The following is a 576,716-nucleotide window of genomic DNA, read 5'->3' on the forward strand; positions in this document are numbered from 1 at the left end:
CGAATATATGTCCTTATGTCCCAACTTTCATTATCCCCTTCCCTTTGTTCTGTTAATAATCCCGTTATCTCTATCGGTGAGCTGTTCCTGGGGTGATTTGTTGTTTCTTCTCCTAGTGTCCCCAAAGACGCTGATGTTTCTGTTTCTGTCATTTCTAGTACTTCCTGCGATATTTGTAATGTATGTCCTATATGTGATGTTTGTTGGGGAGATTGAGATTGAGGTTGAGATTGACCCTGTATCTCTTTCTGTGAATGCATTTGCTGAAAAAACTCCTTAATATCAGTGGTTTGAGTGGCTTGGGCCTCTGTGGTACCTTTAATTCCTTCTTTTTTATCCTTTTTATTTTTTTGGCTTTGTGGTGTTTTGCTACCCTTTTTTGGTGCCATATTTTATCCTTCAGTATTTCTATGGAGCTTTTCTGTAGGGGTATCGGCCTTTTTCTAAACACCGTTTTTTTTTCCTTCTCCCTTCCTTCCCTTTCTCTGCACTGTTTATCAGCAGTAGTCTTAAATAATTTATCGACCGTCCAGTATACCATCCAGCATATCACAATAGTACTTTAGATATAATCCTCTTGTATGTATATCTGGTTAACCAATCCGTTATGGGTCATTCCTAACTTATACCAAGTCCTTTCATTTTGAACTTTTTTTTTTTTTTTTGGTTTAGTTGGCTTACGATTAAACTCCCATAACTAGAGCATTAGACCCAACAACAAACATCCGTCTAAGATTTAAACACTTTTATGTTTATGTTTAAGTAAACTCCTCCCTTTTACTTTTTTTTTTTTTTTTTTTTTCCCAGGGTCTTTTCTCTTCTTCTTTCTTTCTTTGTAATTTTAAATAATATTCATACAATTCATTTATCTTTATCTTATCTTTAGAGCCAAAACAACAGGAAAGGTAGATAGGGAAAAAAAAAATTTTTTTTTACTGTGTCTTGCTGTGTCCACGCTGTGTCTTTGAATCCCTCTGGAGCTTTAATCCCTCATCTGGGGCTCCTCTGAGGATCTGCGGTTTCTGCTCTCCCCCTCCACCATGGGCACCTCCGCTGTTCCCCCTGGGGTCTCTCCTGGTCCCCGCTGGTTCCTCCGGGACCGCCCTGCCGCGTGGATGGTCAAACAGCTATCGGCATCGGACGCCGGCTTCCACCCGCGCACCGATGCCCTCGCCGGACCTCCTCCACCTCTTCGGCTCAACTCGGCTCAACTCGGCTCGACTCGGCTCAGCTCGGCTCGCGCCGTTCCGCGGTGCTCTGCACGCTGGCGTGTTCCACACGCTGGCTCCACGAGTCTCACAAGCAGGCTCCGGTCCTCTCGGCTCACTTCTCCAGAGTCCGCACAGCCCCCCGAAGGAAGATACAGACAGCCGCTGTTGGTCCACAGGTATGCTAGGGTTTGAGGGTCTTTTTCTCTCATCAAGGCATATTAGGGTAATGTCCTCATCGTCCAGCCATATACACCAGGCTTAAACAGCAGCAGCAGCAGCAATGGGTTCACTCTACGGAACAGCCATCTCCCCCAGCAGCTCCGCCCCCTCCTGTCAGAGCATTGCACTTGGAGGCCATCCAGGTGTATTAGAAAAGCAAATGAATATTTGCTTTTTTAACACTGAACCGGCTTTCCACCAATCAGGATAGTGCAGGTCTAATTATCATCACCTGATTGGCTGGAAGGTCAGGCACTCCTATTGGACATCTAGCGGGAGGAAGCATGGAGGACACGGGAGCCACTGCCTGACCCACAGCTCACCCCCGTCATCTGCTGTCTGACCCGCCACCAAGATGCGGTAAGTGCCAGTCAGACAGCGAGCGGGCAGGGGGTGTGCTGGTTAAATGCTGCTGGGGGGGTCGCTGTGGCTGCATTTGATGGGCACAGCGAGGCTGCATTTGATGGGCACAGTGTGGTTGCATTTGATGGGCACAGTGAGGCTGCATTTGATGGGCACAATGAGGCTGCAATTGATGGGCACAATGAGGCTGCAATTGATGGGCACAATGTGGCTGAAATTGATGGGCACAATGAGGCTGCATTTGGGCACAGTGTGGATGCATTTGGTGGGCACAGTGAGGTTCCATTTGGTGGGCACAGTGAGGTTGCATTTGGTGAGCACAGTGAGGTTGCATTTTATGGGCACAGTGAGGTTGCATTTTATGGGCACAGTGTGGTTGCAATTGATGGGCACAGTGAGGCCGCAATTGATGGGCACAGTGAGGCCGCAATTGATGGGCACAATGTGGCTGCAATTGATGGGCAGAATGAGCCTGCAATTGATGGGCACAATGAGGCTGCATTTGGGCACAGGGTGGATGCATTTGATGGGCACAGTGTGGCTGCATTTGATGGGCACAGTGAGGTTGCATTTGTTGGGCAAAGTGAGGCTGCATTTGATGGGCACAGTGAGGCTGCAATTGATGGGCACAATGAGGCTGCAATTGATGGGCACAATGAGGCTGCAATTGATGGGCACAATGTGGCTGAAATTGATGGGCACAATGAGGCTGCATTTGGGCACAGTGTGGCTGCATTTGGTGGGCACAGTGAGGTTCCATTTGGTGGGCACAGTGAGGTTGCATTTGGTGGGCACAGTGAGGTTGCATTTGGTGAGCACAGTGAGGTTGCATTTTATGGGCACAGTGAGGTTGCATTTTATGGGCACAGTGTGGTTGCAATTGATGGGCACAGTGAGGCCGCAATTGATGGGCACAGTGAGGCCGCAATTGATGGGCACAATGTGGCTGCAATTGATGGGCAGAATGAGCCTGCAATTGATGGGCACAATGAGGCTGCATTTGGGCACAGGGTGGATGCATTTGATGGGCACAGTGAGGTTGCATTTGTTGGGCAAAGTGAGGTTGCATTTGGTGGGCATAATAAGGTTGCATTTGGTGGACACAGTGAGGCTGAATTTGATGGGTACAGTGTGGTTGCATTTGATGGGCACAGTGAGGCTGCAATTGATGGGCACAATGTGGCTGCATTTGATGGGCACAGCGAGGCTGCATTTGATGGGCACATTGAGGCTGCATTTGATGGGCACAATGAGGCTGCATTTGATGGGCACATTGAGGCTGCATTTGATGGGCACAGTGAGGCTGCAATTGATGGGCACAATGAGGCTGCAATTGATGGGCACAATGAGGCTGCAATTGATGGGCACAGTGAGGCTGCATTTGGTGGGCACAGTGAGGTTACATTTGGTGGGCACAGTGAGGTTACATGTTTGGGCACAGTGAGGTGCATTTGGTGAGCACAGTGAGGCTGCGATTGATTGGCACAGTGAGGCTGCGATTGATTGGCACAGTGAGGCTGCGATTGATGGGCACAATGTGCCTGCAATTGATGGGCAGAATGAGCCTGCAATTGATGGGCACAATGAGGCTGCATTTGGACACAGGGTGGATGCATTTGATGGACACAGTGTGGCTGCATTTGATTGGCACAGTGAGGTTGCATTTGTTGGGCAAAGTGAGGTTGCATTTGGTGGGCACAATAAGGTTGCATTTGGTGGACACAGTGGGGCTGAATTTGATGGGCACAGTGTGGCTGCATTTGATGGGCACAGTGAGGTTGCATTTGTTGGGCAAAGTGAGGTTGCATTTGGTGGGCACAATAAGGTTGCATTTGGTGGACACAGTGAGGCTGAATTTGATGGGCACAGTGTGGCTGCATTTGATGGGCACAGCGAGGCTGCATTTGATGGGCACATTGAGGCTGCATTTGATGGGCACATTGAGGCTGCATTTGATGGGCACATTGAGGCTGCATTTGATGGGCACAGTGAGGCTGCAATTGATGGGCACAATGAGGCTGCAATTGATGGGCACAGAGAGGCTGCAATTGATGGGCACAGAGAGGCTGCATTTGGTGGGCACAGTGAGGTTGCATTTGGTGGGCACAGTGAGGTTGCATTAGGTGGGCACAGTGAGGTTGCATTAGGTGGGCACAGTGAGGTTACATGTTTGGGCACAGTGAGGTGCATTTGGTGAGCACAGTGTGGTTGCAATTGATGGGCACAGTGAGGCTGCAATTGATGGGCACAGTGAGGCTGCGATTGATGGGCACAATGTGCCTGCAATTGATGGGCAGAATGAGCCTGCAATTGATGAGCACAATGAGGCTGCATTTGGGCACAGGGTGGATGCATTTGATGGACACAGTGTGGCTGCATTTGATGGGCACAGTGAGGTTGCATTTGTTGGGCAAAGTGAGGTTGCATTTAGTGGGCACAAGAAGGTTGCATTTGGTGGACACAGTGAGGCTGAATTTGATGGGCACAGTGTGGCTGCATTTGATGGGCACAGTGAGGTTGCATTTGTTGGGCAAAGTGAGGTTGCATTTGGTGGGCACAATAAGGTTGCATTTGGTGGACACAGTGAGGCTGAATTTGATGGGCACAGTGTGGCTGCATTTGATGGGCACAGCGATGCTGCATTTGATGGGCACATTGAGGCTGCATTTGATGGGCACATTGAGGCTGCATTTGATGGGCACAGTGAGGCTGCAATTGATGGGCACAATGAGGCTGCAATTGATGGGCACAGTGAGGCTGCATTTGGTGGGCACAGTGAGGTTACATTTGGTGGGCACAGTGAGGTTGCATTTGGTGGGCACAGTGAGGTTGCATTAGGTGGGCACAGTGAGGTTACATGTGTTGGCACAGTGAGGTGCATTTGGTGAGCACAGTGCGGTTGCATTTGGTGGGCACAATGAGGTTGCATTTGGTGGGCACAGTGCGGTTGCATTTGGTGGGCACAGTGAAGTTGCATTTGGTGGGCACAGTAAAGCTGCATTTGGTGGGCACAGTGAGGTTACATTTGGTGGGCACAGTGAGGTTACATTTGTGGGCACAGTGAGGTTGCATTTGATGGGCACAGTGTGGCTGCATTTGGTGGGCACAGTGAGGTTACATTTGGTGGGCACAGTGAGGTTGCATTTGATGGGCACAGTGTGGCTGCATTTGGTGGGCACGGTGAGGTTACATTTGGTGGGCACAGTGAGGTTACATTGATGGGCACAGTGCGGTTGCATTTGGTGGGCACAGTGAGGTTGCATTTGGTGGGCACAGTGAGGTTGCATTTGATGGGCACAGTGAGGTTGCATTTGGTGGGCACAGTGAGGTTGCATTTGGTGGGCACAGTGAGGTTACATTTGGTGGGCACAGTGAGGTTACATTTGGTGGGCACAGTGAGGTTCATTTGGTGGGCACAGTGCGGTTGCATTTGGTGGGCACAGTGTGGCTGCATTTGATGGGCACAGTGTGGCTGCATTTGGTGGGCACAGTGAGGTTGCATTTGGTGGGCACAGTGAGGTTGCATTTGGTGGGCACAGTGAGGTGGCATTTGGTGGGCACAGTGCGGTTGCATTTGGTGGGCACAGGGTAGCTGCATTTGATGGGCACAGTGTGGCTGCATGTGACTGGGGGGGGGGGGGGGGGGACATGCAGGAAGACAGTGAGATCAGCAACACTGCAGCACACCAGTGTGAGCCCATATCATAGGACCATCTACTGCACATGCTGCTGAAAGAAACGTCCTTATCTGCAGAGAGGGGGAGAGACAGGCCACAGCTCACTTACTTGGAAGGAAGGACCCAGCATGAGGCTCAGTCATCACAGCTTCCCATACAAGACATTGTCTGCGCTGTTTAAAAGTTCAAATTCAGACACAGCTCACAGGCTGCTCAGAGTGTGGGCGGGCACAGTGAGAGAGGGGGCTGGAGGAGGCGGAGCGGATCCACCCTCTTCCATTCGGCTGTGCTCGGCTCGCAATGGACACAGACTGTCAGCTCAGAAGCCAGGGACAGCACTGTGACAGGACAGATGTCCGCTCACAGCACAAACGTTCCTGCACTTCTGGGCTGTTATCCAGCGCTGTCAGCCTCCCTCCGGACCGAGTGTAGGGTGCTGAGTGATCTCCCCATGTCATTGCAGTGACACCCTCCTCCCCGCACACCGCCCGCCAGGAGAGTGTGCCCGGCTCAGCCTCCCTCTCCTCCCCCTCCCGGCTCCCTCCTCCCCCCTCCCTCCTGTGCTGGGAGACGGTCCCCGGGATCATCCGCAGCCAGACCGGTCCCCTCCGCATCTCCCCGGGAGAGAGAGAGAGACATGTCCGCCAAAGGTAAGCGGGCGGCGTGTGAGCGGTGTGCAGAGGTGACAGCGGGGAATGGTGCAGTGTCTGCCCGCTGCCCCCCCCCCCCCTCCATCTCCTCCTCACCCGACTCTCCGCATTCTACAGAGCGCCGGATTGCTGCATTTCTCCGCACGTGACTGGGGGGATGGAAGGCCGAGAATGGCAACCTATACCCCGAGATGGGCACACAGGTGTGCTTCTAATACAGAGAGAACACCTCTAATACACAGGACAGGTGTTCTTATATGGAGATCACACATTCCTAATACACAGGACAGGTGTTCTTATATAGAGATCACACATTCCTAATACACAGGACAGGTGTTCTTATATGGAGATCACACATTTCTAATACACAGGACAGGTGTTCTTATATGGAGATCACACATTTCTAATACACAGGACAGGTGTTCTTATATGGAGATCACACATTTCTAATACACAGGACAGGTGTTCTTATATGGAGATCACACATTTCTAATACACAGGACAGGTGTTCTTATATGGAGATCACACATTCCCAATACACAGGACAGGTGTTCCTATATAGAGATCACACATTTCTAATACACAGGACAGGTGTTCTTATATAGAGATCACACATTTCTAATACACAGGACAGGTGTGCTTCTAATACCCAGAGAACATTTCTAATACACAGGCCAGATGTTCTTATACAGAGATCACACATCTCTAATACACAGGACAGGTGTTCTTATACAGAGATCACACATTTCTAATACACAGGACAGGTGTTCTTATACAGAGATCACACATCTCTAATACACAGGACAGGTGTGCTTCTAATACCCAGAGAACATTTCTAATACACAGGCCAGATGTTCTTATACAGAGATCACACATCTCTAATACACAGGACAGGTGTTCTTATACAGAGATCACACATTTCTAATACACAGGACAGGTGTTCTTATATAGAGATCACACACCTTTAATACACAGGACAGGTGTTCTTATACAGAGATCACACATCTCTAATACACAGGACAGGTGTTCTTATACAGAGATCACACATTTCTAATACACAGGACAGGTGTTCTTATATAGAGATCACACACCTTTAATACACAGGACAGGTGTTCTTATATAGAGATCACACATTTCTAATACACAGGACAGGTGTTCTTATATAGAGATCACACATTTCTAATACACAGGACAAGTGTTCTTATATAGAGATCACACATTTCTAATACACAGGACAAGTGTTCTTATATAGAGATCACACACCGCTAATACACAGGACAGATGTGCTGTTAATACATACACGGGAAAAACCGCTAATACGCAGGACAGGTGCTCATATATACAGATTACACCTCTGATACACAAGACAGATGTTCTTATAGAGAAATCACACCTCTAATGCACAGGACAGACATACTTATACAGAGATTACATGCCTAGTACACAGGATAGGTACTCTTAAGGAGAGCCCATACCTCTAGTACACGGGACAGGTGTGCTTCTAATACACAGAGAACGCCTGTAATGCACAGGACTGGTGTTCTTATATGCAGATCACATGTCTTTAATACACAGGACAGGTGTGCTTCTAATACACAGGCCAGATGTTCTTATATAGAGATCACAGACCTCTAATACACAGGACAGGTGTTCTTATATAGAGATCACACACCTCTAATACACAGGACAGGTGTTCTTATATAGAGATCACAGACCTCTAATACACGGGACAGGTGTTCTTATATAGAGATCACACACCTCTAATACACAGGACAGGTGTTCTTATATAGAGATCACACACCTCCAATACACAGGATAGGTGTTCTTATATAGAGATCACACACCTCTAATACACAGGATAGGTGTTCTTATATAGAGATCACAGACCTCTAATACACGGGACAGGTGTTCTTATATAGAGATCACACACCTCTAATACACAGGATAGGTGTTCTTATATAGAGATCACACACCTCTAATACACAGGATAGGTGTTCTTATATAGAGATCACACACCTCTAGTACACAGGACAATTTGGGAGAATTGTATGAAGTACTGTATATAGTGACACCGGCATGCCTCTGCTCTGTGTATAGTAACACCATCAACTATATGTCTCTGCTCTGTGTATAGTAACACCATCTGTGTCTCTGTCCTGTGTATAGTAACACTGTAGGAAACTGAGCCCCTCTCCCTTCATATTGAGTTGCTGTCCACCAGCTGAAAGTTGAAATTAGGCTTTCGTGTTTGATAGGTGAACTAGCTGGTGGGAGGAGCAATGATTCAGGAGGACTTTGAGATCTAAAAAATGAGTCAAAGAGAACTGTGGTAGTTGTCACCAACAACCAGTCAGGTTCTCCCACTCCCTCTGTATATGAGCCTCCAGTTGGGGTTGCGCTGTGAACGTTCTCACAATGGTGATCTTGTAAACGGTTTTCTGTTCTATGATTATTTCCCAGCTGTGTGCTGGAGGTCTGTGTGAGAATATTGGTCATCACATAAAAACTGTCTGTACCCCCTCCAGTACCCAATCACATTCAACCTTGACTCTCCAGTGCCCAGCCCCCTCCTGGCTGATCCTATGAAGTGTGACATTTCTTGTAGAGAATGTGAGTGACTTTGGCCTATATTAGAGGGGACGTCCCCCAAAAAAAAGAGAAAAAAAAATCTGGTTCTGCTGCTTCTGTGTTTAACTTCTGCTCTCTGTAGACAATTCTTCCTGGAGGGGGAGAGGCTGGGTGGTGCGCAAGGGGCGACTTTATCACTACATTGTAGCACCTGTCATGTATCAGCCATGAGGAGGAACGTTTGTTTGTTTCTGATTGTTTATTATTGATAACTTCCTCCTGGAAATGGAAATAATTAAAAACAAATATTCAGACATCATGCACACCAGTGCACTGCACCTTTGTAGACTCGCTGTGGCCATATTAATTTTTAATGGTGCCCCACCCATCTTGCAAACGCACGGCAAAATCGCATTGGTGAAGTGTTTTGGCGCAGTGCGAATTTTAAAAAGGTGCAGGCATTTTTTTTGCGTGTTTCTCACACTTACATCATCTCAATTATTTCAACAAAACACGCAGAATTGTGCAGAAAAAAAAGCATGCTCTCAGTTGCATCTCCTGGTGTGATCGTAGCGTGGTATGCGCGGTATTGGTGGTGCACTAGCTGGGGGAACAAAATTGTTTGCATCTTGCCATAGTATCAGCAACATCACCATATCTCAGGAGTCTGTGGGCAGTCCTGATGTCATTCTTGCCTAGGCGAGAAATGCAACAGTAAGGCCTCCTTAGGGACGTAATTAAAATGTTACTAAACCCAGGACCCAGCGTTCACTATATCTGGCTTCCCACAGTACACAGAACATGGAAATGCATCAGCAGTCTTGTGACTTCTAACAGTGTCTGGTTAAAGCTCAAAGGAGGAGTTTTAATTCTCCTCTGACTTTCCTATGAGGGTTCAGGACCCCTGACCCTCTGTCTGGACAGTGCTGATCACATGCATCATTCCCTCAAAAAAAATAAAAATAAAAAAACCTCTCTAGCAATAGACACCAAACATGTGCAGAGTGCCTCCTAGAGCTCTGTACTATCAGCAGTTGGATTGGGGACAGTGGAAGAAGGGGAGGATAAAACAGCCTTTTTACACAATGCACAAGGATTAACCCCTTAGTTTCCACAGTGAGTATAACAAGCATGCTTTACTGCATATACAGACTGTTATTACTGTTGAAGGTTTAACAACACTGTAAAGCAGAACTCTGTAAGAAATAGTGAGCAGGCTCTCATTGCAGAGGAGATATATCCTGTCTCTTCTGCAAAAAAATGCCCCTACCTGCCTACCCGCTGTTTACCCCGTATGTTCAGCTCAGCTTAAAGTGTCAGGCTGGTCTCTGAGTGCTGGGATGATGAGCTGCTCAAGAGTACTGTCATCCCCCGACGGCCAATGAAAAGGCCCAAAGACTGACACTTATAAGAAGATGACGGTGAGGAACCATTGGACAGGTGAGTATGTAATACCTTGAGCCCCCCATTTACACTGAATGCGGCTTTGAAATCGTGGGACTTCACCTGAAATCGCACAATTTCAAAGCCGCATGTCAGTGCCACTTCGGGTGCCACTTGGCTGACATGCTGTGAACAAGGTTCTTCGCTGAAACATGTTAGCAGTTACTTAGTACTTGGTGATTATCAAATAAAGAATTTGGATGGATTCCAGAGTGCGAGTTCTTTCCATATATCCATTGGTTGATCTCTGTGCAATTTCATGCACAGATGTCTATGCAAGTCGCAGCTGAAATCGACAAAAGCAGTGCAGGAAATACTTTTTCAACTCGGTGTGGCACTGCAAAGTCACACTGGTCTGAACAGTTCCATTGCTGACAATAGGGTGCGACTTGTCAAGCAATTTGAACTTGTCAGCCAGCACCCGATAACCGATTGAAGAATCGGTTTGGGTGAGGACATGGCGGGCTCCCCGGACAGGTAAGTGTCCTAATATTAAAAGTCAACAGCTACAGTATTTGTAGCTGCTGACTTTTAATTTTTGGGGGGAGATCGGAGCTCCTCTTTAACAATTGGTATAGTGCCATCATATGCCATGACACTGCAAAAACTAGTCAAATAGACTGTACACTTTGGAAGTGCAGTTGCTCAAGAGCTTAGTAAATGAGGGGGAGTTCTGCTGACTTCCATCATCCAATCAGAAATATCTGCATGCAGGGCACTGGGCAGAACACTAGGGACAAAGGAGATGTGAAATAATTACATACAGCAATGTAATCGGTAAGATTACATTATACCGTATGTAATGTGTGTGTTTCACTTTTTCAATTTGGCGCCGTTCTCCGTCCCCGTGCGTCGCAACACTCGCAGGGAATGGCGATCGGCTCCGTGATACATTGAGCAGAGCGCAGCTCGCTCGTACAGCAGGGGGACATCGCTGGATCCAGGGGAGAAGGTAAGTGAACTGCATTCAGCGATGTGGTCCCGAGTCTGGCTCGGGGTTACCGCTTTTGGTATAAAATCTCCACCCCAAGTCAGACTCAGGAATACCGCCAGGGAGGTTAAGCTTTGGCAATAAAATCTGGAAGCTCATTGGTTTCTATGCAGAAGTGATCCTGATTTAGCATTTTCCAGCTTTAGTAAATTAACCCCATTGTGTATGTAGCACTGATCCCTGAAGGAGCTACTGGTTTTATTGGGCTTACTGTTACCTTCTTGACCTCGTCTCCATCTAGGGTTTCCTGTGGTAGATGGCCCAAAGTAATGTAGAAAATGACACACTGAATCTTCTTCGGAGATATTTATTTAAAAGATAACACAGTCTCTCAAATTTAGGGTAGAGGGTTAGGAGGAAAGTTCAGGTACTTTTGGACTGCAAGAATAGAAAGTCTTACAACCACTGTAAGATTACAGTACTGTGTGTGTTTTGTGTCTTTTTACTTTTTTGAATTTGGCGCAGATCTCCGCTCCCGTGCGCCGTAACGTCGCAGGGAGCGGTGCTCGGCGGCATTCGGCACTGTGTGAATCGAGCGGAGGACAGCTCGATCACACCCCATCCATGCGTCCTGCCCCCTAATCTACATTCGGGGCATCGGACGCATGGATTCCAATGGGGGGGGGGTTTGAAGCACATGATTAGGGCCAGAGACTCTAATAGGCTTCAAAAAAGGGTGGGCTTGGGGCACAGAGCACTGCGCTCCGAGCCCACCCTGTTGTGTGACAATAGGGAATTAATATCTTCCCGCTTCTCTTCCCAGCCAATCAGGAAGCCTGTCCTGAGACCCGATTTGGACCCGATTTGGCCGGGAGTCCTGAGACCCAATTTGGCCGGGAGTTTTGGGACTCGATTTGGCCTGGAGTTGAAGCTGCGGTGCCATTTTCCCTTAGCCAGGATGGCAGTGCTAGGCACCTGATAGCCAGTTGAAGAATCGGCTCAGGTGTGGGCATTGCTTAATGTTCTGCCGATTTCCATCATCCAATCATTGGCAAGCAAAAATGCTGTTTTTTTAAATATTTTCCTTGCATGTAATTGGGTCATGTAAACTGAAGCTACACCTCATTTACTAAGCTCTAGAGCAACTGCACTTGCAAAGAGCATAGTCGTTTTGCCTTTGAGAAATTCATCCCAAGCTGTCAGGCAATGGAGAAGGAAACAGTACTGGATTAGTAAACTGTATATAAGGTGACAGTGTGTGCCTTGTCAGATAGTGCTGGATCAGTAATTTGTATATAAGGTGACGCATTAAGGTTGATTTACTAAAGGCAATTAGACTGTGTACTCTGGAAGTGCAGTTGTTGCAGAGCTTAGTGTCAGTTAGTGTCCGATTGTCCACCACAAAATCGCAGTCTTGCTATAAGTCACTGATCGCTGCCATTACTAGTATAAAAAAAAATTCCATAAATATATCCCATAGTTTGTAGACGCTATAACGTTTTGTGTAAACCAATCAATATATGCTTATTGGGATTTTTTTTACCAAAAATATGTAGCTATACTGCTATAAAACAAATCCAATAAAACATTTTTTTAAATCCTAATTTCGCAATCAATTTAGGCCATTTTTTTATTGGATTTGTTTTATAGCAGAAAGTTAGAAAAATATATATATAAATATATTTTGTTTTTAAATTGTTGGTCTTTTTTTGTTTATGAAGCAAAAAATAACAAACTCAGAGGTGATCAAATAACACAAAAAAAACCTCTATTTGTGGGGGAAAAAAAGGATTTTATTTGGGTACAGCGCGGCACGACTGCGCAGTTGTCAGTTAAAATAACACAGTGCCCTATCGCAAAAAATTACCTGGTCCTAAAGGGGGGGGGGGGGCGTTGGTTGTCAATCTTTCAGAAGTCAAGTCTGCTTATATTTTGCCTTCCCTGGTTCCTCATTTCCCTCCTTATAAGCTTGCTGATGATATAAAAAGTATGTATATATATATATATATATATATATATATATATATATATATATATATATATATATATATATAGACAGGCAGATTGTGGCTAGATGGAGGGGTCAGCAGGGTGCTGTACACATTGCCTCCCAGAGTCGTTTTGATATTGCTTACTCTGATATGACCGCACACTGTGAGCATTATCAGATGCAGCAAGTGCAGATGGAGCCCGTCTCATTTCTTAGCTGGAGGACATCCCGCATCATTTAGGCCTTTCCTCCCCAGCCTGACTGACCCTGTCCCACTCCTTTCACTCATTAGATTTCAGTTTTTTGAGTTATGCAAAACATGAAGGCATTACCTAGGGCAACATGTATGCAAATGCAGCCGGTCTAGAAATGCAAATTTCTCCCCATTGACATCCAACCATAAAGGCCTAGTTATATTTGCATAAAGCCAGCCCACTGCTTGCATTGGAGAGGTGCACTGATGCTGTTAGGTTTTCAGGAAGCCACGTTTCGTACCTTCCAGCCACGAATTGCCTAGAGAAGCACAGAGACCCAGTAATTACATAAGATATGTAATAAAACAGAAAAGATTTATTTAAAAATATCATTAGCATGTTTATGTAAGTGGAGGGAAGAACCGGCAAAACATCAGAAGATTAAAATTCAGCTTTGAATGCCGTTTGGCACAAGCAAGAGAATTTAGCGTGCAGAGTCATTAAAAGCTCGGCGTATCCCCACCAGCCTTTCATAGAGCCCCAGAACACCTGACTGCTTTCCTCCTGCAGCAAGAGCCAAATTAGCAAGTCACTGCTGAGCTTGTCAAGGAACCAAGCAATTATTATGTTAAAGTAAACGGAAAGCCTAACATTTTGTTTGCGCTGTACTAGCAGATTTAGATACACAAACTAATTGAAGCCAAACTCCAGCTGCTCACATTTTATAATCAGTTACAGAAAACAATGGTCATTGGTGTAATTGGGTCCCACTGGAAGGAATTGTACCCCATCGTTGGGTCCGATTGTTGGTTTAATTGAGAAGAATTTTGCCTCATCATTGGTGTCATTGGAAGCCATTGTTGGTTTCACTGGGAGGAATTGTGCCCCATCATTGGGTCCCATTGTTGGTTTCATTAGGCGGAATTGTGCCCATCATTGGTGTCACTGGACCCCATTGTTGGTGTCATTAGGAGGAATTTTGCCCCATTGTTGGTTTCATTAGGCGGAATTGTGCCCATCATTGGTCTCACTGGGCCCCATTGTTGGTGTCATTAGGAGGAATTTTGCCCCATTGTTGGTTTCATTAGGAGGAACTGTCCCTCATCATTGGTTTCATTGGGAGAAATTGGGCCCTGTCATTGGTAAAATCGGGCCCAGTTGTTGGTGTCATTGGGAGGTACTGTGCCCCATCATTCATTGGTGTCATTGGGCATCATTGTTGGTGTCTTTGGGAGGTATTGTGCTCCATTGTTGGTGCCATTTGGCCCCATTGTTGGTGTCTTTGGGTCCCATTGTTTGTTTTATTGGGAGGAAATTTGTCCCATCATTGGTGTCAATGTGCCCCATTGGGAGGAACTGTGACCTTCATTGGTGTCAGTGAATAATAGCACCCCAAGGGCCTGATAAAAGCAAGCAAAGGGCCGCATCTAGCCCCCTGCCACAGTTTGGATACCTAGAATTTAGATAAGGGACTTTGAAAATTTCAAGGCCAGAGGCATTTGGCATTTTCAGAAGGAGGCCAACAATGGGAGCCTCCTTATTTTTCTCAGTACTGGGTTCCTTTAAGAAGTTGACAGGCGAGTGTGGAAGCGATCCTCTCATGGTAGGCTGTTTGTAGGATGTGTACAAACTCTTCTGTTTGCTCAGCTTTTATTTGTGGATTTCTTTTTTTCCTGGAAACTCCACATTCCCCCCCGCCATCAATGAACTGAGGAGTGACTCACCAAGAAAATGCTTCTCATCTGATCCCTGAAAACCTTTCTCTTTCTAATTGTAAGTGGAAATGGTCTGACCGCAGGCTTCTTATTATGTATTTTATTAGTGTGAGAGGTCTGAACTTCTCAACCTGTCATAAGAAAAAAAACACCCTCCTATCATCCTCCATTGGGACTTGTAGTATTTGTTGTATTGTTACTTTTTCTGTTTGTTGTATTTGTTGCTTCTTTGTATCCCAGTCATTATGTGAAATAGCGCAGATCTATAGAAAGCGCGGCACAGCAAAAGAAAACAACCCAACCTTTACAAATTCCAAGAATGTCTTTATATTGTTATTCATTTCTACAGCAAGTAAAAGACGAGACTAAGGCTGTCCATAGATTTAGTCTTTTTTTTTATTCGTTCAACCAGCGGGTTGATTTCCCCATCCACAAATTCAAGGGGGATGGGGGAATACTCCCCACTGAACCTTTGTATTCTGACAGTGGGGAGACTCCCCCACTAATAGAATACACAGATCAGCATTGCCGGATATAGTCAGCGGAGCTGATCTAGTGAGGGAAAACCTGACAGCATGAATGTAGAGAAGTCGATCGATTTTCTTTTCTACAACCTCCCTGCCCATACATGGACTACACATGGCCGGCTTAAACCATTCACCTCCATAACTGCATCAAGAGCTTACACTCTAATGTCCCCACAACAGTCACGCACTATTATTATTATTATACCTTTATATAGCTCTGACATATACTGCAGTGCTGTACAGAAAAGACTGAACCAGTCACATGTCTCTGGGCTAGAGGAGCTTACACTCTAATGTCCCCACAACAATCACCCACTCCTATTATTATTATTATTATTAGTATATATTTATATACTGTAGCTCTGGCATAAAGCATACTCCAGTGCTGTACAGAGAAGACTAAGCCAGTCACATGTCTCTGGGTCAGAGGAACTTACACTCTAATGCCCCCACAACAGTCACCCACTATCATTATTATTATTATACATTTATATACAGTAGGTATAGAAAAGAATCACCCCATTTTAAAATAATCATATTTTGTTCATTTGCAGCCTGAAATGAAGACAGGCACAGTTTTTGTTTTATCCAGCTGTATTTACTCAATGCAACTTATAACATCATAACAAGTGAAAGATATAACACCAACATGCAGGGTGGCTATAAATCGATGATTTTTTTTAATTTAAATTGATAAAATGCTTTTGGAGTAAAAATCTAAACAGTTTTCTATCTAAGATACATTAATAATTGAGTTTATTTAGCATGAGACAGAGCTTAGTTATGTAGCATGCGGCTGTATATTCTGCAATATTTACATTTGGGTAAACTCATTCAATGAATCCAAGCTCTGCAAGCTGAGATAACATGCATTACATTGATGCATGCACACAATTTCACAGTAACAATGAGATAAAAAAAAGTTCAGGAATATTCCTTGATTCCATTGTTTTGCAAATCTATGTACACTACAAACTTTGATTGAATTGGTCCTGATATTGCTGTTTTACTAACCTGACAGCTTATTATTCTAAATAGGAAACCTTCTAATAATAAAGATTCTAAGTACCAGCAATAGGTCCTTACATTTAAAGAGCGCCTGTCATTTCAGATCCATCGTGACAGCACCTGTTAGCGGGCATCCACTCACCTGCTGTCGCCACGTCCTTCACCTTGTTGCATCACTGCTGTATCACCAGCCGTCCCATTAAAGTGGATGGGACTGTCGGTGAGTCAACAGCGGGTCAGAGGAGAAGCCGCTGCAGGACAGAGATAACTGTTGCTCTTTAAAAATTATGATTTCAATTAAGCCTAGTGATTTAAATTGTGTAGCCCCCCCCCATGTCAGATTTTGTTGGACCACATTTTGCTTTAACCTCCCTGGCGGTATAATTATTTCGGATTTTAAGTGCTAAAAGCGGTACAATTATTTTGCATGAAAATTTGGCGTTTTATATTGTAGTCCTGTAATTCTTAGGAATAACTCACTTACAGTGCCTTGCGAAAGTATTCGGCCCCCTTGAACTTTTCAACCTTTTGCCACATTTCAGGCTTCAAACATAAAGATATAAATTTTTTATTTTTTTGAAGAATCACCAACAAGTGGGACACAATTGTGAAGTGGAACGAAATTTATTGCATATTTTAAAAATTTTTAGCGAATAAAAAACTGAAAAGTGGTGCGTGCAAAATTATTCGGCCCCTTTACTTTCAGTGCAGCAAACTCACTCCAGAAGTTCAGCGAGGATCTCTGAATGATCCAATGTTGTCCTAAATGACTGATGGTGATAAATAGAATCCACCTGTGTGTAATCAAGTCTCTGTATAAATGCACCTGCTCTGTGATAGTCTCAGGGTTCTGTTGAAAGCGCAGAGAGCATCATGAAGACCAAGCAACACACCAGGCAGGTCCGTAATACTGTTGTGGAGAAGTTTAAAGCCGGATTTGGATCCAAAAAGATTTCCCAAGCTTTAAACATCCCAAGGAGCACTGTGCAAGCGATCATTTTGAAATGGAATGAGTATCAGACCACTGCAAATCTACCAAGACCTGGCCGTCCCTCTAAACTTTCAGCTCAGACAAGGAGAAGACTGATCAGAGATGCAGCCAAGAGGCCCATGATCACTCTGGATGAACTGCAGAGAACTACAGCTGAGGTGGGAGAGTCTGTCCATAGGACAACAATCAGTCGTACACTGCACAAATCTGGCCTTTATGGAAGAGTGGCAAGAAGAAAGACATTTCTCAAAGATATCCATAAAAAGTCTCATCTAAAGTTTGCCACAAGCCACCTGGGAGACACACCAAACATGTGGAAGAAGGTGCTCTGGTCAGATGAAACCAAAATCAAACTTTTTGCCCACAATGCAAAACGATATGTTTGGCGTAAAAGCAACACAGCTCATCACCCTCAACACCCCATCCCCACTGTCAAACATGGTGGTGGCAGCATCATGGTTTGGGCCTGCTTTTCTTCAGCAGGGACAGGGAAGATGGTTAAAATTGAGGGGAAGATGGATGCAGCCAAATACAGGACCATTCTGGATGAAAACCTGTTGGAGTCTGCAAACGACCTGAAACTGGGACAGAGATTTATCTTCCAACAAGACAATGATCCCAAACATATAGCAAAATCTACAAAGGAATGGTTCACAAATAAACGTATCCAAGTGTTAGAATGGCCAAGTCAAAGTCCAGACCTGAATCCAATCGAGAATCTGTGGAAAGAGCTGAAAACTGCTGTTCACAAACGCTCTCCATCCAACCTCACTGAGCTCGAGCTGTTTTGCAAGGAAGAATGGGCAAGAATTTCAGTCTCTCGATGTGCAAAACTGATAGAGACATACCCCTAGCGACTTGCAGCTGTAATCGCAGCAAAGGGTGGCTCTACAAAGTGTTAACGCAAGGGGGCCGAATAATTTTGCACGCCCCACTTTTCATTTTTTTATTAGTTAAAAAAGTTTCAAAAATCCAATAGATTTCGTTCCACTTCACAATTGTGTCCCACTTGTTGGTGATTCTTCACAAAAAATAAAAATTTTATATCTTTATGTTTGAAGCCTGAAATGTGGCAAAAGGTTGAAAAGTTCAAGGGGGCCGAATACCTTCGCAAAGGCACTGTAAATCTGTCCAAACCAGAGTCTAGCAGACATCCCGGGTATGATAAAGTTTGAAAAATGAAATCATAAATTATAATATAATAAATAATTATAAATAATTATACCAAATAATAATATAACAATAATAAAAATTATTCAATAATGTAATCAAATCAAAAACACTGAAATTTGCTCAGTTGCAGAATTGTTACTGTCATTACTTTTGAATATTTGATAACGGATCTCCCCACAAATCGCTATCAATTCTGCAAGTCATTCCAATTTATTATCGCTGTATTCTAGCTGGTCTAAAATAATTTTTGATGTAAGGGGACAGTTTTGGTTGCTATGGACAACCTCCAGTTTCCAGGCATAAAGAACAGTTTTTATTATATAAAACTGCATGCAGGGCACTGGGCAGACCACTAGGGACAAAGGGGATGTGAAATAATTACATACAGCAATGTAATCTGTAAGATTACATTATACTGTATGGATAGTGAGTTTTTCACTTTTTGAATTTGGCGCCGATCTCCGTCCCCGTGCGTCGCAACGCTCGCAGGGCACGGAGATCGGCGATGTGATAGATCGAGCGAGACATGGCTCGCTCGTACAGTGCGGGGACATCACTGAATCCAAGGGAGAAGGTAAGTAAACCTCTCCCTGCATATATCGATGCGGCCCCGAGTCTGGCTCGGAGTTACCGCTTTTGGTATAAAAATTCCACCCCGAGCCAGACTCGGGAATACCGCCAGGGGGGTTAATTACAGCCTTTGTCTGTTCAGGTAAATGTGATGGGGACTGTTTGTGGACTGCAGTCTTCAAGTCATTCCAAAGATTTTCAATGGGGTTTAAAGGGGTTGTGAACCTTTGCATTTTTTTCACCTTACGCATTAAGGTGAAAAAACACCTGGCAGTGAACGCACGTCTATGGACGCAAATGCTGGACTCGGGAGCGTGCCCGCAAGTTAATCCCCTCGGGAGAGTGCTTCTCCTAGGGGGTTATCTGATGTGGGGAGGCCTCAGAAGAGGAGGATTTGGGGCCACTCTGTGCAAAACGAACTGCACAGTGGAGGTAAGTATGATATGTTTGTTATTTAGAAGAATTTGATGGTACTTTTCCCCATTCATTTTTCCTTATATCCTGACAAGTACTCCAGTCCCTGCTGCAGAGAAACTTACCCATAACAGGATATTACCACCTACATACTTTACTGTAGGAATGGTGTTATTTGGATGTTGAGCCTTATTGGATTTCCACCAGACGTATTGTTTGGTGTTGAGGCCAAATAATTCAATTTTAGTCTCATCTGACCACCTTAAATGCATCTTGAAGATTCTGAGCCTCAACACCAAACAATATGTCTGGTGGAAATCCAATGCAGCTCACCATCCAATTAACACCATTCCTACAGTAAAGTATGGGGTGATAATATCGTGTCTAAATCTTCCCTTCCCCTTAAGCCTGATTCGCACCCAGGAGGCTATGGACAGGCAGGAGGAAGCAATGTGACGCCTCCTCACCGCCTGTTTTAACCCCATTTTTACTGACACGTTCATTGCAAGCAATTGCGGGGTGTTTCCGGTGCTTCTCCATTTACCTAAATGTGTAATGTTCGGTGGGCGGTAAACTTCGTCAGGCAGTGTTTGGTGAGCAGTTAGCTTGCTACAAGTCGGGGGAACTTTGCCAAAGCCCGCTGGACTCCCCTGCCAGTACACAACTGGTCAGCGCTCTCAGCCATTGGCTGTGTACAGCCTTTAAAGTAAAACTATAGGTAAAACATATTTTTCCCATTTTAGATATAGTAAGGGAAGGTCATGACCGCTGTCAGTTTATTTGTTGGCCTCTGTGTACCATTAGGGAGATTGCTCTTCACATACAGGAAGTGAAAGGAAATCCCTACAAATTAAGAGAATCATTAGAGGACCCCCAGGTCACCAGAACTAGTGTCCCCATGGGAAGATTTCCTCTCTATTAATTTTCTGGGGACAACCCAAAATTGGGGATTTTCTTTTACTTTGACTTTCAGTTAGGGTAAACAGGAAAAATAGAGACGGTGACTCTCCTTAGAGAGGGGAACAGACAGCAATAAAAACTGACCGATGTTCTAATCCATCTCCATTCTATCCAAAACAAAATGTTTTGCCTTTAGTTATCCTTTAAGACTCAGAAATTTGACAACAGGATCTCTATTTTTTTCACATGGCAGGTTGCTTTGTGTTTTTATAATTAGGACTTTAGTGATTTTGATCTACTTTGTTGTCTATGTTTAAAAAGTTTGCAGTTCTGAGACAGAAGGGTTAATGCTGACCTCGGCAGATCAGTTCCTTATATTGTAGCAAGATTTGGAAGCATGGCTGCGATAAACTCCTTACAATGGCACTAACAATGGCAGGAACTCGGGACAGGAAATTCAATTGGTGCCCAATCTTCTGCACAGGTCAAAGGCAGAGCAACTTCCGGGAACCACAAGTTCCAGCATACCTGGCAGTATTTCAATTATGCAAGGTAGGTTTCCATATGTGGATGTTGGGAGGGGGTCATACTCTGGTCTTGTTAGGGGATTGCATTGCATACCTCCCTACTTTAGAACAGGACAAGGGACATTTTATGGAGATAAGGACCTGTCTAGGGTTAAAGCTGACTCTGGCACATTCACCTGTTGTCGGCTGTGCCCTGCATTCTTAAGGAGGCTCTGAGTCAGCTTCTCTCTGTTCACACTCCAGACACCAAGCACCAACCTGCTGATCTGTCAAGTTACAGCTCCTCGGAGAACAGACCTGGGCCACCAAAACGGATGCAGTGCCATCTTGCCCCAACCTTCAGCAGCTCCACAATACACGCTGATTGGCTGCAGTGTGATAGTTCAAAGTGCTGATTAGTGGCTTACTGGGAGGCGGGCATGTTACCTAATATAGATGCCAGTCACCGCCTTTTGATAGTTCCAATAGTGTAGCTTGAACAGTGCTTTTAGTGCACACAGTCCCTGTGTTGCTCTGATGAAGAGGGCGGACCCTTGAAATGCACTAGCGTCTCTAGGACTGTGTAATATCTATTCCATCTTGAGGCATGCCCATTGGTTCTGGTCGTTGTTTTAGAGATTTGTGGTGGGCATGTTGTATCCTGCCATTTGTGAATACCTACTATTATCTTTGGAAATAAATGGTGTCTCAATTAATGCACAAGGCTGGGGCCTCCTCTTTAGTTTTTTTACATATAGTTCCAGTATGGAACCTGCAGTGCCCACCTATGTCACATGCAGTAATAGTTCATATTCCCATCGCACGTGTTCCTGAATAAGCTCTCAAAGTTTGGGTGCCGCAGCAACAACCAGCTGGATACTGGTTCAAGCCACAAAGTAGATATTTGCCAGCACATCATGGATCAACAAAAGTGGCGTCCAAACTGATTATTTATTGGATGATCACAAAACAAGGAGAGTGCAATGTTTCAGAGTCACGCAGGACCCCTTCGTCAGGCATGTGCCTGACGAAGGGGCTCTGCGTGACTCGTAAATGTTGCACTCTCCTTGTGTTGTGATCATGCAATAAATAATACATTTGGAGGCCACTTTTGTTGATCCATGATGTGCTGGCAAATATCTACTTTATGTCACATGCAGTGACACTCAGCAGTAGTGCAGAACATAGCCCGGATCCACGGGACGCTGGGATTTTGTACAAATTCCAGGACAGTCCCGCAGAATCTGGGACAGTTGCATTATATTGTTATATTATGCTGTATGGGATCCTTCACCCATGACACCTAACTTTCTGATATGGCAAAGTGGGACATCTTTCAGCACACAGCATGCAGACAAATGACGCCATGCTCCCGGTATGCAGACCATGACCGACTGTAAGCAAACATTTTTGTTTACACCCACAGGTGCTTTTTCTTTCCACTATTATTTACTAGCTTTTCAAAATAACGAAAGCAGCAATTAATAGTTTGGATGAAAGGTTTGGTGTTTTTGGTAGGTAAAGACATAGTCCCTACACCTGCAAAATTTTTGTAAATACACCTACATTAAAAAAGTACAAAAAGTGCACTTTTTGCATTGAGGCATAAAGAACATTGCAACAGCGATTAGTGTTTGGTACCATAGGTGCAGTGTACAGGCTCTTGCATTGTTTTCCCCTATCCTCAGGTATGTAAGGAGGTATAAACCTTCTGCTATGGGGCTGGAGGAAGTTCTCTCAATCTACAATTGCTGTGATGTCACCGGCCCAGTGCCCTCTCCTGAGTCCCTCTGCCATGGTAGTGGTGATTTATTTATTTATTCATTCATAGGTGTTGCGCAGGCTATTTCAATAGTGCACTCCAAACCTGAAACACGCATGTCTTTTTCTGCTGCCTCTGCTGTACAGGGCAGTAAACGGGCAGTGAATGCTCTATGCTGAGTGGCTTCCTGTTCGTTCACAAACAGAAGCATAGTAAACACAGTTTACTATGCTTCAGTAATAAATGGACACAGTGAGCGAGTGTAATGTTCATTTAGAAAAGGAAAGGGCCAATAAATTACATTACAAATTTTTATGGCGTTCTATACATGTGTAGAGCAATAGGGGCTGAGGGATTTTGGAGAGGGACAGCCCCCCCCCCCCCAAAAAAAGAAGGGACAGTCAATACCTATGCTCCCTTGCCTGTTATATTTGCAAGGTTTATAGTTTGGACGGTGTGCACTGTTTGGAATTCGCTTGGTGTAGAGGTTGGCAGGATCCACCCAGCCCTCTAACACACCCTGAGACTGCAATAAATGTTCTTCCTATGGAAAAACACCTACAAGACAGGCTGAGTCCTGCTCAGTGCAGAATGAAACGTTACAGCCATTGTAGAGAAAATGCTGGAAGCGATCGTTACCCGCTGACATCTCCTAGGAAGCCTCACTTCCTTTCTTGTGTCAGCAAATGATTATCCCAAAATTACAGGGGAATTACAATTGTGTTTTATCTCCGCACACCTCCCCAGCATGAACTTCATTTTGTGAATATCTGTATATATTAACCCTGGCAATCCTGGAGCCAAGAGATCTAATATGTGGGAACCCAAACAGGCAGCGTGCTAGTAAAGGGGTACTGCTACTGACTGTGGTATATGTCAAAGTTAAAAGCAGGGGTGTTGCTAGGTCTGCAAAAGATCTGGGGCTAGAGCCCATAGCAGCGGTCATTTGAAGATTGTCACTTGCCATGTCACCTGCCACCATTTGCAGTTTGCCATGTCACCTGCCACCATTTGCAGATTGTCACTTGCCACATCTCCTGCCACCATTTGCTGCACCTTGCTCCCACAATGAAGAGGCCCGGCTGAGAAGAGTGCTGATGTGGAGCGGGCAGAGAGAGATGTCATCTCTGCTTGTCCATCCACTCACTTCTCTCATCTCCTCCGCCTGCCTCATGCAGCCAGCCCACCCGCCACAGCAGCTGCGGCCATGACCCGCTGGTTAGGCAGGGACTCTGCAGCAAGAGACTTGGGGCTATGAGCCCCAGATCTGGGGTATAGCCACAGTAGCCACCCCCTAGCGAAGCCCCTGGTTAAAAGTATAATAATAATATTGTGTAACTGTATTGAGGACATTAGAGTGTAAGCTGCTCTGGTGCACAGACTGATCGGAAAGGCTCAGTGTTCTTTGTACAGCACTCCTAAATATGTCAGAGATATATAAATCTATAAAAATAAAAGTGTATTATTGTAGTGGGGGCATTGGAGTGTAAATGACAAATAAAGTATAAATTAAAATACAAACTTACAGCTTATTAATAAAAACATTTTTACATAAAAATAAATAATAACTAAGCAATAATAACAACTAAACAAAAACAATCACGCTTACATCAGCAGCTTTCTGACAAAATAACATAGAAAGAAACGTATTTTAATGACAACAAAAAAGAGATGACCAACCCCAGACCTCATTTTAAACACAATCCAGGCTAAAAAAATATTTTTAGATTTAACTGCCATCAGGATGCTTTAGATACACACTTAGCTTGCTCACCCCTCTCCCTACCCGGAGACCCTACATGTTTTATTGTCTGCTATTCTTCCTCCCTAGAAGTCACCGACTTCTCAGCAGATGAACCCTCACCTTCCATCTCAGAAAACACCTCAAAAGGTATTTGATATCTCCACCCATCACTGATACATTACATTACATTAATTTCATTTTCATTTCATTACAGTGTAAGCTCTTCTAGTGCAGAGATTGATGTGACTGCCTCATTGTTTTCTGTACAGCACTATGGAATAAGTCAGATATATATAATGGCTTTTTTTGCCAGAAAAAGCAAACACAAAATAGACTAAATATACAAACCGTATTGCGGTCATGAAGTGTGTCACTGTGGTGGGACATTAGAGTGTAAGCTCCTCTGGCACAGAGACTGATGTGAATGGCTCAGTGTTCTCTGTACAGCACTGTCGCATAAGTCAGAGGTGTATATATATGTATAAAAATAACAATAAAAATAGCGTGTGACTCTAGTGTGATAATAGAGTGTAAGCTTCTTTGGTGCAGAGACTGATGTGAATGGTTCAGTGTTCTTTGTACAGCACTGCAGCACGTCATATCTATATAACTATAATAATAATAGTATGTGACTGTGGTATGTCATTAGAATGTAAGCTCCTCTGGTAAAGCGACTGATGTTAATAGTTATTATATTATAGAATTGTTTTTTTTTTGCTGAAACAGAGTGAGAGATTGTGATTCCTTCTGTATGTTGCAACCCTGTTATAAAATGATTCCTGCTCTTCTCTTTTCTGTCAGTTAGGGGGCGCTGGTGTCACTTTCAGTCCAATGAGCCCCCACAGAGAATTGTTAGGATAAGGATGACGCTATCTAGTGTGGTTTTATCAAGCTATCTGACAGTGGAATACACTTTTGTTCAGGATCAGAATATGTCATGCATGAAGGATATTTGTCGCACCCAGAGGTCGGATTTGCTCTGTCGCAGGATGTCGCTCATTTGGTGAAATGCTGCAAATGACAAATTCATGTTTAGGGCCCCTAAACACTTGAGCACCTAAACATGCAAGCAGTCGTCAGATATGCTTGTGGAATTTCAAAGAAAACTTTGTTAAGGTTTTTATGACATTTATTTTTACAGTATATAGTATCTTATTGTAAAGTGTTGAACATTGATCTCTATATATTTAAATAAAATAATTACATTAATAATAAGAGTAAATAATAATTAAATTCATTAAATTAATAATTAAAATGTATACATTAAAATGAAAGTTTTTCTGACATTTATAGAATAAAGACATACATCTTTACAGTATACGGTATATGTTGAACGTTTATCTCTGTTCATTGGCCATTTTTGCCATCATGGTTTTCGAATCTGCGATACTCAATAGTCACAGCTGGGCTCCCAGGGTAATTTTCCTTGTCGAAGTTTGTGGTATTTTTAGCGTACACATATAAATGAAGAGATTGTCGCACTTGTGGCTGCCGTACGACGCCTGGGATGTGACTTAGAATAGTAACAGCTGGGTGTTTCCGGAGCCTAATAAAGGGGATCGTGGTAAGATTGTTTAGCAGGGAGATGATACATTGTAACAAGCAGAGATAATTTAAAGATCAAGGTAACCCGTAGCAACCAGATTTCAGTTTCCTAATATCAAATCAGTGGAATATTAAAGTGGCTGTAAACCTCAGACATGAACAAAGCACATCCCTCTATAGTGTGCACGAGTCTCAGTCCAGAGCACTAATGTCACTTTCGCGCAGACACCTCCGTTCTGCAGGATCCGCTTGCTCCGCTGATCCCTGCTGAGCAGGCGGATGACAGGTCCGTGTCCTCTCACTGTGCAGAATGGATACACGCAGAGCCCCACTCCCCTCTATGGGGCAATCGAATTAAAATGGACCACGTATCTGTTTTCATCCCATCCAATCTGATCCACCAGATGGATGGAAAATAGGAATTTCCCCAGAGAAGATCTAATTGGATAGCAACAGGTGTCCGCGGATATATCAGCGCTGACATCTGCCGCTCCTGTATCCGATCAGGTCCGTCTTAAAAACTGACAGTGAAAGGGGCATATGTATAATTTCTGTCTGCTTCTTACTTCATCTGCTATTAGTATGAGTCACTTCTGACAAGTTTTCCTGAAACCAAGAGAAAATAAATTGAGAGGGAGAGATCTCCAGCACACAGCCTGTGATTGACACCCTCAGCTCTGTTCCTGAGTGAAGGGGGGGGGTGTATATGCTCTCTATGCAGTGTGTATTCCAGCTCTCTGCCCCATTTTCTGACAGCTCAGACAAGCTGTATAAATTTCCGGTCTTTGAACAGGTGTAGAGAAGAGAAGACTAGATAAACAGGTACAACTTATGTAAGAGGATTTGTTTCATCTCTTATCACCTGAGGCCAGTCACTTCACTGGATTTACAACCACTTTAATTTGGTTTAGATACTTGAGGTAATGTGCTCCCTGGCCATTACTGAATTAAGTATCGATATCCAAATGTCACAGCAAATGTTGCAAATACCAAAAATCGGCTTGATCTTTCATATGATTTTTATGTATGTTATGTAGTGATCAAGGGCTTATTCACACCACTGCGTACATGGAAAACGAACATGTGTTGACGATGTGTTCTACTGCGTGTTTAACTGCCTTTTTCAAAAGCTTTGTAATGCGTTTTTTTTTTTTTTCACTATTTCCTCCTACATCACTTCCAAAGGTGTTAGTGCAAAAAAATAAAAATAATGCAGCATGCCTATATTTTTCCCCAATGCACACCAGTGCGGTGCTTTGATGTGACCTGGGCACATAGACCATAGACAGCAATAGCATTTGTCCTGCCTGCCCTGCTCAACAAACAATCAACATACTAGGTGTGAATGTGCCTATAGGGTGGAGTGAAACTGGCCATATATAGTTAGATATACATCTGAACGTAATACAAAATTCTGAAAAATCCTTCGTCATCATGGAGTCAACAAATTTAGTTTGAAAAGTCCTTCAAAATCTTGTTTGATTGCCATGCAATGCATAGAACTTTAAAGAGTAACTTCACTTTGTTTGCGAAAAAACATTCCTTCTCTAGGTGATCTCTGTACATTGCAGGGATTTTAACAAATATTGTTGCAGATTCCGACCTTTTTGTTATTATGAAGAAATAGCTGTTTGTCTGTGGCCATGTGCATCTGTGAATCTCTGTGGGAGTGGTTTTATAATTATTAATCAGCTGCGGCACTTGCAGGGCTCTAATGAGGAAAGTGGCAGGGTCTGCATCCCTTTGGTTGTGATTCTCTATTGGGAATATGTCACCAAAAATTTTGTTTTTGTTGCAGGGGATGCAAAAAATCTGTCTTGTATTGTAGTGCAGACGTCTGGGAGTGAGCCAATCACACAAGCAGGAAATTATGTTTCTGAGGGGACGTTCTGTATGTCATCTGTGTACAGAACACCTCCAGGTTTCCATATTGCATTTTACAGAAAATTACAGAGCTGCAGATTGAAAAGGAAAGGTCATTTTTAGTGATGCAAGGATACTGGATTTTTATTGATGAGTAACGGTATTTTCGGTCAAGTACTCACCGAATACGAGTACAGATACTTTGTGGTGCGATTTGCATCCATAGAAAATGAATGAGCGCAAATCGCACTGCAAAGAAACATGCAATTTGAACAGGAATGTGGTGCGATTCCTGTGTGAATCGCATAGGGTTTCCCCACCACTCCTGTGTGAACCCAGGCTTGTCCTAGTGATTTCAGCCAACAGCATGCAATTCGGACAGGAATCACACCGCATTGCTGTTCAAATTGCATGCAATTTTTTTGCAGTGCAATTTGCACCCATTTATTTTGTATGGACGCAAATTGCACTGCAAAGTATCGATTTCGGTATTGGGAGCATTTTCACAAGTACTCGTGAAAATACTCAGTATCGGTATCAGTGCATCCCTAGTCATTTTTAATAACATTAAATTACAATACGCCTTGTGTTGCAATTATATACACTATATTATTTTTTATTTTTTGCAATTTTTATTCCCATGAAAGTTGAGTCACCCATTAACATTAGATTTTTGGTTGTTACAATAATATACTAATACAATACAAACGATTTTTCCTGACTTAGCACCACATTAACAGTTAGAACTTTGTTCTGTCAGATAAGAAAAAATAAAAATAAGAAAAATATCCCATTCTGAGCCTTTGATTTTTCTTGTCCATGTGGTTGATAACGACCAACAATTTATCCTTGTTCAGCATTAGAAGATGAATGAAGGAACAAAATGAATTTTGTCTAGCAATGTATTTCTAGGTTAAGGGAGGTGATGATAGAGAGGGTGGAGCTGGGACCCGAGAACACAACGGCTGCATTTTCAGGTCCAGGTCAAAGATAAGGCTACAGGAAGCCATAGGTGTGTGTCATACACTATAAGAAAATCCGACCAACATTTTCGTCTGAGGAAAGATCATAAGATTTTCTGATAGTGTGTATCCCATCTTTGACAGCCGATTCCGACCTTTCAAACTAACATTTTTAAAGGGAAAAATGCCAAAATTTTACTTGTAAGGGACCAAACGAACGATTTCCGTTTAATGTTTACTGTTTTCGTTTGATTATCGCACAAGAAAAAAAATCTGAAACAAAAGACTGCACATTATCAGAAACACTAAACGGCAAGAAAAAAGCCTTTGTCATATGCAAATTTTCATACGGTATTTCCTTCCTCGGTTCAAACTTGCTGTGAAACAACGAGAAAGAAATTGGATCGTTCGCCCAATTTTCTTATAGTGTGTACCCCACTTTAGATCCAGATATGCTCAGCACATAGACTGTCTCCTCTAGGGGAGTAAAAATTGTTAGTTTCATATTCACATGGAGCTTCCTTTAAAGCGGGAGTAAACCGCTGCAATAAAAATAAAAAACGTTCCCTTGCAAAATAATAATATAATGTGCTAGTATGCATTGCTTCGCATACTAGCACATTATGAAATACTTCCCTTAAAATGAAGCTCTCCAGTGGCATAGTGCCACTGCTGAGAGGGCTACCATCTTCCCCCAGTCTTCCTTCTGGGTTCACAAACTCCAGCTGTGTGAGCGGTCAGAGCCACGATGATGTCACTCCCACGCATGTGCGCAGGAGCCCTCAGTTATAGTCCATTAAGGGTGTACGGGCGCCACCCCCTCTATCCACACCACCCCCTATATCAGTGATGGCGAACTTTGGCACCCCATATGTTTCGGAACTACATTTGCCATGATGCTCATGCACTCTGCCGTATAGTTGAACATCATGAGAAATGTAGGTCCACAACATCTGGGGTGCCAAGGTTCACCATCACTGCCCTATATGGTTAATAGATAGATTCCTGCATGGCAGGAATCTATCCATGGTCACCATGGCCACCCCCTATTCAGGCATCCGGCCCCTTTAGGATGCCGGGCGCCGGAATTACAGCGATGTGGGTGTTTTTTGAAGCACTTGATTAGAGCTTCAAAATAGGGTGGACTCGGATCGCAGAGCATTGCGCTCGAAACCAACCTAGGTGTGTTAGAAAAGCAAATTAATTTTGCATTGCTAACACTGAATTGTCTCTTCGTCAGTCAGGAAGCACGGGTCTGATACCCCTTTCCCGATTGGCTGAAAGGTCAGGCGATCCACACCACAGGAGAATGAAGAAAGCCGCTGAAAGCGCTGCTCACCCGCTTCCTAGATGGGGTAAGTGCGGGGCTTTGATGTCCCGGCTGTCCTCCCGGGGAAGGGCGTTGCTGCCATCCCCAACCCACTTCAGGGGGGGGGGGTGGCTGTTTGCCGCCCCCAAAAGAAAAAAACACCAGTCGCCACTGCAGCACAGTGCTCTGGAGGTCTGGAATGGTATGCCAGTGTTCGCAAAGGCGCATTCCGGTCACGTCACTTCCGGTTTACTGTACTACGGTGGTGGAACGCACGCCGGACCACGAGAGCAGTACAGAGTGGCTGTGCAATCCTGCCAATAGTACTACATGCCAGTGTCCGCAGTGCCAGGAAAGGGCACTTTTGAAAGTAAGCAGCCTATTGGCATTTTGCTATGTATGATATTTTAAAATAAATGGTTTAATGCTATGGAACGCTCGCTCTCGATCTTATTTTTAATGGACTAACCTGGTGGAGAGGAGGTTGTTATTTGGAAAGATATCACGATTCATCTCCAGTTACTACTCAAGCAAGCAAGTTTAAAGCTTATTCTGACCTTCTTTTTAGTTAAAGAGGTCATTTCTGGTGAGCAGGAAAGTCAACCACACACATCGGTTGCAACGTTACAGTATCAAGCTTATGGTGATGTCGAGTGTTGGAAAATATCACAGAAGAACATATGGACTTTTAACTGAATTGATTTAATTATGTTTTCAATATGTGTGTTTATGGAATGCAAAATATCACTTATTTAACACAGAGCACTTTATCATGCTATATACGTGTCAATGTTGAATACTAATTGATTGTTATCTGAACAAATTAACCCGTTATTGCCCCCTACCACTGTCACAGATTTTTCAAGTCTAAACATGAGGGGAGCAACTTATATATACCTAAGGATTTTTTTTTCACTCAAAGTGATACTAAAGGATCGGTTTTTATTTTTTTTAAATAACAAACATATCGCACTTACGGTACCTCCACTGTGCAGCTCGTTTAGCACAGAGTGACCCCAGACATCCATTTCTGGGGTCCCTCGTCGGCTCTTTCAGCTCCTCCCTGTATTAGATTACCCCCTTGGAGAAGCACTCTCCCTAGGGAGTTACTTTGTGGGGGCACTCCTTATTCCAGCATTTGGCACCCATAGAGGCTGAATGCCGGACTCGGCCCCGTCCCCCCAGTGCCTGCACCATTGGATTTGATTGACAGCAGCGGGAGCCAATGGCTGTGCTGCTATCAATCTATCCAATCAAGAGCCAGGAACCCGTGGAGAGAGGGACCTGCTGACGGAAATTTGGGGCTCAGTTAAGTAAAACCGGGGGGGGGGGGGGGGGGGGTTAGGGGGCCGGTGACTGCCAGGTGTTTTTACAACCACTTTAAACATTATCTTTCACTTAAATATTTTTTTTCATCACTTATTCATAGTGCAAGGTTCACTGTACACAAAACACATAAATAAATAAGGGACCAAATATCTTCCCTGTAAAAACAGTAAAGTGTACAGTAGGTACACTATATACAAGCAGTCAAAGCCGACATGTTTTGCAGTAATATTGGTACATCCACTTCTTCAAGGCTGAATTGCTTCATACTTTAGTCAAAATCTATATACAAACAACATTTATATATATATATATATATACACACACAAACAGGTCTGTACATAATACATGAAGAGAAAAAAAAAGGGGGGGGGGAGAAGGAAAAGGGGGGAGGGGAAGGAAAGCGAAAAATGTACCTCAAGGCCATCCTGGCCGTCTGAACTGAGGGGAGACCAAGAAGGAACACGTCAAGCATGAACTCTGCACATCAATGGACAACAATCTTGATGTATATGACTATTGTAGTCATCACTTAAAGGAGAACTTTGCATACCCAGTGAGTAATGAATCTGTGAACATATACAAGCCCATTAGTGTAACACATGCCGGGCTTAATTAACAATTACAAAACGTCATACACAGACGAAAGAGAAAAGAAAGAAAAAATGTATAACAATGATATACAATGCCAAAAGGCATCACATCATGAGCCAGGATGCCAAAAATCGGTGCTGACCTTAAATAGAGAAGGCTATCATTGTAGATGTTTCTGCATCCAAAATAATTTACTATCAACAGATGACCATAAGGTCCAACAACTTTAAAAAGATTTAAAGCGTTTGTTAACCCCAACCCCCCCCCCCCCCCCCCCCCCACCGATTCTGTTCCTTTAAAGCAGGGATATGCAATTAGCAGACCTCCACCTGTTCCAGAACTACAAGTCCCATGTGGCATAGCAAGACTCTGACAGCCGCAAGCATGACACCCAGAGGCAGAGGAATGATGGTACTTGAAGTTTCGCAACAGCTGGGGGTCCGCTAATTGCATATCCCTGCTTTAAAGCATTTTATACAGCACAGTGCTTGTGCTGTGTAATTTGGCACCCTGTAACACCTGTAATACCTGGCTGAGCCTGCCTGGCTATACCCTCTCCCCTGCAAACAGACCACGATAATCATGGCTGCTGAGCACCTGATACCGTGGTCTGTTTGCATGCCTCTGTCATCCGCAGCCTGCTCTTCTGTGTGAAGGAGAGAACAAACATCACCCTACGTTGCTTGCACAAGATTTGATCTATGAATGATTTCTGCAAAAGTCTCTTTCATTATTTATTATGATTATTTTGTACATGAGACTTTTTTCTATTTTGACTATTTTTGCTGATATATATATATTCAATTATCTTCTAGATTGTAAGCTCTAACGAGCAGGGCCCTCTAGTCCCTCCTGTATTGATTTGTATTGTAAGTGTACTGTCTGCCCTCATGTTGTAAAGCGCTGCGCAAACTGTTGGTGCTATATAAATCCTAAATAATAATAATAATAATATTTATTCATGCACCTTTGGATGCACGTGTAGCGATCCAGCACATCCTATGAATGGGAGTACATCATGTGGCCCAGCAGGAGCTCAGCTGTTATTACAAGCAACGGGAGTCCCCCCCCCACTGCCTTCCGCTGCTTGCCCGGTGTCTCCGGTCCCACTGGGAGACCCGAGCCACCAGCTGGCACATCCGGTGGCTGGCCGAACATGACATCACTTCCGGGTTACTGGGATCTTAAAATGCGCCAGTTTTAAAAAATAGAATAAATTCAAAAACACAAACGTTTTGAATACTTTCAAGTGCAGCAGAGGGGTTTGGAGGCTTATAGGCCCCTGATCCCTCCATAAAGAGTACCTGTCACTGCCTATTACTGTCACAAGGATGTTTACATTTCTTGTGACAGCAATAAAAGTGATATTATTTTATTTTTTTACCCACTTGAGGACCAACCGCCCGCAGTTATACTGCAGCAGGTTGGCTCCCCTAAGAGAGCCGTCATAGCTGTAGGCAAGCGCACGTGCCGCATGACGATGGGGGCGGAGTGCGTGCACCGATGGGCATCCGCATCCCTCCTTAGAGAGACTGAACAAAGGTCTGTCAATGTAAACAGACAGGTGATCTCCGTTCTGTCAGGGGTGAGCAGACTAATCTGTTGTTCCTACTGCTTAGGAACAGCGATCTCTCTCCTCCTCCAGTCAGCCCAGCCCCCATATTGTTAGAAACACTCCCTAGGACACACGTTTAACCCCTTGAGCGCCACCTATTGTTAATACCTTCCCTGTCAGTGACGTTTATACAGTAATCAGTGGCTATTTTTAGCAGTGATCGCTGTATAAATGTCAGTGGTCCCAAAAAAGTGTCAAAAGTGTCCGATCTGTCCGTCGCAATATTGTAGTCCCGATAAAAATAGGTTATCACTGCCATCACTAGTAAAAAAAAAAAAATATATATATATATATATACACACATATATATATATATATATATGCAAAAAATCTATCCCCTATTTTGTAGACGCTATAAATTTTGCGCAAACCAATCAATATACACTTATTGCGCTTTTTTTAACACAAATATGTAGAAGAATATATATCGGCCTAAACTGAGGAAGACATTTTTTTTATATAGCAATAAGTAAAAAATATCGTTGTCTTTTCAAAATTGTCGTTTTTTTTTGTTTATAGCGCTAAAAATAAAAACCGCAGATGTGATGAAATACCATTTAAAAAAAAAACTATATTTGTGGGGAAAGAAGGATGTCAATTTTGTTTGGGTACAGCGTCGCACAACTGCGCAATTGTCAAAGTGACACAGTGCCGTATCGCACAAAATGGCCTGGTCATCAGGGGGCAAATCTTGCGGGGCTGAAGTGTCAGTGTAAAAATAAACAATTTAAATGTACAGAGTATACGCACCTAATATTGGCTTGAAAGGCAGCCAAAAAATCGTTATCGTATCAGCCCTGAAAAAATTATATCGGACAACGATCCCTACTTGAAATTGTACCTGAACTGGACTGAAAATTGTACAGCACTCTTTTTAAAAAGCACTGTGACCAGCCCACAGATATGTGAGCCGGCTCCATAAAAAGCCGGTTTGGTTCACATGTCATGTGAATCAGATGCGGTTTCAAATGCATCCAATTGGCCTATATCTGAAACTGGGTTTAAAAAAATTATAAGAATAAAAAATTTATATTTTTAAAAACAATTGACATAAGTAGCTGAATTTGTCTTCATTGTAGCTTCCTGTAAATCCTCTGCACAGCAGCAGCAGAGGGGGTTGACTTACTAAAACTGGAGAAAAATCTGGTGCAGATCTGCGTAGGGACCAATCAGCTGCCAGGTTTTATTCTCAAAGCTTAATTGAACAGGCTGAAGCTAGAAGCTGATTGGCTACCATGCACAGCTGCAGCAGAGTTTGCCCCCTTCAGTATTTGTATATCAACCCCAGAGTATCAGGTGACCCCACTGTACACCTCAAATGTCAGAGAGAAGTGGTGTCACCCTCTTGTCTTCTGTGCTTCCTGGAAGGCAGGGGCAACCTGAGCATTGTGGCGCACAGGCGCCACCCCCCCATCCATGCGCCCGACCCCTTTAAGGACGCCGGATGCATGGATTCCTATGTTGGAGGCGGGAGGGGGTGGTAATTTTTGAAGCACCTGATTAGAGCCAGAAGCTTTAAAAGGCTTCAAAATAGGGTGGGCTCGGGCGCAGAGAGTGCTCCCTGATCCCACCCAATTGTGTGACGATAACAAATACATTTTCGCTATTTTCACACAAACGCTCCTCCCTGCCAATCAGGGAGGCAGGTTGTCAGACCTGTTTGCCGATTGGCCAAAGCGCTAAGGCATCCTATTGGATGCCTGGAGCTTAGGAAGAGGTGGCACAGAGGAGACACGAGGACACGAGCCGCGAGTGGGAGGGGCCGACAGACCCGTGAGCAGGGGGGGCGTCAGAGCCGCGAGGTGGTCGTGTGCACTAGTGGCTGCACATACTGGGCACAGAATGTGATGAACTTACAGTTCAATTCTAACCCAAACAAACATCAAAGTGAGCTTTATCAACAAATTGTGCCACCACCTTAAGAAAGAAGATGGCTTTAGCCCAGCCAAGGCCTTTGCACTTACATATCCCTTTCATGACTAAGCCCTTGTACACATGGTCGGACATTCTGACAACCAAATCCGTTGGATTTTGTCCGAAACTGTTGCATACACACGGTTGGACAAAGTTGTCGGAAAATCAGATTGTACATAACGTGATGACGTGATTTCATTATGACTGGACCGCGTTCAGGCTAGTAGCCAATAGCTTTGGTCTAGGAATTTGATCTGAGCATGTGTGTCACTTTGTCCGTCAGAGTAGGCTACACATAATCGGAGTATGTCCGATCGGAGCATTTTGTCTGAAAATTTTACGGACAAGTTGGAAAACTTGGTCCGTCGGATACTCCGATGGAAACAGTCCGATGGAGACCACACACAGTCGGATTATCCGACAAAACGGTCCGACCGACTGAATCTCCAACCGTGTGTACAAGGGCTAAGCCTATTTTTGACATTTAGTGTTTACAAGTTAAAATCCATATTTTTTGCTAGAAAATTACTTGGAACCCCCAAACATTATATATATTTTTTTACCAGAGACTCTAGAGAACAAAACGACGATTGTTGCAATATTTTATGTCACGTGGTATTTGTGCAGCGGTATTTTAAACGCAATTTTTTGGGAAAAGGGACACTTTCATGAATTTTAAAAAAACAAAACAGTAACATTAGCCCAATTTTTTTGTATAATGTGAAAGATAATGTTATGCCGAGTAAATAGATACCAAACATGTCACACTTTATAATTGCACGCACTCGTGGAATGACGACAAACTACGATACCTAAAAATCTCAATAGGCGACGCTTTAAAATAAAATTCCGGTTACCATATTAGAGTTTCAGAGGAGGTCTAGTGCTAGAATTATTGCTCTCGCTCTGACAATCGCGGCGATACCTCACATGTATAATTTGAACACCGTTTACATATGCGGGCACGACTTCCGTATGCGTTTTCTTTGCTGCGCAAGCTCATGGCGACGGGGGGCACTTTCAATTTTTTTTTTATTTTCTTATTTATTTTAAAATTAATAAATTGTTTAAAAAAAAAAAAAAACATTTGATCACTTTTTTGTCACAATGAATTTAAACATCCCTTGTGACAGTAATAGGTGATGACAGGTACTCTTTATGGAGGGATCGGGGGTCTAAAAGACCCCTCCTTTACACTTCAAAGTATTCAAAACGCAGTTTTTTGCAATTTTGGATACTGTATATATTTTTAAATCCGGCGCCATTGGCAGCCGAGTAAACGGGAATGATTTTGCTTCCGTGTTTACAATTAGGAGACTGGAATGAAGCCGCTGACGGCTTCATTCCAGTCCCTCCCTAGCCGCTGGAAGCGCTGGATTGTTTATCGGTAAGAGTGGCGGGAGGCGGCAGGAGGGGGGACGTCCCCTCCCGCTCCTCCAGCATAACAGCCGAGCGGCTTTTAGCCGTATCGGTTGTTATTGCTGGAAAGCCGATCACCGGCTCTGAAAATCAGTAACGGGATGATGCCTGTAGCTGCGGGCATCATGCCGGTATAACCCCCCGGAAGCCGAGTACGCACATCTGTGTACGCTCGGTGGGAAGAGGTTAAAAAAGTTAAAATCGCGATTTTTACTTTTTTAAATGTAAGTGCAATACCTAATTTTATAATATATACTGTTTGAGGCAATATTATGCTATGGTTGGTCTTCTCTCCATGGCTGAGGCACTGAACATTTAACTTGGACATATGCCAGTTGGTACAGCACCAGGTATTGTGCCTGCCCTGCCCCATGTCTGAGGGATACGGCTAGCAGCACAACTATAAACACTACTATTGTGTAACAGTGTACCAAACACATTGCACAACCCCATGCATAGCTTAAAGGGGGAGTAAACCCAAAAGCAAACTTTTATTATATTACAATTTACTAATTCTTAGATGTGATGGGTGCATTGTTTTTTTATTTTAAGGCTTTCTTTCATTTCATTTCATCTGATAATCCTGCCAGTAAGTCTGTTGTTTTTCAACAGAACAAGCTCTCCTGCAAATGTAGCAATTATAGGCTGTGTTCCCACTAGTGTGACTGCAAGGTCGTGCAGTTATGAGTGCACTCAAGTCGCATCAAAGTAGTGCAGGGCTTTGTTGCATTGATTGGAATGAGTGCCATTGAAATCAATGAGCTACGACTGGTTATGCAGCGTTATAGGGTTGATTTACTAAAAGGAGTGTGTACTTTGCAGGTGAAAGTGCTCCAGAGCTTAGTAAATGAGGGGAAGCATCACTTTGTAAAGAACACCCAATCGCGTGAAAGGAAAACAAAAAAACAGCACTTGCACGTGATTGGATGATGGAAGTCAGCAGAGCTTCACCATATTCACTAAGCTCTGGAGAAAATGCCCCTTGCAGACTGAATTGCACAGTCTATTTGCCTCTCAGTGAATCAACCCCAATGTATTAGTGTTTTAGGTATCTGTATATAATGTAACTTTTGTTCTGCCATTGAGAGTCCAGGTAAGGCTATTTCTGTTTTTCATAAGATCACAAAAATAACCCAGAAAGTTTCAACGCCTGAGTGACTCCGCCTTCCGAAGTCCCACAATTTAGGTAAATGGCTCGGAAAGCGCTCTACGTCCGGGCTAAATAGGATTAAAAAGAAAAGACGGCTGATGAAAGTAAGCCAAATGTAATCTTCTTCCAATAATAAGCAGTTTCACAACATTAATCTTCGCGCTGCACCACCTGCTACCTGAATTTTTAGTCATCTTGTGTAACCAGACATTGACAATGGATCTGCCTGCTTGTGCCGCAACCAACGCAAATCGAATGCCAAATAGATGACGCACATCGATTTAAAATGGAAGAGATGCGACAGCGTGTGCATTTGGCGAAGAGAACATTACACACAATGGGGGGAAATTATCGAAAATGGAGTGGACAGAATCTGAAGTAGCTGTGCGTTGTAACCAAACAGATTCTATCTTTAGTAAGGCTAGGGTCACATTAATGCGTTGTGGGAATGCACACAAAAATCGTAAACTTGATATTTTGTTTTGTATAGAGTAAGGGAGGGTTATAACCCCTGTAAGATTTTTTTTTTTAGCCATCTGTGTCCCATTGCAGAGATTTCCCTCTACTTCCTGTCCTATGGTCAAACAGGAAGTGAGGGGAAATCCCTGCAAATTAAGGTAATTCACCAGAACCAGTGTCCTCATTGGGGGATTTCCCTTCTATTACTTTTCTGGGGACATTCCAACATTTGTAATTTTCTTTTATTTTCACTCTTAATGATAATGGAAAATAGGAGAAATAGGGAGGGGGGATCTCCTTAACGGGAGTACAGATAGTTATAAAAACTGACAGGGATTCTAATCCCTCTCCACTTCAAAAGTTTTGCCTTTTAGATACACTTTAAGCTTTAAAATGTTTACATTTCAGAACTACGAGTTGATTGGTTGCCATGCACAGCCGCCCCAATTTGAAAAAATTACCCTCAATGTATTACTGGAATTTATATAGCACTGACAATTTACTCAGCACATCAGTCTCATTAGTCCCTGTCTCCAAGAGCTTACAATCTAAGCTCTCTCTCTCACATGCAAACATGCTAGGGCCAATTAATTAGGAGAATTCAATGCAAGCACAGGGGGAACATACAAACTCCATGCCAAGGTCTTGGCGGGCTGAGGCTCCTTTTTGGGTGACAAGTTTCACGCAATTTATAAGGCGTGTTTTCCCACGATTGCAGCTCGATTCTGTCAATTATGTTTTTTATGTCAATTCAAGATTTTTCCAAACGGCTGATGTGTTTCGAGGGGGGGGACCCCCCTCTTCTTCAGATTGGCTCTGATGATGGGCTCTGCTGATTTTCCAAACTGACGCATTTCAAGGGGGAATCCCCTCTTTTTCAGATTGGCTCTGAAAAAGGGATCCCCCATTGAAACGCATCAGCGTTTGGAAAATCATCTCACATTTGGGACTTGCCCAGTGGACCAGGCTGTTTGGAGTACTTTTGGACTTTGATACGTCTATTTAATGTTACCGTTTGTGAGCATACATCAGATTTTTTTATATTTAATAAAGCTATCACAAAGGGTAATGCGCTGGTGCACCCTCTGTTTTTTGTTTTTGCAGTTACGCCATTTTAAAGAATGACATGTTTACTATCTGTTTACTCATCCTAACATCATCTTTGATATTTAACCTAAAAATTGGGTGTTTTATTGTGTTTTTGTGCATTAAAATTAATGAAAGTGTATTTAAAAAAAAAAAAGAATCGTGTTTGAAAAATCGCTGTGCAAATATCGTGTGATATAAAAACATGCAACACCCACCGTTTTATTCTCTATGGCCTCTGCCTCAAAAATATATAATGTTTGGGGGGGGGGGGGGGGGGTGGTTTTTACATGTAGAAGAGGAATATCAGACTTGGCCCAGGCTGGATGGTGTTAAAGTCACAGAAGTTCCGCTTTAGTGGACATAAGTCAGAGCAAATATAATTACCAGAAACCTGCAGAGATCCCTGCGCTGAATGTTACAACACTGTTGTCTGAGGTTGGGGGCATGTCCCTATTATTAGAACAGCTATTTGCTAATGGCTACTTTGTTGTTGCAAGAGGCATTTTTTCCCCCCAAAAAAGCATAGTTTTTTTTAAACTAAAATGCTGAATTTAAGTCACCATGACGGTTTTGTTCACAATGAGTTCACATGTCCCGGGTTATTATAGACATCAGTCACTTCTACAGTACTGGACGTTCCCAGGATGAATCCCTTCCCTGACATCACATTGCATTAGCCAGAAGAGATGCAAAAACAACGGGACGTCTCGTAGGATCAGTGTTCTGATAGTGGCAGGCATTTTCCATCCATTCCCAGGAAATGTATTGTGACTTATGAAGGACATACATTATATTGTCAAAAGTATTGGGGCGCCTGCCTTTACACGCACATTAACTATAATGGCATCCCAGTCTTAGTCCATAGGGTTCAATATTGCGTCGGCCCACTCTTTGCAGCTATAACAGCTTCAACTCTTCTGGAAAGGCTGTCCACAAGGTTTAGGAGTGTGTCTATGGGAAGGTTTGACAATTCTTCCAGAAGCGCATTTGTGAGGTCAGAAACTGATGTTGGTTGAGAAGTCCTGGCTCGCAGTCTCCGCTCTAATTCATCTTAAAGATGTTCTGTCGGGTTGAGGCCAGGACTCTGTGCAGGCCAGTCAAGTTCCTCCACCCCAAACTCTCTCATCCATGTCTTTATGGACCTTGCTTTGTGCACTGGTGCGTAGTCATGTTGGAACAGGAAGGGGCCATCCCCAAACTGTTCCCACAAAGTTAGGAGCATGAAATTGTCCAAAATGTCTTGGTATGCCGATGCCTTTACACCCCTTTCACACCACGGCGTTTTGCAGGCGCTATAGCGTTAGAAATAGCGCCTGCAATCCGCCCTAAAGAAGCTGCACCATTGTGTGTAGTGTGAAAGCCCAGAGGGTGCGCTGGCAGGATGTCAGAAAAAAGTCCTGCCAGCAGCTTCTTTGGAGCGGTGAATAACCGGTGTGTTTACCGCTCCTCCACCGCTGCTCCCCATTGAAATCAATGGGGCAGCGCTGTAATACCGCCGGCAAAACGCCGCTATTGTGGCGTATTGCCGGCGGTTTTAACCCTTTCGTGGCCGCTAGCGGGGGGTAAAGCCGAAATGCGCTGCAAATGGGGGGTGTGGTGTGAAAGGGGTCTAAGAGTTCCCTTCATTAACTAAGGGGAACTAAGGGGCCAAGACCAACCCCTGAAAAACAACCCCAACCCATAATCCCCCCTCCAAATGATTTGGACCAGTGCGCACAGCAAGGTCCACAAAGACATAGATGAGTGAGTTTGGGGTGGAGGAACTTGACTGGCCTGCACCGAGTCCTGACCTCAACTTGATTGAACACCTTTGGGATGAATTAGAGTGGAGACTGCAAGCCAGGCCTTCTTGTCCAACATCAATGCCTGACTTCACAAATGCGCTTCTGGAAGAATGGTCAAACACACACTCCTAAACCTTGTGGACAGCCTTCCCAGAAGAGTTGAAGCTGTTATAGCTGCAAAGGGTGGGCCAACTCAATATTGAACCCTACAGACTAATGCCACGTACACACAGTCGGATTTTCCGACGGTAAATATTAAATGGGAGCCTTTGTCGGAAATTCTGACCGTATGTAGGCTCCATATGACATTTTCGACACACAAAATTTGAGATCCGGATCTCAAATTTTCCAACAACAAAATCCGATCGTGTGTACACAATTCCGAAGCACAAGGTTCTATGCATGCTTGGAATCAAGCAGAAGAGCCGCACTGGCTATTGAACTTCAATTTTCTCAGCTCGTCATACATCACCGCGTTCTTGACGTTCGGAATTTCCGACAACATTTTGTGACCGTGTGTATGCAAGACAAGTTTGAGCCAACATCCGTTGGAAAAAATCCCATGGATTTTGTTGTCGTAATGTCTGATCGTGTGTACGCGGCATAAGACAGGGATGCCATTAGAGTTTGTGTGTGTGTGTGTGTGTGTGTGTGTGTGTGTGTGTATAAAGGCAGGTGTCCCAATACTTTTGGCAATATAGCGTATGTGTGCGGCACATGTTGGGCGGCCAAACCAGACTGAAGAGAAACTTCTCATTTACCAACTGTATCTCAACCATATTCAGCATTGATAGCCTCTGATTGGTGTTCACAGGTCTGATTACTATCTCTGATGGTTCCCCACAAGCAGATCCCCAGTAGGAATAAGCACTTTTGGATATATTGATTTTCCCGCAAAATGATTGATTTCACCATCCGCAGAATTTTTAAGAAACTGAAACTCTCAACTTCAGCCATTGTGCTGCTTAGGCAAATTTTTTTTTTTTTTACAAATTATCCACTTTTCTTCTTCGGTTTAGAGCCCTGGTGCCCAACACACAGCCCACAGGCCCTCTATATGCAGACTACCTTGTGTTGGGCTGGGTCTGCTACCTGTTGGGCAGCAGGGTGCCAGGTGCTAAAACGCTTCTGCATTCTGGTACCCCCCCAATCTGGGACAGAGAGGAGGATGATCTCTGTCCGGCAGTACAAGGAAAGACATAGGGAGCATATGATCAAGTAAGTAACCCCCCTGCTATAGGAGTAGGTTTACTGTCACTGACCACCAATGTTGAGGGGGGGGGGGGGGCTTAGTAGTATTGCCACTAGCATCAGTCATTGAGGGTTAGTATTTTTAGTATTGTGAGTTTGTATTGTGAGCACCCTGATTGGCTAATGGTTTTATGTCTATAACTTTCCTGCACATGTGATTGGATAGTCTTATTTGTCCCTCCCCTCCAGACTCTTAACATAAACTATTGATTGAGCTGAATGTTTATATTTGAGTCCACCCTTGGGGAAAGGGCTGGTTCACAATAGAGTGCACATGGCAGCGCATATGTCTTGACGGATGTATTGGTGCATTTTTGCTTGCCCTGTGTCCTTGTAAGCACCCCTATCAGTGGTAAAAGGTTTGTATCAACACTCTAAAGCCTGGTACACACTAGAAGGTTTTTTTTTCATTCAGTCCAATGGGCTGAATGGAAAAAAACTGAAGAGCTCAGAAGGATATCCTGTACTAACTATGCGATGCTAGTACAGCGATCCCCTCACTGACTATTGTGTTCTGAAAGGGGGACAACCCCCCCACCAGAACACAGCGGTCAGCAATCTCAGCCATTGGCTGAGAGCACTCATTGGATGCTGATTGGCAGATCTTTTTCGGTCATGCCCCTTCGACAGGCACTGGTAGATGGCATTAATAGGCAGCACTGGTGATGAGGCACTTTGATGGTGACTTTTATAGGTGGCACTGTGGGCACTGATAGATGACACTGTGGGCACTGGTAGGTGGCGCTGCTTGGCACTGGTAGGTGGCGCTGGTGGGCACTGGTAGGTGGCGCTGGTGGGCACTGGTAGGTGGCACAGAGCCTCTGCAGAGGCTCTCCATGATCGGGACTGATGTCCCTATCACACCTGCCAGTGATCGCCTTTTTTTTCTCTCAGCGTGAGGAGAAGAAATAGCCGATTACGGGCTCTGTTTACATCACATGATTGACCCTTTACTCCGATCTGTGATCAGCCGAGTCTCATAGACTCGCTGATCACAGAGCGCGCCGCACATGCCCTGCAGGGGGCGCGCAGGCCGCTTGAGCATGGAAGGACATCCATGGACGCCCTCCTGGGTAATTAGGTCCGCTGCAGCCATCTTTCGGGTATAGCGCGGATGGGAGGTGGTTAAAACAGTCAGACAGATTTCTAAATACTGTATGTCACTATATAAGCTCACTTAATGCAAGACTCTGGTGGGTGTAAAAAGATGTCCACTTGCCGTCTTCTCACTGTATCCTTACTGTGGCCGCCTGTGGGGTGAACTAAGATGGCGGCAACAGAACGTCACTTCTTTTACAACATTTGACGGGTTGCCTAATCTGATGGAACACCTGCATTGCATAGAGAGGCCCAGCAACGATGTAATTGTGGCTAAAATAAGGTATGTAATGAAAATGGAAAGGTTGTCGTTGCAAAAGTCATTAGCATGTTGATGAGCTCAGTGTGCGGAATGAACTCTCGCAAGCATTTGCAGAGTTGGGACTGTTTGCCCGCACCCTGGACAGTCATTGCTTCTCGCCAACTGTTATTGCATACGCATGAAAGATGCTCTAGACTGTCAGCTGTTGGGCTCAGTTCTGTACGGTGCCTTATTATGTAACTGATACCTCTTTATATGTATGTATTCGGTGCAATCCTGGCACCTGAGCAGCTTACAGGCTGGAGCAGAGGATTCTGGGACTTGTCACTCTGGCCCCATATTTTGTTGGACGGCGGTGTTTGTCAGACTCCAGAATTTCTCTTCTAGATGACTAAACGTTGGCTCGGGGGCTGCTGTGCCGGCTGTTCATTGCTCACGTTGTTTTTTGTGGCAGCTCAGTGTCCTGTGCTATAATTTATCCCCTCGCTGTATTGTGCTAATCCAGGAAAATGATGAGCCCACAAAATGCCATTGTGGGGGACGTTGCGGGCATAATCTCTGCCCGCTGCCCCCTCTGCTGTCATCTAGTCATTATCCACCTAATTAGAGGACAAGGAGGCTTACACTCTATTTTGGTGACTTCTATTCACAACCCCTTGTGACGTCTTCAATATGTCCACACCAGCTGCAAATTAGCCTCCTTCGATAAATTCGGTCTTTAACCACTTCAGTACAGGGCGATTTTACCCTGTTCCTGCCCAGGACAATTTTCAGCTTTCAGCGCTGTCAAGATTTGAATGACAATTGCGTGGTCTTGCATTGCTTTACACAAACAAACTTTTTACCATTTTTTTGAGACAGATAGAGCTTTCTTTTGGTGGTAATTAATCACCACTAGGTTTTTTATTTTTTGTGGAAAAAATTAAAAAAGACCGAAATTTTTTTGGTAAAAAAAAGTTTTTCTTAGTTTCTGGTTCAAAATTTTGTAAATAAGTAATTTTTCTTCTTCGCTGATGAGCACTGATGAGGTGTCAATGATGTGGAGGCACTGATATGCAGCATTGATGAGCACTGATAGGTGGCACTGTTGGGCACTGATAGATTATGCTCACTAATGTCTGACACAGATCAGCCCCTGCTGCAACCGTCTCACCTTGAGAATTGCTACAAAGTTAAAAGAGAAGTATGGGAATGTTTTTTTATTTTAGAATTGTACTTAACACTGATGCTGCATCTGCCCCCCGCTGGCTCTAAGGCTGATAACGAAGCGATCAAACTCCGCTGATCGCTCGGGACTCAGAGCTCCCTGAGCAGAGAGCTGGTGACTGTCAATCACTGCTGTCTGCTTTGTCCCCCCTTGCTCACTGGAGTGCCGGACGGTAGTGGGGTATAACATTGTGAGGGGTATAACATTTGATCATACTGTTCTACTGTTCTACTTATGTTTTGTTGTCTTTTATAGAGTTGCATGCATCTGCCCCTGTAGAGTATTATCCACGAAACGCATAGGGCTTATAGGATGCATTCTCCTGCCTACTGATAGGAACCTACTTACACTCAATATCTACAACCCAATGATTATACTGTGTTTCTTACCATTGATTACACTGCATAGTGCCATTTAGATGACATGTGCACATATGAATTTTCATTAATTCATTCTATCCATATTAAATCTTTTGTCAATTTTATATGCTGTCCCTTTGATATGTATATGTAATGTATTTATGAGGTTAACACCATGTGTGTGTGTGTGTGTGTATACATACTAAACCTTTTCTACTATGTGCATCATTGTTATCATTGTTATATATTGTCAGACCCAATATGCCTATTAACCACTTAAGGACCAGGCCTCTTTTTCAGACTTGGTGTTTACACGTTCAAAACATTTTTTTTTTTGCTAGAAAATTACTTAGAACAAACATTATATATTGTTTTTATCTAACACCCTAGAGAATAAAATGGCGGTCATTGCAATACTTTTTTTCACACTATTGTGAAAGATAATGCTGAGTAAATTGATACCCCAACATGTCATGCTTAAAAATTGCGCCCACTCGTGGAATGGCGTCAAACTTTTGCCCTCATCAATCTCCATAATCGACATTTAAAAAAAAGTTGCATGTTTTGCATTATAGAGGAGGTCTATGGCTAGAATTATTGTTCTCTACCGATCGCGGCGATACCTCACATGTGTGGCTTGACTACTGTTTTCATATGTGGGCGCTACTCACGTATGCGTACACTTCTGCGCGCAGGCTCGTCGGGACAGGGTGTTTTTTTTATTTATTTTTACACTGTTTAAAAAAAAAAATGGATCACATTTATATCTGTTACAAGGAATGTAAACATCCCTTCTAATAGAAAAATGCATGACAGGTCCTCTTAAATATGAGATCTGGGGTCAAAAAGTCCTCAGATCTCATATTTGGACTTATATGCAATAAAAAAAAAAACAAAGAAAAAAAACGATAACAGTGATTTTGCGGCGAACCCGAGATATCCCTCTTCAAAGTACCGACATATATGTACAGAAGGCGGTCCTTAAGTGGTTAAATATATTTTCTAATTATCTCACCCCACAAATCAATAGCCTCATTTAAAGTTCCACCTTCCTTTTTCTTATACCTGAACCAGGGATGGAGGCACATACCGTATGCTTCATTTAAAGTCCCAAACTCCCCCCTATTATCTTACGGGGGGGGGGGGAGGAATGGATTTTGTGTTCCTGCAAAGCAGGGGATACAATCCATCACTTCCCTTAGCAAAAGGACCTAACACAGTACACAAAAACACTGGCTAGGCACACATTTAACCCTTTGATCGCCCTAGATGTTTAAAGTGATTGTAAAGTCTTGTTTTTTTCCTGTTATACTTACCTGCCCTGTTGCAGTGGATTTTCATAGAGCAGTCTGGATCCTCCTCTTCTTGAGTCCCTCTTCTGTGATCCTGGCCCCTCCCTCCTGTTGAGTCCCCACAGCAAGCAGCTTGGGGGCACCCATGCCAAGTCACAGCTCCTCCTGTCCATTCAGACATGGAGCCCCGACCTGGCCCCACCCCCCCTCCGGTGATTGGCTAGCGGACTTTAATTGATTGACAGCATTAATGCATTAAGATTAAAAAAACTGCCTTTACAACCACTTTAACTCCCAGGTAGGGTTATTAGTACTGTGACAGTGCATATTTCTAGCACTGATCACTGCATTAGTGTCTCTGGTTCCCACAAAGTGTCAAAGGTGTCAGTTAGCATCCAATTGTCACTGCAATGTCGCAGTTTCAATATAAGTCGCTGATTGCCGCCATTACTAGTGTAAAAAAAAAAAATCCATAAATATATACCATAGTTTGTAGATGCTATAACGTTCGCATAAACCAATCAATATATGGTATTGTTTTTTAGTTTTTGTTTACCAAAAATATGTAGCAGAATGCATGTTGGCCTAAATTCATGACCAAATTAGATTTTTTTTTATTGGACATGTTTTATAGCGGAAAGTAAAAAATATTTTTTTTTTGTTTTTTTTTTCAAAGTTGTCTGTCTTTTTTTGTTTATAGTGCAAAAAATAAAAAATGCAGAGGTGAACAAATGCCACCAAAAGAAAGCTCTATTTGTGGGAAAAAGTTGACATTTTATTGAAAGTACAGCATGGAATGACTGTGCAATTGTCAGTTAAAGTACACAGTGCCGTATCGCAAATAAATGGCCTGATCCTGAAGAGGGGTAAATCTTCCAGAGGTCAAGTGCTTAATAAACACTGAAATAATAACTCAAATAGTACTTTGCCTTTTATTGCACCATATGACAATCTGATGGATGACATAAGATGATGTAATGATTGTGAGTTCATAAATTGAGTGAATGAAACGGGTTCTCACTGCCATCCCCTGTACTCACAGGAGTGCCCCATTATGTTTCTGTGGCCCCCCTCCTGCCCAGGTTGCCGTTTCTCTGCTGAGCCCCCGGCAGATCATTAATGAAGCCCCCGCTAACTAATGAAGCTGAATGTGACGGTGGCAGACGTCAGCCCGCCGTGCTGGCGCAGACACCGAGTGACTCACTACTTACTCACCGCGTGTGATGCACAAATTAACCCAAGCCACACATCAGAGGCCTCGGTTCAGGGACATTGTCCTTGTCACACAGGCGAGGGATGCCGGGAGTGACATGTGTCACTCTATATATATTATACTTAGTATTCAAAGATGCAGAGATTTGTCTGCTGGGGAACTAATAGTCCCAGTATGCAAGGATCAGGGTGACCCAACTTTTAAGCACATCTTCCCCCAGCTGTGTTGTAGCAGAGCTATGCCAGCAGGCCTGTGGCCCTTCAGGGCCCATTACTGCCCATCATTCCAGTTGGCCTGTCTTTTCTTGCAGCAGGGGAATCCTGGGGCTTTTTATGATCACGGCTCTGTCATATTGTGAGAGACAGCTGTGTGGAGGGGGGGTGTCGATGATAACATTTTGCACCAGGGGACAAAGGAATAGAGGAATGTCCTGATCCCAGCCTTGTCTGCCGACCCACCGTCCCAAAGGAGCCCAAAGACATTACAGAATATTCACTCCATCCAGAAACTGATAGCAGGATTGATCAGGAAACATTAGTATGATTAAGCCATTCATGTCAGTCATCCCACCAGAAAAGCTCACATTCTAAAGTCCCACTACAATCACACACTATTATTATAATACATATATACACATAACTCCCGACTGTCCCTGATTTGGAACGATGTCCCTCTGTCCCTCTTTCCTCCTCATTTGTCCATCATTTTAGTCTGATCTATATGTAGCGCCAGCTCCTGAACAGCACGCGCTATATGTTTTGAAAGTTAATGTTACACCTGAAATGCAGTTTGGTTTGGGTATGATTGTTCCAAATTTGGATCTCAGCATCAGTCTGACTGGACTACAGGATGTTCAGCCTGGCCATAGGGGGCACTGTCTCTTTTGGCAGGCATTGAACCACAGTCTGGTTGGGTGCTTTAAGGTTACCTTCTCTCGGAGCCCGCACAGTGGGAGTGTCACTCTTGCTGTGCTTTCTGGGAGGGGGTACTTAAGATGCAGATGTCACGTGGTTTGGGTTTACGGTCCAGAAGTATGTTCTGACTCCTTGGTCCTGGTCCTCCTGATCAGCCCCCAGGAAGGCTATGGCTTGGGGTGCGGATCCACCTGACTTTATGTCTCGGAGCTGACTAGCCAGAGGCAGGGAAACTGAAGAAAGGATTCTGAGGTGGTCCGGTGCCGTCTCCGGTCAAGGAGAGGCCCAGTAGTTTTGTAACTATCCAGGGGAGGATTCTTCAGAAGAAGGCCACGTACGGGTTGGCTTCTTAGCAAGAGCCTGGTGGGGCTGAAGTACCTAAGTGAATCCAGTCTCTAGGGTATCGCCAAACTGGCTGAAAGATCCAGGTATCACACGAGTGTTCTGCAAGTTTTACTTTCCTACATGTCTGTAGCAGAGACGCATTCCTACATGTTCTACAACAATGTCTGTGGCAGAGACTTGTTCCTGAGTTAAGCACCTTGTTGGCTGCTAGGCCTTGTGAGAGAAGGACTGTCCAACTTGAGTGAACATCCAGCTGTGAATGGCTATTCTCTGGATTTAATCAAAGTAAGAAAGTTCTTCATTATTGACTTTGACAACAAGAGTACCTGAACTTTCCTCCTAACCCTCTGATCCTGTTTTAAGAGACTGTTCGTTGACTAATTTTTCGCAAATAAAAATCCCTTTAACCCCCCTGGCGGTATTCCCGAGGCTGGCTTGGGGTGGAGATTTTGTATCAAAAGTAGTAACCCCGAGCCAGACTCTGGCACGCAGCGCTGAATGCAGGGAGATGTTACTTACCTTCTCCCCTGGATCCAGCGATGTCCCCCCGCTGTGCGAGTGAGCCGTGCTCAGCTCGATGTATCACGGAGCCGATCTCTGTTCCCTGAGAGCATTGCAACCGGCGCCAAATTCAAAAAGTGAAACACACACATTACATACAGTATAATGTAATCTTACACATTACATTGCTGTATGTAATTATTTCACATCCTCTTTGTCCCTAGTGGTTTGTCCAGTGTCCTGCATGCAGTTTTATATTATGAAAACTGTTCTTTATGCCTGGAAACTGGAGATTGTCCATAGCAACCAAAACTGTCCCTTTACATCAAAAATTATTTTAGACCAGCTAGAAAACAGCGATAATAAATTAGAATCACTCGCAGAATTGAGGGATAGCGATTTGTGAGGTGATCCATCATCAAATACTGAAAAGTAATGACAGTGACAATTCTGCAACTGAGCACATTTCAGTGTTTTTGATTTGATTACATTATTGAATAATTTTTATTATTGTTATATTATTATTTGGTATAATTATTTATAGTTATTTATTATATTATAATTTATGATTTCATTTTTCAAACTGTATCATACCCAGGATGTCTGCTAGACTCTGGTTTGGACAGATTTAAGTGAGTTATTCCTAAGAATTACAGGACTACAATAGGGATGAGCCGAACACCCCCCGGTTCTGTTCGCACCAGAACTTTCGAACGGACCCCAAATTCGTACGAACGTTAGAACCCCATTGAAGTCTATGGGACTCGAACGTTCGAAATTAAAAGTGCTAATTTTAACGGCTAATATGCAAGATACTGTCCTAAAAAGGGTTTGGGGACCTGGCTCCTGCCCCAGGGGACATGGGTCAATGCAAAAAAAAGTTTTAAAAATGGCCGTTTTGGCGGAAACACTGATTTTAATGACGATTAAAGTGAAAAAAAAGTGAACTATTCCTTTAAATATCGTGCCTGGGGGGTGTCTATAGTATGCCTGTGAAGTGCCACATGTTTCCCATGTTTAGAACAGTCCCTGCACAAAATGACATTTAACGGAAATAACGTCATTTCAAACTGCTTGCGGTTTTAATGTTATATCTGGTTCCTGCAATATGGTTGAAAATCATTGAGAAAAAAGGCATGGGTAGCCCTCCCTGCCCATTACCAGCGCCTTTGGGTCTTGTACGGATATTAAGGGGAACCCCGTACCCATATTAAAAAAAGGAAATACGTGTGGCCCCCAGGCCCTATATACTCAGAACAGCAGTATACAGGCAAACAAGACAGGGACTATGGTTGTATACTCTTTTTTTTTTACTTTTACCTACAGGAAAGCCTATAATAAGGCTTACCTATAGGTAAAAAAAATATCTCCTAAACCTGTACGGTTTAGGAGATATTCCCCTCGGTATGCGCCGCTGACTGCAGCGACGCATGCGCACAAGGGGACTCTCGGCTGAAAGTCCGGCAGCGGCTGACCGGCCGGGATAAAATCTCCCGCGCACATGCGCGGGAGTTTACGATATCGCGGCTCCGGCCACTCACAGCGCCGGAGCCGTGATACCCAGAAGAAACGCTGAGGGAGCATGGCAGCTCCCTCGGCGTGGATCGGGCCAGATGTTCTGGCCTCGTTCTAAGGTAAGTATTTCATAATGAGCTAGTATGCCGTGCATACTAGCTCATTATGCCTTTTGCTTTGCAGGTGGTAAAAAAAAAAAAAAAAACATTAGCGGGTTTACTACCGCTTTAAGCTTTTTGGAAAACATAGGGAAGGGTTATCACCCCTGTATAATTTGTTTTGCCTCTCACTTGCTGTTGTCTCCTTCCGTTTGCAGTAGGAGATGTTTGTAAGTTGGATGTTTGAAAGTAGGGGCCTGCCCTATATGCTCTGCAGAAATGGCGGAACAAGGTGTTGGTTTTGCCACAACATTGTAAGCCCTCAAAGTGACTCTTGGTGGGCGCTGGAGCGCCCTGCTGTGAACGATTATATCAAGAATTGTAATTACATGCCATTGTTGAACAGTGGTAGAAAAATTGACCTTTGGTGGTTGTGGTGCTGGTGCTACAACACTATAAGTCCTCACAGTTACTCTGGGTGGGCACAGGAACTGACCCTCCTGTGAAATATTATATCAAGAATTGTAATTACATGTCCCTGTTAAACAGGGGCAGAAAAATTGGGCCTTAGGCACTGGTGCTGGTGCCACGACACTGCAACCTCTCCCATATATTCTAGTTGTAGTGCAGGAATGAGCCCTGCTGCAAAGCATTGCATCAAAACTTGTAATTAAATGCCCCTGTTAAACAGGGGCAGAAAAATTGGGCCTTAGGCACTGGTGCTGGTGCCACGACACTGCAACCTCTCCCATATACTCTAGTTTTAGTGCAGGAATTAGCCCTGCTGCAAAGCATTGCATCAAAAATTGTAATTAAACGCCCCTGTTAAACAGGGGCAGAAAAATTGGGCTGATGGCATCACCCAGAACCAAAAATGTTCTTCCAACATATCAGCGGAGGAGGAAGAGGATAGACAATCAACATAACAGGACAGTCATTCAGCATCAGCATAGGCAGTCTTGAAGGGATGTGATATTTCAAAAAAAATTATTCGGTTACATCAGCTTCAGGTGTTTGGTAGCTGTGGGTGATCCAATACTGATTCATCTTGATGAAGGTCAGTCGATCAACTGATTCGGGTGGACAGGCGCACCCTGTGATCGGTAACAAAGCCACCAGCAGCACTGTAGGTGCTTTCCGAAAGAACGCTGGATGCAGGACAGGCCAGTAACTCAATTGCATACTGTGCAAGCTCTGGCCAGTGATCCATCCTCAAGACCCAGTAAGCCAGAGGATTTTCGGTGGGAAAGGTGCCCAAGTCTGACCTTGCCTCTAGGTATTCCTGCACCATGTAAATCAGACGCTGGCGATGGTTGCTGGAACGGATCATACCTTGGGGCTGTGGACTAAAAAATTGCCTGAAAGCATCGGTCAGACGGGCACCTTCTCCACCGCTCCTTCTGACCGATGCCTCAGCAACACGTTGTCCAGGACCAGGAGTTTGTAACCTCCCAGTCTCTGGAAACGCGTTGCACAGACCTTTCTGCAAGGCCTCCCGGAGATGTCTCATCCTCTGCTCCCTCTGCGACGGCAAGATAAGGTCGGCAACCTTACCCTTGTACCGTGGATCAAGGAGAGTGGCCAGCCAGTAATGGTCCCTCTCCTTGATCCGAAGAATACGAGGATCCTTCTGCAGGCTTTGCAGGATCAGGGAGGCCATGCAGCGTAGGTTAGCTGAGTCACTAAGGACAACATGATCCGCAGCTACCTCCTCCCAGCCACGTACAAGTCCACGGGTTTCTTGGGACTGTAAATCATCCCTACAAGACTGCTGCTGCTGCTGATGCTGAGTGCCAGCCTCCACCTCCATGCTGACACAACCATCCTCCTCCTCCTCCTCCTCCTCATCCTCTTCCTGTGTGATGGGTGGCACAGCAGGAACACTGTCTGGATAAAGGGGGCCTTGAGAGGCAAGGAAGTCCTCCTCTTCCTGCCTCTGTTCTGCCTCAAGTGCCCTGTCCATTATTCCACGCAGCGTATGCTCCAAGAAGTGGACAAGAGGTACAGTGTCACTGATGCATGCACTGTCACTGCTCACCATCCTTGTGGCCTCCTCAAACGGTGACAGGACAGTGCATGCATACCTGATCATGCCCCACTGGCCTGGTGAGAAAAAACCGAGCTCCCCTGACCCTGTCCTGGTGCCGTAGTCGCACAGGTACTCATTGATGGCCCTCTGCTGCGTGTGCAGCCGCTGCAGCATGGTCAACGTTGAGTTCCACCTAGTGGACATGTCACATATAAGGCGGTTCTTGGGCAGGTTCAACTCCTTTTGGAGCTCAGCCAGCCGAGCACAGGCATTAAATGATCGGCAGAAATGCACACAGACTTTCCTGGCCTGCTTCAGGACATCCTGTAAGCCCGGGTACCTGCCCAAGAACCGCTGCACCCCCAGGTTAAGGACATGAGCCACACAGGGCACATGGGTCAGTTGTCCCTGTCGGAGGGCGGAGAGGAGGTTGGTGCCATTGTTGCAAACCACCATTCCTGGCTTAAGCTGGCGTGGCGTCAACCACCTCTTGGCCTGCCCCTGCAGAGCTGACAAAACATCCGCCCCAGTGTGGCTCCTGTCCCCCAAACAAACCAGCGCAAGCACGGCATGGCATTGTTTTGCCTGCGTACTTGCGTAGCCCCTGGAACGCCTACGGAGCACCGCTGGTTCTGAGGACAGAGCACTGGAAGAGGCCATGGAGGAAGAAGAGGAGGGGGTGGAGGAGAGAGGTGTGTCACAACCAATAGTAGCATTTTGGAGGCGTGGTGGCGTAACAACCTCCAACACTACTGCACCTTGTCCTGCATCCTTCCCAGCTGCCAGAAGAGTGACCCAATGGGCCGTGAAAGACAGGTAATGTCCCTGTCCATGCCTGCTGGACCATGAGTCAGCGGTAATATGCACCTTACCGCTGACCGCCCTGTCCAGCAAGGCAAGGACATTGCCTTCCACATGCTGGTAGAGAGCCGGAATCGCCTTCCGTGAGAAAAAGTGGCGTTTGGGGACCTGCCACTGAGGAACCGCACATTGTACAAACTCACGGAAGGGGGCTGAGTCTACCAACTGAAAAGGCAGCAGTTGAAGTGCTAGCAATTTAGCCAAGCTAGCATTCAACCACTGGGCATGTGGATGGCTGGGAGTGATCTTCTTTCGACGGTCCAGCAGCTGGGGCAGGGACATTTGCCTGCTATAATTGGACGTGGGTGTACTGCTAGCAGAGTGCCCGGAAGCACTTGACTGTGACACACCTAATTGTACACCTTCATTCCTCTCAGAGCAGGTTTCAGAGAGGACTGAAGGTCTAGTGGGGTTGGAGATCCCAGCTGATGAGGAGCAAGGAGAGGTCCGCTTTGTTCTTTGGTGTGGGTCTTTGAGGTACGCTTGCCAACGAGCTGCATGGCAGGTCAACATATGTCTGGTCAAGCATGTGGTGCCCAAGCGGCTAATGTTTTGGCCACGCAAGATACACTTGAGACATATGTTGCAAATAGCAGCAGTGCGATCTGATGCACTCGTCTCAAAAAAGGCCCACACCAAAAAACTTTTAGAATAACGCGCAGAGGCAGCGCCCTGCACAGGCGGAGCTCTGTGGTGTGATTCAGTCGGTGTGCTGCCCCTAAGCTGGCCCCCGGAGGGCATCCTGCCTCGTTGGACATGTGCCTCCTCCTCCTCCTCCTCCTCCTCTCTCCTACCAGGCACCCACGTGGAGTCAGTGCCCTCATCATCCCCTCCCTCTTCATCGCTGTAGCAAACCTGGCAGTATGCTGCAGCTTGTGGAACATGACTGCCAGATTGCTGTCCTTCTTGAGCATCCCCTCTCTCTGCATTCACGCTACTGCCTTCCTCTAGCTGAGTATCATCATCAGAGCCTACAAAACACTGGGCATCCTCCTGGAGCATGTACCCAACACTGTGCTCAAAGAGTTCAGGAGACTCCTCAGGAGGACGTGGTGGGTCTAAGGAAGGAGTCACTGATGACATTGAGAGGAGGGAAGACGATGCGTTGGCAGCTGCTTTGCTAGTACCCTGAGCCTGGGTGAAAGAGGATGAGGAGGATGAAGAGGGCTTGGTCATCCACTCTACCAAGTCGTTGGCATGTTGCGGCTCAACATGTCCAGCTGCTGAAAAGAAGGACAAGCGTGTCCCATGGCCACGTGCTGATGATGACGATGCACCGCGTCCACGACCAGCACTGTTGTCTCTAGACACAGAGCCTGCTTGCCCTCTTTTATCGGCTCGCGCCTGTCTGCCTCTCCTTGCTGGCCTTCCAGACATGGTAATGGCCTGAAGGGAGTTGGGAAAACCAGCAATTGGGTAGTGTATATTGTGCTGGAGGCACACACAACTTCCACTAACTCCTGCAGATGGCTCAAATAGATAAGAGCTATGTAGGTGGCTATAGCAGTGTATACTGGGTTCAAAGCACGCAGACAGCACGCACAATCTCCTACCACTGACTGCAAGCTTTATTTAAAACGAGCAAGATAGCTAGCTATATAGGTGGATATAGCGGTGTATACTGGGTTCAGAGCACGCAGACAGCACGGACAATCTCCTACCACTGACTGCAAGCTCTATTTAAAATGAGCAAGATAGCTAGCTATATAGGTGGATATAGCGGTGTATACTGGGTTCAGAGCACGCAGACAGCATGCACAATCTCCTACCACTGACTGCAAGCTCTATTTAAAACGAGCAAGATAGTTAGCTATATAGGTGGATATAGCGGTGTATACTGGGTTCAGAGCACGCAGACAGCACGCACAATCTCCTACCACTGACTGCAAGCTCTATTTAAAACGAGCAAGATAGTTAGCTATATAGGTGGATATAGCGGTGTATACTGGGTTCAGAGCACGCAGACAGCATGCACAATCTCCTACCACTGACTGCAAGCTCTATTTAAAACGAGCAAGATAGTTAGCTATATAGGTGTATATAGCGGTGTATACTGGGTTCAGAGCACGCAGACAGCACGCACAATCTCCTACCACTGACTGCAAGCTCTATTTAAAACGAGCAAGATAGTTAGCTATATAGGTGGATATAGCGGTGTATACTGGGTTCAGAGCACGCAGACAGCACGCACAATCTCCTACCACTGACTGCAAGCTCTATTTAAAACGAGCAAGATAGTTAGCTATATAGGTGGATATAGCGGTGTATACTGGGTTCAGAGCGCGCAGACAGCACGCACAATCTCCTACCACTGACTGCAAGCTCTATTAAAAAAGAGAAATATAGCTAGCTATATAGGTGAATATAGCGATGTATACTGTGGTCAGGGCACGCAGACAAAAACCACTACAGAAGAGCAAGAACGAAAAATCGGCCGATAACGATCGGTGTATACTGTGTTGAAGGTACACAGAACACCCACTAACTCCTACAGACGCCAACACACTACACAAGGCCGCCGCGCTGGCGGCCTTATATAGTGTGGGGCGTGTACTACACAGCCTGAGCTATGATTGGCCACAGGCATCCTGCCTGTGGCCAATCATGGCTCTCCTCGCTGCCGGCGCTGTGATTGGCCAAGCATGTGGGGTCACAGTGCATGCTTGGCCAATCATGAGCCAGTAATGCACTGCGATGGCGCAGTGCATTGTGGGCCGTGAGCGCCACACAAATTTGGCATGAACGGCCCATAACGTTCGGAATTCGCCGAACGGGCGAACAGCGGATGTTCGACTCGAACACGAAGCTCATCCCTAGACTACAATATAAAACGCCAAATTTTCATGCAAAATAATTGTACCACTTTCAGCACCTAAAATCTGAAATAATCGCACCGCCAGGGAGGTTAAGCGGAGCTGTCGTCAGTCTCTAAAGTTACTGGGCCATCTACCACGGGAAACCACTAGACATAAATCGAGGAGAAGGTGGCAACGCTAAGCCCAATTAAACCAGCAGCTTCTTCGGGGGTAAGTGCTACATATATAGATGTATATAAAATACACGTTTTATCTTTCAAAAAGTGTTTCCCAGTGCTAAACCTTTCATCCAAATTCTAAATTGCTGCATTTGTAAATTTAAAAGCCAATATAAAAGGAATTATAGTGGTAAAAAAAAAGCCCTTGTGGATTTAAAGCGGGAGTCTGCCGGGACTCCGCGTTTTTTTTTTTTTGTTAAAAGCCAGCAGCTACAAATACTGCAGCTGCTGACTTTTAAAATAGTGACACTTACCTGTCCAGCATGCCCGCGATGTCGGCACCAGAAGCCGATCTCTAGATCGACTCTCGGGTGCTGCCGCCGCCATCTTGGGTATGGGAATCAGGAAATGGAGCCTTTCGGCTTCATTTCCCGGTTCCCTACTGCGCATGCGCGAATCGTGCTGCGCAATAAGGACGGTCCCCGCTGCCTCTGGGATCTGTGTGTTTCCCAGCAGGCAGTGGGGCACTTGCGGAAAGGGGCGGGCACTTGCGGAAAGGGGCTTAATCTACGCCCCTTTCCGCAGAGAGCTATCCCGGAAGTGGGTGCAGATACCTGTATTGTACAGGTATCTGCACCCCCCTCCCCCCTGAAAGGTGCCAATTGTGGCGCCGGAGGGGGGGAGGGTTCCGATGAGCGGAAGGTCCACTTTAGGGTGGACCTCCGCTTTAATTAACCTTTTTTTTCCAGTTAGTTCTCCTTTAAGGGGGCGTGTCCTAGACCTACATATGTTCGCTAGTAGGTGTCCCTCATGCCCATCTCACAATGTTGGGAGGTATGTATGTGTATATATATATATATATATATATATATATATATATATATAGTCATAACATATTCTGCAGTGCTGTACAAAGAACACTGAGCCATTCCCATCAGTCTCTGCTGTACAAAAGCTTACACTATAATGTCATACCTCCACAACTTTCTGAGTTTGGAACAAGGGACACCCAATAGCAAAAGTATGCAGGCATAGGCCACGCCCCCTTAAAAGGAGAATTGTACAAAAAAATTATTCGTTAATCCCACAAGTTTGTTTTTACCACTACTATTCCTTTATATTGGCTTTTGGAATTTACAAATGCAGCAGTTTAGAAATTGGATGAAGTTAAGCACTGGGAAACACACATTTTGAAAGATAAAAAGTGCATTTTATATACAACTATATAAATCAGACCAAAATAAGGAACAAATGAGGAGGAATGAGGGACAGAGACATTGCTCCAAATCAGGGACAGTCCCTTGAAATCAGGGACAGTTGGGAGCTATGCACTGTCCCCACTTAAGTCACACGCTATTATTATTATTATATTTTTGTATAGCTCTGACATACTCTGCAGTTCTGTACAGAGAACACTCAACCAGTCGCATCATGTCTCTGCAGCAGAGGAGCTTACACTTTAATGTCCCCCCCACAATGTTATTATTACTATTATTATTATTACATGTACTGTTTATATCTCTGACGTATTCTGCAGTGCTGTACAGAGAACACTGAATCATTCACATAAGTCTTTACACCAGAGGAGCTTGCACTCTAATTTATATACACTTATACAATATAGCTCTGACATATTCTGCAGTGCTGTACAGAGAACACTGAGACAGTCACATCAGTGTCTGCACCAGGGGAACTTGCACTCTAATGTCCCCCCACAGTTACACACCATTATTATTATACATTTATATAGCTCTGAAATATTTTTCAGCGCAATATAGAGAACACTGAGCCAGTCATATTAATCTTTGCACCAGAGGAGCTTACACTCTAATGCTCCTCCACACTTACACACTATTATTATTATACATTTACTGTATATATCTCTGACATTCTCTGCAGTGCTGTACAGAGAACATTCAGTCATTAACAGAAGTGTCTGCAACAGAGGAGCTTACACTGTGATTTATATACCCTTATACAATATATCTCTGACATATTCCACAGTGCTGTACAGAGATCACTGAGCCAGTCACATCAGTCTCTCACAAAAGAGGCTTACAGCCTATTGTCTAAGTCACACGTTATAAATATTATATATGAATATAGCTCTTGCATATTCTGCAGTGCTGTACAGAGAACACCGAGCCAGTCATATTAATCTTTGCACCAGAGGAGCTTGCATTCTAATGTCTCCACCACAGTAACTCACTATTATTATTATACATTTTTATATTGGTTTAGGGTATCCCCGCGCTATCGTCAAGGGCCTAAACTATTTAAAAGGGTAGGTTGCAGCAAACTACCGACAGGGGTATGAACCCTAACCCCCAGATAATAAAAGTGAAAATCAAACAGATGGTGTTGCGCTACCTGAACTAGATATAAATATAAATATAAAGAGCCTAGTACTGGAAAAGTTAAAATCTAACTATAAATCAACTAACCTAAAATAAAAGTTAAGGTGTCTTGTGCTAGTGTATTCTAAAACTTGGATTCCAGAAATCATATGTTTATATATCAACATAAGTAACTAAGCAAAAGGAAAAAAATATTCCATAAAGTGCAAATGTTAAAACGTGCAATTCGTAATGCATGAACAAATGATAAAATACAGTCTATAGTGAAATTAGATAAAGTGCCAGTGATAATTAGTTCCGTAATCTTCTTGAAAATAAAACAGTTATTAAATATATATATAAGACAGTCTATATAAAAGCTGCAATAGGTGCTCAGTGACTTGTTCAGTGCTTCTCAAAAAAGGAAAATAGGTGCCAGCAATCGTGTTGTAATTTCTGTGTCTCCAGTATACACGGCACACTAGGTGAAATGGCCCCTTACCTTACTGCTGTAAGGTAAACAGCAAATCAAGCAGCAAAAACAGGGGTGCAGGGATTCTATCCCAATTCCTAGCAGGTGGATCTTGGTCCCCTCAGGTAGGTATTTTTCCTCTCAGATAGTTTCCATATAGGTCTTTAGCTTCAGTATAGCTCCCAGAGGTCTCATAGGAAAGATAGAGGTACACTCGGATGGTGAAGTACGTTCGTAAAATTTATTGTAACGAAATATAAAAAGAGGTACTCACAGACATACGATAAAATACAGCATTAAAAACGGACGAGCAATCCGCTCGTGTATGCGAACGTCACTTCCGGTATCCTCGTTCCGACGCGTATCGTCACTGGTCACGTGACTTCATCAGGGAATGGGATACTCTAGTACGGAAGTGTCTTTTATATGCACGTGTATGGCGGCCATTTTACTGAAGTCTCCCATAAGATAACATTGGCACCGCCATCTTTTTAGAGTCTTCCATAGGCTAACATGGTGCAGCCATCTTTTAGGAGTCAGTCTCCACCCAGCATCATTTTCCACATATCTAAGCTACACCCGCGGCCATTTTTCGTTGGTCCAGGTTAGCAGCTATTTCTATACAAGGGTTATTTATCAAATGTCATAGGTCACGTTAGTATTATAGCCCCATATTTTACACTAACAATTATCTAAAACCGTTCTTTAAAATAGTATATATAGATTTATAAAACAAATGGTAAGGTAACATTTTATCTCATGGTTAGTATATATTAGCACTATATTGCCCCTCGATATAATGCCCCTTTTTGTCAGGAACCGGAAATGGCGTTCAAAGTGGACCCAGAGTGGTTCATTTATACTATCACAATACATAAAATAGTTTTACAGACATGTGAGTTAAATATAATATAAAATGAGTATTGCAAGATCATTACATTAAAACAAGTATCAAATCTAAAACCAAGTTAAGAGATATAAAAATAAGTAAAAATATGTGTTTTTTTAAAAGTCGCTGATAAAGCAGTTTAAGTCAAAATCAATGTTCAAGCCTTGGGGGGTAAATGTGTCCAGAATAAAAATCCACTTAGATTCTGCTTGACTGAGTGTCCTAACTTTGTGGCCCCCCCTCCAGTGTTTCTTATATGGTTCTATACCCCAAAAGGTCAAATGAGTGGGGTCTTTATTATGGTGGGTACTAAAGTGTCTGGATACACTATGCTTATCAAAGCCGCTAATAATGTTCTTTACATGTTCTTTTATTCTTACTCTCAGCGGTCTTTTGGTTCGCCCAACATATTGTAAGCCGCAACTACACTGTAAAGCATAAACAGCTCCCTTGGTGTTGCAGCATATGAAATCCTTAATGTTATACGTGTTTCCCGTACTTGTAGAGGTGAAATTGAATTTCTTTTCGACCGGCTTTTTTACTCTTGTGCACGCATAACAGCGTCTACAGGGAAAAAATCCCTTGCCTGTAAAGAACGTTAAGCCATTATAGGGAGGGTCGGGGATGTTTTTTACTATCTTATCCCTTAAGGTTGGTGCTCTTTTATAAATGAATCGTGGATGTTGCGGTAGGATTTCCTGCAGGTGTATGTCTGACCTTAGTATGTGCCAATGCTTTTTAATCATTTTCTCGATCTTCTTATGTTGCATATTATAATTCAATATTATTGGTACTCCATCACTTTTGTTCATAGTGGGTGGTTTATCCTTTACTAGTGTTGCTCTATCCATATTTTCAACTTCTGTGATGTTTGTCTTGATGTCTTCACTCTTGTAGCCTTTATGGATAAATCTATTTCCAATTTTCTCTGCTTGTGTCACAAAGTCTCTTGGGTGGGAGCAGTTCCTTCGTAGCCGGATCATTTGTCCTTTCGGGATATTGCTCAACCAATTCCAATGGTGGCAACTATCAGTGGGCAAATAGCTGTTCCTGTCCACATTTTTGAAATGAGTTTTAGTATACAATGATTTCTCTTCTTGTCTTATTTCTAAGTCCAGGAACGTAATGGTCTCGTCACTTATCTCCCACATTAAATTAATGTTCCTGTCATTTTTATTTAATCCTTCTAGGAAGGAGATTAGTTTGTTTTTTTCCCCTTTCCACAGTATTAGTATGTCATCTATATACCTTTTGTAGGTCACCAGTTCTTCGGGGGGGTTCTTAAAAATCGTCTCCTCCTCCCATTGTGACATGAAGAGACATGCCACACTGGGCGCGAATTTTGCGCCCATCGCTACACCCACTTTTTGGTGGTAGTAATTTCGGTCATACCAAAAATAGCTGCTTTTTAAACAGAAATCTAAACTTTTAATTAAAAATTTCCTTTGGAAGCATGGCAAGGTCGAGAATTTTCTTAGACCCCATTTTGTGGCTTCACATGCCTGATGGTGTTGGATAATTGTGTACAAGGAAGCCACATCGGCAGTTGCCAGTAGACGTCTCAGATGGGATGTACCACCTAATGATGGACTCCTAGACCAGGACTCCATGGATGAATGGTTCAAGTTCTTCAATGAGAAGGGATTGGAACTCCTGGAATTCCTATTGAAAAGAAAGCAAAGGAAGATGTGTAGGATTGAGGGGACAATAGAAGAAATCAAAGGAGAACTTGAGAACCATAAGGAGAAACCGGAATTCATATCCTTAACCACGCAACTAAATAAGGATTTAAATAGGAAAGATAAGGAGGTGAAAACTAGGAAGAGCAAGAAGTACACTAGAGACATTAATGATTTTAAAAAAGAGGAGGTATTCAAATGGCAGAGTAAATTAGGCTACTCTGACCCCATCTCTACTTTCTCGACACCAGAAAAAATCCCACAACAGACTGGAACCCAAATAAGACCATACCCGAATGAGCAACAAAGACACTCCCCAGGACATCATAGAAATAATGAACCACAAAATGACCATAATTACTCCACCCCGCATAGCCATGATCAAAGACCATACTATCCGTACAATACCCCACAAAACAAAGGGAAAAAACCTTATTGGAAATATAACAATAAGAAACAATATAATGGTAACGGTAACAATAACAGAACCACCTATGATCAGAGAGATCAGAGAGATAATAGGGGCCAATATGGACCACGAGAAAAAAGCCCCCCACACAACCATGGAAACGGACAAAGAGACAATTGGAGACCCCCACAAAGGGATAATCGGATGAATGATGGAAATGGGTATAGGGACAATTGGCGCCCCCCACAAAGAGACAATGGCACAAATGATCAGAATCCGATAGCATTGTACAACCATTTTGCCCCACTAAGAGATTATTATGATGATGAAAGAGACGGAGGAATGCAAAACTATTATCAAGACCCACACCAGAGGAGGGCTTTTTTAGAGAGAGGGATGGAGAACCATCCCCCAAAATGGGCATTGGAACCAAGAGACCCACGGAGAAGCCCAGGAAGAAGAGAGGAAAGAGAGCCGGAAAGAGATCGCAGGCCAAGAAGAAATTAAAAGGTGAAGGTATTTTTAATATAAGTGGTAAATCCCTATCCCACGAAGAAATTGGAGTACTGGATAAGGGTCTGAAATATGCACCGATAAAAAATTTAGACAAATTTGAGACCTACATACAGATCCAAAAATACATCAGAACCTTAAACATCAAAAAATACATAGCTAGTAATCCTTCTAAAAGACGACCGCCTGAAGAAAACCAAGAAATAGTCCATAGTGAACTAAGAAATAAATCTGTTTTTAATCCAGTTTTAAATAATAATAAACATATAGATGTTTTTAAAAAAGTAGTATTGCAAGATCTAAAGGAAATGAAAGTCAAAAAACTAGAAGGACCGAAATTCATAAAAAAATGGCATAAGTAAACTGATAAAGAGAAAGGACATTGTCATCCGCCCGGCAGATAAAGGGGGAGGAATTGTAGTCCAATCTAAAACACAATACAAAGAGACCATGAAGAAACTACTGGAAGATAAAGATACATACAAAGTACTGCCGAGCAATCCGATATTTAGATGCAGAAAGGAATTAGAGCAGATTGTACATCTAGGCCTAAAGAGAAATATTCTTAACAAAAAGGAAGCCAAGTTCTTGATTCCTGAGTCGTGCAGGACCCCTGTGATTTATTCAGTACCTAAGATACATAAAGATAGCATAAACCCTCCACCGAGACCCATAGTCAATGGAATCGATTCCTTGACCTCAAGAATAGGACAATATCTGGATAATTACTTACAACCAGTGGTCAAACAAACTAGAGCCTACTTGAGAGACACTAAACAAGTACTGCAACTAATAGAGGAGACCCCTAAAGGAGAAACGCCGTGGATACTGGCAACTGCCGATGTGGCTTCCTTGTACACAATTATCCAACACCATCAGGCATGTGAAGCCACAAAATGGGGTCTAAGAAAATTCTCGACCTTGCCATGCTTCCAAAGGAAATTTTTAATTAAAAGTTTAGATTTCTGTTTAAAAAGCAGCTATTTTTGGTATGACCGAAATTACTACCACCAAAAAGTGGGTGTAGCGATGGGCGCAAAATTCGCGCCCAGTGTGGCATGTCTCTTCATGTCACAATGGGAGGAGGAGACGATTTTTAAGAACCCCCCCGAAGAACTGGTGACCTACAAAAGGTATATAGATGACATACTAATACTGTGGAAAGGGGAAAAAAACAAACTAATCTCCTTCCTAGAAGGATTAAATAAAAATGACAGGAACATTAATTTAATGTGGGAGATAAGTGACGAGACCATTACGTTCCTGGACTTAGAAATAAGACAAGAAGAGAAATCATTGTATACTAAAACTCATTTCAAAAATGTGGACAGGAACAGCTATTTGCCCACTGATAGTTGCCACCATTGGAATTGGTTGAGCAATATCCCGAAAGGACAAATGATCCGGCTACGAAGGAACTGCTCCCACCCAAGAGACTTTGTGACACAAGCAGAGAAAATTGGAAATAGATTTATCCATAAAGGCTACAAGAGTGAAGACATCAAGACAAACATCACAGAAGTTGAAAATATGGATAGAGCAACACTAGTAAAGGATAAACCACCCACTATGAACAAAAGTGATGGAGTACCAATAATATTGAATTATAATATGCAACATAAGAAGATCGAGAAAATGATTAAAAAGCATTGGCACATACTAAGGTCAGACATACACCTGCAGGAAATCCTACCGCAACATCCACGATTCATTTATAAAAGAGCACCAACCTTAAGGGATAAGATAGTAAAAAACATCCCCGACCCTCCCTATAATGGCTTAACGTTCTTTACAGGCAAGGGATTTTTTCCCTGTAGACGCTGTTATGCGTGCACAAGAGTAAAAAAGCCGGTCGAAAAGAAATTCAATTTCACCTCTACAAGTACGGGAAACACGTATAACATTAAGGATTTCATATGCTGCAACACCAAGGGAGCTGTTTATGCTTTACAGTGTAGTTGCGGCTTACAATATGTTGGGCGAACCAAAAGACCGCTGAGAGTAAGAATAAAAGAACATGTAAAGAACATTATTAGCGGCTTTGATAAGCATAGTGTATCCAGACACTTTAGTACCCACCATAATAAAGACCCCACTCATTTGACCTTTTGGGGTATAGAACCATATAAGAAACACTGGAGGGGGGGCCACAAAGTTAGGACACTCAGTCAAGCAGAATCTAAGTGGATTTTTATTCTGGACACATTTACCCCCCAAGGCTTGAACATTGATTTTGACTTAAACTGCTTTATCAGCGACTTTTAAAAAAACACATATTTTTACTTATTTTTATATCTCTTAACTTGGTTTTAGATTTGATACTTGTTTTAATGTAATGATCTTGCAATACTCATTTTATATTATATTTAACTCACATGTCTGTAAAACTATTTTATGTATTGTGATAGTATAAATGAACCACTCTGGGTCCACTTTGAACGCCATTTCCGGTTCCTGACAAAAAGGGGCATTATATCGAGGGGCAATATAGTGCTAATATATACTAACCATGAGATAAAATGTTACCTTACCATTTGTTTTATAAATCTATATATACTATTTTAAAGAACGGTTTTAGATAATTGTTAGTGTAAAATATGGGGCTATAATACTAACGTGACCTATGACATTTGATAAATAACCCTTGTATAGAAATAGCTGCTAACCTGGACCAACGAAAAATGGCCGCGGGTGTAGCTTAGATATGTGGAAAATGATGCTGGGTGGAGACTGACTCCTAAAAGATGGCTGCACCATGTTAGCCTATGGAAGACTCTAAAAAGATGGCGGTGCCAATGTTATCTTATGGGAGACTTCAGTAAAATGGCCGCCATACACGTGCATATAAAAGACACTTCCGTACTAGAGTATCCCATTCCCTGATGAAGTCACGTGACCAGTGACGATACGCGTCGGAACGAGGATACCGGAAGTGACGTTCGCATACACGAGCGGATTGCTCGTCCGTTTTTAATGCTGTATTTTATCGTATGTCTGTGAGTACCTCTTTTTATATTTCGTTACAATAAATTTTACGAACGTACTTCACCATCCGAGTGTACCTCTATCTTTCCTATGAGACCTCTGGGAGCTATACTGAAGCTAAAGACCTATATGGAAACTATCTGAGAGGAAAAATACCTACCTGAGGGGACCAAGATCCACCTGCTAGGAATTGGGATAGAATCCCTGCACCCCTGTTTTTGCTGCTTGATTTGCTGTTTACCTTACAGCAGTAAGGTAAGGGGCCATTTCACCTAGTGTGCCGTGTATACTGGAGACACAGAAATTACAACACGATTGCTGGCACCTATTTTCCTTTTTTGAGAAGCACTGAACAAGTCACTGAGCACCTATTGCAGCTTTTATATAGACTGTCTTATATATATATTTAATAACTGTTTTATTTTCAAGAAGATTACGGAACTAATTATCACTGGCACTTTATCTAATTTCACTATAGACTGTATTTTATCATTTGTTCATGCATTACGAATTGCACGTTTTAACATTTGCACTTTATGGAATATTTTTTTCCTTTTGCTTAGTTACTTATGTTGATATATAAACATATGATTTCTGGAATCCAAGTTTTAGAATACACTAGCACAAGACACCTTAACTTTTATTTTAGGTTAGTTGATTTATAGTTAGATTTTAACTTTTCCAGTACTAGGCTCTTTATATTTATATTTATATCTAGTTCAGGTAGCGCAACACCATCTGTTTGATTTTCACTTTTATTATCTGGGGGTTAGGGTTCATACCCCTGTCGGTAGTTTGCTGCAACCTACCCTTTTAAATAGTTTAGGCCCTTGACGATAGCGCGGGGATACCCTAAACCAATTTACTCTATTAAATATCCCACATATCCCTGCTGCAGTCATGGAAGTATTTTCCTTTATGGAAAAAAGAAAAGTTAACTTAGAGGAAGTTTTTAATAGCACTGATTCTAATTCCCAAAAAAATGTTGACCTAGAAAGTTTGATGCGGAAACTAAGTCATAATATGGAGAAAAAGGTGAGCCTATGGTGGGATATAGCCACCTTTGAACAATACATAAAAGATAAAATAGTACCCAGACGTCTCAGATGGGATGTACCACCTAATGATGGACTCCTAGACCAGGACTCCATGGATGAATGGTTCAAGTTCTTCAATGAGAAGGGATTGGAACTCCTGGAATTCCTATTGAAAAGAAAGCAAAGGAAGATGTGTAGGATTGAGGGGACAATAGAAGAAATCAAAGGAGAACTTGAGAACCATAAGGAGAAACCGGAATTCATATCCTTAACCACGCAACTAAATAAGGATTTAAATAGGAAAGATAAGGAGGTGAAAACTAGGAAGAGCAAGAAGTACACTAGAGACATTAATGATTTTAAAAAAGAGGAGGTATTCAAATGGCAGAGTAAATTAGGCTACTCTGACCCCATCTCTACTTTCTCGACACCAGAAAAAATCCCACAACAGACTGGAACCCAAATAAGACCATACCCGAATGAGCAACAAAGACACTCCCCAGGACATCATAGAAATAATGAACCACAAAATGACCATAATTACTCCACCCCGCATAGCCATGATCAAAGACCATACTATCCGTACAATACCCCACAAAACAAAGGGAAAAAACCTTATTGGAAATATAACAATAAGAAACAATATAATGGTAACGGTAACAATAACAGAACCACCTATGATCAGAGAGATCAGAGAGATAATAGGGGCCAATATGGACCACGAGAAAAAAGCCCCCCACACAACCATGGAAACGGACAAAGAGACAATTGGAGACCCCCACAAAGGGATAATCGGATGAATGATGGAAATGGGTATAGGGACAATTGGCGCCCCCCACAAAGAGACAATGGCACAAATGATCAGAATCCGATAGCATTGTACAACCATTTTGCCCCACTAAGAGATTATTATGATGATGAAAGAGACGGAGGAATGCAAAACTATTATCAAGACCCACACCAGAGGAGGGCTTTTTTAGAGAGAGGGATGGAGAACCATCCCCCAAAATGGGCATTGGAACCAAGAGACCCACGGAGAAGCCCAGGAAGAAGAGAGGAAAGAGAGCCGGAAAGAGATCGCAGGCCAAGAAGAAATTAAAAGGTGAAGGTATTTTTAATATAAGTGGTAAATCCCTATCCCACGAAGAAATTGGAGTACTGGATAAGGGTCTGAAATATGCACCGATAAAAAATTTAGACAAATTTGAGACCTACATACAGATCCAAAAATACATCAGAACCTTAAACATCAAAAAATACATAGCTAGTAATCCTTCTAAAAGACGACCGCCTGAAGAAAACCAAGAAATAGTCCATAGTGAACTAAGAAATAAATCTGTTTTTAATCCAGTTTTAAATAATAATAAACATATAGATGTTTTTAAAAAAGTAGTATTGCAAGATCTAAAGGAAATGAAAGTCAAAAAACTAGAAGGACCGAAATTCATAAAAAATGGCATAAGTAAACTGATAAAGAGAAAGGACATTGTCATCCGCCCGGCAGATAAAGGGGGAGGAATTGTAGTCCAATCTAAAACACAATACAAAGAGACCATGAAGAAACTACTGGAAGATAAAGATACATACAAAGTACTGCCGAGCAATCCGATATTTAGATGCAGAAAGGAATTAGAGCAGATTGTACATCTAGGCCTAAAGAGAAATATTCTTAACAAAAAGGAAGCCAAGTTCTTGATTCCTGAGTCGTGCAGGACCCCTGTGATTTATTCAGTACCTAAGATACATAAAGATAGCATAAACCCTCCACCGAGACCCATAGTCAATGGAATCGATTCCTTGACCTCAAGAATAGGACAATATCTGGATAATTACTTACAACCAGTGGTCAAACAAACTAGAGCCTACTTGAGAGACACTAAACAAGTACTGCAACTAATAGAGGAGACCCCTAAAGGAGAAACGCCGTGGATACTGGCAACTGCCGATGTGGCTTCCTTGTACACAATTATCCAACACCATCAGGCATGTGAAGCCACAAAATGGGGTCTAAGAAAATTCTCGACCTTGCCATGCTTCCAAAGGAAATTTTTAATTAAAAGTTTAGATTTCTGTTTAAAAAGCAGCTATTTTTGGTATGACCGAAATTACTACCACCAAAAAGTGGGTGTAGCGATGGGCGCAAAATTCGCGCCCAGTGTGGCATGTCTCTTCATGTCACAATGGGAGGAGGAGACGATTTTTAAGAACCCCCCCGAAGAACTGGTGACCTACAAAAGGTATATAGATGACATACTAATACTGTGGAAAGGGGAAAAAAACAAACTAATCTCCTTCCTAGAAGGATTAAATAAAAATGACAGGAACATTAATTTAATGTGGGAGATAAGTGACGAGACCATTACGTTCCTGGACTTAGAAATAAGACAAGAAGAGAAATCATTGTATACTAAAACTCATTTCAAAAATGTGGACAGGAACAGCTATTTGCCCACTGATAGTTGCCACCATTGGAATTGGTTGAGCAATATCCCGAAAGGACAAATGATCCGGCTACGAAGGAACTGCTCCCACCCAAGAGACTTTGTGACACAAGCAGAGAAAATTGGAAATAGATTTATCCATAAAGGCTACAAGAGTGAAGACATCAAGACAAACATCACAGAAGTTGAAAATATGGATAGAGCAACACTAGTAAAGGATAAACCACCCACTATGAACAAAAGTGATGGAGTACCAATAATATTGAATTATAATATGCAACATAAGAAGATCGAGAAAATGATTAAAAAGCATTGGCACATACTAAGGTCAGACATACACCTGCAGGAAATCCTACCGCAACATCCACGATTCATTTATAAAAGAGCACCAACCTTAAGGGATAAGATAGTAAAAAACATCCCCGACCCTCCCTATAATGGCTTAACGTTCTTTACAGGCAAGGGATTTTTTCCCTGTAGACGCTGTTATGCGTGCACAAGAGTAAAAAAGCCGGTCGAAAAGAAATTCAATTTCACCTCTACAAGTACGGGAAACACGTATAACATTAAGGATTTCATATGCTGCAACACCAAGGGAGCTGTTTATGCTTTACAGTGTAGTTGCGGCTTACAATATGTTGGGCGAACCAAAAGACCGCTGAGAGTAAGAATAAAAGAACATGTAAAGAACATTATTAGCGGCTTTGATAAGCATAGTGTATCCAGACACTTTAGTACCCACCATAATAAAGACCCCACTCATTTGACCTTTTGGGGTATAGAACCATATAAGAAACACTGGAGGGGGGGCCACAAAGTTAGGACACTCAGTCAAGCAGAATCTAAGTGGATTTTTATTCTGGACACATTTACCCCCCAAGGCTTGAACATTGATTTTGACTTAAACTGCTTTATCAGCGACTTTTAAAAAAACACATATTTTTACTTATTTTTATATCTCTTAACTTGGTTTTAGATTTGATACTTGTTTTAATGTAATGATCTTGCAATACTCATTTTATATTATATTTAACTCACATGTCTGTAAAACTATTTTATGTATTGTGATAGTATAAATGAACCACTCTGGGTCCACTTTGAACGCCATTTCCGGTTCCTGACAAAAAGGGGCATTATATCGAGGGGCAATATAGTGCTAATATATACTAACCATGAGATAAAATGTTACCTTACCATTTGTTTTATAAATCTATATATACTATTTTAAAGAACGGTTTTAGATAATTGTTAGTGTAAAATATGGGGCTATAATACTAACGTGACCTATGACATTTGATAAATAACCCTTGTATAGAAATAGCTGCTAACCTGGACCAACGAAAAATGGCCGCGGGTGTAGCTTAGATATGTGGAAAATGATGCTGGGTGGAGACTGACTCCTAAAAGATGGCTGCACCATGTTAGCCTATGGAAGACTCTAAAAAGATGGCGGTGCCAATGTTATCTTATGGGAGACTTCAGTAAAATGGCCGCCATACACGTGCATATAAAAGACACTTCCGTACTAGAGTATCCCATTCCCTGATGAAGTCACGTGACCAGTGACGATACGCGTCGGAACGAGGATACCGGAAGTGACGTTCGCATACACGAGCGGATTGCTCGTCCGTTTTTAATGCTGTATTTTATCGTATGTCTGTGAGTACCTCTTTTTATATTTCGTTACAATAAATTTTACGAACGTACTTCACCATCCGAGTGTACCTCTATCTTTCCTATGAGACCTCTGGGAGCTATACTGAAGCTAAAGACCTATATGGAAACTATCTGAGAGGAAAAATACCTACCTGAGGGGACCAAGATCCACCTGCTAGGAATTGGGATAGAATCCCTGCACCCCTGTTTTTGCTGCTTGATTTGCTGTTTACCTTACAGCAGTAAGGTAAGGGGCCATTTCACCTAGTGTGCCGTGTATACTGGAGACACAGAAATTACAACACGATTGCTGGCACCTATTTTCCTTTTTTGAGAAGCACTGAACAAGTCACTGAGCACCTATTGCAGCTTTTATATAGACTGTCTTATATATATATTTAATAACTGTTTTATTTTCAAGAAGATTACGGAACTAATTATCACTGGCACTTTATCTAATTTCACTATAGACTGTATTTTATCATTTGTTCATGCATTACGAATTGCACGTTTTAACATTTGCACTTTATGGAATATTTTTTTCCTTTTGCTTAGTTACTTATGTTGATATATAAACATATGATTTCTGGAATCCAAGTTTTAGATTATACATTTTTATAGCTCTGACATATTCTGCAGTGCTGAACAGAGAACATTGAGCAATTCACATAAGTGTCTGCACCAGAGGAGCATACACTCGAATTTCTTTTCTGTTATTTGCTGATGTAAGCTTGTTTGTTTATGTATATATTAATTATATTTTTATTTTTTGTATATATGTAAATATGTTTTTTAACCACTTGCTTACTGGGCACTTAAACACCCTTCCTGACCAGACCAATTTTCAGCTTTTGGTACTCTCACACTTTGAATGACAATTACTCAGTCATGCAACACTGTACCCAAATGAATTTTCTTTCAAAGATTTTTATTGGTTTTGACAAACATGAGAATTTAAACAGAACAATACAAAACAAGTGGACATACATACATGATACAGGTAACAGACATTGAAAAAAAAAAAAAAAAAACGTTTCAGGGGTGACCTAGTATACCGTCTAGGATGTAAAGCATAGACACACTACTTAGGAGACTTTTACTTGCTAGCTTAAGGAAAAGCGAGGTCTAATCTGGAAAACACCAACTAACCCTCCCCCGCACCCCGAGTGGGAGCACACTGTGCGGTGGAGGGGATTCTCGGTAGCCATCGCTATCCCCCAAAAAGGAGGAGGTCTCCTGGATCCAGGTGGAGAGGTATCATATAAGTGGTGTGAGAGCCTTGCCCGCACCTCGGTTCAACAGTGGCATATAACATTAAAGGGAAAACATAGGAGAGCCGAGCAAGTCTTTGAGATTGAAGCAACCCACTGAAACCCAACTAAACCAAAAACAACAGGCTTCTGTACCTGTGGACAGGGGGTGAGAGGGGTGAGGAACAGGAAAAAAAAAAAAAAAAAAAAGGGGGGGGGGGGAGGCGTGTCCGCAGTTGAGCGTCCTTCACTATCGAGGGTAATCCAGGGAGCTAGGGTGGGACACCCGGAATTAGCGAAATGCCCACATGGTGAGCCCAAGGCTCCCACGTAGCTTCAAACTGAGCCGTAGTGTCTAGTAGGATTCCGGAAAGTTTCTCTTGCACCATAATCCAAGAGATTTTTTTGACTGCGGCTGCAAAGGAAACTTTAGGGAGTTTCCAAGCTTTGGCTATTGTCATTTTGGCTCCCAGTAATATAAAGTGAATTAGTTTACGAGAGTATTTCGGAATCCCAGGGAGATTAGCATTGAGTAGTGCAATGGCAGGACTTCTCGGGATAACATGGTTAGTGACAGTCTTTATTAAGGTTAGGACTTTGGTCCAGAAAGGCCTAATTCTGGGGCATTCCCACCAAATGTGGGCCATGGTCCCCGTCAGAAGACACCCCCGGAAGCAGCAGGGGTCAGCTGAGGGAAACATCAAGGAGAGTCTTGAGGGGGTTAGATACCACCTGGTGAGGACCTTAACGTCAGCCTCGATTAGTGAAACATTTTTAATGCCTTTAAAGGCTCTGGAGAAGGAAGTCTGCCACTGCTCTACCGTCATGCCAAATGCCAGTTCAGTCTCCCAAGCCGTCATGTACGAGGATCTATTAGGTTGATGGGCCAGGGCCTTGTAAACCACTGAGACTGCCCCTCTCTGTTCTGAGGCTTGTCCGCACCATGATTCGTACGGAGTGCAGCTTGGGGAGGTTTGCTTACCCGACCAAAGCTGTAGGAGGAAATGGCGGATTTGGTAGAACCTGAAGCGTTCTGAGGGAGGCATCTCTAGTTGGTTCACACAATGTCCCAGGGTAATAGGGCCCCGAGCGTCCATAAAGTGACCTATGCGATATAGACCCTTATCTCTCCACCATTTAAAAGCCGTGGAGTCCAGGCCCGGAGGGAAATCTGGGTTGTTGAATATTTGAGCTAGTGGTTTTATATGAGAGATGAGGTGGGGGGATTTTTTCAACCTGTCCCACAGGAGGAGCGATTGTGAGAGGGTCGGGGAAAGAATGGGGGGCCGAAGCCTTGGGGGGGACCAGAGTAGCGACTCAATGGTGTAGTCTGGGGCAGCTTGATTTTCAATGGATACCCAGTCAGGTTTTTCCGGGCTATTATAGATTCCTGAGAGCTGAGCTATTCTGGCCGCCTGAAAATACCAGAGCAATCTTGGCAACCCCAAACCACCTTGTGATTTGAGGACGTACAGAGTTTGCTGGGGGATCCTATAGCCTCTACCCCCCCAAATGAATTTGTTTATTTTAGCTTGGAAGGACCTTAGATGATCCAATTTGATATTGATGGGTATAGCCCTGAAAAGGTATAACAATCTTGGCAGTAAAGTCATTTTAATTGAATGTATTCTACCCAACCATGATAACCCTCCCTTCTCCCATTGTCTCAGATCTTCCTCGAGTTTTCGATAAATGGGGGGGAAGTTTGCGTCGTACAACTGTTCTATCTTGGCCGTTAGGTTGATGCCCAGGTATTCTATAGAGGAGTCATTCCATTTAAAATTGAATGAGCTCTGTAGAGCTAATCTGGTTTCGTGTCTAAGAGAGATATTCAGGGCATGTGATTTAGTGTAATTTACCTTGAGACCCGAGACGTTTGAGAAATCCTGGAGGAGTTTGCATAGATTGGGTAGGGAGATTGTCGGTGAAGTCAGGAAGAGGAGTAAGTCATCTGCAAAGAGGCCGCATTTGTGAACCCTTGTCCCGTCTGAGACACCTTGAATATCTGGATTTGAGCGGATTGCAATAGCCAAGGTCTCGATCGCCATAGCAAAAATTAGGGGGGAGAGCGGACATCCCTGCCGAGTGCCCCTCGCTATTTTTAGTGGTTCCGAGTGTTGACCCTGAATTCGAATCATGGCAGTAGGAGTCGAGTACAACGAGCCCAGGATTCCTTTGAAGCGGGGACCAAATCCCCATTTGTCTAGAAGAAGGAAGATATACGACCAGTCTATTGCATCAAAGGCCTTGTGTAGGTCTAGGGATAGAATCATCCCTTCCTGAGCCCGTTTACCGTTCCAGCCAGATTGGAGTAAAGAGACAATGTCAACTGCTCTTCTAATCTGGTCAGGTCCCTGTCTTCCCGGTATGAAGCCTACTTGGTCTTTGTGGATGTAGTATTTAATGAAAGAAGAGAGGCGATTGGCTAAAATTTTGGTTAGAATTTTGAGGTCGTTGTTAATAAGGGAAATAGGGCGATAATTTTCAACTTCTTCATGGTTTTTGTTGGGCTTAGGGATTACCGTAATAAAAGCGGTGTTGAGGTGTGGGTCTAAGGGGGATCCTTCCGTTTTAGAGTTAAAGAATTTTGCCATGTGTGGAGCTAAGATGTCTCCGAAGGTCTTATAGTATGGGGTAGATAGTCCGTCAGGGCCGGGGGCTGAGCCAGTTTTCAAGGCCTTAATGACTGCCAAGACCTCTTCCTCCGAGAAGGAATCTTCCATAATGTCTTTATGTGCTGAAGACAAAGATGGCAGGCTAAAGCCCTGAAAGAAGGCAGACATATTTGGGGCCTTCCCTGTGGTATCTTGGCTATATAGTTTAGCGTAATACTCCTGGAAAGCCTTCAGGATCTTAGTTGGATTAGAAGTAGGGGGTTGGCCGTTCACTCTAAGTTTGGGGAACGCAAGCGAATGGACTTTAGGGGTGAGTTTACGTGCAAGCATGGTTCCTATTTTGTCTTTATGTATGTAGTATTTGGCCCCGCTCCATCTAATATGTTTCTCTGCTGATGCGGTTAATTTTAAGTTAAGTTCTAATCTAACCTTATCTAGTTGGTCCGCCGATGCCTTAGAGGGATGTTGCTTATGTGCCCTTTTTAGGTTCGCAAATGTGGATTCTAGAGCGCGTATCTCTACGACCCGTTCTTTCTTGAGACGAGAGGATAGTTTAATCAGTTCACCTCTGATAGTAACTTTATGGGCCGCCCAGATAGTTTCTGGGGAGATACCTTCTGTAGTGTTGATGGAAAAGTATTCCTTAATGGAATCGGCTATGCATTTGGCGTGTATAGGGTTACTGAGGATAGACTCGTTTAGGCGCCAGTGGGTTCCTCCTTTGGTGGAAAAGACATTGCGGATGGACAGAAAGACCAGCGAGTGGTCCGACCATGAAGAATCAATAATGGATGCTTTCAGGGCCAGAGGAACTAGCGTCGGGGGGATCAAAATATGATCGATCCTGGCGTAGGATTGATGCGGGGGAGAGTAATGCGTGTAGTCCTTACTCTTAGGGTTTAATTCCCTCCAGATATCTACTAGGCTTTTAGAGTGGAGGAATTTTGCAATTTTACTGCTCATTTTTGAGGGTCTGATCGCTTGATCTTTAAAGGGTTTAGTCTTGTCGAGACCCTGGTCGAAGGCTACGTTGGAGTCCCCACCCATAATGATTTTGCCTTCCAACATTGGCCCCAATGTTGAATAGAGCGAATTGAAAAATTTGGCTTGACCCTTATTGGGGGCATAGTATGAGACTATAGAATATAGTATTCCTTCAAGCGTACCCTTCACTAGAATGAATCTGCCTTCTGGATCCCTATATTCTGAAATATGTGTATAGTTGCAGTGTCTAGAGAAGAGGATTGCGACCCCCTTAGTTTTTGTAGTGGCATTTGCCAGGAAGAACGTGGGATAGGAGGAGTGGATAAAGTTAGGTCTATATCGCGTAGGGAAGTGCGTTTCCTGTAGCAGGACGATATCAATTTTAAGGGCTCTATACCGGTCAAATGCTATTCTCCTCTTCTTGGGGGAGTTAAGCCCCTGTACATTGTGTGAGACCAATCTCAGTTCCCTGTTGGGATTAGGTGTATCAGCCATGAGAACAGAGAGGGGAGATGATCAACCAAATACATCCACTAACCTTTTGGGTGATGACCCTCCGAATCGAAGTCCCCAGATCGATTCCGAAAACACGGATGACCCAAGAGCCAGTCACTTTATTTGTCTGCGGACACGCTTGGGGGAAGAAAAGGAGAGAACATGAGGGTTGGGAGGGAAGGGAAACACAAAACACAGAAACATGTCTTCTACGAAGACTGGTGTAGGGTCGGTGCGACAGAACCCACCGACCCCCAACAAAAATGCTTTGAGCGATCCCACGGATCGTCCAAAGGCCCATGTCAGAGAGGAGAAATCTACCTCTATGATATGGGTGAGAGCACATTGGGCCCACCCCGGACCCTAACATAAAACTATATAAAACAATAGAAAACATGACTACTGAACGATAAGAAGTTAAGAGCATCAGTATCCTGCCAGCCGTTGGACCCCGACTGAATCTGGAGAGTAACTGTCGTGGGAGGAGAAGGTCCGACCTGGTCTAGCTAGGTCCAAGCCTAAGGTGCGGAAGTCTAGGGCTGTGGTGAGGAGACATTGAAATAATGGGACAGGCTACCGCCCATCCCCGAGCCCCTGGTCCTATTAAACTATTTCCACCTCCTGCCCCCAAACTTAGAAACTAAGAAGCTACAGGGTGTCGAGTAGGAGGAGGGGGAGCCTGTGGATCTGAGGAGCCATCAACCCAAACCTACCATGTAGACTTATGAGTCACAGAGACCTTCAATTGCAAAGTGGGTCCGTTCCGACCCAGAGGGACAGGACCGGGTTAGGCCTGGGCCCCCAGGCGGGTAGACGGACTCGTCCTAAGAGAACCAGCAGCTACCAGTAAGGTGTTCCTAGAGCCCATCCACGACCCAACCGTAGAGGGGCTAAAGGGGGATAAACCCACGTAATCGCCCGGATGCCAACCCTATGAGCAAAAGTTAACATGTAAAAAATACTTATGTAAACAAAACCAAAACCAAGTGCCTTAAAAGAACAATCGGGAACAAGGATGAAAAGGTCAATTCAACCGTGAGGTTGGAGGATATCCCTCCGGCCAGCGAGTGGGCTAGTGCCCGAGGAAGTCCACTCGAGGTTAGGAAAAGAGATGGAAAGGTCAGCTTCGCAGTAGGCATCCGTCAAGGGGGACCACCATCCTTGCTCTTCTTGTTGCGACCGTTAAGCCAGAGTGGAAAAACTGGGCTAGATGGAGGGGGTCTCTTGGCTGACCCGGCTGAAGACGCAGAGAAATCCATGGGGAGCTCCTGAGAAATCAGCTTCAGGTGTAGAAAGAGTTTTTCACCATCCGTCAGATTGGAGAAAGAGAAAGATTTACCGTTGAAGGAAAACTTCGCTGCAAACGGGAAAGTCCATCGGTATTTAATGTCGTGCTGGTTGAGCACCCCCAGAAGTGGTTTAAGTGCCCTTCTCTTTTGTATGGTGGAGGGAGCCAGGTCAGCAAAAATCTGTAAACGATGGCCCTGGAATTGGAGATCTGACTGCAATCTAGATTGACGCATCACTTCCTCTTTAGTGGAATAGTAATGTGGTTTCACGATAACATCCCTGGGGGAGCCATCTTTCCTGGGGGGTCCCAAGGAACGGTGCGCCCTGTCTAGGTCCAGGCGTTGTGGAGGGATTTGTGGGGCCAATTGGGAGATGATGTCCCGGACTGTAAGGGGGATGTCCTCAAAGGACTCTGGAAGGCCACGGATTCGGAAGTTATACCTCCTAGACCTGTTCTCAAGGTCATCGATTCTTGCCATGGCAAGGTCAAGTTGGTCCTGGATAGTTTGGATATGTGCCTCGTTTTGGTTGGTCCTGGCGACCGTAGTGTCCATTTTGTTTTCTATGGCCTCAATTCTGGAGCCCAGATTGGCAAAGTCAGATTTGATGTTGTTTGTGATCTGAGTAGCAGTGTTAGCAAGTCCCCTGTCCAAAAGCTCAGAGAATTTGGAGAACAGGTTAGCTTGGAGAGTGGAAATGTCCGTCATGGAAATGTGCTGAGGTGCAGGCCCCAGTGGCTGCGGAGTGCCTGGGCTTTCTGGAGAAGGGGGGAAGTCCTCCATGTGGTGGCCTATAAGGGATTCGGTGGAAGCAGGTGACGGTACCTGAGGGGAGCAGGGATCCTCAGGTGGGTGATGCTTGCGTTGGGAGCCGCTCCTTGCCACCTGAGAGTAGGACAGTGTGGCTGGGGTTAAGACTTGCCTGGTTTCTGGCGGTTTGTCCGTGTAGGCCGCGAGAGACTGTGTGGCTGAGGCGCCGGCGGCCATCTTGGTACACCCTTTTCCCGTTGAACGGCTGAAATGCGGTCCGAGATCGCGTCGGGCGGGGGGACCAGGCATCCGTCGATGTGCTCCGTTCTTTCCCACGTTCGGGGGAGTATCTGGGGCGATGCTCAGTGCGCTGTGAGCGGCGTTAGGCTGATCGGCGGTCCGGGGTGGTGCGGAGCTCGTGGCTTAAGCGGCCATGTCGGAGCTCTCGCGCATGCGCACTCACCCAAATGAATTTTGTGTCCTTTTTTTCCCACAAATAGAGCTTTCTTTTGGTGGTATTTGATCACCTCTGGGGTTTTTATTTTTTGCGCTATAAATGAAAAAAGACCGAAAATTTTGAAAAAAAACGCATATTTCTTTGTTTCTGTGATAAAATTTTGCAAATTATAATTTTTTTTCATAAATTTTGGTCACAATTTATACTGCTACATATCTTTGGTAAAAATAACCTAAATTAGTGGATATTATTTGGTCTTTGTGAAAGTTAGAGAGTCTACAAGCTGTGGTGCGAATCACACAAAATTGATCACACCTGATGTACTGGTGGCCTATCTCATTTCTTGCGACCCGAACAAGTCAGGAAAGTACAAATACCCCCCAAATGACCCCTTTTTTGAAAGTAGACATTCCAAGGTATTTACTAAGATGCATGGTGAGGTTTTTGATGTTGTCATCTTTTTCCCACAATTCTTTGCAAAATGAAGATTTTTTTATTTTTTTTTTCTCACAAAATTTTCAATGTAATAGGTTATTTCTCTCACATGGCATGTGTATACCACAAATGACACCCCAAAATACGTTCTGCTACTCCTTCTGAGTATTACAATACCAAATGTGTGAGACTTTTACACAGCCTGGCCACATACAGAGGCCCAATATTGAAATAGCACCATCAGGCATTCTAGGAGCATAAATTACACATTTCATTTCTCAACCACCTATTAAATTTTTGAAGGCCCTGGAGCACCAGGACAATGGAAATGCCCACAAAGTGACCCCATTTTGGAAAGCTAACACCCCAACGTATAATCTATGAGGCATAATGAGTCGTTTGAATGGTTAATTTTTTTTCCAGAAGTTTTGGGAAAATGTGGAAAAAAAATGAAAACGCATTTTTTTTACGCAAAGTTGTCAATTTATAAGATATTTCCAACACATAGCATGTACATAGCAAAAATGACACCCCAAAATACATTCTACTACTCCTCCTGAGTATAACAATACCAAATGTGTGAGACTTTTACACAGCCTGGCCACATACAGAGGCCCAATATTGAAATAGCACCATCAGGCGTTCTAGAAGCATAAATTACACATCTTATTTCTCAACCACCTATTACAGTTTTGAAGGCCCTGGAGCACCAGGACAATGGAAATGCCCACAAAGTGACCCCACATGGCACTGACAACATGTGGCACTGACGACACGTGGCACTGACAGATGGCACTGGAGGCAGATGGCACTGGAGGCAGATGGCACCGGAGGCAGATGGGGCTGACAGATGGGGCTGACAGATGTCGCTGGCAGATTTTGCTGACAGATGGCACTGGGGCTGGCACTGGCAGATGGCACTGGCACTGGCAGATGGTGCTGGCTATTTGCTCTGGCTAATTGCTCTGGCAAATGGGGCTGACAGATGGCACTGCGGCTGGCAGGTGGCACTGGCGCTGGCAGGTGGCGCTGGCAGGTGGCACTGTCACTGGCGGCACTGGCGCTGACGGCACTGGGGCTGACGGATGGCGCTGGCAGGTGGCACTGGTGCTGGCAGGTGGCACTGGCAGGTGGCACTGGCACTGGCACGTGGCACTGGCACTGGCACGTGGCACTGGGGCTGACAGCACTGGGGCTGACGGATGGCACTGGCGCTGGCAGGTGGCACTGGCAGGTGGCACTGGCGGCACTGGCACTGGCGGCACTGGGGCTGACGGCACTGGCGGCACTGGGGCTGACGGCACTGGGGCTGACGGATGGCACTGGCGCTGGCAGGTGGCACTGGCAGGTGGCACTGGCGGCACTGACGGCACTGGGGCTGACGGATGGCACTGGCGCTGGCAGGTGGCACTGGCGCTGGCAGGTGGCACTGGTGCTGGCAGGTGGCACTGGCAGGTGGCACTGGCGGCACTGGGGCTGACGGCACTGGCGGCTGATGGCACTGGGGCTGACGGATGGCACTGGCGCTGGCAGGTGGCACTGGTGCTGGCAGGTGGCACTGGTGCTGGCAGGTGGCACTGGCGCTGGCAGGTGGCACTGGCACTGGCGGCACTGGGGCTGACGGCACTGGGGCTGACCGCACTGGGGCTGACGGCAGGCACTGGCGCTGGCAGGTGGCACTGGCGGCACTGGCACTACTGGCAGATGGCACTGGGCTGACAGATGGCACTGGGCTGACAGATGGCACTGGGGCTGACAGATGGCACTGGGGCTGACAGTTGGCACTGGGGCTGACTTACAGATCCTCGCTCTCCTCACACGCTGTCTCTGTGTGAGGAGGGAGAGACACGGCAATGGGAGATGATCTCATATGTTTACATTTGAGATCATCTCCCATTGGCAGCTGCGATCGCGCTGTGAACGGCTGCTTTGATTGGCCGTTCTCGGCGATCTGTGTTTGCCTGTCTCCGGGAGACACGGCGAATACAAAACTTCCGCGATGCGCGCCCCCGGCGGCGCGCATTGCGGAAGTAAACACAAGGCCGTCCAGGGACGGCCAGGCGAAGGAACCCGCCTGCTCTACGGCCGTCATTCGGCTATAGGGCGGGTGGGAGGTGGTTAATAATAATAATAATATTGTACATTTATATAGCTCTGACATATTCTGTAGTGCTGTACAGAGAACACAGAGCCAGACACATCAGTCTCTGCACCAGAGAAGCTTACACTCTAATGTCTATACCATTTTTTTACCAAGGGAAAATCTACACAAAAATGTAAAATGTACAAACTTCATGCATAGAGCACCCTGCTGGAAACTGGAACCTTTACCCCAGCGCTGCAAGACTGCAGTGGTTTCTTGAGTGTGTTTACCTAGAGATACTTTTTACACGATCAAAGCAAAACAATTATCTTTATCGTCTCTATATAAAGTTATGTATGATGTAATACATTTCGGATGTTTGCATCTAGCCGCAATCAGGATAATTGTAGGGCTTTATACGGTATAAAGCAGGATGCATAAAAGGAAAAATGGAAGCTGATGCAAAATGAATGAGTAACAAGATTGATGTGAAGGTTTACCATATCACTGGGGAATAGATAAGGAGAATACTCAGCAGAGGATTTTACTGTATATAACAGAAGTGTATGTAAAATCAAAACTTTTTTGTATTTCATTTTAGTGGATGGAAGGGTTAGAACCCCTGTCTGGTTTCTTGCCTGGGTCCCGTTGGGGAGACTTATCTTCTTCTTTTTTGTCCCAGTCATCATTGTCACTGAGAGAGAAAGTGAAGGAATATCCTACGTTTTACAGTTGTCAAAGCAAGAAAAGAATTTTCACACATAGACACCTGTTCTGTTGTTTTAAAGGGAATATCCCTATTAAGGGGCCTAAGGTCCCTTTCACACTGACGATCCGTTCAGGCCCGCCTGTCAGTTTTTCAGGCGGACCTGAACGGATGCTCCATAGACCTCTATGGAGCGTCGGATGTCAGCGGTGACATGTCCGCTGACATCCGAGGGAGGGAGGAAAAAGCTATTTTTCCATCCGTCTGCGGATCGGATCGGGTGACGACGGACACTGCGGCCCCGTCGTCATCCGATCTCCCATAGGGGAGAGCGGCGCTGTGACAGGTCTGTCCCTGCGCAGTGTGCAGAGACGGACCTGTCATCTCCCTGCTCAGCGGGGATTGACGGAGCGATCCCCGCTGAGCAAACGGATATCCACAGGGCGAATCAGCACTGATCCGCCCCGTGTGAAAGGACCCTTATATATTTTTAATAAAGGCTGAGGCTTTATCAAACCTGTCATTCAAAATATTTGTAGGATGCCACTGTAGATCTTCTTTTAAATATAGTGGATACCGGGTAGGGCCACTGCAACAAGAATGCAGACCAGGAGTTCTCATTTACATAGCTAGCTTGCTAGTGCAGTAGTTTGTGTCTCTGCCTCTTCCACATTGGTGAGATATCCTGCAGTAGATTGTGTCTCTGCCCCTCCCACAATGGTGAGAGTCCCTGCAGTAGTTTGTGTCTCTGCCCCTCCCACAATGGTGAGATATCCTGTAGTAGTTTGCATGTCTGCCCCTCCCATAATGGGGAGATTTCCTGCAGTAGTTGTGTCTCTGCACCGCCCACAATAGTGAGATTTTTCCTGCAGTAGTTTGTGTCTCTGCCCCTCCCACAATGGTGAAATATCCTGTAGTAGTTTGCATGTCTGCCCCTCCCATAATGGGGAGATATTCTGCAGTAGTTTGTGTTTCTGCTCCTCCCACAATGGTGAGATTCCCTTCAGTAAATTGTCTTTGCCTCTCCCACAATGGGGATATGTCCTGCAGTAGTTTGTGTCTCTGCCCCTCCCACAATGGGGAGATTTCCTGCAGTAGTTTGTGTCTCTGCCCCTCCCACAATGGGGAGATTTCCTGCAGTAGTTTATGTCTCTGCCCCTCCCACAACAGTGAGATTTTCTCTATATAAAGCCATTATTAAGGTGACAACTGTATATCCCTATTATTTGCTTCTTTATAGATTGTGATGATGTAATTATGTAGTTTTACAATGGAACTTGGAATTCAGCTAAAGGGAGGTATAAGAATTAATTATAAGAAGTGGTCATGTGATTTAACTTTAAATCAACCATACAGAAATATCAGGTGTGGGTAGACTGTCCCTTTAAGTTTAAACAACCCTCACCTGCAGGAAATTTGGGGAACTAAGGGCAAGAGAACTTTTCCCAATTGAAAAATTTAAAGAAAAATTCTGTACGGGTGAGAATGTGTAGCTCAGCTCACTCTGGTGCTGGGAGACAGCAGTGTAGAGAGTTATATTATTGGTAATGCTGATGTTGAATTAATTAGTAACATATTGGATAATTATCATTTCTTGTGTTCTCCAGTTACCTGGTGGTCATTAATCTGGTGGGAGAGGTCAGATCTCTAACCATCGGTACGAGGATTCCAGGAGGGGAATGAAGCGAATAATTGTGAGCAGCCAATATCAAATGTCAGATCACATTCCGCCTTTCTGCAGTTTTGGTTCCATTAGTTGGTTATTCTTTGCAGATATTAGATACATGATAAAACCAGCCAGCATTGGGTCGGGATAGGATAAAACTTGCCACTCGGGGGCGCTCATTCACAGGCCACCAATACTTCAACAATTCTACATACTTTCATTTCAATTTAAAGTGGTTGTAAACCCTTACAACACACTTTGACCTACAGATAAGCCTAGATTAAGGCTTACCTGTAGGTCCAAGAAATATCTCCTAAACCTAGGAGTGACGTCATCGCGGCTTTCCCGAATGACAGCGGCGGAGCAGTGAGACCCACCGAGAAGATGGATGGCCCGGACTACAGGGGACAGCGGTGACATCGCTGGCTCCTCTGTCAGGTAAGTGACACATAATGGACTACTATGCGATGCATAGTAGTCCATTATGCTTTACAATTGCACGGAAAGAAAGAGGACATAAACTCATCAGGGTTTACTTCCTCTTTAACTAGTTGCTGACCGCCGGCCGTCAAATGACGGCCAGGCGGCGCAGCTATTGTGGCGGGAGGCCGTCATATGACGGCCTCCCGTTTAAACAGGGATGCGCGCGATCGTGCACGCGCATCCCTGTTTCTTCGGTGGCGGCGTGTCACGGAGACACCGCTCGCCACCGAAGGGGGTGAACAGCCATTCGTTATGGCTGTTTACCACGTGATCGGCCGTGATGAAGTCACGGCCGATCACAGATGGTCACACCCCCTACGTGCATGGCGCATGCGCGCGATCGCGAGCGCGCTGCGCGTGCACGTCGGTGGCGGCGTGTTCCCCGGGAACACTGCTCGTCACCGACACTGGTAAACAGCCATTGGCTGGCTGTTTACCCACGTGATCGGCTGTGATCCTTTCACAGCCGATCACTAAAATGTAAATAAACCGCGGTAACGGGATGTTACCGGGTTCTCCTCCTCACACACTGATCGTGTGTGAGGAGGAGATTGCGGTAACATCTCGTTACCGCATACAGTGTACACCAAACATACTGATTGCCCCCCCCCCCAATAAAGAGGACCTGTCACCACCCCTCATAGTACCTGTCAATCACAGTCCATCAGAGTACCTGTCACAGTCCATCAGAGTATTTGAGTACCTGTCCCAGCCCATCAGAGTACCCGAGTACCTGTCCCAGCCCATCAGAGTACCCGAGTACCTGTCTCAACCCATCAGAGTACCCGAGTACCTGTCCCAGCCCATCAGAGTACCTGTCCCAGCCCATCAGAGTACCCGAGTACCTGTCCCAGCCCATCAGAGTACCCGAGTACCTGTCCCAGCCCATCAGAGTACCCGAGTACCTGTCCCAGCCCATCAGAGTACCCGAGTACCTGTCCCAGCCCATCTGAGTACCCGAGTACCTGTCCCAGCCCATCTGAGTACCCGAGTACCTGTCACAGTTCATCTGAGTACCCGAGTACCTGTCCCGGCCCATCAGAGTACCCGAGTACCTGTCCCGGCCCATCAGAGTACCCGAGTACCTGTCCCGGCCCATCAGAGTACCCGAGTACCTGTCACGGCACATCAGAGTACCCGAGTACCTGTCACGGCACATCAGAGTACCCGAGTACCTGTCACGGCACATCAGAGTACCCGAGTACTTGTCACGGCACATCAGAGTACCCGAGTACCTGTCACGGCCCATCAGGGTACCCGAGTACCTGTCACGGCCCATCAGGGTACCCGAGTACCTGTCACGGCCCATCAGGGTACCCGAGTACCTGTCACAGTCCATTAGAGTACCGAGTACCTGTCACAGTCCATTAGAGTACCGAGTACCTGTCACAGTCCATTCGAGTACCGAGTACCTGTCACAGTCCATTAGAGTACCGAGTACCTGTCACAGCCCATCTGAGTACCCGAGTACCTGTCACAGTTCATCTGAGTACCTGTCACCGCCCTTCAGAGTACCCAAATACCAGTCACCAAACCATCAGAGTACCTGTCACCAGGCCATCAGAGTACCTGAGTACTTGTCACCAGGCCATCAGAGTACCCGAGTACCTGTCACCAGGCCATCAGAGTACCCGAGTACCTGTCACCAGGCCATCAGAGTACCCGAGTACCTGTCACCAGGCCATCAGAGTACCCGAGTACCTGTCACCAGGCCATCAGAGTACCCGAGTACCTGTCACCAGGCCATCAGAGTACTCGAGTACCTGTCACCAGGCCATCAGAGTACCCGAGTACCTGTCACCAGGCAATCAGAGTACCCGAGTACCTGTTCCAGTCCATCTGAGTACCCGAGTACCTGTCACAGTCCATCTGAGTACCCGAGTACCTATCTCCAGCCCATCAGAGTACCCGAGTACCTATTTGCAGCCCATGTCTCATAGAATATACGTTGGGGTGTTTACTTTCCAAAATGGGGTCATTTTGTGGGTAATTTCACTGTCCTGGTGGTCCAGGACCTTCAAAAGTGTGATGGGTAGGAATGAAATAAGATGTGTCATTTATGCTCCTAGAAGGCCTGAACGTACTACTTCAATGTTCGGCCTCTCTATGTGGCCAGGCTGTGTAAAAGTCCTACACATGTGGTATCGCCATAGTCGGGAGGAGTAGCAGAATGTATTTTGGGGTGTAATTTTTGCTATATACATGTTATGTGTTAGAAATATCTTATAAATTGACAATTTTGTGTAAAAAAAAAATGCGTTTTAATTTTTTCCACATATTCCAAAAACTTCTGGAAAAAAATGAACCGTTCAAAAGACTCATTATGCCTCACAGATTATACGTTGGGGTGTTTGCTTTCCAAAATGGGGTAATTTTATGGGAAATTCCATTGTCCTGGTACTCCAGGGCCTTCAAAAGTGTAATGGGTGGTTGAGAAATGAGATGCGTAATTTTTGCTCATAGAACGTCTGAAGGTACTACATCAATGTTAGTGCTCTGTATGTGGCCAGGCTGTGTAAAAGTCTCACACACGTGGTATCGCCGTACTCGGGAAGAGTAGCAGAATGTATTTTGGGGTGTAATTTTTGCTATATACATGCTATGTGTTAGAAATATCTTATAAATTGACAATTTTGTGTAAAAAAAAATGCGTTTTAATTTTTTTCCACATATTCCAAAAACTTCTGGAAAAAAATTAACCATTCAAAAGACTCATTATGCCTCACAGATTATACGTTGGGGTGTTAGCTTTCCAAAATGGGGTGATTTTATGGGAAATTCCATTGTCCTGGTACTCCAGGGCCTTCAAAAGTGTAATAGGTGGTTGAGAAATGAGATGCGTCATTTTTGCTCGTAGAACGTCTGAAGGTACTACATCAATGTTGGTGCTCTGTATGTGGCCAGGCTGTGTAAAAGTCTCACACATGTGGTATCGCCGTACTCGGGAAGAGTAGCAGAATGTATTTTGGGGGGTAATTTGTTGTATACATATGCTGTGTGTGAGAAATAACCTGATAATATGACAATTTAGTAAAAAAAAATAAAAAAAAAATTAAAAATCTTCATTTTGCAAAGAATTGTGGGAAAAAATGACAACTTAAAAAAACTCACCATGCTACTTACTTAATACCTTGAGATGTCTACTTTGTAAAAAGGGGTCATTTGGGGGGTATTTGTACTTTCCTGACTAGTTAGAGTCTCAAGAAATGAGGTACACCTGATGTACTGAAGGCCTGATCAGAAGTGATGAATTTTTAGTGATTGGCACCATAGATTGTAGACTCTATAACTTTCACAAAGACCAAATAATATATACTAATGTGGGTTATTTTTACCAAAGATATGTAGCAGTATAAATTTTGGCCAAAATTTATGAAGAAAAATTACTAATTAGCAAAAATTTATGACAGAAACAAAGAAAAAGGCATTTTTTTCACAAAATTTACGTTTTATTTTATTTATAGCACAAAAAATAAAAAACCCACTAGTGATTAAATACCACTAAAAGAAAGCTCTATTTGTGTGGAAAAAAGGACGCAAGTTTCATATGGATACTGTGTTGGATGACTGAGTAATTGTCATTCAAAGCGTGAGAGCGCTGAAAGCTGAAAATTGGTCTGGTCAGGAAGGGGGTGTAACTGCACTGTACTGAGGTGGTTAAATATCACAGCATCAATAGCTTATACCAGGGGTCTCCAAACTGCGGCCCGGGGGCCAGAGGTGGCCCTTTGCTTGCCTTTATATGGCCCCTGGGGCACTATTCCTCTCGATGACACAAACAATGGGGCATAATTCCTGTCACTGATACCAACAATAGTACACTGTTTCTCCCACTGACACCAATGATGGGCACTATTCCTCCCACTGACAACAATGATGGATGAACCTTCACCTAACACACAGACACATCTTCTGCTAGAAGCTCCCTCTGTCTCTACTACCCCCCCCCCCCCCCCAAGGTTTTACTTTTGCAATTGTTCTATTCGCTAGCTTTTAATAATATATTTCTGTTTGTTAGTTTTTAATAACCACCCCTTTCTTATCTATGTATAACATAACATGTAATAATTGATTTTGGCATGGGACGGACATTTTAAACACAGTGATTAAACCTGTGAATCTGTTCCTGCAGCTGCAGGTTTAACTTCTGTTTTTAGAGTCCCAATCAGAAATAATTCCATAACAACACCAATGATGGGGCACTATTCCTCCACTGACACCAATGATAGGGAACTATTCCTCCTACTGACACCAATGATGTGGCACTATTCCTCCTACTGACACCAATGATGGGGCACTATTCCTCCCACTGACACCAATGATGGAGCAAATGGTGGGGCACTATTCCTCCTACTGACACCAATGATGGGGCACTATTCCTCCCTCTGACACCAATAATGGGGCACTATTCCTCCTACTGACACCAATGATGGGGCACTATTCCTCCTACTGACACCAATGATGGGGCACTATTCCTCCCTCTGACACCAATGATGGGGCACTATTACTCCTTCAGACACCAACCAATGATGTGGTACTATTCCTCCTACTGACACCAATGATGGGGCTCTATTGCTCCCACTGACACTGATGGTGGGCACTTTTCCTCCCACTGACACCAATGATGGGGCACTATTCCTCCCACTGACACCAATGATGGGGTATTGTTTACTCCCGTTGATGCTGGGGAATTTTCTAATCACACTGGCCCTAGTCTGGCCTCCTCACTGTCTGAAAGACAGTAAACTGGCCTTTTGTTTAGAATGTTTGGAGACTCCTGACCTATACTATATGAGATGTTTTTGAATCATTTTCTGGTGTTCTTAGCCAATGCAGGTTGGACATGGCTGTCTTCTGTGTTATTCACTGCATTTATTACACTTTTTTTTTTTATCCCTGACAGTTTCTTTAAATATCTTCAGTTCTATAATGTGGAGCAATACTTCAAGATGAAGATAAGCAAATGTTGTCTAAATTCCTTGCTCATGTGTATTTTTCCTGGCATCTCGGTGTGCTTTGTGTATTTCTTCCAGATCTGTGCAGTAATCCAGTGTGAGACTTTTCCTGTAATAAGGACCACTCACTGCTGTGCCCTCTCCTTGTGCAGGGTGACTGGTCTTGTCTCCGCCCCTTCCTGTAGCTTTGTGCAGGCAGCCTGTAGTGGGTGGAGTCTGCTGGGCCCCTCCCACAGCTCTGCTCTCTCTGCACAGGCTATGTACAGCACAGCTACTTTTTTAAGGTAATATCTAAACACATCACAGAACCCTGCCTTAGTACTCCCCTCAAGGACCCTCAGCTATGATGAAAGCAGTGGGCTGGCTCGCAGGCAAGTTGTGTGAATATCAGAATGCTTTGATGGCTGTGTGTCAGTCTGGAGGAGTAGGCATACTCTGACAGACTTCATTTGCATGCAGAGCACCACAATTCCCACATGTGCAAAGGGCTAGAAGATGCTGGACGTCTCCCAGCCAGGAAATGAGGCAGGCTCCATCTGACGTGCTGCAGCTTCTAATGCACATTGTGAGATGCTCGCAGTTTGCAGTGAAATCAGAGTAAGTCATTTCAGTATAACTGTGCAAGACTGAGTTCTGCTTTAAAGTTGGGTGAGCACACTCACACTGTACAATTTAGGTAATTTACATATAATCAGCTCAGAGACCAAATAGTTTTATCCAGAGAACAAAACAATTCCACTTTAAGGCCCTGTTCACACCTGAGCAGCCCTGCTGTGTCGCATTTTTTCCGCTTTTTTGTTTTGAATGGATCTCCCTCCACTCCGGAAACGCACCAAAGAAGCTCATTTACCAAATCTGGCACTGAACCAGGCAGGTTTGGTGTTAGGTGTTTTGCTGTGATTTTCGTGTGTTTTGACGCACAATAATCGTGGCAAAATCGCACCGTGTTTGGGATGCTGTTAAGAAATAATGGCACCACAAGCATCTTGCATATTTCGCGTAATGCTGCCCATGATTCCAATATGCACCCTGTGTGAACATGGCCCGTCAACCTTAGTAAGATCAGAGTTTCTTTAAGGGTTGGTCCAACCTGCTACGACCCCGAAGTTGTGCGACTTCCTGTGTGACTTTGACTTGTGACTTGCTTGTGACTGTGATGTTTTGCAACTTTGGCTTTTGTAAATTATAACAGTTAGGCCTCTTGTACACTGCAGCTTGAAAAAGCTCAGTACAGCTTATTTTATTTTTTTACTGGGCTAAAATACAACCCATTAATTGTAATGTGCCTATATACACAGATGCGTAAACAAGCGATGTGCGTTCTTCAGTAAAAAAAAAAAAATAATAGAAAAATTTAAATTTTTGGTCAGTAATTTGCAAAAATGCATGCAAATGTCCATTTGCATATTGTACAGAAAGAGAACACCATAATAAATTTGCACCAAAATGCGCAAGCGCAAGCATAAATACGTACAAAAAAGACGCCTGAAATTACATCAGAAAAAGTAGATGCTGAAACAGCGCGAGGAGAACCCCCCCATCACCAGCTGCTGTCAGAGGGATATTGGTCCCTCACGCAGAGAACCACCACCACCTAATCTGTGCCCATCAGTGCCACTTACCAGTGCACAACAGTGCTGCCGATCAGTGCTCACCAGGGCCACCTATCAATGCCCAACAGTGCCACCTATCAGTGCCAATCAGTGCCTCATCATCAGTGCTGTCTATTAGGGTTACCTACCAGTGCCTATCAGTGCCCATCAGTGCCACCTATCAATGCTGCCTCATTAGTGCCCATCAGTGTTGCCTTATCAGTGCCTATCAGTGCAGCCTCATCAGTGCACATCAGTGAAGGAGAAAAAGTACCCGTTTGCAAAATTTTATAAGAAACTATGAAAACTGTTTTGTTTTTTTTCAAAATTTTCAACCTATTTTTGTTTAGCAAAACATAGAAACTCAGTGGTGATTAAATACCACCAAACTAAAGCTCTATTTGTGTGAACAATGTGATAAAAATTTAGTTTGGGTACAGTATTGCACGACTGCACAATTGTCATTCAAAGTGCCACAGCGTTAAAAGCCAAAAATTGGCCTGGACAAGAAAGGGGTTTAAGTGCCCAATAGGCAAGTGGTTAATATTAGGACACTTACCTGTCCATCTTTTCCAATCGGCTCTTGGGTGCTGCCACCATCATTTGTGGTAAGGGAAACAGACAGTGAAGCCTCGGCTTTACAGCCAGTTCCATACTGCGCATGCACGAAACACGCTGCGCTTACTAACTGGCCAGGCAGTGGAGGAAGGAGGTGGTGGCAGAGGTTGCCGCGGCGCAGTCTGCCAAAAGTGGGGGGTGAGTACCTGTCAAAAACAGGTACCCACTTCCACCCCCCATCCCCCTCCCCAAAAGGTGACAAATGTGGCACCGGAGGGGGGGGGGGGGAGGAGGCAGATAAGTGGAGCTTCCACTTTTGGGTGGAACTCCGATTTAATTGAACAAGCTGAATTTAGAAGCTGATTGGCTACCATGCAGAGCTTGCACCATATTCCGAGTGATCCCATTTTAGTAAATCTCCCCCGTTGCATCAATGTTGTGTTGTTTTTATACATTTGTTCTTTTGTGTAATCGGGGTCCTTCAGTGAAATGTGTTGTTCGGGAAATTGAATGTAATGAGTTTGGCGTCTGATCCCGCAGAGGGACAATTTGTTGAAACGTTAATGATTTCCGAAGCCTTCACCTTGAGGAGCCCTCTTTGTAGCTGGCTTGTAGCAGGTGTAACTGGTACCAGCCGAACAGCAGCACGCGGCTCGGTAATTGGGCACCGAGGGGCCACACTACCATCTGCTGGTAGCGCCAGGTCAGCTTGTTAGAGACCCAGCGCCGGGGACACCTGTTCTCAGACAGCTGGAGCTCAGCGTGCGGTGACCTTGGATGGGGAAATCTGTGCCGGGATATGTCATTTCCATTCAATGCCTGGCTGCCTGAAAGTTATGTGTACCGGGTATGGAGGGCGTTCCGGTGTCACCACCACTCCGGGAGACACTGAAGGCTTTTGTCAACACAGGGGAACCCCCCCCTAATAAGAGAGGGGGGTAACAATTCCAGGTGGTATCATTTGCTGCATTTCTTTTAAAGGGAATCTTGCACACGGTCCTGATGTATGAACATTGGATATTCCTGGCAACAGTTCCTGCATACAAAACTGGAGGATGGGCTGTATAGTGGGCTGTATAGTACATTCATAAATGCACATTAAAAATTCTTCTAGCTTTTTTTTTCAATCAAGGGGTTGTGGCATACGCAAATACACGTGCGCAAAATACTGACTAGCAACTCAGACTTTTTGTATAACTACTGATCTATACGCAATGCAAGTTTACCTGTGTGTACAGGTTTATTAAAAACAATGGGCTGCACATTGTCAGGAAAAAAAAAGTCTGAATGCCTAAGGCCTGTTTACGTCATTTTGACATCGCAATTTTAATGCGATTCTGCGTGTAACATTTGGCAGCCTATTCACTTGAAAAAAAAAAAAGGCAATAGAGGGTGCCAACTAAGTGTAGCATGTATAAAAATGTTCTTATATAAAAAAAAAATAGCAACCCACTTGATAAAAATGGAAAAAAATAATAATAAAAGCATATCTCTTTCCATAATCATATAGATTGGCGGTCTTACTCCTGGTGGACTGACAGTGGTAGTGATCCACAGTTGCGTCCGCCCGCTGCATAGAAAAGCACTGGAAGCAGATCCAGGAAGTGCCGGTTCCACTGTGGACCTCACTGAGGTGGCAGGACCAAAAATCATAACTACGCCACCCCGTCTTTCAGTTCTTCCATGTGTGACGCCATCTATGGTCTTGCACCCTCCATGGATCAGCTTTTTTTGCTTTTCTATGATGCAATCTATGGTCCTGCTATGGCTCCAGCACTTCCTGAATCGGCTTCTTCTTTTTTTAATGTCATCTACGGTCCTGCACACCCCCCGTGAGTTCCACCATGGCTCCAGCACTTTCAGGATCGGCTTCTTGTGTTTTTCTATTATGTCATCTACGACCCTGCTCCCTTTTGTGCTTTTCTACGCAGCAGACAACCGCAACTGCAGACTGTTACCATCAACAGCCCACCGGGAGGAACACTGCCAATCCATATAATTATGGAAAGAGATAAACCTTTATTAGTTTTTATCAAATGAGTTTCTACTTGTTTTTCTATACTATTTTTTCATACCGGCTACACTTAGTTGGCGCCCTCTGCTGTCTTTTTTTCCCCCGGGCCCTCTAGTGGCAGCCAGCATTATTGCAGCCTGTGATAACCACATCACAGCAGTTTTAGCTGTCTCCTTATTCCTTCTCCACCAAACAAGGATTGTTTCCGGTTAGTAAGTCGCTGTGGGTGTGATTCCTTAACATCTTGTGGCAGTGGTAGGATATTAGAGCGTGCATGTTGTTTTATGGTTGTTACCTGTGTCCAGATTGGGGATTTTTTTGGCAAGAATCTGCCAGCAGGCTGGCTTATTTCCGAGAACGCAGCACCTGCAAGCTTTGTTTCTGAAGCAAGTGTGCTACAACGCACAGCATTTACATCTTGTTCATCTATTGTAGTACACTGTACATGTGCCGTGGGGTGCCAATCAAAAGAAAAGGCAACAAGGCAATGTGCCTAGACCTGTGCATTAACATTCAGTGCATGTTAATTTGCTTTCCTGCAGCCCATATGTGCGAATCTGCAAGGGGGCTAAGGCTGGTCATACATACTTTGATTTCTCTCATTCATTCCCACAGACTGAACAAGAGAAATCAATAGATTCTTTCTTTCGTTGTAGTTCTTTGGGTGGTTGGGGACAGTAAAACTATGGTTCAACCACCTGTTTTTATCGGCCCTCGTCTGCATGTGTGAACAAGGCTAAAGAGTGACTGATTTAGATATGAGGCAGTCATTGTTTGGCCGACACCTGGCTTCTTTGATTTTTGAGTCAAGCCGGGTGATAACAGCAGGGCCAGGCACAGCACAAATGTTGCCCGATTAGGGACTATTCTTTGTTCTGCCCCACTTTTATGTAATTTTTCAGTGTTTAATTGGACTGCATTAGATTATAATTGTATTGTCGCATGCTGACATCTAGTGGCGGTTTTGGGCCACTACAACTTGTTTACTATGTGATCTTGGTTTCTCCCTCTGCCTGCCCCTCTTGTTTAAAGATAGGTAGTTCAGTCTTAGGTAGATCCTCCCCTTCCTTCTTCTATGTTCATTGTCCTCCTACACTACAAAAGACTAGACTAACATCTTTTGTTCTGCAGTTATCAGATGAAAATTTCACTGGATTCGACTTCTTTGTTGTATTGAAGAGTTAAGCTGCCTGTGGATGGTGCCAAGTCAGCAGGTGACTATATTGGCTGGATAGACTGGGTCTATGGAGATATCTCAATGTATAAAGCGGCATTTAAAATAGACCAGTCCAGATCTCCATTCCACCAGGAATAAGAGTGCAAGTAACTGGCATGACACTTCAGCGGTCTTAGGGCCTTTCACATTGCAGCACATGTATTTTTTACATTGCATCACTTTAAAAGAAAAAAAGCATTGCATGTTTTTAATAGGGATGCACCGAAATTTCGGCCGCCGAAACATATCGGATGAAAATGGTCCTTTCGGCAATTTGCCGAAAGAGAAATCTTGCCAATAATTGAGCCGAAAGTGGTCCGCCCATTACGGGGGTATCCTTCTGGCACAGCGCGCCGCAGTCATCTCCTCTCCTCCAATGTCACACTGTCAGCTCTGTGCACCTTGTCTTATCCTCCCTCCCTCCCACACATTCGTCATTCCTGCGCTCTCTCCGGAGGTCACATGGTACCACAACGTCGGCTCTCACCCTGGTCACATGGCTGCGGTTCCTCCTATCCCCCCTAGCGGGTCACCCAGAGTCGGGTGTCATTGGGCAGCATTCTGTCCCTGCAGCTCCTCCTCTACAGCTTGTCCCGGTAGGTCTGGGGGGCAACCGGGCATCGCTCTGTCAATACAGGCTGGGCTCCTGTCAGTGACGCTTTCAATGTGATGCAACAGAGGAGGCTGGATGTTTTCGGGAAGAGGACGGTGAGAGGCTCCTTAAAAGAATAGTTCATCTTTACAAAAAACCTGCCTATGCAGATAAGGGATGTTTGTAGATTAAAAACAAACTGTGCAGTTCTGACTAAAGTTGAATAAAGCCCTTGGTATAGGTTTAGGCCATTTATATACCTTATGAAGCCTGACTGGAATACCCCCAGGACGTTGCTAAGTGAGGCCTAGTCATCACTGCTGACCTCCACCATGACAGGAGTGAGCTCTTTCTCTAATTCGCACCCCTCACATACTCTTTCTCTCCCCTGATGTAGTAGCTCTGAGCTCAGCATTTCAGAGTTCACTCCTGTGATGGTGGAGGTGAGCAGTGATGACTAGGCCTCACTTAAGAATGTCCTGTCAGTATTCCAGTCAGGCTTCATAAGGTATGTAAATGGCCTACACCTATAGCAAGGGTATTATTCATCCTTAGTCAGAGGGGCATAGTTTGTTTGTATCTATAAATGCCCCCTATTTGCATAGATCAGTTTTGTGGTAAAGGCGAACTATCCCTTTAACAATCAGCAAAAACGCACGCTGGGTGCGCTTTTTATGCTTTTTTGTTTTATGGTTCCCATTGACTTCAATCAAAGGTGCATCTTTGGTGCGCTTTTTAAAAGCGCACCAAAGATGCTGAATGTAATACTTTTCAAACTGCTGCGCAAACGCAGCACATCGACGTGAAAAGGCTCATAGGCTTTAAAGGCAAATCATTTTTTCAATGCGCTTTTATCCTGCTGGAAAGGTGCGTTCCAGGGGAAAAAAAAGGGCACTTCATGATGCCTGAGTAGCTCACACCATAGGGAGTCATGGTTAAATTTGTGTAACAATGGATCATCACTCTCTGGCTCTACTCACATCTGAGCATTTTGTAAACAGGCACAAAATAATGCGTGTTGTGTTTGCAGTACGGTGGAAAAATGTGCAACAATTGTGTAAAAATGTGCAAAACTCAACCTGGCAAAAGACTACATAAGCTACTTTGCCGCATGTAAGGCATCCCATTAAATTAATGGGCTGCCCTATGTATAGAACGTAAGAATGTGCACAAACGCGGCACAATTTTGTGCGTATTCTTAACACACATAGGTGGGAGTGCAACCTCAGCGATTTCATTAGTGTGATCGAGCGCCTAAGAATTGTCAGTATCATGAGTGTCTCGGGCAATGAATAGAAGTTCTTTGTGTTTATGGGTACAGATCCTTTGAAAACGGGGACACTGTTGATCGCTCCTGCATGTCGCTGCTTTTTTTTACCGTCTTCTCTGCGGTTTACAGGAAATATTGGCAAGTTGGGTTCCAATTAATATTCTTGCCTTTAGGTCCATGAGATCTAATTTCGCTATTTTATGGCTCCTCGCCCCTCCCACCATTGTCCTAGACACGTTGGATCAATATGGAGAGTCTTTTAATGTCGCTACCCGGAAGCCCCAAGCGCAGGCGTTCTGCGTCTTATCGTCTGTGGTCCCTCAGGATTTATTCACTGCCAGGAGGATGATACGAGGAGATGAGAGGAAAGATTCTTCATGGTGGAACACTTATGAATTTAAAGGAGAGCAAAAATGGATTGGTGACAAGGTTACATGGTCCTGGGGGATCAGTGGAAAGGTTTATGGTAGCACAGCCAAAGTTTAATCTTTCTGTGGGGGTGATGGGAAGAAGGGTACCAGCTGTGGCCATGATGGATCAGAATCTTTATCCTGCTGCAGGAAAGTGATGTGGCTTTTGTGATGTGCACAGATGAGGGTCACTTCACCCAAACATGAAGTGTCAATGTATGGCAGATACTGGAGTCATAAACTTGTTTGTCTCTTGAGGACCCAGTTGGTGAGTTCCCGGGTCTGCACTCTTGCTATGTCCATTATGAGGGGTTCCCACCATCCCTGGGCTGAGCTCCTAGGTCTGCACACCTGCTATGTCCATTATGAGGGGTTCCCACCATCCCTGGGCTGAGCTCCTAGGTCTGCACACCTGCTGTGCCCATTATGAGAGGTTCACACCATCCCTGTGCTGAGTTACCAGGTCTGCACCCCTGCTGTGCTCATTATGAGGGGTTCTCACATCCCTGTGCTGAGTTCCCGATTCCGTACACCTACTGTGCCCATTATGAGGGGTTGCCACCATCCCTGTGCTGAGTTCCTAGGTCTGCACACCTGCTGTGCTCATTATGAGGAGTTCCCACCATCCCCGTGCTGAGTTCCCGATTCCGTACACCTACTGTGCCCATTATGAGGGGTTGCCACCATCCCTGTGCTGAGTTCTTAGGTCTGTACACCTGCTATGCCCATTATGAGGGGTTTCCACCATTCCTGTGCTGTGCTCACAGGTCTGCACTCCAATTGTGCTCATTGTGAGAGGTCCCACCATCCCTATTGTTTAACCTTTATTTAAAGCACAACTATGACCTCCCATTTATAAAAATGTATTAATCCTGCCATTGAGGTCCACCTAATGCAGCTTCCTGTGATGGGGTGGCAACGATGCTGCACTGCTACTGAAATCGGAGCAGAATTGCCACTCCCATGTAGGCGGTGCCTGCTTGCATTTGAGTGGGATGAGAAGATGTTGTGAGGGCATGGCTATCAGTATTTTCACTGCGGATTCACAAGCCCATAGCCCGTCAATCAGCGCCCTGGCCACACCTAGCTCTGCCCACTACTTTCTGAATTGGCAGCACTGCCTCTGTTGCTGCAACCCTCCCACTGTGAGCTGCAGTAACTGGGAGGGAGAGTGTGTGAGATATAAATGAAGGAGGATTAGGCTCAGCAAGGGAATGTAAAGATCATATTGTGTTTGCTTTATGAGGCTTGTGCATCAGATAGTAACTGGATTCAATTTAGACTTTCATACAGGAGCCTTTAGTAGTACTAAAACTTCTAAGTGGACCGGGACATAGAATCATGGAAGAAAAGGGCAGAGAATCACAGAAGGGAGGGGCAGAGAACCACGAAAGGGAGGGGCAGAGAATCACTGAAGGGAGGGGTAGAGAACCACGAAAGGGAGGGGCAGAGAATCACTGAAGGGAGGGGCAGAGAATCACTGAAGGGAGGGGCAGAGAATCACTGAAGGGAGGGGCAGAGAATCAAGAAAGAGAGGGGCAGAGAATCATGAAAGGGAGGAGCAGAGAATCACGATGGGGGTGGGGCGGAGGCAGGCAGAGAATCATGAAAGGGAGGAGCAGAGAATAATGAAAGGGAGGAGCATAGAATCACGAATGAGAGGGGCCAAGTATCATGAAAGGGAGGAGCAGAGAATCATGAAAGGGAGAAGCAGGGAATCACAAAAGTGAGGGGCAGAGAATCATGAAAGGGAGGAGCATAGGATCATGAAAGAGAGGGGCCAAGAATCATGAAAGGGAGGAGCAGAGAATCACAGAAGGGAGGGGCAGAGAATCATGAAAGTGAGGGGCAGAGAATCACAAAAGGGTGGGTCAGAGAATCATGAAAGGAAGGAGCAGGGAATCACGAAAGTGAGGGGCAGAGAATCATGAAAGGGAGGAGCAGAGAATCATGAAAGAGAGGGGCCAAAAATCATGAAAGGGAGGAGCAGAGAATCACAGAAGGGAGGGTCAGAGATTCACTGAAGGGAGGAGCAGAGAATCGCAAAAGGGAGGGGCAGAAAATCATGAAAGGGAGGAGCAGAGAATCATGAAAGGGAGGGGCAGAGAATCATGAAAGGGAGGAGCAGAGAATCACAAAAGGGTGGGGCAGAGAATCATGAAAGGGAGGATCAGAGAATTATGAAAGGGTGGGGCAGAGAATCTTGAAAGGGAGGAGCAGAGAATCATGATGGGGGGGGGCATAGAATCACAGAAGGGAGGGGCAGAGAATCACAAAAGGGTGGGGCAGAGAATCATGAAAGGGAGGATCAGAGAATCATAAAAGGGTGGAGCAGAGAATCTTGAAAGGGGAGGAGCAGAGAATCATGATGGGGGGGCATAGAATCATGAAAGGGAGGACCAGGGAATCATGAAAGGGAGGATCAGAGAATCATGATGGGGGGGGGGGGGGCATAGAGTCATGAAAGGGAGGACCAGGGAATCACTGAAGTGAGTGGCAGAGAATCATGAAAGAGAGGAGCAGAGAATCACAGAAGGGAGGGGCAGAGAATCACGGAAGGGAGATCTTGGTGCATCCAATACATACAAAAAATAAAAGACCACCTTTAACTGAGGCATCACTTTTAGATGGACTGACCCTTTACCTTATTAGCATTCACTGATAATGAAAATATCGGTTCTGGGTAGTGTGGCCCTTGAAGCAGTCTGGTTCAGCAGTAAAGTCTATAATGCTATGTAAGGTATATTGGGTTAACTTCTCAGCAGTGTGTAAAAAGTAATCGACTCAGATACAAAGCAAAAGGAAATACATTAAGTTTATGACTTTCATGAGAGTCACTTATTTGTGGTTAAATCAATTCTCTTAAAGCTGAACTCCGGCCTTCCCTTCAGTCTTGCACAGTTGAACACGCTCTTCTCCTCTCTTGTACTGAAATGGCTAACTCTGTCACTGTACACTGCGAGCTTCTGACAATGTGCATGAAAAACTATAGAAAGTCAGAAAGTGCTTGCCTCATTTCCTGGCTGGAGGACATCCAACATCATCTAGCTCTTTCCTCACCAGCCTGATTGTAACCCGTCCCCCAGCCCCCTTTCATTTATTGGATTTCAGTTCTTTCAACCATGGAGGCTCAGCATCACATGGGGGCGTTACCCAGGGTGATCCGCATGCAAATGCAGCCTTCCTAGGAACGCCCTCCTCCAGACTGGCACCCATCAAGGCATTTTGGCCCCCATTAGGACTGAGGACTGTGATATTTTCAGTAAACTATTTAAAGAACTCTGCTAGCCCCTACCACAAGCCTTGAGCTGCCTGCATTGCATAGGAACTACAGAAACCCTTTTTTATTTAAACATTTAATTAGCATGTTGATGAAAGGGAACGGGGATGGGGGGAACCAGGGAAGGCAACCATATAAGCAGATTAAATGCCAGCTTTAAAAGCAACCAATGCAGGGAAGCCTATCTATGTGAAAATATAATGCATTTTTATTTTTTAGCGTATGTGCTCATAGCAAAATTTGGTTAGTTTTAATAGGTAAAACGCATTTACAATTCACTGGAATGCATCAAATACGCACCAGCACCCAGTACAGTGAAAAAAAAAACAGGAAAAAAAGAAATGAAAAAGCATTTGGAATGCATCAAAAATGCAATAGAACACGTTAAAAATGCGCATGCAGAAATGCATCTGGAACAGATGTGGAGTGGATTTTTGTGGTGTGAAGCAGCCCTTAAACGACAGTGCGCGGTTGGCAACTGGAATATTCACCTAAATTTCAGTGATTTTCCATGAAGTACTTTTTCCTGCCACTAGATGTCCTCTGTCGTATAGCCAGCATAATTCAACCCATTTCCTCTAAGCCCAGGTTGTCCTGGACCCTCCCCCAGCCTATGACTAGACAGTGAAAAGAGAGGCAGCACAGTGATGAGCTCATCTCTCTGTCACTCTGCTTTCTCCTCCTATCAGGATTCTTCTTGTCAGAACAGATGAACTGATTGGCTCCTTGTGCTGCATCTTCCTCTCACACACCAGACCAGTTGTAGAGGGGCTGCAGGAGACAGATACCAGGTTGAATTTAAGCATTGCTTGTATTAAAGTAGAAGTTCACCCAAAACCTAACTTTAACCACTTCAGCCCTGGAAGATTTGGCTGCTGAATGACTAGGCCATTTTTTGCAATTCGGCACTGAGTCACTTTAACTGACAATTACATGGTCATGCGACACAGCACCCAAACAAAATTGGCGTCCTTTTTTTCCCACAAATAGAGTTTTCTTTTGGTGCTATTTGATCGCCTCTGCGTTTTTTATTTTTTGCACTATAAACAAAAAAGGAGCAACAATTTTAAGAAAAACAATATTTTGTACTTTTGGCTATAATAAATATCCCCATTTTTTTTTTTTTTTTTAAAAAGCTAATTTTTTTCTCAGTTTACGCCAATATGTATTCTTTTACATGTTTGCGGTAAAAAAATTGCAATAAGCTTATATTGATTGGTTTGCGCAAAAGTTATAGCATCTACAAAATAAGGGATATATTTGACATTTTTTTTTTTTTTTTTTTTAATAGTAATGGCGGTGACATATCAGACACTTTTGACACATTTTTGGGACCATTGGCATTTATACAGCGATCAGTGCTATAAAATTGCACTGATTACTGTAAAAATGTCACCGTCAGGGAAGGGGTTAACACTAGGGGGTGATCAAGGGATTAACTGTGTTCCTAAGAGCCGGTTCACACAGCGGGCGATGCGAGGCGACACGACTCGCCTCGCCTCGCTCTCGCAAGTCGCCCCCGTTCTGTACAATGGAACCGTTCTGAGAGGAGCGACTCGAGTCGCTCCGACTCAGAAAAAAGGTTCCTGTACTACTTTTGGGCGACCTCGGGGCGACTTGCATTGACTTCTATACAGAAGTCATTTGCAAGTCGCCGCTGAGGCCGCGGCAGGTCGCGGCGAGGCAAGTCGGAGTCGCCTCGCCTCGCCTGCAGTGTGAACCGGCCCTTAGTGTTCTAACTGTAGGGGGAGGGGACTGACCTGGAGGAAATGACGGATCGTGGTTCCTAGCTATTAGGAACTCACGATCTGTCACTCCTAACAGAACAGGGATTTGTGTGTTTACACACACACGTCCCTGTTCTACCTCTTGTGCTTGCTCGTGGCCAGCGGTCATCGCGACTGTTGACGACGAGCATCAGTACCCCCGCAGTTCAGCTATCCCCCAATCCCGCAAGCCGTTGTTGCTATATGTTGGCTTGCGGGATCGTGCCGACCTGCCGCAGCATAATGACGACGGCTGGTCAGCAAGCGATTAAACCTACTTGAAGGCACATTCTAAAACGAATCTGTCTAGCCCTGTAAATATAAATTTGCTATACTTGCCTGTTCTGCAGCCAATCTGGTCCGGGCTCCAGCAGCAGATGCTGTGTGCAGGAGCCAGCCAACAACTTCTACTTTAACCACTTTATCCCTGGACCATTTGGCTGGCCAAAGACCAAAGCACTTTTTGCGATTCGACACTGTGTCACTTTAACTGACAATTGTGCGGGAGTGTAATGTGGCTCCCAAACAAAATTGACATCCTTTTTTTCCACCAAATAGAGCTTTCTTTTGGTGGTATTTGATCACCTCTACGATTTAGATTTTTTGCGCTATAAACAAAAAAGCGTCAATTTTGAAAAAAAACACAATATTTTTTACTTTTTGCTATAATAAATATCCCCCAAAAATATCTAAAAAAAAACACTTTTTTTCCTCAGTTTAGGCCGATATGTATTCTTCATATTTTTTTGATTGGTTTGTGCAAAATTTATAGCGTTTACAAAATAGGGGATAGTTTTATGGAATTTTTATTAATTTTTTTATTAGTAATGGCGGCGATCAGCGATTTGTATCGTGACTGCGACATTATGGCCGACAGATCGGACACTTTTGGCGCGATTTTGGGACCATTCACATTTATACAGCAATCAGTGCAATTAAAAATGCATTGATTATAGTGTAAATGTGACTAGCAGTGAAGGTGTTAACCACTAGGTGGTGCTGTAGGGGTTAAGTGTGTCCTAGGGAGTGATTCTACCTGTGGGGAGGAGGGGCTGTGTGTGACACAACACTGATCACCGCTCCCGATTACAGGGAGCGGTGATCAGTGACAGTGTAATTAGGCAGAACGGGGAAATGCTTGTTTACATTAGCATCTCCCCGTTTTTCCTCTCCGTGAGATGATCGTGGGTATCCCCACGGACATTGAGCCCGCGGGACCCGCGATCACGCTCACAAAGCTCCCGGCAGGCGTGCCCACAAGCTGCCTCTTAAAGGGCAATGTACAGGTACGTGAATCTGCCAGTACGTGCCCTTCTGCCGCAGTATATCTGTGTGAGGCAGTCAGGAAGCGATTCAAATAAAAAAATATTTTAGGGCCCATTTACAATTGGGTGGGATGTTACCTGCATTATGTCACTCGTTAACGTACATTGCATTAGGACAGCCCAAATAAATCAGTGGGCTTCCGATGCACTAAAAGTCCCCATATTGTGACGTGTTCAGATACTATAATGCACACGTGTGTTGCTAAAGTACATTGGGGTGCTATTCAAGATGAATATCATCAGCACATGTAGCACGTGTTGTCGTACGTATTTGTCTGCATTCATGTACAAGCATACATTTCTTGCATGTTTTCGTGCTACACTGCATTTTTAGGTTGAAATGAATAGCATCTGAAATTCCCATTCAGCGATTTGTCATTTTAGCAGAGTGTTTTCGAAATCGCTGGAAGAATCGTACCAATTCTGCCCACAATTAAAAACACCCAGGAGTGACCAGAGCCTTAGGCTTTCTGTCTTCTATTTTCGTCTGGTGATCTGGCTAATAAGTCTGTTGTTTTTCAAAAGAACAAGCACTCCCGCCAAATGTATCAGTTACAGGGATGAGACAAACACTGACATGGGTGCTTATAATGATCAATTTTATTTATTTATATAAAACCTTTATCCCAAAAGGAAAAACAACTGCTTATAAAGCGTTAGTGGAAAATTGGCTTCAGCTAGTATATCCTGTTCTGTTTCATCCAGAGTAGGGACACGCTAAGGCTGGATTCACACCTATGCATTTTTAGTGCTTTTTGCATTTTGCAGATTTGCACTACAGAACGTGTTCCATAGGAAACCATGTTAAATGGACTGTAATGCAAATCTGCAAAATGCAAAAACCACTAAAACTGCATAGGTGTGAATCCAGCCTGATACAGGAGGTGTGTTACCGGTAAGATATCCAGGTACAAATCAGGCTGGATTCACACCAATGCATTTATTGTGCTTTTTGCATTTTGCAGATTTGCTCTACAGAACGTGTTCCATGGGAAACCATATTCAATGGACTGTAGTGCAAATCTGCAAAATGCAAAAAAAGCACTAAAACTGCATAGGTGTGAATCCAGCCTCAGAGTGAAAAAGGCAAAAAAAAAAAAAACGGATGCAGCCGCCACATCTAAGCTGCAATGCATTACATTTTTTAAGGCTTCGTTCACGCCTATGCATGTTGATTTTCAGTGTTTCTGCTCTGCGGTGCTTTTGTGATTTTTTTTTTTAACATTATTTGTGTTTTGCGTTTTTTATGCTTTTTTTTTTTTTTTTTTTTTTTTTTTTTTTAGAGCCAAATTTGTTGTTGGGCAGATTTAAAACTGCAAATTGAGGCAAAATCAGGGTAAAACACAGTAAAAATGCACTACATACTTTTTTGGAGCTTCCCCATTGAAGTCTATTGAACCAAAAAAGCAAATAAAAACACAATTTTGCGTTAAAAAAAGTCCCTGACCCTTTTCAAAAACACAGAGGCACAAAAATGCATAGATGTGAATGTGTTCCATAGAAACCCATGTTAAATATAATGTTCTGCGTTTCTGCAAAAAAGCATGAAAAAAGCCCTTTGGTGTGAATGAAGCCTTAAAGAGGAAGTAAACCCTGATGAGTTTACTTCCTCTTTCATTCCCTGCAAAGGCAAAGCATAATGGACTACTATGCATCGCATAGTAGTCCATTATGTGTCACTTACCTGATACAGGAGCCAGCGATGTCACCGCTGTCCCCTGTAGTCCGGAGCATCCATCTTCTCGGTGGGGTCTCGCAGCTCCGCCGCTGTCATTCGGCGAAGCCGCGATGACGTCACTCCTGCGCATGCGCACAGGAGCATCTTCGTCATTGACGATGCCGCGCTCAGTGCACCTGCGCGCCGCTGTCTTCGGGCAAATATCTCCTAAACCGTATAGGTTTAGGAGATATTTCTTGGACCTACAGGTAAGCCTTAATCTAGGTTTACCTGTAGGTCAAAGGGGTTTGTAAGGGTTTACAACCACTTTAAGCTCGGTTAACATCTATGCAGTTTGCTTTTGATAGTTTCTGCAGTGCTTTTTGTGGTGCATTTTGCGTTTTTGCACACACATTTTTTATGCCTTTTATGTTTTGTATAATTTATGCTTTTTTTTTTTTTTTTTTAACAATTTGTTGTTAGACAGATTAAAAACGCAAATTGTAGCAAAAATGCACTACATGCTTTTTTGTAGCTTCTCCATTGAAGTCTATTGAGACAAAAAAAAGAACTGTTTGACATTTAAAAAAATCCCTGACCCTTTCCAAAACTGCGGTGGCTGAAAAAAGCATAGAAATCACCGTGTCCCATAGGAAACCATGTTAAATGAACTGTAGTGCGTTTCTGCAAAAAGCACCAAGAAATGCATAGGTGTGACCCAGGCCTAATACCACTTTCAGCTTTAACCACTCGTCGTGTACCTGTACATCATTGGCTTCAAGTGGTTGTACCAGGTGATGCCTGCAGCTGCAGTCATTACCCCGGTACCATTTTTTAAGTTACCTTATGTCGCTTCTCCTTTTGGCCACTAGGGGCGCGCATGACTGCAGCGCTCCCGCGATCGCTTGTGACAGAGCGAGAACGAGGATCTGTGTGTTTAAACACACAGATCCCAGTTCTGTCAGGAGAGAGGAGACAGATCGTGTGTTCCTACTGTGTACAGTCCCATACCCCCTACAGTTAGAACACACCAGTGGCGGCTGGTGCTCAAAATTTTTGGGAGGGGGGGCACAAACTAACTGAAAAAAAAAAACATCAATTGCAGCCTCACTGTGCCCATCAATTGCAGCCTCACTGTGCCCATCAAATGCAGCTACTGTGCCCATCAATTGCCGCCACTGTGCCCATCAATTGCCGCCACTGTGCCATCAATCGCAGCCACTGTGCCATCAAATGCAGCCACTGTGCCATCAAATGCAGCCACTGTGCCCATCAAACGCAGCCACTGTGCTCATCAAATGCAGCCACTATACCCATAAATTGCCACCACTGTGCCCATCAAGCACAGCCACTGTGTCCTTCAAACGCAGCCACTGTGCCCATCAAGCGCAGCCACTGTACCCATCATTTTCCACCACTGTGCCATCAAACGCAGCTACTGTAACCATCAATTGCTGCCAGTGTGCCCCATCAATTGCCGCCAGTGTGCCCCATCAATTGCTGCCAGTGTGCGCCATCAATTGCTGCCAGTGTGCGCCATCAATTGCCGCCAGTGTGCCCCATCAATTGCCGCCAGTGTGCCCCATCAATTGCCGCCAGTGTGCCCCATCAATTGCCGCCAGTGTATACCCCATCAATTGCCGCCAGTGTGCTTATCAGTTGCCACCAGTTTTCCCCATCAATTGCCACCAGTTTGTCCCATTAAATGCTGCCAGTGTACCTCCCCACCCGGCACTTACCTGTCTTAGGTCAGCGCTGGCCTCCACGCTCCCTCCCAGTCCTCAATGTCTGCTCCCGTCCTCTTCTGCTATGATTGGACACCTGATAAGCGTCCAATCACAGCACCTGCCGCTTCAGCCAATCAGGTGACAGGTAACCAGACCCAGTGCATCTGATTGGCTGAGAGGCGGGTCAGTGTTAGGGAAGTGATTTATTTGATTCCGTAACACAAGACTGTGTGAACAGCGAACGCACAGCAGTGTGCCACTGTTTACCAATTTTGAGCCCATGGCTCTAATCAGGACACCTATTAGAGTCAACGGCTCTAATCAGATACTTCCAAAAACACCCCTGCCACTGTAATTCAGATGCCTGGCGCTAGACAAGCGCCCGACACCTGAATAGGGGGCAGCAGCGGCGACAATAGATAGATTCGTGCCATGCATCTATTGGAGATTGACGGGTGCAGGAGAGAGGGGGCGGCGCTCCTGAGCTCTCTATGGATGCACCGCCACTGGAACACACCTAGGGAACACAGTTAACCCCTTGATCACCCCCTAGTGTAAACCCCTTCCCTGCTAGTGACATTTATACAGTGTCTGATAGAGGTCGACCGATATATCGGCCGATATTTGCCGTTTTTTAAATAATCGGCATCGGCCGATTGTGTTAATAAAAAGCCGATTCTACAGCGGGACTTTGAAATGACTTCTGTAAGAAGTCAGTGTGAGTTGTCTGAGTCGTCATAGCAACACTTTCCTCCTCTCTGGGCAGACTGCCAAGAAAAGAACTAAATGATACAATGTTTACACTTCTGAATGAATGAAGTCATCTCAGCAGGCATGTACTGGCCATTGGGACTACAGGGAGTTTCCCGGTGGGCCGATGGCTCAGTGGGCCGGTTTCAGTGACAAAGTAATGGCTGTGCGGCTTGCCCTCAACTTCACGCAGTGATGTGAGAAAGATGAGAAAAATACAGGAGGAGAATAAGTGAAATAATAAAAGAGGTTAGTGAGGACTTCTTATGTTATGCTACTTATGTTTTTTTGCACAATTACGTATAGTTTTATATACTGTTTTTGTGCTTGTTTGCAAAATTAAAGTGGGCTGGTCTGGATGAAGTCCAGGGCCAAATTTTTGTCCCAGTCCAGCCCTGCATCTCAGTGTGTAGAAGTTCTCAGTTTAACCATTTAAAGACTAAATCTTTTCTGACACTTGTTGCTTACAAGTAAAAATCCTGTATTTTCTGCCAGAAAATCACTTAGACCCCCCAAAAAATATATATATTTTTTTAGCAGAGATCCTAGGGAATAAAATAGCGGTTGTTGCAATATTTTATGTCACACGGCATTTGCACAGAGGTCTTTCAAATGCATTTTTTTGGGAAAAAAATACACCATTTAAAAAATAAAAATAAAATAAAAACAGTAAAGTTAGCCCATTTTTTTTTTTTTTTGTCCAAAAGTTTTGACTACCTGTTTTTATTTAATATATAGGTTTTTTGTTTTTTTTAATCTAGATCATACATACAAGTAAACTGATTGGAGGTTTGTTTTGTTTAATAAATGTTTAAAGCGGGAGTCCGCCGGGACTCCGCGTTTTTTTTATTTTTTATTTAAAAGCCAGCAGCTACAAATACTGCAGCTGCTGACTTTTAAAATAATGACACTTACCTGTCCAGCGCGCCCGCGATGTCGGCACCCGAAGCCGATCTCTAGATCGACACTCGAGTGCTGCCGCCGCCGCCATCTTGGGTATGGGAATCAGGAAATTGAGCCTTTCGGCTTAATTTCCCGGTTCCCTACTGCGCATGCGTGAGCCGCGCTGCGCAATGAGGACGGTCCCCGCTGCCTCTGGGATCTGTGTGTTTCCCAGCAGGCAGCGGGGCACTTGCGGAAGGGGGCGGGCACTTGCGGAAAGGGGCGTAATGTACGCCCCTTTCCGCAGAGAGCTAGCCCGGAAGTGGGTGCAGTTACCTGGATTATCCAGGTAACTGCACCCCCCTCCCCCCTGAAAGGTGCCAATTGTGGCGCCGGAGGGGGGGAGGGTTCCGATGAGTGGAAGGTCCATTTTAGGGTGGACCTCCGCTTTAAGTGTAAGAAATTTTCTGTATCACTTATGAAGACTGCTTTCACACTGGAGTGGGTAGACGTTGATGGTAAAACGCAAGTTTTAGCGGCTCTTTACCATCATTTTAGCGGTGCTATTTGGCTGCTAGTGGGGCACATATAACCCAGCTAGCGGCCAAGGAAGAGGTTAAATGCGCCCATGAAGCACCGCTGCCAAATCGCATTGCATGCGCTTCGGCAGTGGTGCCCATTCATATCAATGGGCAGGAGTGGTGGAGGAGCGGTATACACCACTCCAAACGTGCTGCTTGCAGGACTTTTTTTTTTAAGATCCTGCCAGCGCATCGCCTCAGTGTGAAAGCACTCTGTCTTTCACACAGACTGCAGGGGAGCCATTTTGCAGGCACTTTACAGGCGCTATTTTTAGCCCAAAAGCGCCTTAAAAAACACCCCAGTGGGAAAGGTGTGTTGGATCAAGGGGGATTAAAAATAAATAAATAAAATAAAATCGGCCTAACATATCGGCCCAAAAAAATCGGCATCATATATCGGCTATCGGCCGCCATGATTTCTAAATATCGGCATCGGCCAGAGAAAAACCCATATCGGTCGACCTCTAGTGTCTGATCTGTCCCCCGCAATATTGCAGTCCCAATAAAAATTTGCAGATCGCCGCCAGTAAAAAAAAAAAAAAAATGCCATAAATCTATCCCCTATTTTGTAGACGCTATAACTTTTGCGCAAACCAATCAATATACGCTTATTGCGATTTATTTTTTTTTTTTTTTTACCAAAAATATACAGAAGAATACATATCGCCCTAAACTGCGGGGAAAAATTTTTTTTTGGGATAAAAAATGTGGGATATTTATTATAGCAAAAAGTTAAAGATTTTTTTCAAGGTTTTTTCAAAATTGTCGCTCTTCTTCTGTTTATAGCGCAAAAAATAAAAAACGCTAAGGAAAACAAATTCCACCAAAAGAAAGCTCTATTTGTGGGAAAAAAGGGACGTCAATTTTGTTTGGGTACAGCGTCGCATGACCACGCAATTGTGAGTTAAAGCGACGCAGTGCCGTATCACAAAAAATGGCCTGGTCATTGAGCAGCCAAATCTTCCGGGGGGCTAAAGTCCGGGTTTTGGCTGTTTTGTACTAAAGTATGTAAAAGGATTGCTGGATCTCAGACAGTTTAGCCAGACATTGACTTCAGACCTTCATTATTCTGACCGAAGAGCAATTCAGCACTAAAATTTGAGGATTTGGATACTTTTCATGTTCCATTAACGAATCAGCCAATAAAAGAACCAGCAACGAACTGCCCATTGCAGGAAGCCTATGACGCAGAATGGCTCGGCAGAGTCCATTTGTTGTGCCGACTTTGACCCCCGTGTCATATAATTTATAACAATAGCCACGGCCCTTTTCCGAGACGTCTTGGGAAGTGCATTCTATCGGACTCGTCCATTTGACTTATTGCCTCCCTCTAAGTGAGCCATCTCCCCGGAGCTGGGCGTGATGTAATTAAGACCGCATCGTCCTCTTTACATTAAGCACCCTCGCCCCGCCGGCGACTCCACCGCAGCTTGCCCGGCCGCCGGATGAGACGGACACCCCCACCTGGTTCCCCAGCCTTGTGAAGCCCCCCAGCTGTAGCCACACAAAAATGATTGCCGCTCGTGGAATGCGCCCCTCTTTGCCACGGCTGGGGGCCACCCTGGCTTAGGACACAGGATCCCTGTCCTAGGATCGAAACTCTCTCCTTTCTGATCCCATAGAGTGGCTCAGCCAGGCTGACGACTCAGCAAGTTTAATTCTGCTTTTGAAATATTAATGACTTCATATCAGAGGCCAGAAAGAGGAGACTGGGCTCATTCTGACAGAGGACAAGTGCCTGTCCAGGCCGCTCTGAGTCTCAGCGGGATGGCGGAGTACTGCCAGGTGGAAGAGGTGCAGCAGTATGACGGCTTGTGCCAGTACGCCCAGAAAATCACCTCTTGCTTCGGAGTTAACGGTAAGAACGATGAGGTGCTAGGATCACCTTTATTCATCTAAAAATGACTTGAGTATATTTTTTACCTGGCATGCTGGTACTTGTAGTTCAGGGGTCTACAAACTATGGCCACATTTGGCACACTACAAGAATTTATCTGGCCAACAGCTACGTTTAGTGTCATATCCTCAATGTGCACCGACTGAAGCTTTAGGTCAGCAGATGGACTCTGCTCCTAATATAAGGGAAATTATGATGAGGACGCCAATGTAAGGGACAACCTTGATGTAAGATGGACTGTTATGGGGACTCTGATGAAAGGGTGGCTCTGAAGGGGACCCTAATGTAAGAGGAGATTCTAGTTGGATCCTGATGTAAGGGGTAACCCTGATGTAAGAGGAACTTTGTGGACTCTGATGAAAGGGGGGCTTTGAAGGGTATCCTATTGTAAAGGGAGACTCTATTTGGATCCTGATGTAAGGGGTAACACTAATGTAAGGGGGGCTCTGATTGGGACCCTGATGTAAGGGGGCTCTGATAGAGACCCTGTTTTAAGGGGGGATACTGATGGGGACCCTGATGTAAGGGGGGACTCTGATGGGGACCCAGATGTAAGGGGATTCTGATGAGGATCCAAAAGCAAGGGGACTTTTATGGGGACCCTAATGCAAGTGAGGACTCTTATTGGGATTGGATGCCCTGCTGTCGGGGGGGGGGGGACTCTAATGGGGGCCTTGATGTGGGGGGGACTCTGATGGAGATCCTGATGTCAGGGGGGACTCTAATGGGGGCCCTGCTGTCAGGGGGGACTCTAATGGGGGCCTTGCTGTCAGGGGGGACTCTCATTGGGGTCCTGGTGTCAGGGAGGACTCTAATGGGGGCCCTGCTGTCAGGGGGGACTCTCATAGGGACCTTGATAAGGGGGAACTTTGCTGTTACCCTAGATATAGATGAGGACTCTGTAGGGGAACCAGATGTAAGGGGCACTCTGTTTTTTTTGGCCCACGATTATTTGTAAAATATACAATGCGCCCCTTGTACTGAAAATCTTGGAGACTCCTGTTGTAGTTCCTCCCACCGGTGCAGCACTGCACAGAACCCATGGAACAGCAAATTCCAGAGGTCCGGCTATACTCAGCATAGAGACCAAAGTGATCATACACCTTGCAATGTGATTGTACAATCTCCTTTAGATCTGCCAACGACTATATATATATATATATATATATATATATATATATATATATAGATATATATATATATATATATATATATATAGTGAGAGCCTGCATGACATCTCCATATCCTGATTTTATTCTCCTGTGCTGGGTGTGTCCACCATACACTGCTCCTCAGATCATTGCAGCTTTAAGCGCAGTTCACGCTTCTTCTGTTTATTTAAGCCTTTTGCACGTGTCTGTTGCTCTGCATATTTAAAAAAATATAATAAATTACGTTTGCAGATTTGGCTGGAACAGACAGGGATGAGTCAGTCTGTCTGTTGTCATCGGCGCCTTTAATGTCTGGAGCGCCTGAGTGATAAATGCAAAATTTCACTTTTCATACTCCGGCAAGGTGAAAGGCTTACAAGACAAGACAAGAATGCAGAAGCGTGCGATACTGGGCGCAGGGAAGGCCTGCGGTCTTTATGGTCGGCCTGGTTATTTTGTATGTTCATAAAATTTGGCGTTGCCGATCTAATTGCGGATAGTTGTCGTCAGTTCTAATTTTCTTTAAAAAACAAACAAGCGAAAAAAAGTCAAAAGGCATCTCTGAAAAATGCCATTTGCCTGGCTGTTTTGTAGATTTTGGTGCACTACAATTCTCTGACTTCAAAATGTCAGGAATTAGGAGCCCTTAACATTATAGACATGCGTTCTGTGCGTCGGGGTGCACTGTGGTAAGCTGGGCAGGTAATGCACAGTAAGCGCACAGAAAATCCTGCCTGACTCATTTGTTTAAGGCGGTCCACTGTGACGGGTGGTACATGTATTGTGGTGCCCCACTGTGCGGGAGCATGCCCGCTACATTTACAGTGCCTTCAAAAATTAGCAAGGCACGCGTGTTATTGTGCATTGCACAGTCCTTGACTTTCGGAACTGACCACCAATTACGTTAAGGTGCGGTTCACACCAGCACTTGTGATCTGTAGTGGGTGTCAGTGTTAACTTAATGACACCCCAAACGTAGGTCGCAAACACAGTGCCTTTGCCTGCATCGGATTGCAGTGCGTTTTTAAAGTAGTACATGCAATACTTTTGGTTTAGTTCAAAATAAAGGGGCTGAAATCATGCTGCACCTGGATCAATGTGAATCGCACAGGAACGCATGGCGCGTTCCTGTGCAATTCATCATGTGAACCGGGCCTAAATGCTTTTCTTCCTATTTTTATTGATAAGCAATGGACAAAATTGTTATATTTGGAGTATTTCCTTCGACCCTTAGGGCCGGTTCACCCCAAAACGCAGTGCAGGAAAGGTGCATTCCGTGCAGGAAAGGTGCATTCCGTGTAGGTTTCCTGCACCGCATTCAAAACTCACTTCTTTTGCAATCTGCTGCGGTATTCTTAATGACACTCCTAACACAGATCACAAACACTGTGCACTTGTACTTTTTATTCTGCATTCTGGTGCGATTTGCAGCCCATTTAAATGAAAAGGCTGCAAAGTTTCACTGCCTTGAATTGCACAGGAATGCATTCCACGTTCCTATGCTATGCCGGTGTGAACCAGCCCTTAAAGCGATGGTAAAGCTTTGTTTTTGTTTTTTTAAATAACAAACATGCTATACTTACCTGCTGGTAGCCTGGAACCTCCTCTTTTCAGGTCCCACGCTGGCGCTCCTAGCTCCTCCCTCCTGCTGGGTGCCCCCAGAGCAAGCCCCCATTCACACACACACAGACCTGCTTCTTAGCCAAGACCCCTTAGTCTCCTGATTGGCTTCCTGGCTGTGATTGACAGCGGTGGGAGCCATTGGCTTCTGCTGCCTATAGCCAGTCAGTAGTGCGAGTCCCTGGAGAGGCCAGGCTCTCGTGGACATTGCAGGATCGAGAGGGGGCTCAGGTAAGTATTAGGGGGGCTGCTGCACATAAGGTTTTTTTATGTTCATGCATATAATGCATGAAGGTAAAAACCCTTTTGCTTTTACAACCAATTTAAAGAATCCACTGATAAGTCCCTGCATATTATTTTATATCTGCTCATCCTTGGTCCACAGTTATAACCTTTTGTACCACTTGCCCCTCCCTATTAGATTGTAAGCTTTTATGAGCAGGGCCCTCTTTACCCTCTTGTATTTTATTGTATTGTAACTGTACTGTCTCCCTTTATTGTAAAGTGCTGCGCAAACTGTTGACTCTATATAAATCCTGTATAATGATAATAATAATTTGTGGACAGTTGCATTGGTAAAATCCCTGTGTATGGAGAGCTGTCATTGGCTGTAACTTACATCAGCTGATAAAAGCCGGTTGTGGCTTTGGGATTCTGCACTTATTTTGGCAATACCTACTTAATAATCCTTTTTATATTTAAGAATTGTAATGATATGAGCACTTATTGCAGTGAATTTAATGTTGTTTTGCACATTAGATTGTAAGCTCCTACGTCCCCGGGCCCTTCCTGCCTATAAGTCTATGTTGCTTTCAGTGGTTTGCAAAAAAGGTGAATTCCAGCTGAGATTTAATAAATGACAGGTGGCTGAACATGAGCATTCCTTATCCTGTGATAAAGCTTTGTGAATTCTGTGTAGCCATTTTATTGTAACATTGAATTATATTTGTTATTGTATCCAGCGCTCCCTTTCTGAGAGCTCCTACCAAAGTACAGGCGTAGTGGTACTGGTCCTCCCTGGACATATTGGGAGATAAGCTACTTGTGTATAAAATATAATCTGCATTTGTGATGGAATTAAACTATGATAATGAATTAGTAAGCCGTGTCCTTATCAGTTGGACAACCTCTGTCCCAGCCAGTGCTATTAGGAAAATGTGACGGGCAGTGCGGAGGGCAGCGCCTTTACCAATGAATTATATCCCAGATATGAAGTTGCTAAATTAAATCTCATTTTTCTCTGCACCCTGCATTGCAGAGTTCTCTGCCGCCTGTGGGTTGGGGGGGATTTATTTTTATCCTGCCCCTCCCATGAGTTGCTGCAATTAGGTCTCCGCCGTGCATGTTAGAGGGAGTGGCTGCAACTGGCATTTGCACAAATGCAGAGAGATAAACTTCTGCAATTAATGGACCAGCAGACGGCACAAACTTCAGCTGATATTAGAAAGGCTTCACTGCACTAAACTGTGATTGTAGATAGATTCTGCTGGTTTGACGCTCCCCATCGGTTATTTTCCTTTAGGCAGATTACCTTTGTGAAGTTCCTAACTCTGCCCAGACCTGAGCAGTGAGACCCTTCACATTGATTGCAGCAGCAGGTGGACAAAATGAAGAACTCCAGTGCCCACCAAGGTTGTCTGTGTATGTCCAGCACCAAACTAAAGCCCCATACATACCATTAGATTTTCTGCTGCTTTTTGTCTTCAGATTTACCAAAACCATGTAGTACAAGGACCTGCCTGATTGCATTCAAATTGAAACTCCTAAGGTTTGACCTCCATATTATATGGTTTTGGTAAATCTGAAGGAAAAAAATCAGCAGAAAATCTGATAGTGTGTTCTTGGGCTTCATACTGCGGGCTGCGTGACCTCAACCAAAATTAGACCCACCCAATAGCGAAGTTTCTAAGCTGAAACCTGAGGTTTCTACAGGCTGCCAACATAGGACAAGAACCCCTGAAAACTGAAACTGAGGTTGTAGTTGTGGATGGATTTTGCTGGTTTGAAGTGCCCCATTTGGTTATTTTCCTTTAGGCAGATTACCTTTGTGAAGTTCCTAACTCTGTCCAGATCTGAGCAGTGATATGCTTCACATTGATGGCAGCAGCAGGTGGGCGAAATTAGGAACTCCAGTGCCCACCAAGGTGGTCTGTGTATGTCCAGGAACCACCCAATAGCAGAGTTGGTAAACTGAAACCTGCTGTTCCTAGAGGTTGTCAACATAGGACAAGGACCCATGGAAAGCACAGTTACAAAGAAATTAATAGTCAACATTAAATGTAATTTACGTAAATTGAATATATATAGCGATTATTTTCTGTCTGTATATTATAACCAGGACTACATATTTTTTTTTGGTCAGATATATAAACAATTTTATGTTATGCAGTTTTCTATCCAGGTAGTAGATGGAGCTCTGGCCTCCCATTTGCATTCTAAACATATGCTCTTCAGCTGTGCTGTTATAAGTTTTGTGATTATAGAACTCAAATGATCGATCACAGCAGTGACTCCTCTGTTATTCATCTAAAGCTCCATATACTGTGCGGCCTGATTGTACAATCTCTGTACAATCGCCTTTAGATTTTCCAAAGCTATGTCTGTGTGTATATGTATGTGTATACTGTGTGTGTGTGTGTGTGTATATGTATGTATATATGTATGTGTATACCATGTGTATGTATGTATGTATGTATGTGTATATGTATCTGTATACTGTGTCACATGCCTGATGAAGAGGTCCTGCGTGGCTCTGAAACATTGTCTTTTTTTTGTAACTATATGATCATTGATTACAATTTTGGACTCAGTTTAGGAGATTCTGGTGTGCTGGTGACATTCTCTTTCTATGACTATATGTGGTTCCAGACGATGGTCACTTCAGCACCCATCTGAAAATACAGCCATTTTTGCAGGAATGCGTGCATTGGTGTCAGAAACCATGAAATCAGGCCGAGACAGAAGTACAGTTAAATCACACTTGTATAATAATAAAAGTAAAAAGAACAAACGTAGTCAAAAAATAGCCAAAAGTTTAGTAACTGGAACGGATAGTCAACCAAGCCAGAAGTCAGGGATCAATGTAGTGGAACAGCAATCAGGATCTGGAGCCAGAAGGGATGTCAGCAAAGCAAGTCTTGAACAGGATTGCAGGTGATCATTTCTGTGATGTTGACCAAGGCGAAGGCAGAGCTCCTCTGGACTGGACTGCTTAAGGCCCCTTTCACACATGCGGACAGTATGTCTGTATTTCATCCATCCGTTTGCGGATGAAATACGGACATACATGCATTCCTATGGGATAGCGGGTGTCTGCAGATGAACATCCGCAGACACCCGCTATTGTCCGATTCTGCAGATGGAGGAAAGTCCTATATTTCTATCCGTCTGCAGACCGGATCGGATGAACAGGGACAGACGGTCCGTGCTCATCCGATCCCCATAGAGGAGAGTGGAGATCTGACAGGGCGGTCCCTGCACAGTGTGCGGAGACCGCCCTGTCCGCCGCCGGCTCAGCGGGGACAACGGAGCGATCCCCGCTGAGCAAGCGGATCATCACGGGGCGGATCATTACTGATCCGTCCCGTGTGAAAGGGGCCTAAGAAGGCACGACTGATGAGCAGGATATCATCAACAGCTGAGTAACTGTTGAGAGAAAGATGGGAGCTGCCAATTAGCTGATAGCTGAGGGGCCAGCTCAGAGAAGTAAGGGCTGAGCCCAGCCCTGACAATTTTACATTATGTGTATACTGTGTGCATGTCCGTTTATACTGTGCGTGTGTTTGTGTGTATATACTGTGTGTGTGTACTGTATTTATATGTATGTGTATATGTATGTGTATACTGTGTGTATATGTATGTGTATACTGTGTGTATATGTATGTGTACACTGTGTGTGTGTACTGTGTGTGTATACTGTGATTGTATATTGTGTGTGTGTGTATACTATAGGTCGACCAATATGGGTTTTTCTCTGGCCGATGACGATATTTAGAAATCACGGCGGCCGATGGGTGATATATGATGCCGATTTTTTTTTTTTTTTTTTTTCCCTTCATCTCATAAAATCTAACAGACACCTTTCCCACTGGGCGTTATTCAGGCGCTTTTGGGCTAAAAATAGCGCCTGTAAAGCGCCTGCAAAACGGTTCCCCTGCAGTCTGTGTGAAAGACAGAGTGCTTTCACACTGAGGCGATGCGCTGGCAGGATGCTAAAAAAAGTCCTGCAAGCAGCATTTTTGGAGTGGTGTATACCGCTCCTCTACCACTCCTGCCCATTGAAATGAATGGGCACCACTGCCGTAGCGCATGCAATGTGATTTGGCAGCGCCACTTCACGGGCGCATTTAACCTCTTCCTCGACCGCTAGCAGAGTTATATGCGCCCCACTAGCAGCCGAATAGCGCAGCTAAAATGACAGCAAAGCGCCGCTAAAACTAGCAGCATAAACCGTCAATGCCTGCCCGCTCCAGTGTTAAAGCAGCCTTAATAAGTGATACAGAAAATTTCTTACATTTAAACATTTATTAAACAAAACAAACCTCCAATCAGTTTACTTGTATCTAGAATTTAGATTTAAAAAAAAAAAACAATATATTAAATAAAAACAGGTAATCAAAACTTTTGGACGAAAAAAAAAATGGGCTAACTTTACTGTTTTATTTTTTTTAAATCATTTGTGTATTTTTTTCCCAAAAAGATTACGTTTGAAAGACCTCTGCACAAATACCGTGTGACAATAAATATTGCAACAACTACTATTTTATTCCCTAGCATCTCTGCTAAAAAAATATATATATTTTTTGGGGGTTTCAATTGACTTTCTGTCAGAAAATACAGGATTTTTACTTGTAAGCAACAAGTGTCAGAAAAGATTTAGTCTTTAGTCTTTAAATGGTTAAACTGAGAACTCCTACACACAGAGTGCACTTCATTCAGAAGTGTAAACATTGTATCTCTTTGCTCTTTTCTTGGCAGACTGCCCAGAGAGGAGGAAAGTCGCTTCACTGAAGACTCAACTTGCATTGACTTCTATTACTGAAGTCATTTGCAAGTCACCCTGAAGTTATAATCGGCCTTTTTATCAGCACAATCGGCCGATGCCGAATAATAAAAAAACGGCAAATATCACTCGACCTCTAGTGTATACTGTATGTGTCTGTATGTGTATGTGTGTGTGTGTGTATATATATATATATATGTGTGTGTGTGTGTGTGTGTGTGTGTGTGTGTATATATATATATATATATATATATATATATATATATATATATATATATATATATATATATATATATATATATATATTGTATAGAGAGAAAGGTAGAGAGAGATTAGACAACAGACAAAGGTAACCTAAAGCTTTGATGTGTGGTCTCTTTAGATCAACCATAGTTCTTTGGGAATTCTTAGTCATGTATTAATTGTTTATGTTTAACAAGAGGATTTTAGGTTCACACTTGCTCAAAATACTGACGCTTATCAAACATGCCTATAGCCTCAATAGGTGCAGTGGATAAGCACTTAATGAGCATTAAAAACTTCCCCCTAAACTCCCTATGCGCGTTTGGGGTGTGGTTGACAAGCGTTTTTGGCCTGTTAAAACCACACCACAAATGCCTACAATAGCTGGTTGTTAAGGAGCGGGCCAGGAGGCCGGCTGCTGTGTCCTTAACAACAGATGAGTCATCAGCTGTCAGCAAGCTACCCCGTTGCATGTAAAAAAGAAAACTGGCGGCAATAAAAAAAATGGAGTCGCCCCCCCCCAAAATATATACCAGACCCTAATCCGTGCATGAAGCCCAGTAGGTCAGGAAAGGGCAGGGATGAGCAAGTGCCTCCCTCCTGAACTTTTGCATGCACTGGTCGATGACATCACACCAGGTGACTTCACTGGATGGCCCTGCCCTTTAGCTATTTAAGAAATTCCAGGCGGCGGAGCAGGCAGAAGGGCAGGAGCCTTCGGTGCAAGCGAAGCAGGTTTTTTTTTCGGCTCGGCGGTGGGTGTGGGCGTCATGGTCACAATAGAATTGGCCGCTTATTTCATTAATATAACCCCTGATAACAGGAAGTTCAATCAGCGCTTTGTTTCAAATTTTGATTCTTAAAGGGTTCTACCAGATTCGATAAGCCCCCTGCTTGCAGACCTCCACAACCAGCCAGGGTTGTTCGGAAGAGGCCTATGTCCTCATTAACATCGACAAGCTCCTTTGGGGCCCCAAATCTCCCACCCATGTGAGTGCATGCAGCCTGGTATGGTTCAGAAGGGGAGAAGTGGGGGTCGCTTTCTCGTCCCCTGCCTTTCCCCTGACCTGACGGGCTGCATGCTCAGATAAGGGTCTGGTATGGATTTTGGGGGGAATCCCATGCCATTTTAAAAAAAAAATTCTGGCATGGGGTTCCCCTCAAAATTCATGCCATATTTCCCCCTGTTTTTTTTATTGCCGGCAATAATTTTTTTTACATTCAGCTGTCAGTGGGGAAGCCCGCTGACAGTGGATGACGCATCTCGGCTCACTTCTTAACAACCAGCAAAAATTCACATTGTACTAACATGCTAAAAACCGCATGCCAGTGCGGTTACAGCACGTTACCATAGACTTGAATGGGAGGCGTTGAAAGGCTTCAAACACCTTCTGATGCAACATGAGGCTTCAGTTTTGAAGCAAAGTGACGCAACGCTAATGCTTTTGTTTTCATAGTGTGAACAGCACTGTGTGCTGTCCTTTGTATCTTGTATCATTTGCATAGGAGTCTGAGGGGCGTTTTTAACCCCCTCTGAAATGCCTGCTTTTAGTGCCAGTGTGAACTTAAACATCAGTTTAAAAAGTTCTGAAACAAACAAAAATAAAATGTTCTTCAAATATAAGATTTTCACTTTAAGACTATGAATTTTGTAGTATCTGATTAAAATGTTATGACATAGGAGGTAAAACTGCCTTTTGTCTAATCATAGGGTGCATCTGTTTTACTGTTTCATAAAAAATGATTTGACTATCTAAATTAAAAGAAAAGAAAATAATGTTTAAACAGTGGATTGTGTGTATGTAAATCAATTGACTACTGTGTGGTACTTCCATTGGTCCTTAAATGAGACCGGTGTCGTTGGTATTAATGCAGACATAGGCAGGATACCCGTGGCAGTAGCCACTTGATGTAGCAAAACGTGTGTATCAGAGATCCAATTGCTGAATCTAGAATCCATGTTCCCCGTGGGAAGTAATTATGTCCAGTTAGGTTCATGAGTGGAGAGTTATAAGGCCATTTCTGCATTTTGCACAGCGAATCCCACAGTGCCAGGGATGATTTAGTGAGCAGCGAAACTGTTGAGTCCAGCCTGCGGAATCTACTAGGTATCCATATTAGGGAGAAAGATCTACTCCGCCCAAATCCATTTCCAGCTGCACCCACAGTTTGGAGTTCTTGTGGTATTTCCCATCAGAGATCCGGTTCATTGTAATTGCAATAAAGTAGCGTTTAAAGTTTGGGATCGCTAAGCCTCCTCCATGTTTTGGTTTATATATATTTCTAAGCAATTCTGGGTCATCTACAGTTCCAAACATATCTGCATATTATAGATTACACTCGTTTAAAGAACCCAGGGGGAATCTTGTAGGGGACCATTTGGAATAGAAAGAGCAGTCTGATTCGGCCTAGCCATGAGTGTGCCAACTGGGTCTATTTTTGTAAATCTGTTCTAATTGAGTTCAGCAAAGGAATATAGTTCTTACGGAACAAGGAGGCTGGGTTAGAAGTGAGGTATATTCCTAAATATTTCAGTGAGTGTGGTTGCCAATTAAAGGGGAAAGATGATTTCAATAGTGCGGTCGTGTTGTGGGGGATCGATATATTCAAGATTTCTGATTTGGCAAGATTAATTTTGAAATTAGACAGAGTTCCAAATTTAGTGAAGGCCAACATAAGGTTAGGGAGGGTGATAAGGGGCTGCATATAAAAGAGGATGTCATCTGCTTACGCCGCATATTTATGCTCTGATGTTCCTATTTTAATACCGTGAATGTTGGGGTCGTTCCGTACTGTCGCTAAGAAGGGCTCCAAGGAGAGGGCAAAGAGGATAGGGGACAGCCCTGCCGGGTTCCATTGTATAGGGAGAAAGGTTCACTCAGTACACCATTGATTTTGAACTGCGCTGGAGGGGATTGGTACAGTGCTGAATTTCTTGTTAGCATGTCCGGGCCCATTCCCAAGTGCAACACGTGCCAGTATTGCATATACACATAGATGGAATGTGGCATATATTATATCTATTAATGTACTGGCAGGCTTTTTCAATGAAACTTCAGCTCCTTAAAGGGGTTGTAAAGGTTTGTGTTTTTTCACCTTAAAGCGGAGCTCCACCCGAATTCCTAGTCCTATGCCTATGTGATCATCTGCTTCCCTATCCCCCTTACCTTGCTGATGTCTTCTTCTCTTTTTTTCTTATTTCAAATCTCCTGCTCCTGGAGATTCCGGAAAGGGGCGGTGCTGCTGCGGATATGGGCGGGGCTTCAGCGGCAGGTCCGCTCTTCCTGTCGGCCGCACGGGCTCCTGGGATCGTTTTTTTTATTTCCCAGGAGTCTGTGCGGCGCCCTGAGTTGTTGTCAGCGCTCTTTTTTTTCAATACGGAAAAACGGCAGCAGGACACTTAGAAAAAAGCAAAAGTAAGTTAAACAATTATAAAACGTACTCCTTGGCATTTCCCCCCCCAACAAAAAAAAAAAAACGGTGGTGGAACCCCGCTTTAATGCATCCTATACATTAAGGTAAAAAAACACCTGCCAGTCACCGGCCCCCTAGCCCTCGCGTTTTACTTACCTGAACCCCTTTACCCAGTCTCTCCCAGCTCTTGATTGGATAGATTGATAGCAGCGCAGCCATTGGCTTCCACTGTGTCAATCAAATCCGATAATGCGGGCACCGGTGGGCGGGGCCAAGTCCTGCATTCCGCTTCTATGGATGCTGAATGCTGGACTCGGGAGCGTGCCCACAAGGTAACCCCCCGGGAGAGCGCTTCTCCAAGGGGGTTATAAGATGTGGGGAGGAGCTTTAAGAGCCACCGGGGAACCCAGAAGAGGATGTTCGGGGCCACTCTGGGCAAAACGAGGTAAGTATGAAATGTTTGTTATTTAAAAAGAATTACCCTTACAATCACTTTAAGCCCCCGTTCACATTGATGACGACTTTGAAATCGTATGACTTCATCTGAAATCTCATGCTTTCCAAGCCTCATCTCAGTGCGAATTCGGGTGCAACTTTGAAGACATCTCTGGGGCTTCATGCACAGATTTCTATTCAAGTAGCCCCTGAAATCGCCAAAACTAGTGCATGTACTTCTTTTTCAAATCGGTGCAGCACCGCAAAGTCGGCATTGCACCGATTTGAACAGCACGATTGCCGGCAATAGGATGCAACTTGTCATGACATGTCAAGTCGCAAGACAAGTCGCTCCAATCACTGTTAATTTCCTCTACTAAAATATTTTCGTCTACCTAAATTAATACTATTTTAGTCGACTAAAATATGACTAAAACAATTCAGATGACTAAAATATGACTAAAACTAAAATGGCATTTTAGTCAAAAGACTATGACTAAAACAAATTGAATATATATATATCACAACAGCTAAATCTGTGTCTGTAGTGCATGTTCCAACCTTAATACCATAAATAATAAACATCTTATTAGATTTTTACTAGTATATAATATTTGACAATTCTAAAGAAATAATGCATAAAAATTTTAACTAAGCCCATCAGGTTTTAGACGAATAAAATGTACCGTATATACTCGAGTATAGGCCGACCCGAATATAAGCCGAGGCCCCCAATTTACCCCCAAAAAACTGGAAAACTTATTGACTCGTGTATAAGCCGAGGGTGAGACATGGCTGTCCATCCCTGTGTGTCCGTCCATCCCTGTGTGTGTGTCCGTCCATCCATCCCTGTGTGTGTGTCCATCCATCCATCCATCCATCCCTGTGTGTGTGTCCGTCCATCCATCCCTGTGTGTGTATCCATCCATCCATCCATCCCTGTGTGTGTGTGTGTGTGTGTGTGTATCCATCCATCCATCCATCCCTGTGTGTGTGTGTGTGTGTGTGTGTGTATCCATCCATCCATCCATCCATCCCTGTGTGTGTGTGTGTGTGTGTGTGTGTGTGTATCCATCCATCCATCCATCCATCCATCCCTGTGTGTGTGTGTGTGTGTGTGTCCATCCATCCATCCATCCCTGTGTGTGTGTCCGTGCAGCCTTGTGTGTGTGTCCAGCCTACCTGTGTCCCGAGCCTCCGTCCCGAGCCGCCGTCGTCCCGAGCCTCCTCCGTCCCGTGCCTCCTCCGTCCCGTGCCTCCTCCGTCCCGTGCCTCCTCCGTCCCGTGCCTCCTCCGTCCCGTGTCGTGCCGATGGATCGCCGCTCCAGGATCGCCGCTCTTCTCGGCGGCCATTCTACAATTCAAAAGCCGCGCCTCCGCCTGTGATAGGCGGAACACTCAATTTCCCAGCAGCCTGTGTTCCGCCTATCACGGACATCCTCTCATCCTCGTCCGTAGTATGAGAATGAGCGGATGTCCGTGATAGGCGGAACACTGACTGCTGGGAAATTCAGTGTTCCGCCTATCACAGGCGGAGGCGGAGAAGGAGGCGCGGCTTTTGAATTTTAATGTCCGCCGTCTGTCTGCTCGATACGCTGATCGAGCAGTCAGACAGCGGTGACTCGAGTATAAGCCGAGGGGGGCACTTTCAGCCTCAAAAAAGAGGCTGAAAATCTCGGCTTATACTCGAGTATATACGGTACTGGGGATTTTAGTAGACTAAAATACGACTAAAACTAAAATGGTTTTTAGTAAAAAGAGTACTTGTCACTGCCCATGCTATCACAGGGGATGTTGTTTGTCCTTTGTGATAGCAATAAAGTTAAAGAGACTGACTAAAAATAAATATATAAAATAAATCATAATAAAATAAAGAAATGTAAAGGGCCCCTGTCCCCTCGTGCTCATGTGCAAATGCAAAGTTACACCACTTATGTGAGGTATCGCCACGAACGTCAGAGTGAGAGCAATAATTCTGGCAGATTTTCTATTTAGCTCTAAGCTGGTAACTGTAAAGGCTGTTAAAGCGTTGCCTATGAAGCTTTCTGGGTACTGTAGTTTGTTGCCATTCCAGGGGCATGATCAATTTTAAAGCGTGACATTTTAGGGTATCCATTTACTTGGCTTAACATCCTCTTTGATATTTTACAAAAATAAACCGGTATTTTATTGTGTTTGTGTAAAATTCATAAGTCTATTCTTTTCCAAAAAAATTGATAAACTGCTGTGACCTAAAAAATTCCAACCACTGTTTCTCTGGGGCCTTTCCTTTCAGAAAATATGGAATGTTTGTGGGTTCTAAGTAATTATCTAGTAAAAAAAAGCAGATTTTTACATGTATGTGAGAAGTGTCAGAATTGGCAGCAAATGGTTTAGTAATTTCCGCCTTATTCATTGTTTTATTTTATTACAAGTATTTATTCTTATCTATCTATCTATCTATCTATCTATCTATCTATCTATCTATCTATCTATCTATCTATCTATCTATCTATCTATCTATCTATCTTATCTATCTTATCTATCTTACCAACAGTATTGGCGCCTTCCTTGACATGCCCATGAACTTTAAACCCCTTTCTTACTGAGGCAGTTTTCAGGCATTTTGACGCTAGAAATAGCCTCTAAAAAGCGCCTCAAAACTCCCTCCCATTCATTTCAATGGGTGCTTTCACACTCGGGGGGTGCGGTTGCAGGACGTTAGAAAAAGTCCCGTAAGCAGCATCTTTAGGGCGGGTTGGGAGTGCTGGAAATAGCACTCCCAAAACACCCCTGCCCATTGAAATGATTTGAAAGTGCCGCAAAACGAGTCTTTATTTCCCTTTGTCATGTGGCCTTAAAAAAAATGTCCAGCTAGCACCCAAAAAGCGCCACAAAGGCACCATCTAAAGCACTGCAAAAAACGACCGGTGCTTTAGCGCTGTTTTAGCGTGTTCAGTGTGAAAGGGGTCTTAATGGCATCTCAGTCTTAGTCCGTAGGGTTCAATATTGAGTTGGCCCACCCTTTGCAGCTATTGCACTAGTGCACAAAGCAAGGTCCATAAAGACATGGATGAGCAAGTTTGGGGTGGAGGAACTTGACTGGCCTGCACAGAGTCCTGACCTCAAAGGGTGGACCAAATTAATATTGAACCTTACAGACTAAGACTGGGATGCCATTAAAGTTCACATACTTGTAAAAGCAGGTATACCAATACTTTTGTTTTTTTATATATACAAGCCGGCCAGCTGTTTCTTTTGATTGTTACAATAACACTTCTGTAAGTGCAATTTTAATAGTTTTAATAAACCTTTGGTACGTTTTACACTATGGAGAGTCTTCTTGCTTTTCTGGGTAATGCCTGACCCATCCCCCCGTTTGATGCTCGAGTCTCCCTAATCGCTTGGTGCATATTTTCAGTTGCCCTTCTTGTGGACATTCAACATGCCCCCCGGATAGAGGCCCTGGTTGGGTATTTTAGCCGTATGGCTCACTAAAGCTTGCCTTTTGGTAAGTGCGCATTCTATGTGGTGCCAAAAAATAAACAAGTGAACACTGCGCTATCCAAAAAATAATAAACAATGTGTATCCAAAAAGTGTGTGCCAAAAAAAAAACAAGTGAACACTGCGCTATCCAAAAAATAATAAACAAAAAATAAACAAGTGAACACTGCGCTATCCAAAAAATAATAAACAATGTGTATCCAAAAAGTGTGTGCCAAAAAAAAAACAAGTGAACACTGCGCTGTCCAAAAAATAATAAACAAAAAATAAACAAGTGAACACTGCGCTGTCCAAAAAATAATAAACTACGCTATCCATTCTATGTGGTGGAGGTGCACTTTCTTTGAGAGGTGCATATCACAAGAATCTACACTGATGTGTTTTTTTTTTATGGACTGTTTATCAATTTTCATAATTTTACACGTTTCTGTGTGTTGTAGTTCACATATATTCACTGTTTGGATTAGTTCTTTTTTTTTGTTTTTATAGTTCTGCTACATTGAATTTCTTATCTGTACATGGGTGTATCTCACAGTTTTAGCAGCTGCTTTATTTTATTTTTCTACTTATTGTGTTTTTTTCGTTTTTTTGTTTTCAGCGCAGTAATTTCCATTTTTACATTTCTGCGTGCATTGCCGTAGTGTCATTCATTTTATTCTTGCGTGAGTTGCTGTCCATTACCGCAACACAAAAATGTAAATGGGCCCTTATTCAGGGTTGTCTTTGAACTGTGTGAAAGTGTCCTGGCACGAGCCAGGAACTCCGCTTTAACATAAAACTCCAGAACTCTTCTCTGTCCACAGGATTTGAACTTTATTAGCTTATTGCAATTATTTTTTTTATTTGAATGCATTTGTAGCTGGAAGGTTTTAATCCGCTGGCGATCAGATTTTTTTTTTCTTTCCCCTTGTTCCGTGAAATGGATTATGCATTTGGCCTGCTGTATTAATCCCTTTTCTTGACGGATACTGTTTTTAAGATGTTTCTCAATAATCTTGTTATGTAATGTCATCAATATCCAGACTTTCCCCATCAGATTCTGGGACCAGACTGGGGGGGGGGTATCTATCAGGATGTGGTTGGATGGGTGTGTTTGAGGGGGCTCAGCTGACCCGGGCTCCGATGGTAATCTTCTCTTGTTAATCTCAGTAAATATATCTCGCCTTAATCTCCCTGGTCCAGCAGAAACGATATATAGCTCCTTCGCTGCCTGCAGTCCGGGTTGTTGCTGCCACGGGGACGGCAGCCCTTTCTGCAGCTAATTTCTGCTTCTGGGTTATTTTATCGCACCTCCTATACCATAGCGGTGATACCATGCTTATATTCTTCCGTTGCCTGTGGGGTAATTGGCCACCAACCATTGTGTTTAGAGGAGACTTCCTCTCCTGAGGCCTAACGACCAGCCATGCCATCCTTCCCCCGCAGTCTGAACGCCTTGGGACGGCTCTGCTCGTCCGGCCGCAGCAAGGATGCTCAACCCTGTAAGAACAAGCCGGGAAACGTGGTGAAGAGGATGTCCATCATTGAGGATGGGGAGATCGCTGAGGTTTTGTATCTCATCCCAAAGCAGACTATGCTGCAGCACGTGCCCTTCCTAAACCCGGACGATTACTACCTGTGTGAGGAGCTGTCCAGCCTACCCTCCGGCCTGGGTGAGTCGCGAGTGGCTGCAGTCATGGATGAGGGTTGCTTCAGCTAAAAGCTATGTTTCAGTTTCAAGTGGACTCTTTTAGAGATGAGTTAGGCTACATGTACACTGGAACTCCCCTAGATGTTAACTTTCCCGGGAGCAGAAAAACGCTAAACGGTGCCGTGTTTACCCACGTTTTACCATTGAAAGCTTATTCATTTTATTGGCCAGAGTACTGGTCATAGAAATTAATAAACACCTAAGAGCTAAACACGGCTAGCACTTAGCCATGTTTACACATGTTTTTGCCGTATTCGCTTTTCTTTGGAAAAGCGTTCCTCACCTCTGCGTGATTCTAATGTGTTCAGGCGAGGGACATTTAACTACCCGTAAACTCTGCTGCTACTAAACTCTGGTAAAAGCTTAGTTTACATGGACACATAGCATAGCATTGAGGTTGTGAGTCCATCATAATGAGCACTGCAGGTTTACAGAGCCAGGAACTCAATACAGTGATGGCAATAACCCTTCAAGTTCAACTCTGGACACCGTTTGTGTGCAGAGCCCAGAATGCAGCTCAGGGATGGTGGGAGCATGTCATAATGGGCACAGCAGTTGTACAGAGCCTGGGGCTCAGCACAGGGATAGAGGAGGAACCATGATGCACACAACATAAGGGCAGGCCCAGGTGCTCCGCGCAGGGTTGGTTGGAACCCCTCTTAATGGACACATCAGGTGTGCAGACCAAGGAACTAAACACAGGGAAGGTGGGCGCCCCTCAAAATTGGTACAGCATATGTGTAGATCCAGGAACTCAGAGACAGCATTGTGGGAACCCCTCATAATGGATACAACAGATGTGTAAGTGCAGGGATGATGGGAGCCTCTCGTAATAGGGACAGGTGTTGTCCAGACATGGGAACTAAGCACAGAGATGGTGGGAAACCCCCATAATTGGCACAACAAGTGTTCAGACCCAAGAACTAAATGCAAGATTGATGAGGTTCCTTCATAATGAGTATGGCAGGTGATCGAAAGCTGGGAGCCATAATGGTGTTATGGTGGTAACCCTCATAATGGGTACAATAAGTGTACAGATCCAGAAACTCAGTAGGAACCCTTCCTAATGGTCAAGGCAGATTTGCAGCGCTGGGAACGCAATCCAATGATGGTGGGATCCCCTCATAATGGGCACAGCAGGTGTGAGACCCAGGAACCAAGTGCAGGGATGGTGGGAGCCCCTCATAATGGGCACAGAAGGTGTGTAGACCCAGGAACACAGTGCAGGGATGGTGAGAGCCCCTCGTAATAAACCCAAAAAGTATGCAGTTAAGTAAGAGAGATGGTGGGAGTTCCTTATGATGGACACAGAACATGATCAGATCCAGCAATTCAGCACAAGGAGGATGGGAACCCATTTATAATGAACAAAACAGGTGTGGAGAGTGAGGAACTTAGCGACGGGATGCTGGAAATGCCCTGATTATGGGCACAGCAGGTTTGTAGAGCCAGGCTCTCAGTGCACACATGGTGGGAACCCCCCCCCCATAATAGGTAGAATAAGTGCTCAGACAAAGAAGCTCAGCACAGAGATAGTGGGTACTCCTGATACAAGCAGGTGAACAGCAGGTGTGCAGAGATGGGCAGCTCAGAGCGTGGATGGAGGGAACCCCCTATAACTGGTCCATTAGGTATCCCCAGATGGGGAACCCACAGTAGGGATGGTGAGAATCCCTCATAATGGGCCTGATATGCAGACTCAGGAACTCAGTACAGGGGTCTCAACAAAAGAGCCCCCGAAAGACGGAAAAGAGGTTATCTCTCTAGCATCCAGCAAGCACTTTTTTCAGTTTTTGGTGGACTGATATGAGCAGCCCTCTAAAATGTCAGAAAAAAACAAAGTGGACTTTTATAATGCCATTAACTTATCTTTCATAGGAAATCTAAATTGTGTCAGCGCTGTCTCTCTGTAAAATTTCTCAGGTCATTTGCACATTTTCAGCATTCTTGTCTACAGTAAACCTAATTAGATAAGCTGAAAAAAAGACCAAGTGTAACCAACCAAAGTAAGCCGGGGAAAATTGATTTTGACCTTCTATTTTTAACTAAAACTTTTTGTTAGATTTTTTTTTCATTTTTTTTTTCTTTTTTTGGTGTTTTCATTTTTTTTCTATACTTTATTTGGTGTATTTTTCAATCTTTCTAGTTTGTTTTTTGTTGTTTTTGCCTCCATTTCTACTTTTCATTGTTTTGCCCTGAAGCCTCAACTTTATATTTAGAACTTTTAGAATGTAGTGTGCTATGATGTGGTGACAGGAGAAATGATTACTTTGTAAATTTTTAGAAGCTGGCCTCGTGTATGAATGGTTGGCGAGTCTTCCTCATTTCCATCCACCATCCTATTATTGTCCCTCAGCCTTTATCCAGCCCTCCAAAATCTGCAAACCCACCCTGGCCACTATTCCTGCCACGTGTACATTCCCTAAGGAAGTGTGATGTGAATTCTTCCAAATGTCATTCAATGAATGAATGACATTGTTTAGTCTTAAAGCTGAACTCTGCGTAGATATAAAAGATGCAAATTAATGCAGCTCTGTAATAAATCATACATCCTTAAATTATTCTTTACATGCAAGCAGTATAAGAACCAGATCATGACTTAGCATCAGCCTCTTCAGTTTCTGTACAGCAGGGCTGGCGTATAACAGGAATTCGCAGCACAAGGAGCCAAACAGTTTATGTGCTGACAAGGAGCACGCTGATAGGAGGTGAGAGCAGAGTGACAGAATGATGAGCTCATCACTGTGCTGGGTTTCTTTTCACTGTCCAATCACAGGCTGGGGGTGTGTCTGGCACAACCTTGGTTTAGAGGAAGTGGATTTGCTGGTCTGCAGAATGAGGTCATCTGACAGCAAACAATGAGTACTGCAGAAGACATCTTTATGTTAAAGCTGAATATTGTAGCAAAAGCTGGCTTGTTGTTCTATCTTTTAATGATCCATTCATTGTTACATTGTTAGTTTTGTCTGGAGCTGTGATGTGGTGGTCTAATTTACTAGTCTATTGTCTAGAAAGTGGCTGTCAAACTCTTACAGTAGTAGCAATAGGCTTCTATGTTGTAAGAGGTCCTCAGTGCATATGGCAGTGATAGCGAACCTTGGCACCCTAGATGTTTTGGAACTACATTTCCCATCATGCTCATACGCTCTACGGTGTGGTTGAGCATGATGGGAAATGTAGTTCCAAAACATCTGGGGTGCCAAGGTTCGCCATCACTGGCATATGGTAACATAAATCATGTCTCTCCAACACTCTCCAGCTCCAGGTATCCGAAAATGGCCCCCAATCTTTCCCAATATAAGTCTCAATGTAACCACCATAAAAAGAGAACAAAAACAAGCCACTCTGTGTATTAGAGCCGGTTCACACAGGGGCGACTCAGATCCGACTTCAAGTCGCCCCAAGTCACCTCAGGTCGGACAACATGTAGAAATCAATGTAAGTGAATGAGAGCCGTCTTAATGCACACTACTGAAGTCGCTCCGACTTCAGAAAAGGTTCCTGTACTACTTCAATCCGACTTGTAGGTGACTGGTACCCATTGATTTCAATGGAGGTTGCCTCCAAGTCGGATCTCCGTCTATACAGAGGCGACTCTCAGAGAATTATCAGCTCTCAAAAGGAGTTCCCCCCTGAGAGCTCATTCTCTGATTGGCCATGGCAAGTCGCCTGGCCTGGGGCGACTTAAAGTAGTGTTATAAGTCACGTCCAAGTCGCGTCCAAGTTGCCTCCAAAAGTCGTGTTGCCCCTGTGTGAACCGAGCCTAACTGCCAATATAAAACAGTTTTTTCACAGTACTCACGATGTATAAGTACAGAGACAAACACATCAGCACTGCCACCCTTGAGGCGGTGAGCGTGATGACGTCACAGCTAGGCTCACCACTCCTGTCCCCTGAAGATATTCTCTTGTGATGAAATGTGTCGGACGGAGCCTAGCCATGACATCATCACACTTGCCACCTTGAGCGTGGCGATGCTGTTGTGTTTGTCTCTATACATATACATTGTGAGTATCCTTCTGTGAATAAACTGTGTTTTATATTGGTGATAATACATAGTTTATTTACAGTAGGGTACTCACAATGTATAAGTATGGAGGCAAACTCAACAGCATCACCATGCAGGAAATGGCAAGCATGATGATGTCACAGCGAGGCTCCTTCCGACGTGTTTTGTAGGAGAACCTCTTCAGGGGACAGAAATGGGTAGGCTAGCTGTGACGTCATCACACTCGCGACCTTGAGCGCAATGGTGCTGTTGTGTTTGTCACTATACTTAGATATTGTTAGTACCCTACTGTGAAAAAATGTGTTATATACTAGAGGTAATACACAATGTGACTTGTTTTTGTTCTCTCCTTTTGGCGCTTCCATTGAGATTTATATTGCAAAGGATTGGGGTTTATTTTTGGATAATGAGCTGGAGAGTGTTGGAGAGTGGTAATTTAAGTTACAATATGCACTGGGGACCTCCAATAACATATATGTCTATTACTTCTGGGAAGACCCTTGTGTACTTGATAGCAGGGTGGATTTGATTTAAATTACTAGTAAAAAAGCTTAATTTAAATCATAATTTTTAAAGAGTAACTGTTATCTCTGTCTCTGACCCGCTGTTCACTCACTGACAGTCCTATTCACTTTAATGGGATGGTGCTTGATGTGGCAGTGACACAACAAGACGAGGAACGTGGCGGCAGCAGGTGAGTGGCCGCTAACAGGCACTGCCATGATGGATCTGAACTGACAGGTGCTCTTTAAATGTTAGGACTTATTCTTGCTGGTAGTTGGAATCTTTAATATTTGCAAACAAAATTAAGGTTTCCTATTTAGGATAATAAGCTGTCAGGTTAGTAAAACAGCGATATCCGAACTGATTCAATCATACAATTTGTAGTGCATATACATTTGATTTAAAAAAACAATGGGATAAAGGAATATTCCTGGACTTTGTTTTATCTCATGATTACTGTGAAATTGTGTGAATGCATCAATGCAGTGCATGTTATCTCAGCTTGCAGCACTTGGATTCATTGAATGAGTTTACCAAAAATGTAAATATTGCAGAATATACAGCCTCATGCTACATAACTAAGCTCCATTTCATGCTAAATAAACTCAATTATTAATGTATCTTAAATAGAAAACTATCTTTAGATAGATTTTTACTCCAAAAGCATTTTATTAAAATAAATGTAATAAAAAAAAAATCTGATTTAAATAAAACAAAATCAGATTTTTTTTTTTTTTTATCCACTCCGCTTAATGGTGAGGGAGCACCCGGATGAACAGCAGAGTGTAATGGATTGGTCACAGCACCTTTTTCTTTACCATTTTCTTTGGTATGAACGTTTGGCATGGATTTTCACTATGTAGATAGTATTTACAGTAATTGTAAAGGCTCGTTAAAAAAAAAAGAAAGCAAACATGTTATTCTTACCTCCTCCGTGTAGTTTATTTTTCACACAGCATCCCGTATCCTCCTCTTCTCGGACCCCTCTTTGCTGCTCCTGGCCCCTCCCTCCTATCAAGTGCCCCCACAGTCAGCAGCTTCCTATGTCCGGTGGGACGAAACTTGTTGGGTAACGCTCATGGCAAACGCTCTATACCTCTTATGAGACAAGCTTGTTTTTATCTGATTTCTTGTAAGTGTAAACCCCCCTTTTTTTTTATAAAAAGGTGGATTTATTTATCTTTCATGTCCAATGTCATGGGATAATCTAACATCTGAGATATACTTGCCGTTCCCCTCGGAGTCTATCCATCTGAGGCTAGATCACCTGTTCCATACTGGAGTCCATCTTCCATTCATTGTTTTCCGTATGGATTATTTTTCACTGAGGTAATTTCCTCACCAATGCCTGCTTTACCCACGTGCTATACAGTACATGTGTCCACCTTGTCTGGTAAGCGTGCCGACCTTCCTTTTATTCGCTTGCACTTTATGATCAAGTATCTTTCAAGATTCGTCACTGTATTTGATTCCCCATTCATGGACTTCCTTCTACACCAATATATTTCATGTGGTCTACTCAAGATAAACTAATATGATTTATTTATTTATTTTGACCATTTCACCCAAGAAAACCTCATCACAATAGTTACAGTGTTATTATGGTAACATATTATTGATCTGGTCACATTGTGTAAAAAAACAAAAACATTTTTTTTTTTACCGTACTGTCACAAGTGTCCCTAATCACTGCCACACCAGTTATATGATAACGCTGTACTGCACTGGTGACAACATGTAAGAAATAAATTGTGACTTTTTTTTTTTTTATTAATTTCTTCATTTTCCAAACAATTATGGCAAAAAATGACAACCTCAAAAAACTCACCATGCCTCTTAGTGAATACCTTGGACTGTCTTTTTTCCCAAAAGGGGGTCATTCGGGGGGTATTTGTACTGTCCTGGCGTTTTCAGATCCTCAAGAATTGAGCTCAGCCTTCAATACATCAGGACTGATCAATTTTCAGATATATACCATAGTTTGTGGACTCTATAACTTTCACACAAACAAAATAATATACACTGATTTAGGCTATTGAAACCAAAGAAGTGTAACAGAATACACTTCGACCTAAATGTATGAAGAACAATTATTTATTTGCACAATTTTATAACAGAAACTGAGAAAAACTTTTTTTGTTTATTTAGCAAAAAGTGAAAAAACAGTGGTGATTAAATGATTAAATACCACCAAAAGCAAACTCTAGTTGTGTGAACAAAATGATAAAAATGTAGTTGGGTACAGTGTTGCTTGACTATGCAAGTGTCATTCAAAGTGCGACAGTGCTGAAAGCTGAAAATTGGCCTTGGCTTGGAGGTGGTAAAAGTAGCCGGTATTGAAGTTGTTAAATCAAACAGATTCAGCTGTAGGAGGAATGAAGCTGGGCGAGGAAAAGCCTTACAGTTGACAAGTGTTGTGATATCTAAGCTCTTCTGCAGAAGCACATAGAAACAGATAACGTTGAGGACCAAAAACGTAGTACTGACCAAGAAAACTTAGTGCAGCAGCTGAAAGATGCATCATGTTGGCTTCCTTTTGCATTTGGAAGATATCCAGTGGCACCATCAGCTCAGAAATGGCAATAACCAGTGAGACCCAGGTACACCAGTCTGCAGAAATCTGGTAAGAAGTGGTCTTCATAGAAGACTTATGGCTAAAAGCCATACCTCCGATGTGGAAACAAGGCCAAAAAAATCATCAGTGTAAAAAAACAACAACAAAAAAAACAACACAAGAAATGATGTTCACAAAGATGGCAGCAGGTGCTCCAAACTGGTGAATCCAAATTTGAAATATTTGGCTGTAGTAGAAGGCAGTTTGTTTGCCAAATGCCTAGAGAGCGGTACAAGCATGATTGTCTGCAGGCAACAGTAAAGCATTGTTGAGGTTCCCTGCAGGTTTTGACTGCATTTTTGCACATGGTGTTGTGGATTTGTTTAGCATTAATGGTCTCCTCAATTCTGAACAGTATAGTCAGATACTTATCCATGGATCAGTACCATCAGGGAGGCATTGATCAGTCTCGATTTCTTTGTGCAGCAGGATAATAACTCTGAATGTACCTCCAAAAACATAAAAAGCTATCTTTAGCACAAAGAAGAACAAGGAGTCCTGGAAGTGATGGTTTGACCCCCACAGAGCCCTGATCTCATCATCGTGAAGAAGTCTGTCTTGGGATTACATGAAGAGAGTGAAACAACTGAGACAGCCTAGACAATGGAAGAACTAAATGTTTGGGACAACCTGCCTTGCCAGATTCCTTTAAAAAAAAAAAAAAAACCTGTTAAAGTGAGAATTGATGCTGTTTAAAAGCAAATTATGGACACAATAAATATACATTTGATTTTTTTCTAATTTTAGGGTTAATTACGTTATTTTTTAAAGCATCTTCACTTTAGAACATTTTACTCCAAATCATAAAAGGTTTGATTTATAAAAAAGCATTTGCACAGTCATCATGAATAATCAAACTTTACTTCCCTAATATCTTTATTTCTGTTTCAATATTTTTATTTGAAGGTTTTTCACAAAGTGTAGAAAAATAACAATGAAGATATTTAAGTAATACACAGTTTACACAATCTGAAGTGCTCATATATCAACCAAAGAAAGGGCTTCCATCATCAATTAAAGAAAAAACAGAAGAGAAGGTGCCCTCCTCCATGGAGGGGACCCCTATTTTCCGTTAGTAGAATTGCATATTTAAAACCTTTCAAGCACACAATTCAGAAAAGAGGGAGAAAAACGAGGAGGAGAAGGGAAAGAAAAGGGTGTAGGGGGATGGGGAGACCCTGCGTCAGGTATAGTCCAGTAGTCTTTTTATAGTCTTTTTTTAAACACATCTTGTCATTTAAAACTACAGAGAATCTATCATTGACCATGAGCCAGAAAAGCTTGTGCTTAAGCTGGCCAAATGGAATGGCAGCTGACTTCCAATTTCTAGCTATGGTGATTAAAATCTTTATTTCTTATGATCATTAGCTCCCTCTAGTGGCCTATAATACAGTATTTACCCAAAAAATTACTCAATCAGAAAAATAACATATTATGGTCACTAGGTGGAGCAGATGGCCACAGGAAATAAACATATTAGGACAATTACATATACTGTATGTGATGGCTTTTGCCCAGTGCTGTATTTATATTCCCATGATCTTTGCATAATTCTTTTTGTGTACCTATATACTATCTATATGGTGTTAAAGTGATTGTAAACCTTTGTTTAAATTAGAATAAAAAGATGCTATACTAATGGTTTTGCATAGAGTGGTCCCTTATCTCCTCTTCTGGAGTCCCCCACCAGCTCTCTCCACTCCTCTTCTCCTGCATATGCCCCCTCAGCAAACCATGTGATAAGCTGTTAAGGTTCCTGCTCTCAGAATATCCTGTGAGAGTAGGAAAAGGGGTGAGAAGAACTGCAGATGGGCACAGCACTGGAAAACCAAAAATCTAAACACAAAGGCACTGATGAGGTGGCACTGATGAGAGGCACTACTATGCAGCACTGATGGGCACTGATAGGCGGCACTGATGGACACTGATAGACGGCACTAACTGATGAGCAAGCATTGATGGGCACTGAAAGGCAGCACTGATTGGCATCACCGCTGGGCACTGATTGCCATCACTGCTGGGCACTGTTGGGGCTGCACTGATAATCTATACAGGTCTCCCCTGTGAGGAAATGCCCCTGATCGCCTCATCTCACATGGTGTCAGTGTGAAGAAAACTGCATTTTCTTGTTTACATGTGATCAGCTGTGATTGGGCACAGTGCTCATCTTTGGAAGAGGCTTCCTTCTGTGACGACAGCCATGCAGACCAGTTTGTGGCATGTGATCTGAGCACTGACAGGTTGACCCCCCCACCCCTTCAACCTCTGCAGCAATGCTGGCAGCATTCGTACATCTATTTCCCAAAGACAACCTCTGGAGGCCTGTTCTGAGTGTAGCCTGTGCCTAATAAACCACTATATGGTCTTGGCCACCATGCTGCAGCTCAGTTTCAGGGTCTTGGCATTCTTCTTATAGCCTAGGCCATCTTTATGTAGAGCAATAATCCTTTTTTTTTAGATCCTCAGAGAGTTCTTTGCCATGAGGTGTCATGTTAACCAATTAAGCCCCGGACTAATTGTCAGCCTGAGGACCAGAGGTCTTTTTACAATTTGCAATGTTGTATCCAAATGAAATTTGCGTCCTTTTCTTCCCACAAATAGAGCTTTCTTTTGATGGTATTTGATTGCCTCTGCGATTTCTATTTTTTATGATATAAAAGGAAAAAGACAGAAAATTTTGAAAAAAAAAGTATATAGATTAATAAGAATGCGGCGCTACCTAAAAGTGCTAAAACTTATAAATGAATAATAATCCCAAAATCAATGTAAATCAAATAATATCCACTAAATGAAACATGGATACAATAAGAAATGAATCAATATAAATAATCCAAATTAAGATACGCGTGCACGCAATAAATGTGCAACAATTAGTGAATGAAAGTCCGTGAAAAAATCAATCCAGTGATTAAATAGAAATAATCTGCATAGATGATCCAAATGTAAACAAGCGTATAAAAAAATATATATATATAAAAATATATAAAAATATATAAAGTGAAAATTCGTGAAAAAAACAAATGTAGTGACTATTTAAATAATCAATATACACACGTGATTGTCCATAAATAAAGTGCACTGATGACTGATAAAATTGCAAAAAATATATAAATAAAGTTCATGCAAAAAAGTGTGAAGAATCAATTCCCAAGAGTGGCAAATCACTGCAAACTTCAGTGCTTAATGGGTGCACCAACTATTTTCCCCAGCCTCTCACCTCCAATAGCTGGTAAATAGGCACTGTGTAAAAGGATAACTGCTGGCTTCTTATTCATTCAGTCACACTGCTCCACCGCTGTTTGTATTTCACTGTAAGGTTATGTATTATATGCCCTCCCAATAGCTCCAGGATATCCAAGCCATATAGAATGGAAAAACACAGAGGGCTTTCATGTGTAGTATCTTCGCTATTTTATTGAAATAAAAGGTAAAATCCACACTTACATTCACAAATACAGCAGAGTGTGCAGCAACCGCGGACTTCCGGTTTCGGCCGTAAACCGGAAGTGATAGGTCCGACACCAAATTCCTTCCCTGACGCGTTGCGTTACAGAACGTAACTTTTTCACCCTTTGAAAAAGTTACGTTCTGTAACGCAACGCGTCAGGGAAGGAATTTGGTGTCGGACCTATCACTTCCGGTTTACGGCCGAAACCGGAAGTCCGCGGTTGCTGCACACTCTGCTGTATTTGTGAATGTAAGTGTGGATTTTACCTTTTATTTCAATAAAATAGCGAAGATACTACACATGAAAGCCCTCTGTGTTTTTCCATTCTATATGGCTTGGATATCCTGGAGCTATTGGGAGGGCATATAATACATAACCTTACAGTGAAATACAAACAGCGGTGGAGCAGTGTGACTGAATGAATAAGAAGCCAGCAGTTATCCTTTTACACAGTGCCTATTTACCAGCTATTGGAGGTGAGAGGCTGGGGAAAATAGTTGGTGCACCCATTAAGCACTGAAGTTTGCAGTGATTTGCCACTCTTGGGAATTGATTCTTCACACTTTTTTGCATGAACTTTATTTATATATTTTTTGCAATTTTATCAGTCATCAGTGCACTTTATTTATGGACAATCACGTGTGTATATTGATTATTTAAATAGTCACTACATTTGTTTTTTTCACGAATTTTCACTTTATATATTTTTATATATTTTTATATATATATATTTTTTTATACGCTTGTTTACATTTGGATCATCTATGCAGATTATTTCTATTTAATCACTGGATTGATTTTTTCACGGACTTTCATTCACTAATTGTTGCACATTTATTGCGTGCACGCGTATCTTAATTTGGATTATTTATATTGATTCATTTCTTATTATATCCATGTTTCATTTAGTGGATATTATTTGATTTACATTGATTTTGGGATTATTATTCATTTATAAGTTTTAGCACTTTTAGGTAGCGCCGCATTCTTATTAATCTATATACTTATTTTTTAGTGCAGAGATCACTGTTTTTATGCTGGCTGCTTCCTATGCGCATCAATTTTGTATTTTCCTATGACATATTAGGTGGAGCGCACTAGTTTACTCTTTACACATTAGAAAAAAAAAGATTTTCTACTTTTTGTTATAAGAAAAATCGAATAAACTCAATTTTAGTCATACATTTAGGCCAAAATGTATTCAGCCACATGTCTTTAGTAAAAAAAATGTCAATGAGCGTATATTTATTGGTTTGCGTAAAAAGTTATAGCGTCTAGAAACTAGAGTACATTTTCTGGAATTTACACAGCTTTTAATTTATGGCTGCCTATCTCATTTCTTGAGGTGCTAAAATGGCAGGGCAGTACAACCCCCCCCCCAAATGACCCCATTTTGGAAAGTAGACACCCCAAGGAAATTGCTGAGAGGCATGTTGAGCCCATTGAATATTTTTTTTTGTCCCAAGTGATTGAATAATGACACACAAAAAAAAAGTTTACAAAAAGTTGTCACTAAATGATATATTGCTCACACATGCCATAGTTATATGTGGAATTGCACCCCAAAATATATTCTGCTGCTTCTCCTGAGTACGGGGATACCACATATGTGGGACTTTTTGGGAGCCTAGCTGCGTATGACACCCTGAAATCCAATCACTGCCTTCAGGATTTCTAAGGGTGCAAATTTTTGATTTCACTCTTCACTACCTATCACAGTTTCGAAGGCCATAAAATGCCAAAATAGCACAAAACCCCCCCAAATGACCCCATTTTGGAAAGTAGACACCCCAAGCTATTTACTGAGAGGCATGTTGAGTCCATGAAATATTTTATATTTTGCCACAAGTTGCGGGAATATTACAAACTTTTTTTTTTTTTTGCACAAAGTTGTCACTTAATGATATATTGCTCACACATGCTATGGGCATATGTGAAATTACACCCCAAAATAAATTTTGCTGCTTCTCCCGAGTACGGGGATACCACATGTGGGGGACTTTTTGGGAGCCTAGCCACGTACGGGACCCCGAAAACCAAGAACCGCCTTTAGGATTTAAATATAAAATGCTACAAAAAAAAAACTGTTAGCAATCGCAGGGATCAGGCCTGACTCTGGGAATGCTGCAGTTATGTGTTTAGTGTTTTGTAAGTGACAGTGATCGTTCGATACTGCACCTGGGTGGGCAGGGCGGAGGGGCAAAACGCAGGTGCTAGCAGGTATCTGGGCTGATCCTGCTAACAATGCATTTTTTTGGAACCCTAAGCTGCTGGGGATGCTAGTATAGATCTGATCAGATCAGATATTGATCTGTTCAGATTCTATACCACTAAGGGAGGTGTATGCTTTGTGCGTGGGTGTTGGCGGTACTGGCACTAACCTAGCGCTGCCTGGGGTGACGCAGACACTATCTGACCCTAAAACCTAATTGATATCACCCGCCGGGTGATCAGGGGGTTAAACCTTTATTGGGTAATAAATGGTGGGTGCCCTGATGCTATAAAAAGCAAACTAACTAACCAGAGTCACCCGTAACACTTATATGGTGATCACTGGTGAAAGTGTTAACTAGGGGCAATCAGGGGGTTAAAATCTTTATTAGGTAGTATATGGGGGTCCCTGACGCTATATAAAAACCTGACAGGGAACCTAAATAACTAACTGGCTAACCAGGGTCACCAGTGACACTTATACGCTGATCGCTGGTGAAAGGGTTAACTCTAGGGGTAATCAGGGGGTTAAAATCTTTATTGGGTAGTATATGGGGGGTACCTAACGCTATAAAAACCTGGCAGGGAACCTAAAAAATAACTAGCTACCTAGTGGCACCAGTGACACTAATGCAACGATCAGAAAAACTATTGCTTAGTGACACTGGCAAAAGGGGGTGAAAGGGTTACCTGGGGGCAATCAGGGGTTTAAAACCTTTATTAGGTAGTATATGGGGGTCCCGGACGCTATATAAAAACCTGACAGGGAACCTAAATAACGAAATAACTAACTGGCTATCCAGTGTCACCAGTGACACTTATGTGGGGATCGCTGGTGAAAGGGTTAACTCTAGGGGCAATCAGGGGGTTAAAACCTTTATTGGGTAGTATATGGGGGTACCTAATGCTATAAAAACCTGGCGGTGAACCTTAAAAAATAACTAGCTACCTAGCGGCATCAGTGACACTAATGCAGCCATCAGAAAAACGATCACTGGCAAAAGGGGGTGAAAGGGTTAACTCTAGGGGCAATCAGAGGGTTAAACCTTTATGGGGGGGGGGGTAGGGGGCTACCCTGGACTTAACACTAACTGCCCTGACACTTTTTACTGTCACAACTGACACTAAATGCAGTGATCAGTAAATAAATGATCACTGCAATCAGTGACACTGTGACTGGGGGGGGGGGGGGGGGTGATCAGGGGGTTATTTGTGTGCCTATGTGTACCTACGTATCAGTGTAGTGTTGGTGCACACTTACTATGTCCTCTCCTTGCATTCCGGTCAAAAAGACCACCTCTAGGAGAGTGACATCACTTCCTCCCTGCCTGTGTTTACACTACACAGGCAGGGGAAGCTTCTCATTCGCCAGGAATGATTGAGAGGGGATGGCCAGAAACCAACGGCCATTCCCTCATCCCGGATCGCTCCTGAAGCAAAACGGACCGCCGCAGCCAGCGGGAGGGGGTCCGATCGGGTACGTGCTTGTGCTCGTACATGCCATTCTACCGATGTATATCTACATGCGGCGGTCCTTAAGTGGGTAAACTTCCAAAGACCAATATGAGAGAGTGAGAGCGATGACACCAAATTTAACACACCTCTTCCCCATTCACGCCTGAGACCTTGTAACACTAATGAGTCACATGACGCCAGGGAAGGAAAATGACTAATTGTGCCCAATTTGGAAATTTTCACTTAGGGGTGTACTCACTTTTGTTGCCAGCATTTTAGACATTAATGGCTGTGTGTTGAGAAAATATAAATGAAACACTCCTATGGCCACGTTCGTATAAAGGATTGTTAGAGAAACAATTGGGCATGTAAATAGCCCAAGGTCAGACTTTAGTGGCACAATGCACAGTAATGAATATAAAAAAGTATATTTTATTTATAACAATACATAGTACAGAAAAGCAAAAAAGGATAAAGAATTCAAAGCATTGTTGAAAGAGAAAATGGGTCTCATTATCTTGCAAGGGAGTCCAAAAAGGCTAATCTTGCCCCTTAAGCCTCAAATGTCACCATATACAGTATCTCAGGTGCTTGGGTGTTCACCACACTGAGCCAATGGTGCCAAATAGCACCTATGTTGAAAAAATTGACAGGTGACAAATCTCCACGGAACAGGAGGGAGAAAAGGGGGGGGTGGTGATAATATAGACTTGGACAATGAAAACCAAAACGCCTTAGAAGTAGAAATATATATAAGAGGATAGCCCCATATACATGAATATGAATACTCAATTAAGAGCCCAGGCTGCAATCAGCAAAGCAGAAACCAAATTAGCTCAGGGTTAGATAGTCACTCAGTCATCATAGCTCATGATCTATCCTGCATACACCCAGGAAACGAATTGCACATTTATGGAGTATATGGTGACATTTGAGGCTTAAGGGGTGAGATTAGCCTTTTTGGACTCCCTTGCACGGTAGTGAGACCCGTTTTCCCCTTCAACAACTCCTGAGTGTCCTGATGAAGCTAGACAGCAAAATGTGTTGATGCTCAGGGGCTCACTACCATGTATACCATGCATCCTTGCCATGTATTGTGTATCATATGCTTTTAATTCTTTATCTTTTTTTTGCTTTTCTGTACCATGTATTGTTATAAATAAAATGTACTTTTTTATATATTCATTACTGTCTATTGTGCCTACAAAGTCTGACTTTTGGCAATTTACATGCCCAATTTTTTCTCTAACAATCCCTTACACGAAAGCGGCCATGGGAGTGTTTCACTTATATTTTCTCAACACACATCCATTGATGTCTAAACCGCTGGCAAAAAAAAGTGAGTACACCCCTAAGTGAAAATGTCCACATTGGGCCCAATTAGTCATTTTCAATTCCCGATGTCATGTGACTAGTTAGCATTACAAGGTCTCAGGTGTGAATGGGGAGCAGGTGTGTTAAATTTGGTGTTATCACTCTCACTCACTCATACTGGTCGCTGAAAGTGTGTTGAGTTATTTTGAGGGGGCAGCAAATTTACACTGTTATACAAGCTGTACACTCACTACTTTACATTGTAACAAAGTGTAATTTCTTCAGTGTTGTCACATGAAAAGATATAATAAAATATTTACAAAAATGTGAGGGGTGTACTCACTTTTGTGAGATACTATAGATGTCATGAGAACATTCAGCTCTTCTGGAGGTCTAATGTGGATAAAAGGTCTGTGCTCTCCAGATCTACAGAAATATCTTCCTTTCATAGTGGATTTAAAATATTTAAAATCGTATTTAAAAGTCTATCACAGATCTTGTTATACCGTGGATGCCTCCTATACAGGTTCTCTTTGGTCCAATATCTATACAGTGTCCTTCTTTAACACAGCGGGCAGTGCCAACACCCGAGTCCTGGTGCTGAATGGAGTTGCTGAGTGTTTACTAGTGAGAGTGATATGACGTGGCACAGGAATAGAAGACATGGCAGAACTATCTTTAGATCATTGAGGAATTATCCGAGGTGACACAGGTCATCGTTGGGTAAGAGGATAAAGGCAGTGGTACAGGGAGACAGGGGCACGCTGTCACATTTCACGTGTAGAAAGGGTGATCTCACTTGACTGATGCTCTGAATTCTTTGGGGGGGAGGAGAAGAAATGGCTGAGTCATTGAACATTTAAAGTGAATAGGTCCTTTAATTAAAGTGGTTGTAAACCTCAAACATGAAATGTGAATAACGCATATCCCTCTATAGTGTGTACTTGTTTCAATTAAGAGTACTAAGTGGCGCAGCGCTGTACACTTCTGACGTTGCCATCACAACGGGCGCCGACGTCGGAAGTGCCTGCCCCCGTTGTGATGGCAGCGAAGCTCTCGGCGCTGCCCTCTGAATCCTGGAAATGATGACAAGTATCTCCCAGGAGTACTAGCTCCATGGAGAGGAAGAGGCAGATTACAAGGGACCCCCTAGTAACAGACATGAAAAGGTGAGTAAGAAAAAATTTTTTATTTTTTTTTACAAATGTTGTTAATTGTATTTAAGGCAGCTGAATAATGCAAAATGTATTTTGTGAGTGGAACTCCGTTTTAAGCCCTGCAGAAAGGGGAGATTTTCTTTCCTCTGAAACATGTTGGCTGGATTTAATGCTCCTAATCATTAAATATTTTAAAAAGTCCTTTGAGGCTGGTTTCACATTAGTGTGTTATGCGACATCGCATGTGATTCACACCTCACTACTGCGCGACATCTGTGCGATGTGAATACAGCCAAAGAGATTGTATGGCTGAATTTGCATCGCATTCAGACCAAAGTCGTGCAGAACCCTTTTCGAGGTCCGCACCAGAATCGGATTGCATAGGTGTTCACACCCATGCAATCCGATTCATGTCCAAATTGACAGTTCGCACTGCGATATGCCAACCGATCTGGGGGTCATTAACTTTGTATTGACGCTCCCAGAGGTTCGCCTGTGACAGTGTGAACTGCCTGCAAGTCGGGTGCGATGCGGGAACCTGCAGTGGATTTGCAGGGCTTCCCACATCGCACCAATGTGAACCGAGCCTAAGTGAGATGAACTTTTGTACCAGGCTATCCTACTTACACATCCAAGAATTTCAAATCCTCGTAGACACTCTGCTACAACCAAGGCTCACACCACCCCTCCACCGACCGAAGGAATTAGGTTCTGAAGCTGTCCATGCTCCACTCACAATAGTAGCAGGAAAAAAACAGCCACTCAACTTTCAGAAGTCCAGAATACATTTATTCATATAATCCAGTACAGGGAAAGTCCACCTGCTCCTCTTATGCATTTCACTCCACCAGTTCCTTTGGTTCAGAGAATGATGTGACTGGCTTAAAGGAGAAGTTTAGCCAAATCTCGTTTGGCTGGACTTCTCGTATGGGTGCAAAGTTTGTTTTGCACTCCTGTGTCCCGTTTTCAGCAGAGAGAGGTCTGACGCCCGCTCTCTGCTGATGTTACCAATGTCAGTCCAGGTGCCATGTCATCCCACCCATGGAGTCTGGATCCACCAGGTGCCTGGGCTGACACCCAGCTCAGCCTCTCAGCCAGCCGCTGAGAGCCTGAGACAGCCGCTCCGCCCCCTCCAAAACCCAGCGCTCCAATGAGCGAGGAGGGAGAAGAGCAGAGAGCTGTGACTGACAGTCTACGGCTTTCTGTTCACGGAGCTCTGAAAACCGAGCGATCAGCGGTGTTCGATCGCTTGGTTCTCAGTGTAGAGGGTGCCGGGGGACACATCCACCTAGGTATAGATGAATGTGCAAAAAAAAAACTATTTACGTCTCTTTTAGGGCCGGTTCACACTGGTGCAATGTCTGAGATCGGATGTGATTCACACTGCACTGCAGTGTCTCTGTACGATGTGATTTCAGCCATACAGATAGTATGGCTGAATTTGCATCACATTCACAACTCGCACAGGACCCTTGTTTTGGTCCGCAGCAGAATCAGATCACATGAGTTTTCACAACTTCACACCCATGCGATCCGATTCCGATATCCAAATTTGCTATTCGCACTGCGATATGCAAACTGATTTGGGGGTGTCATCAACTGTTAACTCACGGGAGACATGCGATGTGGAAACCCTGCGAATCCAGTTCCCACATCACATACAACTCGCAGGCAGTTCACATTGCCATATGCAAACTGCTGAGAGTGTCAATAGAAAGCTAATGACACCTCAAATCAGTTCGCATATCGCAGAGCGAACTGCAAATTCAGACAGGAATCGGATCTCATGGAGGTGAACACCCATGCGATCCGATTCTGCTGCGGACCAAAAAAAGAGTCCTGTGCGAGTTTGGTCCGGATGCGTTGCGAATTCAGCCATATAATCTGTATGACTTGAGTTCGCATCGCACAGCCATTGCATGTGATTTGCACTGCAGTGCGGTGCGAATCACTTCCGATGTCGGACATCGCACCAGTGGGAAATGGCCCTTAATGTTCTCTGTACAGCACTGCAGAATATGTCAGAACTATATAAATGTATAATATTAAATGTGTGTGACTGTGGTGGGACTTTAGAGTGATAGCTCTTATGGTGCAGAGACTGGCTCCGTGTTCTCTTTACAGCCCTGCAGAATATGTCAGAGCTATATAAATGTATAATATTAAAGCGGGAGTCCACCGGGACTCCGCGTTTTTTTTTTTTTTTTAAAGCCAGCAGCTACAAATACTGCAGCTGCTGACTTTTAAAATAGTGACACTTACCTGTCCAGCGCGCCCGCGATGTCGGCACCCGAAGCCGATCACTAGGTCGTCTGTCGGGTCCTGCCGCCGCCATCTTGGGTATGGGAATCAGGAAATGGAGCCTTTCGGCTTCATTTCCCGGTTCCCTACTGCGCATGCGCGAATTGCGCTGCGCAATAAGGACGTTCCCCGCTGCCTCTGGGAGCTGTGTGTTTCCCAGCAGGCAGCGGGGCACTTGCGGGAAGGGGCGGGCACTTGCGGAAAGGGGCGTAAGTTACGCCCCTTTCCGCAGAGAGCTGTCCCGGAAGTGGGTGCAGTTACCTGGATTATCCAGGTAACTGCACCCCCCTCCCCCCTGAAAGGTGCCGATTGTGGCACCGGAGGGGGGGAGGGTTCCGATGAGCGGAAGGTCCACTTTAGTGTGGACCTCCGCTTTAAGTGTGCGACTGTGTTAGGGACATTAGAATGTAAGCTTATTTGGTGTAGAAAAATATGAATCGCTCTGTGTTCTCTGCACAGCACTGTGGAATATGTCAGAGCTATATAAATAGATAGATAATAGTGTGTGACTGTGGTGGGACTTTAGAGTGTAAGCTCTTATGGCGCAGAGACTGGCTCCGTGTTCTCTGTACAGCCCTGCAGAATATGTAGAGTGCAAGCTCTGGTGCAGACTGATATGACTGGTTTAATGTTTCTCTGTACAGCACCGCAGAATATGTCAGAGCTATATACATGTAGAATAATAACAGTACGTGACTTTGGTGGGACTTTAGAGTGATAGCTTTTGTGGTATAGAGACTGGCTCCGTGTTCTCTGTACAGCCCTGCAGAATATGTCGGAGCTATATAAAAACATAATAATAGTGTGTGACTGTGGTCGGACATTAGAGTATAAGCTCCTCTGGCTCAGTGATGTATGTATATGGCTCTGTGAAATCCACAGTAATCCATTGGGGATTATATCACTGGTGTAAATACATAATAATCCTATAAGATGGACAGATATCCTCTAATAATTCTCCATGCATGTCTCCTTGGCGATGGCTCATCCTATAAGATGGTCAGACATATAGACATACAGACAGACAGATATCCTCCAATAATTCTCCATGCATGTCTCCTGGGCGATGGCTCATCCTGCAATGCAGTCATTGTGATTCCTCTTTATAGCGTTCCAATCAATTGCAGATTTATTCCTTTAATTCCTCCAGCACTCCCTGCACTGCCTGGTGTCATTTCTCAGAAGAAGCTGCACTTTAAATAATGTATCAATCCAAATTCCTCTCTTGAATTCTCCCTCTGTAACCCCTCCTGATCTCTTTGTACCGTGTCCCCGCTGCCTCCCAGACATTCTCTACATTTCCCAAAGTCGTGTTTTGCGCTGCGTGATACAGGGATCACTCGGGGGGGATACAGGAATAGAAACAGCAAAATTAAATTTTTATTTATATTACTGTATATTTGAGAATGGAATAGTGGAAAGATACGTGAACCTGTGCTGGGAATGTGGTACCTGGCCTTCCCCGCCTATCTGGATAAACTATCCAATTATAAGGCAGACCTCAGAATAAAGCTGCCTATACACTGATAGATTTCTGAATAAACATTCATACAAACATTCTCTGTACGTTCGATGGATTGATGATGAACATCATTCAAAAGTACTTCAGCATTTGATTTCGGAATGAATGCCATTTCTCAAAAACCACATACATAGTAAGGACTCATTCACTTGTGCAGTTCCCTCTGAAGAGCAATCTGTGTTGGATCGCTCTTCAGAGAGCAGTTGACAGGCAGTGATGAGGCATTATTTTGCTGATGCGAGGCAGTCGCAGCGTGGTCCCATCGACTTGCATTGGTCACATATGGCAACCGTGCCATATGCAACATGCTGTTTAATTTTTGTTGCGGGAGGGGTAGAGTCCTCAGCAGCTGCATGCCCAAATTCAACAACAATTGTCCGATGGAGTGTACAAACGGTCGGATTTTCCGCCAACAGCCTATCATCACACAATTTCCTTCGGAAAATCCGATTGTGTGTACAAGGCTTTAGTGTTACAGAAGGATATGCAATACGTTGCAGGGAGGGTTAGTGTTACAGAGGGTTATTGTAATGCCCTGTACACACGGTCAGAAATTCTGACGGAAAAGGTCCGATTGGATTGTATTGTCGGAAAATCCGATTGTGTGTGGGCTCTATTGGACTTTTTCCATCGGAAATAATTTGAGAGCAGCATCTAAAATTTTCAGACAAAAAAATCAGATCTGACTTTTTCCGATCGTTTGTAGAGAATTCCAAAGTGCCACGCATGCTCAGATCAAATTACGAGACCAAAGCTATTGGCTACTGGCCTCTACATAGTCCCGTCATATGCAACGAACGTCACCACGTTCCAAACTACCGGATTTTCAGACAACTTTGTTTGACCGTGTGTATGCAACACAAGTTTCGGACAAAATTTGTCAGAAAAATCCCATGGATTTTGTGGTCGGAATGTCCGACCGTGTGTACAGGGCATTGGGTTACAGAGGGTTAGTGTTAGGTTTACAGAGGGTTAGTGTTAGGGTTACAGAGGGTTAGTGTTAGGGTTACAGAGGGTTAGTGTTAGCCCTTGTACACACAGTCGGACATTGCGACAACAAAATCTGTTGGATTTTTTCCGACGGATTTTGTCTGAAACTGGTGTTGCACACACATGGTCGGACAAAGTTGTCGGAAAATCAGATCGTTCATAACATGATGACGTTTGTTCGTTGCGACGGGACTACATTGTGGCTAGTAGCCAATAGCTTTGGTCTCGTAATTTGATCTGAGCATACGTGGCACTTTGTCCGATCGGAATGCTCTACAAACGATCCAACAAAGTCCAATCGGATCATGTTGTCGGAAAATTTTATATCCAGCTCTCAAACTTTGTTAGTTGGACATTCCGACGGAAAAAGTCCGATGTAGCCCACACACAGTCGGATTATCCAACAACATGGTCCGATCGGATCTTTTCCATCAGAATTTCCGACCGTGTGTACAGGGGCTTAGGGTTACAGAGGGTTAATGTAAGCCCCTGTACACACGGTCGGAGATTTCAACAACCAAATCCGTCGGATTTTGTCCGTCGGATCTTGTCCGAAACTGTTGCATACACAAAGTCGGACTAAGTTGTCAAAAAATCCGATCATTCAGAACGTGATGACGTAATTTCGTTACGATGGGACTACGTTCAGGCTAGTAGCCAATAGCTTTGATGTAGGAATTTGATCTGAGCATGCGTGGCACTTGGTCCGATCAAAATTCTCTACACATGATCGGAGTATGTCCGATCGAACCAGTTGGTCGGGAAATATTTCCAACATGTTGGAAAATTGGGTCCGACGGAATCAGTCCGATGTATACCACACACAGTCGGATTATCCGGCGACACGGTCCGATAGGACACATTCCGACGGATTCTCCGACCGTGTGTACAAGGGCTTAGGGTTTCAGTGAAGATTACTGTTATGCCCCGTACATGCGGTCGGATTTTCAGACAGACCGTGTGTAGGCTCCATCGGACATTTTCCATCGGAATTTCCGACACACAAAATTTGAGATTTGGATTCCGATCATGTGTACACAATTCCGACGCACAAAGTTCTATGCATGCTCAAAATCAAGCAGAAGAGCTGCACTGAACTTACATTTTCTCGGCTCGTCGTACGTCACCACGTTCTTGACATTCGCAATTTCCAACAACATTGTGTGACCGTGTGTATGCAAGACAAGTTTGAACCAACATCCGTCAGATGCCTTTAGTAAATCATCCCCATTGTGACTTGCCATGCAGATGGGGGCAGTGAAAGTGGGGGTTCAGGGGTGGGATGCAGTCTTGGAGATGGGGGAGGGTGAGATTATGTGCACAATGGAGGATTCGCAGTTATGCGTTCGCTTGCTGTTTGGGGGGGGGTGGGGGTATCTTTGTGTCTCTGTAGCCAGGGAATTGCGGTGCTTCCATTGCAGAGGCTGATCTATTATTAGATTGAATTCCTCCGTTTCATCCTCCAGAGAGACTAAAAATAACCAGGTGTCCTTATAACCTGGGCCCAGTGTCTGCGCTGGATGCTGTGTGTGATGTATTCTGTAATGTGCAGGTATGCATAGATTCTATGCAAAAGTACAAAATCAGCAGGGGACCAAATACTTTTTCCCCTCACTGTATATACATCTTTCTTATGCAGGTTTTTCAGCATAGGTGTTAGGAAGGTGGAGGGAGCATTTTTAAGCCGGAATTCTACTTTAAGTTGTCTTGGCTGGTGCATTTTGGGTGCCATTAACTGCTTCCCGACCGCCTCACACAGATATACTGCGGCAGAAGGGCACTACAGACAGATAACGTACCTGTACATTGCCCTTTAAGAGGCAGCTCACAGGCGCACGTGTGCGCGATCTCAGGCCCCGCGGACTCGATATCCGCGGGGATACCTGCGATTGTCTCACTGAGAGGAAGAACGGGGTGATGCTGATGTAAACAAGCATTTCCCCTTTCTACCTAATGACACTGTCACTGATCACCACTCCTTGTAATCGGAAGAGGTGATCAGAGACATGTCACACACAGCCCCCCCACAGTTAGAATCACTCCCTAGGACACACTTAACCCCCACAGTGCCACCTAGTGGTTAATCCCTTCACTGCCAGTGACATTTTTACAGTAATCAATGCAATTTTTTAGCATTGATGGCTCTATTGGTCCCAAAAATCTGTCAAAATTGTTCGATGTGTCCGCCATATTGTTGCAGCCATGATAAAAATCGCTGATCACCGCTGTTACTAGTAGAAAAAAAAAATCAATAAAAATGGCATAAAACTAACCCTTATTTTGTAGACGCTATAACGTTTGCGCAAACCAATCAACAAAAGCTTATTGCGATTTTTTTTTTTTTACCAAAAATATGTAGAAGAATACTTATCGGCCTAAACTGAGGAAAAAAAAAAAATTTTATACATTTTTTGGGGGATATTATAGCAAAAGGTAAAAAAAAATGCGTTTTTTTCAATATTGTTGCTATTTTTTGTTTATAGCGCAAAAAATTAAAAACGCAGAGGTGATCAAATACCACCAAAAGAAAGCTCTATTTGTGGGCAAAAAAAGGACGTCAATTTTGTTTGGGAGCCAGGTCGCACGAGTGCGCAATTGTCAGTTAAAGCGACGCAGTGCCGAATTGCAAAAAGTGCTCTGGTCAGGAAGGGGGTAAAGTGGTTAAGAATCAATGTGCACATTCCTACTTGTTATAAGTGTCTAAATGCTGAGAGTCCAATTCATTTGTTTGTGACTTTGTATATGATCATATCCACACATGCTAGTATAAAACAATATAAAAAATTGTCGTATCTCAGAAAAAATTCATCCCAGAACAAACACAGCTTGTAAGATAAGCCAATATGATGGCCGCCTCGGGGTGGGGGGGGGGGGGGAGACGACTCACGGAGGAATGCTGAGGGGTGACACAGGGGCTCTTCAGCCTCAGTGCATGCCCTATGTATGTTGAGCCTTGGGGACGCACAAAGTCATTGGTCAGTGTGGTCCGCTGCCGGCTGTCTGTGCTATAGCAAGTAATCACGCTATGCCAAGAGGCCGCCAGCAGCCTTGGGGGGGGCGGGGGGGGTGGACACCTTAGGCAGCAGCCACCCTGGGCAAAGGTCTAGTTTCTTCAGAGCACATTGCTTGGTGTATAGAAGAGTATATGGAGTTTATAGGGATTATACACACCCACACTAGGTAGAAGTATTCATCAACCAAAGGTGATATTCCGAGGTGCTGCCATTGGGCATATACACTGTACAGTTCTTGTTTAGGAAGGTGATGCTGTACTGTGATGTCCATAATGCAGTAAATGTTCATAAGGAATCCTGTGTAGACTGAACCAGTGTATGCAAAGTATAATCGAAGGTCTGTTTTAGTGGTTCAGGGGGGGAATGATCAAAATGGGCGAATGAGCTGATTTTTTACTGCCCCTTCTTACAGTGGTATTAAAGTGGTCGTAAAGGCTGAAGGTTTTTTACCTTCTTCATGCATTCTATGCATGAAGGTAAAAAACCTTCAGTATGTAACCCCCATCCCCAAATACTTACCTAAGCCCAATCTCGATCCAGCGATATGCATGAGACCTGAGGCTCTCCTAGGTCTCTCCCTCCTGATTGGCTGAGATACAGCACCAGGAGCCATTGGCTCGTGCTGCTGTCAATCACAGCCAGAGAGGCAGGGCTGAGCCATGCTTTTTGTCTCTTATGGACTTAGAGAGCTGGCTCAGGAACGAGCACACATGAGTGCCCCCACAGCATGCTGCTTGCTATGGGGATAGCAAGGGGGAGGGGCCCAGAACGCCAGCAGAGGGACCCAAGAAGCGGAGGATCGGGGCTGCTCTGTGCAAAACCACTGCATAAACATGACATGTTTGTTACTTTTTTTAAATAACATTTTTTTCTTTACAATCACTTTAAACCTAAAAGCAAACATTTATTATATTGCAGCTTACCAATTCATAGATGTGATGGCTGCATTTGTTTTGTTTTTTGAGACTTTCTTTCTTCTATTTCATCTGGTGATCCAGCCAGCAAGTGTGTTGTTTTTCAAAAGCACTAGCTCTCCAGCAAAATGTATCAGTTTACATGGATGAGACACAGCACTTAACACTGGCAGGGGTGATTAAAATGATCAGATTTTATTTATTTATGTAAAGCCTTTTATCCCAAAAGAAAAAAAAAACAGTTTTGTTTGCTGTAACTGATTATAAAGTGTGAGCTGGAGTTTAGCATCAATTTGTTAGTGTATCTAAATCTGCTTTTACATTTAACACTCCCCCCCACTGACAATGCTGCTATCCAAAGGTGCCCCCATACTCCTTCATCCAGAGCGGGGGTAGTCTAATATAGAAGGTTTGTTAGATCACTAGGTGAAAACAGAGGGGGAAAAGCCTAAGAAAAGAAAACGAATACAGCCACCACATCTGATGATTGGTACGCTGCAATTTATTACATTTTTGGTTTTAATATTGCTTTAAGGTGCGATGGAAGGATGAAGAAGTGCCACAAATGCCCCGCAACCTTATGCAATGCATGTGTTGGTGAATTCACAGGGTTAAAACAGGTGGTGAGGGGGCATCACATCACCTTCTCAGCACAGGTCAGTCACCTCTGAAAAACATTCCAAGTACTGGTCGCTTTTAGGAGGAGTGGCGGTTTTAGACACATGCCTAAACCTAGCCTTAAGGTAGCACATTCTATTTCTGTATATTTACATACAGATTATATCTATCTAGAGGTAGAAGACTGATCGTGTGTAAATACTGAGCTGCTCACAAATGTGTTTATTCTATACACAAACTCTCTATACACACAGTACACACACTCTGTACACACACAGTACACACACTCTGTACACACACTCTGTACACATATAGTATACACACTTTGCACACTATACACCTCCCCACCCTCACTAATCCCTGGTGAAGGGTGATCTGATGACTGGTGGGGTAATGACAGAGATGGAGGAAGCACAGATCCACAGAAGCAGGGAGATCCTTGTACTGCAGGTCCTCAGTACAGCTTCCTCTCCAGCAAGGAGAACAGTGAGCAAATCTGGTGAGACTAGCAGTCAGAGTGTTTTAGATGATCTCACACTGTGGATATACAGTTGTAACGATACAGAACAGCAGCGCACGGTATATGCACTGATATTTTCTTGGAGGAATTCAAAAGAAAAGGTATACTTTTTGAGAGCATTGCTTAGGCACAGTAACATTTCCATAAGTTCCCTAGCACAGCGGTCACCAACTTTTCAGACCTCACGGACCACTAAACTCACAATTTTGAATCCCGTAGACCACTAACATGAATTTACATGCCTTACACACAATGCTCCAATTCCGATCACACTGCTGTCTTATACACACAATGCTCCAGCTCTCTGCCCCCCTCCCCCTGGACCACACTGCTGGCTTATACACACAGTGCTCCCACTCTCTGCCCCCCCCTGGATCATACTCCAACTTATACACACAATTCTCCATCTCTCTGACCCCTACCCCTGGACCACACTGCTGCCTTATACACACAATGCTCTGGCACTCTACTCCCTCCCCCTGGACCACACTGCTGCCTTATACACACAATGCTCTGGCACTCTACTCCCTCCCCCTGGACCACACTGCTGCCTTATACACACAATGCTCTGGCACTCTACTCCCTCCCCCTGGATCACACTGCTGCCTTATACACACAATGCTCTGGCTCTTTGCCCCCCTCCCCCTGGATCACACTGCTGCCTTATACACACAATGCTTCGCCTCTCAGCCCCCTACCCCTAGACCACACTGCTGCTTTATACACACAATGCTTTGGCTCTCTGCTCCCCTCCATCTGGATCAAATAGCTGACTTATACACACAAGTCTCCATCTCTCTGCCCCCTCCCCCCGGCTCAAACTGCTGTCTTATACACACAATGCCCCAGCGCACTGCCCCCCTCCCCCTGGATCACACTGCTGCCTTAGACACACAAGGCTCTGGCTCTCTGCCCCCTCACACTGCTGCCTTATACACACAATGCTTCAGATTTCTGCTGCTCCCCTACCCCTGGATCACACTGCTTCTTGATACACACAATGCTCTCTGCCCCCCTCCGTGGTTTGCACTGCTTCCTTATACACACAATACTCTGGCTCTCTGCCCCCCCCCCCCCCCCCCTGCACTCTGCATCACACTGCTTCCTTACGCAGACTCATCATTGGATCCCACCTCCTTATCCAACCATGTACTTGAGCTTTGTGCTCCCTCCTACCGTTTGTGATTAGCGCTGCCATTGGAAGTCCCCTTCTTCTTCACCTCCCATTCTCTTCACTACTCCTGGTGCCTCCCTCTGAGTTCACAGGATCCAGAACTAAAGAAGAGGCATTGGGTATCAATGTGCTGTCTGTCAGATGAGTATTGGCTGTCAGCTGAGAACATCACTGGAAACAACATTGGGCAGTATACAGCCGCCATAATGTTTATTTGTAGCAGGAACCCTGGGGACCACCTACATTTTCTCGACCATCATCATCCACAGACCACTATTTGGTAACCGCTGCCCTATATTATACCATTATCATATATCCACTATTTGACTTCAGGTCCAGTTTGATACCCAAGTGATCCTTCAGTTTAACCTATCTAACATTCCAGGTGCATCAAAAAGAAAGCAAGTAAAGGGTGTATTTATAATAAAAAAATACAGCTTTTTCCTCCTCTGGATGAATGTTCTTCAAAAATGACCGTAGTAAAGGCAGGTTCATCCATACCGAACATAGCTAATCAGGAAAATGATTAGTTATGGTGAAACTGAGATTTCAGGATGCACTTGGACAAAACCGAAAATGACGGTTTTAAAATATATATATATTTTAATAAATAATTGTATTATATTTGACTTTTTAATTAATATTATGAATTTAAACGAATATGAATTTATTGTCGGCCGTTATCGGCACCTTTTGAAGGGGTGTGAACAATTCCGCCTGCTGCATTTTTGGTGCATATTTGGCAAACCGCACCAAAAAGGCACCTCCCCATTTAAATGCATTCAAAACGCAGCATGAACGCATCAAAAATGCACCCGTGTTGTGTTTTTGTTTTTTTTAAATACATTTTTAATGCATTTTTTGAGTCACATGACCTACGTAAAACATGCCATAAGCAAGGCAAAATCACCGCTATTGGCACTTTTTTTTTCCACCACAACGCTGAAAACTTCTCCAATAATTTTCGGAGGCTGAAATTTTAGTGCATCACTAAAAATACTGCATTATGGCCACTAGATGGAGCTGAGGATTATAGGAAATATATACATTTTATTTAGAACAACTACAGTGGAACAATTCTAGAGAACACTGGAGGGGAATTAGCAAACAAGGCTCAGTTCACACAACTGCAATGCGACTTTGATGGGATTTTACAGTTCAACTTTGCATATTCTATGAGGCCTAATCGCACTGTATATCACACCAGTTTAGTGCAGGAACCTTTTCCAAAATCGCACCGAGTCACATTGATTAGAACAAGCACAGTTGAAAACAATGAGATGTTCAACGTCGTGTGATTCTGTGCAACTCAAGTCGCATCTGAAGTCAAACTAGTGTGAAATGGGACTAAATAGTGATCATTTAGTAGCGATTGATACATTTTATTTACTAATTCCCTTCAGCATTTTTTGGAATTGTTATATTGTGTTTCTTCTTACTGAGAGCTATTTTTTTCCTATGATCACCAGCTCCATCTACTGGCCATAATGCAGTATTTTATGGATTCACACTATGTTTGTGTATTATCCTATCTTTACTACTGCCCATAATATTTGGAGAATATTCACCCAGAAGAAGAAACAGCGTAAAAACATCTAGTTTGCCTGATTCTCACAACAGCTAGTTAGTGTGCATAGAACAAATGTACAGGCATTGTTTCAATAACAATCTTTTTTTTTTTTTTTTTATAAAACCAACTCTAGTGGGTCTATTTCTTTAGAAAGCACTTATGGCTTGAGAAGAAAAGCCTGACCCCTGCCTTCATAGTGCAGAAGAGGACCCTCACTCTGTCTGGAAGCAGTGGTCTCTCTGCGACATCTGACACTGCCCCGTTCTCCAATCAGTAGGGAACATGAACTTTGCTGATTGCACAGCTATAGGGTCTTTTGTTTTGATAGACCTGATATGGATTTAGCTGATTAAAGAGAACATGCGATTGGGCTTTGAGTAGAAGGCTCCAAAAACACAGATTTTCCACTGCTGATCACCCAGCAATGGCAACTGGAATGTAGTAAAGATAAAAGCTGGTTCTTCCTTGTTTGACTCTTCCATGGACTTTTGATGGATAAACTTTATGACATTTTTACAAGAGGTGTGACCTTGTCATCAGGAAAGAGTAAAGGTGAAGTCACATTTTACAACCATTCAGTGTAATCCTGTTTTCCCTGTGAAGGTAATACAGGAAGTGTCATGTACATCTATAACACCTGTTCCCATCCTTTTTTATCTTCCTGGGGCTAGAATGCTGAAAAGGAGATCTAAATCTAATCATCCAAATCTCACATGAGACTTAACATGTTCCTGTTCACACCGGTGCGGCTTTGAAAACACGCTACTTCAATGCGATTTCAAAGCTGCACCTAAGTGCGATTTGCACTGCGGATTTCATTGCAACTTAATTTAACAGAAATCTATGCAAGTCGCTAATAAATTGGTAAAAAGTAGTACAGGAACCTTTTTTATAATCGCTGCGACAAGAGTTGCGGCAATATTTATGGGTCTATTGCCGGTAATGGGGTGCGACTTGTCATGGGATTCGGAACTGTCAAGTTGCACTGGTGTGAACGGGGGCTGAATCTCATTTCAAAAACCGTTTAATATTTTACATTAAGTACAGATTCACACTATAACCCAGTGCGGATCGCACAGGAGCGCTGTGCGTCCCTGTTCCCAATATCAGGGCCGATTCTATGCCTGAATTAGCCCCTGAAACGGAGCCAAAGCCGCACAGCGTTTTTGTGCAGTGCGCTCCACAGCCACAATGGAGATATCTGAACCGGCTCCATAGGGAGCCAGTCACCTTCTCCTGCTATGTGAATTGGAGAATTGGATGCGGGGAAACCCGCATCTAATTCGCATAGGTGTGAACTCGGCCTCACAATTTTCTTTAACCACTTTTACCTCTCCTTCATGACCAGGTGATACAGCACTGCGATATGGTATTTTTTGCAATATGGCACTGCTTTACTTTAACTGACAATGGCGCGGTCGTGTGTACCCAAATAAAATTGATGTAATTTTTTTACCCACAAATAGAGCTTTCTTTTGGTGGTGTTTGATGACCGCTGTGCTTTTTATATTTGTGTTATAAACAAAAAAGACTGACAATTTTGAGAAAAAAAAAAAAGCAGAAAAATATTTTTTTACTTTCTGCTATAAAAAATATCCAATAAAAAAAATGTAAAAAATAGAAATTCTTCATAAATTTAAGCCAATATGTATTATGTTACATGTTCTTGGTTAAAAAAAAAAGAAAAAAGCACAATAAGCGTACATTTAACGGTTTGCTCAAAAGTTATAGCGTCTACCAGCTATGGGATATTTTTATTTATTTATTTTACTAGTAATGGCATGGACCAGTGACTGTGAAATTGCGTCCAATATTCTGACACTAACTGACAATTTTTGAGGACCAGTGACACTAATACAGTAATCAGTGCTAAAATAAATATGCACTGTCACTGTACTAATAACATTGGCTGGGAAGGGGTTAACATCGGGAGTGATCAAAGGGTTAACTGTGTGCCTAGCCAGTGTTTTTGTTTATAGTGGGGGGGAGGTGCTTTTACTAGGAAAATACATGGATCCATGTCCCTGCTTTGCAGGAACACAAAATCCATGGCTTCCCTCCTGACAGAATGGCAATCTCTGTACAAAACAATTGGCGGGTGCTGACGGACATCAAGTCCGCGGTGCCCCCTGATCAGCTCCCACTGGGTATAATGACAGTGGAGGGCGAGCCGGTGGCGACGCGTATTCATGTAGGCGCAGAGGTGCCACGATGTAGCAGTAAAACTGCTATATGGCAGACTTTAAGGCTCTCTGCACACTGGAGCTCATAACGACCATTTTTTGGAGTTCTGGCATTTAGTTTTTTTAACAGCCCATAAACTCCCCTCTTAGGTTATCCTATGTGTCCATGCACACAATGATATTTTTGAACTTTTATGGGCTGTTTTCTGAATGCCATAAAATCCCGTCCAGGAGTTTTTCTGACCACAAAAATCGCTAGACGCTGATAAATGTTGATAAACACTCAAAAACTTGGCTCACCAGCGTTTTTTAAAGTTTTTGATCCATTGAAAAAATTTTTTTTTTAAAATGCTAAAAAACGCTAACATGGAAAAACGCTGTTAAACGCTATTGCAAAAACTTTAAAAAACGTTGAAAGACTCACTGCAAAGCTACTGCCATTTTTATAACGTTATTTTAATGTCCAGTGTGCGTGGAGCCTTAGTGGTTAAAGGGAGTTTTGTTTTCCCTCTCCGCTGTGCTCTTCTCTCACTGTAAGGCCTCGGCACACATATATTTCCAGGTATAAAAAATGGCTAGCGTAAAAAAAAAACTGCGTTTTTTTGGGGAGCTGCAGATGAGACCATAGAAGTGGACGTCCCTGTTCTCCTGTAAACTGCTCACTTTTGTATTATTCCGTTTCTAAATGGAAGCGATCCGTTGGCGGCGTGGCTGCAGCCGTCCCGTCTTCCTGGCAGGGATGGAGTTTGCCCCCCCAGTGATCGGTCAGCAGTTGGGCTGATGGGAGCGGAGGGTTGGAATGCACAGCGTTAGGTGGGGTGGAATCCTTGCATGTGTTCTCAGCAGCAGCTGCGGTCGCCTCTCACACAGAGCAGAGTCCACTACACAAGGCAGCCTGTCCCTGCCGGCAGCAGACAGGATTTACCCACACCTCCTCGTCTCACAGCCATTTACGCCAAGGCACCCACTCCCATTGTCACCTTCTCGCCACCCATCCGGTGATCTGCGCCAAGAGGAGCGAGCCGGCTGAGTAATTGAGGATTGAAGGAACGCTGAGCGAGTGTCGGGGTCATGGTGAAAGACGAAGCAGGTAACTGGTTTCTTCTGTTCTGTAAGGGCTCATTCCTGATAGAAAAAGTGAAAGATCGAAAGATCGCATGGCTTTCTAACATTGTTTTCAGGGGTACGGATGTGTTTTTTTTTTTATTCTGCATGCTGCAATTTCTCGAAAAGTGGCATTCATTTGGGATTAACGGAGCAAGAGAAATGCAAATATAGCAGGTGATAAAGTAGATCCAGACCCCAACTAGATGATGTGTAGTTTTCTCTATGAACTGTTTATTGTAAACATTTGTCATATATATATAATACTATTGAAAACCCCTTTTGAATGGGCATCCACATGCTAACGTATAGGATTTGAATGTAAGTCTGAACTTCAAAAAAGGCTATACTTGTAGTAGGGTTCCCACACTGCAAGGCTCATTTATGCCTAGGATACCCATAAACACTTTTACTTCCCTTATCACTCCCTCCCCTGACTGGCGCTTGCCTGGCACTATACTTGCTATCTTTGGTAAAATTGTTGATTTATTATGAATGGGACAGCCATACTTGTACAATGTAGTACATTGTACTGTATATGCAGCTCTAGTGATATTAGTGATGCACAGTGACTGTGCTTTACTGTTCTTTTCTCTCACTCCACTCTCTGAGATCAATGCACTTTCTATGTCACATGGCCTGTACTTTTATCTCTTCAGGTGTTAACCAGAACCATTGATAAACATCTACTGGTTAGGAGTGTAAAGATTTGGTAATGACATAGGTTGTGTGTGTGATCCTTGCTAATATCAAGTTTATTATATAATTTAATCTGTTGAAATCCCCTAATTTTGAGGCTATATTATTGACACCTGGGGGATCCAAGCAATGACACACTGACACTTGAAGTTTCATAACAGTTACACAATGAAACCTTGGGGGTTCTAGAACAATGACACACTTACACTTGGGGGTCCAAACAATGACACGCTGATGTATGGGGATCCATAACAATGACACACTGATGAATGGGGGTCCATAACAATGACACACTGATGTATGAGGGTCCATAACAATGACACACTGATGTATGGGGGTCCAGAACAATGACACACTGACACTTGAGGTTCTAGAACAGATGCAATGAAACTCTAGGGTTCTAGAACAATGACACACTAATATTGGGGGTCCAAAACAATGACACATAGGGGGTTCCAGAACACTGACACTTGGGGATCCAGAACAATGACACACTGACACTCGGGGTTCTAGAGCAATGGAACACTGACACTTGGGGGTCCCGGGACAATAACACCCCGACACTTGGGATTTCTGAACAATGACATGCTGACACTTGGGGTTCTCAAACAAAGACTCGCTGACACTTGGGGTTCCCAGAACAATGACACGCTGACACTTGGGGTTCCCAGAACAATGATACACTGGTACTTGGGGGTCCAGAACAATGACACACTGACACTTGGGTTTCCCAGAACAATGTCACACTGACACTTGGGGGTCCAGAACAAGGACACTCTGACACTTGGGATTTCTGAACAATGACATGCTGACACTTGGGGTTCTTGAACAAAGACTCGCTGACACTTGGGGTTCCCAGAACAATGACACACTGACACTTGAGGTTCTAGAACAGATGCAATGAAACTCTAGGGTTCTAGAACAATGACACACTAATATTGAGGGTCCAAAACAATGACACATAGGGGTTCCAGAACAATGACACACTGACACTCGGGGTTCTAGAGCAATGGAACACTGACACTTGGGGGTCCCGGGACAATAACACCCCAACACTTGGGATTTCTGAACAATGACATGCTGACACTTGGGGTTCTCAAACAAAGACTCGCTGACACTTGGGGTTCCCAGAACAATGACATGCTGACACTTGGGGTTCCCAGAACAATGATACACTGGTACTTGGGGGTCCAGAACAATGACACACTGACACTTGGGTTTCCCAGAACAATATCACACTGACACTTGGGGGTCCAGAACAATGACACCCTGACACTTGGAGTTCCCAGAACAATGACACGCTGACACTTTGGGTTCCCAGAACAATAATACAGTGACACTTTTGGTCCAGAACAATGATACAGTGACACTTGGGGGTCCAGAACAATGTCACACTGACCCTTGGGGGTCCAGAACAATGGTACAATGACACTTGGGGGTTCAGAACAATGATACACTGACACTTGGGGGTCCAGAACAACGCTACAGTGAAACTTGGGGTTCCAATTCACAGCAATAGGCGGCCCTGTGTTCTTCACTTAAAAGCTTCTGCTGCTCCTTTTTGGACAACAAGCTTAGTGTAATTTTTAACCACTTGCTGCCCAGCCGCCACAGTTCTACTGTGGCAACATGGCTTGGGTGCGCGAATTGCCATCATGTTACATCGCTTCTATTTGTGGCCACTAGGTGCCCACTGTTCGACCCCGGAAACAATGCGAGTGCCAGGGCAAAAACCGGGTTCTCTGTGTGTAAACAAGACTCTGAGGGGAGAAGAGACTGATAGGGTGTTATGAACACCGATCCATCTCTTCCCCTAGCAAGTCCCCTCCCCCTTCAGTTAGAACACGTAACAGGGAACCCCTTCACTGCCAGTGAAATGTTTACAGTAATCAGTGCATTTTCATAGCACTGATCGCTGTATAAATGCCAATGATCCCAAAAATGTGTCAAAATTGTCTGATATGTCCGCCATAATGTCACAGTTCGCCGCCATTGCTAGTAAAAATAATAATAATAAAAATGCTATAAATCTATCCCCTATTTGGTAGATGCTATAACTTTTGTGCAAACCAATCAATATACGCTTATTGTGATATTTATTACCAAAAATATGTAGAAGAATACATATCGGCCTAAACTGAGGAAAAATTTGCTTTTTAAAAAAAGGGGATATTTATTATTGCAAAAAGTACAAAATATTGTGTTTTTTTTTTTTTAATTGTCACTCTTTTTTTGTTTATAGCGCAAAAAATAAAAACCGCAGAGATGATCAGATACCACCAAAAGAAAGCTCTATTTATAGGGAAGAAAAGGCGTTAATATTGTTTGGGTACAACATCGCACGGCCGCGCAATTATCCATTAAAGCGACACAGTGCTGAATTGCAAAAAATGGCCTGGTCATTCAGTAGCCAAATCTTCTGGGGCTGAAGTGGTTAATTGCACGTTTTTCAGTGATTTCCGAGATTCTGACACATGACAATTGAGAATTAAGATTAAGAATAATGGCACCCAAACGCACCGTGCATTTTGCGACAGGCAGAATGGCATCTATTCCAAATCACCTAACCTCAACAAGGCTTAATGCTGAATTCACACTTGCCGATTTGGAATCACTGGCAGAATTGCTGGTGATGTGCATTTAGGTGCCGTTATTCGTTAATGGCACCCCAAATGTGGTACGATTCTGCTGCGATTGTCACACAGTAGTATTAAAGGCCCATCTTGCTAAAAAAGCACAGTTAAAAATCACGCTAAGCATGATGCCCAAAAAAGAGCAAGAGCTTCTTTTGGGTGACAAGCGTGCATAGTACATAGCACTTCATAGTGCCCATTGAAGTGAAGGGCTGCCCTATGCGCCACATGCGTTTACACGTGCAAATCATACTTTAACCACTTGAGCACCAGAAGGTTTTGCCCTCTTCATGAACAGAGCATGTTTTGCAATTTGGCACTGAGCTACTTTAACTGCTAATTGCGCGGTCATGCAACGCTGCGCCCAAGCAAGATTTATAGAATTTTTCACACAAATAGAGCTTTATTTTGCTGATATAAAAGTAAAAGGATGGAAAATTTTAAAAAGAAATATTATTTTACTTTCTGTTATAAGAAATATCCAATAAAAAAAAATTGAATTTCTTCATAAATTGAGGCCCGAATATATTCTTCTACATGACTTTGGTAAAAAAAATAAAAAATCCCAGTGTATATTAACTGGTTTGTGTGAAAGTTACAGCATCTACAAACTATGGGATATATACTGGGATTTTTTAAATTTTTTTATTTTTTATACTAGTAATGGAGGTGATCAGCGACTTATAATGGGACTGTGATAACGAGGTGGACAATCTGACACTAAATGACACCTGGTGGGAACTGACTGACACTGAGATTACCAGTGACACTAATACAGTGATCAGTGATAATACTGTACACTGTTATTGTACTAATGACACTGGCTGGGAAGGGGTTGGCCTCTAGGGGCAATGAAAGGGTTAACTGTGTGCCTAACAATGTGTAATGTGTGTTACTAAAGCTGCCCAGCTGCCCATACATTATGCAGTTGTCTTATTAAAATTTCTTTAGATTTGCCTTTAACTATGTAGTGTAAGGGCCTAGCTGATTGCATACAAATTGAAAGTGTTTAGGTCTGACCTCATATTATATGGTTTTGGTAAATCTAAAGGAAAATTGTACAAGAAGATTGTATAATGTATGGCCAGCCTACGAGATGTGGCTGATTTTTCTGCCTAATTTGCTGTGAGAAGAGAACAGACACATCACTGCTCTGTACAGAGCCCTGCATTGTTAGTTGCACCGATACCTTTTTTTTCAATTGGTAAATATGAGTACCGATACGTTAAGTGCTTGTTGATACCGAGTACCGATACTTTGCGGTGCAATTTGAGCCAATATAAAATGAATGTTCTCAAATCACGCTGCAAAGAATTGCATGCGATTTTAACAGGAATGTGTTGCGATTCCTATCCAAATCACATGCGGTTTCCCACACTCCTCCTGTGTGAGCTCAGGCTTGTCATAGTGATTTTAGCCTGGGTTTACACAGGAACAAGGCAGGAAACTGCATGCGTTTTGGACAGGAATCGCACCTCATTCCTGTTCAAATTGCATGTGATTCTTTGCATTGCCATTTGAGCGCATTCACTTTGTATGGGCACAGATTGCACTGCAAAGTATCAGTTTCAGGTATTGGGACATTTTCATGAGTACTTGTAAAAATACTTGGTAAGTACATCCCTTGTCAGGATCAGCAGGTCCTCACCGTAAATCATTGGCTGGGACCTGCTGACCGACTTCGGCACAGACCTGAAAATGGCAGATCATGTATATGTACGTGATCCGGCACAAGGGAATCACCAGTCCGCAGGATATATATTGTGGGCGGGCCTTAGGGCCAGTTCACACCATAGAAATGGAGTCTGGATGGGTTCCACATGCTTTTCTGCATGTGTTTTTTGATGTGTTTTGATGCATTCTACTGCGTTTTTAAATGTGTTTTTGTTGCAGTCCAGTGCATTGCCCCCCCCCCCTCTTTTTTCTTAACTTTAAGGGCTAGCTCACACCACAAAAACGCAATCCAGATACGTTCCAGATGCATGCAAGTTTTTGGCACATTTTTGATGCAGTCCAGTTTTTTCCCCCCCTTTTTTCTTAACCTTAAATGAGGACATGTGTGTTCCAGTGCAATTTTGTTTCCATTAGGTGCGTTCCGGTGCTTTCCAGTGCATTTTTGATGCATTTTACAGCGTTCCAGTACAGTTCAGTGCAGGTAAAATGCAGCATGTTCTACTTTTGTTCTGGAACTGGAACTACACAAACTGGTATGAACTATGCCATTGAGATCCATATAACCTACTTTCCATGCATTTCTGATGCAGATAAAAAAAACACACTGGACTGCATGTGGTGTGAACTGGTCCTCAATAAGGACATGTGTGTTCCAGTGCGTTTTTGATGCGTTTTACAGCGTTCCATTACAGTCCAGTGCAGGAAAGATGCAGCATGTTCTACTTTTTTTCCCTGGAACTGGACCGCACTACAACTGCAGGCACTGGTGTTATTGAGAACCATATAAACTACTTTCCATGCGTTTTTGATTCAGAAAAAAACACACGAGACTGCATGTGGTGTGAACTGGCCTTTAAGCAGTTAAAAATGGTAAGCAGGAATGCTTGTTCCTGCTACGCGAGGTCTGAACAGCGCCTATAAGTGATCAGCTGCCAGCATTGTTTATACAAGAAAGCCGATCGCCGGGTGAGAAAAGAGGAGCAGGATCCCGGTATTACCACTTGCTGATTGGATGATTTAATACATCCATTGATCAACAATTGTTTAAACAATATAAAAATAGATGGCACATAAATGTGATAAAGTTTATAGATTATATTTGGGGTACAAACATTGCACACCGAGGTTTATATACAGTGATATGGTGAACATATACCATGAATAATGACATCACTGATAATAATAATAAATGATAATAATCATGATGTGAATGTAGAATAATGAAATCCTGCCCGATGGGGGCGCTCCGTATGACAGGCAGACGACTCTGGGGGAACTCATGTTACCACCAGCTGGGATCACACATGTGGGGGCGGGGCCCCGCTCTCTGTGGTCACCTCCATGTGTTACACATGCTGCACATACATGAGATGGATTGTGTGTCCAGTATGTCTGGAATGTCTCTATCTCACTCCGGGGGCCCCGGTGTCACACATCACAGGCCGGCCAATGGCAGCGATGACAGCTATGCCAGAACACGACTCTGCACATTGTATTTTGGGATGGTCCCTCTTTATTCTCATCCATTGTTATTTTTTTATATCCTCTTTTTTTCTAATTCTTCTTTTATAGATGGTTTTGATGACTGTGGCTACTGTTGGTGTGAGTCTATGGGGCAGATTTCCAGCTACTTCCTGTGTAGTCACCAGGACAGGAAACCAGGGGAAGAGCCCCAACAGGGACACAAATAACAATAAAAACTTGTCAGCAGTTTTATCTGTTCTCTACACCGTCTAAAAATAAATAAAGGGTTTTATGAAAATATACAGAGTGTTACAAATCTAAACTTCGGCCTTCTCTTCAGTCTTACAGTCTTACTCCACAGTTATGCAGGCTCCTTTCCTGATCCTGAAATGACTTAGTTTGATTTCACTGCACACTGTCAGTTTCTCACAATGTGCATTAGAACCTGCAGCAAGGCAGAAAGAGCCTGCGTCATTTCCTGGATGGAAGACATCCAGCATCATCTAGCCCTAGATTTGGCCTTTCATTCTTTAGATTTAAGTTCTTTCAATCATGGAAGCTTAGCATCACATATAGGTGTTACCTAGGGCAGATCTTAAAGGAGAGGGGTTTTTGGGACTTTGAGTGAGGGCACATGGCACAATGGGCTCAGTTCCTCCGTCACTGTATATATGCAATAAGAGAAGAGAGGTTGGGACTTTGAATGAGGTGCATGTGAAACAATGGGTAAATAGTGTGGATTAACCATATAAGGGAATCCTATGTATGAAAAGTAGAGTAATATATCAATACTTATAGAAGATAATGATGTTAGAAGCGGTTTTTATTGGACAGCCTTATCAACAAAACGTAGAAAAATACATATAAAGAGTACAGGCATACCCCACTTTATGTACCCTCAATTTACATACTGTCGTGAGTATGGACACATTGGCGTCTATGGGAAATCTTGGTCAGCTTGACATGGCACTACTCCTGGTTTTAACCTTTGCGTCTATTGGAAAACGTGGTCAGCTTGACGTGGCACTGCTACCGGTTTTAACCTTTGCGTCTATTGGAAAACGGGGTCAGCTTGACATGGCACTGCTACTGGTTTTAACCGTTGCGTCTATTGGAAACGTGGTCAGCTTGACATGGCACTAGTCCCTTTGCGTCTATTGGAAAACGTGGTCAGTTTGACATGCCGCTTCTACCGGTTTTAACACTTGTGGTCTATTGGACAACGTGGTCAGCTTGACATGGCACTGCTAGCAGTTTTAACCTTCACGTCTATGGGAAATCTTGGTTGGCTTGACATGGCACTGCTACCGGTTTTAACCTTCGCGTCTATGGGAAATCTTGGTCAGCTTGACATAGCAACCGGTTTTAACCTTCGTGTCTATTGGAAAACTTGGTCAGCTTAACATGGCACTACTCCCGGTTTTAACCTTTATGTCTATTGGAAAATGTGGTCAGCTTGACATGGCACTGCTGCCAGTTTTAACCTTCGCGTCTATGGGAAATCTTGGTCAGCTTGACATGGCAATGCTACCGGTTTTAACCTTCGCATCTATGGGAAATCTTGGTCAGCTTAACATGGCACTGCTCCCGTTTTTTAACATTTAACATTGGCGTCTATGGGAAATGTTGGTCAGCTTGACATGGCACTGCTCCCAAACCACAAGTGACAGGGACACCAAACTTGGTGAGCTCCCCAGCACTACAACATATCTGCTTTTGGGGTCGACGAGCTTGCCTAGGTAATCAGTTATACCTGTAAATGACTATTATTATTATTATTCACGATTTATATAGTGCCAACAGTTTACAGAGCGCTTTACAATGTATAGGGGGGAACACAATTACAGTACAATACAAAAGGTACAGGAGGGCCCTGCTTACATTCTAAAGAGAGAGGGTGGTGGTACAAAAGGTAATAGCTGCAGAGAATGATTTGATGGGGGTGACTATTGACTATTGCAATGCATAACATGCATTGAGAAGTGAAAAAAAGTATTGCTTCACTTGAAGTACATTTTCGTTTTACATACATGTTCTGGTCCCATTGTCTACTTAAAAGTGGGCTATGCCTGTTAGTCATACAAATAATAAAAGCATTGCCCCAATTATTCAATCAAATCAAACACATTGTGCCAAGTGTACATTGGATTGAGAGCAGATGATAAACTGTAGGTACATTTTGAAACAATACAATAAAATTCATGATCGACAAAGGTTCCATATATCATATAAAGCATATATACACATTATTGTAGTACTTGCAGCCTATAGGGCTTGACGCGTTTCGTGGAACAATTCCACTTCATCAGGAGTGAGTGCAATATATGTAACTGTAAAAATGTATATATATAGAAAACATTATAATTTAATGGTTTGGAGGCATGGCCTGTGCTCCCAACTGTGGAAACGGTTTGGGGATGGCCTCTTCCTATTCCAACACGAGTACACACCAGTACACAAAGCAAGGTCCATAAAGACATGGATGAGCGAGTTTGGGGAGGAAGAACTTGACTGTCCTGCACCTCAACCCGATAGAACACCTTTGGGATGAATTAGAGCACAGACTGCGAGCCAGACCTTCTCATCCAACATCAGTGCCTGACCTTACAAATGCACTTCTGGTAGAATGGTCAAACATTCCCATAGACACACACCTAAACCTTGTGGACAGCCTTCCCAGAAGACTTGAAGCTGTTATAGCTACAAAGGGTGGGACAACTCAATATTGAACCTACAGACTAAGACTGGGATGCCATTAAAGTTCATGTGTGTGTAAAGGCGGGCGTCCCAGTACTTTTGGTAATATAGTGTATGTTAGGATTTGTAGTTCTACAGCAGTTTTCATACAGCTGATTGTATGAGCTGGAATTTGGAAGACACTGGGGCTCTGATGTTTACCTGGCAGGCTGAGTACCAGGCTGGGCCTGGTATCTCTCTGGCTTATAGGGCGGTATGGCAGATGATTGATGCATTCCATAATATGAGATAACATTGCAGCTCCATTACTGGCGCTGTGTGAGAAGTGGGCGCGATCAGCGTATCTCCCGTGTCACCAACAGAATACACCTTTGCTCTCTGACTTGTGATAAACATTGCCGATAATACTGAACACTTTTTTTCTTTCCTGCAACATGTAAGCTGACGGCGATCGGCGATTTCCTGCTGCACCATCAATAGACTATCGCTGCTTTGGCAGTATGTAGAATCTTCCATACTACCCCTTATTATCCGTGTCATAGATTTCAAGGTCAAAATGCAGCCTAAGGACACATGTTCAAAACATTGTACTATGATCCAATAAAATGGGGGTCTCTATTAAAGGATGAGTTCACTTTAAAAAAAATAAAAAATAAATGCACATTGTTTTGCAGGTAAAAAATGTGTTTATTTGATTTATGTTTTTTTTTGGAACCTGTAAAGCATTGCATCAGTAGATTGTTGGTGCCATGCAGGTCTCCTGCAGACCTGTCAGTGTATCTATGTGCCCATACATCCCCTATTGGCACCCAGACACACCGACGGGAAGACAGTACCGTTTTAGTTCATTGAGCACTACAGGCCAACAGCGGAAAAGGATGTCAGGCTTGTTTTTCATTTACACACAAAGCCGCGCGGCCATGCTGATTTAACCACTTCAATACAGGGCACTTAAACACCTTCCTGCCCAGACCAATTTTGAGCTTTCAGCGCTGTCGCACTTTGAATGACAATTGCGCGGTCATGCTACACTGTACCCAAATGAAATTTTTATCATTTTTTTTCCCACAAATAGAGCTTTCTTTTGGTGGTATTTGATCACCTCTACGGTTTTCATTTTTTGCGCTACAAATAAAAAAATACCGAAAATTTTGAAAAAAAAAATGTTTTTTTTTGTTTCAGTTTCAAAACTTTGTAAATAAGTACGTTTTCTCCTTCACTGGGCACTGATGGGGCTACACTGATGGGCACTGATAAGGTGGCACTGATGGGCACCAATGTGGCACCAATGAAGTGGCACTGATAGGCGGCACTGATGGGCGACACGGATGGGCGACACGGATGGGCGACACGGATGGGCAACACGGACAGACACTGATAGGTGGCACAAATTGGCACTGATAGCTGGCACGGATGGGCGGCACGGATGGGCGGCACGGATGGGCATGGATAGGCGGCACAGGTGGGCATGAATATGCGGCACAGGTGGGCATGGATAGGCGGCACAGGTGGGCATGGATAGGCGGCACAGGTGGGCACTCATAGGCAGCACAGGTGGGCACTCATAGGCGGCACAGGTGGGCACTCAGGCGGCACAGGTGGGCACTCATAGGCGGCACAGGTGGGCACTCATAGGCGGCATCGGTGTTATAGTAATGGATGCCAATCAGTGCCAAACAATAATGCATGCCAATCAGTGATGCCCATTGTGGGCACTGATTGGCATCCATTATGGGCACTGATTGGCACCCATTGTGCTGACTGGCATCCCTGGTGGTCTAGGGAGGATTATGGATTTTATTACCTTTTCCCTGGTGGTCTAGTGGTGTCCCTGGTGGTCCAGTGTGGGCATCCTCGGGGGGGCTGTGCTGATAATCGATCAGCACAGACCCCCCCTGTCAGAGGAGCAGCCGATCGGCTCTCCTCTACTCGCGTCTGACAGACGCGAGTGAGGGAAAGCCGATCACCGGCTCTTCCCATTTACACTGTGATCAGCCGTGATTGGACACGGCTGATCACATGGTAAAGAGTCTCCGTCGGAGACTCTTTACCGAGATCGTAGTTGCCGGGTGTCAGACTGACACCCCGCAACAACGATCGCCGCGATGCGCGCCCCCGGGGGCGCGCAGCGGCTCATAATCCTAATCACATCATATGACGTCCGGTTAGGATTATGAAACCACTTTGCCGCCGTCAATTCCCTATAGGGCGGGCGGCAAGTGGTTAAAGTGGTTGTAAACCCTTACAAACCACTTTGACCTACAGGTAAGCCTAGATTAAGGCTTACCTGTAGGTCCAAGAAATATCTCCTAAACCGTATAGGTATATTGCCCGAAGACAGGCACCGCTGTCTACGGCACATGCACCGTAGACAGCGGCGCGCAGGCGCACTGAGCGCGGCATTTCCAACAACGGAGCTGCTGCGCGTGTCGGCTCCTGTGCGCATGCGCGGGAGTGACGTCATCGCGGCTTCGCCGAATGACAGCGGCGGAGCTGCGAGACCCCATCGAAAAGAGGGATGCGCCGGACTACAGGGGACAGCGGTGACATCGCTGGCTCCTGTGTCAGGTAAGTGACACATAATGGGCTACTATGCGATGCATAGTAGTCCATTATGCTTTGCCTTTGCAGGGAATGAAAGAGGAAGTAAACCCATCAGGGTTTACTTCCTCTTTAAAGAAGTGACAGTTAGTGCAGGGAACTTCTCCCCATACTGCTGTCACAGAACGGGAAGGGGGATCAGGCAGCGGCTGAAGCATTGGGAACATGATACACGTTTCACCCTAAAAACGGTTGGAAAATGTAACATGTTTCCAAAGGTGAACTTATCTTCTAAAGAGGAAGTAAACTCTGTTGGGTTTTGCTTCCTTATCTGTTCCCCTGCAAGGTAAAAGCATAATGGGCTAGTACCAGCCCATCATGTGACACTTGCCTCCAAACGAAGCCCATGATGTCCCAACTGCATCTTCACCCCTCGTCCTTCCGGGTCCGCGGACTCCGTCTATGTGACTGGCCAAGCCGCGTGACATCAACCCCCTGCATGCGCGGGAGCCGTCAGTCACAGCACTTGCGAGATAAGAACGACCCGTTTCTTTACAGCGCAATGACATCATCGGTGCATCACAGGGTAAATATCTCCTAAATGGTGCACGTTTAGGAAATATTTCCACTACCTATAGGTAAGCCTTATTTTAGGCTTACCTATAGGTAAAAGAGGCAAACACAGGTTTACAACCACTTTAAAGCCAAACTGTGTGATCAAAAAACGTTAATTTAAAAATATTCCTCAATAGCCACAAAGGATACAATCCACTTTGTGTGCATCAAATGACTTTGCAAACCCAGATATTACCTCGTAAACAAAGCAGTGACATCATCACTGTGCTGCACATAACCTGTGTAGAGAGCAGAGCTATGGGAGGGGCCTAGCAGACTCCACCCTCTACAGGTTGCCTGCAGAAAACTACAGGAAGGGGCAGAGACCTGACCAGTCACCCTGTACAAGGAAAGAGAGCAGCAGTGAGCGGTCTTTATTACAGGAAAAGTCACTGGATTACTGCACAGATCTGGAAGAAATACACAAAGCTCAGAGAGATTCCAGGAAGAATACTCAGGACAAATGTATTTGGACAATGTATTCCTATCCTGGATTTCCAGAGTTCAGCTTTATAAAGTGTCATTTTTTTTAGGCTGCGTTCACACTTATGCGAATTTGATGCGGGTTTCCCCCGCATCCAATTCACATGTCAGGAGATTGTGACCAGCTCTATGGAGTTGAGAGTGGCTGGATACCCACGTTTTTCTCCTTCCTCCCCCCTGTGAACCATATGAGTTAATATCCATACTTATACACGGTCACCGGCACTAATAAGAATTTGCCTCCTGCTTTATATGGTGATTCTCTGGTGATCACCTGGAAGTACTCCATGTGGAGACAATCTTACGTTGACAAGTGAGACCTGTTCCTTTCAACTACCCCCAAGTGTGTCCTGACGAAACAATATAGCGAAACGCGTCGACACACAGGTGCTCACTGCCTTTCATTTGGTGTCAACCCTCTTATTTACACTAGATATTTACGACTATCATATGCCTATCATATGTTTTTAATTCTTTTTTACTTGACCTGTTGTGGTGAGCGATCCATGCTTTAGTGTGAACCCAGACTTAAAAGGAAAAAAATGGCATAGTGAATTTACTGGTTGCTTTAAGAAATGCTCCTTTCATTTGCAATTAGGAACATTGGTGTTGATTTACTAAAGGCAAATAGGCTGTGCACTTCTGCACCTGCAGTTGCTCCAGAGCTTAGTAAAAGTGGTAAAGCTTCACTTTACAAAGAATACCCAATCACATGCAAGGAAAGAGCTCTGCTGATATCCATCATCCAATCATGTGCAGCAGCATTTTTGCTTGCACATGATTGGATGATGGATATCAGCAGAGCTCTCTCTCATTTACTAAGCTCTGGAGCAACTGCACTTTCAAAAGAGCCCCGTCAATTTCCCTTTAGTAGATCAACCCCATTGCATCTAGTGAGATGTTTTTCTATAAGGTTATGCTTAGTATTTTATTTGCATATACTTCCTTGAAAAAGTGGACTTTGTTCCAAGAAATGTGTCGGATAAAAATCAGCATATATAAGGTTACCTTTTATGTACATTGTGCAATAATGGTGCTGCAATCTGTTTATGGTCAAACCCTCTTTTATGTGAAAACTAAAAATAGAGATTTTTTTCTCTATGTAGTAATGTGTAGAATAGGGGTAGGCACCCCCCTGGCACATGTGCCGCAAGTGACACTCGAATACTCTTTTGCTGCCACTCGACTCTCTCCCCATCAGCAGAGCACTGCAGAGAAGTGTCGGTGAGACACTAATGCATTCCAAGTTCAGAATTCCCCACACCGCACTGAGGGACGGGCACTGAGCCCCCACACATTGTAAAAGATGGCAAACATTGTTTGGTTCTCTAACTTTGCTGTAGCTGCGATCGTCTGCTTTTGTGATGGAGAAGAGATTGGGTGCAGTTCTGCTGGGGGGGGGGCCTGTTTCAAGGAGGAGGAGGAGGACTGTGATTGGCCACTGCCAAAGCCAATCACAGTCCTGCTAGCCCCATTTACCATCAGGAGGAAGATGACTTACCACTACCAATCTCAGAAAGAAGGGATTTCACTGTGATTGAGAAAACCCCAGTCAGGTGACAGTTTGTGGAATTACTGTTGAGCTTCTGGGAACTTTGTTGAAAAACAAAAACATTATATATATATAGTGTTATCGCACAAAAGTGAGTACACCCCTCACATTTATGTAAATATGTTATTATATCTTTTTTTATGTGACAACACTGAAGAAATGACACTTTGCTACAATGTAAAGTAGTGAGTGTACAGCTTGTATAACAGTGTAAATTTGCTGTCCTCTCAAAATAACTCACACAGCCATTAATGTCTAAACCACTGGCGACAAAGACAAAGTGAGTACACCCCTAAGTGAAAATGTCCAAATTGGGCCCAAAATGTCAATATTTTGTGTGGCCACCATTATTTTTCAGCACTGCCTTAACCTTCTTGGGCATGGAGTTCACCAGAGCTTCACAGGTTGCCACTGGAGTCCTCTTCCACTCCTCTATGATGACATCACAGATCCGGTGGATGTTAGAGACCTTGCGCTCCTCCACCTTCCATTTGAGGATGCTCCACAGATGCTCAATAGGGTTTAGGTCTGGAGACATGCTTGGCCAGTCCATCACCTTTACCCTCTGCTTCTTTAGCAAGGCAATGGTCGTCTTGGAGATGTGTTTGGGGATGTTATCATGTTGGAATACTGCCCTGCGGCCCAGTCTCCTCAGGGAGGGGATCAATGTCTGCTTCAGTATGTCACAGTACATGTTGGCATTAATGGCTCCCTCAATGAACTGTAGCTCCCCAGTCCTGGCAGCACTCATGCAGCCCCAGACCATGACACCCCCAACACCATGCTTGACCGTAGGCAAGACACACTTGTCTTTGTACTCCTCACCTGGTTGCTGTTACACTCTCTTGACACCATCTGAACCAAATAAGTTTATCTTGGTCTCATCAGACCACAGGACATGGTTCCAGTAATCCATGTCCTTAGTCTGCTTGTCTTCAGCAAACAGTTTGGGGACTTTCTTGTGCATCATCTTTAGAAGAGGCTTCTTTCTGGGATGACAGCCATGCAGACCAATTTGATGCTGTGTGCGGTGTATGGTCTGAGCACTGACAGCCTGACCGCCCACCACTTCAACCTCTGCTCCAATGCTGGCAGCACTCATGTCTATTTGCCCATCAAAAGTCAGTCCCAAGTAGTGCAGGAACCTTTTCTGAAGTCATAGCGACTTCTGTAGCATCAGTAGGAGAGCTCTCATAGAAATACATTGAATTTCACATGTTCTGCGACTTGGGGTCTCACATGTGGAATCTCAAGTCGCTCAAGTGTGAAAGGAGTCTAACTGCTACATCTAGCAGACAGCTTGCTCTGTTAAAAGATCACCAGGTAAAAAGAAAGCCTAAGAATTGTCGAGCTGCAATACAATAAATGTTATATTTCAGGAACTTCGCCCTAAAAAAACAATATACAAATACTGTAGCTGCTGACTTTTGCTGACTCACTTGGGCCAGTTCTTTGCTGGTCTTCGGGTCCCCAGCACCACCATCTTGGATGCGGGAAGCCAGCTGTGACTTCCTGGTGCTTCACAGCCAGCTTCCCACGGTGCATGCATACGTAGTTCCGTGCTTTCTCAATGGACCCGCAGCCTCCTTGGAGCTCTGATATATCCCAGGAGGTTGTGGGTGGGGGAAAACTTCTGCTCGGATCGCCTAGTGGATCAGGTACCTGTCAAAATAAGTACCCACTCCAAAAAGTGTGGAAGAGGAAACTTCCCTTTTTAGGGGAAAGTTCTGCATTAATTTTAGAGTTGATACCACTTTAAGCCCCTGTTCACACCGGTGCGACTTGTCATTCGATTCAATAGCTCCAAATCGCATGACAAGTCGCACTTGGTTGGCAATAGAACTATTCAAATCGATGTGCCCCAGAATATAGACGAGGAATCGAGTACAGGTACTTGATTTTGCGCTTAAGGGCTGCCCTGCCACGTACGTGGGGTGGTCCTAAAGCAATTAAAGTGAGCACACTAGAAGAGGAATGCAGAGCTGCCATTGCTAGTTTCTTTCTGAAAAAGCTGACTGTCTGTCTGTGGCTTCAGTACATTTAAAGTGTTACAAAACCCACTAAAATCAGTCTGTATATGTAGTAAAGCATGCCTGCTATAGTCACTGTGGAACCTAAGGGGTTAATCATCTGCATTGTGTAAAAAGACTGTTTGATCATGTCTTCTTTGATCCTCCCTTTCTTCCACAGCCCCCAATCCGTCTCCTAATAGTACAGAGGCTTGGAGGCACTCTGCACATGCTCAGTTTGGTGTGTATTGCTAGAGAGTATTTTTCTTTTTCTTGGGAGAGTGCATGTGATCAGCACAGGGCCAATCAGCACTGTTCAGACAGAGGGTCAATGGTCCTTCAGCCTCATAGGACAGTCATAGGATAATGAAAACGCCTCCTACAAGCTTTAACCAGACACTGATAGAAGTCACAATACTGCTGATAAGAAAAGGTTTTTAGCAGTTTATATTTACTAAAATAATTGCATTTCCATGTTCTGGGTACTGTGGGAGACCAGATATAGTGAATGCAGGGTCCTGGGTTTAGTAACACTTTAAGGTCGTTGACCAAGCTTGTAGATCAGGGGTTAGGACATGCTGCATACTTCTACTGGGCTAGCAAACTTCAGGTTATTGAAGCCGGAATATCAATGTGATAGCCAGACAGCAAGCATTTTCAGAAAGAAGTAAGCAATGATGGCACCATCATTTTGCCATGATTTATTTATTTTAAAGTGGAAGTAAACCCTGCCATCTTGGCCTCTGTTTGATCTACAACTGCCATGATGCTTTACATGTGATCAGCTATGACACCAGCCATTGGATGGTTTGACAGTTTGGTGAACCCAACCAATGGGAGTTTTACATTCCCGCCAAGTGCCAGAAATGTAACTGTTTTTTAAACTGTTAAATGGATGGGTTTACTTCCGCTTTAAAGTCCTATATTTTGATGAGGAATGATTGTGGAATGTGTGACGTGTACACATAATGTGTCCATCTCTCTCCACACAGCGTTCAGGATAGAGCCGGGATTTCCTCTGGGTAAGATGTCGCCACATTGTAGAGGAATCAGCCGCCTCCTAGACTTGGGCTTGTAGTTCTATAATAGTGACCACCGGCTAGTAACTGGTACCAGCATATTACAATCTGCACTTTGCAATATAGTGGTTAGTGCATTATATAGGCCAGGTACCAATAGGTGGCGTTGTAAAGTATGATCAATGCTATGCAAGGTTCTCTGGAACGCCAGACTAGAATGCCAAAGTGCACTGCCCCCCCTTCCCCCAGCTATTTAAAGTATATGTGAACCCTCACCTTATAAAACAAGCCATTCAGTTTAAAATATAAACGAAAGGTTAAACATTTGTATATACATATATAAAAAAAAAACATTATAAATTACCTTTTTTCCTTGCTTTTTTTTTTTTTTTTTTTTATAAATGATCACAATCCCATTGTTCTCAGCTGCATAAAGAGCTCAAAAGGACTAAGGTAGGAGAAACAGCAGAACACTGGTCTTTCCAGTGAATGGCTGTACAGGTTGGGGTCTGTCAGCACAAGTCTGATCATTGGAGGGGAACAGGCTGAGTTCCCAGCACAAGACAGGATTTGTCTCTATATACACACAGGTAAAAAGAAGGCTAGGGAATAAAAGATTAATAAAATAAAATAAAGGGTTAGCTAATATCTTAACTGCAAATTTTACAGTTAAAAAACAATTAGGGCTAACTACAGATTTTAAAGAGGGAGTCCACTGGAAAAAAAAACATTAAAAGCCAGCAGCTATGAATACTACAGCTGCTGACTTTTAATAAATGGACACTCACCTGTCCCGGGTTCCAGCGATGCCGGCAGCCGAGGCCGATCCATCACTCAGCTTTCGGCTGCTGCCGCCACCATTCTCTGTGAGGGAATCAGGAAGTGAAGCGTTGCGGCTTCACTTCCCGGTTCCCTATTGCGCACACGCGAGTCGTGCAGCGCAATGGGAATGGTCCACACTGTCTCTGGGACCTGTGTGTGTCCCAGCAGACAGGGTGGTGGGACAGGAAGAGGCATAGACTCCTGTGGGAGTCTATGCCCGGAAGTGGGTGCAAATAACTGTCTTAGACAGGTATCTGCACCCCCCTCCCCCCTGAAAGGTGGCAACTGTGAAACCGGAGGGGGGGAGGGTTCCGATGAGCGGAAGTTTCACTTTAGGGTGGAACTCCACTTTAATCTGTGATTTGTTACTAGAATTGTGTTTCTGTGTTCTTTCTACAATCACAAAAGCAAATATAAACCCTTTATGTACAAACGATTAAAGAAATTAAGAGAATGGATGAGTTAATAAATAATTACGGTTCATTAGGGATAAATAAGACTTGTTCATTTATTTTTTTTATAACTTACAAAGAAGAGTAATTTATGATTGACAGTAGTAACTTTCACTCATGAATGAGAGTTGCTGTCAAACTCACAGTGTATCAGAGTGCTGATCTTCCCGTGCAGGCTACAGGACTGAAAGATCTTCCAATACAATCTGCGGGACTGAGAGACCTTCCAGTCCAATCCACAGAACTGAGCATTCTACCAGTGCAATCTACAGGACTGAGCAATCTTCCAGTGCAATCTGCAGGATTGAGCGATCTTCCAATGCAATCCGCAGGATTGAGCGATCTTCCAGTGCAATCTACAGGACTGAGCGATCTTCCAATGCAATCCGCAGGATTGAGCGATCTTCCAGTGCAATCTACAGGACTGAGCAATCTTCCAGTGCAATCCACAGGACTGAGCGATCTTCCAATGCAATCCGCAGGATTGAGCGATCTTCCAGTGCAATCTACAGGACTGAGCGATCTTCCAATGCAATCTGCAGGACTGAGCGATCTTCCAGTGCAATCTACAGGACTGAGATCTTCCAATGCAATCTGTGGGACTGAGAGATCTTTCAGTCCAATCCACAGGACTGAGCGTTTTTCCAGTGCCAACTACAGGACTGAGCAATCTTCCAGTGCAATCTGCGGGACTGAGAGACCTTCCAGTGCAATCCACAGGACTGAGAATTCTTCCCGAGCAATCTGCAGGACTGAGCGATCTTCCAGTGCAATCTACAGAACTAAGCGATCTTTCAGTGCAATCTACAGGACTGAGCGATCTTACAGAGCAATCTACAGGACTGAGCGGTCAGTTTGACAGGTCATTTCTGCACAGGGAAGGAGATGGTTGGGTGATGCAGAGGAAGGAGAGACTCACACCCCAGCTGCACCCCCTACCACAAGGCATTCAAGGCAGGAACCTCTTCTGCCTCACTACAGGATCAAGGAAATGAAGAGAGATGGGGTAGGAAAGATAGAGAACAGTTTAAAAAAAAAAGACAGAAGGGGAAAGATGGAAAGAAAGAGGGAGAAAGAGAGAGACCCGATGCCCTCTGACTTATTCCTGTTTTCTCTACCAACCCATAACAATTCCTCAATTGATTTGGAAATAATAAATTGTAAAGGAGGAGAGGAAAGGAAGGAGAGAGAAACCTACTAGAAGGTACATTCATGATCTCCATGAACTGCCAAAGGTACCCAGTTGATATCATTGTGCAGTATCCATTGTGTTTTCAGGAGAGTGTTGTAGAATTATGGATCAGCCACTCAGGATCCTTGTATAAACACATATTATTTCTTTTTAACCCAAAGGACTGCCTGATGATTGGCTGTCACAGTGGTCACAAGATCAGGATCCCGCCAACTTCCAATCATTACTAGACACCAGGAGCTGTTGATGTCAGCACACAAATGTCATCCGGCCATGGCTGCGCATGTAGGAGTTAAAGCCCACCCTCTTTGCCTCCACATTTATGTATTACCTGGGTGACATGAGGTTAAAGAGTCCAACAGTGTGCAGTAGGTGTTTTCTGGTCCAATTCCATTTACACCGGGAGTTATGGCTCTTCAGGATCGTAGATGCTTTTGCAAACTATCCCGGACGAGCCCCCAAAGCAGTAATTGATGCTTAATCACACTTTCCATTAGCATTGGCTTCACATGGCGGTTCTGGCCCTTACACTCTGCTTTTTAAGCTGCATTGCTTTCATTAACAGCACATTGTGCACATTTACCATCCATTGGCTACAAATCTCAGCTGAAAGCATGCTTTCTCATAGATTTCCTGTTTAGTGTGATATATACCATCTGGTAATTAACTAAATTATAAGATGTATATAATGAATATATTATACTATGTAGTATAGCATGGTGTGTAAATGCTTTCCTGACAACCTGAACCTGATGACATTTAGTTTGCTATGTGCCCTGATTATGACAATTTCCATGTTTTTTTTTCTCCTAAATTCCTAAACAAGGGCCCCTGTGGCAGGATCAACAAGGAATAATTTAACAAAAGTTGCAGATTTAGAAAGACTGGAAACCTTTAAAATGACATTTAGGCAAGGTTCACACCTCACATGTAAATTGCACATGTTACTGCACCTGCGGCAAAATTGCTCTGCTGTACAGCAGTCGTGCAAGGGTGCCATTAATTCTTAATGGCATCCCCATGCATTAGAAAATGTAGTGCGTTTTCGGGTGCACGAAACGCCTAGCACCATGTGGTTTGCATGCAGCTGCATTTTAAAAAAGGTGCAGGGACCATTTCCTGCAGGTACAGCAGTCCATTCAAACGATTAGGCTGCTGTGCCTGTGCAAACGCAGCACGCACAACACGCAATAGTGTGAACCTAGCCTTACATGTTGAAGCTTCTATGGGAGTTTAGTGATTGGCTTTACATCTACTAAGGAAAAAAATAAAAAACACAGTTTATATCACTGCTGACTCTTTGGGGGAGTTTTTGGACTGTTATGGGGTATTGTGAGAATAACTCTAGATGTTTCAGCTTCCTGAGAACTCTTCCCCTCTGGAGGTCTCATCCGTTCCTCCGCCATATCTGGAATTCCATGGGACGTCTAGCTGTGGTAGTGATTGCAGTGTATTTCGCTATGCGGCACGTGTTGCTGGGACAGCTGCGATGTGGGCGGTGGTGTGTTCATATCGTAATCTGGCTGCGAGACGAGTGTGAGCGCCAGGGCCGCATGGAAGTATCACATTCTAAAATGTATGAAGTTAATTGCCTAAAAAGAAAAAAAAAAAAAAAAAGCTTAAAAAAATAGAACATCAGCGTCTCAGCGTGCTGCCTTTAGGGATGTGTGAAGCTTTTTGATGGAAGAAGCCACTTTGTACTCCTCTAGGAACTAGCCGTCTCAATGAGGCACAAGGCACTTTGTGCCTCAGTGTCATCGGTCTCTCCCAGTAGGTTGACAGGGGCTTTCCCCGCACCTATTTCAGTTTATGTTATCCCGAATGTTTTTGTAAAAGGAAAACATTAAAAAGATCCATCACATACAATGCCTTGAAAAAGTATTCATACATTCATACCCCTTGAAGTTTTTTACATTTTGTCACGTTACAACCGAAAACGTAAATTTATTTTATTGAGATTCTAGCTGATAGACCAACACCAAGTGACACATAATTGTGAAGTGGAAGGAAAAAGATAAATGGTTTTCAATTTTTTTTACAAATAAATATGTGAAAGGTGTGGCGTGCATTTGTATCCAGCCCTATTTACTCTGAAACCCCTAACTAAAATCTAGTGGAACCAATTTCCTTCAGAAGTCACCTAATTAGTAAATAGAGTTCACCTGTGTGTAATTTAATCTTGGTTTAAATAGAGCTGTTCTGTGAAGCCCTTAGAGGTTTGTTAGAGAACCTTAGTGAACAAACAGCATCATGAAAGCCAAGTAACATACCAGACAGGTCAGGAATAAAGTTGTGGAGAAGTTTAAAGCAGGGTTAGGTTATAAAACAATATCCCTTTGAACATTGCATGGAGCACTGCTCAATCCATCATCCAAGAAGGGAAAGAGTATGGCACAACTGCAAATCTACCAAGACATGGCCGCCCACCTAAACTGACAGGCCGGGCAAGGAGAGCATTAAGCAGACAAGCAGCCAAGAGGCCCAACTCTAAAGGAGATACAGAGATCCACAGCTCAGCTGGGAGATTTTGCTCTGGGCCTGGCCTTTATGGAAAAGTCACAAGAAGAAAGCCATTGTGGAAAGAAAGCCATAAGAAGTCCCGTTTGCAGTTTGCGAGAAGACATGTGGGAGACACAGCAAACACACAGCAGATAAGACCAAAATTGAACTTTTTGGCCTAAAAGCAAAACGCTATGTGTGGCAGAAAACTAACACTGCACATCACCCTGAACACATCAACTTGGTGGTTGCCACATCATGTTGTGGGGATGCGTTTCTTCAGCAGGGACAGGGAAGCTGATCAGAGTTAATGGGAAGGTAGATAGGGCCAAATACAGGACAATCTTAAGCCGCGTACACACGGGGCGGACTGTCTGGCCAACTTAGTCCGTCAGACAATCCGACGGACAGTCCGTCATACTTTCGAATGAACGGACTTGACCACACACACCACTTTTTGAGCGGACTAATACGGCGTACTAAGTCCGCCATACTATCCGCCCTTCTTTTGAAATGAACGGACTCGCCCACACACGCGGAGGAAAGTCCGCTCATTTCGAGCGCGTCTCCAGGTAGGCGGGGCCCGCGAAGGAGACGTCGCTGGCCCCGCCGCCTGGTATGGAGTTAAAGGGGAACCCCAACACCGAAAAAAATCGGCGTGGGGGTCCCCCCCAAGTCCACAACAGACCCTTGTCCGAGCACGCTACCCGGCCGGCCAGGAAAGGGGAAAAGCGCCCCCCCCCTCCTGAGCCGTACCAGGCCGCGTGCCCTCAACATGGGGGGGGTGTCTTGGGGAAGGGGGGGCCGTGCGGCCCCCCCACCCCAAAGCACCTTGTCCCCATGTTGATGAGGACAAGGGCCTCTTCCCGACAACCCTGGCCGTTGGTTGTCGGGGTCTGCGGGCGGGGGGCTTATCGGAATCCGGGGGCCCCCTTTAATAAGGGGGCCCCCCGGATACCGGCCCCCCACCCTATGTGAATGAGTATGGGGTACAATGTACCCCTACCCATTCACCTGTAAAATAAAAGTACAAAAAAAAAACACAACACACGAGATAAAATAGTTTATTGCACAGCTCCAGGGGTCTTCCGTCTTCGGGGGTCTTCTCGCCGGACTCCTCCGCTATCTTCTTGTAGCTCTTTTGCAAGCGGAGGAGTCTGGCTTTCTTCCTCGACGCCGGCCTCTTCTCCCGACTTCGGGGGTCTTGTCCCCCTCTTTGGTTCTTCTGCCGGGCCACCGCGCCTTCTTATAGCTCTTTTACAGGCGGTGGCCCGGTCTTCTGTCGCCGCCGTCGCCGCCGCCTTCCGTTCTTCTTCTTCTTCTTCTCCAGGAGATGTTGCCTCGACGATCTCTCCGGCCGGAATGCCAGGGACGCACTGCGCGGCCACTTATATAGGGACAATGGGGCGGTGTCACATGGCTTTATGTCACATGGGTTGGTGTCACATGGTGACCCCGCCCCCTTACGATGTCATAGTCCCCATGTGACATCAACCCATGTGACCAACCCATGTGACATAAAGCCATGTGACACCGCCCCATTGTCCCTATATAAGTGGCCGCGCAGTGCATCCCTGGCATTCCGGCCGGAGAGATCGTCGAGGCAACATCTCCTGGAGAAGAAGAAGAAGAACGGAAGGCGGCGGCGACGGCGGCGACAGAAGACCGGGACACCGCCTGTAAAAGAGCTATAAGAAAGGTGCGGTGGCCCGGCAGAAGAACCGAAGAGGGGGACAAGACCCCCGAAGTCGGGAGAAGAGGCCGGCTGCGAGGAGGAAAGCCGGATTCCTCCGCTAGCAAAAAAGCTACAAGAAGATAGCGGAGGAGTCTGGCGAGAAGACCCCCGAAGACGGAAGACCCCCGGAGCTGTGCAATAAAGTATTTTATCTCGTGTGTTGTGTTTTTTTTTGTACTTTTATTTTACAGGTGAATGGGTAGGGGTACATTGTACCCCATACTCATTCACATAGGGTGGGAGGCCGGTATCCAGGGGCCCCCTTATTAAAGGGGGCTCCCGGATTCCGATAAGCCCCCCGCCCGCAGACCCCGACAACCAACGGCCAGGGTTGTCGGGAAGAGGCCCTTGTCCTCATCAACATGGGGACAAGGTGCTTTGGGGTGGGGGGGCCGCGCGGCCCCCCCCTCCCCAAGGCACCCCCCCATGTTGAGGGCACGCGGCCTGGTACGGCTCAGGAGGGGGGGCGCTCGCTCGCCCCCCTTTCCTGGCCGGCCGGGTAGCGTGCTCGGACAAGGGTCTGTTGTGGACTTGGGGGGGACCCCCACGCCGATTTTTTTCGGCGTTGGGGTTCCCCTTTAAGTCCATACCAGGCGGCGGGGCCAGCGACGTCTCCTCCGCGGGCCCCGCCTACCTGGATACCCGCTCGAAATGAGCGGACTTTTCTCCGGGCGGGAAAAGTCCGCTCATTTCAAAAGTACGGTGGACTGGCACACACACGGGCGTATTGTCCGCCAAAATGCGAGTCCGACGGACAGTATTACGGAAATTCCGAAATACTTAGTCCGCCAGACTGCACGCTGAAAAAGTCAGCTGAAGCCCACACACGAGCGGACTGTCCGCTGAAATGTGTTTCGGCGGACTAAGTAGGCCAGACAGTCCGCCCGTGTGTACGCGGCTTTAGAAGAAAACCTGTTAGAGTCTGCAAAAGACTTGAGACTGGGGCAGAGGTTTACCTTGCAGCAGAACAACAACCCTAAACATGCAGCCAGAGGTACAATGGAATGGTTTAGATCAAAGCTTATTCATGTGTTAGAATTGCTCATTCAAAGTCCAGACCTAAACCCAATTGAGAATCTGTGGCAAGGCTTGCAAATTGCTGTTCACAGACGCTCTCCATCCAATATGACAGAGCTTGAGCTATTTTGCAAAGAATGGGCAGAAATTTCACTCTCTAGATGTGCAAAGCTGGTAGAGACATCCCCAAAAAGACTTACAGCTGTAATTGCAGCTGGCTCTACAAAGTGTTGACTCAGGGTGGCAGAATACAAACGCACACCACACTTTTCACATATTTATTTGTAAAAAAATGTTGAAAACCATTTATCATTTTCCTTCCACTTCACAATTATGTGCCACTTTGTGTTAGTCTATCACATACAATCCCAATGTAGCACTGATCCCCGAAGAAGCGGCTGATTTAATTGGGCTTACAGTTACCTTCTCCACCTCGTGTGCATCTAGGGGTTTCCCAAGGTAGATGGCCCAAGAACTGTAGAGACTGACGCCAGGTCCACTTGAAGGGATTTTTATTTGCGAAAAAAAGTTAACAACACATTCTCTCAACATAGGGTTAGAGGGTTAAGTAGGAAAAAATCCAGGTACTCTTAGTGCTAGTATATATAAAAAAAAATGTCTCGTATATATAAAAAAAAATGTCTCGTATCAGCAAATCCAGAGAATAAGCCATTCACAGCTGGATTTTTACCCTTATGGATAGTCCTTCTCTCACCAGGCCTAGCAACCAACAGGGTGCTCAGATCAGGAACAAGTCTCTGCCACAGACTTTATGTAGGTCATGTTGGTAAACTGAAAATTTGTAGAGCCCTCGTATGGTACCAGTATCTTGCAGCCAGTCCGGAGATACCACTCGAGATTGGAATCACTTGGGTCTTTGAACTTGTCCAGGCTCTTGTTGAGAAGCCAACCTTTGCGTGGCCTTCTCCCGAAGAGTCCTCCCCTGCATATCTTCACAGTTGCTGGGCCTCTCCAATAACCGAGACTGCTCCGGACCACCTCCGAATCCTTCCTCCAGTTTCCTCGCCTCGAGCTAGCCAGCCCTGAGACATAAAATCGGGTGGCTCTGCATCGCAGGCCATGAGAGTCCTGGGGGCTGGTCAGGAGGACCAGGACCATCAACCAGAAACCACTTCTGGCCCAGAACCCCCGAAACATGTGACATCCACACCTTAAGTACCCTCTCCCAGGAAGCACAGCAAGAGTGACCCTCCCACTGAACTGGTTCTGAGAGAGAATAATCTTAATGCACCCAACTAGACTGTGTTTCAATACCTGCCAAAAGTGACAGCTCCACCTGTGGCCAGGCAGAAAACCTTGCAGTCCAGTCAGACTGGTGTTGAGGTCAAAATTTAGAACAATTAAACCCAAACCCAAACTGCGGTTTAAGGTAAAGTTAAATGACAAAAACACATATTGCGTGCTCTTCAGGAGTCGACGCTACACCAATAAAGTACATTTACGTTTTTGATTGTACCATTACAAAACGTGGAAAATTTCAAGGGGTGTGAATACTTTTTCAAGACACTATCATTTAATTTAACGTGGCCCAGTGGCGGAACTACCAGGGTTGCAAAGATCGCCTTTGCACCTAGGCTCTGATGCTCCACCACCGTGAGAGGGGGGGGGGGGCCCAAGACGGCAGGAAGGGGGCCCGCTGCAGTGTGAAAGGGTCATGCTGTGGAACAATAAGGCTTGATTCACACTGCTGCACCCCAAAGTTGTGCTACTTGCTTGCAATTTCCTTGTGACTTCCTTGCGGCTTTAGTGATTTAACTATGTAGTCTGGCACTCAAATCGCACAAAAGTAGTGGTGGAGTCTTTTTCCAGTTCGACTTTAATTGCAATGATTAAGATGGCACCCAATGAAATTATTGTGTTTTGCAGCAGTGTGAACCGGGGCTTATGAAGGGCCCCAGGATCAGTGGGAAGGGCCCCGGGCTAAGAGGGAAGGGCCCCAGTGGTCTGAGGGGCCTTTCATGTTTTTTTTGCACTGGGGCCCTACAGGCTTCTAGTTACACCTCTGATGTGGCCCATTCAGGAACTTCCCAGAACTGAAAATATTTTACCACTTCAATACTGGGCACTTTTACTCCCTTCCTGCCCAGGCCAATTTTCATTTTGAATGACAATTGTGTGATCATGCAACACTGTACCCATATGACATTTTTCTAAATTTGTTGGGACAAATACAGCTGTCTTTTGCTGGTATTTGATCTCCACTGTGTTTTTTATTTTTTGTGCTGTAAAATAAAAAAAGGCCGAAAAGTTTGAAAAAAACACACCTTTTTCTTTGTTGTACAATTTTCCCAATAAGTAATCTTTGTTCTTCATTGATGTGTGCTCATGAGGCTGTACTGTGAGGCTGCATTGATGGTCACTGGTGAGGCTGCACTGATGGGCACTGATAAGCTGTGTTGAAGGGCACTGATGAAACTGCAGACACTGACAGCGCTGAACTAAGGAAATGCAGATAACGGCATTTGTTTACATGTAATCAGCTGATCAGTGATACGCTGTGTCTGAGGGACACAGCTTACCACGATTGGCGTGATATGAAGGAATGTTATATGACGTCCAGTCAGGATGGTAAAGCTACCTCCTGCCCGTCATTCTGCTATAGGCTGGGCAGGAAGGTGTTAATATGGACATGGTATAATAATGGGGGGAGTTATTTTCCCACGCACAGATGACTTCCTGTCCGGTAACCCAATACTCCCAAGTGACAATTTTCAGCCTAACATGAAAGCTGGCATCAAACGACAGTTATTTAAGGGCCCGTTCACACCAGGCGCAGTACGGAAGCATGTGTGAAATTGCATATTTTTTCTGCACCACACAAAAATGTGCCGCCTTTTGCAGGTGCGCATGGGTGCCATTAGTTCTTAATCTAGCAAAAGAGCGTGCGTTTGCGCCCATCAATACACCTGGTATCACGGTAGTATGACTTTTGGTGGGGCACCTTATTTATGCATTTCATGTGCATAGGGTATATGTTCCGATGCACCTCCTGATGTGAATGAGCCATGCACACGCCATTGCTGGAGCAAGTGCACATGGACATGAAGTGGCTGAAAGAGGCTGGAGGAGTTCTGCAGCCCTGAGATAGAAAAAAGGGAAGAAAAAAGGTGGAGGTATGAATTAATAAATAATGAAAAATTACACATGGTTATGATACACAGAGCAAAATAAATGGCACCCAACTCGGGTTTACTTTAAGCCGACCATATGAAGAAAAATTAAACATTTCCTTTTAAGACTGCTGTCTAATGTCTGTGGGTAATCTAAGGCAAGGAATAAGATCTCATTGGCAATGATCTTTTAGCTTTGATTGCTATGGGTTACCCCCGTGGCACATCCGGTGGCGCTCTCCTCCCGGGTACATAAGCCTGCCTTTGTCTGCTTGGATAGTGAGCTGTCCAGATCCTGCATGACCTTCTCCCTGCCCTGCCTGCTGCCTTCTGACTCGGGCCCTGGAAATAAATGTAGCGGAAAATGTTGACTTGTGAGCGTTTCCATTCATGGCCGGGCTTAGCGCAGTCAGCATCATCTGCTTTTACAAGCCAGGCCAACATTTCGTATCAGCAAGATCAGCGTCTGTGGCGGAGGGGACACTGTCGCCCTGACTGTCTCTTTTATGGCCAGCGATGTGCTGGGGAATCTGAGGTCCCCATATCCTAACGCCGAGCTATATATTGTTGGAGGTGTATAAAATAATCTCATTTCACAAACCTTTACAATGAGGAAGAGGATTTTTATTTCAGCCATGTGACTTATTTCTATATCTCAATGGACTAAAAATAACTGTCACTTTTTTCTATAAGGATCCCAAAAACAATTGCCACATTTAAAAAAAGGGGGATTCTCATCCTGTTGTGTTAGCTTTGTGATGACAATGTACTACAGATATAGAAAGTAATATGTACTTTGGGGGGTCCCTCAATTACAGGCATGTGACATGCAGATTTTGACCAATCCTGCCGTGTTGCCGGCTCCCATACGGTATCGTACTGGGGTGACGGGACAGCACGGGGAAGATATAATGGTAGCAATTGGGTCACAGGATGACACTGGGAGGACATAATGGTGGCACTGGGGGTCACAGGATGGTACCGGTAGGACATAACAAAATGGTGGCATTGGGATAACAGGATGGTACTGGGAGGTCATCATATTTGCACTAGGGTGACAGGATGGTACTGGGAGGACCTAATGGTGGCACTGGGAGGACCTAATGGTGGCACTTGGGCAACAGTATGGCACTGGGGTGACATAATGGTTGCACTGGGGTGACAGGATAGCACTCGGAGGACATTATGGTTGCACTGGGGGTGACATGGTGGCACTGGAGTACATAATGGTGGCAATAGAGAGATATATTGGTGGCACTGGGGAAACATAATGGTGAAATTGGGTGGGCAGGATGGCACAGGGAAGACTTAATGCTGGCACTGGGGTGAAAGGGTGGCACTGGGAGGACAATGGTAGCACTCATAAAAACACAACACAAGATACTAGCGCTTTAAAAGATACTGGTGTGTCCTTTTCAGTTCAGTCTGTATTGTTCATTAAAATAAATTCAAAACAGTTTTTATAAAAGCAAGATGTTTTTAAAAAAGTTATCTGAGAAAACAGTACTTGGAATTTGCTGAAGATCCAGAAAGGTTGCTTGCTGTCCTTAGAGGATAAGGGATGCATGTGCACAATCACCTGCGGCAGCTGCTTCTTTAGAGTGAAGTCATCTCATGAATAGGATACCAAGAAAGGAATATATAGAAGAGCGCCAAATCAGTAAAAAGTGCATTTATTTTATACAATTAATAAAAGTCTCACTTACATCCATAATTATTATTGTCCTCCGTTTGATAGTCAAATCACTGTTCCCTTTCGCTGGTGCTGTTACTGGATGAATCCTCCTCCACAGCATGCTAGGGGAAGCTCTGCTGTTTTCTGTGATGCACAGAGACTCAGACTGGCTCGTAGACAGCGTGTGACGTCAGCCGGGGGGGTACCCAAAAGCACAACACGTTTCTGAGCTTGCGCAAAGCCTCATTCGGGCATGCGCGCTCCTTTCTCAAGTGCAGGTCAACGTCACACGCTGTCTACAAGCCAGTCTGAGTCTCTGTGCATCACAGAACACAGCAGAGCTTCCCCTAGCGCGTTGTGGAGGAGAATTCATCCAGTAACAGCACCAGCGAAAGGGAACAGTGATTTGACTATCAAACGGAGGACAATAATGATTATGGATGTAAGTGAGACTTTTATTAATTGTATAAAATAAATGCACTTTTTACTGATTTGGCGCTCTTCTATATATTCCTTTAATGGTAGCACTCAGGTCACAGTAGGACACTGGGAGGACATAATGATGGCACTTGTGGTCACAGGAAGTTACTGGGAGGACATGATGGTGACATTGGGGTAACATGATGGCACTGTGAGGACATCATATTGGCACTAGGTTTACAGGATGGCACTGGGAGGACATAATGATGGCACTGGGGTGACAGAATGGCAGTGGAAGGACAATGGTAGTACTGGGGTCACAGGATGACACTGGAAGGACATAATGATGGGACTAAGCATCGCAGGAAGTTACTGGGAGGACATGATGGTGGCACATCATGGTAGCCATGGAGGGATATATTGGTGGCACCGGGGAAACAATGGTGGCATTGGGGTGACAGGATGGTACTGGGGAGACATACTAATGGTACTGGGGAGACATGATGGCAACGGGGAGGGGGGCTAATATTATAATGATGGCAAGCAGCACTAATGGGGATCAGTATAATGGAGGCACTATAGAGGGGGGTTCCTTCACCGACATTGTAAAAAGGGACATTACTGGGGCTCCCCAATATAAGGAAAGCATTCTTTTTTTTTTTCGGGGGGGGGGGACATTGACAACAATTGTATGATATATTTTATCGCCCTATCATTACTAACCACACCCGCTTTAATTTGGCCACACCCCCTTAAAATGTACCCACCGCGTGAGGGGTGGGTAGATTTTAAGGGTGTGTGGCCAAATTAAAGCAGCTCTCCACCTCTTGTGGGTCACCTTCCCCTGGTCTACACTGTGCTTAATATATGTAGCCAAGCTTCCAAAAGAGGGAGAATAAAATTTACAAAATAAAAGCTGTATAAAGAAATTACAATATTTTTTGGGGATACCATTTCTGTGTATAGGGGTGATCTATTGCTCACATACGTCTGTTGATTCCCTTTCATTCTGCACTGACCTCTTTTGTTTCTATCCTTGCAGAAGATAATTAGTAGGTTGTGAATATTGTTAAACTGACCATAGACAGGCAGATGTCTCCCGGAGTAGGACAGGTGGGCAGACATCTGTTCCTCCTCTCTAGCTTTAGAACGCGTCGCTGTTTTTCCTGCAATCGGTCCGATGGAATGCAGTCACATTAACACCATTCAGATACTTACATGACCCTCTGAGCAGTGAGAGATCCATTGACGAAGAGATTCATTGTTCTGTGTTTTCTTGTATTTCTATCAAGGACAATGCAACCAAACCAACAAAGCCATGTATAATATGAGTTACTATTGAAAGCTTGTTTGAAATATATCTTTATAATTGGAGTGTTTTATCAGCAAGCTGCAGAAATGTTGCAGTTAGGTAAATGCAGCCCTTAAAACTGACCTCCGGGCAAAGAAAATATTATCTAAATACACGAGGAATGTGTTAGTTGATTTTTGGTGTTCTTTGTATATGATCTATGCGGTAATGCCATCAAGGAACAACTTCTGTACTTCGCTTTGGCACAAGAGCTTCCTGTAATAAAGACCTCTCACTGCTGCTCTCTCTCCTTGTGCAGGGTGACTGGTCTTGTCTACGCCCCCTCCTGAAGTTTTCTATGGGCAGCCTGTTGTGGGTGGAGCCTACTTTGCCCCTCCCATACCTCTGCTCTTTGTACAGACTATGTAACTATGAATCTATTTTATATTTGTGCCCGCAGTTCAGTAAGCACGTTTACCCAAAAATAAAAAAATCTAATAGCAGCTCACCCTCATTCACAAATGCTTACTTTTGTAATGCAGATTTTCTCTTATGTAGAGTTAGAGGGAGCAAGACCTCTACAGAGAGGCCATTGCTTCCTCATAGAGAGCAAGAGTGATTTTCAGCAGCAGGGGGCAGGCTTTTCTACTCAGGCTGTGGCTGATTTATAGAGAAAATTAATTGTTATGCCCCGTACAAACGAGCGGATTTTCCGTCGGAGAAAACTTGGATGTTTTTTCCGACAGAATTCCGCTCAAGCTTGGCTTGCATACACACGGTCACACAAAAGTTTGCTGAACTTTCGACCGTCAAGAACGCGGTGACGTTCAACACTACAACGAGCCAAGAAAATGCTTCCGAGCATGCGTTGAATTGTTTCCAAGCATGCGTAGGAATTTTGCACGTCGAAATTTGTACAGACGATCGGAATTTCCGATCGAAACTTTTTCCGACCGAAAAATTCAGAACCTGCTCTCAATCTTTTGCTGGCCGAAATTCCGCCAGAAAAAGTCCAATGGAGCATACACACGGTCGCATTTTCCAGACCAAAAGCTCTCATCATACTTTTGCTGGAGGAATTTCGGATCGTGTGTACAGGATCTAAAACTTCACGCCTTTTGTATTTAGTTGATTTGAAATACATGTTCACTTGGCCTCTAATACAAAAAAACAAGCCATGGTTATATTTATGTGCAAAAAACAAAAGTAGGCACTAGCGCCTGCTATATTGTGTTTTTTACACTTAAAGGGGTAGAATTTTTGTCATATTCATTCAATATTATTATCATTTTTAGAGGCTGGCACCCTCTTAATGTTATTAGTAGTTATATTTATATTCAGTTGTTATAGGTAGAGATGCACCGACATTTCGGCTGCCAAAACTGCGTTGAATTGTTTCTGAGCATGCGCAGGAATTTTGCACGATCAGAATTTCCAAGCAATTTTGGAATTCTGCCAGCAAAAGTCCGATGGAGCATACACACGGTCGGAATTTCTGACCAAAATCTCACATCCGACTTTTGCCATCAGAATTTCTGATTGTGTTTATGGGGCTTTAGATTACATAGTAAAATTCTGTATTTCATTTGGATTTGGTCCTGATTTAAAGAGCAATATAAACCTTTCTGAAAAGAGCTGCTGTGCACTGGCGGTAATGCTTGCTGCCAGCTGAAAAGTGATCCAGAGTGGATTGCTTTTCAGAGGTTGGTAAAGCAGCAGTTCACAGCCATTCAGGAGCACTACTGTCACCTGTTTTACTTTTTTTTTACATATTTTTATTGCTGAACAGCAATTTTGTGAGGACTTCGTTGCAACTGCATGCCAAAAGTTTGGCTTGCGGTTGTGGTGCACCTCATTGATCTCAAAGGACGAGTTTGACAGACAATGTCATCTCTCGAATTCTGCAGCCCAAGTTAAAATTGCTGCGGACCAAGCAAAGTATCATGGCTGTGGCATATGTCCCTGTCAAGCTGCAATGATAGGATTTCAGAAGGTGGTAAAACTGCAGCTCAGCCACCTATTTTTACCACCCCCTGGCTGCCAGTGCAAAACAGCCCGTATTTGGTTTATACAGGTCAGTACATAACACAGGGACAGTTGTGGAGGTAAGAGGGACAGATTGATTGGGGTGGAGTAGATTGATTTGGAGGTGCTGGTTGTGACCCAGCAGACCCCTGCAACCCTTGATGCTTCATCCCGACTCCTCTGCTCCTTTGCATGCAGTTGCCATGTTTGATATCAGCAGATTATTGGCTGGGTAATGGGTGCTGGGCACAGCGTATAAACACCTTCCTGTCCCAGCAGGGGAGGGGTGGGCGATTCTTCCAGCTGGAGAGGGAAAGTGACCTTCTGCTCAGACTTCCACCTGATTCCACAGCATTAAAATAGTGGTGTTATCTCTGAACGTTGGGGGGGGGGGACATCCAGGCCTCTGACTATAAATGGAAATCAGCACATGGTGCACTTTATCCCACCATTAACCCCGTCCCAGCCCCTGCGTCACTAATTCCTACCACTTTCGCCAAACCCTTGTCTGCTGATCTACAGCATCCCAATGCACAACACACAGATGATGCATGACGTACTATTCTTGGTGCACTACAAGCCCCAGGAGGACTTGACCCATTTTCCTTTATTAGGCTTAAAGCTTACCCATTGGAATGGATCTTGTCGCAGCTTAGGTTCCCGTTCAGCAATGAGAGCGGCCATTGTGACTCCCAGCAAAAGTGTCTACTCCGAGGTAGGCACATCACTGTGTGTACAGTGCCTTGAAAAAGTATTCACACCCCTTGACATTTTCCACATTTTGTCATGTTACAACCAAAAACGTAAATGTATTTTATTGGGATTTTATTTATGTGATAGAAAAACACAAAGTGCCACATAATTGTGAAGTGGAAGTAAAATGATAAATTATTTTCCAAATTGTTTACAAATAAATATGTGAAAAGTGTGACGTGCATATTTATTCAGCCTCTTTTACACTGATACCCCTAACTAAAACCCAGTGGAACCAATTGCCTTCAGAAGTCACTTTATTAGTAGTAATTAGTAAATAGAGTCCACCTCTCAGTATAAATACAGCTCTTCTGTGAAGCCCTAGTGAACAAACAGCATCATGAAGGCCAAGGAATACATCAGACAGGTCAGGGATAAAGTTGTGGAGACGTTTATAGCAGGGTTAGGTTATAAAAAAAAATATCATGGAGCACTGTTCAATCCATCATCCGAAAATGGAGAGTATGGCGCAACTGCAAACCTACTAAGACATGGCCGTCACCTAAACTGACAGGCCGGGCAAAGAGAGCATTCATCAGAGAAGCAGCCAAGAGGCCCATGGTAATCTGGAAGAGCTGCAGAGATCCACAGCTCAGGTGGGAGAATCTGTCCACAGGACAATTATAAGTCCTGCACTCCACAAATCTGACCTTTATGGAAGAGTGGCAAGAAGAAAGCCATTGTTGAAAGAAAGCCATAAAGAAGTCCTGTTTGCAGTTTTCGAGAAGCCATGTGGGGGACACAGCAAACATGTGGAAGAAGGTGCTCTGGTCAGATAAGACCAAAATTTAACTTTTTGGCCTAAAAGTAAAAAGCTAAAAAAAAATAAGCCCTTGTACACACGGTCAGAGAATCTGTCGGAATGAGTCTTATCGGACCGTGTCGTCAGATAATCCGACTGTGTGTGGTATGCATCGGACTGATTCCGTCCGAATCTCCGTCCGACCCAATTTTCCAACATGTTGGAAATATTTCCCGACCAACTGGGCCGGATGGACCTAATCCTATCATGTGTAGAGCATTTTGATCAGACCAAGTGCCACGCATGCTCAGATCAAATTCCTACATCAAAGCTATTGGCTACTAGCCTGAATGTAGTCCCATCGTAACGAAATTACGTCATCACGTTCTGAAAGATCGGATTTTTCGCCAACTTGGCCCGACCGTGTGTATGCAACAGTTTCGGACACAATCCGTCCGACTAAATCCGACGGGCAAAATCCAACGGATTTGGTTGGCAAAATCTCCGACCGTGTGTACAGGGGCTAACACTGCACATCACCCTGAACACACCATCTCTACTGTGAAAGATTTGTACGCATCATTTGGCTGGGCACCGACAACTTATGTGACATTGTGGACAGTGTCTAGGAAAATGCCAGCATTCGTTAACCACTTTAGCACTAGAGCAATTTTTTCATTTTCTGCACACAGGTAGAAATCTGCATTTTTGCCCATAAAAAAAAAAACATTATATATTTTCTGAAAACAGGAGGCCCTGTAGAATAAAAAGATAGTAGCACAATATTTGCACCATATTTTTAGGAAACATTTTATTAGATGAATTTTGATGCAAAAACATACCATATAATGCCCATTTTTTGGGGTAAAATCTAAAAGAAGGGATTGTGTTGAGTAAATAGATACCAAACATATCAAGTGTGATATCATAAATATGCTACCCAGAAATCTCCATAGGCAACATTTGAAAAGGCTTTCTGCTATCTCTTTATTGTACAGGGTCTCTGCTTTCAGAAAATATGTTTTTTTGTCATTTTAAATTGTAAAATGCAGATTGTAACATGATTGACAGCTGACATTTTCCTAGACACTGTCCACAACGTTACATAAGTTGTCTGTGATCAGCCAAATGATGCGTACCAATCTTCAGTCATGTGACCTGTGACGTCACCTTGCCCAGTAACCTATAGGAACAAGTGCTATCCTATCTCTGCTGGCTTTTCTCTGCTGTGATTTGTTTGATATTATATGATGATGAAACAATCAGCTATTGAGTACATTTCATACAATGTGGGAATATCTAAATATATTACTAATGTAAAGCTGACTACTGATTTCCGTAGATGGATATGGCGGCAGTGTAATGTGTATATGTAAGGAAATGTCTCCCGTACAGTGCTGCGTGACAGTAGTAATTGCTTTAATTATCTGCACATTGTACAGCTTACGTAATTCAGTTATTTTATCTTCTGAAGCCGTGAGATTCTGCCTCAGGATATGATCAGTATGGAAAACTTGGTTATTATGTTATTTGGTTAATGGAGTTTTTGTTCCGTGGACAAGTTATCAGAGGCAAAGTTGATTTACGCACCAGAAAGGGTTGTAACCAAAGGCCATGAAAGTCTAAATGTGCAAACTGAATTTCTGAACTTTGGTTGTAGCTCCATGACTAACTTGTCAGTTTGGGTCTGAGAACTAGGAACACATACGAGGTGGTATCAAATGTTTCGAGACTAGCTCTGTTTACAAGAAAGTACTTTATTTATCTACGTTTACATATGATCACCTTCAATATAGTCCCCTTGCACAGCAATACAGCGCTCCCCGCGTTCCTGCCACTTCTGGGATGTGTCTTAGGAGTCTTCTATTCAAAGAGCGTCAAGAACTTTCTGCCATTCACCATGGATCTCAGCAAAAGTGTCAAAATGGTGACCTTTGAGCTGGATCTTCAACTCATCGGAGCATTGCCCTAAACTTGGCGAATGATGCCAAATGTTTCAAAGACAGATTTGCCCAGTTTTACTCAGAATTTCATTTTTGCTCTTTGTTCTAACTTGCTGTCCATGATGAAATGGCAGAAGTGGCAACACATGTGATCAGAATAGCACCAGTTGCACGTCTCCCGATGTACTCAGGGCGAAGTATTTTGGCACACTGACTTGTGAAGGTCCATGCTCCCTGTGACTGTTGGCGTGTTACAAAACTAGTCTCAAAACTTTTTCATACCAGCCCCTACTCTGCTCAGCTGGAGGACTCTTGCTTCTTTATCTAACTCTCTTCTCCTAAAATACTCTGCACTGCTGGAGTACTCTGCTCCTTCCTCTAGCCAACTCTCCTCTCCTGAAATACTCTGCACTGCTGGGGGACTCTGCTCCTTCCTCTATCTAACTCTCCTCTACTGAAATACTCTTTGCTGCTGGAGGACTCTGCTCCTTCCTCTACCCGACTCTGAGTACTCTGCTCCTTCCTCTATCAAACTCTCCACTCCTGAAATACTCTGCACTGCTGGAGGACTCTGCTCTTTCCTCTATCCAACTCTCCTCTCCTGAAATACTCTGCACTGTTGGAGGACTCTGCTCTTTCCTCTATCCAACTCTCCTCTCCTGAAATACTCTGCACTGCTGGAGGACTCTGCTCTTTCCTCTATCCAACTCTCCTCTCCTGAAATACTCTGCACTGCTGGAGTACTCTGCTCCTTCCTCTATCTAACTCTCCTCTCCTGAAATACTCTGCACTGCTGGAGTACTCTGCTCCTTCCTCTATCTAACTCTCCTCTCCTGAAATACTCTGCACTGCTGGAGTACTCTGCTCCTTCCTCTAGCCAACTCTCCTCTCCTGAAATACTCTGCACTGCTGGAGGACTCTGCTCCTTCCTCTATCTAACTCTCCTCTACTGAAATACTCTGTGCTGCTGGAGGACTCTGCTCCTTCCTCTACCCGACTCTGAGTACTCTGCTCCTTCCTCTATCAAACTCTCCTGTCCTGAAATACTCTGTGCTGCTGGAGGACTCTGCTCCTTCCTCTATCTAACTCTCCTCTCCTGAAATACTCTGCACTGCTGGATGACTCTGCTCCTTCCTCTATCTAACTCTCCTCTCCTGAAATACTCTGCACTGCTGGAGGACTTTGCTCTTCCCTCTATCTAACTCTCCTCTCCTGAAATACTCTGCACTGCTGGAGTACTCTGCTCCTTCCTCTAGCCAACTCTCCTCTCCTGAAATACTCTGCCCTGCTGGAGGACTCTGCTCCTTCCTCCATCTAACTCTCCTCTCCTGAAATACTCTGCACTGCTGGAGGACTCTGCTTTTTCCTCTATCCAACTCTCCTCTCCTGAAATACTCTGCTCTGCTGGAGGACTCTGATCCTTCCTATGTATCTGTAGATTGTATAATATTATACTCTTTGTAATGTGACTTCTCTGCAGTAATTACATATGGTGTGATACATTTAGACAGGAGGTGTTAATCGCGGCTGACAGAATCTCACAGATACATCTGATGAGTTTTTGTTTACGGAGAAATATCTGGAATTTGTGTCTCCATTGCTGACATGATGGAGGTTCTCTGCGCTTTCTAATATGGACTTATAGAGGAACTCCGGCAAGCAGATACTCTAAGTGAACAATGGGAAATGTTTTTAATTCTGTCCAGCCATCTCTGTGATTTCCACAATGCTCCCTTGTCAGGAGGTGACATTGCTAATCCAGCTTCCTGATAACCCGTCTAAACGTGACTATAAACTTCAATCTGCCGGTACAATCTTCTTTAGCTCTACCACCAACTACAGTATGTATAGCGCAAGGGCCTGCCTGGATTGATGCAAATTAATGCTTTGTCCAGGTATGACCTCTTATTATATCGTTTTGGTTAAAGGGTAACTCAATTTTCGTGGGGAAAGAAAAAAAAATATCTAGCGTATACAATTGTGTCACAAGTCATATTGTAATTTAATGTTATTAAAAATGACCTTTCTTTTCCAATCTGCAGCCACTGTTATTTTCTGTAAAATGCAATATGGCAACCTAGTGGTGTTCTGTACAAAGAATGAAAGTCCCACAGATCTGTCATTTCCTGCTTGTGTGATTGGCTCACTGATTTTCCCAGAAATCTGCACTAAGATACAAGTCAGATTTTGGGCATCCCCTGCAAAAAAAATAACATTTTTGGTAAGATCCTCGCAATAGAAAAATGATGTCTAAGGGGATGCAGACCCTGCCAATTTCCTCATTAGACCCCTGCAGGTGCAGCAGCTGATTGATAATTATACAATCACTCCAATACAGATTCACTCACATGGACACAGACAAACATCTATTTCTCCAGAATAACCAAAGGTAGGAATCTGCAAATCCCTGCAATGTACATAGATCACCCAGGGAGAATGTTTCTTTTTCTCAACAAAAGCGGAGTTACTTTTTAACCACTTGGGATCCGCGCTATTGCAAAATGACGGCAATAGCGCGGACCCACATTTTCGGGACTACGTCTATTGACGTAGTCCCGGTTACGAGCGGCCTGCGCGCCCCCTGAGGGGCGCGCGCGGCGCGCTCTGTGATCGGCGAGTCCGTGAGACTCGCCTGATCACCGATCCGTGTAAGGGGTCGATCCCGACCCCTTATCACGTGATCAGCTGTCAGCCAATGACAGCTGATCATGTGATAAAACGGAGCCGGCAATCGGCTAGTATTCCTCCTCGCGCTGACAGCGCGAGGAGAAAAAAAAAAAGCCGATCGCCGGCGGCCGTGTTCGGGACATCAGTCCCGATCACGGCCAGCAATTTAAAAGGACACCTGCCCCCTGCCAGTGCCCACCTGCCACCCGCAGTGCCATCCTGAAATAAAGTAAGTGCCCCCCTGTCAGTGCCACCCAGCAGTGCCCATAGTGCCCACAGTGCCACCCAGCAGTGCCCACAGTGCCACCCAGCAGTGCCCACAGTGCCACCCACAGTGCCACCCAGCAGTGCCACCCACAGTGCCACCCAAAATCTGCCTCAGGTGCTGCACCCCAGTGCCGCCCATCAGTGCCCAGCAGTGCCGCCCATCAGTGCCCAGCAGTGCCGCCCATCAGTGCCCAGCAGTGCCACCTATCAGAGCCACCTATCAGTGCCCATCAGTCCCATCTATCTGTGGTACCTATCAGTGCCCATCCGTGCCACCCATCCGTGCCACTTATCCGTGCCACCCATCCGTGCCATCTTATCTGTGCCCATCTTTGCCCATCAGTGCCGCCTTATCTGTGCCCATCGGTGCCGCCTTATCTGTGCCTATTAGTGCCGCCTTAACTATGCCTATCAGTGCCCACCAGTGCAGCCTATCAGTGCCCACCAATGCAGCCCATCAGTGCCCACCAATGCAGCCCATCAGTGCCCACCAATGCAGCCTATCAGTGCCGCCTAATCAGCGCACTTCAATGAAGGAGAAAAATGACCCGTTTGCAAAATTTTATAACAAACTATTAAAACATGATTTTTTTTTTTTTTGCATCTTTTTTTGTTTGTTTAGCAAAAAATAAAACTCCGAGCTGTAACTAAATACCACCAAAAGAAAGCTCTATTTGTGGGAAAAAAATGATAAAAATTTCATTTGGGTACAGTGTTGTATGACCGCGCAATTGTCACTCAAAATGCATCAGCGCTGAAAGCTGAAAATTGGTCTGGGACTGAGGGGGGTTTAAGTGCCCAGTAAGCAAGTGGTTAAAGTAGATTGTACAGAGATTACAATCAGATTACACAATGTATGGCCAGTTTAGTCACATGGTAGAGCACTTATACTACGACTAACACATTATGTGCAAAAAGTCTCTTGTGTTGCCTGTTCCGTTATTTATTATATCATAATTTAAGGTTTAAAGCAGAACTTTGCGGGAAGCAAAGTCCGCCCCCCTCCCCCCGTTCAGGTGCCACCATTATGGCGCATGCAGAAATTTACCACCAGACTCCCCCTGGCCCTTCGGGTCCTGGCAAAGCCTGTCGGCACATTTAGGCATATGCAGGTGCTTTACGCCACTGCAGAGACCAGAAGGTTTTAAAAGTTCCCTGTTGCAGCCTGTGCGCGTGCGTGGGAGACCCTGCATGTGTACGGGTGTCCAGTGGACCCGGGTCTTGCACAGATGTGCCGATTGGCTCTCTTGAGCCCTGAATCACATATGTGCACATTCAGGGGGAAGGCAATTCTAGCCTAGGTAAAAACTGTGGAAGTGCTTCAGTACATATAAAAGCATCTAAAGTAAACAAAAAAATAAAAATGTTTATATATATATATATATATATATATATATATATATATATATATATATATAGATAATCTATATCTATATATATCCCATTTGTAAAAGAAGGAGGGGCAGGGCAGCCCAATATGCTCTTTAGAAGAAAAAAATTGACTAATAATTTTGAATAATCAAAAGCATAATAAATTATTTACTTTTTGCATAAATTTTGAATTATGAAATAATTTAAACATAAATAATTATTTTAAAACTTATTGACCTAGATCTACCATCAGATATATGTTTAGATATATGTTTTTATGCTCAGTAATGTTTCAGTGTAATGCTGGCTATACACAATACAAAAAAATCGTCTGAAATTCAGTAATTTGGCCAGTTTGTTTGTTTTTCAGCATCAAACCAAAAAGTAGTTAGCGCACAAATGAATGGTCCCTTAAAAAACGCTTATCTATCTCGTGGGATATGCGTTATTCAAATGAATGTCCTGTAGTTTGTCTCCATGTGCAGCTATTAACCCATTATGGACTTGGCAAAAAGAGGGGAACAGCAATTAGACGATTAAAAAACAGCGCATCAAGAAAACTCGTAATATAATGTGAAAAAAAATGTTATTTTAAAGTTTTTTTAACATTATATTACAAGTTTTCTTGATGCGCTGTTTTTTAATCGTCTAATTAATGTTTGTTTTTCATACAGTTTATGGGCACAAAATCGATAATTGTTTTTACAGGTATATAGGTTTATAGGTATATGTAAAAAAAAAAAAAAAAAAAATTGATTCATTGATGTCCACTGAACGATTTATTGGTCATTACATGATGGCACAATTGTTTGCTCTCACAGCCGAATGTTCGTTTTTCGAAAATGGATTTGGCTGATTTTTCGTATAGTGTATGGCCAGCATAAGGCCGCGTACACACGGGCGGATTGTCTGTCCAACTTAGTCCGCTGAACCGTGCTTCAGCGGACAATCCGCTCGTGTGTGGGCTTCAGCGGACTTTTTCAGCGGACTGTCTGACGAACAAAGTCTTACGGAATTTCCGTAATTTTGTCCGTTCAAACTTGGTTTCAGCGGACAGTCCGCTCGTGAGTAGGCAAGTTGGACGGACTAAAGCCTCATACACACGATAGGACTTTGTACAAACTTTCCTTTGGATTTTTGTACAAAGGGCGTCGGCCCTGAACTTGTATTGCATACACACAGCAGGACTTTTTCAGCCAACTTTCACCAAACCACGTGGTTTTTCTGCTCTTTACCGCCACCTTTGGTCAACTTCTGTATTGTTGTCTGATCTTTTGCATTGGTTCTGAGCATGCCTGTTTGCACTTTGTACAAAAGTCCTATGGTTTTCTGTACACACGATCAGACTTTGCTCCATCGGACTTTTGTTGCCAGAAAGTTTGTACGTTCGCACAGCCAACAAAAGTCCGATGAAAACCAAAAAAGTTTGTCCGATGGAGCGTACACACAGTCGGATGTTGCTCCAAAACAGCTAATTTGCATGTTTGTTGTCAAAAAGTCTGATCGTGTGTATGGGCCTTAAGTATGGCGCATGCTCAGAAAGGATTTACACGGCTGAAGGTTGCATTGCAGTGTATAGGACGTCGTTTTTCTAGTCCCGTCGTACGTGCTGTACACGTCATCACGCATGCTTTCAGCGGACTGTCTGCTCATCGTGTGTGGTCAAGTCCGTTCATTCAAATTTTGAGCGGACTGTCTGTCGGATTGTCTGACGAACTTAGTTGGGCAGACAATCCGCCCGTGTGTACGCGGCCTAAGGCTGACCATTCATGTTCAGTTCTCTTGTACAATTTTACTTTAGACTTAGCCTAAACTATGTAATGTTATGCTGCCCATATACTATACGAAAAATCATCCGAACCAATTTTCGATAAAACTAACATTCGGCCGTGAGTACAAACGATAGTGCCATCATGTAATGACCGATAAATTGTTCAGTGGATATAAATTAATGCATTTTTTGTTCCTTTTTTTTACATATACCTAGTGCAGACAGTTCCGACAGGAAACACATTAACCTTTAAATTTATCGTTCGTTCGGCAGAAAATTTCCAAACTTGTCCTTCGTTTTTTCGGCTCAAAAACATCCCAACGATTATCGATTTTGTGCCCATTAACTGGCCGAAAAACAAATGAACTGTCTAAATGACCGAATTTCGGGCGATTCTTCGTATAGTGTATGGCCTGCCTAATTGGATACAATTGAACATTGTTTAGTTTTGACCTGATATTATATGTTTTGTTTGTAAATCTAACGGGAAATTCTACAAGAGGATTGAACATGAACACTTCCAGGTATTTAGTACCTCTCTAAAAGATCACAGTACTCCCCCTGACTAAGCTATCATCTTTTTGTCTGTGCGAGGATGGCACCATATTTGTTTAGGCATCATTCAGGGTCCCCATCTACGTCATGGTCTGAGATGCCGGCTCAGAGATGATACAATCATATAAATCCTGGTGTCTGTACAGCTCCTGGCTGTGTTCACAAATGTCTGACATGGATCAGCCCCCTGCTGCAGCCTTTTGCTTTGTGACTTGCTACAAAGTTACATAGTCGCAGTCTGATCACTGAGTGAGTAGTGGAAATATGAAATCGCCTCCCAGTTGGTTCTCAGACGCACTTTGAAAGGTCACTGTGCTTTAATTACAGCAGGATAGGAAGGACGTCTGTCAACAATGCGATTAATAAGGCGCTGATTTTCCACACAATGAGTCTTTGTCTACAGGAAACAATCTTCTTCAGCACCTGCATGGAGTGACACGTCCCCGAATTACCTGAGATCTGTGTATGTGCTTTGGGTTTATCCCGGATTTTCTGGATGTGATGATGTATGGATACATTAGATAATGGAGACAAGTGGACCTGTCAGTAACTATATAATCTGGATGAATGAATTCCTGATATTTCATGATGTATGAGAACAGTATCATTTTTTTTTTTAAAAGCTTCACTTTTTACTGTTAAAAAAAAGCCTTCCTTGACCTCCAGTCTGACTTTGCCTAGGTGGAGATGATTGAGGAAGAAGTCAATTTACACATGGGACTTTTTCTGTATCCTTGGGACATATCAATAACAAGGACTGTAATATTTAAAAATACATTTTTATTGACAAATATTTAAGTCATAATCTATCGATATTGTATTTTAGGGCAAGAGTGGCCAATTCATTTTCCCAAGGAGCCTCATGAGAAGCTTGGACAGTTCTGGAGGGCCAAACCAATACCAACTGCCAAGATGCGGGCTGGTTATCTAACACATTCATTCATATATAGGTTCAATATGGGAGACAACATGACAAAATATAAAACATAACACATGTATTTATAAACATTAAAATATGGTTAAAAAACATTGGCGTAAATACTGTAGCCTCAACAAGGTCCAAATATTGACGTAGAAAATGCCCTACTGGGAATACCGGAAATCTTGCCAATTTAAAGCCGCCCAGCTTGGCGGGCAGCATAGGGTGTTAGCACCATGGACTGGCAGAATATTGTTGTCTAATGGACTCTGGTGTCTGGACTAACTATATGGATCAACACCATCATTGGTCATTGGTTGATCTCTTGTTCCTGGATACTGATTGGAATTTCTGGGGAGATGACCTCATCCAATAATTTACTTGTGATCTACTAGTGTCCTCGGCGTTGTTGTTTTTGCCCTACAGTCTGATCCTTTTAGGCGGTTCTTTAGATAGACAGCCCGCATCTTTTGTATCTTAATTCGGATGTGACTTTTTTCCAATACAAACTTAGATCTGCTATATATCCCAGGTAATATGGGTGCATATAACTAGACATGATATCTTACATAAAACAAATCTAAAAAACACATCCATATAGGGAACCAACCTTATGTAATTTGGTAAGCTAGCGCCTCCTTGGGCCAAACATACATAGTCAGCAGAGCAGCTTGCTTACAGGAATCCCATGAGGGTATTTATATATTCCCTCTACTATTATACACACCACTGGCATCTGATATCACTTCCGCAGCAAGGCAGAAGTTAAGGGCATCTGGTGGGGGGCCCAGGCTCCTCCTCTTACATGTTGGGTTAAGAGTGGTTCCTGACAACACCTCCCAAATTGCCCTCACATGTATCATATCCTTGTTACTCACCTCCCATGGCCCAAGCCGGCGAACCCCTCGTACAAGGCTGAAGCTGCTCAAAATGCGTGAAAGTATGACTGCCACCATTTTGGCTACTGATGGATCAATGAAGGCATATGCACAGCGCAGCCACCTTGCTGGCTAGCGGGCCTGGATCCAGGGAACCCAAGCTTCTCCCCCATAGCCACGGAGCAGTGCCACATGCCCTCGGGGGGTGATGAGGGCAGAAGTTTGGCCGCTGCCATCTCTTGTAGACATGTTGTCCAACACGTTTCTGTGAGAGTGCATAGGCACGCACGCACACTCATACTAGGTAAAAAAAATAAGTTTCCATCAAAATAAAAACAATGCAGATGTATAGCGTGCATGTCATATACCTTTTTACATTTTATTTCTAATTTCTGATTGGCCACACGCGTGCCAGACAGGGACAGTCGGGGCCGGGACTAGGGGTGGGCAGGAGGGGCTAAGAAGGGACTTTTTTTTTGAGCTGGGGGATTTATGTTAGTAAAAATAATTGGGGAGTATTTGTGCTAGAAGGAGAAAATTAGGTGGTCGGGGGGACGGAGATGTGAGCTTGGAAGGGAAATTTTAGGGGTAGAGGATTTTTGTTAGGAGAAGGGATTTAAAATGAGAATAGCTGTTCCGGTGACAACTGTCTGAGATTTTCCTCACTTCCTCTTGTGTCACAAAGTAGACAGTTTTCAGGCAGATGAACCAATGCTGAGCTCTTCTACAATAGTGTGCCTGTATCATGATGTTTTATTTCTGACTCTCCTTGGGGATTGCCAATGTCTTTGGGAAGATATAATTTTCTCTCTGTGACTCTGAAAGTTTTCCTCTGTACAGGAAGTGGTTTAATCATTTTCCTTCTCGCTCTCTTTCAGTTGTCCACTCCCAGGACCCCGGGCAGCCTACTGAGAAGCCGGTCATCCGCTGCCATAAATGTGGAGAGCCATGCAAAGGGGAGGTCCTCCGAGTCCAGTCCAAACACTTTCACATCAAATGCTTCATATGCAAAGGTGAGAACTATCCTCTTATGTTTGTGTATCTGCTATCATTGTCATCCTCAGGACCTTTAATGATAGTAGGAGGCACTCCAGTAGGAACTGATTCTTCAGTGTTTGGAGGATGCTAAAGAGTTACACCCCCCTTGACAGTTGGGACTCTCACCATCCTTGCACTGAGTTTTTAGGTCTGCATCATATTGCATTTTTGTTCCTGGGTTTAGAAACCTTTTAAGGAGTAAACATGTGACAACTGCTATGGTAACAAATATGATGGTATCAAACGTTTCAAAATCCTCGGGGGTGGTGCTTTGTTCTCACAAATGTCAATTATTGAGAAGAATCGGGAAGTTCTGGTTATGTATAGACATAACAAGGGGGCTCTGTGCATTTGGTGGAAAATAGGTTTTACCTTCACATACAGATAGGCTTCTTAACAGTAAGAGCTGAAAAAAGGGGAATTGGACATCCTTAGGAACTCATTCTAGCCTACTCAGTTTATTATTTAAAATACCTGCCTCATCGTTGGTGTCAGTGGGAGGTTGAGATTATACATCTGCACAGTTTAGACCAGGGGTCTCAAACTGGTGGCCCTCCAGCTGTTGCAAAACTACAAATCCCATCATGCCTCTGCCTGTGGGAGTCTTGCTTGTAACTGTCAGCCTTGCAATGCCTCATGGGACTTGTAGTTTTTGCAACAGCTGGAGGGCCGCCATTTTGAGAGTCCCGCTTTAGACCATTGAGCAGCTTTATGCAGCAGCTGCCTTTTCAGTTGAGCCATCAGACACACTGCATTGTTCATCGGCAGAAACTTCTGTCCAGATTTACCCTCCAACAAAACAGTGCAAGTCCATTAAGCTCCGGCACCTAAGCCCACACTTGACTTCATCGTCCCCAGACAACAGGCCTGGGAGTCAGAGGCCTTCAGCACAACCTCCTCCCCTAACGGGACAAAGAAAAAAACCTAGGCCCACACTTAGCTTCACCATTCCCAGGCCCAAAATAACAAACTTGGGAGGCAGAGGCCCCTACACAGTCTCCTCTCCTGGTAACACCTTGGGTCCCAGTGCTAGGCCCGCATGCGGCTTCTCCATCCCTAGGCAGCAAGCCTGGAGGCAGATGCCCCCAACATATCTCCTCGCTTAGTAACAGGGGGCAAAGACAAAGGACCTTAGGTCCCAGACCACACTTGGCTTCACTGTCCCCAGGCCCCAGGCAGCAAGCTTGGAAGGCAGAGGCCCCTACACAGTCTCTTCTCCTGGTAAAAGCACAGGGGCAAAAGACGTTAGGTCCCAGAGCTAGGCCCGCACTTAGCATCGTCATCCCCAGGCAGCAGGGCTAGAGGCAGATGCCTCCAACATAACCTCCTCTCCTGGTAACAGCCCAGAAGGCAAGGATAAAATACCTTTCTGGAAGGTCACCCCAAGTATTTGTATCCTTCCCCAGTGTGTTCCACTGGCAATAAACCCTTTAGTAATTTTCCAGAGAGACACATGCATAATCGCATCCAATACTATTGTTTCTTCCCGGTCTATCTACTATGAACAATTCCCTACAAGAATAATAATGGTCAAGCTGACTGCAGCCTAGTTTCAAAATGTAATGCAAGCTAGGGGCATCCCTGCTTAGTCCCTATCCCTATGTAAAAATATCTCCAAAGATATTAGAAATACATCAAACCCAGTTCAGTCCTCTGTGGCAGGGCAACTGATTCAGTGATCTCCAACCATTACTGATAAGTCTGGGTGCTATCCTTCCTTGGCTTCCAACTGACATTTCAGCATTTTGGTGACATGAATTTTAGTTGATATGGAGGGTAAAATGAAGGTGGGTTTTAGGGTTCAATGAACATTAAATGAACTCTGACTGTTACAAAAGTTCCATTCATCTATCCTAGACCTGTTCCTGTGCCAGAAAACGCTCTAGTGATTTCCAATGATCTTGTGTATATATGCCAGTGTATCCTATTTCTGTATGCCTGGAGTTTGCCTTTAAATGCCCTGTAAGGCAGCATATAGAACCTGGCATCCTAAAACTGGTTGGGAATGTTGCCTGTCCGCTCTCTGTATAAAGCCGCAGTGTTTGTTCAGGTTATGGTACACAGGAGGTGATAACAATATCTCCATTATTAAGTAAGTGAGCTTTCACCGAGCTCCTGCACACTGCAGGGAGGGTGTCAACTCTCCTCCTATATCATCACTGAACCCTGTGTATTACTAATATCCGGTATACTTTATTTGACCATATTGTCAATTACATATGCTTAGCTACTTACTTTTTAGTTGTGATGGTGCATATAGTGTCATCAGGTTGCTGTGTGCTGCACTGTGCATGGTTGTCAGTTGAAGATAAGATATGGTGATCCTAGCCAGAGCCTGCTAAAGGGGCTAAAGCACCCTGTGTAATGCAGCTCACTCATAACAATGTGTCAGCGAAACCTTGTGCTTTCATTGGCCAAAAATAACGGAGAAAAAAATTGTTTTTTATGCGCTCCTATTGAAGTCATTGTGACCGCATCTAACCTGAGCCTGTTAGTTGAACTCTATTTGGACTTTGATTCTATCAACTACTCTTGTCAACCCCTTGTTTGCTCCCTGCTTGCCTGGCTATGCTTCTGCCTTGTCTGAAAAGGATAAAAACAATAGGATTTTATGGGGAAAAATAAATATTTTTTGGATACACAATGCACATGGCAAACTAGACCTCATCCATTAAGGGCTTATATCTAGACATAGAGAACATGCAACCAATGCACTGGGAGCCACCCCCCTTGGACTTTATAGGCAGAGAAAGTAGCATAAAAGTATGTAAAAGGCAAGTATGTGCCACTTTTATTGAAATACAAAACGGTAAATATTACCAACAGACAACAATTGTTTAAAAATTATTCAAAGTACACCAATAGAATTCATATCTTTGTCCGCAACATAAATATAATACATAATATATGTGCAATGACATGTTTAGTGAATAATATCATGTAATAAAGTACCTTTTGACTCAAAACACTGTATACATTTATTACATGATACTATTTGCTTTTACATGTAACTGCACATATATTGTGTATTATATTTATGTTGCAGACAAAGATAAAGTCACCCAAATTAAATACCTCCTGATGAAGGAAAATATGTACTAATAAAGTTTTCCGAAACATGTCGGGATGTCTGCTACAAATCTCCATGGACTGACCTCAGCTTGACTTTGGCAGTGCCTTGATTATTTGCCTTGGGTTTGATATATATGTATATCTATGTATTATGAATTCTATTGGTGTACTTTGCATAATTGTTGTTGTTGTCTGCTGGCAATATTTACTGCTTTGTATTTCAATCAAAGTGGCACATATTTGCGTTTTAGATACTTTTATACTGCTTTCTGCCTGTAAAGTCCAAGGGGGCGACTCCCAGTGCACTAGTTGCATGTTCTCTATGTCTATAATTTAGGATGTTGGCAGTCCCTCACATTCCATTCCCTAGCAATCTTTTATTTCTCCTTTTTTTTTGGGTTTATATCTACCCTGTCACAGGCAGATCTAAATGCAAAGGATAAGAGTGTCACAAATTCACTAAGTCCAGTAAAGGTTGACCACGTAGCCAACTCGTTTCAGGGGCTCACAACTCCCCCTTCATAAAGGGTTAAAGCTGAGAGAACATAAAACAATATATGTGTTATATTATGTTCATTTATGTTTCTGAAATGTTTTGGCTGCATCTTCTGATCTGTTATAATGCCTTGAAAAAGTATTCATACCCTTTGAAATTTTCCACAATTTGTCATGTTACAATTAAAAGCATAATTTGATTTTATTGGGATTTTATAGACCAACACAAAGTGGCACATAATTGTGAAGTGGAAGGAAAATGATAAATGTTTTTCATATTTTTTTACAAATAAATATTTGAAAAGTGTGGAGTGCATTTGTATTCAGCTCCCCTGAGTCAATACTTTGTAGAACCGCCTTTCACTACAATTACAGCTGAGTGATATTTTTGCCCATTCTTCATTGCAAAATAGCTCAAGCTCTTTCAGATTGGATGAAGAGCATCTGTGAACAGTGATTTTCAAGCCTTGTCACAGATTCTCAATTGGATTTAGGTCTGTACTTTGTCTGGGCCATTCTAAAGCCCCATACATACTATCAGATTTTCTGCTGATTTTTTTCCCTTCAGATTTACCAAAACCATATAATATGAGGTCAAACCTTAGGAGTTTCAATCTGTAAGAAATAAGACAGGCCCTTCCACTACATGGTTTTGGTAAATCTGATGACAAAAATCAGCAGAAAATCTAATAGTGTGTATGGTGCTTAACATATGACTATGCTTTGATCTAACAAACCATTCCATTCAGGGCTGGCCCAAGACATTGTGCTGCCTGGGCCCAAGAATGAAATGCAGCCCCCCCCCAAAAAACAAAAAAAATCACGCCCACTAAAATGCCCCCACATTCATTATTTTATATAATGATAACTCAAATTAAATTTATTAGAAAATCTAATTAAAATTCTATAAATCTACCCCCTATTTTGTAGACGCTATAACTTTTACGCAAACCAATCAATATACGCTTATTGCAAATTCTTTTTTTTTTTTTTTTACCAAAAATATGTAGCAGAATACATTTTGGCCTAACCTGATGAAGATATTTTTTATAGCCAATATCTATAGGAGGGGTTTCCACCATTCCTGCTAAGTTTTATTTTCTACAGTATGTCTTATTTTCAGTCTGATGTGTATTATATGTGAAATTATTAATCTGTAAGTTAGCACTGCGCTTTTTTTTTTTTATGGTATGGAAACACAACAGTGCTTAGTGCCAGGCCTTTTACTGACACTTTTTTATGTTACCTCCAGTAGTTTATTGTAAATTGTAGTGTGGGGATTACCTAATATACTAAAGATTGGCAGATCTTTAAACATGAACAGATTTCAGTTGTGCCCCACCAGGCCGCCCCCCTTGGATAATGTGCCTGGCTGCTGAGTTCATTGCCCCATTAGTACACTCAGTGCACTGATTGGCAGCACTGACAGGCAGCAATGATTGGCACTGATAGGGGGCACTGATTGGCACTAATAGAAAGACGGTGGAGAGATGTGACTGTATAGAACAGTGGAGAGATGTGAATGTATAGACGGTGGAGAGATGTGAATGTATAGACGGAGGAGAGATGTGAATGTATAGATGGTGGAGAGATGTGAATGTATAGACGAAGGAGAGATGTGAATGTATAGAAGGCGGAGAGATGTGAATGTATAGAAGGTGGAGTGATGTGAATGTATAGAAGACGGAGTGATGTGAATGTATAGAAGGTGGAGAGATGTGAATGTGTAGATGGTGGAGAGATGTGAATGTATAGATGGTGGAGAGATGTGAATGTATACAAGGTGGAGAGATGTGAATGTATAGACGGAGGAGAGATGTGAATGTATTAGGCGGTGGAGAGATGTGAATGTATAGAAGGTGGAGAGATGTGAATGTATAGAAGGCAGAGTGATGTGAATGTATAGAAGGTGGAGAGATGTGAATGTATAGATGGTGGAGAGATGTGAATGTATACAAGGTGGAGAGATGTGAATGTATAGATGGTGGAGAGATGAGAATGTATAGACGGTGGAGAGATGTGAATGTATTAGGCGGTGGAGAGATGTGAATGTATAGACGGTGGAGAGATGAGAATGTATAGACGGTGGAGTGATGTGAATGTATTAGGCGGTGGAGAGATGTGAATGTATAGATGGTGGAGAGATGAGAATGTATAGACGGTGGAGAGATGTGAATGTATTAGGCGGTGGAGAGATGTGAATGTATAGACGGTGGAGAGATGTGAATGTATAGACGGTGGAGTGATGTGAATGTATTAGGCGGTGGAGAGATGTGAATGTATTAGACGGGGGAGTGATGTGAATGTATTAGACGGGGGAGTGATGTGAATGTATAGAAGGGGGAGAGATGAGAATGTATTAGACGGTGGAGAGATGTGAATGTATAGACGGTGGAGTGATGTGAATGTATAGACGGGGGAGTGATGTGAATGTATAGAAGGGGGAGAGATGAGAATGTATTAGACGGTGGAGAGATGTGAATGTATAGACGGTGGAGTGATGTGAATGTATAGAAGGTGGAGAGATGTGAATGTATAGACGGTGGAGTGATGTGAATGTATTAGGCGGTGGAGAGATGTGAATGTATAGAAGGTGGAGAGATGTGAATGTATAGAAGGTGGAGAGATGTGAATGTATAGAAGGTGGAGAGATGTGAATGTATAGAAGGTGGAGAGATGTGAATGTATAGAAGGTGGAGAGATGTGAATGTATAGAAGGTGGAGAGATGTGAATGGTGACGCGTCCCATTCGGTCGGACGTGTTTATCTATTTCTCTCTATCTCTCCTGGTTGTTACATTCCTGGCCCGTCATGTGTCTGTACCAGGAGAAGCTGCGCTCTTCCTCCAGGCTGTCCCCTCCATACACACAATGACATTCCAATCACAAGAATCTTTATCGCTGTCTAAGAGGGCCTCATTGTGCGCCTATTCTGGGACATACCTCAAAAAATAATTTACATCATCCTCAGAAGGAGAGATCCTTATGTCCGTCCTGTGACACTAATTCTATTAAGACATTCATGGTCAGACCAGAGAGCAGCTCATAAGAGGCCGACACAAAGATTCTGCAAGAAGTTTGTTCTGGGCTGAACACTTCACACTGGGACTGGAGGAAGAGACTTCATTCTGCATTCAGGGAGAAGGTCAGTGAAGACATTCACTAATAATTGAGCTTAAACCATATCATAAGACAACAGTTTTTTTTGTTTGTTTCCTATTATTTAAATTTTGAATGGAGTATAGAATGGTTTGCCATCTCTGTCCCATTTGAAAAAGTTCCCTTTACTTCCTGTCCCAGAGACACAACAGGAAGTGAGAACAAATCTCTCCAATCTGAAGGAAATCTCCTTAGACAGTTGTCCCCATTGGAAGACTTCCCCTCTATTTATGGTGAAAAAAAGACTTTCTCCTCTATGGTGACAACTGAAAAATTGTAGGTTTTCCCTTAAATTCCAGCCCCAGTGACAATGGTCACCAGGACGCATAGATGGGTGGAATCTCACCAACGTGGGACACTGACAGCTAAGCAATCCAATGAACGTTCTAACCCTTCACCACTGCATCCAGAACTAAAAGAAAATAAATAAAAATGTTTTGGCTTTAGATACACTTTAACTAAAAAGAGCAATAACCCAAGGTAACCAATCCCCAATCATTTTTTATTGACTCAACTGCTTCAAACTGAGGAAAGGATTGGCTGCATTGTGTGCAATATTTTTTTAAAGCCAGTCAACAGATGATTGTTTTGTTATCTGGTAAACGCCAAAAAAAAAAAAATCTTTTTTTTTCTAATTATTATTATTTTTATTTTTTCTCTTTTTTCAAGAAAAAAATGTAGCTTTTATATAGTTGATGGAATTTGGAACAATGAACATTCCTGATTGAGTACTGTCGGTAGTTGCTCTTTGTATTTTATTTTCTGAAAGTCTGAAAAAAATGGGATATATTTAGATGTTTCGTTTCTTTTTTTTTTTTGGTGTATTTAGATGTTTAGTTAATATAATTTAAATTTTTATTTCACTTGTTTTTTTATTGGCTGTTTTTCTCCTTTTGTAAAAAATAAAATAAAATAGTGAGGGGCTATTTTTGTCGCAAAAACAGAACCACTGTAACTTTTTTTTGGAAGAGGTAAATACATAATTATTGTTGCCTTCCTTATTGGCTCCAATAAGTTTAAAAAAAAGGAAAACTTTTGCAGATATATTTTTTATATATTTTTGCATTTCAGCATTTTTTTTTTAACACTTCTAAAAAATCTGTCACTAAGCAAAAAAAAATAAAAAATCAGGTCATGAAAACTGTTAAAAAAAGTTAATTATGCTCCTAAACAGAGACATTCTACTACAAAACTCCAGTGAGGATTCTACTACTAATGCCGGGGCTGGCTGTTGTATTGGGTTTGTGTGAAAGGTTTATAGGGCTTTCTGTTACACACTGACACACATTTATTCTGTGCATTGTTTAAAACTTACTGTGACTTTTTAGAATAGTAATTAAAGCAGTATTAAACCCAAAAGCAAATATTTATATCATTGCAGCCTACCAGGTCCTAAATGTGATGGCTGCATTTGTTTTCTTTTTTACGCTTTCTTTCTTTTGTTTTCACCTGGTAATCTGGCCAGTAATTCTGTTGTTTTTCAACAGAGCAAGCTATCCTGCAGATGTAGCAGTTAGAGGACTGAGACAAACATTTATCACTCATATATGCGTTTACCATAATTATCTTTTATTTATTTATGTAAAGCCTTTATCCCAAAAGGAAAAAGAAAAACTATTTGCTGTAACTGCTTTTAAAATGTTAGCTGGAGTTTGGCTTCAATTTGTTACTGTGTCTAAATCTCCTAGTACTTCTAACACTCCCTTCCGCCCAGACAGACAATGATACTGTCCAAATGTGCCCCCTGTGCCATTTAATTATTTATTTCCTCATTTATTTATTTATTTATTTCGTGCATGAAGGCGGCAATGAATGGAATTCAGAGTGAGTGGAGGCAATTTAATACAGGAAGTGTGTTACTTCAAAAATCACCAGGTGAAAACAAAGGGAAAAAGTCTAAAAAAAGAAAACTAATGCAGCCACCACATCTAATGATTGGAAAGCTGCAATATATTACATTTTTGGTTTTGGGTTTCATTCCACTTTAACTTTAGTGTTTCTATACTAGCATACTTAAAGTGGTAGTAAATTGCTGAAAAACAAAACGAAACAAAAAACCTGCAAGACAATAGCATGATGTGCTAGTATGCATCGCATTCTAGCACATTATGAAATACTTACCTTAGAACGAAGCCCCCACTGACATGTTCCCTCAGTGGTTCCTCTGGGATCAGGGACCGGAGCCGCAATGATGTCACTCCCACACATGCACACGGGAGTCCTCTGTTCCGGCAAGCAGCTGTGAAGTTCCGGCACAGTGCGCTGGACCTTCAGAGTACATGCGCCATTGAGGTCAGCAAGGTGAAACTGTGCATTTTAGGAGATTTTACCTACAGGTAAACCTTATTATAGGTAAAAATCACCAAGCGGGCAATACAACCACTTTACAGGAGAAATTCACCTTTGGAAACATGTTACATGTTCCATCAGGGCTGTCTTAATGCTAAGTGCATGGGGGCCTCATGATATTCTTGCATTGCATCATGCTTGCCATCCATGACAGCAGCTTCCCTGTGCTGTTCTGTTGACGAGCACAGACTGTACCTGTATTATACATTACTGCTCCCTATACTGTGCCACCTCCCCCCCCCCCATACTGTATCATTGTACCTCTTCATACTGTGTGCTCCCACCCCCCTCTACTATGCTCTCCTCCCTCCCCCCATATAGTGGTCTCCTGCCCCGTACTATGCCCTCCTGCCCCTGTACTATGCTCTGCTGCCCCCATGTACTGTTCTCCCCTGCCTCCCTCCCCCCATATTGTGGTCTCCTGCCCCGTAATGTGCCCTCCTGCCCCGTACTGTGCCTTCCTGCCCCCATGTACTGTGCTCTGCTGCCCCCATGTACTGTGCTCCCCTGCCTCCCTCCCCCCATATTGTGGTCTCCTGCCCCGTAATGTGCCCTCCTGCCCCGTACTGTGCCTTCCTGCCTCCATGTACTGTGCTCTGCTGCCCCCATGTACTGTGCTCCCCTGCCTCCCTCCCCCCGTATTGTGGTTTCTTGCCTCTGTACTATACCCTCTTAATCCCCTGTACTGTGCCATCCTGCCTCCTCTAAATTCCGCTCATCTGTCCTCTGCATGGACTGTGCTCTCCTGACCCCCCAGTACTATACCCTTCTGCCTCCCCCCTCTGAACTGTGCCCTTTATGTTGATTAGACTTTGATTTATGGTTTTCCTAAAGTTCTAATAAATATGTTTAATTATATCATCTATTTATACTTTACTTTTTAAGGGTAGTGCATGAATTGGGGCAAGTTGGTAGAGGCCCAAGTGCATTACTTTGCCCAGGGGCCCATGATGCTATTAAGATGGCCCTGTGCCCCCCCCCCCCATTTTTAGGGTGGAACATGTACCATGTTCCCAATGCTGCAGCCGCTTCCCGTCCCCTTCTCTCCCTGTGACAGCAATACAGGGAGAAGTTCCCCATACTAGCTGTCACATTTTGAAAACAGCACGTCTCCGCCCTCACGGTCGCGTCATTCATTCACACAGCTCTGTATGTGAATTAACTACAAGCCTGACATACTTTGTGGCTGTCAGCTTGTAGTTCTCCATGAACTACCACGGCACTGTGGTAGTTTATTGAGTCTTCCTGTCAGCGTGAAACTGCCTGGCCGTACGATGTATGGGGTAAACAGCTTACAATGACAAGTCTGCAGGAGACCTACATGACATCAGTGATCTGCTGATCGCGGGTGCAATGTTTTCCAGGCTCCGAAAAAGAAAACAAAAGGTAAATGCACATTTTTTTACTTGAAACAAAATGTGCATTTATTTATTTTTTTCAAATATTTTATTTTAACCAGAAAAAAGGCAATTGCATTTTACCAAGTCATTCATGCATAAATAATGGTACATTCATCCACGTAGTTTAATCAAAGAAACAGTGAAGGAAAAATTAGCATTCATAAATTTCAGTAAGTCAGCAAATGGAACGCTTCGATTTTAAAGTCACCAATCCCTAACCGAGCCTAAACGTTCGCCTGGGATTGGACATTCAAAGAAATACATGGGACTACCCAGTCCAGTTTTTCTTTTTTTATACTTAGCACAAAGAAGAAAGAAAGGGAAAGGAGAAAAAAAGAGAGAGAAAGGCAGAGAGAGGGTAAGAGAGAAAAAAAAGGGGTGGGGGGGGATTAGAAGGAAGGGTTGAGATGGTATGGTAAATTATTATTATTATTATTATTATTATTATTATTATTATAATACAGGATTTGTATAGCGCCAGTTTGAACAGTTTGCACAGCGTTTTACAACATCGGGGAAGACGGTACAATTACAGTACAATACAGGAGGAATCAGAGGGCCCTGCTTGTTAGAGCTTACAATCTAGAAGATCAGTTTTGATAAAAACAAAAAATAAGCAGGAGTGATTGCCAGACAGATAGGTTATGATTCAAAAAAGAGCTGCCCCTTCCCCAGAACAGATAAACATTCCACAACTTCCAAGTTTGAGAGTACTTTTCATGTTTGCGTTGTGCTATGAGGATTAAGTCCTCCATCTTATTTATTTCCTCCATTTTATGAAGCCAAAGTCTGATAGTCGGTGGTTGTGTGCTCTTCCAATTAAGAAGGACAGGATTTGGCAGCGTTCAGGAGGTGACATACAATAGATTTTTTAGAAGTTTTTGCTGGAATGCCTGAGACATGTAGTAAGAAGAAGGCTGGATCGTCAGGGACCTCGTAATCCGTGAACTTTTGGATAATTCTCCGAACTTCTTTTCAAAAGTATTCAAGTTTAGTCAGGACCAAAAGACACGGTGTAACGTTCCTCGTCCCTCCTGGCATCTCCAACAACAGTCGGTGGCAGTGGGGAAGAATTTATGAAGTAGGTAGTGGGTATGATACCACCTTGTCAGATTTTTTTTCTGAATTTTCGTACAGATTCAGGATTTAAGGGAAAACCTGATAATGTTTTGTTGTTGGTCTGGTGTAAAGGTATGGTTCAAGTCCACTTCACATTTCCTTAAGCAAGGCAGGCGATATTCTTCGGAAGAGGTAATCAGTAAGCTGTATGTTTTAGAGAGTACCTGGGGTAAAGCTTGTTCATAGGAGTAATATTCCTCAAAAGTGGTCAATTGTTGACCAAAGCAATGCGGGTCTGGTAGGGAATGTAAAAAATGGCCCAGCTGAAGAGCTCTCCAGAAGGTTAGACAGAACAGACCTGAGGGACCATTAAGAATGCAATAGAAGGCCAGCTACCGGCTGTCAGGAAATGGGAAGCCTGGTGGCGACCAGCATGGTGAAGATGTATCACGAAGGCCAGGGGAGAAGTGTGGGTTCCATAGAAGGGGGAATAGTGGGGAGTCTGGAGGGGAGAGAGAGGCCTATGTAAACAGATGGGAACATATGTGTGATGTAGGTTCTATCAAGGGATGTGATTTCAGGGCACGAGGTAAAGCTTCCACTCCACGGTGCACCCGTCAGTGGTATCTTACTTTGAGCTTGTTCAATTTGTGTCCAGAGTTTGGCATCGTGCTGGCAGCACCAATCAATTAGTCTGCATCTATTTATTTCAAGTAAACTTATCCTTATGTATGTAGAGCCAAACCAATTTTTTTGTAGTTTAGAATTGAGTAGCGATAGCATAAAATCACCAAAATTTTTTTTTCTCTATTTTTTTTTTTTTTTTTTTGCTGTCCATGTCCTGTTAGGGGGATTTCTTTTCACTTCCTGTCTTAAAAACACACACAAAATATATATAAATGGTTATCACTAGAACATTTGTCTCTAGCTTTAGATTTCATGACAACAAAATTCAGGTTTTCCCCTACTTTCTGTTTCATTGACAGTGATCACTAGACATGTGCATTCATTTTCGTCCGAACGCATTTTCGTCCGAATTTCAGCTATTTTCGTTTTCGTTTTGACAAACGATAACGAAAGCACAAAATCCGAAAAACGAAAGATCCAACATAAATAAATGCTTTATTTTCGTTCGTTTTCATTGTTACAACAGTTCGATATAGAATAGGAGATTGGGTCCTGCCCCAGGGGACATGTATCAATGCAAAAAAAAGTTTTAAAAACGGCCGTTTTTTTCGGGAGCAGTGATTTTAATAATGATTAAAGTGAAACAATAAAAGTGTAATATTCCTTTAAATTTCGTAGGAGGGGGGTTGTCTATAGTATGCCTGTGAAGGGGCGCATGTTTCCCGTGCTTAGAATTGTCCCTGCACAAAGTGTCATTTATGCAGGAAAAAAAGTCCTTTAAAATCACTCGCAGCTATAATGAATTGTCGGCTCCGTAATACAGAGAACACTCATTGAAAGTCATTGATAAAAAAATAAATAAATAAATAAATAAAAAGCGTGGGGGTCCCCCAAATTCAATTACCAGGCCCTTCAGGTCTGGTATGGATATTAAGGGGAACCCTGCCTCAAATTTAAGAAAAAATTTGACGTGGGGTTCCCCCTAAATATCCATAACCAGACCCTTCAGGTCTGGTATGGATATTAAGGGGAACCCCGCATCAAATTTAAAAAAAAATTGACGTGGGGTTCCCCCTAAAAATCCATACCAGACCCTTTATCCGAGCACGCAACCTGGCAGGCCGCAGGAAAAGAGGGGGGGGGCGAGAGAGCGGCCCCCCCTCCCTCCTGAACCGTACCAGGCCACATGCCCTCAACATTGGGAGGATGCTTTGGGGGTCTGTGACCCCTCAAAGCACCTTGTCCCCATGTTGATGAGGACAAGGGCCTCATCCCCACAACCCTGGCCGGTGGTTGTGGAGGTCTGCGGGCGGGGGGCTTATCAGAATCTGGAAGCCCCCTTTAACAAGGGGACCCCCAGATCCCGCCCCCCCCCCTGTTTGAAATGGTAAGGGGGTACAAAAGTACCCCTACCATTTCACAAAGAAAGTGTAAAAAATGGTTAAATAAAACAAACACACTTTTGAAAAATTCCTTTATTAAAAATAAAAAAATAAAAAAAAGATTCCAGCGGCGGTAATCCACTCTTGCTATCCAGCGACGGACGGTCATCTCTCCAGCGATGTCTCATCCAGCGCAGCGAATACATCCTTCTTCTGTCTCCTCCACGGAGACACTGCAGGCATTCCGGCGGCTGACGTTTCTTATATACGGAGGGCGGGGCCACCCGTCACCTGACCCCGCCCCCCTCTGACGCAAGGGGAAACCCGGGGTTCCCTGTGACGTAGGGGTGACCCGCACCCCTCTGATGTAACACAGGCAGGTTTCCATTACATCAGAGGGGGGGCGGGGTCACCCATACGTCACGGGGAACCCCGGGTTTCCCCTTGCGTCAGAGGGGGGCGGGGTCAGGTGACGGGTGGCCCCGCCCTCCGTATATAAGAAATGTCAGCCGCCGGAATGCCTGTAGTGTCTCCGTGGAGGAGACAGAAGAAGGATGGATCGCTGCGCTGGATGAGATGAGACATCGCTGGAGAGATGACCGTCCGTCGCTGGATAGCAAGAGTGGATTACCGCCGCTGGAATCTTTTTTTTATTTTTTTATTTTTAATAAAGGAATTTTTCAAAAGTGTGTTTGTTTTATTTAACCATTTTTTACATTTTCTTTGTGAAATGGTAGGGGTACTTTTGTACCCCCTTACCATTTCAAACAGGGGGGGGGCCGGGATCTGGGGGTCCCCTTGTTAAAGGGGGCTTCCAGATTCTGATAAGCCCCCCGCCCGCAGACCTCCACAACCACCGGCCAGGGTTGTGGGGATGAGGCCCTTGTCCTCATCAACATGGGGACAAGGTGCTTTGAGGGGTCACAGACCCCCAAAGCATCCTCCCAATGTTGAGGGCATGTGGCCTGGTACGGTTCAGGAGGGAGGGAGGGCCGCTCTCTCGTCCCCCCCTCTTTTCCTGCGGCCTGCCAGGTTGCGTGCTCGGATAAAGGGTCTGGTATGGATTTTTAGGGGGAACCCCACGTCAATTTTTTTTTAAATTTGACGTGGGTTCCCCTTAATATCCATACCAGACCTGAAGGGTCTGGTTATGGATATTTAGGGGGAACCCCACGTCAAATTTTTTCTTAAATTTGAGGCAGGGTTCCCCTTAATATCCATACCAGACCTGAAGGGCCTGGTAATTGAATTTGGGGGACCCCCACGCTTTTTATTTTTATTTTTTATTTTATTTTTTTATCAATGACTTTCAATGAGTGTTCTCTGTATTACGGAGCCGACAATTCATTATAGCTGCGAGTGATTTTAAAGGACTTTTTTTCCTGCATAAATGACACTTTGTGCAGGGACAGTTCTAAGCACGGGAAACATGCGCCCCTTCACAGGCATACTATAGACAACCCCCCCCTACGAAATTTAAAGGAATATTACACTTTTATTGTTTCACTTTAATCATTATTAAAATCACTGCTCCCGAAAAAACGGCCGTTTTTAAAACTTTTTTTTGCATTGATACATGTCCCCTGGGGCAGGACCCGGGTCCCCAAACACTTTTTAGGACAGTAACTTGCAAATTAGCCTTTAAAATTAGCACTTTAGATTTTGAACGTTGGAGTCCCATAGACTTTAATAGGGTTCTAAAGTATGCTATATAGTTAGCTCCGTCAAATCTTCTTTATACATTGATAGACACCATAAGCCTTCCAAGACAGATTCGAACGTAATTCATGTGGATTTTCGGACGAATGCAATTTTTGCACGAAAAACGAAATAAATAAAAACGACTTTCGGGAGTAACTAAATAAATTAAGTTTTCGGACGAAAACGAAATTCCGAAACGAAATATTTTACTCTGCACATGTCTAGTGGTCACCAGGACAAAGAGAAGAGGGAACCTTCACAGTGGGGATACATACCACAATAAAATCTAGGCAGAGCTCTAGCCCAGCCATTCTCAACCAGGGTTTCCTGGAACCCTAGGGTACCTCCAGAAGTTGTTAGGGATTCTGTGACTGTTGGACCTCAAATCTGATGGTGTCTGCATAGTTCTGAGTCTATCACTTTTTGGCATTACCAGTAGACAGACGCCAATGAACTTTTGAACTATCTGTACGGGTAAGGTGGGATTCTTCCCTCCAGCCAACATGGACCATTTTTCTGCCTGGCTACCAATGAGTTGGCTTTAGCTGGGTACCCTGAAACTTGACATTAATTCAAGGGTTCCTCTTGGGTAAGGCTCTATTCACACCTGAGCATATCAATTTACTGGGGGTTTTCTGGCTTTTTTAAAGGCTCCATTCACAACTTGGTGTTTTGGACCCCGCAATTTGCGGTGATTTGGGAATCGCTCATAAAACACTCATAAAACGTTCAAGTTATTTATTTCTATTGAAGTTTATGGGGCCAAAAACGCTTGTAATTGACATAAAAGAAGCTCATGTACTTTTTTGAGCTTCAGGTGTTTTGTTTCAGGCGACAGAACCCTCGTATGTAAACAGCGGCCATTGAAATGAATGGAATACACTTTCATAACTAATTGAAGTGCAACCATCTATTTTCATTGCTTCCCATCAGACACCATATACGCATTAAAAAATATATTTCACTTTCTGTGCACCAAATGTCTTTGCGAACCCAGTTTTATCTTGGTAAAGTAGCAGTAAAATCATTACTGTGCTGTACATAGTCTGTGCAAAGAACAGCTGTGGGAGGGGTCCAGCAGGCTCCACCCACTACAGGCTGCCTGTAGAAGACTACAAGAGCGGGCGGAGACAAGACCAGTCACTCTTCACAAGGAGAGAGAGCAGCAGTGAGAGGTCTTTATTACAGGAAAAGTCTCACACTGGATTACTGCACAGATCTGGAAGAAATACACAAAGTAAACCGAGATTTGAGGGCAATACACAACAAATGTATTTACATAATACTTTATTACCCCTGCGTTTCCCTTAAAAAAACAAAAAACTATATATATATATATATATATATATATATATATGGAAAGGCCAGTATGGTGGCCTGGAATTATGGGTGGAGCCCGGTGGTGTATATAACCAGCCCGTTCGCCTGGCTCCCTCGTCGGTTCCGGTGCGCGATCTCTGATACGTCAGAAATCAAGGGCCGACTATCCACAAGACTTTACAGTGAGCCGGGTTCGTGAGTTCCACGTTTTCGTCCGCCTCGTGTCGACAAAGCCTTGTCGTTCGTCAGCGTCCGTCTGGTTGCCGTCTGAGTCGCTATACTCTAAGTCGAATTTTCCGTTGTCGTACAACACGTCTGGGCCGGCTGTCGCAGGTAGGGCTTCGGCACCCTTTTCGTTCATGTGTTATTTAGTCACGTAAACTAGATTCTTGAACTCACGAACCACTCACTTAGGTTACACGAACGTCTTAACTTATATTCGATACCTCATGTCACTACCCCTTCTTCGAAGAAGTCGTTGTCACCTTTTCGGTACTTGTCGTTCGTGCCGACAGGCACTTCGTTTCGTAGCACGTCATTGCTAAACCGAACGACTCATTTCGTCGTGTTCGAATCGATCGAACCGTTTCGAAAGCACAGCTGTCTGCTTGTCACGCTAAATTGAGCAGTCCGGGCAATGTCAATCTCAGGTTGTTCAAAAAAAAAAAAAAAAAATCATTTTCATACCGTTTGTACTATGTCCGTCAGGTCATTTCTTTCCATGTCAATCATTGCAGTCATTTCAATCTTGCCAGTCGGTTATGTCGAATCATTTCATTTTCTGCCACTTCTAACCATGTTATCATTTCTGTCACTTACCACACTCCGATTCGAATCCCGTCGCATCTCCAACGCACCGATTCGCTTCGAAGTGCCCCAAGGTTCGCCCTCATTTCTGTACATGCTCCAGAGACTGAGTCACTCGCAGGTTCAAGCATGGTCCTTGATTCTAGTCTTTGTCATGGCATATCATTTCTGTCACTTATTACGCTCCAACTCGAATCCCACCGCATTCCTTATGCATCGATTCGTTCTGGTGCGCCCAGCTGCTACACCTCATTCCAGTACCCCCCCCTTGCCTGAGCTCCACGTGGCAGGCTCCCCCCCCTGCCTGAGCTCCACGCGGCGAGGTCCCCTTCCCCCCCCCCCCCCCCCTGCCTGAGCTCCACGCGGCGGGGTCCACCCCCGCCTGAGCTCCACGTGGCGGGGTTCCCCCCCCCCTGCCTGAGCTCCACGTGACGGGGCCACCCCCCGCCTGAGCTCCACGCGGCAGACCCCCCCCCCCCCCCTGCCTGAGCTCCACGTGGCGGGCTCCACCTCCGCCTGAGCTCCACGCGGCAGGCCCCCCCCCCTCTGCCTGAGCTCCACGTGGCGGGCTCCTCCTCCGCCTGAGCTCCACGCGGCAGGCCCCCCCCCCCCCTCTCTGCCTGAGCTCCACGTGGCGGGCTCCACCTCCGCCTGAGCTCCACGCGGCAGGCCCCCCCCCCCCCCCTGCCTGAGCTCCACGTGGCGGGGTTCACCCCCCTGCCTGAGCTCCACGTGGCAGGGTCCACCTTCGCTTGAGCCCCACGTTCTATGTGCAAGTTGCGTTGGAAACAAAAAGGAATAAAAATGGGGAAAGGGAAGGAAAGGAAATTTTGCATCTGCGGCGCAACCAAGTCACGTCTCTGTCGCCATATGCACGTTATTCTAAATTCAGTTGTCTGCTCGTTTTTATGTAGCTTGTTTCAGTTATGTCTTCCATCACACTTCAAGTCTTACCTCCACTATTTAGCTAGACATCTCTCTGCAGGTATAGGAGTCTCATACAAACTCACCTTCATCTCCTCAGATCAGTCGAGTTTTCAGTAGGTCCAACCTGCACCGGGTCGGACGGTGCCTCCTTAGGTAAGAGAATCTTCTGGGAAGGGAACGCTCACAAGCGGTAGTATCCTTCTCTAAAAAAAAAAAAAAAAAAAAAAAAAAAAAAAAAATGTTTGCTTAGGAGTCTCCTACGAGTCTTGTAATCCATGTCACCCTCTTAGGTTCCGTATAGGAGGAAAACCCGGACCCTAGGATTAATAGGCTCACCAAGCCTGGATTTTGCCACCATGTCCCAGGCTGGCAGCGAGGACTTCACGGCTCCGTTGTCCCCGTCTCTCGTCTCAGAGAGCGGCAGCCAAAGGTCCTTCAGATCATGGACCATTCCAAGGCTGACAGCCGAGTTGAGGCGTAGGGGTGTACCCTTCCCAGCTACAGCCAGAAAGGCCGAGCTCTTCAGGCTCCTTTTTCCTCCCCCAGCCGCGGTCGAGGATAGCGTCCAGCAGGCCTCCCTGGGCTCTATCGCTGCTTCCATCACGCAGCTTCACACGCTGGTGTCATCCCTGACGACCTCAATGTCAGAGGTTCAGAGTCGGGTGGCCCTCCTCGAGACCCGCCCAGTTGTTTCTCCTCCTACACCAGCTTTACAAGCAGTGGAGAACACCAGCGCAGGTACCCCCGGGTGTACACCAGTAGTGTACCCTTCTCATTTAATATCAGCCAACATCAGGAAGGACATCCTAGAGGGAAAGGACGTCAATCTGGCTTCACTCCTGATATCCATTCATGAGCTGGCAGAAAATAAAGCTTACACTTGGGGGGACGTGTCGGTGGTCCTCAAAGCCAAAGACCCCAGGCTGGACAGGAAGCTTTCAGTCACCGAGTTCACCTTGGCCTTCGGCATGCTGAGGGATGTCATCTGCTCGGCCTCCCCCGGCAGGAGGGAGGAACTGGATCGTTACCTCCACGTAGTAGTTGACCTGGGGTACAAATACGGCGGTTTTGCGTTTTATGACTATCACCGCTCCTTCTCCGCTAAGGCGGCCGCCAGGCTCTCCCAATTTCAGACACCTACGGATTGGAGTGTCTTGGACACCGAGTTGTTCTGTCGACACTTCGCAGGGCTGCGGTCTCCTCTTTGTGCCATTTGCCAGTCGGCTACTCACACCGCGACTTGGTGTGCCAGCTCAGTGGCAACCCCAACCGTAGACGGTCCATCGACCTCAGGCACTGCCCAGGCCCTACCGGCGCTGGTACGCCTGCCGCAGACGGATAAACTGGGGCGCCCGGTCAAGACCTTGGGGGGCGCAGCCATCTGCAACAACTACAACAGTGGGTCGTGCAATTTCAGCCAGTGCAGGCTGCTCCATGTATGCTCACGATGTAATAGAGCGCATCCCAGGCTCATGTGCGAGGTCAAGCAGGCTAGAAAATCTTGACTAAGCCGGGTCAACGTGTCGTGGCTCAGCGTCTACCTCGCCAATCATCCCACCCCCTCACTTGCCACCTACCTAGTCCAGGGCTTTACTCAGGGCTTTCATACAGGACTTATTTCCCTCCCTCACCTTACACACGAGTGCCAGAACCTGCGGTCAGCAGCCACGGACGTGCAAGCCATCGACCAGCTATTACAGGCAGAGCTAGACCGGGATTTCATCATAGGCCCTTTCACGAAGCCCCCATTTAACACCTGGCGAGTCAGCCCTATTGGGCTTGTCAAGGGCAAGTTCTCCAATAAACTTAGGTTGGTCTACGATTTGTCAGCGCCTTATTCTTCCTCTGTCCCCAGTCTCAACTCTCTTATCCCCTCTGAGGAGTTCTCCCTTAAGTACGCGTCCGTAGACATGGCCATCCAGGCCATTCTCAAGTCAGGCACAGGAACATGGCTCTCCAAGGCCGACATCTCGGACGCCTTCAAGCTCCTTCCTATCCACCCATCTCTCTGGTGCTGGCATGGCATCAAATGGAGGGAGCTCTACTATTTTGCCACTAAGCTAACCTTCGGGTCCAAGAGTAGCCCCTGGCTCTTCGACTCGTTTGCACAGGCTCTCGAATGGATCTTGCTGCACGTAGCCCAGTGCCAGGGAGTCATACACTATTTGGATGACTTCCTGCTGGTCGAGTCACCTGGCTCCCTTCCAGGGGATTTGGATAAACTAAGGGTGGTCTTCAATAACCTTGACGTCCCGATTGCTGAGCACAAGGTGGAGGGCCCTGCGCAGGCAATCACCTTCCTCGGGGTCAGCTTAAATACCAGCACTATGCAGGCCAGCCTCCCCCCGGATAAACTAAGCCGCATCAGGTCGGTCATGAGGGACTTCACCCACACCAGAACTTGTACCAAGAGGCAGTTACAGTCCCTTCTCGGTATGCTTAATTTTGCCATGCGCATCATCCCTCAAGGTCGCGCTTTTATATCACGCCTGTTAGTCCTACTGTCTCATTCACAAGACCCGGAGCATATCCTCAGCCTGGACCCCGCAGCTATAGCTGATCTTGCCATGTGGGAGGAATTCCTGACGTCCTGGAATGGTGTGTCCCTATTCATTCCCTCCGTGTCCTCCTCGTCACCGCAGGTCGTGACCGACGCAGCGGCCTCTACAGGTTTTGCGGCAATTTTTGGCCACCTCTGGCTCGCAGCCCCTTGGCCTCCTCAGATACTGGCTATTCCGGGCTTCACCGAGACGTCCTCCCTATTCGAGTTGTACCCCATCGTAGCCGCTGCCCATACGTGGGGCCGCAGTTGGTCCGGTCAAACAGTGACCTTTTCAACAGACAATCTCGCCACTGCGGAAATCATTAACAAAGGCAGGTCCAAGTCTCTGGAGATTATGTCCTTCCTGCGGCGGCTGGTCCAGCTCTCGTTATTGTTTCAATTTAATGTTCATTGTGCCTTTATCCCCGGTAAATGTAATCGGGCAGCGGACGCCCTCTCCCGCTTTAACTTAGTTTCCTTTTTCGATCAGGTGCCCGGAGCCGGACCAACGTCAGCAGTTATCCCGGACTGGTCTCAACTGACCCTGGATTAACCCCTCACCTAGTAGCCGCGACGCAACTCATCAATCACTCCCTCGCAGACAATACCCGCAAGGCCTACCAAACAGCCTGGAGGGCCTTTAACCGTTTCTTAACGTCTCGCTCCACAGAGACCTCCCGGGTCAAGCAAGTTCTGGCCTTCATTGCCCATTGCCACTCGGACTTGGCGTTATCCTTCAACACGATCCGACTATATCTGGCCGGGGTACAACATTTTACGTCCCTCCAGGACCCTGCTGAACCCTCCTTGTTCACTTTTCACGCCATTCGGGCCGTCATGCGTGGCATCCAGAAACGCCAGCCTGCGGCTTCCCTCAAACGCCTGCCTATCACAGGAGACGTTTTCAGAAACATGTCCGATATTCTGGCCACTGCACCTTTCGGACTCCACACTAGTACCATTATACAAGCAGCCATACACCTGGCCTTCTACGGCTTCTTGCGGCCAGGCGAGTTTACCTCCAGCAGCCCCTCAGCTCGCACGCTATGCAAGCACCACCTGGTCAGGCACGGAGACCATTTCATCCTACATATAGCAGTATCCAAGACGCAGCAGCTCGGCCCAGGGACGGACATACATTTTTATAAAACTAACAACCGCTGGTGCCCGGTCGCCATGCTCACCCGCTTGTTGACCCTTCTGGCCGATCAACCAGGAACTGGCCCGCTTCTGCCATTCCACGGTAAGCCACTGAACGCAGCCCAGTTCATGGAGCATGTCAGGATACTCCTGGGCATCCTTCACCTCAATCCGGCTCACTACTCCGGACATTCATTTCGGATCGGAGCGGCTTCAACTGCCTCCCGCCAAGGGGTCCCGGTCCACGTTATCAAAAAGTTGGGTAGGTGGAAGTCCACCTGTTTCGCCCGTTACATACCCAATCCGCAAGTAGAGATGGCCCAGGCCTTTGTCAAGCTCACCCAGTAACAAACTTGAATCAATAAAGGCATTTCCCTACCTGTGTGTTTTTGCCCCCTTATTTTGGTATACCCTACGTTAGGCCAGGGCACACTTTCAGGTCCGGTTCAAGTAAGCGAGTTTGTGTTAACCTTGTTTGTCATCCTTATCCGTATCGGTCAGAGGGCTCTGGGCCATAAATGGAAAGGCCAGTATGGTGGCCTGGAATTATGGGTGGAGCCCGGTGGTGTATATAACCAGCCCGTTCGCCTGGCTCCCTCGTCGGTTCCGGTGCGCGATACCCACCCACCCATCCCCTGTCAAGGGCATTTCTCAAGCATTTTACTCCTCGAGCGAGTACTCATTTCACTTCATTTCATTTTCATTTCATTTATTACTCATTTCTCTATCAAGGGTATGCCCCCTTATTTTGGTATACCCTACGTTAGGCCAGGGCACACTTTCAGGTCCGGTTCAAGTAAGCGAGTTTGTGTTAACCTTGTTTGTCATCCTTATCCGTATCGGTCAGAGGGCTCTGGGCCATAAATATATATATATATATATATATATATATATATATTTTTTTTTTTATTATTTATTTTATACAGTAGTTTTGCTCCTTCATTTTAACCCCAAACCATCCATGTCTTCACTCCGCTCACTGCCCCAGGAATGTGAAGTCTGCTTTGTGAAGGACAATTAGGACAAAATGACTCCATCTAAATATATCCACTGATAAAGGACTCAGAATAGTCCATCTTGCACCCAAGGGAGGGGGGGAGGACCAGAGTGTGACATGCCGGGAATGTGCTGGACACAACTTTGGAGAGACACAAAGGAGCAGATAATGGGCCGACACTCAGTAACATTTACATTATAATGATGGACAGGATGGGATCGAGAATCAGTTTCTGGACTAAAAGTCTTAAAGTGATACTAAACACACTGTTAAATTTACATCGTCCCTTCTGTTTTTCTGTATGGATGACAGCACTGTAATTATTTTAATTTTAAAAAAATCTAAGTACCTTTTTCCTAATCAATATATATACACTCTGTTGTCAAACATATTGGGACACCTGCCTTTAAATGCACTTTAATAGCATCCCAGTCTTAGTCCTTAGGGTTCAATATTGGGTTGGCCCACCCTTTACAGGTATAAGAGCTTCAACTCTTCTGGGAAGGCTGTCCACAAGGTTTAGGAGTGTGTCTATGGGAATGATTGACCATTCTTCCAGAAGCGCATTTGTGAGGTCAGGCACTGATTGTTGGATGAGAAGGCCTGGCAAGTAGTCTCCGCTCTAATTCATCCCAAAGACATACTATCGGGTTGAGGTCAGGACTCTGTGCAGGCTAGTCAAATTCCTCCACCCAAAACTCGCTCATCCATGTCTTTATGGACCTTAATTTGTGTAATTGTCCCATATGAAAAAAACTGAAATTCCACCAAAAGATATGAAGAAAATTATATAAAATCATTTTGGGAAGTGTTGCAAGAGTAATTGTCAGTCAAACTATCACATTACTGAGAAATGGCCTGAAAATAGGGGGCTAAAGAAGTCTTAGGACGGTGGGCAACAAGAAAGTAACGCATATACTGAATGATAAAAACACCACCAGAACTGCGCAACAGTATATGAGAGCGCCATGGATAATTGATCAAAGAGCCAAAATATATAATGATAATTCTAGTCCTCGAGTCCTCAATGGAGGATTGAATTTGGGGCAGTTCCTGGGTGAATGTACGACAAATGTCAAGTTTATTAATGTTTATAGAGCCATTGTCATCGGGGCACGTTCTTCTCTCCTGCCAAGCTGGTCACACCGGTTCTGTGCTCAGCAGGAATATTTTATGGCCACGTCTGAACATGTTTTATAAGATTTACCATAACTTGATCCCCTCGTATACTCTGTATCCACCAACAGAAGATTCTATTATAAATCTCATACACATGGAACATTCCATCCCTGCCTGTGTTCTTCATTTCCTTTGTATTGTTCATCTGTTATTGATGTGCAATTGAACAGTATGCCGAAGTGATGAGATTTTATTCGCTTTTTTTAATGAAAATGTTGGCAGAAATCTTGTTAAATTCCTCTGAAGTTACAAGAGGTTTGTCAACTGAGTGTCTGAAACATTCCGCATCCCTAAATCAGGGTTGGTAATGGGGTCCTGCATGACGCTGGAAATAAAGAGCTTCTTCACATCTATGTACATGCAATATCTATCTATCTAATCTAATCCATCTATCTATCTAATCTAATCCATCTATCTATCTAATCTATCTATCCTATCTACAGTGCCTTGAAAAAGTATTCATACCCCTTGAAATGTTCCACATTTGGTCATGTTACAGCCAAAATCCATAAATGTATTTTATTGGGATTGTATGTGATAGAACAACACAAAGTGGCACATAATTGTGAAGTGGAAGGAAAATGATAAATGGTTTTCTACACTTTTTACAAATAAATATCTAAAAAGTGTGGCATGCATTAGTATTCGGCCCCCTTTACTCTGATCCCCTAACTAAAATCGAATGGAATCAATTGCCTTCAGCAGTCACCTAATTAGTAAATAGTGTTCACCTGTGTGTAATTTAATCTCAGTATAAATACAGCTGTTCTGTAAAGCCCTCAAAGGTTTGTTCGAGAACCTTAGTGAACAAACAGCATCATGAAGGTCAAGGAACACACCAGACAGGTCAGGGATAAAGTCGTGGAGAAGTTTAAAGCAGGATTAGGTTTAAAAAAAATATCCCAAGCTTTGAACATCTCATGGAGCACTGTTCAATCCATCATCCGAAAATAGAAAGTGTATGGCACAACTGCAAACCTACCAAGACATGGCCGTCACCTAAACTGATAGGCCGGGCAAGGAGAGCATTATTCAGAGAAGCAGCAATGAGGCCCATGATAATTCTGGATGAGCTACAGAGATCAACAGCTCTGGTGGGAGAATCTGTCCACAGGACAACCATTAGTCGTGAACTTCACAAATCTGGCGTTAAGGGAAGAGCCATGTGGGGGACACAGCAAACATGTGGAAGAAGGTGCTCTGGTCAAATGAGACCAAAACTGAACTTTTTGGCCTAAAAGCTAAACGCTATGTGTGGCGGAAAAACTAACACTGCACATCACCAGGAACACACCATCCCTACTGTGAAACATGGCGGTGGCAGCATCATGTTGTTGGGATGCTTTTCTTCAGCAGGGACAGGGAAGCTGGTCAGAGTTGATGGGAAGATGAATTGAGCCAAATACAGGGTCATTTTGAAAGAATACCTGTCTGAGTCTGCAAAAAGACTTGAGACTGGGGTGGCAGTTCACCTTCCAGCTGGACAACGACCCTAAACATACAGCCAGAGCTACTATGGAATGGTTTAGATCAAAGCATAATTATGTGTTAGAATGGCCCAGTCAAAGTCCAGACCTAAATCCAATTAAGAATCTGTAGCAAGACTTGAAAATTGCTGTTCACAGATGTTCTCCATACAATCTGACAGAGCTTGAGATATTTTGCAAATAATAATCACTCTCTAGATATGCAAAGCTGATAGAGACATCCTTAAAAAGACTTGGAGCTGTAATTGCAGTGAAAGGTGATTCTACAAAGTATTGACTCCGGGGGCTGAATACAAATGCACACCACGCTTCTCAAATATCTATTTGTAAAAAAATTTAAAACCATTTATCATTTTCATTTTCATTCAAGCTCTATCACATAAAATCCCAATAAAATACATTTACGTTTTTGGGTTGTAGCATGATAAAATGTGGAAAATTTCAAGGGGTATGAATACTGTCTTAAGGCACTGTATATATCCTATCTTATCTATCTATCTATCTATCTATCTATCTATCTATCTATCTATCTATCTATCTATCTATCTATCTATCTATCTTTCCTATGTACTTATCTATCTATGTATCTATCCCATGTCCTATGGTAAATTCCTCTGGAGTTACACAAGTTATGTGAGCCGAGAGTCAGAAACATTTCACATCCCTAAATCAGGGTCAGTAATGGGGTCCTTCCCAGGTCCAGGGGCCATGCTGGAAAAAAAAGTGCTTCTTCACATCTATATCGTATGTGCCTATCTTTCTATGTATGTATCTAAAAAATGTATCAAAAATTATTTAGTTGCCTCCCTTTTAGCTACACAAAATTCTCTAAAAACAATCCAAAAATATTAGGTAGTAGGTAGGTTAGACCACCCCAGACGACCTATGACGAAACGTGCCTCGGGTGGTCTAGACGTGTTGACACCATCACGTGACTGGAGCGAATGGGCGCTCGTTTGCCGACCGGCATTTAACGCTGATTTTAAAGTTTTGCTTGTGAGTACCTTATTTATTTTCTGAATAAAGTGTTACCTATCTGTTTTATGCTATGGGAGCTTTTTTTTGTCTATACCCATTATCATGATTTGAATAATTTAATAAGATTTATTCATTTTATTCAAGATTTATTCATTTAAAATATGATGCTGAATGTTATATTATATTTATAATTTTTATAAATTTTTGTTTATTGTCACGTATCACTATTTATATCAAGTATGAGGAGTATATGTATTTATTTATATTATTGAGGGACTAGTATAATTTATTCACTCTATTATTGTTTAACCACTTCAATACCAGGCACTTAAACACCTTCCTGCCCAGACCAATTTTGAGCTTTCAGCGCTGTCGCATTTTGAATGACAATTGCGCGGTCTTGCTACGCTGTACCCAAATGAAATTTTTATCAGTTTTTTTCCCACAAATAGAGCGTTCCTTTGGTGGTATTTGATCACCTCTACGGTTTTTATTTTTTGCTAAACAAATATAAAAATACCAAAAATTTAGAAAAAAAATATTTGTTTTTGTTTCAGTTTCAAAACTTTGTAAATAAGTAAGTTATCTCCTTCACTGATGGGGCTACACTGATGGGCACTGATAAGGCGGCACTGATGGGCACCAATGAGGTGGCACCAATGAAGGGGCACTGATGAGATGGCATTGATGGGCACTGATAGGCGGCACTGATGGGCGACACGGATGGGCACTGATAGCTGGCACAGATTGGCATGGATGGGCAGCATCGATGGGTATGGATAGGCGGTACAGATGGGCATGGATAGGCGGCACAGATGGGCATGGATGGGCACTGATAGGTGGCACAGATGGGCACTGATAGGCGGCACAGGTGGGCACTGATAGGCGGCATTGTATTACATTATACTGTACTAATAGATGCCAATCAGTGCCAAACAATAATGCATGCCAATCAGTGATGCCCATTGTGGGCACTGATTGGCATCCATTATGGGCACTGATTGGCATCCATTGTGGGCACAGACTGGCATCCCTGGTGGTCTAGGGAGGATTACCTTATGCTGGGCATCCCTGGTGGTCTGGTGGCGTCCCTGGTGGTCCAGTGTGGGCATCCTCGGGGTGGCTGCGCTGATAATCGATCAGCACAGACCCCCCCTGTCAGAGGAGCAGCCGATCGCCGGCTCTTCCTATTTACACTGTGATCAGCCGTGATTGGACACAGCTGATCATGTGGTAAAGAGTCTCCGTCGGAGACTCTTTACCGAGATCGTAGTTGCAGGGTGTCAGATTGAAACCCTGCAACAACGATCGCCGCGATGCGCGCCCCTGGGGGCGCGTAGCAGCTCAAAATCCTGATCACGTCATATGACGTCTGGTCAGGATTTTGAAACCACTTTGCCGCCGTGTATCTGCAGTTACTTTTTGTTTTATATGTTTTATTTCTAGGTCCGTCTGACTTTTGGGGGAAAAAAAAGTCCACGATCGAATTCTCCGACGGATTCCGGTCAGCTGGACCAAGTCTGCTGGAAAGTCCGATCGTGTGTATGTGGCATTAGTGTTCTTTATTAAGACACACTATAGAGCGATACACTTTGTTCATATTTCACATCTGAGGTTTACAACCACTTTAATGCAGGACTGTTATGTCGCACATTTACATGCATTGCATTAAGGCTGCTCATTTAAATGCATGGCCTGCCAATGCACCAAATCATCCTGAAAATTGGAAAGGGCCTAATTTTTTTGTAAAGCACCACAAAGCACCATCGGGCATTGCTGCACACTGCAGAATAGGTGTGTTGATGTAGTGCATTGGGGTGCAAGTTAAAATGAATGGAACTGCAACACATGTAACGTTACCGCAACACAATCATGTAAATGGGCCTTAAGAAGGGTCACTTGTGGCCAACAGTGCAGAGCTATCAGCATTTTAAAGGTCCCTTTAACTGGAATGATCCTCAGTTCTGGCATTGAAGTCACTGGTGGAATGTCATTTGTGGCGGAGCGGTGACCTTGTCCAGCTCTTGGTAGTGCAGCGCTCTGGTTTCAGCCGGTCATCCATTATTTATAAGATATTGGGAAATTCAGTACGATTATCTGCAGTAGGGGAGACAGACGGGATTGTGGGATTTCTCCTGAGAGGAAGGGAGGGGGGTCATCTGATTCCTGCTGTCCATTCTCCCTCCTAACCACTGCAGTGATTTAAAGGGGAACTCTAGAGTGTGATCACTCAGAACACAGCAGTGCTAATTTTTTAAAGAAGAGGTAGGCTAAAACCTGTATGCCGTATCCTTGTGGGACACTTTCAGGCAGCCATTATAAAGAAAAGGACGAACAGGATGAACTGGTCTTTAAAATCTGTATTTTCAGGAAATTACGTAATATCAGATGTTAGTAAATCAATTTAGTTTTTCCCAATTTGGGTGTTTTGGGTTGTTTGAAGTATAATTGGGTAGTACACAACACAGATAATGAAAGAAGGGATTAAAGGGAAAGTTTCGCCCAAAACTGTGATGGGTGAAGCCAGGTGTGCTGAATCCACCCTGGCTTCTGATATCTTTTTTGGGGGGCCACAGCTAGACTTGCTACCTCATCCCTTTAAAACCAAACACATATGAATTACACAGGCTCTGTGGCTGATTAAGGTGGTAATTAAACTCACTCGGTGCCTTACCGGCATTAAATTAGCCTCAGAACCCGTGTAATTCATATGTGTTTAGGTTTAAAGGGATGAGGTGGCAACCGTAGCCACAGCAGATATGTTCTCATGATGTAAGTCCTGCTTTTTTTTCCCACTCACTTGGGAGTTTTGGATGTTGTGTCCTACTGTAGGGGTGTTCCCACTCCCCATTTGCTTCCCGAATATGGTGTTAAAAAGGGTTAAAAGCCAGTCTGTCTCAATTGGGGGAATTTTCCTTCACTGCTTGTGCTGTAGAAAGGAACTTTCTCCCCTTAGTCATCATAGATGTCTGGGTGGTTTGGGTGGCCCACTCTGGTAAGTAGGTGGAGCATGTCTGGTCACTGAGTGGACTATGGGCAAGGTTTGCTATGTTCTGGGGTTTAGGACTGGAATGTTGGTAAGTAGGTGGGGCATGCCTGGTCACTGAGTGGACTATGGGCTGGGTTTGCTATGTTTTGGGGGTTCTGGATTGGAATGTATGTGGGGCATGGCTGGTCACTGAGTGGACTATGGGTGGGGTTTGCTATGTTCTGGGGGTTCAGGACTAGAATGTTAGTAAGTAGGTGGGGCATGCCTGGTCATTGAGTGGACTATGGGCAGGGTTTGCTATGTCCTGGGAGTTTGGGACTGGAATGTTGGTAAGTAGGTGGGGCATGTCTGATCACTGAGTGGACTATGGCCAGGGTTTGCTATTTTCTGGGGGTTTGGGACTATAATATTGGTAAGTAGGTGGGGCATGCCTTGTCACTGAGTGGACTATGGGCAGGGTTTGCTAAGTTCTGGGGGTTCGGGACTGGAGTGTTGGTAAGTAGGTGTGGCATGCCTGGTCATTGAGTGGACTATGGGCGGGGTTTGTTATGTTCTGGGGTTTGGACTAGAACGTTGGTAAGTAGGTGGGGCATGCCTGGTCACTGAGTGGACTGTGGGCAGGGTTTGCTATGTCCTGGGATTGGTAATGACTGGAATGTTGGTAAGTGTGAGACAGCTGTCAAATGGAGCAGGTGTCCTCATTGGAAGATTTCCCCTGATTTCCTGTTCTGGTGACCTTTGTAACATTTACCATTAATTATTTGTCTCGATTACTGCAAACTCACCCATCCATCTGTGTCTCCATGCTTTAATTTGAGGAGAAATCACTTTGAAAAACACCCCCCTAACATTCTAGCCACAGCCATTTTGAGCAAGGGCAAATGATTCATGTAGCATTTACTTACTGGAATTCATCTGTCCTTAGCTCAGGCATACAGGCAGGATGACTTGCTTAGCTGAGAAAGCCCCTCCTCCAGATCGCATGTATGATATCATTTTGGCCTAGGCCAGAAACCTGGAAGCAACTGAAGAAATATAAAAAAAAAAAGTTTCAAATGAGTAAATAGAATATACCTTCTTATCTATTTACTAAGAATAGAATAGTTGAATAAGGATTCAAAATAGTTCATGTTGATTGAGAGAGTTTAGTTCCACTTTAACTCTCCATTGTCTGCCAAACATTGACATACAGTGCCTTGAAAAAGTATTCACACCCCTTGAAATTGTCCATATTTTGTCATGTTACAACCAAAAACATAAATGTATTTTATTAGGATTTTTTGTGATAGACCAACACAAGGTGGCACATAATTGTGAAGTGGAAGGAAAATGATAAATGGTTTTCAAATTTTTTTACAAATAAATATGTGGAAAGTGTGGCGTGCATTTGTATTCAGCCCCCCGCTGACAGCTGCAAGTCTTTTTGGGGATTTTTGAGGTCTCTACCAGCTTTGTACATCTCATCTAGAGAGTGACATTTTTGCCCATTCTTTGCAAAATAGCTCAAGCTCTGTCAGATTGAATGGAAAGCGTCCTTGAACAGTAATTTTTAAATCTTGCCACAGATTCTCAATTCTTCCACGTGTTTGCTGTGTCCCCCACATGGCTTCTCACAAACTGCAAACAGGACGTCTTATGGCTTTCTTTCAACAATGGCTTTCTTTTAGCCACTTTTCCATAAAGGTCAGATTTGTGGAGTGCACGACTAATGCCCCATACACACGGTTGAACTTTCCGACCACAAAATCTATCTGATTTTTTTCCGACGGATTTTGGGCCAAACTTGTCATGCATATACAAAGTTGTCGAAAAATCCGGTCGTTCGGAATGAGGTGACGTCAAAAATGTACAACGGGAGTATAAACGGGCCAGTAGCCAATAGCTTTCATCTCTAATTTATTCTGAGCATGCGTGGCTCTTTGTCCATCGGAATTGTCTACACACGATCGGAATTTAAACTATTGGATTTTGTTGTCGGAAAATTTTAAATCCTGCTCTCAAACTTTGTGCTTCAGAAATTCTGACAGAAAAAGTCCGATAGAGCCCACACACGATCGGATTTTGTGACAACATAATCCGATCTGACTTTTTCCATCAGAATTTCCAACCGGGTGTACAGGGCATTATAGTTGTCCTGTGGACAGATTCTCCCACCTGATCTCTGCAGCTCCTCCAGAGTTACCATGGGCCTCTTGGCTGCTCCTCTTCTTGCAGTCCCCTACCACTTCTGTCAGCTTCTCCTTCCTCCAGCAGCTTCCAAAGCAAGCCAAGTGCTAAGGGGTTGCCTGTGCATGCCCGCTCATGAGCTAAGCTGTGTGCTCCCATAGACATACACAGGACTGATAAAATACGCCCCCGCTCCCTCCTCACATGAGTTTCACTGACAGCAGCAGGAGCCTATGGCTACCCCTGCTCTCAGTGCCTTCTGTGAGACCAGAAAGTAAGGGGGATGGGTTCTGGAGCGAAGGCAGCTCTGAAATGGTGATATGGACCTAATCCATAACGGTGAAAATCAAAACCTTTGGAACCACATTAACTGCTTGCTGTCCGCCCACCATCAAATGACAGTGAGGCGTTGCAGCTCTCGTTCTGGGATGCCTTCATATAACAGTGTCGCAGAACAGCCACTCTTGTGTGCCCACAGGGCCGCGCCGTGTTGCTAAGACACGGCGTGACCCTGATCTGTGTAAAGAGCCACATTCGGCTCTTTAACTATGTGATCGGCTGTATCCAATCACAGCCGATCACATGTAAACAAGGAGATGGCGGTAATCGGCTCCTCGCCTCACACTGACAGAGTGTGAGGAAAGGAGAGCCGAGAAGCGACATCTCCTCACAGGGGATCATCTAGGGATGATTACAATAAATAAATACAGTGTGACAAACAGTGCCCAACATTGCCCACCATTGCCAGCATATAGTGCCCACCAGTGGCAACAATCAGTGTCCACCACTGCCCACAAGTGCCACCAATCAGTGCCCATAAGCGATGCCAGTCAGTGCTGGCAATCAGTGCTGCCCATCACTGCTGTCGATCAATGCCCAGCAGTGTCGCCCATCAGTGCCATCCATCAATGCCCATCGGTGTCCATCTGTACTGCCTATCCATGCCGCCTATCCATGCCCACCAGTGCCGCCTATTAGTGCCTGTCAGTGCCACCCAACAGTGCCCATCAGTGCCGCCTATTAGTGCTACATATCAGTGCCCATAAGTGCGGCATATTAGTGGCACCTCATCAGTGCCAATAAGTGCCGCCTCATCAATGCCCATAAGTGCAAGCTCATCAATGCCCACCAGTTCAGCCTATCAGTTCCCATCAGTGCCACCTCATCAGTGCACATCAGTGAAGGCGAAAAATTACTTAGTTACAAAATTTACTGAGAGGAAAAGAAGTAGAAAACATTTTTTTATTAAAAAATAAATAACCCATCAGTGATGAAATACCACCAAAAGAAAGCTCTATTTGTTTAAAGAAAATTATAAAAAATGTGTTTGGGTACAGTGTAGCAGGACAGCGCAGTTGTCATTCAAAGTGCGATAGCACTGAAGGCTGAAAAATGGCCGGGACAGGAAGGGAGTGTACGTGCCTGGTAGGCAAGTGGTTAAACTTAATTGTTAAACTCTCCAACAGTGCGCTGGTACTTGCAGTCCTCCTCTATTTTGTTAGCTAGGCTATGCCAGCCTGCATTCCAGGCTCCTCTAGGCTGCAGAGAGTGGAGAATTAATCAAGAATTTTGCATCTCTGCCAGCACCGTGTGGGAATAATCTTAGGAGTCTAATTGCAGAGATTAGGGAACATGTCAGAGTTTTAGCCGCTCTCTGAGAATTGCTTTGACAGCGGTCCAAAGCAGCCCCAAATCTCTGCGTATTAGAATAAAAAGATACAAGGCCACCCAGCTCCCATCAGTGCTACCCGTTGCTGAAGAGGGACCATCAGTGACCGGTGCACCAGCAAGGCCCGGGAGAAGGTCCCCTGGCATCCAAGGCAAAGGTCAATTCAATTGTGACAACAAATTTTAGGGTAAAGATTTGAGATTGGTCCCCTTTAGAGTCACGTTTCTGGCATTTATTTTAAATTTGTGTTACAGTCAATACTGAAAGAAAATTTGCATTGCACAAATGATTTAAAAAAAATTAAGGGACAATTTTAATTTTTTATCACAAATCCTGTACTGCTTCATTACATGAAAAGACAAAATAAAAATACCAAATAAGAAAAAAAATGCAAAAAGAAAATTAAGGAAAAATTGAAACAGTTAATATAAACAAATAAGGGTTTCAAAACGGGGATAAAATGTTTTACCCCTTTCAGCTGATGGATGCAGGTCCTTTAGGGATAATTCCAGACACTTCTCCTGTGGTTCTCAATCTTGTGATCACTATGATTAGCTGTCACAGTGGTCATGTGATTGCGAGTCCGTCCTACCGGCTTGCAGTTGAAAACAGAGGTTGGGGGCTTTCGGTGACAGCACAGTCACAGTGTTGAGGATGCATGACTGAGTGCTCTCCTAGCACAGAACAACAGGGTCATCACTGTGCTGCCACATGTACAGTGAGGGCAAAAAAGTATTTTTTGTTGCCTTGGCCATGTGTTTTGGGTCATTGTCATGCTGGAATACCCATCCACCATTCATTTTCAATGCCCTGGTGGAGGTTCTCACCCAAGGTTTGACAGTACATGGCCCTGCCCATCGTTCCTTTGATGCAGTGAAGCTGTCCTGTTGCCCTTAGCAGAAAAACACCCCCCAAGCATAATGTTTCCACCTCCATGTTTGATGGTGGGGGTGGTGTTTTTGGCGTCATAGGCAGCATTCCTCCTCCTCCAAACAAGGCGAGGTGAGTTGATGCCAAAGAGTTTGATTTTGGTCTCATCTGACCACAACACTTTCACCCAGTTCTCCTCTGAATCATTCAGATGTTCACTAGCAAACTTCAGACGGGCCTGTACATGTTTTTTCTTGAGCAGGGGGACCTTGTGGGCGCTGCAGGATTTCAGTCCTTCATGGCGTAGTGTGTTACCAATTGTTTTCTTGGTGACTATGGTCCCAGCTGCCTTGAGATCATTTACAAGATTCTCCCGTGTAGTTCTGGGCTGATTCCTCACCGTTCTCATGATCATTGAAACTCCACGAGGTGAGATCTTGCCTTGAGCCCCAGACCGAGGGAGAGTCAAAGTTATTTTTTGTTGCTTTTATTTATGAATAATCGCACCAACTGTTGTCCCCCTCCCACCAAGCTGCTTGTTGATGGTCTTGTAGCCCATTCCAGCCTTGTGTAGGTCTACAATCATGTGTGTAGGTCTCTGAATCCTTTCCTTCGTTTCCTTGCCTCGGGCTAGCCAGCCCCGAGACATAAAGTTGGGTGGATCCGCACCCCAGGCCATAGCCTTCCTGGGGGCTGGTCAGGAGGATCAGGACCATGGAGTCAGAATATACTTTTGGACCGGAACCCAAACCACATGAAATCAGCATCTTAAGTACCCTCTCCTAGAAAGCACAGCAAGAGTGACACTCCCACTGGGCTGGCTCAGAGAGAAAGTAACCTTAAAGAACCCAACCAGACTGTGTTTCTATGTCCGCCAGAAGAGACAGTGCCCCCTATGGCCAGGCTGAACATCCTATAGTCCAGTCAGACTGATGCTGAGGTCAAAATTTAGAATAATTATACCCAAACCAAACTGCAGTTCAGTTGTAACATTAAATTTCAAAAACATAGCGTGTGCTCTTCAGGAGCCAGCACTACATGTGGACAGGTGTCCTTTATACAGGAAACAAGCTGAGATTAGGAGCACTCCCATTAGCCTAGGTCAGGGGTTTCAAACTGGCATTGAGGCATTGCCTGTCCTAGGTTGACTCTGAATGGGGGTTTGAAATCGCCACAATGTCTGGCAGTGGCCCACGTTAGCGGTAAGGAGAGGTAAACAAGGCACTAGGTACTGCCTAGTGACAGGACAGAGATCTTCTGTTCCCTGTCATCAGGAGCAGTGATTTCTGTCATGTCAGTGGTAGCCAATCCCCCCTACAGTTAGAACACGCTGAGGGAACACACATAACCCCTTGATTACCCCCTAATATTTAACCCCTTCCCTGCCAGTGAAATTTACACAGTAATCAGTGGCTATTTTTAGCTCTGATCCAGTATAAATGTCAATGGTCCCAAAATAGTGTCAAAAGTGTCCGATCTGTCCGGGGCAATGTCGCAGTCCTGATAAAAAGCCCCGATCACCGCTATACTAATAAAAATTTTTTTATAATAAAAATGCCGTAAATCTATTCCCTATTTTGTAGACGCTATAACTTTTGTGAAAACCAATCAAGATACACTTATTGCAATTTTTTTACCAAAAAAAAATAGAATGTAGAAGAATACATATCGGCCTAAACTGATGAAGAAATTCGTTTTTTTAAAATATTTTTTGGGGATATTTATTTTAACAAAAGGTAAAAAATATGGCTTTTTTTTCAAAATTGTCAGCCTTTTTTTGTTTCTAGCGTAAAAAATAAAAACCGCAGAGGTGATCAAATGCCACCAAAAGAAAGCTCTATTTGTGGGGGAAAAAAAGGTTGTAAATTTTGTTTGGGTACAACATTGCACGACCTCGCAATTGTCAGTTAAAGAGGCGCAGTACCGAATTGCAAAAAAGGCTTTGGTCAATAAAGGGGGTAAAACCTTCCGTGGCTAAAGTGGTTAAAATGCAAATCAATTTATAACTTTTTTTAAAAATGCGTTTTTTCTGGATATTTGTGTTGTTATTCTGTCTCTCTGTTAAAATAAACCGAACATTAAAATTATACTCTGATCATTTCTTTGTCGTGGGCAAACATACAAAATCAGCAGGGGATCAAATACATTTTCCCTTCACTGTATGTGTATGGCTGGCAGTGAGGGGTTAAAAATATATATATATATATTTTTTTTAACTGTCAACTTAAAGCAGTATTAACCACTTTAATACTGGGTACTTTCTCCCCCTTTCTGTGCAGGCCAATTTTCAGCTTTTATCGTTGTCGCTCTTTGAATGACAATTACTCGGTCATGCAACACATTTTTTTAAGACAGATAGAGCTTTCTTTTGGTGGTATTTAACCACTTCCCGACCAGCGCACGACGATGTACGTCGACAGAATGGCACGGGCAGGCATATTGGCGTACAGGTACGTCCAATATTCGATGCCGCCCTGCCATCGGGAGCGCGCCCCGTGAATCCGGTCGCGGGACCCGCGGACCTGATCGCCGCGGGCATCCCCGCGATCGTCTCACGGAGCGGCCGAATGGAGGAAATGCTGTGTAAACAACATTTTTCCATTCTGCCTAGTGACGCTGATCTCTGCTCCATGTGATTGGAGCAGAGATCAGTGTACACTAAATGAAAGCCCAACCTCCCCACAGTTAGTAACACACCCCTAGGAACACTTAACCCCTACACTGCCACCCACTGGTTAACCCCTTCACTGCCAGTGTCATTTACACAGGAATCACTGCATTTATATAGCAGTGATTACTGTATAAATGACAATGGTCCCAAAAATGTGTCAAAAATGTCCGATGGGTCCCCCACAATGTCGCAGTCACAATAAAAATCGCAGATCGCCGCCATTACTAGTAAAAAAATAAATTATAAAAAATTATTAATAAAAATGCTATAAAACTATCCCTATTTTGTAAACGCTATAACTTTTGCGCAAACCAATCAATAATCGCTTATTGCGATTTTTTTTACCAAAAATATGTAGAAGAATACGTATCGGCCTAAACTGAGGGAAAAAAATGTTTTTTTATATATTTTTGGGGGATATTTATTATAACAAAAAGTAAAAAATAATGCGTTTTTTTCAAAATTGTCGCTCTATTTTTGTTTATAGCGCAAAAAATAAAAACCGCAGGGGTGATCAAATACCACCAAAAGAAAGCTCTATTTGTGGGAAAAAAAGGACGTCAATTGTCAGTTAAAGTGACGCAGTGCCGAATCGCAAAAAGTGGTCTGGTCTTTGACCAGCAAATTGGTCCGGTCTGAAAGTGGTTAATCACCAATTGTTTTTTTTATCATTTGCTAAACAAACAAAAAAAGACTGAAAATTTAGTTTTTCCTGGTATCTGTTCCTCTACCCCAAACTCGCTCATCCATGTCTTTATGGACCTTGCTGTGCACTGGTCCAAATCATTTGGTGGAGGGGGGGTTATTATGGTGTGGGGTTGTTTTTCAGGGGTTGGGCTTGGCCCCATAGTTCCAGTGACAGGAACTCTTTAGGGCTCATGCACACTGCAGCTCAAAAAATATATATTTTTTCAGGCGTTTGAGCTTTTATTTCTGCCTATGAAGAAGCTTATTCTTTTTTGTGCTCTTTCTCGCGTTTTTATTACGTTTCTTTCAAGCTTTTTTGAGCATTAGAATTTTTTTCACAAAGCCTCTAGATAGTATTATCGTAACCACTGTATAAACAAAATAAAAAGCTGGAACAAATGTTTCCTCTCAAAAACTTGAGTTTGGTGGGGTTTTTTCTGCCTGTAGGAGCATATATGCTTGAAAATGCTTGAAAAAGCCCTAGTGTGCATGGACACATTGGCTAACATGGTGGGGAGTTTCTAGGCAGAAAAAAATAAGATCTCAAAAGCCTCTAGGAGCCACTTCTTTGAGCTCCTTTGAGCTGCAGTGGTGCATGAGCCCTTTATGGTGTCAGCATACCAAGTATGGGGTTGATGTTCAGGGGTTGGGATTGGCTCCTTAGTTCCAGTGAAGGGAACTCTTAAGGCGTCCGCATACCAAGACATTTTGGACAATTTCATGCTCCCGACTTTGTGGGAACAGTTTGTGGATGCCCCTTCCTGTTCCAACATTACTGGGCACCAGTGCACAAAGCAAGGTCCATAAAGATATGGATGAGTGAGTTTTGGATGGAGGAAATTGACTGACCTGCACAGAGTCCTGACCTCACCTCGATAGAACACCTTTGGCATGTATTAGAGTGGAGATTGTGAGCCAGGCCTTTTCATTCAACATCAGTGCCTGACCTCACAAATGCGCTTCTGGAAGAATGGTCAAACATTCCCATAGACACACTCCTAAACCTTGTGGACAGCTTTCTCAGACGAGTTAAAGCTGTTATAGCTGCAAAGGGTGGATCAATTCAATATTGAACCCTACGGACTAAGACTGGGATGCCATTAAAGTTCATGTGTGTAAAGGCAGGTGTCCCAATACTTTTGGTAGTGGGGGAGTTTATTTACTAAAGACGAATCCGCTTTGCAATACAAGTGCACTGCAAGTGCATTTGGTAGGGCACTTGGAAGTGCAGTCGCTGTAGATCTCAGCAGCATTTTTGCTTGCACATGATTGGATGATAAAATTAGCAGAGCTTCCCCTCATTTCAGATCTCCCCTTCAGATCTACAGAAACTGCACTTCTAAGTGCTCTTGTAGTGCAAAGGGGATTTGCCTTTAGTAAATCAGTAAATCAATCCCATATTGTATGTAATAAAGGAAATGAATGCAGCGTACACAGGATCGGAATTCTCATCAGAAAAAGCTCTGATGATTTTCCCAATGGAATTCCGCTCAAGCTGTCTCGCCTACACACAGTCACACCAAATTCCGATCGTTTAGAACGCGGTGACGTACAACACGTACAACGTGACTAGAAAAAGGAAGTTCAATAGCCAGTAGCCAATAGCTTCCTTCTGGTAGTCGTATCTGAGCATGCATGATTTTTGGCGTGTCGGAATTGCATCCACACGATCAGAATTTCCGATAGAAAGTTTTTCAGTCGGGAAAATTGAGAACATTCTATCAATTTTTGACTGGCGGAAATTTGCACAGCTAAATTCCGATGGAGCACACACACGGTCACATTTTCCGATGAAAAGCACTCATCTGTCTTTTTCTGGCTGGAATTCCGATCGTGTGTACGCGTCATAAGTGATATAAAGGGGTGTGGATGACAAAGGGGGTCAGTGTTAATGGTGGCAGTTTGGTTCTCTTCAGCCCAAGAAATACAGCACCTTAGGGGTTACGCTGATATCCCCATCGCTCGTGCATTCATTGCGGAGCTGACAGGCTGAATGCGCCATTGTGCAAGATTAATTGTGCGGTTATTGATTGTGATGCACTTCCCCGTCTTTTGTAAAAGGGTAATGGCAATCGTGTATGACGGATGGGATTGCATTGTCGCTGCCTTTCAGCTTTTCATTCTGTGTTTTAAATGGAGTCATTCCACCGATTGGCAATATAAAGTGCATCAGAGCGAACGTCAGCGCTTTGTTTTTTTATGGCAGCTTCATTTGAAGGCAGACTGGGCAGGAGCCGAAGGTGGTTCCCTTCGGGGCGGGGGGGGGGGGGGGGGGGGTTGGTTCGATCATCCTATACATGGAATCTGCTATGTGTATAATGAAAATGGATCGAATACAATGTACACAGAATGCACTCAAGAGAAGATTGCAACCTAATGGCCCTCTATGATGCCAACCCCAGCCTGACATTGTCCAGCGCTACTGGTGCCTGAACCGCCTTCAAATCTCCATAAAGACAGATGGTTGATCTTTATTTATTTTCCTTATACTCTGTGCCCTATTCCTTCATATAATCTCTGACCCCCATCCTTCACTCCGGTCTTGTACAGGCTCCTCTCCTCTACTGAAATGGCTTACTCTGATTTCACTGCACACTGTGAGCTTCTCACAGCGTACATTAGAAGACGTAGCAGAGTCAGATAGAGCCCTTCTAATTTCCTGGCTGGAGAATGTCCAGCATCATCTAGCCCCTTCCTCCGCAGCCTGACTTCCCTGCTGCTTTCATTCATTGGATTTCAGTTCTTCCAGTCATGGAGGCTCAACATCACATGTGGTCGCTACCCAGGACAATAAACATGCAAACACAACCTGCTGTGATATTTGCAGGAAGCCATGTACAACCCTCTGCTGGCATCTCCCACCAGCCATGATCTGCATGCATTGTGTAGAAAAGCACAGAGACCTTGTTATGACATCACTGAGTCTAAAAAAAATCTATCCACTTCAATATTAATGAACATATTGACCACATGCCATCTGACATACCTACATAAATGCCCTGATGAGAAGCGGTTATAGCAGGATTTCGTCACTTCCAGTTTCCGAGCTGTCATTGCCTGGCTATTACTGCAGGGGGAGCAGCTGATCAAATGTGATATTTGTTTGATCAGCTGCTTCAAAGGGCACAGGAGACATCAGGGGTCTAATAGACCCTTAGCCCTTGCTCACATTGAAGGCGGGTTTAAAATCGTGCAAGTTCAGCTGAAACCGCATTTCAGTCTGACTTCAGGGGCGATTTGAAAGACATCTGTGTGGGTTCCTGTATAGATGTCTATTGAAATCACTCCCAAAGTCGCCAAAAGTAGCACAGGAACTACTTTTGGAAATCAGTGCGGCGCCGCAAAGTCGGTGTTGCACCGATTGGGACAGTGCCGTTGCCAGCAATAGGCTGCGCTTTGGCATCCAAAATCAAGCAGATGTGAATGGGGGCTTAGGCCTCATTCACATTGGAGGCGTTTTGAAATATGAACTCACACGATTTGAAACCCGCATTTCATTTTGAGTTTGGGGGGCGATGTGAAAGACATCTGTGTGGATTCAAGTCGTCTCAGAAGTCGCCAAAAGTAGTGCAGGAACTACTTATGGAAATCTTTGCGGCAAAGTCGGCGTCACACCGATATGGACGGTGTCTTTGCTGGCAATAGGCTCGATTTGGCATGTGATTTGACATGTCAAATCGGCCTGATGTGAACGGGGGCTTAGGGGGAGATTTGCTAAGACTGATGCACACAGATTTTGGTGCAGCTGTGCATAGTAACCAATCAACTTCCAGGTTTAAGCCCGCGTTCACATTGAACGCGGCTTTGAAATCATACGAATTCATCTGAACTCCATGATTTCAAAGCCGCATTTCAGTCCAACTTCGGGTTCATGTACAGATGTCTATTGAAATCTCCCCTAAAAGTTGCCAAAAGTAATGCAGGAACTACTTTTGGAAACAATTGGAGCGATCCTATTGCCAGCAATAGGCTCCAATTTGACAATGAGATTTGACCTGTCAAATTGCATGTCAAATCATGACCGATGTGAACGGGGGCTTATTGTCAAAGCTTCATTGAACAAGCTGAAGTTAGAAGCTGATTGGTTGCCGTGCACAACTGCACCAGATTCTGTGTGAACAAGTTTTAGTAAATCTCCCTCTTAATGTCTCCATAAAGCATACCAGTCTCCTGCTCAAAGTCCATAGCGATTCATAGCAATAAAGTTAAATAAAAAAAAGTGTGAAAAAAAAGTGTGAATAAAATAAATAAAAAAACTTTAAAATAATAATTTAAAAGCACCCCCTGTTCCCTCCATGCACACATGCAAATGGCCACATAGCTCTGGTGCACATAGGTAAATGGTGACTGCACCACACATAAGGTATCACTGCGATCATCAGTGAGAGCAAAAATTCTAGGGCCATAATTCACGATTAGCTCAAAACTGATAACCTGTAAAGGCTTTTAAAACGTTACCTATGGACAGTTTTGGGTACCGTAGTTTGACGCCATCTCACAGGCGTACGCGATTTTAAATCTTGACATGTTTGGTATCTGTTTACTCAACACAACATCACCTTTTATATCTTACCAACAAAAGGGTACTTTACTGTGTTTGTGTGCTTTAAAGTGTTTAATTTAATTGTTTATTTTTCTAAAAGTTGCGTTTGTTCAACGACTGCACAAATATCGTTTGGTAAAAAAATAAAAATTGCAACAGCCTCCATTTTATTCTATAGGGCCTCTGCTTTCAGAAAATATATAATGTTTGGGGGTTCTAAGTAATTTTTTGACTGAAAAATACAAAATTTACCATGCACATGAAAAATTTTAAAATTGCCTGGGACAGCAGGTGGTTAATGCTTTATTGCTTGAAAACACAAAGATGTGAACCTCTTAGATCTTCTCATGATATTCCCCTGCGCAAACATTACAGTTATTTACAACTCAAGCATTTTCTTCAACAACTACAATCCCAACCTACTCCATTAACGTCAACCCTTTTTGAGAGCCTTTGCAGAGCTTGGACCTCTTCCCCTAGATTAAAATTGTTTTTTTTTTTCATCAGTTATCTCCTTTAGGAAACCCCCAGTGTGGCCTTACCACCTTCACTCGGAGAAAGATCTGGGGAGACAGACAGACCTAGAGGACTGGCAGATCATGACCATAGCCATTTCAAAAAGCTCTAAAAATGTTTTTATATTGGAGAACACCTACAAAGTGCTATATAGATGGTACTAGGGTTGTCCCGATACCACTTAAAGACCGAGTACAAGTATCAATACCAATACTTTTTTTTAATGTCATGTGACAGTGGCACTAAAATGCAGCACTGATGAGCACTGATAGGTGGCACTGATGAGGCGTGGACTGTCAGTACCTTTTTTTTTTTTTTTTTACAATTTTATTTTTACAATTCTTTATTTTTTATTATTTTTTACAATTTATAAATATAGATTTTTCTTACAAAGGACAGTCGGTGTCAGTGTTTATTTGATTTTTTATTATTTTTACAATTTTATGTTAGAATATTTATTTATTTCAATGTTTCCTTTTATTCTTTTAATTTATTTTTTATTCAACCCTGTTGGGGGATTGGGGGGCTTTGGTGAGATGTCAAGGGTCTAAACAGCTGCACAAATTTGCTGTGGTATAAAAAAAATTGCAACAGCCTCCATTTTATTTTACAGGGCCTCTGATTTCAGAAAATATATATTAAAAGTAATTTGTTGACTGTGCGTGAAAAATTTGAAAATTCCCCAGGACAGCAGGTAGTTAATGCTTTATTGCTTGAAAACACAAAGATGGGAAGCTGACTGTCCACTCCAGTCACCCCACCCTCCCCCCCACATCTCCCCTTTGAGACGTGGAAAGGGACTGAGGACACAGATCCCCCAGTCCCTTTCTCAGCAGCCTCAGCTGCAACTGAAGATGAAGGACAAAAGAGAGAACACCAGAAGTGCCACCTAAGTGCAGTAATAAAAACAGTTTTAATGGCAAGTTATCAAAATACACTTAGAAAAGGTAAGAACATAAAAGGCTCATCTGTATTAGTGGGGTCCCTGACAAGGTCCTTGTGTCCTGGTCCAGTCTCTATGTGAGGCTGTATGGTGGTTCCGTCAGTCTGCAGCATGTCCTGAGGCCGAAACTGGCATGGAACGCACAGAAGTGACATCACGCGCCACAGGAACACATCCACAGAGGAAGAAAATAGGCTGGCAGGCACTGAAGATGAATGTATAGGAGACAGAGGCTCCTCTCCATTTATAAAGGGAGACATCGTAAACACAGTTTACAATGCTCCGTTATGAATGGACAGAGTCAGTGATCATGGGGGGGGGACTGGGGGGAGACAGAGGAGCATACAGGGGACACTCAGGAACCATCGGTGTGATGGCGGGGAAGTTATAATTACAGATTTCCCTGTGTGGCTTTCAATAAAGCAGCTGAAAAGCCACGGAGGGGAGAGGAGGAGAATTGGCTGTCAGCAGCTTTATTGAAAGCCACACAGGGAGATCAGTGATTATGACTTCCCCGCCGCCGCACTGCTTGTTCTTGAGTGTCCAGGTATCGGACTAGGCATCGGGAGCATTTGCACAAGTACGGTTTATTTCATCTTTTCCTCCTAATTGCTTCCGGGGATGTTCTCAGGAAGCCACATATTTGGTGGTCATGTCTTAAGGTTTGCAGGCTATGAGTCAAATTTTACACCCTTCTCCATAATATATTTCATACTAATCTTAAAAGAGACCCTTACGAGGCCCTTCTTTGTAAACCAGTTGCAGAACTGTTTCGTCCAGAACGCCAGTTGGCTTTGCATCTTTTTACTGCAACTAAGTTGACTATTGCAAAGGCTTGGAAAACCCCTGTGCTTAGCTTTGAAGCAGTTAAGAACCATATGAACGATATCATAGTAAATGAGAAACTGGTGGCTTTTACTTTGGACACTCATGATAAATTTCTGAGGGTCTGACAACCGTAGATATCATATATCCAACCTTCTAGATTCGATAATAAGCTCCTTTTAATTTAAGTGATGCCCCGTCGCAAACCCTTTTCCTTCTGTTTCCCAGCTTTTTCTGTAGCCCTTCTCCCTTCATGTGTAATTGCCTTCATTGCCTACCAGGCCGACAGGCTTGGTTTTGTTGAGGATGGTTACAGCGATCGCATTTGCTTACTGCTTTATCGTATTCTCATCTATCCACAGTCTACCAGTTTAAATGTTTTGTGTTCTTCAATACCATGCTTGGGTATCTTTGTTGTAGCCCATAGTGCATTACAGTCTGGAACATCAAGTTTTCTTCACTAAGGACTTATGGACTTTTGTTCACGTTATATTGATTTTGGTGATTATGTAACATTTTTGATGCATCTCTTTGTTGGGATTTTTACTTATGCTATAGGCGATGTAACCATCTCATTATTGGACTAATTCGTCAAATTGAATATTAATAAATTCCTTTGTAAAAGAAAATGCAAAGATGGAGAAGGTATTGGACTTTCAAGACCTTGAAGAGTCCCGTACTTTCTCTATCTTTGTGTTTTCTTGCATACTAAGGGATGTGGTGCTGTATATACCTCCTAACACCATCTTCAGTACAATGTTTTATTGCTTAATAATCATATTTCTAGGTTTGGATTGTCAGTATATGGCAGGCCCTGCCTCCTGCTTACCAGTGCTGTACAGTGATTGTGTTTAACTGCTTCCCGATCTCTGTGTGAAGTGGTCCCCAGCTGCGAAGAATCTGGTGCTAGGCCAGGCCCAGTATAGTTTGCACTCCCAGTTTGTGAGACAACTGAGGCCTTTGTGTTTTAATTGAAGCAAATTAAGTTTATACTCTGCCAATGGCCGCTGGCCAAGTTGCTGTTTTTTATTTACTTTGCTTTAATGAAATGCAGAACTTTGTGTGGAGCAGATTGTGGTTGTTACAGAATAGGATCCACCCTGGGAGGAGCAGATATAAGCGACACAGGGGAGATTGGATGGAGTATTAAGTGTGTGATATGCTGTACTAGTGGGAGATGCCAGTCTGAGGTGAGAACGTGGGGGGACAGCAAATGGCTTTGTTGTGTTCACCTTAGGAGACCCTTTGTGCTAACAGGTACGTATAGTGGCGAAACACACTTTACACTGAAGAGTCATACTGTTATGTAGGGGTCACTGGAAATTAAATGCTGACAATTTGGTCCCCCAAATGGAAGTGTGACATTGTTCTGGGACCCCAAGTGTCAGTGTGCCATTTTTGGGACCCCCAAGTGTCAGCATGTCATTGTTCTGGACCCCAAGTGTCAGTGTGTTATTGTTCTGGGACCCCAAGTGTCAGTGTGTCATTCTTCTGGGACCCCAGATTGCCAGTGTGTCATTGTTCTGGGACCCCCAAGTGTCAGTGTGTCATTTTTCTGGGACCTAAATGTGTCAGTGTGTCATTGTTTTGGGACCCCAAATGTCAGTGTGTCATTGTTTTGGGACCTCGAATTGTCAGTGTGTCCTTGTTCTTGGACCCCGGAGTGTCAGTGTGTCGTTGTTCTGTGACCCCCAAGTGTCAGCATGTCATTGTTCTGGGACCCCAAGTTTAAGTGTGTCATTGTTCAGGGAACCCCTATTGTCAGTGTATCATTGTTCTGGGACCACTGAGTGTCAGCCAGTCATTGTTATGGGACCCCAAGTGTCAGTGTGTCATTGTTCTGGGATCCAAATTACCATTGGGTCGTTGTTCTGGGATCCTGAAGTGTTATGCCTCATGTACATGGTCGAAAATTCTGACGGAAAAAGTCAGATCGGATTATGTTGTCAGAAAATCCGATCGTGTGTGGACTCTCAGACTTTTTCTGACGGAATTTTCCAAAGGAAAAAGTTTGTGAGCTGGATCTAAAATTTTCCGACAACAAAATCCGATTGGACTTTTTCCAGTCGTGTGTAGTGAATTCCGATGCACAAAGTGCCATGCCTGCTCAGAAAAAATTTGGAGATGAAAGCTATTGGCTACTGGCCTCTACGTAGTCCCGTCATACATGTATAACGTCACCTCATTCCGAACGATCGGATTTTCTGACAACTTTGTGTGACCATGTGTATGCAAGAAAAAATTCTGACGGATTTTGTGGTCAGAATGTCCGACCCTGTGTATGGGGCATTAGTGTTTCATGGTTTTTGGACTCTCCAAGTATCCTTGAATCATTGTTCTGGAACCTCTCAGTATCAGTGTGCCATTGTTTTGGACCCCCCATGTGTCAGTGTGTCATTGTTGTGAAACCCTCAAGTATCAGTGTGTCCTTGTTCTGGGATCCCCTTATTGTGTCATTGTTCTTGGAACCCCAGTTGTCAGTATGCCATTGTGGGAATTGTGAGACCCACAAGTGTCAGTGTTTTATTATTCTTGGACCCCTAAATGTCAGTGTGTCATTGTTCTGGAACCCCTAATGTCAATGTGTCATTCTGGGACCCCCATGTATCTGTGTGTCACTATGGGACCCTCAGGTATCCATGTGTCATTATTTCTAGGACCACCAAGTGTCAGTGTGTAATTTTTCTTGGACCCCCCCCCCCCCCCCCCCAAGTATCTGTGTGTCATTATTATGGGACCCACAAATGTCCATTTGTCATAAATATTCTGAGACCCCCAAGTGCCAGTGTGTCATTATTCCAGGACCACCAATCGTCAGCGTGTCATTGTTCTTGGACCCTCAAATTATCCATGTATACTTTGTCCATATTCTTACTTCTTGTTCAGCTTTTATTGAATCAGCCATGCTGAGTATGTTATAAGAGAGGATTCTGATGAATGACATCACAAGGAGTCCGCCTCGCCATTCAGCGCCAGGTCGCCCCCACAGTTGTCAGTGTGTGTAGGCATTTGTGTTTGATAACACGTCTGCAGTACATCAAGGTAACATATGGTGCCGGCTTGGTGTGACGTCTTGTTAGACACACAGAATGTTGCATTGATTCAGTATCTAGTGCTGGAGGTGCCAGGTCACTTGGGCAAACAATACATAATGCCATCTGGCACTTGTACAGCTGCTACCTGACGTCTCCCTGGCAGCGCCTGCTGGCTTATATTCAATAAGGTCTCATAAAACAACTTTCCCAGGTATTAACCCTCTGGCACCACCAAACGGGAAAATATTCTGTAAACCGGAGTTGTCAAAATTTTGCAAAACACCTTCAGACAGAACACGTGCCAGTGAGTCACATGGGATGGCGTACCTAAAGGAAAACTCTGCTCTTAACTCTTTATATTGTTGTAGCGTTATAGCATTCTCAATGTCCTCCAAATGTCCTCCATACTTTTTCTAGATGACTTAGAACTTGTTAGGTTGGTCATAGATAATTAACTTTTTTCAGAAACATAAAAATTCTGTGAAATTAATAATCATTTCCATTTTAACTATAAAGAAATGAATGCTGACAACCAACAGATATGGTAGACATCAGACATGATGGTTTTCCCACTGCCCATGGTCATTATATGCAGGCGATTATCTTTGAGAGCTGCTATCAACCAAATGGTTGTTTAGATGCCAGAAGATTGAAAAAGTAATTGAAAACAATGATCAGTGACCCCCATTTTTTACAGCATTTTCAGTAACTGTCAAATGTGCGCATGCAGCTGAGAAAAGCCTGTGGTGCTTGTGCCCCTAGAGCAGAAGACCAGGAGTGGCAGAAAAATTTGCTTTGGGGCAACTCACTGTGTTATTAGTACCATGATTGCAGCACTCTTCTATGTTTATTTCTACACCTACCTCCTGGGCTGGGCCTTTTGGCTGAGACTGGAAAATATTTTTATACCATTGTCTTGCACTTTGGGCACATTAATGCACTTATTTATTTTTTGCACTGCACGTATCATTTCATTCAGCTCCAACTAGTTTACCTGAAAGTCTTTTGGGGGTCCCTGGGGGATCAGGGGCAGGTCCCCTGAAGAATGGGGTCCACCTAGTTTCAGTCGGGTAGACCAGGGGTACCCAGTCCCTGTCAGGAGTCTTGAACCCTGTGGGATCAGGGGAGGGTCATCCAAAGAACAGGGGCCACCTGGTTTCAGCTGGCTAAACCATGAGTACCAAGTCCCCGTCAGGAGTCTTGTACCCTGAGGGATTAAGGGTATGGTCTTTTATCTTCAGAACAGGACCGTGTGTTACACCCTGTGCACTTTTTTGTGAGCTCATTTTTTTTATTCCACCTGGTGTTTCAGTTTGGGCCCGCTGCAGAGCTTAAAAATAAATAAATAAAAATGTGTACATGTTCAATGATTGTTAAACGATTAGTTCATCCTGGTGGACATTCTTATAAATGTCTTGGTTACAACAACAGTATGATTCCCTGCCATAATTCCCAACACTATTCCCATCTACCTGAGACCTTTGAGTCTTCCTGCCCATGGCCGGGACAAGGGGTGGGCAGGAGGGGTGTCTGCCCTGGGCACTGTGGTATTATGTGAGGTGGAGGGGCACCACAAGGAGATTAGTGGGAGGGGACTTATGTTGAGCAGGGGATCTTGGGGGTAACAGGGGGTAAAAATTGTTCTATGAGGGTCAATTTAGGGAGGTATGCTAGGAATGGTGATTTGGGGGGATGAGGGAAGAGGATGGGGGGGTGCAATTTGCATGTTCGTCCTGGGCTCCAGATGTCCTTGTCACACCACTGTCCCTGTTCTGACTCCTCCTGTTATTTTCTGAATAGTATAAGATAAATACGAATCTGCTGGCATGGTGGCATTTCCTCATAATGTTGACTTTTGATGGCAGGTCTTCTCTCTGTTTGTGTGTAGTCAACATGATAGGAAGTAAGGGAAAAAAGCCAGTAGGAACAAAGACAGAAATAAATAGCTGACAGGAGTTACAACCCATTCCTGTCTCAGTAGGAACAAAGACAGAAATAAATAGCCGACAGGGGTTACAACCCATTCCTGTCTCCAAACAAAACCACAGAAGAATGTTTTCACTGATATAGTTTATAGTTTTAAGTTTTCTGAGATATAAATAAATAAATAAAACCATGTATGTGTGACATGCAACATTTATTTTTCTTGTTGAATTGATCCATACAATTTTTGTGTTCTATATTTCAGTTTGTGGCTGCGACTTGGCTCAGGGAGGCTTCTTCATCAAGAACGGGGAGTATCTATGTACGTTGGATTACCAGCGCATGTACGGGACGCGGTGCAGTGGCTGCGGGGAGTTCGTGGAGGGAGAGGTGGTGACTGCATTAGGAAAGACCTATCACCCCAGCTGCTTTGCCTGCACAGTCTGCAAGTAAGTATCATCCATGCAAATGAGGGGAAATGTAGACCTTGGTGGGCGTCTTTCTGGACATGTCTTCAAATTTGAACTCTGGAAGCTGTGCCAATAGGAAGGAGCCAAAGCAAAAATTGCTAGTCTTCGGTATTGCCTGTGGTCTCTCTGTGGCTGATCTTTTCCCCTTTACTGATTGCAAAGTGGCCATCTTAGTAAATGAGCAGGGATTGGCTTCCTCATGTCAGAGCTGCCAACTGGTGGGGTAATGATAGCATGGAATGGATGAGGCAGGGAGATCCTTGCACTGCATATCCTCAGGTACAATTTCCTCTACAGCAAGAACAGTGAGCTGCACAGTAGTTATATCTCACTCCAAACCTGGCAAGAACAGGGGCAGCATTACCTTAGATGATCTCACGCTGCAGATATAAAGCTATGATGCTACAGAACAGGAGTGCTTGGACACAGGAATTTCACTGCTATTATATTAGAGGAATTAAAAAAAATAAGTAAGTCTTTTAAGATACTGTTTAGGCACAGGTCCTGCCTACCTATCTGTCTTTAATTGTTGCTGCTCCTTTCCTTTGCCCTGTTGGGACATTACTCCGCTGTGCCCGGACCTGGACCAGCAGCCTACATTTTATGCAACTCTCACCGGCCCAGCTCTTGGAGTACCTTATGGACCGCTGTCATCCATGAACTCCATCCTAACCAAGGACAATACTTCCATTGGCAAGAGCTTTTTTTGGTTTAAATGCTGTATGCGGATGACACCTTAGTCTACTTGGCTGATACTCACGACTTCTTGAAATCTCTTCTATCCAAAATCAACACTTTTAGCGGTTACTCTGGCTTCAGGGTGGGACAAATCCAGTCTTTTCCCTTTAGATCAGGCTGCATTGTCTGTGGTTCACCCAGACTCCAAACTGCAAATTGTACCCTCCTTTAGATATCTAGGTGTTATAGTTCAATTACTGTTGGTTTCTTACATTAATAACAATGTGTTCCCCCTGTTGTCTCAGTTGCAAGTACAGACCAAGTGATGGATGGATCTACCCCTAGACCACATGGGAAGGGCCAATGTTATTAAAATGATCTATTTACCCAAGCTGCTCTATATTATGGCCAATTCCCCCTGCGAAATCCCATTTTCTATCTATTTTTAGGTGCATCGACATGATATGCACGGTGTTCTTGTGTAACAGTCGTCTCCCTAGGGTGGCACTCAAAACATTGGTTTAAGTCCTTTTATCAACTGCGCATGGACCCCAGGTTCTGGGTTGCTCAGACGAAGTGGGCCTCCCTTGACATTTCTTTCATGGAGGCCAACTCATCTGAATTTAATGACACGTATAAATCCTCAGTCATATCCTCTTGAGACCTCATTATACAACTCAAGATTTTTAACCACTCCCACCTTATTCCTGCCAGGCTATGCCCCTCAGCTGAGTGTTTTAGAGGCTGTGGCTACCCTACTTTTTTTTTTTACATTGCTTATGGACCTATCTCATAGTCCAGGACTTCTGGACAGTTATAGGCTCCTTTGTTTCCCCTGCACTGGGCCTGCCAAACATTGTGAGTCCCAAGAAATGCCTTCTAGGCATTTTTGGTGATCACATGCCAAGAGTCTGCCTTGCATCTTGTATTTCTATGCAAGGAAGTCCATTCTATTATCATGGAAGGGATCACAGTCCCCAACAAAATCCCTCAGGTTGAAACTAGTCAATGATTCTCTCTCTACGTTTCTGTAACCGCTTGCCGACTGCCTCACGCAGATATACTGCGGCAGAAGGGCACGTACAGGCAAACTATTTGGTCATCAAATACCACCAAAAGAAAGCTCTATTTGTGGGGGAAAAAAAAGACATCAATTTTTTTGGGGAATCACGTCGCATGACCGCACAATTGTCAGTTAAAGCGACACAGTGCCAAATCGCAAAAAAGTGCTCTGGTCTTTGGCCAGCAAAATGGTCCGGGCCTTAAGTGGATAAACTCACATTTGAGACATGGAAAAGAGCAAAAACATTACACAATTACCAATTTATTTCGACCATTTCTTACCTGGCTTGAAATTCAGTTGTCTATATAATTTGCTGTGACTATGTATTTAATATAATGTGAGATGTGCGTGATGTCAATTTACTAATGCTTATTGTTTAATGTTTGTTGAGTGCACAACTCTTTTTTTGTGTACTGGGCCGAAAGTTTTTCTATGTTTGTTTGTTTTTAAAATCAATAAATATATCTTAAAAAACAAACAAAAAAAGACATGAGTGTGTAAAGGCAGGTGTCCTAATACTTGGTAATATAGTGTAAATAGATAGACATACGAGATACAGTAGATAGAGATATAAATTTGGTGGAGATTTTTTGTGTCTTTGTCCTTCGTTTCTCAGCCACAAACATACTAATTTGTATACAAATCTCTTTATTCTTGCCAGGCGTCCATTTCCGCCAGGAGATCGTGTCACGTTCAATGGGAGAGACTGTCTGTGTCAGAGCTGCGCTGCACAACCCATGGCCCCAGGACCTAAAGAGATCACCACATCCAGCAGTGAGTGTTCACAGAAAATTCTGCAAAGTTTCCCCAAGCTATCAATCAAACCCCTGTGTGTGTCCACCTTTTTTTGAATTCTTTTGTTTTTTGTTTGTTTTTTTCCCTAATAATCAGGTGTTTTCATGTCTTCATGCAATTTGCTGCAGCATTTGGGTGACTTTAAATCTTTCATACAGCGTGGTGCCCTCTGACAAAACCAGTATGAGGTAGAGATATTAATCACTTGCTTACTGTCACTTTTACCCCCTTCCTGCCCAGGCCAAATATATCAGATTTCCGCGCTGTCACCCTTTGAATGACAATTGCGCGGTCATGCTACACTGTACCCATATTACATTTTTTGATATTTTTTTCACACAAATAGACCTTTTTTTTGGTGGTATTTAATCACCACTGGGTTTGTTTAAACAAAGCAAAAAAAAAATGTTTTTCTTAGTTTCTTTTATAACATTTTGCAAGCAGGTAATTATTCTCCTTCATGATGTGCATGGATGAGGCTGCACTGATGGGCACTGATAGGCTGCACTGATAGGTACTGATGGGCACTTATGAGGTGGTACTGATGGGCACTGATGAGGAGGCACTGATGACGCTGCATTGATATGCGGCACTAATGGGCACTGAAGGGGCACTGACAGGTAGCTCTGATAGCCTGCACTGATGGACACTAATGAGGTGGCACTGGTGGGCACTGATGACGCTGCATTGATATGCAGCACTAATGGGCACTGAAGGGGCACTAATAGGCAGAACTGACAGGTAGCACTGATAAGTGGCACTGATGGGGCACTAATGATGTGGCACTGCTGAGGAGGCACTGATGACGCTTCATTGATATGCAGGACTAAGGGGCACTAATAGGCAGCACTGACAGGTAACACTGACAGGCTGCACTGATGGACACTAATGAGGTGGCACTGGTGGGCACTGATGAGGAGGCACTAATGATGTTGCATTGATATGCGGCACTAATGGGCACTGAAGGGGCACTAGTAGGCAGCACTGATGGGCACTAATTGGCTGCACTGATAGGCACTAAATGGCAGCAGTGTTGGCATCACTGATGGGCACTGATTGGCAGCACTGATTGACACTGATTTGCAGCACTGATTAGCATCACTGATGGGCACTGTTGGGGGCTGCACTGATAATCAAAACACTGATAAACAGTGCCGTGATTAACAGTGCAGATGTCCCTTTTCACACTAGCCTGTTACTGGTTCTCACCTTACACTGTGACAGTGTGAGGAAAGAAATGCCGATAACCGTCAAGTGTGTTTACATCATGATCAGCTGTGATTGGCTCTTTACGCTGTTCTGTGACCAGCTAGCGCCCTTCCAGAACTGGCCAACTGTGCTGTAGCAGTCATTTTGCTATAGTGCAACAGGCAAGTGAGAGTGAGTCTTTCTGTGGTTTTCAGTTTTTTTTTTTTTTGCCTGCTACTAATGCCGTGTACACACGACCAGACTTTCTGGCAGACTAGGTCCGACGGTCTTCCCGATGGACTTTCAGCGGACTTCCAACAGAATTTCCGAACTAACGGACTTGGCTACACACAATCACACCAAAGTCAGACGGATTCGACTGTGATGACGTACGACCAGACTAGAATAAGGAAGTTCATAGCCAGCAGCCAATAGCTGTCCTAGCGTCGGTTTTTATCCGTCAGACTAGCATACAGAAGAGCGGATTTTTCGACCGGACTCGAGTCCGTCGGAAAGATTTGAAACATGTTCTAAATCTAAAGTCCGTCTGATTTTTCGACAGCAAAGGTCCGATGAAGCCCACACACAGTCGAATTGTTCAACGGATTTGTTCCCTTGGACCTTTGCTGTCGAATAGTCAGGCCATGTATACATGGCATAACACGCTATCTCCCAACTCCTGAATGTGCATAACAGTAATGAATAAGGGAGACCTGTAGTTCAGAGGGATGTAAACTGTTATTTGATACTGTTATGCAAACTGATTATTGCAATCCTCAAGCCCAATAATGAATGGCTCCGTGTAGTCATGTTATCTCCCAGCTCATGAGTGTGCATAACAGTAATGCATTACAGAGAGGAATGTAAACTGCTATTTGATGCTATTACACAGGCTGATTATTGCAATTCTCAGCTGAACCTGATCATGAATAGCCCTTTGTAGACAATATGCTGTACTCTTTGTGCTGCACTCATGGATGGCCATGAACATTGTAAGTGAAATCACACATTGTGAATGTGTACAGATCTCTAGTAATTACACTTATCAGGCCGTGAATAGTTCTCTGTGCTTCACTGCCTCCGCCGTCCCTCTATTAATCCTCTCTGGGTGATTTTACGAATGTTTTCCAACAACAAGTGACCTTTGTGCCAAACTCCGACATGCCCGCACAGGTCTTTCCTACAATAACCAGTGAGGTCATTGCGACATTCTAGTCACTCAGCCAAATTCCTGGGTGCTGATTTGTTCCCAAATATGAGCCAAATGCTGATCCCCGATGTGGGACATTTGACTAACAGATACACTTGTCCTCCATTTTTACTTCCGTGAGAAGTGGACTCGGCAATGCCACTAAAAGAAACAATTAAATAATCCAATTTGGATGGATGGTTTGCCGGGTGGGTGGATAGATTGTTTGGTACCACCCAAAAAATATATAGCACCAGCCACCACTGCCAAACTCACTCATCCATGTCTTTATGAACCTTGCTTTGTGCACTGGTCCAAATCATTTGGTGGAGGGGGTATTATGGTGGTGGATTGTTTTTCAGGGGTTGGGCTTGGCCTCTTAGTTCCAGTGACGGGAACACTTAAGGCGTCAGCATGCCAAGACATTTTGGACAATTTCATGCCCCCAACTTTGTGGGAACAGTTTGGAGATGGCCCCTTCCTGTTCCAACATGACTGCGCACCATTGCACAAAGTAAGGTCCATAAAGACATGGATGAGTGAGTTTGGGGTGGAGGAACTTGACTGGCCTGCACAGAGTCCTGACTTCAACCCCATAGAACACCTTTGGGATGAATTAGTGTGGAGACTGCGAGCCAGGCCTTCTCGTCCACATCAGTCATTTTTTTCTTTGTATAATAGAGCAGCAAAAAGAAGCAAAAGAAGTAGCCCATACAATTTTCAAACATTTTAATTACAGGTGAATATGATGTAACTGATCCTTGTAGCTCTATGTTGTGATGAGTATTGTGCAGTTTTGTGTGGTCTTTATATCAGTTTGTGTGGTTATATGGAGTGTATATGAGATTATAGTAATTATAGTGAATTGGCTGTGTCTGCTAATTGTGTTAGTCACAGAGATGGAACATGCAGCCATTATATGCAAATGAATTCAAAATTTCTGGAAGGCTCAGCAGACCATATGAGAAATCAGCGTGGCCATCTGCTAGCGGGCAGCGTCCATACTGGACATCACGGATCAGCCAGGCTTGTTTACCATCTTGTGACACAGAAACTCCTTGTGAGATGTATCTCTTGTGACAGTCCATGGAGCTGAGAGTCCACTGATATTGCACTGTGACATCACCAGGGTGTCAGATACAAATTGTAATATCTCATTTCTGTCACTGCGTTCTTGCTGCATGGCACGGTGTCATCCTGGATGGTCTTAAAGGGTACCTATCAGCATAACCATATGAGAGCAGCCATGGCTGGGAATTTTTTTTCTGAAGGAAAAATTTTGATCAGGTTTCACAACCTGAAGTCACTAACCTGGAACAAGCAAGCAGGCAGTGAAGTCTGTGAGTGCTCAGGACCGGCATGGCAGTCAAGGAATTTGAATCTTTAAAAATGTTTAACCACTTCAATATCAGACACTGACACACCTTCCTGCCCAGGCCAGTTTTCAGCTTTCAGAGCTGTCGCAATTTGAATGACAATTGCGCGGTCGTGTTATACCGTACCCAAATACATTTTTTATCATTTTGTTCCCACAAATAAAGCTTTCTTTTGGTGGTATCTGATCACCTCTGTGATTTTTACTTTTTGCGCTATAAATAAAAAAAGACCAAAATTTAGAAAAAAAAAAAAATTTTTCTTTGTTTCTGTTAATTTTTTTTGTAAATAAGTAAGTTTCCTTCTTCAATAATGGGCACTGATATGGCTGCACTGATGGGCACCGATGAGATGGCACTGATAGGCGGCACCGGTATGTGGCACTGATGGGAACTCATAGGTAGCACTGATGGGCACTCATAGGTGGCACTGATGGGTACTTATGGGTGGCACAGATGGGCACTGATGGTCACTGATAGGTGGGCACTGATGGGCATGGATGGGCACTGAGAGGTGGCACTGATGGATAGCACTGATGGATGGCACTGATGACACTGATGGGTGGCATTGCTGGGCATTGCTTGTTTGATCTGGACCATAATGCTGCCAATCAGTGCCCATTTGTGGGCACTGATTGGCATCTATTGTGCATATTTTTTTTATATGGGGATGGCCATGGGGTACATACTTGGCCATCCACATGTTGCCCCCTTCCCTGGTGGTCCTGGTGGCTTCCCTGGTGGTCCAGTGTGGGCATCTGCAGGGGGGGGGGGGGGTGTCTGCGCTGATAAACAATCAGCACATACCCACCCCCTGTCAAGGGGAGCCACCGATTGGCTCTCCTCTACTCGCGTCTGTCAGTCATGAGTGAGGAAAAGCCGATCAACGGCTCTTCCTGTTTACATCATGATCAGCCATGAGTGGACACTGCTGATCACGTGGTAAAGAGCCTCCATCGGAGTCTTTTTGCCGAGATCGGTGTAGTGGTGTGTCAGACTGACACACCACACCACCGATCGCCATGATGCTCGCCCTCACAGGCGCGTGGCGGCTGTTATCCTGCTGGACATCATATGACACCCAGTCAGGATAACTGAGCCTATATACATAATATACATTCACCGGCCACTTTATTAGGTACACCTTGCTAGTTCTGGGTCGGACGCCCTTTTGCCTTCAGAACTGCCTTCATTCTTTATGGCATAGATAACAAGGTGTGACAAACATTCCTCAGAAATGTTGGTCCATAGTGACATGATAACATCACACATTTGCTGATTTATTTGCCGCTCCCCACAAGAAATGGATCACCATCCGCCACTGCTGCCTTTTCTCCTCTGACATCAACCAGGCATTTTCCTCCACACAACTGCCACTCACTGGATATTTTCTCATTTTTAGGACCATTCTCTGTAAACCTGAGAGATGGTTGTGTGTGAAAATCCCAGTAGATCAGCAGTTTTTGAAATACTCAGACCAGCCCGTCTGGTACCAACAACCATGCAATGTTCAAAGCCACCTAAATCCCCTTTCTTCCCCATTCCGATGCTCGGTTTGCACTTCTTCACCAAGTCTAGATGCCTAAATGCATTGAGTTTCTGCCATGTGATTGGCTGATTAGCAATTTGTGTTACCAAGCAATTGAACTGGTGTACCTAATAAAGTGGCTGGTAAGTTTATACTGTACAATCAATCAAAAAATCAACAAAGCTCATAATCGGGTTGAAGTCTAGCAAGTGGTGTTGGATGTATATAAGGCAAAACTCATTGGAAAATAATTGAGGGATTAATGGTGCAATAGAAGAGATAGGAGCTTTAACATGACCGGGAAATTTTCATAATTGCCTTCTAGACTACAGAAATGGTGACTGGTTGTGTTAATGTTTTTTTTGGAATTTTAATAATACGATACCGGATGTACAGGCCGGAAGAAAATAATTTACTTTTCTGCAAAAAAAATAAAAAATTATAATGCTGTGAAATTTGATCTGATTACTTCTAAACTATAGGCTATAGGTTGGATTTATGTTTGTCTTATGGCTTCATGTTGTTAGCTATTGTTGTATTGTATCTTACCTAGCACAGTACTTACATAGACAATACGTTATGTAGCATAATACCATGAGGTCTATGTATAAAACATTTGCTGTGCAGATGCATCAATCAATCACACAGGTGCAACAAATATTCACTGTAATTTGCTTAAAGGGTAACTCCACTTTCGTGTCTTTCCTTTTCAATCTGCATATGCTGTCATTTTTGGAAAATGCAATATGACAACCTGGAGGTGTTCTGTACACAGAATGTATACAGAACACCCCCCAGATATGTAATTTCCTGCTTATGTGATTGGCTCACAGATTTTCCCACAAGTCTGCACTAAGATAAAAGTCAAATTTCAGGCATCCCCTGCAACAAAAATGCAATTTTTGGTGAGATACACCCAGCAGCTTTTCTCATTAGTGCCCTGCAGGTGCAGCCGCTAATTGATAATTAAGAAACAACTCAGATTAGATTCAGTTTTCCACAGGGGCACAGGCAAACACACAGGGATTTCTTCAGAATAACAAAAGGCAGGAATCTGCAGAAAAGTTTTTTTTAAATCCTTGTAATGTACATAGATCACCCAGATGGGAATGTTTTTTTTCTCTCAACAAAAGTGGAGTTGCGGTTTAAAGTGGAGCTCAAGAAACAAATACTTACCAGTGGTCCAACACCCACAAGGTCTCTTGTTGGCAAAGGGATCTTCTCCCTGGCTTCTTTCAGGTGTCAGTCATAGGCTGCCTTGATTGGCCGGCGTGGGTTGACCTCACGCCTGTGCATGCACAGTAATCATTAATCCCAGTACACTGGCACTGTGCCAGAAATGTAAATAGAGCTGCGCATGCTGAAATTAGCTTCTCCCACCCCCTCCCCAGCCCATTGTTCCAGTGAGCACTGGAGAAGCAGAGTGGAGAGCTGGGACTGACAGTCAACCATCATGTGATCGCTCAGTTCCCAGCCTTACAGCCAGTGAGGGGCAGCTGTAGCATCAGACCGATGCTGCAGCATGGAGATGAGTATGTATGTTTGTTTTTTATATACCCCATACATGTTTTTTTAAAGAAAAAATAAATATTCTGTGCTAACAAGTATCCCTGCTTCCCATTTCAGAAAATTGAGAGTTGTCACTTGACTGAAACTTTAGTGATCACTGGGATATTTAGTGATCCCCATGACTAATCTCTGTGGACAGAGTGAAACGTGTGGGAGGTGTGGTCTGGTTGGAGCCTGGGCTGAGACTGTCATACATCTTCTTATGGGGTCTTCCATTAACCACTTCATGACTACTGCCCTATAGCAGATTTACTGTTACAGGGCGGCTGCCGTGGCTATACGCAATCCTGCACTTTGGGGTAGTGGGCACGAATGCATGCCGCCTCCGGCTCACTCCTGCTGTGATTTTGTGAGCCAATCAGCAGGTACCATGGACTCGATGTTTGCCGTCACCCGCTGATTATTCGTTACAGAGTCTGTAAACAAGGCAGATGCTGTTTTGTCAGTAGGGAAGGCATGGATCCTGAGTTCCTCCAAAGCACCTCCCACACAGTACACAAGCACTGGCTAGGCACACGGTTTACCCTTTGACGCAGATACCCCTTCCCTGTTTCCCAGTTAGACAGTGACAGTGCATGTTTTTAGCACTGATCACTGTATTAGTGTGACTGGTTCCCAAAAAAGTGTCAGTTAGGTGTCTGATTTGTCCGCCGCAATATCACAGTCCCGTTATAAGTCGCTGATCAGCTGAACACCACCATTACTAGTAAAAAAAATAAAAATAAATAGAAATTTCATAAATATATCCCATAGTTTGTAGATGCTATAACTTTTGTGCAAACCAATCAATATAAACTTATTGGGATTTTTTTTTTACCAGAAATATGTAGCAGAATCGGCCTAAATTGATAAAGAAATAAAAAATTTTACTTTTTTTTTATTGGTTGTTTAAAAGCAGAAAGTAAAAAATGTTGTTTAATTTTTTTTTCAAAATTGTCTGTCTTTTGGGATGGCTGTCTGGGAGGTTTAGGAGTGTGTTTGTGGGAATGTTTGACCATTCTTCCAGAAACGCATTTGTGAGGTCAGGCACTGATGATGTACAAGAAGGCCTGGCTCACAGTCGTCAGGACTCTGTGCCCAACCTCTAAAAAAAAAAAAAAAAAAAAACTCACACCATAATCCCCCCTCCACTCAATGATTTGGACCAGTGCACAAAGCAAGGTTCATAAAGACATGGGTGAGCGAGTTTGGGCTGGAGGAACTTAACTGGCCTGCAGAGAGTCCTGACCTCAACCCTATAGAACACCTTTGGGATGAATTAAAGTGTAGACTGCGAGCCAAGCTTTCTCATCCACATCAGTGCCCACACACTTCTGGAAGAATGGACAAACATTCCCATAGACCAGGGGTGTCCAAACTTTTTTCAAAGAGGGCCGGATTTGATGAACTGAACATGCGCGAGGGCCGACCATTTTGCCTGACATTCTTTGAATCGTTAAAATTCGGTCTAAGTGTGTTCGTTCGAGCTCTAATACACTGCCCAACAAGAATTCTCTTGCCTTTGTGGCTGTGTGTGGGAAGAAATGAGCTTGGGCGTATTTGTACATACTGTATTAATTGGCGTATAACACACACCTTCACTTTAAGAGGGAAGTTTCAGGAAAAAAAAATGTTTAAATAAAGAACTGTGAAGCAAAATAATGGTCAGTGCCCACCAATGCAGCCTAATCAGTGCACATCTGGAGACCCACCTTTGCCAGGAACACACCCACCACAGCCAGGAATGCCCCCACCATAGCCAGGAATGCCCCCACCATAGCCAGGAATGCCCCCCCCCATAGCCAGGAATACCCCCCCATAGCAAGGAATGCCCCCACCATAGCCAGGAATGCCCCCACCATAGCCAGGAATGCCCCCACCATAGCCAGGAATTCCCCCACCATTGCCAGGAATTCCCCCACCATTGCCAGGGACACAGCACCATTGCCAGGGACACAGCACCATTGCCAGGGACACAGCACCATTGCCTGGGACACAGCACCATTGCCAGGAATGCCTCCCCAAATGCCTCACCATTGCCAGGAATGCCTCCCCAAATGCCTCACCATTGCCAGGAATGCCTCTCCAAATGCCTCACCATTGCCAGGAATGCAGCACCAATGCCAGGAATGACTCACCATTGCCAGGGACGCAGCACCATTGCCAGGAATGCCTCCCCAAATGCCTCACCATTGCCAGGAATGACTCACCATTGCCAGGGACGCAGCACCATTGCCAGGGACGCAGCACCATTGCCTGGGACGCAGCACCATTGCCAGGAATGCCTCCCCAAATGCCTCACCATTGCCAGGAATGCCTCCCCAAATGCCTCACCATTGCCAGGAATGCCTCCCCCAATGCCTCACCATTGCCAGGAATGCAGCACCATTGCCAGGAATGCAGCACCATTGCCAGGAATGCAGCACCATTGCCAGGAATGACTCACCATTGCCAGGAACGCAGCACCATTGCCAGGAACGCAGCACCATTGCCAGGAACGCAGCACCATTGCCAGGAACGCAGCACCATTGCCAGGAATGACTCACCATTGCCAGGAACGCAGCACCATTGCCAGGAATGACTCACCATTGCCAGGAACGCAGCACCATTGCCAGGAACGCAGCACCATAGCCAGGAATTCCCCCACCATAGCCAGGAATTCCCCCACCATTGCCAGGAATTCCCCCACCATTGCCAGGGACACAGCACCATTGCCAGGGACACAGCACCATTGCCTGGGACACAGCACCATTGCCAGGAATGCCTCCCCAAATGCCTCACCATTGCCAGGAATGCCTCCCCAAATGCCTCACCATTGCCAGGAATGCCTCTCCAAATGCCTCACCATTGCCAGGAATGCAGCACCATTGCCAGGAATGACTCACCATTGCCAGGGACGCAGCACCATTGCCAGGGACGCAGCACCATTGCCAGGAACGCAGCACCATTGCCAGGAACGCAGCACCATTGCCAGGAATGCACTGACGAGCGCCAAAGGAGAATCTCCTGTTTACATGGCGGCTTCTTTAATAGAAAGTCCCGCCTCCTTTGATGGACAGAAAAGTCGTCCAATGGCAGTGCAGGAGAAGGACTTCCTATTACAGAGGCCGCCCGTAAACAGGAAATTCTCCTGTGTACGGCGCTCGGTCCTGTCCTCCCTGTACCTTCCGAAGCATATATATCAGGGGTAATGAATTAAAATTAAAGGAGGTCCGGTCGCCAAAATTTTCTTTGGGCCGAGGTCCGAATCTCAAGTCTGTGCTACGACTCAGAAATATTGTAGTAACTGTATATCTATCAAAAACATGAGAAATGTACAATTTCCTTAGCATTTCAACAATATTTATTGTCAAGTTAAATCTGGTGTCCCCATCACAGTGCCCCTTTAAATCAGGTGTCCCCATCGCAGTGCTTCTTTAAATCAGGTGTCCCCATCACAGTGCCCCTTTACATCAGGTGTCCCCATCGCAGTGCCCCTTTACATCAGGTGTCCCCATCAGTGCCCCTTTACATCAGGTGTCCCCATCACAGTGCTTCTTTAAATCAGGTGTCCCCATCACAGTGCCCCTTTAAATCAGGTGTCCCCATCACAGTGCCCCTTTACATCAGGTGTCCCCATCACAGTGCCTCTTTAAATCAGGTGTCCCCATCACAGTGCCCCTTTAAATCAGGTGTCCCCATCACAGTGCCCCTTTACATCAGGTGTCCCCATCACAATGCCCCTTTACATCAGGTGTCCCCATCACAGTGCCCCTTTACATCAGGTGTCCCCATCACAGTGCCCCTTTACATCAGGTGTCCCCATCACAGTGCCCCTTTACATCAGGTGTCCCCATCACAGTGCCCCTTTACATCAGGTGTCCCCATCACAGTGCCCCTTTACATCAGGTGTCCCCATCACAGTGCCCCTTTACATCAGGTGTCCCCATCACAGTGCCCCTTTACATCAGGTGTCCCCATCACAGTGCCCCTTTACATCAGGTGTCCCCATCGCAGTGCCCCTTTACATCAGGTGTCCCCATCACAGTGCCCCTTTACATCAGGTGTCCCCATCACAGTGCCCCTTTAAATCAGGTGTCCCCATCACAGTGCCCCTTTACATCAGGTGTCCCCATCACAGTACCCCTTTACATCAGGTGTCCCCATCACAGTGCCCCTTTACATCAGGTGTCCCCATCACAGTGCCCCTTTACATCAGGTGTCCCCATCACAGTGCCCCTTAACATAAAATGTGCACATCAGGATTTCCCTTAACATAAAATAAGTGTCATGCTGATGGGCACATTTTATATTAAGGGGCACTCTGATGGACACAACAAAACATGCCCCTTAACTTAAAATTTGCCCATCAAAGTGCCCCTTTTAATATAAAATGTACCTATCAGTGTTGCTCTTAAAATAAAATCTGCCCATCAGCGTGCCCCTTAACATGAAATAAGGGTCACACTGATGGGCACCTATTATGTTAGGAGGCATTCTGATGGACAATTTTTATTTTAAGGGGCATGCTGATGAGTATATTTTTAATGTGCACATCGATGGGCATATTTTGTAGGGCACATTTTGTTGTACCCATCAGCGTGCCCCTTAACAAAATATGCCCATCGATGTGCACATTAAAAATATACCCATCAGCGTGCCCCGTAAAATAAAATTTGTCCATCGGATTACCCCTTAACATAAAAGGTGCCCATCAGCGTGACCCTTATTTTATGTTAAGGGGCACGTTGATGGGAAAATTTTATGTTAAAGGGCACTCTGATGGGCACATTTTATTTTAAGGGACACGCTGATGGGTATATTTTTAATGTGCACATCGATGGGCATATTTTGTTAAGGGGCACCTTAACAAAACATGCCCATCAGTGTGCACATAAAAAATATATCCATCAGCGTGTCCCTTAAAATAAAATGTGCCCATCAGAGTGCCCTTTAACATAAAATTTTCCCATCAGCGTGCCCTTTACAAAAAAAAGCCCCTTAAAATATGCCCAACAGTGTGCACAACACTGATCACTAATAGATAACTAATGTGCCCACATACCTTAACTGCAGGAGTGTGGGCACAACTGAAGCTGCCTTGCGATGAGATCCGGGAACCGCGGGCAGCAGGGGGGCGGGGCACGCACGTGACGTCACACCCCTACTGCCCGTGTCTCTTCAGCTCCGAGAGACGCGGCCAGGAGCAGGGGGCGGGCGCTTGCGCGCAGCGTCACTGGTTGCTGGGGAAACCCGTGGTCCCAGCAAACCAGTGATTGCTGTCGCTTGCTACACTGGCAGCGCTCGGTCCAGCCATTTAGTGACGGCTGATATATATCTTTTGTGGCCCCGGCGCTGGGAGATCGTCGGGGGCCACAAAAGATATGTATGTCCAAATAACCAGGCGGGCCGTTCAAAACCGGGCCGCGGGCCGCAATTGGCCCGCGGGCCGGACTTTGGACATGCCTGCCATAGACACACTCCTAAACCTTGTGGACAGCCTTCCCAGAAGAGTTGAAGCTGTTATAGCTGCAAAGGGTGGGCCACCTCAATATTGAACCCTACAGACTAAGACTTGGATGTCATTAAATGTCATGTGTGTGTGCAAAGGCAGGTGTCCCAATACTTTTGGTAATATAGTGTATTTTGTATTGATATGGGTTTGTGCTTTTAGACTCAGAAAAGGGACATTTGAAGAGGAAATGGGGACAGAGAGGTTGATTTCCAAAAGAGGTGAATTAAAAGTAATCAGCTGGATCAGAGCTGTGCACTCTACTGATAACTCAAACAATGTATACTATATTTGTGGTTAAACAAAAATAACCTTAAATAGTTACAATGTGACACAATGTAACTGAAGTCCATTATAAATACAATCCCAGTAATAAACAAGGGAGTAACAGGAAAAGGTAAAATCCGCAGTGTTTCTAGTCCGTCATCAGTAAAAGCTCACATAGTCCCAGCCTGAAGCTTCCTTCGCTGAGTATTGGACAGGTGTTATCTGATAAATCAAAATCTAAAAAAAAATGCTACTGGGAAACCTTTTGGATATTCTACTTGAACACACTCTCCCCAAATGGTAAATGTAGAATTTGGAATTTTAAGCCTTGTACAAACATTACACAGGTAGGAGGCCACAAGCTCCAATCCTGCACAATTCTGATGCTGGTGGCCATAAGCAATGGAATATGGAGTCAGCAATGAATGCCTTCACATCAGTTTATTGTTAGGGCATCCCAAAAAAACTCATCTCTTCAGGAAAGCCTATCACGTCTCTAATCTTTTACCACTTCTATCAGCTCATTCCCCACAGTTACAACCTTTTGTACCACCTGCACCACCATATTAGATTGTAAGCTCTTCTGAGCAGGGCCCTCTTAATCATCTTGTATTTGATTATAACTGTATTGTCTCCCTTTTATATTGTAAAGCACTTCATAAACTGTTGGCGCTATATAAATCCTGTATAATAATAATAATAATAATAATAGGGCAATACTTTTATTCTTATTTGAAGATAAAAGAAAGGTTCTATGCTATGCTGGTGTTCTCTGCATTCTCTCTTCTATTCCCGAAGAGGACTGTCCAATCAGGGACAACTAGGGTTTACAGATTGGCTACGTTAACCAGAATGTTCTGTAAGATCTGCATCTCCATCTTTTCAGAGCCATAGAAACAGTTTTTTGCAGAAAACAAATATGTTCAGAGAAAGGCACCTACAGACGACTAGCTGTAGGTTTAGTAGTCTAGCACAGCGGTCTCCAAACTGAGGCCTGGGGGCTTGATGCGGTTCTTTGCTTGCCTTTAGCCTATCCATGGGGCACTATTCCATCCACTGACACCAACAATGGGGCATAGTTTCTGTCACTGACACCAACATTGGGGCTCTATACCTTCCATTGACACCAATGATGGGGGACAATTCCTGCCATTGGTACAAATGAAAAGGCACTATTTCTCCCACTGACACCGATGGGGCACTATACTTTCTATTGATGCCAATGAAAGAATACTATCCCTCCCACCGATACCAGCAATGGGGCACTATTCATCCCACTGACACAATCGAAAAAGCACTATTCTTCCCACTGATACCAATGAAAGGGCACTATTCCTCCAACTGACACCAACTATGGGGCACTATTCCTTCCATTGAGACCAACAAAAGGGCACTATACCTCCCACTTACACCAATAATTTAGCATTATTCCTTGGATTGATACCAACGATGAGGCACAATTTCCCCCTGACACCAACTATGGAGCACTATTCCTTCCATTGACACCAACAATGGGGCACAATTGCTTTCTTGAACACCATCGATGGGCCATTATTCCTCCCAGTGACACCAAGGATGGGGCACTATTCCTTTCATTGATACCAACGATAAGGGCACAATTCCTCCCACTGACACCAAAGATGGGGCATTGTTTACTACCACTGGAACTAGGTGATTTTCTACTCCCACTGGCGCTAGTCTTGCCCCTCCCTAAAGTCTGAAGGACAGTAAACTGGCCCTTTGTTTAGAAGGTTTAGAGATCCCTGCTCTAGCAGACAGAGGAAGAGAGTGGTGCCCTTGTAGTAAACTATATAAAAAATATAAGATTGTGTACATTTCAGAACCTCATGTGATCCCCAGTCAACATGCTGATCCCTGGTGACCTCTGACCATGGTGAATACGTGTTTTTGGACCTAGCTACTAAATGATAAACAGTAAGGCTAAGCAATGTGCCACTGGATTTTGGTGGAATTTTTGAGAGATACAGTTAGTCTCCTGACACTGAGCAAAGAACGTCCTTGTCCTTCGGCTCCGCAGGATGCCCTGTCTGCGCTTAGACAGGCGGAAGAATTGCTGGTCCAGCGTCAGTTTCAAGCAGCCCTTCAAGCCTGGAGAAAGTTCAATAATTAGCAGCCAGTGACAGTGGGGGTCGGGAGGTCTGGCCTCTACCTTCCCTTGTTAGTCCACCGGCATGTTGAGAAATAGAAAGTGAATCAAAGTGAAAAAAAAAAAAAAACACGACAGGCGCCGGCCCCTCCATTACCCGTCCGGCTGGGTAATTAGAGGCGGGCAGTTACTGCTGCCATCAGCATCAGAATCGAGCTGCGACTCGCAGAAAATCCGACTTTTTTCACAGAGTGGTTCAGAGCAGCTGAATCATTAATAATTATGTATCCATGCAGCAATTCTTCCCTAAAAGCCCCAGCAAGTTATCAAATGGTGCTGTGATGCTGAATCTGAACAATGTGCATTATGAAGATATAATAATCCCAATTACCTGACGGAGGTCGTTTTCATAATGCTGAGATCGCTGAAAATTCTGCATCACAAGAATTAACCCTGTCATTACACACCTGGCTGGGACCGGAATAATCCACAGAGGGCGAGTTCACAAATAATGCGTAAAGAGTGTGGAGAAATCAAAACAAGCACCTTGATCATTGGTGGTCAATTTACTTAATATAGGGGGCCTCAACATATCACCAAAAGGCCACCCATCATGTTTAGTACCGGCATTGCTTCAGTAGACACTGAACTAAAGCTGGCAATACACTTATATATATATTATCTATATTATTATTATTATTATAATATATTATTATTATTATATATTATCTCACAAAAGTGAGTACACCCCTCACATTTTTGTAAATATTTTATTATATCTTTTCATGTGACAACACTGAAGAAATTACACTTTGCTACAATGTAAAGTAGTGAGTGTACAGCTTGTATAACAGTGTAAATGTGCTGTCCCCAACACAGATATTATTATGTCAATCGCTGACAACAAAAGTGAGTACACCCTAAGTGAAAATGTCCAAATTGGGCCCAGAGTGTCAATATTTTGTGTGGCCACCATTATTTTCCAGTACTGCCTTCTTGGGCATGGCGTTCACCAGAGCTTCGCAGGTTGCCACTGGAGTACTTTTCCACTCCTCCATGACGAGCTGGTGGATGTTAGAGATCTTACGCTCTTCCACCTTCCATTTGAGGATGCCTCCCAGATGCTCAATAGGGTTTAGGTCTGGAGACATGCTTCATTACCTTTACCCTCAGCTTCTTTAACAAAGCAGTGGTCATCTTGGAGGTGTGTTTGGGGTCGTTATCATGTTGGAATTCTGTCCTGTGATCCAGTCTCCGAAAGGAGGGGATCATGCTCTGCTTCAGTATGTCACAGTACATGTTGGCATTCATGGTTCCCTCAATGAACTGTAGCTCTCCAGTGCCAGCCGCACTCATGCAGCCCCAGACCATGACACTCCCACCACCATGCTTGACTGTAGGCAATACACTTATATATATATTATCTATATTATTATTATTATTATAATATATTATTATTATTATATATTATCTCACAAAAGTGAGTACACCCCTCACATTTTTGTAAATATTTTATTATATCTTTTCATGTGACAACACTGAAGAAATTACACTTTGCTACAATGTAAAGTAGTGAGTGTACAGCTTGTATAACAGTGTAAATGTGCTGTCCCCAACACAGATATTATTATGTCAATCGCTGACAACAAAAGTGAGTACACCCTAAGTGAAAATGTCCAAATTGGGCCCAGAGTGTCAATATTTTGTGTGGCCACCATTATTTTCCAGTACTGCCTTCTTGGGCATGGCGTTCACCAGAGCTTCGCAGGTTGCCACTGGAGTACTTTTCCACTCCTCCATGACGAGCTGGTGGATGTTAGAGATCTTACGCTCTTCCACCTTCCATTTGAGGATGCCTCCCAGATGCTCAATAGGGTTTAGGTCTGGAGACATGCTTCATTACCTTTACCCTCAGCTTCTTTAACAAAGCAGTGGTCATCTTGGAGGTGTGTTTGGGGTCGTTATCATGTTGGAATTCTGTCCTGTGATCCAGTCTCCGAAAGGAGGGGATCATGCTCTGCTTCAGTATGTCACAGTACATGTTGGCATTCATGGTTCCCTCAATGAACTGTAGCTCTCCAGTGCCAGCCGCACTCATGCAGCCCCAGACCATGACACTCCCACCACCATGCTTGACTGTAGGCAAGACACACTTGTCTTTGTACTCCTCACCCTGTTGCCACCACACATGATTGATACCATCTGAATCAAATAAGTTTTTCTTAGGGATGCACCGAATGGGTTTTTTGGTGCCGAAACCGATACCGAAAATGAAAAATACACTAGGCCGAAAACCGATACCGAAACAGCACCGATACCAAAAATGACTGTTTTTAAAAAATATTTTTATACAGGAGATGGTCAGAGACTGGGGACATGGTACGGGAGGTGGTCAGAGACTGGCGGCATGGTACAGGAGGTGGTCAGAGACTGGCGGCATGGTACAGGAGGTGGTCAGAGACTGGCGGCATGGTACAGGAGGTGGTCAGAGACTGGCGACATGATAAAAGAGAAAAGTGTGTTGTCCCCTGTGCAGCCAGTGTGGTGTTGTCCCCTGTGCAGCCAGTGTGGTGTTGTCCCCTGTGCAGCCAGTGATGCAGCGAAGAGAAAGGAGAGCCACCTCCGCCGTCTGGTTCAATAGAGCGCCGGGAACATCACAGCTTTAATTTCAATAGCTGTGTGTTCCCCCGTCGCGCGCCGTCGCATACAGCCCCTCCCCCTTGTCTGGGGAACTGTGATAGACAGATCACCCGTCCAATCTGGGATATATAGGATATATAGATATAGGCAGTCCCCGCCCCATTTTCGGCTCAATTATCGGCCGTTTTTTCCTTTCGGCAAATTGCCGAAAAGGGCATTTTCGGCTGATATGTTTCGGCGGCCGAAATTTCGGTGCATCCTTCGTTTTTCTTGGTCTCATCAGGCCACAGGACATAGTTCCAGTAATCCATGTCCTTAGTCTGCTTGTCTTTAGCAAACTTTTTGTGGGCTTTCTTGTGCATCGTCTTTAGACGAGGCTTTCTTCTGGAACAACAGCAATGCAGACCAATTTGATGTAGTGTGCGGCAGATGGTCTGAGCACTGACACTCTGACCCCCCACCCCTCCAACCTTTGCAGCAATGCTAGCAGCACTCATACGTCTATTTCCCAAAGACAACCTCTGGATTTGACGCTGAGCATGTGCATTCAACTTCTTTGGTCAACCATGGCGAGGCCTGTTCTGAGTCGAACCTGTACTGTTAAACCGCTGCATGGCCTTGACCATCGTGCTGCAGCTCAGTTTGAGGGTCTTGGCAATCTTCTTATAGCCTAGGCCATCTTTCTGTAGAGCAACCATTCTTTTTTTTCAGATAATCAGAGAGTTCTTTGCCATGAGGTGCCATGTTGAACTTCCAGTGACCAGTATGAGGGAGTGAGAGTGATAGCACCAAATGTAACACACCTGCTCTCCATTCACATCTAAGACCTTGTAACACTAATGAGTCACATGACACCAGGGAGGGAAAATGGCTAATTGGGCTCAATTTGTACATTTTCACTTAGGGGTGTACTCCTTCTTTGACTTTTGACACCCAGTCCCAACGGCTGTAATAATGCATTGGATGCAGAATCTTTTTGGCCTACAGTTTTCTGCCTGGCTCCTTACATTCTTCAATGAGTGATGTCAGGCAGGAGGTGTCCAACAGGGCCACCCAACATGCAAGCTTTGGTCACTTTCTGGGAAACTGGATGGAATTCATACAGTGTATGGCCAACTATAATACAGTTGATAGTCAGAGACTGGTGACATGCTACAGGGATTACAAACTGGAGACTTGCCGGCAGAGACTGTCAGAGATTGGGGACAAGTGCAGGGTACTGTCAGCTGAGTCTGGGGACATGTCCAAGGCACTGTCAGAGACTGGGTGGGGACATGCTGCTAGAACAGTCATTCTCAACCAGGGTTCAGTGGAACCCTGGTTTTCCTCCAGAGGTGTCCAGGGGTTCTTTGAGCTGTGACTGACTGGCCTCCCATTTGATGGTGCCTGCAGAGTTCTGGGGTTGAACAATGACACTTGGCATAACCACAGGCATTGCACCAATGATCTTTTTATCTACCTGTAAGAGTGGCATTCTGACCAATGTTGTAAAGGTTTTCTTCTTCCCACCAGCCACCAATATGAAACCCAATGATCTCCTAAGAACTAGTTTTAGTAGGGATTCCCTAAGATTTGAAAACTATTTTAAGGGTTCCTCTGGGGTATAAAAACTTGAGGAAAGCTGTGCTAGAGAGTCTCAGACTGGGGTCATATTGCCAAAGGCTGTTAGAGACTGAAGACATGCTGTAGGGGATGGTCAGACTGGAGTTATACTGGAGTGGATTGTCAGAGACCGGGGATAGGCCGCATGGGATTTTCAGAGACTGGGAACATGCTGCCCAAGACTGGAAACATTCTACATGACATTTTAGAGATTGGGGACATACTGCAGCGGACATTTGGAGACTGGGGACATGCTGAAGGGGATGTTTAAAGATATGAGACATGCTCCAGGAGGCTGCCAGAGATTGAAGATATGCTGCAGGGGACTGTCTGAGACCAGGGACATACTGTCAGAGACTTGGGGACTTGCTGCAGCAGACTGTTAGAGACTGGGGATATGCTACCTTCAGCCTGGTTTTTGCAGACAGGCATGGTGATTGCACACCTGTGGGCTGGGTTTATATTCCCCTCAGGAAGAGAGCTCAGGGCTCACACTTGGGAACAGCTCCACCCTACAGGCAGGTGGCCTGGTGTAGGAGTCGGGAGGACTTTCAGGTGGAGACGGCTCCATGAAAGAGAGACAGGTGGTCTCTAGGAGTCTGAGCGTGTATGTCTGCAGGAGGCAGATATGGCCTGTGACCAAGCAGCATGCAGCTGAGCAAGTAAGCTCCAGGAGGGAGTTTGACTAAAGCTGGCCATACACCTATAGATTATCTGTAGATTTTTTATGGTTAGATGGAAAAAGTGGGAGATTCCTCCATCCACACAGTTTAGCGAACATGGAGAAATCTGTTGCACTTTTTCCATCTAACCATAGAAAATCTGCAGATAATCTATAGGTGTATGGCCAGCTTAAGTAAGAGTGAGTGAGCCAGGAGGCTGAAGTTTTTCTGTTATACAATGATGGCGGAACCCCATGCAAGGGAAGACATTCTGTGAAGTTTGTTTTGTTTAAATAAAATTGCGCTGCTACGCCCTTAAAAATACAGTCTGGACTAACCGGTGTTCCTGAAAACACATTTACCACTTGAGCATAATCACCCCAGATCATTACAACATACATCCATACACATGCATGAATACACACACACACATACATACATACACACAAAAATACATACATACACACACATGCATGTATACATATACACATCATTCCCCTGTTTTTTGTGAACCACTTGCTCGAGGACAAGAAGACATTTCCCTAGGGAGGTAATTAGTCCTCTATGGTGGTCCTTAGATAAAAAATGGAAGAATATATTTGACCTGTACATACAAGCAATGCAATACTTTATTGGATGGCTCATTTCTGACATAATGATGGTAATATAAACACTTAGTTCAGCAGAATATTTACTAGTCTGTACATTTGATGTTAATGGGGCAGTCAAAGAGAGGATCAGTTGGGATGTTGGACGTCCGACCTCTTTCACGCCGCATCCTGCTGGAAGAATCTTAGCTGTGGCGGTCAGGCGCTGGTGGTGGGGATGGGAGGGAGTGGGGAGACGGTCACTGTGAACAGTCTCATTTCATTATATGAGGGACATATTGGAGGTGACAGAGGGAATTTGTCACAATGCATGTTTCTATGATCGCTTGCTGGGTCTGTCCTGCTCATTATAGGGAGCTTATGGCAGATGCGGTCACTGCTGTGGGCTTGTGGAAAGGCAACATTTGCTCCAGACTAGGCATCATTTCAGAGGGCTACATGAGAAGGAGATGGGGCAAAAACAAAAAAAACTGGACAAAATCTACAAAAATATTGCATAGCAGCGAAGATACTGATATGACATTGCTTCCTTTACAAGTAACAAAGGGTCTAGACTTCATTTAATGGAAAATTCCACTTTGAACACGTGAAATATGCACACATGACTCATACACACTGTTTATTTTTGATGCACTTTTGATGCATTCCCATTGACTTACTTACTTGCCGTGCTTTTGAAGAGATGTACTGCGCCAGAGATGTAGTATGCACAACTTTTCAAAAGGCAGCGCACCGGCAGAACAGTAATGTGAGCAGTTACATAGGATTTAAAGGAGAATTACAACCAAAGCTTGTTTGGCTGTACTCCTCCTGTGGGTCACATCAGTTTTCAGCAGACAGAACCGCTGTCAGCTGATGTCACAGAGCCGGACCAGGCTCGGGAAAGTTCGTGACCATATGGTCAGGATCCATCCACATGCCTGGACTGACATCTGGCTGAGCCACTCACCGAGCCGCTGAGAACCTAAGCCGACTGCTCCCACCCCCTCCAAAACCCAGCGCTCCAGTGGGGGGGGGGGGGAGCGAGCAGAGAGCCGGTAACTGAAAGTCACTGGCTGTCTGTTCACAGAGCTGTGATAACTGTGTGATCAATCGGTTCCCAGTGTTAGAACCAGCAGGGGACAGATGCAGCATCCACCTAGGTAAGTATGATTTTTAAAAAACAAACAAATCCCATACTTCTCTTTTAAAGGTGAATCGCTTTCATGCATTATTAGAACTTAATGTAGAACAATCAAACTGTCAAATAAACACATACAATACATATACAGGAAATGGTTCTACCTACCAAGGAATCTGTATTCCTGTCCATCCAGTCCTGATATTTACACAGCTCTGCCACATAGCATATCCAAGTCATTACAGTTCAGGAATACACCAGAGTGTTTTTTTCACCTCCAGCCTGCGGACTGGACCTTTAATAATCTCCAGTACTGGTGTTCACAATTGAGAAATTTGAAGCTACGACACTTGACACTGAGATTTTCCTTATTCTCAATGCCTATTCAACCCTGAGCATAGCGTCACTTGAGGCTTAAATCTCATATTCAAAGACATAAATGAGCTGCTTTTAGGGCAGAATTGCACATTTTGGACCCAATAGAATTAAAGCTTCATTGACTCCTATGCAGGTGCAACTTTGCACGCCCGTTTTTTCATGTCCATTTTCGCACGTCACATTTAGGGCAGCCCATTCATTTACACATGAAAACACACAAAAGAAGTGCATGACCCTTTTTTTAAATCATGCCAAATCAAAGCTCATGCTATTATTATTATAATACAGGATTTATATAGCATCAACAGTTTGCGCAGCACTTTACAATGTAAGGAGACACTACACCAACAGTACAATTCAAAACAAGAGGGTTAGAGGAGCCCCGCTCCTGAGAGATTACAATCTAAGAGGGAGAGGCTGGTGGAACAAAAAGGTAGGGACTGTGAGGGATGAACTGATGAGGGGAGTAGAACATTCAGTTGTTAGCTGGAGGCAGGATAGGCTTCCCTGAAGAGATGAGTATTCAGGGATCGCCTAAAAGTGGACAGAGTAGGAGATAACCTGACAGATTGAGATAGCGAGTTCCAGAAGATGGGAGAGGCTCTGGAGAAATCCTGGAGAAGAGAATGGGAGGAGGAGACAAGGGAACTTTAGAGAGCCGAAGGTCTTGGGAGAAGCAGAGAGGACAGTTTGGGTGATATTTGGAGAGAAGATTGGTGATATAGCTCAGGGCAGAATTGTGAATGGCTTTATATGTTATTGTTAAGTGTTTTGAACTTTATTCATTGGGCAATGGGAAGCCAGTGGAGGGATTGGCAGAGAGGAGTGGCGGACACAGAACTGTTTTTAAGGTGGATGAGTCTGGCAGCAGAATTCACGATAGACTGAAGAGTGGATAGCTTGCAGAGAGGTAGGCCAATGAGGAGGGTGTTACAATAGTCAAGGCAAGAGATAACAAGGGAATGAATAAGTTGCCTCATGGTGGCAATGGTTATGCCGCGTACACACGAGCGGACTTTTCAACATCCAAAGTCCGACGGACTGATTCCGTCAGACTATTCGATCGTGTGTGGGCTGCAACGGACTTTTGATTTACCAAAGTCTGACGGACTTTAGAATATGGAACATGCTTCAAATTTTCCAGACGGAACTCCGCCGGACCCGGTCCCTTCGAAAAATTTGTTCGTCTGTATGCTATTCCGACGGACTAAAATCGACGCTAGGGCAGCTATTGGCTACTGGCTATGAACTTCCTTATTCGAGGCCAGTCGTACGTCATCACGTTCGAATCCGTCGGAGTTTCGTGTGATTGTGTGTGGCCAAGTCCGCTCAGTCGAAAAGTCCGTCAGAACTCTGTCGGAACTCCGGCAGAACTCCTTCGGAAGTCTGTCGGACATAAGTCCTCTCGTGTGTATGGGGCTTTAGAAAGGGGCGTATTTTGGAGATGTTTTGCAGGTGAAGTCTGGACCATTTGGATAGTGATTGGATTTGACCAGACCAGCTCAGGGTGGGTGACTCAGCTACTATATATACAGTGTATATATGTGTATATATGTGTATATATATATATATATATATGTGTGTATGTATGTATATATATATATATATATATATATATATATATGTATAAATGTATAAAAAGCTACTCCCTTGTTTATTACTGGGATTGTATTTATAATTATATATATGTATTTATAATTATATATATATACACACACACACAGTGCCTTGCGAAAGTATTCGGCCCCCTTGAACTTTTCAACCTTTTGCCACATTTCAGGCTTCAAACATAAAGATATAAAATTTTAGTTTTTTGTGAAGAATCACCAACAAGTGGGACACAATTGTGAAGTGGAACGAAATCTATTGGATAATTTAAACTTTTTTAGCAAATAAAAAACTGAAAAGTGGTGCGTGCAAAATTATTCGGCCCCTTTACTTTCAGTGCAGCAAACTCACTCCAGAAGTTCAGCGAGGATCTCTGAATGATTTAATGTTGTCCTAAATGACTGATGGTGATAAATAGAATCCACCTGTGTGTAATCAAGTCTCTGTATAAATGCACCTGCTCTGTGATAGTCTCAGGGTTCTGTTGAAAGCGCAGAGAGCATCCTGAAGACCAAGGAACACACCAGGCAGGTCCGTAATACTGTTGTGGAGAAGTTTAAAGCCGGATTTGGATACAAAAAGATTTCCCAAGCTTTAAACATCCCAAGGAGCACTGTGCAAGCGATCATTTTGAAATGGAAGGAGTATCAGACCACTGCAAATCTACCAAGACCTGGCCGTCCCTCTAAACTTTCAGCTCAGACAAGGAGAAGACTGATCAGAGATGCAGCCAAGAGGCCCATGATCACTCTGGATGAACTGCAGAGAACTACAGCTGAGGTGGGAGAGTCTGTCCATAGGACAACAATCAGTCGTACACTGCACAAATCTGGCCTTTATGGAAGAGTGGCAAGAAGAAAGCCATTTCTCAAAGATATCCATAAAAAGTCTTGTCTAAAGTTTGCCACAAGCCACCTGGAAGACGCACCAAACATGTGGAAGAAGGTGCTCTGGTCAGATGAAACCAAAATCAAACTTTTTGCCCACAATGCAAAACGATATGTTTGGCGTAAAAGCAACACAGCTCATCACCCTCAACACACCATCCCCACTGTCAAACATGGTGGTGGCAGCATCATGGTTTGGGCCTGCTTTTCTTCAGCAGGGACAGGGAAGATGGTTAAAATTGAGGGGAAGATGGATGCAGCCAAATACAGGACCATTCTGGATGAAAACCTGTTGGAGTCTGCAAAAGACCTGAAAGGGGGACGGAGATTTATCTTCCAACAAGACAATGATCCCAAACATACAGCAAAATCTACAAAGGAATAGTTCACAAATAAACGTATCCAGGTGTTAGAATGGCCAAGTCAAAGTCCAGACCTGAATCCAATCAGGAATCTGTGGAAAGAGCTGAAAACTGCTGTTCACAAACGCTCTCCATCCAACCTCACTGAGCTCGAGCTGTTTTGCAAGGAAGAATGGGCAAGAATTTCAGTCTCTCTATGTGCAAAACTGATAGAGACATACCCCAAGCGACTTGCAGCTGTAATAGCAGCAAAAGGTGGCTCTACAAAGTATTAACGCAAGGGGGCCGAATAATTTTGCACACCCTACTTTTCATTTTTTTATTAGTTAAAAAAGTTTCAAAAATCCAATAGATTTCGTTCCACTTCACAATTGTGTCCCACTTGTTGGTGATTCTTCACAAAAGATAAACATTTTATATCTTAATGTTTGAAGCCTGAAATGTGGCAAAAGGTTGAAAAGTTCAAGGGGGCCGAATACTTTTTAATTAGGGCTGTTGCTGATTACAATTTTCGTGTTCGATTAATCTAATTTTTTTTTAATCGACTAATTTCGATTAATTATAACGCACATACAGATCCAACTACTTTTAGCTGATCTCCTTGCATTGCAACTCTGCATTAGTCAGTGGTAAATGTGGTATACACTATATACAATCACCCAACACTATTTCATTTCCACGATCCATGACTTAACTTCACAGGTCACAAAAATACGTTTTAAATTCAAAATGTAGCATTTTTTTTTATTAAACTTGAAGAAAAATGTAGAAAGTTAGTTTAACTTTAATTATAAAACTTATCTAGTGTATTGACTGTCAGTCACTTTATAGTAGGCAAGTAGGCATCACTCTACAGTCTATTTAAATAGCACCGTTGTTATGGCAATGGGCGAAGCTGGACATAGCTGGGCATGGCTAGGACGTTGCACGTCAATCAAAAGCATGCGCCGCCGTCATGGTAACAGCAGAAGCCGATCCACAGGGCAAAAATATCGCAGCTTATCAGCCTCTAAGGACAACAATAACAGAGGTTATCAAAAAAATTGACTACACTTAGCTCACTGAATGATCCCAGTTAACCGCATCCATATTTACCATCACTGTCCAGGCTTTCCAGTGATGTCACAGACATGGACGTCACTGTACTCCTACCCTCTTCCCTTCGTCAGCAGACGGAGGCACTTGGGGAAGGGGGGAGGAGTCCGGTGACGTTGATTACCGTGATCTCCGACGGAACTCCCTGAAGACCCGGAAGCTGGTGGAGAGGTGAGTACTGATCAAAGGAATTTTTATTGATCAAAAAAAAGGCGGCTCAGTCTCTGGTACTCGGTACACCCGGGCGGCAGCTGGAGAGGACACAGTGTGCAGCGGTAGCTACGCTGCCCGGGTGGAGAATAGGTAGCAGCTCAGCAGAGCAGTAGTACAAAAGGAGGAAGAAATCACAGACCAGGTGTGGCCGCGGTGCAGGAGGTGTTTCAGCAAAAAAAAAAAAAAGCCAAAGGAGGCCGGGGATTTTGCTCCCCTGGGGATGGTGTCACCCCACTGGCAGGTGTCACCTGGGTGCAAGCCGCACTCTCCTAACGGCACCACTGGTACCCTGGCATGAGGGGAGGGACTGGTGGTTGTATTATTGATCTTGATGGAGAAGTCAGGGGGAGGGGCAAGGGCTGGAGGAGAAATTATGAGCTCGGTTTTAGACAGATTGAGTTTGAGCAGCATAGAGGTGGTACTGGAAGCCATGGGAGTTTATTAACAGACCAAGGGAGGAGGTGTAAATGGAGAAGAGAAGGGGTCAGAGGACAGAACCTTGAGGTACCCCTACAGAAAGAAGAAGTGGAGAGCAGTAAACAGAGTTATAAGTCACACTGAAGGAGCTTTGTGATGGGTAGGAGGAGAGCCAGGAGAGAGCAGAGTCTTGCTACTTTGTTACCATGCGTTTTGGCACGCAAACAATATGTTAGCAAGGTGTGTGGAACGTGCATTATTTTGCATGCATTCCCACAACATAATGGAAAATATGTGTAATGCATGTTTTAAGCATGTTCTTGCCTAGTAATTAGCTTAATATTAATAATAAAAAAAAAATATCTAAAAAAAGGTCAGCCTGTCTGAAAAATGACCAAAGACACACCACACAAATGTGAATTGCATAAATCTTAAAAATATTTTTTAGAAATTCTTATTTTATTACTATTATAAATGTGTTATATTTTAACATTATTAAAGTATATTATTATACTTATTATATTATTATTTTATTTTTAAAAATATGAATTTGTTCCTAACTATTAATTACAAATAATAAAATAGCTCATTATTATTAAAAAGAAAAAATTTAAATCACCAAAAAATGGCTAATTGGATCAAAAAAATATGGTAACATAATAGCAAACAAACAAAAATGACCGACCCCACTTTTTTAATTTTTACCTCTGTCCAACAACAAGGGTATATTTAGGATCCTAAAATTCTCATATGGCTGCACAGCTATCCGTCTTCTGCACCCACTCATGGGAAGTGCAATGCAATAACAAACAAGGACAAATTCGGTGAATATAGCAATACCAGGACTGCACTTGGACCAACAATCCTGCCCATTTTGTGAATATGTCCTACAATCTCTCACCTCATTATGTTGGAAATGTTATTGTGGAGAGGCTCCCCCCTCCCTGCCCTCTGTGATGAAGGAACAATGAGAGTCTCATTTATAATGTAACACCCTGTATGAGACGGGGCGCGGTGCCAGGGCCTGGGTACACCAGGCGCCCTCCTGGGAAAAAGTTCTCTCTGTGGTTTGAGGAGATAACAGGGTGAGGCTGACAGACCTTCCAAAGCCGCACTTCATCTGCTGCGGTCATGGAGCTGCCAATGCTCCAGCCCTGTCCATAGGGGCACCACCCTCAGTGGATAGTCATTGTGTTCCTTTATACTTACAACAGAATCTTATCAGAGAATTACCAGACAAAATGACTTCTAATATAAAAAATTCCTGACATCAGTGTAAAATGTGAAAATTAGAAGAAAAGAGGTTTAACCTTAAACTATGTAGAGGGTTCTTTACTGTAAGAGTGGCAAGAATGTGGAATTCCAATCCACTGGCGGTGGTCTCAGCGTGGGGCATTGATAGTTTGATTGATAGATTCAAGAAACTATTAGATAAGCACATGAACAATTGCAACATACAGAGATATACAATGTAATACTGACATATAATCACACACATAGGTTGGACTTGATGGTCTTTTTTCAACCTCACCTACTATGTAACTACTATGTACTACTACTATGTAAGATAAGGATTCACTTATCGGGGCCAGTCAAGGGGCTGGCAGCCAGCACTTCCAGGTTTCTTCAGCAACCATTGTGGCCCTTTTGAATTTTTAGCAACCCCCTTGTCTCCAGTGACCCCTGTGTTACCAGTGACCCCTGTATCTCCAGTGATCTGCACTCCTGTGTTACTGGTGGCCCCTGTGTCTCCAGTGACCCCTATGTTACCAGTGACCCCTGTATCTCCAGTGATCTGCACTCCTGTGTTACTGGTGGCCCCTGTGTCTCCAGTGACCCCTATGTTACCAGTGACCCCTGTATCTCCAGTGATCTGCACTCCTGTGTTACTGGTGGCCCCTGTGTCTCCAGTGACCCCTGTGTTACCAGTGGCCCCTGAATCTCCAGTGATCTACACTCCTGTGTTAACAGTGACCCCGTGCCTCCAATGATCTACACACCTGTGTCACCAGTGGCCCCTGTGTCTCCAGGGCTCTGCACTCCTGTGTCACCAGTGACCCCTGTGTCTCCAGTGATCTGCACTCCTGTGTCACCATTGGCCCCTGTGTCTCCAGGGATTTGCACTCCTGTTTCACCAGTGGCCCCTGTGTCTCCAGTTATCTGCACTTCTGTGTCACAAGTGGCCCCAGTGTCTCCACTGATCTGCACTCCTGTGTCACCAGTGACCCCTGTGTCTCCAGTGATCTGCACTCCTGTGTCACCAGTGACTCCTGTGTCTCCAGTGATTTGCACTTCTGTGAATGGCCTCTGTGTCTCCAGTGATCTGCACTCCTGTGTTACCAGTGACCCCTGTGTCTCCAGTGATCTGCACTCCTGTGTCACCAGTGGCCCCAGAGTCTTCATTGAGCTGCACTCCTGTGTCACAAGTAGTGTGTTACCAGTGCCCCCCGTGTCTCCAGTGATCTGCACTCCTGTATCTGCAGTGTCTCCAGTGATCTGCACTCCTGTGTCTCCAGTGACCCCAGTGTCTCCAATGACCTGCACTCCTGTGTTTACAGTGACCTCTGCACTCTGGCAGGATCATTTTATTTATTTTTTTATTAATTCTTATTGACAAGCAATATAAAGCTGAAGTTCTACTTACAGTATATTTTGGCTTCCCTGGCCCCCTTCCCATGTTAAACTAACTTCCCTGTCTCCTGCCCCACACCCCCATGAACCCTTTGCCCCACAGATGAAGAATCATCCATTTCTGTATTGGAGTCATGTGTCTCTCCTGACCCGTCCATCTCGCCAGTCATGTGACGCTCATGTTACTCTACTTTGTCACATTCCATGCAGAGATTTAACCTGAAGCTGCTGATGTTGGTAGGAATCGTTACGGTTCTGCGAGCAATTACAAAATGATCAGAGTCTGCATTCTTTTACTGAATCTTGAAGACTGTATGCTGATTCTTCTTTAATTAAAAGTCCAGCTTTGTTTTCCTGCAGAGCTGGGGTTCTGGATTCAGGAAGAATAACCAAAGACTGTATACCTGCCTTAGGGTCCATCAGTCATCTGGGACCTGTGACATGTCCCAGATGACTGCAGGGGGAGAGGGGGTGAGGAGAACTTCCTAGTTCTGCCCCCGTCCAAAAAAGTACATGCCAAAAGTGGCAGGGGAGAGGGGGAGGAGTACTTAAAGCGGAACTTCCCCTTTTGCATGGCGCTCCGCTTTAAAGGATCCTTTAAAGTGTTTAAAATCACATTTACATAGAATTGGGGTATATATTGTTTTGTTTTTTTAATTAATTAAATTGTGTTTTTCCCAAAATTGCTTTTACAAACCGCTGCTCAAATACCGTGTGACATAAATATTTGCAACGGTCACCATTTTATTCCCAAGGGTCTCTGCTAAAAATATATATATAGATCTTATATTATATCTTATTATCTTATATTATAAGTAATTTTATAGCAAAAAATTGTGATTTAAACTTGTAAACTTGTAAACAAAAAGTGCCAGAACAAACTTGGTCTTCAAGTGGCTAAAAAGCTGTCCCTGAACTCCAGTCCAGTGACTTTACCTAGGCTGAGATGATGTCATCATTCTGTTGCAGGCAAGAGGAAGCATTTCCTCAGTCTCCTCTCCCCCAGTGATCAGACTGCAACAATGTAATTGTGTAGCAATTCACAAAGTGGGAGCGTGCAGTAGGGGCTGATCTGTGTCAGACATATCAGTCCAGGAAATAGATGGTGATTCTAGATGATTCCTGAACAAAGATGGTGCTGTCCTTCTGGAGAGAAAAGCAGATGAAGGCATTGTCAGGGAGAGTAATGTGACCTTTGTGAGAGGTAATACATTCCTAGGAGTCTAACTCTCATATAACTAAGCATGCATATAAAAAAATGTATCTGATGACAGGTCTGCTTTAAGAGGGAGTTTGAGAAATCACCTCCTTGGCATTCTGGTGTCTTTATAGAGGGGTGCTGCACACTCCTCATGTCTGTCTACCAATAATAGCACCTCGGCCAATCGTCCATTGAGAATCTTTTTTGCAGGGGCCCTGGCCCTCAGTGACACCCCAATTGTTGCCCATATTTGTCTATTATGACAGGATCAGTATCTGTTATAGCAGCTGGTTCACTGGAAGGAGATTAGATTGTCAGCTCTGCTGGTCAGTTTCCAAGTGCTTGTTGGAGTAAAAGAAAAATGTTTTCTCAAATTGAGAGTTATATGAAGCCAGATATAATTAGGGGAGGTCAGCAAGGGGCAGCTGCCTAAGGTGCAGAGCAGAGAGGGGTCACAGCACCTTAGGGAACTTGGAAAATGCCTTTGGGGTCAGCTCTTGTTGCTGACAGCTGACTCCAGATAGGGTCATCGGTGACAGCTTGCCAACAGGGGAATTGCCAGAATTCAGCCTCCATTATCCCTTGTGAAAGTGGCACTGCCATGGGATCAAGCAGGAAGGAGAGACTCCATAGGATGTCAGGTTTTGTCTCCCTTAGCACACAAAGGAATAATAAATGTTATCTCTGAATTTTTGATTGTTATTTTTTTAATGACATATTTTTTTCAGTTTTGTATGTTTTTTGATTATTTTTTTCATTATTTATTAATATCTTTTTGTTATTGTTTTTGACGTTTCTTTTTTTTAATGTATTATTATTTATTTATTTGATTTTTTTTGTTCTTTTTTTCATGTTATTAATATTTTTTTTTCTTTGTTTTTCTTTATTTTTTTCATGCATTTTAAGGCTTCAGTGTTTTTGTTTTAGCCAATGGAAAGCTAGTCACTAAAAGGAGGAGAATACAGTTGTTAGATGAAAAATGACACAAAAAACACTTTGCGTACATTTCAAGGCGTATTTCAGGCGCCAAATCAAGTGATCATGCCCCATAGAAGCTCCTGTGTTTTTTCTGAGCATTGAGTGACAGGACATCACTCAGATGTGATCATGTGATAGAATGACAAGGAAGTCTGAGTGATGCAGTGAGGGAACCTCAGGCAATTTGAACAGGAATCGCACCGTATTCTCGTTCAAATCACATGCAATTCTTCAGTACTGTGATTTGAGCCATTCATTCTTTGTGGCTCAAATCCGACTGCTCCTGCACCAAAATTGTGCAGAAGCCTGGATTCACACTAATGCTTGCGGAACACGCATGTGCATCACACGGGAAATGCACCGCATTCCTGTGCACATCACCTGCAATGTCTTTGAGGTGCGATTTGAGCCATATGTATGGCTCAAATCGCATTGCATCCGCACCAAAATAGTGCAGGACCTTTTTTTTTTGCACCCGATTCTGGCACTGCGTTTTGTGATCTGCTTCAGGGTGTCGTTACTCACACACTAACATTGACACCTGTAGCAGAACGCATGGAAGTCGTGCTATTGTTATGCAGCACGATGCAATGCGAGTAAACGTAGGGAACCTTTTTCATCAGGGCCCTTTTTTGCTGCGGATTTCGCACCGCATCAGTGTGACCTGTTACTCAGGGTTGAAATGCCGATGGAAACACACTTCAGATCACTCAGGTGTGAGTGGGCCCCTGAATAGTTTGTCATGTGTTACCCAAAGCATGATGGTACTTAAGATGAAGAATCCGATTATACTTAAAGAGGCTGTTCACATCTGAGAATTTTGTTGGTGTCACCTGTTGCATGAAGCTCAAAAAAAGTACAAGAGCTTCTTCAGGGTGGAATTATGCAGTTTTGGCCCCAAAGCATACCATGTGTAGGTCTGAAAAAATTCTACAATCCCTGCCCTAAGTTCTGTCTGTGCACCTCCTTTGCTCTTCAAGGTTTCCCACCACCCTGCTCCAGGTTCTTGGGTCTGTACACCTATTGTTCCCTTTATGCAGGGTTCTAATCATCCCTGCACTGAGTTCCTGGTTCTGTTCTCCTGCTGTGCCCATTATGTGGGATTCCCACAATCCCTTCTCCAAGTTCCCAGGTTTGAACACCTGCTGTGCCCAGTATGAGGCTTTCCCACCATCCTTGCTTTGAGATCCAGGGTCTCTGCACTTGCTGTCCCCATTAGGAAGAGTTCCCACCATCCTTGCTTTGAGTTTCCGAGTCTCCACACCTGCTGTGCCCATTATAAGGGGTTCCCACCATCCTTTCTCCAAGTTCCCAGTCTGAACACCTGCTGTGCCCATTATGGGGGTTTCTCACCATCCCTGCTGAAGGGAGATTTTAAAAGGCAGAACTGGAAACACACAATGGTGGGCTGGAACCAAGCTGGGATCTATTGTCTGGACATCTTGCAGCTGGAGTTCCCAAGGGATATAAATAAGCCAGTTTGTGATTCATCCCACCAGTCTCCACCTATAACCAATATATCACTCTAACATAATTGTGCATTTTATTTTTATTATTCTCTCCCTCAGATTATTACATTTTGTAGATTTGTGGTATTATTAGCCACACAGAGTACACCGTGTCTTATCACGGCGTTCCGTAACTAACTGGACAAGCGGACCTCTTCACCCCGGGCTGCTTGTTACGTGCACGCTTGTTACATTAGTAACAAGCTTGTCAGACTGTATTGCTGTAATTGACATGTGAGATTACACGGCACCCCCTCCCTGCCCATCCACCCACATCTCATGCATCACCTCCGATTACTGGAGACAGGTACTCGCTGTAGGAGCACTGACTGTGGTGTGTGTGCGCCTCCTCGTGGACAGACCCGAGAATGAACCAGAGCTGTCGATGGTGCATGTATTAAAGGAAAAACTGTCATTATGAACACATGAAAGCTTCTATTGCTGATCTCCTTGCAAAAATAGCCTTTTTTGGCTGTCTTTGGCATTACGGCTTGGAGTTTCTGCATTGAACAAGTATGCAACGAGTGAAATCATAACTACTGGTTTACATACCTGTTCAAGGACTCTTTCCTGATGTGTTGTAAAACTAGAAAACACAAGATTTGAGGTTTAAAAGTCCAAGGTGGATGATTCGAGGTCTAATGTGATGGATGACTCAAGGTCCAACGTGATGATTAGAGTTTCAAATTGATGACTTGAGGTCCAAGGTGATGATTTGAGTTCCAAAGTGATGACTTAATGTCCAAGGTGATGACTTAATGTCCAAGATGATGACTCGAGGTCCAAGGTGATGATTTGCGTTCCAAGGTGATGACTTGAGGTCAAAGATGATGCATTTCAAAGGCTTTAAAGTGTCTCCTTCATCAGTACATTATATGGCCAAAGGTTTGTGGACGCCTGACCATGACACCTATGTGAGCTTGTTGGACATCCCATTCCAGAACTATATCCATTATTAAGGAGCTGCCCACCTCACCCCTGCTTATGATTATAACATCCTCTACTCTACTGGAAAGGTTTTTCCACAAGATTTTGGAGAGTGTCTAGGGGAATTTGTCCCCATTTGTGAGGTCAAGTACAGATGTTGGATGAGAAGATTTGGCTCACAATCAGTGTGCAGATCCGCAACACTAAACTAGTCAAACCATGTCTTTATTGAGCAGCACAGGGGTACAGTCATGGTGGAACAGAAAAGGGCCTTCACCAAACTGTGACCACAAGGATGGTGTCACACTCTCCTTTCCTGGGATCTCTAGATCTTCTTTTCAAAGCGCGGTTTCACCCGGAGCACTGGCACCATGGCCAATCAGGAGGCAGCTCACCTGATCGCCACAGCTTCAAATTGCTAAGTGAACCAAGCCTCAATATTTAAGTTATGTGATACTATGCCTAGCTGAGAACCTTGTGCTTCTGGAGTCTTACCTGCATCCTTGGGCCACCAGTATCTTTCATGTTTCCATAATCAGTTTCCTTCTGCCTCCTCCATGCTTTCTTTCAGCACAAGGTGTGTTGCACTGTGCCTCCTAAGCTGCCAGTGTTTTCGAGTACCTCTGCCCCTTTTGTATGTGCCTGTGTCTTCTAGTGTCTCTATTGCATCTCCATGTGCTCTGTGTCTCTGAGTGCACCCCAGAGCTCCCTGTATCATCTAGTGACTCCTAGTGTGCCCCTATGCACCCCCTTTGCTTCAATTATGACTTAGTGTGCCATGAGTCTTCTAGTAACTCCAAGTTCCCCCCCCCCCCCCCCATTCACCTCTGTGACTCCAGTGCACTCCAAGGAAACCTGTGTGACTCCTAATGTGCCCCTGTGCACCCCTTTTTCTCCAAGGGTGCGTTGTGTCTTCTAGTAACTCCAAGTGCGCCCCTGTGACTCCAGTCCACACCAGAGCACCCTTTCTCATCTATTGACTTCTTGTGTGCCTCTGTGCAACCCCTTTTCTCTAAGTGTGCCCTGTACCTTCTAGCAATTCTAAGTCTGCCCCTGTGCTCCCTGAGACTCCAGTACACCCCATAGCATCCTATGTCATCTGTTGACTCCTAGTGTGCCCTGTGCCCCTTTGATCTACATTTAGAATAGGAATTGAAGTGCCACACTGTTGCTCAGTAGTTCAGATAAAGTTTTGTTCCAGTAGGGTCAGACAAACAAAAGGATATCCAATGCGTTTCAGGGGTTCAAGAACTCTTCATCAGAGCTTCTGAAGTTTGAGCTTTGGCCCTCTGTGACAATTGTGCCTCCATGCAGCCTCCAGTATGTTTCTGCATCACCTGGACTGCCCTTCTATCATAGGATAGGGACCTCTGTCCATGACATGTCTTTGTATCCCACATACTTTAGGCCATATAGAGCATAATGTATATTTTTTAACCATGATGAAAATGGCACTTTACAACCCTAAAAACACACTGGCTTGTTACTCTGAACTTTTATGACAAAATAAATTATAATGCGTTCTTTTTATGGGGCCCTTTCATGTCTGCCAAACCAAGGCCACTGCTGCATCACGGAGGTTACTCTACACCGCAAAATCAAATAGTGTTTGTATCGAGCACCTCTGACTTACTTCTTCCAGAATGGCTCTAATCAATATTTTTCCCATATTTTCAAACTGATCCTGTGCTTGCAAGATATCCTTGTCCAATTCAGCCACACATCACGCTGACAAAATACTCACCACAATGCCGATTGTATATAAAATATCATGTGGTTGCTCACAAGTTCTGTTTTGTGCAACCTTTAAAATTTGAACAACTCTGTGTGAACTTACATGAACCCACATGACCAAAATTTCCTCTAAAGTGCCACACACATTACGGTCTGATTGTACAGTTTTTAGGAGCTCCTCTTTAGAGTCCTTGATCTCCAGTCCTTAATCTCCAGTCAGTGACTTGGTCTAGGCTGAGATGACGTAATCGGCCTCCCTGCTACAGGCAGGAGGCAGCAGTTCCTCAGTCTCCTTTCTCCAGTGATCAGACTAAACATGGTAAACAAATTTGATGAAAGATATCTGACATTTCTTATTTTTCTGGTTTGCAGGCTGCGCAGGCTGCGGCAGGGACATCAAGAACGGCCAAGCCTTACTAGCGCTGGACAAGCAGTGGCATCTCGGCTGCTTCAAGTGCAAATCCTGCGGTAAAGTCCTGACCGGCGAGTACATCAGCAAGTACGTAATTACTTCCATGTTGGGTCGGTCCTGATGCAGTACCGAACCTCTTATTGGGTTTCAAACACAGCTGGGCTTATGCAATATATATTCAGTTTTATCCTATTAAAACAGGTTAGAGAAGCATATTCTGTACTATGCCTGAGACTGACTTTGAGAGTTATGTCAGCTTCCTGACCCCCCTGTTGATAAAAGAAGAAGAAGAGATAAGGAAGTGCAGCAATTTTGTGCAACATTATTGCGCTTCCCTCTCGCTTCTCTTTTTCTTATAAGGTATATGCATCATCTGGTGTACGGTAATCGCCTGGGATAGCTGCATTGAAATCTGCAGTTTTTGGTTCCATCTATGCTTGAAGTTTTCTATGGATCCATACACACTGGAAACGCCAGATCTTTTGGCAGAAAAAAACGCTCTTATAGAGCATTTTTATACAGGCATTTAGGAGTGTTCAGCATTTGTTTCTGCTAGAAAACTGCTCTCAAAAAACGCAAACCATAAGGTTTTGTTTTCTTCTTCTAAACGCTGAGCTTAAAATAGTCCTCTAAATGTCCTAATGTGCATGGACACATAGAATAACATTAACTGGTTCTACAGGCAAAGCTCCTGGGCAAACAGCATTTTTTTTAAGCCCAGTGTGCATGGACCCCTATATATAGCATGGAGCATGGAGCGGCTGCAGGGTTGCTGACAGTTTGTCAAGCCCAGAGGTAAGTACAGCGGGGACTGGGGGGTGGGGATGGTGTCCAATGTTGGTTCACCTTTAAAAAAAAATCTGTAAAGGTGAACTATCACTTTAAACTGAGCTGCAGATAATGAATAAAGAATGGGAATCCCTGTCTGAGGCTTGATTCAAACCTATGCGTTTTTGGTACTTTTTGTATTTTGCACATTTGAACTACAGTCCATTTAACATGGTTTCCTATGGAACACGTTCTGTAGTGCAAATCTGCAAAATGCAAAAAGCAAAAAAAATGCATAGGTGTGAATCAGGCCTGAGAAAGGACAATTAGATTTTGTCTACCTGTATAATAATTATACATATATATATATATATATATATATATATATATATGATAATATAATTTCTGAACAGTAGAATAGAGCAGTCCAGACCTGCCATACGAGCTGCAGACTGCTCAGCACTGTAGCTGTCACTGTACTGCCTCTGTTCTGTGTGCAAACAGCACTGCTGCCATCTAATGGACTTTTCAGGGAATAGCAGCCAAGCCTGACTAAAATTAAGGCACATTATGGCATTATCTGCAAATCCTATAATGGGAATAATTATATTTATTGTTATTTCTAAATTGGAAAATAGTTATTCTGTGTTTATTCACAATTGCTATGATTATAATACATGTGAGTCAGCTAGGGCTATTACACATTCAAGGCCCATTTGACACCACACAGCATTTATAATTGTTCCTGTATTTGATCAACAATTTGTTAAACTTGTCATTTGGAGATGACATGACAAGCTTTTATCAGCGGTGTCTGTGGGTAGCTTAAACCGGTACAAAACCCAAAAACAAAAATGTAATATATTGATGTTTACCAATCATTTGATATGGTTGCTGCGTTTGTTTTCTTTTTTTTTTCTAGGCATTTCCCCCTGTGTTTTTACTTGCCATTTAAAAAGTAGACACTATTGAGGGATATGCCTTGTTCATATTTCATGTCTGAGGTTTACAATTCACTATGGACTGCAAGTAACACACCTCCTGTATTAGGCTGGATTCACACCTATGCATTTTTAGTGCTTTTTGAATTTTTCAGATTTGCACTACAGAACGTGTTCCATAGGAAACCATGTTCAATGGACTGTAGTGCAAATCTGCAAAATGCAAAAAGCATGTGAATCCAGCCTAATGCCCCATACACGCTATCAGATTTTCTGCTGATTTTTTTTCCTTCAGGTTTACCAAAACCATGTAGTGCAAGGGCCTGCCTGATTGCATACAAATTGAAACTTCTCCTAAGGTTTGACCTCATATTATATGGTTTTGGTAGATCTGAAGGGAAAACTGATAGTGTGTGTGGGGCTTTAGAGTGCCCCCACTCTGAAAGAAGGAGAAGGAGCAGCAGAGACACCTTTGGACAGTAGCAATGTCTGTCGGGGGGGGGGGGGGGGGGGGTGGAGTGTTAGATGCACTAGCATATTTAAATACACTAAGAAATTGAAGCCAAACTCCAGCTCTAACTTTATAAACAGTTACAGCAACATTTTTTTTCTTTTTGGGATAAAGGTTTTACATGAATAAATAAAACCTGACCAATGTAAGCACTCTTGCCAGTGTTTAATGGTTTGTCTCATGTCTGTAACTGCTACATCTGCAAGAGAGCTTGTTGTGTTGAAAAACAACAGACTTACTGGCAAGATCACCAGGTAAAAATCCAAGAAAGAAAGTCTAAAAAATAAAACGAATGCAGCCATCACATCTAAGAAATGGTAAGCTGCAATATAATAAATGTATGCTTTTGGGTTTAATACTGCTTTAAAAGAGGAGTAGGGTTCCCCCCCCCTTTTATACTTACCTAGGTGGTGGCAGCATCAGTCCGATGCTGCAGCTGTCCCCCGCCATCTCTGCACTGAGAACCAAACGATCGCATATCGCTGATGGCTCAGTTCTCACAGATCCCCGAGTGGAGAGCTGCTGACTGTCAGTCAGCAGCTCTCTTCTCTGCTCCTCCACACACACTGGAGCACTGAGCTGTGGAGTGGAGGGGAGCGGCCGCCTCAGTCTCTCAGCAGTTCAGTCCAGGCACCTGGTGGATCCAGAATCCCATTGTCGTGATGATGCAGTGCCTGGACTGATTCCAGTGACATCAGTAGAGAGCGGACTTCAGATCGCTCTCTACTGAAAACAGGTCGCAGGAATGCAAAACGAATTGCACTCCTGTTACCCATAGGAGAAGCCCCACCTAACCAGCTCAGGCTGGACTTCTACTTTAAGGCTATGAGAAGGACATATGGGGAGAGATTTACTAAAACAGGAGCACTCAGAATCTGGTGTGGCTGTGCATGGCAGCCATCAGCTTTTAACTTCAGTTTGTTCCATTAAGCTTTGACAATAAAATCTGGAGCCCCTGGTCATATTGGTGAGATTTGGTCAAATCGTATGCCAAATCGCAGCCTATTGTTGGAAATGGGAGCGTCCCAATTGGTGTGACAACGACTTTGTGGCACCACACCAATTAACAAAAGTAGTTCCTGCACTACTTTTGGTGACTTCAGGGGCGACTTCATTAAAGTTGCCCTGAAGTCAGACTGAAATGCAGCTTTGAAATCATGTAAGCTCAGGTGAAGTCTCACGATTTCAAAGCCGTGTGTTCAGTGTGAACGAAGGAGGACGGAAGCTGATTGGCTTCTTTGCAGAACTGCAGCAGATTTTGCACTCTCCAGTTTTAGTAAATCAACCCCATATTGTCTGTAGGTAACATTGATGCTTTACAGTATGACAGTGTAGCAGATATTATTCAGCGATTGTAATTTTGAGCTTTTTGTCTGGTCATTGCATTCTCCTATGTAAGCTGCCCATTTACTGTAAGTTCCACTTTAGCTACCAGTGTCTGAAGCATGTTAGAGTAGCAGCACTGTGCAATGTAATCGAGCCTTGTTGCCTAGCCATGGGAAGAAGTGAGTTTTACTAGCAGTAATGATGTGTCACCATAAGGCTTTATGGTCAGAATGTCCCTCATATAGTATATACAGAAAAATTGTGACAAATGATCCCTGGCAGATTTAAGACAAAATGATTACAATTCATGTTTTCAATAAAAAAATGACAAAATAACAATTCTGACCTGTGATAGTTCCCCATGACATTGGTGTTGTCAATATTATGCCATGTATGCCTTGTTTTGTACAGAGCTAAGGCAGATGATAACACTGTATTAATCAATAGTTGTAGCAATAAAATATTTCTGTGCTCCAGATTATGTTGGTGCTATATGAGTGAATATACATTCAATTTCCTCTTCTGAAGATTTCTAAGATGCTTGTGTTTCTTGTTCAGGGATGGCTCTCCATACTGTGAAAAGGATTATCAGGTTTTGTTTGGGGTCAAGTGTGAAGCGTGCCATGAATTTATCACGGGGAAAGTGCTAGAGGTGAGTCTCCCGTATTTTACTATTGTGTATAGAAGTGTACAGTGAGGTGACACCAGAGGAAGTAATGAGCTGAATTATTTTTCTAAATGGTCTGACATTATAAATGGTCTTGTTTTTAGAAAGGGACATTTTAGCAATGAGCTGCAGCTATACCAACCACAGGAAAGAGCATGTGCATACATTTAAATGTAATACTTCTGCACTGTCGCCTGTTCATTGATAATTCTTTCCGAATTTTGTATAGTGCAAGTTGGTGGGGGACGGTGGGGTGCTGATTGGGATGATGAATCCAAATTGGAGTTGCCAAGTAAATTCTATGATGTGGACTGTAGTGACTCAAGATGGAGTTCAAAAGTGTTTATTTTATTATAAAAGTCCAACAGACAGTGGGGGTTAATTTACTAAAACTAGAGAGTAAAACTTTGGGTGCAGCTGTAGTAGCCAATCAGCTTCCAATTCATCTTGATCAGTTAAGCTTTGACAAAAAACAAAAACTGGAAGCTGATTGGGTACTCTGCAGAGCTGCACCAGATTTTACACTCTTCAGTTTTAGTAAATCTAACCCTAACACCCCTTTCACACGGGGGTGGCGTTGGCGGTAAAACACCAATATTTTAGCGGCGCATTACCGCCAATTTTGCTGCCCTATTTGGCCACTAGCAGGGTGCTTTTAACTTTTCACACTGGAGACACAGCAGCGGCACTTTCAGGGCTCTTTGCAGGCGCTATTTTTAGTGCTGTGGTGCCTGCAAATCGCCCTGGTGTGAAAGAGGTTTTAGACCAGGTTCACATATATGCAAATTGGATGTGGGTTTCCCCGCATCTAATTCGCATGACATACGAGTGTGACTGGCTCCCAAAGGAATACTCCATATTCCCATCACACACACGTTCCTGGATAATCTCTCAAAAGTTTAGGTGCTGCAGCAACAACCAGCTGGAAAATGATTCAGAAAGTCACAAAGGAGATGTTTGCCAGCACACCACATCGCAAGAACAGTGGAATGTTTCGGAGTCACGCAGGACCCCTTCATCAGGCATGTGATCATCACATGCCTGACGAAGGGGTCCTGCGTGACCCTGAAACGTTGCACTGTTCTTATGATGTGATCATGCAATAAACAATCGGTTTGGACGCTGTTTGATCCATGGTGTGCTGGCAAATATCTCCTTTGCGGCTCTCAATGGAGCCAGTTCACACAGGTCCGGGGCGGCCGCGGTCCGGATTGAAAAAGGGTCCTGTGCATGTTTGGGTCTAGTTCAGGCTAAAATTTGGACCCGAATCGCACCTGAACCGGTGTACAGGAAAGCACCGGACCCCAGGCACGAACCCACGTCGCACATGTGTGAACCTGGCCTTAGTGTTTCGGGAGTTCTGAAGAGACCCCTTTATCGGGGCTTGGAGAGAATTCAGAATTATAGAATGTGGTTGTTAATGAGCCAGGGATATGTTGGTATTTTGGTGCTTTCTGGCCATGTTTTGTAGTCAGCAGATCAGCACACAAGGTATATGTATATGAGCATCTTATTTGATTGTTTTTATTAACTTTGTAGTTGTACTTTTAGGGCCCATTTACCCCACTTGCGGTGCTGAAAAAAAAAATTCTGTGCACGTTTCCCACACTGTACGGGAACGTGCTGCATGCTTTAGATGCACATGGGTGTCATTAATTGTTAATGGCACCCCAAATGCATCTAGCAAACATGCATGTTTGTGTTACTGTGCATTTGGCAGCCCATTGAAATGAATCGGCTTTCAAAACACACTGCATGAAAATGTGCAAAAACGCACACATTGTGGTGTAGATCAACCCCTAGACCACTGCTTTTTCCTATTTTATGGTTTGTGCATATAATACTCTCTTAGCAAGTGCCACACTAAAAATAATTTTATTTTATTATTTATTGACATGTTTTAGGAACTACCGTATATACTCGAGTATAGGCCGACCCGAATATAAGCCGAGGCCCCCAATTTACCCCCAAAAAAACTGGCAAACTTATTGACTCGTGTATAAGCCGAGGGTGAGACATGCCTGTCCATCCCTGTGTGTCCGTCCATCCCTGTGTGTCCGTCCATCCCTGTGTGTCCGTCTATCCCTGTGTGTCCGTCCATCCATCCCTGTGTGTGTGTGTGTCCATCCATCCATCCATCCCTGTGTGTGTGTGTCTCCATCCATCCATCCATCCATCCCTGTGTGTGTGTGTCTCCATCCATCCATCCATCCCTGTGTGTGTGTGTATCCATGTGTGTGTGTGTGTGTGTGTGTGTGTGTGTGTGTGTGTGTGTGTGTGTGTCCAGCCTGCCTTTGTCCCGAGCCTCCGTCCCGTGCCTTGCCTCCTTGCCTCCGTGCCTTGCCGCCGTGCCTTGCCGCCGTCCCGTGCCGTGCCTTGCCTTGCCTCCGTCCCGTGCCCTCTTCGTCGGCGCCTCGGCGGCCATTGTAAAATTCAAAAGCTGCGCCGCCGCCTTCGCCTGTGATAGGCGGAACACTGAATTTCCCAGCAGCCTGTGTTCCGCCTATCACGTACATCGTATCATCCTCGTCCGTAGTACGAGGATGATACGATGTCCGTGATAGGCGGAACACAGGCTGCTGGGAAATTCAGTGTTCCGCCTATCACAGGCGAAGGCGGAGCCGGAGGCGCGGCTTTTGAATGATAGAATGGCCGCTGTCTGTCTGCTCGACACGCTGATCGAGCGGGCAGACAGCGATGACTCGAGTATAAGCCGAGGGGGGCACTTTCAGCCTCAAAAAAGAGGCTGAAAATCTCGGCTTATACTCGAGTATATACGGGTATTATTTGTTATCCCCTTGCATTGGGAATCGCACAGGAACCACATTCCTGTGCTATTCACATGGGATTCAGTGCAGTGCGATTGGAGCCCATTCATTTTGAATGGGCTCCAACCGCACCACATCGTACCAAAAAAGTGCAAGCACCTTTTTTGAGCTGCACGGCAACCACATCGCATGGTTGTTTTGTACTATATGATCCGGTGCGGACAAACTGCACTGCGTTTTCAATCCTTTTGGGGTGTCATTAACTTTGTTTTGACATCCACAGTAGATCGCAAACAGTGGGAAATGCGCAGGGATCGCTGCGTTTCCCACACCTCATATGTGTGAACCTAGGCTAAGTGATGATATTGTGATAGAGAATAATAAAGAGTTTGCTCTTATTTTCATTTTTTTAGTAAGTTATGATACCATTTCTTTTCCCATGATTTTACTACCTTTTGTGAGGCTAATCCTGCCTTTGATGTTATTTAGTTCTTTTTATTTATAGTATTTATTTTATTTTTTCATATACATCATATACATTATTATATAATTATATATACTATTTTTATATATAGTACAATATATTCAATTATTAGTATAAAAGATGGTTCTTTTAGACCTTCTTTCTGTTGACACTGACTTGTATTTTCTTGTTCCTCAGCCCTGATGAAGGGTGCGTTTTGAGCCCCTGAAATGCGTTGGCTTTTTCTTTCTAATCACTTGTCATAAAAGTTTTCCCGGACTGTGGCACTCTTTTGCCTATACTCCAGATGTGTTTTTTTTTTAACTTCATGGCTTCAGTAGCTGCAACAACCAGCCTTGCTTTCTTATCTTTAGTGACTGAGTCCCGGGTTTATATGCTTTTTGGGGGGCAGGTGAATTTGGGTTACGTATGCGAGTCCAAAAGCTCAGCCAGGCTACACGTGCCTGCTTTAGGAAACGCTAAGATGTCTTAGCTTTGTATCTGGCACTGCTTCCAGGAAAATGTGATGCAGCAGCGAACATGCATTGCTATGCTTTTTTTTTTTAAAGTTACTTTGCATTGCAGCAGGGCAAACCCATTAATTTCAACTTTGCATTTATAAATCGTACTGTACCACGACGCATGGTAATAAGTTACTATGCTTTGTGGTGTGCATGCAGTACATATGTGATGCCTAGGTGTGTTGGGGTGCCATTAAAAAAAATAACGGCATTGCAATTCCCAATGCAGTGTAACACGCAGTCTCTGGCAATGCAGGAACACATGTGGGAGAGCAAGCTTTCCCGCACCACATAGAATCACTGAAGGTATATTATTACAATATAATCATCGTAGAATACACTCTGTTATACTTGAATAATCTCTACATCACAGCACGTATTCCTACAAAACAGTGATTACATCTTATTTATTCTCCACCAGCCAGATTTCACAAGAAATAAAAACATTCCTTTATTACACATATAATCTACTAAAAAGTGTAATAATAAGGCTGGCGGAGAATGAATAAGATATAACCAGTGTTTTGTAGGAATGCGTGCTGTGATATGAAGCTTATAGGTACAACAAAGTCTATTCTATGAGGATTTAACACTCAGACCTCCCAATGAGCTGTCATTTTATCCTGGCAGTTCTATGTGATCAATACATATTAGTACATGATTCCTTATGGAGGGTTCTTATGTACCCCCCATGCCGTATGGATCACAGGAGTTTATAACCCGGATTTAAAGCGGAAGTGCAGAATCACGTATGTACCGTATTTATCGGCATATAACACGCACCTTCATTTTAGGAGGGAAGTTTCAAGAAAAAAACTTACATTTTAAGTAAAGAACTTTAACCACTTCAATACAGGGCACTTAAACACCTTCCTGCCCAGACCAATTTTGAGCTTTCAGCGCTGTCACACTTTGAATGACAATTGCGCGGTCATGCTACACTGTACCCAAATGAAATTTTTATCATTTTTTCCCCACAAATAGAGCTTTCTTTTGGTGGTATTTGATCACCTCTACGGTTTTTATTTTTTGCGCTACAAATAAAAAAATACCGAAAATTTTGAAAAAAAAAATGTTTTTTTTTTGTTTCAGTTTCAAAACTTTGTGAATAAGTACGTTTTCTCCTTCACTGATGGGCACTGATGGGGCTACACTGATGGGCACTGATATGGCGGCACTGATGGGCACCAATGTGGCACCAGTGAAGTGGCACTGATAGGCGACACGGATGGGCGACACGGATGGGTGACACGGACGGACACTGATAGGTGGCACAAATTGGCACTGATAGCTGGCACGGATGGGCGGCACGGATGGGCGGCACGGATGGGCGGCACAGATGGGCGGCACAGATGGGCATGGATAGGCGGCACAGATGGGCATGGATAGGTGGCACAGGTGGGCACTGATAGGCGGCACAGGTGGGCACTGATAGGCGGCACAGGTGGGCACTTATAGGCAGAACAGGTGGGCACTCATAGGCGGCACAGGTGGGCACTCATAGGCGGCACAGGTGGGCACTCATAGGCGGCATTGGTGTTATACTATAGTAATGGATGCCAATCAGTGCCAAACAATAATGCATGCCAATCAGTGATGCCCATTGTGGGCACTGATTGGCATCCATTATGGGCACTGATTGGCACCCATTGTGCTGACTGGCATCCCTGGTGGTCTAGGGAGGATTACCTTTTCCCTGGTGGTCTGGTGGCGTCCCTGGTGGTCCAGTGTGGGCATCCTCGGGGGGGGGGGGGGGGGGGCTGTGCTGATAATCGATCAGCACAGACCCCCCCTGTCAGAGGAGCAGCCGATCGGCTCTCCTCTACTCGCGTCTGACAGACGCGAGTGAGGGAAAGCCGATCACCGGCTCTTCCCATTTACACTGTGATCAGCCGTGATTGGACACGGCTGATCACGTGGTAAAGAGTCTCCGTCGGAGACTCTTTACCGAGATCGTAGTTGCCGGGTGTCAGACTGACACCCCGCAACAACGATCGCCGCGATGCGTGCCCCCGGGGGCGCGCAGCGGCTCATAATCCTGATCACGTCATATGACGTCCGATCAGGATTATGAAACCACTTTGCCGCCGTCAATTGCCTATAGGGCGGGCGGCAAGTGGTTAAAGAAAAATAAGGGTCAGTGCCCATCAATGCAGTCTCACCATTGCCCATCTGCAGCCTGATCAATCGCACCTGCAGCCTCACAATTGCCCATCAATGCAACTTGATCAATGCCCAACTGCAGCCTCACAATTGCCCGTCAATGCAGCTTGATCAATGCCCATCTGCAGCCTGATCAATACCCACATGCAGCCTCACCATTGCTATGAATGCAGCCTGATTAATGCCCATCTGCAGCCTCACAATTGCCCATCAATGTAGCTTGATCAGTGCCCATCTGCAGCATGATCAATGCCCATCTGCAGCCTCACCATTGCCATGAATGCAGCCTCACCTCAGATTACTGCTGCCTCGGAGGGGACTGGGAGGGGGGCGGGAGGAGCACCGTCAGATTACATACAGCAAGAATCTCCTGTTTACTCAGCAGTCTCTTTAATACCACCTCCTGGACCGACTTCTATGATAGACAGAACATTGGTCCGATGCTGGCCCAGGAGATGGCACTGTATTAAAGAGACCGCAGAGTAAACAGGAGATTCTCACTATATGTAATCTGACAGCGCTTGTCCCACCCCCCCTCCCTGTCCCCTCCTAGGCAGCCCAAATTGCAGTATCGGCGTATAACACACACACTATTTGCACCCGATTTTCAGAGAGAAAAAGTGCATGTTATATGCCAATAAAAACAGTATATGTGATTCTGCACAGGAGGGCCGCCCTGTAGGAGTATATCTGCTATGGGTGCGGAAGTGGTTAATGTCCACCAGTCAGGGTTTATATCTGCTTTGATAGTATATTGCTCCTTGGGTATGATTCCTGGGAATGACTCGCCATCATGGTTGTACACAGACTGTGGACATGACCTGTGCATTGAGGCTTTGTGCCCTGTACAGGGGGCGTTGCTAGGTCTACAAAACATCTGGGGCTAGACCCCATTGCTGCGTAGTAAAGAAAATAATATGCTTTGCCGGGTATACACATGTATATACAATAATATATATGTGTGTGTGTGTATATATATATATCCCCAGAGAGCCCCCCACTTACATCAGGGTCCCCAGAAAGCCCCTTCTTACATCAAGATCCCCAGAGAGCCCCCCCCCTTACATCAGGATCCCCAGAGAGCCCCTCCTTACATCCAGATCCCCAGAGAGCCCCCTACTTACATCAGGGTCCCCAGTGAGCCCCCCACTTACATCGGGGTCCCTAGAGAGCCCCTCCCTTAAATCAAGGTCTCACGAAGAGCCTCTCCCTTGCATCATGGTCTCCAGAGAGCCCCCCACTTACATCAGGGTCCCAAGATGGCCTCCCCTCCCCTTGGAGACCCCTGCAGAGACTATGGCCTGTGGGCCCCAGATTAGGGGTTAAAGCCCCAAAATCCACCACCTAGCGACGCCACTGGCCCTGTACATAGCGGGTGACTGCGACTATGCCGTATTTCTGCTCGGCTCTGACCTCCTGCCACCAGAACTCCAGCTTTGTCTAGGTTCAACCTGTGGCTCTTCTTCCTTCATAGCTCGGTTGGACAGTTTATGTCTGGTGATGGGTCTTTAATATCTGGAGTAAAGGATAAATGACAATGATCTGCATAGGGGGGGTATGGATTGTGTTGCCCAGCGGGAGAATCCAAACCGCAGACAGCATTGCAGAAGAGGACGGAACCCCCAGGGAGCTGATATGGAGGAGCTCACCATGGTCTTTGATCTCCCGGCATGGAAGGATCTGTCATCGATAATGCAAACCTAATAAAATGTCATGGTCAGCCAATCAAATGCTGCTGGATGTTCTAAGAGGATTAAGATGAAGCAGTCATCCTCATCCTTCACTTTACACAGAGAGGCTTTGTTGCTGTGCTGACTGGATAGGATCCGAGAGATCCCTGACTCGGCATCTAGTGAGCAATAATCATAACTCCTAAATGTGACCTCCAGCCTCCCCTTCAGCCTTGCATAGCTGTACAGATTCCTCTTCTGTGCTGATATTGCCTACCTCTGATTTCACTGCACACTGTGAGCTTCTCACAATGTGCATTAGAAGCTGAAGCAAGTCAGATAGAGTCCATGTCATTTCCTGGCTGGAAGATGTCCAGCATTATCTAGCTCTTTCCTCCCCAGCTGGCCTGTCCCTGGCCCTTCCATTCATTGGATTTCAGTTCTTTCAATAATGGAGGCTCATCGTCACATGCGGGCATGGAAATGTCCCCTCTTCCAGACTGACACTCACCTATGACGGCATTTTGATATTTGCATAACCCCTCCCAAAAGTCAGCTCACCTTCTTGCACAGGGGTTCTTGAGAGAACTGAGGAAAGGGGCTGTGATGTTTCCAAGAAGCTCTGTACAGCCCCCTGCCGGCCCCTCGCACCTGCCATGATCTGCAGACATTGTATAGAGAAGCAGAGTGACCCGGGATGATATCACTGGATAAAATAAGGCATGTAATGAAGAGGGAAAGGTTGTATTTAACCACTTCGCATCCAGGCCAATTCTGACATTTCTCTCCTACATGTAAAATTCTGAATTTTCTTGCTAGAAAATGACATAGAACCCCCAAACATTATATATGTTTTTTTAGCAAAGACCCTAGAGAATACAATAGCGGTTGTTGCTTTTTTTCTCGCATGGTATTTGCGCAGCAATTTTTCGAACACTTTTTTTCAGAAAAAAAAGAGTTTCATGCTTTAAAAAAAAAAAACAGTAAAGTTAGCCCAATTTTTTTGCATAATGTGAAAGATGAAGATACGCTAAGTAAAGAGATGCCCAACATGTCACACTTCAAAATTGCACACACTCGTGGAATGGCGCCAAACTTTGGTATTTAAATATCTCCATAGGTGACACTTTCAATTTTTTTTACTGGTTACTTGTTTTGTGTTACAGAGGAGGTCTAGGGCTAGAATTATTGCTCTCGCTCTAATGTTCACGGTGATACCTCACATGTGTGGTTTGAACACCATTTTCACATGTGGGCGGGACTTACGTATGCTTTCGCTTCTGCGTACGAGCTCACGGGGACAGGGGCGCTTTAAAAAAAAAAATTTTATTGTTAATTTTACTTTTATTTTTTATTTTTTAGTTTGAAACATCCCTTGTAATAGGAATATGGCATGATCGGACCTATTTACAGTGAGATATGTGGTCAATAAGACCCCGCATCTCACCTCTAGGCTGGGAAGCCTAAAATAAAAAAACGATCACGGCTTCCCAGCCAAGGCAGCACCATTATTTGAATGCAGAGTCCGGCCTCCGAACGATCATAGAGACTCCGGCGACCATCTGGTCCACCGGAAATCTCTATGATCACCATCTGGGGGCCGGCGGAACCTATGTCCGGAACCTATGACCTACCCCCCTCCCGCTGCCCGTAAGAACGATCAGGTGGCGGAACAGCCGCTATGATCATTCTTATGGTGCAGGGAATCGCCGGCTGAAAATGCAGATATCTGAATGATGTCTGTAGCCTCAGGCATCATTCAGATATAACCCCGGAAAGTCAAGGCCGTCATATGATGTACCTTGGGCGCCAAGTGGTTAAAGTGGTTGTAAACCCTAATGCCGCGTACACACGTAGCCGACTATCCGATGGACTTAGTCTGGCGGATTTCCCACCAGACTGTCCGTTGGACTTTCCGAACGGGCTACTTGCCCACACACGGCACTTTTTTAGCGGACTAATACGGCGTACTAAGTCCGCCGTACTATCCGCCCTACTTTTGAAATGAACGGACTCGCCCCCACACACGCGGAGGAAAGTCCGCTCATTTTTAGCGCGTCTCCAGGTAGGCGGGGCCCGCGAAGGAGACGCTGCTGGCCCCGCCACCTGGTATGGACTTAAAGGGGAACCCCAATGGCGCAAAAAATTGGCGCGGGGGTTCCCCCAAGGCCACAACAGACCCTTGTCCGAGCACGCTACCCGGCCGGCCAGGAAAGGAGGGGCGAGCGAGCGCACCCCTCCTGAGCGCGCGTACCCTCCGAGCGCGGCCCCCCCACCCCAAAGCACCTTGTCCCCATGTTGATGAGGACAAGGGCCTCTTCCCGACAACCCTGGCTGTCGGTTGTCGGGGGTCTGCGGGCGGGGGGCTTATCGGAATCTGGGAGCCCCCTTTAATAAGGGGGCCCCCGGATACCGGCCCCCCCACCCTATGTGAATGAGTATGGGTACAATGTACCCCTACCCATTCACCTGTAAAATAAAGTACAAAAAAAAACACAACACTCAAGATAAAATAGTTTATTGCACAGCTCCGGGGGTCTTCCGTCTTCGGGGGTCTTCTTGCCGGACTCCTCCGCTATCTTCTTGTAGCTCTTTTACTAGCGGAGGAGCACGGCTTTCTTCCTCGCCGCGGCCTCTTCTTCCGACTTCGGGGGTCTTGTCCCCCTCTTCGGTTCTTCTGTCGCCGCCGCCGCCGCCTTCCGTTCTTCTTCTTCTCCTGGAGATGTTGACTCGACGCTCTCTCCGGCCGTAATGCCAGGGACGCGCTGCGTGGCGACTTATATAGGGACAAGGGGCGGGGTCATCGGTTGATGTCACATGGGTTGATGTCACATGGTGACCCCGCCCCCTTACGATGTCACAGTCCCGGAGGATGCTGGGACTGTCACCATGTGACATCAACCCATGTGACATCAACCGATGACCCCGCCCCTTGTCCCTATATAAGTCGCCGTGCAGCGCGTCCCTGGCATTGCGGCCGGAGAGAACGTCGAGTCAACATCTCCAGGAGAAGAAGAAGAACAAGAAGAAGAACGGAAGGCGGCGGCGGCAACAGCAACGACGACAGAAGACCGGAGAGGGGGACAAGACCCCCGATGTCAGAAGAAGAGGCCGGCGGCGAGGAAGAAAGCCGGGCTCCTCCACTAGCAAAAGAGCTAGAAGAAGATAGCGGAGGAGTCCGGCGAGAAGACCCCCCGAAGACGGAAGACCCCCGGAGCTGTGCAGTAAACTATTTTATCTTGTGTGTTGTGTTTTTTTTTTACATTTTTTTCACAGGTGAATGGGTAGGGGTACGTTGTACCCCATACTCATTCACATAGGGTGGGGGGCCGGTATCCGGGGGCCCCCTTATTAAAGGGGGCTCCCGGATTCCGATAAGCCCCCCGCCCGCAGACCCCGACAACCAACGGCCAGGGTTGTCGGGAAGAGGCCCTTGTCCTCATCATAAAACAAAACAAGATAAAGTTGGCGCACAAATGAATGGTCTCTTTAAGAGCGTTTGACTATCTCGTGGGATGTTTGTTTATTTAAATAAATGTCCTGTAGATGGTCTCAATGTGCGGCTGTTAACCCATTATGGACTTGGTAAAAAATGGATGCAGCAGAAAAAACGATCAAAAACAGCGCATCAAAGGGACTAGTAGATTGATGTGAAAAAGACTTTAAAATGTCATTTATTAAATGTAAAAAATAAACACAGACATCTGATCCCTGCAGGATCTCAAACACATAAAAAACACCAATCATAAAACGGACAGATGTTTGATAATGAAAAGCTCCTCAGATCTCTCAATTATAACTTTGGAAAGGTCAAAACCAACGACCAATGTGCACAGCTTTCGAATGCCTAATGAATGCAATCAATCATCTGAAAGAACCCAAAAAGTCAGTGTAAACGAATGGAACAACGTTTCTAGGGACACTCACTTCATAGGTGTTCAATGGGCTGCAGAGCTGATGAGTCCAGTCTGATGACCGAGGGGGAGGTGTTTATTTCAGCTCCATCTGAAGCGTTCGGCTTGGAGGCAGAGGTGTAATGCTGCACGCTAGGTGGTAAGGATCAAGCTTAGTCACCAGATGATATCAGCTGTACACATAGGCAGCTTGGAGAACGCTGCACGGCCTGCAGTGCGGCTTGTCCGAGCGGCTGTGGATCACATGAGAGGCTTGTCACGTGGAAGGCTGTGAAGGGGAAGGTTGCTATGCCGACTCTCCTGCTTACATGTTTCGCGTTTTTGACAAAGCGCAGGAGCGCGAAACATGTAAGCAGGAGAGTCGGCATAGCAACCTTCCCCTTCACAGCCTTCCACGTGACAAGCCTCTCATGTGATCCACAGCCGCTCGGACAAGCCGCACTGCAGGCCGTGCAGCGTTCTCCAAGCTGCCTATGTGTACAGCTGATATCATCTGGTGACTAAGCTTGATCCTTACCACCTAGCGTGCAGCATTACACCTCTGCCTCCAAGCCGAACGCTTCAGATGGAGCTGAAATAAACACCTCCCCCTCGGTCATCAGACTGGACTCATCAGCTCTGCAGCCCATTGAACACCTATGAAGTGAGTGTCCCTAGAAACGTTGTTCCATTCGTTTACACTGACTTTTTGGGTTCTTTCAGATGATTGATTGCATTCATTAGGCATTCGAAAGCTGTGCACATTGGTCGTTGGTTTTGACCTTTCCAAAGTTATAATTGAGAGATCTGAGGAGCTTTTCATTATCAAACATCTGTCCGTTTTATGATTGGTGTTTTTTATGTGTTTGAGATCCTGCAGGGATCAGATGTCTGTGTTTATTTTTTACATTTAATAAATGACATTTTAAAGTCTTTTTCACATCAATCTACTAGTCCCTTTGATGCGCTGTTTTTGATCGTTTTTTCCTTGTCCTCATCAACATGGGGACAAGGTGCTTTGTGGTGGGGGGGGCCGCCCCAAGGCACCCCCCATGTTGAGGGCACACGGCCTGGTACGGCTCAGGAGGGGGGGACGAGCGAGCCTTTCCTGGCCGGCCGAGTAGCGTGCTCGGACAAGGGTCTGATGTGGACCTGGGGGGGACCCCCACGCTGATTTTTTTCGGCGTTGGGGTTCCCCTTTAAGTCCATACCAGATGGCGGGCCCAGCGACGTCTCCTTCGCGGGCCCCGCCTACCTGGAGACCCGTTCGAAATGAGCGGACTTTTCTCCGGGCGGGAAAAGTCCGCTCATTTCAAAAGTACGGCGGACTGGCATACACATGGCCGGATTGTCCGCCGAAATGCGAGTCCGGAGGGAAGATTGGAGTGCAAAACTACTTTCTAAGTCCGCCGTACTTTCGGGTCAAAAAAGTATGCCGGAGGCTACACACGGGGGGATTGTCCGGCGGACTTCAGTTTGCCAAACTTTTCCACCCGTTTGTTTGATCGTGTGTACGCGGCATTACAAACCACTTTGACCTACAGGTAAGCCTAGATTAAGGCTTACCTGTAGGTCCAAGAAATATCTCCTAAACCTATACAGTTTAGGAGATATTTACCTGCAGACAGCCACCGCTGTCTACGGCGCATGCGCCGCAGACAGCGGAGCGCAGGCGCACTGGGTAAGCCACAGATCATGGCGATATGCCGCGAGTGTCGGCTCCCGTGCGCATGCGCAGGAGTGGCGGCACCGCTGCTCCAGCGAATCACAGCGCCGGAGCAGCGAGACCCACCAAGGAGATGGATGCTCGGAACTACAGGGGACAGCGGTGACTTCGCTGGCTCCTGTGTCAGGTAAGTGGCACATAATGGACTACTGTGCGATGCATAGTAGTCCATTATGCTTTACCTTTGCAGAGAATGAAAGAGGAAGTAAACCCATCAGGGCGGACCTTCAATCACATACCTTCCAACTTTTTAAGATGGGAATGAGGGACACCTACTAGCAAAAGCATGTAGGCATAGGACACGCCCCCTTAAAGAAGAATTAACCTAAAAAAAATTAGTTAACCCCACAATGGCTTTTTTTTACCACTACTATTTCTTTATATTGACTTTTGAAATTTACAAACGTAGCAATTTACATTTTGGATGAAAGGTTTAGCACTGGGAGACACTTTTTGAAAGATAAAAAGTGCATTTTTTTATACAACTATATAAATCAGACCAAAATGAGGGACAAATGAGGAGGAAAGAGGGACATTTCTCCAAATCAGGGACAGCTGGGAGCTATGTTCAATCATTCAACTTTTTTAAATCTTCTGCTCTTGTCTTAACTTTGGATAGTAAAACATTTTTTTTCTGCCAGTAAATCCCTTATACGGCCCATTTCCTCTTTCTTGTCTGGTAAAAAGCCTAGACTTATGACATCATGTACAGCTTTCTCTCTCACACTCTTGCTCTCCTGAGAATTTTCCAGGCAGTGAGGGCGGATAAGAGTTAAGAGGGCCAATGAGAGCTGCAGAACTGGACGTGTGCCTGTGTGTGTGTGTCTGTATAAATCCAGGAAGTGAACAGGCAGCAGCTTCAGCTGCCCACAGTTAAAATACCTGCAGCCAGACTCAGTGGAGGGAGATTTCTGCAGCATATTTGGCAACTACAGAATCACAGTATATATAAAATAATGTGCAAAGTGGTTGGAGGGAAGCTTCAGAATGGCAAAGATGATTTTATTACAAATTATGTGAGCAGACTGCAGTTCCTCTTTAAATATGTTATTAGCTTGTTGATGAGAGGGGAGGGAGGAACCAGGGGAGGAAAAATATAATCAGATTAGACTTCAGGTTTAAACATAGAGGGGCCACAAGCAGCACCTAAGCGAAACCCAGAGGTTGAAGGAAACGAGCACCATACCAAAGGCTTGTGTATTGCAGGGGCTGAGATACTCTACCTTAATCATCAGCAGCAATATTCTCCAAACTTCTTAGGCCCCTTTCACACTGGAGCGACGCTGGCGGTATAGCCATGCTGCTCATTCATTTCAGTGGGCAGGAGCAGTATACACACCGCTCCTTCATCGCTCCAAAGATGCTGCTAGCAGGACTTTTTTTTACCGTCCTGCCAGCGCACCCCTCCAGTGCGAAAGCCCTCGGGCTTTCACATTGGAGTGTGAGGAGCGGCTCTTTCAGGGCACTTTGCACACGCTATTTTTAGCGATGTAGTGCCTGCAAAGCGCCCCAGTGTGAAAGGGTCTAAGAGCCCACCTGTTCTGATCATGTGCAGCACTTCGGGCCTTTATCAAGGGGAGCTTTTAAGCTTCCAAAAATGCAATAGCTTGTTAAACTGTATTTTTGCTTTTTTTAAACTGCTTGCGTGCCCTAAGCATTGCCCAAGACCACAAGATCCCTGGCAGGCAGGATCATCGAGGACATTTCACTCATTAGAGACTGCAGATAGTGCACTGTTCTCAATCAGACAAGTAAGAGGGTCAGCAAGGCACAACCATTTTGCTACTAAGCAGTAATATAAATATAGTTGCACCACCAGGTACATACCTTTGAGATATATATAGTTATAAGGACTCTAGAGCCACGGTTGGTATCCGTGTGGATTTGATTAAAAATCACTAGTAAAATGGCTCGATTTAAATCAACTCTATTTAAATCATAATTTTTAAAGAGCGACTGTCATCTCTTTCCCGCAGCAGCTCCTCCTCCCCCTGGTTATTGTGAAATTGTGTGAATGCATCAATGCAGTGCATGTTATCTCAGCTTGCAGAGCTTGGATTCATTGAATGAGTTTACCAAAAATGTAAATATTGCAGAATATACAACCTCATGCTACATAACTAAGCTCCATTTCATGCAGAATAAACAAAATTATTATTGTATCTTAAATAAAAAACAATCTTTGGATAGATTTTTATGCCAAAAGCATTTTATTAAACTAAATTTGATAAAAAAATCAAAAAATCGATTTAAATAAAAAAAAAAAACATTGATTTATATCCACCCTGGTTGGTATGCTGTGCAGGTTAGAGTGACTTTACTGGCTGTAATGCTTGTTATATGGGTGAGAAAGTATTCAAGCCAGAGAATCAGCAGAATAACTAGAAAGGAGCTAATTTGGCTGGGCTTCTCCTATGGGTCACAGGAGGGCAATTCGTTTTGCACTCCTGTGACCCGTTTTCAGCAGAGATTGGTCTGAAGTCAACTCTCTGCTGACGTCACTGGAATCAGTCCAGGCATCACATCATCACGACAATAAAGTCTGGATCCATCAGGTGCCTGGACTGATACCCATCTCAGGCTCTCAGCGAGCCGCTGAGAGCCGAGACGGCAGCTCCCCGCCCCTCCACAGCCCAGCACTCCAATGAGCATGGAGGTGCAGAGTGGAGAGCTGCTGATTGATAGTCAGCAGCTCTCTGCTTGGGGAGCGCTGAGAACTGAGCCATCGGCGAGGTTCGATCGCTCAGTTCTCAGTGTAGAGGTGGCAGGGGGGACAGATGCAGCACTGGACTGATGTGGCATCCACCTAGGTAGGTATAAACCTAAAATATATATATATATATATATATATATATATATATATATATATATATATATATATATATATATATATATATACTTCTCTTTTAAAACAAAACAAAAAAAAGACGTGACCTTTCTTTTCTGGGTGGTTTAGGATGTAAATTCTTCACATTGACAGCAGAGGGCAGCAGAGAGTGCTGGTGGATCATTTTATGCTATTTTAAGCTATTCTCTTTAGAACTGCAACTAACGATTAGTTTGTCTGTCGACTAATCTAGCAAAAAAATTTTCGATTAGTCATCGACTATACGATAATTTTTTTTTTTTTTTTTTTTATTAATCTAGTGTTTTTTTTTTTTTTGATTAGCTAATTAATTCTTTGGATAACTTTACAAAAAATGAGAAGTACATTATAATACAATAATACATTATATAAAAAAAAAGGTAAGATAAAAGAATATAACTAGCACATACATATATATTATATATAAGTATGTAGCTATTCTTTCATCTTACCTTTTTTTGTGTACTTATTTTTTGTAAAGTTAAGATAAAAGAAATATATATAGCTTTTTTTATTTTCTGTTCAGAAGTTCATGAATGTTTATAATTTTTTTTTTATAATGCTTTCTTTTTTTAAGGGGGAGGGTGTGTGGGGACAGTGTCAGTGTGTTTTTTTTTATTATTTAAAAAAATGTTTTTTTTATTATTTATTGCAATTTTTTTATCAGCCCTGTTGGGGGGGGGGGGGTGCTATGGTGAGATATCAGGGGTCTTAACAGACCTCTGACATCTCCCATTTTAGACAGGGAAAGGGACTGGGGACAGAGATCCCCCAGTCCCTTTCTCTGCAGCCTCTGCTGCACTGATAATGAATGGAGAGAAGACAGCGGCTTCTCTCCATTAACTGAGACATCGTTATCACAGGAGGTTACAAAGTTTCAGTTATGTGAATGGACAGAGTCAGTGGTCACTGACTCTGTCCATTCTGAAAACGAAGGAGCCGTTTTTACCGGCTCCTACCTCCACTCTCCATCCTGAGACACCGAGGGGGAGAAGAGAGGGGGACAAATGCACGGAGGGGGACACAGGAGAGAGAGGGGGACAGATGCATGGAGGGGGAGAAGAGAGGGGGGCGGCAGAACAGAGGGGGAGAAGAGAGGGGGACAGATGCACGGAGGGGGAGAAGAGAGGGGGTGGCAGCATGGAGGAGAGCGGGAGACATGGAGCAGGATGAGAGAAGCACCGCGCTGAAAGCCGCGGTGGGGGTGTGGACCTGCAACTGTGACACATCGACACCTTGCACGCACGTCGACGTATTTTCGTAGTCTACGTAATTGATTACGTCGACTCGTCATGGCAGCTCAAATTCTCTCTTTTTATTTTATTTTATTTTTTTTACACATTGAGGCTTGGTTCACACTGCTGTACAGAGCTGCTCACAGCAGGGCCTGGTGCATCCCTGTTCACTGTTTCAGGTCAGATGTCTGTCCTAATTTTGGGCTAAATTCGGACCTGAAATGGACCAGAGGATGCACAGGATTCCTGTGAAATTAAATCCTCAGCCATCCCAGGACTGTGTGAAGCGGATCCATAGAGAGACAGACACTGGCTCCTGAATGAGAATTGGATGCAGGGAAATCTACATCCAATTTGCAATAGTGTGAACCCAGCCTAATGCTGACCATACACGCACAGAATTTCGGCCGTTTGCAAACTGAACGATTATTTGTCGGTCGAAAGCGAGTTGGTCACTAACTGACAGAATAAAGTTGTTTACATGATCATAGTGATCTTTGGACAACAATAAAAGCATGTATCATTCTCTATATCTGTTCAAAATCCAGAATTTATAAAGCGTGTCTGAGCTGTCAAAAAAAATAAAAGCAAAGAGCTGAAATTAAACTCTGCAGTGAGGAGAGCTCTGAGTGCTGATTGGAGGGAAGAGACACCCCCACTCCACACAGGAACAGAGCTGAGGCTGTCAATCCACTGGACCTCACTCCCGTCACCTTTTTTCTCTGGGTGTCAGGAAAACTTGTTAGAAGTGACTCATGTTGATAGCAGAGGAAGGAAGCAGCAGACAGAAATGACACTTAATGCTTTGGAGTAGGACAAGTACACACTATAGACCAGTGGTTCTCAACACCTGTCCTCAGGACCCACTAACAGGCCAGGTTTGCAAGACAACTGAAATACTGTATTTATCGGCGTATAACACGCACTTTTTCCCCCTTAAAATCGGGGGAAAGTCGTGGGTGCGTGTTATACGCCGATCCACACTGTCTGTGAGTCCAAAAGACCGAGCGCTGCCGAAAAAGACGGAGCGCCGCCGAAAAAGACCGATCGCCGCCGAAAAAAGCTCGAGCCGTCTGCTCGGCTCCGCTCGTAGTCCCGCCTCCCTGCTGTTTCTGGAGCGAGCGCTGACGAAAAAGACCGAGCCAACTGTACTGTGTATTCGGCTTGGCTCGGCTTGCAATCCCGCCCATACTGGGTGGGACTGCGAGCCGAGCCAAGCCGAATACACAGTAGAGTCGGCTCGGTCTTTTTCGGCAGCGCTCGCTCCATAAACAGCAGGGAGGCGGGACTACGAGCGGAGCCGAGCAGACGGCTCGGTCTTTTTCGGCGGCGCTCGCTCGGTCTGTCTCGGCGGCGGGATATTTAAACATGGGCAAGGCTGCAAACGGCGCTGGGCAAACTGGAAATGACACTGGCAAGCTGCAAATGACACTCTGCAAGGCTGCAAACAGCGCTGGGCAAGCTGCAAATGACACTGATCATTCTGCAATGATGGACAAGGCTGCAGATGCACACTGATAAGGCTGCATTGACGGGCATTTAAATGTAAGTTTTTTTTCCCTTAAACTTCCCTCCTAAAACTTTTTTCCTTAAAATGCCCTCCTAAACTTGGGGTGCGTGTTATACGCCAGTGCGTGTTATACCCCGATAAATACGGTACATCACAGGTGACATCATTTGCTGCTCAGTGATTGCAGTATTCTAGTCTGAATTTCCCCAAGGCAATACTTAAAATCTGGCCTTTTAGTGGATCCTGAGGACAGGAGTTGAGAACTACTTCTATAGAGGGATATTGTTCAGCTTTGGCTTTGTTCAGATTTCATGTCTGAGGATTACAACCACTTTAAATTTCCCACATTCACCCAATTCTCAAAGCGATCCCATCATCTCTGCTCAGAATATTTTTACTTAATAGAATTGTTTGTGGATGAAGTCATTCTACAGCACTGATTGATAATGTTTTATTTGGCAGGACAGAGTTTATCTGATGATGGCGATCTGGTATGCCGAGTCTTAGGAGAGGCCGATCAATCATAGTCTCTGTTCCTTCTGAACTGTTCCATATTTCATCTTATGTTTTGCAATCTTGTAGCAAGCTCCAAGATCATTTGGTCATAAAGTACAGCACAGATTTTATTTGTGATGTGCATATTGGCGCGCTGCAGTGGAATTCATTATGAATGGTGTCCCAAAGCACCTTGCTGCCTGATTTGTGATGTAGTGAAGCTCGGGGTGCAGTAACGCACTGATCTTTGTTGCCATGTGATGTGATGCTCTACAAAGCAAGGATAAGAAAATTAGAGATAGTTTTTAAACCCCCTGTGTTTGATGCACTTTTGCATGCAGTTTTCATGCATTTTGCGGGTTTTTTTTTTATCATTAAACACACTGTGTATAGCTGCTAGCTAAAGAGCGGGTCGGGAAGCCAGCCGCCATGTCCTTAAAGTGTAAGTTCACCGTTATAGAAAAATCTGTAAGGTGATTTTACACAGGACCCCTCTACGTGGGTTCTGATTGGACGGCGCTGACCAATTAAAATGCTCCTAAACGTACCTGCTGATGGGTACATTTTGGAGATGAAGCTGCGGGGATTTCTAAGCCCTGGACCCATGACTGTAGCAGGGCTCAGAACCGGAGATCACCGCGCTCCAGGTCAGTAGGCTGAGGGGGGGGGGGGTTGGCTCCTGTGTCTGTCTGCAGTTTCCCCACTGATAGCTGAATGTAAAAAAAATAACGGGCAGCAAAAAAATAAAAAAATTTAGAAAAAATGGCATGGCCCTCCTCCCCAAATCCATACCAGGCCCTTCAGGTTTGGTATGGATTTGAAGAGGAACTCCATGCAATTTTTTTTTATAAAAATGGCATGGGGTCCCCCCCAAAATCCATACCAGACCCTTTTTCAAGCATGCAGCCGGGCAGGTCAGGCAAGGGAAGGGACGAGTGAGCAAACTATGGTATAGATACTGAAATTTTCTTTTACACTACTAATGGTGGTGATCAGCAACTAATAATGGGACAGGATAATGGTGTGGTGGGCAATTTGACACTGACCCCAAAACACCATCCCCCCCCAGGTATGGCGCGTGGGAGGGCTTTGGGGTCAGTGTCAAATTGCCTGCCACACTATTTATCACAGTCCCATTATAAGTTGCTGATCACCACCATTAGTAGTATAACAAAAATTCCAGTATCTATACCATAGTCTGTAGGTGCTAATATATAAATATATATATATATATATATATATATATATATATATATATATAATTTTTTTTTTTTTTTTTTTTTTTTTTTTTTTAAATCAAACTGATGTAGTAGAATACATTTCGAAATTTTCTGTATTTTTGGTTTATTTAGCAAAATATTAAAACATCTGGTGCTGCTCACATACCACCAAAAGAAAGCTTTATTTGTGTGAAAAAAATAATAAAAATGTAGTTTGAGTACAGTGTTGCATGACCGCGCAAATGCCAGTTAAAGTAGCGAAGTGCTAAATAGCAAAAAATGCTTGGTCATGAAGGAGGTAAAATCTTCTGTAGCCCAAGTGGTTAAAGATCAATAAAAGTAGAAATAAATGGGAATTTTCTGGTACCAAACAGTCCCAAAATGTTCATTAAAAGGATACCGTAACAATGTTATTTTTTCTATAAAAACAGATTACATTATTAACAACATCATAGTAATTCTTGTGTCAAAAAATGGTTTTGAGTTAATGCTCCTGCTCTGACATGTTTCGCCTCTCCGGTTTCTTCTGGGAGAGCTAGTTACATGAAGCTTACACTATTATCCAAAATCACATTAAATATCCACAAGGAATTATATATTATCATAAATCAGAGAAATAAATGGAAGAAAACTCAAAATAACGGGATTTCAGGATGACAGCAGCATTCTCAAGGCTGTGGATACGGGGTGGTATATTGGTGTACTGAAGGAGCTCACATCAGGAACTGCTCAACAGATATTAAGTGATCACTAATTGAAGTCACCACAAGAGGGTGCCCAAGGGCTGGTAAGCTCCATAAAAGGGCTTTGCAGCTTGAAAGGGGGGGGGTGTAAAATGATTACAGAGCAACCACAGCCTAGGCCTCTTTCTTGGACACTTAAACAATTTTTTACATTTTACAACCCTTTTACATCTTTGCCGTGCATTTTAAGGCATATGTGATGATTGTGTGTTAAGTCGCACAGTAACATGCATTGTGTTACATGCTCCGTTCTTGGTTCATGCAACACAATCATCACATAGGCATTAAATGCACCACAGAGATGTGAGTCCTACATGTGCCTTGACCCGATTTAATGCACTGCCAGCACATCACAGCGCAAATCGATGCATTGCTACACCTCGTGCTTCAATAAAAAAAACATCAGACACAAGGGTGCTTTCGGCCGCCATTCAGAATGAATGCCCCCGCAACACACCAATATGCATATGATTCTATACCGCAACGCAACAGTGTGTATCTGGCCTAAGGAATAAGGAAAGGAAAAGTCTATTACTTAATATACTACAGATATTGGAGCCAGACTCTCTGAATGGAGGATGAGCGGATGAATGATATATCCACCCCCCTCCTTTCACAGAAGCTGCAGTAAAGCCTTTTATGAATGGAAGAGCGGGGCAGAAAGGATGGGCATAGTCAAATTTTATTAATGTGAGCCTGTGACAGCACCATAGTTGCATTAACCCCTGCAGAGTCAGAAGATTACAGCGACAGAAGTGACGGAGAGGTTAAAGTGTTACTAAACCCAGGAACCTGCATTCAATATATCTGATCTCCCACAGTACACAGAACATGGAAATGCAATAGATTAAGTAAATATAAACAGCTAAATGCCTTTTCTCATCAGCAGTATATAGCAGTCTTGTGACTTCTATCAGTGTCTGGTTAAAGCTTGTAGGAGTTTTCATTCTCCTCTGACTGTCCTATGAGGCTGCAGGACCCTCTGTATAGAGAGTGCTGATTGGCCCTGTGCTGATCACATGCACCCTCCTAAGAAAAGAAAAAACTCTCTAGCAATACACACCAAACTGAGCATGTGCAGAGTGCCCCTAATTCTCTGTTCTATCAGAAGAGGGTTTGGGGACAGTGGAAGAAGGGGAGGATCAAGGAAAACAGAAGCAAACATCCTTTTTACACAGTGCAGAGGATTAACCCCTTAGGTTCCACAGCGAGTATAACAAGCATGCTTTACTGCCTATATAGACTGATTTTACTGTTGTGGGTTTAGTAACACTTTAAGAATAGAGGAGGATTTTCACTAACAGAAGAAGAATCACAAGAAGGTTTACATGATAGCGCATCAGAATCTCACACACAATCGTATGCATTCCCAACACAGACACGCACTGCTCTTTAGCAGACACATGGGGGTGCTGTTGTTATCCCCGTCTCCCTCCCCACCAATCCAGGAGCTGATTGTCCAACTTGCCGCAGCTTCTAATGTACACTGTGAGAAGCTCCCAGTGTGAAGTGAAATCAGAGTAAGCCATTTCAGTACAGGAGAGGAGCCGGTACAACAACTGTGCAAGACTTAAGGGAAGGCTGGAGGTCAGATTTAGGAGGAAGCTGTGGTTTTACACAGGACAGGTCCACTTTAAAATTGTTAGTTCAACAACAGTGTGATTTATTTGTAATGGCGGTGGGTGTGGATCCATTTTCTATTGGGGTGTAAATATTTATTATTATTACATAAAGCATGTTGGGTGTCGCCATAGCTGGTACCCGTGGTAGGATATACAGACAATCATCAGGAATGTTATAGAGCGACTAACGCACAATTTGGACACAACGCTGACACCTTTTACACTTACATTACAGGGATGGAAATGTCTTATTAGTGACTTTTATTATAGGCAGTAAGGAATGGGCAATGCACTTCATTTATAATCATGGGTCCATATAAAATGTCTATATCTGTATATAGGCCACAGAAATAGAACAATTATGTGTCTGCCAACCTAACCCAGAACCACAAAGCGGATGAAAGGTTTTGGTTGCTTTGGGCTTGTACTTTATATGGTGTCTGAAAAATTGTGATCATTGAGGATTGCAGGAAAAGCACATAAAGTGTAGGCCGCCTGTCTGGTTTTCTTCTTGAAATGGTAAATGGTGAAGAAATCGTACATTATACATCCAAAGTGTATCTACGATCAATATTTAACCACTTCAATACCGGGCACTCCTTCATGCCCCAAATTTTGAAAAAAAAAGTTTTTCTTTTGTTTCCGTTATAAAATTTTGAAAATAAGTACGTTTTCTCCTTCACTGATGGGCACCGATAAGGCAGCACCGATGAGGTGGCACTGATGGGCACTGACGATGGGCACTGGTAGGCGGCACTGATATGCAGCACTGATGGGCATTGATAGGCAACACTGATGGGCATCACTGGTGGGCACTGATAGGTGACACTAATGGACACTGAAAGGCCGCACTTATGGGTACTTATGGGTGGCACTGATAGGTGGCACTGATAGGCATCACTGAGCGCACTGGCAGGCATTGGGGATGGGCACTGATTGGCAGCTGCCTGGGCACTGATTGGCATTTCCCTGGTGGTCTAGGGTGGCATACCTGGTGGTCCTGGCGGCATCCTGGTGGTCCTGGGTGGGCATCCAAGGGGGGGCTGCATTGATAAACAATCAGCACAGCCCCCCCCCCCCCCAGGCAGGAGAGCAGCTGATTGGCTCTCCTCTACTCGCAATTGTCAAACGCAAGTGAGGAAAAGCTGATCAATGGCTCTTCCTGTTTACATCGTGATCAGCCGTGATTGAACACAGCTGATCATGTGGTAAAGGGCCTCCTACAGAGACTCTTTACAGAGATCGCTGTAGCAGTTGACGGCCGGCGGGTGTGAGGTGGTTAAAGTTTTATACTAATTTCCATATTGTATTTCAATTATTTTTCACCTACTCCTATTCATCTGAATTACCTGGAAGTTCAGAAACATACTCAGTGAAGATTCCCACACATTTACTTCCTTGAATTCTGTGACAGGTAGTCACTATGCCCTGTGAGTAAGCACCACTGTGTCACACATTTCACAGAGCCTGCTTTCTGAACTACAGATGTGCTGAGAGGAGGAGTTTCAGAAGGCGGAGTCCATACAGGAATTACTACTTGCAGGCAGCAAGGTACCATGGGATATGTAGTCATTAGAAATAGAGGAGACGCTGCAAAGCATGCTGGGAATCCAGGAAATTGTGGATAGAGACGATCAGCAGAGAGGCAGTGCTCACAGCATGAAAGTTTTTTTTTCCAATGCAAAACTTTTTTGTTTATTTTGCTGTTACAGTGCTGATGTTATCAAATCAAAGTGTATGCTGTGGCCATATCACTCCTTTAACAATTCTAGAACCAAACAATGACACACTGACACTGGGGGATCCCAGAACAATGACACACTGACACTTGGGGGTCCCAGAACAATGACACACTGACACTGGGGGATCCCAGAACAATGACACACTGACAGTGGGGGATCCCAGAACAATGACAAGCTGACACTTGGGAATCCCAGAACAATGTCACACTGACACTTGGGAATCCCAGAACAATGTCACACTGACACTTGGGAATCCCAGAACAATGTCTCACTGACACTTGGGAATCCCAGAACAAGGACACTGACACTTGGGTATCCCAGAACAAGGACACTGACACTTGGGAATCCCAGAATAGGACACTGACACTTGGGAATCCCAGAACAAGGACACTGACACTTGGGTATCACAAACAATGTCACACTGAAACTTGGGGGCCCAGAACAATGTCACACGACACTTGGGAATCCCAGAACAATGTCACACTGACACTTGGATATCACAAACAATGTCACACTGAAACTTGGGGGCCCAGAACAATGTCACACTGACACTTGGATATCACAAACAATGTCACACTGAAACTTGGGGGCCCAGAACAATGTCACACTGACACTTGGGGGTCCAGAACAATGTCACACTGACACTTGGATATCACAAACAATGTCACACTGAAACTTGGGGGCCCAGAACAATGTCACACTGACACTTGGGGGTCCAGAACAATGTCACACTGACACTTGGGGGTCCAGAACAATGTCACACTGACACTTGGGGTCCAGGGTCCAATATTTTTTGGTGTTACACTTGGTGCCCCTTGAGGAGTCAGCAACCCCGTATCCTGATAAGTCATTGTATGGAAACTCGTCCCGTGTGCTGACATTCAGACTCCACCGTCCTGGGAATCTGAGGAACATTGTGAGTGAAATGTCACAGACAATAAGACAATCACATCAGATTCATGTGAATTCCTTTTTCCTGAATACAAAACTTTCAGCAACTCATATATATCAGTGTGTACTTTATATCCTGCGGTTTCCAAGGAAGCAGAGGTCAGGGCCCCTCCTCCGGGGCCCCTTGTAGAACAGACCAGAAATAGTTGAAAATGGTCCATTTCCTGCCAGTTCTCAATGAGACAATTCCCAGCCGGTGCAGTCCACTGACTTCAGCATGGAGGGCAATGTGTTACATTGTATCCCGGGATGATGGAACCGGTGCTGAGTGCAACACAGACAGTAATTATGTCACCTGCAATTTATTATTATCACTATACACAAATGTTTCTTGTCATTGTGATATGAAGGACATAATCTGAACATCATGTGCAGAGAACATTGACACATCAGTCTCTGCACCACAAGAGCTTACACTCTCATATCCCACCACAGTTACACACTATAATTTAACATTTATATAGCTCTGACATGTTCTGTAGTGCTGTACAGAGGACACTGAGACAGTCATATCAGTCTGCACCAGAGGAGCTTACACTCTAATGTCTCCATACAGTCACACACTATATTATTATACATTTCTATGTCTCTGACATATACCGCAGTGCTGTACAGAGGAGCTAGCACTATGCCACTCCGCCAAAGAACAGCATTTATAATATTATAGTACCTCTGTAAAGGTAATTGCTGTGACAATATTTAATTAGTATAATCTGGAACAATGGTAATTATTTCAGGCGTTTTCTGATCTTTAAGATGTATGGGAGTGATTTGATTGGGATAATACCTTATAATACATTATAACAATGTCATTTCTGATCTCACCAGGTCACTGTTGCAATGTAATCTTATAATAAGAACTGCTTGTGAAATTCAATGGAAGTAATATAATATTCTGAGGAGTGTTGGGCAATAGGGAGGCTCTGATTTTTTACCCGGAACATTCACATGTCATCTAGGTGTAGGATATGATAGAAAGGGCTTCTTATTGCACTTTAAGGGATTGTTCTCACATGTAGTGGAGGGTGCCACCCCTCTGAAAAGCAATTTGCATTGGATTGTTTTTTAGAGGCGTTTGACAGGCAGTGAGGAGACAATGGGGGCAATAACTGGAGAGTGCAAAATCTGGTGAAGCTCTGCACAGAAACCAATCGGCTTCCAGGTTTTATTGTCAAAGCTTTATTGAACAAGCTGAAGTTAGAAGCTGATTGGTTACCATATATGGTTGCACCAGATTCTGAGTGCCCCGGGTTCAGTAAATCTCCCCCTGTGTGTCACCCCCTCACTGCCTATTTTTACCCTGAAAAGGCTGAAGGTGTAAGGAAATCTTTTCAGAAGTGATTCATGCTGATAGTAGAGGAAGGAAGCAGCAGACAGAAATGACATTTAGTGCTCTGGACTGAGACAAGTACACATCATAGAGGGATATGCTTTGTTCATATTTCATGTCTGATGTTTACAACCACTTTACCCACTTCCTGACTGCCTCACGCAGATATACTGTGGCAGAAGGGCACGTACAGGCAGATTAACGTACCTGTATGTTGCCCTTTAAGAGGCGGCTTGCAGGCGCGTGCGCCGCTGGGAAATCTGTGAGCAAGATCGCAGGTCCTGCAGGGATACTCGCGATTGTCTAACAGAGGAAGAATGGGGAGATGCTAATGTAAACAAGCATTTCACCATTCAGCCTAATGACACTGATCACAACTCCCTGTGATCTGGAGCAGAGATCAGTGTCGTGTCACACACAGCCCCCCCCCCCCCCAGTTAGAATCACTCCCCAGACACACTTAACCCCTACACTTCCCCCTAGTGATTAACCCCATTCACTGCCAGTCACATTTACACAGTAATCAATGCAGTTTTCATTGCACTGATCACTGTATAAATGTGAATGGTCCCAAAATTGTACCAAGTGTCCGATGTGTCCGCCCTAATGTCGCAGTCCTGCGACATTATGATGATCGCCATTACTATTAAAAAATAAATATATATATATATATATATATATATATATAATAAAAATGCCATAAAAACTATCCCCTAGGTTGTAGACGCTATAACTTTTGCACAAACCAATCAAACACCTTTTGCACATTTTTTTTTTTTTTTTTTAACCAAAAATATATAGAAGAATACATATCGGCCTAAACTGAGGGGAAAAAAAATGTTTTTATAATATATATTTTGCGGATATTTATTATAGAAAAGTAAACACAATTTTTTGTTTATAGCCCAAAAAATAAAAACCGCAGAGGTGATCAAATACCACTAAAAGAAAGCTCTATTTGTGGGGAATAAAGGACATCAATTTTGTTTGGAAGCCATGTTGCACGACCACGCAATTGTCAGTTAAAGCAACGCAGTGCCGAATCGCAAAAAGTGCTCTGGTCTTTGGCCAGCCAAATGGTCCGGGGCTGAAGTGGTTAATGTTTATTGATTGTTTACAGTACAGGAAATCATCTGCGTGACTTTTCTGCAATATTTTCACAACACAATCGAAACTCCAAAAGAAAAAAAAAATGACCAATAATGTTTCTTTTGTGATTATACATTGGAAAGTTTGGGTTTGAATTTCCATTTCTCTGCATCTGAGCGGCCGGAGATGTCAGAGACTGAACTTGACAGACATCAGACTTTTTTCAACTATAGGTATGTAACTGGAGACCGCCCGATCGCTGAGATTTTCCAAAGAGCTTTCATCGATTGAGTTGTGTTGAAAAACAGATGAAGAGGCCGTCCCCTAGATATGATCGCAACACCAGAAATCAAATGGTTACACCTGTTGCTGTCAGTTTCAGACATTTGGATGTTGGAATTTAATTAGCCCACTTATTTTCTTTACATCTATGTGTAGCGCAGTCTGTGTGAGCCTTAAACTGGCCATACACTATGTAACCTGATTGTACAATCTCTGTACAAGTCTCCCTTAGATTTACAAAAACTGTAATATGTGGATGAACCTTTAATGATTCTTTCCATTTTTGTATCAAATCAAACAGGTCCTAGCACTACATCACTGATGGTAGATCTAAAGTATATTGTACAATCAGATTGCATAATGTATGGTCAACTTTAGATCCCCCAGACAACAGCTGGCTGTGTTTAGCTTCGAGACACATATCAGACAGTCGATGTGCCACCACAGCCCTCTTATACACATTGTGCGTCCTTATTCCAAGGACAGGGGTAAAGTCAGCAGGTTGCTGGCTTATTTAAGTGTGTGCAGTCTGCGTAGCTTTGGCTTTTTTTTAAGGGGTCCCTGGGGACCCAACGTACACTAATCTTTGTTTTCCTATTGGCCAATAATAACACTGATTTCTAGCAGTCTTTTGTAATATCTCACCAGTCTGTGACTGTCTCCTGCAGCTTGTCCCTAGTTTCCAACAAATCCTATAGCATGTTCACAGTCTTCTACAAGTAAATATGTCTGTAGTCTCTGACCATCTCCTGCAGCATGTGCTTAGTCTCTGACCATCTCCTGCAGCATGTCCTTAGTCTCTGACCATCTCTTGTAGAATGCCTGTAGTCTCTGACCATCTCCTGCAGCATGCCTGTCGTCTCTGACCATCTCCTGCAGCATGCCTGCAGTCTCTGACCATCTCTTGTAGAATGCCTGTAGTCTCTAACCATCTCCTGCAGCATGCCTGTTGTCTCTGACCATCTCCTGCAGCATGCCTGCAGTCTCTGACCATTTCTTGCAGCATGCCTGCAGTCTCTGACCATTTCTTGCAGCATGCCTGCAGTCTCTGACCATCTCTTGTAGAATGCCTGTAGTTTCTGACCATCTCTTGTTCCAGACCTGTAGTCTCTGATGTTCTCTTGCAGCATGCCCAAAGACTATAACTATCTCTTGCAGCATGACTGTAGTCTCTGACCATCTCTTGCAGCGTGACTATTGTCTTTGACCATCTCTTGCAGCTGTAGACTCTGACCATTTCTTGCAGCATGCCTGTAGTCTCTAACCATCCAAACCTGTAGTCTCTGATCTTCTCTTGCAGCATGCCCAAAGACTCTAACTGTCTCTTGTAGCATGTCTGTAGTCTCTGACCATCTCTTGCAGCATGCCCAAAGACTCTAACTGTCTCCTGCAGCATGTCTGTAGTCTCCGACCATCTCTTATTCCAAACCTGTACTCTCTGACCATTTCTTGCAGCATGCCCATAGTCTCTGACCATCTCTTATTGCAGGTCTAAAACCTCTGACAGCTTTCTGTAGCATTACCTTTACTGAATATCCCTGAGCATAGAACAGCTCTGCAATTGTTTCATAGAATCCTGCAAATGCCGGTTTAAGATTGTGAGGGGGGGTTCAGTCGAAATTGTGATTTTTTTTAACAATTAATCGTACAGCTCTACTGTGCACAAGACATTGCCCTATGGCAGCCACTGAGGGCAGTGTGGGTGGGCTATATACAGTGGGGAAAATAGTTATTTAATCCCCTGTAGATTTTGAAAGTCCATTCACACCTTGGCGTTCCGTATTGCAAGTGGAATCGTCTTGATTCTGCCCGCAAGTCGTAAATGCCGCAAATCACGGTACGCCCTTGCGATCCCCGCTATTTTGAATGGCACCAAATTGCGGCGTGATTTTGTTGCCCGACGAATCGCAGTAAAAACATGCAAACAAAATTGCGGGACTCCTGATGCCCAAAAGAAGTTCTTGTACTTTTTTTGGGTGTCTTGTGCTTTGCGATTCTGTTTGAGCGTTTTGCCGCGATTCGTCAGGCAAAAATTGTGGCAAAATCACACCGCGATTTGGTGCCATTCAAAACAGCAGGGTTCGCAATGGCACCCCGCAATTTGCGGCCTTTCTGAATCACGGCGATTCTGCCCACAAAACAGAACGTCAAGGTGTGAATGGAGCCTAAATGATAAAGACAAAATATCAACCAAAAATCCAGAAAAAAAAAAACACATACCGTATTTATCGGGGTATAACACGCACCGGCGTATAACACGCACCCCAAGTTTAGGAGGGCATTTTAAGGAAAAAAGTTTTAGGAGGGAAGTTTAAGGGAAAAAAAACTTAAATTTAAATGCCCGTCAATGCAGCCTTATCAGTGTGCATCTGCAGCCTTGTCCATCATTGCAGAATGATCAGTGTCATTTGCAGCTTGCCCAGCGCTGTTTGAAGCCTTGCAGAGTGTCATTTGCAGCTTGCCAATGTCATTTCCAGTTTGCCCAGCGCCATTTGCAGCCTTGCCCATGTTTAAATATCCCGCCAGCGGGACTGCAAGCCGAGCCAAGCCGAGTACACACTACAGTCGGCTCGGTCTTTTTCGGCAGCGCTCACTCCAGAAACAGCAGGGAGGCGGGACTACGAGCGGAGCCGAGCAGGCGGCTCGGTCTTTTTCGGCGGCGATCAGTCTTTTTCGGCAGCGCTCGGTCTTTTAGACTCACAGACAGTGGGGATCGGCGTATAACACGCACCCACGACTTTCCCCCGATTTTAAGGGGGAAAAAGTGCGTGTTATACGTTGATAAATACGGTACTATAAATTATGTTGCAGTTCAGTGAGTAAAATAAATATTTGATCCCCAAGCAAAACATGACTTAGTACTTGGTGGAGAAACCCTTGTTGGCAATCACAGAGGCCAGACATTTCTTGTAGTTGGTTACGAGGTTTGCACACATCTCAGGAGGGATTTTGGTCCACTCTTCTTTGCAGATCTTTAAATCCTTATGGTTTCTTGGCTGTCACTTGGAAGTTTCAGCTCCCTCCATAAATTTAAGTTCTGAAGACTTGCTAGGCCACTCCATGATCTTAATGTGCTTTTTCTTGGGCCACTCCTTTGTTGCCTTGATAGTATGTTTTGGGTCATTGTCATGCTGGAAAACTCATTCATGTGGGTTTTTCTGGCAGAGGGTAGAAGGTTCTCATGCAAGATCTTACAATACATGGCCCGTCCATTGGCCACTCAATGTTGCAAAGTTGGCCTGTACCTTTAGTAGAGAAACAGCCCCAAAGCATGTTTCCACCTCTGTGCTTGACTGTAGGGATGGTGTTCTAAAGCCTCGTACACATGATCAGATTTTCCCCCAACAAATGTTGGATGGAAGGCTAGTAAATTTTTGGCAGACAACGGTCTGTTGTCAGATTTTCCTATTGTGTGTACACAAATCCATCACACAAAAGTCCAAAGTACAAACACATATTGCTCGGAATCAGTGCTCACCAAACACGACCTTTGTAGAAGGTGCCCAAAGGGTGGCGCTCAAGAGCTGAAATTCCACATAGTACGTCACTACGTTCGTGTTTGTTGGCTGACAATTGTGTGCCGTTAGTATGCAAGACAAGTTCCTGGCACACGCCCTTTACACAAAAGTCTGATGCTCTGTTGGCCAGCAATCCGATCGTGTGTACGAGGCTTTAGGTTCATAGTCAGCATTATACTTTCACCAAACATAGCGAGTCAAGTTAATGTCAAAGAGCTAAATTTTGGTTTTATCTGACCACAGCACTTTCTCTCAATCCTTCTCTGAATCATTTAGATCAGGAATATGCAATTAGCGGACCTCCAGCTGTTGCAGAACTACAACTCCCATGAGGCATAGCAAGACTCTGGCAGCCACAAGCATGACACCCAGAGGCAGAGGCATGATGGGACTTGTAGTTTTGCAACAGCTGGAGGTCCGCTAATTGAAGATCCCTGATTTAGATGTTCATTGGCAAACTTCAGATGGCCTGTACCGTGAGGACAGTTTGAACTGAGTGAATGTGGTCCCAACTGTCCTGAGATCATTTACAAGCTCCTCCTGTGTATTTCTGGGCTGATCCCTCACTTTTCTCATGATCATCCTTACCCCATGAGGAGAAATCTTGCACGGAGCTCCAGAGCGAGGGCAATTGATGGTTATATTGTATCGCTGGTATTTGCGAATAAGTGCTCTGACATTAATGTCTCTTTCTCACCCAGCTTCTTGCTGATGGTCCTGTAGCCCATTCCAGCCTTATGCAGGTCTACAATCTTGTTCCTGACATCCTTTAGCAGCTCTTTGGTCTTGACCATTATGGTGAGGTTTGAATGGAAGAAAGATTCTGTGGACAGGTGTCTTTTATACACATAACGCATTGTCATTAGGAGGACCGTCTTAAATTGACCGGACTGTTCTGTGTACCACATGAGCACATACTATAGCCAGTCTGTGGGAGACAAAATTATTGTTGGTTGATAGGGGATCAAATACTTATTTTACTCACTGAACTGCAAATTTAAAGCCGGATTTGGATACAAAAAGGTTTCCAAGCTTTAAACATCCCAAGGAGCACTGTGCAAGCGATCATTTTGAAATGGAAGGAGTATCAGACCACTGCAAATCTACCAAGACCTGGCCGTCCCTCTAAACTTTCAGCTCAGACAAGGAGAAGACTGATCAGAGATGCAGCCAAGAGGCCCATGATCACTCTGGATGAACTGCAGAGAACTACAGCTGAGGTGGGAGAGTCTGTCCATAGGACAACAATCAGTCGTACACTGCACAAATCTGCCCTTTATGGAAGAGTGGCAAGAAGAAAGCCATTTCTCAAAGATATCCATAAAAAGTCTCGTCTAAAGTTTGCCACAAGCCACCTGGGAGACACACCAAACATGTGGAAGAAGGTGCTCTGGTCAGATGAAACCAAAATCTAACTTTTTTGCCCACAATGCAAAACGATATGTTTGGCGTAAAAGCAACAAAGCTCATCACCCTCAACACCCCATCCCCACTGTCAAACATGGTGGTGGCAGCATCATGGTTTGGGCCTGCTTTTCTTCAGCAGGGACAGGGAAGATGGTTAAAATTGAGGGGAAGATGGATGCAGCCAAATACAGGACCATTCTGGATGAAAACCTGTTGGAGTCTGCTAAAGACCTGAAACTGGGACGGAGATTTATCTTCCAACAAGACAATGATCCCAAACATACAGCAAAATCTACAAAGGAATGGTTCACAAATAAACGTATCCAGGTGTTAGAATGGCCAAGTCAAAGTCCAGACCTGAATCCAATGGAGAATCTGTGGAAAGAGCTGAAAACTGCTGTTCACAAACGCTCTCCATCCAACCTCACTGAGCTCGAGCTGTTTTGCAAGGAAGAATGGGCAAGAATTTCAGTCTCTCGATGTGCAAAACTGATAGAGACATACCCCAAGCGACTTGCAGCTGTAATCGCAGCAAAAGGTGGCTCTACAAAGTATTAACGCAAGGGGGCCGAATAATTTTGCATGCCCCACTTTTCATTTTTTTATTAGTTAAAAAAGTTTAAAAAATCCAATAGATTTCATTCCACTTCACAATTGTGTCCCACTTGTTGGTGATTCTTCACAAAAAATAAAAATTTTATATCTTTATGTTTGAAGCCTGAAATGTGGCAAAAGGTTGAAAAGTTCAAGGGGGCCGAAAACTTTCGCAAGGCACTGTATATATATATTTTTTTTTATTTAATAATAATATTATTATAACAGATAATTATTTTCCCCACTGTCCCCCCAGCGGACCTGTCATCATATATATATATATATATACACACATACATACATACACACGCACACACATTATATAATTTATCCATGCTTGCTGAGTAATGTATCCATGTAACACTTCCATGGATGTATTACCCCTCACAGATATCACAGTACTCCCCCTCACAATGCCTTCATCTGCTTTTCTCATCAGTAGGACAGCACCATCTTTGCTCAGGAATCATCCCGGGTCACCATCTTCTTCCTGGACTGAGATGCCGAATTAGAAAAGACACAGCCATGTAAATCCTGATGCTTGTACAGAATGTGTTCACAAATCTCTGACACAGATCAACCCCTGCTGCAGCCTCTAATCTTGTGAGTTGCTACCAGGTTACAATGTTGCATTGTGATTACTGAGAGGGAGAGACTAAGGAAATGCTTCCTCCTGCCTGCAGCAGACTGATGGCATCTTAGGCAAAGTCACTGACTGGAGACTTGTAAAGTCAATGACTTTAATGATGACAATGACCTGCTGGGGGAAAAGTGATGACTTCAATCTGTAACTATTGCCTCCTGGGGGGGGGGTGTAGTAGCCCTTTCTGCCTCCCCAGCTACCTGGATCTGCTCCCTCTCCACCCCTCCCCAGCCCGGCCCAGGCTCTGCTGGAACGTGTCTGAGGCTGCAGAACATTCTCTGCCCCCTCCCTCCCGTTCTGCTGGCTTGTGTTTTTGTCAAGCGACACAGCTGCAGTTGTGTGTTTTTCCCCCTCTCGGCTCATTATGTAATCACAGCGATATGAGGTGACAACGCTGGAGAGTTCTCATTTGTGGCAAATGTTTTAAAGAGGACAAAAAAGGAGCCAAGACACAGGGCAGAGGGGCAGCCCGACACCGAGGGATCAGCTGAGAGGTAACCAGAGGAAGCCTGGGGATGGGGATGAGTAGAGATTGTTATCTGTAGGATGTTCTCCGTCAACTTTCTGTGAACTTGTGTCGGAAACGCTCTCGCTGAGCTCTGCTTCCAGGCGAGGAGAAATTTGATGGAATTTTCTGTATCTTTTTTTTCATTGTACGCTTAGTAGGATAATTAGATGGGTTCAAATCTTATTTTGGAATTGTTTGAAATATCATCCCATGTGTGACCGGCGTTCTGAAGAATTGAGCGACTTGGCGTTGAGTACTTTGATAACACAGTTGATACTTTTCATTTACAATAACAGTTAAATCATGAGTACAAGCATTTGGGGGTTCACGCATTCTTCACCTCCTTGGCAGTACTAAAGTACAGCCCAAAAGCTTTTCACATAAATTTTAATAATATAAAAAAAAAAATGCAATAAAAAAGTTTTTTTTATATTTTGTTTTTCTTTTCTCAGCTTTTTCCAATTTTTTTGTAATTTTCTTTTCTATTTTTATCCTCTTCTCTAACGTTTTTCTTTTTTTTTCTCTTCTCTATTCTTAAAATATTTTTTCCCTTCTATACTTTTCATTTAAAAAAAAAAATTCTGTTCTCTATTTTTTTTTCTATTTTTTTCTTCTTTTCTAACTATTTTCTTCTCTATTTGGAAAATATTTTCCCCTTCTATATTTTAAATACATTTTTTTCCATTTTTTTTCTATATTTTGTTCCATTTTATTTCTATTTTTTCCTCTTCTCTAGGTCTATTTTTTTCCTCTTCTCTAACTTAAATTTTTTTCTATTCTTTTCTATTATATTATTAAAAAAAATTACACTTTTAAAAAAAAAAAAAAATCATCTTTTCTAACTCTTCTTTTTTTCTCTTATTTTTTAAAATATTTTTCCCTTCTATATTTAAAACTTTTTTTTTCATTTGTTTTTCTTTTTTCTACTTTTTTTTTTCTATTTTTTCCCTCTTCTCTAACTTTTTCTTTTTTTTCTTTTCTCTTTTTTATTGATTTTTTTATTATTTTTTCTCTTTTATATATTTAATTTTTTTTTTCTCTTGCCTATTTTTATTTTCCATATTTTATTTTTTTCTCTTCTCTGTTTTTCTATTGTTTATTCTATTTTTTACTTTTCTATTTTAAATGATTTTTTTCCATTTTTTTTTTTTCTCTTCTCTATTATTTTCTATTTTTTACATTTCATTTGTATTTTTTCCCCTCTTCTCTATTCTTTCTATTTAAAAAAATAAATAAATAAATAAATAAAACTTATCGAACTCTAGGTCTTTTCTTTTTTTTTTTTTTACCTTTTTTCCCCTCTTCTCTATTTTTTCTATGTTAAAAAAATATATATATATATCATATATATATTTCTGAAAAAAACTCCTGCAAGCAGCATCTTTGAAGCGGTGAAGGAGTGGTGAATACACCGCTCCTGCCCTTTGAAATCAATGGGGCAGTGTGGCAATACCACTGACTTAGAGTTGCTGCAGCAGGTGGTTTTAACCCTTTCTCGGCCGCTGAATAGCGCTGCAAAATTGGTGGTGAAGCGCCACTAAAAATAGCGGCGTTTTACCTTCGACGCACCCACCGCCCCAGTGTGAAAGGGGCCTTGCTTTAAAGACCTCACTTTATATTACCCGGTGTTGTCTGATCTGTCCTCCTCTGTAACTCTAAACAGGTAACTTGTATAAATTTTTAAAGTGTCGCCTATGGAGATTTACCGTAGTTTGTCATCATTCCATGAGTGTGCGCAATTTCAAAGCATGACATGTTAGGTATCTATTTACTAAGCATAACATCATCCTTCACAGTATACAAAAAAAATTGGGCTAACTTTACTGTTTTTGTTTTTTTATAATTCACGAAAATGTATTTTTTTCCCATAAAAATTTCGCTTGATACTGCGCAAATACTGTGTGACTTAAAATATTAAAACTTTTATTCTCTAGAATATATATATATATGTGTGTGTGTATGTATATGTATATATTTTCAAGCAAAAAGTACAGATTTTAACTTGTAAGCAGCAAGTGTCAGAAAAAGGCCCAGGCATAAAAGTGTTTAAAAACAATTCTCATTTGCAGAATATTTATTTTTTGGGATTTCAGTCACCTGTTCTCTTCCTGTCATTAGGATTCATTCAAACAGGTATACTGGTCCGTATGCCCATGTGACAGGGCCGTCTTAACCTGTGCAGGATGCACAGGGGTTCTGTGCAAGCAGCCCATTTCGTTTGAATAAATGACAAGTGGCATGGACCTGCACTAAGTGTGAACGGGGCCAAGTAACTATAACACTGAATAAAACTGATAGGAATTGGAAGTACTATAATGATAGTTAACGCATTTGTTACCCCAACACTTCATATTCCTGATATGTTCCTGCTGTACCAGGTGCTTGTATGAGAAAGTCACCTGCTCTCTTTTTGTATTGCTTCCTTTGTGTGAGATCCCTGGTGTTCCTGCCAGTCCCTCTGCTTTCCTATTAAACACTGACCACACTAAACAAGAGAACACAGCGTGGTCAGTTCTCTAGCTATGCTGGGAACCCAGTGTACTCTCCTTCAATGATCAGACTTGTCCTGACATGACCCCACCCCCTGCTGCACAGCCATTTACTGGGAAGCTCAGTGTGATGCTGCTCCCCCCCCCCCCCCCCCCCCAGCTCTTTTGCAGCTAGGAACAGAGGGAATGTGATCACTTATTTAAAAAAAGGGCATTTATAGATTTTTTTTTATATCTATACACAAATGTTTTGCCTTTTATTTCTATTTTAACCACTTCCAGACCACCCACGTGGATATAAGTCACTACTTTGACATTAAATGCCGTTTTTATAGCAGCTAACTGCTACAACCCCTGTATATTTAGCCACAGCCAGTGATCCTCTTTAACATAAAAGCGTTCCCAATAGCGGATTCCCGGTGGTTTCAGATGGAGGGATGGACAGGATGTCAAGTGAGGGCAAGATGGCACTCGGCTCTATGTCCTTGGAGGACCGGAGTGACATAAAACGTAATTTCCGTCCTCTGGCCTTTAAAGGGACAATTTTTGTTTAAAAAAAAAGTTACATATGTAAACGGTGCTCAAACCACACATGTGCGGTATCGTTGCGATCGTTAGAGTGAGAGCAATAATTTTATCACAAGAACTTCTCTGTAACTCTAAACTGGTAAGGTGTAGAAATTGTTAGTCACCTATGGAGATTTTTAGTACCGAAGTTTATCGCCATTCCACGAGCGTGCACAATTTTATAGCATGACATGTTGGGTATCAATTTACTCAGTGTAACATCATCTTTCATGCTATACAAAACAAAATTGGACTTACTTTACTGTTTTCTGTGTATTTAAAAAAAAATGTTTGGGGGTAATTCTCTTGTAATTTTCTCGTAATTTCCTCATAAAAAATAGTGATTTTTTTAACATGTAAGTGTCAGAAATAGGCTTGTTCCTTAACCAACTCCCATCCACACTATAGCCAAAAGATGGCTACAGCACGGACCATAGACTTCCTCCCATGCTCGAGCGGCCTGCGCGCCCCCTGCAGGGTGGGCACGGCGCGCTCTGTGATTAGCGAGTCTGTAAGACTCGGCTGATCACAGATCGGAGTAAGGGGTCGATCCCGACCCCTTACCACGTGATCAGCTGTCAGCCAACGACAGCTGATCATGTGATAAGATCCAGAAAGTCGACAAAACAAACAAAGATTTCACCGCTCCAAGTCAAAACCACTGACAGGCTGCTAGCTCTCCAAATGGGGTTCCAGGTGCAGGCTGATTGCATAAGCCAAATGTGTAGAAACAGAACGAAACTCTGGATAGCCGCACTCCGGATTGTGTAAAAATTAGATGCCTTTATTTCTTCAAAATGCAAGTGCAAAACTTAATTGAACAAAAGCTATGAGTAAGCGCTGTTTGTAGCGTGAAACGCGTTAGCTACTTTATTCAAAAATCCTTTTTTGTTCCCTTTTTGCTGTGACGTTTTGTTCAATGAAGTTTTGCACTTGCATTTTGAAGAAATAAAGGCATCTAATTTTTACACAATCCGGAGAGCTGATCATGTGATGTAAACAGATCTGGTAATCGGCTATTTTTTCTTCTTGCGCTGGTAGCCGGAGGGGTCTTAGATCGGCAGTTTTTCCTGAAGTGGCAGGGGGTACTGCCCCCCCCCAAAAAAGAAGTGGTGCAAACCCCTTTTGGGTGGTGCTCCGCTTTAACTTTACTTGTCAGTGGTCATAATATTATGTCTTATCGGTGTGTAAAGTGTTCACACGTTTTTGGCCGGTGCTGCGTTTTACTTTTTAACAAGTTGGCGGGTTGTCCATGTTATTATTAGTGTTATTAGTCTTCAACACATGTTTGGTTCTGAAACTTCAGGACTTGTGCAGAGTGAACTATTGGATTCTTCCTGCCCTTGATTGTCCCCAGAACTAGTGTCCCCATTGGAAGATTTCCCCTTCGTTCCTGTTCTGATCACAACAGTAAAAATGTTGTTTTTTCATCACTTTCAGGCTTTGTGACATCTTCATCTGCACTACATTAAATTGATCTCTTTATAATAACTGCCTAATATGAAATATTTGAGATTGCAAACAATGTAACGTTATGTTTTCAGCTCTGTGTAGGTTGTCAGGGGAAATCTATTCTTGGACGGCGTCTCTGAACACTTCTGGCGGTTTCCCGCACGGCGCACAGTCAATAGAAGCTAATCTTTTTGCGTCTCTGTATTTTCCAGTATCTTTTCATGAGTAATTAGCTGGTGGTGACAGACACGATACATCTTGATGGTTCTTAGTCTTGCATGTCATTTCCACAACAACGTGACACCGCACAACCCTGACTGCTGGAAGGAGCATATTCATGGGTGGTAAAGCTGCACGATTCTGGCCAAAATGAAAGTCACAATTTTTTGCTTAGAAAAAAAAAAAGATCATGATTCTCTCGACGTAAAATCTTTCACATTATACAAAAAAAAAAAAAAATGGGCTAACTTTACTGTTTAGTGTTTAAATTAAAGTAATTAAAAAAAAATTGCATTTGAAAGATCGTTGCGCAAATACAATGTGACATAAAATATTGCAACAATATATATATATATATATATATATATATATATATATATATATATATATATAATTAATGTTTGGGGGTTTTAAGTAATTTTCTAGCATAAAAAAAATTATTTCAACTTGAAACCAACAAATGTCAGAAAAAGGATTAGTGTTTAAGTGGTTCTACTTTTTTCACTTACACACAAAGTCTATTCCATTGACAAATTGTTACAATGTTTGTACTTAAGTTCAACTGATAAAGAAGGTTCTAATTCTTGGCAGCCCAGTTTTTCTCTTCCTTTCTTTTGACAGCTGTGGCTTCAGAAGAGCAGAGAGAATTCTTTGCATAGAAAGAATTGTGAAACACTTTATTCAAGATTGCGATAACGATTCCTGACGCTTAATTGTCGATTCTTGACGATTAATTGTGCAGCTCTAATGGGTGGGTGGTTATTAAAGGATCACTCTGCCCCAAAGTCATATTTTATGTATGCTTTTAGGCGGAGCATGGAGAGCCGCTGTTTTGGATACTCCAACGGTAAGAGTTTCTTGAAATAATTTCCGACTCTTTTCTGTGTAGCTGAGAGTTTTGATTATTCCTAGCCACCTTTGTGTATTCACTTGTTAAAGCTGAAGCTTAATCTAACTCAATTTTGCCCTCCCTGGTTTCTCGTCCACCCCTTTCCCTGTTTTTATTTTTTATTTAAGGCTGGGTTCACACTGCTGCTGGCTGCGGCTCGCAGCAGGGGTCCGGTGCGTCCTTGTTCTCCATTTCAGGGATGAATTGGGGCCCAATTTTTGCCTGAATTTGGCCCTGAAACTGATCCAAAGACGCCCAGGACCCCTTTGCAACCCAACTGGAAATATGTGAACCGGCTCCCATACCTCCCAATTTTTTGAGATGGGAATGAGGGACACCTATCGGCAAAAGTATGCAGGCATATAACACACCCCTTGCCACACCCCCTTAAAGGAGAGTTGTACAAAAAAAAAAACAAGATTGGTTAAACTCACAAGGGCTTTTTTTTACCACTACCATTCCTTTATATTGACTTTTGGAATTTACAGTTACAGCAATTTAGAAATCAAATGAAAGGTTTAGCACTGGAAAACACTTTTTGAATGATAAAAAGTGCATTTTATATACATCTATATAGATCAGACCAAAATGAGGTACAAATGAGGAGGAATGAGGGACAAAGGGACATTGCTCCAAATCAGGGCAGTCCCTCCAAATCAGGGACAGTTGGGAGCTATGAGCTCCATAGAGAGCCAGTCACAAGCTCCTGTCATAGGAATTGGATGTTAAAATCCACATTCAATTCACACTTGTGTGAATCCAGCCTTAAGTGGCTGTAAACCCTAACATATATATACCCAGTGAAGTGACTGGCCACAGGTGATACACAGAAATTAAACAAATCTACATAAGGTGTACCTGTTTGTCTGCAGTCTTCTCTACAACTTTGTTTGTTCCATTTATATACCTCTGTGCTCCTGTATGCAAAGCAGGCAGATCATGGCAGGTGGGAGGGGCCAGCAGGGGGCTGTACATAGCTTCCAGAAAACATCACAGCACCCCGCCTCACTACTCCTCCCTGATGCAAGCAGTGGGCTGGCTTTGGGAGGAGATATGCAAATATCAAAGTGCCTTGATGGATGGATGGATGTCAGTCTGGAGAAGCAACCATTCCTAGCAGACTATATTTGCATGTAAACCAGGCTAGGTAACACACACGTGACTGAAAGACCTGAACACCAATGGATTAAGGGGGTGGGCCAGAAACAGTCAGGCTGGGGAGGAGAGGAGAGGACTAAATTATGCTGGATGTCCTCCAGCAAGGAAATGAGGCGGGATCTATCTGAATTGCTACAGGTTCTAATGCACATTGTGAGAAGCTCAAAATCTTGCGTTATTTCCAGACCGTTGTTACGGCAACGCGTCAGGAGGAAGGAGCGCCGCTCTGTGACATTACTGCGCAGGCACGAGATTGGGAAGTGCATGCTGGGTAGCTGTATCTAGTCCCGGAAATAGATACCAGAGGGCTTCAGATGCCCACCGTGGACATGGACCCCGCCAGCTTCCCAGATCAAGGTAGTCTTTATTTGAAACGAAAATTAACCAGAATACACTATAGGCACTAGCTAAATGTGCCAGATAAAGTAGAACAAATGACAGTGGCGTTTAAAAAAAAAAAAAAATTGACTTGCAGGACTGGAACTCTGCTTTAATCGGTTCCCAACCGGCGAACGCCGATGTACGTCGGCAGAATGGCACGGACAGGCAAATGGGCGTACAGCTACGTCCCTTTAAATTTGCTGCCGTGCCATCGCATGCACACGCTGGCTGGGACCTTTGTGAGTCAGGTTGCGGGTCCCACGGACTCAATCGCCGCAGGGATACCCATGATCGTCTCACGGGGAGGAAGAACGGGGAGATGTAACAAGCATCTCCCCATTCTGCCTAGTGACAGTGTCGCTGATCTCTGTTCCCTGTGATCAGGAGCAGAGATCAGTGAGGTGTCACACGTAGCCACCCCCACCCCCCCCCACCCCCCTCCGTTAGAAACACGCTTAACCCTTACCCTCATTACTAGTAAAAAAAAATATTAATAAAAATGCCATAAAACTATCCCCTATTTTGTAAACGCTATAACTTTTGCGCAAACCAATACACGCTTATTGCAATTTTTTTTTACCAAAAATATATGGAAGAATACGTATCGGCCTAAACAGAGGGAACATTTTGGGGGATATTTATTATAGCAAAATGGAAAAAATATTGTTTTTTTTTTCAAAATTGTCGCTCTTTTTTGTTTATAGCGCAAAAAAAAACAAAAAAAAAAAACGCAGGGGTGATCAAATACCATGAAAATAATTTTGTTTGGGAGCCACGTCGCAATTGTCAGTTAAATCAACGCAGTGCCAAATCGCAAAAGGTGCTTTGGTCAGAAAGGGGGTAAAATCTTCCATGGCTGAAGCGGTTAAAGGGCTTGTCCACCCAAAAAATTATATTTTCATTATAGGTAGAATGAGGCAGCTTCTGTTTGGATACTTCCAAAAGTGAGAGCTTCCTGCCATAATTGCCGTATCTGTTCCTGCCCCCTCCCGGGTGTTTTGGGTGTCACCGCCCACCTTTGTGTGTTCTAGATTCTTTTCTCAAACTTTCCATAAAGATTGCTCATAACTCTCCCTAATTAAAAACAATAGCTATTATTTTTATTACTAACAATAATATAATAAATGCAAGCATAATATATATTGCAATAATAGTATATAATAATAACAACAGTAACTATAATAATAATAATAATAATCTGTAATAGTGATGGAGGCACTCTCATGGTTAATTTCTCTACAGTAGGCGGAGCATTCAGTGCGCAGTGACACAGAATCACAGAATCTCGATGCGATTGCGAGCGCCGGAGCAGAAGACGGCGATTATCTGTGTCACACAACCACAACAAGTGACGCCGGAATGCTTGTATCACTTGCTGTCATTGTGTACACAGAGGCGCAATGTCTTTGTTGGCGGTGAGCGGATTGGCGCACCTCGCTGTTATTACGCACAATTATGCCACCTGCTCCTTCAACAGCTGCTGCGTTCCCTGGAGAATACGCCAAGAGCCGTCCGATCTCCGGGGGAAGTGTTTGTGTACATAGCGGCGAGCACTGCGCTCTGCAAATAATAAATTATTCTGAATTTAGAACAGATTGCTTGGAACTAGTCAGAGGGATTTGTTTTATTTGGATATGTTTTCACACTTTTAGAGCTCATTCACCCTAGTGGTAAAGCTTTATTTTTATTGCAGATAACACGCTGGGGAGCCGCAGGTGCACATAAAACAAAGTGCATCAGTGTGAAAGCAGCCTTATAGGGAGCTCTGGGCAGTAAGGACTCATTTACATTTGCAGTTTGGGGGGGGGGGGGGGCGTAAAACCCCATAGTTGTGTCGTGTTTTTACCACACATCCCAAAGCACTGGTGTAGCGTCAGGGGTTGCAGTGGCGACCCCGCTCCATGCTCCAGGGGGCCCAAAAAGTCTCCATGACGCATTCTGTTTTACACCTTGGAAAGAAGGCACAGCAGGGGCGGCATATACGGGAACTGATCTTTTCCATTTTCCTCCTGCAACCTCTGAATTCCGGCTTCTCCTTCTCTCCCTCCCGCTGGCACTCAGAGCTTGCAGAAGGAAAATGTTCATTGTGCTATTCAAAATCAAAAATCCCAAATTCTGAGCCATTTCATTTCATTGTGGCTCACGACCAATTACCAAATCACATAAAGGGGTTGTAAAGCCTCAAGGTTTTTCTACCTTAAAAACCTTCTGTGCTTCAGCTCCCCACCAGACCCCCTTTTTCATACCTAAGCCCAATCTGATCCAGCGATGTGCATGAGCACAGGGGCTCCAGCCAATGTCTCTCTCCTCATTGGACCCCCCCCCCCCCATTTGTCGGGTAACCCACACCACCCCCCTCCAGTATGGTTGGGTCGGTCAGGTCCAGAACCTCTAGCTCTAATCACATGCTTCAAAAATAGACTCCAACATTGGAATTCATGCATCCGGCATCCTGCATGGGGGCCGGACACATGGATGGGGAACCCCCCTGATGGACGGACTGCCTCTACACAAGAGCCTCAGCTCTCCAGGAACTCTCCTTCCTCATTGGCTGAGACAGCAGCAGGAGGCACCTGCTACTTTAAGTCACAGCCAGTGAGCTAATGAAGAGAGAGAGAGGGGGCGGGCCGAGCCACGCTGTGTGTGTGTGTGTGTGTGTGTGTTAATGGACAGGCAGAGCGCAGAGGCTTAGGAGCAAGCCAGTTTGGGTGCCCCCATTTCAAGCTGCTTGCTCTGGGGGCACTCGGCAAACAGGAGGGGCCAGGAGCGCCAATGAGGGACCCGCAAATTGGTTAGTTATTTTGCCATTATTACCACATTTATCGACGTATAACAACTCAAAGTTTAGGAGGGAATGTTAAAGAAAAAAAACTTTTAGGAGGGAAGTATAAGGAAAAAAAAACAACTTACATTTAAATGCCCATTAATGCAGCATTGTCAGTGTCATTTGCAGCTTTGCATTGCAGCCTTGTCACAGTGTCTTTGCCGGCTTGCCGTTTTAAAAATGGCACCGCCGAGATACAGAGCGGATTTCCTGTGTATCTCGGGGGCACTCGGTAGCTCTCAGCCGTTCTCGGTGGCTTTCGGCTATTTTCTGCCGCTCTCGCCCATTTTTGGCGGCTTTCGGAAAGCTGCCGAGAATGGGCGAGTTCGGCCGAAAATAGCTGAAAGCCGCAGAGAAACAGCGGGGGATTGGCGTATAACATGCACCCACGAATTTCCCCTGATTTTAAGGGGAAAAAGGTGTGTGTTATACGCCGATAAATACGGTAGTTATTTAGTTCTTGGCTGAATAGGAGAAATCCATAGGTCTCTTAGTCCATGCTAAACTGTACGGATGGTCGACTCTCCCCCTGCAGTTTTTGTATTACCCCAACAAATACTGATTGGTCACTGTTTGTCTAGTATCCACCCACCTACTTTCATTGCTCGATCTAAGGATGACAAGCCAGGTGGTTTCAGCAGGGCTGCCTTTTGCTGGACCTTCAGCCGAATCTCAGGAATTGAGTTACAGTGCTTTTGCCTATTCATACCCCTTGACATTTTCCACATTTTTGTAATGTTACATACCAAAATGTAAATGTATTTTATGTGATAGACCAACACAAAGTGGTACATAATTGTGGAAAGAAAACTGATTTTGAACATTTTTTACAAATAAATATGTGAAAAGTGTGGTGTACATTTGTATTCAGCCCCCTTTCCTCTGATACCCCTAACTAAAATCTAGCGAAACCAATTACCTTGATAAGTGACCAAATTAGTAAATAGTCCACCTGTGTGTAATGTAATCTCGGTATAAATACAGCTGTTCTGTGAAGCCCTCAGAGGATTGTTAGAGAACCTTAGTGAAGGCCATAGAACACACCAGACAGGTCAGAGATAAAGTTGAAGAAGTTTAAAGCAGGAATAGAATATAAAACTGTTCAATCCATTATTCGAAAATGGGAGTATGGCACAACTGCAAACCTACCAAGACATGGCCATCCACCTAAACTGACAGGCCGGGCAAGGAGAACATTAATCAGAGAAGCAACCAAGAGGCCCATGGTGACTCTGCAGGAGCTGCAGAGATCCACAGCTCAGGCACAGGACAACTATTAGTTGTGCACTCCACAAATCTGGCCTTTATGGAAGAGGGGCAAGAAGAAAGCCATTGTTGAAAGAAAGCCATAAGAAGTCCGGTTTGCAGTTTGCGAGAAGCCATGTGGAGGACACAGCAAACGTGGAAGAAGGTGATCTGGTCAGATGAGACCAAAATGTAACTTTTTGGCCTAAAAGCAAAACACTGTGTGGTGTAAAACTAACACTGCACATCACCCTGAACACATCATCTCCACCATGGAACATGGTCGTGGCAGCATCATGTTGTGGGGATGCTTTTCTTCAGCAGGGACAGGGAAGCTGGTCAGAGTTGATGGGAAGTTGGATGGAGCCAAATACAAGATAATCTTAAAAGAAAACCTGTTATGCCGTGTACACACGACCGGATTTTCCAGCAGACTGGGTACGATGGTCTTACCGACACACTTTCAGCGGACTTCCGACGGACTTTCCAAATGAACGGACTTGGCCACAAACAATCACACCAAAGTCCAATGGATTTGACCGTGATGATATACGACAGGACTAGAATAAGGAAGTTCATAGCCAGTAGCCAATAGCTGCCCTAGCGTCGGTTTTCAGCCGTTGGACTAGCATACACATGAACAGATTTTTCGACCTCGAGTCCATCGGAAAGATTTGAAACATGTTCTAAATCTAATGTCCATCTGATTTTGACAGCAAAGGTCCGATGAAGCCCACACACGGTCAAATTGTCCGACAAATTTGTTCCGTCCAACCTTTTCTTTTCGAAAAGCCCAGCCGTGTGTACACGCCATTAGAGTCTGAAAAAGACTTTAGACTGAGGCAGAGTTTCACCTTCCAGCAGGACAACCCTAAACATACAGCCAGAGCTACACTGGAATGTTTTAGATCAATGCATATTCATGTGTTTCTGGCCCAGTCAAAGTACAGACCTAAATCCAATTGAGAATCTTTGACAAGACTTGAAAATCGCTGTTCACAGACGCTCTGCATTGAATCTAACAGAGCTTGAGATATTTTGCAAAGAAGAATGGGCAAAAATGTCACTCTCTATATGTGCAAAGTAGAGGTCGACCCATATATCGGCCGATATTTGCCGTTTTTTAAATAATCGGCATCGGCCGATTTGAGCTGATAAAAAGCCGATTTAGAACTACAGCGGGACTTTTCTATTACAGAAGTCATTTCAGTCAGTGTAAGTTGCCTGAGTCGTCATAGCAACCCTTTCCTCCTCTCTGGGCAGACTGCCAAGAAAAGAACTAAATGATACAATGTTTACACTTCAATGAATGAAGTCATCTCAGTGTGTAGAAGTTCTCAGTTTAACCATTTAAAGACTAAATCTTTTCTGACACTTGTTGCTTACAAGTAAAAATCTTGTATTTTCTGCCAGAAAATCACTTAGACCCCCCAAAAATGATATATATTTTTTTAGCAGAGATCCTAGGGAATAAAATAGCGGTTGTTGCAATATTTTATGTCACACGGCATTTGCACAGAGGTCTTTCAAATGCATTTTTTTAGGAAAAAAATACACTATTTAAAAAATAAAAATAAAATAAAAACAGTAAAGTTAGCCCATTTTTTTTTTCGTCCAAAAGTTTTGACTACCTGTTTTTATTTAATATATAGTTTTTTTTTTTTTTTTTTTTTTTTTTTTTTTATCTAAATCATACATACAAGTAAACTGATTGGGGGTTTTGTTTTGTTTAATAAATGTTTAAATGTAAGAAATTTTCTGTATCACTTATGAAGGCTGCTTTCACACTGGAGCGGGCAGGCGTTGATGGTAAAACGCAAGTTTTAGCGGCTCTTTACCATCATTTTAGCGGTGCTATTTGGCTAGTGGGGCACATATAACCCAGCTAGCGGCCAAGGAAGAGGTTAAATGCGCCCATGAAGCACTGCTGCCAAATCGCATTGCATGCGCTTCGGCAGTGGTGCCCATTCATATCAATGGGCAGGAGTGGTGGAGGAGCGGTATACACCACTCCAAACGTGCTGCTTGCAGGACTTTTTTTTTAAGATCCTGCCAGCGCATCGCCTCAGTGTGAAAGCACTCTGTCTTTCACACAGACTGCAGGGGAGCCATTTTACAGGCGCTATTTTTAGCCCAAAAGCGCCTGAAAAACGCCCCAGTGGGAAAGGTGTGTTAGATCAAGGGGGATTAAAAAATAAAATAAAAAAGGAAAAAAATAAATAAATAAAATAAAATCGGCCTAACATATCGGCCCAAAAAAATCGGCATCATATATCGGCTATCGGCCGCCATGATTTCTAAATATCGGCATCGGCATCGGCCAGAGAAAAACCCATATCGGTCGACCTCTAGTGCAAAGCTGGTAGAGACATCCCCAAAAAGACTTGTAGCTGTAATTGCAGTGAAAGGTGATTCTACAAAGTATTGACTCCGGGGGGCTGAATACAAATGCACGCCACAGATTGGTTTGACATTTTGTAGAAATAATTTATCAGTTTCCTTCCACTTCACAATTATGTGCCACTTTGTGTTGGTCTATCACCAATAAAATACATTTACCTTTTTGGTTGTAACATGACAAAATGTGGACAATTTCAAGGGGTATGAATACTTTTACAAGGCACTGTAAATATTGGCTTTTCTTGCATAACTTGTCTCCTAGCTACTGAGTCTGCATAACAGGGACCAGAGCCAGGAATTACTGTAGGGAGAGTCCAAGGGATGTAACAAGGTGACTCAGTCCATCCACCTTCATTTATAACTGAAATGTGACTGGGTGGGCTGACCCTTTCCTCCTCCATCACTTTGGCATTTAAAGGTCTTCAGGTGGAGGTGACAGATTTGGGCTGTGCCGGGCGTCGCTGCCATTATAGAGCTGGCGACATTCGGGGAGACACTTGCCAGGCTGTAGATGTGTCATGCTTTGCGTGCGTTCGGATGTCTGATTTCCGCGTGTTGTGATATGAATACGGCGCGGATTAATGACCTGTCATATTCTTCCTCCACCTTTTAATATAAATCAATTTTTCAGAATATTTTTCAGTGTGAGTGTAATGATGGCTTATTAGAAGGATTTGGAGATTAAAGTGACACCGGCCTCCACCCTGCATTGTGAACTTTTTGTGGCTTTAGCTTTCTCTTATTATGCGATGGTAAAACTGCACAGAAGCTTTTCACTTTTTCTGAAATTGGAGATCCCGGCGTGAAAATTGCTCGCCAATTGCCGTGTCGTTTCTATGGCTGCCTCAGTGGGAAAAGTACTGCAGCGTTTTCTAGTAGAATATTATAAAGTACAAGGATGGCAATCCGCTCCTGTGTGTTTGTTCTGATCCACTTCTATGTTTTGTTTTTTATGTCTTCTCTTGAATTGCATGATATTACTACTGTTTTATAATATGTTGACATCTATTGGCGATTTTGGGCCACTGCAATTTGTTTGCAATCTGATTTTGGCATCTTCGTCTGTCCTTCTGTTTAGTGCTAGTTAAAGTTTTACTAAACACAGGACCCGGCGTTCATTATATCTGGTCTCCCACAGTACACAAAACATGGAAATGTAAAAGGTCTTGTGACTTCCCTCAGTGTCTTGTTAAAGCTTGTAGGAGGAGTTCTCATTCTTCCCCGATTGTCCTATGAGGCTGCAGGGCCCCTGACCCTCTGTCTGGACAGTGCTGATTGTAGGGCTGAAACAACAAATCGATTAATCAACAACAAATCGATTATGAAATTAATCGATTACTATTTTCATAATCGATTAATCGGCCAGTAACAAAATGGACTTTAAAAAAAACTAAAAAGAGCCCTTTATAGTACAAAGAGCAAATAATCGCTACTGTAAATATTACTTTCACAGTTCTACAGTAAAAAAAATAACCCCTTACAGTAGTGATTATCTGCTTTTTTTTCTACTGTAAAGGGCTAATTTTAGTTTTAGTTAACCACATTATGTTAGTAAAGGTCTTAGGCCGCGTACACACGGGCGGACTGTCTGGCCAACTAAGTCCGTCAGACAATCCGACAGACAGTCCGTCCTACTTTTGAATGAACGGACTTGACCACACACGATGAACAGACAGTCCGCTGAAAGCTTGCGCGATGACGTGTACAGCACGTACGACAGGACTAGAAATACGATGTCCAATACACTGCAATGCAACCTTCGGCCGTGTAAATCCTTTCTGAGCATGCGCCATACTTAGTCCGTCCAACTTGCCTACACACGAGCGGACTGTCCGCTGAAACCAAAGTTGGACGGACAATATTACGGACATTCCGAAAGACTTAGTTCGCCAGACTGTCCGCTGAAAAAGTCCGCTGAAGCCCACACACGAGCGGACTGTCCGCTGAAACACGTTTCAGCGGACCAAGTCCGTCAGACAGTCCGCCCGTGTGTACGCGGCCTTAGACCTGGTTCACATTTATGTGTTTATTGGTGCTTTTTGCAGAAATGCCCTACAGTTCACTTACATGGTTTCCTATGAGAAACGTTCACATCTGAAAGGGTCAGGGACTTTTAACGCACAACGGTGCTTTATTGGTTCAATATACTTCAATGGAGAAGCTGCAGAAAAGCAGTTAATGCGTTTTTGCAGCAATTTTGGTTTTTAATCTGCCCAAAAATAAAATGCAAATTGCAGTAAAATCACGTGCGCAAAAATCAAAACGTACAGCAAAAAGCACTGCAGAAACAGATCAAAAGCAAACTGCATAGGTGTGTACCGAGCCTTATGCTGGCCACACAGATCAATTTTCAGATGAGAAAATTCAGAGAAGAATTTTGTTTGAAATTTTCACTTGTTTTTAACATTCTGTTTTTAAAATGAATGTAATTTCTGAATGAAAACCACACTGTCTGAAAATTCCTTTGACTAAGAATTTTTCTATTATTTCCAAAATTTCCCGTCACTGTGGTTGAAAATGAACATCAATTTGACCCACTTTTTTTTTTTTTAAGGTTATTAACCGATTAATCGAAACAATAATCAGCCAACTAATCGATTATGAAAATAATCGTTAGTTGGAGCCCTAGCTGATTGGTCCTGTGCTGATCACGAAAAAAAGAAACTCTCTAGCAATACACACCAAACTGAGCATGTGCAGCTTGTCCCCAAGCCTCTGTACTATCAGGAGATGGTTTGGGGACTCTGGAAGAATGGGAGGATCAGAGCAGACAGCATCAAACAGCCTTTTTACACAATGCAGAGGATTAACCCCTTAGCTTCCACAGCAAGTATAACAAGCATGCTTTTACTGCATATACAGACTGATTTTACTGTTGTGGTTTTAGTAACACCTTAATATAGTCCTAGTTAGATCTTCCCCACTTCTTCAATGTTCCCTCAGTCAATGTTATTTATTCACAGAGATGGGGCCCAGGAAAGTTATTGTCTTCTAACACTTAAAAAGACTGGAAAAATCACCCTCTGAACTGCAGTTAGCTAAAGTAAAATTGCATTGGATTCAACTTCTGTGTCTTATTGAGTTAAGCTGCCGGTGGGTGCTATGAAGTCGGCAGGTGACCATACTGTCCAGACAAACTGGGTCTCAGGAGGTCTATCAATGCATGAAGCCGTATTTGAAAGCTAACTCTACCCAGAAAGCTTCGGAATATTGAGATTCTAAATAGTAGATCTCAGTGGTAGAAACCAGCAATAAACTTGCACGATTGGCCAATCCATTTTAATACTTGCTGCGATTCCATGTTGTGATAGGGGCACTGGGAAAGCCAGGTTGAAAAGCTAGGGGGTGCTGTGTGATTTTGGCTTTGCTTACCAGGGATGGGTAAGGGGGCGGGCGGGGAGGTAGAGACAAGCGATTGAAGCACGGTTTTACTGCTGCAGTCACAAGATACACATACCATCGGCACAAATTATACCACCTGTTACCTTCGGTGGACGGTATCACTGCCAAATGCAACCCATTCACGTGAATGGGGCCACGCCACCACTGTGCGCCAAATGTTAGGCTCGTGGTTGCAGGGCAATAATTGCATACAAATTATTATTTGACAGGTAAAAAACAAGGACATTCAGGTGGCAGTAGTAACACCTCGTCGATGCATGGCAGGTGTTGCTCTACCGCCTCCTGAAAAGCAATCCATTGCAGACCTCTTTTCAGCGGGGCGGTTAGGGGTGCCATCTGTCTGAACTACATACTAATTACCCCTGAACTCTGCCTTACTCCTGACCCCCGAACCCTGAAATACATACTACTGACCTCTCAACTCTGTACTGCTTACCTCTGCGCTCCACGTTACATACTGCTGACCTCTAATTTACTTGCTCCTGATTTTTTTAATTTGCATTTACATACTAATGACTCCTGCACTCAGCCTTACTCCTGATCTCTGCATTACATACTACTGACCTCTCAATTCTTACTCCTGGCCCCTGCACTCCACATTACATACTACTGACCTCTGAGCTACTTCATCCTGATTTTCACTCTCTGCATTACATACTAATGACCACTGAACTCGCCCTTACTCCAAACCCCTGAACTCTGCATTACATACTACTGACATCTCAATCCTGTGTTACTTACCCCTGGCCCCTGCACTACACGTTGCATACTAATGACCTCTGAGTTACTTGCTCCTGATTTTTACTCTCTGCATTACATTCTAATGACCTATAAACTCTTCACTACTTACTCCAGACCCCCCAACATCTGCAGTACATACTACCGACCTCTCAACTCTGAAAGCTGGGAATACTGCTGGCTTTAGGGGGACACCCAGCATAATTAAAGGCAGAACCATGATGAGAAAATAATGGAGTAAAAAACAAAAAAACAAACACAGCAGGTGGTTCCGCCCACTGTCATCTATAAATAATTGAAATACAACATCTAGGTGGACTGACCCTTTAAATCCCACGTATCGGGAGCTGTGTCATGTGTTGGCAGTAGCCACAGATCAGCTGGATGTTGGCATTGAGAGGTCGGTAGAGACGGCCAGCGTTGGGCGTCATGGCAGGGCTGGCATTCAGGCAGTTGAGTGTAGAGCAGTGACAAAGTCTGGATGCATTTTGGGTCTAATTAGCAGAAAGAGGAAGGAAGAGATTTGTTCCTCGTCCCCCGTTCTGTCTTTGATCTTGGCTTAAGTGAGAATTACCCTTTAATGATTTACTAAATCTCTTCATCCGCGAGTCACTTCCCGTGTCCGTGCGTCTGGCTGTCCACATTCATCGTACAAGCCCCATTCACAGTGACTGATTCCAATGAATGTGGGTGGTGGACATGCTGGGTGACTATACAACCTTTACATCTGTATTTGTTCATCAAAAAAATTTGAGCTGCTCTGTATCATTGCTGGGCTTACAGTTTAGCTTCCCCGACCAGCTTAAAGCAGAACTCCAGGCACAAAAACTTTAATGAAAATAGATTCCTCAACAGCCACAAAGGATATAAATCCACTTTGTACGTGGTTGGCACTTCCGGGTAGGGGGTGCACGCACATGCCACGTCTGCTGTGATTAGTCACAGCAGAAGCCAATCAGTAGGTGCCAGCCAATGGGTGTCTGCCAGCACCACGCTGATCGTCGAAGAGACAGGCTGGACCAAGCTCTGAATATGTAAACCATGCAGGGTTCCGTCCTGACAGTGGGAATGTGATGGAATTTCTTTCCCTGCAAAAGCAGCTCTAATATGCCTTTCACACTGGGATGGGAGCGACGTCGGCGGTAAAACTGCAATTTTTAGCGCTGTTTACTGTCGTTTTAGTGGCGGTATTCAGCCACTAGCGGGGTGGTTTTCCCCCCCTGCTAGCGACTGAGAAAGGGTTAAAACCACGCAAAGCGCTGCTGCAGCAGCACTTTGCCGGCGGTATAGCCACGCTGCCCCATTGATTTCAATGGGCAGGAGCGGCGTATACACTGTGCCTTCACTGCTCCAAAGATGCTGCTAGCAGGACGTTTTTTACCATCCTGCTAGCGCACCGCTCCAGTGTGAAAACCCTCAAGGTTTTCACACTGGAGACACAGCAGCAGCTCTTTCAGGGCGCTGTGCAGGCCCTACTTTTAGTGCTGTAGCACCTGCAAAGTGCCCCAGTGTGAAAGGGGTCTTAGTAAAAGCACCACATTGTACACATAAATACTGGCTAGGCACTCATTTAATCCTTTGATCGCCCTAGATGTTCAACCTCTTTCCATCCAGTGTCATTAGTACAGTGACAGTGCACATTTTTATCACTGTATTAGTGTCAAAAGTGTCAGTTTGGCCACAGCAATAGCGCAGAACTGCTATAAGTCGCCGATCGCCGCCATTACTAGTATAAATAAATAAATAGAAATTCCAGTATGTATTCCACAGTTTGTAGATGCTCTAACTTTTATGCAAACCAATCAATACACTCTTATTGTTATTTTAAAAAAAAATATGTAGCAGAAGACATATTGGCATGAATTCATGAAGAAATTCGATTTTTTTTTATATATTGGAAATGTTTTATAGCAGAAAGTAAAAAATATTGGGGTTTTTTGCCAAAATTGTTGGTCTTTTTTTATTTATAGAGAATTCGTGGGGAAAAAAAAAAGACACAAAAATTTTGTTTGGGTACAGCTTTGCATGACCGCACAATTGTGAGTTAAGTAACGCATTGCGGTATCGCAAAAAATTGCCTGATCATGAAGTTGGGGGGGGGGGGGTAAATCTCACGGATGGTCAAGTGGTTAAAGTGGATGTAAACCCTTCAATATATACCCAGTGAAGTGACCATCCTCAGGTGATACACAGAGATGAAACCAATCCTTCTACATAAGTTGTACCTGTTAATCACAGCTGTCTTTTCCCCACATCCCTTCAAAGTGCAGAATTTACACAGGATCTCTCAGCTCTGAAAAGAAGGGGGGGGGGGGGAGAGAGCTGAAGTTACATCAGTGAGGACAACTCTGAGATCTGATTGGAGGGAAGGGACGCACCCCCTTCACACAGGAACAGAGCTGAGGCTGTCAAGCAGCTGGAGATCCCTCCCCGTCACCTTTTTTCTTTGGGTGTCAGTAAAACTTGGCAGAAGTAACTCATGCTAATAGCAGAGGAATAGCAGGGAAAGGAAGCAGCAGACAGAAATGACACTAAGTGCTCTGGATTGAGACAAGTACACATTATAGAGGGATATGCTTGGTTCCTATTTTCATGTCTGAGGTTTACAACCAGTTCAGAACTAGAGGTGAAAGAAAATAGAGGCCTCAAAGTGGAGACAAGTAAATATAGTCAGGTTATTATTAAAGTAATATTAAAGGCAAAAATGTATTAAAAAATATATATATATTATAACAAAACATGTTATACTTACCTGCTCTGTGCATTGATTTTTCACAGAGCAGCCCAAATCCTCCTCTTCTTCAGTCCTCCACTGGTGCTCCTGGCCCCTCACACTTTTGACACTTTTTTGGGACCATTGATCTTTATACAGCGAACAGAGCTAAAAATAGCCAATGATTACTGTATAAATGTCACTGGCAGAGAAGGGGTTAACACTAGGGGGCGATCAAGAGGTTAACTCTGTTCCCTCATGTGTGTTCTAACTGTGGGGGGGAGGGGACTGACAAGAAGTACAGATCGCTGTTCCTGATCACTATGAACAGCAGAGCTCTCTCTACTTCCCTGACAGAATGGGGATCTGTCTGTTTACATTGACAGATCCCAATTCTGGCTCTCTGAAGAGCGATCGCGGGTCGCCGGCGGACATCGCGGACTCTAGCCACACGCATCGGCTCTGGCATCGTGCCCCTATAGCTCTTAAAGTGGCCGACATACACCTGCCAAACTGCCACAGTATAATGCCTTCCCTTCAGTCTTGTACAGTTTTACAGGTTCCTTTCCTGTGCTGAAATTACATAATCTGATGTCACTGCACACTTAGAGCTTCTCACAGTGTGCGTTAGAAGCTGCAGCAACGTTCAGCATCATCTAGCTCTTTCCTCCTCAGCCTGACTGTCCCTGGCCCTCCCCCACACACACACACTCTCCTTCATTGGAATTCAGATGTACAGCACCCTGCCAGCCCCTCCCTCAGCCATGATTTGCCTGCACTGCATAGAGAAGTAGAGATCCAGTGATGGCATCATTGGGTGTAAAACAAGGTATGTAATGAAAACAGAAAGGATTTATTTAAAATGTCATTAGCATGTTGGGAGAAGCAAAATGTAAACATATTAAACATCCTATAAATGGTAGTTCTGGGAGAGTTTATCAGACTCGCTCACTAAACATATAAAATCACAGCTTGTCATTATTATTCCCGTCCCTGCAATTAAACTCTTGGATTTGGTGACACAGGCGGTGGAGTAATAACAGCGCGTGCGTCACATTGTACAGCGGTGCTATTTATACAAGTGGTGACAGTGTCTATGTCCCTGCACCACGAGTCATGTGACGCGTTATTTTTCTGAGCATTTCTTAGGGCGGTTTTGTAAGAAGTGCACACAGATCTGCTTGTCCCGCCATCCCTGTGGAAACAAGCGAGCCCTGAGAGTCCAACCAGCATAAAGGGTGACATGCTACTCTGTTAGAGTTCACCTGGGACACCCCCCGGATAACGCATGCTGGTACTAGCTGTCAACCAATCAGAGCATTGCACATTTTTCTATTCTGCAGAGCCAGTTGCCCAAATTACTGAAAGTGGACCTGTCATCAGATATATTGTTTAATGATAAGTGCAGCAGTTATGGTACAAGAGATGATAAAGAGAATACAGGTATGGTACAAAAGATGGTCAAACTACATGTATGCTGGAAGAGATGGTCAGAGACTGAAGACATGCTATAGCAGATGGTCAGGGACTACAGGCATGCTGCACAAGATGGTTAGAGACTAGATGTATGGTACAAAAGAATAGCGGAGATTACAGGCATGCTACAAGAGAGCATCTGAGACTACAAGCATCTTACAAGAGATAGAGACTACAGGCATGCTATAAGAGAAGGTGAGACACTATGAACATGCTACAAGAGAGGGTAAAAAACTACAGGCATGCAGCAAGAGATGGTCAGAGACTACAGGGATGCTACAAAAGGAGGCCTGGGACTACAGCCTTTCTACTAGAGTAGGTAGGGAATACAGAAATGCAACAAGACATGGTCAGAGACTATAGCCATGCTACAAGAGATGGTTGGAGACTATGGGCATGCTGCAAAAGATGGTCGGAGACTACAGGCATGCTGCAAGAGATGGTCAGAGACTAAGGCCTCATGCACACGAGACGCAGTTAAACGCGCGTTCAGATGCAGTTGGACAGTTTTTTCAACTGCACCTGAACTCATTCAATGTTATCCTATGTGTCCATGCACACAGTCTCGTTTTTTTCCGTTTATATGCAGTTGCGTTTAATCTCGTTTTTCCAGAAGCAAAAAAATGCGTTCAGAAACAAAAATTTCTGCGTTTCAGACGCAAAACGCGGTAAAACGCGGCAAAACGCCGCTACCGCGTTTAGCCGCGTTTGCGTTTATATGCGTTTTTAAAGGTGACCTTTTTTTTTTACATTAAAAATCTCAAAAATGATTGCAAATGATGAAAAACCATTAGAAAAATATTTTAAACAATTGCAATTGCAAGTGGACAATCCACAACTTGTGGCAAGTGACGTGGCAAGTGGACAATCCACAACTTGTGGCAAGTGACATGGCAGGTAGCAAGTGATGTGGCAAGTGGACAATCCACAACTTGTGGCAAGTGACGTGGCAGGTGAAGTGGCAAGTGACGTGGAAAGTGGACAATAGACAACTTGTGGCAGGTGACGTGGCAAGTGACCTGGCAGGTGACGCGGCAAGTGACTTGGCAGGTGACGTGGCAAGTGGAAAATCAACAACTTGTGGCAGGTGACTGGCATGTGACGTGGCAAGTGGACAATAGACAACTTGTGGCAGGTGACGTGGCAAGTGACCTGGCAGGTGACGCGGCAAGTGACTTGGCAGGTGACGTGGCAAGTAGAAAATCAACAACTTGTGGCAGGTGACTGGCATGTGACGTGGCAAGTGGACAATCCATAACTTGTGGCAGGTGACGTGGCAAGTGACGTGGCAAGTGGACAATCCACTTGTGGCAGGGGATGTGGCAAGTGACGTGGCAAGTGGACAATTCACAACTTGTGGCAGGTGACGGGGCAAGTGATGTGGCAAGTGGACAATCCACTTGTGGCAGGTGACGTGGCAGGGGACGTGGCAAGGGACGTGGCAAGTGGACAATCCACAACTTGTGGCAGGTGATGTGGCTGGTGACGTGGCAAGTGGACAATCCACATCTTGTGGCAGGTGACGTGGAAAGTGGTGTGGCAAGTGGACAATCCACAACTTGTGGCTGGTGACGTGGTAAGTGGACAATCCACAACTTGTGGCAGATGGCATGGCAGGTGACGTGGAAAGTGGACAATCCACATCTTGTGGCAAGTGACGTGGCAGGTGATGTGGCAAGTGACGTGGCAAGTGGACAATCCACAACTTGTGGCAGGTGACGTGGCAGGTGATGTGGCAAGTGACGTGGCAGCTGACGTGGCAAGTGGACAATCCAAAACTTGTGGCAGGTGACGTGGCAAGTGATGTGGCAAGTGGACAATCCACAGCTTGTGGCAAGTGACGTGGCAAGTGGACAATCCACAACTTGTGGCAGGTGACGTGGCAGGTGACGTGGCAAGTGAACAATCCACAACTTGTGGCAGGTGACGTGGCAAGTGACGTGGCAGGTGAAGTGGCAAGTGACGCGGCAAGTAGACAATCCACAACTTGTGGCAGGTGATGTGGCAAGTGACGTGGCAGGTGATGTGGCAAGTCACGTGGCAAGTGGACAATCCACAACTTGTGGCAGGTGATGTGGCTGGTGACGTGGCAAGTGGACAATCCACAGCTTGTGGCAGGTGGCATGGCAGATGACGTGGAAAGTGGACAATCCACATCTCGTGGCAAGTGACGTGGCAGCTGACGTGGCAAGTGACGTGGCAAGTGGACAATCCAAAACTTGTGGCAGGTGACGTGGCAAGTGACGTGGCAGGTGACGTGGCAAGTGATGTGGCAAGTGGACAATCCACAGCTTGTGGCAAGTGACGTGGCAAGTGGACAATCCACAACTTGTGGCAGGTGACGTGGCAGGTGACGTGGCAAGTGAACAATCCACAACTTGTGGCAGGTGACGTGGCAAGTGACGTGGCAGGTGATGTGGCAAGTGACGCGGCAAGTAGACAATCCACAACTTGTGGCAGGTGATGTGGCTGGTGACGTGGCAAGTGGACAATCCACAGCTTGTGGCAGGTGGCATGGCAGATGACGTGGAAAGTGGACAATCCACATCTCGTGGCAAGTGACGTGGCAGGTGATGTGGCAAGTGACGTGGCAAGTGGACAATCCACAATTTGTGGCAGGTGACGTGGCAGGTGATGTGGCAAGTGGACAATCCCCAACTTGTGGCAAGTGACGTGGCAAGTGGACAATCCACAACTTGTGGCAGGTGCCTTGGCAAGTGACACGGCAAATGCAAGTGTACAACTGCTCTCTATGCTGCTGCTGCTCACTCTGATCAAAATAGCAGAAATAGTTAAAAAAAATGCTTTGAGAGCTTGGGGAGGGTCTACATGATGTTATCTTTATAAACGCGTTTAAACGCAAACGCGTCTAAACGCGTCTAAACGCGGCATGCAAACGCGGCAAAACGCGCGTTTCTAAACGCGCGTTTCAGCTTTTTTTTAAACAGAGGTTTCATCTGCGTCTCGTGTGCATGAGGCCTAAGGGCATGCTACAAGAGAAGGTCGGAGACTATGGAGATGCTGCAAGAGATGGTCAGAGACTACAGACATGCTACGAGAGATGGTCAGAGACTAAAAATATACGGCAAAAGATGGTCAGAGAATAAAAACAAGAAGAATAAAGGGCCAAAAAGGGGCTGGGGAATCACCAACCCCTGGGACTTTTAGGGTATCAAATCACAAAGTTGACAAAAAGTTAAAATAAAATAATATAATTTTATTTATGTTATGCAAAGAAATACTATAGATTAAACATTCATAAAAACAGACTAAAAACATAGGAAAAAGATGGTCAGAGACTAAAAATATACTGCAAAAGATGGTCAGAAATTACAAGCATGCTGCAAGAGATGATCAGAGACTACAGGCATGCTATGAGAGATGGTCAGAGACTACAGGCATACTGCAAAAGATGGTCAGAGACTGCGGGAATGCTATAAAAAGGAGGTCAAGCACATTTCTTGTACCCAGCCTTTCTACTAGAGTGGGTCAGAATTTGCAGGCATGCTATAAGAGAAGATCAGAGAGTATAGGAATGCTACAAGAGAAGATCAGAGAGTATAGGAATGCTACAAGAAATATTTAGAGAATATGGGAATGTTATGAAAAAGGGTCAGAGATTAATGGTAATCTACAAGAGATGGTCAGAAACAGCAGAAATGCTGCATACAATAGAGCCTGCTGGCAAGCTATATAGGTGTTGCTGGTGACAGAGACACTACGAGAGATCTCTTCTGTTACAGCCCTTTTGTGCTCCTTGCAGCTCACATAAAATGACTTGTGCAATATCTAATATTTCTGTTAGTAAGATTCATCAGAAGAAAAAATAATAAAAATAGACAGAGAGCACAGGAAAAAAATAGGAAGACTGTGAAAGAAATACCCCAAACCGTGTAACTACTAGAAACCATTCTACAGAATATATTTTTATTTTGTCACTGGCTTAAGTGAGCACCAAAACACAGAATGCAGGGGCCCCGAGGGCTAAAGGGCCACATGTGCTCCCCTGAGCTCTATGGTCTACAGATTCCATCCCCAGCCTGGTCCTGGACTGGGGCCGTCTCTGGTTTACAAGGTGATAATGACATTGTGGCCTCATTAGATGTCGTTAATTGAGCGGAATTGCAGCTCATGTCCGGACCCCCTGACCTTCACCTTTCACCCTTCCTTAAATAATTGCCACAATTTACTCAATTGGATTCCAGGAAATAACAGCCCTTAAAAAAAAAAAAAATTAAAAAGGGGAATTCTGCCATGGAGGGGGGGTGAAATAGGTCAGAATGACAAGATCCCCTCCCCCCCCAAATCATCTTAATACACCTTTTAACTGCATACTGTCATGTTGATCCTCTGCTTTAAAACGCTTTGAGTCTATGATCTGAAATCCTTTAATTTTGAAATCATATCCTATGAAGTCAGAGGAAATGCAGAACCTCTGATCTGCAGCCTTGGTTTGGGTCAATGATTGAAACCCGAGGATCAGGATGATGGTTATACTGCTAGCTTTTTCAGAAGGTCAAGGCCTTTTTCTGACAAGTAAAAATCTGTATTTTTTTGCTAGAAAACTACTTTGAACCCCAAAGATTATATATATATATATATATACACACACATATACACATACATACATACATACATACATACACACACACACACACACTTTTTTTTTAGCAGAAACCCTAGAGAATAAAATGGCAGTCGCTGCGACATTTTATGTCACAATGTATTTATGCAATTTTATGGGAAAAAGTACACTTTATTGAAGTAAAAAAAAAAAAAAAAAAATTGGTAAAGTTAGCCCAATTTTGTTGTATAATCTGAAAGATGATATTGCGCCAAGTAAATAGATACCCAACACATCATGCTTTAAAATTATGCACACCCGTGGAATGGCGACAAACTATTATACTTAAAAATCTCCATAGGCAACGCTTTAAAACTACTTACAGGTTACCAGTTTAGAGTTATAGAGGAGGTCTCCTGCTAGAATTATTGCTCTTGCTCTAAAGATCATGGCGATACCTCACATGTCTAGTTTGAACATGGTTTACATATGCGGGTACGACTTAGGTAGGGTTTGGGCACTTAAAAAAAAAAAATCTTATTTATTTTATTTTTTATGTTTACATTGTACCTTTATTATTTCATCACTTTTATTCCCATTACAAGGAATGTAAACATCCCTTGTAATAGAAATAAGCATGACAGGTCCTCTTTATTGAGAGATCTGGGGTCAAAAAGACCCCGGATCTCTCATTTCCCCTAAAAGCAAGAAAAAAAATGACTGACGTTAAAAAATAAAAGAAAAATCATGTCTTTAACCCCGAGAACTGGAAGTGACGTCAGCGGTCGCTCTGGTTCTCCAAGAGCATATCTTGCCCTCACGCGACTTCCTGCCTAGCCATTGGCCGAATCGGATCGGTTCCAGGCTTACCAACTGTTCCAGTAAGTTCGGAAACTACCACCTACCACGGATCGCTGGTGGGGGGGGGGGGGGGGGGCTGGGGGAACTGTTGACACCTCTCCCGCCCTTTAAAGTGATCTTGCGGGGAATCTGCCGATGGGATGATTTTTAGCAGAAAGCCGGCTGCCTAAGGGGAAAAAAAAGATAGCCGGGTTATAGCACCTTAACGTGATCTTGCGGTAAATCTGCCACTGGGAGGATTTTTATCTGAAAGCCAGCCGTCTAAGGGGAAAAAAAAGATAGCCGGATTATGGCAGCCAGCTGTCAGCAGGGGGTTAAAGGAAAACAGGTGCAAAAAAAGTTTAATGTTACCTACCAGAAACCCTTGTTGCTATGCAGTCTTCCTAATCTGCCTCTTCCTATTCCACGGAGCGCTTCAGTTACTTCCTCCTCGGTGAGCTGCTCTGCTGCCTTCTGGCATCTGTGTGCGTGTCCCAGAAGATGACAGGGCCATTCACAAAACACCGCGCCACTCATGCATGCGCAGTAGGAAACGGGCAGTAAAGCCGTAAGGCTCCACTGCCTGTTTCCCTTAGTTAGGATGGCGTGCCGGCACCCGATCCGATGGATGGATCGGCTTTGGGGGGGGCGACATTGCGGGCTCCCTAGACAGGTAAGTGCCCTTATTAAAAGTCTGCAGCTACAGTGTTTGAAAAAATAAAAATAAAAAACACATCTGGAACACCACTTTAAAAATATAATAGGTGATTGGTGACGAAGAACCTATGCAGCCTGCAGGGGTGTTTGGTCACAGGCTTTCAGCAATAAATTAGGGTATGCTGGATACATCTCTATGCAGGTCTCTTTGTGCCAAGAGTTTAGCTTTAAATCCTCCACCCCATTAGCATGCCAATGAAATGTTTGAATAAAACCCTTCTATTATCATTTCAAAGCTTATTTAAGACCCAATTATGCCATCACTAGGTCTCTGTGCTTCTCTATGCAATGCAGGCAGACCACCTTGCCTCAGTACTCCTCTCAGGGTCCTCAGCCCTCCCCACCTTGTTATATAAAACCTTTTCCTATCCATTACATACATTATTTTAGATCCAGTGATGTCACCCTGGGGCTCTCTGCTTCTCTATGCAATGCAGACCAATCATGGCTGATTGGGGGGGGGGGGGGGGCAGCAGGGGGCTCTACAGAGTTTCCTGAAAACATCACAGCACTGTGCCTCAGTACTCCTCTCAAGAGCCCTCAGCCCCGATACAAGCAGTAGGTTGGCTTTCAAGAGGAAATGCCTTGATGAGTGGGTGTCAGTGTGGAGGAATGGGCAGACTTAGGCTGTTTTTGCATTCAGCCCACCCTAGGTAATGCCCACAAATGATGCTGAGCATTCATTATTGAAAGAACTGAAATCCAAATGAATGAAGGGAGCAGGAGCAATTAAACTGGGGAAGAAAGGGCTAGATGATGCTGGGTGTCCTCCAACCAGGAAATGAGATGGGCTCTTTCTTTTCTCTCTTGCTGCAGCTTCTAATGCACATTATGAGAAGCTCACAGTGTGCGGTAAAATCAGAGTAAGCCATTTCAGTACAGGAGAGGAGCCGGTACAACTGTGCAAGATTGAAGGGAAGGCCGGAGGTCAGGTTTTGTTCTTGTACCCAGCAAGATCTCCAGCTGTGATTTCTCATCCAGTTGTGGGCTGTGACTGCATACTGGGACTTGTAGTTCTCCACCCGGCTCCAGTGTCATGGAAGAGAGTCTAGATGGAATTCGAGTGCAGGGAGAGGCCCTGTTGTGGTCTTTCTAATCAAGTGTAATAGCGCTTATTAAAACCACCCGGCACACTTGGGTCGGCTCCAGCAGCTGGGGAGCCTTCAATGTAATAATTAGCCAGAGCCAATCATTGTGGAAGGTTCAGAATTGCTGACTTCACTTATAATTAACCGACAGACGTGGCGATTTGTAATTCGGAGAGATGAAAGGAATAGTTCCGGTCCTCAGGGGATGGCGCACTGATGTAGACCGGGGCGCTAGCAAGTTCTCCCAAATTACTTTTTGAAATACATACACATATACTTTAGACACACAATCACAGCTGAGCACTGTATTTAGATTTTATTTCTTCACATTTTTTTTTACACTTGAATGTGTATATATATATATATATACACACACACACACACACACACACACACACACACTTGTATATATTATACACACATAATCATGGTTGGTTATTGGACTTAGAGATCACAAGGGAATTATTAGACACTTCCCTTTATATTTATATATATATATATATATATATATTATTTTATTTTTTATTTTTTTATTGATCTATACATACACTCACATATAATTTAAAATATATATCCACGGTTGAGTACTGCACTTAGATTTGATTTTACACAGAGATTTTTATTTTTTTCTCCGTCCTATCCCCTTCTTTTTCTCCTTCATTCTCCCCCCCCCCTTTTTGTTTTTGTTTGTGTGGTTTTTATTTATATTGAGTGAGATAGAGAGATAAATAAAATATAAAAACATTGATAATTCAAGAAAAGGCTGGGGCGCTGGAGGGGCGATCTCAGAACTGGAAGGCAGTTGGAGCGGCTCTAACTAGCACTCTATGTAACAGTTGTTTTTTTGATCATTAAAGTGGTGTTGCCACCAAAAAAATAAAAGCTGCTTAAAATTCGTTAAAAAAAATTATTGGCAAAAAAAAAAAATTTTTTACTCACCTCTAAATACCGGTTGCTAGGGGGTCCCTCGTAATCTGCCTTCTTCATTGCCCGGGCTGGTGACATCACTTCCCCTCGCGCCGCACATTCACCTGGGACCTGTCATGTGTCCCAGGTGACTGTACGGCGTATCACGGCGCCCTGCGCCGCTCGCGCATGCGCAGTGGGTGCCCGGCTGTGAAGCCACAGCCGGGTGCCCACAGTATGCATGACGGCGCCGCGAGCGGAGCGGGGAGCGAGGGGGGGGCTTCGTTCCCCCGCATCGCTGGACCCTGGGGAAGGTAAGTGTCCGATTATTAAAAGCCAGCAGCTGCAGTATTTGTAGCTGCTGACTTTTAATTTTTTTTTTTTAGGGGGTACCCCACTTTAACTTCCATTAGAATGCATCTAATGGGCAACCTTTTGTTACATTTTTGAATGACCGATTAGAATAGCTGTCAGGTTTTTGCTGCGTGTCTCATTTAGAAAACGTACCTTTTAGTTGTCACCAAAACATATGTCCCCATTGGAAGAATTCCCATCTATTCCTGTTCTGGTGACAACTTTAACCACTTCGATACTGGGCACTTTCACCCCCTTCCTGTCCAGGCCAGTTTTCCTGTCCAAGTACTGACAGACTGCACTGATAAACATTGTAAACACAGTTAACGGCTCTCCTATCACATCGTGCGAGGAAAGGACTGCTGATACCCAACAAGTTTGTTTAAATGTGATCAGCTGTGATTGGACACCACTGATCACATGGTAAATGGCCACTGTGATTGGCCCTTTACCCCAATCTGTGATCACCAGTCACAGAGAGCGCCCAATGCACACTCTAGGGGTGGGCGCATTGGGCAGGGGTGGGGTTCTGGGAGGGCGTCAACAGATCATTGTAAAGAGCCAATCACAGCGGCCCTTTACTATGTGATCAGCTGTGTCTGCCTTTTGGCTATAGCGTGGTCAGCAGGTGGTTATATTTTCATCATTAGATGGTTTGCTGCTTTCTCAGGGACTTGGTTACTGAGATCTCTTGTGCTGAGTTCCCAGGTCTGTACACCTGCTGTGACCATTATGAGGGGTTCCCACCATCCCTGTACTGAGTTCCCAGGTCTGCACATCTGTTCTTCCCACCAGCTCTACTGCTTTATTGTATGGCACGTCATGTAGATTTCTGGTGCAAGAAGAGAGCCGACCACACAGGTAGCATACAGACCACCCCCAGTGTTGTCATGTACCCCCTTTGGATTTCATGTAGGCAATAACAAATAAGAGCAACTGTGGACTGAATCAGAGAGGTGATCTTTCATAATATATAAAGAGACCTGTGTAGCAGTTGTAGGGTTATAACAAAGTTTCTTTAATTAAGATAAGTGGAGTTTCCCTTTAAAGGCCCCATTCCAGGCAGCCAATTTCACATATTTACTTTCGGATAAACTTCCTTCTCTTTGTCTGAGGAATTCTTCTGTTTCCGATTTCTGAAACCGCTGATTCTCAGCTTGTTTCTCTCTGGAATGTCAATCATGAAGTTGATTATCATCAGGAGTTTGTGACATATACAGTCAGGTCTTAAAGGAATTTTCCACCTGCAGATGACTTTAATTTACTCGCCTGCTCAGCTCTTCTCTTAGGCTGGGTTTACACTGCTGCGATGTCCATGATCGGATGTGATTCGCACCGCACTGCAGTGCAAATCGCATGCGATCTCTGTGCGATCCGATTTCAGCCATACAGATAGTATGGCTGAATTCGCATCACATCCGGCCCAAATTCGTACAGGACCCTTTTTTTGGTCCGCAGCAGAATCGGATCGCATGGGTGTTCACACCATGCGATCCGATTCCTGTCCGAGTTTGCAGATCGCACCGCGATATGCAAACTGATTTGGAGGTGTCATTAACTTTTCACTGACACTCCCAACAATTCGCATAGGGCAGTGTGAACTGCCGCCGGGGGGCATGCGATGCGGGAAGCCGCAGTGGATTTGCAGCATTCCCGCATCGCAGCAGTGTGAACCCAGCCTTAAAGATGAAGTTTGATCTGCTAATACTTTTCTTCCCTGGTTCCTCCATCCCCCCTCATTAAAATGTTAATGAGGAGCTCCAGTGTCTCCCCCAAAAAATTTAAAGTCAGCAACTACAAATCCTGTACCTGCTGACTTTTAATATAAGGACATCACCTGCCCAGGGACCCTGCAATGTCCTCACCCAAGTCGATTCTTCAATTGGCTTTGGGTGCAGGTGCCGGTGTTTCATCAGATTAAAAGAAGAGAAAGAAGCGCCACTAAGTGTAGTATTAGGTACAATATATTCTAGCCCCCATATTGGATTACTCACAAGAGGTAGATATAATACAGGCTCTTTATCAAGGTAATCGCTGGGGGGTCAGTCTGTGTGCTCCTGATGCGCCGAGTAGACTGGATATCTCATGCTGTGAGGTAATCGAGCTTCTGGATGGGGGATATCCTCTGAAGCCCTCTCGCTGTTCCGGCATCCAAGATGGATCCTAGTTGTACCAGGGGTGCTGACTTCACAGGTCCCTGAATGCTATGCAACGCGTTGCGGAGCATGCGCACTCCTTTGTCAAGCTAGAGATAGGACGAGGAGCCTGGTGTTTACAGTTATGGAGCCGGGAAGTAGCGTACACATATAGCAGGTTATGCCAGTCAACTCGGGTTAATTGCAGCACATCAGGAAGCAGAATGTTAATAAATAAAATAAAGATCATTTTAAATGTAAGGAAATTTATATATATATATATATATATATATATATATATATATATTTTTTTTTTATATATATATATATATATATATATATATATATATATATATATATATATATATATATATATAATACATAATAAATAAAATATAAAAAATAAAAATATTTTTTGGGGAAAAAACCTATACAGTATGTTGGAGCAACTCAAACACTATTCATAAGGGTGTTTTTTTAATAACATGTGCATATTATTTTAGTGATATAAAAGTCACCCTTTAAGGAAAAATATATTGATTATTGAGCACCAATTAAAGTTATATTTGAACATTTTAATTAATAAGAATATATATAACCAAATGCTCAACTAAAACCTGCATATAACATATATATAATTAGATGTAAAATGAACTATGGCATGCAATGACAAGCTGCTGCTAACAAAGCAAACAGAATATTGGCATTGAAAAGGGGATCAACTCCAGAGATAAAACGATAATTCTCCCGCTCTACAAGACTCTGGTCCAGCTGCACTGGAATATGCTGTCCAGTTCTGGGCACCAGTCCTCAGGAAGGATGTACTGGAAATGGAGCAAGTACAAAGAAGGGCAACAAAGCTGATAAAGGGTCTGGAGGATATTAGTTATGAGGAAAGCTTGTGAGCACTGAACTTATTCTCTCTGGAGAAGAGACGCTTGAGAGGAGTTATGATTTCAATATATAAATACCGTACTGGTGACCCACAATTGGGATAAAACTTTTTTGCAAAAGGGAGTTTAACAAGACACGTGCCCACTCATTAAAATTAGAAGAAAAGAAGTTTAACCTTAAACTACATAGAGGGTTCTTTACTGTAAGAGCGGCAAGGATGTGGAATTCCCTTCCACAGGCGGTGGTCTCAGTGAGGGGCATTGATAGTTTCAAGAAACTATTAGATAAGCACCTGAACGACCACAACATACAGGGATAAACAATGTAATACTGACATATAATCACACACATAGGTTGGACTTGATGGACTTGTGTCTTTTTTCAACCTCACCTACTATGTAACTATAATTTATGTTAAAATGGATTTATCAATAAAAGATCAGTTATTAAATTACTATATTTTTACGCTCAAGTAGCTATGAAATCATTATCACATATACCTTTATCATTATCAGTTTACTTGCTGGTATTGAGGTCCCGATTCACCCGTCATCCTCAACCTCCTTGTACACGTCTCACAGGTCCCAGTAGGCTGCAGGTCCATTCACAAAGCTTAGTGCGACTTGCGCATATGCAGTGGGGAGTCGGCTGTGAAGCCTCAAGGAGTGACAGAAGGCTTCCCAAAGTAAACATGGTGGTGCTGAGGACCTGAAGATTGGCGAAAACCCTTCCTGGGTGAGGATAGCACTGGATGTAAGTCTCTTTTTATTAAAAGTCAGCAGCTACAGGTTTTGTAGCTGCTGACTTTTAATGTTTTTTTTTTAAATGGACTGAAGATTCTTTTTAAGCTCATCTCTAGCTATTGGTTACATTGTTCTGAGTTCTATCTAGGGACTAGAAAATACTTCCCCTCTGTTGTGGTGATGAGGAGAGAGGGAGTTGTTCTACAGTCCTAACACAGTTCCTGTCCTAGGGTGACGGCCCTGGTCCTGCACAGATACAGTGCAGTGAGTGTTGTCACCCTAGGACAAGAAGTGTGATACTGGCAGGACCACTAGGTGAAACTATCAGGAAAATAGCCTGAAAACAGGAACCTAAGCTGGCCACACACCTTACTCTCTCTACAAAATGAATAATTGAATGCATGCGTTGACTCTTGGATAAGACTCTTAAAATGGAGTGGAGGGTTCACTTTAAGATCCCAGTGAAAGTTTGACTTGCTTGGAAACTTCTGGCCAGTGGCCCATTGTTTCCTCTGTCAGTGTACAGACAGACAGCAGCTCACAGCCTGGGCCTGCTTTCGGGTCAAGAATGTTCATGTTTGTAGGTGGGAGCTCTGATCTGTCATGCTGCGACTTGCAGTTCCACGGGGGATTGAAAGTTGCTGATCTTTGGATTAGCATGTTAATGATCTTCCCTCTCTGGGGTGATGTGTGTGCGCAGACACAGGGTGGGGTTGGATGAAGATTGCTGAGCTCTGGATGTGATCCCGGGGGCCTCTGGGAATCGGCACAGCGAGCCTCGAGTCTTGGAACAGAAAGAATTGTGTGTGTTGTAATAATTACTTACACATTGTGCAGGTTGTGCAGGCTCAGGAAGTGTAGTACGGCTGCATTTTACAGGACAAACCAATGATTGGCTGAAAACCTCCCGGGATATAGAGGCATTACAAAGGCCACAGACACTCATGGCATCAAACAAAACTCAAACCATTAGAGGAAAATACTCTATAAATTATTCTTTGCATGTTACTCATCAATGTGCAGTAACAGAAAGCTGAGCGTGTGCTGTCATGTGATTGAGGGCCAGAGTAGTGACAGCTGACAGTGTAATGCCATGTGATCATCCAGCACCAGCGTAATGAAAGCTGACAGTGTAATGCCATGTGATCACCCAGGGCCAGTGTGGTTAAAGTTGAGAGTGTGATGTCATGTGATCATCCAGGGCCAGTGTAGGAAAAGCTGACAGTGTATTGTCATGTGATCATCCAGGGCCAGTGTAGGAAAAGCTGACAGTGTGATATCATGTGATTGGCCAGGGCCAGTGTAGTGAAAGCTGACAGTGTGATGTCATGTGATCACCTAGAGCCAGTATAGTAAAAGCTGACAGTGTAATGACATGCGATCATCCAGAGCCAGAGTAATGAAAACTCACAGTGTGATGTCATGTGATCATCCAGGGCCAGTGTAGTGAAAGCTGACTGTGATGTCATCTGATCTGTCAGAGGAAATGTGTTATAAGCAGGCAGTGTGATGCCATGTGATCGCCCAGAGCCAATGTAATGAAAGCTGACATTAGTGATGTCATGTGACCATTCAGAAGCAATGTAGTATAAGCGGGTCAAATTATGTTATAATCCAGGGGAAAATGTCAGACAGTTTGATGGTAATAATGGATATTATTTGTGGGAATATAAAGCCAGCATGTTCTGGTGCAATAATGCCCCTCTCATCAAGGCTGCTTGTCTAGATTCATTGTCACTAAATACACTTAATAAAAAAAGTTAGAGTTCTACTTTAAAGTGTCCCTGTCTTTCCTCTCCTTGAACCCTCTGGGCACTAATCTGCAGTATATTAATCACTATTGATCGGAATGTGGTGTGTTTATTTGGTAGATGACCCCGCTGACCCCTTTATTGTAAGAGAATGGGCTTATACCTCACATTGCTGGAAGGTGCGGTCTGCAAACACAAGCTGAAATTTTAGAATCCCCCTCCACCTTAATGCAATCAGATCCTGAAAATGAAGCATGCCACAGTCCACATTTACTAAACTCACATCATACACATCTGTTATCACCTTATGGTACATTCTGCTTGTGTCTGGCCTCTGCTGAAGCATATTTGAGGCTCCCCGTACATAAGCAGAACTTTCAGAGGACAGATCGCAGATCAGCTGAAGCTTCATACATCTTTGCAGTCACAAACCGTCACTGATGCTATGCCATATTACACACCACATGACTGCTATGGGGCCCAGAGCTGTATAGTTACACTGATCTATGCAGGTAGCTATAGCACATACTAAATACACTTAGATATAAAGTAATATATCGTTTGGGAATGTCTGGTCAGTTGCTGTGGAATCAGTTAGTCATTTATGCCTTGCCAGTTGCCTTTGGGATGCAGGTTAGACAAATGGGGGTCCCATTAATAGTTTTGCAATGAGGCCCCATAATATAGAGATATAGCCATGTAGGGAAAGCTTGTGTTAAAGAGGAAATGTCAGTTTAACGTCAGAGATTTTGTACCGTTCAGTCCATCCAAAATGTACAAAAAAATGGTGTTTCAGTTTTGGTTGAAATGTTTAGCGGACTTCTTCTACCATTACGAGATCCTGGCTAATGGAAATATACCTCTGAGGTCCCAGCTCCACCCACTCATCATAACTCTCCCTGGCCCATTTTACATGTATCTTACATTATGGAGCATGAACTAGGAGGAGTGAGACTTCTGAATGGATGTTTAGGCGCACCGACAATGGAATTTCACTGCTGCAGTCTCTCAAGGCTTAAAGTGGAAAATAAGACTCCAGCTATTCTGAAAAATGTTCTTTCCCCCCTCCTGCCTATCCCGTGTACCTTGTAAAAAAAGGATCTGTGAACTTACCTATTTTCAGTCCACTCTGGTCCATTTTTTATATTCTGCAGCTTCAGCTCCCCTGTGTCAGTGAATGGCTGGTGCAGGGGAGAGGAGGTAACACCAACAATGGCTGGGCCATGAGAGCCTGTGGGTGACATCATGGCTCCCAGGATTCCCATCTCTTGTTGAGTGTTTCTTTAAACAGGGGAGAAAGAGCTGCTGGTATGTGGTAGGATAAAAGCAGTGCCTCATCCCACTGTTACCTTTTTAAATGAACTATGTTGAAATGACACGCAGTGACATCACAGTAAGTTCTATTGGGCGCAGAGCAGTATGGGGCGGTGGATTGAGATGCACTGCTTAAAAAAAAGTGGTGCATGCTGTCGTACTGCCGTAATGCAATGGTGTGAAGCAGTCAGGTAGGAGACGAGGTATTTTGTCTTGTCTTGCAGTGGGACTGCACTGGAATAGCAGCCCGACGCCGTCCTACCACACCTGATGTGAATAGGTCCTTAAGGATTGTTAAGCTACAATATATATTGTTTTTTTCTTTGTGTTTAATACAGTTTTTAACAATGGAATGTAAAGTATGCTTTCGAAGGAAGCCCTCTATTCTATAGGAAGCCATTGGGAGATTTCAATTTTCTTGTCTATATCCATTACATGACATCATGGGTTTTGGTTGGACTGAACCCTTAACCCCTCTGTTTCCAGCTCTTTCTATCTCTTGTTCAAATTTTTTCCTTGATTCTGTCCCTGAATATTATCTCACTGGAATGTAAAACTTTTAAGTCCTGCCTTTAAAATGAAAACAATAGAAGTAAAGTAATTTTCTTGCGTGTGTTCTGCTTGGGGTCCTGGTATGACATGTGCTAAGCACCGTCTCTGTATTTGTGTCTGCAGGCTGGGGACAAGCACTATCATCCGAGCTGTGCACGATGCAGCAGATGCCACCAAATGTTCACCGAAGGAGAGGAAATGTACCTGCAAGGTGAGGCACCCTGTGTTATCTGTAAACTGATCGACTATTCTCTGATCTGCCCCCTAACATACAGCTGACCCGTTGTTCCTCATCAAACACCTCGCCTGGACACCACCGGAGCAAGGAGTAGTCAGTTCTACTTCATGAGGGGGATTGCACAATAAGAGTGCTCCTCTCTTCTATCCTCATTACCTCTCCTTCCCCTTCCAGCCCCTTTCTCCTAAACTTCCTTCCCACCCTTTCTTCCTCCTTCAACCACACCCTCCCTTCATCCATCCTTTCTTCCTTCCTTCCTTTTTTTCCTTCCTCTTTCTCCCGCTCTTCCTTTTTCTTTGTTCTATTCTTCCTTCCTTCCTTCCTTCCTTCCTTTCTTCCTCCTTCAACCATACCATCCCTTCATCCTTCGTCTGATTTTTTTTTTTTTCCTTCCTTCCTTCCTCTTTCACCCACTTTCTTTCTTTGTTTCTTCCTTTATAGCTATTTCACCCAATCCATTCTTTCCTCCTTTGCCCTCTTTCTCTTACATCCTTCACCCTCTTTCTCCCTCCTTCCCTTCCTTCCTTTTCCACCTTTCCATTCCTTTCTTCCTCCTTCCTGCCTTCCTTTCTCTTTCTTCCCCTCTTTTCATTTCTTCCCCTTTCACCCCCTCCCTCTTCCTTTCTTTCTTCCTTCCTTTTTCACCCTTCCATTCCCTTCTTCCGCTTCAGCCCCCTTCCTGCATTCCTTTCTCTTTCCCATCCTTGTTTTTTGCCTTCCTTTCTTTTTCTTCCCCTCCTTTCTTTCACTCTTCCTTCCTCGTTCACCCTCTGTTTATCTCCCTTTTCCTTCCTGCCTTCCTTCTTTCCTTCCTTTTTCCCCTTTGCATTCTTTCTTCGGCTTTAGCCCCTTTTCTGCATTCCTTTCGATTCCCCTCCCTTCCTTCCTTCTCAAAGTCGCTTTGACTTTAAGTCACATAGATCGGAAATGGGGCCATTGAAAACAATGGGCTGTGACTTGTCATGAGAATTTATTATTATTATTATTATACACAATTTATATAGTACCAACAGTTTGCACAGTGCTTTACAATGTAGAGTGGGGGCAGCTGTGGGGGATGTTTTGATGGGGATGGCTTGGGTACAGTTGTTAGGTAGGTGTGGGATAGGCTTCCCTGAATAAATGAGTTTTTTAGGGATCTCCTAAAGGCGGACAGGTTAGGGGCTGATCAGACATACTGGGGCAGGGAGTTCCAGAGGATGGGAGAGGCTCTAGTGAAGTCCTGTAGGTAAGCATGAGAGGAAGTAATAAGGGAGCTAGAGAGCAGGAGGTCTGGGGAGGACGATTTGGGCTACTTCATGTGTCCAAAGTCACATGACAAGTCGCACAAGTGTGAATGGAAACTAATCGTATATGGGGAGATTTTTATGGTGTTTGAAATGCATCTCAAATGCAACAAATTGACATTGACGTGAATAGAGGTGTGTAATTGACTGTTCTATGTTTGTCTTGCTTTGTGTTGTATTTCTGTGGATGCATCATATACTTTTGAGATGCAACTGATTTGTGTTTGCTCTGTTATCAATAAGTAATAAGAGGGATCTGGATTCCTTGCAGCTTCCTCTCCTCTCTCCCTGATATTAGTAGAAGCCCCCGAGCCCTGCACGGTCCGTACTGTGGGATCCGAGCCGTCCCTGGCCTCTGTCAGTAATAATGTTTACATTGGCCCAGGAGAGGCTTTTGTTCCGTTGATAAATGTTTCAGAGTTGGCCGCATCGCCTTTTCTTTAAGGCTTCCAATCGTCTTTTATCCAGAATGTTTCCTCTGTGCAAACAGTCGGGTCACACGGTGCTGGTTACATTGTGACTCCTCACATTTTATATTCTGGTTTTTCAACTTTCTCAAGAACAACTTGTAGATTGTAAATCTTTATTTTGCTTGTCAGTCAGGAGAATATTGAGAAAAACAGAACATGAATTAGGATTTTCAGTTCTTTGATTTTTAACAGCTCTCTCTTATTCAATCTTCCCAAGGGTCCCTAATTTGGGAATATAGGGTCCCTTGGAAAGCTAAGGCCAACGCTGAAAAATCTTTTTTTTTAGGGGGCTCTTACGGTGTATGTGAATCTGTAACTCTGTCACACTGTATGCGATTGTAAAGTCTTTTTTTTTTTTTTTGAATAACAAACATGTTATACTTACCTGCTCTGTGTAATGTTTTTTCACAGAGCAGGCTGTATCCTCCTTTTCTCGGGTCCCTCCTCGGTGCTCCTGGCCCCTCCCTCCTGTTGCGTGCCCCCACAGCAAGCAGCTTGCCATGGGGGACATCTGAGCTGAGCCACAGCTCTGTGTGTCCATTCAGACACAGAGCTGTGGATTGGCCCCGCTCCCTCTCTCTCCTGAATGGCTAACTGACTTTGATAGCAGCAGGAGCCAATGGCGCCATGTGCTGTGTCTCAGCCAAACAGGAGGGAGAGTCTCGGACAGCTGAGGCACTCGTGCACATCGCTGAAAAGAGATGGGGCTCAGGTAAGTATTAGGGGGGGGGGGGCTGCTACACACAGACATTTTTTTATCTTAATGCATAGCATGCATTAAGATAAAAAAAAAACCTTCTGCCTTTACAACTCCTTTTAAAGAAGTTGTAAATCTCACAAAAAAAAAAGAAAAACCTGCAAGACAGAGGCATAATGAGCTAGTACAGTGATGGCGAGCCTTGGAAAATGTTGTGGAACTACATTTCCCATGATGTTCATGCACTCTGCAGTTTAGGTGAGCATCATGGGAAATGTAGTTCCAAAACATCTGACGTGCCAAGGTTCGCCATCACTGAGCTAGTATCTCATACTAGCCCCTTATGAAATACTTACCTTGGAGTGATGCCCTGCAATGCCAACCACACTGTGCTCCCTTGGCTGACATCTTTCACAGGAGTTACTTCTGGTTCACGGCCCCCAGCGCTGTGATTGGCTGGAGCTGCAATGATGTCACTCCTATATATATATATATATATATATATATATATATATATATATATATATATATATATATATATATATATATATATATATATATATTAGAGAGAGAGAGAGAGCGAGATAAAGATTTTTTTTTTTTTTACGTGATCACATAACCTCTGTTCTCAGCTGCATCAGGGACTCTCGGAGAGGTGGCGGTGGAGATTTTAGGGGGTTGTGTCAGCAAGAGGCAGAGAAACAGCAGGACACTGATCTTTCCAGGGAAGCAGGGAAGAGCTGTGCAGGGGGGTGTGTCAGCACAAGTCTTGGCCATTACAAGACTGGCAGGCTATTCTCCTAGCCAGAAAACTGACTATGCTGGGATGTTCTCATGCCTACTGTACACTTTAGATTATTTATTTTTTTTGTCTGCATCCCAGTTTGAAGAATTAAGATTTTTTATTTTTTTTACATCCAGTTAAAAAGAAGGCACACAGCAATAGAAACCCAGTAAAGGTTCAGACCCTTCCTTACCTCTGTAACCAAAAGTGCTTTTATGCAACATTCCCACTTGCGAATTGACCTGACAACATTTAGCAGTAAAACCTTGGCTAAGCCGTCTTTTTTTACAACCCCTCCCAGTAACCACTGTGAAAGAGCCCTTAAGGCAGCAATACAGATTTTTTTACCAAACCGTCACTGGTGACCCTAGGAGGGTTCATCGCTTGATGTGCTTCACCCCCGCCCCTTCTCCACAATACAAGGATTAAATGCTCATTATTTCTAGGGGAAGAGAAATAAGGTGCAATACTAACTTTGCTCCTTGCTCTGGCTTTCTCCTCGGCTCGTTTGTGTGGACGATCCCCCTCCATCTTGAGGGCTATTGGCCATGCATTGTATTTGAGTACATCACCGTAGAATTGAAAGTAAAACTTTTTATACTTTTGGAGAGAGATTAGAACACCTGACAGTTTTTATTGCTGTCTGTGTCCCCATTAGGGAGAGTCATCCTCTCTATATGATATTCCCATTTACCATTATCAGCAAGATTGAGAATGAAAGAAAATCCCAAATTTTGAGTTGTCACCAGAACAGGAGTAGAGGAGAAATCGCCCAATAGGGACACTGGTTCTGGTGACAACCAGAGATTTCCTCACACTTCCTGTTTTGTTGGCTATTGGACAGGAAGTGAAGAAAATCTCCCCAGTGGAACACAGATGGTAAAAAAAAACCTCCCTAAAGGCAAACCTAATTGCCTTTAGTTTTATTTTAACCTTTGCAGTGCAGAGAGTCCCAGTGTAAGTGTAGTTTTTTATAATTCCCAGGTTGGGCTTTAAAATATTATACTTTGGTCCTGGCTACCTGGGGATCAGGATTCAATTAAATCTAGACCTACTCTATAAAAAGTATCTTAATGACGTCTCACAATTTATCAAAGTAAACACTTCAAAGTAATAACCTTTAGTCTATGCATTATTTCTGGATGAAAAGTAAAAAATTAGATATGTCCAAACATTGCCAAAATAACCGGCCTTGAAGCAAAATTTTATCTTAAAAAAAACAACATAAAAATGTATAAACCACAATAATAATACAGATTGATGACATCAGTAAATATATAATGCATATTCGGCATTGATATATATGAGAATATAAAGAGTTGCCAGTGAGGGATTTGGAGACGATCTGGAACTCCAAAAGTATATCTAATAAATAAACATGACTGACTGGCCATTTAAGCCGCCAATTTAATACAAATCGAGTCTACAGCGCATTTGTGGATGTCAAATAATTCAGAGTCTTCCCGTGAAGTGGAGAGTTGTTGGCTGTCAGTGTCGGGATAAATATTTGTGCTCTTTGCCCTGGAGAGGGGGCCCTCCTTGAGCTGCGTTTCCCATGTGGTTCCCAGCTGCGGAGATACGGGGAAGTTTGCAGAGTCGCTGGTAGGTTCAGCTGTGATCTGACCATCTTGCAGCAGCATGATACAGTCATTGGAACCTATAACATATCACCAGTCTCTTAACAACCCTGAAAATGGCACTCGTGGACCACAGCATAGAGCAGCAAGGTGAGAGGGGGCACCAAGCCTTACATTTTAGAAACTTTGATTATTTCCCTATTTTGTTTCCCTTTCCTGGCCACTTCTGGAAATAAGTGTCTCAGGCGAAGTTGAGAAGAGTCAGGAGATTCTCTATAGGAGGGGATGTTGAGGAGAATTAGGAGGCTTTCTATGAAATGGAATGTTGAGAAGAGTCGGGAGACTTTCTATGGCAGGGGATGTTGAAAATACTGAACAGACTCTCTATTGAAGGGAAAGTTGTGAAGAGTCAGGGTGTTGTTCATGAAAAAGGATTGAGAAGAGTCAGTAGGCTCTCAATGAGAGGGGATGTTGAGGAAAGTCAGGAGACTCTCAATGGGAGGGGATGTTTAGAAAAGTCTGGAAACTCTCAATGGGAGGGAATGTTGAGAAGGTAAGTATCAACAGACTTACTATGGGAGGGGATGTTGAGAAGAGTCAACTGACTTTCTATGGGAGGGGGTGTAGAGAAGAATCAATAAGCTGTCTATGGGAGCCAGTGTTTAGAAGAGTCAGGAGGCTGTCTATGGGAGGTGGTGTTGAGAAGAGTCAGGAGGCTGTCTATGGGAGGCGGTGTTGAGAAGAGTCAGGAGGCTGTCTATGGGAGGCGTGTTGAGAAGAGTCAGGAGGCTGTCTATGGGAGGCGGTGTTGAGAAGGGTCAGGAGGCTGTCTATGGGAGGCGGTGTTGAGAAGAGTCAGGAGGCTGTCTATGGGAGGCGTGTTGAGAAGAGTCAGGAGGCTGTCTATGGGAGGCGGTGTTGAGAAGGGTCAGGAGGCTGTCTATGGGAGGGAATGTTGAACAGACTCTCTATTGAAGGGAAAGTTGTGAAGAGTCAGGGTGCTGTTCATGAAAGGGGATGTTGAGAAGAGTCAGTAGGCTGTCTATGGAAGAGGATTTTGAGAAAAGTAAGGAGGTTGTCTTGTCTATGGGAGGGGATGTTGAGAAGTGTAAGTCAGGAAGCTATCTATGGGTGAGGATGTTGAGAAGAGTTCGAAGGCTCTGCATGGGAGGGAATGTTGAAAAGAGTCAGGAGATTCTCTATGGGAGGGGTTGTTGAAAAGAGTCAAGAGACTATCTATGGGAGGGGATGTTTAGAAGAGTAAGAAGGCTGTCTATGAGAGGCAGCATTGAGAAGAGTCAAGAGACTATCTATAAGTGGTGTTGTCAGGAGACTCTTTATGCTAGGGGGTGTTGAGAAGAGTCAGGGGGCATTTTATAATTCATAAGCCATCTCTGCTTCTTTTTATTTGTTGATCTGCACAGTTAAAAGGTAGATGTGAAAATTGGAATGCAAATCCTCCAATACACAATCCTACCATTAGTTCTTACTAAAATAATCATATGACAAGAGGCGGAATTTGTACAAAGGGTGTCATCGTGCATATGTCCAAGGGTACAATGGCTATATATAGCCTTGATCCTTAGTATAGAAGATGGGCATCAATGGCAGCAATGGCCTTAGAGAATTGCTAGTGACAGTTATGTACGGGATGGAGGGAAACATTACCAAAGCATGCATTCAGCCACAAAGATTTTGCAGCATGCAGCAAATCCTCATGAAAATCAGCTTCAATCTTTACTGCTACATAGGAATAGAAATGGTTACTATGTTATCTCAGTGAGCTAAAAAGGCTCATGTGACCATTCATTGAAAGCTTGAACACATATTTTGGTGCAATAATTTTATAAATAATAAGAAATGTATAATGTACTAGGTTTACATTTATAGGTTTTAAAACTGTTTAACAAATAATATTTGATATATGACATAGAATTCCTAAAGCACTGTGGGTTATCTGAAGAGAGAGAGTACAGCAGAGCAGCTCACTTTGCAGCTCCCTTTGTCTAATTGAAACCTAGCTCTCTGATGAGGGAGGAGTCTCTGCTCTGATGGTTTATTGAGTTTTGAAGCTGAATAGGTGACACAAGAACCCCACCTGCTGCATGGATAGCGGATGGCAAAATATTATTATTAATAATTATTATAAGTATAATATAAGTATTTTCAATAAAGGATTGCATACAGTATCTCACAAAAGTTAGCACCCCCTCATATTTGTATAAATATTTTATATCTTTTTTTTATGTGACAAAACTGAAGAAATTACACTTTGCTACAATGTAAAGTAGTGAGTGTACAGCTTGTATAACAGTGTAAATTTGCTGTCCCCTCAAAATAACTCAACACACAGCCATTAATGTCTAAACCGCTAGCAATAAAGTGAGTACACTCCTAAGTGAAAATGTCCAAATTAGGCCCATTAGCCATTTTGCCTCCCCGGTGTCATGAGACTCGTTAGTGTTACAAGGTCTCAGGTGTGAATGGGGAGGAGGTGTGTTAAATTTGGTGTTATCGATCTCACTTTCTCATACTGGTCACTGGAAGTTCAACATGGCACCTCATGGCAAAGAACTCTCTGAGGATCTGAAAAAAGAATTGTTGCTCTACATAAAGATGGCCTAGGCTACAAGAAGATTGGCAAGACGCTGAAACTGAGCTGCAGCACGGTTTACAGCAATTTAACAGGACAGGTTCCACTCAAAACAGGCCTCTCCATGGTTGACTAAAGCAGTTGAGTACACATGCTCAGTGTCACATCCAGAGGTTGACTTTGGGACGCATGAGTGCTGCCAGCATTGCTGCAGAGGTTGAAGTGGTGGGGGGAGCCTGTCAGTTCTCAGACCATACGCCGCATCAAATTGGTCTGCATGGCTGTCGTCACAGAAGGAAGCCTCTTCTAAAGATGATGCACAAGAAAGCCTGCAAACAATTTGCTGAAGACAAACAGACTAAGGACATGGATTATTGGAACAATGTCCTGTGGTCTGATGAGACCAAGATACATTTTTTTGGTTCAGATGGTGTCAAGCGTGTGTGGCGGCAACCAGGGGAGGAGTACAAAGACAAGTGTGTCTTGCCTACAGTCAAGCAGGGTGGTGGGAGTGTCATAGTCATGGGCTGCATGAGTGCTTCCAGCACTGGGGAGCTACAGTTCATTAAGGGAACCATGAATGTCAACATGTACTGTGACATACTGAAGCAGAGCATGAGCCCCTCCCTTTGTAGATTGGGCCTTAGGGCAGTATTCCAACATAACCACCCCAAACACACCTCCAATACAACTACTGCCTTGCTAAAGAAGCTGAGGGTAAAGGTGATGGACTGGCCAAGCATGTCTCCAGACCTAAACCCTATTCAGCATCTGTGGGATATTCTCAAACGGAGGAGCGCAAGGTCTCTAACCTCCACCAGCTCCGTGATGGCGTCACGGAGGAGTGGAAGAAGATTCCAGTAGCAACCTGTGAAGCTCTGGTGAACTCCATTCCCAAGAGGGTTAAGGCAGTGCTGAAAAATGATGGTGGCCACACAAAATATTGACACTTTGGGCCCAATTTGGACATTTCCACTTAAGATGTTTACTCACTTTTGTTGCCAGTGGTTTAAAAATCAATGGCTGTGTGTTGAGTTATTTTCAGGGGACAGCACATTTACACTGTTATACAAGTTGTACACTCACTACTTTACATTGTAGCAAAGTGTAATTTCTTCCGTGTTGTCACATGAAAATATATAATAAAATATTTACAAAAACGTGAGGGGTGTACTCACGTTTGTGAGATACTGAATTAAAAATATATATTATTTTTTTCCTGACCATAATGTACAAAGCCGTTTCCACTTATCTTGTAAGAACAGCTAACCTGTTGAATATTTGTTATCATATTTCGTGGAACTGACCAATCAGAATCCTCCTGTGGGTGCAGCTGTTATCACTTCCTTCTAAGTTGTCTCTTCTGTTTCCTGCAGGTTCCACGGTCTGGCATCCCGACTGTAAGCAAAGCACCAAGGCAGAGGAGAAGTTGCGGGTAAGTGGCCTCCCGTCCTTGACGACATGAATTTCATACCTCTGTGATGATGACATACATTTATTCAATACTAAACTCATAAAAAAAAACTCAGAGGGAGATTTAGAAGACCAGTGGTCGTGTTGCAATGTTAAATATAGGGGTAAAATACGCTTTAAATTATTTTCTGTGACATTCTCATAAATTAATAAAATCTGTGAAATTATTTTAAGCAATCATTTTACAGAGCTTTATACATTGGCCCATGTATGATTTCTGTCAAGTGTCCCACGACAGAGTTGTTTTGAAACATTGTGACTTTATAGAAGCTCTTGGAGGGCTTCTGTGGATTGTTTCATATTATCTGTGAGTCTCCGGCTGGCTCGCCAATAATCGGCCGTGACCTCTGTGCTGACCAGCTCAGAGTGTGGAAACTCTGAGAGGTTGGTTCAGAGCCACAATGAGAGTGATCATTCTGCTCTGATCTTGGCTGCTCTGCAGAACTAAAGAATGTTTTGTTCTGGGAAATCACATAATTATTGTTATTGATATCAGGACTTGGGTGTGTTCGAGACAAATCTTAATGTCAGGGCCTTACCCATAGAGCTTCAACTGGCCGTACATGAATCGAACTTGAATCGGCTGAAATTCACTCCATTGGTGGCCCATTTGGCGCTACCCGAGCTCAACAAAAGTTGATTCTTCAATCAACTATTGTAAAAGAAGCTGGGAGAAAACAGTTGAACGGGCAATGCCTGCATCCAATCAGGATGAAGGATCAGAGTCATTCAGCAGTGCAGAGTATTTCAGTAGAGGAGAGTTAGAGGGAGAAGCAGAGCCCTTTAGCAGGGTAGAGTATTTCAGGAGAGGAGAGTTAGATACAGGAAGGAGCAGAGTCCCCCAGCAGTGCAGAGTATTTCAGGAGAGGCAAATTAGATTGAGGAAGGAGCAGAGTCCTTCAGCAGGGCAGAGTATTTCAGGAGAGGAGAGTTAGATAGAGGAAGAAGCAGAGTCCTCCAGCAGTGCAGAGTATTGCAGGAGAGGAGAGTTATGCCGCGTACACACAACTGGACTTTCCGGCAGACTAGGTCCGACGATCTTCCCGATGGACATTCGGCGGAATTCCGACTGACTTTCCGAACGAACGGACTTGGCCGTTTTGAACATGATGCCGTAGGACGGGACTAAAAAAGAAAGTTCAATAGCCAGTAGCTTCCCTTGCGTCGTATTTGGTCCGTCGGACAAGCATACAGACGCACGGTTTTTCTGATAGGAATTGAGTCCGTCAGACAGATTTAAAACATGTTCTATTTCTAGGTCCGTCAAATTTTTTAAACAAAAAACGATTGGATTAGCCCACACACGATCGGATTGTCCGACAGACTGATACCTTTGGACCTAGTCTGCCGGAAAGTCCAGTCGTGTGTACGCAGCATTAGATAGAGGAAGGAGCAGAGTCCTCCAGTAGAGCAGAGTATTGCAGGAGAGGAGAGTTAGAGAGAGGAAGGAGCAGAGTATTGTAGGAGAGGAGAGTTAGATAGAAGATGTTTCAGAGTCCTCCAGTAGAGCAGAGTATTTCAGGAGAGGAGAGTTAGAGAGAGGAAGAAGCAGAGTCCTCCAGCAGAGCAGAGTATTTCAGAGTCAGTATATTAAGCTCCTGTCATACCTTCTGGATGAGTTTGAAGTCATGTCTCTATATTATTATGCTGAGAATTGTAGTGCAGTTCAGCCTGTGGCTCCACAATACACATTCAGTTACATCTCATGTCTCTGCAGAGATTACCTCCCTTATTTCCGAGGTTCAGACAGCGGAAGGTATTGTGTTATTATCCAGTGACATAACTCTCATTTCAGCTTCTTTATAATTAACATCACTGTGTGACACCCTCCTGGGTCCCGTCTCGGCCTTTGGGGATAGATGATTGATTCACGAGTTGTGTTTTTCTGCCTGTGAATTCACTTGTCACTCCCTGATGTGCAGCACTGACACCGTACACCGACTCACTATCTATTTTTTTTAGTGTTTTCTCTTTTTTTGTTTGCTCTTTTTGTTTACAAGAAAAATATACAGAGACCTGAGAGAACATAATATTATCAATTTTCCATTATTATTAATATTAATGAGCTCCCTGTGATTACTTGTGCATGTTTCATAGAAATACTATGGCATGGGTTATACAATCAGAAAAAAATATATAGGGTCACCCAGAGCCGAGGTAGACCACCCTAATCAAAAACTTTTATAGACAAGTAATGCCACTAATGGGGATACTCAGCTGGATGAATCGAAATGTTATAAATAAAATAAAAAATATAAAAAGAAAAACAATACTTCGAAAATACACTAAGGAAAAAAATCAAGTTACATCAATATAATAAAGAAGAAAACCAAACGGAATAAAAAAGAGAAAGTGTTCTTTCACACAGGCATCCAGGGGGCGGTAAAAATAGGTGACTGAGGCATGGTTTTACACACACCTCCCAGCCCTCCACCCAAACTCTAAAGTTCCTGAAAGGGTTGTACATGTGCCACAGCTATGGCATTCTTAACATGCAGAGTTTGACAGGCAGCACCACCTGTCAAAATTGCCCATTGAGATGAATGGGGCTGCACCGCAATTGCAAGCCAAATAGGTTTACAGTTGCGGCGCAGTTGTGCAATGTAAAAATTGACATTCGCCAATCTAAAAAAAGCAAAAAAGAAGAAAAAAATCAGGTGATGACAGTAGAGACTCCTGAATGCCTGTCAGCCGCTGCTCTACCACCTTCTGAAAAGTGATCCAGTGTGAATCACTTTTCAGGAAGCGGTAAGCTTACTTTTTGTCTGAAAGAGCCCAAAAAGATGTATAGGGCCAGAAAAAAAATGGTTCAAAACAATTAAAAACGATTAAGTGCAACTCGGTTTTTAATTGTATTTAACAATTTTGACTGTCCTTGTTTACTTTTATCCCCTTTTCCTCCCTTTTGTTTTTGTATTTTGTTGATTATTATATTGATGTACCTTAATTTCTTTCTTCTGCATTTGTTTTCCATGTTATAAATATACATTTTTTTACATTATATGGATTAATAATTTCTGATTTGTTTATAATGTTTGGAGTGGAGTATCCCTATTAGTGCCAGTTCACACAGGGGCGGCTTCAAAGTTGCGCAACTCTGAAGCCGCCCACGTACAGCGCAACTTTCAAACGACTTCTGTAATAGAAGTCAATGTAAGCCGCTCCGAAGTCGCCCCCAAGTAGTACAGGGAACTTTTTCTAAAACGGAGCGACTTGAGTCGCTCTGATTAGGTTGGTTCCATTGCAGTGCATGGAGAGCGATTTCTCAGGTGGCTAAGTTGCCTGACAGGTCTCCTTATGCCTCGTACACACGATCGGAATTCTCGTCAGAAAAAGCTCTGATGGTTTTCCTGACGGAATTCCGAAGGAATTCGGCGCAAGCTGTCTTGCCTACACACGGTCACACCAAATTCCGATCGTTTATAATGTGGTGACGTACAACACGTACGACGGGACTAGAAAAAAGAAGTTCAATAGTCAGTAGCCAATAGCTTCTGTCTCGTAGTTGAATCAAGTAGAGCATGCGCGATTTTTGGCATGTCAGAATTGCATACACATGATCGGAATTTCTGATAGAAAGTTTTTCCGTCTGGAAAATTGCGAACATGCTATCAATTTTTGGCTGGCGGAAATTCCGATGGAGCATACACACGGTCGCATTTTCCGATGAAAAGCTCTCATCGGTCTTTTTCTGGCCGGAATTCCGATCGTGTGTACGCGGCATTAGTGTGAACCAGGACTTAGGGGTAATATTTATATGAAAAATGTAAAGGAGGCTCCATTTTCACATCCAGGACGTTGTTTATATGGAAATGTTTTTCAAACTTGATACAGTGACTTCCACAAGCAGTATAGGTTCATGTTCAGTTGGCTGTTGCTGTTTCCAAAGCATGCTGGAACTTGTGGTACATGTTTTGCTGCGAGGCTATGTTCTCCACCAGCCTGCTGTTTATTATGTAATATGTTACCTTTTTTCTCATGAATCATCTGGGTGGTTCCATAGTGAAATATATATTGTCAGCATTACACCGAACCATTGGAGACTTGTAGAACCAGATGGATGAGTAGAAAGTGTTTCTTAATTCTAACTCTGACCTGTAATATCTGCCCGCACCCAGAAAGTGAATTCATACAGTGAACACAGCGCCCCCCGGCGTCACCTCCTTGAATCTGATGGCTCAGGTGAGGATGGAGCAGCAGGAACCCTTCCAGACTTAATATTGTTATTGGACACGTATTTTTAAGCTTCTTAGAAAATCTCTCTGTGACATGGCATGCCTCCCTTCTTAATGGAGGTATTAAAAAGTCGGCATGTATACAATCCAGACATATCACAATATACAGAAACAATATAATTGTTCAGAAAATCTCCACCTAGCTGCAGCCCAGTGACGTTGCCTAGGCTGAGATGATCTCACCAGTCTGCTTCAGGCAGGAGGAAGCCTTTCCTCAGTATTCTCTCCAACAATGGTCAGATTGAAACAATGTAACTTCAGGATCACAAGGTGAGAGGCTGCAACAGGGGGCTAAATCAGTGTCAGACACTTGTGAACACAGAGGAGAATTGCACAGGCACCATGATGGGGTTGGGGAAGGTAAACGAGAAGCACCTGCAGGTCTCAACACTTTGAACAATATTAAAGTGATTGTAAACAGTCACCTTGTAAAACAACCCAATCTAAGATTGCCCTGTTTTTGGCTCCATTTATCTTCCCATCAACTATGATCAGCTTCCCTGTCCCTGCTGAAGAAAAGCATCCCCACAACATGATGTGGCCACCACCATGTGGCGGTGTGCAGTGTTAGTTTTCCGACACACATAGTGTTTTGTTTTTAGGCAAAAAAGTAAAATTTTGGTCTCATCTGACCAGAGCACCTTCTTCCCCCAAGTGGCCTCTCGCAAAATATTGCAAGCGGGACTTCTTATGGCTCTCTTTTAACAATGGCTTTCTTCTTGCCACTCTTCCATAAAGGTCAGATTTGTGGAGTGCACGACTAATAGTTGTCCTGTGGACAGATTCTCCCACCTGAGATGTGGATCTCTGCAGCTCCTCCAGAGTTACCATGGACCTCTTGGCTGCTTCTCTGATGCATGCTCTCCTTGCCCGGCCTGTCAGTTTAGGTGGACGGCCATATCTTGGTAGGTTTGCAGTTGAGCCATACTCTTTCCATTTTCAGATGATGGATTGAACAGTGCTCTGTGAGAAGTTCAAAGCTTGGGATATTTTTTTTATACCCTGACCCTGCTTTAAACTTCTCCAAAACTTTATCCCTGACCTGTCTGGTGTGCTCCTTGGCCTTCATGATGCTTTTTGTGCACAAAGGTTCTCTAACAAACTTCCAAGGGCTTCACAGAAAAGCTATATTTATACTGAGATTTAATTACACACAGGTGGACTCTTATTACTAATTGGTTGACATCTAAAGGCAATTGGTTCCACTAGATTTTAGTTAGGTGTATCAAAGTAAATTGGGCTGAATACAAATGCACGCCACACTTTTCAGATATTTGTTTTAAAAAAATGTTAAAACCCATTTATTATTTTCCTTCCACTTCACAATTATGTACCACTTTGCCCCCGTACACACGTTCTGTAAATTCCGACCAACCGATGGATTTTGTCTGAAACTGGTGTTGCATACACGGTCGGATAAAGTTGTCGGAAAATCCGATCGTTTGGAACGTGATGACGTTTGTTCATTACCACTGGACTACGCTGAGGCTAGTAGCCAATAGCTTTGCTCTCGTACTTTGATCTGAGCATGCGTGTCACTGTGTCTGACCGGAATTCTCTACAAACGATCGGAAAAGTCAGATCGGATTTTGTTGTCGGAAAATTTGAGATCCTGCTCTCAAAGTTTTTCAGTCGGAATTACCGATGGAAAAAGTCCGATAGAGCCCACACACGATCGGATTTTCCGACAATATAATCTGATCGGACCTTTTCCATCTGTATTTCCGACCATGTGTATGGGGCATAAGTGTTGTTCTATCACATATAATCCCAATAAAATACATTTACATTTTTGGTTGTAACATGACAAAATGGGGAAAATGTCAAGGGGTATGAATACTTTTTCAAGACACTCTAGATGCCACACCTTGGGTATTAAAGCCCACCCAAAGGGCCACCAGGAGGTGGTGTTAAGTAATAAAGCTTTTTTGGGAGTGGAGTCAGCAGATAATGCAGTTGGTGTTGTAACAGAGTTTTATAGTATTTAGTATTAGTTTTATAGTATTTTATAGTATAGAATTTGGAATACAGCTAATGATATCTAAAGAGGCATTAATGATGTAAAAAGTGCAGTAAGACCCCTTTCACACTGGGAAGTTTTTCAGGCGGAGAACCTGTCGTGGTTGGAGGTAGAGGGGAAGCTGTCACTACTTAGGTGCCAACCACCTTTACCAGGGACAACAGTGAGTAACTGAAGCAAGTACCGGAGCAACATTCTCACCGAACGGGCACGGTGGAGAATCGGGAAACTTCAGGCGATGATCAAGTCAGGGACCCAACCAGTGGAGGGGACGCTTGCAAAACAGCCTTGGAACATTTTGAGATTTAATCGCCATCAGGATGCAATTAGAAAACCCCCCCATTAACCCCTCCCCCCCACATCATTCACCCCAACTTCAACATCATTCACTTTGCATTCTGCACCAGCCACTCTGATTCCCTTCCCACCTCCCCCCCACCATCATACAATCTATCCCTCACTCCACCCCTCGGTGTCTGCTCAAGGTGCACTTCAGCCACACCGGGGAGGAGGGGTTGGCACCACCATACATGCTGGTCCAGCACCCTCCGCTGCAGGGGTCAAGTCCTGGGGAAAAAAGTGTGGACAACTCCCACCCAAGATCCACTCCCCCACCAAAAAATAAATAAAAAAATGATACGCTCATATGCATATATATTTCACAGAAAATACAGTGCAACATTTATTGTAAAGTGCCAGTTTACAAAAACAAAATAAGTTAACAGAATAATCACCACAAGAATGGAGGGGGACAGCAGCAGAAGGGAGGGGGACATGGGGGAAAACTGGAGGGGGAGTGGGGGACACAGCAGCAAAACGGAGGGGGAATGGGAGACACAGCAGCAAAACGGAGGGGGAGTGGGGGACACAGCAGCAAAACGGAGGGGGAGTGGGGGACACAGCAGCAAAACGGAGGGGGAGTGGGGGACACAGCAGCAAAACGGAGGGGGAGTGGGGGACACAGCAGCAAAACGGAAGGGGGAGTGGGGGACGTGGCAGCAAAACGGAGGGGGAGTGGGGGACGTGGCAGCAGAATGGAGGAGGAGTGGGGGACACGGCAGCAGAAAGGAGGAGTGGTGGACATGGCAGCAGAATGGAGGGGGAGTGGGGGACACAGCAGCAGAACGGAGGAGTGGGGACAGCAGAATGTAGGGGGGCACGGAGGAAAACTGGAGGGGGACAGCAGAACAGAGGGGGACAGCAGAACGGAGGGGGACCCGGAAGAAAACTGGAGGGGGACAGGAGCAGAGCGGAGGGGGAGTGGGGACACAGCAGCAGAACGGAGGGGGAGTGGGGACACAGCAGCAGAACGGAGGGGGAGTGGGGACACAGCAGCAGAACGGAGGGGGAGTGGGGATACAGCAGCAGAACGGAGGGGGAGTGGGGACACAGCAGCAGAACGGAGGGGGAGTGGGGGACAGCAGCAGAACGGAGGGGGAGTGGGGGACACAGCAGCAGAACGGAGGGGGAGCATGCTCACTGTAACTAACAAAGTGTGTGTAATACACTAACCTGGTCCCTCTTTAGCAAAGAGGAGGTGCTGCTCATTTGCCCAACCTTTGTGGATGATATTGAGGCTTAAGATCCATGTGGAAACTGTCTGAGGTGCAAAATTCCAGCCGAGGGGGCCAGTATTCACCTGCCAGGAATTAGGTCACAACCCCTGGACCTTGCCGTTTGCTTGTTTTGCTGTTTACCTTACAGCAGTAAGGTAAGGGGCCACTCTACCTGGTGTGCCGTGAACACTGGAGATATAAGAATTACAAACACGGTTGCTGGCACCTGTTTTTGAGAAGCACTGAATAAGCCACTGGTCACTTTACCCATTTCAGCTCACATAAAGATTTTACTATTTTATTCTTCTTACTAAGAGGAACACTGAAAAATAGCCACTGGTCACTTTATTCCATTTAATTTCACTAAAGACTTTATTATGTAGTTTTTTTTTTTTTTTTTTTTGTTTAAGCATGCATTGTGTGTTGCACGTTTTAATATAAGAAGAATTCTATGAGTTTATTATCTTGGAGATATCCACTTGAACATTCAAAGCACATGACACTTTATTGGTTTATTATCTGTAACAGATTGGATATTTTATATTATTGATTGTTCACGGGTTAATCTGTTGGAGACACTTCACATGTTGGATTATTTTTATATTTACTGTGCATAATACCTAATTGTATAACATTGGAGGTTTTTTTATTATATTTACCTAAAAGGAAGAAATATCACTTAATAGAAGGAGACATCGTTCTCGGGAGTGTGTCACTCAGTAACACTGGTATTATTTACATAAGCATAAGGCACTTTAATTTTAGTTTAGTATAGTTTAGCTTAACCTTTCCAGGTAGCGCAACACCATTTATTTGATTTTTAAACACACTAACCTGGAAGTTTGTCAATGACTCTGGCGGGACCTCGTGGGCGGAAGGACTAGGAGGCTCAGCTCAGGAGAGGAGAAGTTGAACTGGAGAAGTCTGGCAGCTCAGAGTTGGGCTGCACTGCTGGCAATGTGCTACAGTGGCTGCAGGAGTAGTCAGCGGCAGCCCCGGGACTGTCTGGCACTGACTGGGCAGTGGGCACAGGCTGGATCCTTACCAGCAGTAAGTGTGGCTCTGTCTGGTGTGGTGTCTGGCTGGCTGCTCTCTCTCAGAGGCGCTGCTCAGCCTAGCAACCAGTTATTCAGGCATATGCAGGACGCGGCTGCTAATGGGAACTGAGTTCCTGTTGTGGAAAAAGTACAGGAACTCCGTTCCCATGTGTTCCCGCAGAACTTGAGCCCTGCTCCACTGCCTTCACTACTATAGGAGAAACAATAGGTGCAGACACAGCCTTGAAAACCACACTTTCTGACACTGACTGAAAAACACCTCCCCTTCAGTCCCAGTGTGAAAGCCCGAGTGCTTTCACACTGGGACGCTGCACTGCCAGGATGTTAACAAATGTCCTGCAAGCAGCATATTTTGGACGGTGAAGGAGCGGTGTATAAATTGCTCCTCCACCGCTCCTGGCCATTGAAATTAATTAATAAAGATGGAAGAACCGCGCTATTCAGCACCAGGAGTGGGTAAACACAAGCCTGAACCGGCTAAATATAAATCCTATATGTATCTTGTATACCTGTATGTGAATGATTCTAGGTTGCTGCCCCCCCACAAAAAAGAGAGAATCCCCTTGCAAGGGTTTCTTTCAAGAGTGGAAACAATATAACAACCGGGGAAACTGGCGCTACCTATTTATCATGAACCAGAACAGGTACTCTCAGGTACTTTAGGTGGAATGAGTACCTGTTCTGGTTCATGATAAATAGGTAGCTCCAGTTTCCCCGGTTGTTATATTGTTTCCATTGAAATGAATTGGCACCGCTGCCGAAGCTTCTGCAAAGGACCTCGGCAGCGTCGCTACACTGGCGCATTTAACGCTTTATTTGGCCACTAGTGGGGGTTAAAAGCGCCCCGCTAGCAGCCGAATAGCACTGCTAAAATGACGGTAAAGCGTTGATAAAATTAGCGGCATTTTACTGTAAATGCACACCTGCTCCAGCGTGAAAGCAGGCTAACTCACAGCATCCAATCATTATTTGGTTTGCTCCAGTCAGATTGGTGTAAGATAAGCTCTGATAGGTTCATGCATAACAGGCTGTATTGAAGAATTCTGGTTGTGTTCCTTTTTTACCTCTCCTATTGCTCTTTACATATCTTATGATGTCATCGGCTGCCATTGTCACAGGCGATTAAAAGTGACATCATATCCCAGACCCCCCCGGCTGGGTAAACACCTGCAGCCCTGGATGTGTCGGGGGGCATTAAGCTGTTTCTCACCATGCAGTCCAGATCGCTGCAGACAGAATCTCGGCACAGAAACATGTTAGAGACAGAGAATTGTACAACCTGACACAGCACATTATATTTCCTATCCATTCCAAGTTCTCCGGCAGACAAAATTTTACCTTCTGGCTAAAACTATCACAGGGAGAACATTTTCCACCAACAGTAGTCTGGAGTCTGTTTACACAACTCAAAGGTTACAGGGGGCCACATTGTGTCTCTAGGGGCCACATTGCCTCTATTTCCGGGCACAAGTCTTTTTCTGGGGAGAAAGTAAAAGTAACTTTTATCCTTCTTAGATCTCTCTGGGGCCCTATTCAATTTAACCACTTGTCTACCGGGTCAGGTTTTTATTTTTTTGCACGTGTTAGAATCTACATTTTTTTTTTGTTAGAAATGACTGTAAACCCCACCATAGGTATATATTTTTATTAAAGCAGAGGCCCCAGAAAATAAAATGGTGGCAGTTGCAAAATCTGAGCTGTCCTATCAATTTGGCATTTTCAGTGCCACAGCAACATGCAGTGAGCTGGGCTGAACTCATTACCCCAACAAAGTTTAGTGCACAGTTGAGCATTTACCCTTAGTGTGTCTGTTTCATGTGAGGTCTTCTTTAAAATAAAACTAGGCATGTTGGATACAGTAAGGGAGGGTTATAACCCCTGTCAGATATTTTTTGGCCATCTGTGTCCCATTGTGGAGATTTCCCTTCATTTACTGTACCATAGCCACAACAAGAAGTAAAAGGAAATCTCTTGGGGAACCCCAGGTCACCAGAACTCATGTCCCCATTGGAAGATTTCCCTCTATTACTTTTCTGGGGATAACACAAAATTTGGATTTTTTTTTTGTTACTTTCAATGATAATGGTAATCCAGACAAATTTAGAGGGTGAATCTTCTTAATAGGGACACAGACAGCAATAAAGACCTGACAGGGGTTTAAAACCTGACACTCTTTAACTCTTCTTTTTCTCATTTTGCAGCCAACAAGGTCATCTTCTGAAAGTGTCTATTCCCGGCCTGGATCCAGTATACCGGGCTCCCCGGGCCACACCATCTGTGTAAGTAGTTTGTTATGGACTTTTATGGTCAGAGAGTCTTGTAGAGAATGCCAGCAGGCTAATGTAGTACTGCACATCCAATGACAGGCAGAGAATAGCACCCTACACCAGCCATTCTCAACCCTGAGGTTCCTCTATAGGTGTTTATGGGTTCCTTGAGCTGTGGTTGATTCACCTCCCATTTAATGGTGCTTGGATGGTCCATGGGGCAAGATCACTTAGTGGAGCCAGCTGAATAGCACCAAAGACCCTTTTAGTAATCTGTAAGGGGGGCATTCTTCCCACTGACCACCAATGTAAGGAGCATTCTTCACCTTTATCTCCAATGTAAGGGGCATTCTTCACACTGACCACCAATGTAAGGAGAATTCTTCCCACTGACTACCAATGTAAAGCCCCATACAATAAGAAAAAATAAGATTGCGCTATGGACAAATTTACCTGTTCACTAGACAAGTTTGAAATACAATAAAGTGAACTATGAGGGGTTAAAGCTGCCTGTGCTTGAAACCTATCCCTCTAAATGGGAATAGGCTGGGAATCTGAAAAGTAAGTTGAGCTTTGGCGCTAAAACCTTATTAGTGTACTAAAAATATGAATGCTAATACTCTGCAAGGTTAAACGAAACCTAATGTAGAAATTTCCCAAACTACACTATATGCGTAATATTAAACAAATTGCGTGAGATGAAAAAATGTGAATGAAATGTGTATCTGTTATCTTACAACATAAACATGCACAAGTGTAGTGAAAAATACAGTTAATCTATCACAACTAAAAATATATATATATATATAACAACTAAAAATATGGGTGCTTTAGTGAAAAGTGCTTTTGCTCACATATGTGAGCCAATGATTATGCTCCAAAAGTGACAATCAGAAAAGCATTGTGAAAATACCAAGTAAAAACACCAAAAAAATCATATAATGTCCAATTAAAAATATTTTATAATGTCCAACTAAAAATATTGGTTCAAAGTCGCATCATCTAGTTGCTGTAAAAACGCATAAAACTTTTATCAGATAAGGAAGGTGAAGCAAGGTGACTGGTGTAAAAGGGTTGGATTCCTTTCCGGTGCGCCACTCTGTGTTAGAGAAGAAATATATATATGCGCTCACCAGACATCAAACCCTCAATGGGTTAACCAAGCAGTCACAGTATGAGCCACTGTGCAGCTCTCTCAGGGCTCTGCCTCCGCTGTGATGTGGAGATATTTTGCACTCTTCCTTCCGTGAATGATCCGTTTAGCGTTTATGCATAAAGGGAAACAGAAGTACAGCCATAGTGCAATACTGTTGTATAAACGTACTTGTTTATTAAAATCAGGTTACTCACAAAATCCGAAAAGACAAATCGCTATGAAATTGGTTGCGCCGGCGTTACTGCTTGAATAGCAGTGTAAGGTGCACGTCCTAGGCCACGCCCTACGCGTTTCGTCCAGATGACGTCGCTCTGACGAAACGCGTAGGGCGTGGCCTAGGACGTGCACCTTACACTGCTATTCAAGCAGTAACGCCGGCGCAACCAATTTCATAGCGATTTGTCTTTTCGGATTTTGTGAGTAACCTGATTTTAATAAACAAGTACGTTTATACAACAGTATTGCACTATGGCTGTACTTCTGTTTCCCTTTATGCATAAACGCTAAACGGATCATTCACGGAAGGAAGAGTGCAAAATATCTCCACATCACAGCGGAGGCAGAGCCCTGAGAGAGCTGCACAGTGGCTCATACTGTGACTGCTTGGTTAACCCATTGAGGGTTTGATGTCTGGTGAGCGCATATATATATTTCTTCTCTAACACAGAGTGGCGCACCGGAAAGGAATCCAACCCTTTTACACCAGTCACCTTGCTTCACCTTCCTTATCTGATAAAAGTTTTATGCGTTTTTACAGCAACTAGATGATGCGACTTTGAACCAATATTTTTAGTTGGACATTATAAAATATTTTTAATTGGACATTATATGATTTTTTTGGTGTTTTTACTTGGTATTTTCACAATGCTTTTCTGATTGTCACTTTTGGAGCATAATCATTGGCTCACATATGTGAGCAAAAGCACTTTTCACTAAAGCACCCATATTTTTAGTTGTTATATATATATATATATTTTTAGTTGTGATAGATTAACTGTATTTTTCACTACACTTGTGCATGTTTATGTTGTAAGATAACAGATACACATTTCATTCACATTTTTTCATCTCACGCAATTTGTTTAATATTACGCATATAGTGTAGTTTGGGAAATTTCTACATTAGGTTTCGTTTAACCTTGCAGAGTATTAGCATTCATATTTTTAGTACACTAATAAGGTTTTAGCGCCAAAGCTCAACTTACTTTTCTAAAGCCCCATACACACTATCAGATTTTCTGCTGATTTTTGTCTTCAGATTTACCAAAACCATGTAGTAGAAGGGCCTGCCTGATTGCATACAAATTGAAACTCCTAAGGTTTGACCTCATATTATATGGTTTTGGTAAATCTGAAGGAAAAAGTCAGCAGAAAATCTGATAGTGTGTATGGGGCTTAAGGAGCATTCTTCCCACTGACTACCAATGTAAGGAGCATTCTTCCGACTGACCACCAATGTAAGGAGCATTCTTCCGACTGACCACCAATGTAAGGGTACATTCTTTCTACTGGCAGAATCATGCTTCTAAGAAACCCATGCTCTCAGCTTTCACTACAATGGCACACACTGCAGTGGCATTACTCTGCAATCATTCATTAGATTGTCTCTTAGTGATCACATGACGTTATCATATTGGCAGTGTTCACTATAGTGGCTGTGTCTCTGAGTAATCACATGACAATATCATTTATCACATTTCACTACATTTGCCAATGTGATCTTATGCCAGTTCCATGACAGTTTTCACTGCTTTGGTTCTGAAGGATCAAATTAAGTTATCACTGTGTCAGCTTTCACTACACTATCCAAAAGTAGTCCTACTGTATGCCACACCGCCGGTTTTTACAACACTAGCTCTGAAGGATCACAGGGTGACATCATATGGCCACTTTTCACTGCATTGGGATCATATTGCAGACATGTATGACCCTACAGTGATGTTCTTCTCTCCAGGCTAAAGTGGATGATGAGATCCTGGATTACAAGGACCTCGCCGCCATCCCCAAAGTAAAAGCCATCTACGACATTGAACGCCCAGACCTCATCACCTACGAATCCTTCTATACGTCCACCTATGAAGACCGCCAGGACAGGCAGAGCGTGGGTGAGGTATGTAGGCTCTTCTATTAACAGTGCATACTGGAGTAATAACCGAAAACATGAGGAGCCAGACAAATTCTGTAGCATCTCTTCGGAATGAGCCAAATCATGGTGAACTTGTTTTTAACTCATTATCTTCTCTTGAAAAAGAAAGGTAACTACAGACTATCTAGCTAATATGGGTACACATGTATCAAAATTCAGATGGTTCAGCAGAAACCGGCTGATTTTCCATCTGTGTAGCTCAGTCTGTTTAACAGAAGCCGATCGCTAGCCCAGGTTGTGTTGAACGGTCCTGCTTGAAAACCAGCATTCAATCAGCCACTGCAGCCAATGGCTGATCAGTGTAGAGGAGCCCCTTTCTGTCCGAATACAGTAGCACAGTGGGGGGAGATCCCTGCATAACCACAACACTTGTGTGGATGCAGAAATCTATGATTTGTTTTTTTTTTGTTCGTTAAACTTGCTGATTGAACAAAAAAAAAATCAGTCTATACCTATCTTTAAACTTCACCACCCACCTTGCCGCCTGATTGTTAAATCTGTTTTAGAATTACCAACAGCCATGTAGATGTGGACTATAACCTGGATGTATAATTTAAACAGGCCCCCACGATATAAGTGTCCACACACCTATGGATATTTAAAGCCAAACTCTGGGATATCTTTTTTTTTTCCATATTTCCATTGATCCAGCTTGACTTGATTTTAATTTTTCCATATATGATATCGGAAGGGTGCTGAGTATGCTGAAAATCACTGTAGTATCCGTGATACATACAGTGATAGTAATGATCTTCCTGGTGCTGCTCCAGTGTCTTCCCCTCTGCACGCTGACCACATGGGATGCTCAATCTACTCTACTGCCATTTGTAGAACACTTTGAATTTCTTTCAGTGAATACAAGACATTTTCTGATTGGACAAGGGGGAGGAGAGGAGGAGATGACATCACAATCTCTTCAACATCTAATAAGATAACACTGTGTATAATTAAAAAATACAAGGCATTCTCTGATTGAACAAGGTGGAGAGGAGGGGTGGATGACAACACAATAGACTGTAAGCTTCATGAGCCGAGCCCTCCTGTTCTTACTGTATTGTAATTGTACTGTCCCCCCTCTACACTGTAAAGTGCTGCACAAACTGTTGGCACTATATAAATCCTGTATAATAATAATAATAATAAACAACCTCTTTTTCTTGAAAAAGCCCATGGCGTGCAAACACACCCAAAAAACTTCCACCCGGTGCATAAAAAAAGTGCACACACATAAAGAGTGAAACACTAAAAAGTGCAGACGGGTGCCTGATGTCCTCCAAAAGAAGGACCATACCCTGATCCCCCGGGGCGTTAGGCTCCAGACGGGGACTGAGGTACCAGACTCAACAAGTGGGACCCGGACAAAACCGGAATCCCTCCTTTCCCCGGGAGGACTGCCGAAACAGAACCTCCTAGGTACTTGGTACTGTGGGGGCTTCCCCGAAGGTAGGCCCCCCCTCATGGAGATTGGACCAAGCCAGAAGGCCTATGTCCGCTCTCCCACAAGACGTTCAGGATTGGTCCGAGGACCGACACCCTACTAATCAAACGTGAAGTGACACACAGTGACAAACACACAAAGATAAAATAAATAAAAAGTGGGGAAGGGATAGTGAAGAGGAGAGTGAAAAGTGACCATTGTGAGATACAATGGCCGGCCCTCCGGCCAGGAATCAAAAATTCCTCTGGTCCTAGCCAAAAGGCCGGGCCCTAGAGGCAGGTGTAAAAAAAGCGTGTAATGGTGACGTGACCTAGGTGCCTAAATCAAAGTGCTGACGCACAGTGAAAGAAGGCACCCCTGGACTGCCACTCCAGGGGCACATCACCATGGGCTTTCCAACAAAAGCATCCCCGACAGCCCAGCCCAGACCACAACAGCCCCCACCCCTATCAGGAAGGCATGGAGATCAAGGAGCTTAGTGAGACCCTTTACCATCAGGTCCCACCCTCACTCCCGTCACTCCCACCTAATTACATCCAGGACGTACTGACCGTTCCCCCCTCCAGGCTAAAGGGGAACAAGCGTTCCAATCCCGAAAAACTGACTGGGGCTAAAGCTGCCACAATCCAAGCCGGTCTGCCAGGGTCCCCTCCCCTGGCTTCGACCCAGTGTTTCTCCGCCCTCACCAGGTGCATCCTTCCAGATGGCTCAGACTCGACCATGCATCGGCCCCCAGTTTACTGTCGGGCGGCACGACGTGGCCCCTACCGAAACCATCCTTCGGGATGCAAATTACACCATCGGAGAGCGCCGCCCAAACCCTCTATAGGGATGGACCAGCGCCTCCTTTGGCAACTGATAAGAACAGATACTACACTTGATCTTAGCCAAAAGGCCGAGAAGCGAAGAATAAGCGAGAATAATAAACAACCTCTACCTCGCCCAATCAGAGATTACTTTGTGTTCACTGCAAAAATACAAGGTATTCTCATAATGGCCACAGGGGATCACTGTCCCAACACTAACCCATTGAGAGAATGCCTTGAATTTTTTTATTTCAAATCAAATGAACACAGCATGTTCTATGATTGGATGGGGTGGAGATTTTGATGTCATTGGCCTCTCATCACCTTGTCCAATCAGAGAACATCTTTTTTTCAATGAAAAAAATACAAAGCATTCTCTAAATGGCAGCAGTGTCAAGTGAGCATCCCCTCTGTTTTCAGAGTGCAGAGTGATAGCCACTAGAGTAGCACGTGGAAGATTATTACTATCATTGTAAGATGCGTACACTACAACAGTAATTTTTAGGATCCCCAGCATCCCTCTGTATATCCCAGAAGGATACTTACATTGAACCAAGCTGGACTAATATAAGTACAAAAAAAGAATCATTTCTGGAGTTCCATTTTAATTAATCATTCAGTGTGACTTAATCACAAACCAAATTATGAAATAATATAACTAGGCTGATTTATAATCTAGGTAACCTATCATAACCATATAATACAGAATATCCTACACAAAAAAAAATTGTATAACAAAATACAAACTTTTGCTTAGAAAAATCACCTCTCTCCCAGGTCAGTTTATGTTAAAATGTGTAAGATGGCCTTACACCATTACACAAGCCATGCCCTCTGACATGTTTCGCCCTGCCCACCATAGAGTGACCTCTATGACTAAGCCCCAGATGTTAACAACATAGACTGGGCTGGGAGAGCAGTGATTTTTGTGGGCATTCTACACACTACCGGATGGAGATTTTTCATGGCAACGCCCCATTCCTGAGCACCAGAAGGCAGCAGGACAATATATATCTTCCTTTTTTGCTTAGAGAGGCAATGCATGTATAAGCATGTTAAAATACTGTATATTATTTATGTTCACATAAATTGTTCTTAAAATCACAGATTGCAAAACTGCATGCCATTACGTGTTTGTTTTTTTTTTAATTGATTACATCTGCACTTATATTAATAACATAACCTCCAGCTATCTCATAACCTTTTATATGGCTCAATCAATTATATCTAATTGCTGGTATCACATACGGTAAGTTAGATATACAATTAGATATAATTGATTCAGCTAGATAGGAGGTTATGATATAGTTAGAGGTTATGCCATTGATTTATTTGCAGATATAAAAGGAAAAACATGTAATGGCACGCATCTTTGTCATGTTTGATTTTAAACCAATTTTAGTGAACAAAAATAAAATATGCGTATTTTTTACAGTATATTTTGAAAGGTATATTCAAAATTTGGCATCTTTAATGTCCCATATTTTATGTTGTATGGTGATGACTAATCACAAACTGAAACTCTCTGTTTGATAGTGTTAGAGCACATGTCCATTTTTCACAGGTGCAGGCAATCCAAAAACGCATCAGAAAAGCATAGGAAAAGGATCTGACACACAGCAAAATCGCTGCAAAAACTCATGCGTTTTTACCATGATTTTGTTACAGACCAGTGGGAAAGGGCACTAAATCGGCCATCTCCAAACATTCAAACATCTGTACTAAAGAGCCAAATGTAATACAGATCGATTACATGATTGGTTTTAAACTATATATCAAAAACTTTTTTTTTTGTGTGGTTAGAGTAGACAAGGGGCAAAACCCCCAGTCCCCTTTATACTTACCTGAGCCCAATCTTGATCCAGCAATGTTCAATAAAGCAGAGGCTCTCTCTGCTCTCTCCCTCCTCATAGGCTCCTCATTGGCTCCTGCTGTTGTCAGTCGCAGTCAGTGGGCAGAGAGAGGGAGGCAGGACAGAGCATTGCTGTGTGTCTATGTACACACAGAGCGCAGCTAGGGCTCAAGCCCGCACAACTTTCCATGGGGACATTTACCAGGGGGATGTAGCCAAGAACCCCAAAACGATTGCACAGAGCAGGTAAATATAACGTTTGTTTCAACTCTGAATTTGGGCTTTCTACTTAATTAAGATGTGTAGCAAATTAAGATGTGTGTGTGTGTGTGTATGTGTGTGTGTATATATATATATATATATATATATATTTATTTATATTCACTATTCTTTCCCTGCAGCAAATCCATAAAATGCACTCCTTACTTTTTGGGCATCAGAAGAACAATCTTTAATTTCTATTCAATTTCATTCATGTTTATTCATATTACTAAGAGGCCTATTTATAAGGACTGGGAAAGTATCTTGTTTTTGTTTGCCGCTAAACACCACTATTTTCCTTACACCCCCAATGTCACCCTGATGAAAATTATTTTTCTGATTTGCCTGCACTAAAAATAAATTGGTCAGTGTTTAGAGCGGAGGAAGTCATCAGCAAATTTTTCTGCAAGAAAATTCTTTAGAAACTGGCAAAATCAGTCTTAAATTGGGTAATTATTACCCTTAATATATTGGTGCAGAAGTCACTTGGCTCAAAAACCATAAAAACAGCTAAATATGACATCCTGTCTTTTATAAACAGGCCTCTCTGTGTTTAGTCCATGTAGTAAATATCGTGTACATTGGTAAATGTGACTAATGAGCGGTCACCTCTCACCAACAGAGCCCCAGAAGTGACAGGTCCTCATCAAACAACGAGAGTGTAAGTTGGGATAAGTAATGTCCAGAGATTTCATATTTAAAATGATAGGAAGAAATACATTTAGGATACTTTGCAGCATTTGTTACAGCCAAAGTCTCCCACTGGCTCCCACATAACAATGTAGCACTCATCCCAGCAGCCGCGGTGGATTTTTAATGGGCTCTCCTGAGTTTTTAACTGCAATTCGCCCTGTAGCTGCACCCAATAGCATACCGACCCACAGACAGACCTCGGTACCTTCAATATTCTTTTTGCAATTTTATTGGTTAAGTGGTCTTAGGTGTAGAAGGTTAGATGTACCCAAAAGTCATAGCAAAGGTCCTCCATACAGCAGGCCTCTCCAAGAATTCTTTAGGCCTAGACAGCAACTCTCCTTCTATTTCCAAGACCTTCTTAGATTATATGGATTATTTTGACCCCTGTCCATGGTCAGCTTTAAGTTCTTGCAGCGTTTGCCACATGCCAGTCTAGATTCTGTAGGCCCAGATGGGCAGCTACCTTTCTGCTTCTTTGGCCTCTGCCATAGGCCATTTTACTGTAGGACTTTTCAGGCCTCTGGGTCAAGCCAGCTTGGGCACTGTAGGCCCAGACGGGCAGCTTGGAAACAAAAGCCGTCTTCACTTTAAGTTCCTCCTCCAGGTCAAGGCCTGGTAGGACAAGGCTGGTTTTTCTAAATATACATCTTCACCAGGCAAAGCCCATGAGGACAGGACCTTTGTAGAGCTACATCCTCTCAAAGCATCAGCCTGGGAGACAAGATTCCTAGTCCACTTCACTGGAGTAAGCCCCTCAGGGATTGGCCATGGAAGACTACATTTTCATAACCTCACTACATTGTAACTCTAAACCAGCCTTACGCATGTGCCAGGAATGTAACTGTTTTTGAGAATCTTGACTCTTAAATTGTTGAGTTTACTTCCGCTTTAAGTCTGGGTTCACACTGTAGCGATGCAGGAACCAGCACGATTCCAACACCGGTTCCCGCATCACATCTCTCCCGCAGGCAGTTCTCACTGCCTTCTGTGAACTGCTGAGGGTGTCAATACAATGTCAATGACACCCCCGGATCGGTTCATAGATCGCAGTGCCAACTGTGGATTCGGACAGGAATCGGATCGCATAAGTGAGAACACCCATGTTATCCAATTCCAGTGCAGGGAAAAAAAAAATCCCTGCACCTTTTTTTGTGAAAATCCAATGCGAGTTTAGCCATACAACTGTGTGGCTGAACTTGCATTGCACAGACATCGCATGTGATGGGGTCCCTACAAGAAAAATACAGTTTGGGACATTATTTCCTGAGAATGTTGTTCTATTTGAGATAGCAAAACAACAGAAGAGCAGAGCTAAATAACAAGATGTTGGCCAACAGCCAATCAGATTCTATTTTTCTAAAATCAGCTCACTAAATTCTAATTGGTTGGTAAGGGTTGTCCCTTTGCCTTACTGGATGAGGCATATACAGGAGTACTTCATTAAATAGTGCATGGGGTACTATACGTATTAAAGTTCAATATTTGTTACGGTGCATTGGCAGCCCAGCCATAATAAATGGGCTACCTTAACACATGTAATAACTTGCAACATGTGGGCATTAACGCACATCGACAGAATGCATAAAGTCTGAATGATTCCTATAAGTTATTGTCCTGCAAAGTTTAGTTGATGCCACACAGAACCTTCTGGCAGACAGGTGATAACAACTGCGTTCCCGTCCTATCTGATGCTGACTCATTGGTAACGGTTAGCGGTTTAATTATTTTGTACGCAAAATCTGTTTCCTAGAAAGGTTTTTTCCCATTCTCCTGGATCAGCCGCTCCCCGAGCACGGGATGGGACATGATCATTCTGTTTATTTGCTGTTGGTTCTTGCCGGAAAATTCATTCCAGTTCATTATGCTGATGACACAATGACATTTGTAACATTCTGGATTAATGAGAACGATCAGGGAGAGGCGGCCATGCGGATGGCGCGGGACAATAACCGCTATGTGGGTCAGCATTCCTGCCCGTTCATTGATGCCTCAAAGTTTAACTCCTTCTTCCGTACAATATAATACACCATGAATACAAAGTATAGATCTTTTAGCATACAGCAAGTTTGTCTCCTTTGGCCTCTGCAAAAAAGAAAATGATACAGAGAATATTTGAAGATAATTTTCTTGGCCGATTTGAAAGAAGCTTCACAAGAACAGCTTAATTCACCAAAATAGCAAAATAAACAATAATCAGTATTAGTTTTATGTAGGTAAGCAGGTTATGCTGCAACTTCGCTTGTTAAATAACATTATGTTATACCTGAAGATTAATACCTCCCACAGCCAAGTATTATCCCCTAAGAAATGCAAGGAAATTTACAAGCCCAGACTGGATACACCCATCACACCGAATATCAATTTGCAGCACTCCACACCGACAGCAGTGCCATCTAGTGACTGTATAGAGACATGGAAGAATGACAGTAGAAAATGAGCAACTGGTCCATTTAGTTCGACCCCTATAGATATTTAACATTTGGGATTTAATTACCTCTTTAGACTTTAGCCCCATACACACTATCAGATTTTCTGTTGATTTTTTTTTCCTTCACATTTACCAAAACCATATAATATGAGGTCAAACCTTAGGAGTTTCAATGTGTATGCAATCAGGCAGGCCCTTGCACTACATAGTTATGGTAAATGTGAAGACAAAAATCAGCAGGAAATCTGATAGTGTGTATGGGGCTTTAGAGATATTACTAGATTCCTCTAGTAATAACTAAAGACCTATAGGGGAAATCAGGACCTCCTTCCTCCTGCTGGTGATCCTTCTAATGATAACTAAAGATCTCTATAGGGGAATAAGGATCTCCTTGCTCCTGATGGTGATCCCTTTAGTAATAACTAAAGATCTCTATAGTGGAATCAGGAACTTCTTCCTTCTGCTGGAGCTCACTCTAGCAATAACTCAAGACCTATATATAGACAAATCGGGACCACCTTACTCCTGCTGGGGATCCCTCTGGCCATAACTAAAACTCTATATAGATATATTGGGATCTCCTTCTCCTGCTGGTGGCCACGCTAGCGATAACTAAAGATATATATTTAGGAAAATCAAGACCTCCTTCCTCCTGCTGGTGATTCCTCTAGTGATAACTAATGATCACTATAGGGGAATCAGTACCTCCTTCCTGCTACTGGTGACCCCTCCAGTGATAACTAAAGATCTATATAGAGGAATCAGGACCTCCTGCTTCCTGCTGGTAATTCCTCTTGTAATAACTAAAAATCTGCAGTATATAGAGGAACTGGGACCTCTTTTCCCCCTGGTGGTTTCTCTATTAGTAATAACTGCTGATGACCCTGCAGTGATAACTAAAGATCTATATAGAGGAATCAAGAGTGGACCTCCTTCCTTCTGCTGGTGACCCTTCCAGTGATAACTAAAGATTTATATAGAGGAGCGAGGAACTCCTACATTCTGCTGGTAATTCCTCTTGTAATGATATCTAAAGATATACAGTATCTAGAAGAACTGGGACCTCCTTCCTCCTGGGGGTTTCTCTACTAGTGATAACTAAAGAGCTATATAGCGAAATCAGGATCTCCTTCCTCCTGCTGGTGATCCCTGTAGTTATACATCCCAGAATTGTATTTGCTTTCCTCTCTTTGGGTTGGCTAATGCTGCATACATACAACCAGACTTTTCGACGGACTAGGTCCAACGGTCTTCCCGACGGACTTTCGGCAGAGGTCCGACTGACTTTCTGAACGAGCGGACTTGGCCACACACGACCGGACTAAGTCCGTTTGAAAGTCCATTCGTTTTGAACGTGATGACGTAAACAGGACTTAACAAGGAAGTTCAATAGCTGCCCTTGCGTCGTATTTGGTCCGTCGGACTAGCACACAGACGAACGGTTTTCCAGATTTTTAGACTGATGGATAGATTTGAAACATGTTCTATTTCTAGATCCATCAGATTTTTTTTTTTTATAAAAAGCGATTGGACTAGCCCACACACGATCAGCTTGTCCGACAGACTGATTCCGTCGGACCTAGTCTGCCGGAAAGTCTGGTTGTGTGTACGTGGCATTACACTTTCCCTTGCCTTAAGTACATTAATTTGTATTTAGAAACGTTAAACTGCAATTTCTAATACTTTGACCAATCTTCCAGCAATGCCAAATCACGTTCCATGTTACAAACACCTCCAGGAATAGTTACGCTAACGCACATCTTTGTGTCATCTGCAAAAATACATTTGCAGAAATGTTTTGCAAAGCTACAATGAGTGGATGGGAATTCACGTACTCTGCTTATATAAGTGTAATAAATACTATATTTATTGGTGTATAACACGCACTTTCCGCCCCACTAAAATCAGGGGGGAATTGCGGGTGCGTGTTATACACCAATCCACGCTGTCTCTAAGGGAAGAGGAAGGAGCGCCGCTGAATTACATAGAGCCGCGATTTCCTGTGTTCCTGGTGCTCCGTCACTCACAGCCAGGCCTCCTGAGTCCGCATTGGGCTACTGTTCTGTCCATCATATGAGCAGGGCCAGGAGGCGTGGCTGTGAGTGATGGAGTGTCGGGTACACAGGAGATTGCGGCTCTGTGTAATTCAGTGGCAATCGCTCCTCCTCTTCACTCAGAGACAGCAGGGATAATCCAACACTGGCGAGGCTGCAATGATGGGAAAGGTGAGGCTGCAGATGGCCACTGAACAGGCTGCATTGTTGGGCACTTTAATGGCTGCAGATGGGCACTGAGCAAGGGTGCATTGATGGGCAATTTAGAGGCTGCAGATGGGCACTGAACAGGATGCATTGATAAGCCGTGACCCTAAATTTGCTTCAAGTTCTTTATTTAAAATATACGTTTTTTTTCCTTTTAACTTCCCTCCTAAAATCGGGGTGCGTGTTATACACTGATAAATACGGTAGTTGTTTTATTTTACACATGTGCCTGTAGTTACAGTACTCTTTTTCTTTTCTTTGATGTTTATATCATTTGAGATATCACTTGTTTACCCTCTGTTCTTTACTATTATTGCTTCCATTTGCCTTAATCTCTGTTCTTTGCACTTAACCTAAAACTGGCCACACACATTGCAATTTGATTTACTATATTACAAATATGCCTTTAATTCTCTATTGCTCAAATGGTTCCTTTCTATGAGAGGAAAGTAGAATCATTTAACATCAACAGATCCACCTTTACCTACTTTGTGAGTTAGTAAGGTGCTAAATGCATCTATTGATAATAAATGGTCCTCAATTGTGATATAGAATTACTAACTGATGTAACGATATGACAAGTGAATTCTTTCTATATTCATTCTTTTAGATTATTGAAGAAATCTAGAGGAGATTGTACAATCAGATTGTTCTATGTATGGCCAGCTGAAGGGAACTTTCTTCTTTTTTAGGGATATGTCCAGATTGGTTATCCTTTAGTAACATTTGGATCCAGAAGTCAGTCTCTTGCATGCTCCTTTATAAGTAAACTGATGCTTTCATTTCTGATCTCTGATGTAACATTTAGTCTCAGCTCTTTCCTTTCTCCCGCTTGGGGCCGATCATGTAATCTCTATTGCCGTGTTCGCTTCCTGATGTTATATTGTTTTCATTTCTTGCAGTCACCCAGGACCCTGTCCCCGACACCATCTGCAGAGGTGAGTCTTAAAATTCATGAACCCAAATACTAACGGCAGATTTACGCCTTTGTGGCATGTTATGTCTTGCGTTAATGTGCATTGCAGTAAATCAGCCTGGAATGGGATAGTGGGGAAGGGTCTGGTAAATGCACCTTCCTTTGCTGAATAAACACAAGGAGGGATCAGTGCCGATCACTCACTGTGTTCATTGGCTGTATGGGGCCCGGAGGTTTTAAACAGCGGCCCTGGCCAGCTGTATGCTGCAGTTGTGTCTCCCGGGTGGGGATATTTGCCACAATTTATGTTGTATGGCATGAGGCCTAAAAAGATTAAATATGATCATTTGCATTGCCGGTCAGGCAGACAAGTATTCTCCCTATTTACTGTCAGCATTTAAACCTGATGAAGGGGAGTGTTGAGACCCTGAAACATGTTGGCCTTTTTCTTGTGACCTCGGGTCATGATAAAGATTTACTGGACTCACATTATAGTTTTGGTGTTCCCTCTCTATTCACATTCTTTAGTCTACTCCATGACCCCCAATGATACTCCTGCTAACAGAGAATTGCTTGTATACTTTCAATTCAAAGTCTTATCCCACCTGTTTTGGGCCCAGCGCTGCGCCAACACGTCTATCATCAAAATGCCACAACAGTCCTTTTATTGGATCTTAGCATTTTGGTCGCAGGTGTGTTGTGCACATTGATGTGTTGTGTGATTGATGCTCCTTATTGCAGTTCTGAAAACATATCCGTGTTGCTCTCCTGATAATCAAGGGATCAAAAGCGTGTATTGAAAAAACGCAAATTGCACTTGCAATATGTAAACTGCAACCTGCATAGGTGTGAATCAGGCCTAATGCCACGTACACATGGTCGGAATTTCAGCCAGCAAAAGACCGATGAGAACTTTTCGTCTGAAAATGCGACTGTGTGTATGCTCCATCGGAACTTTGCTGCCCGAATTTCTGCCAGCAAAAGATTGAGAGCAGGTTCTCAATTTTTCAGACGGAAAAAGTTTCTGTCGGAAATTCCGATCCTGTATATGCAATTCCGACACGCAAAAACTCATGCTCAGACTCTGCGAGATGTAAGCTATTGGCTAATGGCTATTTTTCTAGTCCCATCATACGTGTTGTACGTCACCGCGTTCTTGACGTTCGGAATTTGGTGTGACAGTGTGTATGCAAGACAGCTTGAGCGAAATCCTGTCGGAATTCCCTCGGGAAAACCATCAGAGCTTTTTCCGACCAAAATTCCGATCATGTGTACGGGGCATTAGAAAGGATTTTCTTTTATGCCTGGTTCACACCTCTGCATTTTTTTGTGGATTTTCAGTTTTGCAGAAACACACTACAGTCCATTTAACATGGTATACTGTGGATGTAGTCTACATCTGTGCATTTTATGGAAAGGGCCAGGGTTATTTTTTTCTAGTTTTTGGTTCCATAGTCTTCCATGGTTTAGACCCATTTCACACTGGGTCATTTTGTAGGCTCTACAGCGCTAAAAATAGCACCTGCAAACCGACCTGAAACAGCCGCTGCTGTGTCTCCAGTGTGAAAGCCCCAAGGGCTTTCACACTGGAGTGGTGCGCTGGCAGGACGCTAAAAAAGTCCTGCTAGCAGCATCTTTGGAGCAGTGAAGGAGCGGTGTGTATGGGGCAGCGTGGGCCATGCGCTCCGCAGCCGCAACTGAGATATGTGAACTGGCTCCATAGGGAGCCAGTCACATTCTCCTGCTATTCCGGATGCCGGGAAACCCACATCTAATTCGCATAGGTATGAACGGGGCCTAAAAGCCTTTGCCACAACACTCAAAATTGAGCTCAGGTGCATCCTGTTTCCACTGATCGTCCTTTAGATTTTTCTACAACTTGATTGGATTACACCTGTGCTAAATTCAATTGATTGGACATGATTTGGAAAGGCACACACTTGTCTATCTAAGATCCCACAGTTGATTGTGTATGTCAGAGCACCTACCATGCTATGAAGTCCAAGGAATTGTCTGTAGACCTCTGATTTGCACTACAGCCCATTTAACATGGTTTCCTATGGAACGCGTTCTGTAGTTCAAATCTGCAAAATGCAAAAAAGCACTAAAACTGCATAGGTGTGAATCCACCCTGAGACAGGATTGTATTGAGGCACAGATCTGGGGAAGGGTACAGAAAAAAATCCCAATGAGCACAGTGGCCTCCATCATCTATAAATAGAAGAAGTTTTGAACCATCGGGACCCTTCTAGAGCGGAGGCCACCCGGCCATACTGAGTGATCGGGGGAGAAGGGCCTTAGTCAGGGGGGTGACCAAGAACTTGTTGGTCATTCTGACAGAGCTCCAGCATTTCTCTGTGGAGAGAGGAGAACCTTCCAGAAGAACAACCATCTCTGCAGCACTCCACCAATCAGACCTGTATGGTAGAGTGGCCAGATGGAAGCCACTCAATAAAAAGGCACATGACAGCCCCCTTGGAGTTTGCCAAAAGGCACCCGAAGGACTCTCAGACCATGAGAAACAAAATAGTATGTAGGTAGAATGCTGCCATGCTAGCAGCAGGAAAACATAATTGTTTTGATTTACTGCACATGTGCATGGCCTAGGGCACAGTATCAGCTGTACAGAGGGCCAAGATGCAGGACTAGGACTGTAGCCATTTTTGCCAGAAGAGCAGAGGGCTATGAGGTACAAGGCAGGAGGGATTGTGTTAGGGAATTGACTCTTTCTGGAGTAGTCACATTTTCTAGCAAGTTCAAGGGCACATTGTAAGTGAATAAAAGAATTGGGCTTAGTCTACAATTCTTGCATTTGGTGGCATGGTCTCTTTAAACTCTGTGGCCAACTCGCTGGGTGATATCTAATGGGGTTCTACAGGTTGTCGCAAGTCTGGTTATTATATTTATGTGTCTTGGAGGTCACTGTGCTGTCTGTGTCATTGTAGGGCTACCAGGATGGACGAGAACGGATAATCCAGCGATCTACCAGTCAGGGATCCATCAACTCTCCAGTGTACAGCCGTCATAACTACACCCCCACCATCTCCCGCTCACCCCAGCACTTCCACAGACCCGGTAAGTACCACCTTTGGAGCATGGCTGAGACCTTGCATAGAAGGGGAAGTGCTAAAAACACCTGGTGAGTGCAACACACTTTCAAGCTACCTCCAGTTCTTCGCCGTCTCTCTCTTGTGTTCAGAGGACTTGAGCACAGAAGGAACCACGACTGTGTGGTCAATGTATAGACATAAGGGCGACAAAACAAATGAGAAACAGCCCAAGATGCTCTCAATTGTTTGAAATGTAATCATAAAAACATCAGAAGTATTTCGAGGCAACAATACTTCCTTCATCGGGGGGCTACAAAACAGATATAAAACATAATAGGAATACATTCAAAAACTGATGTCCATAAATACAGAAATATAAAACCAGATATTATAAAAGATTGTGTAGTGTCAGGGGACAAATTCAGCCCCAACAAAGATACTGATCGGGTCCAGATTTTCAGATTCCTTCTGTCAGTTCAAAACTGAATATTACAATCTGATTGGTCAATGCAGACAGCTCTGGTTTAAAGAGAGCCAATCATAATCAGATGTGAGAATTTGCTGTAAATTTCTTGCAGGTTTTTCATACACACCCTGAACTCTGCTGGGCTCAGAATTTTCAAATAAAGTCCCATACACACTATCAGATTTTCTGCTAATTTTTGTCTTTAGATTTACCAAAACCATATAATATGAGGTCAAACCTTAGGAGTTTCAATTTATATGTAATCAGGCAGGCCCTTGCACTACATGGTTTTGGTAAATCTGAAGACAAAAATCAGCAGAAAATCTGATAGTGTGTATGGGGCTTAAGACTTAGCTGCACTTGAATCCTTGGCTCGGCTCTCTACTAAGCATAATTTGTATGCGAACAAGCATAGAACATTCCCCCGGGGAAGATGGTAGGAACTTGGCAACCTTTTATGTAGCAGACAACCCCATGCCAACAAGTTGAGCACAAGGAAAGGTTTGAGTTTTCATACCTGTGTGTGGCCAACTGTCAAAGCTGAATAAAAGCTGATATGAATATGAAGCGGCTGTGTAATTCCTAGCTCAAAATAAATAAATTTTGGATAGAGCTTGCATGCTATGACCAATTCTTAACTCCATAATGGGACATGCTGTCCTCAAGATAGCATCAAGCTGCCAAAACTCTTTGAGGCTAAATAACACTTAAAGGGTAACGCCACTTCCGTAAGAAAAAAAATAGCAAAAAAAAATATATATATATAGCGTATACAATTGCAACACAAGTCATATTGTAATTGAATGTTATTAAAAAATACCTTTCCTTTTCAATCTGCAACTCTGTAATCGGCTGTGTGGGACTCTCCCTCCTCATGCCTGAGACTGCAGCGGTATGCCATTGAATCTCACTGCTGTCAATGAAAGATATTGTGCCAATGAGGAGAGAGAGGGGGTTGGGCCAAGCCATGGCTCCATGTCTGAATGGACACACAGAGCAGCGGCTTGACTCGGGTGCCCCCATAGCAAGCTGCATGCTGTGGGGGCAGGATGGGGGGGTCAAGAGTGCCGGCGGGAGACCCCAGAAGAGGAGGCTCGAGGCTGCTCTGGGCAAAACAACTAAACAGAGCAGATAAGTATAACATGTTTGTTAATTTTAAATGAAAAACAAAAATAGACTTTACTATCACTTCAAGGAACATTATTGTTATCAAACTGTTATGGGTAAAGTTCCACTTTAACTTTAGGATAGTCAAGATTGTAGGTGATATGTATGCATTCAATGTAAGTATTGTTTGGATATTTACTGTACCCTCCGCTGCAAATATATATTTGAAACCTTTGTCCACTGAAACAGGTCATTTGTTTATTGTAGCAAGTTGGAAATATTCTGACAAGAAATCTTCACAGCTAAATACACATGTGAGACATGATACAGTATATGGTTCTATTTACCTATAAAGTAGTATACATCCTCCAGGGATCCCCCCATCCTGCTCCGCTATAAGACTGGTGACACCACCATTCAGAGGTCATGAAATCATCTCCTGTACACCCACCTCAGTACCTCCCCTCCTGCCCATGAATTACTAGGGCAGGCACTTTCAGTGGAAGCCGGATTTCATCTCTCAGCTAGTGTGGCAACTCAATATTATGGCTGACTGCTATTATTTTGGCAGAAATAAAAAAAAAGTAATATGGTTTTCATTGAAATATGTACAGTGTGTTGTTGAGAACTGCCTAGAGTTTTGCTTTAAAGCAGATCTTGCAAAAAATATAAATAAATCACATTTTATATAACCTAAATGTTCCCCTAGATTTGTAAAATATATGAATCCTACTTTTGTTGTTATATTCTTATACAAAAATTCTGTCCCCTTTCACTGCATTATGCTGATTGCACCTTGGTGGCATAGAGCTAGTGCCGACATAAAACATCTTGTGGTAGACTGTCCATGTAGTGTGTAATAATCATCCTCTCTTGTTTTGTGTGAAGGACATTTCATCAGGCTTGAAGCCCAACTTTGGGAAACTTTGCGGTGATCCCTTGCAGTGGGTCTGTGCCTGCTCTGCAATGGTTAACTCTTTGGTTTATCTAGGGGAGAGGTGAAGCCCTTTTACTTACCTGATCCTCAGCTCTCCCATGCTCTGGCAATGGAGTGCCCCTTAGCATCCTGACATCCAATGTGGGGCTTTAGATCGGGTAAGTAAATCTAAATCTTCTTTTTGATGTCTCCTAGACCTAAATGAAGAACTAACCCTTGCCGTGTGGTTACAGCCCACTCCAAGGGGTCATTTTAAAGTTTCCTGGATTTGGGCTTAAAAAAGCAGTCATGGACATATGAGACCAGTCTAAGGCTAGAGCTACATGAGTGGTTTTCATTTTCTTCTACTGGGAGCTTTTCTTTACTATCTATTGAGGGACACAGGAATCCAGAAACAGTCGAGTTATACTCCCACCTGCAGCAGGTGGGGACACTGGCATGCAGAAAAGTTATAAGCCAGTCCCTGTATAACCCCTCCGCTACCAGCATTCCCCAGTTTTTCAGTAGTGTTGTTGTCTTTGGTGGTGGCATCTATTCCTGATCCTATGAGATCTCCCCTTCGGCTGTGGCAGTTTCACTGTCTTGTTAGGGTTCCCCTCATCTGGCTCAGATCCAGGCATTGGTCCTTCAGGAACTTCTGTGTTCCAGAGGGTTCAAAATACCCTTGGGCCTTTTTTAATGGCTGTTTCCAAACTCTTATGTCCCTAATGGATAATGGAGAAAATTTTATTTTTTTTACTTACCATAAACATTTTTCATTCAAGTCCATTTAAGCACAGCCCCCACAGTCCCACCCCTCTGTGTGATTTTTGGCTTGCCCCGTGTATGCTTTTTTTTTTTTTAAATAAGGCATGCTATGGTATAGGAGCAGTTATACAAGTTACTGGCTTACAACTCATCTGTTTGCTAGTGTCCCAATTAGTGATAAGCTAAAGTATGGGCCACAGTCAGTTCCTCCCAAATCCGCTGGAAGCTGTCACATTATAGCAGGCCACCTGCCCAATCAGCTGTGGCAGGGAATTCCCCACCCCGCAGCTGCACATAACAAAAGGGGGTAAAATGTTGGCTGATATCATTATCCCAATATGGCCACATGGTCATATTTGGACAATACCTTTGACCAAATATGGCCATGGTGCCATATTAGGTCAATGATGTCACCAGCATTCCCGCCTCTTTGTTATGTGCGGCTGCAGGGTGGGAAATTCCTAGCCACAGCTGATTGGGCCAGTGGCCTGCTTTAATGTGACATCTACAAGCAGGTTTGGGAGGAACTGACTGTGGCCCGTAGCTTAGCTTATCACTAATTGGGACACTAGCAAACAGAAGATTTGTACACCGGCCCCCTGTATAACTCCTTTACCCAGCATTCCTCAGTTTTGTCATAGCAAACCAAAAAACACATGGGGTGGGGGAGCGAACTGTTCAGCCCAAACCATAGTTCATCACTAGTCTCAGATTGTAAGCAGAAATATAACCTGATTGTTTCTGAACTCCTGTGTGCCTTAATGGACTTGAAGGAAAAGACTTGACGGTAAGTACAAAAATCATATTTTTTATGAAAAAAGTGTAACCTTTCAGAAGAAGATACTGTTGCTGTATATTGTGATATGCCCAGAATTTATTCATGCAAACATGTTATTACTGAGGCATTACTCTCAGATATGCCAGCTCCAGAATACACTCTTCCACAGGTAATGCAAGTAATATATAGACCCTTTAATAGAAATGGGACATCGGCTACAAAAAGCCTGAATTTAACATGGTCACGGCGCAAGGTCTTCTTTAAAACTGTTCTTTGTCAGAGTTAACGAGGCTGCCGCTTTAACCCTTTTTTGTCCCTGTAATGTTTTAAGTTCTTTTCCTCTTCCAGGCTGTAACTTTTTGCTTAATTTGAGAAAAGTTTTGCGTCCTCCATATTCCTCCCGAATCTGTCTCTTATTTTGTTCTGTTCTCTGACCCTCCGTCTGTCTCTTTTCCTGTTTTTTTTTTTTTTTTGTTTGTCCATAATCTCCCGGCTTTCTTACTACGTCCTGTAACTTTCCAGAGCTGTTGTGTACTGGTGTGCAGCGCTTCTCGTACACCCGCACCGGCAGCTTCAGCTCCACCCTCAGCGACTCCCGTCCCAACTCCCCTTTCAGACATCACACGATCCTCCATGTCAAAGGTAAGCGGACCGGTCACGCCAACGCCGGTAGCGTTATTGGCTTCTCCAGGCGGGAAACCAATAAGTTGGCTGTCCAGTGTCTGAGCTCGGAGGCCGCTCTCTTGCTGCACGCTTCACGGTGGCTGCACCGCTTGTCATGACCGCCTTTTCTGTGTTTTTCATTAACGGCATGCTTAAAGGGCCATTCCACCTAAACATGGGATTTTAGTAATGAATGGCGTCTGATTGGGTGAGCTGCCCACTGGCTTCTTATATCTCTTTTGAACTATAATGGCGAGAAATCCTGATTATGGTTCCAGGCTGTGTTCCCACCCACCTGCGTGCCTGTTCTTTTTGATACATTGTCCATAACATAAAATTAATAAAGAATCCAGTGGCGAGAGTGGGAACCCCTCATAATAAACACAGCAGGTGGGCGGAGCTGGGAACTCTAAGAGATATATGAAACAGCATCCCCAGTACAGCATCTATTAAACGCTGAAATGTCAGTTTTTAGGTGGAACGACCCATTAATGGAGATGTGTAAATCACAAATGAATTTAAAGGGCCAGTAATACTAAAATCCAAATTACCCTCCCTGTAAAAAGAAAAAAAAAAAAAACATGCTGTAAAATTTCCTGTGCAAAATCTAGCATTGTGTCTTATGTGTTTCATTGTTGTTTTTATTAGCTGAAATTGTGCAACTGCGGTGCACCCTCCCTCCCTAAAGGCATAGTCCACTTTTTGAACCATGTTTCACGTTAATGTTATACTCTATTTAGGGTTTAACCTGAAACATGGTCACATACCTCATCCCCAAACCCCCCCTTTTCCCCTTCCCTTACCTAAATTGCATGGTGCAGCATTCTGGTTTCTTTGACATTCAGCTCAATGTCATCCAGGCCAGAAATTGTTCAAAAATATTGACTAGAAGTCTCGTCTGCCACTGTAGAAGATGTAATTTGTAGGCCTCATGTACACAGGCAGCCGCGTGGATGTAAAAGTAGGTGGATGAGCCGCGGTTTTCCCGGTCACTTTCCCGCTGACCACCAAGGTGCAGATTAACATGGCCAGTGAACATTTAAGTAAACACTGTTACTGTTGCTGCATGGCTAAATTAATGCAACAGGTTGCGTTTGGCAGGCAGTACCATTTAGAGATGCACCGAGTACATATCATTGCTTTTTCAGTACTCATCAATACCAATTACCGAAACCTACTGCTGTTTTGTTTACACTTGCAATCAGCAATGGTACAAATCATTAAAAAGTTATTTACAAATTAAATAAAGTATTTTTTTTTTTTAATTTTGTGCTTTTTCTGCTTTTTATAATGTGAAACGTGTAAATATAATAATATCTTAAATATTAATGTAAAAATATTGTCGAACAAACCAAACAAAAAAATTATAAAAAATTTATAAAATAGAAATGGACAAAAAAAATCAGCAGGAAAATAATAATTAAATGGAGAAGGAGAATAAAGAGTTAATGAAGGCCTATTAAAGTAAATTAAGGGTTAATAAGGGGTTAAAACAGAGGAACATTTAATTTAAAAAAAATAAATCATTTTTTTTATTTTTTTTTTTTTACTTGTCAGGTTGCTTTAAACTTAATTCATCTGCAGAGGGAAGTTTGTCCCTTTGATCCGTAGATGAAGAAACAGGTACAAAAAGAAACAATGTTTCTGTGGTTGAGCAATGTTGTTGCTAAACATTGCCCAGCTGCTTTTTTTTTTTTTTTTGACAGCTTCAATTGCCGGGACTTCATATACACTTCAGGGGAACCCTGCTGATAGCTAAATGAGTGATTGATTGCGGCGGCCCCGCATCTTACAACCGATAATTGCCGGCTTTTTTTTTCTTTAAATATACATTTCAGCTATCAGTGGGGGAATCCTGCTGACCACTAAAAGAATGGAGCCTGTTCTAACGTCCTTTGAAAAGTGATCCATCACTTTTCAGAGGGGCAGTAGAAAGTGCTGCTTATGTAAATGAGCCCATAGAGAGCCTGATCATAGTTACAATGCTCTGCAGACCTGAATGCTAAATATTTTTTTATTTTATCCACATATGTGGGTGCATTTATTGGGGGTCCATTTACATTTGTGTGGTGCGTTAATGCACGTTATGTCACCACTTTAACATGTGTTGCATTCAGGCAGCCCAAATCACTGGTGTTCATATGTACTAAAATGTCCCAAAATTGGACTGGTCATTAAACTTTTGCCACAGTGCACTACAATGCATAATGGTGTGTTGTGGTGCATTGCCATAATGCATTTGGGTGATATTCAAAAAGAATGGCACCTTAATGTGTCAACACATGAAACATGCGTTGCAATAGAGCACATGTTGCGGCAATGCATAGATAAAAATTGATCTTCGTTATTTTTTTTAAAAAGGTTGACTATGCCTTTAATAGACATGAACATGTATGCTAGGACAGTTCCAGTGTGCACGTCAATGGAACATCTGGTTATGCCCACCATCAGGTCACTATTAGATTGCAGAATCTGCCTGTAGTGTCCTTTAATGCTGTACAAGTCACTTTTGTGTGGTAGAAACTATATTCTGATAAATTCTCCAACCCTAGAAATGATGGTACCATTTAGAATTACCGGTCCTTAATTCATAGAACACATTCATACTTCACATACTGATGTGGGATGTGAGATCACCTCTCTCTTTACACAGATATGGTTATTGGTTTGCACATGTCTGCACCCTGCTCTGTCGTTTACTATGTATTTAAGAATAGAGCCGTTTATCTTTTATGGTTTGCTGGACGTATTTCTCCATGCAGTAGATGTTGTATAATAAACTTTGCAGTCTGAAGCCTTGGAACACTTTCCACGAATGTCTACCAATATTCTGTGAAAATTTGATTTCAGTTGCTGTTTGGAGTGTGTGCTTTTCTCTTATCCTGAATGATTGCTGTTGCCAGAATACTTATATTTACTGTCAACATATAGTAGTTATAATAATGTAAAATGTTTAAATGTAATATATATTCATATTTAAATTATTTTTATTCTATATATTTCCTCTTAATAATTGAATTCATACCTTATTAATAATTATAAATTTCCTGTCACTATAATTATGACTGTAAATATATATAAATATATATATACACACACAGTGTGTGTGTGTGTATATATATATATATATATATATATTTATTTACGGGCAAAATAAAAAGTTTTCAAGTTTATAATAATAGACTGAAAAGGAACAAATACAAGAAGTCCATTCCCAGGATTTACATATTTATTTATATAGCGCCATCAATTTACACAGCCCTTTACACATACAGTGAGTACAAGTGAGTGTGAGTACACCCCGCACATTTTTGTAAATATTTTATTATATCTTTTCATGTGACAACACTGGGGAAATTACACTTTGCTAAAATGTAAAGTAGTGAGAGTACAGCTTGTATAACAGTGTAAATTTGCTGTCCCCTCAATATAACTTAACACACAGCCATTAATGTCTAAACTTCTGGCAACAAAAGTGAGTACACCTCTAAGTGAAAATCTCCAAATTGGGCCCAAAGTGTCAATATTTTGTGTGGCCACCATTATTTTCCAGCACTGCCTTAACACTCTTGGGCATGGAGTTCATCAGAGCTTCACAGGTTGCCACTGTTGTCCTCTTCCACTGCTCCATGACGACAGCATGGAGCTGGTGGATGTTAGAGACCTTGCACTCCTCCACTTTCCATTTGAGGATGCCCCACAGAAGCTCAATAGGGTTTAGGTCTGGAGACACGCTTGGCCAGTCCATCACCTTTACCCTCAGCTTACTTGGCAAAGCAGTGGTCATTTTGGAGTTCTGTTTGGGGTCGTTATCATGTTAGAATACTGCCCTGCGGCCCAGTCTCCGAAGGGAGGGGATCATGCTTTGCTTCAGTATAACAGAGAAAAAGTGAAAAAATTTGTTGCGCTAAAAAGCAAAATCAATCTATATAAAACAAAAATAGCTGCTAACACAAATATTGCTGGAAACAATATATAAAGATATATGGACAATGATATAGCGCTCTATTCAAAACAAACAAAATATATAAAAAAGTTCATAAACAAGAAAATAGTGAATGGCTTCAAAATACGATATCCTCAGATATGATGATCACATCTAAAGGCAGAAGAAGGAATAGTCATAATCCATTTCATACGCAGAGGAGGAGGGGAACCGTCACCAACACCCAAAAACACTGACTCTTACCATAGATGTACAGATAAAAACGCATGTAGTAAATCACCAAGGGGGAGGCAGTTTTCTATGCTGATTTCCCTTCGTCTACAGAAGCGCAATCATCTCAATGGGAATCGTCCAATGGGAAAAGAGGATTCTTATTTCTGTTTAGTAGGCACTTCACTTCCCAGAAAACGCCCGACGTTTCGCCACCAACGTGCCCCTGAGGACGCACGTTGGTGGCGAAACGTCGGGCGTTTTTTGGGACCTGGTGACATCAGAAGGAGCACAGGAGTGGTCTTCATTCATTCGTTCTTTCCATCTGTAGCCGATTGTCATTTGATGCCTGTATATCTCATCTTAAATGTGAGTTCAACTACGGTTTTAGAGAATAAAAAGATTATTGGTTTATCAGTATACCTGCGCAATGAGGCCACTTTGTTTTATGTTTTCTATGGTTTTTGGGAGGACTGTTGATCTGGAGATTTAAGCAGTTCCTGGGAAGTGAAGTGCCTACTAAACAGAAATAAGAATCCTCTTTTCCCATTGGACGATTCCCATTGAGATGATTGCGCTTCTGTAGACGAAGGGAAATCAGCATAGAAAACTGCCTCCCCCTTGGTGATTTACTACATGCGTTTTTATCTGTACATCTATGGTAAGAGTCAGTGTTTTTGGGTGTTGGTGACGGTTCCCCTCCTCCTCTGCGTATGAAATGGATTATGACTATTCCTTCTTCTGCCTTTGGATGTGATCATCATATCTGAGGATATCGTATTTTGAAGCCATTCACTATTTTCTTGTTTATGAACTTTTTTATATATTTTGTTTGTTTTGAATAGAGCGCTATATCATTGTCCATATTTGCTTCAGTATGTCACAGTACTGCACATGTTGGCTTTCATGGTTTCCTCAATGAATTGTAGCTTTCCAGTTCTGGCAGCACTCATGTAGTCCCAGACCATGACACTCCCACCGCCATGCTTGACTGAAGGCAAGACATACTTGTCTTTGTACTCCTCACCTGGTTGCCATCACATATGCTTGACACCATCTGAACCAAATAAGTTTATCTTGGTCTTATCAGACCACAGGACATGGTTCCAGTAATCTATGTCCTTAGTCTGCTTGTCTTCAGCAAACTATAGGCTTTCTTGTGCATCATCTTTAGAAGAGGCTTCCTTCTGGGAAGACAGCCACACAGAACAATTTTGATGGTCTGAGCACTGACAGGCTGACCCCCCACCCCTTCAATTCTGCAGCAATGCTGACAGCACTCAAATGTCTATTTCCCAAAGACAACCTCTGGATATGACACTGAGCACATGCACTCAACTTCTTTGGTCGACCATGGCGAGGCCTGTTATGAGTGGAACCTGTCCTGTTAAACTGCTGTATGGTCTTGGCCACCGTTCTGCAGCTCAGTTTCAGGGTATTGGCAATCTTCTTATAACCTAGGCCACCTTTATGTAGAGCAACAATTCTTTTTTTCAAATCCTCAGAAAGTTCTTTGCAATGAGGTGCCCGTGTTGAACTTGGTGCCATGTTGAACCAGTTACCAGTATGAGAGAGTGAGAGCGATAACACCAAATTTAACACACCTGCTCCCCATTCACACCTGAAACCTTGTAACACTAACGAGTCAAATGACACCAGTGAGGGAAAATGTCTAATTGGGCCCAATTTGGACAATTCCACTTTGGGTTGTACTCACTTTTGTTGCAAACAGTTTAGATATTAATGGCTGTGTGTTGAGTTATTTTGGGGGGACAGCAAATTTACACTGTTATACAAGCTGTACACTCACTACTTTACATTGTAGCAAAGTGTCATTTCTTCAGTGTTGTCACATGAAAAGATATAATAAAATATTTACAAAAATGTGAGGGGTGTACTCACTTTTGTGAGATACTGTATGTAATGCCAGAGAGGATTGCCAGAGACCACAGACATACTCGAGGAAATGATGGTCAGAGATTAGGGTCACACTACAGGTAAGCTTGGAGACTAAGAATTTGCTCTAGAAGATAGTGAGTGAATGGGCACATGTTACATGAACCTAGTAAAGATCACTGCTATCGCTATTGCATTTACAAAATAAATGCTTCATATACTATTAAAGAGGAACGTCACTCCTGTTTTAAAAATAGCCAGGCTTCGTATCCCATCATGGATGTGGAATCCGGCTGGGACTTCCTGAAGGCTTACAGCCAGCTCCCCACTGGGCACACGTGAGGGACCAGGTCAAGCTTATGTAATTCTTGCCTACCAGAAACATACCCAAATCCACTACCATGCTTAAGACTGGCCTCTACTGTATGTGGACAACCTGGGTGCTGGCCACTGTAGTCTGTCTCCACTATCAGAAATACAGCCACACTCCACTCCTAACTCTTCTTGCCATATTTATTAGTTATCAACAAAATGACTGCATACAGCAATGTTTCCACCCGGAAACCAACCTTCCTTGACACGTTTCACCACTCCTGACTTGCTCACAAGGATAAGGCCCCCCCTCCCGCCATGCTCCGTTGACCTCCGCCACTTACTAGAGGTGATCGGATCCTTTCCCTAGCCTGACATGGAGACGAGTGAGGGGAAGATGGCCCCCACCTGTCTCCATATCATTGCAGAGCGGAAGCAACGTCAAAACGACACTTCCGCCCATAGCTCTTAAAGGGCCATTTTTTTTTTTTTTTTATTGCAGAATTATTTTTGATTTTGATTTTTTATTGCATTTTAGTGTAAATATGAGATCTTTTTGACCCCAGATCTCATATTTGAGGTCCTGCCATGCTTTTTTTCTATTACAAGGGATATTTACATTCCTTGTAATAGGAATAAAAGTGACACAATTTTTTTTTTAAAAGGACAGTGTAAAAATTAAAAATAAATGGTAAAATAAATGTAAAAAAAAATGTAAGCGCACCCCATCCCACCAAACTCACGTGCAGAAGAGAATAGCACCCGCAGTTGAAAACGGTGTGAGGTATCGCCACGATCGGTAGAGCGAGAGAAATAATTCTAGCCCTGGACCTCCTCCGTAACTCAAAATATGCAACCTGTAGAATTTTTTAAACAACACCTATGGAGATTTTTTAAGGGTAAATTTTGTCGCCATTCCACGAGCGGGTGCAATTTTGAAGTGTGACATGTTGCATATCAATTTACTGGTCATAACATTATTTTTCACAATATGAAAAAAAATTGGGCTAATTTTACGGTCTTATTTTTTTATTAAAAAAAGTGTATTTTTTCCAAAAAAAGTGCACTTGTAAGACTGCTGCACAAATATTGTGTGACAGAAAGTATTACAACGACCACCATTTTATTCTCTAGGGTGTTAGAAAAAAATATCTATATGATGTTTGGGGGTTCTGAATAATTTTCTAGCAAAAAAAATGTTTTTAACTTGTAAACCACAAATCTCAGAAAGAGCCTTGGTCCTTAAGTAGGTAAAGACTGTTGGGGTCTAAGAGCCACACACCAACACCGCAAGGGCCACAGGTTGGGCATCAGGGAATAGACAATTAAAAGAAAAAAAAACAATGGCCCATTTACACTATTGTGTTGTGGTAACCTATGGTAAAACACAAATTTTTCTGTTCCTTACTGCAACACACAATAAATCATGGGTTTGCTGCGGTAGACGGGGTTGTCAAAAATGGTGCAGGCGCAGTTTCTTGTGGATTAGGAAACATTGACAGTAGGTTTAGAAACAATGGCCTTAACGCAACACATACACATGTGATAAAAGGGCCCTTAGTGAATAGGTCCTCAAATATAAAGTGGAAACTGTGAGCGCAAGATTTCCATCAATGATGTTATGTAATGGCTCGTTTATGTCCTAATCTGATCTAGTAGAAAGGTTGCACTGCATAGAACTAAGAGCAGATGTTCAATGACATGCTGGAATCTTTTAGGGACTTGTATTAAAATGTATTGAAAGACAACACTTTTTTTATTTTAGTTTTGAATACAGTGGCAAGGCGTCAGAACCCCTGTCAGGTTTTTGTTGCTTGATAATTTTTTTGGGCAGTGAGGAGAGCTGGATTGCTCGATGAATATCTAAAGGTTCAAACGTTTTTGTATTGGAGTTAACTGGAAGCTCTATTTTTTTTTTTAACTCCACGTATAAAAGTCCAGAATGGTATTTTATTTAGAATTGTGAAGGAAAACCAATGCTTTTTGGAGTTGAAAGATCAACACATTTCAGAGATTATGAAAGACCCTTTCTTTAAGATTAAAAGGATACAAAGTCTGAAATCTGGACCAGACATTAGTATCAAGGGCATGGGTAAGTTATTGCTGATATATCAATTGGAAGCCTTGTGTCTTGCTTGGACCCTTCCCTGTGCCCTTTAGGTGGGTGTTAATGCTGGAAGCAGAGGTGGCCTCCCCATCAAATGATCACTGTGATTGGCTCTCAGAGCAGTCGCATGATCAGGAGTCCCATCCAGCTGGTTTCTGATCACAAACAGAGATCAGAAGCTGTCAGCGAGCTGGGAGCACATTATCATAACACAACCTTGGACCTACATGGATGTATATGTACGATGACTGAGCATTGTTTGGCTGTACTTCTCCTATGGATCACAGGAGTGAGATTCATTTTGAACTGCTGTGACCCGTTTTCAGCAGAAAGAGCGCTGAAGTTCACTCTCTGTTGACATCACAGAAATCAGACCAAGCACCGTGTCATCCCGACAATGGGAGTCTGTATCCGCCAGGTGCCTGGACTGATACCCCTCTCAGCAAGCCGCTGAGGGCCTGAGCCAGCCGCGCCCACCCCTCCACAGCCCAGCGCTCCAGTAAGTATGGAGGAGGCAGAGTGGAGAGCTGCTGATTGACAGTCAGCAGCTTTCTGCTGGGGAAACTGTCAGAACCGAGTGATCGGTGGTGTTCGATCGCTCCGTTCTCTTTTAAGGCCCATCTGCCGCATATACACTGTATAACCAAAAGTATTGGGACACCTGCATTTACTCACACATGAAATTTAATGGCATCCCAGTCTTAGTCTATAACAGCTTCAACTCTTCTGGGAAGGCTGTACACAAGGTTTAGGAGTGTGTCTATGGGAATGTTTGATCATTCTTCCAGAAACGCATTTGTGAGGGCAGGCACTGATGTGGAAGAGAAGGCCTGGCTCACAGTCTCTACTCTAATTCATGCCAAAGGTGTTCTATCGGATTGATGGGCAGGCCAGTCAAGTTCCTCCACCTCAAACTCGCTCATCCAAGTCTTTATGGACCTTGCTTTGTATACCGGTGCACAGTCATGTTGGAACAGGAATGGGCCATCCCCAAACTGTTCCCACAAAGTTGGGAGCATAAAATTGTCCAAAATGTCTTGGTATCCTGTCGCCTTAAGTGTTCCCTTCACTGGAACTAAGGGGCCCTACTCCTGAAAAACAACTCCACACCATAATCCCCCCTCCACCAAATGATCTGGACCAGTGCACAAAGCAACGTCCATAAAGACATGGATGGGTGAGTGTGTAGGAACTTGACTGGCCTTCACAGAGTCCTGACCTAAATCCAATAGAACACCTAAGGGATGAATTAGAGCGGAGACTGTGAGACAAGCTTTCTTGTCCAACATCATTGCCTGACCTCACAAATGCGCTTCTGGAAGAATGGTCAAACATTCCCATAGACACACTCCTAAACCTTGTGGACAGCCTTCCCAGAAGAGTTAAAGCTGTTATAGCTGCAAAGGGTGGGGCAACTCACTATTGTACTCTACGGACTAAGACTGGGATGCCATTAAAGTTCATGTGCGTGTAATGGCAGGTGTCCCAATACTTCTGATAATATAGTGTATGTGTTATGGTGGTGAGAAAAAGCTTTTCTATAAACTAAAGTGAGACATATGTCTCCCGATTGAACAAATAGAAATAAAATATAATTTCTTTATACTCTTTTCTTATCCAGATTGCAGACTTTTTCAGTCTTGATGAAAGAGGACTTTTCCTTGGCTATTTTAAATAAAATAACATTATGGAGTTTTCCACCTAAAGTGGCGTTTCAATTTTACTTGTTTTGATGACAGCTGTCTAACGGGAATTCTCTAAATTTTGTCCTCCATGATTAAGCCCTGTGGGTGGGGTGAAATTCATTGAGGGCGTGGCCTGGGTGGAGTTGGGCTGAAGTCGCCCTCCTGATTCACCTTTCGGGCTGGTTTAGTGTGCGCCAGTGTTTCTCCCTTATATACATTATACTAAATTTTGAGTGATTTCATCTCACTTATTTTCTATTATGCTGCGTGCACACGACCGGACAGTTCGACGAACCAGGTCTGACGGTCTTCCCGACGGACTTTCGGCAGAGTTCAGATGGACTTTCTGAAGGAACGAACTTGGCCACACACGACCGCACTAAGTCCGTTCGAAAGTCAGTTCGTTTTGAATGTGATGATGTAAATGGGACTAAACAAGGAAGTTCAATAGCCAGTAGCCAATAGCTGCCCTTGCGTCGTATCTGGTCCGTCAGACTAGCACACAAACTAACGTTTTTTCCGATTTTTTTTGTCCGTCGGATAGATTTGAAACATGTTTTATTTCTAGGTCCGTCTGACTTTTGGGGAAAAAAAGTCCACTGGAGCCCACACACTATCGAATTGTCTGACGGATTCCGGTCCGCAGGACCAAGTCTGCCGGAAAGTCCGATCGTGTGTAGGCGACATAAGACAGGGAGTGAAGAAAGATCTCCCCAATGGGACAGAGATGAAAGCAAACCTGACAGAGTTACAACGTATAACCAGTCCCCATCCCAGATACATTGAAAAAAAGGCTTTAGATTTGATGTCATTTTCTCATTGTGTTTGTTCTTGTTTTAAAGGCAAGTAAAATAGGATTTCCTGTTTAATTTGTTTCTTGAACCTCATTGATACATGTATGGAGTCACTTTAGTAATCCACCCTCGATATGTCCAACCTAGAACCTGGAAAGTTCTGTAGCAGGAATGACTGTGTGATATACATTAACCACCCAATAACACAATCAAACCAGTTTTCCACCCCGCCCAGGACGCCATGACGGCGCTGTATGGGTCGCTTGTCTCTCCATTGATAACTGACCCTTCATATTTGCTATGGAGTCACTTGTGTTCGGACCGTCCTTGCTTGATTAAAGTTTGGTTTCTTGTTTCATTTCTGTATCGTTTTCTTGCGATTTAATTTCAATCTCCAGCTTATCTTCTGCTCTCTCTTTTTTATTTCTTTTCATTTTTTTTTTTGTGTTTTTTTTTTTTCATTGGAGGCACTGAGCCCAACAGCGGCAGGAATTCCCCTCTCCCCTATCGGCCAGACAGCCGCCCACTAACGCCTACATATGCTCAGGCCCCCAAACATTTCCATGTTCCAGGTAGGAGGCTGTGCTGTGTCTGTCTGCGTCCTGTCCGAGTGTAGAGTGTAGGAGAATCCGTCTGTTTCTGTGTTTCCATTGTCTTGTTTGCTGGGGAGCCATGCTGTGTGTCGGGGGTTCCGCTGTAGTGCAAACACAATTGTTGTAAGTTGTAGAATGGATATATTGACTCATGGATGATTCCAAGTAAGGGGGGCACAGGCGGTGGCTAGTTGGTTGGAAATTCCATAGTTATTCTAACCTGTAAAGCCAACATTGACAGGACATACCCACTTATAGATTGTGTACATAGCTTTAAAGAATAACTCCACCTTGAACTGGAAATTTAATTTGCAGGATCATGTGCTGATGGGTACAGGAAAATGTCTCGGCCCTCAATGCTTTCAGTGCCAAGGTCCATCACTGTCCTTTGTCCTACACCCAAATATGCATCAGTCTGTCTCTGTATTTTCCTGTCTAAATTAATAGGAAAATGATTGAAAACAGAGCTCCAGCCAAAAATAACAAAAGTGAATAGCCCATTAAAAGCGAAAAAGGAAAGCTTTGATATTCAATTTAAATCCAGAGCTCTCTTTTGCAGCATTTCTTTACTGACACAAGATGTCCTCAGTCTGATGGCAAGCACTGGGGGATTGGGAGACTGAGGAAATGCTTTCTCCTGCCTGTAGCAGACTGATGACATCATCTCAGCCTAGGCAAAGTTGATAACTGGAGTTTAAAGCGGGGTTCCACCCTAAAGTGGAACTTCCGCTCATCGGAACCCTCCCCCCCTCCGGTGTCACAGTTGACACCTTTCAGGGGGGAGGGGGGTGCAGATACCTGTCTAAGACAGGTATTTGCACCCACATCTGGGCATAGGCTCCCGTGGAAGTCTATGCCTCTTCCTGTCCCACCTCGCTGTCTGCTGGGACACACACGGGTCCCAGAGACAGCGCGGACCATTACCATTGCGCTGCGCGACTCGCGCATGCGCAGTAGGGAACCGGGAAGTGAAGCCGCAACTCTTAACTTCCTGATTCCCTCACTGAGAAATGCGGCAGCAGCCGAGAGCCGAGTGATTGATCGGTCTTGGCTGCTGACATCGATGGACCCCGGGACAGGTGAGTGTCCATTTATTAAAAGTCAGCAGCTGTAGTATTTATAGCTGCTGGCTTTTAATATTTTTTTTGTAGGTGGAATCCCTCTTTAAGGACAGCTTTTTGTGGAAGGGAAAAAAATGATATACAGTACAGTGCTGTGAAAAAGTATTTGCCCCTTCCTCATTTTTTATAAATTTTTTGGCATATTTGTCACACTTAAATGATTCAGGTCATCAAACAAATTTTAATATTACACACCTGGGTAAATACAAAATGCAGTTTTTACATGATTTTGTTTACGGGAAAAAAGCTGCCCAAACCTGCCTGGCCAAATGTGAAATTCAGCCACATTGGAGGGTTTTCCAGCATGACCGGCCTGTTTAAGGTCATGCCACAGCATCTCAATCAGATTTATGTCCGGACTTTGACTAGGCCACTCCAAAACCTTAATTTAGATTTTTTTTGAGCCATTCAAAGGTGGTCTTCCTGGTGTGTTTCAGATCATTGTCCTATGGCATAATCCAAATGTGCTTGAGGTCAGGAATGGATGGCCAGACATTCTCCTTCAGAATTTTCTGGTAGAGCATAAGAATTCATGGTTCCATCAATTATGACATGTCGTCCAGGTCCCGACCAGACTATCACACTACCACCACCATGTCTGACTGTTGATATGATGTTCTTGTTATGAAATGCTTTATTCGTTTTACGCCAGATGGACACACTTCCAAAAAGTTAAACTTTAGTCTCTTCAGTCCATAGAATATGTGCGCAAAAGTCTTGGGGATAATCAAGATGGTTTTTGGTAAATGTGAGATGAGCTTTTGTGTTCTTTTTGGTCAGCAGTGGTTTTGGCCCTGGAACTCTTCCATGGATGCCCTTTTTGCCCAATCTCTTTCTTATTCTTGAATTGTGAACATTGACCTTACCTGAGGCAAGTGAGGCCTGCAGTTCTTTAGATGTTGTTCCGGGTTCTGTTATGACCTCTTGGATAAGTCGTCATTGTGCTCTTGGAGTAGTTTCAGTAGGCCGGCCACTCATGGGAAGGTTCACCACTGTTTCAAGTTTTCTGTTTGTGGATAATGGTTCTCACCGTGGTACGCTGGAGTCCCAAAGCCTTAGAAATGTCTTTGTAACCCTTCCTAGAGCGATACATGTGAATGATTGTTTCTCATTTGTTCTTGAATTTATTTAGATCATGATGTGTTGCTTTTTTAGATCTTTTAGCATGCTTCACTTTGTCACACAGCTTCTATTTAAGTGATTTCTTGATTCAATAAGTCTGGCAGTAATCATGTCTGGGTGTGGCAAGTAAAATTTAACTCAACTTTCCAAAAAATGTGGTTCATCACAGTTCATTCATGATTTAGCAGGGGAAGGGGGGCAATTCATTTTTCACATAGAGCCAGGAAGGTTTGGACACTTTTTTTCCTTTAATAAATTAAATCATTTAAAAATGTACTCGGGTTATCTTTATGTAATAAAAATTGTTTGATGATCTGAATCATATAAGTGTGACAAATATGTATGTGTATATATATATATATATATATATATATATATATATATATATATATATATATATATATACTACACACTATATTACCAAAAGTATTGGGATGCCTGCCTTTATACACACATGAATTTCATCCCAGTCTTAGTCCGTAGGGTTCAATATTGAGTTGGCCCACCCTTTGCCGCTAAACCAGCTTCAACTCTTCTGGGAAGGCTATCCACAAGGTTTAGGAGTGCATCTATGGTAAGGTTTGATGATTCTTCCAGAAGCACATTTGTGAGGTCAGGCACTGGTGTTGCATGAGAAGGCCTGGCTCGCAGTCTCTGCTCTAATTCATCCCAAAGGTGTTCTATGAGGTTGAGGTCAGGACTCTGTGCAGGCCAGTCAAGTTCCTCCAACCCAATGGTCAAACATTCCCATAGACACACTCCTAAACCTTGTGGACAGCCTTCCCAGAAGAGTTGAAGCTGTTATAGCTGCAAAGGGTGGGCCAACTCAGTATTGAACCGGACTAAGACTGGGATTCCATTTGCATTAATTACCTCATTTACATCAAGTTATTCTAAAAAGAGTCAAGGAAAATAATATATTCTCCCTCAAATAGGCAAAGACAGTGTTGTATGTTCAGAGAGCCATAGAAATGGGCACAGCAGAGAAGACGTTTGTGGATTGCAGAGCCGTAGAGTTGAATAGCTCCCTCCTGTTGTTAATGCATACAAAGTGATGGACAGTGCGACTTACTGTATGCCCACCAATCACATGGCAGTATTCTCTATGAACTAAACTGGGTTTTGCTGTTGTTTTAATTTCAAATGCTTGGTCAGCAGGGAACATGCCACAAGGAAATGTCAGATTATGGGGCCATCAGTAATCCATGCTGCTCCTTAACACCCTCTAGTGCTTGGTCCTCTGGCTGTTGGCATCCCTGCTCCACAAACAAGGGTCACAAGAATAAACGAGCTGCAAACGGATGATATCACCAGCAATTAGTACAGTAGTAAAAAGGAAAACATCCCTCTTGTCATCCTCCAATGCGTTTCATCCAAAGAAAGAGCTTAATCATTCAAACCTCCACAATTAAGCGGAATGTTATTAGTGTGTGGTCCAATTATTCTTAACAAAATGGCAGTGTTTTATCGATGACACTTTTGGAATGATAGAATTGAGTTTTGATATAAATCATTTTCTTCTTTTTAATGCTAATAGGAGTTATATTAAAGAATATATGTAGGTGTAGTCTTGGGTTTAGAGATTAGGTTGGGGTTAATATCTATATTTGAGGGTCACAGAGAGGATAAAGCTGGAAATACATGTGGCAACAGGAGTGCATGCATAACAGGCACTAGATCTCTTAATGTCTGGAATTGTGAGTGTTCATCTTATTCTTTAAGCTGAGTCATTTGATGGGGCTTCTATTATTATTATTTTTATTATACAGCATTTATATAGTGCCAACAGTTTGCACAGTGCTTTACAAAATAAAGGGAGACAGTACAGTTCAACACAGTTCAGTAGGGTTGGGAGGGCCCTGCTAGTAGGAGCCTACAATCTGAAAGAGAGATAGAAGGGACACAAAAGGTATTAGCTGTGGGGGGATGAGTTGCTAGAGAACTTAAAAGTTCAGCTGTTAGGTAGTTAGGTGGAGATGGAATAGACTTCCCTGAAGAGATGACATTTTATGGATCACATAAAGGCGATCAGAGTAGGAGATCGCTGGACAGATTAGGGTAGGGAGGTCCAGAGGATAGGAGAGGCTCTGGAGAAGTCCTGGATTGCGAGCATTTGAGGAGGGGACAAAGGAGCTTGAGAACAGGGGGTCTTCAAAGGAGAAAAGAGAACAGCTTGGGTGAAATTTTGAGATGAAGTTGGTGATGTAGCTAGGGGCAAAGTTTTGGATGTCTTTGTATGTTGTGGTATTTTCAAAATGTATTTGTTTTTTGAGAGTAAACCAATGAAGGGATTGGCAGAGAGGGGTGGTGAACGCTGAGCAACTGATAAGGCGGATGAGAGGGGCAGCAGCATTCATGATAGACTGAAGGTGGGATAGCCTTTGTAGAAATTGCCCACCGAGGAGGGAGTTGCAGTAGTCAAGGGGAGAGAGCAAGGGAGTGAATTAGAAGTTTGGTGGTGTCATTGACTAAAAAAGGAGCGTGTTTTGGAAATGTTACAGTGGTGAAGTCAGCAAGATTTGGACTGTGATTAGATGTGCAGCCCGAAGCAAAGGTCTAAGTGCAGAATTATGAGTGAGTTACCAGGTGGACTAGAGTTTGTGGTGGATAATGCCTCAGGCCTTACTGCCCCCAGGGATAGGGGATAGGGGTATCCTAACAGTCAAAAGAGAAGAAAGAACAAAAGGTTGGTACCAACCTTGTGCATTATACTTGGATATATTTTATTACAAAATTAAGTTAAAAAGCTACTCACAAATGTATGGAAGAAACTCATGATACAAATAATCTCCAGATGACACCAATTGGTCTATGACAAAAGACACCAACTAGATGGTAACAGAGGAGATTTCAGGGGCCACTGCCGGCTGACACGTTTCGAAGCAATACCTTCCTCAGAGCCCAGCCCTGGGCTCTTAGGAAGAAGGTATTCCTTCAAAACAAAACTTATAGACGCCAGATCTCTCCATAAAGTCTACCTGTCTCTGCCTGTTGCTGTCACAAGGATGTTTACTGTTTATATACACCACTAATGTATTTACCGGAAATTAAGCAATTTGCCACCCACAATTTTCATTGACTACCAGAACTTGGTCGATTGCGCAGTCAAGCGGTCAATTTACAGCTATACACGGTAAGGGCACTTATCCTAATTGCCCCTTTACCCTGACCTAACCTAACTCACCCTCTCCCTCCTCAGATGCATACTCGCCTTCGATCCGAAAGCCGTAGCCTCTGGTGTGTATGCATCTGTGTAGGAAGGGGTTGGTTAATTCAGGGTAAATGGAGGAAAGGGGTAATTGTGTCCTTTGTTTTCAACTTGCACTTATCCTTTAATACAGTTTATTAAAAGGCTGGATTGCAATGGAATTAAAAACAGGAAAAAATTACAGCAATTTGGTGAAATTGAGTGTCAGATTTTTCTGCCATGTTCAGTCAGTGCAAAACCATATGCTCATTTAAAACCACTACTACTTTATCAAATTGCCACATGTATGACCAGCGTAATGGTATCACATGGTGTCACACTGCATCGTTACATCAATTTGCATAGTTGGCTACATAGTACATTACATTGAACTTTACATACTGTAGTTCGCTTTCTATATTTTCAAATGCAACTGTTTTATTTTCTATGGTTTAACAAATAATTTTTATCTCTCCAGTTAAAGTGGTATTAAACCCAAAAGCAAACATTTATTACATTGCAACTTACCATTTCCAAAAGGCTGTGGCTGCATTCATCTTATTTTTTAGGCTTTCATTCTTCTATTTTCATCTGGTGATCCAGCCAGTAAGTCTGTTTTTCAAAAGAACAAGCTTTCCAGCAGAATGTATCAAACAGAGATGAGACAAACCATTTATCACTGACAAGGGTGCTTACAAGAGTCAGCTTTTATTTATATATGTAAAACCTTTATTCCAACAGGAAAAAAACAGTTTGCTTTAACTGCTTTTAAAGTACTAGCTGGAGGTTGGTTTCACAGCTAACACTCGTTGCCATTTTTTATTCCCGGCCGATTCGGCTGGACTTTTTGCTTTTCTGGCTGTATGCAGGGCTGACGCTTTTAGTGACCCATATGGATGGCTAGTGGGGTTTCCATCTATGGCTGTGACTTTCATCAATTCCCTTCACATTATCCTGACCTACAGGGTTTAAATTGAGCTATCCTCCTGTGTAAAGAAAGCTATCAATCTTATTCATATCCTGTTTGTATATTTACTGTGTGCTATCTCCACATCAATCTTCCGCTCCATCTGCTTTTTTGGGTTAATATATAATGAACACCAAGTGGGTCCTGAAGAAGCTCAGTTTGGATGAAACGCGTTTATCCCACCATCGCCTTTGGCTCTGTTGGTTGTATAACAAATTTGGCAGCATTTTTTCACATGTTTTTAGACTGTACACCCTGATTTTAACCTGTGTATAATAAATATTGTTGTTTTTAAGCACATTTCTTTTTTGTGTACTATTTTGCTAGGCCCGTGCCACCCCTAGTGGGAGGTTCGAGGATACCCTGTTATTTACATATAACACTCCTCCATCCCTCCAGACTGATAATGCTGCTGTCCACAGGTGCTCTTTTTCCAGAGTGGGGGCGTTGTAATACAGGAGGTGTGTTACTGGCCAGAACACCAGGTGAACACAGAGGGAAAAAAAAAGAAAATGAATGCAGCCACCACATCTAATGATCAGTAAGCTGCAGTATATCACATTTTTGGTTTTGGGTTTAATGCCACTTTAACAAACTGCTACTACAGCATTGGGGGCTCAGGCTCAGCTCATTTTTTTCATAGCTGTACCTCTGGATTTTGTTTTACATCTATATTTTGCATTGTGGGAAAAGGGTACCCAAAAATGCACAGTCCTAAAAAGTATAATGCCGCGTACACATGATCGGACATTCCAACAACCAAACTGTGGATTTTTTTTTTTGAGGGATGTTGGCTCAAACTTGTCTTGCATACACACGGTCACACAATGTTGTCAGACATTCCAAACGTCAAGAACGCGGTGACGTACAACACGTACGACGAGCCAAGAAAAATGAAGTTCAATAGCCAGTGTGGCTCTTCTGCTTGATTCCGAGCATGCGTGTACTTTTGTGCGTCGGAATTGTGTACACAAGTCTCGTCTGAAAATTTGAGAACCTGCTATCAAACAGTTGTTGTCGGAAATTCCGACAGCAAATGTCCGATGGAGCATACACACGGTTGGAATTTCCGACAACAAATCTTCGATGTGAGCTTTTTGTCGGAAAATCCTATTGTGTGTACGGCCCATAAGGCTGACCATACATTATACAATTATCTTGTAAAAATTTCCTTTAGATTTACCAAAACCATATAATATGAGGTCAGACCTAAACACTTTTAATTTGTATGCAATCAGGCAGGCCCTTGCACTACATAGTTGAAGGTAAAACTAAAAGAAATTAAATAAGAAAATTGTATAATGTATGGCCAGCTTAGGGGTCGATTTACTAAAACTGGAGAGCGCAAAATCTGTTGCAGCTCTGCATAGAAACCAGTCAGCTTCCAGTTCAGTGGCGGCCCATCCATTAGGGGTGCCCCCACCCATGGGCTTTCACACTACAGTGGTGCGCTGGCAGGACGTCAGAAAAAAGTCCTGCCAGCAGCTTCTTTGGAGCGGTGAAGGAGCGGTGTGTTTACCGCTCCTCCATCGCTGCTCCCCATTGAAATCAATGTGGGCCGCACTGTAATACCGCCGGCAAAACGCCGCTATTGCGGTGTATTGCCGGCAGTTTTAACCCTTTTGCGGCCACTAGCGGGGGGTAAAAGCGCCCCACTAGCGGCCGAAATGCGCAGAAAATCCGGCGGTGTGGTGTGAAAGGGGTCTAATTGAACAAGCTGTATTTAGAAGCTGATTGGCTACCATGCAGAGCTACACCCGATTTTGCACTGTTCAGTTTTAATAAATAAACCCCTGTTTATAGAATTTATAAAAGGCTGTAATATTAGTACATCGGTTGACCTAAAAATAAACTGGGAAAAAAATGGTTTTATCATAAATCCTTTGAAATGCTTCATCCACCCAGCTGGATGGTATTTTGCCTGCAGCTCCAGTTGTCTCAAAAAAGAAACGTATACATTTCTGTTGGGTTCTTCCATGCTTCGTGTCTCCATCTGTCTTATGTCTTTTTTGCCAATAATATATGATGATATCTCTTCAGTTTTTTTGACATCTGTTTGTTTTATGTGTAGTGTGGCAAAACGACTTTCTCATTATTACCCCGACTTTCAAAGCCGGTGTTGTTGCAATTTCTCGGTGACTCTGTCGTCTGTTGGAGTTTCCGATGCTGGCTAACAAATTCTTTCTTTCTTTCCGCAGACCAAGGCGTGAACATGTACCGGAAGCCCCCCATCTACAAACAGCAAGGTAAAGTTTTCCCTGAATTGCAGATAGTCATTTCTGCCTGTTGCTTTACATTTGTGGCCTGGCCTATGCATGTCCATCTTCTCAGTGGTCCCACCGACACTGCGTGGCTTAGCGCAACCAATATTTTGCTTCCTAAAAATTGATCTTTTTTATTTAATTAAATGTAGATCCTCAATACTTCATTATGTGTCACATCACCCTAAACTCCCACTTGTCATGCAGATGCAGTAAAAAAAAGTAATGTATATATATAAAAAAAAATTATGTATATACATGTATGATATTTTTTTTTTTATAAACGTAAAATGTCTTTAACCAAATATACCCAAATCTGGGTGTGAGATTGCAGATTTCCTGCTGTTGGCACTCAGTGGGTAACATTTAACCCAAATCGTTGCAGTGGTAGAACCAAATTAACCAGAACAACCGGCTCATTTCATTGTGACTGGAGCTAGTTTCAGTTGCTAATTGGAGGTTGGTAGGAAATCCTACTAATCGATGATGGTTGGGTCTCTTAAGCCTAGGCTGGCCATACATTATACAATGTTCTTCTACAATTTTGTTTAGATTGAACAAAACCATTTAATATGAGGTCAAACCTGAACACTTTCAATTTGTATGCAATCAGGCAGGCTCCTGCACTACATAGTTGAAGGTAAATCTAAAGGAAATTGAATAAGAAAATTGTATAATGTATGGCCAGCCCTAGAAGAAAAAGAGTTTGGTTTAGCAAGAAATTCCACCATGCACTTTCTGATTTCTCGCTGGATGCGTACAGACTGATCAATGTCCCCTACAGCTCCAATTATCTGTAAACGTATGAATCTCTGCCATCCCATCTCATATCTCTGTAACATTGTCTTGTTTTATTTTGTTTCATGGTGTGTTGTGTGTGTCACCCTCCTAACATGATATGTGCCCTGCGGCCTCATCGTATTTTCTCAGTAAGTACTTAGCTTCCTCAATCCCACAAAGCGCTTCTGGGCACTTGGCTTAGTCTGTTCTTCTCATTTCCTGCACTCCCACTCTTTAACACCTCTATAAAATTCAGGATACCTTAGCATGTCCCTGTGAATCTTCGTCTCTCCATTGTTACATTTTATCATAAAAAAAAATCAGGGAAGAGAAAGAAATGGATGGAGAGTAGAAGGATCACACAGAAAATGAAATAGAATAGAAATGTTTTCTCTGCACGCACTAGGCCTGTAAATACAAATAATAGAAAATAAAACATTTGTGTAGATATCCAATACACATCCAATTTTTTATATAGTGTACAAAGCGCCTCGGTCTCTCCATCACTCTGTTCTGAGACGGGGCTTCGGGGTCCTGTATTGTGTGTAAAATCACAAATCGCCACCAGAGAGCGCCAGAGCCACATAAAGATTCATGTGCACAGTGCAACTAAGAACGTTTATTTGTCCAACATTCAGATTTCATGTTCTTTCCACTTCATTTCTTCCTTACTGCTTCTTCCCTTACAACTTTCTTTTTCTGACCTTCCCTTTCCTTTCTTTCCCTTCGTTCATTGCAACTTCTTTTGTTTCTCTTCCTTTCCCTTACATTGCTTTCCCTCTTCCCTGCCTTGCAATCCTTTCCCTTAAGCCCCTTTCCTTTTTCTTCCTTCCAACTTTACTTTGCTTCTCTTTTTGTTCTTTTCCTTCCAACTTCCTTTTGTTGTTTTCTTCCTTTTTATTTCCCTTTCCTTTTTTTCTTTTTCCTTTCCTCTTCTTTTTCTTTATTTTCACTTTTCCTTTTTTAAATTACCTTTTCTTTCCTTTTTTTTTTTTCATTTGCTTTCTGTTCATTTTCCTTTTTTCCTTTCCTTCCCATTTTATTCCATTGCTCTCCTTTTCCTTACCTTTTTCCCCCATATCTTTCTTTCCTTACCTTACCTAGCCCTTCCTTTTCTTTCCTTAACTTCCCTTTCCTTTTTCTTTTCCTTTATTTTCCTCTCCCTTCCTTTCTATTTCCTTTCATTCCCTTCTCCTCCCCTTTTTTCCTTTTCTTTCCCTTTTCTTTATTTTTTCCCCGCATCTGTCCCCCGCCCTCTCTGTACTGAGAACCGAGCGATCAAACACTGCCGATGACTTGGTTCTCACAGATGCCTGAGCGGAGAGCTGCTGACTGCCAGTCAGCGTCTCTCCTCTCTGCTCCTCCACACTCATTAGAGCAATGAGCTGTGGAGGGGTGGGGAGCGGCCTTCTCAGTGGCTCTCTGAGACTGCCATCAATTAAGGCAGCTGGCAGATCCAGACTTGGGAAGTCGGGATGACGCGCTGCTTCGACTAATGGCAGTGATGTCAGCGGAGAGCGGACTTCAGACTGATCTTCGCTAAAAACATGTGACAGGAGTGCAAAACGAATTGCACTTCTGTGACCCAGAGAAGAAGCCCAGTCTAAAAAGCTCAGACTGGACTTCTCCTTTAACAAAGCGTGTCTGAAGCCATGTTTTGAAACAAGTGCAAACTAGCCCTTACTTTCATTTTCCTTTCCTTTCTTTTGCTTCACTTGCCTTCCCCGTTCTTTCCTTGCTCGTCCTTTCTCTTCCTTTCCATTCTTTTTTTTTAAAAATTTTTCCTCCTTTTTCCTTTCCTTTTTTTCATTCATTTAATTTCCTCTCCTATCACTTCCGCTACACTACCTTCCTATGATTTTGCTTTGCCTTCCTTTCCTTTACTCTCTCCTAACCTCTCACATCCCTGCATTTTTTTTCCTTTTCTTTCCTTTCTTGCATTTCCATTTCTTCCCTTTTCCCTTTCTTTATGTTTGCTTCATTTTCTTCTCCCGTTCTCTGTTTTCTAGACCCATCCCTTAATTTTCTTTCTACTCCTTTCCCTTCCCATCCTTTCTTTTCTATTCCCTTGCTTTCCCTTCCCTTTGTTTCCCTTCTTTCTTGTTGTATTTATTATTTCTTTAACTTTTCTTTTCTCCTTTCCTGTCATTACTCATGCACTCACACATATGCACACATACACACCTATAGAAGATACAGCATCTGTCAGCATCATTAGTTTAGAAGACACAGGGGAAGGACGTTACAATTAGTAGCTTTATCCCCAGCACTGTATGGTCAGCTGTTTAGGGCTCCTGCCTGATCCCCTCTCCTTCTCTGCCACTAATTCTTTATAATCCTCTAACTTTCTGGGTGGTTCTGATTTGTGCATGAGCCTCTCTTGGATCTGTCTTGGTACTGCAGGCTTTGTGGGTTACTGTGCACCAGGAACAGGTGGGATCCTCTCCTTAGCGGGGTCACTTAGGTAGAGTCAGGTAGTGTCAGGGACAGGAGAGAGAGGCAAACTTGTGTCTTCCCTGCTGTCACCTCTGTGGGACTGCGCTGTGACATATTTATGTTTCAACATAAAACGCTATGCAAATCTTAAGAGATTGGCTTATCCCTTTAAGAAAATAAGGCCTTTAGGGATGAACTAAATCCAGAACAGAACTGCTTCTAATTTCTGGCTTTTGGAATCTGGAGCCTCAACTAGGATTGTGAGGAAATATTAGGATTGCGTAAAATTTCAGAGACAGGGATTGTGGCCAGATGTTTATAGAACATATGAAGATAAAAAAATAGAATTGCAGAAAAAAAGTCTGTTTTGTGTGTGTGTGTGTGTGTGTGTGTGTGTGTGTGTGTGTGTGTACAGTGACGAAAATAATTATTTGATCCCCTTCAAATTTTGTACGTTTGTCCACTTACAAAAGACATGAAGGGTCTATATTTGTTACAGATGAATTTAAATGATAGAGACAGAATATCAACAAAAAATCCAGAAAAAGCACATGATACAAAAGTAAAATAAGTATTTGATCCCCTACCAACCAACAGTAATTCTGGCTCCCACAGACTGGCTACAGTATGTGCTCATGTGGTACACAGATTAGTCCTGTCAATTTAAGACGGTCCGCCTAATGACAATGCGTTATGTGTATGACACCTGTCCACAGAATCTCTTTCTTCCATTCAAACCTACCATCATGGGCAAGACCAAAGAGCTGTCAAAGGATGTCAGGGACAAGACTGTAGACCTGCACAAGGCTTGAATGGGCTACAAGACCAGCAACAAGAAGCTTGGTGAGAAGGAGACAACCGTTGGAGTGATTGTTTGCAAATGGAAACAATACAAAATAACCATCAGTTGCCCTCAGTCTGGAGCTCCATTCAAGTTTTCTCCTTATGGGGTAAGGATGGTCATGGGAAAAGTGAGGGATCAGCCCAGAACTACATGGGAGGGGCTTGTGAATGATCTCAAGGCAGTTGGGACCACAGTCGCCAAACAAACCAATGGTAAAACAATACACCGCCATGAATTGAAATCCTGCAGCACCCGCAAAGTCCCCCTCCTCAAGAAGGCACATGTACAGGCCTGTCTGCAGTTCGCCAATGAACATCTAAATGATTCAGAGAAGGATTGGGAGAAAGTGCTGTGGCCATATGAGACCAAAATGAAGCTCTATGGAATTCATTTTGACTCGCTGTGTTTGTAGGAAGAAAATGCTGGTTATGACACTAATAACACCATCCCTATAGTCAAGCATAGAGGTGGAAACATTATGCTTTGGGGCTTTTTCTCTGCTAAAGCTACAGGCCGACTTTGCTGCATTGACGGGCCATGTATTGTAAGATCTTGAATGATAACCTTCTTACCTCAGCCAGAACACTGAAGCTGGGTCGTTGATGGGTCTTCCAGCATGACAATGACCCAAAACATACCACCAAGGCAACAAAGGAGTGGCTCAAGAAGAAGTACATTAAGGTCATGGAGTGGCCTAGCCAGTCCCCAGACCTTAATCCTATATAAAATTTATGGAGGGAGCTGAAACTTTTGAGTTGCCAAGCGACAGCCAAATAACCTTAAGGATTTAGAGCAGATCTGTAAAGAGTGAACCAAAATCCCTCCTGTGATGTATACAAATCTGCTAACCAATTACAAGAAACGTCTTACCTCTGTGCTTGCCAACAAGGGGTTCTCCACCAAGTTATGTTTTGCTTGGGGATCAAATACTTATTTTTTTTTTTAATTACATTTCTTGGAATAAATTTAGATTAAAGAGTGTCAGTCTCATTTAGTGACAATATGTTTGCTAAACATTTTTGTGCATATTAGTGTTTGTACATTCCCTAGCCGCATATATCCATGCTTTTTAATGTTTTGAATACTGTTTCCAGCTCAGTGACTCTCTAAAGCCTAGATAAGAATGGAAAACCCCCTAAACTTGCACCTTCCAATGAACTGCAATGTCAGATCCCATACTGTCCAGACTGGTCCTCTTAAAAGAGACCTTACAGGTTTATGTCACCAAAATTCTAGAAAAAACTTTAGGGTTTGTTTCCCTGACCTGCCTATCACTACACCATTTTTGGGCTTAAACTTTTATAAACTCATAATCTGAAAATAATTACCAGAGAAAGTAGAAGCAGTTTCTAAGCTGTTGAATGAAATTCTTGGATTAAGTCTATTGGCCTCTTCTGGGTGAAGCTTATTGCAAGGAAGGAAAAGGTTTTGCTGAAAATCAGAAGCAGCTTTCAGGGCCGGAGACAAATATTTGCTAGAGTTGCAGCGTTCCAGGATCACACAGCGAGGAATGCGCACATTTTCTGCACGATCGCCCATGTCTCCAATTAATGCATTGGCTCCCTCGATGAAGTAGGGTCATGCAGTTGGTGGGGGGGGGGGGGGGTAAGATTTCTTTTAAGTCTGCTATTTACAGATTGCATTGACTGCATTGGTAGCATAACTGCCTGAATTATATTTTAATATCTTTCAAAAATCTCAAATATCAGATTGTAAGTGGCAGGTTCTGCTCTATCAGTCAAAAAGTCTCTACTGCAATGCACAATCTAACATGTTTCAGACACTGGGAGCATAATGGCAATGGGTGGTTGTGTACCTAGTTGTTTGGTTGGTGTTTTGAATGAAAATCCCCCATCACCCCTCCACTCCTCTGAAATGACTGTGTGAAATGAAATGAAGTGATGTCAGGCAGAGGCAGACCAGAGAGGTGGAGCTTGTAGGATAAGGAGGAAGGAGATGGAAGGTCTATTCTATGAAAAGAGGAGTTTTTGACAGGATAATTTTTTGATAATTTTTTTTAAAAAAGTGTAAAAAAACATCAAACTCACTAAATAATGCTTCAAATGTCAAACCCTTTCGTTTTACTAAGTCCAGTTCAATGGAGACAATTTGACATAAATATATAGTCTAGATTTTTAAGTAGACTCGTCCTATAGACTGGTCAGCTATTGGTTTTAGGATTGTGGCCACTTGGGGGGAGTTGTCAGAACTGGACTATTAAGAATAGTGTGGTGATCAGCTGGTTGCAGGGGGGGATGAGATCACACTGTCCTGGTGCACGGGGCTCTTGGTCACATGATGCAACAGGTTGGCATTCCTGCCTTGGCACATTCTCCCCACTGAGCCATACGAATTCCTCCCTGATCCCATCCAGATGCAGCTGCCATGGCAGCCTTCGCCAACAGCTCCGACGATATCATCAAATCCTCCAAGTTTCCAGCTGCCCACGCTCCAGCACCCAATGAAGTCCCAAAGATTGAGACCGACTACTGGCCAGGCCCACCCTCAACCGCCGCCATAGGTAGGCAGACCAAACTGTTCACAACATGGCTCTCTTCCCATGAAACTTTGCCTGTAGGCCCAGGAGGATTGGCAGAGCGGAAAACACATCTGCAGAGGTTTTCAGGAATATGCTGGCTGTAATTTTGAACCTCCCTGAAGATCCGTTTTGGTGAGGCTGTTTATTCTGGCATCATATTATCTTTATGGTGTTCATTAGCTGGGATTGACAGCACTAAAGTCTTTCATTTCTGTTAACGTTGATCAGAGTTGTAACTATGTATAATGGTACTCCACAGCAAAACTATTGCCTCTCTGATCTCTAATTCAATGACAATTCTTCTTCCAATACAGAATACTTACTACTTGCATATCAAGTGTATTGAGAGTTCCAAAATACTGTATATACATGGATTACCTGTATCAAAATGTACTTACCATGTGCTATTGCTTCCTGCATAATTCTCTGTACAAGCAGACAACTGGGCCCCATTGCAGTTGCCCCATTTCCTATGGCTAAGTTACACCCTTGATGTTGATAGATATGAGATGTGGGATTGCTAGCTAAGCACATTATATGTCATCTGAGTTGGTATCTCCTCCATAAGACACATACATACATAATTGGGGATATTTTTGGAAACTGACATACTCCATACAGATTATATGGAAAAAACAGACTTCATGTATTTCAGTCATTTGATGGAAGCTGGTGGATTGCTTTGCCCATGATACATCTTGGAGACTCCTACCCTGAAATCTCCTGCTCTGCTCACATTTACTAGGAGTTTCACTCCTTCAACTGTATACAGTGTAAAATGTGTGAAAAATGTAGTCTCTTATAGCAGTTGGGTGGAGCTGAGGACACAGATGCATAGATCTCAGGGATGGAGCCTCTGAGATATGGGAAACCAGTAGATGCTTCCATAACTGTGATATCATCTTTGTGGGCTAACCCATTCCATTTCCATAAGAATACATTTGTCAGTTTGATATGTTAAAAGATAGTTGCAGATCCACAGTGATCAGATTATAGCTGAAAGTCAACATTTACATTGTATGGTTAAAGGTTTGTAGACACCTGACCATTACAGCTACTGTACATGAGCTTGTTGACAATCCCATTTCAAAACTATGGCCATTAAAATGAAGTTGGTTCCTCCTTTTGAAGCTATAACACTCTCCTGGGAAGGCTGTCCACAAGGCTTTGGGTGTGTCTGTGGGAATTTGCGGCAGTTTGTAAAGTCAGGTACTCATAGCTGTGGTGCAGGGTGTGCCTGGACACAACCTAATCATTCCGAGCAGCACCAATTCCGGCTGCGGATATTTCACCAAAGCCCCCAGACAGTGCTCCTAAAAAAAAAAAATAGTAATAGTAATAAAAAAAAATAACTGACACCAACCTCTGCCCTACTGACAAGTCCACTGCCATACTAACACTGTCCATGTTTTAATACATTTGGGGCGCACACCCTAATGCAATAGGTTGCACACACCTATGCAGGTACTGATGTTGGATGTCTGCTCACAATTGCCAATTCAGTTCATCCCAAAAGTGTTCAGTAGAGTGGAGGTCAGGGTTCTGTGCAGGCCACCCCAGTTCTTCCACACAAATCTGGTTAAACCATGTCTTTTTGGACCTGGCTTTTGCACAGGGGCACAGTCATGTTAGAACAAAAAAGGGTCTTCACCAAACTTCTACCACTATTAATAGTCTTCTTCCTTGGAAACATCTGAACGCAATCATTTAGAGGGGGGACCCATATACTTTTGGCTTAAAGAAAGGTTTGATGGTCAGGTGTCAACAATCTTTTGGCCGTATTGTGTATAGGTTGCCTATTGTGTCATCTTTTTATAGTGAGATGTTTTTTTCTGAAATATTCCCTTGTGTATGTGTACTATTATACAACTCATGAAACAAGTAATATGTCTTCTACTTGCTACATTGATTTTTATGTTTCCATCTTCTCTCCACTTTCTGTGTTCCATGAATGACACGTTACTCTGTGTGGGTTTTTCGCGCTTCATAAAGTGTGATATGCCGGAATCCATAGATCCCAAAGTACTACAGCCATTGTTTGAATCTGGACCATTATAAACTTTGCTTGAAATTTACCAGAATATTTGAATTATTCTGGCCTTCAGATTTTAGATTCCTCTGCACTTACATTAATTGTGGATCTTGAGGATCTGTAAATCTTTCGATCTTAAAAGCTGCATTTATCCGTAATGCGTAAAGAACAACCTCAGTCAAATATATTTTTCATTTTAGATTAAATGGAAGGTTAAAATCAATTTCCACTTTGGGTAGACATTCCCTATTTTCTGCCCTGGTGACCACCCAGGATGATAGAAGAACAAGTAAGATGAAATCCCACCTTTGACGATTGATTTATGCCTTCCATACTCTATCCAAAACTAAAAAAGCAAAGGTTTTGGTTTCACATCCCCTTTAAGCCACAATGTACACGATGTGGGGACAAAGAAGACTTCAAGATAAACTTTTGGCCCCAATTCATACTTAAAGTTAATTCAACGCTAAACTCTTGGGCCCACACAGCTCCCCACTGTTATATATGATTGGTCACAATGCATGCCCTTAAAGTGAGGCAGGAACATTACTGAAAACTGATGTCTGCACTGATGTCGTGTATATACAGTATCTCACAAAAGTGAGTACACCCCTCACATTTTTGTAAATATTTTATTATGTCTTTTTATGTGACAACACTGAAGAAATGACACTTTGCTACAATGTAAAGTAGTGAGTGTACAGCTTATATAACAGTGTAAATTTTCTGTCCCCTCAAAATAACTCAACAGACAGCCATTAATGTCTACACCGCTGGCAACAAAAGTGAGTACGCCCCTAAGGGAAAATGTCCAAATTGGGCCCAATTAGCCATTTTCCCTCCCTGTTGTCATGTGACTCGTTAGTGTTACAAGGTCTCAGGTGTGAATGGGGAGCAGATGTGTTAAATTTGGTGTTATCGCTCTCACTCTCTCATACTGGTCACTGGAAGTTCAACATGGCATCTCATGGCAAAGAACTCCCCGAGGATCTGAAAAAAATAATTGTTTCTCCACATAAAGATGGCCCAGGCTATAAGAAGATTGCCAAGACCCTAAAACTGAGCTGCAGCATGGTGGCCAAGACCATACAGCAGTTTAACTGGACAGGTTCCAATCACTTTTGTTGCCAGTGGTTTAGACAGTAATAGGCTGCGTCTTGAGTTATTTTAAGGGGACAGCAAATCTACACTGTTATATAAGCTGTACACTCACTACTTTACATTGTAGCAAAGTGTAATTTCTTCAGTGTAGTCACATGAAAAGCTATAATTAAATATTTGATGGGTGTACTCACTTTTTTGAGATAAAAATAAATATATATATATATATATATATATATACACAATGTACCATATTTACATAAATTATATGTACAGTATATATATATATATATATATATATGCAATCAATTACCAAAAGTATTGGGACACCTGCCTTTACAGGCACATGAGCTTTCGTGGCATCCCAGTCTTAGTCCGTAAGGTTCAATAGTGAGTTGGCCCACCCTTTGCAACTGTAAAAGCTTCAACTCGTCTGGGAAGGCTGTCCACAAGATTTAGGAGTGTGTGCAGGCCAGTCAGGTCCTGACCTCAACCCGATAGAACACCGTTGGGATGAATTGGAGCCAGTATCTCACAAAAATTAGTACACCCTTCACATTTTTATAACTATTTTATTATATCTTTATATGTGACAATACTGTAGAAATAACACTTTGCTACAATGTAAAGTAGTGAGTGTACAGCTTGTATAACAATGTAGATTTGCTGTCCCCTCAAAATAACTCAACACACAGCCATTAATCTCTAAACCGCTGGCAACAAAAGTGAATACAAAATGTCCAAATTGGGCCCAAAATGTCAATATTTTGTGTGGCCACCATTATTTTCCAGCACTGCCTTAAGTCTCTTGGGCATGGAGTTCACCAGAGCTTCACAGGTTGCCATTGGAGTCCTTTTCCACTCCTCCATGATGACATCATGGAGCTGGTGGATGTTAGAGACCTTGCGCTCCTCCACCTTCTATTTGAGGATGCCCCACAGATGCTCAATAGGGTTTAGGTCTGGAGACATGCTTGGCCAGTTCATCACCTTTACCCTCAGCTTCTTTAGCAAGACAGTGGTCATCTTGGAGGTGTGTTTGGGGTCGTTATCCTGTTGGAATATTGCCCTGAATCCCAGTCTCCAAAGGGAGGGGATCATGGTCTGCTTCAGTATGTCACAGTACAGATGGCAGTTCATGGTTCCCTTAATGAACTGTAGCTTTCCAGTGCCAGCAGCACTTATGCTGCGCCAGACTATGGCATTCACACCACCATGCTTGACTGTAGGCAAGATACAGTTGTCTTTGTACTCTTCACCTGGTTGCCACCACACACGCTTGACACCATCTGAACCAAATACGTTTATCTTGGTCTCGTTTGACCACCGGACATGGTTCCAGTAATCCATGTCCTCAGTCTGCTTGTCTTTAGCAAACTGTTTTCAGGCTTTCTTGTGCATCATCTTTAGAAGAGGCCTCTGTCTGGGAAGACAGCCATGCAGACCAATTTGATGCAGTGTGACGCATACAGTCTGAGCACTGACAGGCTGACCCCCCCACCCCTTCAACCAAAAACAACCTCTGGATATGATGCTGAGCACCTGCACTCAACTTCTTTGGTCGACCATGGCGAGGCCTGTTCTGGGTGGAAACTGTCCTGTTAGACCGCTGTATGGTGTATGCAGCTAAGTTTCAGGGACTTGCCAATCTTCTTATAACCTAGGCCATTTTAATGTAGAGCAACAATTCTTTTTTTTTTTTTCAAATCCTCAGAGAGTTCTTTGCCATGTGGTGCCGTGCTGAACCTCCAGTGACCAGTATGAGAGGAGCAATAACATCAAATTGAACACACCTGCTCCCCATTCACACCTGAGACCTTGTAAAACTAACAAGTCACATGACACCGGGGAGGGAAAATGGCTAACTGGGCCCAATTTGGACATTTTCACTTAGGGGGTGTACTCACGGTTTAGACATTGGCTGTGTGTTGAGTTATTTTGAAGGGACAGCAAATTTACACTGTTATACAAGCTGTACACTCACTACTTTACATTGTAGCAAAGTGTCATTTCTTCAGTGTTGTCACATGAAAGGATAGAATAAAATATTTACAAAAATGTGAGGGGTTTACTCACTTTTGTGAGATACTATATATTGTATACTTTCTGATAATTCATGTGTTACATGCACTGCATTAAGGAGGCTCATTCATTATGAAGGGCCTGCCAAACAGACATTACTTTTTTAGGAACACAGCTCACCACAACGCATGGTGTGTGTGTTGTGGTGCGTTGCAGCTTTAGCTCAATGCCTGCTACTGTAGATCTATGTTGGGTGCCATTCTAAATAAATGGCAGTACAGCACACAGTACAAGCTTTATATGCACTCCCTCCCCGAGTCCTTATCTACAGCTGTATGTTGCCATGGGGGGTCTCCCTCCGTGTGACTATATATCTATATATAACATTCCAGACACAATATCCACATTGATATAGAAGGCACTTCATTTAGCATCCTACATGTTGTGTTTTCAGCCTCTGGGGGCCCAGGCATGTGTCACATGGTATCCGGATTTACCATCTGCAGTGTGTCCCCGATACAGTGACACTCGGCTGTCCCAGAACAATCACCCCTCTGTATTATACATCCTAAAGCCTAATAAGTCTTCATAAATAAGCAACATTTCAAGTGGACCTGTCAGATCCCAGTTTCCAGCGTATGAGTCGATACAGAATGCGCTCTGTTTAGGCCCTAGTCAACTTTCTTTTTAAATCAGCTAAATACATTCCAGATGCATCAAAATGTAATGTGTGCAAGTTTTACAATTGCCTTTTAAAAAGTAGCCACAGTCTGAGTAGGAGAGCCTGTCCCCCTGCCAGCATGCTGCAGAGAAGGATCTTGCAGTGTGTCTGGAAGCAGTGGTCTCTTTGCAGAGGTCTAATATCCCCCTTGAGTCAGAGCTGAGATCTCCAAGCAGCAGGGAGCATGACCATTGCGGACTGTAGAGCTATAGCTTTGACTCACCAGGAGACGTGTCACACCTCTACAGAGAGACCACTGCTTTTACCCAGAGAGCAAAGGTCCTTCCTTCTCTGCAGCATGCTGGCAGGAGAAAGGCTTTTCTTCCCAAGCTGTGGCTGCTTTCTAAAAAAAACAGACTTTAAGACATTGAACTAATTTTTGTCTTGATGCACCTGAATTGTATTTAGCCTATTTTAACTTGGAATTCTGATGGGCTTTAGGCTGGGTTCACACTGAAGCAATCCGCGGCGGGTTCCCGCATCGCATGCCTCCCGCCGGCAGTTCACACTGCCCTATGCGGACTGCTGGGAGTGTCAGTGAAACCTTAATGACACCCCCAGATCAGTTCGCATATCGCAGTGCGATCTGCAAACTCGGACAGGAATCGGATCGCATGGTGTGATTCTGCTGCGGACCAAAAAAAGGGTCCTGTGCGAGTTTGGAGCGGGTGTGATGCGAATTCAGCCATACTATCTGTATGGCTGAACTCGTATCGCACAGAGATCGGATGTGATTTGCACTGCAGTGCGGTGCGAATCACATCCGGGTCTCCTAGCCGCAGCAGTGTGAACCCAGCCTTAATGTGGCTGTAAACACTCACATATACCCAGTGAAGTGACTGGCCTCAGGTGACACACAGATAATAAACAAATCTCCCTGCATAAGTTATACCTGTTTATTTACAGTCTTCTCTTCTCTATATCCATTCAAAGTCCAGAATTTACAGCTCAGTGGGGAGCGCTCTAAGAACTGATTGGATGAAAGAGACACACACCCCTTCACACAGGAACAGCCTGAGGCTGTCAGTCACAGGCTGTGTGCTGGAGCTCCTTCCCCTGTCACTTTTTTTGTCTTGGTGTCAGGAAAACTTGTCAGAAGTGATTCATACTGATAGCAGAGGAAACTAAGCAGCAGACATAAATGACACTTAAGGGCCATACAAACGGGACGAATATCAGGAGGTTTCTATTGAACTGGCAGCATTCTGCCCATGTGTACAGTTCGACAGAAGCTGGCTGTTCGTTTGACTTCTGTCAAAGGGGCATAACCGAAAAATGTCTGCCAAGCAGCATCCAATCAGCGCTCTCAGCCAATGGCAGGGGGCATCCTACTTCCTTGTCAATAGACAGTCTGGACCACTGTTGGCTAAGCGCATGGTAACTATATTAGAAAGTTCATTGTCATATTATTTTCGTGGATTAGGTGACCCCAGGAGGCGATCGAGCGGCCGGGATGAAGAGGACGAGGAACTGTTAAAACGTCGCCAGCTGCAGGAGGAGCAGTTAATGAAGGTGAGAGAGCCCATGTAAATCGATTGCTTAAAGTATAACTAAAGGCAAACCTTTTTTTGTCTTGGATAGAGTGCAGAGGGATTAGAACATCTGTTGGTTTTTATTGTTGTCTGTGTCCCCATTAAGGAGATCCGCCCTTTCTATTTGTTCTGTTTTCAGTTATCATTGATAGTCAAAGTGAAAGAAAATCCCAAATTTTGGGTTGTCCCCAGAAAAGTAATAGAGGGGAAATCTTCCAATGGGGACACTAGTTCTGATGATCTGGGGATCCCCAAGGAATTCCCTTCATTTGCAGTGATTTCCTCTCACTTCCTGTTTGTCTATGGGACACAAAGTGAAGCGAAATCTTTGCAATGGGACATTGGGAATAAAATCTGAAAGGCATTATAACCCTCCCTTACTTTAGCCAAAATGAAAAAAAAAATGCCTATAGTTCTACTTTAGTCTCTTTTAAAAGGAAATAAATACAACTAGTATAGAAAATGAAATAATCCGTATATAAAAAAGATGGGTTTATCCTGCCAGAAATCGTGTGAGTGGATATATCAGTTCCATTGTTCCCAGTTATCTCTATGGGCTACAGACATCCCCCCGCCCCATGTTAGTCTTCATGTACACTACAGCACCTAAACTTGAGTTTAGGCGCCATTGACGTATTTTTTTTTTTTTTTTGCCAAAGCTCCTAAACTAAACTCCATAAAAGCCTGTTTCAATGTACACATAGGCTTTTAATATCGTTTAGGAGCTTCTGTGGTTATGGGTGGTTCAACCTACCTCAACCTGCCTCTCCTGAACGTGGAAAAATCATGTTCAGGATAGGAAGGTTTTGACTGCTGTCCTTAAAATGCAATTTTGCCGTGTTTTGCGTTTTCCTACGACCGTGGTACATCACGGCCAAGTGTACATGAAGCTTTATAGAGATGAGGAGGGGGGTTGTTCTGCTGTCCTGCCTTAGGGTGACAATGAAGCTCTTCCATAGACACAATACCGTGTGTGAACATTGTCACCCTAGGACAAGAAGTGTGTTACTGGCTGGATCACCAAATGAAAATAAAGAGAAAAAATCCTGGAAAAAAAAGAATACTAATGCAGTCACCACATCTGAGGACTGATATTAGATCTTTGTTTTTGGGCTTTAATGAATATATAAGCAGACTGGAGTTCACCCTTAAAGCCATCGAAGAGCAACATTTTACTGATATTTACATTTAACCCCTTGCTGCTGGCCCTTTAACTGGTATGTACCGCTGGGGGCTGCCATACTGATCATGTGATTGCTGTGACTGGCTGTCACAGTGAGCGCACAGTTTAGAGCTCGTTTACAGCTCCTGATTGGAAACAGTGACCGGGAGCTGTCAGTGAAAGCTTGGACACTGTGCTGGGAGTGCCAAATGAGCGCGCTCCCATCACAGATCAATACTTGCATACTGTATAGGCAACAGCTCAGGATTGAAGGCTAAGTTCACCTTTCCTTACCTAAAAGTCCTGCCAGCAGCTTCTTTGGAGCGGTGTGTTTACCGCTCCTCCACCGCTGCTCCCCATTGAAATCAATGGGGCTGCGCGGCTATACCGCCGGCAAAACGCCACTACTGCGGCGTATTTCGGGCGGTTTTAACCCTTACTCGGCCGCTAGCGGAGGTAAAAGCGCCCCGCTATCGGCCGAAATGCACCGCAAATCCGACGGTAAAACGCCACTAAAAATAGCGGCGTTTTACCACCGACGCTAAAGGCTCAGCGGTGTGAAAGGGGTCTAATGTACTTATTTTGCAAAAATAAAACTGCTTTACGCTAATTCTACACAGGCTTATCTCACTGTGTTCATAGCTGTTTAACCGCTTGCCGACCATCCGCTGTCATACTGCAGCAGGTTGGCACAGCTGCCTAAATGGCCATAGGTGTACAGCGGTCGCTCTTTCCGCCGCAATGTCGCAGCCCCGCTAAAAATCGCTGATATTACTAATAAAAAACAAAATTAATAATAAAAATGCCATAAATATATCCCGTATTTTGTAGACGCTATAACTTTAAACCAATCAATATACGCTTATTGGGTTTTATTTTTACCAAAAATATGTAGAGGAATACATTTTGGCCTAAACTGATGAAGAAATTTTGTAAAATTTTTTTGAGGGGGATATTTATTAGAGCAAAAAGTTAAAAATATAGTTCGTTTTTTTCAATTGTCAGGACATAAATTTTGTTTGTGTACAATGTTGCATGACTGCACAATTGTCTGTTAAAGCAACGCAGTGCCGTATCGCAAAAAAGGGTCTGGTCATTAACCACTTAAGCCCCGGACCATTTAGCTGGCCAAAGACCAGAGCACTTTTTGCGATTTGGCACTGCGTCGCTTTAACTGACAATTACGTGGTCATGTGACATTGCTCCCAAACAAAATTGACATCCTTTTTTTCCCACAAATAGAGCTTTCTTTTGGTGGTATTTGATCACCAATGCGTTTTTTCTTTTTGCTATAATAAATATCCCCAAAAAATATAAAAAAAAAAAAAAAATTTCCCTCAGTTTAGGCCAATACTTATTCTTCAACATAGTTTTGGTAAAAAAAAATAGCAATAAGCGTTTATTGATTGGTCTGCGCAAAAGTTATAGCGTCTATAAAATAGTAATTGTGGCCATCAGTGATTTTTATCATGACAGCGACATTATGGCGGACACATCGGACAATTTTGGACACATTTTTGGGACCATTGGCATTAATACAGCGATCAATGCTATAAAATTGCATTGATTACTGTAAAAATTTCACTGGCAGTGAAGGGGTTAACCACTAGCGGGCAGGGTAGGGGTTAAGTGTGTCCTGTGGAGTGATTCTAACTGTCTGAGGGATGGGCTAGCAGTGACATGACACTGATCGCTGCTGCTGATGACAGGGAAGCAGACGATCAGTGTCCTGTCACTAGACAGAACAGGGATATGCTGTGTTTACATCGGCATCTCCCCGTTCTTCAGTTTCGTGATGCGATCGCATGGTCACGGAGCTCGCGGCAGGCGCGCGTGAGCACGGCGGGAAATTCAAAGTAACGTACGGGTACGTTACTTTGCCCAGCCGTGCATTTCTACTGACGTAAAAGTACAGGGGCTGGTCGGCAAGCGGTTAAGGGGGTAAATCCTTCCGGGGGCCAAAGTGGTTAAAAACACTTATCCATTACTTTTGCCTTACTTCGTGGTCAGATTTTAGGTCATGACACTGGAAGGAGTTGGCCATCTGAGGGTAGATGATGCAGGGTGTGTGCTAATGAGATCAGCTGGTCAACTCTTTCCTGTGTCATGACCTAAAGTCCAGGAAGTATGGCAGAAGTAATTGAGCCGTGAGGTAAGCGTGTGTAGAATTAATGGAAATTTGTTTTATTTTTGCAAAAGAAGTACATTAATACTATATTGGTACATAGGGGAGCTGGTATATAAAAAATAGATAAGGTGAACTTAGCCTTTAACGCCGGCTCACCAGCAGTGATCCCTCTGCATTCACCTCTATGGCTTCGATACAAATCAGAAAAGGAAAGTATTTTGAAGCAGAGCACACTAACCCAATGCTGTAGCACTAGTGGAACTCGTATCAGCAACAAATAGCCAGCAAACTGTTTGCTTGCAATACATCGCTGTTATTCATTGGCATTTGTGATTTGTAGCAGAAATTAATCACTGCTATAAAAAACGTCGGACATGGCCCTTGTTATACAGTAGCAAATCAGCAGTTACAGTACGTTTTCTATGAATGTTTCCAAAACATTATCAACTATTCCTAAACTGTTTTCATACCTGATGTCTGATGTGGTTGCATTTTTAGCTGAATTCAGGTCTGGGTCAGCTGATACTGAAGGAGGAGAAGGAGAGCCGAGAGAGACCGCACTCTGCCGGCCGATACGACCCCTCGGTCCTGTCTTGTAAGTCGCCGTTCAGTTCTGTGCGCTCTTATTTCAATTATATATTTAGATTGTCTGTTAAGGTTCTCATTTACCCAGGTCATAATATTTACTATATTACCTAAAATATTGTGACGCCTGCCTTTACACACACATGAACTTTAATGGCATCCCAGTCTTAGTCCGTTCGGTTCAATATGGAGTTGGCCCACCCTTTGCAGCTATAAGAGCTTCAACTCTTCTGGGAAGGCTGTCCACAAGGTTTAGGAGTGTGTCTATGGGAATGTTTGACCATTCTTCTAGAAGTGCATTTGTGAGGTCAGGCACTGATGTTGCACGAGACAGCCTGGCTTGCAGTCTCTGCTGTAATCCATCCCAATGGTGTTTTATCAGGTTGAGGTCAGGACTCTGTGCAGGCCAGTCAAGTTCCTCTATCCCAAACTCGCTCATCCATGTCTATATGGACCTTGCTTTGTGCACTGGTGTGCAGGCATGTTGGAACAGGAAGGGCCACCCCCAAACTGTTTCCACAAAGTTGGGAGCATTAAATTGTCCAAAATGTCTTGCTTTACTTACGCGTTAAGAGTTCACTTCATTGGAACTAAGGGGCCAAGCCCAAACCCTGAAAAACAACCCCACACCATAATCCCCCCTCCATCCAATGATTTGGACCAGTGCACACAGCAAGGTCCATAAAGACATGGACGAGCGATTTTGGGGTGGAGGAACTTCACTGACTTGCACCTCAATCCGAACATCTTTGGGATGAATTAGAGTGGAGAGTGGAGACTGCGAGCCAGGCATTCTCGTCCACATCAGTGCTCAAACATTCCCATAGACACAAACCTTGTGGACAGCTTTCCCAGAAGAGTTGAAACTGTTATAGCTGCAAAGGGTGGGCCACCTCAATATTGAACCCTACAGACTCAGACTGGGATGTCATTAAACTTCATGTGCGTGTAATGTAGTGTATCTAGTATTAGTTATTCACATTCAGCTGGACTTTTTCTGTAATGTTGAAGACTTTCATAATTTATCCAAGCCACTTCTGCATTCTAATGAGCGTCAAGCGCATACCCCAGTATTAAAGTGGTAGTAAACGCAACTATTATACTTTTTTCCATTGTAATCATTAACCACTTCACCGGCTCACACACATATACGTCAGCAAAGTGGTTCGTTCCTGCAAATTGAGGTACCCTTACGTTGGCTCCTTTAAGAGCCATAGCAGGGGCGCGTGCCCACTGCACAGCAGGAGACCCGATGCGCATGGCGGGCAGGCATGCTCCACAGTCATGGGCACAAGAGCCAGAATGGGGATTTGTGTATGTAAACACACAAATCCTCATTCTGACAGGCGGGAAGAGACAGATCTGCTCTTCGTAGTAATTAAAAACAGCGATATGTCTCCTCCTCCACTCAGTCCCATCCCCCCACAGTTAGAAACACTCACGAGGGAACACATTTAATCCCTTGATCACCCCCTAGTGTTAACCCCTTCCCTTCCTGTGACATTTACACAATAATCAGTGCATTTTTATAGTTCTGATGGCTGTATAAATGTCAATGGTCCCAAAAAAGTGTCAAGTGTCTGATCTGTCCATCGCAAGTTCCGCTAAAAATCGCAGATCACTGCCTTTACTAGTAAAACAAAAAAATAATAATAAAAATGCCATAAATCTGTCCACTATTTTGTAGATGCTATAACTTTTGCTCAAACCAATCAATATACGCTTATTGCATTTTTTTTTTGCCAAAAATACGTAGAAGAATATATATTGGCCTAAACTGATGAAGAAATTTGTGTTTCTTTTTTTTTTAAATCCCTGGGATATTTATTATAGTGAAAAAAAAATTATTATTTTTTTTTTTCAAAATTGTCGCTCTTTTTTTGTTTTTAACGCAAAAAATAAAAACTGCAGAGGTGATCAAATACCACCAAAATAAAGCTCTATTTGTAGGGAAAAAAGAATGACAATTTTGTTTGGGTACAGCATCGCACAACCGCGCAATTGTCAGTTAAAATGACACAGTGCCGTATTGCAAAAAATGGCCCTTTAAAGGGGTGTTCCAGCAGAATTTAAAAAAAAAAAAAGTCAGCAGCTACAAACACTGAAGCTGCTGACTTTTAACAAGGACACTTACCTGTCCAGGGTGCCCGCGATGTCGGCTCCGCCGAGACCGATATGTCCCTCATATTGTGCACCACCATCCTCACTAAGGGAAATAGGCAGTGGAACATTGCGGCTTCACCGTTTCCTACTGCGCATGCGCGAGTCACGTGGCGCTTTGTGAATGGGGCGCGCTGTGTTCTGGGACACACACATTTCCCAGAACACGTCGCGCCCCATTCCCCGGAAGACAACGCGAGGAGTAGAGAAGACTGAAGATCACCATGGAGTAGGAAGAGGCAGATTAGGAAGACTGCCTAGCAACAGGCGTTTCTGGTAAGTTTAAAAAAAAAGATAATTTAAAGAATATTAATGCTTTTGGTGTTTGTTTGTTTTTGTTTTTCTTTCTTTAATCTTTCTAACGTGTGCCGTTCTGTGTAAAAAGAGTGATCTTCAAGTCACCACCGCGTGTTTTCCCGATTGACGGCACGCTCTCTGTGCCGTTACTCCTTTCTGTTCTGTGCTGTGCCTATGTCATTCACTCTCAGTGGCATTGCGTTGCAATACCATGAGAGTACATGTCCATTCATAACTTCCTCAATAACCCCATGTGACTTTCTACGTTACTAGGGGTGTAAACATCAGTGCCAATCACTGGACAAGCAAGATGGCAGGAGTGTTGCCATAGTAATCCCAGTAAGAAAATGAGGCTTGGCTAATATTTATTGCACATGCGCAAGACTTCGGGCAGCACAGTCGCAGTGGGCGAAAGTAAACTCCAGCATAGACGCGGAAAACATCAGTTAAAATGGGGCAGGCTTTGCCTGGGAAGCTGTGAACCAAAAATAAGCAGAAAAAAAGTAAGAAAACATGGAGGGGAGTAATTCATAGGACGGAATGGAAGACAAAACTATTTTGTAAGGTCTATACTGCATTCCACAAGTTTTGTGGATGAATTTACTGCCACTTTAAACTGTTTGTTACCCCAACACTTCATATTTCTGATATGTGGCTGCTGTACCATGTGCTTGTATGAGAAAATATCCTGTTCTCATTGTATTGCTTCCTTTCTGTGAAATCCCTGGTGTACCTGCCAGTCCCTCTGTCTTCATTTTTTTTTTTAAACTGACCACACTAAGCATGAGAGCACACCACAGTCAGTTCTCTAGCTATGCTGGGAACTGTGTGTATTCTTCTCCAATGATCAGACTTATTTTGGCACACATCCACCCCCACTGCACAGCTATTCACTGAAAAGCTCAGTGTGCTACTGCTTCTTCTCCCCCAGCTCTTATGCAGCTGGGAACTGATGGAATGTGATCGCTTATAAAAAAAAGGGGGGGGGGAAGGTATTTCTAATGCATTTTTAGACAAACGTTTTGCCTTTTATTTCTATTTTAAACTGAATGGGTTGTTTTACAAGGGGATCGTTTACAATCAATTTAACTTCTCTGAACCTGGAATTTTGAGAACAATTTACACCTTCAACCAACCTTCCTGACACCAAGGATGGGATTATGTAACTAGAACAGGATGATTCCACATTTTTCATGCCATCTTTCATTATCTTGGACAATCGGGATCTGCCTTGACGCATTCCATGACGATTGGATGAAGGTGATGGAGATACCTGTGTGGAAATGTTGGGGTATCTTCCTTATACTCATTAGAACTAAAGAAGTGGCTTGGAAAAGCTACAAAACACCTTCAACATCAATCAACATTGTCCAACAACTGGAAGGGTTCTTGTAGATCAGGCATCTCTAAATGGCGGACCACGGTACGGACACGGACCGAGTGACAGTCCTGTTCAGACCACCAGTGCCGCACCATCTAGATGCACCACCGATCTGCATCTAGAGTGGGAGCTGCTTCACTTTTCAAGTAAACAAGCAGCCGGTTGGTTGCTACGATGTGGGGCTGTCCTGGAAACCAATCACCAACTTGTTAACAGAAGAAATTGGGAAGCTGTCGCTATCAGTCCAGACCGATGGTACCTCCCGCTATCTGCTAAGAAAGGTAGGATGGGAGGGGGAGGAACAAGCATATTGATGTAAAGGAAGGGGAGCTGTGCTGATAAGAGGCCTTATGTAAAGAGTGGACCGCTATGTGAAGGGGGCACTGATGTAAAGGGGGCTGTGTTGTTAAAGATTGGGCTGTGGTGTAAATGTGCGACTGTGATTCGAATGGGGGCTGACTAATAAGACAAACATGAGATTCTGACCACTACTGGATGAAAATTTTGCTGATCGGACCTGACGTGAATTTTAATGTGATACCCCTGTTGTAGGTGTTGATTGTCCAACCTGTTCTTGGACAATCAACATCTACACATTCCATGGTGATTGGATGAAGGTGTCTGTGCTACCTGTGTGGATATAAATGATGAGGTATCCTCCTGACGCTCATTAGAACTGAAGATGTGCAATGGATAAACTGAATCGTCTTTAACATTACAGACCAAGTCCAGGTGAATGTGATAAACTAGATATACTTAGACTGATGTTCTGATACATGGAATTTATACCGAGGCATTATGAGACATTGCAGCTCTCCCCCTCTACCCTCAATGTTCTACAGAAAAAATGTTTTATTTATTCCAAAAATTTTAATGCTTTTGTTAATTTTTTATTGAAAAGTTGTTTTACGGATAACTTCTTTTTTTTTTTTTTTTTTTACAAATTTTTTTTTTTTTTTAACATTTTCTGCACAAAAGATGATTCACAAATACTTAAGATTAATGATTCTCACTGCAGCTCTCCACACCGATGTATCCAAGACTTCCTCTCTTCCAGGGTACGGTCGGAATGGCCTCCATCGGGTAAGAAGAATTAATGTGAATAGTTTGCATGTTTCATAATAGTTTACTTTACCACTTCCCGTCCTCCCTATGCAGAATAATGGCCGAAAAGTGGTTCAGTTATCCTGACTGGGCATCATATGACATCCAGCAGGATAAGCCACTAGCACGGCGATCTGTGCTGTGGTGTGTCGGTCCGACACGCCGTATCTCCAATCTTGGTGAAGAGCCTCTGATGTAGGCTGTTTACCATGAGATCACCTGTGTCCAATCACAGCTGATCATAGTATAAATATAAAGAGCCGTTTATCGTCTTTTCCTCCACTGACATGCATGAGTAAAGGAGAGGTGATTGGCTGCTCTCCTGAAGGGGGGAGGGGGGTGTCAGAGCATCGATTATCAGTACAGACCCATCGAGGATGACCACCCAGTACCACCAGGGATGCCCATCCAAGACCACCAGGTGTGCATCAGTGATGCCTGCCAGTGCTTCCTGGTCAGTGCTGCCTAACAGTACCATCTATCAGTGCTGCCCATCAGTTTCAATAAGTGCCCACCAGTGCCACCTATCGGTGCCATCTATCAGTGCCCAGTGCTGCTTATCAGTGTTGCCTATTACTGCCCATCAGTGCTGCATATCAGAGCCACCTTTCAGTGCCCATTAGTGCTGCTTATCAGTGACACCTATCAGTACCCACCAATGCTGCATGTAAGTGCCTCATCATTAGTGCCACCTCATCAGTGCCAATCAGTACTGCCTCATCAATGCCCATCAGTGAAAGAGAAAATTTACTTATTTACAAAGTTTTGTAACAGAAACAAAGACAAACTTTTATTTTTTTTTCAAAATTTTCTGTCTTTTTTTTATTTGTAGTGCAAAAAAATAAACCAGTGGTGATCGACTATCACCAAAAGAAAGCTCTATTTGTGGGAAAATAATGATAAAAAAAGTTGTTTGGGTACACTGTTACATGACCGCACAATTGTCATTCAAAATGTGACAGCGGTGAAAGCTTAAAATTGGTCTGGGCAGGAAGGGGGGAAGTGCCCAGTATTGAAGTGGTTAACAAAGCCCTGTTTTTGAGAAGTCGGTACTTTACCTATGCAAATTATAAATGTCATGGACATAATGGTATTTCATGTTTAGTGCACTTTTTTAGCCAAAGATAACAGGCAAGTTTGGAAATATAACAATTTAGCGCTGCCTTCTCTTTCCCTGTGCTTTGAGGTTGGTTATCACAGATCCAAACCAATGTAAACAAAACATTGTTTATATTCTTCCTTTCTGCAGTCTGAAACTGAGGACAACCAGGATCTCTGTTTGATTAAGGCCTCATGCACACAGGGCAAAAAATCGCCACTTTTACAGGCTTTTGGCATTTCCTCTTTTTTTTCTACCTGTAAACGCACCTCTATATTAGCCTACAGGGTTGATTTACTAAAGGCAACTAGACTGTGCACTTTGCAAAGTGCATTTGCCCTCTACAAGTGCAGTTGCTCCAGAGCTTAGTAAATGAGGTAAAGCTTCACTTTGCAGAGTACCCATTCAGGTGCAGGGAAATTTCTTTAAAAAAATCATTTTTGCTTGCACATTGGATGATGGAAGTCAGCAGAGTTTCTGCGCATTTACTAAGCTCTGGCGCAACTACACTTAGCAAAGTGCACAGTCTTTTTCCCTTTAGTTAATCAACCTCTATGTATCTATGGACATAGGTGTTTCCAAGCATATTAGAAGAAAATAAGAACACACCACCAGCACGCTGAGTAGAGGAGCTGAAGAGCGAGATAAACGCGTGTAAACGTGCCTAAACACAAGATGCGCTTAGCATTTCAGTGATTATTCATTAAAATTGGCCAGAATAAATTAACATTCTGGCCAATGGAATAAATGAATGGCCATATGCTTGATGTGCCTAAACGCGCTTACAAAACACAGCTTTAGGCACATTTTTTTTCCTCCTCTGGAGCAAAGACAAAATCCTGTGTGCATGAGGTTCAGGAACAATAAAAATGTCTGTACTACACTCTCAAATATTATGGAGTACCATATAATTGGGTGAAACAGCTTCTGTGATCCCAGCAAGCCAATTGTGAAAAACAAAATGCACACACAGAGGGATATCTGACACCTTGATTATTCTCAGTACTGGTCTATATACTGTATGCCATAGACAAGCTGAATGCTTCTGAGTGGGAGCCAGCGGGACAGACTTCCCATAATGTGACTGCTGTGAAAGCCAATCATGGCACACAATATCAGTGGCGTCACTAGGGTTTGTGTCATCCGGTGCGGTAAAACATGGTGTCACCCACCTCCACCAACTATAGTCCCCCCTTAGTGCAGACCCCCCTCCCCCAGTACAGACCCCCCCTCCACTAAGTACAGCTCCCCTCAGTATAGACTCCCTCCCTTTGTACAGACCCCTTACCTCAGTATAGACCCCCCTTCAGTATATACCCCCCCTTCAGTATAGAACCCCCAGTATAGACCCTCCATCAGTATAGACGCCCTCCATCAGTATAGACTCACCCCCAGTATAGGCCCCTCTTCCTCAGTACAGACCCCTCTCCATCAGTATAGGCCCCCTACCTCAGTACAGACCCCCTCCATCATTATAGACCCCCCCCCCATCCAGTACAGACCCAGTGCCCCACCAGACACCAGCACTCAATGAGCTGAAAAAAGCCCTGCCTCCGGGACCCAGAACCCTCGCCTAGACGCCCTCCTCGGAATGGTATCACCCATCTGCGGCCTCACCCCCATAGCAACGCCACTGCACAAGATACAGAAGCCACGCCACCTACCGGGCATTACAACCCACTTAGGGGGGCTGACCGGCAGGGGTTAAATGACTGGGATCATTATACAAGGGGCAGAGGAGGAAGCGTTTCTTGGTGTTTACAATGTAGCCAATTAGCAATGATTAGGCAGACATGGGATCTGCACTGACTTTTATGTAATATTTATGTAATATTTATACTAACAAGCTGTAACTTTCCTATGATGACAGCCAGACCTTCCTGTGAAATGTCAGCTCACAGTGTGCTCCGATCAATGTCCCGTGTGACCCATTTCTTCACCGCCTCCATAAACCACTATTTTTACCACGGTCAGGATAGACATGACTTTACAGAAACCTAAAAGGCCGGAGTTAAGCTTTGTTATGTAGATCTCAGCATGTGATCCCAAACCTTGGCCCTGGATCACCAAATGGCAGTATGGTTTATGGCATCCTAAAGTCCTTTAGTGTTACTAAACCCAATAATGTGAAAATAGTTCATCCGCCCCCCATAGTACCCACAGCTTACAAATCTTCTTTTTACATTCAAATACTGCCACTATATACCTTTTTGGATGATCTGTATACCATGATTACATGATAAACTGCAGAGTTTCTCCAGTACTGAGAGTTCCGGAAGGAGGAGATTTCCACTTCAGCCTGTATACACGCCTACATATGTGATGTCGTTATGTGACCTGACTAGCTCTGAGAACAAGTAAATGTTCTCTCCAGCATAAAAGACACAACTGAGCATGTGCAGGTCGGTTACTCTGCCCGTGTTAGATGGCCTTCCCCAGATGAGGTTAAGCTTCACTTTACAAAGGGTACCCAATCAGGTGCAGGGAATTTTTTTTTTTAAAACAGCATTTTTGCTTGCACATGATTGGATGATGGCAGTCAGCAGAGTTTCTGCTAATTTACTAAGCTCTGGAGCAACTAGTCTTTTTCCCTTTAGTAAATCAATCCCTATATGTCCATGGACACATAGGCGTTTCCAAGCATAGAAGAAAAAATGAATGCATCGCCAGCGCGTTGAGTAGAGGAGCTGAAGAGCGGGATAAATGCGTGCAAACACTAGATGCGCTTAGCGCTTGAGTGATCATTCATTAAAATTGGGCAGAATAAATTAACGTTCTGGCCAATGGAATAAATTAATGCCCATATGCTTGACGTGCCTAAACGCGCTTACAAAACATGGCTTTAGGCACATTTTTTAGCTGCTTTTTCCTCCTCTGGAGCAAAGGTGTCCAGGGGAAGGAAACAAAAATCCTGTGTGCATGAGGCCTTCATGTCTACAGTGTCAGGGACCATAAATAATGATTTCTGTACTGCACTCTAAAATATTATGGAGTACCCATATAATTGGGTGAAACAGCTTCTGGAAGAAAGCAAACCCAGCATACTATCTCCCATCTCATGTGATCCCAGCAAGTCAATTGAGAAAAGCAGAATGCACATACAGAGGGATATCTGACACCTTGTTAATTCTCAGTACTGGTCTATATACTGTATGCTGACTGCAACGTACAATGCAGACCATAGACAGGCTGAATGCTTCTGAGTGGGATCCAGCGGGACAGACTTCCCATCATGTGACTGCTGTGTAAGCCGATCATGGCACACAAGATCAGTGGCATCACTAGGGTTGGTGTCATCCGGTGCAGTAAAACATGGTGTTACCCATCACCACTAACTATAGTCCTCCCTCAGTACAGACCCCCTTCCCCCAGTACAGACCCCCCCCCTTAACTAAGTACAGCCCCCCTCAGTATAGACCCCCTCCCTCTGTACAGACCCCCTACCTCAGTATAGACCCCTCCCCCTCAGTATAGACCCCCCTCTGTCAGCACAGACCCAGTGCTCCGACATACACCAGCACTCAATGAGCGATTGGTGTGTTCTGGCTGAAAAAAGCCCTACCTCCGGGACCCAGCACCCTTCCCTAGACGCCGCCCTCAGGATGGTATCAGCCATCTGCGGCTTTCACCCAGGTGTGGGCGGCACCCCCATAGCAACGCCACTGCACAACATACAGAAGCCACCTACTGGGCATTACAACCCACTTTGTGGGGCTGACAGGAAGGGGTTAAATGACTGGGCTCATTATACAAGGGGCAGAGGAGGAAGCATTTCTCAGTGTTTACATATTGCTACAATGTAGCCAATTAGCAATGATTAGGCAGGCATGGGATCTGCATTGACTTTTATGTAATATTTATGTAGTATTTATACTAACAAGCTATAACTTTCCTATGAGGACAGCCAGACCTTCCTGTGAAATGTCAGCTCACAGTGTGCTCCGATCAATGTCCCGTGTGACCCATTTCTTCACCGCCTCCATAAACCGCTATTTTTACCACGGTCAGGATAGACATGACTTTACAGAAACCTAAAAGGCCGGAGTTCAGCTTTGTTATGTAGATCTCAGCATGTGATCCCAAACCTTGGTCCTGGATCACCAAATGGCAGTATGGTTTATGGCATCCTAAAGTTCACTTAAAGTGTTACTAAACCCAGTAATATGAAAATAGTTCATCCGCCCAACCCCCCCACCCCCACAGTCCCCACAGTTTATAAATCTTTTTACATTAAAATATTGCCACTATATACCTTTTTAGATGATCTGTATACCACAGTTAAAGGCCATTGATTCTTCCTGTCGGTGTATCTGCTTGCCCGTACCAACCTGTCAGATACACTGACAGGTCTGCCGTAGACTGATGGGTTCCCTGAGGTAAGAGTACCCACCCATTTCCCCTGGTGTTGGAGGCACGTTCCCAGGTGTCGTGTGCGAACATCAGCTTGTTTTTTATCCAGTTTCATTGCTATTTCCCATGCGATTTCTCCTCTTGGTATCATGTTTAAGGGATTGAACATCATATGATGAACTTTATTTACATCTGAGTAACTTTTATGTTACCATTTTGAACTATGTTCATTATATAGAGGGTATCATTTATGAGATATTTTGTGGCCATCATAGGTCTATATATTTTGTTTTGAGTATCGCATTAGGTTTCACTGCCTACATAGCATTAGGGTTACTCCTTGAATATATATGCAGTTAGCACTGCACACATGGTTGTGTCACCATTTTGATTGTTTTTTTTTTCATTATTGTTTTATTTTCAGTTCCCTCACTGACTGTATATGCCACTGACACTTTTATCTAAGCTCCTCTTAGTTTGGTTCACATCCCCGGATAACATTCCAGGGTATATATATATATATATATATATATATATATATATATATATACTTAGCGCTGCATCTTTTCGTTTTTTTTTATATTCCATTGCAATTAGTCTTATTGCTGATGTTGGCAGCTGTTTGCTATTAGTAGTGCAAATTTCCCCTTTTTATATTTACATACAATATATGATAAATAGGAACAATAAAAACCAGACAGGTTTCTGTATCCACTTAACTGTTTTCGACTCCACCCAAAACTATAAAAAGAAATGTTTGGCTTTAAATATACTTTGTTTAATATTCATAGTATATTTACTTCATCTTAAAATAAAACAGCGAACTCCCTGTCTGTACAAAATCAGTGACTTTTCCCTCTTTTGCTGCAGCCGGTGTCCACGGATTTTGCGCAGTATGACAGTTACGGGGACATAAGCAGTGATGTTCGAGGTAAGCAGCAGCACTATATAAAAACACTTAAAAGTAGTATACAGAGTTAAAAAAAAAACATAATAATAAAGAGATCTATAATGAGAGCTAATGACTATATTCTCTGTTTCCCCCCCTACAGATTTTCAGGTAGGTGCCCCCTCGCCCCTAGGATGTTATACTGAAAGGGGGCAGTGTGGTGATATATGCCTAACCTCTGCTCCAGTCTGCCCCCATGTGGTGTGTATGAGATTTGCACTGATGAATGTACTTTAGTAGGGTAGGAATGATACCTGTCTGTCTGTCTGTCTGTCCCCAGAAATGATCTGTCTGTCCCCATCTGTCTTTGTGTTAAAAAAAAAACACCACTGCTTTATATTAAACACTTCATGTAAATATATATAAACACTTCATGTATGTATATATATATATTGTGTGTATATATTTTTATTATTCATCATCTTTTTATGTTTGGCACACCAGGGGAATTCATGCACACAGCAGCTGAAATGCATAGAAATGAATAACACTGTATCAACTATTTGTCCTCAAAAACCTTTTACATTATGTGTTTATGTTACTGCATGGTCACTGTTTTCAGTCTGACAGTTTAATACGTTTTATTTCTTAATCTTTCACACCTAAGACAAGATTACAGAACTAGCAAATGCCAATAATGCAGAATTCACTTTTACTTGTTTTTCTACATCCCATTTCGTTATTAGTACATCCATGAGTAGTCAGCAGTGAAAAATTTGTGATTTCTATTAAAGTATCCATTTGTACATCAGACAGCTTGCATGGAGTCAGCAGCCCCAGGCATTGCTCTGTGCCTGGACTCTGGAGATAACAATTCTTCATCTTAGTGCTGCTAATGATACACCCGGCGGAAACATTGACTGTAATTGGTGAAGTGTGGCGTGTTTTAGCACTGTTTTATTGGTGAAAGGTTCACCTTAAAAAATACCTTATTCTGCTCTGGTTCCCAGGCCAAGTATTAGTTCTGGGGCAGTGAAGCTGAAGTTATTAAGCTTCACTACAAGTGACATCATTGCTCCAGAGCTAATAGTATGCAGCCTATGATTCAGCAATTCCATCTGATGCTTTCCACCTGGGTGTTTTGCATTGTTATCTGCTGAGTATAGCTGTGATTATCATTATGGCTTTCTGGTTGTATATTATATCCTGTAATCTTTGTACTAATCATCTTATATGATATAATGGTTAATATAACCTGTTGTGCTCTGCTTCCTTACCGGATAGCACTGTGCTGTTGCTGGCTGGAGCACTGGAATGCCGTGATTCACAGTCCGATGTCACACAGCAGCACCTACTGTATAATGTACTCTCACTCTGCAGTACACAGCGGCACTTTGCTTGGCAGCTTCACGCTGCTTATCTATTACTCATATTTATGTACAGTGCCTTGGAAAAGTATTCATACCCCTTGACATGTTCCACATTTTGTCATGTTACAACCAAAAACCTAAAATGTATTTTATTGGGATTTTATGTGATAGACCAACACAAAGTGGCACATAATTGTGAAGTGGAAGGAAAATTATAAGTGGTTTTCAAAATTGTTTACAAATAAATCTGTGAAAAGTGTGGTGTGCATTTGTATTCAGCCTCCCGGAGTCAATATTTTGTAGAACCGCCTTTCATTGCAATTACAGCTGCAAGTCTTTTTGGGGTCTCTACCAGCTTTGCACATCTAGAGAGTGACATTTTTGCCCAATCTTCTTTTCAAAATATCTCAAGCTCTGTCAGATTTGATGGAGAGCATCTGTGAACAGCAATTTTCAAGTCTTGCCACAGAGTCTCAATTGGATTTAGATCTGGACTTTGACTGGGCCATTCTAACACATGGATATGCTTTGATCTAAACCATTCCATTGTATCTCTGGCTGTATGTTTAGGGTTGTTGTCCTGCTGGAAGGTGAACCTCCGCCCCAGTCTCATTTAAGGCTCATTTACACTTGTTTTGGCTTCAACACACATTAAAACGCCTTCAACACGCTTTTATGATGTGTTTTTGATGCTTCATAGGTGCTTCAATGAAGCTTTGGTCAAGCTTTAGTGATGCTCTTTTGAAGCTTTGTTGAAACTTGGCAGATTCCCTGTGTCAGTGTGTGTTTGTGAATATCTCATACCTGCAATTTCTCCAAAACAAAGCAAGGCTAAAGCTGAATTAAAGCATCTCAAAAGCTGCAGGTGCTTCAAGCAAGCTTTGTCATAGACTTCTATGGAGGCTTTGAAGACGCTTTGAAGCACCACTAAAGTGACATGGGGTGTAATTTTTGAAGCAAAGCAAAAGCAAAGCAAACACAAGGTGTAAACATGACTGTAAGCTAACCATTTTATTTAGTGACGGGCTTTGACTGACATTCAGAGAGCTTTAACAAAGCCTGCCCAAAGCCATGTTTTGAAGCAAGTGTAAACGAGCCTTATCAAGTTTTCTTCTAAGATTGCCCTGTATTTGTTCCATACATCTTCCCATCAACTCTGACCAGCTTCCCTGTCCCCGCTGAAGAAAAGCATCCCCACAACATGATGTGACTACCACCACGTTCCATGGTGGGGATGGTATGTTCCTGGTGATGTGCAGTGTTAGTTTTTCGCCACACATAGTGTTTTGCTTTTAGGCCAAAAAGTTCAGTGTTGTTCTCATCTGACCAGAGCACCTTCTTCCACATGTTTGCTTTGTCCCCGCTTCTCGCAAACCGCAAACAGAACTTCTTATGGCTTTCTTTCAACAATGGCTTCCTTCTTGCCACTCTTCCATAAAGGTCAGATTTGTGGAGTGCACGATTAATAGTTGTCCTGTGGACAGATTCTCCCACCTGAGTTGTGGATCTCTGCAGCTCCCCCAGAGTTACCATGGACCTCTTGGCTTCTTCTCTGATTAATGCTCTCCTTGCCCGTCCTGTCAGTTTAGGTGGATGGCCATGTCTTGGTAGGTTTGCAGTTGTGACATACTCTTTCCATTTTTGGATGATGGATTGAACAGTGCTCCGTGAGATGTTCAAAGCTTGGGATTTTTTTTTATAACCTAACCCTGTTTTAAATTTCTCCACAACTTTATCCCTGACCTGTCTGGTGTGTTCCTTGGCTTTCATGATGCTGTTTGTTCACTAAGGTTCTCTAACAAACCTCTGAGGGCTTAACAGAACAGCTGTGTGTGTATACTGAGATTAAATTACACACAAGTGGATTCTATTTACTAATTAGGTGACTTCTGAAGGCAATTGCTTCCACTAGACTTTAGTTAGGGGTATCAGAGTAAAGGGGGCTGAATACAAATGCATGCCACACTTTTCTGATATTCACGTGTAAAAAAATTGAAAACCATTTATAATTTTCCTTCCACTTCACAATTATGTGCCACTTTGTGTTGGTTTATCACATAAAATCCCAATAAAATACATTTAGGTTTTTGGTAGTAACATGACAAAATGTGGAAAATGTCAAGCCGTATGAATACTTTTACACTGTATACAGTATAGCATTGACATATGCAAAGCTTCACAGAGTACATATCACACTTTGCAACCAAAGGAGCTCACCATCTATTGCCTCATTAGTGTACACATTGCAGAGCCAGTTTGTACTGATGTCAGTGAACATACCAATATGTCTTTGGATTGTGGGAGGAAAGATACACACTCCATGCAGAGTGGATATGAATCCAGAACTCCAAGCGTCCAAAGCAAACGTGCAAAATTGTTATCTGCAGTGCTGACAAGTATTGAGTACTGATAGGTCTAATGTTGTGTGCTGGTGCATTATTCAGTGATGTTGTGCAACAGTGCAGTGCCACCCTTGGCTGGGACCAGTTCAGTGTCATCCTTTTTAGATCAGCATAGTAGTGTCATCCTTGAGTGATCAGCAGTCCAGTGCCATCCTTGGGTGGATCGCCAGTTTAGTGCCATCTTAGGTTGATCAGCAATGCCTTACTTGGCTGTGCAGCAATGCAATGCCATCCTTGGCTGGGCAGCAATGCAGTGCCATCCTTGGCTGCACAGCAATGCAGTGTCGTTCTTTGCTGAGATTATTTCAGTGCTATCCTTGGTTGATCAGAAGAGCTGTGCCATCCTTGGCTGGTCCGCAGTGCAGTGTGGTTGGGTAGCAGTGCTGAGCCATCCTTGGCTTGCAGTCAAGTGACATTATTGGCTGAATAGCAATGCAGTGCTATATTTCACTTGGAGCAGTGCCATCTTTTTCTAGCAGCAGCGCAGTGCCAACCATGGCTGGGAGCTATGCAGTGCCATCTTTTGCTAGGAGCAGTGCAGTACCATCCTTGCTTCATCAGCAGTGAAGTGTCATCTGGGGTTGTGAATTTAAAGCACTACAGTACTATCTTTTGCTTGGAGCAGTGCAGGGCCATTCTAGCCTGGTCAGCCGTCCAATGCTATCCTGGCCTAAAAAGCAGTGCAGTGTCATCCTGGGCTGGTCAGCAGAACAGTGCCATCCTTAACTGGTCAGCAGTGCCATTCTTGAGTGGTCAGTAGCACAGTGCCATCTTTTGCTAAGTTCAGTGCAGTGCCACATCTTTTGCTAGAAGCAGTGCACTGCCATCCTGGCCGGGTCAGTGCCATCTTTTGCTAAGAGCAGTGCAGTGCCATCCGTGGCTGGGAGCTGTGTATTACAATCTTTTGCTAGGAGCACTGCAGTGCCACCCTGGCCTGCTCAGCAGTCCAATGCTATCATGGCCTAATGCGCAGTGCCATCCTGGCCTGGTCACCAGAACAGTGCCATCCTTAACTGGTCAGCAGTGCCATTCTTGGGTGGTCAGCCGTGCAGTGCTATCTTTTGCTAGGAGCAATGCAGTGCCATCCTTGGCTGGGAGCTGTGTATTACAATATTTTGCTAGGAGCACTGTAGTGCCACCCTGGCCTGGTCATCAGTCCAATGCTATCCTGGCCTAAAAAGCAGTACAGTGCCATCCTGGCCTGGTCAGCAGAATAGCACCATCCTTAACTGGTCAGCAGTGCCATTCTTGAGTGGTCAGCAGCGCAGTGTCATCCGTGGCTGGGAGCTATGCAGTGTCATCTTTTGCTAGGAGCAGTGCAGTGCCATCTTTTGCTAGGAGCAGTGCAGTGCCATCCGTGACTGGGAGCTATGCAGTGCCATCTTTTGCTAGGAGCAGTGCAGTGCCATCCGTGGCTGGGAGCTATGCATTACAATCTTTTACTAGGAGCAGTGCAGTGACTTTTTTCTCTATGAGCAGTGCAATTCCATTCTTGGCTGGGAGCAATGCAGTGCCATCTTTCACTAGTAACAGTGCAGTGCCACCCTCGGCTGGTCAGCAGTACAGTGCCATGATAACACACAGGTGCCTCTTTTTATCTTCCGGTTATAATCTTTTTGATGCCACCTGATGATTCAAAACAGTGGGGACAGGTAAAGGGAGAGAACATTTCAGCTTTATTGTTCATGTCGCTGAGCCTGGGCTCCTCACTCATGCCAGGGCCCCAGAGGAAGGCAGCAGGCCTGCTGGTGCAACAATAAAGCATTAGAAAACTGAAAGATGATTGCAAATGGGGACAGACCATTGACTTGCCTGTGCAGACTGCAGACAGTGTCACAGTACAGCAGTGACAACATTGAATGCTTAAGCAGTAAAACTACCCAAAATAAGTACAATTCCATTTTGGGGGAATGACTGCAACTGGACGCATCCAGAGGCTTCTCCATCATTTTGTACCTCTTAGTTTCCAGCTGTCATAAAGTAGAGCCCAATGGAGTCTCACTCCACCTGCTGCACATGCTAAGCAATGAGAATGGCTGCAGCAGTTGAGCAAAGCTGGAGTCCCTGAAAGAGGTGCGAAACCAACGGGTGCTCCATCCTGCTAGTCGCCACCCCAAAATTGGAATATCAATTCCGGGTGGATGGAGTCATTTATCCTGCTTACCTGCAGTGTGACAGAGCTCCTGCCTTAACCCTTTGCGCTCTGTGCGTAGACCTGTCTGTGCGCTCGTCCTGACTTCCACATAGCTGCATGTGTACCCATAGAGCTGGTGTTTAGGAAGCGCAGTGAACCCTCCCTGCTTCTGTGTAACTGGTGCTTCTCTGAATGTTTCTCCACATAGTCACTGCCCGATGGTCACGTTCCCGCCATGAGAATGGATAGGGGTGTCTCTATGCCCAACATGTTGGAACCAAAGGCAAGTTCTCCTTTATACACTACAAGACATGGCGCCAATGCTTATGGGGGAAATGGATGGCGCTTGGGGTTGCCTCGGCTTTCACTTCCTCTGATCTGGTGAAAGGGCGCGCCGTCTGTTTCAGGGGGTTCTCGGGTTGAAGGTAGCCAAGGGGTTAGGCTATGAGGTTTTATTATGAAATGTTCAATTTTTGGGTTAGATTATGGGGTGTCAGTCCAGGCAAATCAGTTGTGAATGGGCCCGTCGTGTAGGCTGCTGCTGCTTGACCATCTTCTGAAAGTGCTAATTACCTGGCATCAGTATCTTACCAGTAGTATGCAAATTAGGAGCTCTGGTTTTACCAGCTGTATACCTTTCCCAGCCCCGCAATTGAAACCAGAGCCAGCCAGGCGATTTTCAGAAGTAGGTCAGCAAGTCTACATGACAGGTCTCTTTAATGGTTTTCCATATGTCTTATGACAGGTGCCCTTTAAAAAGCACATATAGATTGTGGACTGCTGTATATATAGTTGTTTGGGTGGACTTAATGTAAATTTCCCTAGGAAGGAATACAAGAGCCTTCAGTGATCATCTTCTGAAAATGCTAATTTACTGGCTGTTTTTCTTACTCTCTGGCTTTAATACTTTTCGAGTCAATGACCCAGCAGAAGCATTGGGAAAATGAGAGTAATGTTAGACATCCTCATCTGCTTGCTTGTTCTAGATCAGTGACTTGAAAAAGCAAAGCAAAAGGGTGAACCTAGCAGCCAGATCATTTTTCAGAATGAGGCATCAGCAATGGCAGCCTTGGCATTCCTCCAAAGAAAAAGTTTTCAAACATGTCTGGCAGTTCTTTATTACCGGGATAATGGGCCCCATAGTCAGGCCCTTACTTGTTTTCTGGGGTTTCCAAGACCGGTATGACATCATAGCATGATTGATTTGGTTTGTGGATTCATAAGATTCTCACAATAACAACTGGGCAGTGATGATAAGGGCGTGGGGCCCCAGGACTGTCATGATTCTCTGGGTTTTCTTTAGGGAGAGGGTTGCACCCCTAGCAGTAGCTGGAATAGTGATGGGACAGTACTCTGTACCCCATTGCTCCATGCTGCCCTCTAGTGGCTGAGATCAACAGTGACACCCCTCCATTACTGCCAGCCACACACATATGACTTGCCCTCCGTCTGCACAAGTGGGTGTTCTGCTCTATCATACAGTCCGTGAGTACTGATGATTTGCTTGGTTTATCCCAGATTCACCCCTATGAGATGCTGATGGTAACAAACAGGGCTCGGAACAAGATCCTAAGGGATGTGGACCGGACTAGACTGGAGGTGAGACCAGTGACTTCCTTTGAATTTGTCTTTTTATATTTAGTAAATATTAAGGACCCATTTACTACTTTGCCGTGCAAAGGCAAGTTCAATGGGCCTCCAATGCACCCTACCGTGCTTAAAGTGTTACGAAACCCAGAACCTGTATTCACTATAGCTGGTCTCCCACAGTACACAGAACATGGAAATGCAATTATATTAGTCAATATAAACTGCTAAATACCTTTTTTTTTATCAGCAGTATATAGCAGTCTTGTGACTTCTATCAGTGTATGGTTAAAGCTTGTAGAGGCGTTTTCTTTCTACTCTGATCTATGAGGATGCAGGACCCCTGACCCTCTGTCTAGACAGTGCTGATTGGCCCTGTGCTGATCACATGCACTCTCCCAGAAAAAAAAACTCTCTAGCAATATACACCAAACTGAGCATGTGCAGAGTGTCGCCAAGGCTCTGTTCTATCAGAAGATGGTTTGGAGAAAGTGGAAGAAGGGGAGGATCAGAGAAGACAGGATCAAACAACCTTTTTACAGAATGCGCAGTATTAACCCCTTAGGTCCCACAGTGAGTATAACAAGCATGCGTTACTGTTTACAGACTGATTTTACTGGTGTGGGTTTAGTAACACTTATCCAATGCAATGTATTTGCAGCATGCTACAATGCAGTGGCATTGCCTTAGTGCATTAGGGTGCCCTTCAAAATGAATGACAATGCATGTTATGTGCATTATTACATATTGCCATAATGCACAGGGTAACGCATGTGTTAGCACAATACGGAAGTGTAAATGAGCCATTAAACTGAATTTTCAGTTTACATCAATGATATGTGCGTCAAAATTAAAGGTGTGAGAAGCCATACAGTTGGTTCTTTTTTCTAAAGTAGCCACAGCCTGAGTAGAAAAGTCTGTCCCCTGTCAACATGCTGCAGAGAAGGACCCTTGCTCTCTGAGTGGAAGCAGTGGTCTCTCTGCAGAGTTCTGACACACCCCTAGCTAAGATCTCGCCAATCAATGGAGAGCATGAGCTCTGTTAATTCCAGAGCTACTGGTCTGTCAGCAGAGTGCCTGACAGCCCTCTACAGAGAGACTGCTGCTTCCACGCTTTGTAGCATGCTGGCATAGGACAGGCCTTTCTACTCAGGCTATGGTTGTATTCTAAGTAAAACCAACTGTAGGACTTTGCACACCTTCTGTTTTATGCCCCTGAGATGTATTTAGTGGATTTAAACTGAAATTTCAGCTGGGATTTAAATGACATTTGCTGACCTACTTTTAAGAAAATGATATCTGGCTGTTATGCTGACTCACCAACTTACAGTATATATACAGTAAAAACTTGTGTTCAGTTTTTAGAGCAAAGAAAGGGTTAAAGTACACTATATTACAGTGCCTTGAAAAAGTATTCATACCCCTTGAAATTTTACACTTTTTGTCATGTTACAACCAAAAAATTAATGTATTTTATGTGATAGATCAACACAAAGTGGCACATAAGTTGAAGGAAAATGATAAATGGTTTTCAATTTTTTTTTTACAAATAAATACCTTGTAAAGTGTGGCGTGCATTTGTATTCAGCCCCCCGGGTCAATACCTTGTAGAACCACCTTTCACTGCAATTACAGCTGCAAGTCTTTTTGGGGATGTCTCCACCAGCTTTGCACATCTAGAGAGTGACATGTTTGCCCATTCTTTGTAAAATATCTCAAGCTCTGTCAGATTGGATGGAGAGCATCTGTGAACAGCAATTTTCAAGTCTTGTCACAGATTCTCCATTGGATTTAGGTCTGGACTTTGACTGGGCCATTCTAACACATATATATGCTTTGATCTAAACCATTCCATTGTAGCTCTGGCTGTATGTTTAGTGTCATTATCCTGCTGGAAGGTGAACCTCCACCCCAGTCTCAAGTCTTTTTCAGACTCTTAGCCCTTGTAAACACGGTCGGAGATTCCAACGGAATGTGTCCTATCGGACCGTTTTGTCGGATATTCCGACTTTGTGTGGTCTGCATCGGACTGTTTCCGTCGGAATATCAGACGGACCAAGTTTTCCAACTTGCCTGAAAAATTTTCCGACAAAATGCTCCTATCGGACATACTCCGATCATGTGTAGCCTACTCCGACGGACAAAGTGCCACGCATGCTCAGATCAAATTCCTAGACCAAAGCTATTGGCTACTAGCCTGAACGTAGTCCCGTCGTAACGAAATAACGTCATCACGTTATGTACAATCGGATTTTCCGACAACTTAGTCCGACCGTGCGTATGCAACATCACTGGACCTCTTCCGGAATTAATCCGTCGGAATTACTCTGATGGATTTGGTTGTCGGAATCTCCGACCGTGTGTACAAGGGCTAACAGGTTTTCTTCTAAGATTGCTCTATATTTGGCTCCATCCATCTTCCCATCAACTCTGACCAGCTTCCCTGTCCCTGCTGAAGAAAAGCATCCCCACAACATCATGCTGCCACCACCATGTTTCACGGTGGGGATGGTGTGCTCAGGGTGATGTACATCATTAGTTTTCCGCCACACATAGCATTTTACTTTTAGGCAAAAAAGTTCAATTTTGGTCTCATCTGACCAGAGAACCTTCTTCCACATGTTTGCTGTGTCCCCCACATGGCTTCTCGCAAACTGCAAAAAGGACTTCTTATGGCTTTCTTTCAGCAATGGCTTTCTTCTTTCAACTCTTCCATAAAGGCCAGATTTGTGGAGTGCACGACTAATAGTTGTCCTGTGGACAGATTCTCCCACCTGAGCTGTGGATCTCTGCAGCTCCTCCAGAGTTACCATGGGCCTCTTGGCTGCTTCTCTGATGAATGCTCTCCTTGCCCGGCCTGTCAGTTTTGATGGATGGCCATGTCTTGGTAGGTTTGCAGTTGTGCCATACTCTTTACATTTTCGGATGATGGATTGAATAGTGCTCTGTGAGATGTTCAAAGCTTGGGATATTATTTTATAACTTAAACCTGTTTTAAACTTGTCCACAACTTTATCCCTGACCTGTCTGGTGTGCTCCTTGGCCTTCACGATGTTTGTTCACTAAGGTTCTCTACCAGACCTCCGAGGGCTTCACAGAACAACTGTATTTATGCTGAGAATAAATTACACACAGGTAGACTCTATTTACTAATTAGGTGACTTCTGAAGGCAATTGGTTCCACTAGATTTTAGTTAGGGGTATCAGAATATTTATTTGTAAAAAAAAATTGAAAACCATTTATTATTTTCCTCCCACTTCACAATTATGTGCCACTTTGTGTTGGTCTATCACATAAAAAAACCCAATAAATGGCATTTAAATTTTTGGTTGTAACATGACAAAATGTGGAAAGATTTTCTGCCTTTTATGCACATGAACTTTAATAGCATCCCAGTCTTAGTCCGTAGGGTTAAATATTGAGTTGGCTCCCCCTTTGCAGCTATAACAGCTTCAACTCTTCTGGGAAGGCTGTCCACAAGGTTTAGGAGTGTGTCCATGGGAGTGTTTGACCATTCCTCCAAAAGTGCATTTGTGAGGTCAGGCAATGATATTGAACGAGAAGGCCTGGCTTGCTGTCCTCCGCTCTAATTCATCCCAAAGGTGTTCTGTCTGGTTGAGGTCAGGACTCTACGCAGGTCAGTCCCCAGAAGAGTTGAAGCTGTTATAACTGCAAAGGGTGGGCCAACTCAATATTGACTAAGACTGGGATGACATTAATATTCATGTACATGTAAAGGCACGGGTCCCAATACTTTTGATAATATGGGGTATATGTAAGCCATCAGTTACTCCATACACTATATGCATGACAAAAAAAAAAAAACACTGATTTCACCATACTGGAGGTAATTCATTAGATGTCATGAGACTGCCATTCATTCAGAGCTGAGGCTGTGGGTGGAGCTTAGTGGCACCGCTGAGAAGGGTGACAATGCTACTGCAGCATTGGGAGTGTTGTCATCCTATTACAAGAAGTCCAGGAGGCACTGCAAACACTGGCAAGGTGGACAAGTAATCAGGGCAAAAGCTACTAAAAAAAAATCTCAATTATTAGGCTCTGTAGATGCAATACTTTAGTAATATTAGTCATATGTTATTATTTTTTTGGGGTGGGGGTGGGGGGGGGGGGTGTTTTTTTTTTCTTTGCTGTCTGTGCCCCATCAGAGAAATTTCCATATTTCCATTCACATCTTGTTCTAGAGACACAACATGGAGCCAGAGGAAATCTTTTTAAGTGAAGATGTCCACATTGGAAGGTTTCCCCTCACTTCCTGTTCTGGTGACAATCCAAAAATTTGGATTTTCATTCACTTTTTGTCACAGTGACACCAGGAGAATTGAGAGAATGAATATTCCCAGCAGGGATACAGACGGCAATAAAAACCTGTCATATGTTCTAACCCTTCAACTCGCCATCCAAGTTTGGGCTTTAGATATACTTGAAATACTTTTTCAGTCACTCGGCTGGAACACGCAGAAAATGAAATTACCGCTACCAAACAGAATGCTTGTTCCAGGTCATTGAATTAGAAAGTATTCCAGAATAAGGACTGGCATAACAACCAGGCAAAGAGCATATCCTGAAGGAATTGTAGTTGTTTTTTTAGCTAATTACTTTATTAAATGTAAAACAAATTCATAAATAAATGAAGACTGTGGATTTTAATGCCTTCTCCGTCTCCTCTCCACAGCGTCACCTGGCACCCGAAGTGTTCCAAGAGATCTTTAAGATGACGATACAGGAATTCGACAAGCTGCCACTTTGGAGACGCAATGAACTGAAGAAGAGGGCCCGGCTTTTCTGAGACGTTTTACCGCCGGAGCCCTTCTGCGGCTGTGTCATCTACAGGAAGCAACCCAATACTCTGCCCCGTGTGATAAGATATACCCTCGAACGGGGCGGTGCTAGTGGGAAAGGGGGCGTGGTGCCACTCTGTCTTCCCACGCTACTCCACATCCTGTCTCTAGGCATGCCATTGGACAATGGATGGCAGGTGTCCTTAAACTGCCACACTGGCTCACTCTGCCCTCCTCCGCAGATCACTCTGCCCTCCCCTGCGGATCCAAATATAAGATGAGAGTGCAAGTTGCCTGGGGGTGCTTTTTTTTCGTGTGTGTGTGTTTGTGCAAGAGAATTTAACTTTTTAAAGTCGATATAACACTGGGCTGTTGTGATCTATAGAGTGGACTGGTCATAGTGCTGATAACAGACATGATACTAGAGCCACTTTTCTTAGAAAAGGGGTGACCATTGTTAAACTTGGCTTTAAATGTATCCATGCCATGAAAATCCTTGTATGACTTCTCTAGGCACCTAGTATCCCTCAGCATGGGCCTAGATCATCAGGCCAAAACATCAGCTGGACATAGAGCAAGACTTTACGCTGACTTCTGCTCCTCTAGGACAAGTGGTATAGGTCAGAAACCCTGAGTCTGGGGTGGTGGTACAGATCAAGAACAATACTTAAAGGGAACCTTTCTATATCTACATTTGGAAAATGTGGCCCTGAAGCTCCACAAATCAGCAGTGTAATTTCCTGTAATCGATCTTTCTTTAATAAATGGGTGATCGTTGTAAAACTTAGCTTTCTTAACTATATCCAGCCAAGTTTATGTGATGGAAGACCTTATATCACTTTTCTAGGTATTATTATACACAATTTATATAGCGCCAACAGTTTACGCAGCGCTTTATGTATATGGAATCCCTCAGGATGGGACTAGATCCTTAGACCAAACCAATAGGTGGACAACGACCAAGACCTTACTCCAGCTTCTGTTCCTCAGTCTAGAATAAGTCGTTTGGGTCAGGAACCCCAGCTGTGAAGTGGTAGTACGGCTCAGGTTTTAGTAAATCTGCCCAGCTAAGTTCATGCCTTAGAAGACCTGCTATCACTTCTCTAGGCATATGGAATTCCTCAGCATTAACCTAGGTCTTCAGGCCAAACCAATAGGGGGACAAAGAGCAAGACCTTACTTACTCCAACTTCTGTTCCTCTAGAACAGTGATGGCGAACCTTGGCACCCCAGATGTTTTGGAACTACATTTCCCATGATGCCCATGCACTCTGTAGTGTAGTTGAGCATCATGGGAAATGTAGTTCCAAAACATCTGGGGTGCCAAGGTTCGCCATCACTGCTCTAGAATAAGTGCTTTGTGTCAGGAACCCCCCAGTATGGAGTGGTGGTACGGTTCAGGCTTTAGTAAATTTACTCAGCCAAGTTCATGCCTTGGAAGATCTGATATCACTTCTCTAGATATATGGAATCCCTCAGCATGGGCCTAAATCATAGAGCCAAACCAAGTTTTGCTCCTCTAGGACAAAGTGGTTTGGGTCGGGGACATTGGCTATGGGGTGGTGGTACAGGTCAGGAACAACACTTAAAGGGAACCTTCCTATATGTATATTGAAAAATGTGGCTCTTCCACTTTCATGTCTAAGGGGTCAGCAGTGTTATTTCCCATATGCAATCTTTACAGGTCCTTTTTAGCTATAGAGCCTCTATTATTGAGTTAAGAGGCACACAACTCATTAGTGATACTGTAATTCCCTAGCTGTACCACTCCTGAATGTGTGGTTAGATGCTAATAGTACACATGTTCCTCCCAGTTGGAGATCACCAGAAAGCCTAGGACCAGGACCAGGTCCACATACACCATACTCTCACCACAGGTTTTTCTCCCTAAAGGGGGCTGTAATTTTTATATGTACATTACAAAAATGACCATTCCCATCGGTCCAGGGCTGTCACATACCTACCAGACTACTACTGTCATCCTTCAGTAGAATACAGAAGGAGCAAAAGTCTGGAGTGCTGTCTTCTCTATGTTCACCTGAAGGCCCCAGCAGTATTGATTGGATCATTTTAAGGCCACCATCTCTTGTATGTTGTATGTTTTTAATCCTTGATGGACTTGTTCTGAGACAAAGGAATATATATTATATATCCTTCATTCCTGCTTCTCCGCTTTTATTTATTTTTGATTAAATCCCTTTCTTAAGTTTTTCTGCCTTCCGCAGGGTGACCTAGGAGTGACAGGAGCTTATCTTCGATTAACTAGGTGCTCTCTTGGGTGGAAAGTCACATATTTAGATATATTTTAGTTTTTATACTGGAATCTCTAGCTCAGAGGTTGTCAATTTACCAGGTATATGGGGCCTCAACTGTGGCCCCTGACATCACCAAAGAGCCACACATAGGGGTCTGTTTATTTATTTTTTAAATCTACATAGCCATCCATCCAGTGAATCTGCATGTAGTTTTGTTCTGTGCGAATTGGGCAGAAACTATTGTTCTTTAGGCGGTTTTCTCTTCCAAAGGAATGTTCTTTCTATGGGCATTACTAAAATATTACATTATAGCCACTAGATGGAGTCAAGGAGCACAGATAATACATTAGTCTTTGTAACAGGAGATACAATGTAACAATTGCAGAGAATGCTAGAGGGAATTGGCGAAAAAATTTAACCATGAGTGAATAACTTGTATAGCGCTACATATGCGAACTAAATCGCCTCAAGGTGCTTTTGCCACCAGTGTCCATCTGGGTCTTTAGAAGAGATGGGTCTTGAGCTTCTTCCTGAAGGCCAGATGGTTTTCTTCCAAGCAGATGTCCGGTAAGTGTTGGCTAGTGTTCTCTAGAATTGTTATGTTGTATCTGTTGTATGCATTTCTTGAGCTCCTCGGCTCCATTTAGTGGCCATAACATAGTATTTAACTACTGCCTATAATTAAAAAAAAACTTGTTTGGAAGAAAAAATAGCCTAAAGAATATTTTATATATATATATATATATATATATATATATATTGTAATGTTGGGGTGATTAAGCTCAATTGGTAGATGCGGGTTTTAGTCTACATCAGTCAGGCGTGTATGGTTAAGGGCCTGGTAGCCCACGTTTATTAGAAGAAAAACAAAATATAAGTCCATCCAGTAATCCCACGCAGGGGTTTAAATTCATTCAGCACACAAATGAACATACCAAGCCACCTGGCTCTCAATTGTCAACAGTTCCTCTGCTTGCTCCCAACAGATTTGTCAACTCTTTCCAGCCCCCTGGACTCACCGACTTCCTTAGTCTTCCTGACTCTCAAGGTTGTCAGCCTTTCCCAGTCCCTTACACGGACTACAGTCTCCCACAGGGCAAACCACTCTTCAGCCAGCAGCAAGCTGTTCACACTCCTCCACCTTCCACACCAACAGCCCTTCATTTATATGGCTTATATGCAGCTGGGCACACACCCTGCTCGTTAACATCAAGACCCAGACACAGGGCTGGAGATATGCAAACTCTGTGTCTGCGTCTCGTTTTCCTCCAATTTCATAGGGACAGAGCCTCGCTCTGTCACATATCCCCCCCCTTTGTTTCGATCCGGAGGGAGGAACACCAGCACCCATCACGATGGTTGGGACACCTCTGTGCTGGCTGTCAGCCACGTAGGCCCAACCCTTTTTCCGGGTGCGCTTCCAGGAACATTCCCCCCTGGATCTTAACAGGTTCCTATATTTTCCTATACTCAGCCTTCCTCTTCTTTTGGGGTCCCTGGGCTTATTCACTTTTCTTGGGGGAACTCTGCCTTCCTTGAGCCCTCCTTTCACCTTACAAATACCCATTTTACCCTTCACCATCGGTATTTCAGGTTTAAAACAGTTTCTCTTGGTACCCACTGCAACCAAATCATTGTTTACAGAACGAACTCTTAACAGATCACAGCTTTCCAATTCAGTGTTTGTTAGAAGAAGACCTGAGGAGGGACTACATCCGACGGGACCATAGCACAGCTCCATCTCACCCGTTGTCCAACACTCCATGGGTACCTGTTCTAACAAACTACCCTGACCTAAGCATAAACCATTTTTTTCAGGTATACACATTACATTGTTATGGCAACCAATATTAACACTTTCTTCCACAGTGTCTCCAGGCACCTTAACTTGTACCTCTGGGCCAGTGACAGAAAGCATCTCTGCTACTGCCGAGTCCATTCTGGGCCCTTCTTTCTCATGAGGCCTAGCGGGTAAGGCAGTATCTGCGCCCTCTACTGACAACTGCTCCGCCACACCTCGGACCACACCAGCAGAGATGTTTCTAGTCACCGTATCAGGCGGAGAGACCTCTGATATCTCAAGCAGTTCTCTCGCGTGCCTTCCATACCAATCAATAACTAGAAGTACGCTCACAGAGAATCTGGAGATCCTGTGCCAAATGGGTAACCATTGGTCCCACCAATTCCACTGTTGGTCAAGGTTTCCCAGCACTGCCTGTACCACTTGGCTCCACCCATTGGTGCTACGCAGCACCACCTGGTCCAACTGCGGTGGAGATACCCAAGTATACAGCAAGTTCATTTTTACCAACTCTAGCATTTCCAGTAAAGTTTTTGTCATCTCTAAACATCCCATGTCTAAACACCAGAACTTTCTAGGGTCCTTTACCCTGTCCAAGACATGGAGGGGCTCAGCGACTGCAGGTTGAGAGGGTGAGACATTTGAAGAGACCTCATCCTCCTTGGAGGTACTCATCATCACAGCTTGTTTCTCCCCTGGAGAGCTGTCAGACACATGTCTCACACTTATCCCTTCTGCACCAGTGTTGGTGAGCCTCTGCAGGTCATTACAAGTCACACTATCACTTTGATACTCCATATCATTTAGCTGTGGAGCTGTGGACAACACATCTGCGATGCCAGTGCCCTGAACTGTTTCCTCAGAGTGGAGGGCAGCAACCTTTGCAGGGACCAAGACGCCCTCAACCACCTGCGGGTCGGCGATCCCCCTGTCTGGCATAGCAGTTGTGTCCACACCCTTGTTACTTAAGCTAGCCTTATCCAGCATGGCTAACAATTGTTTGGCCCAGCTGTCCCAGTCCATTGTGGTTCCCTCATGGGTGTTCCACAGCATTGCATCACCTGCTGTAGAAGGCCGCACAAAAACCTGGGATTCATTAGCTTTAACTGCACATTCCTCACTTCTATACAGATCATTTTGTAACACCACACTTTTATCAACGTTGCATTGGTGTGATGCTTCGTCACCTAAAACTTGGTGCAGCACACCATTCTGAACACCTTTTTCTGGTGGTACTACAGACACATCCAGCTTTGTATACTCAGCTTTTGCAGGCTGAATTAACCCCTTGCCCACTGGGCTACACGTAGGGTTGTGGGGCTGCGCCCACACTCTCTCACTGTGTGAATTAGTCCCCCCTTGTTCCACCAGCATAGCACCAGAGCCATCCTGGGCAGCCTCTGACTCCAACACATGGAGACCCCATGAGACTTCCATGGACAATCCTGTGCCTCTGCCTGTCATGGGAGATCTCCTACTCTCATCACTGGTAGTGAACACATTACCAACCTCACTCTCAGATATGACATTACAAGAAATACATGCTTCAATGTCATTACACTCATCACGTTTAGCAATAGTATCACTTTTGTTAGTACGATCATTAGCATTCTCATTACATGTAGACACAACTGCTGTTTTTGTGGTTTGTTTATGAGCCACCATAACCTCTGAGCGACTCTTCACAGCACCCGCTCTCTGTAAAGGGGCACTTTTGCCTATTTGGGCAGCTCCATAGCTGACCTGGGAAACTCTCTGCTCCAACACTGCAAGCTCCTTGGAAGTTTCCCTGGGCAACGCTGCAGCAGCTGTCACTAGGGAACATGGTACCAGCACTGTTTTGGTCACCCCTAGCTCAATTTTCCCAGCCATCTGCTGGATCATAGCAGGCATATGCAGAGTCCCCATGTCCTTTTCAGTCTTTAGCCCTGCGTCTATTTGGGCTTTACGCGGTGCCTCCCCACTGCTCTGGGTAGCACACTGCAGAAAGTCTATGTCCATTTGTACTGCGGATCTCCCCACTGGACATACTCCCACTTCACTGGGTTCAGCATCATAAACTGAAACAGTCTTACCAGTTCCTGCAGCTGGTGTCATAGCCTTCACTTGAGTGCGTTGTCTCACTGGTGTGGTGTCTCCACAGGCTGACTCCCCCATGTGGCCAGGGAGCAAAACTGCAGCCTTTCTGGACCCACTGACGCCCCCTGTAGGTAACACAAGATCCTTGTTGCTAGGGGTAACTGCAGACTTGCGCTCCAAAGCTGGTTGGCTATACCTCATGCAGGATTCAGGCTGATATACTCTCCTTTCTGGACTGACCCCTTGGCCTAAGTGGCCATGACAGAAAACCTTACGTTTCTCTGGATTTCCAATTCCTAGGACTTCCGGCGACACTTCTCCCATCCTGGAGCATTGCTGGCGGCCCATGATACAATGGAACTCTCCTCTAAGAAGGATTTCCTCTTTAAACTTGCGATAGTCATCCTGGTCCCCATCCATCAAATGGTAAACCGACCGGAACTCTATCCGCAATAAGGTTTGCAGCAGTTTTGGCCACCTGTCCCTAGGCCATTTTCTCTTTACAGCAACTTTTTCAAATCTTACAAGGAAGTCTCCCACCTCCTCTGTAGGCAGCATGGGTTGCATATAGTCAGAGGCCAAGATGTCAGCCCCTTGCAGTGCACCCGACTCTTTGCGATTCCGCTTGAACCATTCATTCGCTGTCTCACATGTCACTGGCCCCTTTTTACTGGTCCTACAAGGTGGAGACATCTTCTCAGACCATGCTGAGCTCACTTCTTGGCATCTCCTCCATGACTGGCTCTCACTCGTTGCCATTGGATACCACTTCTGAGGACACAGCTGATCACAATCATTAGTAGATGAGCTCCAGAATTCATCAACCTCCCATCCAGCTTGGTTATTCCACAAACATTCCTGTGACAAGGGGCAATGGGCAACAGCATGTCCCCACTCACTACAACGGATGCAGCGCAGAGGCCTCCTTGCGTCATGCTGTGGCACCTTTGGGCTCAGGCTGCCAGGAACAACATCCTCTTTAACTTGATTAAACATGAACTTCTTGCTTTTTGACTGCCTCATCCTTGCAATCACATGCACACAGCAGCTTGTAACAGTTCTCAGCAGAGAAAGGAAAAAAAAAAATCTGATGTTTAATTCTTCCTTCACAGGTACACAACCTGCATGCAACACAGTCCATCAAATAAACGTATACGCAATGCTGTTCGCCTGGCTGCCACACACAGCTAGCAGTAGTTCCTGATGCGACTCACCATGGAGCAAGGACCCGGATTCCACCGTCTACATGCCCGCATTCGAGCACCAATTGTAATGTTGGGGTGATTAAGCTCAATTGGTAGATGCGGGTTTTAGTCTACATCAGTCAGGCGTGTATGGTTAAGGGCCTGGTAGCCCACGTTTATTAGAAGAAAAACAAAATATAAGTCCATCCAGTAATCCCACGCAGGGGTTTAAATTCATTCAGCACACAAATGAACATACCAAGCCACCTGGCTCTCAATTGTCAACAGTTCCTCTGCTTGCTCCCAACAGATTTGTCAACTCTTTCCAGCCCCCTGGACTCACCGACTTCCTTAGTCTTCCTGACTCTCAAGGTTGTCAGCCTTTCCCAGTCCCTTACACGGACTACAGTCTCCCACAGGGCAAACCACTCTTCAGCCAGCAGCAAGCTGTTCACACTCCTCCACCTTCCACACCAACAGCCCTTCATTTATATGGCTTATATGCAGCTGGGCACACACCCTGCTCGTTAACATCAAGACCCAGACACAGGGCTGGAGATATGCAAACTCTGTGTCTGCGTCTCGTTTTCCTCCAATTTCATAGGGACAGAGCCTCGCTCTGTCACAATATATATATATAAATAGACCCCATCATGTTCAGTATAAGTAATACTACATACGAGATGGTGCCACAGGAGAGGGTCAGAGACTGGACAATGCTACAGGTGTGGTTGGGGACTAGAGACACCGAGTAGGACACGGACAGTATCTGGGAGCATATTCAGAGACAGAGACTGTTAGAGATCACTGCCATTGCAGTCCCTTTACAAATCCATGCTCCCAGTACTGACTGCTGGGGTATGAGGGTCACCCAACAATTACCAAATCCATCAAATTACCAAATCTGCTGGGGGGGGGGGGGGGGGGGGGGGCTTATGTTCAGATTCCTGCACAATTGGGTCATAAAGTTGCAGATTGTACAGTCAAATTGTCCCATGTGCCCAGATCTATATTCCGTTTGGTAGCACCTTTTTTAAGAGTGTAGGCGCAAGTACTTAATCCCCCATCCCTGAACACGTGTGGCCCTGGTCAATCAAGTGATTATGGCTTATAGTGTTGCACCTTTCCTCTTTGATATATTTTAGTTATATTAAGTAAGGCCTGGGTTATACTGAAGTGAACATGGGAGGTAAATAAAATAATACTCCAAGCATTGGTGTCTGTGAGAGCAATAATTACCCCCAGCATTGGCGTCAGTGGGAGTAATAATTACCCCCAGTATTGGTGTCAATGGAAGTAATAATTACCCAAAGCATTGGTATCAGTGGGAGTGATAATTACCCCCAGCATTGGTATCAGTGGAAGTAATAATTACCTCCAGCATTGGTATCAGTGGGAGTAATAATTACCCCCAGCATTGGTATAAGTAGGAGTAACAATTACCCCCAGCATTGGTGTCAGTGGAAGTAAAAAAAAAATGCCCCAGCAATTAGTATTAGTGGGAGCAATAACTACCCCTGGCATTAGTGTAATTGGGAGCCATAATTACCCACAGCATTGGTGTAAGTGAGAACAATAATTACCTCCAGCAATAGTGTCATTAGAAGGATCAAAAATGCTCTCAGCATCAGTGCCAGTGGGAGTGATAATTACCCCCCCAGCATTGGGGTCAGTGGGAGCAATAATTATCCCCCAGCATAGGCATCAGTGGGAGCAATAATTATCCCCCAGCATTGGAGTCAGTGGGCGCAATAATTATCCCCCAGCATTGGAGTCAGTGGGCGCAATAATTATCCCCCAGCATAGGCGTCAGTGGGAGCAATAATTATCCCCCAGCACTGGTGTCAGTGGGAAACATAATTACCACCAGCATTGGTGTTAGTAGAAGTAATAAAAATGCTCTCAGCATTGGTGACAGTGGGAGTAATAATTACCCCTAGCATTGGTATCAGTATAAGTAACAAAACATGCCCCCAGAATTGGAGTCTGTGGGAGCAATAATTACTCCCCAGCTTTGGAGTCAGTGGGAGCAATAATTAACCCCCAGCAGTGGATTTAGTGGGAGCAATAATTAACACCCCTGATTTGGTGTCAGTGGGTGTTACTGTAAATTCCAGCATTGGAGTCAGTTGTTGCAATAAAAAACACCCCCACACTGGTGTCTGTGGCATTACTATTTAACTGCTGCCCACATTGGTGCTCATTGGCAGTGAAATGTACCCCTCCCCTTTGCCCCTCTGCTTTGGGGGTCAATGGTAGTGAAATATACACCCCCCAGAATTAGTGGTCAAGGGCAGAGATATTTACTGCCCCCTCCCCCCATCCACTAACATTAGTGGTCATTGCAGTGAAATGTACACTCCCCCTTCCTCTGCATTGGCAGTCAGTGTTTCCTTACCTGCATCACTGCCAGTCTCCGGGATGACATCAAGCTGGGACTATACTTGTAGTGTTGGGTGGAGAGCACATTTACCTGATAGTACCAGTATTTCAGTGCCGGGTGCTGCCATTCTGCAAAGTCCTAGTGTCCTGGGTTCTGTGGGACGGGCATTACAAGACAGGGACTATAATCCCGGGACTGTCCCACAAAATCCGGGACACTTGACAACTATGCCGGTGCTGGGAGGTGCCCTGGCACAGAAGAAAAGTTTCAAGCTGACAATCTGATTAAATTCTCTTGCAGTGAGTGAGATGTGGTTGGAGATGTTTTTTTTTTTAATTTCCATTTCCTTTTTCTGAATAAATGATGTTTCCTCCATGGCCCGTCTGCACTCCTCCCGCCAGCCGCACAGACAATCTCTGGGTGCCAGGACGGGGGAAGGGAGCTGATCTGTGCACCAATCTGCTTCTCTGATCAGTAACTGCATATAACTGGAGTTTAGGTACTTTCACATATCAAATATATAACAGAAAGAACGTATGAAATAATGTACGTGTGAACCCTGACCTCCGCCCACCATAGCAGGAGAGGCGCCAACCACCCCTCAGTATTGAACCCTCACCTGTTATCTGTACAACCTTCATTAAAGAGGAATATTACACTAATCCTGTGTGTCCTTTATATGAAACAGATACCAAGAATTACACCCAGCATTCAGGACAAGAGAAGTAGTACTGTGCAGTGTCCATACATATAGAATAGGAACAGATACTGAGAATTACACCCCGGATACAGCACAAGAGAAGTAGTACTGTGCAGAGTCCATACATACAGAATAAGAAAAGATACTGAGAGTTACACCCAGCATTCAGGACAAGAGAAGTGGTACTGTGCAAAGTCTATACATACATAATAGGAACAGATACTGAGAATAACACACAGGATGCAGAATAAAAGAAGTAGTACTGTGAAGAGTTCATAAATACAAAATAAGAAGAGATACTGCAAATTACACCCAGGATACAGGGCAAGAGAATGGTACTGTTCAGACTTCATACAAGCAGAATAAGAACAGATATTGAGAATTACACCCATCATACAGGACAATAGAAGTAGTACTGTGCAGAGTCCATACATACAGAATAAGAACAGATACTGAGAATTACACTCAGCATACAGGACATGAGAAATGGTACTGTGAAGAGTCCATATATACTGTACAGAATAAGAACAGATACTGAGAATTACACTCAATCAGAATACAGAACAAGAGAAGTGGTACTGTGCAGAGTCCATACATACAGAATAAGAACAGATACTGAGAATTACACCCAGCATACATGACCAGATACTGAGAATGACACCCTGTGTATACCCCCCCCCCCCCCCCAGGGTAAGATATAACCCATCTCTCATGCAGTGAATTGTATTCTATACTGTCTGATCTCTTCTTTCTGGAACTGTCACATTCTTAGACATCATACAGTCAGTGTCCCTGTGGGGGGCTCAGGTCAGTTATCGTCTGCTGCCTCTATAATAGGAGCACAGTCCATTGTTATCGATCGCTCAGCCATAAGCTCCGCTCTCCGCTTCCTAATGAGGGGAAATCGGGATGAAACAATCCAATAACAATTTATTTCTTTGTGACAAGTACGCCATGGATGGAGGAAATTGTTCACCCGCTGACTTCACCTTGAAAGTGACAACCGTCTAATATCCCGCTGTGACACCATAGAGACACGATTGTATAAATTGTAAATACGTTTTCCTGATCCTCTTCATGTCAGCGTACGAACAGCTTTATCTCTGTAATCTTTTTTATTTTTTTGCCCATCACAGTTCTCTTTTTTATTCATTTTTGCAGGTTACATTCCATCATATGCTGACATGAGGGGGACCGGGAAATCGGATTGGGCAAATCTCCTTTAGCTCTACCAGTATTGTATTGCAAGGGCCTGCCTGATGAGATAAATATCGATAGTATAAATCAGGGTCCTCCAAACTTTCTAAACATATGGCCAGTTTACTGTCCTTCAGACTGGCCATTGGGAGTAGAAAATGGCCTGGCATCAGTAGGAGTACACAATGCCCATCTTTGGTGTCACTGGGAGGAACCATGGCTTCATTGTTGGTGTCACTGGGAGGAGACTGTGGCCCCATTGTTGGTGTCACTGGGAGGAGACTGGCCCCATTGTTTGTGTCACTGGGAGGAACCGTTGCTCCGTTGTTGGTGTCACTGGAATTAACCATGGCCCCATTGTTGGTGTTACTGGGAGGAACCATGGCCCCATTTTTGGTATCACTGGGAGGAACCGTGGCCCCATTGTTGGAGTCACTGGGAGAAACCGTGGCCACATTGTTGGTGTTACTGGGAGGAACTGTGGCCCCATTATTGGTGTTACTGGGAGGAACTGTGGCTCCATTGTTGGAGTCACTGCGAGGAACTGTGGCCCCATTGTTGGAGTCACTGCGAGGAACTGTGGCCCCATTGTTGGTGTCACTGGGAGGAACCATGGCCCCATTGTTGGTGTCACTGGGAGGAACAGTTGCTCCATAGTTGGTGTCACTGGGATTAACCGAGACCCCATTGTTGGTGTCACTGGGAGGAACCATGGCCCCATTGGTGTCACTGGGAGGAACCATGGCTCCATTGGTGTCACTGGGAGGATCTGTGGTCCCATTGTTGATGTTACTGGGAGGAAACATGGCCCCATTGTTGGTGTCACTGTGAGGAACTGTGGCCCTAATGTTGGGGTCACTGGGAGAACAGTGGTCCCATTGTTTCACTGCGAGGAACCGTGGCCCCATTGTTGGTGTCACTGGGAGGAACCGTGTGCCCCATTGTTGGTGTCACTGGGAGGAAACGTGGCCCCATTGTTGGTGTCACTGCGAGGAACTGTGACCCCAATGTTGGGGTCACTGGGAGAACAGTGGTCCCATTGTTAGTTTCACTGCAAGGAACCGTGGCCCCATTGTTGGAGTCACTGGGAGAAACCGTGGCCACATTGTTGGTGTCACTGGGAGGAACCATGGCCCCATTGGTGTCACTGGGAGGAACCATGGCCCCATTGGGGTCAGTGGGAGGATCTGTGGCCCCATTGTTGGTGTCACTGGGAGGAAACGTGGCCCCATTGTTGGTGTCACTGGGAGGAACTGTGGCCCCAATGCTGGGAGAACAGTGGTCCCATTATTAGTTTCACTGCAAGGAACCGTGGTGCCATTGTTGGTGTCAGTGAGAGGAACCAAGGGCCCCATTGTTGGTGTCACTGGGAGGAACCATGGCCCCATTGTTGGTATCACTGGGAGGAACCGTGGCCCCATTGGAGTAACTGGGAGAAACCATGGCCACATTGTTGGTGTTACTGGGAGGAACCGTGGCCCCATTGTTGGTGTTACTGGGAGGAACCATGACCCCATTGTTGGAGTCACTGGGGGAAACCATGGCCCCATTGTTGGTGTTACTGGGAGGAACCATGGCCCCATTGTTGGTGTCACTGGGAGGAACCGTGGCCCCATTGTTGGTGTCACTGGGAGGAACCATGGCCCCATTGGGGTCAGTGGGAGGATCTGTGGCCCCATTGTTGGTGTCACTGGGAGGAAACGTGGCCCCATTGTTGGTGTCACTGGGAGGAACTGTGGCCCCAATGCTGGGAGAACAGTGGTCCCATTATTAGTTTCACTGCAAGGAACCGTGGTGCCATTGTTGGTGTCAGTGAGAGGAACCAAGGGCCCCATTGTTGGTGTCACTGGGAGGAACCATGGCCCCATTGTTGGTATCACTGGGAGGAACCGTGGCCCCATTGGAGTAACTGGGAGAAACCATGGCCACATTGTTGGTGTTACTGGGAGGAACCGTGGCCCCATTGTTGGTGTTACTGGGAGGAACCATGACCCCATTGTTGGAGTCACTGGGGGAAACCATGGCCCCATTGTTGGTGTTACTGGGAGGAACCATGGCCCCATTGTTGGTGTCACTGGGAGGAACTGTGGCCCCATTGTTGGTGTCACTGGGAGGAACCGTGGCCCCATTGTTGGTGTCACTGGGAGGAACCGTGGCCCCATTGTTGGTGTCACTGGGAGGAACCGTGGCCCCATTGTTGGTGTCACTGGGAGGAACCGTGGCCCTATTGTTGGAGTCACTGGGAGAAACCGTGGCCCCATTTTTGGAGTCACTGGGTGGAACTGTGGCCCCATTGTTGGAGTCACTGGGAGGAACCGTGGCCCCATTGTTGGTGTCAGTGGATAAAATATTGCCCCTAGGGCCAAATAAAAGCAAGCAAAGGGCCACATCTGCCCCCCAGGCCGCAGTTTAGAGAGCACTGGTAGGGATTAACTATGTTCCAAAATCCATCACGTATATAGATGCGGTGCAGCGTTTTTTTGAATCTGGCAGAATCTGACACATGTACAGGGATCTGACTAGTGTCATCAGTCTGCTGCAGGCAGGAGGAACCATTTCCTCAGTCTCCTCTCCCCCAGTGATCAGACTGCAACATTGTAACTTTGTAGAAAATCACAAGATGAGAGGATGCAGCACGGGGCTGATCTGTGTTAAACATTTATGAACACAGCCTAGAGCTTTCTAACTACAGCAAAACATCCGATGGGGTCTGGTGGCAATTAAAGCAGCCAATGCAGCTCCCCCAGCCAATAGAAACTTGATTATATGCAACTTTCCCAGATAATCCCATAACTCATGAAGGTCCCCGATTAATCAGCAGCTGAGATTGTACTGACTCCCAGGACCGGCGCTCGCTGTGTAGTGATCCCACGCTGAGATCCCCCTCCCAGATCCCGGGCGTGTTACTACAACTGTGCATCGGTCACAGCCAAAATAAACAGCCGATAGTGAAGTCCCACACAGGGATCAGCCTCAGCAGATATTTCACATGAGATCAGAGGAGGCGGACGAGTCGTTCTTCACCCCCAACCACAGATTTCATCAATGCTGCTAAACCAGAATAATCACATTGGAGACACCCTTCTCAGAACACTGAGCAAACTATCCCACTACTTCAAGGATCAGTCCACCCGGAGTCATGTCCCATAGACTACACAGGTCAGATCTCCCTGCTCTGATTTCACTGCACACTGCGAGACTCTCACAATGTGCATTAGAAGCTGCAGCAAGTCAGATAGAGCCCACCTCATTTCCTGGCTGGCAGACGTCCAGCATCATCTAGAACTTTCCTCCCTCAACCTGACTGTTCCTGGCCTGCTCCTTTAATTTATTACAATTTCAGTTCCTTTAATCATGGAGGCTCAACATTACATGTGGGTGTTACCCAGGGTGGTCTGTTTACAAATATAGTCCGCCTTGCAACACCCATGCCTCCAGACTGACATCCACCATCAAAGCATTTTGAGATTTGCATAACTCCTCCCAAGAGCCAGCCCACTTCTTGTATCAGGACTGAGGACTCTCCAGAGGAGTACTGAGGGTCCCTATCATAGGTGTGACCCCCAAAGCTCCAACACACAGGCCTTTCTCTGCAGGGAATGAATGTGAAGTGCTCTGTGCTGAGTGGCTTCCTGTTCATTCACAAACTGAAAGTGGACCTTCAGTTTTTCATCTTTCCATCTATTAAATCTTCTGCCCACTTCATGTTTCTTGTCTAGCCTAGGCTTATGACATCATGCACAGCTCCCTCTCACTCTCCTGAGGGTTTGACAGAAAGGAAGGGGAGAGGAGTCATAAGAGGGCCAATGAGAGCTGGAGGTGTGTGTCTGCGTAAATCCAGGAAGTAAACAGGCAGCGGCTTCTCTGCCCACAGTTACAATGGTTGCAGCCATTGCAGGGAGATTTCTGCAGCATATTTGGCAAGTACAGAATCACAGTATATATAAAATAATATGCAAAGTGATTGGAGGGAAGCTTCAGAATGGCAAAAATGTTTTTATTACAAATTATGTGAGCCGGCTGCAGTTCATCTCGAAGCATAGCAAACAGTTTACTATGCTTCAGTTGAGAATTAACAGATTGAGTAAGTGCTTTCACTGTGTTCATTTAAAAAAGAAATGACATAGTGACTAGCCCCTTCCCGTGCTCTCTATCCTAAAACATCCCCTGCAGCAGCTGGGGGGAAAGGAGGGAAGCCAGCAGCACTGTGGGGCGGGGAGCCAACACGGGGGGAATTGGCACAGAACATAGTGCTTAGGGTTTGCCCAGGCACACACCCCCGTGTACGCCTATGATCTATTGTATCTGTTACGGTGGCTTCACACTGAGCCACTTCACTTTGGCCTATGGTTGCCACCTCATCCCTTTAAACCCGAACACACATGAATTACACAGGTTCTGGGGCTAATTTAATGCAGATAAGGGAGTTTAACCACTTCCCATGCCAGCCATTGTAATATGACAACCGCAGGAACACTCTGTCCTCGGCTTCCCAGCGTTGTAGGGGGCACATGTCTGTCACATCACTTGGAAGCCAATGCATGTGGCCAATGGACGCTGTGTCCGCCAGGCACCCGCGATTGCTCGTCACAGAGCAGGAACGTGGATCTGTGTGCGTAAACACACAGATCCACGTCCTGTCAGGGGAGTGGAGACCGATCGTGTGTTCCTAGTTTATGGGAACACCAATCGGTCTCCTCCCCTAGTCAGTCCCATCCCCCCACAGTTAGAATCACTAGGTAACACATTTAACCCCTTGATTGCCCCCTAGCGTTAACCCCTTCCCTGCCAGTGACCTTTACACAGTAATCAGTGCATTTTTATAGCACTGATCGCTGTATAATTGTCAATGGTTGCAAAATAGAGTGAAAAGTGTCTGATGTGTCCGCCGCAATGCTGCACTCCCGATAAAAAACACAGATCATCGCCATTACTAGTAAAAAAATAATAATAAAAATGCCATAAATCAATAACCTTATTTGTAGGCGGTATAACTTTTGCGCAATCCAATCAATATACGCTTATTGTAATTTTCTTTTACCAAAATAATGTAGAAGAATACGTATCGGCATAAACTGAGGAAGAAATTATTTATTTATTTATTTAAATTGGGATATTTATTATAGCAAATAGTAAAAAAATTGTGTTTTTTTTTCAAAATTGTTGGTCTTTTTTGGTTTATAGCGCAAAAAATAAAAACCGCAGAGATGATCAAATACCACCAAAAGAAAGCTTTATTTGTGGGGAAAAAATGATCAAAATATAATTTGGGTACAACGCCACATGACCGCGCAATTGTCATTCAAAATGTTACAGCGCTGAAAGCTGAAAATTGGCCGGGGCAGGAAGGGGGTGAAAATGCCCGGTATTGAAGTGGTTAATTACAACCTTAAAGGGGTTGTAAACCCTTGTGTTTTTACACCTTTACACCTGTTTTTACACACACCCGCTCTTGATCCGATAGATTGATAGCGGCGCACCCATTGGCTCCTGCTGCTGTCAATCAAATCCAATGACGCGGCGGTGGGGCCGAGTCCGACATTCGTGTCTGTGGAGGCAAATGCTGAACTTGGGAGCGTGCCCGCAAGGTAACCCCCGGGAGATCGCTTCTCCTAGGGGGTTATCTGATGGCGGGAAGGAGCCGTGAGAGCCGCCGGGGGACCGCTAGGAGATGAGGTTCGGGGCCACTCTGTGCAAAACGAGCTGCACAGTGGAGGTAAGTATGACATGTTTGTTATTTAAAAAAACAAAAACGATCCTTTACAATCGCTTTAATCAGCCACAGAACCTGTGTAATTAATATGTGTTTGGGTTTAAAGGAATGAGGTGGCAACCCCAGCAACTGGCATTTGCAGAATGAAGAGTAAGCGTTGGTGACCTCCATGTTTTTCTTAGAAAATGTTCTCTTTTTATTTCCAAAATGTGGTTGTTTTGTGCCGGCCAGTGTTGGTGCTCTATCTATTGATTTTAAGAAGGAGTATAAAAAACAGCTGTCTCTTCTCCATCCCTCAGCTGTGTCTCCTAATGAAGCAATGAGAGCAAAATCAAGATTCTGCCTTTCTCATATGAATTGGAGACTCAGCTTGCCCCGGCCGGCACGTGGGAGCTTGGACAATTCCCCTTTTCACCAGTCCGGCACAGCAGAAGGGGCTTCAGTCTGTGAGTAACAAGAGAGGAATGTGACTGAGGGACCGAGAGAATCCCCAACCGATACAACGCGTATAATCAGAGCGAGACGAGGGAGAAAATCTCAATTAGGCATTCAGCATAACAAAAGAGCACTTCAACATTCAGCAGTTCATTCACTGATTTTATTAAACTTGATTTTAATGTATGAAAACATCCAGCTTTGAGTCCACCATTATGTAGAACAGTCATTCTCCACCAGGGTTCCTCAAGAAATTGCTAGGGTTTCCTTAAGCTATGGTTGAGTCACCTTCCATTTGATAGTCGTCTTCATTTGATGATCACTTTCCATTTCATGGCCAATGCCACTTGAAAGAGCCATTAGCAAGACACTGTGATCAATGATATTTTTTAGATGTGTGTAAGGGTGGAATTCTGACTACCATTTTAAGGGGGGGCCATCCTTCCCACTGACCACCAAAGCAACCATGTTATTCCTTCTGGCCACCACTGTTAAGGGAATGTTCCTCCCACTGGCAACCATTGTAAAAGGGGCATTCTTTCCATTGGCCACCACTGTATAGGGGTCAGTCTTCACACTTTCCAGCACAGAGAGAGGGACATTCATGACACTGAGCACCAGTGTAAGCGGGTCTTTCATCACACTGACCACCACTGTAAAGGGAATGTTCCTCACACTGGCAACCATTGTAAAGGGGACATTATTCCCTCTATAAGAGGGGCATTCTTTCCACTGGCCACCACTGTAAGGAGAATATTGTTCCCACTGGCCACCACTGTATGGGGAATTTTCCTCCCACTGGCCACCACTGTATGGGGAATTTTCCTCCCACTGGCAACCACTTGTAAGGTATATATTCTTCCCATTAGCCACCACTGTAAAGGGGGGTATTCTTCCTACTGGCCACCACTTTAAGAGGTACTTCTTTCCACTGTCCACCACTGGATATCACTTTAACGGGGACATTAATTTCACTGGCAACCACTGTAGGGGGACATTCCTTCAATTGGCCATCTCTATAAAGAAGACATTCTTCCCATTGGCCCCCACTGTAATGCCGCGTACTCACAATCGGAATTTCGGCCAGCAAAAGACTGATGAGAGCTTTTCATCGGAAAATGCAACTGTGTGTATGCTCCAATGGAATTTAGCTGGCCAAATTCCCACCAGCAAAAATTTGATAGAAAGTTTTTCCATCTGGAAAATCGAGAACATGCTATAGGAAATTCCGAGCGTGTATATGCAATTTCGACGCGCAAAAACTCACACATGCTCAGATTCAACTATGAGATGGAAGCTATTGGCTACTAGGTATTGAACTTCCTTTTTCTAGTCCCGTCATACGTGTTGTACGTCACCACGTTCTTGGCAGTCGGAATTTGATGTGACCATGTGTAGGCAAGACCGTTTGAGCGGAATTCCATGGGAAAAACCATCAGAGCTTTTTCCGACGAGAATTCCGATCGTGTGTACGCGGCATAAGAGGGATATTCTTCCCAATGGCCACCACTGTAAGGGAGACTGACCCTCAATAAGTTGAGTTTAGCAGGGGTTCCCATAGTACTAAAAATGTTTCCAAGGGTTCCTTGGGGGCAAAAAGGTTGAGAATGGTGGACCTAGAGGCTGGAGTTCAACTTTAATATTCCTTAAGCCTCATACACACGATCAGACTTTGTACAAACTTTCCTGTGGATTTTTGTACAAAGGGCGTCGGCCCTGAACTTGTATTGCATACACACGGCAGGACTTTTTCAGCCAACTTTCACCAAATCATGTGGTTTTTCTGCTCTTTAGCGCCACCTTTGGTCAACTTCTGTATTGTTGTCTGATCTTTTGGTTCTGAGCATGCGTGTTCGTACTTTGTACAAAAGTCCTATGGTTTTCTGTACACAGGATCGGACTTTGCTCCATCGGACTTTTGTTGCCAGAAAGTTTGTCCGTTCGCACAGCCAACAAAAGTCAGATGAAAACCGAAAAAAGTTTGTCCGATGGAGCGTACACACGGTCGGATGTTGCTCCAAAACAGCTAATTTGCATGTTTGTTGTCAAAAAGTCTGATCGTGTGTATGGGCCTTTATACAATCAAAGGCAGGATTCTGATTTTACTTTTTTTTTTTCTTTTTTTTTTTAACAATTTGGAAAGTTCTAGTTGGTATACATAATTTGATGACCTCAGCACTTTCTGTAGATGATGTTTGAACAATCATTCAGCATCCTGGCGTAGATGCTACCTTGTCAGAGAGGCTAGGGACAAGTTTGGAAGAGTCCTAATAAGCTGATCTGTAGTAGAGAACATTCTTTCGTTCTGTTGGGGTTTTCCCAGGGTAGGCAATAATGACTCATTGCTGACAGATGCAGAAAGGTGAGCAGAACTTCACTCGCTTCCAACAACAACAGTGTTTTTTAATCTACCAAGATGATGAACTCCAATCAGTCGGTAAAATACACAGATGATGCACATATATATATATATAGGAGTGGTTTGACTTGAAACTGTCCGGCCACGTTTGTGATCCAGACCACTAGATCAATGACTACACTTTTTTCAACTGTATTTAATAAATACAGTTGGGTCACAGACCCGCCCCCACTCACTGATTGGACTAGGAATGAGCATCTTCAAGCGGATAAGGTCATTTGCAAGCTACCACTATTTGATCTTCAGTGGTGTCCCACTTTTTCCATTGTGAAAGCTGCTGTGCACAGGATTTTAAGAAGATAATATGAAGGCAGAGTGAGGTACTTATACCAACTTTTTTTTTATAATGCATATTTTTTTTTAAAGAACACATATATCTGGATTGAGTAGTGGCTTTTTATATTTAAATTAAGAGGCATTAACACAATAGACACTGAAGAGAACATCTGAAATCTATGAATTACTAGTGCTATGGAGAAACCATTGAAGCTGCAATAAAATCAGTCCACTTATAGACCCTGAAGTTCAAGTCCAGTTTGGGGAAAAAAAAAAGAAAAACGGTTCCCAATCTGAAGTCAAAAATAAAAAAGCAGCTCAGGCAGCAGTACTTGCCCTCATTCTGGAGCAGTCCCTGTAGTACTTCTTTTCCACCACAAGATGTCATCAGTCTTTTGGGTTGAATGACACCCAGAGAACTTAGGACAATTACATACACGATACTGCCAAAAGTATTGGGACGCCTGCCTTTATATGCACATGAACTTTAATGGTATCCCAGTCTTAGTCCGTACGGTTCAATATTGAGTTGGCCCACCCTTTGCAGCTATAAAAGCTTCAACTCTTCTGGGAAGGCTGACCACAAGGTTTAGGAGTGTGTCTATGGGAATGTTTGACCATTCTCTCAGAAGCGCATTTGTGAGGTCAGGCACTGATGTTGGACGAGAAGGCCTGGCTCGCAGTCTCCACACTAATTCATCCCAAAGGTGTTCTAACGGGTTGAGATCAGGACTCTGTGCAGGCCAGTCAAGTTCCTCCACCCCAAACTCGCTCAGCCATGTCTTTCTGGACCTTGCTTTGTGCACTGGTCCAAATCATTTGGTGGAGGGGGGATTATAGTGGGGGGGGGGGGTTGATTTTCAGGGGCTGGGCTTGGCCCCTTAGTTCCAGTGAAGGGAACTCTTAAAGATCAAGTAAACCCTGATGAGTTTACTTCCTCTTTGTTTCCCTTCAAAGGTAAAGCATAATGGGCTACTATGCATCGCATTATGTGTTCCTTACCTGACACAGGAGCCTGCGATGTCACCGCTGTCCCCTCTTCCACGGAGTGTCCATCTTCTTTCCGGGTATAGTGGCTTTGGCGCTGTGATTGGCCAGAGCCACGACTACGTCACTCCCGCGCATGAGCATGGGTACCGCCACTAACGACATATCGCCGTTAGTAGTGGCTTGCTCAGTGCGACTGATGCTCCGTAGACAGCGGTGGCTGTCTTTTTACAAATATCTCCTAAACCATGCAGGTTTAGGAGATATTTCTTGGACCTACAGGTAAGCCTTAATCTAGGCTTACCTGTACGTTAAAGTGGTCTGTAAGGGTTTACAACCACTTTAAGGTGTCAGCATACCAAGACATTTTGGACTATGTCATGCTCCCAACTTTGTGGGAACAGTTTGGGGATGGCCCCTTCCTGTTCCAACATGACTGCTCACCAGTGCACAAAGCAAGGTCCATAAAGACATGGTTGAAGATGGAAGGGGCCATTCTCAAACTGTTCCTACAAGGTTGGGAGCATGAAATTGTCCAAAATGTCTTGGTATGCTGACGCCTTAAGGGTTCCCTTCACTGGAACTAAGAGGCCAAGCCCAACCTTTGAAAAGAAACCCCACACCATAATCCCCCCTCCACCAAATGATTTGGACCATTGCACAAAGCAAGGTCCATAAAGACATGGATGAGCAAGTTTGGGGTGGAGGAACTTGATTGGCCTGCACAGAGTCCTGACCTCAACCCGATAGAACACCTTTGGGATGAATTAGAGTGGAGACTGCAAGCCAGGCCTTCTCTTCCAACATCAGCGCCTGACCTCACAAATGTGCTTCTGGAAGAATGGTCAAACATTCCCATAGACACCCTCCTAAACCTTGTGGACAGCCTTCCCAGAAGAGTTGAAGCTGTTATAGCTACAAAGGGTGGGCCAACTCAATATTGAACCCTACGAACTAAGACTGGGATGCCATTAGAGCTCATGTGTGTGTAAAAGCAGGCGTCCCAATACTTTTGGTAATATAGGGTACATGCAGGGCCCTATGGAACACTTTGGCTGCATTTCTATAAGGTCACTTTCAGGGTCATTTGGAAGATGAGAACTTTTGGTCACAATGTTTGGGTAAGGCTCTGTTTACACTAGTGCGACTTGTCATGCGACTTTGGACACAGTGGCATGGCAAGTCACAGCCCATTGATTTCAATGGCAACCTTTCCAATCTATGCGACTTAAAGTTGCAGTGACTTTGAAAAGGTTCCTGCACTACTATGATGCGACTTTTGATGCAACTTTGATCCAGGTACTGTAAACTTGGATCAAAGCTGCGCTCAAAGTCGCACTCTAAATTGTGTGACTTTAGGGTCGCAATAGTGGAAATGTAGCTTAAAGCAGCAAATGCCTTTAGGGGACACTTTTCATCATGGCTTAAAGTGGATGTCCAGCCTAGTATTATTCTAAACATCCACATCACACACGTACCCTGATAAATGTATAGTACCAGGACTGACATCGGTCCGTGTTTCCATCATCCACCAATCATTAGTGGAATCTGCTGGGCATTTACCAGTGACACCATGCAACTCATGTTTTCCCTGTTTGCAAGAACGCACAACAAACGCAGTAAAACACATCGTATGTTTGCTGAAATCTTCTCTAAATTAGCCTCTTATTTCTCCATGGAGCTCCACAAACTAAAGTAAAGCGCCCCGTCCGGCCAGGCTTCAGCGCAGAAGCGAACGACTCACATGTGAGGTATCGCCACGATCGTTAGAGCGAGAGAAATAATTCTAAACATCGCCTATGGAGATTTTTAAGGGTCAACGTTTGTCGCCATTCTATGATCGGGTGCAATTTTGAAGCGTGACATGTTGGGTATCAATTTACTCGGCGTGACATTGTCTTTCATGATATTAAAAAAAATTGGGCTAACTTTACTGTTTCCTTTATTTTTTCATTTAAAAATTGTGTTTTTCCCCAAAAATTCCGCTTGTAAGACTGCTGCACAAAAACAGTGTGACATATTTGCAATTTCACACACAATTTGCAATGACCACCAGTTTATTCTCTATAGTGTCTGAATATTTTATAATGTTTCGGAGTTCCAAGTAATTTTCTAACAAACAAAACACAAAACTGGTAACTTGTAAACATCAAGTTTGAAAAATAGGCTTGGTCCTTAAGTGGTTAATAAAACAACTGACGTCAATAAGTTTCACCTACCAGTGAATTTACCCCAAACTGACCCATTTCACCATAAAAAGGCAAAAACTTCCAATGTCTCTTGTTACGTCTCCACGTTGCACATGCGGCTCGCATGCAGGAAGCCAGCGGAGAGAAGCGTTTTGCAGAGACGTACCTGGGGGAATGCAGGGAAGTGTCCTTGGATGGGGGGACAGCTGGCTCCTCTCCACCACCATTACATTCCGCACACATCTCCCATCAGGTGTCGCCACCCCGTTTATTTTGATCTTTTTAGAACGCCTTAATGATTTCAGGCGGAACACCTCGTACATATTCATCAGGCCACATCAAAGGGATTATCTGGACCACAAATCGGTTTTGCGCACATTACACATTGCATAAATAATGATCAGATCCTGGAAGATTGAAGGGAAAATAGGTCTTAGGGTCCTTTCACACGGGGCGGATCAGTTCTGATCCGCCCCGTGGATGTCCGTTTGCTCAGCGGGGATCACTCCGCCGATCCCCGCTGAGCAGGGAGATGACAGGTCTGTCTCTGCACACTGCGCAGGGACGGACCTGTCACAGCGCCGCTCTCCCCTATGGGAGATCGGATGACGACGGACCGCAGTGCCCGTCGTCATCCGATCCGATCCGCAGACGGATGGAAAAATAGCTTTTTCCTCCGTCACACTTTTTCGGATCGGAGCGGGTCGGATGTCAGCGGACATGTCACCGCTGACATCCGACGCTCCATAGAGCTCTATGGAGCACCCGTTCAGGTCCGCCTGAAAAACTGACAGGCGGGCCTGAACGGGACGTTAGTGTGAAAGGGGCCTTAAAGAGGAAAAAGTTTCATTGCCTGATTGCTGAACATTTGTTCTTAGAATTCCCAACTTCCCGAGAGCTTTGAGTGAAAGCCAAAACTTTCTGGTTTGTTTTGGATGGAGAAGCAAGCGGGGTAAAACTCCCTGTCTGATTTTTATTTGTGGTCTGTGTCCCATTGGGGACATTTCCCTTTACTTCCTGTCCTGTAGACCCAACAGGAAGTGAGCAAAAATTTGTGCCAAAAAATCCACTCTAAAGCCTCCTACACACAGTATGATTGTTGGCAGGGGATTGTCTGTTGAGAGACTGTTGTCCTAAAATCTTACCATTAGTACGCTCCTTTGGACAATTGTTGTCCAACTTTTGGCCAACAAATGTTGGATGGCAGGCTAGTAAATTTTTCGAAAGACATCGGTTTGACGTCAGATTTTTGTATGGTCAGTACACAAATCCATCACACAAAAGTCGAAAGTACAAAAACGCATGCTCAGAATCAGTGCTCACCAAACATAAAATTAGCAGAAGGGGCCCAAAGGTTGGCGCTCAAGAGCTGAAATTCCTCGTAGTACGGCACTACGTTCGTGTTTGTGGCACGACAATTGTGTACCCTTGCAAAAAAGATCTGAACAAATTAATGGGGTGGGCAACTACAGGAGAAATTAGGTTCGAAGTAGGAAAATGTAAAATAATGCATTTGGGTGGCAAAAATATGCATGCAATCTATACACTGGGGGGAGAACCTCTGGGGGAATCGAGGATGGAAAAGGACCTGGGGGTCCTAGTAGATGATAGGCTCAGCAATGGCATGCAATGCCAAGCTGCTGCTAACAAAGCAAAGAGAATATCAGCATGCATTAAAAAGGGGATCAACTCCAGAGATAAAACGATAATTCTCCCGCTCTACAAGACTCTGGTCCGGCCGCACCTGGAATATGCTGTCCAGTTCTGGGCACCAGTCCTCAGGAAGGATGTACTGGAAATGGAGCGAGTGCAAAGAAGGGCAACAAAGCTGATAAAGGGTCTGGAGGATATTAGTTATGAGGAAAGGTTGCGAGCACTGAACTTAGGCCGCGTACACACGCGCGGACTGTTTGCCCAACCTTGTTCGTCAAACAGTTTCGGCAAACAGTCCGCTCAAAATTTGCATGAGCGGACTTGCCCACACACGAGCGGACTGTTTGACGAACAAGGTTGGGCAAACAGTTCGCTCAACTTTTGAAATGAACGGACTCGCCCACGTAAGGAGGAGGCAAATCCGCCCATTTCGAGCGCGTGTACAGGTAGGCGGGGCCCGCGAAGGAGACGTCGCGGGCTCCGCCGCCTGGAATGGGCTTAAAGGGGAACCCCAACGCCGAAAAAAATCGGCGTGGGGGTTCCCCCCAAGTCCACACCAGACCCTTGTCCGAGCACGCTACCCGGCCGGCCAGGAAAGGGGGGCGAGCGAGCGCGCCCCCCCTCCTGAGCCGTACCAGGCCGCGTGCCCTCAACATGGGGGGTGCCTTGGGGAAGGGGGGGCCGCGCGGCCCCCCCACCCCAAAACACCTTGTCCCCATGTTGATGAGGACAAGGGCCTCTTCCCGACAACCCTGGCCGTTGGTTGTCGGGGTCTGCGGGCGGGGGGCTTATCGGAATCCGGGAGCCCCCTTTAAGAAGGGGGCCCCCGGATACCGGCCCCCCACCCTATGTGAATGAGTATGGGGTACAATGTACCCCTACCCATTCACCTGTGAAATAAAGTACAAAAAAAAACACAACACATGGAAAAAGTATTTTATTGCACAGCTCCGGGGGTCTTCCGTCTTCGGGGGTCTTCTCGCCGGACTCCTCCGCTATGTGTGTGTAGCTCTTTTGCTAGCGGAGGAGTCCGGCTTTCTTCCTCCCCGCCGCCGGCCTCTTCTCCCGACTTCGGGGGTCTTGTCCCCCTCTTCGGTTCTTCTGCCGGGCCACCGCGCCTTCTTGTAGCTCTTTTACAGGCGGTGGCCCGGTCTTCTGTCGCCGCTGTCGCCGCTGTCGTCGTCGCCGCCGCCGCCGCCGCCTTCCGTTCTTGTTCTTCTTCTTGTTGTTCTTCTTCTTCTCCTGGAGATGTTGACTCGACGATCTCTCCGGCCGGAATGCCAGGGACACGCTCCGCTGCCACTTATATAGTGACAATGGGGCGGTGTCACATGGTATATGTCACATGGGTTGGTCACATGGGTTGATGTCACATGGGGACTATGACATCGTAAGGGGGCGGGGTCACCATGTGACCAACCCATGTGACATATACCATGTGACACCGCCCCATTGTCACTATATAAGTGACCGCACAGCGCGGCTCTGGCATTCCGGCCGGAGAGATCGTCGAGTCAACATCTCCAGGAGAAGAAGAAGAAGAACAAGAAGAAGAACAAGAACGGAAGGCGGCGGCGGCGGCGACGACGACAGCGGCGACAGAAGACCGGGCCACCGCCTGTAAAAGAGCTACAAGAAGGCGCGGTGGCCCGGCAGAAGAACCGAAGAGGGGGACAAGACCCCCGAAGTCGGGAGAAGAGGCCGGCGGCGGGGAGGAAGAAAGCCGGACTCCTCCGCTAGCAAAAGAGCTACACACACATAGCGGAGGAGTCCGGCGAGAAGACCCCCGAAGACGGAAGACCCCCGGAGCTGTGCAATAAAATACTTTTTCCATGTGTTGTGTTTTTTTTTGTACTTTATTTCACAGGTGAATGGGTAGGGGTACATTGTACCCCATACTCATTCACATAGGGTGGGGGGCCGGTATCCGGGGGCCCCCTTCTTAAAGGGGGCTCCCGGATTCCGATAAGCCCCCCGCCCGCAGACCCCGACAACCAACGGCCAGGGTTGTCGGGAAGAGGCCCTTGTCCTCATCAACATGGGGACAAGGTGCTTTGGGGAAGGGGGGGCCGCGCGGCCCCCCCCTTCCCCAAGGCACCCCCCATGTTGAGGGCACGCGGCCTGGTACGGCTCAGGAGGGGGGGCGCGCTCGCTCGCCCCCCTTTCCTGGCCGGCCGGGTAGCGTGCTCGGACAAGGGTCTGGTGTGGACTTGGGGGGAACCCCCACGCCGATTTTTTTCGGCGTTGGGGTTCCCCTTTAAGCCCATTCCAGGCGGCGGAGCCCGCGACGTCTCCTTCGCGGGCCCCGCCTACCTGTACACGCGCTCGAAATGGGCGGACTTTCCGAGCGGGAACAGTCCGCTCATTTCGAAAGTACAGCGGACAGGCCCACACACGGGCGGACTGTTCGCTCAAACACAGTTTCAGCGGACAGTTTTTCGGAATTTCCGAAAGACTTTGTCCGTCCAACTGTCCGCTGAAACTGTCCGCTGAAAGCCCACACACGAGCGGACTGTCCGCCCAAACACTGTTCAGCGGACAAGGTTGGGCGAACAGTCCGCCCGTGTGTACGCGGCCTTATTCTCTCTGGAGAAGAGATGCTTGAGAAGGGATATGATTTCAATATACAAATACCGTACTGGTGACCCCACAATAGGGATAAAACTTTTTTGCAAAAGGGAGTTTAACAAGACTCGTGGCAACTCATTAAAATTTGAAGAAATTAGGTTTAACCTTAACTACGTAGAGGGTGCTTTACTGTAAGAGTGGCAAGTATGTGGAATTCCCTTCCTCAGGCAGTGGTCTCAGTGGGGGGCATCAATAGTTTCAAGAAACTATTAGATAAGCACCTGAACAACCGCAATATACAGGGATATTCAATGTAATACTGGCATATAATCACACACATAGGTTGTACTTGATGGACTTGTCTTTTTTCAACCTCATTTACTATGTAACTATGTATATGTACCGTTAGTATACAAGACAAGATCCTGGCACCTGCCCTTAAGACAAAAATCAGACACTCGTTTGGCCAACAATCGTACCATGTGTACAAGGCTTTAGAGCGTTGTCACAATTTCTTGTTTTGGTGACAACTCAACCCAAAGTGATTTCCCATCATTTTCAGTCTTGGCCACCGGTACAAATAGAGAGGGTGAATCTCCCCAACTGGGAAATGGACAGCAATAAAAACCCATACTGACAGAGGGTCTAGCCCTTTGACACTCCAGATATATTTAAATCTCACCTCCCAGCTTTACCTTCAGTCTTGCTCCTCTCCTAATAATTAGACATTCTATCTGCCAATAGAAAATAACCAAAAAGTGCATTCTAGGCATCCAAAAATGTAAACAATTTACAAAATCAAATCATTATTCAACAAAAAAAATAATTTCAAAGTAATAACTCCAAGGCTAATAATAAATAACACGTTCTCTCCTCCGATTCCACAACATGTCTGGTTGATGAACGGCCGTTTAGAAATGAACTGAAAAGCACGAAATGCAAAGTGATAAAGGAAAAATGCATGAATCAACTCTCACCAAACTTCTACTAACACGAAATCAGCAGAAGGAGTGCTAAAGAGCTGAAACACCAAGTAGCACGTCACTACGTTCGTAATTGTTGGCCAACATTTGTGTGCCCATGTGTATGCAAGACATGTTTGAGCCAACACCCTTAAGACGAAATTTCATGGTTTTGGTGGCAGAAAGTCCGATTGTGTGTACGAGGCATGACTCTGATTTCACTGCACACTGTGAGCTTCTCACAATATGCATTAGAAACTGCAGCAAGTCAGATAGAACCCTCCTCATTTACTGGGTGGAGAACATCCAGCATTATCTAGCCTGTTTTCTCCACACACTGACTGTTCGGGTTGCCACCTTTTAATCAAGCCAAAACACTTTAGGAGCACAAAGCAATTTTTTTGCAGTTTACACTATAGGATTATAAAAGACCTGGGATACCTTTTGGGTCCCCTAAGAGTAGTATTGCAGCTCATGTAGCGTCCTGTGATGAACAGTGTATATGTGAAATTGTGTTAATAAAGGGAGAAGCTTAAGAAGCATAGTCAAATTAAACAAGGTCAGTCTGTCCCCTACTACAGTCCCCTCCCCCAGGTCAGTCTGTCCCCCAGTACAGTCCCCTCCCTCAGGTCAGTCTGTCCCCCAGTACAGTCCCCTCCCCAGGTCAGTCTGTCCCCCAATACAGTCCCCTCCCCCAGGTCAGTCTGTCCCCCAGGTCAGTCTTTCCTCCAGTACAGTCCCCTCCCCCAAGTCAGCCTTTCCCCCAGTACAGTCCACTCCCCCAGATCAGTCTTTCCTCCAGTACAGTCGCCTCCCCCAGTACAGTCCCCTCCCCCAGGTCAGTCTGTTCTCCAGTACAGTCCCCTCCCTCAGGTCAGTCTGTCCCCCAGTACAGTCCCCTCCCCCAGGTCAGTCTCTCCTCCGCACAGTCACCTCCCCCAGGTCAGTCTGTCCCCCAGGTCAGTCTGTCCCCCAATACAGTCCCCTCCCCCAGGTCAGTCTGTTCTCCAGTACAGTCCCCTCCCTCAGGTCAGTCTGTCCCCCAGTACAGTCCCCTCCCCCAGGTCAGTCTCTCCTCCGCACAGTCACCTCCCCCAGGTCAGTCTGTCCCCCAGTACAGTCCCCTCCCTCAGGTCAGTCTGTCCTCCAGTACAGTCCCCTCCCTCAGGTCAGTCTGTCATCCAGTACAGTCCCCTCCCTCAGGTCAGTCTGTCCTCCAGTACAGTCCCCTCCCTCAGGTCAGTCTGTCCTCCAGTACAGTCCCCTCCCCCAGGTCAGTCTGTCCTCCAGTACAGTCCCCTCCCCCAGGTCAGTCTGTCCTCCAGTACAGTCCCCTCCCCCAGGTCAGTCTGTCCTCCAGTACAGTCCCCTCCCCCAAGTCAGTCTGTCACCCAGTAGAGTCCCCTCTCCCAGGTCAGTCTGTACCCCAGTACATCCCCCTAGGTCAGTCTGTCATCCAGTATAATCCTTCCTTGGTTAGTCTGCCCCTCAGTATAATTCCCCCAGGTCTGTCTGTACTCCAGTTAAAGCGTGCCCCCCACCAATATAATTAACTGCACTGGATGCTGACGGGAGGGGGAGGAGAATAGGTGGACTGGTGCTTCAGGACCGCCACCTATGTGTTCGGGTTTCAGGTGGACTGAAAGCTGAAAACAGCATCTTAAAACCCAGACAGGTGGCACCCCTACTGACTGTCCCTAGCCGACTCCTTTCATGCATTGGATTTCAGCTCTTTCAATCATGGAGGCTCAGTCTCACATGTGGGCATTATCTAGGGGCATGCTGGGACTGTGACGTCATAAATGGGCGGGGTCACCGTGTGACATCACCCGGTGACCACGACCCATACCTATATAAGTCGCCGTGCACGTCATACAAGCCATTACAGCGGAAGAGAGCGGCGTGTCAACATCGGAAGAAGAAAGAAGAGAGAAAAGAGAAGAGGAAAGAAGGACGGAGGAGACCAGGCTCCTCCGCTAGTAAAAGAGCTGCAAGACAACAGCGGAGGAGCCCGGGAGACGACGCCGGAGAGTGGGAGAAGAGGCCGAACAGAGCTGAGAAGTCTGAAGAAGACCCCCGGAGCTGATTAATAAATAACTTTAAAAGCGTTGTGTTGTGTTTTTTTTTTTATTGACACTTTTTTTCCCCAGGTGAATGGGTAGGGGTACGATGTACCCCTTACTCATTCACATAGAGTGGGGGGCCGGGATCTGGGGGCCCCCTTATTAAAGGGGGCTCCCGGATTCCGATATGCCCCCCGCCCGCAGACCCCGACAACCAACAGCCAGGGTTGTCGGGAAGAGGCACTTGTCCTCATCAACATGGGGACAAGGTGTTTTGGGGTGGGGGGGCCGCAGGGTGCCCCACTTCCCCAAAGCACCAACCCCCACATGTTGAGGGCATGTGGCCTGGTACAGTTCAGGGCGGGGGGGCGTTCGCTCGTCCCCACCCCCCTTCCTGACTGGCCAGGCTGTGTGCTTGGATAAGAGTCTGGTATGCATTTTCGGAGGGCCCCCTCGCCGTTTTTTTGGCGTAGAGGGTTCCCCTTAAAATCCATATCAAACCTAAGGGCCTGGCATGCCAACCCATGAAGAAAAATTACTAATTAGCAAAATTTTATGACAGAAACAAAGAAAAAGGCATTTTTTTTTCACAAAATTTACGTGTTGTTTTATTTATAATACAAAAAAATTAAAAACCCACTTGTGATTAATTACCACTAAAAGAAAGCTCTATTTGTGTGGAAAAAAGGACGCAAGTTTCATTTGGGTACAGTACAGCATGACTGAGTAATTATCATTCAAACTGTGAGAGCGCCGAAAGCTGAAAATTGGTCTGGTCAGGAAGGGGGTGTAAGTGCACTGTATTGAGGTGGTTAATGTTAAAGTGGGCAATACACGGTATTAAGAACTGGGGTATGTAAACTTTTGATCAGGGTAATTTGGGTAGTTTCTGTTGTCATTATGATTTAAAAAGAGTAAACACAGTTGATTGATAATAAATGGCTTCAGCCAAACACTAACCATGAGGCCGCGTACACACGCGCGGACTGTTCGCCCAACCTTGTCCGCTGAACAGTGTTTGGGCGGACAGTCCGCTCGTGTGTGGGGCTTCAGCGGACAGTTTCAGCGGACAGTTGGCCGAACAAGGTCTTACGGAAATTCCGAAAAACTGTCCGCTGAAACAAGGTTTCAGCGGACTGTTCGCTCGTGTGTAGGCTTGTTCGGCCAACTAAGTCTCGCGCATGCTCAGAAAGGATTTCCACGTCGGAAGGTTGCATTGCAGTGTATAGGACGTCGTATTTTTCGTCCCGTCGTACGTGCCGTTCACGTCATCGCGCACGGTTTCAGCAAACTGTTCGTCCGTCGTGTGTGGCCATGTCCGTCCATGCTAAGTTTGAGCGGACTGTTCGCTCAAACTGTTGGACGGACAAAGTTGGGCCAACAGTCCGCGCGTGTGTACGCGGCCTGAGTGAAAGAAATGTTTTTGTGTTATCATTCATATTCAAGAAATCATAAATTCTGCCAGGGTATGTAAACTTATGAGCACAACGCATAGATCACTCAGACGGGAATGTTTATTTTTCAAGAAAACTGGAGTTACTCTTTAAAATTCTCACTTTTTAAGGTAGATTCACAGGTGATTTATTTATTTTTATTTTTTTTATGTTTAGCGATCGCCCATGATTCATCGCTAGCAATCACTACATATCATTGCGCAGAAATGTGGAGGATTGCTCGATTATTGACGATGAATACAGATACATCCTATACTCCATTGTTCACTATGTGTAGCAAAACAGGATTTGATGTGATGGAGCTCGTCGCTCACCTCTCAGGAATTCCTGACTGTTTGGTAGCCCCGGGCCTCTTCATTCATTGCAGGTCTGATTCATCCATCGCACCGCGCCAGACGCGGCAGAGGTGTCTGAAGATTGAAGTGTGTAGAGACGACCCCACACACTCCTCACTTTGTGTTCTCTTCTTTACCTTAAACAAAAGAACACCTGAAAAGAAAACCTGATAAGACACTCGAAGATGAGAAAGTCAATTCTTGATGGAAAAGTCCCTTCGGAAAAATACGCGGTGAAAGTCGCTCATCCGTATGAACTGCTATTGGTTAGGAAGGATAAAACTAATCTGTATTTCCCTCGCAGGTCTCTAGATAGAGTGTGCCACCATCGCTAAAGCAGCGCAGTGGGTGGGGCACGGCTTCTTCGGAAGGTGAAAAGCAGTTTTAAAAATTGCTTTAATAGATATCCAAACTGAAGAACAAACATGTCATAGATTGCGGCTCACCAGCCTTTAGATGTACTGGCTGCATTCGTTTTCTTTTTACAGGATAAGAATATCTTCTGCAAGTATAGAGAATACTCGTTGATCCTGCCAGAAATCCAGTATTCCTGGGCTCAACTCACTAAAGAATATCACATAAGATAATTGGATCAGGAGACACATACTTTCCAATTATCTCATGCAATTTTTATAATGTCAACTCACTGTCAGCTTATACGGTACTTACCACACTAGTAAAAAACGCACAGTAATAACCGCTTAAAGAGGAAGTAAACCCTGATGAGTTTACTTCCTCTTTCATTCCCTGCAAAGGCAAAGCATAATGGACTACTATGCATCACATAGTAGTCCATTATGTGTCACTTACCCGACACAGGAGCCAGGGAAGTCTCCGATGTCCCCTGTAGTCCGCCGCATCCATCTTCTTGGTGGGGTCTCGCAGCTCCGCCACTGTCATTCGGCGAAGCCGCGATGACGTCACTCCCGCAATGCGCACGGGAGCCGACACGCACGGCAGCTCCGTCGTTGAGAATGCCGCGCTCAGTGCGCCTGCGCGCCGCTGTCTACGGCGCATGTGCCGTAGACAGCGGTGCCTGTTTTCGGGCACATATCTCCTAAACCATATAGGTTTAGGAGATATTTCTTGGACCTACAGGTAAGCCTTAATCTAGGCTTACCTGTAGGTCAAAGTGGTTTGTAAGGGTTTACAACCACTTTAAACTGGCTCTAAAGGTAATTCACTAAACTATTTAAATAAACACATTTGTTGAATAAATCATGGTCCAGCCACGTTTTATTCATTAGGGTTGGTTGTTAAAGAGCTGGCACCCGCTGGCATCCTTAACAGCTGGTAATTAGCTTGTTGTGAATTAGCGAGCGGCCACCAGCATCCTTAACAACCAGGAAATATCATGGTTGTTAAGGAGCGGTCGGCAGCTGCGTTCATAACAACCATGACTCATCTGCTGTCAACGAGGTTCCCCATTGACAGCAGAATGTAAACAAAAGAATTGCCAGCATTTTAGCCACTTCAGCGCCGGAAGGATTTACCCACTTCCTGACCAAGCCCTTTTTTGCTATACGGCACTGACTCACTTTAATTGCGCTATAAACAAAAAAAAGAGTGCCATTTAGGCCAATATGTACTCTTCTACATATTTTTGGTAAAAAAAATAAAAAAATCTCAATAAGTATAAATTGATTGGTATGCGCAAAAGTTATAGGGTCTACAACATAGGGGATAGATTTATGGCATTTTTATTATTATTTTTTTTTACTGGTAATGGCGGTGATTTTTAGCGGGACATTGCGGCGGACAGATCGGACACTTTTGACACTTTTTTGGGACCTTAACATTTATACAGCAGAACTAAAAATAGCCACTGATTACTGTATAAAGATCACCGACAGGGAAGGGGTTAACACTAAGGGATGATTAAGGGGTTAAGTGTGTCCAAGGGAGGTGTATATAACTGTGGGGGAGTGTACTGCCTGGGAGAAGAGAGAGATCGCTGTTCCTGATCACTAGTAAGAGCAGATCTCTCTCTCTCTACTTCCCTGACAGAGCGGGAATCTGTCTGTTTACAGTCTGGCTCTCTGAGGAGCGATCGCGGGTCACTGGCAGACATAGCGGCCGCCGGCCATGTGAATCGTGCCCCCTATAGCCTTTAAAGTGGCCGCCGTACAGCTACAGTGATTCACACAGGGGAGCCAACCTGCCACCATATAATGATGGCAGCTGGTCAGCAAGTAGTTAAAAAAAAAAAAAAATCATTGTGAGAGCCCCCCCCCCCCCAATCCATATCAGGCCCTTTGGATCTTGTATAGGTTGGTTATATAGTTTCATAGTAGGTAAGGTTGAATAAAGACAATAGTCCATCCAGTTCAGTTTGTGTACTTGTGTCAGTGTCTAAAATTATTACCCTGTATGTTGTGTTCTTTAAGATGCACATCCAAGAGACTTTTAAAAAATATCCATACTCCCCGCTGCCACCACCGATTGTAGGAGAGAGTTACACATCCTTCCCACCCTGTTAAACCGCTTCTCCTCGAAGCTCGTGTGGCCCGTGTCCTCTTACACTCTGAGACTGAATTGTTTTTTTCCTATGCTGGTATCACCATTGACCTATTTGTAAATCATATCCCCTATCAAGCGTCTTTTCTCCAGCGAGAATAAATTTAGTGCTTGTAGTCGTTCCTCGTAATTGAGATCCTCCAGTCCCCTTATTAGTTTTGTAGCCTTTCTTTGGACTCTCTCCAGTTCCAGAACATCCTTCCAGAGGACTGGGTACCAGAACTGGACAGCATACTCCAGATGTGGGCAGACCAGAGTTTTATAAAGTGTTAGGATTATCATTTTATCCCTGTAGTATATCCCTTTATTTATGCATGCTAAAATTCTGCCGGCTTTGGTAGCTGCAGCTTCACAGTGCATGCTATTGCTCAATCTGTCATCTACTGTGACCCCAGATCTTTCTCCATCCTTGATAAAGCCGCTCGGCTGTTATCCTAAAGTCCCACCGGGAGACCCAAGCCACCAGCTTCCGAGTCTGCCGCCTAGGCACATCACACTTGTGAGGTATCGCTAATAATCGTCAGAGTGAGAGCAATAATTCTAGCAAAATACCTCCTCTGTAACTCTAACCTGGTAACTATTACATGTTATTAAAGCGTAGCCTATGGACATTTGTAGGTACCGTAGTTTGTCGCCATTCCACTAGTGTGTGCAATTTTAAAGAGTGACATATACAAAAATTGGGCTAAATTTACTGCTTAGTTTTTTTTTTTATTTCCTGCTTGTGTGATTGGCTCACTGATTTTCCCAAAAGTCCGCACTAAAGTGGGGTACACACTATAAGAAAATCAGGTGAACGTTCGTCCTATTTTTCTCGATGTTTCACAGCTAATCGGAACCGATGAACGAAAACTCTCACAAAAATTCTTACAAAATTCTCGTACGACAAAGGCTTTTTTTGTTGTTGTTTAATGTTTCTAAGCATTCTTTCTTTTCTGATTTTTCTTCTACGAAAATCTTTTCCTGTAGGAGAAACATTTTGGAGTTTGTCCCTTTTGGGAATTTTCGTATAAAAATTCGGAATTGGCTGTTGAAAGTGGTGTACACACTATAAAAAATTGTATGAAAATGTTCGATTTGATTTTCTTATAGTGTGTACAAGCCTTTAGATACAAGTCAGATTTCAGGCATCCTCTGCAATAAAAATTTAATTTTTTGGTGAGATACTCCCAATAGGAAATCCCCTCTAATGGGATGCAGGCCCTGTTACTTTTCTCATAAGAGCCCTGCAGGTGCAGAAGCTGGTTGATAATTATAAAACCACTCCCATTAGACTTACTTCTGCACATTTTCACGGACAAACACACAGGGATCTGCAACAACGTTTTTTAACCACTTGCCGACCAGCCGCCGTCATTATACTGCTTCAGGTTGGCTCTATTGCGCAAATTGCCATAGGTGTATGTCGCTTCGTGCAATAGATACAGTAGGCGCACCCATGGCGCAGCACAGAGAGGTAGAACGGAGATCTGTCAATGTGAACAAACAGATCCCCGTTCTGTCAGGGGAGGAAAGAGTGATCGTCTGTTCCTAGTGACCAGGAACAGCGATCTCTCTTTACTCACAGTCAGGCCCCTCCCCCCACAGTTAGAAAGCACCTCCCAAGGACACACTTAACCCCTTGATCGGCCCCTAGTGTTAACCCCTTCCCTGCCAGTGTCATTTATACAGTAATCAGTGCATTTTTTGGACACTTATCGCTGCACTGGTCGAAAAATGTGTCAAAAGCGGCCGATCTATCCGCAGCAATGACGCAGTCCCACTAAAAATCACTGATTACCGACATTACTAGTAAAAAATGTATAATGATAAAAATGCCATAAATCTATCCCCTTTTTTGTAGAGGCAAAAACTTTTGCGCGAACCAATCAATATACGCTTATTGTGATTTTTGTTAAAAAAAAAAAGAAAAAAATATGTAGAAGAATACATATTGGTGTAAACTGATGAAGAAATTTGTTTTGTTTTTTTTACATTTTTTGGGAAATATTTATTATAGCAAAAATTAAAAAAATATTATTATTATTTTTTATTATTTGTTTATAGGGATGGCCGAACGGTTCGCCCGGCGGTCGTTTCACGGCAAATTTCGGCTGTTCGCCATCCGCCCGATCGGCGGACTATTGCCGCCGTTCGCCCGGCGGACTTCCGTGTTTACTGTGTAGAAGAACTTTGACCTATGATGACACATCCATCATGGGGTACATGACAGCCAATTGAGACATTACAGCACATGGACACTTGGACATTCCCCCTAACTTATAAATAGACCCGATCCGGCGGCCATTTTACATTCTTTCGTATGTCACTATAGGGAGAGGTTGCTGTGTGGAGCAGGGAGAGACTGCAGTGACCCAAATCGCTAGCTATTTGGTCCACAAAAGTTATTTTCAGGACTGGTATAGGTGTTAGGTGTAGTTCAGGATATAGGTTTGAGGCACTGCTGTGCTAGTGATTGTTGCAGCAGCCTGTCTTTTGTCAGTGTAGAGAAAGGGACAGGACGCTGTGTGCAGCAGGGACAGTCAGTTTAATCATCAGCTGTTACTATTAGGTCCACAAAAGTCCTTTTCAGGACTGGTATGGTAAAGTAATACAGGATATAGTTTTGAGTGCTATTCAAGTTATTGTTCCAGCAGCCTGTGTTTTGTCAGTTTAAAGCGGTTCTGCACTCATAATAAAACATTTGCCCATTCTGTTGCCTCTAGTTCATATATTTGATAATGCCATCTGTTTTTTTTTTTTGATTCACCTACCTTTTGTAATCCGTAGTAGTTTATTTTCATCCCCTGCGGCGATGGGCGGTCTCTTTGCGGGGATCAGCATCATTTCCTGCTGAAGCCCGCACTGTCTCCTGGGATCTCGTTCAAGTAATCCCAGGAGACATTGCAGCTAATGCACCCGACATCTCGCGAGATTTCGGCTAATACAGCCGACATCTCGCGTGATTTCGGTTATTACAGCCGAGATCTCGCGATGGAACTCAACCTTCTATATGCTTGATAGGCTGCTTCAGCAGAAACGTGCAGTTAATGTCTACCTGTATGAACTCTGCGGCAGAACCGGTTCTGGGGAGCTGGGTTTTTTTTCACCTCGCCAGTGGCTGCTCATGCGTGACGCATGCAGACTTCTGCGGCCATTTGAGGAGATCACCAAACTGGTCAGTCGCAGTCATGGTGCCATCAGTGACATGGTACCTTATGCCTTCTTTATGGAGCATGCATTGCGTCATGTCATTGATCAAGCTGTGAAGGAGCAGGAGCGGGAAGATGAGGAAGTCGCAATGCTGGATGAATTCCCAGGGGGGGCTACTCTATCTGAGACAAGTGAACAACAGGAGTCTGAAGAGGAGTCAGAGGAGGATGGTGCCGGGGCGGATGAGGAGGAGCAAGAAGAGCAAGCTTTAAACCTTTGTGGGATCCCTGTTGTTGTGCGTGGATGGGGAGAGGAGAATGAAGAGGACGAGATTATCCTGGATGATGAGCAGGAGCAAGGCCACCACACCGCTTCCAGTTTAATGCAAATGGGGGCAATGTACTTAGACCCCCGGTACAAACACAAAATGGTGGAAATGTTACGGCCGTCACAGAGGGCTGTCAGAATGGAGCACTTCCAGGCCTTGCTTCGAGAAATGCTGCATTCTGCTTTTGCGTGCGCTGGCAGAGGAGCAATTCCCACTCCCAGAGAAGGAGTTGCGGGTACCAATCCAACAGCGCCTGCAAGAAGAGGCCGGTTTGAAGATGTGTTGGTGACTTCGGATATGAGGTCATTCTTTCAGCCGACCCATCGACAGGTGTCATCCGGATCCAGCATCAGGGAACGCCTAGACCGTCAGGTGTCCGACTACATCGGGTTAACGGCCGATGTGGACGCTCTGAGGAGTGATGAACCCCTGGACTACTGGGTGGGCAGGCTTGACCTCTGGCCAGAGCTTGCCCAATTTGCAATCGAACTGTTGGCTTGCCCTTCGTCCAGTGTCCTGTCCGAAAGGACGTTCAGCGCAGCAGGGGGGATTGTGACCGATAAGCGTACTCGCCTAGCTCACGACAGTGTTAACTACCTCCCATTTCTAAAAATGAATGAGGCATGGATCTCTGAGGAATTCAACACATGTGACCAGTAGACCATGTATATGTCTAGAAACGATTTTTTTTTAATCGAGCACACAGACCTTCTGTCTTCATTTGGCTCACTTCCTTGTCCAAAAAAAGCACACCGTACTATATGCCCGTACCCTCCTGTTTGAAGAGGTTGAGCGGTGTCATATTTCTACTGGGGCTGCTTATTATGAGGGGCTCCCACCATCCCTGTGCTGTGCTGACTTCCTCCTGGGGCTGTACCTCTGCTGTGCATATTATGAGGGGCTCCCACCATCCCTGTGCTATGCTCATTATGAGGGGCTCCCACCATCCCTGTGCTGTGCTAACTTCCTCCTGGGGCTGTACCTCTGCTGTGCATATTATGAGGGGCTCCCACCATCCCTGTGCTATGCTCATTATGAGGGGCTCCCACCATCCCTGCGCTATGCTGACTTCCTCCTGGGGCTGCTTACTGTGCAGGTGTCAGTGCTGTATATCACGGTGCTGGTGTCAGTGCTGTATGTCACGCTGCTGATGTCAGTGCTCTCTATCACAGTGCTGGTGTCAGTGCTGTATATCACGGTGCTGGTGTCAGTGCTTTATGTCACGCTGCTGATGTCAGTGCTCTCTATCACGGTGCTGGTGTCAGTGCTGTATATCACGGTGCTGGTGTCTGTGCTTTATGTCACGCTGCTGATGTCAGTGCTCTCTATCACGGTGCTGGTGTCAGATCACTCTATCACGGTGCAGGTGTCATTGCTGTATGTCACGCTGCTGATGTCAGTACTCTCTATCACGGTGCAGTTGTCATTGCTGCATGTCACGCTGCTGGTGATCATCTCCTGCACCCTCTTCTTTGCCTACCCTGACCTTCCCTCTCCTCCATTGCCTTCATGCGCTCCACAGTCCTGAATTGTCACAATTTCACATATAAAAAAAGAATGCTTGTAGTTGTCGATCCCAGATTCACCTCATACATGTGTTATGTCATTGGCCATGTGGTGGGACTATGTGTGCACAGCTAGTATTTATTTTGTGGCTGCAAATTTGACCTGTAGGTTTACAAAGTTCACCTCCCATTGAAGTCAATGGGGCCCACCGCGAACGTTACGGTTCCCGAACTATCGGCCGCGTTCACGGGCCGCATTCGTGAAACGTCCCGTCGGAAGTTCGTCCATCACTATTTGTTTACAGCGCATAAAAAGAAAACCACAAAGGTGATCAAATACCACCAAAAGAAAGCTCTATTTGTTGGGGAAAAAAAGGACATAAATTTTGTTTGGGTACAGCGTCGCACGGCCGCGCAATTGTCAGGTAAAGCAATGCAGTGACGTATCACAAAAAATGGCCTGGTCATAAAGGGGGTAAATCCATCCGGGGCTGACGTGGTTAAATTCCTTGTAATGTACATAAATCCCCCAGAGGGGAATGTTTGTTTTTTTCTCAACAAAAATTAAGTTACTCTTAAGACTTCCAAGTCTGTGTGCTGTGGTCACTCTGTGTCATCCAGACTCTATATGGTGACAGGCCTGTGATCTCTTCTCTGTATATTGGGATTTGTAATAAGCATCAGGCGCACTTTAGCACTGCGGACCCCCACATACAATATAAGCACAGAAGACTGATTCATACCGGCACACCCAACTGCTACGGACAAATATCTGATTGTGTATATCTGTCCGAAGATAAGAGCAGAGCATAGTAACCGGGCAAAGCATCAACTGACCCAGCTGGTAAAAGTCATTCATTCCTCTGCGACTAGGACAGCATATGGAGCTGCATTGCATCTAAACGGCACCCTAATACACCTCGCCAGCACACCTCAGTGCATGTGTTGAAGCGCATCACACCTCCTGCTGCGTCAAAGTTGGATCTCTCCAATCAGTATGTAGCATGAGCTTTGCTGATTGTAGAGCTATAGGTGTGATTCTGTAAGGGGGGCTATCAGAACTCTGCAGAGACACCACTGCTTCCACACAAAGAAAAAAAAGGCCCTTCTCCACAGCATGCTGGTAGGGGACAGGCTTATCTACTCAGGCTGTGGCTGCTTTCTACAGGAAACCAACTGCAAGGGCTCATTATGACATGAAACAGCCCTTGCCGCCTCTCTGAAATAATGGTATATGGTGGATCGCTTCTGAGAGGCATTGGACAGGTGGTGAGGAGGTAGTATCACCTCCTCATTGCTTGTGTTCACATTGTAAATGCCACGCCACCATGCTGCAGCCACGTGCATTACATGCGGTTGTTGCACAGTCCCATACATTTAAATAGGTATGTTCTGCAGCGCTACTTTTTGCTGAAGGCAACGCGCACATCAATTTTTGCTGTGGTTGCGCAGCAAAACATGTCCTTTTTAAGCTGGGTGGTTAGGGAGGGTATCTTTCTGCGTTTATCGCCTCCTAGACACCCAGCCGTGGTGGATCACTTTTCAGAGGATGTTTAATAGATGGTGGGGAGGCATTCCGTCACCTATTTTACCCCCTAAAGTAGTAGAGGAGGGGAGGCAGTAAAAATGTGTGGTTTTTACCACCCCCCAAACCTAGGGTTGCCCCTGTCTAGGATTCACCTGGACAGTCTGGGTTTTGAATCATGTTTCAGTCTGCCTGAAACCCGGGCACAATATTCATACAGGAATGTGGCTCAGAACAGGGTCTGGTAGGAGGGGGAGGCACACTATGCATGTCGCATTACTGTTGTCTTTGGACAACGTTGTCTTCAAGCTAAACCCAAACACTTTTTTTGCATTCTCAAAAGGATTATAAAAGACCTAGGACACCTTTTGGGCGCTCCAAGGAGAATAGTAATGTGACTTGCATAGTGCCCCCTCTCCCCCCTATCAGGCACTGTTCTGAGCTACATTCAAGGCCGAATATTGTGTCCGGGTTTCAGGTGGACTGAAACCTGGACACATGATTCAATACCAGAACTGTCTGGGTGAATCCAGGACAGATGGTTACCCTATGTCTCCGGTCTGTTACAATCCTATAATGTATGCTAGAAAAATATATTTTTGTTGGACGCCACTATAGTGTTCAGGTTTGGCTTGCAGAAAAAGTGGCAACCCTACCCAAACCACAAATGTAAACGAGGTCTAAGAGCTTGTTTTTCTATGTGTCAGTCCTCCTTTCTGCCAGTTTTAACACTGTAAAGGCTGCTTTGCGTGGCTGCAGAATGGTTGTGGCATTATAAACTTTAAACTGGTCTCAGTTGGCGAGGGTACTGCCTGCCGAATATGATATGCAGTTTAATTTTTGCAGTGGAGCAAAGCATCATGGCCAGTGTACAGCCCTGAGCAGCTGAATGCTCTTCTTTAAGTGGGTGGTAAAGATGAGACTCAACACCCTGCTTTTACCGCCCATGTAATCAAGAGCTTAGGCCGGGTTCACATGGGTGCACTGCAGTTTGGCCGCAACCAGGGCTGTTTTTAAGACAGGGCAAAAGGGGCAGCTTGCCTGGGCCCTGTCATTGTTGTGGGGCCCAAAGCAGCTGCCTTGTACTTGCGATATATCCTGGTTTAAATTCCCTTGTCCCCTGAGGTTTTAGTCATGTGCTGTGTCCCAATATCTCAGTGTGAAGTGCTGCAACTAATGCTGCCCAGCTCTGCCTTATTGTTGTGTAAAGAGGACTCCCTTGCAGACCAGGTATTTACATGTAAATTACCGGCATTCATATAATAGCGGCGCCATTCATATGTAAATGGAGCATATCATGCCCCCCGAGGTCATATCCACAGTAATCTCTAGCAACCAATCAACAAGCAGAAATCATGTGCTGTAACCTCTAGCAACTAATCAGTGAGCTGTAATGTGGGCTGTAAACTCTAACAACCAGTCAGTGAGCGGTAATGATACACTGTAATCTCTGGCAACCAATTGCAATAGCTGCCAGATCTGATTCAATAAAATGATTTTGAGTCTAGCTGCTAGCTGGGGCGCCAAGAAAAGTTTTGCCCAGGGTCCAATCAATATTAAAGACGGCCCCCGGCCGCAACACAGGTGTATCCGCATTTTTCTTTTGTTTTACCTGCAATTTTTAGCCGTGGCCCCATAGACTTCTCTTGTGCATTTTTGCTGTGTTTTCTCAAAGCGTACCAAAAGTCCTGCAAGCTGCATCCTTGGTGTGCTTTTAGAAATTACAGCAAACTTATAAGATCTAATAGAAGTCTATCAGACCGCTGCTACAACTGCAGGTTAAGCACATTGGAGCGACTTGTCATGCGATTTGACAGGTCACCAACAACTTTGCGGCGCCACATCTATTTGAAAAAAATAGTCCCTGCACTACTTTTGGCGATTTAGGGTGCGACTTGCATAGACATCTGTGCATAAAGCCAGAAAGATGTCTTCAAAGTCGCACCTAAAGTCGCGCTGACTTGCAGGTTTGTGCGATTTCAGATGAAGTCGTACGATTTCAAATCCGCATTCAATGTGAACGAGGGCTAAATGCACGCAAACCACAGATACAGCTCGAAAAGTGCACAAGAAAATTGTAAAATGTATGGTCAGCCTTATGCTGGCCATACACAGTTAGAAAAACGTTGGATACGCTCGACCGCCCAACTTTACAAATATTAGTGGGCTCATTTTGATTATCGAACTGCAAAGTTTTATGGCAAAAATTCGAACCGTCAGATTTTTTGAGCGTCGACGGATGATTTTTGAAACGTTAGTAGTGGGATCAAAAAAAAATATCAACAGCACATACGTTAAATTGTAACCTCCGACTCGTGTAATCGATCGCCGAAAAAGGTACCGTTTATGTTGTTATCTATTGATAATTAGGAGAGATATTTAGATACAATGATGATGTTATCAGATGCACATTCAACAGATCTTTAGAAAGCCAACCATTTTTTTCTAATGATTTTCTAACCGTGCATGACCAGCATTATACCCGGTAAGGATGCGCTCCGGCGTGTTCGCATGCTCCACGTGCAGAGCCCGCCAGGAAGTCGGCGCAGCGCTGCGCTAATCACAGGTAGTGAGACATTGTCTCACTGCGTGGCTGCAGAGATCGGGCAATGTCTCTCGTTCTTACATAGCTTTCGAGAGCCGATCAGGACAGTTCATCCGATATTATATGATCGGACATGCACGTGTAGCGCCAGTACTGCTGAAGAGTAAATTTATTTTTTCCCAAGACTATAGTCGAGTCTCGGGGTTAATTGTTCTTAATTGTGGTTTTGGCATCAGTTTGGCTGGGCTGTACTATGTTCTGCCTGGTCATAGGTGTAGGTAGCACCTTTGACAGGCATTGGAACGCAGTCTGGTTGGACGCATTGGGTACCAATCTCTCTTCCGGAACCAATCAGTGCGTGCGTTGTCTCGCTGTGTATTCTGGGAGAGGGTACTTAAAGGGATTGTAAAGTGAAATTATTATTATTTTTTTTTAAAACAAACATGTTATACTTACCTCCACTGTGCAGCTTGTTTTGCAGAGAGTGGCCCCGAACCTGCTCTTCTGGGGTCCCTCTGCGGCTGTCTCAGCTTCCTCCCGCAGGTACTTCTCACGTTCATGTGATTCCCTCACATGGTGAGGCACCTGCGGGGGCGCTCTCTTGATACAGCCGTCGGCTATAGCCGCTCGCTGTATCACACGGCCCGGCGCTCCGCGTCAGTGGATGTGATTGACAGCAGCGTGAGCCAATGGCTGCGCTGCTTTCCATCCATCCACTATCCACTCCAGCCAATCAGCAGCCAGGCTGAACGGTGAAAAGGATGGCGGGGCGAGCGCGGGATTTTCGAGGGATGAGGTAAGTAAAACGGGGGGGCTGGGGGCACAGGCAGTGTCAGATGTTTTTTCACCTTAATGCATAGAATGCATTAAGGTGAAAAAACAGTTCCCTTTACAACCCCTTTAAGGTGCTGAAGTCACGTAGGTTCTGGGTTCCGGTCCAGAAGTATGTTCTGACTATATGGTCCTGGTCCTCCTGACTAGGAATGAGCTCAGGCGTGTTCGCATGGAACACGCGCAGAGCCCGCCAGGAAGTGAGCGCAGCGCTGCGCTAATTACAGGCAGTGAGACATTGCCTGATCTTTGCAGCCGCACATGGAGGCAATGTCTCACTGCCTGTGATTAGCGCAGCGCTGTGCTCACTTCCTGGGGGGCTCTGCACGTGTTCCATGCGAACACGCCTGAGCTCATCCCTACTCCTGACCAGCCCCCAGAGGCCCTCATGGCCTGGGGTGCGGATCCATCCGTTTCCAAATATCGGAACTGGCTAGTTCGAGGCACGGTAACTGGAAGGAGGATTCTAAAGTGGTCCGGTGCCGCCTCGGGTTTTGGAGAGGCCCAGCAACTCGTCATGCAACCAGGGGAGGACTCTTCGGAAGAGGGCCACGGACGAGGCTGGCTGCTCGGTAAGAGCCTGGATGCTGAGCTGTATGGACACTAATTGAATCCCCATTTCTTATGGTACCGCCGGACCGGCTGCAAAATACTGGCACCGTAAGAAAGTTCCTATTTTCATTCTTCTGTTACAACTAAGTTCCTGTGAGTGACTTTCTGTGTCCATCTAAAAGTTTGCAACCAAGTCTGTGGCAGAGACTTTGCTAAGTTTGATTCATTTGTCGGCTGCTAATTTATCCAACAGTGGAAATATCCAATTGCGAGTGGCTATTCCCTGGATTACATAGAAAGACATTTATTAAGTGTCAGCAGTTTCAAAGTGCCTGAGCTTCCATACCTATACCCTCTATTCCCAACTGAGAGACTGTTTCTGCTCAACGTATTAAGCAAATAAAAATTCCTACAGGAATTCAAGTGTCAGTCTCTGCAGTTATTGGGCCATCAACCTCGGGAACCCCTAGACAAGAACGACGAGCTACAAGGCGGAGGAGGTAAACGGTAAGCCCAAGAAAACCAGCCGCTCCTTCGGGGGTCAGTGCTACACACGAAAAATATTTTCCTACGAAAACAGATTGTGCGATTTTCCTTTTAATCAGAACCGCTGTTGTTCAAAAATGCAATACAAATACATTACAACACAGGACATCACTTCCGAATTTTTATTCTGTCGTAAGCAATTTTTCATGACTTTAGTAAACTCATCAGATTTGATCTGAGATTAGCATGCAAAAAAAAAAAAAAACAGACGATCGTTCATCCGATAATCTCATTGTGTGTACCGGGCATTAGATTGCACACATTTTTGTTTTGCTGCACCTGAAATGTATAATTAGGTGATTCAATGACAGTTCAGGTGGATTGGCCCCTTGCACGCAGGTGGTGTGATCAGGTACCTCCACCTGTCAGTTTTTCAGGTGGACCTCATTGGACGCACCATTTCAGTGTATGGACAGGCAGATGTAATTGGACATGTGGCTGTCTACATCTGATCGCCTCTGAGTCCATCCAGGTCTGCGCCTTGGTTCATATTGGTACGATTCGACATGTCAAATCGGCAGCCATTACCGGCAATGACGCTGTCCTAATCAGTGTGATGGCGCACCAATTTAAAAAAGTAGTTTGTGTACTACTTTTTCCGATTTCAGCTTGTGATTTCCATTGACACAAACCTGCAGATGTCTGTGAAATCAGGACTGACATGCGGGAGTGAACTCAGCTGAACTTGCACGGCTTTATTCCCGCAGCTCAGTGTGAACCAGGGCTGAAACTACTTTTTCAAATTGGTGCGGCACCACTGATTTGAACAGTACGATTGCCAGCAATAGGGTGCGTGATGACGAGATACTCCAAAGTGAGCGAGGGCTTGTACCTGGGCATTGCACTGACATGCTGTGCTGCATTGTCATTCAATGGCAGCTTTTTTTTTACTTTTTTTTTTTATTAACCACTTAAAGTGATTGTAAACCTTTTGTATTCATTTTTTTTTTATAACAAAAATATCATCAGTTCCTTTTGCACAGAGTGGCCCCGAACCTCGTCTTCTGGGGTCCCCCGACGGCGCTCGCGGCTCATCCCACATCAGTAAAAGCTCTAGGACAAGCACTCTCCTGGGGGGTTACCTTGCGGGCATGCACCCAAGTTTAGCATTTGCATCCATATACACAGAATGCTGGACTCGGCCCCACCCGCATCATTGGATTTAATTGACAGCAGTGGGAACCAATGGCTTCTCTGCTATCAATCTATCCAATCAAGAGTCAAGAACCTTGGGCAGAGAGGGAGAGCGCATCTCCGCCAACGGATTGAACGGGCTCAGGTGAGTAAACCGGGGGGCTGGGGGGCCGGTCAGTGGCAAGTTTTTTCATCTTAATGTATAGGATGCATTAAAGCGGGAGTCCACCGGGACTCCGCGTTTTTTTTTTTTTTTTTTAAAAGCCAGCAGCTACAAATACTGCAGCTGCTGACTTTTAAATAGTGACACTTACCTGTCCAGCGCGCCCGCGATGTCGGCACCCGAAGCCGATCGCTCGCTCGCTCGGCTGCCGGGTCCCGCCGCCATCTTGGGTATGGGAATCAGGAAATGGAGCCTTTCGGCTTCATTTCCCGGTTCCCTACTGCGCATGCGCGAGCCGCGCGGCGCAATCCGGACGGTCCCCGCTGCCTCTGGGAGCTGTGTGTTTCCCAGCAGGCAGCGGGGCACTTGCTGAAGGGGGCGGGCGCTTGCGGAACGGAGGCGTAACCTACGCTCGTTCCGCAGAGCGCTAGCCCGGAAGTGGGTGCAGTTACCTGGATTATCCAGGTAACTGCACCCCCCTCCCCCCTGAAAGGTGCCGATTGTGGCACCGGAGGGGGGGGGGGGGATTCCGATGAGCAGAGGTCCATTTTAGGGTGGACCTCCGCTTTAAGGTGAAAAAACACAAGAGTTTACCACCCCCTTTTAGGACCGGAGGGATTTGCCCCCTTAATGACCAGGCCATTTGTTTACGGCACTGACGATTTAACTGACAATTGCGCGGCCGTGCGATGTTGCATCCAAACAAAATTGACGCCTTTTTTTTGCACAATTAGAGCTTTATTTTTGTATTTGATCACCTCTGTGGTTTTTATTTTTTCGTTTATAAACAATAAAAGACCGACAAGTTTGAAAAAAAAACTTTTTTACTTTTTGCTATAATAAATATCCCCCCCAAATTTTTTTAAAAAACAGATTTCTTCCTCAGTTTAGGCCGATATGTATTCTTCTACATGTTTTTGGTAAAAAAAAAATCCCAATAAGCGAATATTGATTGCTTTGCGCAAAAGTTATCTTGTCTACAAAATAGGGGATAGATTTATGGCATTTTTATTATTATGATTTTTCTTTACTAGTAATGGCTGGTTTGACTGCAACATTGCAGCAGGCAGATCGGACACTTTTTTTTTGGGACCATTGACATTTATACAGTGATCAGTGTTATAAAAATGTACTGATTACTGTATAAATGTTACTGGCAGGGAAGGGGTTAACACTAGAGGGCGATCAAGGGAATAAATGTTTCCTAGGGAAGTGTTTCTAACTGTGCGGGGAGAGGACTAGATAGATCGCTGTTCCTGATCACTAGGAACTGACAATATCACACTACTCCCCTGACAGAATGGGGATTTGTTTGTTTACACTAGCATATGCCCGTTCTGCCTCTCTGTGGAGCGATCGTAGGTGGCTGGCGGGCATCGAGTCTGCCAGACCCACTGATTGGCTCCCCCGCTAGCGAATGGGCACACGCTTGCACCCACAGATCGTCGTGTACGTGCCAGACGTGCAATGATGGCGATTCGCACAGGAGAGCCAACCTGCCAAAGTCACAACTGCGGCGGCTGGTCCTTAAGTAGTTAAAACATGTTAAAGGAGTTGTAAAGTCTCTAGGGTTTTTCACCCAAATGCATTCTTTGCATGGTGAAAAACCTGTCATGCAGCAGTCCCAGCGCCCCTTTTTCTTTACCTGAGCCCTGTAATTCCCGCAACGCGAACGAGCACTCCAGATCCGGCCAGGATCTTGTGTCCTGATTGGATAGGTTGATGGCAGCGCAGCCATTGGCTGCCGCTGTTGTCAATCAAATCCAATGATGGGGGGGGGGGGCAGTTTGAGTCTGAGTCCTGGTGTCAATAGATGCAGCAACAGGACTTGGAAGCATGCCCGCACTGGTGTGCCGAATGAGAGCTCTTCTCTGACAGGGCACTCGAGAAGAGGAGGAGTTACCAGTGCTGCTGAGGGACCCCAGAAAAGGAGGATCGGGGCCTCTCTGTGCAAAACCGTGCTGCGCAAATGGTTGGTCCTATATAAATCCTGTATAATAATTAAAAAACAACTGCACAGAGGAGGTAAGTATGATAAGTTTGTTATTTAAAAAGAAAAAAACGAGGGTTTAGTAACCCTTTAATGCATTCTATGCATTAAGGTGAAAAACCTTTTTGTGGTGCAGTAGCCCCCCACAGCCCCCCTGCTTCTTACCTGAACCTGATTGTTCCAGTGACGGGGATGAGCACAGCAGCTCTGGCCGCTGTCTCGGGTCCTCATTGGATAGATGGATAGCAGCGGGAGCCATTGGCTCCCCCTGCTGTCAATCAAATCCAGTGGCACGGGAGACAGGGACAGGGTTGTACCCTGCAGTCTGTGTCAATGGACGCAGCACCAGGACTCAGGAGCACGCCCGCATGGAGGATTTGGGCTGCGCTGTGCAAAACCCTTGCACAGAGCAGGCAAGTATAACATGTTTGTTATAAAAAAAAAAAACAAAAAAAACTTTACAATCACTTTTAGGCAGGAAATTGATTTTAAATAGGCTGCTTTAATGCAGAGAATCTTAAAGCGGAGGTCCACCCTAAAATGGACCTTCCGCTCATCGGAATCCCCCCCCCCCCCCTCCGACGCCACAATTGGCACCTTTCAGGGGGGAGGGGGGTGCAGTTACCTGGATAATCCAGGTAACTGCACCCACTTCCGGGATAGCTCTCTGCGGAAAGGGGCGTAGATTACGCCCCTTTCCGCAAGTGCCCACCCCCTTCCGCAAGTGCCCCGCTGCCTGCTGGGAAACACACAGATCCCAGAGGCAGAGGGGACCGTCCTTATTGCGCAGCGCTACTCGCGCATGCGCAGTAGGGAACCGGGAAATGAAGCCGAAAGGCTCCATTTCCTGATTCCCATACCCAAGATGGCGGCGGCAGCACCCGAGTACCGATCTAGAGATCGGCTTCGGGTGCCGACATCGCGGGCGCGCTGGACAGGTAAGAGTCACTATTTTAAAAGTCAGCAGCTGCAGTACACAGCACACACAGATTCCAAAAATAGCCGAGGATGAACGGCGCCTGTGTCGTGAGTCCAGGTTCTATCCCCACCATCCAAGTGGACATAGAGTAGGAATATAAAAGAGCCGAGCGCAGCGTGGCGAGCAAAGCTCGCCTGCGAGGGGCCTCTAATTTTCCCAACCCTATGTCCGCTTGGATGGTGGGGCTACCACCTCCACTCACGGGCGCAGGCTCCGTTCATCTTCGGAGATTTTCCGAAGCTTCTTCTCGCATTCGCAGTACGGGGCGGATACTATATGATGGCAGGACCCTATCTGCCAGAACACCGGCCACCGATCAGGACTTTAGAGATTATTTTTGCCACAGGTGTGGAGCATCGTCATTGCGGCGTGTGAACACTCCCATTCGCTGCCTTTTCAGTTTAGGGGGGTTAAAAACGTTTTTAATGCCATCCCATAACACTTGTTTTAAAACCTCTCCTGAAACATTTAACTTGACAGATAGTAACCGATGTTTAAAAACGTTTACATGCCGCGCTTGCATTTAGAAGTGTTTTTTTTTTGTTGCAAATAGTCAAAAATGTATCTCCATTAAAAACGCCTGTAAACAAAATGCGTTACCGCGTTTACACGCGTTTTATAAGCTGTTATAACATGTGATAATAACACCTGTGCGTTTACATCATACATAATGTGAATGAGCCCTCATTGCTTCACATAGAACACGGAGACCAGCAATCCTCAGCTATGGGATCATGTACAATGTGGGGGGTCTGGGGATACATTGTTGCATATCATTTGTGTAGTGTCAGGAAGTGTTATAATGGGGTCGGACTTTAATGCCATTTGTAGCTACTGAATACAAGTAGGTGTTTGATTAAATAAAAATAATAAAATGTGTGTGTAATAAATATATATTATGAGTTTGTGGTTTGTGAGTGATGATTGGCAGCTGGGAACCCCCCAGTGTCTAGTTAGATGCCTTCACACAGCGCAGCGATGCCGGCAGCGCCCCCTAGAGGCGGGTGTGGGTGATGCGGCGGAGAAGGAATGCGGAGCTCTCATAATGCAGGCGGTCCGGGGGCAGAGCGGAGCCGGGTGATGATCGGGAGATCTCCATCTACAGCCCGATCCCCGCACACACCGCACCGCTTCCATCACCTCCCTCTACCGGGACCGAGCACTGCCCAGGGCAGAGGAGAAGACGGAAAGTCGGAGGAGAGCCGGGACTGAGTGCGGACACATGGACAAATATACAGGTACCTACCTACCGGGACCTATCGACACCTCTGTACTTTCATTATAGAGTACATCCCATCATATACTAGAATATCACTTTATATAATACTATAGTGTATATACCATCATATACGTCATGTTACCATATATAATATACTACTATATGTCCCATCCAATTATATCCCTGTATATCACACAGCAGGACAGGTATATATATCACACCATATACTATAATATCACTGTACTGTATATATAATATACTAGGACAGCACTCTATATCTCATACTATAATATCAATGCACAGCACCGATCATACTCCAGGACAGCAATGTAATATCACTGATTAGTGTATCATTGTACAGCGCTGTATATAACACACCAGTATGACACTGTATATGGGACCAGTGTACAATTGTACAGCACTGTATGAGACCAGTATATCGCTGTACTGCATTGTATATGGGACCAGTATATAATTTTACTTTACTGTTATGTACGTGGGACCTGTATATCATTGCACAGCATTGTGTATGAGATCAGTGTATCACTGTACAATGCTGTATATGAGACTGATATATCATTGTACAGCACTGTATATTGGACCAGTATATCACTGTACAATGCAGTGTAGGAGACTGGTATATCACTGTACGGGACCTGTATATCACTGTACAGCAGTGGCTATGAGTCCAGTATATCACTGTACAGCAGTGGCTATGAGTCCAGTATATCACTGTACAGCAGTGGCTATGAAACCAGTATATCACTGTACAGCACGATATATAGGACCAGTATTTCACTATATAGCACTGTATATAGACCAGTATATCATTCATTGTACAGCACAGTGTATGAGACTAGTATGTCATTGTACAGTACTGTGTATGAGACCAGTATGTCATTGTACAGTACTGTGTATGAGACCAGTATGTCACTGTACAGCACTGTGTATGAGACCAGTATGTCACTGTACAGCACTGGCGTAGTGATGATAACCACATTCGATTAGTATTGGACTGATATATCTGTGTGTGATATAGACTGTGCTGTATATGGATGGATAGGAGGTGTAGTTATCACAATGGGAACATGTACAGCACAGCAGAGATGAAGGTAATTCTCCAGTTGGGGGAAGACTGGTCCAATCTTCAGCTGTAAAAAGGCTTCTTTACTGTACAAGCAATGGAACATTCTTCTATGCGGATCCCTGGAATCATCAGATGGCCATTAGGATCAGGAAGATGTATCTGAATTAAACAAGATTATAGGGATTTTCACCCCGCTCTGGGTGATTTAGGGGCTCTGCGGTCGGGGTGGGGGGGGGTGTTTTGTCTCTTCTACTCTCTGTCCTCCAACCATGTGACTCCATAACAGCACTATGTAATATGTAATGTGGGTTGGCCTTACACCACATTGTACAATCCTTTATAATAACACTGAATTCCGCAGATTGTTCTGATCCGATCAGACCGTCTGCTGGACCGCATTCCGCCTCTATAATCCTCACCCTTCCAGGGGGCGGGGAATGCGGAGCTCACCCCCTCTACTGTGTTTAGAAAGAAACTTTGTGTTTACTGTAAATATTATTCTTCCAGCTGTTACATTGTATCTTGCTGAGTGTTACAAAGAGGACCTGTCATTACTCCCAGCAGAACAAGGCTCTTGTGCAGTGGGGTCTGGCCCTGCAGAGGGTTTTCTGGGAATCTGGAGGTTTTTGTGGTGATTTGATGGGGTATCTGTTTTTTTGGGGTGCTCAGTAGACATCTTTAATTCCTGCAGTACTGGATGTAATTGGACAATCTGCTATCAAACTCTTATACTGCGTACACACGACTGGACTTTCCGGCAGAAAAGGTCCTATGGAATAATTTCATCGGATATTCCGATCGTGTGTGTGTGTGTGTGGGCTTCATCAGACTTTTTTCTTCAAAAATTCAGACGGACTTAGAAATAGAACATGTTTTAAATCTTTCCGAAGGGAACCAATTCCTATCGGAAAAATCGTTCGTCTGTATGATATTCCGACTGACCAAATACGACGCAAGGGCAGCTATTGGCTACTGCCTATTGAACTTCCTTTTCTAGTCCCATCGTACATGTTGTAAGTCATTGCGTTCAAAACAGATGGACTTTGATGTGATCGTGTGTAGGCAACTCCGTTCGGTCGGAACTCCGTCAGAAAGACTGTCAGAGTTTATTCTGATGGAAAGTCCGGTTGTGTGTACACGGCATTACGTTACCCAGGATGGGGGTGCTGGAGGACAGTGGCTGCAGAATGTATTAAAGGATTCATATAGTAAAGGAAATCTGGAGGTTAACATCCTTGGTCTTCTTTTGAAAATGCTAGTTGACTTGCTGCCCCTGGCTCCAATGCTTTCTTAAAGTATAACTAAAGGCAAAACTTATTTTTTATTTTGGATAGAGTGGAGAGGAATAAGAACCCCTGTCAGTTTTTATTCTTGTCTGTGCCCTCATTAGGGAGAGTCACCCTCTCTATTTGTCCTGTAGTGTTTGGCAAACGTTTTGGGCCGAGCAAATGTTCAGCCTGAAAATCGCTTGTTCAGTGAACACCTGAGCACCCCACAATGCACTGCACATCGCATACTAAGGCCTGATTGGGCAAGGCTAACCGACGCCATTGCTGCTCTGGCCATTCCCACAGCCGGAGTCCACAAACCCAGAAAGAAACTGGGTGAAGATGGAAGACTTGTCAACAATGACAGTGTGTCGCTGGAAGGCTTCATTCTATGGTAAGTTTCTGGTAATGTGCTAGTATGCAATGCATACTAGCGCATTATGGCTTTACCTTGCAGGTTCCAAAAAAAAAACACAGCAGTTTACTATCGCTTTATGAAGCAGTAGCCGGGAAGCTGGCCACTGCGTTTTTTAAAGCAGAGTTCCACCCGAAAGTGGAACGTCCGCTTACTTGATTCCTTCCCCCCTCCGGTGCCACATTTGGCACCTTTTTTAGGGGGGAGGGGGGAATGGGGACCTGTTTTTGACAGGTCCCTGTCCCCATTTCCAGGACTCCTCCTTCCTCTGCCGACGGGCCAATCAGAAATCGCTTTGCACATGCACAGTAGGGAACAGGCCGTGAAGCCGAAAAAGACTTCATGGTCGGATTCCCTTAGTGTAAATGACGGTGGCAGTATCCAACAGTTGATCTGAAGATCAGCTGGGATGCCAACACTGTGGGCTCCCTGGACGGGTAAGTGTCCATATAGCAAAAGTCAGCAGCAGGGGTGGACTGACTATTCGGGCACTGCCCAAGGGCCCCAGGCCACTAAGGGGCCCCATCAGGGTTGCCAGCCTCAGTAAAACCAGGGACAGTATGTAAAAATCTGCATTTTATTTACATCTGTCTCTGAAATGTCCCTTCCCGACATCCTTTTGGTGTAAAAATCCCAAGATTATAGCTGCCCCACCTCTCCAGTACCTTCTCAGCCAATAGAAACATGTCTGTGTATACTGTGTGATTGTATACTGTGTGGCCCCATAATCTCTGATTGCCGGGGGGGCCCCATAATCTCCTATTGCCCAGGGGCCCCATGAGTTGTCAGTCCACCCCTGGTCAGCAGCTACAGTATTTGTAGCTGCTGATTTTTAATTTTTCCCCACGTGGGGAACTCCTCTTTAACAACCACTAAGTCATCAGCTGTCAATGGACTGCTCAGCTGAATTAAAAAAAAACAAAAAAAACTTGCAGGCAATATAAAAAAGTGGAAAAAAAAACGGTCCCTTTTGGTTCTGGTATGGATTTTAAGTGGAAGCCAATGCCAAAATAAAAAAGAAAACAGTGTGGGGTCCCCCCAAAAATCCATACTAGACACTTATCTGAGCATGCAGCCTGGCCCCCTCCTGAATCATATCAGGCCACATGTCCTCAACATGGGGGGGGGTGGGGGGTGTTTTGGGAAAGGGGGGCGCTGCCCCTCTCCAAAGCACCTTGTCCCCATGTTGATGGGGACAAGGGCCTCGACCCGAAAACCTTGGGCAGTGGTTGTGGGGGTCTGCAGGCAGGGGGCTTATTGGAATCTGGAACTCTTCTTTAACAAGGGGGCCCCTGCCCATTCACCCAAAAAGTGTAAAGACAGTAGAAAAGTTTTTAACAATTCCTTTATTAAAAAATTGAAAAAAGTGCAACGTCCCCTGATGTTGATCCATCGTCAGTCATGCCAATGCCGGCACCGCCGGACTTGGGGAAAAAAAAGAAAGAAAAAATCGCTCCGCCGTCAGTGAAGGTTAACTGCTTTTTGCAGGCTCCGCCGTTTGACCGTTTCTTATATAGGTAAGGGGCGGGGTCATAATGTTATGGCGGATCAGTGTATACTTTCTGAGGCTCCAACTTGGTTTGGGTAGTTATGGCTTTTTATTCTGCTTGGTTGAGATCAGTGAAAGCCGGCCATGCAGATATAGATTTTTTTTATTTTTTATTATTATTCAGCCATTGTGCCTCCATTCATGCTATAGAGCGTAGATGGATAAATCTCCCTGCTGGGTTATTGTACATATCGGTCGCTGCCGCTGTTTTCTGACAATTTTCTGTCTTTGATTTTTCAATACAAGGATGACAGGCAGGAGGGGGCTGAGAGGGCCACCCACCATGTTCTCCAGTTTGTCAGGAACTGGCTAAAATGAACACAGTGAATGGCACAGTGAATGGCCAGCTTAAAGTGAGAGTAAACTCCCATGCATGAATTTTACCTATAGGCAGGGCCGTCTTTAATATTGATTGGACCCTGGGCAACCATTTTCTTGGGCACTCCCCAATACTCGTATCAACTATTTCAGGGCTGTGCAGGCTCAAGGGGCAGCTACTTTGTGTCCCACAATAATGACTGGGCCCGGGGCAGCTGCCCCTTTTACTCTGTGCTAAAGCGGCCCTGCCTATAGGTATTGTAAATATCCCATAAACGTGCACTGTTTAGGAGATATTTACTGTAGATGCAGCCAGTGATGTGCTCTGAAGCAACGGCGTAGCCGTGCCGTTCCTTCAGAGTCCTGTGCCGTAAACAGCGGCTCTGGCACGCATGCGCGGGAGTGATGTCTGTGCAGCTCCAACCACTCACAAAGCCAGAGTCCTGGAAAGAAGACTGATGCATGCTGGTTCAGAGACGTCTTGTGATGCCGTCATGTGACCACTGAGAGGTAAAGTGAGTAACATTGATTATCTCATTACAATGGCATCGGAAAGTGGGTGGGATATATTAGGCAGCAATTGAACATGTTGTCCCTGAAGTTGATATGTTGAAGACAGAAAAACTGGGCAAGCATAAAGATTTGAGCAACTTTAAGACTAAGTTCATACTAGCCCGTACTGTGTATTCTGGTTGTGGGAATTGCATTGATACCCACAGCTGAATCGCACTGCTCTTGAGATGCGCCGAGCTGTCATTCATTCTGAATCCCACCGATGCGCTTGTCAGCCCGTAGCGCAATCGCAGGGACTACAGGGAAACTGCATGGTCACAAAGACCGCTGTGGTAATTACTAAGGCAGTGAAACTGAAAAAAAAACCTGTGCAAAATAATGGAGAGCCTGAAAACATGACCTGTCGGTGTGCCTTGAGGACTAGACTTGAGAAACCCTGGATGACTGTTTCGGAGCAACTCCAAACATGCACCTCTTGTGGATTGTTCCTGGTCTGTAGTGGTCAGAAACGATCAAAAGTGGTCCAAGGAAGGAAAACCGGTAAACTGGCTCCAGGGTTATGGTCAGGGCTCAAGTCCTGAGGGAACGCATGGGAACGGAGTTCCTGTACTTTTTCCACAACAGGAACTCAGTTCCCGTTAGCAGCCGTGTCCTGCAAGACTTTGAAGTATGCAAGCTGTGTGGCAGGTGCTACACCAGCAGCTGCCGACACAGCTCACAATAGTAAGTGCCGCACACCTGACCATTCAGGCATTGCCAGTAGGGGGCCCCATGACAGCTTCCGCTTCGATCTACCTGTCAATCACAGCTAGCTGATCGGTAGATCAGGTCTAGGTCTAGCTGATGGGTAGATCAGCTATTCTGCTCACAGGACATGCAGGGAGAGGTGAGCTGAGGGAGGAACATCAGTTTTTTTTGGGTGGTAAGCTGAGCACAATACCTGGAAAAGTTTAACGCCAGGAGGGAAGTTTATGTGGAAATATGTGAGGGGTTGGAATAGCAGAGAGTGTGTGTTGGAGCCCCTGCAGAGTTTGCAGCCCCCCCAAGCTAACATACATCTCCTAAGCAGGAACACATCACTATCTCCCCAAGCATTCTGTCCAGATAATGTGCAGTTCATTTATGACCTTTCCGTTTAACCCTGTGTTATCCAAACTCTGTTCAATGAAAAGTGTAAACTCACCACATAAACACTCTATATACAAAATAAAATTCCCCCATAAAGATCAGAACATGATCTTCACATTTTCATGGAAGCACAATTGAATGAATGCTGATTATTCAGAGAATTACTGTATTTATTTTTATTGAGGATTGTTTTTTTTTTATGTACTAACAGTTAAGCTTCATACACAATACGAAAATTGGATGAAAAATACCACTTTTGGTGCATATGAGCGTATCATTTTTTTTTCTTTTGGTGGCGGAGTGGATCTTGGGTGGGAGTTCCCACACTTTTTCCCCAAGACTTGACCCCTGGTTATGGTTGGCCAAGGCTCATTGACGTACACGGGGAGTGAAGGCTTGCCTGTATAGTCTGATCCAATAAAAGGTCTACTGAAGCTCAAATTGCTGAAAAGGGTAATGCTGGTTCTGATAGGTGTAATAACACACCCCACATCGCAGTTTGTTGTGTATGGGGCTGCATAACCACAGACTGGTCAGGGTGCCCATGCTGACCCATGTCCACAGCCTAAAGCGCCTACAATGTGAGCATCAGAACTGGACCATGCAGCAATGAAAGAAGGTGGCCCGCAGCGCTGGAACAAGGTCATCTAGAGCTCAGGGCGAACATGTCAAATTGCACCCCCCAAGATGTATGATTATGTGTCAGCAAAGCCCCCCCCAAAAATTTTTTTTAGCACTAATCTGCATGCTCTCCCTAGGCATAAATCCCCCCTTCCTCCAAGTACAAATCCACCCCCAGCTCAAATCCTCTCTCTCCCCATATGCCTCTAGCACAAATTCCCCACCCCAACAAAGAAAACCTACCCCTCCTAGCACAAACCCCTTAAATTTCCCCTCTGTGCACCAATCTACCCCCCCCCCCCAGTCATCCCTACTAACATAAATGCCCCCCCCCCCAACAAAAAAAATTCTGATCTTTGCACAAAAACATATTACCTTTTCTAGCCATATCTTCTTCAACCACCCCCCCCCCCCCCCAACACAAATCCCCCCACAAATCACCACTCTTAGCACACATTCCCAAATTTCCCTTCCTAGAACAATTGTTACCTTCTGATGCCAACCCCCCCTTCCAATCTCCTCATGGTGCCCACCTCACATGATCACCACAGTGCCCAGGGCAGGTTCCCCTTCTGCCCACCCCTTTTTCCGGCCATGGTGGCCTGGTCTGATGACGTTCAAGGATGGTTTGAAGATCACAATAACAAGTTTGAGGTGTTGACATGGCCTCTAAATTCTCCAGATCTCAATCCAATTGAGGATCTGAGGGATGTGCTGGAAAAACAAGTCCGTTACATGGAGGCCTCATCTTGCAACTTACAGTACTTCAAGGATCTACTATTGATGGCTTGGTGCCAGATACCACCGGATACCTTCAGAGGTCCAGTTATGTCCATGTCTTGACGGGTTAAATGGATGGTCATAATGTTATTGCTGATCAGGTTAGACACTGTATTATTATGGCAGCCAAGCACCTAGCATTTTCAGAAGGAGAGGTCAGAAAAAGGTTACCTGTTCTCTCAGTATAGTTTTTCTTTAGGTAGCAGACATGGTTGCCTGTGCTTTGCATCCAGCCTGTGGTGGAAGAACTTCAAATACAAGCTGTGCTTACATATCCTTGTAGTGCCCTATAAGCTGCATTACGGCATATGGTGCATGCCTGGTCTTGGAAGGCGGATTGAGTTGGAAAGAGCTTAGGAAACAGGAAAAGTGTGAGACTTCCCATGAGAGACATTTATCACATCAATTCAAAGGGAGAAATTTTATTGGAGTGACATCACTGCTCTGCAGACATCTTATTCTTCACAAACGTGACTCTGCTTTTGTCCCAGCGTACATGAGTGACATCACTACTGTCCAGGGAGAAAGTATATTTTTACAGGACTGACATCACTATACTCGAAATATGACATGACATATTTCACAGAAGTGACATCACTGCTCTTCAAGTATGTCGCACAATTTAACAGTTACATCACAATTTCCTAGACTTTAAATCTATATTACAGTAGTGACATCACCGCTGTCCAGATATGTTATATTATAGAGGAGTGACATAACTGCTGTCCATATATATATATATTATATTATACAGGCGTGACATCACCGCTCTCCAGATATATTATATTTTATATTCTACAGGAGTGACCTCAATCAAAGGGTTAACTGTGTCCCTAGGGAGTGCTTTCTAACTGTGGGGGGGTTCTTGTACTGTAAGAAGACAGAGATCTGTGTTCTTGCTTAGCAGAAACGCAGGATTTCTGTCTTCTCCTGTCACAGAACGGTGATGTGCCTTGTTTACATAGGCAGACCACCATTCTGTCTGCCTCGGGAACGATCGGTGGGTCCTGGCGGACATTGGGTCTGCCAGACCTGCTGATTGGCTCTCGCTGTGCCCAATCACAAAGGGGGTGGGTCGCTGGCACGGCGCCTTCTCAGTGGCCAGGCAATATTCTGGGACCTGTGACGTGTTCTTGGAGATTGCAGGGTGGGAGAGAGAAGAAGTCGCCTAGTTGGCCGAGCGGAAGTGGGAGCTGGGTAACTGTCAAAACTAGTTACCCCCACCCCAAAGAAAATGACATGCCAAATGTGGCTTGTAAGAGGTTGAGGAATGCTTAAAGCAGAGGTTCCACTTTTGGGTGGCACTCCACTTTAAGTGGTTAATAATATTACATGGACTTGTTTTTGAACATTCCATTGTGATTTGCAGCCCATTTAAGTGCATGGGCTGTCATATTTGCAATGCACAGGAATGCAGATTACAGTCCTGTGCAATTCTAGTGTGAACTGACGCTGAAAATGTTTTAACTTCCTTGACCATAAAATTTGCAATTTTGCCGCGAAGTTGCAGAAATCGCACTGTTCATCTTTAGTGGGCAGTCGTTATGTCTGTGCATGCACAGCCTTATATATTTGAACCAGGACCTGGGGATGTATCTGTGAATTGAGGCATGGCCAGGGTGAGGATAAGGTAGGTACCGATCAGTTATAACCTTTCCAGTGAAGCAAACCTCTTACTTTTTCTTTGTTTCAGTGAATGTGCCACTAAGCACAAACCACAAGAAGGTTTATATGAGGGACCTCCGCATGTGTGAGTTTATACTGTCTGCCAAGAACAGTCAGACCCGACGCTTTGAACCTGGGATGGTGGAATCCACTGTAATCGCAGTTTAATCTACTTTTCAAGAACCTGTCTGTTCCTGCCCCCGGGGCACACTGCCCCATTCATCGTCGGGTGACGGGAGATGGTATCAGTTGACTGGTTACCTGCAGGCGTTGGGTTACAATCAGATAGATGCTTCCGGCTGTCATGTTTGGGGCAATGGATGAAAGACGCAGACACCCTGAAGAGATTCTTTCCATGTTTGCTTTATATTATTGTTGTCATCCAATATTACGGTGATAATATAAATGCAGAAAATGCAAATATTTGGCCTGGCAGCTTCCACACACCTTAGGGCTTCCATTATCATTATGGCTTGTGGTCAGGATGAGTCATTTTAGAATTAAAGTGCCACACTGTAATATTCAATTCCAAATATAAATTTTATTCCAATTATTCTTTATAAAGTCAATGCATTTCAGGGGCTGTGCTTCCCTTCATTAGAGCTTGGGGGAATAAAGTGTAATACTTAACAAAAGTGTATTGTGGAATTAATAGTCACTTTATGACTCGGCACATCTCACAGTTCTTTCTTTTTCTTTCTTTTCTTTCTTTTTCTTTCTTTTCTTTCTTTTTCTTTCTTTTCTTTCTTTTCTTTCTTTTCTTTCTTTTCTTTCTTTTCTTTCTTTTCTTTCTTTTCTTTCTTTTCTTTCTTTTTTTTCTTTCTTTTCTTTCTTTTCTTTCTCACAAAAGTGACTCTTCAATTAATATCGCTGTATAGTGACCTGCAATCCTGTATGGTGTGCTGCAATGCATGTCTGCATTTTGTGGCAGCTCTGGGCTGAGTTGCAGGATGAATAGGATAAACAGAAAACCAATGGTTTTCTGTGTGTTCTAGTGGTGACCAACTTTTGAGAGTGCAGTAAAACACCTAATCTAGGCGTCCCTTTGTATTCCTGTCCTGGTTGTGATGTCCGAGCAGCATGGCCGGAAGTGACTCTGAGCAACCCGGCCACCAGCCACTGCGCATGCGCCCGACATCCGGGATACCGCTCTGTGTGACACAAGGCAGTATAAAGCCAGATGAATGACACAGCAGCACACAGAATCCAGAAGGGGCGAAGTGACACCCACATCCAGATACTAAAAGCTCCGCAGATTGCCACTCAGAGAGAAGCTTCGTCAAATGGTGCTTTGTCATCGCATAGTCACAATGGAGTGCCCAACCACATGACTGGGAACCACAATGGCCAGAGGTTTCCCTTTGAAGAACAAAGTTAGGACTCATGGATTGGAATAGGGAGCTCCTCCAAAGGTCAGCAGGCATGTCCCCCAGAGGTCAAAGGTCAAGAGGCGTGGCTGACCCACCCCCACCAAAGTGTTCCGCCTACCCCAGCTAAGTCGGGGAATGAACAAGTCGGGGAAAGTGCTTCTAAGGTTAGGATTCAGGGATTGGAATAGGGACCCCCTCCAAAGGTCAGCAGGTGTGTCCCCAAAGAGGTCAAAGGTCAAGATGTGTGGGTGACCCACCCTCAACAAACTGTTCCCGCCTACCCCAACAGGGAATCAGATAGTAAGCAGTACAACATGAATATCAACATATTCCTTATATAACACACACTACGTAAAAAAGATAACCAAAATATATCTTAATGTCTTAAGAATTTTTCCTTTTGAGCCACAACCGTGTCATAATAGGACACAGTGTGTGAAAGAGGAGGAAAAGAAAGGAGAGAGAATAGGGAGGTGATTTATTTGAATTCCAACTGGATGCATAACCCATAGTGCGCAGATTGGTAAGGCCACACACTGTGGAGTATATGATGGAATATTTTGGGCAAAACTCCCATCATCAACCTATAAAATGGGTTTGCATGACTGGGTTTCGTTAATGGCAGAAGCATGTGTGGCTTCCAATCGCTCGATCCACAGGGTTTCTTTTTGCAGGATAACTCTATCCCAATTTCCCCCTCAGGGGTCCTGGGGAACTACAGCTAGGGCTATGAAGGAAACACATGACGTGTCAAACATATAGTAAGCATCTTGCCAGTAGCTGAATAGTAGACGTGATCTTTAATTTGTTGCCTAAATTGGCAAACCGTTTTACAGAAGTTAAACACCCCACATATACAGGACATTAGATGCACAACAACCTGTTTGCTACAATCTACCCAAAATCTAAATCTGGGACAAAATTGTTTCCCATTGGGAAGGGTGAACATGGTCCCGGGACAAACCCATGAGCAAAAATTGCAATTTCCGCATTTGTAGATACCCATGCCCTTATTTGTAGAAATGGGGGTTGGAGAATAATGGCTGGATACCAATCTATCACATAGTGAATTGGCTGGTCTAAACGTCAATTCAGGTCTCAAACCAATATGTTTCCTCACAATGGGATCCTGATATAATAGGTGCCAGTGGTTAGCAGGTATGTTTCTAACCTCATGATGTGATGAGAATCATTTTAATATCTTTAATGTAGACTTAATTTCAGGTTTCTTATTTTTGTTTTGATAAAGCCGAGTGTTTCTTGTCTGTTGCAACACCTTGTTGTAGGCCTTGCACAGGAGTGATTTACTGTATCCCTTACCCAAAAGGCATGTTTGCAATAGATTGGCTTCACATTTAAAATTGGTTAGGTGTGTGCAGTTGCAGCGAAGTCTGATATGTTGCGGGTAGGGGATACTGCAAATTAATGCTGGTGGGTGTGCGCTGGCTGCATGCAACAAGGTGTTACCAGCAGTCTCCTTCCAGAAAAGACTGTTTGCTAGGCAGTCATCCAGATCCTTAAAGATCGTTAGATCCAAAAACGTGACCTTTTGGACATAAGAAATGACCGTAGACCTAAGATTGAAAGAGTTGCGGTTAATGCCTCCAAGAAGGATGTCAGTTGGTCTTTTGTATCGGTCCAAATTAGGAAAATATGTAACGCATCCAACTAAGCACTTGGTTGGTAAACCTAGATAGTTTTGTCTGAAAAATGTTTCTTTCCCACCCCCAGGTACAGATTGGTTTAGCCGGGGCACAACAGGTGCACATGGCAACTCCCTGTACCTGGAGGTAGTGGGAATCTTTGAAGCCAAACCAGTTAAGGGTAAGGACAAATTTCAAGAGGTCCAAAATTAACTCATTTTATTGCCATTGGGTATGCTGTTCTTAAAAGGAAAGTATTCCGAGGCCCTGCTCATGAAGGATGCTCGAGTATAAAGTCTCTACATCCAATGTCACGAGCATGGCGCCAGGAGGGACCACCATTCCTTTAATCTGTTTCAAACGGTCAAGTGTGTCCTATGTGTAGGAAGGTAAACTGATTACGTGTGACATCAGGACAGAATCAATGAGTCTACTGGCGTTCTCGGTTAATGAACCAATCCCCGATATTGTTGGTCTACCAGGGGGTGACACAGGGTTTTTGTGCACTTTGGAAAGTGCGAAAAATGTTACCTCCCTAGGATGTTGATTGCTAAGATAGTTGTAGGTATCTTGGCCAATCAGGACTTTATGGTAAGCATTACTGATGATAGTTAAAATTATCTAAAAGATGGAATACGTGATAGTGGAATTCTCCAGGTACCAATCTTTATTGGACAGTAGGCTGAAACACATGCTTTCATAGTTCTGTTTGGTCATCAGAACAATATTCCCACCTTTGTCTGATGCCTTAATCACTAAATCCGGGTGATTATTTAGTTTCACAATGACTTGTTTCTGTACAAAAGTGAGGTTGTTAGATTTAGCATCGCTCACTACACTTGCCAAAATAAAAGAGTTCGTAGATAGATCAGAGAACCTCTGTGATTTGAGCTTAAATTTGTTAGAGGTTGTAAGTGCCATAACCTACTTGCGATACAGATTTTGTACTAGAATCAGTGGCATCGTGATTTTAGCATCAAGTCCTGGGGGGCTCAAAAGTCCTCCATCGTGTAATGCTTGATGCTTTCAGAGAGTTCACGCTCCTGTTTTGCTCTCACATTGTCTTGATCAAATATATGTCTGCAAGTTAGATTTCTCGCAAACATATATTTCTTTGATCAGTTCATATTTATCTACATTAGCTGATGGGCAAAAACTCAGACCAAATTTCAAAACCTCCAACTCTTGAAAATCGGTAAGGTGTGAGATTAAGTATGTCAAGTTCTATCTTTGAGGAAGATTGGACCCCGGTATGGGAAAATTTGGGGAAGATTGGGCTAGGATCCAGAGTACTTTTGTTTGTTGAACATCTGCAGCTGAGCCGCAGGCATAGAGTGCGAAAGCAAATGAGTGTTAAGTGTGGGTGCCCGTGATGTTGTGTTTGGTGCCATGGAACTAGAAGATGTGGTTGAGAGATTGAGCAAAGAGCCTTGTGTTAAAATAGAAGTCAAAGTTGTGTTTAAAATTGTGAGGTTGTGCATTCAATATTTGCGCAGCCTGATGGGCCAAAGGTCCCATATATTTTGTTTGTGAGACATTCCCACCACCAATAATAGATGTGGCCCCCATTACTTGAGTGTAATTACCAGAAGTATTGTCAGCATCAGTAGGGCATATTTTGAATAGGGTGCATAGTACACACCACCATGATTCCGCTTACGTGATCCTGAATTAGCGTTGGATGATGTGGGTGCTTCTCTTCTGTTGGGTGGCTGTGAAGAAAAAGCAGAAACAGAGGAGTCAGACTCTGTGCCATCTTCAGTAATTCCAAAATCATTACTAGTGCGTTTGGTCCTAGAGCAGTGATGGCGAACCTTGGCACCCAAGATGTTTTGGAACTACATTTCCCATGATGCTCAACTACACTGCAGAGTGCATGAGCATCATGGGAAATGTAGTTCAAAAACATCTGGGGTGCCAAGGTTCACTATCACTGTCCTAGAGCTATTTTTGGATCCTCTACCTTGATGGGAGTTCTGCCATCTATACGCAAAACCTTCCATGAAGGCCATTCCTTCTTTGGACATTTTTATTTTGTTTTTTGAAAATTATATCTTTGGTGATTTTAGTAATATAATCCTTAACTTCCTGCCATCGTTTGGTATATTGGGCATGATCTTTAATTGTATCATTGGTAGATTGTAACATAAGGATGTCTTGATCAAGACTGTTAAGTTCTGCTTGGTAATAGATAATCAGTAATTGAATTAGGTCAATGCTACACTGTGTTAAGATTTTTTAGTTTTTTTTTTCCAGGATTTCTTAAATTCCTGGGTATGATTCTAGAAAGAAACTGAACCTGCAGCCTGATTGGGCTGATATTTTCACGTACATATTGCTGTAAAAAATCAACATGCCAGTGTAGGTTGGATTTCATTTTGGCCATGTATTGATAATTATTTCAGGCCCAGTATCAGCATTCACATTTGTTTGGCTCTCATTCATGTAGCCCAACCAGGCTGTTCCCACTAGGGATGGCCGAATGGTTCGCCCGGCGGTCGGTTCGCGGCAAATTTTCGGCTGTTCGCGGTCCGCCCAATCGGCGGACTATTGCCGCTGTTCGCCCGGCGGACTTACGTGTTTAATGTGTAAAAGAACTTTGACCTATGATGACACATCCATCATGTGGTACAGGACAGCCAATTGAGACATTACAGCACATGGACACTTGGACATTCCCCCTAACTTATAAATAGACCCGATCCAGCGGCCATTTTACATTCTTTCGTGTGTCACTATAGGGAGAGGTTGCTGTGTGGAGCAGGGAGAGACTGCAGTGACCCAAATCGCTAGCTATTAGGTCCACAAAAGTTCTTTTAAGGACTGGTAGGGTATAGGTGTAGTTCAGGATATAGGTTTGAGGCACTGCTATTCAAGTCATTGTTGCAGCAGCCTGTCTTTTGTCAGTGCTGAGAGAGGGACAGGACGCTGTGTGCAGCAGGGACAGTCAGTTTAATCATTAGCTGTTACTATTAGGTCCACAAAAGTCCTTTTCAGGACTGGTATGGTAAAGTAGTACAGGATATAGTTTTGAGTGCTATTCAAGTTATTGTTGCAGCAGCCTGTGTTTTGTCAGTTTAAATAGGGACAGGCAGGAAGCTGTGTGTGGCAGCGAGGGACAGTCAGTTTAATCAGTAGCTGTTACTATTAGATCCACGAAGGTTCTTTTCAGGACTGGTATGGTAATAGGCTTGTACACATATAATATTCTTTCTTCCAAATATAGAAAGAATATTATACTTGACTGCTGCCCTTCTGCTGCAGTAGTCCTTTGAGTATAGGGACTGAGGTACAGTCTGCTAATCATTCACAACCTACTAGTTGCACAAAGGTCCTTCTAAGGACTGGTAAGGTATAGGGTACTACAGTATATAGGGTTGTGAGGTACAGTCTGCTAATCCTTAAGGACTGGTATAGTTCCACAATATATAGGGTTGAGGTGCACTACTGCTGACTGCTGCCCAATTCTGCAGCAGTCCTTTATCAGTATAGGGACTGAGGTACAGTCTGCTAATCACAACCTACTAGTTCCACAAAGGTCCTTCTAAGGACTGGTAAGGTATAGTGTACTACAGTATATAGGGTTGAGTGAGGTACAATCTGCTAATCCTTAAGGACTGGTATAGGTCCACAATATATAGAGTTGAGGTGCACTACTGCTGACTGCTGCCCAATTCTGCAGCAGTCCTTTATCAGTATAGGGACTGAGAGTTTTGTCACGGGGTCATTTAAAAAATGACAGGCAGAGGAAGAGGCAGGCCCTTCCGCAGGGGTGGTAGGGCAGGAGCAACAGGCTTGAGCCAAAGTGGGAAATTGCAGAAGGTGCGTGCGATTACGTCAAAGGAAGCACCAGAATTGGTTGACTGGCTCACTCAGCCTTACTCTTCTGCACCCTCCTCATCCTCTCGATCTGCACCCTCTTCTTCACTCTCTGCTATGTGCACCCCCAAAGACACTACCACCAACAACACCACCACCACCACATACCTTCCGCTTGAGTCACAGGAATTATTTTCCGATCCATATCAAGACATTTCTGATGCACAGCCACTCTTGGTATTGGGTCAGGAAGAGGAGGTAGCAACAACCGCCACTCAGCAGTCTGATGACAGTACCCAGATCAGCCCAAGGAGGAGGTTGGTCCCCGGTGTTGCTGCCTACTCCGAGATCTCTACTTATAGCGGTGGGGAAGGTGACGTCGATGATGACGTGTCTAGTGATGTCACGTGGGTGCCCACAAGAGAGGAAGAGGAGGGGAGTTCAGAGGGAGATATGGACCAGCAGATAGGGAGGAGAAGCAGGAATAACTTACATTGCACAGGAGGGACAAAGCAGACTGCTAATGTATCAGGAGCGAGTCATCGACCATGTACGGTCACATCTGGCGCTCCCAGGATGCCGCCACATGGCTCCGCAGTGTGGGCTTTTTTTTTACGTGTCCGCTGCTGACAATAGTGTTGCCATCTGCCATCTTTGCAGTCAACGCATTAGTCGCGGTAAGCCCAACACTCACCTAGGGATGACCGCCTTAAGAAGGCACATGAGCTGCCATCACCGAGCCCAGTGGGAGCAACGGAACACACAAAGCCACACTCCAGGCTCTCACCATCCAGCCTCGTCTTCTACTTCTCCTTCTCCTCTCTCCTCACAATTGTCCTCCACTCCACCTTCCATCATGCCAAGCTCACATTTTTCTGCAAAAAGGCAGGCTTCCGTGGGCCTAATGTTCGAGCGTAAAAAAAATGATGACGCCGGATAACTCTCTTGCCCAACGGTTGACGGCTGGCTTATCAGAACTGATAGCCCGCCAACTACTGCCATATAAACTGGTGGACTCGGAGGCCTTTCGAAAATTTGTGGCCATTGGAACACCACAATGGAAGGTCCCAGGAAGGAAATATTTCTCAGAGAAGGGCATCCCAGAGCTATATGGCCATGTTCAGCGGCAAGTGAATGTATCTCTGGCACACAGTGTCGGTGCCAAGATACATCTGACCAAAGACACGTGGTCTAGCAAACACGGGCAGGGAAGGTATATCACTTTTACTGCCCACTGGGTGAACCTTCTGACGGACGTCAAGCATGTAACCCGTGGCACCCGTGTAAATTTGGTTTTACCGCCACGGATTGCATACAGGCCTGGCTCTTCTTTTTCTCCTCCTCCTACTCCATCCACCTCCCTCTCCTCCTCGGCTGACTCCTCCTTTTCCGCTGCTAGCGTCTCTTCCGCTGCGCCGCCCAAGCTCCCCAGAACCTATTCGACATGCCAGGTAAGACGTTGCCATGCCGTGCTGTGTCTGTTGTGCCTGGAAGCCAAGAGCCACACTGGCCCGGCACTCCTTTTCAGCTTTGCGTTCACAGGCAGATTAGTGGCTAACACTGCTCAATTTGACAGTTGGTAAAGTGGTGTGTGACAACGGTGCCAATCTGCTTGGCGCATTGAAACAGGGCAAAATTACACACGTGCCATGCATGGCACACGTCTTAAACTTGGTCGTGCAGTGATTCGTTGTCAAATACCCTGGGGTCCAGGACATCTTACGGCAGGCAAGGAAAATCTCGGCCCATTTCAGAAGATCTTACACGGCCATTGCTCGCCTTGCTGACATTCAGCGGCGACACAATCTGCCGGTCAGACGTCTTATTTGCGATTGCCCAACGCGATGGAACTCAACCTTCTATATGCTTGATAGGCTGCTCCAGCAGAAACGTGCAGTTAACGTCTACCTGTAGGAACTCTGCGGCAGAACAGGTTCTTGGGAGCTGGGTTTTTTTTCACCGCGCCAGTGGCTGCTCATGTGCGACGCATGCAGACTTCTGCGGCCATTTGAGGAGATCACCAAACTGGTCAGTCGCAGCCATGGCGCCATCAGTGACATGGTACCTTATGCTTTCTTTATGTAGCGTGCATTGCATCGTGTCATTGATCAAGCTGTGGAGGAGCAGGAGCGGGAAGATGAGGAAGTCGCAATGCTGGATGAATTCCCAGAGGGGGCTACTCTATCTGAGACAAGTGAACAACAGGAGTCTGAAGAGGAGTCGGAGGAGGATGGTCCCGGGGCGGATGAGGAGGAGCAAGAAGAGCATGCTTTAAACCTTTCTGGGATCCCTGTTGTTGTGCGTGGATGGGGAGAGGAGAAGGAAGAGGACGACATTATCCTGGATGATGAGCAGGTGCCAGGCCACCACACCGCTTCCAGTTTAGTGCAAATGGGGGCCTTCATGCTCCAGTGTTTTAATAGGAACCCCCGTATAAAAAGCATAAGGGTCAAGGACCAGTACTGGGTGGCAACGTACTTAGACCCCCGGTACAAACATAAAATCGCGGAAATGTTACCGCCGTCACAGAGGGCTGTCAGAATGGAGCACTTCTAGGCCTTGCTTCGAGAAATGCTGCATTCTGCTTTTGCGTGCGCTGCCAGAGGAGCAATTCCCACTCCCAGAGAAGGAGTTGCGGGTACCAATCCAACAGCGCCTGCAAGAAGAGGCTGGTTTGAAGATGTGTTGGTGACTTCTGATATGAGGTCATTCTTTCAGCCGACCCATCGACAGGTGTCATCCGGATCCAGCATCAGGGAACGCCTAGACCGTCAGGTGTCCGACTACATTGGGTTAACGGCCGATGTGGACGCTCTGAGGAGTGATGAACCCCTGGACTACTGGGTGGGCAGGCTTGACCTCTGGCCAGAGCTTGCCCAATTTGCAATCGAACTGTTGGCTTGCCCCTAGTCCAGTCCGAAAGGATGTTCAGCGCAGCAGGGGGGATCGTGACCGATAAGTGTACTCGCCTAGCTCACGACAGTGTTAACTACCTCACATTTCTAAAAATGAATGAGGCATGGATCTCGGAGGAATTCAACACATGTGACCAGTAGACCATGTATATGTCTATAAACAATTTTTTTAATCGAGCACACAGACCTTCTTTCTTCATTTGGCTCACTTCCTTGTACAAAAAAAGCACACCGTACTATATGCCCGTACCCTCCTGTTTGAAGAGGTTGAGCGGTGTCATATTTCTCCTGGGGCTGCTTATTATGAGGGGCTCCCACCATCCCTGTGCTATGCTCATTATGAGGGGCTCCCACCATCCCTGTGCTATGCTGACTTTCTCCTGGGGCTGCTTTATTATGAGGGTCTCCCACCATCCCTGTGCTATGCTGACTTCCTCCTGGGGCTGCTTATCATGAGGGGCTCCCACCATCCCTGTGCTGTGCTGACTTCCTCCTGGGGCTGTACCTCTGCTGTGCATATTATGAGGGGCTCCCACCATCCCTGTGCTATGCTCATTATGAGGGGCTCCCACCATCCCTGTGCTATGCTCATTATGAGGGGCTCCCACCATCCCTGTGCTATGCTCATTATGAGGGGCTCCCACCATCCCTGTGCTATGCTCATTATGAGGGGCTCCCACTATCCCTGTGCTATGCTGACTTACTCCCGGGGCTGCTTACGGTGCTGGTGTCAGTGCTGTATATCACGGTGCTGGTGTCAGTGCTTTGTCACGCTGCTGATGTCAGTGCTGTATATCACGGTGCTGGTGTCATTGCTGTATGTCACGCTGTTGATGTCAGTGCTCTCTATCACGATGCAGGTGTCATTGCTGTATGTCCCGCTGCTGGTGATCATCTCCTGCACCCTCTTCTTTGCCTACCCTGACCTTCCCTCTCCTCCATTGCCTTCATGCGCTCCACAGTCCTGAATTGTCACAATTTCACATATAAAAAAAGAATGCTTGTAGTTGTCGATCCCAGATTCACCTCATACATGTGTTATGTCATTGGCCATGTGGTGGGACTATGTTTGCACAGCTAGTAATTATTTTGTGGCTGCAAATTTGACCTGTAGGTTTGCAAAGTTCGCCTTCCATTGAAGTCAATGGGGCCCCCCGCGAACGTTACGTCGGAAGTTCGTCCATCACTAGTTCCCACAAAGTCCATAATCACTACAAATTGTAAAAAAAAGTCGACCAAACATTAGAATAAACATTTCAATTCTGAAATACGCATCCTGCCGTCATATGACTGTCCCAGCAGCCCCCTATTTTGGTATAGTCTTCCGCTATCCAAACTCTTCCCAACGGAGCGATATCTCAAAATTGTCTAGGGGCACCAAGCCAAAAACCTAGGATGGTGTTAAGGAGTCATGAGCCCACCATTGGGTGTTTATCCCTATAGGTTGTTTTTGCCATGGATTGGGACAGAGTTTCTCAACCAGGGTTCCTCCAGAGGTTTCTAGGGGTTCCTTGAGCAATTTGTGCCTCTCAAATAAGTTCCCACTTACACCATTGATCCTCCTAGATAAGGGGTTAATTCATTCCGATGACCATCACACTAATGTATCATGACATGTAGATACAGTCATTTTTAGCAGGAGTTCCTTGAGACTCGAAAGGTATTTCAAGGGTTCCTCTGTGAAAAAGGTTGAAAGGCTGGATTGGGGGATGAGTTTAGGTTCATACCTACGGGAGTAAATGAGCACATGTTTTCACAAGTCCCATTTCATTTTAATGGGCTGCCCTATGCATGAAAAATGCAGAAAAGATTCACTCTTTTTCAAAAACATGCCACACCAAACTGCTGCGTCACCATGTGGTTTGACCTTCATGAAAACACGTGTGTTACCAGATGCATGGGGGGTGCCATTAACAATTTATGGCACTGCCACTTGCCTGCTAAAGGGCAGTGCCTTTCTGTGCGTTTCAGGAAAGCATGGGCTTTGCGCCCAACATGCAAAAGTGTGAACAAAGTCTAAAACTGGCCATACATGGATCAAAATTTGGCTACTTCAGCAGGGATCAGCTGAATTTGGATCCATGTGTGGCCAATGTAGTTGAACGGAGGTCAGTTTACCGATTGATTTCTGTTCAAACAGCCTGTTGGAAATTTTACACACGATCAGCGCTGCAGGCTATGTTGATCCTTATGATGGAGCAGGAAAAGAAAATCTGCATTTTGTTTAGAAATTGTTTTGGGGATTATTACCCAACATGTAGATGACACATGCTTGTATCATAGGTGTGAGTTTTGCTGAGTCCAGCCGAATACAGACTGATTGGGAAATGCTTTTCTCAAACTTTTGACTCGGCTTCCCCTCCCATTACATTAATTGGAATTCTTGTATGACCCAAACTCCCCTGTTTAATATCTGAAACTGCTCTTCAGAAGACAGCAAGAGATGAAGTCTTCTTGTCCTAGGCTGACAATGCTGCTAATTCAGCACAGAGGGTGAGCGTTGTCACCCCAGGACAGGAAGAGTGTTACTGGCATGATCACCAGGTGAAATTAAAGGGGTGGGGCCCAAATACAGAAAATTAAGAACTGGTAAGATGTAGTATATTACATGTCTGTTCTTGGGTTTAAAGCAGTATTAAACCCAAAAATGTAATATAGTGCACATTGCCAATCCTTAGATGTGGTGGCTGCATCAGGTTTATTTTCTTACCTTTTGGGATAAAGGTTTTGCATAAATAAAAGCTGATCCTTGTAAGCACCACTGCCAGTGGTAAATGGTTTGTCTCATCCCTGTAAACTAATACATTCTGCTGGAGAGCTTGTGCTTTTGAAAAACAAATTTACTGCCTTGATCGCCAGATGAAAAAAGAAGAATGAAAACCTAAAAATGAAAACGAATGCAGCCATCACATCTAAGAATTGGTAAGCTGCAATATAATAAATGTTTTGCTTTTGGGTTTAATACAGCTTTAAATGCACACAAGTCTGCGCACTTGTACAAGGTCAGAGAATCGGAAAGTATTGAAATGTGGGGGTCCGTATAGAAACCAGGTGACTGGAATTTCCATAAGGAGGTCAGCTATGAAGGCTGTTGTATTTATGTCATGACAGGTGCACTTTATATTAGTCTTATGACATTCAGTTGGATCTCTATAAGTGATATAAATTTCTGTCCGGGATTTTGTATCCGGCATCCTATGCCCGTCACCAAAGTGCCGCTCACTGCTTTGCCCATTCTCTACCCTGTCATTTAAGCTCTATTTTCTTCCTCCAGACTATAATTATCCAGCTTCTGTCACATCTCTGTGCAGCCACATATTATGTCAGCATAAGTTAAAGGAGGACTCCTGAAGCGCCTGCGTTCTGTACAGAAGATGTAAACCGAATCGCTAAATTCTCCTATAACATTTATTTATGTAATCTCAAATGTCATGTTTAAACTTTGTAAATCTGCAGCTTTTAGTAAAATGATCCCTGGTGATTCTGCCATGAAGGTCTTTGTTCAGTTATTTCCTGACTTATAGGGTGACAACGCTCTGTCCCTGTTTCCCAATTGTGCTCCTGTGTTGTCCTAGGAGGAATAGTGCCCCATCGTTGGTGTCAGTGGGTGGAATAGTGCCCCATCATTGGTGTCAGTGGGTAGAATAGTGCCCCATCATTGGTATCAATGGGAGGAATAGTGCCCCATCATTGCTGTCAGTGGGTGGAATAGTGCCCCATCATTGGTGTCAGTGGGTAGAATAGTGCCCCATCATTGGTTTCAATGGGAGGAATAGTGCCCCATCATTGGTATCAATGGGAGGAATAGTGCCCCATCATTGCTGTCAGTAGGTGGACCAATGCCCCATTTTTGGTCTAAGTGGGTGGAATAATGACCCATCTTTGGTCTCAGTGGGCGGAATAATGCCCCATCATTGGGGTCGATGGGTGGAATAATGCCTCATCATTGGTGTTGTCAGTGGAAAGAATAGTGCCCTATCATTGGTGTTAGTGGGAGAAATAGTGCCAGGTTGTTTATACAAGAAGGAGGAATTATGATTCATCATTGGTATCAATGGGAGGATTGGTGCCCTATTGTTGATTTTAGTGGGATGTATAGTGCCCCATCGTTGGTGTCAGTGGGAAATGGTGCCCCATTGTTGGTGTCAATGGGAGAAATGATGCCTCATTGTTTGTGTCAGAGGGGGAAAAATAGTGGCCCATTGTTGGTGTCAATGGGAGAAATGGTGGCCCATTGTTGGTGTCAATGGGAGAAATGGTGGCCCATTGTTGGTGTCAATGGGAGAAATGGTGCCCCTTTGTTGGTGTCAATGGGAGAAGTGGTGCCTCACTGTTGATGTCAGTGGGAGGAATGGTGCCCCATCCTTGGTGTCAGTAGGAGGAATTTTGCCCCGCTGTTGGTACCAGTAGAAGGAATGGTGCCTTGTATCAGTAGGCGGAATAGTGCCTTAGGGGCCCGATAAAGGCAAGTGAAGAACCAAAATTTGGAGACCAGGGTTCTAATCATTTTCTACTCCATCCACATCTAACCATATGTTTGGGGGCAAAAAAACTTTTTTTATTTTATTTTTTTATTTATTTATTTATTTATTTATTTATTTTTTTTTAAATGAAAGAGTAATGCTACATTGCAATTTTAGACGTACAATATTTTTGGGGTGTTTGGTAGTATTGAGGCTCATACACTTAAACTTAAATCTAAATAAGAATTCAAATTTTGATTGTTATGAATGTCAGGGTGGCAGTCATCGTCACCCATCCCCTAGAAGAGATGCTTCCCGTAGAAGCAGAAGTGGCGTCTATGTGCGCTGGTCACCTTCCCTCCTTCCGCTCACACGGGGACATAGTTGGTGTTTTGAAACCAAATTCTCAGCAGGTTTGACATTCCTTCTCCTGGGGGAGAGAAGATTGAGACATCTCCCAGCTCAGATCCATCCGCCTTATCGAAGTTGCTCTCAGACTAATCTGTGCGAAGATAAACAGGAAATCGGAATTATAACATACACAGCACAATACCTTTATATAGAACTTTCCTATGGGAGGCAAAGAGGGGCCCAGGAAGCTTTCTCAGCAGCCAGGCACTGGGAATGCAGAATTGTGGGGAAAAGAGAATTACTCTTCATATACACAGGACGTAAAAAACACCGCTTTTACAGGCGTTTGACTTTTATTTTCAGCTACTAAATGCACTTCTGTTAGTCTGTGTCCATGCACACATAGGCGTTTACAGACATATTAGAAAGGGAGCGTTTAGAGGCTGAGAAAAAAAATAAAGACATCAATGAGCGAGTTTTGAGGAACTTGAGTGAACTGCACAGAGTCCTGACCTCAACCTGATAAAACACCTTTGGGATGAATTAAAACTGAGACTGTAAGCCAGGCCTTCTCGTCCAAATCAATGCCTGACTTCACAAATGCTTCTGGAAGAATGGTCATAAATTCCCATAGACACCCTCCTAAACCTTGTGGACAGCCTTCCTAGAGGAGGTGAAGCTCTTATAGTGGCAAAGGGTGGGCCAACTCAATATTGAGCCCTACAGACTAATGCCTGTCCGACACACGGTCAGACATTCCGACGACAAAATCCATCGGATTTTGTCCCAGACTTGTCTTGCGTACACACGGTCGCACAAAGTTGACGGAAAATCCGATCGTTTAGAACAAGGTGACGTAAGCCATGTGCGATGGGACTATAAACGGGCCAGCAGCCAATAGCTTTCGTCTCTTAATTTATTCTGAGCATGCGTGGCACTTTGTCCGTAGGAATTGTCTACACACGATCGGAATTTAAATGATCGGATTTTGTTGTCAGAAAATTTTAGATCCAGCTCTCAAGCTTTGTGTGTCGGAAATTCCGACAGAAAAAGTCCTATGGAGCCCACACACGATCAGATTTTCCGACAACACTATCTGATCACACATTTTCTGTTGGGAAGTCCGACTGTGGCAGGTGTCCCAATACCTTTTTGACAATGTAGTGTGTGCATATATACTTGCGGTGTCAGTCTTTTTTTTTACGTTTTTTTAATTATTATTATTTTTTACAATTGTATTTTTTAGGAGTCCCATTGAGGGGGCTTTGGTGAAATATCAGGGGTCTAAACAAGGGGAATCTGCACCACACAGGGCACATATGTGATTTTCATAGTGTGATTGTCACGCGTTTCTGCATGTTGCATAGGGCCAGCCCATTCACTTGGATCTGGGGGTCCAGGCTTTGCTAGTTGCCTACAGCCTGTGTAAGTGCCCACTGCCCAGGTGGTGGTCAAGATGGTTATAAGAAAGCTCTGAGCATAGCTTAGGACAGTTGTTGTTGTTATTATTATTCGGGATTTGTATAGTGCCAACAGTTGACGCAGCGCTTTACAACATGAGGGCAGACTGTACAGTTACATTACAATTCAATACAGGTGGAATCGGAGGGCCCTGATCCTTGGAGCTTAGAATCGCTGCCATTCAGAGACACAGGCCATGTGTGAGGATAGTGGTGTGCTCCAGCCAGGATGACCTTCTCTGATCAGGAGATGTGACCCTCTGTTGAAGGAGAGTCAGGACAGCTACATGGGTTGTATCTAATTTTCTGCATCTTTGAATGCACATTGTGAGAAGCTCACAGTGTGCAGTGAAATCCAAGTAAGCCATTACAGTACACTGGAGAGGAGCGGGTACAACTGTGCAAGACTGAAGGGAAGGTCACATTTAAACAAAGTTCCTGTTGGAGTGATGTGTACCTTTTATTATCTGATTGCCATGGATGACCTTACTGCTCTCAGTTTTGTTCATATAAATGGGCCCCAGAGAAGGAATTCTGCATCTGGAGATGAGAAGAGGTAAGGCCAGCGGCGGCTCATGTGACATGAAAGGATTTCTGTTTTGCAGCGTCCCTCACGGATTTTCTGCTGATGCCGAGTTTAATGCTGTTTATTTTTTGTATGTGCCGTATGGAAATCCTTCACTTTGATCTTATTTCATAATGGAACTCCAAGAAAGCATCTTCTCTTCTGTCCTGAGTGTAATTCTCAGTAATTCTTCTTATTCTGTATGTATGGACTCTGCACAGTACTACTTCTCTTGTCCTGTATTCTGGGTGTAATTCTCAGTATCTCTTCTTATTCTGTATACATGGACTCTGCACAGTACTACTTCCCTTGTCCTTTATGCTGGGTGTAATCCTCAGTATCTCTTCTTATTCTGTATACATGGACTCTGCACAGTACTACTTCTCATCTTGTATTCTGGGTGTAATTCTCAGTATCTGTTCTTATTCTGTATGTATGGACTCTGCACAGTACCACTTCTCTTGTCCTGCATGTTAGGTGTAATGCTGGGATATCACTCACATATACTAAGGCGTAGTTGGGCCTTCCGTGCTCTAAAAATATCCTGCAGTAAGTAACGCTGCTGATCGCACTCCTTATGTCTTCTATGTTCGGAGTAAACAATTGCGGCGACCCTTTCAGCTATTGTTCTATTTTCTCGGCCGCTGACAATGATTATTTTCCAGCCCAGCCCAGCTCCAGCTTTAATTCAAATAAACATTATTTTTAGAGGGCCCATGGGTGGGAACACGGCGAGCGGTGTGGGGCCTATTGTTATTGGCTGTGCCCTTCCTGACCCTCCAAATCAGGGGCTTTCTGCAATCTTCTGTAATGAGTTGTTTGTCATGTGACCCCGCGCTGATACTTTGTTTTCTTAGAACTCCCTGAAATACTTTGACTTCCTGTTAGGGGAGTGTGCGGGTTATTAATGGTTGTTGTCTGATGGAGGGATCTGGCGGGGATGGGGGGGTAGGAGGGGGCAGTGGTTGACTCTTGTCTGTTAGTGATGGGACGATAATTCTATTCCCGTCATTTCATAAAAAGTCAATGATGATGAGAGATACAAAGTGGCGTCTGTAGTTGGGGGAATTCATAAAGAGTGCTGTAGATTCTTTGTAGACGCGGTCTCTTGGTAGTGCGACAAATATCGGAGCGTGCAACAGAGTCATAAATGCGTCGCAATGATGTGTTTGAATCGAAGTCACCTGAATTGTTTTTGTATATGTTTAAAAAATAAATAAATAAATTAAGTATTGTGACGCCTGTCCTTACACACACATGAACTTTAGTCCATAGGGTTCAATATGGAGTTGGTCCACCCTTTGCAGCTATAACAGCTTCAACTCTTCTGGGAAGGCTGTCCACAAGGTGTAGTAGTGTCTATGGGAATGTTTGACCATTCTTCCAAAAGCACATTTGTGAAGTCAGGCACTGATGTTGGACGAGAAGACTTGGCTAGCAGTCTCTGCTCTAATTCATCCTAAAGGTGTTCTATTGGGTTGAGGTCAGGACTCTGTGCAGGCCAGTCAAGTTCCTCCACACTCGCCCATCCGTGTCTTTTTGGACCTTGCTTTGTGCACTGGTAAAGTTCATGTGCTTGTAAAGGCAGGTGTCCCAATACTTTTGGTGATATCGTGTATGTAATGCACATAGAGTGGATTTATGTTCTAAGAGGAATTAAAGTGGAACTTATAGAAATAGATTTTTGCACTTTTTCTAATCCTTCCTCCCCACCTTAATTTTTTGGAAGTTATCTTTTATCTGGGAGCGGGTACTTATTTCTGACAGGTACCCGCTCCCACTTCTCTGCCTTCAACCTCCTGGGATGCATCGTAGGTTCCAAAAGGCTGCGGGTCCATTCATTCATCTAGCGCTTTACGTCTACAGGTAAAGCGTGTGCTGTGGGCAGCTTGCTGTGAAGCACCAGGAAGTCACAGCTGCTTCCTACATCGAAGATGGCGACGCTGGGGAGCCAGGGGCCGATGAAGAACCGACCCGGGTGAGGACAGCGATGGATCCCTGAACTTGTCAATGTGTGTTTATTAAAAGTCAGCAGCTACAGTATTTTTTAGTTGCTGGCTTTATTTATTTATTTTTGACTGAAGATCCTCATTAAACTCTACTACTACTACTTCTTCTTTCTTTTTTTTTAAATAGATGGGCCCAGGTGGTGTCACACTATGGCAAACTTACCTGTCACATGTAGCCCTCCACCTCGGCACTTTTGCTTGTCCTGGCCACTTCCAATTTCTCCCAGTCTTTCTTCTGGTTTCCGTCTGTTCAGTTGCAGAAGTTTAATTGTGCCTGTGATTATTAAATTCTATTTATTTTATTTTTTTGGTGCCATAAGTCCAGCTTTAAATGTTTATGAAGCAAAGATTATATGATTTTTTACAAGTATACTTATCGCTGACTTTTGAGCCCGCTGCAATGACTTCTCGGCAACTGACCTGCCTTCTATTACCGCGTACCTAGGTAGTGCCCCTTCTTGTTTCCTACAACTGATCTGGGAAGGACCGCACTTCTACTGATTTAGTCAGCAGTGCAGTCAGGGACACAGGAGGAAGTCTGCAACCACTCAGACTGTTTCCCTTGAGCCACTTTAAAGGACCAATCCACCCGGAACTGATGTTTCAGTGTTTCTCGTCTATCTCTCTGGGACTCAGTTGGTGAAATCCCTGCAGTGAGCTCTGTGGTCTGCACACCTGCTGTGCCCATTATGAGGGGTTTTCACCATCCCTACACTGAGTTCCTGAGTCTGTAGACCTGCTGTGCCTATCATGAAGAGTTCCCACCTTCCCTGTGTACTGAGTTCCCGAGTCAGGACATCCGATGTGCCCATTATGAGGAGTTCCCACATCTGCACACCTGCTGTGCCCATTATGAGGGTTTTTTGCCATCTCTGCATTGAGTTCTTGATTCTGTAGACCTGCTGTGCCCATTATGAGGGTTTTTTGCCATCTCTGCATTGAGTTCTTGATTCTGTAGACCTGCTGTGCCCATTATGAGGAGTTCCCACTATCCCTGTTCTGACTTCCCAGATCTGCACATCTGCTGTGCCTATCATGAAGGGTTCCCACCATCCCTGTGCTGAGTTCCTGGGTCTGCACACCTGCTGCGCCTATCATGAAGGGTTCCCACCATCCCTTTGCTGAGTTCCTGTATCTGGACACGTGATGTGCGTATCATGAGAGGTTCCTACCATCCCTGTGTACTAAGTTCCCAAGTCAGGACACCTGATGTGCCTATTATGAGGAGTTCCCACATCTGCACACCTGTTGTGCCTATTATGAGGGTTTCCCACCATCCCTGTGCTAAATTTCTGAGTCTGCAATCCTGCTGTGTCTATTATGAGCGGTTTTCACCATCCCTGCATTGAGTTTGATTCTGCAGACCTGCTGCACCCATTATAAGGTGTTCCCACCATCTCCTAGGTCTGCACACCTGCTGTGCCTATCATCGTGAAGGGTTCCCACCATCTCTGTGCTGAGTTCCCGAATCTGGACACCTGATGTGCCTATCATGAGAGGTTCCCACCATCCCTGTGTACTGAGTTCTCGAGTCAGGACACCGCGAGGGGTTCCCACCATCCCTGCGCTTGATTTAGATTTATTTTTAGGTTCTAGAGTATGTAACAGAAGTTGCAGGAACATATAAAAGTGGCCCAGGGCAGAGTGTGACAGTGCAACAGGGAGATCTTCCTGCCATAATATCTAAGACATGGAAAAAGCGAGGGGCTGACTGCACCCACCAGGCTCCGCCTACAATGAAAATATCACTTTTTTTTCATTAAAAATTTCCACGCGGGATGGCAGCGTGCCTTTTAGTTTTCTTGCACTCTAAGACGTCAGCATGTTAATGAATAACGTCAATCTGCAGATGATCTCGCTCTCAGCGAAGTTGTATGAATTTCTAATTGTGTCTCTGCTCTCCACATGACCTTCCTGCCCGTACAATGGCCGTCATGTTCATCACCGACCTGTAGAATATGACATCACAGTGTGACAGCGGCCATCGCCCCCCCCCCCCCCCCCCTCCAGACACAGGGAGGCAGTGACCCAGCTCCTCCGAGCAGAGATCTCGCCACAACCGAAGGGTTAAAGGTTTAGTGGCAGAGCCATTTCCAGTCTGCCGCCCGCCTCACGCTCACAAATAAACGATTGTCCACATGAAAAGCCGCATTGTTGGCGAGCTCCTCTGACTTCTGAAGGGGAGGAAAGTGGATTGCTGCAAGGAAATTCAATGGATTATTTTTGAAAAATTGCTCGTATCCACCATCCCTGCAACGAGCAAAAATCACGAGCACGCTTTATAACGTGCAATGCTGCCAACCATTTGCACCGCATCATGACCACCGTGGTCAGATTAGGACAGCGATGTGTGTGGGGTCATGTGAGGTCCAATCTGATCATTAAAGTAGATGTGTATGTATAGCAATTGAATGACTTAGATCCTGGTCTCCAACCTGCAGCCTGAGGGCCACATATGGCCCTTTGGTTCTTGTGTACCATTTAAAAACTCTTGTCTCAATTTTCTAATCAGTGGGTCAAATTTGATGTCCATGTTCAACCCACAGTGATAAGAAAAATAGAAGGTGTAGGAAGGAAAACCTCTAAACAATTTCTGTTCAGGAAAGTCTTCATTCCAAAATCCAGTTTTAAAAGCAAACTAAAATTTTAAAGTACTTTTTGATTGACATTCACCAAGTCATCGAATGTACTGAGAATTTTTGTCCAAATGTTTTTTTTTATATATATTCTTTATTTTAATATTTTAATACAATTATACAAATGTCTTTCTTTTAAAACCTGCTTCTTAAACAGTTATCTTTGTCATTACATTTAACATGACTTTCCTATCCCCCGCACGCCCCCCCCATCCCCCCAAAAAAATATTTTTAGTTTTAATTTATTTTTATATTTTTGTCCAAATGTTTGTTTGAACTTCTGTTAATGTATTAGACATGTGCAGAATGGAAAAATGTGTTTCAATTCATTATTTACATAAATTTGTTTAGTTTAATTCATTTTCAGAATTTGTTTTGTTCAAGTTGATTCAAATTTTTCTAATTGCATTCAAATTTTGAATCAAAATCCATTAGTAAGTGAATTTATTTTCTAAATTTCGAATTATGAAGGATGGTTATATTCTTTCTATTCCATTTTTATTCTATTTTGTTTTTTTCTGTTCTATTTTTTTATTTTCTATTCTCTTCTATTCTATTCTTTTTTTACTAAAATGTATTTTATTCGGAATTCAAATTTCCGAAAACAGTTATATTGTTACATTCTTTCTATTCTATTATTTTCTATTGTTTGGTCTATTTTTTCTATTCTATTATTTAATGTTCTATTCTTTTCAAATGTATTCAATTCGAATGTCAGAAGTTATATTCTTTATATTATATTATATTATATTTTTTTATTCTGTTCCTTTATTTTCTATTTTATTTTATTGTTGTTTTATTTTCTATTCTATTATTTTGTTCTGTTTTAATTATTATTATCATTATTGCTTTTTTTTATTTCTATTCTATTTTTTTTGTATTCTGCTTTGTTTTACTCTATTATTCTCTATTATTTTAATTTTTATTATTATTATTTTCTATTCCATTTTATTCTCTCCTAAAACTATTTGAATTCGATTTGAAAACTATTCGAATTTTGTCCGAAATTTTGATTTATTTTGGATTTGTTTAAATTCTTTACTATTTCATTTTGGAAATTTTGGATACATACGAATTTCTGAATAACGAAAAATTTGTCCGAATTTCAATTCGTAATGAACCACATGCGTCTATAATGTATGGCTAGCTTAAAGCTGCATTTGAAGTGGTTGTAAACCCTTACAAATACTGAAGTAACTGGCCTCAGTTGATACACCGATTAAATTAATCATCCTACATAAGTTGTACCTGTTTATCTGTAGTCTTCTGTCCCCTATATACCTTCAAAGTTCAGAATTTTATAAAGCTTGTCTGAGCTGTCAGAAAAAAGGGGGGGGGGTGCTGAATTTACACACGGCAGAATTCAGTGATGAGAGATCTGAGAGCTGTTTGGAGAGAAGAGACATGCCCCTTTCACACAGACACAGAGTTGAGGCTGTCAATCACAGGATGTGTGCTGGTGCTCCCTCCCCTGTCACCTTCTATCTCTTGGCATCAGGAAAACTTGTCAGAGGTGATTTATGCTGATAGCAGGACATCAAATCACCAGATGGGACACTTAGTGCTCTGGATTGAGACAAGTACACACTATAGAGGGATATGCTTTGTTCATATTTTTTGTCTAACGTTTACAAGCATTTTAATTTCTAACTTTTTTTAATGGGCCCTAGGTGTTTGATGCCATAATATATTGGTATGCACCTCCTATTACCACATTATGACAGACTTAGCTGTGAAACAAAGCCCTCCAGAGGTGCACTTCCACCGCTGCTTCAGCCCCCGTTCACACCGGTATGACTTGTCATGCGATTTGAGAGGTACAAATCACACAACAAGTCACACTCTATTGTCGGCAGTGGAAAAGTTCAAATCGGTGTGACACTGAATTTGTGGCGCCGCACAGACTTGCAAAAAACTTCCTGCTCTATTTTTTGCGATTTCAGGTGCGACTTGTATAGACATCTTTATATGAAGTTGCACAGATGTCAGCCAAGTTGCACCTAATTTCGCACTGACTTAAAGTGGTGATGCTTAAAAAAAAAAAAAAAAAAATTGGGGGGGAAACATTTTTTTTAAACTCTCCTCTAAATGCCTGTTGCTAGGGGGTCCCTCGTAGTCTGGCTCCTTCAGTGCCTAGGCTCTTGACGTCACCTGACACGTGACAGGTCCCAGATGTATGCGTGGCCAATCATTGCATGTGGCGCCTCTTGCGCATGCACAGTGGGTTCTCACAGTTGCAATGCCGGTGCCGCCAAGAGGAGGGGCTTCGTTCTCCCGCATCGCCGGACCCTGGGACAGGTAAGTGTCAGATTATTAAAAGTCAGCAGCTGCAGTATTTGTAGCTGCTGACTTTTTACATTTTTTTTTTCCAGGGAAACTCCTCTTTAAGACTTTAAAATTGTGCGATTTCAAGAGAAGTTACATTCAGTGTGAACGGGGGCTCAATCCTCGCCTTCCTTCCAGGTTCACACTCTGCAGCTGTTTGAATAGCTGCGCATGCACATTATCATGGCACGGTGCTCTCTGCATTCAGGACACACTCAGAAACCATGAATGCAGAGCTTGCTGTGCATAGGCTCAGTGATGTCATCGTCTGGAGTCGATGTGAATATCTACTAAACAGTGCAAGATTGAAAGCGCACCTCCTTATTTTTTTTTTTTTTGTGAGGCTACATGAACAAATACCTGACCTGTCACAATATACAACAACAGCGTCATGTTTCAGAAAAGCTCCACCTTTTATTATTAAAGAGCCGCCGTTAAGCATCAGTCATCCTTGCGCTCCAGTTGAGGACTTTGCCTAGGCTGAGATGATGTCATTGCTTTGCTGCAGGCAGGAGGAAGCATTTCCTCAGTCTCCTCTCCCCCAATCACAATTGTGAGAGTCTGCAGCAGGGTCTGATTTGTGTCAGACATTTTGTGAACGCAGCTACGGCACCAGGATTTAAATGCGTGTTTCATCTCTCAGCCTAGGAAGTAGATGGGCAGCCCTAATGCATGTGCATTTAGTGTACCAAGCTGGGGTGAGTAAGGACGTTCTATGTACTCCAATCCTCGTCTGATAGTTGCACTCTGGTGTGGTCATGGTACAGCGCTATAGAATATGTCAGCGCCATATCAGTGTATATATTGATTGGGCTTGTGGAGTGTTCCGCTGACAGGTTCTCTTCATGCAGCACTAAGCTGCGTCCTTGCATTTGCAGGGTTAAGCGTCTTCCTGTTGCTGTTGATAAGATGTTGCTTTTGAACTGGCAGGCGTAGGAATGCGGATTCTGACATGGCCGCGTTCTATAAATAGACGTCTGCAGTAGCCGCCATCACCGCCTGGAAGCCAACTTGTCAAACTTCTTAATGTCATTATCTTCTACAGCTGGGAGTGTAAAAACGTCCCAGGGTGATGGTCTCGCTTGCGATCTGCGTCCGGTTGGGGAACCGCCAGAGATGACGGTTCTTAGGACTGCTGTGTGATATAAAGTTTGATACATTCTCAGTGCAAGTCGCTGAAAGCATTCAGTGACTGTCATGATTTTGCTGCTCCATATTTCTCTGATTCTGTAATTACACACAAATTTGTAGGGCTATCTGTGTGTCAAGGACCATGGCCTGCTGTGATAAAACCAGTCATAGAGTGCATTGTGTTTAATTGGTTCGAGGTGAGAGATTGATAATGTTGCAATTCAGTGCAATCACTGTGCAGCTCTACAAAGGAGGAAGCAGAGCCTGCCTATGTAATGGAGCCATGCAGCTCCCACCTTCCCTGTACATACCATATAGACATGATGTCACTCCTCTCTAATATAACTTGTATCTGAAGAGTGTTGATGTCACTCTTGTATAATGTAACTTGTATATAGAGAGCAGTGATGTCACTCTTGTATAATATAACGTCTATCTGGAGAGTGGTGATGTACCTCCTTTTACATTATGACATATATCTGAAGAGTGATGTCACTCCTGTATAATATAACCTATATCTGGAGAGCGGTGATGGCACTCCTGTATATCTGGAAATCGGTGATGTCACTTCTGCCTAATATAATTTATATCTGGAGACCGATTATGTCACTCCCTCTAATATAACATATCTGGAGAGCGATGATGTCACTCCTCTCTCTAAAATAACTTGTATCTGGAGAGTGATTAGGTCGCTTCTGTATATCTGGAGAACAATGATGTCACTCCTCTAATATAACTTGTATATGGAGAGCGATGATGTCACTCCTCTCTAATATAACTTGTATCTGGAAAGTGGTGATGTCACTCCTCTCTAATATAACTTCTATATGGAGAGCAATGATGTCACTCCTCTCTAATATAACTTGTATCTGGAGAGCGGTGATGTCACTCCTGTACAATATAACTTATATCTGGAGGGGAGCTATGATGTCACTTCTATATAATATAACTTTGGTTTCCACTCTTTCTCTGACCTCCGTACACTGTCCGCTCTCCCATTATGAAATCGGCGAATTGACAAAGCTCTGAATTTGGCGTCGGCTCGGAGCACAGAGATAAAGGATGAAATTTGCCGCACATGTCGGTTGTTTCTCCATCCAGCTGGAAGACCTTCAGTGATCATTCCAGACGAGTTCTGTGTCCACATTCCAGAGAATGGGATGGTGACAATGTTTTATGGCCCTCATAGAGGAAGCGTGGACGGCTTTAGGGCCGACTGTTTCTCACATCTGCACACGGTGGGGGCCCCAAATTACTGATAATGTCTGTTTCCAATTGTAGGGGAGAGATTGATGTATAGGATCCCGGATACTGACCTCACATATGATATACATTGTATCAGTGAAGCTGCATCTGTTAGTGGAAGTGTATAGAGAGAGAGAGAGAGAGAGAGAAGTCAATCTGCCCATGCTGAACTAGAGAAAGAGGATTGCTAATATATACAGTTGTGCTCAAAAGTTTGCATCCCCTCGGAGAACTGCTAATACACAGTATGTACCATGAGTGAGCAGGCAAAACGCATCTTCTTTTTTTTTTTTGTTATGATATTCATATTCTGTAACTGTAGGTGATAGCAGAATGGCGCAATCATAAAGCAAAACATGGCATCTAGTAAACCAATGAATTGCCCCCTGTTCAAAAGTCTGCATTCTCTTAGTTCTTAAAGCGAGAGTTTTGCAGTTTTTTGATTTTGTTTACAAATACTGCAGCTGCTGGCTTTTAAAATATGGACACTTACCCCTCCAGCTCGCCCGCGATGTCGGCACCCGAATCCGATCTGTCAATCAGCTCTTGGGTGTTGCTGCCACCATCTTCGGTGTGGTAATCAGGAAGTCAAGCCTTGCGGCTTCACCTCCTGGTTCCCTATTGCGCATGCGCGAGTTGTGCTGCGCAATAAGGACGGTCCCTGCTGTCTCTGGGATCCGTGTGTTTCCCAGCAGACAACGGGGGCCCCGCGGGAAGTGGTGTAAATACTTGCAGATTCTGCAGATATCTATGCCCGGAAGTGGGTGCAGATACCTGTATCATACAGGTATCTGTATCCCCCTCCCCTCTAAAAGGTGCCAATTGTGGCACGGGAGGGGGGGGGAGGGTTCCGATGAGTGGAAGTTCCACTTTAGAGTGGAACTCCGCTTTAATACTGTGTATTGCCCTCTTTAGCATCAATGACAGAATTTAGTTATTTGTAATAGTTGTCTGAGGCCCCAAATTCTGGCAGGTGGTAGAGCTGCCCATTTGTCTTGTCTCCAGGTCATGCAAAGTCTATGGTCACCTTGCATGAACCGCCACTGAGAGTGGCTTGATAATATTAAGGTCAAGAGGCTGTGATGGCCACTCCAGAACCTTTAAATTTTTCTGCTGTGACCACTGGAGGGTCAACTTGGCCTTGTGCTTAGGGTCATTGTCATGCGGAAAGTCCAGGAGTGTCCCATATGCAGCTTTCATGCAGAAGAATGCAAATTGTCTGATAACATAATGAATTCATCTTGCCATCCATTTTCACAAGATTCCCAGTGCCTTTAGAGTTCAAACACCCCAAAACATCAGTGAGCCACCGCCATGCTTCACAGTGAGGATGGTATTCTTGTGGCTATAGGCCTAGTTGACCCCTCTCCAAACATAGCGCTTATGGTTGTGACCATAAAGCTCTATTCTGGTCTTGTCACTCTAGGTCAGTGGTCATCAACTCCTGTCCTCAGGGCCCACTAACAGGCCAGGCTTGCAAGATAACTGAAATTCATCACACAGGTGATATAATTTTCTGCTCAGTGATTGCGGTATTCTAGTCTGCATCTCCCCAAGATAATACATAAAACTGGCCTGATAGTGGGCCCTGAGGACAGGGTTGATGACCACTGCTCTAGATTACAGTGTGTCAGAAGCTGTGGGGCATGTCAGAGTGTTGTCAGGCATATTGTAGCCAGGGTTTTTTTGTGGCATTGGTGCAGTAATGGCTTCCTTCTGACAACTCATTTTTGTTCAATTATCATTGTATTGTGGTCCTTGAAACAACCACACCATCTTTTTCCAGAGCAGCCTGTATTTCTCTTTACCTGTGGGATTTTTTTTTGTATCCCAAACAATTCTTCTGGCAGTTGTGGCTGCAATATTTTTTGGTCTACCTGACCTTGGCTTGGTATCAGGAAATCCCCGAATTCTCCACTTCTTAATAAGTAATTTCACAGTACTGACTGCCACTCAAGGCTTTGTATATCCTTTTTATATCCTTTTCCATCTTTTTAAAGTTCAATTTCCTTTGTTACACAGGTCTTTTAACAGTTCTTTTCTGCTCCCCATAGTTTAATATCTAGCCTGCTCAGTGCATCCACATGAGAGCTAAACAACTCATTGATTATTTATACACAGACACTAATTTCAATTTAAAAAGCCACAAATGTGGCAAATTAACATTTTAATTGTAATTTTAACCCGTGTGTGCCACCTTCTGTTTCTGTACCAATGCCAAACATCCCAGTGGATGGAAACTTCATCAGGGCCATTTGGGTGATTTCTGTTATGATTTAAAAAGGAGTCAAACATCTATGTAATAATAAATGGCTTTATATGATCACTATCCTTAAATAAAAGATAGTTTTTTTTTTTTTTTTTGTTTTTTTTTGGCACGCTCAGTCACATTTTCTATAGTTCTTGCCTGGTCCCTCACCTTCCTCATGATCATTGATGCCCCATGAGGTGAGATCTTGCATGGAGCCCCAGACCGAGGGAGATTGACCGTCATCTTGAACTTCTTCCATTTTCTAATAATTGCGCCAACAGTTGTTGCCTTCTCACCGTTTGCCTATTGTCCTGTAGCCCACCCCAGCCTTGTGCAGGTCTACAATTTTATCACTGATGTTCTTAAACAGTTCTCTGGTCTTGGCCATTGTGGATAGGTTGGAGTCTGTTTGAGTTTGTGGACAGGTGTCTTTTTTTTTTAGACCCCTTTCACACTGCCAGCGCCTAGGCGTCTGCGGTAAAGCGGAGCTACTTTTAGCACTGCTTTACCGTCATTTTAGCGGCACTATTCGGCCGCTAGCGGGACGGTTTTAACCCCCGCTAGCGGGCGAGAAAGGGTTAAAAACCAGTCGCAAAAGGGTTAAAACCACCGCAAAGCACTGCTACAGCAGCGCTATGCCGGCACTATAGCCACGCTGCCCCATTGATTTCAATGGGCAGGAGCGGTGTATACACCGATCCAAAGATGCTGCTAGCAGGACTTTTTTTTGCGTCCTGGCAGTGCACCACTCCAGTGTGAAAGCCCTCGGGGCTTTTACATAGGAGAGACAGCAGCGGCTGTTTCGGGGCACTTTGCAGTCGCTATTTTTAGCGCTGTAGAGCCTGCAAAGCGCCCCAGTGTGAAAGGGGTCTTACAGGTAAGGAGATCAAACAGGTGCAGTTAATACAGGTAATGAGTGGAGAACAGGAGGGCTTCTTAAAGAAAAAATAACAGTTCTGTGAGAGACGAAATTCTTACTGGTTGGTAGGTGCAAATGCAAATTCATTATTTAAAAATCATACAATGTGATTTTCTGGAATTTTGTTTTGCATTCTGTCTTTCACAGCTGAAGAGTACCTATGATAAACATTACAGACCTCCACATGCTTTGTAAGTAGGAAAACCTGCAAAATAGGCAGTGTATGAAATACTTGTTCTCCCCACTGTGTGTCATACAGGACGAGGGAAGTAGTACTGTGCAGAGTCCATACATACAGAATAAGATCAGTTACTGAGAATTACATTCAGCATACAGGACAAAAGAAGTGATACTGTATGCAGTCCATAAATACAGAATAAGAACAGATATCTGGCCCCCGGCCCTCTAGTTGGACAGCCTGTCTCAATCGGTTATCATCCATTATATGTAAGCATTATTATTGTTATTATTACTATTATACAGGAGTTATATAGCGCTAACAGTTTCTGCAGTGCATATACAGAGAATTACACCCGTCATACAGGACAAGAGAAGTAGTACTATGCAGAGTCCATACATACAGAATAGGAACAGATACTGAGAATTACACCCAGAATACAGGACAAGAGAAGTAGTACTATGCAGAGTCCATACATACAGAATAGGAACAGATGCTGAGAATTACACCCATGATACAGAGTAAGAACAGATATCTGGCCCCTGTCCCTCTAGTTGGACAGCCTGTCTCAATCAGTGTATCCTCCATGATGAGGTCAGATCAGAGGTAAACCAAACACTCTCTGGTGTTGCAGAGTCTATTCCAGTAACACTTGTGAACTGGGTGGAAGGGAGAAGCGTGGTGATGTCATTCATAGAAGGGTGACCCCACAGCGTTTGGCTGATCAGCTCTGGCTCCTCATCCCTCCACGCTGCACATCTGGGGAATGTTAGATAACCGGTATAGAGCCCAGACTCCCCTCCATGGTGTGACTGCTGCCCATAAACCATCCTGGCCCTGCAATCCAGACATATATACAGGGAAATCCATGTGAGTGGAACTTCTTGGAAACATCTTGTTCTAGAAATAAATCTGCTGTCTGTCAGTGATGTGCAACAGATTTGCCACCAGCTGTGCAGGAACTACAAGTCTCAGGATTGATATGAGACCCATTACTGCAGAGAAGGGGCTGCCATATCCCTCACATTATTTTATTATTGTACATTTATATAGCTCTGACATATACCGCAGTGCTGTACAGAGAACACCAAACCATTTATATCAGTCTGTGCACCCAAGAAGCTTACACTCTAATGTCCCACCACAGCCGCCCACTATTATTTTTGCTCATTTATATAGCTCTGACATATACCACAGTGCGGTACAGAGCTGTTTACATCAGTGTTTTCACTGGAGGAGCTTACACTCTAATGTCCCCATCACAGTCACACTCTATTATTATCCACTTGACCTCCAGAAGGTTTACCCCCCCCCCCCTTCATGACCAGGCCATTTGTTGCGACACAGGGCTGCGTTACTTTATCTGACAATTGTGTGGCCATACAACACTGTACCAAATATAATTTATGTAATTTTTCCCCACAAATTGAGCTTTCTTTTGGTGGTATTTGATCACCTCTGAGTTTTTAATTTTTTTCTGCTATAAACAAAATAAATATTAACCATTTTGAAACAAAAATATTTTTTTAATTTATGGTATAAAACATATCCAATAAATAATGTAAAAACACTAATTTCTTCAACAATTTAGGCTAATATGTATTCTGCTACATATTTTTGGTAAAAAAATAAAATAAATACCTGTAAGTGTAGTTTTTGGGAACCAGTGACACTAATATAGTGATCTGTGCTAAAAAATATGCACTGTCACTGTACTAATGACACTGGCTGGGAAGTGGTTAAACAGCTAGTGTTTGTGTGTACTATGTGTTCTGCTTTTACTAAGGCAAGTGATGGATTTTATTCCATGCTTTGCAGGGACACAATTCCCCTGCTAGAACGGAGCTCTACCTTGTTTACATTTACGATCACAGCAGAAGCGGCTCGCGCCCCCTAGGCAGAAGTGCAGAATTGCATATATACGTGATTCTGCACAGAACAGCTGCCCTGTAGCAGAATACATGCTATGGGGCGTTCTGGAAATGGATACATTTATATAGCTCTGACATATTCTGTGGTGCTGTACAGAGAACACTGAGCCAGTCACATTAGTCTCTTTACAAGAAGAGCTTACACTCTAATGCGTCCACATCAGTCACACACTATTATGATTAAACATTTATATAGCTCTAACATATTCCATAGTATTGCACAAGGATACCTAAACCAGTCACATCAGTCTCTGCAGCAGAGGAGCTTACACTCTAATGCACATACTGTAGTCACACATGATTGCCATCTTGTCCAATTGCCATTGAACAAGAAAAGTTTTTTTGAATCCTTCTTGCTCTTTACTGCGACTCAATAACTGTTCCAGAACCAAAATCTCATATATCACAGAGCTTTCTCTGACTCCTGGGGAAATTGATGGAGAACAAGAACCAGTTCCTCTGGCTGTTGTGTATGATGAACCTCTGACAGCCTCATGTTTCATGTACTAGGGAGAGCAGGCCTGCAGAGTTATAGCATGTGTCTGGAGATAGGACAGAGAATTAATTGCAGGTTCAGAAAATAGGAGTCTTGGTCCTCAGGGAATAGCAACCATGTAACATGGAGGGGCCCCTGCAACTAGACACGAGGTGCCTCCGAGAAGAGGTTTTGAAATGACATTCTATAAATACGAGACACCGTGTCACTATGGGGTCAGTTCATTCCGGTGGTAGAGCCACCACTTCCTGTTGTATTTTGACCTTCAGTAATGAGAAGAAATGTTCTCATCACTCGATGGCTGATGTGATGTTTCCTGTATTGGTCGCTTTTAGAAAATCATCTCGTAATAAATGATGACTTTGTTGGAGGTTTTTGGAAGTGTGCTTAACCACTTAAGGACCGGAAGATTTGGCCCCTTAATGACCAGGCCATTTTTTGCGATACGGCACTGCGTCGCTTTAACTGACAATTGCGCGCTTGTGTGACGCTGTATCAACAAAAGTCCTTTTTTTTCCACCACAAATAGCGCTTTCCTTTTGTGATATTTGATCACAGACATGTCATGCAACTCACAGGTGTGAATGGAGCCTAATTTACTACCTTGTATGTAAAAGCAGCATAGGGGACTGTCTTGTTGGGTGGCCATAGACTTATAAATAATGCCAATTCGGTTAGGTTAAAAATCTTGCGTTTCTGCAAAGTGCGGATGTCTACTTTCACACTGAGGCGCTTTTACAGGTGTTTTAATGCTAAAAATAGAGCCTATAAACCGCCTCTCCTGTCACTCCAGTGTGAGACCCCATTCACACCTGAGCGTTTTGTAGCCCTACGCTTGAAGCTACAAAACGCTGGAGGGGAAAAAATCCATTATTCTCAATGGAGATGGTTCACATCTCCACTCCAAGTCGCCTGAAGCCCTACGCCTGAAGATCAAACAAGTTCCGAACCCTTTTTTTTCGCGCGAATCGGGCTGATTTGGGCGTTTTTCTTCTTTTAACATTGGTGTCCTTTTGCCCTGCACAAATTCGCGACAAAACGCGGTAAAAACGCAGCAAATCGCGGTAAAAAACGCCGCAAAAAAACGCTTGAAAAAGCTACGCTCAGGTGTGAATGCAGCCTAAAAGCCTGATCGCTCTCACTGGAGCGGTGCTCTTGCGGGACGTTAAAAGAAGTCCTGCAAGCAGCATCTTTGGAGCGGTGAATACATCGCTCCTAAAATGCCCCAGCCCATTGAAATTGATGGGCACCGCTGCTGAAGCGCCTGCAATTAACCCCTGCAGCCGCTAGCAGTGTTTAAAAGTGGCCCGCTAGTGTCCGAAAAGCGCCACTAAAATGATAGCAAAGCACTGCTAAAACTAGTAGCGCTTTACCGCCCCTGTGTGAAAGTGCCCTAAATGTCAGCTTGAGCTACTGACCCTTTTTTTTTTTTTTTTTTTTTTTAACAGTATATTCTGATAAACAAGCAAATCTTATTGAAAAACACAAAGTGTTCCTAATCCATTGTTTTAAATATACCTTACTAATAAAAAAAGACTAGATAAAGTATTATTAAAGCCCAACTCTGGCAAATAAAACATTAGCCCATTCATTCCCTCGGCAGAGACGCGCTCACCTTCTCTGCCGGGGGTTCTCGGCTCTTCATTGGATAGATTGATAGCAGCACAGCCATTGGCTCCTGCTGCTGTCAGTCAAATCCAATGACGCGGGGGCGGGTCGAGTCTGGCATTCTGTGTCTATGCACACAAATGCTGGACTCGAGAGAGTGCTTCTCCCAGGGGGTTAACCGATGTGGGGGAGGAGCCACCGGGGGACCACCAGAAGACAAGGATCGGGGGCCACATTGTGCAAAATGAACAGCACAGTGGAGGGAAGTAAGATATGTTTGTTACTTAACCCCTTCCTATCCCGCGTGTAGTCAAGTGACGGGCGCAAGGTGTCTCTCTCATCCTGGGCGGCCGTCATATGATGTCCTTGGCTTCCCAGACGATAGAAGGCTCGTGCCCGCCGTGTCGCTTTGGAGCCAATGCGCGTGCCTGACGGTCGAGATGTCCATCAGGGAACCCGCATTTGTCGGTCACGGAGCAAAACCGTGGATCTGTGTGTGTGTGTAAAAACACAGAGCCGTATCCTGTCGGGAGAGGAGAACGATTGTGTCTTCCCAGTGCAGAGGAACACCGATCGGTCTCCTCCCCTTGTGAGTCCCCTCCGCCCACAGTTAGAATCACTCCCTAGGTAACACACTTAACCCCTTGATCGCCCCCTAGTGTTAACCTCTTCCCTGCCAGTGATATACAGTAATCGGTGCATTTTCATAGGACTGTTCGCTGTATAAATGTAAAAGGTCCCAAAATTGTGTCAAAACTGTCCTGACAAAAATCGCAGATTGCCACCATTACTAGTAAAAAAAAAAAAAAATTAAATAAATCTATCCCCTATTTTGTAGATGCTATACCTTTTGCACAAAATCAATATACGCTTATTGCAATTTTTTTATTTTTTTATTTTTTTTTCTTTAACCACAAAATATGTAGAAGAATACATAGTGGCCTAAACTGAGGAAAAAAATGTTTGTTTAATTGGGATATTTATTATAACAAAAAGGGAAAAAATATTGTTTGTTTGTTTTTTGTTTTTTTTTTGTTTTTTTTTTAAAAATGGTCAGTCTTTTTTTGGTTATAGTACAAATAATAAAAACCGCAGAGGTGATCAAATACCACCAAAAGAAAGGTTTATGTGTGGGAAAAAAATTATTAAAATGTCATATGGATACAGGGTTGTGTGACCGTGCAATTGTCATTCAAAGCGCAACAGCACTGAAAGCTGAAAATTGGCCTAGGCAGGAAGGGGGTGGAAATGCCTGGCATTGAAGTGGTTAAAAAAAAAAAAAAAAAACAAAGGATCTCAATCACGTTTATTGCTCATATTTAAAAATGTACTCCCGCAGCATATTTTCCACCAGTCTAGGGTTCTGACCAGAGCAGGGTCCATAGCCCTGCTCTGGAGATGAGGACGCCAAAGGGACGGTCCACCACCGGATTGATTGGATTAATAAGGCAGTACAGCCATCCCTCCTGTACTGGGCCCACACCCCATCAGTTCAAAAGGGGAGCTCAGGTACCTGCTGAGCAGGAGGGCTGGCTGTACTGTCCTATTGTAGACACTGATCCTCTTCTGCTTCTCCCTGCAGCTCTGCCAGCTTCCCCTCCTCTCCCACCCTCCGGCTGCAGTGCAGGGGGATAGTTTCTAGCACATGCGCCCCTTCCATCTATTGTCCAGGCCCCCCAGGATGTTATTTACTGGCCCCTTCCTTTCCTAAATGAACACAGTGAGTGATCAGTACCAATCACTCCTGTGTATATTCATCACTGATGCATAGTAAACTGTTTACTATGCTTCTGTTTTTTTAATGAGTAGGACGCCTCAGAGCGCTTCCTATTCATTTATCTGTGCAGCTGGGTGCCCTCAGTCACTTTTGGGCCAGGCAGGGCAGGTGGGCTGTATGGGGCCCATGATTTCTAACAGCAACCCTATTGGAGAGCGCTGCCTCCTGGGAGAGCAGAGGATCTGGTAAGAAAGACTGTTTCTCCTCTCCCCCAGATGAAAACAAGCTAATGAACCTTGCAGTGCAGGCAAAGCCCACTGCAAGAGATCATTTCTAATTTGCCTGTAGTCAGGCTGCAAATATTGGCCACTGACCATACTAAATTAAATAAATTGCAACTATGTGAAAGTTATTTTTTTTTTTTTTTTTTTTAAAGGGGTTGTAAAGGTAAATATTTTTTCAGCTTAATGCAATCTATGCATTAAGGTGAAAAAACATCTGACAGTGCCGGCCCCCCCCAGCCTCCCCGTTTTTTACTTACCTGACCCCTCGAAAGTCCTGAGCTCGCCCCCGACATCCTCTTTGCCACTCAGCCTGGCTGCTGATTGGCTAGAGTGGATGGATTGAAACCAGCGCAGCCATTGGCTCGTGCTGCTGTCAATCACATCCAATGACGTGGAGCGCCGGGGGTGGGGCCGAGTGATACAGTGAGCAGCTATAGCCGCCGGCTGTATCACGGGAGTGCGCCCACAGGTGCTTCTCGCCATGCGAGGGAGCTTGCATGAACGTGAGAAGTTCTTGCGGGGGGAAGCCGAAACAGCCGCCGAGGGACCCCAGAAGAGCAGGTTCGGGGCCACTCTGTGCAAAATGAGCTGCACAGTGGAGGTAAGTATAACATGTTTGTTATTTAAAAAATAAAAAATAACTTTACAACCACTTTAAGGACTACAAAGGAATGAGTGGAGGAATGTAGACTAAATTGATGTAACTGTGAAATTACTGTTGGTAGAATTTTGCTGAAGTGTAAAATTCCAATTTCCCTTATTGAACTGCTTATCGGTGAAATTTTGTAGGGCGTGTTTTTTTTTTGTTTTTTTTGTTTTTTACTGTATTTACAGTGCCTTGAAAAAGTATTCATACCCCTTGAAATTTTCCATAGTTCGTCTTGTTGCTATCAAAAATGTAAATTTTATTTTATTGTTTTTTTTTTTAAACCAACACAAAGTGGCACATAATTGTAAAGTGAAAGGAAAATGATAAATGGTTTTCAAATTTTTTTACAAATAAATATCTGAAACTTGTTGCATGTATTTGTATTAAGCCCCCTTTACTCTGATACCCCTAACTAAAATCTAGTAGAACCATTTGCTTTCAGAAGTCACCTAATTGGTAAATATAGTCCACCTCTCAGTATAAAGCTGTTCTGTGAGGCCCTCTGAGGTTTGTTAGAGAACTTTAATGAACAAACGGCATCATGAAGGCCAAGGAACACACCAGACAGGTCAGGGATAAAGTTGTGGAGAAGTTTGTAGCAGGGTTAGGTTATAAAAAAAACATATCCTAAGCTTTGAACATCTCATGGAGCACTGTTCAATCCATCATCCGATAATGGGAAAGAGTATGGCACAACTGCAAACCTACCAAGACATGGCAGTCCATCTAAACTGACAGGCCGGGCAAGGAGAGCATTAATCAGAGAAGCACCAAGAGGCCCATGGTGACTCTGGAAGAGCTGCAGAGATCCACAGCTCAGGTGGGAGAATCTGTCCACAGGACAACTATTAGTCGTGCACTCCACAAATCTGGCCTTTATGGAAGAGTGGAAAGCAGAAAGCCATTGTTGAAAGAAAGACATAAGAAGTTCTGTTTGCAAGAAGCCATGTGAAGGACGCAGCAAACGTGCGGAAGAAGGTTCTCTGGTCAGATGAGACTAAAACTGAACTTTTTGGCCTAAACGCAAAATGCTATGTGTGGCAGAAAACTAACATTTCACATCACCCCAAGCACACCATCCCCACTGTGAAACATGGTGGAGTCTGCAAAAGACTTGAGACTGGAAGGTGAACCTCCGCCCCAGCAGGACAACAACCCTAAACATACAGCCAGAGCTACAATAGAATGTTTTAGATCAAAGTATATTCATGTGTTAGAATGGCCCAGTCAAACTCCAGACCTAAATCCAATTGAGAATCTGTGGCAAGACTTGAAAATTGCTGTTCACAGACGTTCTCCATCCAATCTGACAGAGCTTGAGATATTTTGCAAAGAAGAATGGGCAAAAATGTCACTCTCTAGATGTACAAAGCTGGTAGAGACATCACCAAAAAGACTTACAGCTGTAATTGCAGTGAAAGGCGGTTCTACAAAGTATTGACTCCGGAGGGCTGAATACAAATGCACTCCACACTTTACATATACAGTATTTATTTGTAAAAAATGTTGAAAACCATTTCATATTTTCCTTCCACTTCACAATTATGTGCCACTTTGTGTTGGTCTATCACATAAAATCCCAATAAAATGCATTTACATTTGTGGTTGTAACATGACAAAATGTGGAAAATGTCAAGATGTATGAATACTTTTTCAAGCCACTGTATATTTGGGTTGTTAAAGCGGAGTTCCACCCAAAAATGGAACTTCCGCTTTAAGTGCTGGTGACCACCTGACATGCCTTCTGACATGTCATTTTTTTGGGGGGGTGGCCAGGTACCCTGTTTTTACAGGCACCCGGCTCCCTCTTCCTCCCTGGCGCCACTGGAAGTTCGCCTCTCCTCCCTCCCTGCACGTCACAGGTCCCAGAAGATTGCCCCACCATTCACAATGCACAACGCGGCTCACACATGCACAGCATTCTCAAGCTCTCTTGCAGATGTATCAGTTACAGGGATGAGACAAACTATTTAACACTGGCAGATGTGCTTACAATGATCAGCTTTTCTTTATGTATGGAAATCTTTACTCCAAAATGGAAAAATACTATTTGCTGTAACTGCTTTTAAAGTGTGAACTGGAGTTTGGCTTCAATTTATTAGTGTATATAAATCTGCTAGTACTTCCAACACTTCCCTTCACCCACACAATGCTGCTGTTCAAATCTGCTCCCTGTGCTCTTACATCCAGAGTGGGGGGCACTGTAATACAGGAGTTGTGCTTATTCCCCCAGAGCAATGTCTCACTAATACAGAAGGTATGTTACTGGTCAGATCAGCAGGGGGAAACAGATGGGGAAAAAGCCTAAAAAAAGAAAACAAATGCCGCCAGCACGTCTAATGATTGGTCAGTTGCAATATATTACATTTTTGGGTTTATTACAGTTTAATATCGAAAGTTGGCAAGAGGTCTATCACAATTCACCTGACGATTGGGGCCATTTGTTGCGACCCCTTTGCCACTGCTCAATACAGATGGATTAAAGTAGTAAGTACAGAGGCACATATAGTGAAGGGGGGGGGGGGTGACTACTAATTTTAAAGGGGGGGACTTCTGATGTGAAGGGGGTCTTTGGGTGTGAAAGAGGGAGGGAACTGTTAATGTGAAAGGGGAGCTTCTGATGTAAAGGGGAGGGGTTCTGATGTGAAAGGGGGGACCTTTGGCTTTGTAAGGGGTGTTCTGATTTAAAGGTGGCGGGACATCTGATACGAAGGGAGGTCTTATGTAAAAGGGAGGGGCTTCTGGTGTGGGGGGGGGGGTTGATGTGAAGGGGGGGACTTCTGATATGAAAGGGGAGGGGGCAGGGGCGGACTGATAACTCATAGGGCCCCCGGGCAACAGGAGATAATTATGGGGCCCCCAGACAATAGGAGATTATGGGGCCACACAATATACACACACAGAGTACACATACACACACTGAAAAGGTACTGGAGAGGCAGGGCAGCTAAAAGCTTGGGATTTAAAAAAAAAAAACACAGATTTTTACATACTGTACTTGGTTTTATTGAGGCTGGCAACCCTGATGGGGCCCTTGGGCAGTGCCCGAATGGTCAGTCCGCCCCTGGGAGGGGGGCATCTGATGTGAAGACTCTGATGCAAAGAGAGGACTCGGAAGTGTAGTGCAAAGGGCCTCTGATTCGAAAGGGTGGGGGGGGAGGGCTTCTAGTGGGAAGGTGAGGACTTTTGATGGGAAAGGGGAGAGGGCTTTTGATGTGAAGTGTGGCGCTCCT

General features: G+C 44.1%; 2 protein-coding genes and 1 pseudogene across 39 annotated transcripts in view; 2 read left to right on the forward strand and 1 right to left on the reverse strand.

Annotated features, from left to right (window-relative positions):
• Positions 1-5,989: 5,989 nt before the first annotated feature.
• On the forward strand, positions 5,990-478,713 carry ABLIM1 (actin binding LIM protein 1). Of its 31 annotated transcripts, none has more exons than XM_077454959.1 (24): positions 5,990-6,120; positions 207,658-207,792; positions 257,540-257,723; positions 260,147-260,259; positions 295,915-296,041; positions 300,059-300,152; positions 373,061-373,148; positions 381,959-382,017; positions 383,773-383,811; positions 393,126-393,203; positions 396,302-396,457; positions 401,473-401,511; positions 407,138-407,173; positions 410,097-410,226; positions 414,759-414,878; positions 426,317-426,421; positions 435,038-435,085; positions 441,535-441,681; positions 448,999-449,087; positions 452,896-452,992; positions 457,839-457,903; positions 464,244-464,304; positions 464,426-464,523; positions 476,450-478,713. In XM_077454959.1, the coding sequence occupies exons 1-24, from the start codon at positions 6,108-6,110 to the stop codon at positions 476,561-476,563; spliced, it is 2,235 nt and encodes a 744-aa protein (XP_077311085.1). In that variant the 5' UTR covers positions 5,990-6,107; the 3' UTR covers positions 476,564-478,713. The 31 variants fall into 31 exon arrangements, with proteins under 31 accessions (XP_077311085.1, XP_077311078.1, XP_077311069.1 ...); XM_077454952.1 differs by lacking the exon at positions 5,990-6,120 and adding an exon at positions 24,683-24,703; XM_077454943.1 differs by lacking the exon at positions 5,990-6,120 and adding an exon at positions 111,414-111,567.
• On the reverse strand, positions 398,734-398,838 carry LOC143932439 (U2 spliceosomal RNA; annotated as a pseudogene).
• A 49,266-nt stretch (positions 478,714-527,979) lies between the features above and the next one.
• The window catches only part of AFAP1L2 (actin filament associated protein 1 like 2), a 216,822-nt gene continuing 168,085 nt past the window's right edge, over positions 527,980-576,716 (forward strand). For 7 of the 8 annotated variants that reach the window (XM_077454971.1, XM_077454975.1, XM_077454973.1 and 4 more), the window contains exon 1: positions 527,980-528,193. In XM_077454971.1, coding sequence (XP_077311097.1) covers positions 528,178-528,193 — 16 coding nt within the window. In that variant the 5' untranslated portion in view covers positions 527,980-528,177. The remainder of the gene's footprint in view (positions 528,194-576,716) is intronic. The other variant, XM_077454974.1, reaches the window with a different exon arrangement.

Source organism: Lithobates pipiens, unplaced genomic scaffold, assembly GCF_037356315.1.
Source record: "Lithobates pipiens isolate NorthernLeopardFrog02 unplaced genomic scaffold, aLitPip1_a1.2 Scaffold_25, whole genome shotgun sequence".
NCBI classification, from domain to species: domain Eukaryota; kingdom Metazoa; phylum Chordata; class Amphibia; order Anura; family Ranidae; genus Lithobates; species Lithobates pipiens.

Bases quoted from the DNA above. Each gene is read 5' to 3' on its own strand.
- ABLIM1 (XM_077454943.1), top strand. From the start codon at position 111,477: ATGGCGGAGTACTGCCAGGTGGAAGAGGTGCAGCAGTATGACGGCTTG. The intron at 449,088-452,895 runs GTGAGAGAGCCC...TTGCATTTTTAG, and splicing joins AGGAGGAGCAGTTAATGAAG to CTGAATTCAGGTCTGGGTCA. The intron at 464,305-464,425 runs GTAAGCAGCAGC...CCCCCCCTACAG, and splicing joins CATAAGCAGTGATGTTCGAG to ATTTTCAGGTAGGTGCCCCC.